The sequence below is a fragment of the Falco cherrug genome, chromosome 20 (genome assembly GCF_023634085.1).
Source record: "Falco cherrug isolate bFalChe1 chromosome 20, bFalChe1.pri, whole genome shotgun sequence".
NCBI classification, from domain to species: Eukaryota; Metazoa; Chordata; class Aves; order Falconiformes; family Falconidae; genus Falco; species Falco cherrug.
Genome location: NC_073716.1, coordinates 1089954 through 1532500, shown reverse-complemented (window position 1 = coordinate 1532500; position 442547 = coordinate 1089954). Strand labels below are relative to the sequence as shown.

General features: G+C 48.7%; 6 protein-coding genes and 2 long non-coding RNA genes across 20 annotated transcripts in view; 6 read left to right on the top strand and 2 right to left on the bottom strand.

The window, feature by feature from the left end:
* MRC2 (mannose receptor C type 2) overlaps positions 1-26696 on the top strand; it is a 27967-nt gene extending 1271 nt beyond the window's left edge. Inside the window, exons 2-30 of the mRNA XM_055697682.1 lie at positions 9834-10232; positions 10509-10682; positions 10902-11066; positions 11246-11359; positions 12084-12227; positions 12815-13003; positions 14492-14646; positions 14909-15016; positions 17322-17437; positions 17577-17725; positions 17848-18065; positions 18312-18454; positions 18578-18680; positions 18799-18937; positions 19231-19266; positions 19609-19769; positions 20070-20137; positions 20364-20464; positions 20551-20696; positions 21452-21566; positions 21648-21811; positions 22027-22135; positions 22615-22853; positions 22939-23107; positions 23300-23449; positions 23727-23846; positions 24268-24447; positions 24849-24875; positions 25354-26696. Of these exons, the coding sequence (XP_055553657.1) occupies positions 9834-10232; positions 10509-10682; positions 10902-11066; positions 11246-11359; positions 12084-12227; positions 12815-13003; positions 14492-14646; positions 14909-15016; positions 17322-17437; positions 17577-17725; positions 17848-18065; positions 18312-18454; positions 18578-18680; positions 18799-18937; positions 19231-19266; positions 19609-19769; positions 20070-20137; positions 20364-20464; positions 20551-20696; positions 21452-21566; positions 21648-21811; positions 22027-22135; positions 22615-22853; positions 22939-23107; positions 23300-23449; positions 23727-23846; positions 24268-24447; positions 24849-24875; positions 25354-25574 (4322 nt within the window). The 3' untranslated portion in view covers positions 25575-26696. The remainder of the gene's footprint in view (positions 1-9833; positions 10233-10508; positions 10683-10901; positions 11067-11245; positions 11360-12083; positions 12228-12814; positions 13004-14491; positions 14647-14908; positions 15017-17321; positions 17438-17576; positions 17726-17847; positions 18066-18311; positions 18455-18577; positions 18681-18798; positions 18938-19230; positions 19267-19608; positions 19770-20069; positions 20138-20363; positions 20465-20550; positions 20697-21451; positions 21567-21647; positions 21812-22026; positions 22136-22614; positions 22854-22938; positions 23108-23299; positions 23450-23726; positions 23847-24267; positions 24448-24848; positions 24876-25353) is intronic.
* Positions 26697-60479: 33783 nt separating this feature from the next.
* LOC129734363 (uncharacterized) lies at positions 60480-100576 on the top strand. Its single transcript, XR_008729988.1, has 5 exons — positions 60480-60625; positions 65110-65301; positions 85249-85474; positions 88399-88544; positions 98590-100576. It is a non-coding gene; the product is annotated as an uncharacterized LOC129734363 (long non-coding RNA).
* A 998-nt stretch (positions 100577-101574) lies between these two features.
* TANC2 (tetratricopeptide repeat, ankyrin repeat and coiled-coil containing 2) lies at positions 101575-349172 on the top strand. 8 transcript variants are annotated; one of them, XM_055697496.1, is made up of 29 exons: positions 101575-102165; positions 132944-133006; positions 142181-142280; positions 193073-193144; positions 198607-198675; positions 223883-223993; positions 241465-241613; positions 248497-248683; positions 262082-262345; positions 273174-273299; positions 281305-281586; positions 283851-283984; positions 295589-295820; positions 298962-299128; positions 301118-301725; positions 314658-314766; positions 319094-319216; positions 320346-320582; positions 322249-322434; positions 323297-323390; positions 328708-328841; positions 329247-329370; positions 333663-333838; positions 334087-334219; positions 334785-334814; positions 335730-335821; positions 337241-337387; positions 339326-339426; positions 341441-349172. In XM_055697496.1, the coding sequence occupies exons 3-29, from the start codon at positions 142214-142216 to the stop codon at positions 343389-343391; spliced, it is 6105 nt and encodes a 2034-aa protein (XP_055553471.1). In that variant the 5' UTR covers positions 101575-102165; positions 132944-133006; positions 142181-142213; the 3' UTR covers positions 343392-349172. The 8 variants fall into 8 exon arrangements, with proteins under 8 accessions (XP_055553471.1, XP_055553468.1, XP_055553472.1 ...); XM_055697493.1 differs by having other exon boundaries at positions 198607-198786; XM_055697497.1 differs by lacking the exon at positions 193073-193144.
* An 868-nt stretch (positions 349173-350040) lies between these two features.
* Positions 350041-353301, bottom strand: LOC102058778 (transmembrane ascorbate-dependent reductase CYB561). Of its 2 annotated transcripts, none has more exons than XM_055697872.1 (6): positions 353087-353301; positions 352191-352398; positions 351883-351981; positions 351709-351812; positions 351472-351629; positions 350041-350805 (listed from the first exon to the last, which is right to left on the bottom strand). In XM_055697872.1, the coding sequence occupies exons 2-6, from the start codon at positions 352390-352392 to the stop codon at positions 350607-350609; spliced, it is 762 nt and encodes a 253-aa protein (XP_055553847.1). In that variant the 5' UTR covers positions 352393-352398; positions 353087-353301; the 3' UTR covers positions 350041-350606. The 2 variants fall into 2 exon arrangements, with proteins under 2 accessions (XP_055553847.1, XP_055553848.1); XM_055697873.1 differs by lacking the exon at positions 353087-353301 and adding an exon at positions 352505-352570.
* Positions 353302-361578: 8277 nt separating this feature from the next.
* Positions 361579-380014, top strand: ACE (angiotensin I converting enzyme). The gene is made up of 25 exons (XM_005439417.3): positions 361579-362641; positions 366084-366251; positions 367599-367686; positions 367937-368080; positions 368328-368519; positions 368679-368776; positions 368909-369081; positions 369376-369599; positions 370955-371099; positions 371447-371545; positions 371780-371902; positions 372385-372596; positions 373138-373274; positions 373576-373734; positions 374140-374227; positions 374433-374576; positions 374804-374995; positions 375317-375414; positions 375709-375881; positions 376313-376536; positions 376747-376891; positions 377084-377182; positions 377604-377726; positions 378355-378542; positions 378821-380014. The coding sequence occupies exons 1-25, from the start codon at positions 362432-362434 to the stop codon at positions 379018-379020; spliced, it is 3846 nt and encodes a 1281-aa protein (XP_005439474.2). The 5' UTR covers positions 361579-362431; the 3' UTR covers positions 379021-380014.
* A 472-nt stretch (positions 380015-380486) lies between these two features.
* LOC114015928 (uncharacterized) lies at positions 380487-387798 on the bottom strand. Of its 2 annotated transcripts, none has more exons than XR_008730006.1 (3): positions 387389-387798; positions 381284-381401; positions 380487-380685 (listed from the first exon to the last, which is right to left on the bottom strand). It is a non-coding gene; the product is annotated as an uncharacterized LOC114015928 (long non-coding RNA). The 2 variants fall into 2 exon arrangements; XR_008730005.1 differs by lacking the exon at positions 387389-387798 and adding an exon at positions 386811-387097 and having other exon boundaries at positions 380490-380685.
* On the top strand, positions 387185-421881 carry KCNH6 (potassium voltage-gated channel subfamily H member 6). 4 transcript variants are annotated; one of them, XM_055697641.1, is made up of 16 exons: positions 387199-387422; positions 390500-390730; positions 399012-399167; positions 401904-402013; positions 403849-404155; positions 405710-405921; positions 410481-410909; positions 411668-412067; positions 412358-412557; positions 414473-414725; positions 415168-415361; positions 416254-416353; positions 416645-416923; positions 417888-418068; positions 419140-419338; positions 419733-421881. In XM_055697641.1, exons 1-16 carry the CDS (start codon positions 387347-387349, stop codon positions 420018-420020), a joined length of 3615 nt encoding a protein of 1204 aa, XP_055553616.1. In that variant the 5' UTR covers positions 387199-387346; the 3' UTR covers positions 420021-421881. The 4 variants fall into 4 exon arrangements, with proteins under 4 accessions (XP_055553618.1, XP_055553616.1, XP_055553617.1 ...); XM_055697642.1 differs by lacking the exons at positions 401904-402013; positions 403849-404155 and having other exon boundaries at positions 387200-387422; positions 419733-421815; XM_055697643.1 differs by lacking the exons at positions 417888-418068; positions 419140-419338; positions 419733-421881 and having other exon boundaries at positions 387185-387422; positions 416258-416353; positions 416645-416842.
* Positions 421882-422301: 420 nt separating this feature from the next.
* DCAF7 (DDB1 and CUL4 associated factor 7) lies at positions 422302-439311 on the top strand. The gene is made up of 7 exons (XM_055697511.1): positions 422302-422749; positions 428965-429123; positions 429533-429644; positions 430707-430825; positions 431448-431657; positions 432266-432383; positions 432923-439311. Exons 1-7 carry the CDS (start codon positions 422612-422614, stop codon positions 433093-433095), a joined length of 1029 nt encoding a protein of 342 aa, XP_055553486.1. The 5' UTR covers positions 422302-422611; the 3' UTR covers positions 433096-439311.
* The last annotated feature ends 3236 nt before the right edge of the window (positions 439312-442547 follow it).

The window sequence follows — 442547 nt, the reverse complement described above, 5'->3', positions numbered from 1 at the left end:
CCCTCTCCCCCAGCCCCGCCGGCAGGGCGAGGGGCAGCGCGGGGGCTGCTGGTGTGATGCCAGTGGGTGACCTTCGTGGGCAGCGATGGCGGGTGACCATCGTGGGCAGCGATGGTGGCCAAGGCTGGGGTCCAGCCTGCGGCTGGAGGAGACACCGCTGGTCCAAGAGCTGGAGGAAGGAGGCGGCGGTGGGGCAGGAGACCCCCGCAGTGGGGCAGGAGACCCCCGCGCTGGGGACAGTGCTTGCCAAGGTTTGCTGCTGGTTGGAGCCATCTGAGCTGAACCTCCAGCTTTCGGCTGCAAAATTCCCGTTAAATTCCCGTAATGTGCCGGGGGGCCGCAGATCCCTCCTCCCGCGGGTCTGAAGGGGGTAGCTGGGTTTCAGCAGGGCTCGGCTACCTGGACACACCGACCCTGGCCATTTCACCCTGGAAAACCCCGGAGGGACCGGGGCCTGGCGGGTGCCCCTCGCCCAACAGAGGCACCTCTGTCGTGGTGGCGAGGCGGGGGCACGGTGGCAGCCGACCCCGCGCCGGGGCAGGGTGAGGAACAAGGCGGCTTTCAGCTGCTGCCAGCCCGCGGTGCTGTGCTGCCTGCGCTCAGCATCCCGCGGGCGAGGGGCTGCGGGCACCCTCGAGTCTGCCCCCCACCCCATCCCGGCTTCCCACCGCCCTCCCCAGCATCAGCCCTGGCTTGGAGCGGCTGGGCGAGGGGTGCAGGGGCTGGCGCTGATGTGGGGGCCACATCCAAGGGCCCCCCAGCCCCAGGCTGGGTTTGCAGCTCGGAAGGGACCCTCGCTGGGATTTTGGGATCAGGATGGGTTTGTCCCAAGGGTCCCTGGGATGAGTGCTGTTTGCAAGGACTCTTTCAGGGGGGCCACAGCAGCTGGCCCGGCAGACAGCATTGCTTTCTCTTGGGAGGCTGTCGCTTCCTTGAGGAGTTTATGCCAAATCCTTGCCACCGGGACAGCCGGGAAGCATTTGTGGCTCCCCGGTGGGATATCGCTGCTGGCAGCCCCCTCCGCAGCACCGCTTGAGCACCCATGTGCCTGCCCTGGGGAAACTGAGGCAGCAGCTCCATCGCACCGTGGCTGCGGGTGGGACAAGGTCCCCGTGTCAGTGCGGGGACGTGGCACTGCCGATGCTTTGGAGCAGCTTCTCCACCTGACCGGCGCGCAGCGTGGGACCCACGGTGGGACCTGCTGCGTCGGCTTCGTGGGGAGGGGGCAAAAGGGACCCAGGGAAGAATGTGCAGCCCGTAAACCGAACAGAGCAGCCTTTGCACGGAGCTGCCCCCTGCTTCCCTCTTCGCAATGGAAACAGCTTGGTGCATGGCAGATGCAGCTCCAAGAAATTACAACTCGGTCTCCTCTGGATTATTTGGGAGCAGGAATGGGAACGGAGGTGGCTTTGCTGGGAGCACCCGCCTGGCTGGCAGGGGACACCCGGGGACCGCGCTGCCCTGGCACGCTTGCAGCCTCAGCAGCCAGCCGGGGTGGGACGGGGATGAGGCAGGAGGGCGAGGGATAGCGGCTTGTGCAAGAATTACAAGAATGAAAAGCAAAAGAGATTTAGCCTTCGGTGCAAAACTGTCCCCTTCCCCCAGAGGCACGCCGGGCGCGTGGTGGCCCCGGCAGGTTTCGTGCGTGAAGATGCTGCCCCGGGATGCCTTGCTGGCACGTGAGATGTCCTCGGGCATGAGGTCCTGGCGGTGGCCAAAGCCACGTTGCAGGTTTCTCTCTTTGGCTTTATTTCTGGCTGGATTTTGCACCTTTCCCTGCAGGGCAGAGGCACGCTCCTGCCTTCCTTCTTCCTGAAATATTTTCGGGGGAAATTTTTTTGCCCCAAAATGACAGCAAATGGCTCCTGAGGGTGTAATTGCTGTCTGCTAAATCATCTTTTCTGGCTGATAAATCCATAGTGGGGACTCTGGCTCCAGTACCTCAGCGGGTGCCGTGTTGGTGGCTCTGCCGGAGGTCCCGGTGCCGCTCGGCTCCATGGAGCGTGGCCGATGCTGGAGCAGGAGTGCCCTGGAGCCCGCTGAAGCCCATCCCAACCCAGCCGTTTCCCTGAAAGGTTGTTGAAGCAATTTCTAAAATTTTGTTCTTCACGTGCAGCTAAGGAGCAGGATTTTAATTAATTTGAACTGTGCTGGGACCATGGAGCACTGACATTTTTCTCATTCTTGAGATTGCTCGGAGCCCAAAAGAGACCCACACAGATGCTCTTTTTCTTAAAGGACCCATCTTTAATTAATTAAGGATTAGAAAATGATTAGTGGATTGACTTGCAAAATCTTGGGAGTACTCTTCAGCCCGGGAGCGAAGGTTTGGCTGTTTGCAGGGGGCACGGGGTATTTTTCAAGTGTGATGCTCCCTTCATCCATGTTCCGGCGAGAGCTCGGTCCTCCGCTGCACCCTTGCAACAGGGATGTAAGGGGCATTTTCTGTGTTTGCAGGATGGTGCTGAGGCTGGGAATGGGGAAGTTGAGCCTTTCCCTTTCCTCCCCCTGAATCCAGACACAGCACCTTCGGGGCTCTGCAGGAAACGGCCCCATTTGTCCCAGTCTTGCCCTTGGGCAAGCGAAGAGCACCCGGTGAGAGAAGCTTCATGTTAGACATTGTTTTAAATAAAAACCAATAAAGCCATGGAACACCAGGGGCTGATCCTTGCTGTGCAGACACGCTTGGTTTTGGCAAAATGGGGGATCCCCCATCCTGAGACACCGATGGCGCTGCTCGGAGTGTTAACATCAGGAACAGTGCCAGAGAAACAAGGGAGGAGAAATCTCTGGATCTTTTTTTGGGGGACTTTCTTTAGGAGTGTTGAAAAATGTAGTAGTTTTCAGCCAACTGTGCTGAAGCTGTGTCTATGGGGACATGTGTCAGGGCTGTCCCGCATGTCACATCGTGCCTCTGGATGTGGTTGTGAATCTGCTGGCGGGAGGGTTCTGTGGTGCTGGTGGGCAATGCCTCAAGGCGAGCAAACTGGGGGCAGTCAGATGAGCGGGGGCCAGAGCAGCCCCCCCGGCCGCGGCAGAGGCTGCCACTGCCAGGGTGTTGTGGCTGGGTGAGAACACTTATGTGGGACGGGACAGGGTGGTGGGAGGGATCCTTTGCCACTCCCCGGGGTGCTCCCGGCGGCTCCATCGCACTCCTCCATCCCGCTGGAGCCCGCTGGCTGGCTGGCACTGCGTCCTTCTGGCATTCCTGGGGGGTCGGCAAACCTGGGATTTCTGCCTCTGGATGTATGCAGCCACTGCGGGGCTGGAGCCTGGAGGGGGTCTGTGGGAAATTTGGGGAAAATTTACATCCTTCTACCCTTTGCTGGGTACCTGAGGGTGGATGTGGGGGCTCCTGGCTGCCTTGTCCCCTGCCAGGGGGACACTTGAGCCGCCCACGGGCTGGCATCCCCTTGGAACGCGTTTATTTGTCTGCATCCTGGGCAGGGTGTGGGGAGAATGAGCTTTTTAATGTCTGCAGAAAGGCTGAAACGCGGTATGTGGACCCCATCCAAACTCCTTAGGAGGCAGCAGAGTGAGCAGGGTGGTAGGTAGCCTTCGTGGTCGCGGCCAAGTAAGGAGCTTGTCTCGTACAGCTCCCACCATATAAACAGCTCCTCTGCGCCGCTGGGCGAGCCAAGAGGAGTTTCTCTGCTCCAAGTGCTGGTCCTGCTGCTTCGTACCCTCACCCAGGCCAGCAGGAGCTTCGCTTTCTTCCCTGTGACAAGAGATCCGCTCCTTATTCCCTGAGGATTATTTTGAAAAACCAAAACAACGACCATCCTCTTTTATTCTGGAGCTTGGCTTGCAGCACCCGGCGCTGCCCGTGGCTGGGGCTGGCCCAGCCAAGCCCTGGGGATGTGCTGGGCTGGGGCGAGCCTGTGGGATGTCAGGCAGCATCACTGTTTTGACTCAAACCTCTAGTTTAGGGTGTTGGAAGGGGGGAGGCTGGTGTCTGCCATCGTTTCTCGAGCAGAGTGGAAGCGGTGGCCAGTGCCCCCTCCTGAGCCAGAAGCTCGGGGCATGTGCTGGGGCTGCTGATACCCTCTGCATTTCCTTCCCTTTTTTTTTTTTTTCTTTTTTTTTTTTTTTCTTCGGTCTGAAGTTCCCCTTTAAGGAGTTGCATAGAGTTTATCAGTGCCAGAAAGCAGCTCGGGGGGGGGGGGGGGGGGGGGGAGGGGAGGCAGTACAGCGATGCCCTCCCCGCAGGCTGGGGCGGGCTGCTCTCTCATCCCGGGGCCGATGGCAGCAGTGATGTGCCAGCTCTGCCATTGGCAGCTCCTGTGGGTACAGCTGCTGCTTCTCTTACCACTGCTTCCCTTTCGCAGCCCTCTGAGGGATGCACAGGCTCCTTCCTGGGGCCAAAACATTGCTGCTCTTTATGGCAGTGGCCATGCTTTTGCTCTTCTCCACGTTGAGACCATGGGGATGGCATCAGCCACGCCTGGACCGACTGCTGGGAGCACAGATGCCAGCAGCGGTGACACGGGGCTTTGCTGGGAACTCCTTTCCAGGCAGGGGGGTTTCCTCCAGAGGAATATTTCATCCAATAATACGGAATTTAAGATGGTACGGAGGGTTTTCTGTGCCCTTGCAGCGTCCATCGGTGGAGCCGGCCAGGCACAGTGCTGGGGTGCAGCCCTGGGGTCCTGCACCCCCAGATGTCACCGAGGGTGACTTCTCAGGCTGGTCCTCTCCCCACCCAGCAGTTCCCTCCCCTGCTGGCAGGGCTGCGCTGTTGGGTGAACCCCTCCGTATTTGGCCAGCAACACTTTTTGCTGCTTTTTCTGTGGGTTTTTTATTCTGAGGGTTTTGCTTCTCTGTTGCTGCTCGTCCTGCCGAGCTTGGTGCATCCCCAACCTTGTCATTGTGAATGAGCCGCCGCTGCCTGCAGCTTGTCTTGCATCTGTGTGGCATGGGTTCGGGAGCAGCAGCGGGGTGAGGCGCTGGCGGTTGGGAGCAGGTGGCCGGGGGCTGCTGTGCCCCGTTTTCCAGCGGGTGAGAGCACGTGGAACCCAGAGGTTCAGGCTGAAAGGACGTTTCTTTATGCACCGTGTGAGTGAAGGGTGGGCTTCTCGCTGTGGGATGTTATGGGTAAAGCTTTTGCATGGGCTCCCAAATCCCAACGAAGGTGTGTGTTAGGAGGCTTGCTTTCCTCGCATGGGCGACTGCAGCCCCTGAGGAGCTCCTGGATGCCCAGTTTGGTGCTGCGGTGGGGGCACCGTGCCAGGCGGTTTGGAGCAAACCACATCTGCAGTCGTGTATGCAGCACCGAAACCTTCGAGGAGGGGATCGACCCTGTTGCTCTGTGCGTGCTCAGCATCCCACACAAGTGGGGTTGGAGCTGAGTTTTTCAGGACACCCCAAATAAAGAGCAGTCCTGAGTGAGAGCAGGGGGCGGGGAGCACCTTCGCCAGGGTGACTGCAGGATGGTGCTGAGCCCTGGGGCTGTGTGAAGGGCTCTGCCGTCAGGTGGGTGCCAGCATGAGCCTGGCAGCGGAGCTCGAGGGTGGCAGGGTGGGCAGGGGATGCGGGCACAGAGCCGGAGCGGCACTGTCAGCTGGGGCCAGCGTTTGCTTTCAGCCGCGCGCAGATGAAATTGTGGCCAGAGCCCTGGAGCTGCTCCCGCCCGGGGTTACCGGGACCAGGGTCCAGCTCTAGCTCCAGTCCTCTTAAATTTGCTCCCTGTGTTTGTTGCTGGTGATGACAGGGTGACAAATGCAATGAAGCAGGGGTGCTCTGGGTGTCCTGGTGTGGGTGGCCAGGCTGGGACGTGCTCGGGGCAGGGTGGTGCTGAGGACACCCATCTGCGTCGTGCTGCGGCGCTTTCTGCGTTTGCCACCACCAACGGCCACCTCTCTCCCCTGGAGCCTCCCTGTCCCCGTTGCCTCTCATCCAGTGCTGCCCACGTTCCCCACAATTGTGGGCTGTGAAGCTTTCCTTGTTTGCTGTGGGGTGGTGCAGCCGCTGTGGGCAGGGTTGAGCTGCGTTCCCTTCAGTTCAGACTTTGCTGGCTAAAAAATTGCTTTTTTAATGAAGAAAAACCCCAAGACTGGAGCCAGTCATGGGAGTATAAAAACTCCCATGAGGGCTGCCCCAAAGCATCACAGCCTCTCCATCTCTGCTGTCTTGGGTCACTGGTGCCAAAGCCAACCTCTCCCAGTGTGCCGGAGTGCATGCATCCCAGTATTCCCCAGTGGGAGGAGAGATTGTTCCTGCAGGCAGAGCCGGTGTCCCACTCCACCCAGCTCCCCGCTGTCCCCACCGTCACGCTGCCTCCTAACACCGGCTGCTTTCCGTGCTCATACCAGTAAGCCAGAGGCAGCACGCAGGTGTCGCCAGGGCTGGGGTGAGGCAGCATCCCTGCTGAAAGCGTGGGCTTTCGCTCTGCTTTCCCAGGGAGGAGGAGCAGGACACGATGGAGCAGAGCTGCTCTGAGCTGGTCTTGCTGGGAAGATGTGGGATGCAGGAGGGAGAGGGTGTACAGGGTGCCTACCCCAGCACCCATCAGATCCAGCCCTGGGTTAAGTTTGGTGATTCCAGGCAGAGCATCCAGCAGCTGCATTTTCCAGCGCTCTTCGTCCTGTGCCGGAGGGCAGCTCCTCTTTGGGAGGGACCTGCCAGTGTTTGCCGTGGTTGGGTTTCCATAGCCAGAGGGTGGCTGGAAGCTCTGCCGGTGGCATTTCAGGTCCACAGGCAGGTGCAGAAACCCGAGGAGCATCTCTGAGAGGAGTCACGCGTAGCTGTGCTGTAGGTGCAGAAGGCAGGGCAGGAGAGGGGGCCCTGGAATGGACAGGGACATTCCCAGTCCCACTGGGATGCTCCTCTGGAGCTGCCTTCCGCGAGGGCTGCATTTGCTCTGTGGGATACCGGCATGGGAGAAGGGATTCACGGATACAGACTCGCCCCATCCCGCTCATCCCTGCATCCATCCCATTCCCTGGCGTGGGTGGGGGCGGGGAGCACTCGCTTGGGCGCTCGGTTTTGGCACTGAGCGGTTTGGCACGTGCCGGGGGTTCCTCTGCAGGTGGCGGCTGGGAGATGGTCGGGACCGCGCCAAAAGCCTGGGCTCCCCTGGGAGCTCTTCGCTCTGTGGGTGTTGAAGCCCGTTGGGCTCGACCGTGCCGGGGGGCTGGGGTCAGGGGGGCTGAAAGCACCTTTCATCCATCAGGGGCCTGTCCAAGCACCGCTGCCAATGTCATGGGCACCAGCGGGGGTCACATCACCCCCAAACTCCCTATAAATAAGTGAAGGAAAAGCGTGTTTTGGGTGAAGCAGAGCACGTGCCATCGCTGATGCGTGCCTTCGCTGGTGCTGGCCGCCCCCCCAGCTCCAGCCATGCCAGGAGTGGGTCCCTGCCGTCGGTGCACAGTGAGTTTTTCAAGGGGAGAAGATGGAAGCACCGGGGAGGTGCGAAGGCTGAGCCGGTGCTAAAGCTCTCCCGTTCCTCCGTGGCTCAGGGAGGACCCAGGGGGCCGCGTTGGGTGCCGTCTTCTGCCTCCTTCGAGCAAAGGGGCCATGGGCTGAACTGCCTGCTGTGTGCGTGGGCAGCCCAAAACCCTTAGCCTATAATTTCCTACCTCCAACTCTTCTCTTTTTAGAGTAAAATGATATTTTGTGCTTTTCTGGCTCGGGGGCTGCCCCCTCCGGTCTGGACAGTTTCCTCCGAGCGCCATGCTGCTGCATGGCTGCTGTCGAGCATCGTCCTTGCACGGTGCCGCACGGCCCCAATGTGGTGCTGAGCGCCCTGACACCACTCCAGGGCTTTCCCACGGTGCTATTCATTTTTTCATGCAATGCAGATAATGCTAGCAGATAAGCAGAGGAGGGTGTCCCGTTGCTGACCCCTGCTGCTAACGGCTGTGGTGATGCTCATGGTAGAGCAGCTTTTGCTATTCCTACAGCGAAAGGGCACCCGGCGTTTGGCTCCTTGCAAAGCAAGTGGCATCAGCCTGTGACCCAGGGAGGCCTCATCCTGCCGGAGAGCCTGGTACTTGGTTGTGCACTGATGCTGCATGACCCCAGAAGGGCTTGAAGAGCCCACCGCGCTGCACCACCCCTCGCTGCTCGTGGGAAGGGGAGGGCAAGGGGCTGGCTGTGCCGGGGGTGGTGCTGGCACGGTGCGGTGGGTGCTTGGTGGGGGGCTGAGCTGGTCTCCTGGTGTCCAGGTCAGGATCAAGCCAGCTCCGGGCAGGGAAGCAGCAGCCCCAGTTAAGGGACTGGAGCTTCCGCCAGCCAAAATCGGCCCTGTCTGGATTTTTGCTGATTTTGTCACTTCCCGTGATTTGAAAAATATTTTCCGAGAAATAAGTGTTTCTTCTTCCAATCGTTGCCTTTTTCTGTTGCACGTGTGCAGAGCCTGCTCCTTGGAGATCACCGTGCGAACGGGCTTCGCTTCGCTTTATTTGAGGTCATCACAGACATCACCGCGGCTGGGGAACGGGCCTTTTGCATCATTTCTTTTCTGGAGCCAGGTTGATGCTGAAGCTCTGGGATGATATGGGGGTGTCTTTCTTCCTCCATTTCTTTTTCCTTTCAGAGACAAGTCAGGAGAGTTTGCTGAGCTGAGATGTTTGTTGTTCGAATGTGCCAGAGCCGCCTGTAACGACATAGCTGGGGCAGGGCGAGGTGGTGGGGGAATAGGAAATGAAAACCTTTTCAGCCCAAAAAATTCATATAATGGCAAAAACCCAAAGCAAACCAAAGCTAAATATAGCGGGGCCCGTGAGCTCGCTTTGACTTCTGGTGAATGCTTGTGGTGGAAAAAAAAAAGGGTCGCTTTTAAAACAAAAAAAACCCTACTTTAAAAAAAAAAAAGTCATCTTGTTGATGTGCTGCTTTGTGCTGGGGCAAGAGGTGGCTGTCCCGGTGGCGGTTCAAGCTCAGAAACACAAGTCTGAGGAAATAAAGTGTCTCTTAAAAACGGCACATCAGCTGGAGCAACTTGTCCTGCTGCGATGCCCTGGCTTTACTGGTTTGGGCTGGGGTTTTGGAATGGGTTGGTGCACTGGGGTGGCCCTTGGTGATGCTGGGCTGGGGGGTCACCGTGGGGATGCAGAGCTTGGCCATCACATCGAGCCGGGGCTGAGATCAGCCTTTCTCCCTCGGCAGCTGCGCTCGCGCTGTATCTGCTGGCAGCGATTCCCCTCGCTCTGCTCCCGCCTCCCAGCGCCTGCGCTGGGATTTCGGAGGGTCCCGACGTTCCGTGTTTGCTGGGGCTGGGGCTGTGCCCACGGGGGCTGCGGCTGCGTGCAGGCGTTTTCCATCACGCCCTGTTCACGCGAGGGGAGACCTTCCCCCGACGTTCTTGTTTGCTCTGCAGTTTTTTTAACAGGTCCCCAAATACACATAAAAATGACGGATGCGCTCGCTCCTTCCCTGCTCTGTTTTTCTCCGCCCAGAGCAGATGGCCGGTGCCGAAGCCGTTGCGTGGGCTCCTCCGGCGCCAGCGCGGGGCTCGCTCTGGTGCCCCGGAATGCTGCGGGGCTGTTTCAAACGGCTCTGCTGGTGCCGTTAGAGTGGGCAAGCTCTTTGCACCGGCTCCAATGCCCAAAAGCCTCTTGCTGGTGCTTCGGGGGGATGCCCCACTTGGTGCAGACACCCACCCGTCTGGCCTTGCCCAGAGCCTATCACCCCACGCGCAGGCGCAGGGGCAGACCCTGCGGTTATTGCTGCAGGGGAGCGGTGGTCCCCGCTGTGCCGGGTGCTGCGCCCAGGGCTGCACCCCAAAACTTGCTGTGCGTGGAAAGGGAGCCAGGATGCTCTGGCAGGGCTGGGATGATGCTGAATCCCCAGTTGATGCTTTAACCTTTTCCCCCTGTTTTTTTTCCCAGACTCCAAAGTCTTCCTCATCTACAACGCGGGCGCGCAGGGCTGCCTGGAGACGAAGGACTCGCTGGTGCGACTCGCCAAGGGCTGCAACGCCAGCGCGCCGGCCCAGCAGTGGAAATGGGTCTCACGAAATCGCCTCTTCAACGTGGGGGCCATGCAGTGCCTGGGGGTGTCGTGGCACGGGGCCAACGCCACGGCGGGGCTGCACCCCTTGGCCACCTACGAGTGCGACCGCGAGTCGGTCAACATGCGCTGGAGCTGCCGCGGCCTCGGGGAGCAGCTCTCGCAGCATCTCGGCGCCCGCCCAGGCAATTCCTCCCTGGACAGGGGGGACCAGGCGCGTGGCTCGCAGTGGAGGACGTATGGCACCGAGGAGGATCTGTGCTCCGTGCCATACTCTGGTAATGCCTCGCTGGGCATTGGTATTCTCCCGTAACCCAAACCAACCCCGAAACGTGCGCTGAGGCCACAGCGCCACAGCAGTCAGCTCTTGCCTGGGGAGCTCGGTTTCAGCTCCCTGGGGCTGCAAAACCAGGCAGGATCGGGGCGATGGGGAGTGGGCAGCCTCCGGGCACCCCCGTAGCCCCCACAGCAGGCCAGCCTTCACCTCTCACCCCAAACCTCTCTCCAGCCCCTGGTAGACCCAGCCTCAAGCCAGGGCTCCTCTTTTCCCCCAGAGATTTACACCATCCAGGGCAACTCGCACGGGAAGCCGTGCACCATCCCCTTCAAGTACGACAACCAGTGGTTTCACGAGTGCACCAGCACGGGACGGGAGGATGGCCATCTCTGGTGTGCAACCACCCAGGACTACGGCAAGGATGAGCGCTGGGGCTTCTGCCCCATAAAGAGTAAGTGGGGAGATACATCCCACCGGGAAAAGCAGAAACCCCGTGCCCTTCCCCCCCGGGGGCTTTCCTGCCTGCCCCCTTCCCTCCTGCCTCATCCCCCCTCCTGCGAGCAGCCTGCGGTGCTGGAACAGCACAGGTTGTTGGGGTTGCTGGGTCGTGGGGGTTTCTTGGAGCCGCAGATGGGGCTGCGTTGGGTGCTCACCCTGCTCGTCCCTGCAGGCAACGACTGCGAGACCTTTTGGGACAAGGACCACCTCACCAACAGCTGCTACCAGTTCAACTTCCAGTCCACGCTGTCGTGGCGGGAGGCTTGGAATAGCTGTGAGCAGCAGGGGGCCAACCTGCTGAGCATCACTGAGATCCACGAGCAGACCTACATCAATGGTGAGACCGTGGCAGCCGGGCTCTGCGCTCATCCTCGCCGGGGGCAGGGCTGGTGGCACCGCGGCTGGTGCCGGGTTGCTCTGCCTGCCCTGGGTGGTTGGTTTGGGGGTGGTGACAGGCTGGGGCTTGAGCTGGGGCTGGGGGGACTGATCCTGCCCCTGTGGCTGCATTGGCCCCAGGGCTGCTGACTGGGTACAGCTCCACACTCTGGATTGGGCTCAACGACCTGGACATCAACGGAGGCTGGCAGTGGTCAGACAACTCACCCCTCAAGTACCTCAACTGGGAGACTGGTGAGATGGGAGGGTTGTGGTGGTGATGGGGGTGCTGGGGAACAGCCTGTGACCGCTGGAGTTGGCCCCCGTGGCCGGGGAGGTGGCCTAGGCTGCTGCAGGGTGTCCCCTCGCTGCCTGGGGACAGAGAGCCCCATGGGACTGTGGGGCAGCCTGGGACATCGGTGGAGCTGGGGCAGGGACACAGGGTGCTGCAGGGGGAATTGTCCCTCTTAGCAGCCCTGCAGGTAACCTGGGTTGAGCTTCCTTGTTCGGAGGGTCATTGCATCCCAGCCTGGTGCTGGCAGAGTGGTCCCCAGTTGCAGGTGTCCATCTCTAACCTTGGGGTGTTTGGGGGGCAGAAAGACCCATTGCAAGGGCTGCTCTGGTCATGCCCGGTGCTGTCACTCAGAGTCACTTGTGGGGACAGTGATACCCTCGGAGGAGGTTTGGGGACGGGTGGGAGCAGTTCAGGTCTGGTACTGTGACCCCCCGACTGCCATCGATATCTCTGGGTAGAACAGTGATGCTCTAGGTTCTCGTGCAGTGAGGCACAATAAATAATCCTGGGTACCCGGGGTCACGTCTTCATTGTGCCAAATAAACAGGTCTTCACTGACGTGGCAGCAGGGAGAGCTGCTCTCTGCCGGCGCCAGCCCTTGTGCAGTGCCCTGCCTGCGTGGGCAGCGCTGGCGGCTCTGCCCCAGCTCCTCAGCAGTGTATCCCCCCCTGCCCCGCTTTCCAGATCAGCCCGACAACCCCAGCGAGGAGAACTGCGGGGTGATCCGCACCGAGTCGTCTGGGGGGTGGCAGAACCGTGACTGCGGCATCGCGCTCCCCTACGTCTGCAAGAAGAAGCCGAATGCCACCGCTGACCCCTTTCTGACGGGTGAGCGGGGGGATGAGTAGCAGCAGCAGCGAGCAGCCCCGAATCCTGTATCCCAGCCGGGTGGGCTCCCATGCCGGCACAGGCGGGGAGTGCTCCCTGCGTGGCGGAAGCCCGTGGAGATGCCCATGGTGTCTCCAGCTTGCTGGGGCAGAGCGGTGGTTGAGCTCCCAGGGTTGCCTGCAGTGGGGAGAAGTCCCCCCCGAGGGGCATTGCCCGAGGAGCGCTCGGCGCTGTTACGGCTGGGGTGGTCGGGAGGAATCGAGCAGCGGGAGGTGACCCGTGGGCCCAGGAGATCCCCTGGGGTGCTCTCTGCAGTGCTCTGCCATCGCTCCTCTGCAAACAAAAGGGATTTTGTTTTGTCCCCAGAGCTCTAAAGCCATCAGTCTCTGCACCTTGCCATGGCGTGGTAATTTTTGGCTGTAGCTTCCCTGCTGTTACTTTGGCTTGGTCTCCTGAGCACCCCATGGGACTGTGGGGTCTCCTGAGGACCCTGTGGGACTGCGGTCCCCTCCCCAAGGTCTCCTCCCCACCGAGGTGGGGGTTGGAGAGCAGGACGGGAGCCCTCAGGCTGCCTTGTGTCCTGCCAGACTCGTGGTCGGAGGTGAAGGTGGACTGCGAGCCCAGCTGGCAGCCCTTCCAGTCCAACTGCTACCGTCTGGTGGGAGAGAAGAAGAGCTGGCAGGAGGCGAAGAAGACCTGCCTGCGGAGCGGGGGGGACCTGGTCAGCATCCACACCCTCTCCGAGCTGGAGTTCGTCACCAAGCAGATCAAGCAAGGTAAGGGGGAGCCCGCTGTGCCGGCAGCACCGTTCCCGTCTGGTCGTGGGCTCCATGCGATCCCACTTCTGTGTGACGGGGGCTGCAAAGCTGAGTTGTTTGTGGCTGCGAGGGGAGTGGAGACCCCCGGCTGGGAGGTGGCGTGTTGCTTGGAGGAGCCTGTGTCCTGGGCACATCCTCCATCCCGCAAATATCAGTGCTGCTCCCGGGAGCCTGCGGTGCTGAGGAAGGAAATACGCAGCTGCAGCTGGGGATGGTGCTACTGCCAGTTGGTTAATGTGGAAAAAATGGAGAAAAAGATCCTGCTGGGCGAGTCTGCACCTCTTACTGCTTAGTTTGCCCAGGATGTCACTGTCCCCAGGTCAGGCGAAGGGGGCGCCTGCCGGTGGCATCCCAGGCTTCCCTCTCCAGTTCTGGTCTCACCCAGGTGTAATTGCGTTGAAGTTTCCCACATCAGGATGTGTCGGAGCTGGGATGGTGCTTGGGAAGTTTCGGCCCAAACAGTCATGTGGCAGTACGGAGGGGTGCCCGTGCCACCATCCTCCGGACCCTGCTTGTGCCATCTGGCATTAGGGTCACCCTCGGCTTGGGTTTTGCTGTTCCGTCCGAGCGTGGCCGCTCCGGCCAGGTTACAGCTCACGACAGCCCGGCCCTGCTCCGCAGAGGAAGGTGCTGGCAGCAAAACCTGCCGCGGGGACATCGGGGGACCCAGACTGCAGCGGGGACCAGGGAGGGGCTGGGGGCTGAAGGGGCTTAATGCTGAGGGAGGCAGGAGCCGTGGGAGGGTGGAGAAGGGAGGGTGATGTGCTGGTGCCTCCAAACTGGGAGCAGAGTGGGATGGGATGTGAGGGAATGGCTGAAACCCATCAGCTCACTGGACCTGGGCCTGTGGGTCTGGACTTTTACTACGCTGCTGCTGCTGCCAGCACCTCTCTGAAAACCGGTGGCAGATACCCCTGCGTTTCCCACTCCACAGGTCCATCCTTGTGGGCAGGAGCTGCCCTGCTCTGCCTGCCTGCCCTGCCCTGCTCGCGCTGCCCTGCCTGCCTGCTCTGCCCTGCCTGCCCTGCCCGCCCTTCCCTGCCTTGGCTGCCCTGCCTGCCTGTCCTGCCTGCCTCCCCTGCCCTGCCCACCCTTCCTGCCCGCCCTTATCTGCCTACCTGCCTTGCTTGCCTGCCCTGCCCACCCTGCCCTGCCTGCCTTTCCCTGCCTGCCTGCCCACCTGCCCTGCTTGCCTGCCCTGCCCTCCCTGCCTGCCCTCCCTGCCTGCCTGCCCACCTGCCCTGCCTGCCTGCCCTGCCTTCCCTGCCCTGCCCGCCCTGCCCCGCCTGCCTGTAGCACCGCTGGGGTTAGAGCCCTGCAGTGGGGTTTCAGCCGGTGCTTTGCAGAGACATTGTCCCAGCTCGAGGGCTCGTGCCACCGGGGAGTTTCTGCCAGGTTTTGGCCAGGCAGAGAGAGTTCCACCTCCCGACGCTGCTGTCTCGGCAGATGTGGAGGAGCTCTGGATTGGCCTGAACGACCTCAAGCTGCAGATGAACTTCGAGTGGTCGGATGGGACACCCGTGAGGTTCACGTACTGGCACCCCTTCGAGCCCAACAACTTCCGCGACAGCCTGGAAGACTGTGTGACCATCTGGGGACCGGTGAGAGCCCGGGGCCGGGGGCTTAATCCTGCACCTCCACAGAGAGTGCTGTAGCATCCTCGTGGCCAGGGACGGGGTACCTCGTGGAGCATCTTTGGCTGGGGTTGAGCATGGCTATCCTGGTGGGAGGGATCTGGCACAGCATCCTTGGGGATTTGAGGTAGGGAAGGAAAGCCTGTGGCCCCAAGGTGGGTGTGGATGGGGTGGGAAATCACCCAGGCTGTCCGATCGGCTCAGTCCTGCCCTTCTCCCTGCTGTGCAGGAGGGGAGGTGGAATGACAGCCCGTGCAACCAGACCCTGCCGTCCATCTGCAAGAAGCCCGGTCGGGTGAGCCAGGAGAAGGAGGAGGATGATCACGGGTGCCGAAAGGTGAGTGGGACCTGGTCGGGAGGTGGCTCTGCCTCATGCTTGGGGCTTCAGGGTTGCAGGGCACCTCTCCCCAGAACCATCTCGGGGAGCTCTGGTGAGCAGCACCTGGAGCTGTGGTCTGCGCTTGGGGGCTGCTGGCACCACGGAGCATCCCGTGGCTGCAGAGCCCCTCACTTCGGTGGTTGCATGAGGCCAAGGGAAAAACTGGGACAAAACGCACGTCTCCGTCGTCCAAGATCCTCCCCCGTGGGCCGGCTTGGTTGCCAGCAGGGACGTTCATGCCTCTGTCTTCCCCTTGCCTCTCTCGGTGCCAAAACCCATCAGCAAAGCGGCTCCACGTGGAGCCCGGTGGGATGGAGGAGCTGCCAGCCCCGTGCTCAGCACCGTGGCAGGCTGCCTCCTCCGGGGGGTACAGGCATTTTGGGGACACGGCCACCACGCTGGCAGGTTCTTGCTGGGACCGCGCTCTGCCTCAGTTTCCCCAGCTGTTGTGCTGGCCGAGCCCGCCCCGTTCCCACGCTTGCTGGGAAGTTGCTTTTGTGCCTGTGTGCAAAGCCTTCGAGCGGCGCGCCGGGCGTCACCGCCACTCTTGAACGTCTCCCAGCGTTTCAGAGCAGCCAGCGCGCTCGCGCTCGGACTAGCAAGCAGAGAGGTGCTGCCGGGCTCCTCCCAGGGCTTTTCCCCATCACGGCAGGGACAGACCCCAGCAGGCACTTGGCTCTGCCAGAGCTCGGGAGGAGCCGGGCCAGCTGCCATGCCAGGCCAGACTGGGGGGCTGCCAGCTGGAGCCGGAGGAGCCCCGGTGTTGGTGGGTGCTGGGGACAAGGCACTGGGTGGCCATGTGCCACCATCACCGCAGGAGTCCTGAGGACTAATCGAATGTCCCCGTGCAGATTTAACTCCCTCCTGCCTCTCCAGCCTCAGTCTTACCCTGGCCTTGGGTGCCTGGCAGAGATGCACCCGCTGGGAAGCAAACTGGGAGTGATAAAGGAACCAAGGAAAGACCTTTTCCCACCCTTCCTCCCCTCCTCATCCTCAGTGGGGCCGTTTGCCACGCAGATGCAGAGGCTGATGGAGAGGAGGCAGCATCTTGCCCAGAGAATCGGCCTCGGTGCTCTCCGGCCACTGTACTTTTTTTCTTGGTGGCTTTGCTGCTTTTCCTTCTCCTTTCCAAACCCCCTCTATTTTTGGAACAGCCTGAAAGGAAGAGGTGGGGGATGGAGATTTGGGCGATGGAAAGGCAGAGCTGGAGAGCGATGCGGGGGCACGCCGGGGTCGGGAGCTGGAGGCAGCAGTCGGGGTTGACGGTCCCATCCTGGTGCTTGCGGTGGTGCTCAGTGCATGAGAGAGCACCCCTGTGGTGTTAGTGATGCTGAGGCCCAGGGCTGGTTGGGGACCCATGTGGGGCCACGTAAACCCTTCTGGGGATGTCGGGGACCCACATTGTGCCATGCTGTGCCCCTTTCTTGGCTGCTCAGGGGTGTCGGTGCTGTTCCCGGAGGGGCTGTCCCTGGGGTTGGTAACTTTGGGGGAAGGCTGCAGGAGCAGGAACTTGCGGGGAGAAAGTGGGATTTGGGGTCTTTTTCTTTACGGTCTCCCAAAGCTGCTCTCCTGCTTTTCTCCCCACCACGCTGGTGATGCTGCAGATGGCACGAGTCCCCCCAAGTCCTTCCAGTGCCCCAGGGCTAAAATCCCGGTGATGTCTGGGAGGATCCCTTCGCCTGGGGCCACTTGCCTCCCCGGCTGAGCCCCTTCACCCTTCCACCCTGGCTGGCTGTTGCATCACATGCGTGTCCCCTCTCGCAGAGGAGCCCCCACGTCCCTCCCCGCACCGCCACTGCCGCTGCCAGCCCCGGGGCCGCCCCGCTCCCTGCTCTGGCAGAAAACAGGCGCTATTGTGTCTCCAGCCCCGGAGAGGCTCCAACATCAACAAGGCGGGGGATTAAAGCAGGCTGCGGTGGGACTCGCGCTGGATTCGGCCCCGCGGCATATAGAGGAGGATTGTGTTCCCCTCCCCGTGCCCCGGCTGGGGCTGGACGCTGGCAGAAAAGCCGTTTCCCTGGCTTTGAAGCTGCCTGGGTGTTTGTTTTCCTTGGAGCCATGTCCTTTGGGGCCAGGGGCTTGTTAGAGCTCAAAGCTGAGCAGGGTCAAGCTGGGGCGGCCGGGGGCAGGAGACCGCCCAGGGGAAGGTGGAGGTGGTGGCAGGGGACGTGGGACATGGTGTTCGCCCCCCCGCCTTTGCTGCTGTCCTTCTGGTGAGGGCTGGGGTGAGCAGTGGTGGATGGTCCCTGTCACCCGTCCCCAGGGCTGGAAGTGGCACAGCCCCTCCTGCTTCTGGCTGGGTGAGGACCGTGTCCCCTACAGCGATGCCCGCAAGATGTGCTCCGACTACGGCTCCACGTTGGTCACCATCACCAACAGGTCAGCACCACGCCGGTGGCGGGGGGCTGGCTGCAGAGCGAGCCCCCCAGGGCGGTAAGACCCGACCACATGGGCTGGAGCATCACGGGCTGCCGGGTACCTCAGCTGGCAGCATCTCCCGCTCTTGCTGCCCCGCCAGGTTTGAGCAGGCGTACGTCAGCAGCCTCATCTACGGCTGGGACGGGGAGTATTTTTGGACAGCACTGCAGGACATCAACGAGACGGGCGCGTTCCGCTGGCTGAGTGGCGATGAGGTTATGTACACCCACTGGAACCGCGACCAGCCCGGTAAGGGGGCGGCTGTGGGTGGGATGGGGATGTGCTGTCCCTGCAGGTTGGGTGCTGGCTCTGCCACCTGGCACGGTCCGACCCTAAGGTTGGCATCCTCCCCGCTCCTGTGAGTGCTCCAGGTTACAACAAGGGTGGCTGTGTGGCCCTGGCCACCGGCAGCTCCACGGGGCTGTGGGAGGTGAAGAACTGCAGCACCTTCAAGGCCAAGTACATCTGCCGGCAGAACCTGGGCACCCCGGTCAACCCTGAGCTGCCTGGTCCCTACCCCACCCCCAGCCTCACCGCCGCCTGCCCTCCGGGATGGAGCTCTGACTCCAAGCTCCGTCACTGCTACAAGGTAAGGGGTGCTGGGGGGGCTTGCCCTGGCCACTGGGGGGGTGCATGTGCCTCCCCACCAGTGCGATGGGGGTGGGTGGTGGGGGTGGGCGGTGTGTTTTGGTGCTCGCAGAGGGCAGCCTGGATCCCGTGAGCCTGGCTCGGGCTAAGTGGTGGCAGTGTGCCCCGGGGTGCTACCATGGTGGGGATGATGCTCAGGTTGTCTCAGGTGCTGAGCCTGCTCCGCTGCTGGTTCCTCCTTCCCCAGGTCTTCAACTTTGAAAAACTGCAAGAGAAGAAGACGTGGATTGCGGCGCAGGAGTTCTGCCGGCAGCTGGGGGCCCAGCTGCTCAGCCTGGGCAGCTACGAGGAGGAGCACTTCGTCGCCAACACCCTCAACAAGATTTTCGGGTGAGAGGCTGGCTGCGCCGGTGCGTGTCCCGCTGCCGGAGTGGGCTCGGCATGAGCCCGCAGCCCTCCCGGTGCTCTGGCCCTCGTGGATGGGGTCTCATCGTTCCCCCCGGCTCCCCGCAGGGAGTCAGAGCCGGAGCTCCATGAGCAGCACTGGTTCTGGATCGGCCTGAACCGGCGGGACCCCGCGGGGGACCGGAGCTGGAGGTGGAGCGACGGGCTGGGGGTGAGTCCAAGGCGGGGCGTTCAGCAAGGGGACTCCGGTTGGTGTTTGGGGTGCAGGGTGAGGGCAAATGTGGCGCTGGTGGAAATGCCCAACACCGCCCATCTCTCTCGACCCCCAGTTTTTCTACCACAACTTTGACCGCAGTAACTACGACGACGATGACATCCGGACCTGCGCGGTGCTGGACCTGGCCTCCCTGCAGTGGATGCCGATGCAGTGCGAAGCCCAGCTGGACTGGATCTGCAAACTGCCCAAAGGTACCTGGCGAGGACCACCCCCCTAATCCAACCCCCTCACCTCTGATAACCTGGCAGGGGCTGGGCTGCAGGGTGGTGGAGCCTCTGCCACCTCCCTGCCGCAGGTTGCACTTTTATGGTGGGTGGGGGGTCCTCATTCAGGGGCTGGGAGAGGTGGGAGAGGTGCTGTCCGTCCCAGGGGGATTTGGGAGGGTACCTCACCCTTGGAGCCCACGGGCGGTTTGCCGGGAAGCACCAGAGGGAGCATCCCAGCCCCGCATCCCGCTGAGAGCCTCTCCCTGCCCTTGCACCAGGTGCCGATGTGAAGGAGCCGGAGATCACGACCCAAGGTGTGTTGGCTGTGTCCGTGTGTCCATCCAGCACAGACCGTTCTCCCTGTGCATCTGCCACCCCATCGCACGTGTCCCTGCGGGGCATTCCTGCGGCGTTACCCGGAGTGGGACGGATCCTGCATCGGGTCGTAGGAGGGAGGGGAGCGCAGGCATCCTGCTGCACAGCATGGCTGCAGAGGCTGCCTGCAGGGATGGGGCAGGATCAGGCCCCTCCGCTGCAGGAGAGGGGCAAAAGCAAAGCAGCCCAGCCCATGGGGGACCAAGGGACAGGGTGGCTGCAGCAGGGGGTGGCGCAGCCACGGCGTGACACCACGGCATGACTCTGATCCCTGCTTGCAGGCAGCAAAGAGTGGGTGAAGTACCAGGAGGCCGAGTACAAGTTCTTCGAGCACCATTCCACCTGGGTGCAGGCGCAGCGCATCTGCAGCTGGTTCCAGGCGGAGCTGGCGTCGGTGCATGGCGAGGCCGAGCTTCGCTTCCTGGGCCAGAACCTGAAGAAGGTACCAGGGGGATGGGGACCTCCCTGGGTGCCAGTGGGTTCCACTGCCTCCCCGGGCTGCTCCCTGCCCGGCTTCCTTCGTCCTTTGCCAGAGGGACGTGATGTGGGGACAGCTGGGGTCACGATGGGTCTCGTGCAGCGGTTCCAGTGCCTGGGTGCGGGTTGGGGCTCAGCCAGGGGATGCTTTTTGCTGTGGTGCGAGCTGGGGGGTGTGTGCTGCCCAGTCCCCGTGGCTGGGGTGGCTGCAGTTGTCCCCAACAAGTCCCTGCGAGGCACTGACATGTCCTCCCTGGGCGTGCAGTTCTCCAGGGGCCAGGAGCAGCACTGGTGGATCGGGCTGCACACCTACGAGAACGACGGGAGGTTCAAGTAAGTGGGAGACCAAGCCACCACGTCCCCGTGCCGCTGTCCCCTGCTCTCGGAGCGCTGTGGCTCAGCACCTGCACCTCAGGGGGTCTCATCCTGGGGTGCTGGGCTGGAGGTTCCTCACCCAATAGAGGGCAGTGGTGGGGCACGCTCCCAGTTAAGGTTTGCAACTGGTCCTATTTGCCAAGTCTCCTGCTCGGCTCCGTGTTCCCACCGGTGCCTTTCCCAGGTGGTCCGACGGGTCCCTGCTCAACTTCGTCTCCTGGGCACCGGGCAAGCCCCGGCCCATCAACAAGGACAAGAAGTGTGTGTACATGACGGCGAGCAGAGGTGAGGGGCTGGGGCTGCGGGCTGAGCGGAGAGACCCCAACCCCGGTGTGGCGGTGGGGTCATGCCCAGCCTGTCCCTCCCCGCAGAGGACTGGGGGGACCAGAAGTGCATGACGGCGCTGCCCTACATCTGCAAGCGGAGCAACGGGACAGCCGTGAAGCCTTCCCTCCCGCTGCTGCCCGCTGCCACAAGCGGGGGCTGTCCCCGCGGCTGGCTCCCCTTCCTCAGCAAGGTACAGCGGGACGGAGAGGGGGCAGTGGGATGGAGACGGGGCGGTGGGACGGAGAGGGGGCGGTGGGACGGAGAGGGGGCGGTGGGATGGAGAGGGGGCAGTGGGACGGAGAGGGGGCAGTGGGACGGAGAGGGGGCGGTGGGACGGAGAGGGGGCGGTGGGACAGAGAGGGGGCGGTGGGATGGAGAGGGGGCAGTGGGATGGAGAGGGGATGGTGGGACGGAGAGGGGGCGGTGGGATGGAGAGGGGGCGGTGGGACGGAGAGGGGGTGGCGGGATGGAGACAGGGCAGTGGGATGGAGAGGGGGTGGCGGGATGGAGGGGTGGTGGCAGGATGGAGAGGGGGTGGGAGGACGGAGAGGGGACAGTGGGACAGGGGAATGGCAGGACAGAGGGAGCAGCTGCCTCCTGGCCTCCCACCAGCCCCACTGTGGTGGGGTGGGGGGGCTGAGAAATGGCAGGGTGGAGGGGGATGCGTGCACGTGTTTTGGGGGAGATGCTGGGGGTGCATGCAAGGGGATGCTTCGAGGGGCGCACCGCGGGGTGCGGGTGCATGCACAGGGGTGCTGGGAGGGAGGTGTGCTGAGGGGAGGGTGTGCGGGAGGGGTTGGGGGGCCGGAAAGCGTGAGGGTGCGAAGGGGAGGAGGGCTGTTGGAGCAGGATGAGGCTGCAGAGGGTGGTTGAGTGGGGAGGGCGCTGGGCTCGGGGTGGCTGCACCCCCTGGGCCAGCCCACATGCCCCCACCCCCCGGTGCAGTGTTTCAGCTTCAATGGCCACGACAAAGCCGAGATAGTGAAATGGCCAGAGGCGAAGCAGGCGTGTGAGAGCCAGGGTGCCATCCTGGCCACCATCGCCAGCCCCCTGGAGCAGGGTATGTCCCCCCCACCCCCACTGGCCCCGCTGACTGGGGACCTGCTGGGGTGGTCCTCAGCGCCTCACCTGTTGCTTGCAGCTTTCATCACGTCCATGCTGCCCAACATCTCCTTCAACCTCTGGATCGGGCTCCACGATGCGCAGAGGGAGTTCCAGTGGGTGGAGGGCGAGCCGCTGCGGCACGTGGGCTGGGCGCCTGGGGAGCCCTCGGGCTGCAGTGCCACCAGCCCCCGTGACAAGCCGGTGAGTGGGACCCCCCCGGAGCATCCCCCCTCCCCTGGGATGTTCTCAGTCCCATGCCCCACCCCCGAGGTGGAAGGTTTTGGCGTACCGGGGTGGCTCTCCAAGGGCAGAGCAGTGTCTGGCCCTGCAGGGTGGGCGTCCCTGGCGTGGGGGTGTCCGTGGGGGTGGGACGGTGATGCTTAGGGCACTGCTGACCTCACGGCTTGGCTGTGCAGACCAACTGTGTGGTGGTGTGGCACGGCTCGCCCCCCCACTTCACGGGACGCTGGGATGACCGGAGCTGCCTGGAGGAGAAGCACGGCTACATCTGCCAGCGGAGCATAGGTAGGAGGGGGACGGGGGGACACCCCAGCTTCTGCTCGCTGGGGACCTGCCACCCGCCCCCCCCCGCTGCCCCGTGCTGTGGGAGGGGCTGCGGCTGGGGGGCTCAGGGTGATGGGCTTAGCCTGGGGGGAGCTGGGGGTGCTGGAGGAGCCTGGGGAGACCGGTTTGACTCGGGGCGGGGTGTCCCTCGTCCCAGCCGCTTGTGGGGCAGCCCCAGACCTGTGCGTGCCGGGCTGGCTCGGCGCGTCCCACAGGGACATGCACAGCTGCAGGGTGGGGACCGCACCGGGGTGTCACTGCTCGCCCCCCTGGGGGTTGTGGCCTCTTTGCCCTCCCCAGCTGCGTGGGGGTGCCCCATGCGCAGCACTGCCAGGGTCACGCCGGCTTGGGGGGGGGATAGGGACAAGGGGGTGACCCGCCCTGGGGTGGATGCAGGAGTGTCCTCCATGCCCTCTGACTGTGTCTCTTTGCTCCCCCAGACCCGTCCCTGAGCCCCGCGCAGACGCCGTACCCCCCTTCGCCCACCGGCACCCTCTTTTACCACAACAGCACTTACCGCATCCTGCAGAAACCCCTCAGGTGGCACGAGGCGCTGCTGCTCTGTGAGACCCTCAACGCCACCCTGGCCACCATCCCCGACCCCTACAGCCAGGCGTTCCTCACCCAGGCCGTCAGCAGCCTGCGGGCGCCGCTCTGGATCGGGTTGGCCAACGACGAGGTGAGGGGAGAGGGCAGGCAGCTGGGATGGGGGTGTCTGCGGGGTCGGGGCAGCCCCCCAGCTTCCCCTCGCCTTGGTTCTCCAGGGAGGCCGGAGCTACTCGTGGCTGACAGAGGAGAACCTCTTCTACGCCAACTGGCAGGACGGGGAGCCCCAGCAGGTCGCCGGCTGCTCCTACATGGACGTGGACGGGAGCTGGCGCACGGCCGGCTGCGACACCAAGCTGCAGGGGGGCATCTGCCAGCTCCGAGCAGGTACTGGCTGGGGGGGGGACACGGGGGGCTCAGTGTGGGGCAGACTGGGTGGAGTGCACCCAAGGGTTGGAGGTGGCATCCCAGGGGGGACCTTCTGGAGCTCTTCGTGTGTCCTTGTGGGACAGGGTGTCCCCAGCGTGCTGTGGGACCCTGAGACCCTGTGCCCCCCCAATGCACCCTGTGTTCCCCCAGGCGCCCCCCGCACACACAAGTGGAGCTACAGTGGCAGCTGTCCCAAGTCGCTGGAGGACTCGTCCTGGATCCCATTCCGGGACCACTGCTACACCTTCCACATGGAGATCACCCTGGGGCAGAAGGATGCCATGAGGAGGTGCCAGAAAGGTAGGGAGGGGCTGCGGTGGTGAAGGCAGGTGACGCACCCTTGGAAATGGAAGAGGGTGCAGTCCCCAGGGCACCCATGGGTGCCACAGAGCACCTTTGAATGGGATCCCTGTCCCCGCACCCATGTCCAGCCTTGGTCAGCCATCATCTCCTTGCTGTTACGTGTTGGGGTTCCCCAGCTGCCGTGTGGCCCATGGGTGGGTCCTCTGGGGCACTGCTGCTCCCGAGCTCCATCCTCGGAGGTCCGGGCTCTTCCCTGACGCTCTCTCCTCCGCAGTCGGTGGCACGGTGCTATCCATCCAGGACGAGATGGAGAACGTCTTCGTGTGGGAGCATCTCCAGGCATACGAGGGCCAGTCCAAGGGTGCCTGGCTGGGCATGACCTTCAACCCCAAAGGTACAAAGGGAGGGTTTAGATATTCCCCCAGGCACCACCATAAATTCCCACCAGTTCTGCGGTGAGTGGAGGAAGCCCCTGGTGGTGGCACCAGTGCTCATGCATTGGTTGTGAGCAGGAGCCCCAGCCCGCAGGCTGTGCTGGATGTGCCCCGTGGGTCCTCCTCTGGCTTGGTGGGGTGGGAGCGGTGGCTTTGAAGCCCAGAGCCTCCTCCAAGGCACTGGAGCCTGTAGGTTCAGGAAGGAGCCCTGCAGCCCCTGGTCCTCCCCATCACCCTGTCACACCTCCCCATCACACCTCCCAGTGCTTTCTGAGCTGGGGGAAAGACGGAGTGACCCTGTCAGCCTCCCCAGATTCTTCCATGATCTCTCTTACGATCTCCCCGTGGCTCTCTCCTGATGATTCTGGTTCCATGTCCTAGGCGGCACCTTGGTTTGGCATGACAACACGGCCGTGAACTACTCCAACTGGGGCCAGCACGACACTGGGCCCAGCATGCTCAGCCAGAACAGCTGCTACTGGATCCAGAGCAGCAACGGCGTGTGGCGCCTGGGCTCCTGCACCAACGTTACCATGGGGGTCATCTGCAAGATCCCGCGAGGTAGGGCCCCCCCCTCTGCTCCCTGAGGTGCCTGGGCTGATGTGGGGTGAGCTGGGGGTCCGGGTGCTGCAGGGCAGAGCTCTGTCCCGCTGGCAGCGCCAGCCACATGTTTGGGGCAATTCCAGTGTAGGGGGGTTTCAGGGGGCTGGTGCTGGGGTCTGCAGGTCCCCGCTGGGCTCAGTGGTGGGCTGTGTGTGTCTCAGTGGCTGGGTCAGAACCTCAGGGCAGGATGAGGGTGGTGGGGCGGTGGTGGAGCAGAACGAGAGGACCCCCACAGCTGTGCATCACCTGGTGTCAGCGCTGGGGGCAGCGAGGATGTGGGGCTGGGGTGGGGTGGGGGGTCCTGGGAAGAGGGGAGGGTGCCGTGACCACGTGCTCATCTGTCTGTGTTGCTGTTGCAGTGGAGGAGAGCAGCTTTTCCAGGGCAGGTGAGTGGCACCGTCAGCCTGGGCACAGTGTCAGGACCAGGAGCCGGTGCTGGGGGCCTGTGCTGCAGCCCAGCTTTGATTAATAACCAAAGAAATGGGGTTTGTGGGTGGGAAATCCCGTTTCCAGGTGGTTCTGCCCTGGGTTAGGGTTCCCCGGCAGCAGAAGCCATCCCTCCATGGAGCAGTGTGTGCAGCCAGCCCCTTGCCGGGCCCTCCTGCCCTTGTGGACACCACACCTGCTGGTGGGATCCCAGAGATACATCCCAGGCAGCTGCACACACATCAGGAACAACCCAGGGAGGCTGCCCTGGGCAGGCTGCCCCCAAAACACCCCAGCACCGTGACTGCGGTCCTGTCCTGCTGCTGCCTGGGAGCCCCTGTCCGGCTGGAGTCCCCCCGCCAGCCGAAGCCCCTCTTGCAGGGGGAGACGCCGGGAGACGGCCGGCTGCCTTTCACCACCTTCTTCTCCTCCCTGCAGCTCTGCCGGAGAACACGACGGCCATCGCAGTGGTGGTGCTGTCGACGCTGGCGCTGTGCACCGTGCTGGGTGTTGCCGTGTACCTGTACAAGCGTCGGCGGAGCGCGGAGCGGGGCGCCTTCGAGAGTGCCCGCTACAGCCGCACCACCTCCAACCCCAGCGAATCCGCTGAGAAGAACATCCTGGTGTCGGACATGGAGATGAATGAGCAGCAAGACTGACGGCAGGGGGGGACACTGGGGACGGGGACCTGGGGAGGGGGGAGGACGGAGAGCATCACACACGCTATCCCCATGGCGCACGGGGCAGGGGCGGCAGCAGGACCGTTGCAGCAGGGCAGGGAGAGGGGCTGGGGTCGGGGTCCGGCCGGGCGGGTGAGCGGAGGGAGCTGGGGTCCCCCCTGCCCCACGGGTCGCTGCCACCACCTCCGGGCTTGTCCTGGCTGCCAGGAGTTGGCCTGCAGCAGCTGTGGAGGCGGTTTCAGGGCTAAAAAGCTCCGAGGAAAGGTGCCCCCTCGGCTCAAGAGCTTTCTGGTGGTGCGAACAGGCTCCGAGACACCTTCCCCTTGGGAGAAGGCAAGCGCAGGCGTTCAGGGCCCTGCAGTGGGCTCGTTCCCCCCAGGAACTGAGCTGGTGTCCGAGAAGACATCCTCCTGGGCAAGAGGTCTCTAAAGCCGATCTACCTCCCCTCCGCACGCAGCGGCGAGGGCCCTGCCAGCCCCCCGGCCCCGCCACCCTGCCGCTCCTCTCCCCCTCCTCGGCGCATCCCCTGCCCCCGGCAGAACGCAGCGGAGACACCGTCGCAGCGATCCGAGCGTGGACCCCTGGCATCGACGATGGGATCCCCTCTCCTCCCTGGCAGATCCCCAGAGCTGTGTCCAGCCCCGGCGAGGCTGTGGCTGCTCCCCCCGGGCTGGCAGCCAGAGCCTGCCCCACCGTCTGGTTTTTTTTTTTGGGGGGGGGTTGTCCCAAATCACCGCATGGGATGGCACCGGAGCAAACCGCCGCCAGGCCCCCTGTGGCAGGAGCACCCTCAGCACCCCAGGCTCTGCAGGAGGAGCTGGGTGCCGCGGCGATGCTGGGGGGGCAGGGCCACCCTCTGTCCCTCGCCGGGCTGGGGTCACTCGCCGCCGGTTTGCCTTGTTGGGGCCAGAAGGACGAGGTCAGGGCTGTAGGGTGGGGAGCGGTTTGGAAGCTTTGGTGGTCTTCGAAAAAGTTCGGTGGTTGTTCGGTTTGGGTTTTTTGTTTGGTTGGTTGTTTGTTTTTTTTTTAAGGAAATGATAGCTTTTTTTGCTATTCTGTATTGAGTGCGTGCTGAATATATACGTTCTTTCACACAGCTGGCTGGGGTGTTTGTGGTTGCCTGTTTTATGTGTAGGATGTAGAGGAGGAGGAGGAGGAAGGCGGTGCAGGGCTAAGCCCCTGCCTGGCTTCTGCGCTGTGCAGGGAGGAGTGGGGGTGCCTGGGGCTGAGCCATCCCCCAGCTGCCCCAGCCAGGGTCGGGGCAGAGGATGCTGGAGCCAGCGAGAGACATTCGGGCCCCACAGGGGGGGTTCCCTGCTGGAGTGGGACCCAGAGAGCCCCTTACCCCTCCGAAGTGGGGCAGCACAGCCCCTGCAAGGGACGCTGCATTTAGCCCTCTGCCTCCGAGGCTCACGCTGCGGTGTTTTTTTTGTTGCGACGACAACAGGAGCTAGCTGATTTTTGTTACTCTCCTTTTTGACGCCTGTGTGGATTTTTAAATCTGTTGATTTCACTTAAGCTGGACATTAAGTGTTTAAGAAACTGTTGGGGGGGTGGGATGGGGGAACGAGGGATCAGTGGGGTTTTGTTTACTTCTTGGCATTGTCCAAAAACCGCCCCGACGTTTCAGGGCGAGCAGGAATCTGGAGCGCATGGAGCTGCCCCAGCTCCATTTCTCTCTTTTGGCTTTCTCTGCATTTATTTCCTGAGGTCCTTTCTGGTTTGGAGCTGTTCGTTTTATCTGCGGGTCCATGGCTTCCTGACGTGGGTGCTGGATCCTGAAAAGCCGAGCGTGAATTCCCCCCCATCCCCAGCGGGCATCGATGTACCAAAAAGCAAGCTTAGAGCACACTGGCGGCCCTGCCGCAGGGATGCTTGGAATAGCAGGAGGGATGCTGAGCTGGAAGCTGTGCTGCTGGTGGCTGTGGAGGTCTGGAATGAACGACTCCTGGATGAGCAGAGCTGGTAGAAAGTCCTAAAATCCAGAGGTTGAGGTTAGGGTTGGTGGGAAGGAGTGGGGCAAGGAGTGGTGCTGTGGTGGAGGGGTGCTGGGCAGGGCTGGGGCTCGTTTGGAGACGTGTGTGGGACCCCAGGCGAGGTGGGCGCAGGGAGGCACGGGGGGATCAGCTGGGATGGTGGCGGGTTGCCGGTGCTGGAGGAGAGCTGATGCCGCAGAGGGGCACGGAGCGCCGGGGGTTGGAAGGAGGTCCTGCGCGGGGGGCATCGCGCCCGGCTTTCACACAGCTCTACCTGGGAACACCCTGGTGAAGGGTTTCTGGTTTTTTTTTTGTTCTCCTTGATTAATTTGTTCTCTTCCCTTCTTCTTTGCTTTCAAGAGAAGATATCTGTACAGTCTAGGGGAAATTTTGTATGAGAAGAGTTTTGTCAGCTGTCGGCAGTGATCAGGATTACGGGAAAAACGCATATATGGTTAAGTGGTATCTCCTATCACCATTAGAATAATGTGAAGAATTGCTTAAAAGGACCCTGTCAATTAATATATATATATATATATAAAAAATATATATATATAGTTTTGCATTTTTTTACTCTGTGGTTTGTAAGATCCTTTTAGAAGCTTGGAAATAAAATTTCCTTCCCCACCTATTTTCTTCCTTTTTTCCCCCTCCTCCTTTTATTTGGAAAAAAAAACCCCAAACCCAACTTGTCTTTCCCTGCGTTCCTAACAAGCAGTGAAGGTGAAGCGGGAATGACACCTCCCTGGCTCTAGTGGAGGAGGCTCAAAGGCTGCACGGGTGGGGGTGGGTGGATTTGTATTAATTCGCGGCGTTCCTTGGTTGTGTCCCGTGGGTACGGTGCCTCTCCTCAGCTGGCTGTTGTTCGGAAGGGTCGGCTGGAGGGAGAGGATGAAGGAGCATGGGGCACATTTACTTGGGGATGGATGACTCCGGAGTTCAAGGATGGGCAGGTTGAGCAGGGTCCTTGGAAAAGCACTGGGATGCCTGCTCCTCACCAAGGGTTGGGGGATGGGGTGCACTCCGGCCAAACCTGCCCCCTCCCGCAGCTCCTGTTGGGATGGTGAACAGAGGATGCGACCACCGTGGCACCGGCACCCCCGGCCAGGCTGCGGTGTTCTGGGCGCTGTGGCAGGGGTGAGCTGCACCAAAGCCACTGCACGAGAGCACTCCTGAAGCGGCAAGGTCGGCAGCATCCCGCTGACACGGGGCACGGAGCACGGGCATCGCGCTGCCAGCAGCGGTCCCGCACAAGGTGCCCCCCACCTTTGCTCAGGGGGCTGTTTGCTCATCTCCCTCTGCTTCAGGGCTTTGCCTGGGGCTGCCCGCACCCCCTGCTCCCTTCCCTGGGCCACAGACCCAGCGCCCTTCCCGCTCCCCCACCACGCTGCTGCGGTCTGGAGCGATGGGATTCCAACGAGGTTTCGCTCGGGTTTGCCAGGGCCGGCCAGTTTTGCCTTGCGTTAGGTGAAGAGCACAGAGCAGGCGCTTGGAGCAAAGCTCTGAGGATGCTTTTGAAGGAATAGATGATTTTTCTCGTTTGTTTTTCATCCAAGGGGTGAGGGGAGCTCACAGGGGGCAGCAAGGGCTGCTCCGTTTAATTGCAAATAGCAGTGGAAATAATGCCGAGCAACACCGCACTGCAGCAGGGGAAAGGACACGAGAGTCATCCTCGTTCCGGAGCTTTAATGCTCTCAGGGTGACCTGACCTGGATTCAGGTATGCGGCTCCTCTTCAAAGGAAGCCCTGTAAAACTTGCACTGCTGATTTAAACAGTGAAGCACAGAATGTGCCTTTTTTTTTTTTTTTTAATTTAAAAGAAGCGCAGCTTTTGGAGAAAATAGTAGTTTGTAGTAACCAAAGGCCCTTTCTCACGATGATGAAGAGACTCCACTTTTTATCTGCTCTTCTGAACTTGAATCGAGCACACCCATTTTAAGGGAGGGAGTCATTAGAAAATTCCATGGGGTCTGGTTCAGGCTGGGTTCGTCTGGAAAAGGATACGAAATAGCCTCGTTATTTTAATCCCCTTTAATTTCCCTACTGACTACTTAGGTATCAGACAGAGGGAAGGCAACACCTCCGAGGCAGGCAATTAGGACACTCTAAAATTAGTCATTGGCAGGTGTGCTGCCCGCCAGCCCCTGGATTGTGGACTGGTGGTAAGGGTTTTCAGGAGGCACATGGGGTTTGTTTCCAGAAGTGTCTAAGTCTAAGAAGTGCAGCACAGCACACCTAGACTCCGGGGTGGGCTTCACCCGAAAAATCTGAGTCAGCCTGGGGTCCTGGCGTCACCTGAGGCTCTGTGTAGCTCTGATGCGCTCATTGAGTGCTAGTAGGTCGAAATTGGGTCAGATGCTTGGTGACCTGAAGCGCCCTGTTCCCTTGAATATAAAAAGAAGGCTGGGGCAGCGAGCTGAACTGCAGTGACCACATCACATCTGATGTTAGATGAGCAGAATCCTGCCCTAAGAGGCTAATTCCCTTGATTTTGCCTGCACTGATAGGTAAAAGCAGACCTAAGCAGCTTAGGACTTGCTCATCATCTGCACAGAGTACTTTGAGCCCTGCACTGAGATCGCCCCAGCATCCACAGTGTGCAGGAAGCACTCAAATAGTTTTGGGAGCATCACGGTACGGGCAGTGCAGAAGCTGTTGTGCTCGGCTCTGCTAAAGACACACTGGCTGTTTCGTCTACAAGCTGTAGCAAGCCTTGTGTACGGAAAGGGTGAGGAGCCCGCTGCGCTGAGCCCGCTCCTTATCACTCGGATGGAACGCAGCAGTGTTTGCGAAGGGGAGGATTCAGTGTTAAATGTTCAGGAAGAAGAAAGCGCTCGGTGGCTGCAGCGTATCAAAGCCGGGCTCCTCCGTGCCGCAGGCTGTACGGGCTGACCGGTGGACACTGCCTTTTTGAAGCAAATTGCAGTTGGCAGCTGTTTGCATTTTACCCCGTGGTAAAAACCGCTACTCTGAAAAGAACCAGTTTGTGCAAAACGAGTAACCACAAGATCTTTGTTTCCTCGTTCCCAGAATCCAGGCATAAGCCTGACTCAGAAGTTATTAATCTTCACTGGATGAAGATGGAATGCAATGTTCTGTGAACACGGTGTCTGCTTAGTAAGTAATTTTGTTCAGGAATGATCACAAATATGCTAGGTACTCTTCACTTGGGATGGCTATTGGCCATATCATGTGTAGCTCATGATTAATAATTATTTTTAATTGATGCATTTAGTACCTAGCTTGCAAGGACCAATTTGGAGACGAGTGAGCAGAGCCGCGCACGTAGCTCAGGTTTCCCGTGATGGACAATACCCAGCACAGTGTGAGCAAGCAGCAGAGGGGCTATTAAGTGCCTTAAAACTTGCAAAATTATACCCTCTCATCACACACAGTAAAAAGAATTATAGCTTATTAAGTAATATATTTCAAGTTTATGTGGAATCGAGAAGTTAGTAAATGTGTTGATCGGACAAGAATCCAGAAGGTTCATGTACAAATCTGAGCATAGCTTAGAAGAGTTTATACAGCAGATTTGTACCGATCCGTTTTTTGCTGAGCTGCAGATCCCCCACGCTTCTCGCTGTACAGTACAGTGAAGCCTTTGGGCTCCTTCCCATCTTTGCTTCCAAAGAGCAGCCGTATTTTCTAGATGTTTCACATGAATTCAACCCGGTGCCTTTGTCTGTCAGCATTCAAATCCAGATCTGAGTAACTAGTTTTCTCCTGCCTTCATCCCCCGCCTCTAAAACAAAGGAAACCCCCGGCTATGTTGAGGCCATGCTAATTAAAGGAAGAGAACATTAAATACAAGAACTTGACGGAATGTTCATCCCACTCGAGCTGAAGGCAATGCACTCGGTGGGTTGTTGTCATGTGCATTCAATCAACAGATGTCAAAGCGCGCTCTGAACCTCCTGGCTGTAAGATGGATCGTGTACAGGATCGTGTCGCTTCATAAGCTCAAGCTCTAATCAGAAGAAAGCTCAGAAGCAAAGAATGTCAGCGTTGTATGTGATGCCAAAGACGCAGGAAAGGAACCACAGGCATCTCCGTAAGTTGTGATTTTAGAGGTTGAAGGAGGTCAGTTAACCCCTCGACTTACTAGCCGACTGTTTCCAATTAGGTGAGGCACTTTTAGGACATAATCAATAGAAATGTCATGTTGACTTCACTGCCAGTTACCTTGACCTACGGTCTTTTAAAGTAATGAGCAGTCAGCGTTTGGACGTTTTCAAGACATCAGTAGGGCTACAAAAAGGACTGTGCACTATAAACACGCTTGTTTGGGCTTTAATTAAAGTAGGAGAAAAGTAGGGGTATAAAAAACAACGAAAAGGGTATTCAGTAGAAAGGCTTCTTGGTGGAATTCCAACAGCATGAGAGTTTTACCTGGTTTTCTGAGTCAGGATCTGTAAATGAAGAAAAAAGGGTGTTTTAGAATACCTCTCTCCATCAACAAGAAAAATGCTGAGCAAGATGAAATGTCGTTGCTTTCTCCTCGGCTTGGAAGCAGAGAGCAATCCCTGAATAATTATTTTGAGTGCCAATTATCGGCGCTGCCAGCCTGCTGCTCTGCGCTCAGGGGCACCTGTGCAAGCCCTGCTGCACTCGGCTTTGCTGCCCATCCGAGGATACAACAGCTTGTAAAAAAAAAATAAATAACAATGGGTATTGACATAACCCCCAGATTTATCGTCTGAATTACCGGGGGCGAGCAGGGCGAGGCGGAAAGGTGCTCAGCACCACCGGAGCGCTGTGGGAACCACTTGTGCCCAGGGCCTCAGCAGCTTTTTTCCTGGAATGGGGATGCTGTCGTTCTTCCCATGCTGTTGTTAAGTTTTAGTTTTTTAAATTCATTGAAAACCTTTTCAAGCCGCTGGTTGGGAATCAGGCGAAACCTGTGAGGTCCTGCTGATCGCCTCGGGGGTTATTTATGGGGCACTGGAAACGCCGTTTGCTTTTTGAAGGGGCTGTCAGTTCGGTCGCGCTCCCGGCACTGTTTAGCTCTTCGGGATTATATAAGAAGTTAATTTAGTCGGTTCAACAAGATAACTAGCAGATGTACGTCTCCTCTCTGCTGGCATCGTGGCCATATGGGGGATAATGTAAGGTGCAGAAAGGATGCAGGGAGGCTCCCTAGAAGTGATGCTATCACTAATTAATTGAAATGCCTGAGTCAAAGCATGACTTTATATTCTAAGGAGCATGTCAGCAGAAGCACGTCACTTGGTTCTGAGTGCTTGGGGCTGCTCAGACCAGGGCAGCGGCCCTGGGGGTGGCAGGTGAGCCCTGGGGGGTGGCAGGCGAGCTCGGGGGGGGGGTGGCAGGCGAGCCCTGGGGGTGGCAGGTGAGCCCTGGGGGGTGGCAGGCGAGCTCGGGGGGGGGTGGCAGGTGAGCCCTGGGGGTGGCAGGCGAGCCCTGGGGGTGGCAGGCGAGCCCTGGGGGTGGCAGGTGAGCTCGGGGGGGGGGGTGGCAGGCGAGCCCTGGGGGTGGCAGGCAATAGCTGGGGGGTGGCAGGTGAGCTCGGGGGGTGGCAGGTGAGCCGCTGGCGATGCAGGCGAGCTGTGGGGGTGGGATGCCTCCCTGCAATGAGCCCAGCAGTGCCTTGGTGTGACTGCAGCCCCAGCCCAGAGCCCTCTGCACCCCCTGCGGGGACCAGCCCAACAAAGAACCTGCTGCAGCTGAAAGAGCTTTGCCACGAGAATATTAACTGTGCTGTAAACACAAGATCTGGAGTCCTCCTCTAGAATGAAACAACTCATTTGGCATTTAGCATTGTTCCCAGGTGTTACAAGTTTTTTAAATCCTGTTTATACGTCATGTTTTTCCTGTAAGTGGCATGCTGGAATTCAGAGAAACCTTTCTTCTTGCAGCATCATCATGATTTCATACCTTGTCACCAGCTCCTGGGTAAACAGACCTGCAAGACAACAAGCCCCTGTCATTCACCGCTAAAGTGTGTGTTTAAAATAGCATTCTCATTTTTCTGTTCCCTAATCCTGGACGATTAATTGCAATAGGACCTAGAAGGTGAAGGCAAAGTGGCTGGCTTGGCCAAGGAAGGCAATTGCACATCTCTGGAGAATATTAACATACTAAGGTTAATAAATAACTTACCAGAGAAAGTTTCCTTACCCTTTTATTTCCATTTTATTTCTACCTTTGAGAGAAATGCAAGTCCGTCCTGTTGGCTGAGGGACAAGAATCCCCGTGCTGTAATGCAATTCAGCAAGCACTGACATCAGAAATGGGAGTTAATCTCTTCTCAGTCTACACAGCTTATCTGAATATGAAGTTTACTTTGTTTGAATACTTGTTACAAAATCAGAGTTGAGACAAAATTATCTTTGGAACAGAAAATGGATAAAATATCTCGGTTTCACTTTGAGGTCAAAGTCAAGGTTGTGGCTAGAAACTTCGGAGGCAATTGTTTTACAGTTACAAGAACAAATGTAAACTGAGTTACTGGCAGATTAGGACTGAACGATCCCTCACTTGCCGGGTGATACGTATCAATAAGCAAGTGAGTTCAAGTAAGTATCTTAACTACCTTTAAAAATTGTTCTTTCCTTCTCATTAATTGATTTAAACCCCTCACTGCTCACAGGAGGTGTTCCAGGGGAGGTATGGCTATGAACTTCAGTCCTGTGGGACTGCAGAAGATTTTATTTATTGTGACTAATGGTCACATTTAGGAAGAAGCCGCAAGGCGACATGGAGCTGGAAGGGTGGGAGAAGGGGCCACAGGCTGAAACTTCTCATTGAAGAGCAAAGGCTGTTTCAGACTGCTGAAGACATATTTTTTTAATCAGTAGTACTAGCACCTCTTTAAAATTCCTGTCTGGAATGTTTCACTAAGGTAAGAAAAAACAGGGGATTTTTTTTCCCAGCGGGTCAGTAGGAGCCCCGGGTTCCTTCTGCTGCCCTTGGGAGCTCGGCAGTGGCCACCTACAAACCCAGCGGCTCCACGTGGTTCTGGACCGTGAAGCCTGAAGCAGCAGAAGCGAACGCAGGAAGGTCTCTGAGGACCAGGCTTCACCTGCTGGTTGTGGAGACAGGGAACACAGTGTGGAAAACTGCTTCGGCTCCTCCTGGATATTCCACGTAGAGATGCTCTTTGACATCACAGCCCAGCTGCATGAGTAAGCACTTGATTTTCAAACCCGCAGAATCCAAGATGATTTTGCAAGGAAAAGCAAGGCATTTTCCTTACAGTTTGTGATTACAGCTTAAAAAATAATGTACACATGTCAACGTCTCGCTGTTGGTGTTTTGCTTTTAAAACTGGAGGGTTATGCAGAATTTCCTGATCAGCTCAAAGGAAACACAACACAGTGACTTTGTTAAAGCAAAATTAGATGAAAACAAAAGCCTTATAAATGAATAAAGTCTTTAACAAGATGCCAGCCGCCTTTTCAGATGTTCCAGAAAAAGCTCATAAATGCTGGTAAAGGCAATTTAACATCTTAGTGAATCAAATAATCAACGCGTAACAAATCAAGTTTTACTGCAATAGACTTTTTAAGAATTAAAGGACTCAAGCCCAACAGCTAGAACTTGGTACACTGTGGGGTTTTTTCCTCTTTTCTTTCATTGCTCATTGATTTTGTGGGGAACTTCAATTAAATATCTTTGTACACTTGATATCATGTAAATTTTCCTAGTTTCTGAAACTCACATTTCCTGATTTTTTTTCCCTCCCACTTTTTGATGTTTAATGCGTGTCTTTTATATCTAAGTCTCTCTTGGCAATTAATGAGATCTTGCATATTTAATGAGAACAATTAAACAAGAATTTTTTAAAAGAGAGTTTTAAGCTCCGAAGCTTACTTTCATTTTCCTTTGCTTTAGGTTGCCTTGAGCACTAGGAGAAAGGCAACTAACATTAATAAAGCTTTCCCATTTTAATACTGATCAGACATACGATTTAATATAGCTAGATAAAGCAAAAAGAATGCTTTTTTTAAAAAAAACCAACAAACCAAAAACACGGAAATGCTTAAAAACAAAACAAGTGAGGAAATTACTTTAATACTCAACATACGGTAAAACTTTGGATTACTCTCAATATGAAAATGACTTGTAAACAGACATGACTGTCTGGTTTGCCATTAGATTTTACTCATCTATATTTACTTTCACTTTTAAAAGACTTGTTTCATTTAAGCTGCTAGTCCTAAACCGGGAAAATCTATGGTTGTAGCTTACTTTTTATGATGCCTGATCATTTTTTAAGCTGTAGGCTTCTAAAATAATATTTATACATGGGGGGAAATCTACCAGACCCTCAGAGATTTATATGGCTTTGTGATTGTGTACTAATAACAAACTTTCAGAAGTATGAATGAACTCAAACCTGGGAGTGATGCACTCTTCTGAGATACATGTGGGGGAGAGCTTGGCATCTGGACACCGTGTTTTTCCTTTCCGACTCCAATCCAAACTTTGAAAGAGGCGAGATGCCCGAACACGGTATCTGGCTGATGCAACCTGTGAGGTCATTTCAGCTGAAGGTCTCCTGCCTCTTGGTCACGGGATGGCACCTGGAGTGTGGGAAAGCCTCTGTCATCCCTTTGAACCTAGACTGGCGCTGCGGGGGTGGGCAGGATGTTTTTTCCAAGCCTGAAGGTCTCCCATAGCTGGAGGCTCACGCGTTTCGCTTGCTGTTCCCCATCCAAAGCATATTAAGGTGGACATGTGTGGGAGGGAAGGTTCAGCAACACAAGCAGCCCAAAAGCGAAGAGCATCGATGGTAAATGTTTAAAAAACTAGGATCAAAGACTCATTAATTGTCCATCACTGACGCAGCACATCCTACCTCTGTGCCACCTTTGGGGCACAGCTCATTGATTTGCGCTGCTGTGATCCGTGTACATCAAGTGGGCTGACTCAGCTATCAAAAAGCGCATGTACTTCAAAAATAAATGAATGTACATGATTCCGTATCAAAATATTTGAATGACTAACTAATGAATGATTGTGAAAAGCTTCACTGAACTGCTCCCATGGGTCTCTCTTCGAATTCAGTATTCTCTCCGAAGTGTCTGTGTGGAAGTGGTTTCTCTTTCATGTTTGCCTGTTGCTGATAGACGGCTTTATGAGGGTTTTTAACAAGGCCATCTGCAACCTCTGACTGCTGCAGCATTGTAGCGTTCGGCACTAAAGCGGTACCTTCAACTCCCCAAAGTTTTAGGAAAATGATGGCAAATAAAAAATTTCAGCACTTTGTACTATTTGTCCTGCTTGCAGTAGATGTCCCGTCAGATGAGCTTGGCGATGTTACAGGAGAGGGAGTTAGACTCATTTACAGCACATTTGGCCATATAATGCTGGGCCATTAACAGATAATTAAGGTTGCTCAGAAACCAGACTCATTCTAGCTGTAATTCTGTCCTGCCCCACCACTCCAGAGATCCCCCGCCAGGAGCAGATGCCATACCCAGTCCTCCCAACTGTTACACCAGTTGTATCTCCCACCTGAACCCAGATTTTCAGAAGTTGAGATTTTTGCCAGTGGGTTTGCGGGTGATTTTAGGGGATGCTCTTTGATTCCACTTTTACAGTAGCCAGCATGAATCACTCGGAATGTGATCTGTCTGCTCCGCTTCGTGGCTGCAATATAAAGCTGTATTACAGAGTCATGTCTTTAGAGACAACAGTCTCGACAACAAGGCTCGTGTGACTGGTTTAAGTCACCTTTCACAAGGTAAGATGAACCATATCTAGATATTTCTGTGTCTCAGCTTGCCTTTTTCTCTGCACAGACCGTAATGAAACTGTGACCAAACGATGCTGACTTTGTACCAGGGGTGTCTAAAATGAGCAGGGATTAATCCCCCTTCTTTTGCCCGATTTTTGGAAGTGCTGAATTCTTTGCTGACTTCAGCTGGCACTGTGTGGGGCTGCGTTCAGCTTTCTGAATGGCAAACAGAAAGTTTTTGAAATTATTTATTATAGTCCAAATGAGAGGTAGCTTGTGGAAATGCCAGGTCCTGATGCACCACAGGCAGGTGCTATATTTGAAAGTTACTATTTTACATTTTGTTTTCTCAACTGGACTGATGGTTTGTCAGGAGAAAACTGTGTGGTTGCTTGGTTCTTTGGTTTTTCTTGAGTTGTTTTCTCTTGTCTTGTTTTTAATGATGTTCAGCCCTAACTAAGCCAGAAATACCCACTAACTGTAAGGGTAAACATATCATAAGAACAACAATAAAAGAAAAAGAATTATTCTTATCATTATAAGTCAGTATTATTTTAGACTGGACATTTCAAAATGGCAAGACTAGAAAGGAATCGCAAGAATTCAGCATCTCATAGTCTGGGTTCTAATTAAAATCCCTCCCAACCTCCAGACAGTCAGGACTGAAAATTACTGTTCCTGCAGTTTCAAGATGAGTGATGAAAGACTTCAGACAAACCACAAGCAACCACTGGATCAGTTGATGTGACCTTTTTTTAGATCAGCTCAACTATAGTCATAATGCCCCAGTGAAAAGATGTTCTATGAATTTAAAAACATCAGAAATGTCATTCCAGAGAGCTTTGCAGGGTACAGAACACAGTCTCCATTTCATGTCGAGTTTGCCTGACGGTTAGCTGGAAAGTTTCATCTGCGGCTTTGCAATTCGTGACAAGCTCAGACAAGGGAAGCGTGTTTTAATTTGACATGTCCATAGTGCTGACCCACTGACTTGGTCACAAGTGATAGCATCGCAGATGTATTTCAACTCCTCCTGTCTGCATGCCTGGGACGAGCGGAATAATGAAGTGTCTCTCAAGATGATGGAAGCAGTATTTACCTACAGCCGAGCAAACCTTTCACATGGGTTGAGATGCTTACCATAAGGAGGAGTGCTGGCAAAAAGGCCTCATTAAAACCCTCATTTTCACCCTTAGTTTAATTAAAATTCCCTAATGCATCGCTGCCAAACCCATAGGAAGGAGCTGGTGACTAGCTGACATCAACCAGAGAAGCTGGTAGGGATAGGTCTGTACTCATTTCAGTTAGCACTGCTGAAAAAGTCGTTACAGTTCTCGTTCCTCAGTCATCCCAGGTGCATTTACCAGGTGTATAATCCTATACAATCCCAAAAGTTGCTTGGGGTCTCTTCTAAAAACAATGTTTACTGCTATGACTGGTGAGCAGAGTGAGCACAGGTGACTTTTGTTAAGCTGCCAAAACCACAGTGAAGTTCATTTAACTAATTGGAAGGCAACGAGGAAATTAATTACCTTGCATTAGGATGTTGGGCAGGATATGGGGACCAGGTGTGACTGCAGCCTGCACCAGTGAGGACGCTGCACGACAGAAGTTTACCTGCTGGGTTTTGAAAAGAAAGGTCTGCTTGGAAAGCCTTTGCTGTTCTGTGTGGATTGAGGTGTGTGACAACAAAAGAGGACCGCTGAGCCCCTGTAACTCTCTGAAGAAAGCCGTGTGGATGGGACGTAACTACAAGGTAACTAGAAATGCTGTTATTTTTGCTATTCTTTTTATGTTTTTTCTGGTAACCAGTTTGTAGTTTAGCCTCGTGGGTTCTGCAAATTTGGATGTGTAAAGGTGATGCAGTCCAAGAGAGAGCCCTGAATCTATTAGTTTGCACTGTGCCTGTATGTAAAACACAAATTGCATCTTCCCTTTTGGCGATACCTGGTGCTAAACTGCACGAAGATGCTAGAACCGACTGCAGGCTTAGGCAACACTGCAGCAGGGATAGGCTGTACAGCTATTTATCCCTGTGTGTAATTGACCTCTCTTCTCTTCCATGCCTAAAAAGCAGGTGCTCCACGGTTACACGCTAAGCACGTGGGTGAGGAGTGTGGTGCAGCCTGAGCGGCAGCTGGGGTCTTCATGGAAAGCCATGACCAAAGTGACAGCCCTGCTGTTGTGGGGCATGTGAGTGACACTTGGTTATGGATGCGTATGTGTGTTCCTGTCACAGCTCGGTGTGTGGGACGTGATTTTGTGTTCTATGCCTAGTACTGTCGTGGGACTGGAGCCTCGAGAGAGAGGTGAGGAGGGAGGGGATGCCCAGGGTAACTTACTGTGATGCTGTTTCTGTCCGTGTCTGTGAGGCCTTTGGGAAGAAGGAAGCTGCACGTGAGCCGTGTTCAGCCAAAAAGCCTGTGGGTTGGGTATCTGGTTCACTGAATGCAATCCACATATTAACTCTGGATCCTTTTCACAATTAATTTTGTGTGTGATAATAATCTTCCTTACTAGCAGTGCTTGCGGCTGTTGGCCTATTACGAGAGTTCGGCATCCTCAGAAGGGAGGGAGGATGCTGAGGGATCTCTCTTAGAGTTTTAGTCCTGGCCTGCAAAAATGCAGGGTTGCCAGTTTTACTGAGAAAGCATCCTGTTAAAAAGGAAAAAATGAAGGTTTTGAACACGGGGAACTGACAAAAGATCAATATCTGGTCTGGCCTCAGTTATAAAATCGAGCATGGAATGTAACGCTGTATGAGTACAATATCTGACCAGAACAGAACTCAGCAAATCCCAGCAGAGAAATGGGTCTAGTCCAGTGAATATTAGTGAAGATTGGGGTAGTTCACCAGGAAGAAAGCAAACGTGAAGCACCGATTTGACACGAGCACTGGCAAATACCAAGCAGCAATTAAAAGGTGGGGGGGAAAAAAGATGGTGCAATTAAAACTACAGCTGTAGTATCTAGAACTGCAGGGGGTGCGTGTGGTTTTTGGGAGGAGGTGGCTGCTTTCTTTTTTAATCTAGATCAACTACAACGTAGATAATAATCGCTAATATGAAAAACAAGCAGTGAGTTTTCTGCATTCCTAGATGGAAGGTCTCTAAGGAAAATTCTGGCACGGTGGGGAACCAGGTACAGAATGAGATGGTGTTAAGCTTTCCTAAAACAGATCATGAAATGGGGCTGAACTGCCTCTAAAAGTGTCAATTCTTGGTGAGATACGGCAAGAGATCTTGACCACCTGTAGGTACTGAAGATTTTATGGCACTTGTAACTGTCATAAAATAAAATGCAGCATCCTGGCCGTGTTCCACTGGGGGTAATTGATTTTGCCTCCCCACATTTCCACTCCATAGTTCTAAATGAATACTTTTTTTAAAAATGGTGAATCTAATCAACCCTCAGGACAAAACATTTATTTTGTTTTCCTCTTGACAAACAAGTGTTTTGTTTGCATTTTGCCTCTGTAATTAAAGTGCCAGCTGCCAACAGTGAAATGAACTATAGAAATTAATAATTATTTCCCCTGTAAATACAGTGTATGATATTGCTGGCGGGGAAAAGTAGCCCCCATTCCAAGCCAGAGATGGCTGTGTTCCACTGATTAGAGACAAAAAAAATTACATGTATACGTAAGTGCATTTGTGTCAGGCAGAGAGGGAGAATGGCAGGGAGGAGGGGAGGGGTTTTTGTACGTGCGGGCTTGCAGAATGCAAGTGCCGGATGCTGAATGTAATCCAAGCTTGATAAAAGTGTGCTAATAGTGTCCCTGAGAAGTACCGTCACCTTTTTAAAAATTACAAGTAGGAAGAGGCAGGACCAGCCAGCTTGTGAGTGGAAGCAGCATCGCCCTTAACCTCGAATTCATCCTACTGCACAGGGCTTTTATCAAAGCAACTTTTTTTGTGTTGTTCGGGGGTTTTTTGTTTAGGTGGTTTAGGGGTGGTGGTGTAACCAGGTTAGCATATTCTTTGTGATATAGTATTCTATGCTTTAGCATGTTTATAAACTCTCCTCAAATTGTTCTTTTAGCTGTTGCATCTCTCCATCTTTTCCCCTTAAATTTCTATATTCCTTTTGGACGTCTCAGGCCACGATGATATTTTCCTTTAGGCTTTCAATGAGTGCCTGGCAATCTCAGCCTAAGTAAAAGGCTTTCTGTTCATATGTATTTTATAGTATAGCGGCAAATCAATCACCTAGAAAATGGTTTGCTGGTGAACGCTTCTGTCAGAGCATTCTGGGAAATAATGTACTTTTTTTTTATGAGTAAGTAAGGCCTGAAGGCATGCAGATGGGGAAATATACACTGTTTACTGCAAATAATTTGAGAAAGATGCTTCTTCCAGATTGTGCATCTTCTCCTTGTTGATAGGAAAGACTCTGGCACATTGAATTATTTATTTAGATGAGTAGAAATGCTGAAAAGGGCACCTAACCATATGTTTTAGAAGCTTCTGGCATCACTAGGAATGCATCACAAATAATACCCTAAAAGTACAGCAGTATAATAAGATATAAAACACCTCAAGAAAGAAACACAACCTATAATCTTAATTACTCTAAATACTCTAGCAATTATTCACTCTTGCAATTCATCCCAGTTTTAAAATGCCTGGGGGGCGGGAAATGAGCATTGCAGTTTCTCCTGGTGTGGAACATGTGAGCACCGAGCGCCGAATTATCAAACTCTGCTCCGATACAGGCGTCTGTTCAAGTGCTGCAAAGTACTCGAAAAGCTTCAAAACGGGACGGTGTGCACGTAGCTCGCGTGCAAGCCTTCCTCCTTGCCTGCTAGTGCTAGAAAGGCTGTGCAGAAGCGGGGGCTGAAACTCCTACCAGGCACTCTGAGGAGAGCCAAGACATTTGCAAGACTTCTGGAGAAGGCAACTTCTACTGCCGTTTGCTAAAAGCCATTGTTGTAACACCTTATTTACTTCCAGCTTGCACAGTGGGGTCCTGGCCATGACTTGAACTCCCTAAGGTCGTGGAAACTTGTCAGTAACAATGAAGTAATAGAATTTTTGCATTAAAATGCAAGAACAGTGTTTTGAAATCTTACCAAGAAGATTTTTCTTCGGTTGCTGAGCATGTTGGTCTCTCCTCAGCGCTCGCATCACCTTCGAATGAAATCAACACATCTGGCTTTGGTGAGATTGATTTCTCGGAAAACAGTATTCTTGGCTAGCGCTAAAAACGGAGGGTCTCTATTTCAATATTTCAATCCTTTATTCCTGTATTTCTTTAAAATTCCATGTTCATTTAATGAAAGAACAAAAGCCTGACAGGAAGATGTTAGATTCTTCCATCCCTCAGTTTGCTAAACTCTGCATCTTGCATAATGTTGTGAGGGAGAAACAATGAAATCCTTGGCTGCTTTCCCTGGATCTGCTGCGCTCCCGCTATGTTGTATCTACACAATGACCAGGAATTTCTTCCATTGCCGCGCTTAATTACAGGTTCTCTCTATGCAAAGCCTCCATATACTGGGCAGTTCTGGGAAATGCTCTGGGATTATACAATCTGAGCCTAAAATGAATAAAGTCTCTTTACATTTCTTGAAATCTGCATAAGTAAGCATATCTCTTCCTCACAGTTTAGCGGGTTTCGGTTGATGTTGACATTTCACTACACATTGAAATATTGCAAGGCAGCAATATCAAAATAGGATTATGGGCTCTTATCTGAAGAGAGGCAGTTTCTTAGCCATGACTGCCGGTGATTTGTGCAATATGCATTCGTGTTAAAATTGTCCACATCAATTATCAGGTTCTGCTTGCAAAGCTCACAGGTCTTCACAGCCTCCAGATCAGCCCCTGCAAATAAGGCAAAAAATGAAGTCTTTAACCTTAAACTACATCATGCCTGTTTTAAAATTGGAATGCGGAAACTTTTTATTTTAAAGCAGTCTTCTACAGATTGCAATCTTTTTATTGGAATCTTCTACAGTCTTTTTATTGGAATCTTTTGAAACCACAGTATTTTTAATATTAAACTCATGTAATAGTAGGGATAATTAAGATAATATTCTGTTAAATTCTGGGTGGTATATGACTGCGCTGGATTTTTTGGTTTTGCTTTTAAATGACAAAATCTGTAGCTTTGATGGAATAAGACTGCAGGGATCATGAGCCACACCGATGTAAAATGCAATAATGGACTCATACATAAACCTCTGTCGAAGGCCTCATCGGTACCAACAAAGCCAAGGAATTGCCTGGAATTGTTTACTTGTGTCTTCTCATTAATTTTAAGACAACAATGAATTTCATTGGCGTGCCGTAAAACAAATGTATATACCCCCACGCTATAAACTGATTCTTTCCCCCTTTTCTTCTAAAGGAAAACATGGACCAAAAACTTCTCGGGAGGAAAAAGCCCCACTTCCCATGTGTGCAAATGGTCTGCTTAAAAAATCCCAACAAACAAAGCAAAAAAACCCCAAACCCAAAGAAAGAAACCCTCCCCACACACTTTGCTGACCAGAAGCAAAAGTTCTGCGTGCTGAGATTGCTCCCTCATCAAATGTGCTTCTCGGGACGAGGTTCCCCTTGGTTCTTCCATTGCTGAATGTCCCACCACCTCTCCTCTTGCTCTGGCTCCCAAGCCACCGGAGGAATTCTCTGACCAGGATCGTGTCCCTGTGTGCTGTCAGCCAGCATGGAGGGGAAACTGAAATTATTCTGTGAGGACGGGATTTGGGGAAGGTTTGGGAAATGTGAATCACTTCCCCAAGCTGGGGGCAAGCCAGGAATTTAAATGAACAAGGCCTGGCGATGAGCCAAGTACACCGGATCTCACTGGTACATCATCTGCCTTTTAAGACTGAAGAAACAAAGCTGGCGAAAGCTGTTCTCGTCCCACGTACAGGATCGGCATTTTACACAATCTACACTATGTTAGGGTGTGTGTATATATCATATACCTACTTAGATCCTTTCTGGAGGTTAAATCTCTTATTATTATCTGCTGGTATTTGTTTTGGGTGTTTTGTGGGGTTTTTTGTTTTGTTTTTTAATTTGTATTTTTAAGTGCTTACAAGGAGTAAATTGAAAATTATACAACTCACTCAGGAACTTCAGAAGTCACAGTATACATGAGTGATTATGAACACTGCAGAATGCATCTTGAAAAAATAAAACCAACAAACCAAATAACTTGTGTTGTGATTACCTTCAATCTCTTGATAAAGAGAGGGTCCATATGGTGAAAATGCACCTATAATCTAAACTTGCAGTGATGTAACATTGCTGATAATCTTCGTTTAGAATGGAACTAGAAACGGCGCAGTGACGATAGTTGCTTAGGAGGGGAAAAAAAAAAAAAAAAAAGCATGCTGACATAAGTCAGGGTGAAATCAAAGAATAATCAACAGGCCTCCAGATGGGAGTTGCCTTCCTGAACGCTAAAATTCATCCTGCTCATATTCCTTCTCCGCTCCCCAACTGAAGTCTTCTAACACTCGCATTTTATCTTTTTTGTCATTCAAACATTTCTCATACCTATTAGTCTTACATGTGTGGTTTATGATCCCAGCAAAATTTGATGTTCACCTGATACTATAATTGCTGTAGATTGGCTCATTAAATCTTTCAGCACTTAATAGCAAAGATCTTCTTTTAATCTAAGCCAAGCGCTAGAAAACGGTTTTGGTGATCTGCTTACTACACACCAGTAGCCTCATCAAAGACATGAATATCTACTGTTATTTCTCTGAGAATGCTTGTGCTACAGAAAAATACTACCACGGTGATCGAGCTAGGAGTTAAATGTGTCTTTTGAGTAAATTTAAAGACTTCATCTTGTTCAACTCCATTAATACAGGGGAGTTAGCCAAGAGGTAAACCTGGCAGAAGCGTCTCAACAGAACGTTTTCTGTCTTGTGGGTCTCGCTCTCACCTGACTTTATTTTAGCTTTAAGCTGTTTTTTTAGCTGTTCCTGATGAACAAACTGCGGGCTTCCCACACAGCCACGTGGCTCTGGCAGTGGGTTGGTAGGAGAACCTCCAGCAATCTGACAGATACGCCGCTGATCTTCCTCTTCTGAGTCTTCTGCCAGGAGACTATTAAGACATAACAGAAGAAATCAAAACGCTGCCCTTGGCGCAGGCTACAGCTGAATAGCGGTCCGTGTCTTTGCACTGCTGCTCTAGCGTTCGGGGAGATTTTACTAAGGACCTTTATCATGTGGGAGTGACCTGGAAGTAAAATATCCAACAATTTAGAGTTAGGATGTACCTTAAAGCTGATAAATGTTCAAAGGGAAAACCTTATAGTCTCTAAATCCCCTTTCTGCTTTTGTGTAATCCAGATCTGCTGAGAATCCCCGAGCCATGGTGTGTTTGGGTGAATGCTGCCTACAAGCATGACAGGAGGGATCTGCTGAATCCTCTCCCCTCTCGGCTGCATTGGTATCGCATCAGTTTGGAATATTTGTCCAGAGTGGCTTGCTTTCTAAAAACCTTTCCAGATTTGTGCTAATGCAGGGGAAGCTCATTTCTGGAAGAGTGATGCTTTAAACAAATGAGAAAAAAAAAAAAGTTATGTTAAAAAAAACATTTTAATGCCTTTGTACTTACAACGGATGGATGGAAACATGCAAAGTATTTACTGATTATGATATAGTGCTTTTTGCATGAAATCTGATGAACAGATTGGGTTCCTATTTAATAAATAGGATACGAAACAACAAAAATGTGGAGCCCTGTATTGGACTATAGATTAACTAATACTGTGAAAGTAAAAACACGAAAATGAAAAAAGCAATTCGTGGCTTTATCACTTCACACGTTCAAACATTAGCCACACGGAGTTACATCTCCATCCCTAACTTTGCCTGCTAATACCCTGAGGGCTGTGTGTATCGCACCTCAGAAAACCAGACTCTTCAAGTTAATGTCACCCGCCGAATGTTGGTTTGGGGTTTGGGTTTTTCACTCCATCCCTTTTTCCATCCCCTTCTAGCCATGCTTTGGTTTGCTGAAATGTTTTGTGTTGAGAAAGAAGGGAAAGGCTTTTGTCTGAAAGCTGGAATAACAGAAGATCTGTTTACCTGCGGAGCTTTCGGTTTCTTTCTACTCTGTCCTTTGGTTATCTTTTCTCCCATTTTCTGGTATCTGTGCCCCTAAATTCCTTGGGCAGGACAGGTACCATTCCTAACACCAACTAACATCACCCGGAGACTGAGGAAACTCCAGAGAAGGGAGGCTTCCTCTTGGCATGGCAGGGAAGATGAACATTTAAAACGTTTCAGTGCAAAATAGGAAAAAACTCTCGATGTTCCTTCCATCTGCAGTGTGACCTCCACGCGGTGCGGCTCCCCTCGCTCTGCATTCCTTCAACTTTGGAAGAGAAGTTGTTGAATTCTGAAACTTCTGTCTAGCTGTCTGCTGTGTCCCCCGGGAGAGCTGACAAACTCTGAAATACCGACAGTTGGTTTATTTGCAATGAAGCTGGGAACAGAAATGTGTTTCCTGATAGCATCTCTGGATCTAATTGCTGAAGCAGTTTCTCGAGACAGAGTGAGCAGCTTGTTGATTGCAATGAGCAGCAGGGAAACCTATTGCTCCTTCATTCTGCCTTTATTTGAAAGTCTGCAGTCAAAGAAATGGCTGTATTTAGACCACTGATAGAAAATAGGACAAGCAAACATTTAAAAATAACTTTGACGAACAAAGCTGCATCTCTTCACTTGAACTTCTGATTATGGCTGGAACATGTGAAGAAGCTGAGCTTAAAGGACTCTGTGCTGGTTAAATTTGATCTATCCCAAAGGGGACAGATTCCTTCTGGAAGAATGAAAGGGCAAGTTCCATGACTGTGCCATTAGCCATGTATACCAGTGCCCAAAGAGCGCCCTTGTGGGTTGTGGTAGGCTCTGTCACATTGAGGAATCTATTTTTTGCCTCCAACTCTGTAACAATAAAACCCACAAATCTCCCTCACGCCTCTGCCCAAGAAAGTTTGGGTAAAGCTTCAGCGGCGTTTATTAGTGTTTAGGAATAAAACAACAGAGTGTGTGCCCTGTAGAGGTAGCGTCATGATGCAAACTCCGTCTTCTTTTTGAGTGGTTTTCATGGCTCTAGTAGAACCAGCTGGAAGTTGCGTGTGAATGATCAGGATGGAGATACAGATGGAAGAATTACTGACTTTTCTTGTATGTTTCCAACTGTATAAGAAGCTTGAAAGAGGAAAAATGTAGCCCTTTCTTTACAAAACAAGCTGAATATCAAAACAACCTATGATAAATACAGAACTTTGAAATCTACACAGCTTGTCACTTAGCTATAGCACTCTTTCTTGCAATTAATAATCTAGCTACCACATGTTTATGTGTAATTCCAGAGTTAGCACCTACATGGATTATACTTCTCACCTTTCATGTTAAATTTTTTCTCTCGATCTGCCAGTGGTCTGTTCACTCGCTCTGTCCTTGCTGGATGGGAGGTCATTGCACTGGTTATTGTATTACTTTGGGTTTGTAAATAAGGCACTGCCAAGAAAGTCAATGGCAGCTGATCATGAAAATACAAGCAATATGAAGATCTGTAGAGGAATGAAGCTGGGTTAATTAATATTGATAACATACAGCTGTGGGCTGGCTTCAGGGGTGGTGGGTTGGCTGATGTAGATAAGGTGCAGCTGTGGCTGGTTCTGCTAAGAGGTTGGGCAGTCATGAAGAGAGAGCAGCCGAGGAGGAAGAAGCAGAGAGAAGAGAGAGAACACACACCCTGGAAGAGGAGAGACCAGGAGAAGGCAGCAGAGGGTCTGGCATGAGGAGTGTGTTGGTATGTGACAGTAAAAGACCTTGTGGCAGCCGGCTAGTCTGGAGAGTGCTGCAACAAAGATCAAGGGTGAATCTTGTCTGAAACAAGGATGGGCTGAAGAATCTAGAGATGAAGACCAAGGTGAACTCTGTAAGTCCTCCCCAACACGAGGTACCACTGGGAGATGAAATGTTCCAGCTGCTGTTGACGCTGTCCTCCGGTGAGCTGCCATCTTCAGGTGTATTGCAAACTGGCAATGAAGGTTCAAGGCTTTCTGAAGTAGAAAAATCATCCCTAGTGTAGAAGGGACAGGGGCATATGCACGCTGAGTGCTGAAGCACCATACAAACCCCCTGTTTGTGGAGAGCAGGTTGCTGAGCTCCAGCCCACCGTGGGCTCGAGTCGATGTGCAGGCTGAGCTGGGGCTCCCGGGTGGTGGCGAGCAGCAGCCTCCCGGCACGGCCACGGAACCCATGGCACAAAGCCACCGGGATGGGACACCTCTGCCGGCTTCTGTAAGAACGCCGGTCTTAGCAGTAAATACGAGCTCTAGCCCTACCTCCGTAATTAACAATATTAAGCATCTTTTGAATAGATTAATTCCTTGGCCTGTCTTCAAATTCAGAATGATCTGCATCTTCTGGACATTTCCCACCTAGAGGGTATCATTTGCCACTGTCCTTGGATTCTCTCTGCTGTGGTTCTACAGTGGTGACCCTCGCTCTGCGCATGCTTAAAGGCCAATGGGAAGATGTACCCCCTCTTGATGATGCATTTTTGTCATTTCCAACTTTTCCCAAGCTATGTCACTCACCTTGTGCTAAATATATTTAACTAAATTTGTTCTTGTGTCCCAGAATACTAGGAAACCGGCTAAGGCTGAGGGAAAGACTTAAAGGAAAGATTTACAGAAGGTGCCGATTAGTTTTCTTTATCTTCCATTTCTTTAAAAGGATCTTCCAAGGTTAAATACTGACTAGAACATGAGCTATTCCCTCTGGACCGAAAAGGGGCCCTTCCATCGTGCAGGAGGGATGAACCTTACTCAGCTTGTTTGCTGGGGAGGAACCGATAGTTCCCTGGGAGATCAGTGTGCATGACCGAGCTGGAAATGACTGAGCTTGTGCCTGTGCTGGAACAGTTCCTATTTTGTTTTTGTTGTTTGTTTCGGTCTGTTTTTTTTGTCTCAAGGCCCCTGCTATCTAGACTGAGGTTAGAGGACTGTTACACTTCTCCTCCTTTGAGATCACTTCTTGTCCTCAAATGCAGTTGCACTTGATTTTCTTGCACAATCTTGCTGAACTCCAAGATCTGCCATCAAAATAAAAAAAAAATACAAATCCAGCAAACAAATGGACTGTCAAAATAGTGTTTTATTTTTGTATTGAGTGTTTAGCACACATTTGGAGTGGCTTAAGAAAATTATCCTGGTATTGATGTTATAGCACAGTCAGTTATTGGTAATTCTAATTCTAGTTAGAATTCTTGTTAACAATATGAATTTATTCATGAGCTGCTTTAGAACGCAGACAGAAAATCAATACTGCTTGTCTGGTGGGATATGTGTAGGAACATGTGAAGAACACTAATAGATAGCACTAAATGATGCAGTAGCACCTAGAAGGTCAGTTAATATTTACCTCCCTCCTGGAATGCATTCTGACCCACCTGAGCTTTGTTTCCTTGAATATGCAGTTGCAGAACTCTGTGTAAGCAGCGGGAATTGCATTGCCGACCTGTCCGAGGGGGGTTTATTATGGAATGTAAGAGATGGGATTTTCAGTTTCAAGAATTTTATCTCTCTTCTTACACAGTGATGTACACATTCAGGGAGCACTTTGATCTGCCCCAGTTTGAACGTGAAGCTGAGCTGATTTTTTAACATGTACTCTGGGGGAGGTCTGCTACTTGTTCTAATCCTCAAGGGCGCCCTGCAACAGAACTCGCCGTGTGTTAACATTTATACGCAAAACCATATGTTATGGTAACAACAGCAAAAAAAGTTTTAGAGATTCTAATTATTATCTTACCAAAAAGTCACACAAACCATTAGGAAACGTGATCTATCCCCTGAGATGACTGCAAGTCCTGTTTTCTTGTTTAGCTCAAAAACGTTGCCTGGCTAAAGCCAGCCTGCTCACGCTTCACGATAGATCAATGACTTCTCGAGGAGCGAGAAGCAGCCCACCGTCTTGTGTCATCTTGCAAAATTGCCTCCCGCAGTACAATCTTCAAACCGCAGGAAGGAATAGAACTTCACAGGTAAAGAAACTAATCCCTCCGACAGCCTGATTTAGTTGCAGGTTAGGTCGCTGGGATCAAACCCCTGCTACTGCTCCGGCAGACGATGCTCCTCTACCTGCTGGTGTGGAATCGCAGCCCGGGGGGTTCTCCCAGCCGTGCATTATCCCTCGGCTGGTAAGTGCGTGTGCGCCTTTCATCCCGCGGAGATATTAAGACTGCTGTTCTGCTTGGGCTGCCTGCTCATTCATACAGCGTATTTTTATATTGCTTGAGGCTGCTTTATCATGTTTCTTCTTGCTACATGGGTGCACTTGAATGTATTTACTTCCAATTTCTAATTGTAATGCAGGTTTAAGAACATGTGTGCTCTATCAGCGATTGCCGTCCCATATTTTACTGTGGCTGTGTCCTCTCTGTGTCAAGTAAACTGCTTTTACTGTGAGAAACCATGCAGAAACTTGGCAGCAACTTGAGAATTCACCAAGATGTAGTGCAGAAGGCAACATTTCCCATTAAGTTCAGTTTTCTCTTGTACTTCTTTTGGTCTGCTGTACACTAAAACATGGTCTAGATGATAAATACTTCACCTCTAACTCCAAGGCATCATTAAAAAAAACCCAAAAACCAACAGTAAGAGTAAACTGGGGCCATAGTCATCTAACTGGTCTTGAGAAGTTTATTTTTTTCTCTTCTTCAAAACAAGATGTTTACTCTCTAGATGGCAATTTGAGAGTTCTTGAAGTCGATGAAAGTGGTAATTCCAAGATGGTGATATCAAAAGAAGAAAAATAGCTGTGTTATTTCTCACAGTTGCCTCGTTGCCTGTGGCCTCAGCAGAAACGGAGCTCTCTGAGCCTCAGACAGGTTTTGAATGGAAAATACAGTCAGTACTTGGGACCCTCGTATGGAAGATAGGATGGTTGGATTCGGTTTTGTGCTCTGCTAAAACTGATCCTATATAAATCACTTACTTTGCCTTAGTTTCTCACTCCAACATAAATAAACAAACCCACAGGTGCTGCAAAGTCATTGAAATAGCGTAGGATAGTCAGAAACAAACTGTGAGGGGCAGATAAGTATGTAAAATAATGGTGTGAGTATGCCTGCATGCATGTTTATGTCGGAGAGAAAGAAAGATGAAGATAAAAATATGTGAGGAATGTGATGGGCAAGTGGGAAAACATATCCTCAGTCTGAACCAGAACAGACAGGGAGGCCATGAGGACAGTCTTTAAGATAAACTTCCCTTCGAGCTACTTCTTGCTGGTAAGTTGAGGGAAAGTTTGAGTGTCTTTCTACAAAGAGCAAGTTACATGCATAAGAATATGAGCCCATAGCAACACTTAATTTTGCTGCATTTCTGTGCTGCTCCCTGTTTTCCCTGCTGGAAGGACAGGGAGGGACGAGTGGTCCTGCTCTGCAGACCTGGCTGCCCGAGGAGAGGCAGCCCTTGGCTCTGGAGGTTGGTGGAAGTGAAGCTTTGGATGGAAATAAGATTTTGTCCTTACATGGTTACAAGAGCAGGGCACCCATTAATTCTGACTGCACTTTTCCCCCAAATACCTGAGGCCTATTTTCTGTTCTAAATTAAGGCAAAGACATGAAATAACGCTGAGGCAAGTGGGATTACCTCAGACCTACGTGAATGCAGACTTACATGGGTTTAACCTTAATTTTAAAATACTTTTTTTTTTTTTTGCTGAATGGTGTTGGTTTCGAGTTAGTGGAATGTGACTATGCAGTAAATCAGAATTAGGAAAAGACCTATTCCGTTTCCTCTCTAAAACTTGCAAACACCGCTACCAGAGTCTTGAATATTCAATGGCATTTTTGATTGTGTGGAGAGCCCCAGTTTAATTAAATGTCAGGAACAAGATCAAAACAGTTGTGTGTTTATGCAAACTATTTCTACAGTGATACAAACCTGCAAAGATGGTCATTCCTGCAAAACTCTTTGTCTGTATGGGCCTGGTTTTTGTCTCCAGAGATGTAGCTGTGTCCCCACAGTCTCCCTCGAGAAGAGAGAAACCATCCATCTGCTCTGATGTTTAGTGAATATTCTTTGTTCTATTCTACAAATACTTGAAGCTTTGTGTTTCAAAATGGAATATCACTTTAAAAAGCAACTTGCTGGCACAGATGCTGACTGACTTCACCGAAACAATAAACTGATTAGCTAATCCTGGCAAACTTCATATTGTTTTCGGAGAATTTACTCATACACATTGTTAGGTTGGAACTTGTTTAATGGCTGCTATGTAAATTATGGAGGATTTAGTTGTTGTTTTGATAAAATTAACTATGGTAAGTAACTTTCCTATTTCCTTTTTATTTTAAACACAAATAATTCATTTTAAATTACCCTTCTTATCTCAACCAACTGTAAGTTGCATGAAATATGGACTTGATCCTGTGTTCATTAAAAGCCTAGTGACCTGCAGGAGCAGGGTGATCAGAAGATGTGCTTTATCTCTGGCCTTTGATCCCAGGTTTCACAATTAACTGAAAGGCACGTCTGCCTATTCTGTGATTCCTTATTCCAAAAGTAATGTTGGGTGTCCTGAATCATACCGCTAAGCCATTTCACTTCATTCACCAAGAAAAAGTTTACAGTTACAAGCTGTTGTGTGGCAGTTTAAAAATTACCTAAAAATGCAGATGTGAACTCTATTTTGAAACTCTTCTGTTATTAAATTGATTTGTTTATATGAAGAAAATAAAGCAAAGTAATATAAGGGTATAATACAAAGAATAAATTACTAAGCATCCATCCAGTTAGCTGTTTCTAATAATGGGACAAATGACTATTTCATGTACCCAGTACTCACCTGAGGTGACTTTATTTGGCGCAAACATACTTTTCTTGACTTTTTTTGAAGCTTCTGTTGTGTTTCAACTTCTGCCTGACTGATACATAGTCTATAATAGGAAATTTAAGGCTTCACCTGTTCCCAGGAGATTTGATGACAGATCCATGTTGCTTCCAGAACTCTTGATTTGTGAAGGTCTGGAAAAGCAAGGGGGGTGACTGAACATCACCAGCTCTGAGGGGGGAAAACTGCAATACAAATAAAGCAGTATAAGAACAAATCTTGTAAATAGCAGAAAGAAAACACGTGTACCACCCATAAACAGAAAGTCCCTTTCTCCTCCTCTGCTCTAATCTCTCCCTGAAGTAGTTTTACATGTATTGAAATCAGTTTTTTTCCACACAGTGTACTATGTTCTTCAATTTTTTGTTTGTATTTTATTTGGGTTCTTTTACGGAGTATGGTACTCTTCACTATGCAAACCAAGGCCTTTTGTTGAAAATCTTTATTTTGCAGATTACTTGCCAGAGTGATATCACTGTTGCAAGAATAAAACTGAAAGCTGTGATTCTGTAGCATAAATAAGTACCAATGTGACATGAAGAGACCTCTCCCTATATATATATATCTGTCTGTGTAGATATACAAGTGAATGTTTTCAGTTAAGTTTATTAGGTCTGTTAACTTGCAAGTCTAATTTGGACTTGTGACCTTTTGCATGTTAATATCATCAGGGGAACTACAATGTGAGCCATTCAAACCACATGGTGGTGGTTCCATCGTGAAACACTTTGCATGTTCCTGTTCCACAAAACAATCCTGCCCTCTGTATTCTCGAGGACGGGCATGACCTTTGTCATTATGATGTTAGCATTTTTCATTTAGATGTATCCGTTTGACAATAACACTCAAATTAATTCTGGTCTTCAAAAATTCTTTGTAAAGAGATAAAACATAGTAACTTTTTATGCTGCTGGATGCTTGAATACGAATACAAATATTGAGTGCTGAATACTGAAAATAATTTTCAAATTAACATCTCAACAATACTTGCACAGTTTAGGGTAAGAATATAACAAGCTCTGGAAAGAATACAGCCTGGAGTAGCTACACTTGAAGCATGAAGTCTAGGCTAATGCGTAAAGAAAAGCAGAATAGCTAATATACCAGTCTTTCAACTTTTGAATTTAAAAAGCTATGTTACTTTAAAACAAACAAAAAGAAAAATAATGTAACAAACTTTCATGCACATCCAACTTTTTACACTAGTCGCAGACAAACATGTTTATGCAACTTGGCTTAATACCTTTGGATACACAGGAAAAGCTGAGAGAAGGGGCATGGCACATGTCAAGGTGAGGGCTTATTGATGGGGTCGTGTAAATTCCTACCAGGTTATGTCTGGTTGCACTTAGCTGCTTCAAGAGCATAGCACTTTTTTGGGTTGCTTTAAAAAGCAGTAATTGAAAGTAAAATCTTTTTTTTTGGAAGCTTGTATAAGGGTAGCAACCTAACATTCTTCAATATAAGCATGTTAATCTTGCTTACATTAATCAAATGCTACAAGGAACTCCTAAAGCCCTTTTCCTGTTGCAGATTCAGAAAGGTCACATATGGCACTCACAAAAAAGTAGATCTACAATCATTCCCTGAATGATCATGGGTTAAAAAAAATAATAATTCCTACTACATATATGCATAGGTGGAGAGGAACGTAAAAATTACTCAAATACAGAGACTATGCTGATAGTTTTAATTCTAATGGCAGTAAAGGGTTTCTTTTCCATCTTCTTTTGGAGATCTTTAATACAGTGCGCTAGACTAGAATGTGCAAGAGGAGGATTTGGGTTTTGTTTATATGTACATAAAAAGATCGAGCCAAAGAGCTGTAGCATGTACCAACATATCCATTACTCACAATCTGGCAAATTCTGTATAAATGTAATCTTCCTTTTACATGGTATAAAGAAAAGACTGCTGAACCTTCTTTAGAAAGAAAAAAGGAAAACCTCTGTGGCAGAAGATAGATGCCTGGCAATCTAGCTAAATAGCTAGAGTATTAGCTGAGATAATCACTGGGGAGAAACATCTTCCTGCTGGGCCACCGTCAAAATGGCAATAAATATGCAAGTATCTCAGTATGATAATATTATTGTTAATTCTTCCTTGAGTATCATCTCCTAAGATCTCTCTGATCTCATTCTGCCAAGTACTTTGCTGATTATAATTGTTTACTGTAGTGACCTGCATATTTTAACGAAGATTATTTCATTGAGCTGTTATCACAATTGTACATTCAGCATGTTGTGTTAGTGATTAGTAGTATAGTGATGTTTCAATCAGAAGTAGAGAAATGTTTGTCATCCAGGTTAGTGAACTGTTAAAAAAAAAAAAAAAAAAGTTGAAAGTTGATATGACACTCCTTGCAAGCCTCATATGAGAAATTTAAAGTAAAAAGGACTGTAGTGGAAAGAATTACCACACCATTATTGTTTTGAAATTAGATCCTAGGAGATAAATTTTACATGCTTTTTTAATTTCACAGAATTTTCACCTTACTTTATCCTTGCTAGTTGGTAGATGAGGTCAGTTTTCTTAAAAAATATTCAGATAAATGTATATTTTTCACTTCATTCTTGGAATAGGTTTTCAGCTTTCTTCTAAGAAGGAAATGCTATTATTTTATTTACCTATCACCATTTGCTGGCAGGTAGCACTGCAGTGAGGGAGAGAACCATCTAGTCCTCTGTCCCACAGATCGTCTGCAGAGCTCAAAGCACTGAGGCAGAAAGTGGAAGGGACTTGGGGAAAGACAATGCTCTGGAGCAGCAGCAGAACTTAAACACACAAACTTCTGAAGTCAATGGTATTTCTGCCATTGGGCTCACAAAGTCATTGCTTTCTAACTTTGTTTTTTGATTATTTGTGCTGTTGATGTGGTGGGAGGATATTTTGTTTGCTTTTATGTGCAGTTTTTGTGGTCTTAATATTGTAATTTAGACACAGTCATATCTTATTTAAAGATTCTGAAGGATGGAGTGTTTACCACAATGTTAACAACTTGTTCAATGATTAACTGCCTATCATAAAAACTTTGCACATTTTCTTCATATTTTATTTTTGTAACTTCAGCTTTCAACCACAGATCTTGCTCTCTGACAAATAAAATAGCTAAGAACAGATAGTTTGTCTTGATGTCGATTCTCCACAAACTGGGGTGCTAACTATAGGATTAAGTCTAGTTTTAAATGTGTTGGTACTAAAGTAGGTCTTTAGTATACCTTGCCGTAGCTTCACTCTTCCATTTAAACATCTCGAAAAAGTCTAGATGTTCGCCGTTGCTTGCTGCTGCAGGACTAGAGGTCTCCTTCAAAGCCTTTGGTGCTGCTTCAAAGCTCTGGATGATACAGCTATAAATCTGAACGGTCAGCGAAGTGCAGGGTAATTTATTGTAGTGTATGGTACAAACGAGGAGCGGAGCAGGGATGAAAAATTCCGACAAGCTACACGTGCTCAGTTGTTAGCTTGGGATATAAGCTTTAGCCAATAAAGACAAATGATTGTGTTGTGTATCCTCAGATCAGAAAAGAAGAACCACATTATTCAGCTTTAAAATGATTTAGATTCCTTTCTCAGGGGCATTGTAATTTCCTTTGTTTTTACCCAGATACTTTTAATGTTTGTTTAAACTGAGACTGTAAACTGTGCATAATCTTCTAATCTCGCCGTCCATTTTAACATACTTAGTTCCACTCTTTTAATTGCACTTGGCTTTCAATTTGGGATAAAAATTATAAACACTGTATTTCAGAACGTAGAAGTGAGACACCAAGATCAATCTTTGCATTAGGGGGAGATTTATTTTCGTTTCAATTCCCTGTCGGCGACAAACAGAGCAGAACAAAAACTAGAGGGAGCTGTTGTTCACAAATAATCTCCATTATCATTTATTCTGAAATAAATTAGAAAACTTGTTTTCACAGGAGAAAAAAAAAAAACAAACAACCAACAACCTGTCCAAAATATGTAGCAATAGCATGGGGGGTGGGATAGATAATTAAGGCAGAAATATAGACTACTTAGTCTAATGGAAGCACATACATTACCTGTATTGGGGAGAAAGAGAGGGAAGCAAATGTAAGGCCAAGTAAAGACTGAATTCACCTGTCCTGTGGTTTAAAGGTATAAATGAGTACATTTTCATTCAGTTATCAATGCATAAAACATTTTCATTTCACTTTTAAAACACCAGAACAAATGCCTAGACAAATGCTATACAATGGAAATTAAAAATACCGAAGCCTTCTTCCATAAAGGAATGATAAACCAGTAGATAGCTCCATCCATTATGAGGCTACTGAATTAGCTCAATAACTAGAAGAAAGCTTATTTAATAAACAGAAATGTTTCTTCTGGAAATAATTATTAAACAATGCAAACAACTTGAATCCTCACCAAATAGTTTCAAAGTCAGATAAACAGAAATATCTGGAGGGTAAGCTTTGTTTCATGGAAAGCTGCATGATGTAAAAGAATTATCACGTAGTATAATACATGAAATATGTACAAGCCAAATATATTTGTTGGCACAAAAGTCCTCTGGCATATTGAAATAAAATATCTGTATATTTTAGGGGTTATCTGGTAAGACTCTTGTGAAACTCACCAGTCTCCAGATCAGTCTGGACCACTGTCTTTCATTCTGGTCTAATCATAAGACAATGTGAATGTGGCCAGTTCACCACCCTGTCCTGTGAACCCCTGAGCAAACAATCTTCTACGTTGATACAGTCTTTCGGGGCAGGGGGGGTGGGGGGGTGGGGGTGGGCGGAAAGAAAGGCTTGAACCAGCAGATACTCAGCCAAGGGGAGTTTTCTTGCTTGTTTCTCTAGAACTACTAGAATGCCTCCTCAGAGATCCTATTCCATGTAACTCCACCAAAAACAGCATATGCAAACGCTTATTTACTTTTCATTTTAGGATCTACCTTCATGAATGCAAAATAGGCTTTATAGAGAATTGTGATCTCATTATGGACTTTATATTTGATTAAAAAGTGTCAAATTATAACCTTTGGATATTCATGCATTAAATATCAATCATCTATTGATTTTCAGTAAGTTCACACACCAACAAAATTGTTGTTTCCCTTCCTTGTCCGCAATATGTGCACGGCCGAAAAAAATATTTCTAGTCAAGCCATTTGAATAGAGGATTGGTATTTAGCAAAGAATTTGCATTGTGGCTGAAGTGTTCCTCGGCGTGCTATGCTGTGCTAGTCACTCTGTCCTGCACCCGCCCAGAGACCAGCAACACCGCTTTCCCTGGGAAGCACCCAAGGGAACTTCAACACAGCTAAGGGACAAACCAGTGACAAGAGAAGTCTTCTAGGTAAATAGTTGGTTCTTGGGTTCGCTTTTGGAATTGATTGATTGCCACTTGGAGCCAAAAGCCAACCCAAACCCACCCTAAGCAAGCATGGCTCACCGGGTGTAGGTCACAGCAGCCATTTGGAGGGCAGAGGGTGCACCTGCACGAGCAGTTTGTTCGGGTTCTGACGTTGCACTTCTGAAACGTGTCTACAGCCGCCGCTTACTGCCCCTGGAGCAGCCGGGGAGAGCACACACTAAAACTCCTTTCGGATGAAACTCAACTGGAAGACAGGTTCTGGCTGGTCATTTGCATTCATTCACATGACCAGCTGAGCAACGGGCAGAAGTAAAAACCTCTTAAAATGCATCTGGTGTGGCTGTCATGTCCTTGACTCCAACGCTGTAACTCTGCTTCTGTCAAGCTGCATTACTGCCGGGTGCAGATTTAACCCAGAGCCACCCAGAGACCAGTCTAAGATGGTACCATGAATGTCCAGGGAAGTAGGGCTGGTCACGAACCCTTTTCTGACCTTACCACCGCCTGGATGCTCTTTTTTGACTTGGTCTTCTCTACTAGGAATCTGTGTCACAGTAGGTTTTGGGCAGGGGAAAACAGAAAGTGAGGAAACCAAAACACTGTAGTATGTTATTCTGTCACTGGAAATGTGATGGACCCCCCCCCTGAGTCGGAAATCATAATTGTGTATTATTTTGTATGCCTAATACGCTGACGATGGCAGTATAACAACCAAAATAGCAGCGAGGTTGGTAACTGAGCAGTGTATTCAATTTGGCATCAGAAATATGCATCAAAAACTGAATAGAACTATAAAAGTGATGTCACTTAAAAGAGAAAGTGTATGGGAGAGGCACGCACACCCAGCCAAAATATTCACCCATTGCATGTTTTAATGTTTGCCAAGTTGAAGTAAGATTGCTTTGCTTTTAGAATTGGAAAGCCTGAATCCAGCCAAGTCAAAGTAATATCATCCACATTTGCCAATAGTCTGCACGTTAGGGAATGACTCTGACCTAAATGTAATGACCTGATTTGAGAACAGACTCAACCACATAAGAGAGCGTTTACTCTATAGACTTAATTTCATACTGCAGAAGACACAGTTTTTCCACATCTGAAACACGGTGACTCACACCCTTTCGCCCTCTCTGGGAACCATGTCCACGCTCGGTCCCATAATGCTGGAAAGCACGGAATCAACATCCCAACTCCAACTTTTTACTAAATAATTTGGTAGGTAGAGTGCTTACTCAGGGTGTAGGAGAACTGGGTTTGCGTCTCCTTGGTGTGAACGCTATTGTCCTGGGGGGGGCTGTGTGGTGTGTGTGTTCCTGAGTTTTCCTGCCTACCGCGCTCCCTTTGCACAGAGTGCAGACAAATACTGGGAAGGAGGAAGTCAGCGCTGCTGTGATCTGGCTGATAGGGACCTGCAAAGTGCTGCAGGATCTAAGTTTCCGCGGACTGGAACCAAGGTTTCCTCCCCCTTTTTCTGCCGCAGTTCAAGTTCCTCCCTGAAACACCGTTCCCCAAACGTGTCAGCTGGGGGAATATGTAACGTTTGTAGCTCTTGAGAGGGTTTAGGCACAAGTCAGAAGCAGCTGGGCATGGTCAGGACTGCTGAACTTTCCTGGAAGACTGCGCCCTTCTTGGCTTTTATTCTCTAGCTTGCTAGCTGGTAAATCAATAAATAAAATTGTGATTTCCCAAAGATCTCCTTGTGTTAATATACTTTGACCGTTTTTCTAATGTCTGAAGCCTATCACAAACTTTCAAGGGTACTTTGGATTAAGGCAAGAGTTCAATGAAACTACCAAATAATGTTTTGGAAAACAGATTAACCTTTGCCATGAGCCATGTCTGTTTTGAGAAATATCATACTCTGATGAGAGATGCAGCACTAAGTTTTCACGTTTAATGCATTTTAACTCTGAGAATCTCCTTATGGCAATGACAGCAAATGGAAAACAGGCTCTGAACAGCAATAAGCACAGATATCCTGATCTCAGCAGATTAAGAGGTGTTTGGGAAATAGCATGATGATTGCAGCAGTAGAATCTGTTCTTACAATGTTCTGGGGAAACTGGTGAGCTACGGTGATGGACGTGGTACACAGTAGCTGATTGTCCTACAGGTGAGCGAAACAAGTGGAAGTTCTGGCTGAGGGGGAAGCAATTTACTTTGCAGCACACCTTGTTTACAGCTATCTAACCTTGAGATGGGGTTAACTTCTCCTCATTGGGCTTCTATGTGTAATTTCTAGCACCGATAGAAGATTTACCTAGATTTTTCTGTATGAGAAGACGAGAGGAGTTCCCTGATTTATTTTGAGTCTCTAAGAAACCTATTTTTGCTGTAATTTCTAGCTTGCAAAACATGGTAAAGCAGTGTCTGGGAAGGCTTGCATGAAACCTGTATCAGGAAAAAACTTAGGAGTTGTGGTAGGTTGTGGTAGCCCCCTCCATCCTGACTTGTTTTCAGTGAAACTCAAGACCAAACAAAAGGTTTGCTTTTCCCTTAAAGAAAGGTAAGTATTAATAGAGATCAATATGCTATAACCATTTATCTTTGCCACCTGTAAAACTCAGTAAGTTTCTGGTGTGCGCTATTTTGTGGAAAAACTTTGGGAATTCTTCTGAATCTAGTTTTATAAAGGAATCAATCCTTATGTGGTTATAGCAGGGTTTTTTATGTCAATTTGCCCTTGCACCAGCTTGTGTATTATGGATGAACAATTGTACAGAGTAGAACACTTAAAATAATTAAGTTTCTGTTAGTGTTGTGACAGCTGGTGGCTATGGATGACTGATGTTTCACTAATTTCTCACAAATAGTAGAATATTTCAGTTATCAGTGTCTTACACTAAGACCAGTTCAAGAAAAAAACATAACTAACCTTCTTTTGAAAATCAGTGAGACCGCATCCCATAATGCAGACATTACAAACTGCAGTTCTGGTCCACAACATGGTGGACAAATGCAGAGCGGATAACAGATAATACAGGCAGCTTGGCATCACTGTTGCGTTGTTGTGATCCCTTGGACTTACCGATGCTAATCCAGCCATCACATAAGTACTTTTCTGGCACGTAATGTACGATGGCTTCTTGCCTTTTTCAGCGATAAGGGGTTTAGGTGAGCTTTATATTTTTTTCATTCTGCTGTGGAAGCACAGTACAGCTCAGTCATGAACACAAATGTGAGCCATGCCTGAGAAACTGGAAGACGCAGTGGGTGCAGGCACAGCTGAAAAATATTTGTTGTCTGAGTTCATTTTCCTCAAATGAGTTCTAATGGCTCTTTTTATTGTTTTTCTTTTGGATTTGTAAGATGGGTGCTCTAAAATGGAATCTGTTGCATTGCTGGTTCTGTATGACCTCAATTTACTTACTTGTCTGATGACTGGTGTGTTTGATGGCCATGGTGTGTCATAACTGCCTGTAGCCAAGATAGAACTTTGGGTTTCCCCACTTTGTTTTTCCCTGTGTGGTGTTTTTGTTCTTTTTAGCCTGTTTTCTGTTCTGCTTGTGTTGTCCCAGACATGCCCAAGAGAAATTTCTCTGTTGTACACCTGGGTGATACGATCTCATGTCTGAGTGTTCATAACCCATATAATTTATGAGGTGCATCATGTGATAAAAAAGTTAATCCACTGAATGACTAAGCTCACCACTGATGAAAATAATTGTATGACCTGGTAATGCAATAATCTTGGCAAATATAAATAACAAACACTGCAGTGGTTTATTGGAGCTCAGTGTTGTATTAAGAGATGCCCACTGCTAAACCCCAGGGATAAAATCTATAAAATGAGGGAGATAAAGCTGTCCATGGAGTTCTCTGTTCTCACCTTACTTGTGAGGAAAAGTCATCCTGGACAATAAAAATTGCTTGTATTTGTTTTCTGGTTATTCTCATGCCAAAACACTGCAGAAAAGTCTCCCATCAGTGCAAGTGGTCGTCTTGTGCAGCTGCACGGTGGTCTTCATGATCAATCTGACTGCACAGCTATTTGGTGTTTGGTTTTACTGTTTTACTGCTGTCATCGTGAGTTTGATCAAGTGCAATGACCAGAGTCATTAGATCCACCTGCTTCAGCATTCTCCTAAGAAAAAAGGAATCTCTGGCTAATATCAACGTCACATAGCAGTTTCTATCCTCCACAAATACTTGGCATAGTAGAGTGAAGGGGCGGGGGGGGGGGGGAAAGGGAGCAGTGGAAGAGTGTGTACCAGTGCCAGAGTGTGTACCAGCAAGGCAGAAAGCTTGCTGTCAGCGTGGCCTATAAAGCTGAATTATTCTGTGCCGGGATCTGAAGCACTGTGCTGGCAACTTTAATAGGTGTAAAGGCACCTTCTGCTTCTGGCCTGTTAAACTTCCCCCAAGAGCTACCTGACCAGCCTAGATAACATGTGACTGGAAACTCAGTGCTAGAAAAAAATCGCTGACACTGAGCACACGGAGAATTTGCACAGTATGTAAACATATACTTTCTGTATGACTGTGGCTCTGAAACCAGGATCAAGCTTTAATGTGCAATTACTACAAACTATCATGGAAGTTAAAAATCACTGTTTCCACTAAAAATCAGGAAGCTAAAATATGGCTTAATTTAGAAAGGAAGCAAATTCTTACAGTTAGGGTCTTATGGACATATATTTGTCTGATGCATAGTTGGTCTGTGGATCTTGGCTGGAACTCATAGTGCTACCCCCAAAAGAAGTGAACAACAGAAACTCTAAGTTTCTCTCACCGGGTCTTTATCTGAATGTAAGCTACAAAGTTTGTTACAAAACTTTTTCTGCCATAAATCGTGCTGTCAGACCCAGGTTGCAAGTCTCTTACAGATCAGCAGTTCTTTGTAGAAAGTCAACACCTATAATGAAACTGGTGGTAATAGTTCTGTACACATTCTCAAAAATATAAGCAATAGGCTCCGTCTTGCCCATAAATATTATAGTTTGCACCTGCTTGAGTGAGTAGACTTGCCTGCCAAAGAAACTATCTTCATTTACCTACTGGAGACAGACTGTATAGTGTGCTGTTCCTAACAAAAGCCCCTGCGCTGCTCAATTTTCCCTCCTCCCCTTTAGGCTTCTAAATTACTGACAATAAGATAGCAGCTGCGAACAGATACACTTATTTCAGTATAGCAATATTGTATTCTAGCATTCTTTCTGGATGTTTCCTTTACTGCTTTAGTTTTCCCATTTTAGTTAGTTTAGAAATCTATTAAAATATAACAAGTCAATGGATGGACTGTATAAATGGCTCTGCAGAGTTTTAAATTTACTTTCGGTGACCCTGTATCAAACTAGCCTGACCTGCAAATCAACAGATGATTTAACCGCCATCTTTACAAATTTCATCTCGGCTCTCAAATTTATAATATGATCTCTCTGCCTCTTACATAATTACCAGTAATAAAGACTAGCACTCAGAATTTAGCTGAGAATTATTTTGATGATGCATGAAGCAGAAGAGGCTCCAGATGCTCTCTTGAACAGCTATCACTGCTTAGTAAGCAATTAGGAGTAGTCACAGTCTTTCACTGTATTTAAACAGCAAGTAGGCTACTGGGGCCTCATCCTTATAAAGGTTTGTAAGTGTTACTGAATTGTAAACAATATTTTAAGACTGGGAGCCGGAATTCTACGTGTGATAGTGCAGTAAGCAGATAAGACTTTAAGGATCCATTTGAAATACATATATTAAAGTATTGAAATATTGTTAAGTTCTGCATAAAATGCAGTTCCATACAGAGCAAAGACGCTGATGGAAAGGTCGCTGTGTGACTTTCTGTTGCTTTTTACAAATGTTACGATATAAGATAATGAAATAAAAATTAGGTAATTTAGAAATAACCATCTTAAAAGAACTACTCTCAGACAATATAACCAAGCGGAAAGAACTTTTAACATATTCTGGAGTGGTTTTCTCTATTGCTTTCTGGCCTGAGAGCCTGCATCCATCTTATATGGCATTCCCCTCACATACTGAGCATTGCTGATGAACTTCATTCTTCCCTGTGCTTCATATCTCACGCCAGTTGATCAAAGCTGTACACAAAGTAAGTATATTTGTTTTCTTAGAATTGATTCTATTCATAGGGAAGGCTGTGTGGCTGCTGGTGGCAAATTAAAGCTTTGTCCTACTACTTCTAAAACTTGTCAATGCAAAATTGCCCATTACCTTAAATAAGCTTGGTCTGTTCATTAGCAGGAAATTAGTAGCATCAAGGTCTAAAAGAGTATTGGTTTCACAGACAGGAAGCTAGAAGTCTGATCACAGGAAACTTCAGTAACGTAAGATACTATCAGAATCCAAAATATACTACGGACAGAACAAGTCTTCTTTTCTGAGCAATCTCTAGACACTGATGATTCATCAAGTCTTTACTAAAATAATAAATTGAAACATTCTAGGATTAATATGCTAGCAGGTGTCTTCAGCCTCACCGTGACAACACAGGCAGCAAGCTAGGAGTACAGAGCCGTAAAGACCACTTGAGGATGGACTGAGCTTCTGTTTTGTAAGCTTGCTTAGACTACAGTGTTACAGCTTTATGGGATAATCCTCTTTTCAATCTTTACTCATTTTCACTCTGTTTCTCCTTAGAATGATAAACACGTCCTGCTATTCGTCATTCCAGACTGGCTATAAAGATTGTTTCAACAAAATACATTGTTATGCCAACACAATGATTTCTGGAGTTTTGTTTAATTCTACTCATAAAAGGAGTATGTGTCTGTGCCAACTATTATTGAAGGCTAAATCTTGTCTTAACATGTCTGAGAATGACATTACAAGGTAAGTACAATGACTGGATGACTCAATACATGCAGAACAACACTGGGTTCCTGCCTATGGGGAAGGGTGTGGAAGAGGAGAGAGGGGATACCTACCAGACAGTTTCCCTCTGTGGTTGTTTGAACTGCACAGAAACAGTCTGGCCGCTTCGTGGTTTCATATGATGATTTCACCTGTACAAATCAGAGGATTGATTAATATGCCTGATTTACTTTGGGGATTTTACAGTTGCTAATACCAAAGCTCTAGGTTTCTAGCTGAAATATCTGGTCACCTTAGTGCAGCTCTACCTTGCCCTCTATTTGAAGCTGCATGTTAAAGACAGATTTCGTCTCTGTGTGCTTAGAATCTCTCTGCACGCCTGAAGATTTATTTGTTGCCCACTATACAATCTTACCTTCTAAACATATCCAGATGCTTAATCACTTGTGCTCAACTAAATTAGAAACAAAGGAGAGGTAACGTGAGAGAAAGGTATAGCAGTGTGATCCAAGGAGCAGTATGCAAATTTCTGGACAGAATATTCCATCTGGCCTGTAAAAATAGATGTGTTCCACGCACCAGAGGAGATAATGTGAGCTATATTCATGGAGAAACTAGGGAGATAAATCTGAGGTGCTAAGAGCAAAATCATAGACTACTGAGCACAATGCAGTCTTAGGTAAGTACCATGACAACATTTTTCTGAAAGAATCAAAGATATCTAAAGAGATGTCAAAATCAAAGTTTCTTAGCCACAAAATATATAGTCTGAGAAGGTATTTCAAAAATTGATAACATAAATGATCAAAGGAATCAAGAAAGCTGATAACAAACTTAGTTAGCAACCATCTTGAACTACTTCTCTTGGTGCCTGAGCTATTTAGCATCTGTAAAAGAAGAGAGAAATGAACCTTTTTATAGCCTGTGCAAACAAGAGATGAATAGTCAACTTGGATATTCTGATATCCAAAAATGTTATATAGACTTGCCAATAACTCAAAAGGTTATCAGAGATTGTTATTGAAGAGATTATTTTTGGAGGGCAAAAATACAATTTAAAAAAACCTTTGCCACCAGAACATGAATTGCACACCTGCAACTCCTGCTCTGCAGAAGACACAATGCATTCCTGTTGGCATTGTCATGTTCATTGTATACAGTGATCACATGCAGTCTGTACAAGTATCTCACACACCACAGCCTATGCAAGTTTTGCTCTCAAAATTTGTCATAAAAACCTCATAATGCATTTTCATACTTCTGCTGTTCTCAAGCAATACACGGCAATGTCACCCATTGTAAAAGGCCAACGTAACATTGAAAACACGTCAGCTAAGCAGTAGCAGATAAACAAAATACCTCTCTCTCTCTGGCATAAATTGATCGCTTGTTCACAATCTCAGGAAGTGAAAACAAGGATTAAGAAAGACTTAAAGAATGACCTTATGCTTTACTTGTTATAACACATCGGGAAGATAGTGTGGACAAAATTCCACTGATTCTAATCATGTCCTACATCTTTAATAACAGAACAAAAATTTGGTGGTTTCTGCAGGATTAATATTTACATACAAAAATTAATGATGACTTTTCACAGTTAGAAAGGGAGGCCTTGTTTCCATAAAATGAAAATCATAGCGGCTAATTGTAAACGTGTGCCACTTAGTAGCTATGATGAAAATACCTAACACTATTTCTGCAGTTCATCAGTTTCTGTGCCTGAATGAAAACTGCGGAGCTGTGCTCAGTATAGCTACTGGTGTCCCATGGTATCACCCCTTGTAAAACAGGTTCTCTGAAGGCAGGCCTTGTCCACAAGGAATAAGGTAAGGGAAGAGGTGAAGAAGGAAAAGGGAGGGGAAAATAAGCAGTTGGAGGCTGAATGGTTATTTAAGAAGAAAGGGCAAGAGACTCTGAAGCCAGAAGCTATGATTTTCTTAAGACGCTCTGTTTACATAGGCATTTTCAGTGACTTAATATTTTAAGAACTGTGACACGCCAACGCTTGAGAATATTTTCCATATCAGATAGCCTAAGTCAACCTGCTAAAGTTCTTCCCCAAGGGCCAAATTCAGTCTTGTTGCATCACTGCAAGTCTGCTGAAGCTAGTCTGTATGCTGGTATTAGTGAAAGGGGAATACAGCTTGGAAAACACAAATGTTTTCCATTAATTTTTTTCTCTTTTTGAAGCTGATGCTGAAGACTATCTGCAATTCAAGACTGTCCATGTTTAGGCTACATCCTGCAAAATGCATTAAAGCATAACTTAATTCTAGTCTTGTTCACAAATTAAAATTGAGTGTTTTGTGGGATTAAGGTCTGCATTTAGGATTTAATAATCTATCATCATAAAAATATACACAAATCTCTATTTTAATAACATAATTACAGAGATGATGCCATGCTCGTAGTACTATGTATGAATGTATTTCCATCAGTAAGAGAGAAATGAGAGCTATAGGCCTGTCAGTTGCCTAGGGACCTAAATAACACTTTGTCCCCATATTTTTTCCTTGTTTATTAATTGCATTATCTCCTACAAGTGCAACGCCCACAATCCTACACGCATATCAGTGTTGTATACACTGGTATCTGCGAAACTACTCAGAGAACGCTAGAGAATACAACGCCAAACCACAGATCATGCGGGTCATTTTCTCTCCCTCAAATGATTATGAACTACTGAAGAAAGAGTTTCTAATATGCCTACTGCACGTCAAACTGCCTGAAAATGCTGTACTGAAAGAAAGTGAAATCCTCTCTGTAATACGTTGCTGCCTCAAAATGAGAGGGGGTGGGGGAGAAGCTTAGGATGGACCTTGGGTACCCAAAAACAAGTATCAGGAAGTTTCTCCCTTGCTTCTGCAACAAATTGGTGAGGTGAACAAGACATTGTATCTGGTTTTCTTCCCTTTTCTTAAAGAATGATGTGGAAATGCTAAAGACGAGTTCAAAGAAGGGCCACAAAAACGATCCAGGTCCTGGAAAACAAGCATTAATGATGTAAGGTTTAAGGAGCTTAACTTATTCTGCTTAATTGAAAAGAAGGTGAAGAGGTGAGTTGCTCACTGTGTGTACCTACACGCACCTTTAACAAGCACCTGATAGTGAATGGTTTTGCAACAATACCAACAAAAGCAGAACAAGACTTACTGCCTGCAAAGTTGGCAGGCAAGTTTTGAAGCACTCACACTTAAGACAATTACCCAGTGATGAGGATAACTGAGCAGTGGAGCAAGTTATGAAATCACCATCACCTGAAATCTTCACAGCTAGTTACATACTTAAAAGATACTGTTTTGCTCAGCTTCTGGGATTAATTGCGTGGTCTATGAACATAAGGAGATCGATTGGGCTGGCTGGTTTTCACATTCCTTTTTGATCTTAGATCATGTGAATCCATGAGTTTTCCTCTTCACCCCTTTAATTTGTGGATGACACAAGGACAACAAACCTGCTAGCAGCTACAATCAATAGGCTTGTAACACACGCAGCTTTGTACCAACGCTATTCCAGCCTCCTGTTTCAGGGATCATCTGTTCAGCCCCTGAATTGCGCCGGGCTGACCCTGGCCCTGACCCCTCGGTACGTGATGGGCTGGACTTGTTGGGCCAGTTCGCAGCCTCTTTGGCTGCCAGGGCTGGGACGGGAGGGGGTGGCCAAGGGTGGGGTGGCCCAGGGTGGACTTAGCACGTCTCAGGCAGTCCAGCTCATTGTTTTGGGTGTCTGGTGGATCTTCTTGCTCTGTGCAATGTGCGAGGTCAGGCTGATGGCTCGATATTCTGCTTCGGGCAGCTCGATGGGGGAAGCTCTCTGCCTCCTCCGGGAAGCAGCGCGGGGTCCCCTCCCTGAGGGTCCCACTGCCGGCTCTCCCGTTCTCTCGTTGATGGGGATTTTCTGCGGGGCCGCAGGGCTGAGGCCTGGTGACACCCACAGCTTCAAGCGAGGGGGGAGGAGAGGCGCGTCGCGCTGGGGCACAGACCCCCCTGTTCACCTCAGCCTCACCGGGAGCCACGCTCAGCGCCCCCGTCCTGCCGCCGGGCTCCTGCCGACCTCGGCGCCGTTAATCACGCCGGTTAATCACGGCCATCTGCCGTTGCAGCCAGCGATGCGGCCCCCGAGGCGGCGGCGGGAGGCAGGTGGAGCTCGGCGGGCCCGAAGCCGCCCGGGCCGGGGGAAGGCGGGCGGAGCGCCCGGGGCCGGCGCGGAGGCCGGCGCGGTGGGAAGACGCGCCCGCGGGTGAGTGGGGGGCGCGGCCCCGAGGAGCGCTGCCGGGCGGCCCCGCTGAGGGACGTGGCGGCGCTGGGGCGGGCGGCAGCGTCCGCCTGTTGCTGCGGCAACCGGGCCCGCCGGAGCGCGGCCCGACGCCCCCCCGGCAGCGGCCCTGGGGCCGGGCAGCGCCTCGGTGAGGGGAGCACGGGGGGGGGTCTCCGCCGCCACCCGGCACCGGCGGGTCTCCCTCAGCGCCCCGTCGTCCGCGCTCCCAGCAGCGGGGAGGCCGCGGCCTGCCCTCCCCTCAGGTCCCGGGGCGAGGCGCCGTCGGGGGTCCCGGTGCCCCCAGCACCGCCTGGCCCTGCCGCTCCCCGGGTTCACGGAGGGCGCCTGGGCCTGGGCGTGGCCAGACCCTTTGCCCGCCGCTGGAGAACCCCCAGGGCTGGGGAGATGGAGGCAGCCAGGCCACGGCGGCCCTCTGCGGGGGTCCGGGCCTGCTGCGCCCCGGCCCCGGCGGGGGGAGGCCATCGCCGCTGCCGTGCCAGGCCTTGCTCCCACCTCGGGTGTTCCTGTGGGGAGTTCCCCCCCCCGGGCCTGAGGGACCTTCCCACCCGAAGGTGAGGTTTCCGCACCTTTGGGATTTTGTTTTTTGTTTGTTTGTGTTTAAAGAGCCCTTCCAGAAGACTAACCACAGAGTTGCGGTGTTTTTAATTCTAAACGAAGGCATGACGCTGACGTGCTTGTTTGCAGGCTGTGGTGCGCATCTTCCAGAGGAAAACATTGTCCGTGCAGCATCAGGCTTGTAAGCAGGCACGGAACTGCACGTGTTGCTAAACTCAGGTGCATCTTGTTTGCTATACAGGAGTTTTATTAATATTTTGATATATTCAAATTACAGTGACCCAGCAGCATCAGCACTCCAGTGCTCCGCTACATGTCATGGCACAGACATGGCTTTGTGACTCTGTCTGGCACACACTAATGTTTTGTGGTTTTGCCCTGCTAACGAGGACAAACAGAACAAAAGGGCAAAATAGATATTAGGAAAGAAGTGTTACATTTAAAGCCTTTGCTCTGCCCTTAGTTCATTTCCACTGTTCGTAATACTGTCAGGTTTCCAAAGCTCAGTGGTATCTCTTAATTTGGAATTTCCTTGTTTGTTGAGGTCAGCCCGTGGGGCTTATTTTAATTATTTTTTTTTTTACTGTTCATGCAATTTCTTATTGCAAACAGGAAAAAAATAGTTCTAAAACGTTGAAAAATATTAATTAGGCAGAGAGGGGATATTGCCCAGAAGTATCAGGTTTCGGGGTAACAGAAATGTCATCTTTGTGTCAGTGTAGCCATGGCTATTTCCTTCATTTACTGTCGTCACTTTTCTGGTGTTGGTGCCAGCACTGCATGTGGATTCATGAAATACAGGAAAGTAAAGCACTCATTGCCCTGGAGAAGATAAAAAGGCACAACCTTAGAAGAATCTCCAACTGCTATGATAATATAGCCTAAATAAGAGGTGTAACCTTGTTTGCCATTCCTGCCTATCCCATGTGACATGTAATAATATGCTTAAGTCCCCAAATACTGTTGTAAATCTGGCCCATAATCTACAGTGCACAAGCAGCAGGGATCTGGAAGAAACATCTGCTCGGAGCATGCACACCAACTACCTCTTAATACCTTATGGTGCTGAATAAGTGTCCCACTCTCTTTCCACTGAAATCAAGCTGTTTTAGTAACAATTTAGGTGATCACAGACTCAATTCCATCACAGATGTAGAAAGGACCGTTTAACTGTTTGTTTGGCCTTTTTTTTTTTTTTTAATTGAACATTTAGGTGCTTTTTTTTTCTGTTTTGACCTTCCCTTTCTCTTTCTGTCTGTATTTGAGTTTTCATTGCTGACTGTCTTGCTAATGTAGCAGTTATGCTGGGCAAATGACAGAGGTAAAGAATTAACAGATGAAAGCCAACTGGTGTTATCCACATGATTTAAAATTGCTTTTTCTTTATATAAGCAACATGACTGAGGTTGCTGTTTCAGCTTGCTTTATCCCACCCATGAATCTCTGGATTTAGGATTTACATGTCAGTCTGTGTTCTGCATTATATCTTTATTCTTTTTGCCTGTGTGTGTGATTCATTATCGTTTAGCATCATAAAGAGAATCTCTAGTGTGCAACACATACAAGTCAGAGACACCATTATAAAACTGCTGTCCTGTGGTGCATGTAATCAGGAATATGCCCTGAGAGGAAGCTTTGGCTTCCCTAAGATGTTTTTAGAATTCCTGTGTGGCAAAATATCTCCAGTATGCCCATGAGTGAGCAGTATCAAATGATTTTCAAAGCCTGGGCTGCTGCTTTGTGCAGTTTTATTTTAGGAATAAACACTGCAAAATCCAACTCAGGGCTATGAAAATGGGAAGGTCTTGGCCTTATTGGTCCCTTTGGAATATGTATTTAAAATGTCACATCAGGATAATGGTGGTGAGATTCATGACCTTGTTTGCAAGGGTGTCCTAAGCTAACAGTCAACAGTGCCTCACACACGGTTGCAAATTTTGACTGTAAAGCATTATCGAAGTGGTATAAAATCTTCCATGACAGCAACAAACATCACCTGACTCACTGAAGAGTCACATTTGAATTCAGATTATTTCTGAAGTAGAATAGTCTGTTATTTTGTTCAAAATTACAGTGTGGCCACGGCAGGAACTTGAATGAAGCTGGGAACAGTGGTATTTGGGAAAACCAGAATATCACTGTATTTATGTTCATGCTTTTTGCAGGCCTCCACACTGCTTAAGGGGGAATCTTTTAAGAGCTAGATCTTCAGATGAAGATCTGGTTTCATTTTTTTTTTTTCACCATCTGGGAATTGATGTATTCTTAGAGAACTGCAGCTTGTTTATCATGTTCTAAAGCTGGATACTCTTGCATGAAAACAGAAGCGCAAATATAAATGAAAGTGAATGGAGTTCAGAAGTGCTGGAGATGAATACAAAATTGAACAGCAGCACTTTGTCATAGGACATTTTAAAATCAGGTCTTGCTGGGTAAAAACAAAACTACATCTTGGTACTTTAACCATATTAAGCTTAAAATTCAGGAGAGAAGGCGGCAAAGAAGGAGCAAGAGTAAGATGCTTTTAAAAAATAAATCATTATAATACAAGGCATAGCATTTAGAATTAGAAGAAATACATTTATTTCATGTATATCTCAAGGTAGTTAAAGTGAATCAATGTTTGATCCACTGAATTTTATCCCAGGAGTTTCTGTTCATTTTCATGAATAAACCAATGAATGTAATTAAAAACCGGAAGTAGTCCCATGGAGGACAGAAGTATAAATAGATTGGAGAAGGGATTCTACATATGAATAGAGGATAGGTCCATCAGTTACTGTAGAATAATACTGTGCTCTTAATGTAACACGCAGCTCAGGAAACCTGTTAACTGGTTGCTGCTGGAAGCAAGAATGGCAGGGTGAGATAGGCTTTTTGTGCACTGTAGCATCTCTGCTTTCTGTAACTGTCAGATTTTGCTACTGGATGTAAGCAGGATGGTGGCTAGGTGTATGGGTAGAAGCACACCACAAAAACTGAAGTTGTCATAAGGAGCCTTTATTTGTCAGTTCTGTGTCCCTTAATGTGATAAAGGTCATTTGACTTTGTTTGATAGTAACTGTAGTATTGCAGGATTGAAGGAATGAAGGCTTTTGGGTTTTGCTAATTAAAGCCAAAAAACTTATAGGCTTCAATTTAAATGAGTGACACTTGGCAAGTCTGAATTATGCAGCTGGAGGAGCTCCAACACTGTCTGACTCCTAGATATGGGTGAGTAATTGCCTCTGGTCTGAAAAATTGCCTCTGGTCTGAAACTATTCTTTACGAGGCAAAACACATAATTTGGTGATGTTTGTTATAAGCTATATTTTACTTTGAAAACCACAACAATCCTTTGTCCTCTGAGGAATGTGGAGTTGTATTTGTGCTCTTTTGATGGGGTTTTCTCTTTTAGCCTTTGTTCTTGGATTTGCTGTGCAGGTTAATGTCTACTTTGTAAGGCTGGGTGCATCGTGGGTTGGCCCCAAGCACCAAAGAGCCCATGTCTGTGTAGGGCTCACAGCAGATGAGGAATCCAGTTCAGACCTTCAGTCTGTCCTCTGGTTAAAGAGAAAATAGCCATGGTCAGTCCTCTGTAAGTAGCTATTATGGTTCTGCATTTCAGTTTCCCAGTCATGTCTACTTCTTGCACCCTCGGTTGCCCTCGTAGGGGTCAGATGTGAAGCAGAACTTCTTCAAAGGCTCTTTTCATCTCTGCACTATGTCCTGTGATGAGAATCACCAATGCAAAGAATTGCTGCTGCCTAAATCAGGATTTTATTGCCTGGTGGGTACAGCAAGACCACACGATAAATGTCGATGGTGCAAGCTCAACGTGAACTATCCCCCGCCCAAGTCCTCATGTTAAAAATTACATATTCACAATGTATATTTGAATGGCCTTGTTACCCTGTTCTGATTGCTGGCAGATGCTGTACAGCTAATGGTGTCATTTCTGTTACTACATCAGTTGTTAAGTGGGCCAGAAAACAGCCTTTAAGATTAAAGTTTAATCAATCCAAGTATTTTGAGAGCGAGCAAGTATAGACTTTATTCTTCTTAAGAATTACAGTCTACTTTTTGAAATCCCTGGCACAGATAGAATGTTCTGTCAGAAAATGTCTCCAGTGAGAAATTGCAGGCAAAGAATATTTTCTGTGGGATGGCATGAGCAACCTTCTACTTTAAAGCCTGTATATTAATTGCTTGTTAATGGGCAGCTTTTGGCAGAATTTCTTCTTGGTATGGCCTCAAGAATTTTAATGGAGCATCAGTCAGTGAGTGGAGAAAATATACTTTAAAAACAATAAACAGGATATTCAGTGGTTGTGTCAGTGTGTGACATTGACTGAATCAGTCATGTTCTAGTTTCGGTCAGTTATATACTCTGCATTAACTTCATTAAGAGCAGAAAGATGTATTTCATTCTTCCAACTGCAATGCAATATATTTTTCTGGTTTACACTCCCCACCGCCCCCACCCCCCACCCCCTGTTTTCAGAAGGTTATAAGGAGAGGCAAACATAAATGTTAAAAGCCCTGTGGATATTAAGGAGTTCATTTTCTGTGTCTTGTTGTCATTTTCAGAGGCTTACAGGCCTCTGAAAGTGATTGCCAAAATGTTTTCAAGCTCACCGAACATTTTGTATGCAATGTTTTCACAAGCAGAGAGGCTATTACAAGCTTGAGTCTTACAGGTACACTAGTGCATATATGTAAATATGCACAAAATGTTCTTTTCATTAGAAAAAAACAATCAGTCTATTTATCCTTCTCATGAAAAAAACAGTGCTGCTGAACTGTTTGAGCCCCTTGGTTTTGATTCCTATGCTTTCCCTTCTGTTAGTGGTCATTGGTTTGGTATTCTACCCAGAAAAAAAGGGAAAGTTAGCTTTGTTTAACAACATGCCTTAAACCAACCAAAGGTAATGTGAAAAAAAAAATCTCACAAAACGGTTGAAAATCAAAAAACGGAGTCCTCAGCACTGAAGGGCTTTTCTGTACCCAGCTGTTCTTTGCTGTGTCACCTCCTCTCTTGTGTTCTGGCCAGCTCGTTTGAGAGGAGGAAGGGGAATTCTGAATTGCTTGAATGAGCTTTAAATTTTGTCTGACAAATTGATGCATGTTTTGGCAATCTGAGAACTCAAAAGGTGAAAGCATAGAGCAAGTTCTCTCTTCTCCTGGTCTGGCATGGTCCTGTGCCAGCTTGCTGAGCATCGTTCCCACGAAAACATCAAGAGTAGCTAGCTCCCTGTAGAACAAAGGAGGACCGGTTCTTCAGTTTCCTCACCTTTTCTAGCTTTGTAGCTCACTACTTCTATTTCCAAGAAGCAGATGCAGTAAGTGTAATTCTGTGGTATGTGTGTTGTAACACAGGGATTGGCAGACTTTCCTGGGGGAAAGAAAGGGCTCTAGCCTGTCTCTATTTTTCCTGTCCCAAATTAGATGTTAAATGTGTTGGGAGAAACTTAACAGGAACTTGGAGACATTGTCTTTTGAAGAGGAAAGATCGCTTTACTGGTGGCATCTCGCTTTTTGTGGAAAGCGGAGTGTCCCTGTTGCTGTTAGACTTACAATTCGATGGCAGCCAGAAGACAAGAGCTATTGCCTCTCACCAGGGCTTCTCTTGGGATGTTGCAGGTCTCTGGTCCTGGTCCTGTGTTGGATTTACTGTCTGCCATTCAGGGTCTATTTTGCATCAATGCCGACAACTACCAATCTGCTCCCCCTCCCCCTGCCCTTAGAGCATGTAGTTTCATGGTATCTAATCAGTAGGAAAATACTGTGGAGCCTTTAGCATTGCTGTATACCTAACAAAGCGATACTAGCAAGAAACTGGAGAGTTAAATTTTTTAACAGATCCTGCTGTTCACCTTTAAATACGCACCTTATTTTATAAACATAAGTACTGTACACACAAGTGCTCTGCAACCTTAGTTCTGCTGTGTCTTTGTCCTTCTGCACGCACTGTTACTGCTAGATTGTATTTTCCTTAACGCCAGGAGCTCTGCATGCTTAGGGCAGAGACTAGCTCGTGGAAGATCACAATTTAATAAAGGTTTTTAGGCAGAGTAGAGATAAGAGAAGGTTAACATCTTCAGGCAGCAAAGATAATGCTGTAGTCAAGGTCTTAATCTACTGTAGGGATATCGCTCCCCATGAAGAGGATTTTAGGTGCGGTCATTAATTGTGCATGTATCCCACTCGGGCGGAGGGGCACCACCAGGTTAGTGAAGTACCACATTAATCATGCTTTTGCATGGAATGCCTCCGTTAATCAGGTCTGCCTGTGTGGCACACCAGGTTTTATCCAGAATGTGAAAAAATACTTGAAAAAACACCCCAGCCCTTAGCATCTAGCTTTGCAGAGTAAATCTACTTGTTGCATTGTACCTGTTGAGGATCTTTCTCTCCAGCTAGTTCTAATGCTTGGGGAGATATTTTTAAGTAGTGAAGATTATGACAGCTGAGGCTAAATTTTAGCTTGAACCTAACAGTTCATTCGAAGGCTATAGAGAAACGAGACAAAACCACATGGAAAACACAGAAGTTTGAAACTAATCCTGTATGGCTAGATGCATATATTAAAATGTCTGTGATACTGTTTTTATTATAAAATTCATTTTATAGCACAGCTTTAAACTCCAGATTCACTATTGGGTATCTAATTCAAAACTAAAAGCAAAACATTTACCAGCCATCCCAGGGTTCACTTCACTTGGGCATGTCCTTTGTTTAAGATACCTTGCATTGCCTTGTTCATCAGGTTCAGATCCTTGAGCCATTCATTGAGCTCTTTCCCCCTATGTATCTTCGTAGCTCCTTCAGCTTCCTAAGTCCTTTAAGTCCTGTATGGTTCATGATCCTTCTCTCCCTCTCCCTCTCCCTCCCTTCTCACTGTTGCTGGCTTTGTGCTTTTTCCTTTGTTCTAAGCCTTTCCATGTGCTTGGAATAGCTGTGCAAGCAGAGTTCACAAAGACACATTTTTTTTCTAAAAATGATTCGTAAGACTGAACCTATTTCTAGCTGCTTTCCAACTCAAAATGCCATACATCATCCTGTGTATGTTTTGTATTGATTTCTGTGCTCCTTTGGTGCCATTAGACTGTAAATTTTTGAAGCTGACTCTTATTTGTACAGTACGTTTTACCTAGTGCACATTGCTCTGCTCATCTAAAGCTCTATATAAATAATGAAAATGTACAGGGCTTGCTGGCACAAGTCAGTGGAGAGCTGCATTTCCTGAGGCTCTGCTTCAGAGCCCTGCTTTGTTTCCGGGAGCTCAGCTTTGGTTTTGAGTCTGCTGTGCAAGTATTTTACATAAAGCTTCATGTGAGCTTCAGTTCTGAGGCTCGTCGGTCTTGTATGTTACGTTAAGTACACACAGACCTGTGTTGCACCAGAACATGCAGAATGCAAGAAAGGCTTAGACAGCTTCCTTTCCACACCCATCTCTTCCTCAAATGCAGAAACAAAATGACTGAGAACCCTGCCTAGAGCATGGGAGTGAATATTATTGTCCTGGAAGCATGAGGCGTGGAGTGAGGAAGGTGTGTCACCAGCCCACAGAACAGCTGGTTTTGGCCAACATGCAAGCTGTGTGAATGAACTCTCAGCAAATACCTGCTTAGAGTGACTGTAGTTGTAACTTTAGGATATAAAGCAAATTTGGGTAAAAAAAGCATGCATTGATTAAGGAACCCGTTTGCCATACAAGTGGTGTCTTAAGGCACGATCAACAGCAGCAATCCTCCTGGAAGTTTGCCAGGTTGAGTTATTTTTGCATTGTAAAGTGCCTTTGGATAATTTTTCTGAAGGGTGCTATATAAATAAAACAACTGCCTGATTGATTTAAAGTGAGTCTCTTGAATTTTGGCTCCCCCTTCTACAAATTGCATGTGTCTAAATTTCCCTGCTTCAGAAATTAAACCAGATATATCATGGGTGGAATGAGATTAATTTTATTACACACAATAGTTCATTAGTGAAGTAGGAGCAATTTCATGTATTTATGCATAGCCTGCCCAGAATTTTTTTACTGCAGCTCTTTCAGATGTAAATAAAAATATAATGCTCATTGAATTGCTTATTAGACAGTATACAGTACTAGCAAGTGTTTATGGTATTGTGCTGTAGGTTACATTTCAAAATTCCTAGGGAGTATCAAGCTGGAATTGGCACTGGGGACCAAACCCGCGGTGGAGGGCTGACGTTCTGGCCAGCAGCGTGGGCTGCCCAGAGGAACAGCAGAGGCAGAAGGTTGAGGCATTGCACCCCGGGTCTGGGCTCTGCAGTGCACTGGCGAATGGCTTGCACGTGCCCTGTGGAAAACAGGAGCTTCAGCTCAGTTCTGGAAGCTCCAGGAATTCAAATAGGGGCTGAGCCTCTGCAGGCACCACCCTGGCCGAGGCCTGTCAGGACTTCCCAGGCTAAACCCAGAAGTCTCTCTCGCTCTTTGCCTTGTTCCGAGAAGGCAGCGTCTGTAACTGGGACTGCAGCGGACCGTGGGGGGGATGCGGGGGGTAACGGCAGTAGCCATTCATTGGTAGCTGCTCACCAGAGAGTCTCCCTGTTTAAACTGCATGTTATTTATGTGCCTGCATCTGTTTTTGTCGAGTAGGTACCATATGTGAATGTGATTTTTTTTTTTTTTGATGCCACAAGTATCTTTGTAGCCCAGTTTATTCCTACATACATAAAGGCAGCTGGCAGCTGGATGAGACTAGCAGGCCTGTTAATGTCAATCCTGAGTCAGTCAGCAGGATCAATGTTTTGAGGCAGTTCTTTCTCCCAAGTGGCTGATCACAGGAGCTGCACAGAGATTTCTGCTTCTGGAACTGAATTCTTTTTGATTATGCAGTAACATCATGTTGCAACACAATTAGAAGAGCTATTCGTAATCCTGCCTGCCTTTGCTGTTTGCTATTATTTCCGGATCTCTATCTACTTGGTAATAAATACGTGTCTTCTTGAAAGACACGCAAATGGTGACGACAAAATTGTGTATTTTCAGCTTGTTCCAGCATAAACCTGTGCAGCTTTGTCTGGTGTAGTGCAGTTCTTTTCTGCTCAGGGTTGGTAAGACTATGCAAGGTGACCTTCTGATACAAAGCACTGTGCTGAGGCCATCAAACTCACTTCTCGTTGGACCACAGAAGAAATTAATCTCTGTTCAGATGTCATTATGGGTCCTGCGAAGCCCTTTGGACTCACTTGAGCATTTTTATAGAGCCTTCATAAATTTGATTATTTCCCTTAAAAAAGGATTTGTGTATTTTTCCTTAAGGAATAAAGTGGACATTATCTTTCTGAAAGATACAGCTAGGGAATGGTTAAGTCTTTTAATATCCTTAGGTGGGAATTAGGGAGCAAGAATGGATGCTTTGTAAGGAATTACTAGTTATTATTACAGACTTCTGAAAAACAAACGTGAAATTAACAGTTGTGTGTCATTTCATTACTGCTTTGGCAGTCTGCTTTCTTTTTCTTTAACGGTAAGATGGTTGCTAGGGCTTTGTAGTGAATAACCTTTTTGTGTTCAGCTCAAGGCAGAGTATAATTATTTTATAATTTTGGTTTGCGGGGCTGTTTTAGACATTTTCAGGAAAGAAAGAACTCGGCTTCTATTACCCACCTTGTACTCAGTTGCCAGTCATTGGCATGTCACAGTAACAGAAAGAGAAGCTCTGTGTCTGTCCTAATCATTCGCACGTGGTATTTGCCTGAGGATCTGGCTACCACCAGCGAGATGAATGTGGACTTGACATTGTTACAAGCTGGCACTGATTGACTTTGAAAAGTGAAGCTCCCTGTCAAGGTGCATGTGGGATAATCACTGTGCGGGGATGAGGTGGAGGACAGCAGCTGCTAGAAGTGAAGGAATTGCACGCTGGGTTAAAGCTGATGTCCTGCAAACCCACGTCACACTTCGGCTTTAAGGGGAGAACTTACTTCTAGGAGCCAACAAACTTACGCTTCCACGTGGTGTTACTAACCTTCCCCCCATCAAACTGTTTTTTTAGGACATGACAGGTTTTCAGTCAGATGCTCTGATACATCTGTGTTACAGCTGTGTGCAGCGGGCTGGCGTCCGGGTAGGATCTATCAGATCAAAAGCGGGTGTCTCAAACACGAGTATCCATGTCTGAGCTGCTTACCTTGGGTCGCTCAGTAGTCCTGGAGGGCAAGTTCGTGGTCAGGCACCCAAAGGTGTGATTTGCCCCACCTGACTGCACGTCGTCCCTGCTTGGTCAGTTAAATTGTGCTTTAAACTCCCAGCTATGTGGGCTGTCTGGCTGTGGGCTGACATGGCAGCAGATGCCTCGCTCCGATAGCAGACAAGTTGCGCGGCCGACACCTGCAGTCAGACAGATCCCACGCTCCGGCAGTGCTGCGGGGGAGCCTGCAGCACCGCAGCCCAAACCCGCCTCTGCTAAATGCACAGCCCCACACCTTACGCCCTGCGGCTCCACTGCAGCTCGCGCCTGCCAGATGCAGCACCCTTCTCCTCCTGTGCTTTAATGCACCGCAAGAATGCAGCTACACCTCTGCTGTGTGCTGTACCTTGCTGATGAAGTGCTTGCAATCCAGTGCTGCAGACATTACGTCGGGTTTTGTCCTTGCTAATTGCTTTACTACATGTGCAAAGTCTCAAATGATGTGAACGCTAACAACAAACCCCCTAAGTTCGCCTTGCTGGGAGCTATTTAGAATGGCAGACTCCATGTATTTAAGGATTGGAAAGTGTTTCAAATGAGAGGAAACATATTCTTGCTTAAGGTGTGTCTCTAACTTGGGATCCATCACTTCTGCGCGTTGCCGTGGCAACGCTGCAATGGCATGGGAGTTCCTTTTATGGCTGATTTCCGAGCGGAGCGTGGCTGGAGCTGGCAGGCTGTTACCAAGCAACCCCATCCTATGCTCCTGTAACTAGGAAATGCAGCTGGTGATTTTTAATATTGCCCATGATTTGGATCATATGTTCGTTCTGTCAACTTCTCTCTTTTTGGTGTGAAGTAATTACTGTGGAGGGCTACAGAAAGATCCCTGTTTCATGGGGATTTTTTCCCCCTCCTTCTTTCCTGTAGCTGAATGTTCAATGTGGGAACGTTCATAGGAAGGCGAAGACAACAGTCCATTTATTAAAAATAAATAAATAAATAAAATGTTCTATTCAACACGTGATGCTGAAGAGTAATTAAAGTGTTGCCATCTGCACCGTGTGAAAAGAGATGCATCCATAGCTTCCCAGGTTTGCAGCTGATCAGATGTCATGTTTCAGGACAAGCCTCCTGAACCACAGGTGTTGAAATGCTTTGTGAAAGTTTCTTCTAGTTCCTGCTCTGATACTGGTTCCTTTTGTGGTTTTATCATCCCTGCACTTCAGAGGGCTTTTGATAATATCCTGCCTTGTGGAGGAGGATGTGTATTAGTAAAGCTTAAGAAATCATTACGAAGATGGATGATGAAATTAAAATGTAAAGTTGTGTTAAATATTTACATTGTAGTCTTATCCTACCTGAGGTTGCCTGTCAGGTCCCCCTGGGAGACAAACAGATAACAACGGCATAGTCCATATTGCCAAGAACAGTCACCTTGATTTGAACAAGAGGAAATAGTTTATGCAAAGATTAACTTCAAGCTCACAACCCCTCCTATTCAAGCTGCTAAAACTATGTGCATGTTTAAAGTTAACTTGGACGTTGTTGTATCAGAGACCTGCCAAGGGTAGGTATGACAGGCTGTAAATGGGGGGTGTCAAAGTAGGAGTCTCTTACGAGACCACTGAAGTGTGTGTTGCAGAGGTGGGGTCCTGGTGAGATGTTGCACACCCACGGATCGAGGCGTGCAACATAGCACCCACGTTCAAAGCAGCAGAATAAAGCTGAGATGAAATCGCAGGGAAAAACATTGATTTGCTGGCTTTGAACTGTATTGTAGATTTCCTTGTATTTTACAGATCTCCTGAACAGCGGCAGCTGGAGGAAAGAACGTAACACGTTATTCCCAGTGGTTGCAACTTGCAACCTGCCAGCGTCTTGTTTTGAGCCAGCTCCTAAACATCCACAGCAAGTCGACTGCGTGCTTTTTATGACCTTTCATATGGAGTAACCCATTCCTTCTCATTTCATGTGTGAGCCATGAGTGCATAGGAGCTCGAAAACCATGTCAGCCTATGGGTTAGGTTATTAAGCATTGATGTTCCAAGAAGGCAGTTAACGACCTGTTGTGGTGGCAACTCTTTCTGTCCTCTGAAGAAGGAAAATGAGCAGTGAGGACTTGATACATTTGGTGCTGCAGAGAAATTGTGACTTCTTGTCTCTAGTAATCTTCCTGTAGTATATTCCAGAAGACAGGATAGGCAAGCATGCAGAGGATATCCTGCGGTTTGGATTGCAGAGTGTTATTTGTCAAAGAAGTCAAAGGTAGTCTGCGAAGTACCAGATTTGATGTTGTGCCTGTCTTTTCTGGTTTGCTGACTCTGGTTCTGGTCAGTGCTTTTAACCAGAGTAAAAAAAAAAAAAAAAAGGGAACAGCAAACCAAACTTAAGGCATCTGTTTAATTTTTCAAGGGCAAGCCCCTAACCTTGGCTGTGGAATTTGTATATCCCAAAGCCTGATGTTAATTTGTGCACATACTTCTTGAATCAGATGCAAATATTATTTTTGATTGCACAGTTTTTATTGGGTTTGGGGTTTTTTAACAGCATGTAAGAATTAATTTGGATACAGCAAGACAGGTTACTAGATGATTTAGTTTGGCATCACTCCACTGTCCTGAAATGGGCAGTGCTGACTTGTTACACCAACTGTAGATGTGGCCCTTCATATCTTGTATCAATTTTCCCTTAAATAACAATCACACCTGCCCACAGTGATATTTAACATTACTCAATCCTTGTAAAAATGACAAACTTAACATCAACCCTAAATTGACTGTGATTAGTCACATGTCAACATTAACAAATGATGACACTTAAAAATGCCCTCTGTGCTTTTATTTCAAGTTTTCTGTTGTGTTGTGCTGTGCATTTACTATTCCCCCAGGAATGCTCATTGTCAGGGGAAGTAATTTCACATCCCACCTATTTAGCAAAAAGATTGTGAAAGCTGATCTTTGTTGTTTTGAGAGCATAGGTTTTTATTACCTTCAAAATAACAGACCATCCTTATTGTAATCAGGTGCGTGTGTCCCAGGCTTCGCTGAAGCAGCCCAGGTTCTGAATCTTCATACTTTGTACAATTTCAATCCAGTCTGTTGTCAGCTGTAACTGGTGCTTTTAATCTTTTGTAGTAAATGTCAGGTGAGGAACTGACAGCTCTGAAGGTAACAATTTCCCATTTATCCGCAGTCTGTGTAATACGTGAGTGGATACTTACTGCCTGTGAATGACCACTGCTGTCAATCCAGTTTAAAGTCTGTTCTTTTCTATACTTCTGGAGGGATTCTGCCTGTATAATTTATCTGTAGATTGTAAAGGAGTGGCAGTGAATTAAAGTCTACATTCAATTTATTAGTTCTGTTTTAAGTATTTGATCACAGTGAGGCTAAGGACTCAATACCAACATGATAAGGTATCAATACGCATTACAAATGACTGTAGTATTTGAAATGGATCAGATGAAAAAAAAATCCTTATATTTGTCAGAAAATTCTAGCTACATATATGCTGCATTTCAAGCTAAATATCATGCATTGTTTACAATCTAGGAAAGGAATATAAGCCCCAAGACAGGAAAGAGAAGAGGAAGATTAAGATCATCTCCTAGGTAATCATTGGCACCAGGCGGGGTGAGGCATGGGCAGAAGGTGTGGAGCAGAGCTGAGGCGCGGAGAGGCCCCGCGCGTGCACATCTGCCTGCTGGGCTCTCTCCCTCCCCGCCTGGTGTGGCGTGGCAGGCGCTATAGGGTGAGGTGCAACGTAACTAAGCTGTTGTAGCACTGAAGATAGAACTTTGGGTTGCTTTTGTCATGTTTTCAATTCTTGAGCTGCCTTTCGCTCTCGTTCGCAGAATGAAGCTTTTAATACTTGACCCCTTTGTTGCACTCCTTCCCGCACATGCATGGAGAAACAAAGCTGGAATAAGGGCATGAAAAGGTGTCCTGCATAAGGCAGGTCTATCCTTTATTTACTGCAGCGCTTTCACTCTGTTTATACCATGAGCTTAATGCTGCTTCAGGTGGAATAAGGCCTTATATTTGTACGTACACATCCGCAACGCTGCGCTCGTTGTCATTCCTCTGCCTGTATTCCCATTAAATAGTAAGAACCAGATTAGGAAGAATATGCCAAATACCAGGTAAAATCAGGACTCTGTATGAGTTTATTTTGAAATATTTGTTCACGAGTGTCATGGACAGATTTGCCAGGTGGCTATCACTGTTGGAAACCTTTCCCTAATTTATTACGTAAATGATGCCATTAGGTTAAATGGAGCCACTTGTAAGTTAGCATGCTACCCGATCTGAGTTACGCTGGAAGTATCCATCCTGGTAAGACATATACATTTGACTAAATTATGTTTACATTAACGGCTCTTTATGTGATGGTCATCCCCCAGAGTGTTGTTTGAATGTATTCCAGGTATGTGGGAATCTCTTCATGGCAAAATGTTGCTTTAATGGATTTTGAGAAACACAACATCAAAAGCCAAAACACAGAGGGAGTAAGTGACTGGAAATGAGAATGCTTCATCTCAGGAGGGGAGGGGAAAAAAACCAAAGGAACCAGGACAAATATTTCTCTATTGTTTTGTTAAAGGATTCCTTTTCTTCCTAGACATGAAGAAATCGGTGTAAGGCAAACATGCTAGCAGCTACTATCTGTGTTAGCTCCTTTTTGTGCTCAGTATGTCAAGGGAAGGAAAAAAAGATTGATGACTCATTGTTTTCCAGGATGCTGCTTCCTCTGCAGATATTTACAGGTGTTTTTTTAGGAAAACTTACAGTTTACATACTGCCCACTGAATTTCCATTTTTACTGCAGGGTCATAATATTACCGCATAATTCATCACGTAATCACATAGCTTCTGCATTTAATGCTTGATTAAAGAAAAAAAAATGCATTATCTACTCATATATTATGTCTTTTACCACAGATCTTTAAGATAATGTAGTGATACAGTCTGTCTCTCTGTATGTTGGTAAGGCTGGGGTTCTTCAGCCCCACTGCTCAGTTGAGACTGGAAGGTGTCGACGTCCCCTCGTGTAAGCAGCCTTCTCTTTTCCATCCTAAAAACAAGGCTGTTGGTCTTGAAGAGCTCTAGAGTCTTCTTTGGAGCAGGAACCTGACATTTTGTACCGAAATAGCCTAAAACCAGCCTCAGGGTCATACCGTCACTTTAAAAATCAACACATCAAACATTTAACACCTGGTAAGTACTGCAAGTGTTACTTTAAAAACTGAAAGATATTTTCATTTGGAAAATGTTCCAGAGCTTGACAGTGTTTCCCACATATTTGTACTGTCTTCCAGTTGGAAAGGTTTGGAGAATAGTAGTGAAGTGTGTGAGTATGTCAGGAGGGAAAGTTCACTCTACAAAAGCCTGAAAACATGTTTGGAAGCAATCTTTTTCCAAGTACAGTTGAAATTAAATGAAATTTTCTTATAAAAATATTTTGATCAAAATTTTCTGACCTCTTCCCCCTACTGATGATGAAGAATGAAGGAGAGAAAGAGAATTTGCTTTTCCTATTGCCTCTAAGCAACAAACCAAAGGCTATAGAAAATGACATTAAAACAATGAAAATGCTGTTAGAATTGCAAAGCCAAGGATTTAAGCAACAGGGGATGAGGGAACTGAGGCTCCCGTTTGATTTGATTTATCGCTTGTGCCTGAGCTGTCTTTGCCCTAGGCCTCGTTTTCTTTTGCATCACCTGTTGGGTTGTTATAGGCAAAGTGTGCATAAAACACATAAACACTGTTTCTTTAGAAATACGGCAAGTTGACTGCACAAGAATAAGTAACTGCGTAAAGCAGAGGGAACAATGCACTGGCCTCGTGTCTTCCAGCTGTTATCCTTTCATTATACTTTCAACTTGTTTGCCTGCAGTTGCGTGTTTACACTGTGCTGTCAAAAGCCCCAGCAGTGGAGCTGCGATATTTTCAACGGAGCTGTTGCAGACATAGCTAAATTACCGGTGTAAAGAACCTTTGGCTTTTTTACAGTACTGAATACACTTAGCAAAAATAGCATCTGGAAGGCCAGATGGAAGCAAGGAAAAAGGGGAGGACCTTTACTGCATATGGATAAAATTGTTAGCTGGAAAGCAAAAATCTCTTTAGCTTGGCAGCTCCTACCCTCAACGACTGTCCCGACAGCTGAGCAACACTCATCTGCTTAGCTCTCTGTTCCAGAAACCGTGATTTTTCAGTCCTGTTGTTGTTGCTGATGAGGTTAATGCAGGGCTCGTGGTAATGGCAAGTGAGGTCTTGAAGATTTGGTGGAGTTGGCAGTGTTGGTTAATGCTTGGACTTGATGATCTTAAAGCTCTTTTCCAGCCTAAATGATTCTGTGATTCCCCAGAAGGTTTAGCATTTGTTTTCTATGTAGAGAGGAAAAACAAAAGGGAATGCTGCTAAAATTCTCCTCTGTATTATAAACAAATGCAGAGAGCTGTGGGAGCTCTGGCTGGCTTTGGTGGCCGGTTGTAGCGTCAGAAACGTGTTCATTTGTCCCGCTCTCACCTATCGGTGTCACTTCAGCGAATGAAACAAACTGTAGGAAATGTCAACGGCATCTGAATAAATAAGCTGTGTTGAAATAGTGTTGGCTGAATAAAAGACTAGCTTAATGGGACCCACTGGAGAACAGTTTGTCAATACCAGTAATACTCCAGTGAGTAAATAAGGAGAGTTTGGAACTACAGTATCAGCGCTTGTCAGATTATGGTTTTTTCCTGTATTGAAAGGAAGTATAAAGGAGGCAGTGTCGATGCAGGACGATCCCAGCACGGCTCGCGTGGCAGGGAGGCACGTGCTGAGGAGCGGGTTGCATGGGGGTGCCTTTATCGCGTGGCGAAGGTGGAGCCTGCGTTGGGAAGACCTGGTGCCTCGCCTTAGCCTATGGAATCTGTCCCTCCTCCAGAAAAATAATTACCACTGGCTATTTAGGGCCAGTTGCAAACGTGTGTTTGAGAACTTACTTTGGAGAAATGTCCCTAATTTTTGAAGTTTGCCTGTAGGGAAAGAAATTAGCATTTATTTTATTTAGCCATTATTAAGCCTATTTATAGGCTGGCCATTCAAATACCCCTACCTGGTATACAGTAGATGCTCTGAAAGCTAATTAACTAAGTAACTAGAGCAAATCCACTATTAGGTGTGCAGAGAAGGTAATGCTGTCAGAAACCAGCAACAGGGGCAAACAATTAAGCAGATGGACAGTTCTGCAAATGACTCTGGAATTTACAGTGGGAAATGTCTTTTGAAGGCAAGGGAGTTTTGCTGTTTATTTGAATGGAGCCAGAATTGCACCTTGAGCTTTTAAGGCCAAGAGGGGACTGTGGACGTGTCTAGTGTGACCTCTTGAAAAACCTGTGTACTACAGGGTAGAATGGCTTCCCTGGGATGAAAAACCCCTGGAGAAAAGAGTTCATAGGATGGAAAAGCAGGAGGACTGGGCTAAGGAGGTCTCTGATTAGGGCCGTCCAACCCTTTTTCTTGTGTGTTTTTTCTTGTTCCTGTATGAAAGTGAGGAAAAGGTTATGCTGTGCCCTCAGTCTAATACAGCTGAAGCTACAAAAGATCTGAGAAAGGTTAATTTGAACATAATAATTCTTTTCTGTACTGTGACACAAATAGTTTTTAAAGCTTAAGCACTTATTTTTAGGATTGACAATACACAGTGCTCTTTATTGGCCCACAAAAAAGGTAAAAATAGATGGATGGGGATTGTGCAGCTGTATGTGACTAATTCCTGGCAAAACCTGTTACATATTCCTCAAATGCTAAATCTTAAAGACATTTCACTCTCTCTATCATTTCCAGTTACATGTTTTGCTGTTCTTAATCTTTTTTTTTTTAATATGACATCATTCTCAAATATTTCAGTTTGTAAATGGTTTTCCTGCTGCTGGGATTTTCTTTTTTTTCTTCTTCTTTCTCTTAAAGCTTCTTGAGTGTCATAAATATTATTTCCATAGTTGAGCATCAAATGGATTACTAGGAAAAAAAAAAATATAACTCCGCCATTTGCTGCTGTTGTGTTATGTCCTTACTGGAGGACTGCGCAAAACATGTTTGAAGAATATTTTCCTCTCTAGCTTGCTCAGATGTTTTTCTGTTCACACACACAGGTTTCATAGCTGAAACTTGCAGCATGTTTTGAAGGCAGCCAAGAAGGACCTTTAACGGCTCTCCTGGAAGTCGTTCAAAAACCACTCCCATTGACTGCATCTGACATTGTACAAGGCCCCAAAAGCAATTTCCAGGGAGGTATAAGGTAAGGGATGATAATTTCAATGCCGAAGGCCTCTATTAAGAATGCTTTTGAAAGGTGACATCAAAACTTCTAAGTGTGTCTTTTTGCCATACAAAAAAACGTGTCTAAATTTTAAACTATCTGGGTGCGTTGTTTTCTGTGTTAGTCTGGGTCCAGCACGTATTGTACCCTGCTCTGTGGCTTTCCAGAAATTCTGGTACCCAGCCATTCATTTAGCTAGTCCCTTTTCCAAGGTGTAAGAATTATCTGCCTTATGCTCAAAAGAGTAATAATTGAAAAAATATTTCAAACTCCAGCTGAAACTGGCCCCATGTGCCTCTCAGTGAGCGTCCTCTCTCCCATAAATCCAGCCTGGGTTCCTTGTGCCTCCTGCCAGGGCCCCGCTGTCCTCCAACAAAGAAACATCGTCCGGCTGCCTCAACAAATGACTCTGTCCCATCAGAGTTACTCAGGCTCTGAGGTGGTTTTTTGCGTTTGCTTACTTTTCCTATTCTAATAAATCCAGCCTTGAGCAAATCATCTTGCCAAGCTACAAGAAGTCTCTATTTATTACCTGTATGTAAGGAACAAAGCACAAAGCGGAGATAATGCTCCACCAGGACACACTGAAATCCCAGCTTATTCTCTATAAGAATATTCTAGTTCCTGCTCAAATCTGAATTCTTAAGCACTATTTCAGGCTTCTTCCTTTCAGGACTGCCTTAGCTTCAAGCTCTTGAATGCTTTGATTTGGGCAATTGTTTGGGGTTTTTTTTGTTGTTGTTGTTTTGGTGGGTTTTTTTCTTCTCAAGTTAGTTGTTCTTACCCTTATTTTAATCTTCTGCACCCACACTTTTTCAGGACATAACGCCTGAAGCTATTGTTCCAAAAGCTGGACTCTACAAGGTTACTTTTGCCTCCCAGGTCACACTCTTTTGCAGGTTTATTAACAACACAATCTCAGGAGCACTTAAAGAGTCAATCATTAACTCAATATTAGCATGTAAGCCACCTCTGCTAGAAATTACTGTCTAAGGGTAGATAGCCTAAGATAGGTGGTAGACACACTTCAAGCACTGTCCGTAGAAGAGCACTAGTGTTACTGGGGGTTATACTCTCAGATCTCTAGCTGTAAGGACTCATCATGACCAATTTGGGGTGACCTTTGTCAGCCACAGTCCAGCACACCTGCTGCTCCAGAGTAACAGGAGCCCTCAGCAGTCCCCTGACATGGGTAGTTTATAGATGTCCTGGTTGACTTTGCCTTGGTCTTGCCTTTTCCCTTCTTCCAGACTCCACCTTTGAGATGACCACATTATCATAGTGTTCTCTGAGGGCCATCGACGTTCCCTGTGCATCCTAATCACGGGATTGTAGTGATTGTAGTAACAAATGGGGCGGATCACCTCTCCTTCATATCAGTGGCCTGGCTGCTGTTTTTCATTCAGCAATAGTGTGTGAATGATCTCCCTCTCTTATAAAAGTGAACATATTTGGGGTGTGGGGAAAGTGAATCCACAGGAATAACAGACTGGGTTTTTTTTTTTTTACTGTCTTTCTCCTGATCCTGACTGGAACAAACTAGTCAGGGGTGTTTCTTGTCTGTTTGAGCTCTATATGAAGAAATGACATTTAGTCTCTCTTTGCACATTGCCTAGTCAAGCCAAGTGTCTTTATTCTGGCAAAGAAAAGGTACTGTCTTTGCATTTTGCATACAAGGAGGTTTCTCGGTGGAAGAGGAATTGTTCCCTTGGATTATTTTCATCTCTATGTGCTTAAAACTTGCTTTCATCCTGTCTCATGGCCTGCCCAACTTTGTTGCCTCAAGTCCTATTTGAAAGCTACCTCCTAAATTTGAGAGACCGGAATGCTGTTGGACAAGCATTTTGGCACTTCTGGGAGAAGTGTCCTATGTTGCACGGGCTTTAAAATCAAAGCAAACTCTTGATAATACTTTGTGCCTGCAGTCTGTCTCTATAAACCTGTAGAGTGTGTGTGTGCTAGCTCTACCTTATAGATCTCTGTATCCTCCTAGTCTTTTGCCTACGTTCTTGGTGCTTGTTCTTATCCCTGGGGGAAAAAAAAAATCTACCTACTGTGTTGACATTAGCTGAAAAGTTAAATACTGAGCCCTTATGAAAACGTTGGCTTCTCCTCTGCATCCACTGTGTTGCTGCCAGTTGGGCTGTACTGCCTCTTGTAGCTAATTCTTTCTTTGTTGAAAGTCTGTCTTAAAAGATTTAAGTGTGTCTCCTCAAATTTGCTCCAAAAATCTTTCTTTAATAGGAAGAATTATTCAACAGTACAAATTTCTAGGAGAAAGAAATGAATTCAAGCAAGAAGTTGACTGATGCTTCCTGTGAGGGGCTGTTGTTGTTGAGTGTGATATTTGCATCAGAAGAACTAGAAAAAATATTTTGACCTTTCTACTGTGGTGACCGATTACAGAAACATTCTTAATTCCAAATTGCAGTGGATACAAACAGCAACTCTGCTCACAGAGCCTCCTTGAGGGAAGCAGTTTGCAGTATGCCCTTTCATGGGAGAGGAGAAAACCTGGCTGGCATGAATTCACACCTTCTAGACATAGCACCAGTCTCTTCCCTTTAGCTTATGATGGTATCTTTAGGCAAAGCCACTTATGCCACAGTGCATTAAAGGCATTGTATAAGGATATTGCATTACCATGTTGTCATGAGTTTAGAGTGTTTATTGCAGCGGAGAGATTTATTAGGAAGATCCTAAGGAAAAACCCAGCTTCAGCTGCATCGGGTCCAGCTGATATGATAGCAGGTGTCCCCACAGCTATGGCTGCGGTGAGAGCTGTTGAATGGTGGTGTCATTGTTTATGGTGTTTTAGGGGCTTTTTTTGCCACCTTTTTTTTTTTTTTTACCATCTTTTTTTTCTTCCCCCCTTTCTGTTTTCCCTTCCTACTACCAGCCTGGCGCTGCCAGAGTGCTTACTTTCAAATGCCTTCAGAACATCCAGTGTAGCAACACTTGTCGTATATGGTTTTTGGGTTTTGTTTTTTACATGCTTGAAAATGGCACGCAGATTACTGGTGAATCACTAATTTATAATATGAATAAAGTAGTAACTTCAGTTCCTCACAACACACAAGCATTTGTTAATGCTTAAGATTCCTGGAGACGTAATTTCATTAGACGGAGTCTCCTCATGCTCTATACCCATTCTGATTAGAACAGCAACGTTTTAACTCTTTATAAAGGCTTCAGAAATGTTCCAGGGGTGATGCTGGTCCCCTGAGAAATGCCATGTACGCAGACTGCTGCGCGGACTCGTCTGTAGGGGCTGGTGCCTGTCACAGCGTTGCCAATAGTCAGGGCCGCCGCCGCTCCCTTTTCCCAGGTGCTGCCGGTAGCACTGGGGGAGCAGGTCAGGGTGCCCTGGCTCCCCGACTGGGTCACTGCGTGTTCTCTGCCGGTCACTTTTCCACTGGCTTCTTTCTGTGCGTGGAGGTGGATGTTTTATCACATAACACTGTCTATGCAGATACGCAGAGCTTGTCTGTGTAAAAGAAAAGCACTTGCTTAGTTTATCTTGTGCCGTGCCTGGGCGACCGTGGCCACGTGGCCAACTGTAAATGGGCGCAGGTTGAAAACCCTGGACTGAGTCGCGTTGCCAGAGTTACTGACCACTGGCCCTTCGCCGCTGTGCGAGTCAGGCTGTAACCTCCGACAGTTCCCGCTGCCTCACTGCTTAGAGTTACCTGATTACTTGTTTAAAAGACTTTGTGGAAGAAGAGTCGGGAGCGCCATGTATCATTGCACATATGCCTACATTTTTCCATGTAAGGCTGCTGTGGAGGTTAGAGTTCTGGTAGCAGCACCAAGTGCCCAAAGCTGACCAAATGTTTTCTGTATTTTTCTTGCTGTGCTTTGCTTGAGTAATCAGGACAATTCTCTGTTAGGCATAAAATGAAAGTAAATGATTAGAATAAAGATGTGCTGAGCTACTTGACAAGGCTTGAGTACAGGGTACAGAATCTGTGGGTGTTTGGCACAGCCCCAGCACTGCAGATATTTTAGCTCTTGCTTATTTTTGATTCTGTTCAAATATGACTTACCTTAAAAAAATTAACTGTAAAGTATCTGGTGTTACACAACAGATACTCATAACGAAAACAATGGCAGGACAAAGCCATAGGCATGAGTTGTAGGGCTCAAGTGGTGTCCTGAATTATCTGGCCTTCAGCTCATTCAGGAGCACTCGGGCAATAACTGGCTGCATATGGAGCAGTTTGTTCTATCAAATCGCCCTTTTCCAGAGCACAAACCCCCAGAGAGGCCGGAGGCACACAGCCGCGCTGTCATTGGTTCTGTCCGCTTACAATCCCATGTGGATTTCAAAAGCAACTAGGATGGGATGCTGAGGAAAGCAATAGTATTCCCGGAGGGATTTACACATGGAAAGCCTTCCTAGGGACAAAGCAGTAGAGCACCTCTAGTGCATCTCTTCCAGTTCAGCACCCAGCCCCCAAATTCCCTTTTCTCAGGATCCATGTAAGGTGACACGGTCATTTAGAAACTGCATTCCATATTTTTTTTTTTGCACTCTAAGGGATACATTTGCTTAGGTGAAGATTTCACTCACTCTACTTCTGGCTAAAATGGTAGCAAAAGGAACTGGAAGCTGTGGCAGGGAGCCCTTCCCATCCTGCCCATCCCAGGATGCATTTTAATGCAGATAATTTGGAGATATTCCTGGGATCCTCTGCCGGGAGCATGCACACAGCAGGTCCGGTGGTAGCGGAGGCAGTCTGTAGCTCTCCAGGGTTGCCTAGTTAAGTTGTAAGTGAAACTTTATTTCTCAGTTGCAGGTCTAGGCTGCAGGCATCACATCTGGACCAAGAGGAAGGAATGACTCTCTCATGTGTGGGCTGCTGTTAAGTATCAGTGCGAAAAAAGAAGAGAAAGAGGCAAGGGTTGGGATAATAACTGCTGGCAGACAGCTGGGATCAGCTGAAGTAAGGAGACCGTTACAAAGGAATTGCAGCATCAAAGCATCATTTTTCACTTTGTAAATTCAGCTCAAGTATGTCTATAGTGTCATTTGTCCTGAAGATTTGGATTCCTGTGCCGCATCACAGAGCGCTAACGTCTCTAGCAGAGGGATCTATCACTGAGCGGCAGGCATCTCAAGGGTGTAAAACAACAACAGCTTGATGGCACACAACAGCAGCTCACGAAAGCGTAAGAAAGAAGTTTCAGTAAAATAACAGAGCAGTTGGGAAGGACTGTGGGAAGGGTGTACAAACAGAACACGGCATAACAGGCCAAGCGAGCTGCATCTTGGTCACGTTCTTGCTTTTAAGATACACGATTCTGAAAAAAATGCCGTTAAGCTTTGTCAGTACTGCGCTGGGGTGAGCACACAAGCTTCGCAGATCTCTCTAGCTATCACCTGGTGACAGGAAGCTGTCAGATGAGAAATGCAGTAATGGTTACAGTAGACACTGAAGAGGAACAGTGAAAATGATGAGCATTTTCATAAAAGGAAAGACCCACGCCCCCTTTCATAATAAGAAAATCTTTTGAGTGTAGCCCACACATGTTTTGGAGGCAGCTGCTTTGCTGATTATTGCAAGCCAAAATGTTATATCAGTACACACCTACTTAACAATACCGGTGGTGTTAATTAAGAGAAGGTTACATTTTGGTTCATATGCCTTTTGAAAAGTGGAATAAACAACAATCTTTATTCCCTTGGGAGAAAAAAAAAAAGTGCAGCTTCTGCCAGTGGGTTTGTAATGTGAGAGTGCTTTACATGGTGTATTTTCACAGCTGTCTTATCAGCTTCCTAAAATGAATCAGGGTGGAGCAAACCGTTCAGGAATGTTATGAAAAAAGGATTTGGAGCTTTGCTGTGGTTCATGATAATGATGCCCTCTTGGGATAGTGTACTGGAGTTGGAAGATCCTACTGGAGATAGGAATAATGCTTTTAAAATATTCTCACACAAAATTCGGCAGCTATTGTGTCTGAACTCTGGATGGAGACATCCTCTTCACTCTTGTTGGGTTTTTTTTTGTTTGTTTTTGGGTTTTTTTTAATGGTGGTTTGACTTGGAGCGATTTTCAGAGGCGAGGGGCATTTCCATATCTCCTGCTGTGAGATTTGCTGTGGCAAAATGTGGCAGGTTCAGTGTACCTTGTTTCAGTGGGAGCTGAGGATCTCCAGGCTTTGTGGACCTGAGCGCTTGCTAGATCTTAGTTGAGATCATCAGCTCCATCTAAACCAGCTGCTAAAGGTTGGCTCTTTCCCCCACGGAAGGCTGTGGGAGAACCCTGACTGATTTCAGTGGGCTCAGTATCGTAAACCAAAATACAGAGAAGGAAGCATTTCAGTGCTGTTATGTCTGAGAAAAAGTTACGGTGCTGTTTCCCCTTCACCGGTGTTACTGTTCAGTTAACAAAATAACTGCTCAGACCAGTGCTCTCATACAGCTCTTTGGATTTTGGTGTAGGCAAGCAATAAAAAAAATCTATACTGATTTATTGTACAAGTTGCACAGGAGACATGCTCTGCTGGAAAAGAATCTGATGCTCTTTTAGCCCTGCTAGGGGTTAATGCAATACATGGGACTATTTTAGCAGTTTCACTAAGTATCATTTATTCTATCACCGCTAAGAGTTACAGTGTATTTGACAGAAAGAAATTGAGTGAACCAAAGCTTTTTCCTTTCATAAAAATGACTATGACTAAAACGGTGCTCTTTAAAATACAGCATATTAAGTCAACTTATCAAACTTCTGACAGTTTTAGTTTAACTAGCCTTACTTTTTTTGTTGGCTTGTAAAATGCTTATCACTGCTTTAGAACCGGTAATTTTTTAAGACTTCCCAAGGCTGATTGTGAAGGCGACCAACGTTATCTTCCTTACAGACACCTCAGGTGTCTGCTGCGCGTTGTTTCAGTGGCCTACCAGCGTGTGCACAAAAGAATGTGTCATTTACATCAACTTTATAGTGTCCCGAGTTAAATGTTTTAATGATAAGGTTCAGGATCATTTGGGATAAATTTTTAGAGTTGTTAATTTTCCATGTACCTGAAAAGCTGAAGACATGTTGATCTAGAAAACAGTAATTTGCGGCAGGCCTTGTGTCTTACTTCATCCTGCGTGCAAAATCCAACTGCTCCGATTCCCGAGTTGCACCTCATTTTCATAGGGCTGCTGTGAATTTCACAAGGAATCCTTTAAGTCATTACCCCAGTGCCCCAAACCAGGCCCAACTGTATGTTATTTATGACAGATGCTTACTGTTCCTAAGATGTCCATGGACGGTGGCCTCACAGTCTTTACATTTACTCACAGTCTATTTCAATGCTTAACCAATATTTACAATTAGAAAATTAGTCTTTGTTTCCAGTCAGAATCATCCTTTGCTGTATTTTAAGCCCTTGTCCACTGCAGTCATGGAGAACAAACGGTTCCTTGCATCTCCTTTTGACCTTGTACATACATGAAGGTTGTTGTCTTGTCTTCAGGCTAAAAATGCTATTTTGGTCATTCTCTCAAGGGATAGAAGATGGGCACGAGAGGCAGAAAATAACACAGATAAGCCAACTTTTTCTGGCACTTCAGTTTGGACAAGATTTATTAGTAGAAGTAATGTCTTCTGACTGGAGTAATTAGAACAATGAGGCAAGTTTCTGGGGTGCACAACCCCTTTAACAGCAAACTTTGAACTCTGCGCAAGGAACAAAAGTTTAAAAAACGGTGAACCAAAAAAAGTCCAACAGAAAAGCTTTTCTAATTCTTCCAGCTATAATAGTTGGTCTGCAGTGAGTCTTGTCCTGCCTGTGTCTTGGGACCATCACAGCAAAGTACAGTCCATACCGAGCATCCTTCCAGAATGCTGGAACATAAATTACAAAGGATAATGTGCTGGAATTTTAATTAATGGATGCAGACAAACTGGAAATGCAGTTTTCAGCTGCTGTTAGTGTATCTTTATATTTATTCAGGACCATAAACATCACACGTAATCCAAAATGGTTACAGTAGCCACTGTACATAGCTGTGCCAAAGCTGTGGAAATGGTGCGAAGCTTTTGCTACCCTTTTTTTTTCCTACCTACGGATGAGTGTTTGTCTGATTGCCATCTGCAGTTGTTAACGGTGAGCTGGTGAACTCCTAAAGACTGAGCCAAGTTGGTCCTGGCATAATTGAATGGGGAAATACCAAAAGCTGGTATTCTGGTTTGGTCTGGCATATATACAAATTCTGGTGTCTTCTGTCTACAAAAAGACCGTTAATTCTGTAACATTAACAAAACAGAAGGTACAATTATGAAGATTTTTCTTTGTGTACAACTGAGTGCTGTTTGGCCTCTGGTGGGCGTACTCCAGCGTGCCAGAGGTGCGCTGGTTCAGTTCAAGACATTATCTCGATCGCATGCAATCATGAAGGCTCCTGTAGCGCCTCTCAAGAGGAAAATGGTGCGATTGGTATTGTTGCTAAATCATGATCTGCATAAATACATCCTCTCTTTCAAAATTGCAATTATAGTTTGACATACAATGTTCTTTTAATAATGGGTGTTTTCTGTTAAACAGAGTATTCTGAACTGAGGCATTTGTTTGGTGGATTAAGGATGCTCATCTACCTGTTTTGAAAAAGAAACCACGAGAGAGCGTCAGGCAGCGTTTGAAAAGTTTTAGGGTAGAAGGAACACTGTGGCTAGGCAGGGGACATGCTCATCCTACTTAAAGGCACTCTTTGCTCACTGCTACTGAAACAACACTCTGACGCCTTGTATAACACCCTTTTACAACGTCATTTGCTGCATTGTTGTTCTCGCTTAAAATTTCTTGAGGCCAGTGGGCAAGGCCTTCTGCGAAGAGTCTCTAGTGACACAGTATTAAGCCCTTCTGGAGGTCAGTGATCTCCCGTGCTGACAGACCTCCGGCTCAGAGCTCACCATCTCTTGGCCAAACACCTTTTAACTCCATCTAAGCCTGTGGGGGTTTTTCTGTACTTCCATCTGCTGCAGGAGGGAAGTGGGAATGGCTGTGAGCTGCTTCCTGTGGCGGGCAGGACCCTTTGATGTAGGTTTGACATGCTGTGGCATATGTCACCGGCTCTTTGTTTCAGCATAGCCTTTAACGTTCTTTTTCTCGGCGTTGAAGGGCGTTTTGGGGTTTGGTTACACATCTGTCTGAGGATACGATGCTCTGCAAGCAGGGGAAGTTTTGTCTCTGTTGACTTCAGTTATTGAAAGAACTAGAAGCTGAGTATTAATTCTGAGCTTCCCAAAATGCAGTTTCTTTCCTGTTGCCTGGTCATCTCACTCCAAACCAGGTGTATACAGGAAAATAAAGGCATTCTTACTCAGCCTGTTACTTTTCTTTTTTTTTTTCCCCTTCTCTGAAGCTCTGTTAGCAAGCCCAAGTAATTTCAGCCATTGCTCAGATGAAGGGTAATGCTGACATTAAAATGCAAGCCAGGTGGTAGAAGAAGGGTCATAAAGCACACGTTTATTTAGCTTTAGACAAACCAGAGTTGGTTATCCACAGCTCAAGGTGCTCTTGCCAAAAATTGCAAAAATTAAAATTAAACAGCCAGCAAAACAAAAATCTCCCTTTCCTTCTGCAGAAAAACAAATCTATTTCAAAACTCCCCAGGCTACACAAATAGATATGCCTTTCATTAGTTACTGAAGGGCTGGCAGACCTTGTGTTCTTTCAGACTGCTGAAGTGTGAAGAAAATTAGTATCTCACATTTACGGGATTATACTAGAATATTTTCTCCACAGGCATATATTTCTTAGATAACAAATATTGTGAGCAATATTTATTTTTTATATGGTCACACTTAATAGAATCCATCTAGGAGATGATCCAATGGTATATATGATTTAAAAGACAGAGTGGCTTTTATATCTTCCTGTAGGGATTCTGGCTATTTAAGAGGCAACATCTTGTTTATTACAGCCAAATTTTTTTCTCTGCTGTTGTGCAAACTTCACATCAGCTTGCAGTACAAACACACAAAACAGCAAGAGTTGATTAAGGTTTTATGTGAATTTTTTGGCTCCCTAGTTCACCAAAGAGGTGCTTGAACGAGTGGTTGTAACGCTAAGGGGCTGGATGTAACAAGGCGTGGATGTGACCAAAATGGAACCTGGATTGACTTCTGGACCAGAGTCAGGAATGGTGATCCTGGAAACTCGCCCCTCGTGCCTTAGCTAATCTTTGAGGACATTTTGTTGGAATACCTGTAGTTGTGCTTCTGCATAGGCACAGACCAACCCAGTCTCGGAGGTCTGGGCGGTTTGGTGCTTCATTTCTAACAAAGCTTCAACAGCCGGGATCCAGGAGCTGTGCGTGCCTGTGCGTCCCAGAAGGCACTTCCAGCGCGAGCTCCCTACGATCCAGCAGGATCTGGCTCCCTGCAACACGCACGGGAGGCTGTCGGTGGTGTGAACAAGGATGCTGTCCTTTCAGCCCCCTCCTCTGCCTCGGGGACTTCAAACCCAGGTATTGCCTTGGAGAAGCTCCTTGCCTGCTTGGGTTCTCACCGGGAGTGCCCAGCTTGTACTGGCACGCGGAGCCCGCGTCCGCAGCGTAAGTACCAAGGAGCCGTGTGTGCCTCAGGAGGTCCTGCAGCCACAGAGGGTGTTGGCTGCTGCAGGACTGGGGGAGCCTTTCTGCACACCTGCCCGTGCTGAAGCGTCTGCTTTTGGCCACAGCCACGTGGGCTAGCGTGGGGAACAGACCCTGCGCCCTCGCTCCCATGCTCCCACACCAGGCCAACACCAGTTCTGGACTGGACACCAGTGACTACATATTTGGACACTGTGGCTCCCCTCTTCCCATTTGGAAGCTGGTCTTTCACCGTTCCCTTGTTTCCTCTGACTTCTCAGCTCTGTATGGGAAGTGCCAGATCCTCCCTCTCTTTCACAAACCTGTGTCTTGAAATCTGTTTTCTTGGGAATGATATGGGTACATAAATAAAGCAGTTGACATCAGTTCTGAGAATATTTTCTTGTAGGTGGAACTATTATTCCTCCATAATACTGTAACATTGCAGAGAGTCAGTGATTTGCTATGCTAATTAGTTGCTGAAGGAAAAATGGGAATTATTGTGGCTATGTGTTTCCATCTAATACATGTGGTTTAAAAAGACTAAAGGGCAACAGAAGATAAGCAATTACAAAAAGCACTTCTGCTGCAAGTAATGAAAGAGACAGGAAGCTACAGATTCAGATGAAAATATTTCTGGAAGATTTCCCTACAGCGTTTGGTGGGTTGTGTGTGGGTTTTTCTGTTTGGTTTTTTTTTTTTTTTTTTTTTGGGGGGGGGGCTTTATAAAGTGCTTGTTGTGCTGTTTTATGTGATGCCATTCTCCAATGAAAGCAAAACCCAACAACTGAAGTGACAGATGATATAAATGATATATATTTACTTACTCTGATCCAAGCTTAATTCCAGAAACTTGGCATCTTGTTTATCAGCTTTGCTAACAACTACACATGAAAACCAAAACAGAGCTACCTCCAATTTTGATTAACACTTCCTAGGTGCAGGAATCTTTCTGTTGCTATTAATTTTTTGTACAAGTAATTTTCTTGACTCACAACTGAAGATTACCCTGTTGCTTAATTTATTTGGTCATTAATTTGGCACTGTGGGCAGATGTGATGTAAAGCTCTTAACTATTCTGGGGTTAGATGGAGGCAACCCAGAAGGTTTAACAAGGCCTCCATCCCAAGGGAGTGTAGATACTTTTAATTAATTTAATTAAAGGGAACGTTTTGTACTGGACTAAAAGGATTATTTTGTTGACTAAGACCTACGTATTAGTTTATTCTTAAAGGGAAATAACCAGATGAAACCCAAAATTGTTTACCATGTACAAAAATAACACTGATTTTTTTTAGTTTGATAGGAAACCCAAATTTCTGTCACTGTTGTATTTAATTTCCAGTGGACAATTAAGCAATGCCGATACGCTGATTGGATTACAAGTTGCAATGTGTATCTTAAGCTGTTTAGTAATGTCAATAAATATTTATGTTAGCTGTAACAGGTAACACAGCTCTTCTCTTCCCGTGTGTTTTCCGTTTGCACCTGGCCTTCACCTGCGGCCCATCTCTTGTAGGGGAGGATGAGGAAAGCGTTTGGGTTTCCAGGTGTGACTCCCAGAAGTCTCCTTAAAAAAAAAAAAAAAAAAAAAAAGCAGACAGACAAACAAAAGGTGGAAGGAAGGCTGTGGGGGTGCTTCCCAGCAGCGCCTGCCTGCCCGTGCGGGAGATGTCTGCGCGGTCCCCACCGCCCCTGGCGCGGCGCGGCCCGGCCCCGGCGCCACCCCCCCGGCCCCGCGGGCTTTGCCTGCGGCGCGGAACGGCTCCCTCACGGCGGGGCCCGCGCCACCGCCGCCGCCTCCCCTCAGCGAGCAGCGCCGCGCCCGCCGCCATCGCCTCCCCTCACGGCAGGGTCCGCGCCCGCCGCCATCGCCTCCCCTCAGCGAGCAGCGCCATGCCCGCCGCCACCGCCTCCCCTCAGAGAGCAGCTCCGCGCTCCCCGCCGCCGCCTCCCCTCACGGGGCAGGTCCGCGCCCACCAGCTCCCCTCAGCGAGCGGCTCCGCGCCCGCCGCCATCGCCTCCCCTCACGGGGCAGGTCCGCGCACCCCGCCGCCCGCCTGCCCTCAGAGCAGCTCGACGCTCTCCGCCGCCGCCTCCCCTCACGGGGTAGGCCCGCGCCCACCGCCTCCCCTCAGCGAGCGGCACCGCGCCCGCCGCCATCGCCTCCCCTCAGGGGGCAGGCCCGCGCCCACTGCCGCCGCCTCCACTCGGCGAAGCGGCAGCCGCCACCACCGCGCTCCCCCTCACAGGAGGCGCCCGCCGCGGCCCCGCCCGGCTCCCGCTAAAGTTTCTCCCGCAGCTCGCCGGGCGCGGGCGCTGCTCTGGCCACGCCGGCGCCTGCCCGCGCCCGCCCGCTCGCTCCCGGCCGGGCCGCGAAGGCAGGCGGCGGCCTGGGCGCGGTGCAGGCACGTCCCACCGCCCTACCTGCGGGGTGGGGAGCGAGCCGCCCCGCCCTTCCCGAGGAGACCTTCCCCCGGCGCAGGTTGCGCTGGGGCGGAGAGGGGCCCTCGGTTTGCATAGCCACGCCCCCTCATGAATATCCAAGCAGCCCCGCCTCTGCCGGGCGCCTCACCTCCGGGCGCGGAGGGGGGAGGGAGCGAGCGAGCCCGGGGGCGCGCGCTCCCGCCCGCCGCTTCCCCTCCCTACCCCGGCCCGGGGGGCGCGCGCGCCGCTCCCGCCCCTCCCGCCGCCCTCCCCGCCCCCCTCCGCGCCGCGCGGGCGGCAGGCGGCGGCGCGCGGCGTGCGCGAGCGGCGGTGAGAGGCGCGGGGGGCCGCGGGGCAGGCCGCGGCGGGCGGGGCAGCCAGGCGGGCCGCGGCGGCGCCCGGCGCTGGGGCAGAGCGGGAGCCGGAGCCGCCGAGGAGGGGCGAAACGGGCCGCCGTCCCCGTCCCCCCCGTCCCCTCCCCCTCGGGCGCGCGCTCAGCCCGGTGGCGGCGGCGGTGCGGTGAGAGGGAGGCGCCCCGCGCTCGTCAGCCGCGGCCGGTGCTTCTGTGAGGGGGGCGCGGGCCGCCGGGGAGCCCCGCCGCGCCAGGTAAGGGCCAGCCGGGGGGGCCGTGTCCCCGCCGCCCCCCACCGCGATACATGGCGGGGAGGGTGGGGGGGGCGTGAGGGGGCGACGCCCGGCGACATGTCGGCGGGTAGCGGTGGCTGAGGGGGGGACACCGCGGCGAGCCGCCCCCTCCCTCCGCGCCGTGCCGCACATGGGGGGGGGGGGGCGAGCGCCGCAGCGGGGCGGGGGGCAGGTACGGCCCCGCGGCCGTGACAGCGGGGCGGGGGGCGGCCCGGGGCGGGCGGGGCGGGGGCGGCGGCCGTGCCCGCCGGGGGGAGCCGTGGCGGCCGCGGGGGCGGGGTGCAGGTAGTTTCAAAAATCCCGTCTTTTCGATTAGAAACCGCCGAACGTTAAGAGCGGGGCGAGCGGCGGGCGGAGGTAAGTGCTGGGCGCGGGGCCGGGCTCCGTCCCTGTGCGGGCGGCGTTGCCCGGCGCGGCGGCCCCGTGGCTAGCGCGCTGCGCTGCAGGTAGCCCCCACCTGAGGCGGGCAGCCGCCGCGGGCCGCCGGGGGTTAAACGCCCTCCCTCTGCCCCCTCCCCTGGGGCGAGCAGGGAGCGTGGAGCCTAATGACACACCGTATCTGTCTGTTACAGGCGTGGGCTGGCTGTTGGGGGCTAAGATGTAAAAAAGAAATGAGAGCCGATGAGGCAGACAGCTTCCCTCCGCGGTGTGCTTTGCAAGGGAGAGGCGGATTCCCATCCCCGTTCGTGTTGGGAAGTTGAGGAGCATGCGTTAGCCAGTAAGCTCTTCCAGGGAATGGTGCATCGGTCTGGATTTTAGGCTTTTATACAGGTGAAAATAGCATCAGGACAGTGAAATATCTGGAGGAATTAATTTGTGAAGGTTAATTAGTCCTCCTGGGCAGTGTAGCGTAGCTACAGTGTATGGAAGGAAGGCAAATTAACATTGAATTGGGAGAAGAACAAGAAGAAATACAGTGAACGTGTCATAGAGAAGAACAACATGGCCATGAAACCCTGCTTGCAGCATTTCTCAGGTTGGAGCTTGGAATGATTTCTTCAAAATGCTAAAGGTTGGGTGTTGTCTACTTTTTTTAGTTAATCCTCAAAACTTAAATACCAGACCTGCAACAGAAAACATCCATTCCTAATGCGTGAATTAAAAAGAAAAGAAGCTAGTGAAATTGTCTTTTGGTGAGAACGTGATGAAGAGATTTTGCTAGCTACAGTCACATGAGACTTTCTTACTGGAGTGGTGAGAGACACCTTAGATCATGGATACTGTGTGTAGAGGTATGTTTATCTAGAAAACATATGATGGATGTGCAGTAGAATTATGGAAGCACAATATATCGCAACTTGCCATAATCAAAATCCCATTTTTTTGGCTCTGCGAAAAAAAACTGGGGCGGGGGGGAACAACAAAGCAGTAGTGCTTAGGCAAAGACTGTTTTAAACCCTTCGAGGACTCTGGGTCCTCTAAAAAAAATGAACTATTTAGAGTTGTGCTGCTTTTTTGTAGTAACTCTTGCTAAGTGCATCATAAATGCAAAACCCTGTGTGTACTCCAAGCTTAACACCATTTTCATTTGAGAGTAGAGGAGTGGTCGAGTCGTATCCTGTTTGGATCTAGGCTGTGGTTAGAGGATATTGAAGCATACTTGCATGCAGATTTAGACTTGTAATTACCATGTGAATTACTGGTTAAATATTCAGTATACCTGGATGACTGATATAATTTTATAAAATAAACTCCTTATCGATATTGATTGCATTGTAGCAATTGCTGTCTTGTTCTCATCTTTCTGTCTTTTCCTTGGGTTTTCCCATGATCCTATGTGAGCTTGTGGGTTTTTTTTAATTGAAACACATACTCTGAACAAAAATATGTCTTCTGAGATACCCAGCAGTTACCTTTTAACATTTCAGGTGACATACACTAGATTTACTTTCAATGAAAACTTTAGAATACAAATGATGTACATGTTGATGTTGAGAAATCCATGAGCATACCTGTTACGTGCAGTGAATTTTTAAAAGATTAATTTTTTTAATGCACCATTACAGATAAGCATGCTTAACTTTCTGCTTGTAAATTCTCATTTATTGATATTAATGCCCATAAATCCAAACTGTATAAGGCCCAGATGTACATCACATACAGTATCATGCAGTCTGTACATTGAGTTCTGCAGGTTTTGATTTATATAAGAAGTGTTCTTCTGGAAATACCAATCTGCAAGGCTTTTGTTAGTTTGCCTGCAACACATTTAAGTATAGAACCTTACATTTTCTTCAATTTCAGGATGCTTGTCAAAATTGATAATAGTATATCTTACTTCTTTATTAAGTAGCTAAAGGAAAGCAATAAGAAGGCAGCTAGAAAACTCCAAAACAACCCCTTGGTACATTAAAAAAGGAAGAAGTAGCTTGCAACCCTCTCAACTTCGTGCATGGCTTTTCTCATTTAAAAAAAAAAAATTTGTTCCTCCTTGAGTTTACCTTTTGTAGAGGTGGTTCAAGTTGTGATCAACTGAGAAGCTAATAACACCTGTAATTCCATGTTGTAAAATACTAAAAGATCTTTTGCTTTAAGAATTTTTTTTTAAAAAAAATATTCCTCATTTCATTTTTTTTTGATGTATAAAAGCTGCATGTATATACATTGTTTCTTTTTCTTTAAACTTTTGAGTGTGAATTTTCTTTAGAGAAGAATGGTGTGGCGAGATGATTTCCTCTGACATCTAGACGAGCAAATGGCTGTAAGGGTAGTTTCGTGATGAGATTAAGCTGATTTTAAGAACTGGTGCAAAATCAGTGACCTCATGTCCTTGTTCTCCCACCTGCGGTGGTGTGGCGTTGCAGCCCTCTCTCGTACCCAGTTAAATGCTCGAGCAGCTGCTGGGTGAATGAAAACTATTTTTGCAGAGTTCATTTCTAGCTGGATCAATAAACTGAACTTGACCTGTTGAACATGAGGGTGATGGGGAGGATGAAACAGAGTGGCTGGATCTGTCCTTCATGGCAGCTGTGAGCTCTTTGAGTGGTTGAATTTTTTAAAAAAGCAGCCTGGAGTACTTGCGTGAGGCCCTAAAATGGTACCTTTCGAGGCACCGTGCGTGCCTTTCGGCGGTCGCATGTTTTGTTCGTGCTTAGTACAACACAAAGAACACTCGCAGTCTTATAGCCTTACTTACCTCATCGATTATAATCCTTTTGGTCAGCCTGATCAGTAATTTCAGGTTGTCTTGTGCTTTGCTTCAGTATAATAAATACATGCCAACCTCTAGGAACATCTTGCAGCATCCGTAGAGGATGGGTCATATGGGGCCTGGTGACACTGCTGGTAAGGTCCGTGGGAGCAGAACTGAACCTGCTGGTTGTTTCTGACTTACAATTTGAAATCTTCATCTTGGGATAATGTGTTCTTTTTAACTTCAAGGTAGAGCATGTGCCTGTTGGATTCACTGGAGATAAATTAGAGTTTAAAGCTCACTGAATGCGCCAATATTTGTGGTGGTGGAGTGATCTAGATCATTCATCTCTGGTTTATTTGCCAACTGGATTTTATGAGCTTTAAAAAACAAATTCTGGTTATGTTACATAGAATTATTCCAGTCTCATTATTTTATGGGGCTCAAATGCAGTTGTTTGTTTTATGTTCATTTGAAAAGTAATTAAATACAAGCTCTACATTAATTAGAGAAGGTAGTGGCTTGTTTTGTGTACTTACATTCCGAAGGGAGAAACTGGGAGTTTAGAGCCCGGTCTTGAAACACTCCCTTGTGAAGCTGCCCCTGAGGTTTTATTAAGCAGCCTGTGATGAGAGGATCCAGTTTCATGATGAGGATGATGGACAAAGTGGAGAGGAATTTAGCTTGTTGTCCTAGCATGGATTTGGCTGTAGCGTTCTGATGGGAGAGCAGAAGTTATTTACTGGATTTTGAATAAAAATGCCCAATGTTTTGGGTGCTGTGGTAATGGGGCTTCATTCCAGATCTTCAGGAAGAGAAAGCTTTGAATAATGTGTAGAGTTCCCTGAATAGTCCGGTTTTCTTCCTGGGCAATGTTTATTACCTTTCTTTCAAAAAATGTGTCAAATAAATGCATTTATACTGTGGTGTGAGAAACTCCATCTTGAAAGATACTCTTTAGAAGTATTAACTAATTATAACTTAATTAGTAATGATATAGCATAAAAAGTATAGTATGCCTAATTGAATCAGGTCTGGTTTTGTGCCACGTTATGCGATTGTTTGATTTCAAAGGAGTCATTACTTATTCATGGTGTTTATAAAATACTTGTAATAGTTGGCTTTGTGTGTATTCTGTGTAAAGCAAACCTTGGTCGTAAGTTTTGCTTCCTCAGTCATTTTATTAATTTTTCTTGCGGAGCGGAAGGCTTATTTGCTAAAAATACCGCTTTTTTTTTAATTTAGAAATTGAGTGGCTTCCCCCCCCCCCCCTTTCCCTCCCACCAATCCTGTTGCTTCAAAATGATAATTATTTAGTTTTACCGAGGAAGTAACCTTAGGTAGTAATCCTTAAGAGCCAATTTGGCAAAGGCACACGCAGATGCTTCAGGAACATGAAGAATCCTGGTGAGTTCATGTTACTATTCCTATGCAGGCAAGTCTCCACATGCCGCTGCCTTCCCGAGCTGGGGCCCTTGCGCTGATGAGGAATGATGTTGTATGAGCTAATGGGTAGGGAAGTAATCTGTTAGAGTGGTGTTCTCTTTTGAACTGGCATAACTAATGAAGAGAGTGATGAATCATGCATGTTGACATTTCAGCTATTACCAGTATTTGTTATTTATTTGTCCTTTATGAAAAGACCATATTGGTGACTGAAGGAGTATCTTCCAGAGCAGACTGATAGCTCTGTGGTACAAAGGCTGGAGTTGCTGTTAATTTTGCTGTTTTGCTGAGGAGTGATTACTTGGTAGAGACCTTTCATGCTCATAATTTTAAGGTCTTGGAGCAACTTGTTGCTCGTTAGTCGTTTGCTTGTACTTACTGAGAAAGAATAAAGTGGTACCTGTCCAAAGCGGAGATCCTGATGTGTGTGGATTATCGTTTCTTGCACCACACACAGTTCCATTCATGTTGTCCCATTTCACATGAGTTATTGAAAAGTCATCTGATTAGCGTTTCTGACCTTCTTATGCTGAGCAAAGCAGAGAAGGCTGAAAGCGGTGTTTGTCTTGAGCTGAGCTGTAAGTGTATGCAAACAGCAAATGTGTATCTTCCATTATCCCAGCCTTTCCAAAGCTTGGAAGGGTGGAGACAAGCTTTCTTGCTTCTCTACCCTCAAGTTTAATCTGTAAGTTTGTGATCCTTTCTTTTGGAGTAGGTTGCAAGTAAGACAGCAGAGATTTGGTCACCACGATGAGTTATTTGTCTTTACATCCAGTTTTCAATTTCTTCTGTTTTTTTTTTTTGCCATTAAGATAGGTGACTTGGTTTTCAGAGAGCAATGATGCTTTGCAGATTTCTGTTGTGTAGTACTTAAAACCTGGAGCTTGTATAAATACATCACTAATGAAATTCAGCTGAGTAGTTGAACTGCATCTTTAACCCTGATCTGTAGGGGATATTTTTAAGATTTAAGTATGGAATGGCTTGAGGGAGCAGTTGAGGTAAAATCCCCAAGTAACAGTGAATAGGGTAAATGTGTGTCTCTTCTCAGAGTTCCTCACTTTAATGGTGTATATTCTATTGTCTAATTTTTACTTACATCAGCTTTAATTGCCAATTATGGTTGAATTGTAGTGATCTCAAATTTGAGATTTGTAATGATCTCATTAATGAAGGAAGTATTTTGGATAGGTGAATTCTTATTTGCAATAGAAGTCACACTGGGAATTTGTTATTAATTAGTGAGGGTGAGAAGAGAGATCGTTAATTTGCATTTTGTGATAGGCGATCTTCCTATTTACTTAACTTTCAGTTATTTTGGGTGTTTATTTTTTCCTTCATGCCTATACAATTTCCAGGGCAGGTAGAATAATATTTTGGCAGATTGCTGCTATTTTTCTGTATTTGAATTAAGTAAAATGCTCTTGTAAAGCAGTCTGTAGGAGACATCACTGCTGCAATTTATATTGTTTTTTTTTTAGATTCCCTAATGAGCGAGGATTGTATATGTGTATGAATTGTTCCCTCCTTTTTTGATGTGTTCTTTTCAGCTGGCTGTCTTAAAAATGTGGGTTTCCTGCTTAGTTTGAATGAGAAACTTGATGAACACATATGAAAAAGAGAAGCCATTAGTGCATATGAAAAGTATCAAAATTAAAGGCAATGTAAAATATCTCTTCAGAATGGGAGTATGAATATTTATAGTGTTTGGGGTTCCAGAAAGCAGTTGTGCATTGATTCCAGTTGCTGAAAAGCATTAACTGATACTCTTGAAAGTGTCTTAATATCCTTCACCTGGAAATGGTTATGGTCTCTTCTGTTCGCTGCCTGTCACCTTGATGGTAATCTGAAGTTGCTTGCAGGTGAATTTTCCATCCTTTAATTGCAGAGTATTAAGCAGATTGAGCTGGATCCTGTGGTCAGTGTTTTAATGGTTGGCTTAAATATTGGTAAGCCGTATTTATGGGCTCCTGGCATTTTCAGTGGGCTGCTTCTGTCTGGAGTTTGTGTAATGCTGTTCTTTCGAATGAAGTCAAGAGGAAAATACAAGGAAACCTGGGAGAAGGCTGTAAAGAGGAACAAATGTGAATTGTGTGGCTTCCTGGTTGTGGTTTGAGAGGTATAAATGTCGGAGGATTTAGGTTCTTTCTGCAGTTGTTAAATGGAAACTGGTTTATTTGCTTTATTGTTTTAGGGAAACGCACACACACAAAAAGCTTATCTTTTTGCCCTTTGAAGAAGTTTTACCTGCCTGTGCCACCACCCAGCTGTTGATTCCTGGTTCCTGCTGTCTTCACCCACCGGCTGAAAGCTGCCAGTCTCCCAGCTGTGCTGAACCAGGTGCCTGGGTATAAAGTAAAAATCCCATTTCTCTGCCTTCCTCCAGGTGTTCCTGCCCCGACATTGTTTACTGGTGGTGCTGAGCAGGTGGAATTAACAGTCCTGTTTTGGCCCACCAGCCTGGCACAGCAGATTCTGATGATGCCTTTTTCTATCAGTAAAAATGAGCTTCTGCCATCTTCTCTTGGGCTGTGATCCTGTAAAGTTGGTATTTTTAATGAAGACATGTTATTGGAAAGGAAAGGAACAATATGCAACCAGAGTGCAGTGAACAATGAAGTGTGCACGTTTCCTGTTGTCAGTCCTTTTATCTATCTCTTCAATAACAGATATTTTCCCCTTTGTGTTATCTCCCATTCTGTCCTTTGGGATTATTTGGTGTTGAGAAACGCTTTTTGAGGTAGGGTGCTCCTAATGTTCCAGATAATGACTTGAAGAGGCCTAGTAACTAGAAGATAAATGTCCACAGCGCTTTTGCAGAAATGAGGTACGTGTTTTTAGTGCTGAGAGATGTCGATCGGAAAGCCTGTGTGTCCTGTAGGTCACCAGGATTTAGGAAGTCAGTAAGGGGATGGCAGCATGGTGCTTGTAACCTGAAAGAAGTTGGTCCAAATAGTTATGGCCTTTCAGGTCTGAGCCCCCTGTCTCCACTCCTCTTGCTGTAGGCTCCCTTAATAGCCTGCAGGTTTTCCGTTGCCCGCTTTGGCTCTCGTGTCAGCCCTTAGTGGCCATCCATGAACATAAGGGGTCAGCCGCTGAGAAGATAATTGGGATAGGCTTAGGCAGGCTGTTCCTTGGGAGTGCTGCAGAAGAAAGTCTTCAGCAAAGTGGGGATTAGTGGGCAAACAGATAAACAACGTCCTATCCTTCAGAGGTTTTGAGGAATAGAATATGGAAGGGTTCTGAGACAGGGAAAACCAAAGTAAAATATCACGAGGATAGATTTTGGGGAATATGCGATGCTTGGAGAAGAGAGCCAGAAGGAAGTATGTGTGTCCCACTTGTATGAGAGTGGCTAAACCGAGCCTGTGGAGGGGTGCAAATGTAAGTGGATATAGTGATTTAAATGATCCCAATAAGTGTTTGCGCTTGTGGATTTTGCTGGCTTGCCCTGAGCTTGCAGGCCACATTGTTCCTCATGTGACTTTATTTTTAAGGATATTTGCAAAATGATATGGGTTCAGGCAGTTATTCTGTGCATATAGCTATATGTTGCGTAAGCTGTTACTTTCTGTAGTTGCTTAACTGGGGGATCTAATGCTTATTATCTCTTCTAGCAACTTTTGCATTTCTGAATGATCTTAGTTTAATAATATATATTTTATGAAGGGAGAAATCTCCCACTTGCTATCTTAATGAAGATTTTTCCTTCTTATTCAAATAATTATTTCCTATTTAATTTTCAGTGTAAGATTTGATTAGAGGACCCCAACTCAATTTTCTGCTGTTTCACACTGTTGTTAGTATGAGATACTCAGCTTCACAGAACGTTAGGGTTTACTTGAAAAATTTGTGAGCAGCTTTCCATTGGCACCAACCTTTGGTTAATACTTGGGCGTGTGTCAAGGCATTCCTTGTTTTTTTTGTCTTCAGGAGCGAGGATTTAGTGTAACGGGCACAATTAAAGAAAGGAATATTGCTCTTTGAAGGCTTAATCTGTAATGGAGCTACATATGCCCGCCTGCTTTCTCTTCAGGCTGGTAATATTATCCATGTCTTGATTTAAAAAAAAAAATAAAGAAATGCAATGCTGACAGCAGGCAGTGCTCCTACACCTCCTCAGCAGAGGTGGAATATACCATCTGGCACTATGTGGGTAGTAGTTATCCCAAAAAGTAATAACAGTGGGAGTTCTTGCCAGTTACAAGTTGTGATCACAGGCCAAATGGTGTAGTTCTAAATTAGTGTACGTTTCCAAAGAGAAGGAGATGCAACTATTTATTTTTGTGAACTTGAGAAGTATTTTCAGTCATGGGGGTCTATGCTGAGGTTTTAGTTGCTGGCATGTGAAAGAAAGTGCGAGGGGAGTAGGTCAGGGGAATATGGGCTGTGATGCCTGCTAGACCATCTTCTAGGCACTAAAAAAGTTGGCTTTTTTTGGTATTATGTAAGCCTTAACTTGGTTAATACGAGTGAATAAGAGTGGTCTATTAATTTGATTTCGACTTGGCTGAATGGGAACTGAAAGATCTCGGTTCTTTATCCTTTGGCTCTAACTAGTCATGAACAGATTGCTGCTACCTGCTGTAAGATGATGAGAAAAACTTTGTAATTACGTGAAAAATTCCCTGTATTGATTTTAGTAACACTTCTGATATGGTGGCCTATGATATTTTTGTCTGAAAAATTAGATGTAGCATAATCAGAACTGCTGTAAAGTGGATGCAAAACTGGTTAGCGAGTTGCTTAGTAACCTGGATGATGGAACTGAGGGTGTACTAGTAAAACCTGTGCATGACATCAGATTTCAAGGGTTTGCAGTGATAGGAGGACAGGATTAGATTCAAAAGGATCTTGAAATGTTGGGAGCTTCAGATATGAACAGATTAATTTCTCAGTGTTTATTCTGAATAAAATGAATGGTCAGTAGTATAAATACAGGCAAGCAGGAACAGAGCAAAGCTCTGTAAAACATCCTAAATGAAAATTAAAAAAATGCAATGTCATTTGCATGCACACAGAGCAAGGGAAATGGAGTGAAATGTGAGTTTGTGGCTTTTTTTGCAGTGCTGGGTTCTTATTTCGGACTTGATCAGGCCCTGAAAATACTATGTATCAGTGTGGACAAAATTCATGCAGACCCAGATAGGTTTTCAAAGAAGGCTTTCCTTGTTCTCTCCCAAGTTATTTGGGTAGATGATTTAGCTGCTTTGATGTCAGCATACATTGTCTCTCAGCTAGGGGACTTTGCCAGTATCTTCCCACCCCCTCCCATGCCCCTGGCACTGCAGAGGTCCTCGTAAAACAGATAAGCTTTGCATCGAACTATTATTTCTTTGTGGATTTTTTTTTTTTTTGCTGCTTCTGTCTCTTGTAAATGTCCATAAGACTACCTAACAAATGTAGTCAATAAAGACTTTGTCTAAGTCTACTGAATGCTTTCACAGTCCTTGCACTGAGTGAGTTTTCCATGTAGTTTTGATCTTTGGGAACAGAGATCAGCATCGAAGTTGGTGGATACGTGCATAAGTTTTTTAAGTGGCTTAATGAATATTATTTAGTAAGCATCTGAATGTTGTCGTTAAATCTATTTACCAAGATATTCCTATTCAGAAATACAGTTTAAGTCAGACAGATACGAAGGTGCTGTGTTTGAAATAGTTGCCTCAATGAGATATTTTTTGTGAGAAATTTCAGCATTCAGGTAAACCAAATCCATTATATGATTTTTATGTACCTGATGTAACTGTATACTGTGTATTCTCTTATGAGTCTTGGTTACAATTAAAATTTTGCATTAAAGCAAGCTATTGTGATCAACTTTAAACTCTTGCATTGCGTTTGTCCTTGCAGGCAAACGGTTTTGCAGTCAGAAAAGCAGCCCATAGTAGTGCCCTGAGTTTACTGCTTTGCATGTGCTGCGCTTTTTTGTGTAGTTGAAGTTTTTCACTAGCGTAAACACTGAAAATCATAGATGCAAATTGGCGTTCTTCATAAAAGGAGGTGAATGAAAAATCTCTCCAAGTTTGGGTAAAACCATCTTTAAAGGAAGATTAGAACACATGACATTTAGCTATTCATCGTTATCGGGAAACTGAGCAACTGTAAAAATCTTCCAAGGGATGAGTCTGTCTTTACAGTACTGTTTTACACGAGTACGGTTTGGGCTGGTTTTCTTCAGTTAAAAAGTAATACTATATGCAGAGTAAATCTTGTATTAATTATTACCCATTTAGCTATGGATGTACTCAAGCTGACTCTGGCATTTGTGGGGGATTTATCCTTCTCAAATGGCGCACGCCACCACCTGTGTTCTTGCATCTGATGCATGCGAGTTCTTACTGAAATCTGCAGGTTTGGAATTTGGGCAGCTTAAATCTATACTTGTCAAGCGTCTGCACTGTAAATCCCCAGATTTATATCTGGTGGCAGTTTGCTTGTAGTCTAGACACTCATGCTGAACTTCTGTGTGAAGCTAGTCCTGACTGCTTACATTCAAGAAGTCGTCTTTCTGTATTGTATTAAGAGCTTATCCATATGCTGCAAGCCCCGAGTGCAGGAAGTCTGCTGGCAGCCATCCCGCTATTCCATATTCTGATTTCAGGCTCTTTGTGGATAGTTGGGGGGGGGGGGGGGGGCCAGGAAGCAAGCATAAAGCGTGACAAGTTGTTGGCTGACTGATTTCTAGATAAGTTTTGCAAGAAAATTTGAATAAATGTATAAATATTAATGTTATGTGTAAGAAATGATGCCGCGTGGCTGGTTCTGGTGTGAACTGCAGGATGTGATTAAAAATAAGATTGAGCAGTGCATGGGGGTCGATTTGGTGGAGAACAGTCTCCATGTTGAGCCTCCGTCTGGCTGCGGTGTAGGAGCAGAAATAACGGCTGTTAGAGCGGGTCAGGGTGCTGTGAGGAACTATACATTTACTTTTGGCAGTAGATGTGCGTTGTCACCATTTATTATCAGTAGAAAGAACATCTGATTTTTGCAATTTGTTTGGATCGAGTAATATATTTAGCCCTATTTTAGAACTTTGTAGGTACCATACATAAAGTGCTGTTTTTTTTAATAAAGATTCTCACTTTTTTTCTCCCAGGCATCTCTCGGAGGAAACAATCATTTTGGTTTCATGGAGGTTGTATGTAGTGACGGCTGAGTACTAAGAAAAAAAACCCCAAATCTCCTTGAAACTATGGCTGCAACAAAGTATTTGCTTCCTGACTGTCAAGGCTGGTTTTGTTTGTGGGATTTCCCAAACCTGGCCTAAACTTTCGAATGGTTTTGGTTTTCTGAAGTTCTTCGTTATGTTGTGACACCAGTGTAAAGTAGAAAACTGAGCTGAAATTTTTTCACTTGTGTCCATTTCTTCTTCCTAATGTAACTGGTTTACAACAGTTTATATGGGTGCTTTGATGTACACAAAAGCTTATACGTGGTAAAGCTATAACTTACCAGTATTAAGCATTGATTAAAGTAATCCAAAAGTATATCCTATATTTCATAAACAACAATGGGGAGAATAAATTCTGGAGCCTTTGCTGGCTCTGTGCAAAATAACAGATGTGGCTAGACCAAGCTTGGAAGGCTTTTAAAAATAAGCCCATAGTAACATATATAATGTTCTGTGTAAAATAATCTTGGACATATCTTCATTGCGTTTGGGGAGAAATAGCTTTTAGTTTGATGTAGTATGTGTTTGTATATGTTAAGGCAAATAACTTCATTTTCAAGTTTTCTGGAGTGCCTGTGTAGGAAGGAAAATTCAGTCTCAGTCTGGAATTATTTCGCATAATTCAAAGGAAATACGTAATTGTTATGTAGGAGGATTTTTTTTTTAAGATGCTCTGTAACACATCATTAAAATGCAAATACAAAGAGCCAAGTCAAAAGCACCGTGTATTGGTGCTCTCTCTTGTACAAGACTGAGTTTACATCCCTTTGTGTTTATTCGTGCTGTCGGAGCTGTTGCATCTGAAATGCTTGTTGTTAGTGGGAGTTGATCTGATTTTTTTTTTAAATACTTTGTAAAATTTGATTTTTATGATCTTCTTCCAAATAAGAAACCACTTAAAATATTGACTCTTTACATGTTTGATGTGCCTAAATTTATTGAAGGATTCGATATTTACAGTTGGTTGTTTTTTAGAAAAAAGAAAAGTAGTCCCCAGGTTTCATGTTGTGTTATTTGTATACCTCTGAATTCAGCGTTTTCCTTTAGGAAACAGGTTTTATCTGTCTGTAGCTTGCTAGCAGGATTTTTCTAAGTAACATTTAGACATACTGTAAGCAAAAATGTGAAATTCTCTGGAAATACTGCAAGAAAGCTAGGGAGGGAACCTGGTATTTTTTTAAATGTGTTGTGTTTGTTTTTCTACTGGGGTGGTGTTTACCTCTGGTATAGATATCAGATGGCGAGCTTTTGCATATTACTCATTATAGGAACATCAGGTTGGTTTTCCTTCCTTTATTTGTGCTCTTCCTCTTCCTCCTCCCTCCCCCTTCTCATCCTGCTGTTGTTTTATCTCTGCAGCATTGTTGGGTTTGAGTAGCAGGGCCAGAAATTGATCGCTCATCCCTTGAGTGTAGCATGAGCTGTGTGCTGGTTTTCAGCAAAGGCTTGGGTAGGATCTGGTTCACAAACACCATTGATTTCTCTTCTGTGCACATGTGGTGAAATCTTCTGAAATGAAGCCTTTTGTGTGAAATGAAGCCCCCACCTTTCCATGCTTAGGTGATTTTTATACTTCTCAGTGATGGGGAGGATTTAAGGGATCACACACGCAAACACTCCTTCCCACTTCTCTATTCCATTGATGTGGAAAGCTTGCTGTGAATGCTTAAATCATGAAAAAAAACAGGCAAAAACAGCCATGACAAAGCGTTTTTACCTGGTCTTGAGATAAATAGTAAGTGCGTGGGAAGTCCCTTTTCCAGAGGAGCCCCAGGCTTTGCTGGTGTAGGGGACTGGGAGGCCTCCAGCGGTACATTTAGTATTCCCAGTATAGTGTTGCAGAATAACTCTGGGCTGAGGACATCTGTGCTGATTGTCCTTTAGCTGCGACAGCTATGGTCTCCCCCAGAAGATGTCTGTTGGCATCCCCATTCCAATGGGATCTGTTTTCTGGGAGCTCTGACTTCTGCTCTGTCTTTCTGTATGCTGAAAGGGAATCCCAGCATCGCAGACTGGTGGGGCTGGGAGGGGAGCTCCGGGGGTCGCCCGGCCCAGCCCCTGCTAGAGCAGGCTCTCCCCCAGCAGGCTGCACGGAGCCGCCCGGCGGGTCTGGGTGTCCCCAGAGACGGGGACCCCGCAGCCGCTCTGGGCAGCCTGTCCCAGCGCCCCCTCACCCTCAGGGCAGACAAGGTCTCCCTCATGTTCAGGTGGAACTTCCCGCGCTGCAGCTGGTGCCCGTGGCCCCTTGTCCTGGCGCCGGGCACCGCTGAGAAGAGCCTGGCCCCGTCCTCCTGACACCCACCCTCCAGATATCTGTAGGCATCGTAAGATCCCCCCTCCGCCTGCTCCAGGCTGAACAGCCCCAGCTCTCTCAGCCCTTCCTCTAAGGAAGATGCTCCAGCCCCCTCATCATCTTCAGTAATCTTTCTTAAGGATGGCAATCTCCATCTTTTTCCAGTGTCCCTTGGCCTCACGAGCTACAGTGCATGTCATGATGGACCTGGATCTGCATGTGTTCCGAGTGGCCAGCATGTTGCCACGATATAGGAGCATGGTGGGTTTTTTATGTTAACAAAGAGTTATTTGCTTTTCCCTTGCTGTGAGCAAGTGATGGAGGTGTAGGTCTGTAAATACCCACCTTTGTTTCTCAAAACTGTCTTGTGAATTCTGAGGATGAAGGAAGATGTGAAAATAAATTATTGGAGGACAGCTAAATTAGTGAAGATGAAATGGAGAAACGGAACAGCAGCAAGATGTTTCTGACTTTGTAAATGTGCTTCCTGAATAGATAATTGCATGTAAATAAGCATGCAGATAGGCTGGTGGGAAGAGTAACTGGAAAGTGATGAACTTAGTAATAATGTATTTTGAATAGCTTGTATGAAGAAGGCTACCAGTCTCCTAATGAAGAGGTTAGAGATAGCAAAAGCTGATCGGAGGGTCGAGACTGACTTGGTTGAGTGGTTTGAAAGTCAAACAGGATTTGACACATTGGTACCTGAACTACCGCAAGCGCCAGCCAACATCCCCTAAACAGAGCCGGCAGTGGAGCTGGCGTGACTGCTTGTCCAAAGATGGACGAGTGTGCAGCTGCTTTTTCTGCTTCAATGCATATATGCTACCCTTTTATAAGAGGGTGGATGAAAAATTTTACAAATAATTGTTTCGGTATTCAAAATTAAATATTAATATTTCAGTAAGTATTTATATCAGCATTATGTATGTAGGGCAGTGGGTAAGGGGAGTAGGTGTGTTAGGATGCTGCTAGGATGGAGTATTTCAAAGAGTTGTAGGGAATATATTTGTGTATTTATTTCAGTTTAGTGTCGGCTGATAGTACTACTGCATTTCTTTTATCTGCGATGTAGACAAACTTGAGATTGAGCTGGAATGAGAAATGGCATTATTTTTTCTACACATCCTGATAGTAAAGATTCTGTAGGTCACATTTTGCTCTAAGCAGCATCTTTTCAGTGGATTTTTAGTGGGTTTTCACATATGTAATTATTAGCTTAGTATTTAGAAGCTGGAAATCTTCATGACTGTATTTTTTTTCAAGTTGTGAATTTACCATATTGTTTATGTATGTCTCTGTTAAGATCTTGAGGACTCGGTGACTAGATCGATTGCAAACTTTAATACAGGATTTTACATTATTTCCCTTTTTCTAGCAAAATTGATGTACTTTGTCTAAAATGTTGTATGCATATATATGTGTATGCATTTATAAACATAATGTATATTTTACTGTAGACGTGGAAAAACGTACCAAGGGCACGTTTAGAGAGGACTAAATAGCATTTCTTAGACAGCAGTGTGGAATGTGGTAAATTATTCTTCAGTATTAGACATTCATCTGTCTAATTGCTGCCTGAGTTTTCTACAGGTGTTTTAGAACAAACTAATAAAATGTACCCTGACACAAATATTTTTATACAAACAAATATAATTAAGAATTGGAAGGAAGGGGTATTGCTAATAGTATTGAAATTCATTCCTTATCTTCCTCTGCTTTAATTACTTCAGTGGTGTAGTTATTTTAATTTTGCTTACATAAATTAAGCTGTGTTCAACTTTACTGCCAAGTATGAGTGCTTAAAGCATGTGGAGTTTTTAGCAGAAATAACCTGTGAAGAATTTTTTTCTGAACTTGCTGACAGTTCTTATTTATTGGTTGATGCAATAGAGTCATATAATAGTAATTTTGTAGGAGCAATCATTTTCTTGAAGGATTTCAAGTTATGGATCTAATTCTCTACTGCAAATGATGTAGTACTGACAGTGAATCTATTACTTCTCTGCCTATTGATACATTATTCAAAACTGTAAGGGAAGTATACTTTTAGGTGCAGCTTGTAGCAGTAGCTTGTGAACCCAGTCTACGCCAGTTTGACATGAGCAGAAATCACAGGCTGTCTTTTTCTACCGTTTTTTTGGTGCTATGGTCAGGGCTGTTGTATGAAATAATAACTTCTTTGTCTTTAGCCAGAGCAGTAATATGCACCTCCTTTATAAAAGTTCTGTTGTCTCCATCCTTGTACTGTTCCAAGTAATCTAATGTACTGTGCTATGCTGCTAATGAAACTTCTGTGTCTTAGTGTGTGCGAAGCTGGGCCATTTCCAAGCTTATCTTATGCATGTCTGAAACATCAGATGTCTTGTATTACTCTTTAAAGATGATATTCAATATTAAAAATGTGTGTTCTAGGATTTGGGTAGGATTCATGTACTAATGTGATGACAAACTGCAGCTGCAGATGGATGGAAATGGTCTCATACAGATAGTTATGCCAGATAACAGTTCCCATTATATGTAAAGAGAAAGTGGCAACATTTAATCACACCTTTACAAACAGAGTGTGTGAAGAATTTGCTGTTTCTCTGGCTGTAACATTTCTGAAACAAGCAAGCCAGTTGAATCTGAAGAAAAGAATCTCTCAACATGAAAGAAAAAAAATAAATTAAAAGTTCACAGTGCATGCCATTAAAGCCTTTTAAAGCCATTTTAAATACTGCTTTTCTTACACGGATAATGTCTGCAGGAATGGTTTTGGAGGGAGGGTCATCTCAGCGGACAGCCTGGTACTGTGCTGGTGTATTTTAACCAGATAAAGTTTCACGGAAACTGAACCGATTTCACATACCGCAGCTCTCGGGGAGTACCTCGTTCACATGTCTCTGTTGATCTTCAGCGTGAGAAAGGGAAGGTGTGATCGGACTGGGAGTTATAGAAACCATTACAGTTTTACATTGAAATACTGTTCTTTATACCATGTCACTGTTAGTTAAAAGCGCTGCCTTCTGCGGCGCAGGAGATGGGATTGACATCATTTGGTGTCCCCACCAGTTTTGTTCTGGTGTAGCCATGATTTTGTGCTTGTCCTGTGAAATATTACATTGTCCTTGCTATGGGCTTCCCAAAGAAGGGTTTAATATACTGTGAAAAAATTAAAACTTACTTAGACTCTTCGATAGGTTGAATAGTTTTGGTAGGGGCTCCAAAGGGAGCTGCTTACTGCCTGTAGTGGAGGATTAAAGCAGAGACTTTGAGAAGAGCAATTAAAAAGGAAGAGAGAGAAACGGGTACCATAATGAAGCAAATGAAGTGCTATTGTTGAGGAAGGTTGTTTAAATTGTCCTCCCATTTTATTTGTGTTTTGTCTTTTAACACCCCCCCCCCCCCCAACAAAACAATACAATGTTACCCATGACAGTTTGCAGAGGAAAACCTCAAAATGCTAGAATTGTTGTTCCAAAAGTAAATTAAGTTGAAAATTTATTTTTGTAGGTACTTACCATCATTTAAAAACGGAATACCAATGACCAGTTCTGAACGTTTAATTACCTTTTTTTCTCAGGTAGCCAGTAACACACAGAGGTAGATTGAATGTTCAGTTACAACTTTAGATTTTAGTTTTTAGAATAATTCTACTTATTAAAATTAGTTACCTGGTGTGTTTCTTAATATATATTGTGCATTTTCCTTTGCTAAGGATAGCTATGGTAGAATGCTCGTAGTTTTTATTTTTGATAAGAAAATAGCTTTTTTACTGAATTTAAAGCAAAACCAACCCCTTCCACCCCAGTAACTGGAATCACTGGGAGCTTCCAGGGGAACTAAGCCCTCACTTGCGTAAGGGCTGGCTTGTAAATTGGCATTTAGGAATATCATTTGGCCTGTGCTGTAGCAACATTTGAGGCTGTGGAAATGTTGATGTTTCAGCCGTTTCATCTTTCGCCTTTAAATATGAAGTGTTTCACAAAGCCTCTTTATTCTGATGTGAGTGAAATGATCCATGTTTTTCTTGAAAGCTGAGCACAGGGGTGACAATGAAACCTTACCATTTGTGCCTATGCGTAGTAGTGTATTAAAAATAATTATTATACAGAAAGTCACTCACGAGTGGAGTAACCTTTGAACAGGAGGGACCTCAGCCTGAAACTGAAAGAATAATTTTAGGTTCAGTGTTGACTTAGTTGAGATTTTTTTTTTTATTATTATTTTCTTTTTTCTGTTCTTTGTTGCTGTGTGAATATCTCCTGTAAGGGGCTGTGAAAACAGCTGAGGAAATGGACTTACTATACCCGGAAAACCAAATGCAAACATGGTACTATCAGCTCTGCAGAATAAACTAACTGGGAGAAGGAAGGTTTTTCTTTCTGCAAGCATTATTTATTATAATCTTAACTGCCTGGACTTTATAGAGGAGATAAATGATTTCTTAGTTAGCACTTTTCCTGTGTTTTGCCTTGTTATTTTAGTGGCTTCACCCTGAAGGAATTTTTGAGGTATGCATCAGTTGTTGTGGAGGTATAGTGTCGCAGCTTGGTGGCTTGGTTCGTCTAAAATGACTTGATCTTATAAATAAATGAAAGCAAGAAAATTTCCTAAGAGTTAATTTTGCAGGACTTTCAATGACATGCTTACTTAAATGCAGAATTTCTTGTAAATCATGTTTTAGAGTGGAACTTGGTGTGAGAGAGTTACATTTTCGTTGGTTTTCCTTTGAAAAAAATAAAATCGCTCACGCCCCCATCTGTGACACACAAGAATCTTATTTCCATGCAGCACGTGCTAAGAGCAGTATGTTGTCTCTCAAGGCTTGCTTTGTGTTGTTTCCACCTTGGTAGAGCATGAGGCATGACAGGCACCACCAAGGCTGTACGTTGTGTAAGCTAGGAGTAGCTTGCTTGTTTTAGGTCTAAAGGACAGAATATGGCACATTTAGCGGGGCGGAATAACGCTGATGGGGTTAAGCAGAGGAGCTCTGTGTGAATGTCTAAAAGTCTCCTGATGGAGTTCAGGTTTTAAACTTACTGATGTATTTATTAAAATTTTAAATGAAGACCTACATTATTGTAATCATAGCAGGTGCTGAAATACCAGTTATGATTAGGTTAAGTCACAACACTTCCATTGCTTTAACTTGACTCGTCCTGCATTGAAGATGGGGAGTTGGTTGCGTTGTGTAGGCACGGTCCTGTAAGCTGCGTCAGGACAGTGGATCCCGTGGACAGGGTGTTGTAAGAGTTGTTTTGGCTCTTTATCTTCAAGGGCTGAAAGCCTTAAAGAAATTCTTTTGGATTTACCAGATTCTTGTTGGGAAATGGCAAGTTATCTCAGCAAATGCAAACTGTTCCTCTGGCAAGATGGAGGCCGTGTACTACCTTCACGTTTGTGCTATGTGAAGTCACACTTCGTGCTGCATAGATGACAGCTGGATAAATACAGGGAGAGTTGCCGTGGGTTTTGTAGAAGGAATTCCTGCTTTATGAATGGCGTGTAGTTCTGCTGAAGGGGCCAGAAAATCATGGAGGAGAGGATCCATTTGATGTGATCCACTTGGGTTTTCAGAAGTGTTTCATCCAAAGTTTTTCACCGAAGAAGTTTTAGAAAACTGAGCGGGCACAGCATGAGTCAGTCCTGTCCTGGAGAGTGGTGGGCTCAGATAAAAACGAGCGTAGAAATAAGTGGTCAGCTGTTACGGCAGAGGGATGTCACCTGTAGAATTTGGCACTAGTCCCTGCGCTGAGGGTAATTAATGGGCTCGAACACGAAGTAGGCTGGAGGTAATCAGTCCCGCCAGTGACACAGACCTACTGCATTAAAAGCAAGGGATGACTGAAGGTTTGCAGAAGGGCCTTAAGTCTTTAATTACTGTTTAATAACAGTGAATTAAATGCAACGTAGATAAGTATTGCATGTGTAGTAAAACCAGATCCAGGTTATAGAAAATGATGATTCTAAACTGACTGTTGCCACTCAGTAGGGAATCTTGGGATTAGGACTAGTGAAAGCATCAGCTCCGTTCTTGGCAGCTTTAAAATCAAACCAAAGCAAAACAAATCTCAATGTGAAAAGTTAGGGATTAGTAGGAAAGAAACAGTGAATAAAACAAAGCATCATAGAGCCATCTTAGAGATTTGTGCAATGGCCACGTCTTGAAGACAGTGCAGTTAGATCTCATTTTCAAAAAGGTATTTTAGAGCTGGAGAAGACTTACTGCAGGGCAGCAAGGATGATCAAAGATGTGGAATGATTTGCATAGAAGAAAAGTGATTGAGTAGACAGGAACTATCTAGCAGGGGAAAGAGATGCATTTTAAAAAGCCAATTATTTGGAAAAGAGTAAATTAAAGTGCAAATTCCAAGTGAAATGTAGGCAAATACCATGTGTATCTCTCCGAACACTTCTGCAGATACCCTTAAATCCTCATTTGCAATATGCCCTTTAAAACATTGCTGAAAGTAAGGTTGTGCCAGTTTTCTTCAATTGTTTAGTGTATGTGTCCATCTTCTTGACTTGGCTGCCTTGCGGGGAGGGGTTACTGCACCAGTGAGTTGCTTCACTCATGGGTTAATGAGGGATTTGTTCACGGGTCTTGTGATCTTTAAAGGCTAACATGTTAAGTGAACATACCACATAGCTGGGCAGTTGGGGTTATGACTATTGCTTTAATAGCAAGGTTCCAAAAGCCAACGGCAGAGTTCTTCCTCCTTCACTTTCCTTGTATGTGTTTATACAACATAAAAGAGCTTTCTGTGGTAGTTGAGGAAATATGCCTTTTTTTGGACTTGTGGTAAGAATGTTATGAAGTGGTTTCTGCAGTATTGTTTGCATTATTTTGCTTTACAAGCAGTAAGCTTTGGAAAATGTGATATCCATACCCAATTTAGATTTAAGATAATCCAATCTAGCTACAACAGTGTGAATATTAAATTATTTTTCCATTTTCAGACTTGTTAAAGAAAAAAGGCTTCCTGATATGGATGGTAATAGAACAGTAGAGATTACTGTATTTTCTGTAACAGATCTTGATGTCAGAAATGTTTTTCCTGCAGAACTTGCCTGGGGAAATTTCAGACCATTGTTTCTTAATAGACATTGTTCCAGAGTGTAATAAAGGTGAATCAGAGACTTTGGCTTCGTTGCACTGCAGTGAGAGTGAGAATATGCTGCTTTTTAAGCCTGAGACAAAAGAAGTGGGAATGTATTCCAGGAGGGAGGGGTTTCCTCAAGCCCCAAATTCTCCCAGCTCTGGAATAAGAGTTTGGATGGAAGTGGAGTGTATGTGTGAGGGGTGCGTGCAGGTATCGGGGTATAGTATGCAAGTGTGGAATATATCCCCATGCAGAAACCACTTTATGAAGAGCAGCTTTGGACTAGTAACACTTCTGTTCTGATCCTCCTTCCAGGTGCTTACTGTCATAGTAGCTTTGTAAGTAGTGATGGTGCCACAGCTGAAAGGAGCCCGAGTAAGGGTAAGGCTTAGGTCTCCCTGCTTTCACCAGCAAATCTACCTAATGGCTTTAGAGGGAAAACAAGTCTGAGTAGGTATGTATTATTTCTTGACTGATCTTTTCAGTTCTTTAAGAAATATTTACATGCTCTAGGCTTTGGAAGGAAGGCAAATCAGTTATTTTTGCTGGGTTTTTTTCTGGTTTTCCTTGGTTGTGCACACTCTTCAATGACAAAGGTTTTCATTTAGAGATGGGTAGGGTTTCGGATCTGCCTCAGTGATCGATGACATAAATTGGTCTAGATTATACACGGCAATTGCAATCACTTATGTTCCAAATGTAGGGAAAAACATACATCCTGTCTCTCTTTGTCTCTAGAAGGCATTTAGATTTCTTCCATATGACAGACTATAGACAGATAAAAGATCAGATTGTTTTTGCAGTTACACAACTTTATGAAGAAATCTCACCCTTCGCTGCCAGAGTTTTATTAAAGCTAAATGGGGGAGGTGGTGAATGCTTTGTCTAAAAACCCAAGCCAAACCAATACTTCTGTATTCACCTCTGCTGCATTGTCTTTCAGCTTTGATACACACTTTCTGATACTCTTTTGACTATCCATGAGTCATGGATAGAGCGTTTCCCATCCCAGAATGGAAAAGAACAGTGTCCCCAAGCAGTCCAGAACTAGAGGGGCTCAGAAAAGCACCCGTACTATAGAATCACTGCACTCATCTTTACCTGGCTCTCTGTGAAATAGAATGAATGGGCCAAGCAGAAGAGAAAGTGGAAGGGATATATGATACACTCTGAGCAGAGCCAGAGAAAAAAATTCAGGTCAGTTTTTTCAAATGCTCCTGTACCAATCTTCTGAAGTGACTTAAGTACACCTGAACCAAAGGCAATGGCTCCTGTGAGCGAACATGTTTTATTTTGCAATTGGGGTGAGTCAGGAGGATACTCGATATCCTCAGCTGAGTTTTTAAGTAATGTAATGTAACCATGGTAATGTGACTGTTGAAATTGCTACATCGAAAGTAACTTAAGTCTGGGGTTTGGAAGTGCCCAGCTCGCCCTGGTACTCTCACCATGACCAGTTTCTGCTTGCTACTGCTTATTTCCTCGTGGCTTGAGTTCTTTATGGACCTGTAACTGTTTGCTTTTAGGCTAGCTGGTTTCTTCCAGCTGGGTTTTCAGCTTTCCCATGCATGAAGCGAAGGAACCACAGTTCTTCGTACCAGAACTGTGAGTCTTCATACCTAAGTTTTCAGTGCCTGTTGCAGGGTGAAATCAGAAACCTCTGAGTTGTTAGCGAACAAGAACAGTCTGACGTACAGCTCATATATACAACATTGAATTCTTTTGAAGCGTGCTATATGCTGTAATTTCAAGTGTGCTTGTACAATGGCTTCATTTATAACCGCTTGTAGTTTAAACACATTGTCTTAAGTAGTCAGGCATATTTTAAATATCACCTTTATACTTCATAAAAGATAAAAGGTGTTTAAATATGCCCTTTCCTTCAAGTACATACTCATATATGTGTTCCCTTGTTGGAAGGTTTGAAGAAGTGACTTAAAGCAGGATATCCACTTCTGCAAAGTCACAGTTTTCCTGCATGGAACCTAGTAAGCCAGCTACCAAAAAAATGAAAGCCAGGTCACGCAAACTATCACTTAAACCTTCATTGCTGTATCTCACTCAGAATCTAAGATATGGCCTATTAAGTGAAGAACATGAAAAATGCTATTCTTTTTAATGTAAGCATGATTTCACATGTGAAGAATCCTTTGTCATTTATAAGGTATGTTTTTTTTCCTTTCGGTCTTTCCTCTTTTTTTTTTTTTAACCCAAAGCCCAAGTTTGTGTATGTTAAACCTTAGTATTATTGATTATACCAAATACAAAGGATGTTTGGAAAAGAAATGTGACTGTACAGTATGCTTGTGTAATTGAGTTTTTGTAGGGACACATACTTTTCACTAAGGAAACTGTCAGTAGGATGTTACTTATGTTTCAACTGTAGATAAATCTAGCCTCTGGCAATAGAAAAATGAATTCAAACAAAATATTCAAGTTATTTGTAATACTCGTTTAAAAAAAACCCAAGACCCTAATTGCATCTGTTTTTGTTGCTGATCCCCCACCCCGTTACCTGTGTTTCCCGACTGTCGTGTTTCTGTCACTTGCTTATACAGCACATGAGTTACAGACATTTTGTCAGTGCAGTCGTGTGTGTGCATTATGGTGAAAGCATCGTCGTGTTCCTTCTCTCAGTAGCTTTGCATACTGAATTACGGGGCTCTAATTAGGTCAGCTGGCACTGGTACCGACCGAGTCTGCTGGGTGTGACGCAGGGAAGCAGGTCTCGGTGTCACAGGCAGGCACTGGACACGTGCAAACACACACCTGTGTAGTGCCTTCCCTCTGACTTCTTGCAAGTCTTTTCCTAGATTCTCTTTCCATCAACTTTTTTTGGTCATGACTACCTGTATTTTTTTGTCGTCTTCATTTGCACTTTTACTGCTTACCTTTTTTTTCCAGTCTGTCTTATATTCTGTGACATTGTTACCCTGTCTCATCTTTTATAGAGATTCCATTCTCCCCCCTGACCAGTTCCACTTTTCCAGTGTCTTCCCCCATCTGCACTCGCTTCTCTCTCTTGGTAGTTGTTTTCATCTTCTACCCCATTTCCACATGGTTGAATTTACAAAAGGGAAAGCGGGCTGGGAAGAAGAGTTGTGTTTCCAAGTACTTGAGTTCTGGTTGCATGCTTCTGAAGGAGCGCAGAAAAGGTTTTGACTTCATTTCTTTGAAATCTGTTTGTTCTGTAGGAGCTGGTTAAGGAGGTTTGGAGTGGTTAGTTTATATCCTCAATATCCAGGAGTCTTCTGAGACGAGGACAGTTCAGGTGCCGCCTGCGGTCAGGAGCAGCAGAAGTTCCTCTGCTGGAGGAGGTGCTGTGCGTGTGGCCTCTCATACTCCAGAGAGAAGTCAAACGTGACAAACTTGTAAAAATTGAGCGCAGTTCTGGCAGGAATTAAAATAAACCAAAAGGGGAGCAGGGAGAAGGGGGAATCTGTAGAAGTCTATTCTGGCAGCTGTCTCCAAAAGGCGCTGGCTGGTCCTTGCTGCTTCTCAGGCTGCTTCTCCTTCCCGTAGCGTGGTGTGGGGCACAGGAATGTAAGTGTGATCCTTGGGGTAAAGCTCTTGGCATTTTAGTCATTCAGGCCTTAAATCTTTTAGGTTGCATATGTTTGAGCAGTGTTCTTCAGTTCTTACTGAAATCCCCGGCCAGACTTTCAGCAGCACTGGAAAGGTTGGGATGTTGAAAATGACTGCTGTGTTAGCTTTTCGGTGCCATGGTATCTGTGGGCCATTAAGTCTCCTTTCGTAGTTATTTGCTGACATCTATTAAAATGTCAGATAATTACAATAAGTCTCCTAACCTTGAATTAGTCTGGAAGGCAAATAATACTTTCCTTGGTGCATACTTAACACAACCCGTCATTTTATGGTCACATTGGCATGTGCATTATGAGTGCAGGACCCAGAACAACTAGTTAATAAATAATGGCCAATCTGTAGATAGAGCAGAGAGGGTGAACATACAGGTTGTATTTAATGTTTTTAAACATGTTATGGTAATTAGCGTCTGAAGGCATGAGAACGGTGAAGGCTTTGTAGCACTAGTCACTGTAACAACAAAACAATGACAGCTCCTGCCCCCCAAATCACTGTGCTAGTAGATAAGTTTGTAAATTTTGGTAAACATTATTAAGGTGTTGAAAAATGGGATACTCCATTAATAGCTTGGAACTGTTTGTTTGTTAAGCAGGGAATAAATGGAAGCTCCTTATAATTTTCATATAAAACCAGGAGTCTGAGTTGTTATGATAGCAGAATGTCAATGTCATCTGTATTTAACACACAGGGTGGTTTGGTTTTTTGTTCTGTTTTGAGTTGTTTTTTTTTTTTTTTTTAAGGCATATGGGATGAGCAGAGAAATCTCAGTTTAAAGCATGAACAATTTTCTGATTTTACTTTTCCATAATTCCATTGATGTCTGGATGCTTTCCCGTAGTTATTTAGAGTGATGATCATGAAGAAACTGTTGCCAACTTAGAATATGGTAGAGTGGATTCTTGCTCAATGCTGTTGAAAATCAGCCAAGACGTATCTAATTATGGACTGAAGTGTTCTGTTGTATGGTTTTATTTGTGGAATTCTTGATTTATCAATGGTATACGTTCCTATGTAATGAACTCTGTAAGTACAGTAATTATGTATGGTAACATATGATTCAAATCTTACTTTTAATTAGAGAATAAGAAGTTGAGAAGACGAACTCTCTATCAGGATGGAAGCATGAGACTTGGTTTTCTGGATTAGTCCCTAATAAAATTAGGTCAGCCATATTTGATTACTATAATTTAAAGAATATTGCTATTTTCTTGATCTTGATTTGTTACACGACAGGCATCGTTAGAACACACGTCTTGCTCAAAAATTAATTTAGGTGAGTTAGAACTGGAATCAAGACTATTTTTTTTCCAGTATGTATTTTGTTTCCAACATGTATGTATGTTCAAGGAATTTAAACTGTGGTTTTATTTGACTTTAGAATACCATCCAAACTAACTCAATTTATCAGATGAATACCAGCTGGTGCAACTGACAGCCAAAACTAGAAAAATAACCTCATTTAAAGATGGAAATCCCTATTCATGAGACCATTTCAGAGCTTTTTCTTTCCAGCAGGACTGGTTGAGCAGCATGTTCTGATCATTGGTGTAGTGTATAGTTTTCAAAGACAGATGGTCATTGTGTTTAATGTCTGCGTATTAATGTTCTGTTGATAAAAGTATGCGTAAGTTGTTAATTTCTCTGGGAAAATATAATGAAACTGTTGAGATCGGGGCACGTGTGACCTATACTACGTTTGGTTTAGAGGCTTCAACTTCAATTAGCTTTGCAAAGTTGCTGTGAATTTTTACCTGCTCCAATGCAACATCTGCTTGCTTAAGATTATGGAGAAAAAAGATTGCTTTTGTTTGCTCTAGGATGAATAGAAAACTAGTCTTGTATTTCATCCCCTTTTTTGGAAACTTGTTTAATACTGATGTTAAATATTTTCAAATACAGAATGGGTGGTATTCATCTCAAGATATCCCCACAGACTTCTCTAAGTTGTTACTGTGGAATCAAACATCCTGGTATTATTTCGTACTGTATCTGTTTATAGCTGTAGTCAAGTTGCTATGGAAGGCAGGTTTTCTGTTTTGTTTCTTAAATCTTAAAGCTTTAAGTCTTCTTTCTGTCAGGCATTTTAGTTTGACAGGGAAATGCTGCAGCTGGAACATGTGTTGCTGTACCTGAAAGTATTTGTTCCTTTTGTAGGTACTTGTCTTCTGGGTTAGGACAATGGGAGGGTACTCAATTCTGTCACCTAAAAGGGTTAACAACATTGTGATTTTTTTCGTAGGCTGTTCTTCTTACCTGTTTCAGTAATTCTTGTGTTAACTAGGAACCCTTCTTTTAGGCTGTCATTCAGCTGGGTTTTCATTTATTCCTTTTTTTTTGGTGCACACCTGCACTAGGGTATACCTATTTAGAAACAGTTTAACTTGTGACCATATACTTACGTCTTTAACAGAATATAAGAAAAACTCTTTTTAAGAAATAATTTGAAGCTAGGTGTGAAGCACGTTAAAGGTATGGTGAATGTGTGTGTTTTTGCTGGTTTACACTTGGTGGTTTTTTAACACGTTCTTCTGCAGAAGAATTCAATGCAGTTATTACCTACACAGGTCTAACATAGAAATTATTTGAGACTGCACATCTGCAGACTGACTGCCTTGTGTCTGAATTACTGAACCACCTCATCTGCAGAGTATGCTAAACCTTAATTCTTGTATTTCTTAACTTCTTGTTTACTTGGCTTTGTGACATTATTACTAACTTGCAGTTTTTAATAGCATTTCTTTGTTTTCTTATTTTGGAAATTACGTGAAGTCCTTTCATTCCCTGTTGTTTGAGCAGTTTTGTCCACCATGTCTTCATTCAGAAATTGTCTGAACCATTGAAAAAGCCCCAAATGCAGAGAATTCTCAAAAGCTGTTTTAAGTGGATGATTTCTGTTTCACTGGATGAAGTTGAATAAAGTGTTGGAAAGTGTTGGATGTACTGGAACAGTACACATAGTATAGGAAATGTATAGTTGAATTGATGTGGCTCTGTGCTGGTGATTGCTTAAAAGAAAAGAACAGCTGGATATGGTGTCAGCCAATGTGATGGGTGGGCGACCTGTTTTGTATCATGGAAGGATCTTGTGAGTTTCTCAGTATTTCTAGTTTCCGTTTGTTTTGTTCCTGACAAAAATGACCTGATTTTGTTGACAAAAAGCATTCCTTAATTTTTTTTTTTTTTTTTTTTTTTTTTGCATTGTGGAACTTAGGAATATTCCTATTTCTAGGTCATGTTTTAAATTTGCAAGCCTGGATGGCAACTGGGAGTCGTTACCTGGCTACTTCTAGTTGGCCTTTATGGGCAAAACCCCAAATCAACAGTAATTGGCTTCTTCATTGATGGCCGAAGGCAGAATGAGTATGAAGGCTGAACCACTTCTTGCAGTTGGTAGGGCAGTTGTTCTCTGTGCCTGTGTCACCGATACCCTACCTTGAGCTTGTGGGGAGGAAAGAAATAAAGCAAAGAGTAGCCAGTTTTTTGTCTGGGTTTTGGGGATGAGTAAGAGTTAAGATGTAGGACTATTACCTTCTCTCTGCCAAGTCCAAGAGAACTAGTTTGGGAAAACTTTACTGATATAATAAAAAAACCCAAAAAACCAACCCAAAAGCATAAAATTTTTTCCCCTTATGTTATGACTTGTAGCCATGCCACAGGACAGAGGATTTAAAACCCCCAGACTCTTGGAATATCTGGAGAAATCCTGACTGCATGTTGCTTCTTATGGAAACGCACATAGTTGTGATTTATGTGTTTAATCAAGAGGGAATAACTCAAAAATTGATTCCCTCCCTGCCCCCAAAACTGTTTGTATATTACTCTCTAAATAATATTTGTTGTGATACAACATGTCAGAACTTATAACTTTCATACAGTTAAACAGCAGAATTTACAAATATAATTAGAGGGTTAAAGGCATTTAAAGAATAAAAGCACTTTAATGACATTCAGTTTTTATTGACAACCCACTAATATCTGCTGCATTCACATAAAGATTTCTAATGTAATAATATGAGCAGATGAAAGCTCTGCTATTTAAAAAGCTCAATGTGGAGCATATTCATCAACTGCGCTCTCTGAATACAGATGGAAAGTTATTGAGCAAATTATGGGTCGTCAGCACTCGTTTACAGCTTACACTACATAAGCTGGATTCTGCTCTTTGTTTCACAGGGTATCATATTAAGAGAGATGTATTAGGAAGATAGATGGCAGCAAACGGAAAGATTTCTAAGGAGTTATTTTTAGTTATTCCAAAACTCCATGCACGTCTTCAGATTTCCAAAAATTGTAACATTGCTGCAGAAGAAAGATATTTTCACTCACTCACTGGAGGTGTTCATAAGTACCTAGCGTGTAACCAGTTAAAAGAATTGTGGAGAATGCCAAATAAATATTGTAAGATCCATTCTTACTCTGTTCCTTTAGGATCTAAGGAATATGTTGGGTTTTTTTTTTTTTTTTGTGAAGTAATGCCTAATAAAAATCTTCCTTGAGCTGAACGTGTTTGGGTTTGGCCTCCGTACGGGCTCAGTTAAAGTAAGGTCCCTAACAGTGGGGTTTTGCTACATGAGGTTGGCCGGTCGTTCAGAAACTTGTAACTTTGTTTTTCTCACAACAGAATTTGCACAGAACGCAAATGCTCAGGCGGTCGGGTGGTTTTTGAGAGTGCAAGCGGCAGTTTGCAGAACGCAGCAAGGGAGTTTGAAGAAGGGACATCATCTCGCAGAGCGCTGTCATGCTGCCGGTGGTGCAGGGTCCAGGTTCCAGCGGTGCTGGAGCGTCAGGAGGCTCTGGCAGGGCTCGGGTAGCCTGGGGGGGCTGACAGACCCTTCCTCCTTGCTGTAGCAACAGTCACTGCAGCGCCGAGGGATTAGGGCTGCGTTTGCACCTTCTCCTTGCTTGGCTGATGGAAACGGCCACAATCCTGGTGAGCGCTGTGTGCTGGGCACTAGCTTTTTGGTTGTTTTTCCACAAAAGTGAAAAGTTGAAAGCAGGGAAGTAATTGGCAACCCTGAGAAATAAGATAGGATTGCTTCATGAATTTATGGAATGTCCTAGAGTTTTTTATATATAAAATTATTCATATAAGACCAGCTGAGAAGTCTCTGTTAAGGTTCCGGAGAGCAGTGTGAATGACAAGTTAAGCTGTCAATTACTTGTCAGTATCCTCTTGCAGTAGAATGAAAAAGCCCTGCTGAAGTTGTTGAACATTATTCTACTTTGCTTTAAACTTGCAAATACAAGGTGGTCTCAATTTACTTTGATTTTTTTTGTTTGTTTTTTGCTTTGTTTGTTTGATGGCAAATGAGATGTGTCTGTATTTCCTTCTACTTGCTGTTTCTCAAGTGAGATTTCTAAAAGAATAGATTGGGAAAACCTGTAACAGTATTGTCAGCACAAATAAACATACATGCTGGTACTAAAATAGGTGCTCTGGTCTTTTTCAGTAAAGTAGCAAGATACATTTCTTGTGGCTTTTTGTTGATGAACTTTTTATAAGTATGTGATGACAGAGCAAAGGGCGAAGCATCGAACTCGGTTGATTCAGTGCTGAATCCCTTATGGGATTTGTGTTTATGTAAGGATTGAGTTTAAAAAAAAACAACACACTGAGGGAAGTAGCAGGGGAGCTTGCTAGGTTGGAGGAAAATATTTGGAAGTAACGTAGCACTTTTAAAATAGTGTACTGCATCATGTGTATCAAAGGCAAGTGTTACCTGCTTTTCTTCTCCCATTTGAAAAGTGATGAGAGGAAAGAGTCAAGTGACCAAAATTAGTATTGATTAACAGAGATTTAAAAGCATGGGCTTTTAAATTTTTAATGGTGATGAGAAGGAGCAAGGGCTGTCTGATAGCTTATACAGTGAAAAAGTTGTAGGTTTATTCCAGGGACGAGGTTATATTATAGTTCTGTGCGTGCAGCTGGACAGCATGGGACACAGTAGTGTGTTGAGAAAATGCTACTAAATTATGTTGGGTTTTTTTATGTCTTTCAGGACTTTCGGTGAATGGAGGAAGACAGTTTTTACTAGAGATTTAACCTGTCTACAGATATCAAGGTAGGAGAATTTTTTCTCCCAGGGTCCCACATTTTCTGTGCACTAGTTATTTAAGTGTTTAAATAGAATTGAAGTTGACCTCTGTTAGTTCTTTGTTCATCTGTGATCACCTAGAATTGGAATGTGGGGCATGGGCACTATATTCCTATATCAGTTTTACCAATTTTTAACCTGCTTGTTTCTGTATTTAGAGGAAAATGTGTAATAGCTTCCACGTATTAGTGTTTGAGCATTCTCTGTCTTTTCCTGCTGGAGGTGATCAACAGCAAAATTGATGTAATAAAAATATCTCTTTATGTAGGGTTCTGCGTTACTTATTTTGTTCTAACTGCTAATTAAGATCTTTATATTTTTTGTAAACAATGTATAATAGTGACAGAGCATTATATATAAATATACTTTGGTTGTTGTTGTAAAAACAAGTTGTTTTTAGTAAAATCCAAAATCATCTGTGTTCTGAGAAAATTTCCAGTGCTTGCCAATGATTGAACTTCAGCTCCATATTGAATGTTCTTCATCAAGAATGATACTTGAGCAGGTTTGCAGAACAGGCTTACAGCAGCTCCTTATTTAGGTCTGCGTTTGAGTATGTATTTTTTGGTCGTTTAAAAATTAAGAAAATAATTCAAGTTTCCTTTAATCCCTGGAAGTAATCAAGTGCCGTAATATTTCCTGCCACTTTATACATTGCCTAGCTTTTTGTTTCCATTTTCTGTCAGACCACTGTATCTTCAAAATTAACTTAAGATTGATAGGAGCCTGAAATAGCACATGCAGTATGTAGCTGGTGTTTTCTTTTTGACTGACAGATTTTTGGCTGCTCCGTGTCATGGCTAAAAGTTGAATTGCAAGCAGTTCATGATGGAGAAACTTGCTGCGCTTCAATCTTCTGGTGGTTTGTGGTGGAATCAGGATTGTTGGTCCTGGCAGAATGGGGCTTGTTGATTCCAGCTGTAGAAAGTGCCCTAAAACTTCTTCCAGTGCAGACAGTTTAACTAGACTCGATTTCTGCAGAACAGTGCCGTGTTTATTTCAAGCTTGAATACCTACCTAGCTCAGGTGGTTGTTGATGGAGGCAGCTACTAATAATATTTTAAACCAAAGCAGTAATTTTTAACTGTTGTGGGAAACACAGAAAACACTAAAAGCACTGGAGACGAGTTGATGAAAGTAAGGTGATTTTATTCCTGACTTTTCTTTGGTTACCATTTTTCTCAGAGGCAGTATAATTGACATTGTATGTGGAGAAGGTAAGTGTCCCTTATGAATTCAGTCTGTATCATTAATCTAGAATTAGAAACCAGGTTATGCAAAATGACAAAGCCCTGTTCAAAATTAAATTTCCTTAAATTCAAGGTCACCACATTTTCATGTTCAGGAGAGAACTGGTTCTGACTTTTGACTTTCTTCTAGTGAGTGATTCCATTGTTTCAGAAGTGTTTCTGATCTCATTTTAACTACTTATTTAGTTTTTCTGCTGTTAAGTCCCAACACTTAAATAAAAAGTATCGTTGGAGAAGTTTTCTTTCCAGAGGAATAAATTCAAACCCTGACCGACAAGTTAAGGTTGCAAAGTGTATTACTTGGTAGTCTGTGATTGGCAAGCTTATCTCACCGGAATTATTGTTGTTTGAGTATGGTAAAGTTATCTAGATTCAGAGTGAATCATAAGCTGTCTATCAGTGGCATCTGTTGTAGCAGTCATGCTTTTATTCTTCATCCTTCTTACTAGAAGTACGACTATATTCTAGGCAAAATGAAAAAACAAATGTCTCCTGCTAACAGAGAACAGGGAACTCAAGCCTACGCAGAGTCCATCTGTGCTGAGTGATGGAGAACTGCACCTTTCTGGTGGTTTCGTCCGCTGTTGCCTTACAGCTCCAGAAGCAAATAGCTGCTTCACCCTGGCACTGTTGCTGAGCTCGTTAAGCCCTCTGGAAGTGCTGTTTTCCAAGCACAGCACCAAAATGAGCCGTTACTCAGCATAACATGTATGGCTTTTCATAATGATACAGTACTTGTCTCATTCTTCAGGCTCTAACTATATAAAAGTTACCTCTGAACCTGAACACCACAGACTGTAAGTGAACATAATCGCCACAGACTCGTCAAGAAGTGTGTTTGGCCACATTCACCTTAGAGCTGCTGTTGGGAGCTCTGCATATGTGGGAATGTTGCTGTGTTGCGTGCTCAGGATCACTTTTTAACTGTGGCATTAAAGGCTGCTTTGTTTTGGTAACATAAAAGCAGGGGCTGAGCCTGACTTTCTGCTCCCTTGTGGAACGTGGTCAGGCTGACCAGCTGCAGCCTTGTCCGGTGGATGCTGTTAGTTATTTTCACGTATTCTGATGTAGGTATTTTTAAGTATCTCCATCGAGGATAGTTGGAGAAGCAAAGCCAGCAGTGGCATATCTCGCTGCTCCCAGGAGGAAAGGAGAGGGAACATGAATGGGAGGGGGGCTCTTGAGCTGTGGAGGTTCATGGCAGGGTCTGTAGGAAAGGTGGGCAAGAGGTCTCTAAGTGATGAGCAGGGCCAGAGGGGATGGACAGATTGACCTTCATATCAAGCCCTCCCATCGTAATGATTAGTGTTCAGGCTTTTGTGAGGGAACATAAAACGATTAAGATTTGTTCATACTCGGTTGTTCTAAAGCCTATTAGTTTAGAGAACTTTGGCTAATAAACTCTTAATTGCTTAAAAACCTGTAATTGGCAGGGTTTAGTCCTTTTAATTCCTTTTTCCAAATAATCCTAGAAGTTCTTGGCATTTTTGCTTTTTTCGTTCCTAAAGTTCCTGGAAATACTTTTATCTCTAAAGTCTGCTCCTGTGTTTTCAACTGTGCATGGACGAAGCTTATAAATACACATTTCCTCTGACTTCAGAGTTGTTGTGATCAGTTACAGTCCTGTTGTGAGTCAGAGCTGACAGGTGAGGCAGAGAGTTTAATGTATTTCATCATCGTAAAGTTTGTGGAGCTGCTGACGTACACTGAGATGACCAGTTACAAGGGGTGGCAGCCTAGCGAACGCTGAAGCGCCGCTTAAATGTGCTCTTCTGGGCTGCTAGTCCTCGTCATTAGGTTGTCTCAAAACATTTCTTGAATTTCAGGGCAATTCAAAATACAAGTGTAGGTTAAACTTTGAATAATTTATTTGAGGAGCTTGGGAAGGTTCAGTCTAGCAGCTGTTACAGGTGAATGTGGAACAGATTTCTCTGTACAATATACGTTACGTGTAGAGTAAATGCTTGAAAGCCTAACTCTGTGTTGTGTGTTGTCCTTTCATTTTTCAATTTCTTTCATCTTGTGATAATTAGCTCTGTAAATCTGTCACTTTTTAAAGAAAAGTCCTTGTTACCTATTCCTTTCCGAGGTTTGAATGCTCCTTGAAAACAGTTCATTAATTTGTGAAGGGTTAGAATTTTTGTTCACAAAATGTTGATTTAGTCTTTACATGTTGTTAAATCCTGAAGACTAATATTCAGAAAGGTACCTTTTTTGGCATCTTAATATATGCTTCTTATTATACACACTTCTTAATTTCTTATGTAGTGAGTTCCGCTTCCCTTGTGAAGAGGGGTAATCTGGTGCTACCAGGAACTTTTAAAATGTAATATTTTATGACTAACAGGCTTTTCTGTTATTTTGCATAACTGAGTATATTTTCTGTCAGAGCACTTTCTTCTTTTTCAGAAAAAAATGTAAGGAATTACCCTTTCTAAAAATCTTCTTTCAATCATTCTTGTTGGGAATTAAGATGTACTAAAGAACTGTGATGCCTCAGGATCTTCTGAGATAGACAGCAGCAGAAGAGTAAAGGAATAAGGCAGGGACTAACCATTTTCCTGCTGCTTAATACAGAATATTGTCGTGGTATTTGTCAGTAGTAAAAGTACAGGAATTAAGGCTTATGTAATGAGTTTGTTTGTAAAACTCTAGTTGTCGCGATCTTATGTGTATATTCCATTGACCTGGTGCTGCCAAGCCCTAATTCCAATTTACAAAGTTTTGTTTCATTTCTAATGATAAAAACCTTGATAAAAATGAAGCGGGAATACCTGCCTGCCTTCTGCACTGAATGGTTGGAAGTGGTTTGTCACAGTGGGCTTTCTAAGTTCAGATTTGGGTGGGATGGTACCACCAGGCAATATTGGAATGCTTCTGTCTGCAGCTTGGCAAAGCGTTGCGTGGAGGCAGGGTGCTGTCAGAGTTACAATTCTTCTGCTCTTCTGAATTTTGGAAGTGGTTTGTCACCGATAGATGTACTGATTTCTTACGAAAAATGTGTTTGTATAGAAGCGTGCAAATACTTCTTATTTCCATCTATCTGTTGATAAAATGTTTTGTGAATTTTTGACTTGATAGTGTTTGTAAACGTCTGCTGAATATTATGAAACTTCTGGGAGTAAATTGTGTCTTAATTTGCTACAGTAGGAGCTGCTGCCTCAACTGGACAGTGAGCTAGTGGGATTTCATGGTCTGGCACAGAGGTGTTCTGGTTTACAGGCTTTTACTTCACTTACTTTTCAACCACAAATCAATATACGAAGAGGCAGCTGATGCTGAGCCACTCCAATTTAGAAGTATAGGCATGTTTCTTTTAAAGTTGTCCTTTCCACACATTCGGTCACAGCTCTGTAGTGGCTGTGCTCTGACTGTACTCACTGGTCTGGCACTTTGAACTGCTAAAATCTGTGAACATCCCATGTCTGACAGACAATAGCTTTCCCTAGAAGTCTCTAAAAAGGAGCAAAAATTACTTTTGTGGGCTGTAATAATGTGTAGCCACCCAAAAAGTGAAGTAGTTTTTGCAGCCTGTCTACAAACTCTGTCTTAATGTTAAGAAAACAAAGAAATAGGCCGTAGTCATCCAGGAGGATTTAATGAGATATTGCAGACTTGCTGAAGCTTAGCATTTGGTGTAAAGTTGCAGCTTGCAGTGTTCAGTCTCTCTACTCCCTTGTCTTTGTGGGTTTTTTAATTCTCATTGTATTTGTACAACTGCTTTCTCATGCTCCAGAAACTGTTTCTGTTTGTGTACGTCATTGAAATCTAGCTTTGCTAGAAGATAAAGCAACATGTGGCAGAGTCAGTCTATACATAAAACAGAAGATTCTTGAGCTTTATTTTTTTTTTTTTTAAAAGCTACTTTTGTGAGCGCCATTGATGCTATAAAACAGAGTTCATAGAGATAGTACCTTTTAATTTACCTGCTGATACTGTTTGGAGACTTTTGCTTGCATAATATCTTCAGATTAGATTTGGTAAAGTTGCAAATGACAAACTAAATGACAAAGTGTAGTAGCTCTTCGTTGCCTAGTTTAACGGTAGAGGTATCCCTGGGCGATGGGAGTGTACGGGATCCCCATCAGTATCCCGTGTCTTTAGCTTCTGCTAACGCAGCCGCTCGCAACACTGGAGAAGAGACTTAAACTGGACTGTAAGACGCTGAGGACTTTGTTGGGGGCTCAAAGAAATGCCTGATCCAGCTCCTCCTAATACTGTAATACCATTTGCTATTTAATCCTGCTAATTCCACGAACTAATATGGCCAACAGAATTTTTAATTTAGAGTGCTTATTCTTAAATATTATTTCAGGTTTGGTATTGGCTAAACAGAGGAAACACTGTGACCCTGTTTGTTCAAAGGCACAAAACGATGTGGTTGTGCCTGCAGAAAAAAAAACCAGTTGGTTTTGGTGACCTGCTGATTCTGCTACTCTGTAGTGTGAAAACCTTAACTAAACAAGATATAGATTTAGTGAGTACTTACACCTGGAGTACTACAACATTGTCTGTAAGACACAGTGAGAAACCACATCATGAGTTGATGCTAAACTAGGTCTATTGCTCAAAAGTCTCTTTCCACTCCCAGCTGCGCAGGTGGGCGCAGTCCTCTGAGGCTTCTAGGTGAGCTCGGAGAATATGGAGTTAGTCCTCAAGACGCCCCGTGGCTGGTGACTCAGGGTTCTTTCCTCTACTCCGTGGTTCTTTGAAACAAATTCATGGGGACCCCATATATGCCTTATGCAGAGACGTAAATCAGTCCCAGAGCAGCGCAGCGATTTCTGGCGCGGTTTGCTGTGCAGCGAGAGGTAAACATCATTAGCAAACTGTCGTCCTCACCTTTGGCACTGTTCAGCCTCAGTCCAGTTGGCTCCTTCAGCATAATTAGGTTTAATTAGGTTATACCTCAGCACTGATAAGACAGCTCCACTCAGGTCTCTTCTCGGTGCAAGCTGATGTGGATATAGTCCCTAAACTTCCTTCTTAATTCCTAGGAACTTGGAAGTTTTGTGCTGTCCACTGCTACCATGAGGGTTTGATTCGTGAGCGTTCGGTTGTCCTTCCAGACTCAGATGTGCTTTAGGATGGATACCTGGAGAGCTGCTTTTTAAAAACCAATAAACAAGAAAAGACAAAGGGAACACCCTATACTTGTCTTCAGATGATTTTAGCAGGGTTTTTCTCCTCTAATCTCAGCAAATGCTGTAAGATTGTTACTTATTTATCCTTTTTTTTTTTACCTAAATCTGAAATAGCAAGCCGAGCACTTTACAATCCCCTTTTGCCCTTCCACCTGCATCGGCTAAGTAGTACACTTAATGCCACAGGTAGGAGACGAAAAATAGGATGTTATACTTGGCTGGTGACGGTCGAAGCCTGGTGTTACTGTCACCAGCAGCAGAGGTGGTTCTGATGCACTTCAGCCTGAACAGAGAAGCGAAGGGGTGAGGCTGCAGGCTGCAGATAGCGTCACTGCTTAATTCACTAGGGTCGCACATCGTGAGTATGACTTCTGTGGGAACGCTTTCCAGCTCCGACTGGCACGCGGCACTGGTCCCCGTGCTAGGACAGCGGGGCAGGAGGGCCAGGTTTGGGTGGAGGAGCTCAGCGCAGGCTGCATCGTCTGCCAACGGGAGGGATCCGTTCGTCGTCGGTGAGCCTGCCCCGGGAGCGTGCGCCGCGCTCCCAGGAGTGCCTGGGTTTGCTTGCTCAAACACGGTGGTGTATTCCTGGGAGCACAATAGGTAGTACGAACCGTTACTAACCCTGATAGCTGGTGAAACTTTTTCCCCCCTTATTTTTACGTATTACTATCACAGAGCACAAAGAATCTACCTCTTCTTGTTCTGCCTATGTTGGAAGAACGTTGCTAGGAGATCGTTACATTTCTCTGTTAATAAGCTTTCAGGTCAAAATTAACTTCATTGTGGCTATATGGCTTAATATAAAACCACTTGAGTCCGCTTTTTCTAAAAATAAATTGATCAATCAAATGTACACATGATGTTACCAGCATAATGCTCAATATTGTAGAGGAGGAGTAGATGAGTCACACTGAGGCTCAGGCAGTTCTCCACATAGTAGCAGGGAGGGGTTTACTACCTTCTTGTCTTGCTCAAAGCCCAGATAAATACATTTGGATTAGGGGCATGTTGGAGGGATTATAATGTTATCATGTTCCAAAACAAATAACACTTGGACTTCTGTTGCCTCCTCTTTACATTTAATGTCTACTTCATCCTTTCTTCTTCTGGTGTTGCAAAGGGTGTTGTGTATGAAGTTTATTAATAACAGATTGTAAGAGAGGAAGGATATGTAAACCCAGAAGTTTTCTTTCTGTGCTGCGAGCTGGAACATAACAGCCATCTAAAGAAACTAAACAGAATTCAAATGTCAGACAATTGTGTTTGCGCCCGAATGGAAATTCTTTTGTAGTCGTGTAAGAGTGGGATGCTTTGAAGAGGGGCCTGAGCTTGGTTTGGGATGCTGGGAATAAGCCTCCATACTGGCTCAGCAAGGCGGCAGCTGATACTCCAGCAGTTCGTAGATGCAAAGGAAACACCAGGACTGTATTTTGTTTAATATTCATGCGTGCATACGTACATGCAGACAACATAGCCCAACAGCTGTCTGTGGAATCTAATAAGTGTATGGGAACTTCCAAAAGTCAGGAGAGGCTCATGTCAGCCGGGCGGGCTTGTGGGGTGTTGGCGTGTGCTCTGAACTGCTGCTGTGGAATGTTAGTATGGCTCGGGAAGTCATATTAAAAGGACTTTCGGTGGCTTTAAATATACATAGAAAGTTCTTTGAACTGGGTGTTATTGTTGCTAGAACTTGTTAAAACACTTGAAAGCATTAGATAAATGTGAAGAAACTCAAGATGGCGTTTACTGAGCATCCTCCAAGAAGAATCTAACATCGTTGCAGGAAAAATGTTTCATGATTATTTCTGCAAGATGAACGTCTTACCTTGTAACTGGAATATTGTGTGTACAATGGAAGGAAAGCTGTGGTTTATTATATATCCTGATCAAAGACTCTTTACTATTCTTTTGGTCTAGTTAGGAGCTGCTTTTCTTGTTGCTGTTTTGATGGTTTACCTACTTTAATAAGAGGATGTTCCACCAGAATAAGCTGTCAGTGTGTCTGGTGAACCCAGAAGCTCATTCTTTTATCCTCAACACAGCACAGAGACAACTGTTTTTTGTTTTGTTTTGTTTTTTTCCAGAGACACATAGAGCAAGGAAAACATATGGGTGATGTTTCTGTTTGATTTTTTTGCATCAGTTAACTCTGGGTTCGAGTGGCTTTCCTCCTCATGACGATTTATTCAACTTACAGAAGAATTTGACAAATTTGACAGTCAACTAGCCCAGGAGCTAAAGACAACAGCTTTGTAGTCTGGGGGTTGTTGTCACCAAGATTGACTTTTTCTGAGCAACGTGAAGGGGTAGCAACTGTTTCTGATAGCTTTGGCTTTAATAGTAATGGAAAACGGAAGCAGTTTGCTAAATGCTGTGTCTTTCCCAGTTTAGTGTGATAATAATTTGTCAGATCGTATGACAAAATAGGTGGGTAACTAGCAGTGCTGGAATTAGCCTGGATGAATAAAGCAAACAAAATGGTAGGCTTTTTATATATATATATATATATATGTGTGTGTGTGTGTTATAATATATATATACGTGTTATATATATATATATTTATATACACGTTAATTTCTGTTGTTAGGAAACGTATTGGCAAAATAATTTTCCATCTTTCTAAACTTTTATCCTGTTTTTAGCACTTTTTAACCACTTCTCTCTCATGTTTTCCTGTTGACCAAATCATACCGTTGATTTTTTTTTTTTTTTCTTACATCTGTTGTTCTTTTGCTTTTCACAGTTTTTGGGATACGCAAAGTGGAACAGGATCGCCATGTTTCGAAACAGTCTCAAGATGCTTCTTACAGGAGGGAAGTCAAACCGCAAAAACAGGTCCAGTGGTAAGTAAATGTCAACTCCTCATGCATGTGTTTTATTTACAGCCTTTGAAAGTATGCCTTTTATGTGTGTTTTGGTCTTTACTGGGTCTTTCTTCTCTTTAATGAATAGATGTACTCAGTTGATGATCTTGCAGACTCAAAACATAATCACAGGTCATTTTAATATTGTGCTATGATTTAATATTTAAATATATATGTATATTTGTTTTAAAATGTATGTAAACAATGATCTGTTTTTATTGGGGAGATAAGATGTAGGGACAAACAAATAATAGTTGTACTTAATCCTGTAATAAATTAACACCAAGGTTCATGTTTCAGTTACAGAAATGAAGAAAATAATTTTTTTTTTCCTCCAAACTGACTGATAACTTGTGGCAGTGAAGTCTTCATTACAGACAGTACAAGTGATAGCAATAGCGATTCTTGTTTTAAATTTTAAACAGGAGGGAGAGAGAGGAATGGGAAGAGATGGAATTAAGGAGGAATTGCCCACATTTAGACACCATTTCTTTTAGTCTCCTTTTTCCACCATCCCAGGAGAGGAGTTTACAGTTAGTCCTGATTCACATGGAATGAACACTGTCTGATCCATGAAGGGGGTTAGGAGAAATTGTAATTGTGAAGCAAAACATTACAAAAATATTGATATGCTTTAAAAACATTTTTATTTAACTTTTGTATTTATTTCCAAAAATGGAGTGTTGGCAGTGTAAGAGCTTTTAATTAGATCTTTCATTTTTCTTTTTAAGGCCATCTGGCAGCACATTTTGAATATTTCTGGATACAGTGTTTATTTGTGCTCGTGTGTCTGTGTAAATAGTGCATCTGTATATTCCATGGGAAACCACAAGTGAAGATGCAGAGATATAATGGTGATAAATGCAATGGAAAACACCAACTGCTTTTTCCTGATTGAAATGAGTTAATGCATATTTCTCACTGTGCCGGATTCCCACCCCCCCCCCCCCCCCCCGTCTTTTTTAATATCTTACTACCCCAACTTTTATTTGGGGAAGGGGAGTTGTGTTTTTCAGCAGTAAGCTTCGCCGTGTCCTGGAGCTGCCTGGTAGCAGTGCTGACTTTGTTTTGGTCCTTAGATATTGGTAATTGTTAACTCTGGTTTCTGGTTAGAGTCCCGGTTTTTGTTGGTTGATCCTGAAGATACTTGTCTTGAAAAGTTTAAGCACTGCATCATGGTGTTGCCTTCCTTGCATTAGTTATTGTACTTGGTGTGTGTCTCCTGCAGTGGGGAAAACGTCTGTTTTGCAGAGATGCCCTTAGTCATTTGAGCCCAAGGTTGTGGTTGTCACTGACTGCTTTTCTGGAGTTCTCCCCTTGCGAGCTCCTTAGCCTTTTGTTGCAGGAGCAGTTAATCTCAGGGAGGTACCTGCATGAAAAGACAGGTTTGGGAAGACACACGAGCAATTGGCTCTTGTGTCTTGTGATTTTTGTATCTCTGTGAAGCATCTCGTTTACAATTTGAAGCCCAGGAAGAGTACAGGTCCTCTGCGGATACAACCTTTGGAAAACTGTACGCAGACAAATGATCTTAAATTGTCATTTCTCTACAAAGCCATATCTTTGTCACATGTTCTGTTATCAGTCCCTAGTATTCCTTTCGGCTTATCTCCCGGAACACTATTAAGGATCTTGTATATGCAGAGCATTGCAAGTCGTGTTTCTTATTTTGTGAATGAAAAATGTCGGTTCTGAAATAACAAGGTTTGATGTGGCTGTACTTATGTCTTTGAGCAAAACAGAAAAAGAGATGGGTCTTCTTGAAAATAATATGACAGTATTTAATAGATGAGGATTTCTGTAATGCCTAATGACTGTACTGTATGTTTAATTTATTGCAATTCTGCCTTTGAAATAAGTTGCTTTATTGAGAAGTTCTGTTTGGTGTTCTTCAGGGGAGGAGAGGGAAAGAAAAAAGGAGACGGTAAGGTTTGTTAAATTAACACTGTGTGAATGGAAAACATCCCTCAACTGAAAATAATTTTTCAGATAAGTGTTAGTGTATCAGACTCTAACATGACATTAGATTAATTCATTGCTGCGTAGATTTTTTTTTTAAATATATTTAATTCTGTATTTCTTTGCAACATGGTAAAGAACAAAAAAAATAATAAATCTTCCATGTACATTTCTGTGTAGCATACAATACTAAACCTGAAATTTGCTTTTATTTATTTGCTTTGCAATTCTGGTGAACCACAAGTTGAATGCTTTAAAAGCTGATAGAAAAGGAGAGTACTGTCTAATAAAATACGGAAGGAATTTGTCACCCTATCACTGAAGGTGACAGAGCAGTCCTGTGCTGGGCTGAACAACCTGACTTGATCATCTTGTTTGCTTTTCTTACCCCAAACCTCGGTGCTCCCTTTCTCTTCATCCTCCCTGATCTCCTGGTGTACAAAGGAAGAGATCTTAAGGGATCGTCCCACCCCCTTGAATAAACCCTGGGTCCAAGCGTTTCATTCCCTAGAAGGTTTTCACGTGGTGTGTGCATACCTTTAGGTCACCTCCGTCACTTTTGCCTTTGCTGTTAGGATTTTGTGGGGGCATAGGTGGGGCGCTGGTGGGTCTGGATTTTTTCAGGCAAGTGCTTTAAAAAGATGAGGTATTTATTGAATTTTTAACGTTGTATTTATCATTAACATGATGTAGATTACTAATCAGAAGTTGGAAATGAAGCTTCTGCGATGGTTTTGGTGCTGTGATTTGCCTGTGGCCTCAGAAGCTGTCCCACCGTGGGGGACACAGTGTCATCTGTGGGGGGACACAGTGTCATCTGGAGGGTAGAGCCAGGGGGAGGGAGCGTGAGCTGCCCCCACAGCAGAGGCGGATGTTTCCAGAACAACCTGTGTTCACAGGGGGACAAACACAGAACTACACCCATCTCTGGGAACTGGGAACAAACTCGGAATCGTAAGTGTTGTGAAAATAATCTATTAGAGGTGTCAGGTCTGCTGTTGATTCACCTTCCGTGGAATGATTTTAAATGACGTGGGGAGGTGACAGCCCGCTCGGTGTCTCTGCTGTGCCTGGGTGTGGATGAAATTGCAGTCTGTGTGTCTTAATTTCCTACACTCGGGTCATTTTGTGTTCCAGTGTGGGACTAAACCTTTAAAGCAGGGTTAAAGCTGGTGTGTTTTTTTCCTTGGGGTATCCAGGTGGGCACACTGGCCTTTGAACTTATAGTTCTTTGCAGTTTCCTTCGTTTGCAGTAACATAGTTAGCAAACAGGGTCAGTGAAGTCAAGCTAACAAGCCCCTACGTGTTGCGATGTGGTTGTGATAGTTCTTCGTGATTAAAAGAACACTGGTAGTGGTAACAGTAAAATGCTGCCTTATTATTCCTCCTTCAGAAACTGCTGAGCAACCTCTCTGAAAAACTGTGGTTAAAATTTATTTTGACTCAGCTGGGGTGGGTGCTTTTTTCCTTTGGTACTCTTTATGGGATTGTGGTTCAGGAACACACAAAATATTTATAAAAGAAGAATACCAAGTATGTGTGCATGAATGTATGGTTACATGCAGTAATGCCAATTAAAATAAATGAATTTTTACACCGGCATCAGATTGTGTAATCTCCTGTGGTTAATTTTGTGTGTGTGTGTATTTTCAAAACTACTGATAGGATTTTGTAGCGGCATACTGTATGCAGTGCGACTGTGTGCATGTGTATTTGTGCACATATTTAATGTCTTGTCTTAACAAGAATTCTCGTGTGATTCAAGGGCACTCAAGATATTTTACAGTAATGCCTTGAGGACACGTTATGACTGCAGTAGTACTTTGATTAGGCTGTATTTTCTTCTGTCATAAATGAATATTCCACAAAGCTACCAGACACCAGTGTCTGTGAAGCTGAAATGTGATCTGAATATGGTTAAATATTACCTTTATTTTTCTTGTCTATATTAATTTAGAGATACACAGACATGGAAGTTTTCTGACTCAAGTTTGTATCCAGGGCCAAATTTGCTTAGGATATGTTTGTTGGAAAGTGTAAGAGGACTGTGCTTGGCTCCATCCTTTCCCCCCCCCCCCCCTTTTTTTTTCTTTTCTTCTGGCTGAAGATCCAGCATTGAGTATTGTGACCAGAAGCCCTGGGCAAGCAGTGGCATTCAGACCTGTGGGTAGGCACTGCTGCCTGCTGCTGATTGTCAGGAGGTTCTTTCTGGGGCTTCTCTGCGCCTAATTCCGCCCTTCTGAGGGCAGTTCTCTTGTGGTCTCTGCGTCCAGAGACTATAAGGGATTCTGTTGTTCCTGTTTTATCAAGGACCTGTCTCATATTTATCTGCAGTTTGCTTGCTTATATTAAACATCCATTGATCTGGCTATGTATTTAATTAGTCTACATCAAATCAATCCGCTATTATTTTCGTTCCAGTATCATGTTTGTGAAAAAGCCTATGTAATGGATCCAATCTTTCCACCTATTACAATTATCCTTGTTTCTCTTCCTAGCAGATGGACTATTTCCTTCTTACATTATCACATTAAATTAATACTACTGTAAGAGTTCAGATTCCCTTTAGAACCTAGTAAAAGTTAGCTGCAAAACTGCAGATTTTATTTGATTGTATATTTCTCTTCACTTCTTGGGGTGTAAGGCGAGGAAGTTGTGCCTTTTATTTCTGGTGGAGGCTGAGGTAAATTCTTAATTCACTCCTGTCTTTTTTTTTTTTTTTTTTTTTTTTACTGTTAAATTTATCTGAGACATGTAATTCTTTGTAGATTAGCCCAAAGGATGTGCTTTTTTTCTTCTGAGTTAGTTGGGAATTGTATCTTACCTGTTCTTAACTGATATAATGCACACAATTTTTATCTCGAGCTTGCTGGCTAGGAGTGTGCCTGCCATTCATAATATTTTTGGTGTAGGGTTTTTAAAATTTGTTCTTCTTCCCTGGTTCACAGGAGAGCCAATTACTTCTAACTTCCAATGTATTTATAGAGCCTTTTGGAACCTGCCACTTTATATTTTAATTCCAGGATTAAAAGAGCCCCTGTCGAATGCTCTTCTCTTTTGATTCTTGCCTTTCTAAGATAAAAGGCATCTCTGTGAAGGTCTCATCACTGCTTTGCCAGAACTCCATGCAGTTCCTTAGCTATCTGATCTCTTTTGGAAGTCTCAGCATAATTTTTACCCCAAAAGAGTTTGAGGGTCACAGTTGCTTTTTGGATTTCATTTCTGAAAGAAATTGATTAGTGATGAGATCCAGCTGGTGGGTCCTACAGATGCTGGGATAACTTAATTTAAGAAGGTATTAGAAATAAGATATTAAAAGACCTATCAGACTTACTGAATGTATTGTGGTTCTGAACGCTGACTGTATCCACATGTTCAAGTCATTAAATGCAAATAATAATTCAGACTGTCTTCTTCCAAAAGGTTTGCTGTTTTTTCATAAATCCATTTTTAAACGAGTCACAAATATGTTGACAAATCCATAGCTCCTCTGACCACAGTGAAATATTGTCCTTGAGTTTTACATATTTTGAGTATTAAGAATGAACTGACCCTTCCGGAAAGTTTGTTTTTCTTTTATGTAATTTAGTGTATTTCTTCTTAAGAAGGAAATATATTAGGAAGATACATGGGTACACATGCACATCTTTTTTCTTCTTAGTAAGGCGTATTTATTTGGTCAGAATATGTCTTGTTCATATACCAGGCTCTCGGTGTGTGGACAGTAAAGCTTCTGCCTCTCTCCTCTACAGCTACTTTAAAAAGATTTTTAGCTGCTAGTGCTCTGTATTATTGTGATATGTGTTTCTTTGCTTCTGATTGCTTCTGATCCACAAATATCTTTTTTCCTTTGTTTTTATAACACTACAGATGTTAACCGAACTTGCTTTATAGCCCATACATAATTCTTGTTTGACAGGTCTGTTCACTCCTTTACTGTGTGTGTCTTTTTTTTTTTTTTTTATTAACTGATTCAACTGTTCCGCTAGAGTTTATCAGCCTGTGTGGTTTCATGCTCCTGTGTGTGAGTTGGGGGGGGGGGGGGGGGGGGCAGTGGGGGGGTAATCCAGCTCTGTCAGCCTCAGCCTTGCCAATATTTTCACAAATTTGAACATCACCAGCTGTAAGAAGCACGTTGACTAAGGCTGCCTCCATTCTGCTTTGAGTAACAAGCAATGGGTAGCCTCGCCCCACCTCCTGTGTTTCCACAGCCCTAACAGTGACTTTATTACCTGAAGCACCAATTCAGTGAGTTTTGTTCCTCTTTGTGGCACTTTCCACCCTCTTGAGATTTAATGTATTGTTTTATTCTTTATCTTTTTTGTTTTCATCAAATACAGGCATATATACTAATCTTTTTCTGGAGAGGGATTTTTAGTCCTTTCTCAGTGTGTCCTGATTGTCATCTCATGCTGTATGTTATTCTTAAATTATTTGCATACAGAAAGGTTTTTTAGAGCCATTATTTTGAACCTTCTTAACTTCCCTTATTGTGGTACACTTATAAAACCTTTTTTTTTCTTTGCCCCTGTTTTCAAACCTTACGATATGACTTTCCTCCATTTTTCTCAACGTTTCAGCTGACCACTGCATTTTACTGCGTTATTTCTGGAATCTGGAATATTTCAATTTACTATGTTTTCTTTCAGTTAAATCTTCTTGAATACTGATAATCTTCTAGATCTCCTCAGTATTCCCAGTTTTTTTGGCTTTATATTTTGTGAGAGAATTAGGAGAATGCTGTGTTTCTTAATGTCTGGTTTTTATGATAAAACATCATCTCCCTCTCTTTGAAATGCTGTATTTTGGGCTCTTTACTGTGAGGCTTAAATTTTAGGGACTTCTAAATCCTTTTCCCCCCGTGACGTTGTATGCTTTTCTTCAATATGTAACATTGTTTGAAAGGCAGGCTCTGTGTGTCAGGTATATTTAGTGCTTTGATACAGGTGCAGTTCTTACTTAGTTCCTCCCGTTTCCTTAAAATAGCCTGTATCGGAACTCAACATTTTCTTTTTTTTTTTTTTTCTTCCTTCCCCCTCCCCCAAGACAAAATGCATGAAAGCATCTTCTGACTCTGTCTGGTTTGTTCATAAAGGTTAAATTGTAACATTACGTACATGGGTTTGGGGAGGTGAGGGAGATGTTTGATGTATTTCTTCTGTGCTGATGGCTGTATTTGTTTCAACCAGCTAAAAAAAGGGAGGCAGGCGTGCCTCCTGTGTTGGACAGGATTGTCTCCTTTACAGCTGCTGGGAGCTAGTTCTTTTTCTTTTGCTGTTTTCCCCCATTCTTCATTTCTATCAGCACATCTACAAGCACTCCTTTTTCCTCAGTCATCCAATTTTATTTTTCAGACTTATTCCTGCTTGCTGTTTTTTATCCAAGATTTATCTCTAGGTCAGTGAGCCCATTGTCAAGTTCTTCTATACCAGCTTTAATCCTTCTCAAACCTTCCCCTTCCTTAGCGATTCTACAGATGTGATTGCTGAGATTAATTCACCAAAGTCCCTTCTAATAGCAGGGGCCGGTTTGTTGCCCTGCTCCGCTCTGAATGCTGCTTCCATTACAGCAGCCGTCTCCCCTTCTGCTGTCCTTGTAGGCTGATCTGAGCTCTTTAACCTCCAGAGGGTTTCTTCCAGGGAAAAGAAAAAGGCTTTTTAAACCGGTCATTTATGTGGGCATCCATTCTGCAAACGAGGGAATCGATTTTTTTGAAATTAAAGGGGTCAAGGAGCGGTGCCGTTGCCCCTTCTGAGCTCTGCCCTCGGGCTCAGCTGCCTGCCCCGACCACCAGCCTCTGCCAGCCTGCCCTGCGCACGCTTCGCTTGGAGCTGCCAGGAACCGCCGTGACAATGATTTGCCTTTGTGGATTATCTGTAATACTTTCTATCGAGCGTTGTGCCGGCAGAAAGCAGTGTTTGACCAGAGCTCACGGAATTCAGCGTCTTCTGTGTGAGCTTCGGTTTCACGCAGGAATGAGCAGGAGGAGAAAGCTCAGGGGTGCTGGTGGTGGGTGTCTGGGCTGCGACTGTAGCTGTGGAAGCTGCTCTTGCTTCTTACTCGGGAAGGAGGGTAGGAGGCTTGGAGGAAAAGAGAGAAACAGTTTTGGGAATATCTTTCTTCCTAATATTACATGGTGTTTGTTTCAATTGCATTTGCCAACAGTTTTAATGGAGCTGCGTAGTGAATGTGGTAGGAAGTTTTAGAAATAATTTTCAAGTCTCCTTGTAGATCTTTTTTTTTCTTTTTTTTTTTTGTCAAAAGGTAATTTTATAAACAGAACTGTTCAGCTGTGCAATCTAGCTGCTTTAATCCCTGTTGACTTACCGCTGAATGCTGCTTAAAGAACACAACTGGCTTTTTACTGTCCTGGTAACTGCTAATAAACCTTTAAAGAGCCTAGAGCAGCCTCTTCACGTGACAAGTATCAGCGTACGTAGTGTAGTATGAAACGGCAGTAAGGTTGTTATGAATTGGGGCTCCCCAGTCGTTCTGCAGATGCTTTCCACCAGAGCTCGCTTCTGATGTCTCTGTATCTTCACAGAAGAATGTGGGAAGCTGGAAGATACATGCCCAGAAGCATGAGAAGGTCCCCAGGGACTGGGAAGAGGCAAGTGTTGCACCCATCTAGGGGACGTGAGGGGGTCTGGGGAAATTCGGGCTTGACAGCCTCAGCTTAGTATGTGAAAAACTACGAAGGCTTCTTCAAAGCCATTTCCAGACATGAAAGACAAGAAGGTCGTTGGGAAAAGCTGACGCAGAAGGATTTATCAAGTTTCAAATGGTGCTTGAGCAGCCCCCTTGCCTGCAGTGATGAAGTGACTGGCTCTGCAGCTGGGAGCGGGGTGGTGGACACGGCTTACCTTGGCGTTAGTGGTGCTTGCAGCTCCGCTTGAGACCCTTGTGGCCAGCTGGAGAGGATGTGGGCTAGCTAGTTGGACTGGAGCCCAAGGAGAAAGCTGGCTGGACTGTCGGGCTGGAAGGAGGATGATCAAGAGTTCAAAGTCATAACTGGTGGCCAGTTATGAGGAACGTTTCTCAGGGGTTGATACTGGAATCAGTACTACAAAGCGTCTAGCAGCATCCTGGAGAAGGGATAGAGAGCATCCTCACCAAGTCTGGGGGCAGCACTGCCCTGGAGGCAGCAGCTGATGCCGTTGGAGGGCAGGGGCTGCCAGTCTGAAGGATCTTGATGGACTGGAAGAAACCTTATGGAGTCCAACAAGGACAAATGTGAAGTCACGCTCATGGGACAGACTAACCCTGTGCGCAGGGGATGGACCATGGATAATAGATAATGGTCTTTTAGCTGGGTGCTCCCAAGGAGGGGCAGTACCGGGGTCCCAGACCTTCTCCTGACGGGTGTTTATTTGCAGCGTGTACAGAAGCAGAAGCACATTGGTAGGGGGTGAAAGAGAAGAAAGAGAAAAAGCAGTTGCTGAGTGTATGAAGGAGCAAAGAATGGTCAGTGCTGTCAAATACAGCCTCTAATGATCGAGGCTGAGTGCCAGGAACTGGTAATGCTGTCATCTGCATGCCTGAGATTTCTGTTTGTAAAATGAGGATAATACCTCATCCCTTACCCTTGCAAATGAGCAGTCTGTTGGTGTACAGTGCTTGGATTTTTGATGACGAGTACTAAAGAGCAGCTCACAGCAGTTACGGCTTTTGTCAAAAACCTTCTTACTGTGTAGTAGGTGAGTCAACATGTTGAGCTTTAAAATGCAATACTGCACAGGTGCTGAGCGGATCAGAAGCATCAGTTCTGTTATTGAATCTAGCGGAATTTGGGGGGCTAAGGAAAGTAATAAATCAGTATACTGATACAGCCACACTGTGGTGTCGTAGGTGTGTAAGGGGAACAATATAATACCTATATGCTATGTAATTGCGGATACATCTAGGATTTTGTGGTGTTACACAGACTAACTAGCAGGTTTGTAGTAACCTCCTATAGCTGTTTTACTCTTGCTGAACCAGGAGAGGGAGTAGAAGTTTTCTGACAAATGATCTATCAAAAGCTGTGCTGAAATGCACCATACTGATATGCAAAGGAGGTAGTTACATTTTTCCATGTCTAATGACCTTGTCTTCTCTTATTAAAAAAAAAAAAAAAGAAAAAGCATTCTCATACATAATTCAGAAAGAATACATACAGTTGCTTCTAAAGAAAATAATAGTAATCAATTTGAGGGATTTGTTAAAGCAAACTGATGGGAAAGTGATGTCCGTTCCAGGATGTCTGAGGAAATTATTAAAAATGCAAACAAGGTAATCTAGAAAAAAGGTTTATATCAGTGAATTCAACTATTTCATTTGTTTGAAAATCAGTAAGAAACCAGTGTGATGTCTAATGACTCATCTTGGGTTCTCTCTACTGGAACAAGCCTCGCCCCAGATCTTAGGTAAGCAACAAACTTGGATTCCTTAACTTAAAGCAAGATTTAAACAAAACGAATAGTCCAATCTGCAAAACTGGCTTTGTTTTTTGTACAAGCAAACTAAAAGCAATGTTTTTCGGAATTCCGGAACTTACTTATTGAATGTTTCTGAATAAAGCGGTTTAGAAATATTCCACATTTGAATGTTGATTTTGGCATTTTACATTAGTGTATTGAATATGTAATGTCTGTTTTCTTGTAATCAGAACTTGATGTGGCACAAAAATAAGCATGTTCATATGTGGGAAAAATAATTAAAATGGAGAAGTGCTCAAGCTGAACAGCAGGCTTTGTATTTTTGTTCCTTTTGAATGTTGGAGCTGTAATTTCTGTTTGCAGTGAAATTGTGCCTGCATGAATTTCAAATTGATCTGTGTCAATCATGGAAAGCCATAGGTAATATTCTTTATTAAATAGCTTGTGAATTTTCATATCACATGGCTTGGCACAATTTCAGGCAGATTTTTCAAGCAATAAATGCCATCGATAGATGAACTGGGCAGATCTTTTTCTCGCTGTAGAATATGCAGGTGTGCAGTGCTACAGCAGGAGCCTGTGATCGCTGGGGCAGGTGAGTTGGATTAATCTCCTAGGAATGAATTCAGCTCTTTGGAAAATGTTCTTTCAAGGTGGCTGTTCACAACTATTAGTGCTAAATTTAGCTTTTTTGGAGTCAACGTTATCAAGAGATTTGTGAAAGGCTTATAGTTCAGTGTCTTTTCTCTGATTGACTTGTAGGAATAGGTTCCATGAGACCACAAGAGAGAAATCTTTTAGTAGCAATACAGACTTTTTTTTTTTTTTAATGCACTGTAGGTTATACAAAGAATATAAAGTAGAAACTTTGAGTGGCAGAGCACATGGCACAGATGCTACAATGCAAAAGTCATGATTTTTATATTTGTTTGGGGAGGAGAAAGGAAGGTTCTAGATACCCTTTGAGTATTATGAAATAGTGTGGAAGGAGGAAATATTAATTGCTGTGTGGGATAGAGGGAGCCTGTATTCCCAGTTCTATTGTAAAATCTCAGAATGCAAAGTAAGCCGCTCGCCTCATAATTTCATTTTGTGTTCAGGCTTCTGAAATGTCATGATGAAGGTAAAAATGGGACTGTAAGTGAATGGCAGAAGGTATTAGTAGGTTGTTACTTTATTACATTCCATTTTCAATATGTTTGATCTTCAACTGTCCAGTTATAACGTAAACAGCCAAGAATATAGAAAAACATGGATGAGGTGTGATGACAGTCAAGAGGGTTGTAGTTATGGCTCTGAAAGAAGCACTAGGATAGCTCTGGACGTCAGCGACAGCTCCGGGTGAAGAGATTAATGCACTCTGGCTGTGCGGCGAGCTGAGGTTGTGTCCCAGGGTGGTTCTAGCGTGATGGGGTCTGAAATGCAAACCCTGAAGAGCTGCTGTTGCTGTTGTGATAGGAGCTGAAGCAGCATTAGCAAAGGTACGTCAGGTAATCGTGAGGAAGTTACTGGGGCTTCACAGTGCTGCTGGTTTGTTTTTTTTTTTTTTTCTTTTAAATTTAATTTTGGAATTTAATCACAGTGAGGAAACAATCTGCGGTGTTGTAACCTTTCACAAGAAGGAAGCGATCTAATGAAATGCAATCAGAGACTGCACACTGATTCTGTGCTCCACATGCAAAAGATTTTTCATCGTACTCTCCTCAATATTACAGTGACACAGAATCCTAGGGTCGTTCAGGTTGGAAAGACCTTTAAGAGCATCAAGTCCCACCGTTAACCCAAGCACTACCAAGTCCATCTCTCAACCACGTCCCCAAGTGCCACATCTACATGTCTTCTAAACACCTCCAGGGATGGTGACTCAATGGTGACTCAACCCTCTCCCTGGGCAGCCCGTTCCAATAACTGACCACCCTTGCGGTGAAGAAATTTTTCCTATTATCCCATCTAAACCTCCCCTGGCGCAACTAGAGGCCACTTCCTCTTGTTACTTGGGAGAAGGGACCAACCCCCACCTTATTAGTCTGAGCATGCCTTTACTTAAGTTTCCACCAAAGATGTCGGATTTTTCCACATCACCTTTTTTATTTTTTTCCAGTTCCTAAAAATAAATATTATTTATATTCACTGTGACTCATCAATGGGAAGTGTTGATACAGATTCTTGCATTTGTTTATTACATTGACAGATGTTGAAAACTTGTTGCTCCATCCTAAACTTACACTCTAGGATGTATGATGCATATTTTTATTTCTGAGGGATTTTTGTGCGCTAAATACTAGCCAGCTTATATAAAACCTACTGATCTATAAAACCTACTTGTTCTATTGCGTGATGTATACAAATGCGATCAAATGAAATTCAGTAAAAGTTAAAATTCGCTCCCTTCTGCAGCCTCTTCCCAGCCTCCCAGGTTTTGCACGGATGGCTTTTTTCATGTGGCTTTTTAAATGTGGCTTTTGTAGCTTCCCTGTTGGCACTGTGTGTGTAAAGTTACTGGTGTTGCAAGGCATATGTTTAACTTCGTTCATATAGGCATCTCTTTGATGCATGAAGTACCAGTACTAAGCGTTGGCGAATCGGTCTGTAAAGTCGTTACCACATTCTTTTTTTTTGGAGTTGTGCTTGCTCTTCCTTTTTGCTTTTTCCTTAAGGAAGAGTTAAGTGTTGAGTACTTACTAATTTTTTTAATGGAAAAGGCACCTTTAAGACAATTGATTTTTAAGCTGTCATCTTTGTAGAAGTTTCTCCTCTTCAGACTGGTTCTGTTGCATGCACAGAAATTTTACTCTCAGCATGCATGTAAGGACTTTTTTTTTTTTTTTTTTAAATACTGGATATATTTTTAGATAACTCATGGATATTTGTTAAAGCTTCCATCTTTAAATGACCTGTTTGAGAGGATTGTGGCAATTCTTGATGCAAGATCTTGCTGATGTGGAAGGATTTATTTTTTTATATATATATATATAAATATATATATTCAAATATATATTATCCTTTTATATCATTGTTTTATTTTTGAGGTTGTGATGACCTGTACTCTCTTAGTGGTCACCCCGACCCCCCAAATCTGAGCAAGTTAGGGGCATGACTTTACAAGAAGCTTTGACAAGGTGTCCAGATCTTAGGAGATGATGGTTTGTGTCACTTAAACAGGTTTGAAATTCAGTATCTTCTGTTAGGTGAGCTACGATCAAGTGGTGCATGAAGCAGTTTGTTACACTTCCGAGTGGTTATCGGCCGTCAGCTCTCCTCTGCGAGCTCTGTTACCGATTGCTGACAGACAAACAATAACCTGGTGAGCTGGACCTTTGGTCCATTCTTAGAGTAAGAAACGAAGATCATGGACTATCTCCTGATTCCAATATACTAATTTAAAAAGAGGCATTTAATTTATATTGAAATTTTCTTCTGTTATGATTTCAAGTGAAGTATTAATATGTTATTTTTTTATTAATACATGAATTTTCCTACTGAATACGAATTAGTCTGCTTTTAACTTCTATTAAAACACTTTCACTGACACCACAAGAATTAATAGTGCATTTAAATGATATATTCATCACGTTGTTCTTGTCTGATTTAAACAATTGAGTCATCCACTTACACTTCTTTTTTTCAAAAGTACTCCTTGAAGTTGTTTGCAGTGAAATACCTCTTTCTCATCACTGAGTTTCCAAGACTGTGTTATTAAAAGGAATAAAAAGCTATGGAAAGCGTTCTTGATGGTGTTTCTGAGTTGGTTTTTTTTTTTAATTTATTTAGAAATTCAAGTTCAAAAATCTGTCTGTGTTTTTAATTGGTATGTTACCTGAACAAACCCTGTTTGAAAGTTTATAATGCTGCGGTGTTACTAAATGCAGACATCTAGAGAGGCTTCACTAGATCAAAGGTCTCAAACAAGAAAAATTGGAATTCTAGGTGTCTAAACATCCCATCTGCCTTTTAGTACTGTCTGCTGATCCAAATGGCTGATAAATGATCCTTAGCTGGGAAACGGTGCCCTGAAAGCTGACCTGCAAGATAAAAAGCCCACAGTTTATAAGCTGAATATCCAGCTATTCTTTATGTTCTCTTTATTGACAATTAAACAAAGCAAGAACTTTGTGCTCCCTGCATATGCCCGAGACACATCTTTGCTATTAAATGAAGACATTTCTGCTGCTTGTGCTTTGTACCACCACCACAGCTTACCTCTTTTCTTGCCACACTCTTGATAAAGGAGATTCATCACTTTAAACTAGATGTGAAGTCGTGAAAATAAACCTTCTTCATTTATTTTCCGAAGCAGCTCAGGAGGGAGCGTGCTGCCTGTTCCCAGCCGCCCTGGGGAGGCTGAGGCAGGGCAACCGTGGGAGCTGCACCTGAAGGCACTTTGCTAAAATTAGGGCACAGGGAGAAAGAAAAACTCAGAAGAAGCAGAGGCTACTTCCTAAGTACATAATGACAGCAAAGCGGGCCTCATCACAATAATTTTCTTATTAATTCATGTCAGTTTTCTTCATTTTCTTCCTGTTTTCCTAAGAGAAGTATTTCCCACACTGCTTGTCGTAGCACTTCTAGTGTTATAGCTGTGGAAAACAAATGTCATGGGCTGACTTTGAGCTTTTTGATTCTATATTTTATAACACCAGGTTTTAATAAAATAGGGGTGGCTGTTTTAGTCACAGTTGACAAGCTTAAACTGAAAAAGTAAATTTTATTTTGCTAAACAAATTGATCCAGTTTTTAGTTGGGATAAACAAATTCTTTGGATGTGGGCTGTTTTAAAAAGGTATTTATAACTTTTTGTCAGATTTTCCAGAAGTTATTAATTACCAAATGAGGAGGAGTATGTAGGCTTCTTGGACACTTCTGAAAATCCTGCATTTTTAACCTAGATTAGATTAGTTTGAAACCTGGTCTTCTACCAAGTTCATTTTAAATTCTATAGGATAACAAAAAGGAAAATCAAAGCGGCGCCTTTTTTTCTGATTTATGCAAATCTAATGCATTTATGTTGTAATGTACGTGTTACGCGGTAGTTTCTTGGTTGTTTTGTCAGTGGGTAAGAGTTTCGCTTGCAGGTTCTCGGGCATCCCAGTGCACAAGAGGTTAACGTCAACTTTGGGTTTCTTCTTCCTTTTCAAGACAGAAAGTCTGTTAGTATTTTGTAACTACGCTTGGCAACAGTGGTGATTTATCACAGGGTACTTTTTCCAAATGTGTCTCTTTAGGACACTGTGCATGAAAGAAATCCGGGCGGCTGGCCTTACTCCAGCTTCTCCAGCAGAGAGAATGAATAACGTAGCAGCGCAGGGCCAGGGAGCCTAATTAATCTCCTGTGAAAGGAAGAGGTCTTTTGGGCTTTGGAGGGGAGAAGCCAGGGGGTGGGGAGACGGGTAGATTCGCCTTGGCTATGTGCAGGGTATCCTCCTGGCTTGTGCTGCCGCTGGCACTGCTGCCTGTGCCATGCGCTGTGGATGCAACAGCGCTGACGATGGAGAGGATGGCTTGGCCGTTAGTCTTGGCCAGTACAGCGAGGGAACGCTGTGAAAGCTCCTGCTTTGATTTCCTTGACTGTAAAAGCCCCTTTCACGAGCGTGGATAAGCTTCCCTGAGTCAATGCTGTGGACTGTCAAAGATGCCCGTAGATCTTGGCTGCCGGTTTGGTCAAGGATTAAAGAGCTTCTTCACAGAGCACGCTCTCGTTGTGCCGGTGCCTTACTTCCCTCGTGTTTGCAGGTAAGTTGGGGAGTATCTTTGGAGGTTTATTCGCTGAATCCTAGAGGTGAGTGTCTTTCCAACAGCAGAATGGCTCCCTCTTACTTCTGGGTGGGAGGGATCTGAAGAAATCTGATTTTTTTTTTTTTTAACTTCACAGGCAGCTGGTTTGCAAACAATTCTGTGTAAGAATTGTAATTAAAATGAACAAGTTAGTGTAGGTCTACAGTCTTCTATTGATGTGCGTGTGAAGTTCTCGTTAGGTATGAACAAAAAAATTCATAATTACCAAGTAACCAGCACATTCTTGACATAAAATCTTACGATCTAACTAGCGTGGATTCCTTGTTCATATAGTATTTAGCATATTTGTGAAGTTACAGACAACTTAAAGTAGCATTGCAGAGTTCTCCAAAGTCTTAGCATTTTAAAGGAATTTTAATGAATTATCAGTATTCTGGGTTGAAGTTAAAAGTAATTTTAAATTCCCAGTGCATTTTCCAGCATTAGAAGTCGGTAATATTTCATTATGTTACACATTTGTGCTCATCATGTGTTCTATTTGTAGTATAAATGCTCGGTCACATGAGCAGTTTTTCAGGCTGGAACTGTTCTTCTAATCAGCGAGTGTTTTGTGCTGCGGTACTTGGCTGTGGTTGAGCAGTAATGTAAAAATACACGTAAAATAATGGGAATGAGGAGGTAATCCCATAAACCCGATCCATTTTCATGACACAGATGATAACAATTCACCAGACATCCTCTCTGGAAATAAATTCAAAACCCCATCTCCTAATTTAACCTCTACATTCTAGAAAACGTTGTGATTTTCGGATACCAATGTGAGCTGTGAGACAGGAGTGAAGCCAAGAAACCTTTGCCAAGAGTGATTTGCTGCCAGCTTGGTCGTACTCAAAGACCCTTTTTATTTTGTGTCATGTAATACTGATGTTAAAATCGCAGCCGTTGCTTATGTGCATCAGTGATGCTGGGAATGTTCATAAAACGTGGAAGATTACTTTTACAGTGATTTAATGGAGTGTAAATTAGGTGCAGGCTGACTAAGATGACACTGCTGCTTTCTTCAGCCGGTGCCCCAGACCTCTGCAGCCGTTGGGCAAATCTGTAGCCCAGAGTTGGGGGAGTTCTGCCTAGCAAAACTGATGGAAAAGGAGGTAGATAACTGACACAAAAACGAGATTTGAAAAAGTTCCTGAGTTGCCAGCGTGTGAAGTGCTTAATAGATGAGCCTATGAGGACCCATACCGTTGTGATTGTTTTAAAAGTAGTAATTAAATCTCTGTAAATCTAAATCTGCTTTATATGTAAAGATCTTAATCAGTTATCTAGTTTCCTGTTGAATTTTGAAAATCAGTGTTCCAAGTTAAAAATCACTTACACAAACTTACATTACAAACTTTTAAAGGGGAGGTTAAGATCAAGCCTGCTTTCTGAATTGCACGTGTAGGCTCGAGCGCTAGGTGTGGGTGGGTGGGCTTCTGCGGTGCCAGTGCCGTGCACCGACCCAGGAGCTGGCTGAGGTTGGTCACCCCGAGGCTCCTCCTCGCACAGTGAGCAGCAATCCATGGCACAGAAACGGTCTTTACCATGTGCATGGAACTGGATTTATAGGTGTGAAAAGGACGCATGAGAGTCTCGATGCTGTTTTACATGCTGTATTGTCAGTTTTCTGTTGTTTACAGTAAGCTATAATAGATGTGTTCTGTGATTCTGTAAAAAGGGAAAACGTGGATTAAGAAAAGATACTTAAAATGAGCCACTAAGAACTTGTGTAAAATGTTTTCCTGTAGAGAGAAACCTGCTCAGTAGCTTTCAGTGTTGTTTTTTCAGACTCAGGGCAGTTTTAAACAGCAGTTACGCTGAAACCTGGTCGTAAAGTTTGTAGTATTGAGCCATAGCTGAGGTGTGTCGTTTGACAGCACAGAGTAGATAATTGAGTTGAGTGGCGATCAAAACTTCTTTGTATATTATTAAACTTCAATACAATACCTAGATGCAATTTAAACGGGGTAATTGCAAGCGATAGGAAGGCTGATACCCACTTCAGAGAACAGCTGGAACGGCTCTGTGATACCTTGGGGCAAAGTGAGTGTCAGCCCCCCGTTAGCGCTTACCTTGCACTAATTATTACATTGAATCAGTACGGAAGGTAACAGAACTCTCCAAATTATTTTTCAGTCTGAAAAGGGTCAGGATAACTCTGTGTTTTGTTCTCTTAGTGCTGTCTGCAGCTTTCTTTTCGCTTGAAACTGAAAGGGCAATCCATAATGAATGCAGAGTTGAAAGGAAATCAGAGCTTCAAAAAAGAAAGATCCTCTGTCGGGTGGCGATAAACGAGCGGTGCCAACAGGAGCGATGGGAGAGGTGGTGGGAAGCAGGAAAGCCGGTGTTCCGAGGGAAGCTGCCAGCTCCCAGCGCCCGCACCCCGCTCCGGGAACGGGGTGAGGGGGCTCCCGGCACCCCGGGGGTCGCTTGCCGCGGGTGGAGGGACTGCGTCGTGTCTCGGCAGGGTGGCGGCCAGGCGTTTTTGTAACATGGGAACATTTTTTGTTGGGAAATGAGCCGCTGAAGGCTAAAGGGTGCGTTCTGCGTTGGGAGTTGTTCAGGTGAGAAGAGCTGCCAGATGTGCCTGCTGCTCAGCCTGGGGAGGATCTGAGCGGGGAGCACCCGGTGATAACCTTGATATCCCCCTGGATTGCACAAACCTGTGGGCTTGTTGATGGCCCCCGTTTTCCCTCCTGTTACGTGGGAAGCTCCTGTATGCCTCCGTTTGTGTCCAGCTGTATGATCACTGTCTATGTTTTCACTACGTAGGTACGGTGCATTTAAAATTAGTGAATAAAATAGGCTGCATAATTTCCAAATATTATTAGCAAAACAGTTTTTTACACAAGGTATTTTTCTTGTCATCCAGTCATCTTCCCACATCAAAAAAAAAAAAAGCAAAGGGTGTAGCTTCTGATTAGCATGCACTTCATGCAGTGTAGGTGTCTCTAGACAAAATAGTGATTTGTTATCAATAGAGGGAAACAAAGATGCTACTTTTCCCATATAAAATGGGTGAGATTGTATCCCAGATTAGATGTACCTGTTTCTTTCCAGTGACAAATAAAAGGTTTGAGATGATGAAGGTAAAGATCTGTATCGCTGATAAGTAAGCTTATTTAGGATTCATCCTGCTCCAAAATAATCCAAATATTGGTGTGTGTATGATTACTTAAGCAGTGTGTGTACCTGTACATGCCAGGAAAAAAAACCAAACAGCTGTCCTTGGGACTGAAATTCATGGGAAGTAATGCTGACAGTGTATCTTGTAGGAGTAGGGCTTAAGCTAATAAATTTATTATGACAGGAGTTTCTTCTAGCTGTGTTTTTATACAAGCTGCCAACACAGTAGGACCCTAATTTCAATTCAGGCTTCCAAGTACTGCAGTAATAAAAATAAACACTTGCGCAGGAAGAGAGTTCTTTTCTAATTCTGCAGTTGCTCTTAGTAGCCTTGTGGCCCCTGGCCATATGAGTTGGGGTTTTTTGTGGTTGCTCATAAATTATAAGCAACATGGGTAGGTAATGTAGGATATCGAACAAGCAGGCAAAGCACCGTTATGTTTTGAAGTCCATCTATGAAGTGCTGTACCATCATGCACGGTTCCAGCAAGTGTCCGTTCTGTGCTCCTGAAAAGATGAAGTTACTGCTGTAAAAATGTAAAAAAAAAAAAAAAAAAAAAGGGGGGGGAAACCCCCCAGCTTCTGGAAAGGTGCTGAGGCATTTTAGCAGCACAGTCGCTTGCTGTGTGATGCTTCGCCGAATCTGTGTTGCAGCTCCCTCAATAAACAAAGTCATAATTCACACTCTGCTCAAATGACCTTCCTTGGTGAGAGAGGAACTTGTATGATAAATGGATGGACTTAAGTATGTTTATGAATTGCCAAAGCCTCTTAAGCCAAATTGCTATTTTTACTTCATTAATTAGAATGCTTCCATATTGCAAACAGTGATGGTTTTACCCCAAAACAGATGGCTGGCTCCGTAGGAAATGTAACAACGTGAAAATACCAAATGCGCTATTCACTGATTAAAGTTTTACTTATGTTTTTACATTGAATGAGTTTGTATCTCTTTTCCATGATAAAACATGAAAAATTACAGCTTGCATTTTAAATAATTCAGCAGCTAGGGCAAAGGACAAAAAATAAAACATGCAGTAATCCGCCTGAAATGGTTTTGTGTGGCGAGGTTTACTAGCTTCAGTTTGGTGGTTTTTGTTTTTTTTTTATTTGTGTGGTTTTTGGGTTTTGGTTTTTTTAGAAGCAGTCTTCAGTGTTGTTAATTGAAGAAGTTGCAAGTTGCGGGGGCTGCAGGGGTAGGAGGCAGCACGTCCAGCTGGGGCAGGCAGCTGTGGCTGTTGTGCCCGAGCGATGCGGGCAGGGGAGGCAGGAGCACAGCCCGGAGCTGGGGGGGAACCAGCTCCTGGCCACGGGGCCACCTGCCACCGGCTCCGGCATCGCCCCAGCTGCCTGGACAGCGGCCAAAATGGTGCAGCAGGTTTTGAGTTCGGAAAGGACAAGCAGCGACCTTCGGTGTAACTCAGAGGTGGGTTTGCATCCCTGGGCGAGGAAACGATGAGGAAAGCTGCAGAGGTTGGTGTTTCTTTAGGGGGGCTTCTGTTTCCCTGTTTGCTTCAGGATGCAGCTATAGGTGTTAGGGCACAGAGGTTTAAAATTTTTAAAAGCTTTGTGGCCTTTTTCTGAGTTTAAAAGTACATGAAAATGTGAGTGTCTCTTGTGTTTAAACGTTTATAAAATGTCTTGTTGAAATGTTGATTTGCATGTAGAAGTTACCTTTGAAACAATTAGTTATGGCAATCAAAGATTTTTTTCTTTTTTCCTTTTTAAAATGAAACACACCTTGCATATATCCTCATCCTTTCATCCTCCTCCTCTCCTCCACCTTTTTTGTTTGTTAATTTGGTTTTGTGTGTATAATAATGCCAGAGAGTGTTAACAGAGGAGTCTCAGCCGAGACATGGAAAATCATGGGAATGAACACTTCATATTTTATTGATAAGCATAGTACACTGTTTAGTTTGCCTTGTGAATAACAAGGCTTTAAATTATTGCTGCTTTTCTTTTTCAAATAAAATACAGAAATACATCGCTGCACACTGAGGAGGGAAGCAGGGATTGGGATGGGGGGCCATGAGGATGCCAAGGACACAGAGAGATGAAGCTGACTTTTTCCGTTATGGTGCACTTACACATACACGTTTTTAGCTTTGTATTGTTTAGATCAGTAAGCAGGGGTAGTGCTGTGAAACTTGTTAACAACAAGTCGAGGTGTAATTCTGTTCTATGGCCTCGGTAGGTCTGTGCTTCTATTGTTATTGGTGAGAGATCTGGTTATTTTATGAGTACACAGGTTTCAAAGAGGATTTGGTATGCGGGGTGCTGGCACTAATATAATATAAACTAATATGATTGTCAGGCTTGGGTCCTGGGGTGCGCTGAGCCGAGGGGGTGGAGAAGGGTGCTGAGTTCCCCAGTACAGCTGGGGTTTCCTTCACAGGCTGGGATGTGTCACTGGTGCAGCCAAAACCTGTCGTGCGCTGTTGTTAGGGAAGAGAAGGTGCTGGATTTGACTTGTTAAACTTCTCAGGTTGCTGACAAAGGATGCCTTATCTTGAAAAGATACGAAAATGCAGTACCTACATAGCCAAAATGTAGGGGGACGTATGTATTTATTGTGGAAGTGCTCTTCCATTTAGGCTGTTAAACCTGGAGAGGGAAGGGAAGCAGGGCAGAGGGTTTGTGTGTGTTCATGAGCTTGAATAAATAGAATGGGTTTTTATGATGAAAATGTTGACTTTTTGAGTCTGCCTAGGGTTTGGCCAGGCAGTTTTAATATTGTATTTCAGAAGTTTGCTTTATTTATACATGGATGATTACATGTTTTAATATTTTTACTTACATTACCGAAGCATAATAACTATTTATTCATTCGGTTTTATTCTGTTTGGTTCGTTTATCATGCATACCTGTTCCCCACCCCTTATTTATTGCAGTGTAAACTATAGTTCAAGGAAGAAACTCCCAGTTTGAATTCAGTAATGCTCTACAGTGCATATTTCTTGGTTCAGTTAAATACTCTGAATAAAAAGACAGACATTCCTGCTTCCTCTCTATGCCTAAATCATATTTTTTTTCAGATGCCACTAGTAACTCTGGTGCAAAATTAGAATGATGCATCAGATCTATAGGTGCTAAAGTAGTTTACAGTAGCAGCAAGAGTACATCTGAAAGTATATTCTATGTATTGTTAGGAACCTGCTTTCCCTTATTCTTGGCCGTTTCTTGTCTCTTTGTTGCTATGTAACTGAGATTTGCAGGTGAAACAAAAGAAGGTGAATTATCTCCGTTAGAGTACAGCAGTAATGAGTTTATCTCTGTTCTCTCTCAGCATGGGAAGGAATGATAACAGCAATTGACTAGTTTTTCTTAAGAGCTAAAATGAAGTTTAGTAGTAATAATGGCTTCAGTTAGGTATCTCCTTCAGACTGGTACATCTCCCAGTTTCTTCTTATCTGAAAGCATCCTGGAAATTTTCACCTTAGTCCTTAATGGTATCACTGAACAACCCTAGCATGCTCTGCACGATCAGATTCTAGCAGATGTATTGTCTGCGTTATATGGGCAAAGCACAGAGAAAGGGCTCCAAATCTTCCGGGGGGAGAGGGGGGGAAAGAAAAAAAAAAAAAAGGACAAAAAAAAAAAAAAAGACGATTTCAAGTTAGCCTATTAAGTGTGAAACAATCACAACTCCTTGAGATTTTGTTTTCTTTTATGCGTGGGCTGATGAAAAGCCTTGCAGCAAAGACAGAGGCTCCTGAGAACAATTTTCACCATTAGTCGCAAAAGTATTTAAATTTGGCTTTAGAAATTTGTCATTTTGGACTTCAGTGACACTTCTTACGAGAACGCTTGGTAATTGGCATTCGGACAGCAGGATGTTGCAGTCAAAACAGGTGATGAATTGTTCTCTGTCTGCTCCCTGTTGTGGACACCCTTGAAAAAGGGAGAATAGTGCCTGTTAGCCTTCGCATCTTTCTTATTAATGGTTAGATGGTCCAGCGAAGTGCAGCTGTAATGACTTGATCAAACGAGTGCCCTCTTCCCCTTAGCTGGGAATAGAAAAAATACTAGCTGTACGGTGCGACTACTTTAATCTGTTTGAAATCACAGTATTTTCAGCCTTCTGTTTAATAGTTAACTACTCGAGAAGTGAGAAAACAGCATAGGTACATTAGTGACGGTGATTTAAAATGAAAAGAGAAATCACCTTGCTGAATGAAAGCCAGCGGTAGCAAATTGGAAAGATCAGGTAACGGTCCTGCCTGTGCAAGTGTATTTCCCTAACAAAAATCAGCCATTACTGCTGTGTTCTGCTGCTTTGCTGTTTTTTTCTAAATTATCTCATATGCTAATAGAGAAGTAGGCTGGAGACAGCTGTTTTTCTTGGTGTTACATGCTGAAAACAAAATGGCTGGTATATATTAGTGCTGCAAAATTGCAGTTGAAGAGCTAGCTGCAATTAAGTTATTTCTATTGAACAGAAATTAAGCAAAATACAATGATTTTGACTGGTTGTTGGGCAGCTGTTATTGGGATGGAAGAAAGGGAAACAGACTTAATTTAAGTTAATTTGCAAACAAGTCTGCAGTTACTACTGAAAAATAAAAGTTTTTCTATTCAGAAATAGATCGTAGAAGTGTTTTTCAGCTATGCAATTATGAAATGTTGTTTGTGTTCTTAAGCTTGTATTGACCAAGGCTCAGAGCTGGGTGGTCTTTAAAAAAGATAGTGTCTGGTATGTATAAGAAGGGCTTCAATGCATTTTTTTTTTAAAAGTAATTCTCCCTTCCAAAATAATTGTCTTCCCTTTTGAGAAGCCTCGACCTGAAGACTTCGGTGGCTGCCTTCCGAAGGGCTGATTTTTCATCCATTGAAACAGAGCGGTCATCACTGAGCTGCAGTGCTGAGCACGGTTTTGTTGGAATGCTGTTGGGTGATTTTGGATGAATAACTTCACGGTACCTTTAATGTTAGGCCCTGGTCTGGGTCCATCTCAGATTAATTTGATTTAAACTAAGCTTAAAAAAAAAAAATCTTGTTTGATAGCCATATATTGAGTGCTCAGCTGAAGTGGTCTTTTTTGTAAATACTGCATCTGTTGAGTATATAAATACATCGGTGTTTGCACATGCTTTTGTCCACAATCTGGTGACAAAGGTCGTCTTATCCTAGTCTAAGCAAACATATTTAGCTTCCTAAAGTAGAAACAGAAAAAGGTAAAAGAATCCCAGGTATCGCCGCTGTGAAATACTGCCAGGTGGATGCTGTGGCTTTAAGGCTGTAATGTTTCAAAGTTTAAGTGTTTCAAAACATGAGCTGTGGTGAAATATTTTTCTTTTGTTTTGTGCAAAACTATGGGCACAAAATTTATGGGGCTGTGAAGTCAACGAGACCGATTGAGACTTCTGTAATAATATTTCCTATAATGGGCCCTGTCATGTAACCTGCGGAGGTTCTCACGGTGCCTTTGATATTTATCCCTTTTGATCTGAAAAGCACAGCCTATATAAAGATTTTAAATTTCAAATGCTTTAATATGGTATGTTCATAATACTGCAAGCTTTAATTTCTTTCAGAATACTGGAGGGCTGTGCGTGTTTGCAGGAGAAGCCGAGCCTGTTAGTAACAGGGTGTGCTGTAGTTTTTGGTGAAATGATTTCCTAGGTGGGATGCTCACTGAACTGTGAGATCGATATCGTATTTGGGGAAGTCAGGTACAGTCCCTAGTATTTCCCGTAAAATATTTCTATACAGATTATCAGAACAGGGATTTATTTTTATCTGTGTTAAAGAACAGTGTCTTTACTGTCACTCTGAGGAATTCATTTACTGTTTTCTGCTGGTCCAGTAATGGCTTTTTATATTGGCAATATTTTTTTTAATTGTGAGTAATAAAATAAAAACTGGAGATTTTTCAAAGACTTGTAACGTGTAGTGAAAAATGCTGACAGCTAGACTGCTCAGAAGGTCATTGATACTTAATTTAAAAACACAATCTACGTATGTGTCAGCGTAATGCTAGGTAAATGTCCAATATGTTAAATAATTGTTAAGGTCTAGTAATAAAAGCCGTTATATAGGATGCTTTTCTCTGGGAGATGCTGATTTAGTGGCAGGTAAGGCAAGAAACTCAACTTTTATGTTATAAGAGTGCCATTGTAAGGATAAATCAAGCATATGTCATTGAAAAATAGTTGCTGGATATATCCCAGTCAACATACTGTAAATATCAAGACACTAATGTTAGGTGTTATATGTTTAAGTTCTTCTTTAGTTAGATTCTGTCAGAATAACAGAATATATTCATTTTAGAAGTTACTGTTTTCAAGACTCCAGATGTACTTGAGAGAGAGAAAATGGCTATGTCTGCTTTCTCAGAAGTGCAAGGACTTCCATAACAGGAAAAAAAAATATATAAAAAAAATTGAGGTGTCTTGTCTAGAAGTTCTTTTAACAGCTCTCTGTGGTCAGCAGTGGCCCTATTATTTGGTGTAAAGTTGCCAACATGTGGAATTAATCTCTGAGATGAAAAATGTAGCACATAATGTCACCGTAATATGCCGAAATGTCACCTGGCAGCACATGTTCTGTGGGAGCAAGGCTTGAACATTTCTAAGTGTACAAGTTAAGGATTAACCTTTAGCTCATTATTTCTTCATCACGCACATTTGGTACTTCCAGTGACCTCAGCTATTTTTTCCTGTTTGGAAAAGTTTCTCCATGCCTTGGTGGTGCCCACGTAGCCCTGACCTTGGTGAGGTGTAGGTGCCTTCACCACGTGTTCCGGCTCCTGCTGCGCCGTGCCTGCTGGCCGGACAGCTCGCCCATGCCGCTGCGGTGCAGGCAGACGAGGGATGAGCTGGATTTATTACGGAAATATTCGTTATTTTGCATTTCTGTGATTATTATGACCAGATGTAAATGGCATCAAAGGACTTGTTCGTTAGGCTGGATGCTTTTCTGTTAGCAATCGAGATGTGTTTTTTTAAAAAAAGCTTCTTTTGCATCCTTCCACTGTCCTCGTAACAGTACTGTTTGGCGAGTTTCGTGGATGGCCAATACAGCACGCCGGTGTGGGAGGTGGGAACGTTTTGATAAAAATAAAACTTAATTTGCCCAGTAGCTAGTGAAGGGTTGCAATCGGGATCAGTTGGGACTGCGAGTAGTTTGGCATGTCACCCTTGTTGCTCTGCCAGTCACTCAGCAGGAGGTTAAACCTGCCCGTCTTCCCTGCAGGGTGATGTGGGGTCTCTGGGCAGAGACCACGGAGGTGCTCTCTGGAAAAGTTTCTCCTGGCTCTCCCTGGAGAGCTGCATAAGCTGGTCCGGTTCCGGATGGATCACCCAATATCAGCCAGTAAGACACAAATCCAAAAGCCATTCTTGTAAGGGCTCTTAAGGGACAAAGTATGATCACTGATGAAAACAGGATCAGTGGATGTTTATCAGCGTTTCTGGAGAAGTGTGGGTTTTATGTCTGGTGTTTCCTGGTTGTGAATTAACCACCCGGATCAGAACCACAGCCTTAGCGTGGCCGTGGTGGTGTAACTGGTTCTCCCTTTCCTCGTTCAGAGCGCTGTGGCTCAGCCTTATGCCACAAACAGCTCCAGGTTTTACTCTGCCCAAAAGTGTCCTTCAGACCATCTGCTTGACCAGTGCTAGCTCCAAACTTTCCTTTGGGCTCGTGCTTTCCAGGGAGCTTATCCAGAGTGATGGTGTGACAGGTTTTGGGGTGCCTGTGTGAGCGCCAAGAGGGTGTTTCTGTGACCTGATAAAACTTTAGCTGAGGGGTATCCATCACTGTCTTTCATTTCTCTCCCCACATGGTCAATTTATGTATTTAAGCTATTTGGGCTTCACGGCCAACCAAGACAACAGCCCGTTGCAGTGCAGACTTGTCTGAATTTTGTGGGTGTAGTTGTTTTCTCTCTCAAGAAGGTTTTGGACTTGAAATAATTATTATGTTTATCTGGTAAGATGGTCCTTTTGCTGGGACTTCATTTTTATGGTGAAACTTAATGTATGATTGCATTTGATAACTCTGCGATTTTACAGAAAAGCGCCCCCAAACGAAAAATCCAACACAGGTGAAGACTTCTATTAAAAAAGTTGATGAAATAAGGGAATGCCCCTCTTGTTGCTCTAGTGGCTGCTGTAAGCTAGAGAGCATCACTTCTGCTATGGTAATAAACAAGTCTTTGCTTTAATCTTACGCAGTAAAAATTCATGTTTTCAAGGTGTCACATCTTAAAGTCCTATTAGCCCACGTGGGGAGATGATGGGTTTATTGCTGACAGCGCATCACTGGGGTCAGCAGCTACCCAGAAGGATGCATCCCCTGCCGACGTGTGCCTGCGGCGATGAAGTTCCCGTTGAATCCTAGCCCAGGTAGCGCCTGTAGAGAATTACAAACATCATGTTCTGTACGGGTTCGCAGTCTCAGGCTTCCCTGTGTGGGACGAGGATTGTGCTCGGAGTGACCTGGCTCAGAAGAAAACGCAGCTGGATGACAGGAGAGTGGCTTCTTTCCCGAGCATCACTGTGAGCGTGGGGAGCGGAGCGGTGCCGCGTGCTGGGGAGGTGGTACTGTTTGTGAGGAGCTCCAAGGGAGCTCTGGTAAGTCTGGACAAGAAACACCCAAATAATCCCTCTCTGTTTTCCTTCACTGGCCTAGGTAAACCGTGCTGATTTCTGGGGGGTTGTTGTGGAAGATGAGTAGGGGCTCAGCACGGGTGTGCAGCAATAAACCACACTCCCTGCCAGAAAATAGCACCCAGCAAAAACCTTCGCCACTGCGGCTTTTTTGTATCGGGCACTGTTGTTGCAAGGTTTTGGCTATTACTATCTTTTGTTGAAAAGTTTGTTTTTGTGGATGAGCAGTAAAAACTAATGGGGGGCCTGAGAAATGGCTTTTGTGGCGTCCCCAAGAGCTCATAATCTTACTCACAGGTTCCCATTTGGACAGAAGATCCAGAAGCATGAGTGTGCAGGCTTTATGGTTAATATTAGAGAGCGGGGAGGTGATTAGAAACATTTACACCTTATTCATTAGGTGGGCGTGTGGAACAGCAATCCAGCTGGGAGAAAGTCTGTGGATGGAGGAGAATGTGAAGTGGTAGCTCGGAGAGAGCAGCTGTGCTTCCTTCGGAAATAGCAGGCGGAGCACGGGCAGTTACACTGGGCCAGAAGAACAGTTTATTTTGCAAAGAAACAGACCAAACAAAAATGCAGTGAGTTGATAATGACAAAAAAATAAAAATCAACAAACTCAGTAGAACTTATACATATTTTATCTGCCCTCCAGCGTAAGACTTCTTGCGTCAGTTGAAATTTTTTTTTTCCCAATAGCTTCAAGTCTTGCAACCATTTCTTTTCCCTTCAGAACAGCAGCCATCCTAAATAATAAAAATCATAAAAAGCAGCAAACCCCTGATCTATACTGTGGCATTCTAATACTGAAGTTCTTAAAATTCAGGTACGTATTCTAGCAGGCAAGTCTGGGTCTTTCCTGCTGGGGAACATTTCTCACAGGACAGGTGTCTGTGCATACTGTAGTTACAATATATGATGGTCAATTATTCTTCTAAAAGAAATTCCCTGGAAGTAATTTATTTCAGAAGAGCTGTCTGAGCACATAGTTTTGCTTGCATGTACTCTGGGTAGTGTAAATGGCATTTTTCTGGGGGGGTGTGTGGAAGGGTGTGTGTGCAAAGGCACAACCACTGAAAAGTGTTTTGCTGTATTGCCTCCTGCACCTTCATGTGTTCACAATTCTCACCTTCTCGAGAGGGTTCCAACTTTAAAATCCATTTTTGGGGAGGGGGAAATAGCCCCTTCATTTGTCATCAACAATACTTCACTGCATGCCATGAAGTAATTAAAGTAATAAAACATATTGCTGGTGTAACTAGAACACTGTATTTTCACATGGCCCTATATAAACACAAATGTGGTAGATGTACGAGCCAATTCTGGAGGAAGCCAACATAACTTTTATATAGAAGTTACAGCACGTGCTCAGTATGTACAGTGCTTCATGTATAGCCCTGAGTTGGTGAACATGTGTTTTAAATCACCCCAATATGTGCAAACCCCGGTATATGCAATATTTTGCAGTGGCGGTGCAGACAAATATAGCATTGTGGATACAGTTGGGTTTTGGTGTTTTTTTTTTTTTTTCTCTTGTGTGAGATTCAGCTTAAGCATCTGTTAGCAACTTGAGGCATTAATTTCTTCGTTTCTAGCATCATCCAGCGTTTCTCTCGTGGAGAGCTGTTAGCTCCACAGCTGGTTTTGGCACTATGTGCCGTTACCCTCTTTCTGTGGGGCGGGTGGGGGGAAGTGATTCTTTGCTGAAAATGAGACTGTGTGTGGGGATTCTTGGGGATCTTACAAGTAAATCACTTATTTTAACCTGGGGCTAATTTAAAAGGCCATACTCTAGTGGGCAGAGCATGTATGTAGAACTTCCCTTTGGCCTGTAAGGGTTTAAGATTAAACAAATCGAAATACACACTTCTGGGTTTTGCCACATTAAAATGAGTTGCTGATTTGAATACAGACAACAGAAAAAATCAGGTGTAATTCGGCTGTTTTCTCTATTTACTCAGTGATTTACTCTAGTTGTGTACCTACCCTGGCCAGGTTTGGGGGGGCTCAGACTTGATGGCGCAGGTCACCGAAGTGGGACCACCGCCGTGCTTTGTGTCGCTGCAGGAGGTTCTTCTGGCTCGGAAGACTTTTAAGAAATGTTTAAACCAAACCAAAGGGCTAGTTAGGCATCTCCTTTCTCAAGAACGTGCTTCATTATGTTTTGTTCAGAATATTGTGTGCTTTAAGACGCCAGTTTAAAGATGGTTCTCTGCTGATTAGCCCTTTAAAATTCTGAAAAGCTTTTTGTCTTTTCGGAAGGTAATCAAAATGTCGCTTAAGCTTTGAAATGTTTTTAAAGCAAAACTGGTTCTGTCTTTTTCCAAAGATATGTTGGAGGGGGGTTGACACCTAGATTATCCCTACTGACAGGCTGAAAGATGTATTATCACCCTTTAGACTTGGGGCTGGCTATTGATGTGTGCTTCATTTACAATTAACAAGTATACTTGTCTGTGTTCCTGCTCTTAGTCATTACGAGTGACACGTAGTTACATCATGGGAACCACAACATTTCCTTTGAAATAAGAAGTTTTCTTGGAATATAGATGAGTCCTTTTTGGTGGAATGCAGCTCGGTTGCCTGGGGCTAATGCACTCGGTGACTCGGGCATATCGCAGGCTGTTCTGCGGTTGCTTCGGTGCGTTTGTGAAAGCCTTTGTGTTTCTTTCTGCAGTATAGATTTACCTTTGGTGCACGTTCCCTTGTTGACTCGATCATAAAGAGATAAGGGGCCATGGCAGGTGCCTGCAGAGCTCCGTGACGTGATGCCGTCTGCTTTAGTGCCTTTTATCTTCGTTTTGTCGCAGCTTCAGACATAGTTTGAAGCTTTCCTTTCAGCTTGGGATGAGGAGGAAAAAGGTGAATCATGCAGGTAACTGTGCTTTGTGCAGTTTCTCATAAACATACTGCAGAAGAATCAAAATTAGGGAGAGTAAGGCCCGAAGTGACCTGATCCGAATGAGCATTGCTTTGAGTAGGAGGGGCGGGAGCTGCTGAAGGCCAGAGGTCCCAGCGCAGTTCACTCTGTGAGCCTCAGTTTCTGAGGTTTTAAACTTTTAGGTTAAAAAAATAATAACAATGTACATTTCTAAATTCTCCCGTGTGACTCAGGAGGAAGGTAAATGGAGATCTGTTCAAATAAAACTATATATATATATATATACACACACACACATATATATACACACACACATATATATTTTTTTTATTTATTTTTTTTCACCCTAAGTGTGTTTTACTGTTTAAGGACTGAAAGGACTCGGGGATTGATTTGTTCTTGTGCTACCAGGAGTAATAAGGAATCTGTAGACTGAACTATGCAGCCGGTCAGTATCCCTCTGTCCTTCAATGGAGATGAATAAATATAATTACTGGCCTGGTAATGCCTGATGTCAATTAAGAAGGAAGGATTGAGTTTGGTTGTGTAACAGATTTGAGTGTTCTAGCTAACCTAAATACAAGATGTAGCTTTTGGAAAGACTTAATTTTCATTAATTGCTCAGGCAGCTGTGTGACTTAACAAATGCAAGAAGAGTTTGCTATAAAGATGATGCTATTTTTATGTAAAACCAGACCATACTAAACCTGAATGTGCACAAATTATTATTTTTCCTTGTTATCTCCTCCCCTCCACCCCCCATGGAACTGAACACGTAGTATTATACTATGTGTGGAATTTAGGAATTGGGTGGATCTTCTTAAACCACAGGGAAGGGATGTTTTTTTTTGTTGTCCTCAGAAAACAAAATAAGGCTATTTTGAAGTGCACTTTTAGCTCAAGAGCAAAATTTGCATATAGGATCATAAACTCATTTAGGTTGGAAAAGACCTTTAAGATCATCAAGTCCAACTGGAAACCTGGGAGCACCCGGTCCCCACTCACCGTGGGAGAGGAGCGGAGCTTGCTAAAAACGCTCAGTTCCTCTTGGGTTGTGAGTCAGATGTGTAGGACAGATGTTTCTGGAGCCCTGTGGGTGGAAGTCCGGCAAAGTCTGCAAGAATAGACTTCTGCATCTAAATGAGTATTTATAAAAGCGGGCTGTAGCCTCCAAGCGTATGTTGGAAGAGAAGCGCCTGCTTGCCTGAACGCTGAGCCTGGTGCGATGCTGCGATCACGGTGGTCTTACAGACCGCTGCCTTTCCACTGGAACCACGGGTGCTGACAGGATCTTGACCCCCAGGTACTGATACTTCAGAAGCCTGTTAAAATCGCTTGGATTCGTTGTGGGTAACCAGCTTTAAAAGCAGTGGGAAATTTGCTTTGCCAGGCTGTGGCTGGTAGCCTGCGAGCAGGGACACGAAGGAGCAGGTCCGTGCTCCACACTGCGGAGGTGGTACGCCAACAGCTCAGCCTGCCGGGCGACCTGGGCTTGTTCTGTCCGTAAATGCCGATGTAGGGACGAAGTGTGGGGGGTCTTCTCTCTGCAGAATTGAATTCTCCCAGGCGAGCAGTTGGGCCATATCGGTACAGCGATGTGGTGGGATTACAGCGCATGTTTACTGCATAAGCAGTTTAGTTCCATTAAAAGGATTGGGGTTTTCCTGTTGATCCTGGGAGAACAGCATCTGTATCGTTATTTGGGGCTGTATTATTTACTTGAGATATTGCCCAGCTTTTTGCCGCTAACGTCCACGAAGATCATGAAGTGGTTGAGTTTGTTTTCAGGAGCAGAAGCGACAGCGTGCTCCTATTTTATAGGATGAACTACTTCAGTTTTGATTGTTCAATGCTATTTAAACTCAGAAACGCCATGAAATGACTGTGAAAAAAGGGTTTGATTTGTCAGCATCTGTGTTTAAAGCCTGTGTAAACAGATTAAAGATGTGCACACTCTAACAGAGTAAGACAGCGCAGAGATCTATAGGTAACTCGCGCTCTCCCCACCTCACACAGCAAATTGCTGCTACCTGGGCACTCGCAGGCTTTTGCCAAGCCTCCCCTGTTTTTTTCTTGAGCACAGTTTCCCATTCGGCCAGTGCCTCGTTAAATACACGTGTTTACACACCGAGCGGCGTGCACCAGGAGGGAAACGGGAGATGATGCTGTGCCTGCCGGCTTGTGTTCACCTGTACGGTGGCATTTCTGTGGCGGTGATAGTGTCGTGCGAATGATCGAGATAGTGCAGGTAGTTAACAGCTCACAGCTAAATTCTTCCACTTTCTGCCACTTTGAACTTTTGCACGCTCCTTGCACGTTGGCGTGCTGCAGGCGGGGTGCTGGCAGCAGCCAGGGGGGTCAGCTCAAGCGTCTGGGCATAAAATACCTCCGAAGGCGGGCGGGTTGGTAGTTTGCCATAAATGTGTGGGCTGTGGGATTTTTGTCAGTGGAGGGCTTTACCTTTTGTTTAAAAAGGTGTTTCAAAGGGTCTTACGTGAGCAGCGGTCTGAATTTAAACAGACCTCGGGAAGTCCAGGTGAAGGCAAAGCCTGACTGACGATGGCACGGAGTTTCTGCTGGAGTTGTGTGTGGATTTGATTTTGATAAATTTCATGGTTTTCAAAGACTCAGTGTGCTGAAGGCAAGGGGGTGCCAACTATTTGATCTGATATGCAGTCAGTGGGATAATTAGTACTAGATAATCAGATTTGAGGTTATATACACAGGGGTGCATGCACATACTGGGAAATCAGGAAATAATGTCATGGACTGCAGTGGTGGTGAAAGGGTGGAGTTTCCAGTTTGATATGGTGATGGAAAGGGCTAACGAAGTCTGTGGGTATGTGAGCAAGACACTCTTAACTAGGGTGTTAGAGACGGTGTGTTTTCTTTTATGCCGGACGTCGGTGAGGTCAGTATGCTGCCCTACGGTCAGTGCTGATGCTGGCGTTTCAAAAAGGGGGTTGCAAAATTAGGGAGAATATGGAAAGCCACAACAGGGTGTGGGGAATGAAATGTCACGCCCTGGAGGATCAGGAGTTGGTGTGAAGGTTACCAGAAAGGGAGGAGCTGGCTTAACTGTGCCCTACCACACTTTGATGAAAATACGGGTGCCATAAGGCCACTCAATCTAAGACGAGGATATATAACGTGTGGCATATAGCGCAAAGTGAAATGAGAATTTGAAATGATGAAGAAAGGCACAGTGCTTTAACAGGATGAATAATCATTGATGCTAACTGAATGGAAGTGATTTTTTGGCAGCAGAGGAGCAGATAGCTTCAGTCAAACATAAATGAATGAAAATATATGGCTTCTGTGCTGTGGGAAGTCAGGCTAGGTCATCTAATGGGCCCTCCTGGGCTTCAACATTAATCTTATTTTAAGAGAGAAATAATTCTCAAGCAGAAAACCAGCCATATTTGTCTATGGATATACGTGTGTGTGTGTATATATATACATAAAAATAATTATCGCTCGGTTGCCTATGAGGAAGATGTCTTGCCTGATCTTCATGTGCTCGTTGCATGGGCTGGTGTCTGGCTGAAGGTGGCTGTGCCCGCTGTCTCCGAGAGGCTTGGAAATCGCCTCTTGGAAAACAAATTTTTGTTTGCATTAGCTCTGCAGTCCTCAGTACATCTGAGAGAATAAGGTACAGTGTTTCCTGCGCTCAAAGCACTTGAGTTATTATGTGAGCTTTCTTCTAAAGAAGCTGGATCTGTGAAAGCCTGGAAAGAATTCAATAATGAGATGAATTTGTACCTGCCCATAAAGCCGAAACACTTTGACGTGTGATTTGGTCATTATGTATTCGGGTTAAGTTTCCCTCCTTCTGATTTCTGCTCCATCTTTGCTGGAAACCTTTCAAGTTTATTACTGCTGTATCAAATCTTGTTTCATCTTTATGACTAAAGGTAAGCTTAAATGCTCATCAGCCTATCTTGAGGCATTTACATTTTTTTTTCTATTGACCGTACAGCGCTGGCTGACGGCTTACAGCTCTGTGCTGATGGGTGATGATGCCCACAGCCAGGAGAGGCTGGTACTGCTCTGCCTTCCACACTGCCTCCACCTGTGGGGCTTGCTTTGGGGAACATGAGAAAGAAATTTGGGCAGTTGGGGTTGGCTTTGGGGTTTTTTCTCTCTTTCCCCCCTCCCCCTTTTCCTTCTTCGCTTGTGGTACTGTGAATTTGGAAATGGGGTACAAAGCTGAAAAATGAGCTCTCCTTTAATTTAGTTGTGGTTGTTTTTTTTTTTCTGCATTGCTAATTCGGTTGCCTTAAAATTTTCTGATAAGTCAAACTCAAACATCATTAGTCTTCTACCTGAAACCTGTAGGTTACTTTAAAACAGGTCATAGTGTTAGGAATTCTGCAGAATTTTTCATCCACACTTCCAAACAAACAGTAATAATTATTTTAAAAAGTCTGAATGCCACTTAAAATAACGGAGGGTTTGAATTCTGCTTATAATTTCATGTGTTTGTGTAATATGCTGTGCATCTTTCTGCATTTCGTGAGTTTTATACAATTAGTCTGTCTAGCTTTTTAATAGCTGCCTGCTTGAGGAAGCTAACATGAAAACTTAGTCATAATTTATTTAATCAGCGGAACAGCTGTTTCACTGCAAACTTTCATTAATAAACTTCAAAGTTTGTCTACATAAATGGAATAATTTTAGCACTAACAGGTTTCTCCATAATCTTCTGTATAGCAGTAATTTTTAAAGTGTAATTATTTTACATAATGTAATGCTATGCAGAACTTGGCCTCATTAAATTAAATGCTCAACAGTCTTAATTTTAAATTGCCAAGCAAAACAAAGATAAGTATAAACAATTTTTTTAGCAGATAATTTACACCTCATCCAGGTAGTGGGGCAGCTGAGGGAAACAAAACAGCTAATTATGTAGTGATAGCGAAGGCAGATGAACCGAATGCAAAGTCACTGCTGAGCCTGGTCGCAGGCAAGATTACAAACATTTTTAACAATATAAATCAGCACACAAGTGAAATACATCTCTGCATGTGCTCTTGATTTAGTTTAAAATCCTAAACTATTGGTTTGCATTATGTTTGATACTTTTTCAGGTGAAAACAGCTTGGTTTCACAGCAGTGAATGGAGCAGTGCTGGCAAGCGTGTCTGTACCCATAAAGGTTATCAGCAAAATGATTCCGGTGAAGAATTACCCCCTATAACAGCTGTAGTCATGCTGGAAAAAAAACCTGGCTAGGAGAAAGGAGAACAAAATAAAAAGTTACCCAGAAAGTAAGATGGGGTGCAGTGGTCCACATGCAGCCGGGCAAGGCGAGCAGGGGCTGCCGGGGCCGCTCTGTTGAGGGTCCGTGGGTTCCCCTCCGAGGTGTGGGATTACATCTCACTTTTAGCCTTGCAGGTGGGTTTCCTTGGCCAGGCTCGGTCCTGTCTTGCACTTGTTCTTGTGTCTTCACGTCGCGCTGTGCCCGGTTCGATGGGTGTGCTGGGGCTGTCGTGCTCCCCTGGCCAGCTGCAAGGGCTTTCCTCCAGGTCCCTCTGGAGATCACCTGGAGGAGAACGTGGAAATCACTTAGCCTAACAAAGTTCTCCCGGGTGAAATCCTCGGATTAACACTACTTTCCTCGCCAAGTCCTGCCTGTAACTGCGAACCCGAGTGTGATGGAGCAGGAGGCGTTTCTGCCGCAGCCACAGAGGCACCCGGGTGGCTTTACCCACAGGAGTCCTCTCCAGCGGTCGGTGGTGACCTCCCGTTACTGATGGAGTGCCCAGTCCCAGCTCACTGACCTTACTGTGTGAAAGTAACAGTGTGAACAAGACTGAGGCTGAAATACTGTTGAGCGAGCCTCGGAGGATGTGCCAGTTCCCGGGTGCTGAGGGCACACCAGTCCTTGGGTGCTCAGGCATGGTTGTTTTTAGTTTCACCTGAAAGACTCCAGCACACCTGCCAGTGGTCTCTGTGGAAGCCTGGTGCTCTTCTCTGGAGCTCAGCCCCTCTGGGGGTGCCGGGGTGGTGGGCGCTGCGTGCTCCCCCCTGGCAGGGAGGAGGACATCTGGCTGGACCAGGAGCAAATGTGGTGAAACACTCCATGGCCGGTGCTTCTGGGTGTCCCCTGCTGAGTCTTGTTTCTCCTGGGAAAAACCAGGCCACATTTTGGAGATTGTATGGCTCTTTGCCATGGTGCACAGTCTAGTTCAGTAAATTTTCATCAGGGCGTGCTCAGAAGAAGGAGGTTCGTGGTTCCTGACCCCTGCTGGCGTGGCACCCTGGCCATGCGATTTCTTGCTTCTCCTGCCGCTTCCTTGCAAACTTCCCAGACGTTGGAAGGTTTTAGCTGACCTCTGACAGGGATTCTGGGTTTGAATTTTGTGCCATCTGCTGTTGTCAGATGCTTGCTTCCATGGTGGTAAGATACAGGCAGAGCATGTGAAAACAAAGCATCAGGCTGCTTTTACCAATTTTTTTTGAAATTTTTTTAAATAATCCCCACCCCTGAAATGGCAGTTTTTTTACCATAAGGCAATTCTTTATGGCTTTCAGTAATTCTAAAACAATTTGCATTTAGGCTATTGATTATTTACCATATAAATAACTTCTGAATTGTTTCTTGATGACGTTGTCTATGTCTGCAAGAAACTTTATTTGTGCTTTTTTATCTTCTAATTGAGAAAGCTTTTTTTTTTTTTTTTTTTGTTGCTGTATGCATCAGTAGCATTATATGATCAGGGCAGACCTTTCTTTGAGGAGTAGGTTTCTTACTTCACAAAATGCTCTTTCAGATCGATAGCTTACGTAGCAGAATTTGCCGGAGTATTGATGTAAGGTAAGTTCTTGGTTTCTAAAATTTTCTTTCGCTCTAGCAGCTTTTTGCCCTTGTCTGAATGTTTCTTCCTCCTTTAAAAATGGTGGCGAAAGGAATGTATTCTTACTTTATAGGGTGCAAGTAATCCGCAATGTCATTTTAATTGGCAAAAAATATTTATAAGCCTTCATGTGTAATGTGCTAGCACTAGATTGATTGTACCTCCTGGCTGATAAATAACAAAAAAAAATTACTATAAAGAGCTCCTGTAATTGTATTAATTAGAGAGATTTATGTCTGTTCTCTGCAAAGCAGTTTAGGATTCCGCGTACAACGCGGCAGCAGCTTGCTGAGGCCGGTGCTGCAGTGGCAGGCTGGTGGAGCATCCCTTGGCATGGCCAGACTTGGTCCTGGACAGCCAGAGGTGATGTACCAACACTTCGCTATTCCTCCATTTCCTTTTTTTTAGCCCCTTTTGTATCGTTGCTGACTAAATCCAGCATTGTGCAGTACTTGAGGCGAGCCTTTTGTAGTGGTGCAGGGATTGCAATGGAACTTCAGAGCCTGCGGTGTTGTGAAGCGCCATCCAAAATGTAGGAATTTATAGAAATAGTTCAGTGGTTGGGAAATGTGGTGCCGAGAGCCGCAGGAGCCACGGAAAGGGGATTCCTGAGGATGTTTGGGTTGCGCTACTCCTACTTCAGTGTTCAAGCATAACTATTAAAATTTAGTTATTTGGATTCCAGGAGGTAAGAGACTGGAAGAAGGACTTTGGTTGCTTTTGGCGGTGGAAATAGCTTTGATAAAAGTTGTAATGTGTTTCTAAAAACATCGCTAGCGCCTTCACTGGAAACTGAATGGAAGAAAGAATTCAGCTGCAGAATGAGAGTGCAGAACGCAACAAGAGCTGCTGATGGAAAATAATAGTGTTACATCTGTTTGAGAAAACAATGAAATGCTAAGAAATACAAAGGTTTCAGCTGGGATTTTTTGTTTTCTTTTCCCTTTTGTTTTTCCTTAGTTATCTTACTGCCATTTTGCTCGCACATTCAGACTCAGACAGTAGTTAAATGACTTCCTTCAGAACTGAAAAACACATCATTGTTCGGAGAGTGATAACAGTTTTCATACCAGCCTGTCCAAGTACGTTAATTGTGACAATACCGCGGTGATTATCACATGCACGCTTAATGCTGAAAGACCTCAGTTTCAAACTGCTATTTAATTGTGACAGGTCCCCATACCGAGTGCTGGTACGCTCTGCCAAAAATCAATTCCCTGTAGTAAGCTGTAGATGAATTGATAGAGTTGACCAAGGTAATTGAATTAAGTTCATCTGGGGAGGCAAAGCAGGTGAAAGCAGGGGCTCGCGGTCCAAGTGGCTCCGCTGCCATTGATTTACTTCATGATCCTGGGAAAATCACTGAGGAGCGTTAGCTACGGTGCCTCCTTACACCCAGGAGTACCGTTCGGGGTGCTGTGCAACTAATCAAAGGTGTAGGAAAGGCACTGCTTGCCATAGCAGCTCTAACTATAACAAGATGTATGAGCGTTATACAAGAAAAAAAAGCGTTGAGTCCCCACACCAAGGTTCACTTAAGCCTTTGCAAGTACTTGAAGTGTTTTACTTGGGGTTTTGGCAGGCTCTGCCCCTGCTTTCCTGGGGAGGTGGGACAGCCACCGAGTGGAGCATCTTGATGGTGACAGCAGGAGCCAGCCCTGTCGCGTGGAGCGTTCCCGTGCCCGGGTCTGCGTTCCCGTTGCAGCTCCAGCCGTTTCTCTCCAGGTGCTGTGCGGCCGTGGCATATGGGGAGCATCACCTGGTCCAAATGGGGACGGTGCCCTAGTTAATCCCCAGGGAGAGAGGCTTGGATGGCATTTGCGTTCCCATGGGTTCAGCCAAGGCCAAAATAATATTTTCCGCATGTCGCTGATGGGTTTGGGGGATTTTGGAGCCTTTTTCCTATGTAATCGGGCTTTGAATCTGTAATAAATCCCTTCCCCTGTTCTCTTTCTGTCGTCGATCGGGGATTGCTGAGTGCTAGCAGCAGACTGCCTGTCGTCAGGCTAACCTATTTTGAGCTTCAGTCACTTGTACCAATTTCTCAACTAATTTTAGGACAGATGACCACTAAGCTGTTCTAAAAATGCTGTTTGAACTTGTAATTAGAGGAGCGCACACAAGTGCAGAGACAAAATTTGCCCTACAAAATAGGTGACTCTTGTTGTAACTGTTAAGAAAAGCATATGTTGTATATAGTGTTAATTGTTTTTAGTTAATTACATTTTAACATATTCAGCCAATTGGAATAATTAGTATATCTGTCATGCTTTTTATTCAAAGCTGAAAATGCTTGTGGTTGCTAAAGGTCCCAGACAGCCTTATTAGAGTATACAAGTATTTTATAATTTACAGATGGAGAGTGAAAGCATGTTGAGTCAGTGATGACAAGGAGGGAATTCGAAAGTCAGTCATCGCTGATTGTCCTTCGCTCTCGTCCCCTTCCCTCGTCGCTGGCATGCATGTGCTTCCCCACCAGCCACCCAAAGCTCTCATGTACAGAACAAAGGGTTTCCCCACCTTGTAATAAGTTTTGAAAAATGACTGACTGTACTGTCTGTAGAGTCGTTCTTTGATCGTCTTTTGAAATATTCTGGTTATTTCTGTGTCTCCCTACCTCTTCCCCCCTGATACATATTATTGGTTATAACATCTATTCAGATTGGAAGGTGTAAAAATTCATAACTCGTTCTGCTTCTTTGTGCTAATACCAGATTTAATTCTGTGTTAATTCAGTTTGACAGTAAAACCTTGTCCTACAATACAGGAGACCCTGTCTCCGAATGGCTAGAATGGTATTTTGCTCTCCTGCAAGAGAAGGAAAAATTTGTGCTTTAATACAAATGAAAACATGTTTGTTTTTGTATCTGGCTGTTTAACTTTTAGCTCTAGATGATGCCTCAGAGGAGCTGCTGGGTTACCGAATAAGGATAATTGAAACCGTTTCCCTGCTGTGGAAGCTTCTCTGGGCTTTGTGTCTAAGGCACGTTTGTGATGAGTTGGCGAAAGCCTGAGGCGTGTTTGGGCAGCGCGGGAGGGACCCACGTGCCTGTCGGAGCAGCTGGGGAGGTCCATGGGAGGTGGCAGGGCTTGGGCAGAAACCACTGCTGGGAGCGTGGGAGCAGGGCTGGGAGGGGGGGTCTTCTGCGCTCCAGGCAGTTAGGAAGGTGGGTTTCCAATGCACCATGGCTGAAGTATCCTAGGGCTGGTCTCGGCAGTGAGGGAGGTGAGGAGCTGTACGGAGAGGGCGAAGGGCTGCGCCCATCTCTCTTCTCTCTGCACCAGAGCAGGGTTGACATGGTGTCCAGGCGTTAACTGTTTCAGGTTCTTCCCAAACACCGAATTATGGGCATCGCTGCCAGAATTCCTTGTAAGATAACTCTTGGTAACTCCAAGCTACGAATTCTAGTACGTGAGATGAAGATGCTCTGGTACGGGTCAGGCTGCTGCTGGGCCGGTACCCGCAGCGAGGAGCGAGGCACGCGCGCCAGCATCACCACGGAAGTGGGGTCTTTCCGTACCACCTCTCCCGCTGGGGTTGTCTGCGCCGCAGATCTTGGAAGTTTGGATTCCAAGGTGTGTTCCTCAGGTCGGAGTTACATTTTTGTTGTATGATATAAGCTGCTTTGCTAATGAAGAGCCTGTCATTTGTGAAAGAGAAGTGCTTGGGAAAGACCCCTTGGGCTGAGAGAAATCGCCGGGGCGGCGGCAGTTGGTGCAGTTTGCTTTTAAGAAAGAAAAATTCCGGGGAAAGCAGGTTAACAGTCTGTGGAGGCAGCGTACCTCATTTAGCTGTTAACTTCATTTATCTTCTGGGTGTCACATGATCTGTTAACGAAAGGTCTTCATCTACTTGTCAGAACAAAATTAAAAGTTAGGAGTAAAATGCAGAACGATGCAGTAATAATGCTGTGCTAGATGGAGTTACCGGGTCCTCTGGTTGTGATAGCGAAGCAGGTATTTTGTCTGAAATAAATCTCTTATCATTGATGGTGCTTTCCATCTCCTATGTATAAGGATAAATATTACATTTACTCCAAACCAGTTATCAAAATACTATTTGAAGTGTTTGCTCACAAATTGTGAGAAAAACATGCCTTCTAACGTAAAATGAGTATTATGTCCAATTATTAAACCTGTTAATTGTCTTGTCTTGTAAAATAGATAATGCTTACATTTAATCCCACGTCAGGGAAATTATTTTTGACTCAGGTGGTTTGATCAGCTTTCTCCAAGGCATCCGTCAAGGTTCCTCAGCCTTTATTGAGTGGGTGGATAAAATTCCATCTCTTGGATCTGCATTTGTGTTTCCTTACAATGGCTTACGAAGAGGCGAGCGCTTTTTATTTTTCTCCTCTGTGAAGGTTTTAACTGTGGCTCCTTTATCTGCTCATCCTGGGTGACTCTGTATTGCCCCTATAGGAGCTTGAAACATAATTTCAGAAAAAATAATTATAAGTTGATGCGCGTAGATTGCTGCAAATTAGTACCTTTCTGATTCAGTGACAGTAAACATTACATTCAGCTGATTACTTCCTACACTGCCCCATTAACTTTTATGTAGTTTCCAAAAAGACCAGCTTTACATTTATTAAATGATTAAAATAGTGAACAAGTGAAGCTATTTCTACTCCTTTTAGCAACTAGATTGAAAGATTGTTCATAAAACCAGATTTTAGGGACAAGTACTGAGAATTTGAACAGTAAATCTGAAGGAAATTACTCTGATAAATGCAGTGAACCGAGGTGTCTTATGTGGCTGAATTTTTAGAAGCACTGATGTGATTTACCCCAAACCTCATTGACAGAAAATGGAACTTCAGGACTCTGAACGAGTCCAATTCTTTTAAAAATTTACTTCACTGGCCTTAATTTTATATTGAGTTCACATCCTGTCATTTTTTCTTGATACTGTTTTTAAAAAATAGGCGCTTTTTTTAAAGGAGAAGAATTGCAGTATATATTTGACCCACTTAGGGGTAGTCTATACTAGAGAAATTGAGTTAAGGTGAATTTTAAATTCTGTTCTATGTAGAATACTGTGGATGTTGCAGACTTTTTTAAATTAAAAAGGCTATGAATAAAAATGAGAAGTCACTAAAAATCTTCAGTGTGAACATGCTCCCAATACACATTTTTGAACAACCAGTCTTGAGATTATGAATGGAGTGGGGGTAGGTTGACTTCTGGGTGATCTTTTGTGTTCACCTTGGCTGTTCAGGGTCCCTGGCTGTCTGCTTTTCCCCTTTCTCCCAGCCCTTTGGGCAAATTACAGAATGATGTTTTCCCTGCAGATTGCCTTATCCTCGTGAGATTGTTCCTTAATGAGCTGGGATGCAGCATAAGTACTGCAGGTAGCTGGCCTTTGTTTATAAATTTACATAATGTACTTGTTAATGCCATTTTAAAGTGCATGAAGTACAAAGTGCACATGTATTTTTATAGTTATGGATAAAATCTGTAATGTAATTTCGTAAGCTTTAGTGGCATAACCCAGCCAGTTCTGGTCTTTAGGTGTGCTAACGAAGAGGCAGTAGTGCTGGCACTCTGCACTTCGTCGTGCCCTGTTACAGCCACCACTCCAGAAATAATTTGTTCATAATGTTGAACATTTTATGATATTCGAGGTTATTTTCAAAGCAGTGACTCGGTCGGAGGCAGCACATACCTTATGTCAGTACCGACACCGCGTTTGCTTACTGCTCCACTGTCCAGTGGGACTGTATTTAACATAGAACGAGGTAAAACCCCTTTTAAGTCTGTATTCATTTTCCACTTCAGCTAAAATATTTCAAAACACAGCCTGGCATTTCCATTTTCTTAAATACCAGCATTTTGTTCACAAGAAGTAAGATAGTTGTGATGGCCCCTGGATTAACAGTTACCCAATACAATATTGTATTTGTGAAAGCATTGCTGTGACTTCCATCTCCCATAGCCTTCTGTAATTAACTGTACGCAGCTGAACAGCTTTTTTTGTTTTGTTAGGTATTTTCCTTTTTTTTCTTTCTTTTTTTTTTTTTTTTTAATCGGACCAGTGATGTAATTGAGGTGGGCTTTTTCCTTTTTGACATTTTGAAATTTCCCTGCTCAGCTTACCTCTGAAAAATACCTGGTTTGGGGGGGCATGCTCTCCGCTACTGAATGAAGAGCTGTTCATCTAGTGTGCGTGGAAGTCTGGGAATTTGAAGTAATTTGTATACCATCACCTTTAAATTAATTGCAGAAAAATAATTCTGCACCCAAATAGTATGCCTTGTGTGTCTTTTATGATTTGTCTGAATTATCAAAGCTGTCCATAAGGGGATTCAACATGTTGGAAAGCAGTCGGGGGGTTCTTTTTTTAATGATACAAGGATCAATAAGCCAGATCTGCCCTGTAGTTCCATCAATAAAAGTCGTCCCCTCAACACCAGCCCCCCAGCCCCCCCCGGGAGGTTATTCTGGCAGGTGTAGATGCTTTGTTCTGTTAGTAAATTAATGCAGTTCTTTATTATTATATTAAACATTATTATAATATACTAATTTTAGCACAATAATATTTATATTTGTTTTCTGAAGCAGAAGACCCCCTTTACAAACTAAATAACCAGGAAGGATTTTTGATTAAAATCACTCTTTGAAGTACCAGGCTCGGTGCACGCTCCCTTCCAGCTCCGTTTGGGCACGTTGCACATAGCCCTCCTGGCAGAGCAGCAGGCGCTACGTTTGGCACATGTCATTCCTTAGCCCGGCTGGAATCCATGGGGATTGCTGAGAGCGAGATTTGCAACTGCCTCTCCTACGCCTGAGCCACAGCGATGCCGTGAGGTCCTGGGACCAGCCCGGCTGCCGTCACCGCACACGTTGATCCATCGCCGCACACGTTGATCTGGCGTGCTTTCACCCCCCGTGGCTGTGTGATTTATTTTTTTCCTTTTTTTTCTTTTTTCTTTTCTATTGGTGGTTTTTGCCTGTGTCTGCAGTTTGGGAGCACGATGGCAGTGGGGAGCCACATCGCCTTGCGTTGCGCCGTGCAGCAGGCAGACCTTTCCTTCCGCAGGGGTGCCAGGCTGGGCTGGGATCGGAGCAGTTCCTAACTGCTGGGCTGGCTTTGTGTGAGTCTTCTGTGTTTTGCAAATACAATTTTGATACGGTGCAGATGTAAAGTATTGATTTCTAAGCTGTTACAGCGGAGCACACTCTGTCGGTCGCTGTTAGAGCAGCGGCACATCTAATGCAGTCGGTTCTTGCAGCAGATTTCCCGGCATGCGTGAAGCAGGCTGACCCACCCTTTTATTTTTCTGCGTTAAAAATCGCTTTGTCAGATAAAAGACCTGACAAGACGTTTAGTCACGTTGTGTGTTTTAGGCGCCGTCTGCATGAAATAGGGGAACAGGAATATTGGGCTGTGGGCACGTTATTTTATTTAAAACTTGTTGTCTTTGCCTTGAATGTGAACACCTGGCAGCGAGGTGGTGCTGAGGGTGCTGTGCTGTGTGCTGACGGCAGGTCGTGGTGTTGCAGATGCATCTTGCTCGTATTTACAGACCGGTTTTACTAATTGCGATGCAGTGCTTTGTGCCGTGGGTTTCTTGGGCAGGGTTGCTGAAACCCTTGAGATTTTCTTTTCCCTTGGGGAGCGGTCGTTCAAAGAATGCAGTTGCTGCGTGTATTGGGGAGGATTTGTTGTGTCACTGGGTTTAAATGGAGAACTGGTGGAATGGGGGTGGGGGAGGCAAGCGGGCGAGGGAGAAGAGGGGGGAAGCAGGCGTTTCTCAGCCCCATTTACAGCAGGAGAGGCTGCTTTTCTGGAGCTATTGCCAAACGTGATAGTTGAGCTTGCTTAGTGTCTTTGTAATTGAGAGAAGGAATTAGTAGCTATTGCTGTTTGCTGTATGCTCACCACGTAATCAGCCCCTCGGACAGCCCTCTCTGGGTTTCTGACCCCAGTTTCTGCCTAACAGCCCAGCTGGAGGGATGTTAGGTGCTGATGAGGCAGCATCTTTCTGAAATTAATGTGTAAATCTTAATGGACTTTTTAATCGCTAAGATTTTTAAAAATAAAAAAAACCCACAAAACTTTTCCTCCCTCTTACTGTTATCTACAAGAGAACATGGATTACTGAGTCAATATTTTACTATGTCGTTCACCTCCCTTGCGGCATTTGCAAAAAATAACTGTATTCTGTTTCTCATGGCAACTTTTGTAGAAGCTCCTTAACCAGGTGTGTTTTGGTCTGTTCTGATCTTTATTTTAAATTAACAGGGCTATCTGTTTTCTAGCAATTATTTTACAACTGATTTACTTTTGGTGACCTCTTTAAGATGTTGCATCTGAGGCTTTGTCAATAACTGTGGTGTCTCACCACGCTGACAGTTGTCACAGCAGCAGGGTTGATTGCACTTCCATCAGTGATACTTTCTGCAAACTGTTGTCCGAATAGTAGGTCGTGCCTATAAATCCTAGCTATTGATAAAGCAAATACTAACTACCTAAAATCACGCATAAATAAAATAACTGTAACAGTATCGTGGGAACATCAGAGCCCTGAGAGGCATGCAGAGGTGAACACTATCACCCTTAAACTCAAGCACTCAGAAGTTCAAAAACGTGAGAATTAATGTTCCCTTAGCAACAGTAATTTCCCCCTTTTTTTGCATGTATATTAAGATAACTCTTTAATTATGTATGGTATTGTTCCCTAGTAACCTTGCTTTTCCACTGCAGGGAATGGAGTGTGTTCAAAATTTTGATTTGTAGCAAACAGAGGAAAAAATTAAATAGTTCAATCGTTCAACTCTTAACTGCTGGCTGTTCCTTACCTTCTTCCAGTCCTCTGCCTTTTCTCCATACATTTTCAATCCTGCAGGTACCAGCCTTCTCCACTACCTGGCATTGATTTGTTTGTATTTTTTTGTATTCTATTGTACGCATCACGTCACGATTCCTGCCTGCGAGGGAGAAGTGCCTGTGCTGCCCTGGAGGCCCCGTTCTGCCTGCGGGATGCTCCCTGTTCTCTGCTGCTCTTACTCGGATCGGGAGGGCATGGCAAGGGTGGGTGGTCCGCAGGGTAAGGGGCTTCCTGGGGCAGCCCCCTGCCGCCAGGCTGCCTTCCGTTAGTACAGCGAACCTGTGTTTCGTGTATGCACGCTAGGTGTGCACGTCTGTGCGAGGGACGGCTTTACCCCGGCTGTGCTCATGCTCAGAATGTTCCTCAGCAAGAGCCACTGGATGGTGGGAGAGCGCCCGATGGGCTGTGCCGCCGTTCACCCGAGCTACAGCCTCTGCTGCAACTGCACCGAATGCAGCAGCAGCAGCGTGAGCGCAACCGCGTGCCCACCAAAGTCATACCATACGCTGAGTCATCAGGTTTCTTTTTTCCTTTCCCACCCTCCTAAATTGATTCGGGAAGTTACTTTACTGTGGTCTCTCTCCCCCCCTTGATATATTGTGTAACTTGCAAATGACCCGAGGAATCTATCCCAGGCTCTGGCTTCTGTGCTGAGGTTCCTCTGCTCAAAGCCGGTGGCTCTGGTGGCCAGTTGACCCCCGTTCGCTCCCTGCCGCGGCATCCAAGGGCTTTAGGGAGCAGGACCGGTGGCCATCAGCCCGGTGGCTGGTGCTGGCTCTGGAAGCGTGACTACTGGTTCTGTTCCACCCAGGTGACTGTGCAGGAGGAGAGGTCTTGTCCTTCCAGGTGATGTTAAATGGATTAATTCCTGCTTGGCCATGAAGTATTCCAGCAGTACTGCTGCTGGCGGGCTGGCACCCTGTCTCTGTAAGCTCCCATCGTGTCTTTTTTAAATTTACTGCACTTAAAAAATACCTGCTTTGCTTCAGTAGGGAAGCTGACTTCTGAGAGGCCCAAACCTACTAATTTTGGGCTAAAACCTCTAATAGTTTTTTCTTTTAAAATAAAGAACGTGCTTGTCTCCTAGATTTATTCCATTGTAGAATATCCAAGTAGCATTTAGAATCTGTCTTCCAGGCAGCAGCTGGCTTTTCTTCCCTACTGAAAACGGTGTCGAGGAAAAACCTTGTTGCTCCCCTTTGTGGAGGAACCGGGTTTTGGAAGAGCTGCAGAGCGGTTGTGATGAAGCGCGGGTTGACGCGTTGATGCTCTGCTTCCCCTCTTGCACCTCGTGGTGTCAAAGCAGGCGACGCGCTCCTGCTCTCGGTCTGCAGCCCAGCACTGGGTAAGGGGGGCTCTGGTTGCTGAGATGGTTACAGGTCCCCAGGGAATGTTTTTATCTTTTTCCCTGATCTTCTGAATGCCCCAAGCGGAGGAATGATGCTGGATCACGTTTGTCTGCAACAAGCAGATCTGGAGCCGGTGGGAGCGTAATCCCGGCTGGGTGCGGAGGGCAGACCTTAGATCTGCAGGAGTGGGATGGGGCTGTGCTACGGCAAGACTGTGCTGAGGGTGCGAGGGCAACATGACTCTTTAAAAGAGCTCAGTTATATGGAAAAAAATAATAATTGTAGGAGTGAGCACGGGTTCATGCTTGGTCTGTCCCTTCATCTCCAGAATCCATCCCACCCAGCCACATGGACTAGGGAGGTCAGGCATCCCTATGCTATTAGATTTTAAGCCCAATTTAGTCCTTCAAGTCCTTTATTAATTTATTTTTTCCCTAACTTTCAACACTCTTCCATCTCCATTGGGCATATATTAGAGTTTGGGGTGTTACGTCGCTCTTTCAGATCAATTGGAATAAGAGCATTTTAAAGTTCAGTTGGAACATCTGTTTATGATAGTGAAACGGTTATTACCATGATGAAATATTGGCTGCCTTTGGCATTCAAGAGTATTGAACTGAAATGAGAGTTAAGTTGTTGTCTAAATCTTACTGCAAAGCACCACGGAAAAAGTTATTCTCCGAATTCAAGAAAACTTAGAAAGCAATTTCACGTCCCCAGACATTCCTTTTGTTTTAAAAGTTATATTATATATAGTTATAAAAACCAAAAATTGCATTAGATTTTGAAGTCTTATTTCAGAGTTGGTTTTTTTTAAAAGTGATTTAACACAACTGTGTAGCATTGTACTGTCCACAGGGACCTCTGGGTTGTTCTGGTGGCAGGAGGGGCTGTGGGGTGCATCAGTGCCGCGCAGCCGGACCCTCGCACGTGTGAGCTGCAGCGAGGGCACGTCCTGCAGCATCCCCTCCACCAGCGCCCACCTCCACCGGCACCGCTCCAGCCCCCAGCCCGCTCCGCACCGGCGGGGAGAGGTTTGCCAGGACCCGCCTGTGGATTAGCTGGGCTGTACCGGTGAGGTGTCTCTTCTAGCATTGCTTCCAATAACTATCAAAAACTGAGTTTGTCTTTTGGTGAGGATTGCACGGCTTTTGATAAATACAGGGTTATACTCCTGGCTTTACGACTGTGACTTTGTTTGTAACCCTCGTCTTCTGAAACTTTCCATCCTTACAGTTATCTTCCATTTGTTTATTTATGTTTGGAACTCAAAGGGTTGGTTTTTTTTGTTTTCTTCCTAACTTAGAGGTTGTCCACGTGGGCTCGTAGCCGGGCGCCTCTAGCAGTGATGATTCTATCTGTGTGCAAAGCCGTGTTCAAAACCAACATTGTGTATTACAAGCGAAAATACCGAGATAGTGATCTATTAATACTCTTTTATGCCAGCTGGACTGTAGGAAGGCTCACTGCTACTCATCCCAAGAGGGTTCCTCCAGGCTGACATGGCTCCTGTGAGCACGTCAGGACTGCAGTCATGTTTGCAATGTCACATCCTCCTTGCAGCCAGGGCAGGAAAGCGAGGAAGTCATGGTCTGAGCGCCTGGGACGCCTGGCAGTTGTGGTGGCTTATCGGGACCGAGCTGGTCGTCACAGGGTTTCTAGGTGGCTTTCGGTGGCGTTGCGGGGCTGGCCGTGCCGTGTGGCTGCTGCGTGAGCAGGGCAGGACGCAGAGGGGACAGCAGGACAGCACGCTGCATTGCTCGCACCAGCCCAGGTGCCTGCACGGTGCTTCAGGGACACAGGGGGCTGGGAGCGTTTTGCCAAGGGATGAGGGAGCAAACCCCCCTCCATGGCCTGGGCTGTGGCCCTGCTTTTGGGGGGCTGGGGGTGGGCTTCAGTTTTGGGTCACCGTAGCAGTTGTGCGGTGGTGCTCCAATACACGACTTGCCTTTGGAGCCAGGCTAACAGATGTAATTCGCGTATTGTATGAGTTGATAAAGTCGAATTAATTTATGGCGTAACAAATAATGCTGGGGATATATGGATATAAACGTATCAGAGTGCAGCTGCTTTTAGTATAATCAAAAAATAAAAATGCTAAAATAGACTATTGAGTTTTTAAACAGCTATTTAAGAATTCAGTTACTTCAAAACTATTTTTAAAGATTCTAAAAGCTTCCCCTTCCCCTACCATAAGGTGTAATAACCGCTGAAATAGATCCTGCTTTTAAATGTCTGGTTTTGCTTTTTCACAGTCTGCATAGCTAGACTTCTTTTTGCTTTCAGCTGGCATAAACCCTGTGTACTCAAGCATCTATATTGATGTGCATATCTATTGTTTCTAATCTGGTCAGTTGATCAATGAAGACCAGCATGTAATTAATTCTATAATATTGCACACAATGTCCCACTCTACGTTTATCCAGATGGATTTGTTATTTGTTAACAGTAGCTGCTTCCCTAAACAGTTTCAAGAGGATATAATGAGAGTGGTTTTGTTCTTCCTAGCCTTCCCGTTTTTTAGCTGACAAATAATTTTGAAGGGAAGCAATTTCAGAGAATATTCCTTTTTATTTATTTTTTTTTCTTTCCCCTTCTTTTTTCTGGATCTCTCTCTTCAAATGCTTAATATTTGTTGATATTTTGATATAATAGTCCAAAGTGAAGGAACTAATTGAAGATGCACGATTTGGTTACTATTTCATTCAAATGTCTGTGGAGGTCAGCAGGAGAAGTTAAAAGCCTGCTTGTATCCTGAGGACCTCACAGATCTCATTTCCAGTGAGCTGGGGAGAAACTGGAAGGGACACCAAAGGAGTCAGCAGCTTGCCCCAGTTTCAGTCTGCAAGAGGGACCTTTGGTTCTGCTGTTCCTACGAGATAGGTGATGGTACTCAAGGAAAAGTTGCGTCTGCCTGACCTGTCCACTATGATGTTCTACTTCTGCTGTTTTGGTTCTCATGCAGATGGAGGGAACGAGGAGCCACCAGACCGAAGACAGGCAAGTGTAGACTCCCGTCAGAGCCGATCTGGGCAAGGTAAACGTTAGTGTTGTTCTGCCTCAGTCACTCGTTTCTCATTTGTTGACCTTTTATATATAACGTTTTGTGTTTTTCGTAAGACTGTGTCAGCCGACAGAGTTTTGTAACCATCGTTATGATCCACATAGCTACAAATTTACTAATATTCACGACCCAGACTAGCTTTGTATAGTTGGAAGGCGTTGAGACCAACCCGTGGGGCGGCGCAGGCGTACCTGTAGGTGTGCGGCATCGGCGTTTTGCAGATGGAGGGACGGAGCTCTGCATGAGGGTGGTTGTTGGGGCTGGTGTAAGAAGTCTTCAGCACGTACCAGTGCAGATCAACAGGTCACTCGGTGGCCGCTTGCCTTCCCTGTTGATTGCAAAGGGGAGAACCTGGCAGGTTCTCAATAACCAGGTGGTCCTTCCCCCGGAGCCCGTGATGGGATGGATTGGGGGGACCTCTGTGCTCCTGTCTGGGGCTGAACATCTGTGTGGTACCTCTTCTGCTTTGTTTTGTTTTACTCTACAGCAACAGGGCAAAATGTCCCAGGAAGAGAGTAGTAACAGCAGGTTTTATATTGTTTAAGTAATGATTTGACCAACTCTTGTTGAGTAGCCATCCTTCACGGTAGGCTCGGTGTCAAAGCCCCCGCTAGAGCCGTGTAATGGCGTTTGCTGCCACTGACAACAGCAGCATTTTGATTCCTGCTGGCTTACGTGTCCTTTGGAGTAGCTTACTTAAAGTTTTAAGTGTTTTCTCATTTGTGAGGGTTGTGAGAACGCTGGTATTTTCACGGAGCTCTTGAGACTAAGAAGCATTTTTTGGAATTATGGCTCTGGTCGGTGCTGCGTTGACTTCTCTTTGGGATTGTGGCAATCATTTTCTTTCCATTTAGGTTCAAGTCTGTTGTTGTCATGATGTCCTACTACACAGACGTTTTCTCCAGAGCAATGTTCCTTTTCGGCAGTATTCCTGTGTTGCCCGGGTAAAATTTTTGCAAGTGATTGAAGCCTGCGATCAGAATTAGGGGGATCGGAATTTAGAGTTAAAACCCTGAAGCCCTGTGAAATGTCAACAGCTGAAACTGCCCTGTTAACAGAAGATCTTTGAATTATCTTTTTGTTACTCTTTGAAAATGTGTTATTTTAAATTTTCTTATTTCAAAACATAAGAGCTAAAATTAGGAAGGAACAAGGGAATTCAGAGCTACCTGTACCCCAGGATAGCTCACATACAAGTAGAGTTTCCGTGCTTGGAGAAGACAGGATGAATGGGGCTCTTGCCCAGGCACTGTCAGCTCAGAGATGGTTCTGGTGTGTTATTCCGGAGGCCGAGCCTGGCCCGCGTTGGCTGCCGTCAGTCCCGTAATGTCCTTTCGTTTGTCTGGGCTTTGTCCCTTGGCTCGTTGTTACAAGATGCAGCTGCTGGTGGGACTTGGCCGCTGGGTTCCCCTGCGCTTGTTTCAGGCGCTTCTGCTCCCTCCCTGTTTGTTCGGCATCTCGGCTGCTGTGGAAAAGTACCAGTTTGGGGCAGAGACCGTGGGCTTTTTTTGCAAGTACTTACTTGCTGAAGAATGAGCAGCCTGTCCCCGTTTGCCTCAAGGGGTGTGACCCTGGGAACTGCAGTAGCTAGCGAGATGGGTCAGCGTGAGAGGGAGCAGAGAGGGAAATGGGTCAAAAATACTTCCAGCTTCTTGGAGAAACAAGCTCCTGTGCTAAATATTTCCGCTTGGATCGATGGATGCAATTGTAGACGCGGGATATCTGCAGCGTGGAAGAAGTCCCTCTGCTCCATAGGAGTGTTCTCTTTCACTTGGCCCCGGGCAGTCTGTAAGCTGCGATCTGCCTGCGTGTCCGACGGCTGGTTTTCACGCGGACGGATTAAGGGGTGCGTTATGCTCAGATAAACCAGCCAGCTGAAATGAGGCACTCGTCGTACTTCTGTTTAAATGTCCACTTGCCGCGTGTGATGCCCAAGCGTTACAGCTGCCTGGAAAGTGTTATCATCTTGGCAAACTTCAAAAAATTGTTTATTAGTTCATATATGCACTTTGCAGTAACATCTTAAGTATATTTTATAGACAAACCATCAAAGTTCCAGTTCAGCTGGGAATGATCCCTAATTTGAGGGTTTGAGAAACCCAATATTTTTTCTGACTGAAACAAATTGTAAGGCTGTTTCAATTTACCTTGTTTGCGTGTTTGTTTGCTCTGTTGAGGATGAGAGAGGAAATTTTGTCATCTGTGGAATGAACATAGTGTGTTGTGGGTATTTTGTGAGTTCACTAGTTTTGTTGCAAAGCATTTGAATTTTAAGAGGGAAAACACTCCTGAAGACTTTGCAAAGATAGAGTTACTTTATTTCTGTATAAGACAGTGCCCAAAGTTGCCCTTGGCTTTGGGTAAAGATTGGTCAGAGATACTGGGAACTTACACCATAATAACCAGTGACACACACACTGACTTGTGGGTCTTTCTCAGACCTTAAGTTGCGGAAGATGCCTGATGTTCATAGTTCAGAACCTGAAATCTAGTCTGAGGAAATCTGAAGTTTAGTTTTAAGAATCAAAATCAATGACGGAAAATCTTTTTTATGTGCCTGCTGCCAAATGTATTTTGAAAAAACATCGTAGCTTGTTTTTGTCGATGCTGATGCCAGTTTTGGCACCGATGCTGGTTTGTCTTTCCTGGCACTTGCAGGTGATTACGAGTAGGCTTGCAGAGTCAGCAGAGGTGTCCAGCTTGTGATAACCCTGGAAAAAACAAGGTCCTTGATCAGCTTACGTCAAGTAAACTGTATCTGGAGCTAGTAATTGCAGTTGGCAGTGCGGAGCTGGAAGAAGTCAGGGTGTTTTTTCTTGCTACACTAGCGGCATGCTATCAAATTATGCCCTCCTGGAAAAATTATGGCCAACTTCCCTACTAAAGCCACTGCACCTTTTGGATGAGGAGCAAAAAACCATAGAAGCAAGACCATCAATCGAGTTTGAGCTCTGCTGAGCAGTGGTGCTGCCCCGTCTGTGCGAGACGTGGGCTCGCTCTCCAGCAAACCTTGCTTGTCCTGTCTGCACGAGGTGCTGCGTCACGTCCGATGGGAAGAGCCCAGCGAAATGGCACCTCTGCAGCTGTGGCCATCGTGCGTGGCCGTGCTGGTCGGATGGTGTCAGGTGGGAGGGAGACCCCAGGGTGGTGCTCGGCTGCTGAACCAGGGTGGGCGGGTGGCTGCTGTCTCCCTTGACTGCTTTTGTAGTCCATGGAGAGGTCATGGATGGAGTCAGGGGGTGTCCAGGATGGGGTGGTTCTCTTCCTGAAGCAGAACCTAAACTCTCATCGCTTCTAGACGCGCTCCTAGGCTGCGTGCTTGGATGTGGGCACTGAAATTCGATGAGCGGAACGCACTTTCAGCCCATGCAAGTACTGCCGGTGTGTGTGACTGAAGGCAGCCGATGGGATGCTTTGGAGGTGGAGATGAGCACAGCTGTGATATCTGTAACGAAGCGGTGCTGGTGGTTGGTGGGTTGCAGTGGCACGCGGCAGCTTCGCTTGGATGGGCTGGGGTTGAGAGGCGAGGCTGAGCCGCTGCTCGTGTCGAAACTGCAGGGGAACGGTGGTGAGGCAAGAGTTCTAGTTTTTTCTGACTCCAGCCATTTTTTTTTAATCTAAGTATCTATAAATACATATCTATTTACATGTGTGTGTATATATACAAAAGACACAATACTGTCAGATCATCAACTTTTAATTAAAATAAAATACAATGATCTGTTTCCCCTTAAAGGGATGTACTCCATTAGAGCATTCATGTGCACGCTTAATTAAAGCAGCATGAAATGAATAGAAAAACATCAGTGTCTGGCTCACAGTTTGTGGCAATAATGACAATCTCCGATGAATAAAACGTATCGAACTGTAGTGTACTTACTAGAGCATAGTGAAGTTAAAAAAAAAAACCACAAAAACACACAAACCACCTCTGCAAGGATTAGGCTTTCAACATATATTGAGTAAATTGCTGTGAATGTGCCAAGTGTTCAGTAAGCAAGAGAGTAAAAGTTGTATTTTGAACTGTCAGAAAAAGTGCACGTGTCAAGTGTGTTAGTGTTTGTTTTGGTTCCTTGTAAAGAACGATACAAAAATGCGGAGAAATGTTCCTGAAAGTTGGCAGCAGCAAGGGATGGATTTTAGCCACAAACGCCGCTCCTCCAAGCACGCTGCAGGAACTTGGCCAAGTTTTTTGACAGTTGCTTCAATATGGGGTTTTCCTCTGATAGTAACCGATATGTTGGGTTGTTCCCGTTGGCCTCTGGATGTCTGGAGGGAAGTTGGTCCATCGCCTCCTCTGGAGTACCCCATGTTTGAGGCATTTACTCTTCTGTCTTCTCCCCCCTTTTGCCTGCTGAACCTTCCGTCTGGCGGTTACATCCTCTCTTTGCAGCACCTCCTCGCAAGGCACCGAGAGCAGCACGGCTATCGAACGGAGATAATGGAAGCCTTTATGGAGGAAAGTAGGCATTAAAAGCTGAAATCCATCTCTTAAAGGTGTGGCACAAGTGTAGTCGCCTTACATTATCAGTAATGAAATATTAACGTGAACAGTTTCAGGTTGTTTTTGCAGATGAATGATTAGCCGTCTCTGTTAAGTTGTTCATCTTACTGGCTGGAGGTGGAGAGCCCCGTGTCCTTGACCCTGGGGGGTGGAGAGCCCCGTGTCCTTGACCCAGGGGGTGGAGAACCCAGTCTTCTTGACCCAGAGGTTTCCATGTCCTAAAGCTGATGGGAGGAACTTTACGGCTCCCAACTCGTGCTGGTCTGGAGCACCTGCCCTTAATTTGTCATTTGTATTTATTGCAACAGTTAGTGTGCTGTGCCTTCACTGTTCTATCTCCACTTGTTGTCATGTTACTTGGTGTCTTCCACGTGGATCCGTAGCGGTGTGGCTCCCATATGGGCGCTGTGCATCTCTGGGCGCTTCTGTACGTTTGTTGGGGGAGAGTCGGCCGCGGTGGCTGCCTTCGGAGGCTCTTGTTTGTTTGTTTGTTTATTTGTTTTGAGCCTGAGGTCCTGGTGTTGAAATTGAATTCAACTGGAAGTTGTTTGTTTTTTTTTAATTAGAAATCCACAATTTAAATGCACGAAAAGCTTACCAGTAAAAAAGATGATTCTTTTTTCTGAATTATATATAAAACTGGTGACTCCAGGACTCTGAATGACAAACGAAAAAAAAATAAATACCAAAAATCAATTCTTCATGGTTATGCTGTTCGTATTCTAAAGAGGTGTGCTGAGATGTTCCAGAAATATAACTTCTTCAAAGGAAGCACCGAGGCGGTGCCAGAAGAACGGTAGCAGCCGTCCCCGCTACCTGCGGGAATGGTGTGCAGCAGGGCGGCTCCGTGCATCCCCTGGCGAGTGCTGATAAAAGCAGGAGGCTCCCTTGTCTGCTAACCAGTTCCTTTTTGTGTTTCTATTCCCGCCAGGCACCTCCACAGAGAACGACTGTGCTTTTGAACCCGACTACGCTATTCCGCCACTCCCAGTGACCGAAGGTATGCAGCACATTCGGATTATGGAGGGCATGTCCCGCTCCCTTCCATCCTCCCCCTTACTCACACATCAGTCTATCAGTGTTCGGCTCCAACCTGTGAAGAAGTTAACTGGTAAGGACTTTAAATAAAGTTCAGTGGGGCTTTTAAGGTCCGTTGGTACAAAAATCTGTAAGAAAGCGCTTTGAACAAGCTTCTGTATACGAGTCATCGTTTGTTTATTACAGCAGCTACTTCAGTCCAACCCAGGAACAGATTGGATTTCACGCTGACAGAGAGATCTTTCTGTTCTGAAAAGGATCTCTCTGTTTTACAAATATTCTCTAGTTTTCGGAGAAATTTCGAGCAGAGCGTGTTTCAGTTCCACTTTGTACTGTGGTTTATGCACAGGGGAAGTGGTACAGTAACTTAAAAGAACCTTATGCTAAAATTCTGAATGCTGAGAGAATACATCAGAAAAATGATAAACTTATACAGCAAAGTAATATTTCCCACCCCCGTAGTTCATGCATGATCTTAAACTGTTTTGTTTAATCTGCTGGGATTGTGGTTGGAACACCTAGAGATTGTAAAGAAGTTGGATTTTTAAAAGCACTCGGAGTCTTAAAATCCGTTTAAAAGCCTGACATCGTATTTCTGTTGGTAGCAGTTTAGAGAAACTTGCTGCTTGCCTAAAATCTGACATCCCTCCGTGCCCGTCTTGAAAAACCATCACCCAGTGTTCTGCGTTTGTGCTGAGAGAAACCGCGCCAAAGAGAATTTTTACCCAGTATAATCTGACCTGTGCTTGCAAAAGGGAGCTCCGATCCACTTTGTACCTTTTGTTTTCCCTGCCCTCTGGTGAAAGGAGAAATTGAAAAGGACGGGAGGAGGAGGAGGAGGAGATTCCTGAATCGTGATGGAGTCACTGGGCAGGGTCTCGGGGTGGTCCGAGCCCTCTCGGTAGCAGCAGAACTCCCGAGGTACGGGAGAATCAGGTAGATAAAGAAATAAAAGGATATGAAAATAGTTTAAAAAGAAGTTTTAGTGCCTTACTCAGCTGCCTTCAACGTGAGTTTCCCATCGCTGAGAACCTGTGAAGCGTGGCTGAAGGGCTGTCTTAAAATGGGAATGCCTGTTGGTGGGAATGAGGATAGCTCCGTAGCTGCAAGGCCGGTCCTTCAGGAGGGCTGCTGGTGGACACTGGGAGGGACGCGTGGGGTTTTGTGGATTTGGGGTTTTTTTGGAAACGCCTCTTTCTTAGGAGCATCCTTAAGTTTGCGGTCCTGAGTCGGGGCTGTGCAGCTGGATGTTCAGACCTGCTGTCTGTCTGTCTGTCCGTCAGCGGTGCCTTCTCCTTTGCGGACCGGCTGGGAGCGCGGCGTGGCGCTGAAACCAGCTGCGCTTCCCAAAGGTCGGCGTTGGCTTAGAGAACCATAAAATTCACTAGCGGCTTACAAAAGTAGTTTCAAACTGCAATCTATTTCAGCTTAGTGTCTCTAAAACCTTGTTATTTTTTATTCTCCAGTAAGGATACACTGCTTGCAGCACTTCATGGGTGGAAATTCTGTGTGTGCTTGGCTTCCCCCCCACCCTCCCCATCATACCGTGTAGTAATGGGTAGGTGTGGAATCCACAACCTTCCTGCCACGAAAAGCATAGGTTGTGAAAAAAGACAAAAATAAATCCAGGCTATTTTTTCCTTCTCACAGCGTGTCTGTGCTTGGTTAATTTATAGTGTGATGTATAGCTTGTTTGTTACTGCTTTTCCTCAGATTTCTCCCATGTTCCTCACATTCATCCCGTTTCCTCTTCCTCTTAGTTGATGAGTTACTCACAGGGGTTTGCTTCCTTGTTTTGTGTGCCTGCCTTAGTAGGGGCAGCTAGTACTAGCCAGTTCCATAGACCTTTTTTTTTCAGTTGGGAAAGGATAAAAATATGTATTTTACATATAGTGTAGGCCTTTGTAGCATCTTTATCTTGTTCTTTGCCCTTCTGTTCCCTTCTTTTGGCCATAAACCTTTGTGTTTATGTGTGTGTTTATATTTGTGTTATCTTATGTGTGCTCTCCTGTTGAAGCTCTTGAGTAACTTTATATTCACGTGTCTGCTTGAGCAGTTCGTTGCTCTTCTCTGAAATACACGCAGAGGGTTTGGGCTCAGCCCCGTGGAAGGAGAAGTTTTTCTTACACCGCCACAGCTCCGTTTCGCTAACGCCTCCCAGCCTGCTCAGCGAGCTGCCGTGGTGGGGGGCTGTGGGACCCCCGGCTTGTCAACAGGCGTTAACCTGCTCCCACCTCCCCAAACCACCGTTTGTCCCGGGCAATTAAGCTCCGTGTGTTCATAAATATCTTTTTCCAGGTGGAAACAGATCAGACTCCGTCTGGCTCCAGACTTGGAAAGCTTTTGTTGGATTTTGGCAGGGCTGCCGAGTCCCGCTAGTTCCTCAGAAGACCCGATACTGGAATTCCAGCAGTGACTTTGGCCGGGGGGGGGGTTCAAAGGAAGGGGTGGTGATTCATGGAGACTTCAGGGCTGCAGGCAGCTCACTGAAACGTGTCCTCCAACACCAGTGAGGTGGGCTTGGAGAGCCAGACGTTCAGCTGGTGGAAATCCATAGTCCTCCGTCAGTCTGGTTTGGAAACCGCATGTGCTGAAACCTAGAGCTGAACAAGGTGTGTGCAGAACGAGGTGACAGCAATAAAATGCTGTTAATTGTTGTTACACAAAATCAAGAGAAGTGTAGGTTCCTGGGTTTGTTTGGAGACTTGTTTTGGGGCCACACGAAATAGCAACAAAAATACTAAACAAAATATATTTTAAATATTGTGCTCCGGCTCAACCCAGTCCGGTATAGCATGAAATCCCATGCTGATGTTTTGCACGTACACATCTTGATGACTCCGGTGGAGCTCCTGATACGCTTAGAATTCCAAGTGTGTTTCAGTGCGTTGATGGAGTAGCGTGATTTTTTTAAATTATTAGTTTAATTTACTGTTGATATTGTAAAAGGAAGGTGTTTATTTTAACTCCTTGTGCAGTCATTATAGGGATTTGTTTGCTTTCATTAAGGTAACGTGAAGGAACAGGGAAAGTAATGCTTTCCGCTCTTTGTTATTCATAGTATTTATCATGTTTCTTCAACTATTCCTTATCATCTGTCTCTTATTTATGACTAATCTGAGAGATTTTTAAAAAAACATAAAAATCCCTCCACAGCAGAAAGAGATGGCTGTTTGCGGACTAGCCATTGCCTCTATCCGTAAATAAAAAGGATTTTGCCAGGGGACATGGACTGGCAGTTCATAAAGATCCTCCTCGATTTTTATTCATTAGTGAGGCAGCACAATCTGTAAAATAAAGAAAATTTGGAGAGAACGTTAGATTTGTGAAGACAAGTTCACAGGTTTGCATTATTTTCGGCTGTGTTTCTCCCCAGTCTTGCTCAATACACCTCTCTGATTTTACTGAAACTTGTAAGTGCCATCACAGCGTGCTCAGAATCTGGGGGGATCGATAAGCAACTTGGTTCAGAAATCCTGGTGTGGCTGTGGGAGCTTTCAGATAAGCAGCCAGCAGCCTGACAGGCGATGCATGGAGACATTTCACAACGTCTCGCTGGCTCTGATGGTTTCCTCTTCTGCTTTGTCTCGTTCTGCTGTCCAGTTGTTAAATCTGCACAATAACGGCAGTGATTCCTTTTGGAAAAGGGATGAGGGTGATTCTGGGAAACTGAAGTATTACAAAGAGAGGCTTTTGTCCGTCTGACAGTTGCCACATGGATCTTTCAAAGCGACCTTCAGAGCACAGAAAATTGTTGAGAAATTATCCAGTTGTAGGGGCTTTTTCATGCTGTTTGCTTCTTACATACATTTGTGTGTGACTAACTCATTCATGTCATAATTTCCATATCTGTGGTTGGGTAGCGGAATGGTATCATTTGTTACACAAAAAACTTTGTTGTCTTGGTTTGGTCCCCGTCGTCCCCCCCCCTAAAGATTTCATTCTTAAGACCATTTGCAACAAAACATGACTGTACCAGCATCTGCACTTACACTTTCTAGAACTCTTCAGAGATGAAAATTTAAATACGAAAGACTTTTCAGGCTCTTCATGAGACAGTTTGCTCACATTTAAGGGCTAAAGTATCTCGCATCATTCTGGATCTGCACGGTCCGTCCCGGTGTAGGGGAGTGGGTTTTCAGCTCCAACGGGGAGGGGAGAGCAGCGACTGGGATGGCCCCTTCTCATGGGCATCGGGGTGTCACGTCCATTTGGGGTTTGACTTTGCCCTCAAAAAAGGAGAAGAAACCTGTATGGTGCAGAGAAACTTGCCCAGCAGAAACTGCGGTGCTATCCATCTGTTCACTTATTTATAATGCAATCGTTTTAAGTTCTTAACCTGGCTGAGTTGTAAACAAGCCAGCTTTTCATCCGCAGAGAAGTTAGAATGTCCACTTTTGGTCCAAAGCCATCAGAACATGTTATGCAGAGCGTTGGTTTTCTTTCCAGAGGAACTGAGGTCACTTGCTTACATGTTGATATCTGGGTTTTCTGTGTATGGAGACTTGGCTGGATTTGGAGGTTGATAAATATTCAGTATGGTCACAGTTTTCACTCTGCTGAATAGTCTGGTAATTAAGAAAAACTGAGGTCATTGTGGCTCTAAAGGGTGAAGTAATAGTAAGCATAAGTAATCAGCTCTCCCTCTCCTGCCTGGATAACCTATTGTGTAGCAGTGGCTAAGGGCATATTTTAAATCAGTGTGTTCAACCTCAGTTTATGCTGTTTAATAATTTATTTATTTTTATAATGGTGGCTTTATTAGCAAGTGTCATGTGAAAAATACATGATAAAAAGAAAGAAGGAAGACCCAACCCAAACCCTGCCAGCCCAGGATAAGTATGCAGAAGGCACCATTTTGATTTCTCTCTGAAATAAAATCAGCCCTCAAAAAGTTACCGTGCTTGCCGGGCAAAGAGAGGAACCATTTCCAAAGCCATTGGGTTAAATATTGTACTGCACATCAAAAGTGTATTATTGATGACTCAAAGCCATGGCTGAAATGAAAATAATGCAATTGCATTGTGTGCCTTCGTTCAGGGAAGCATCGCTTTTCAGGAGGGTGCTTACAGAGATGAATGTATCTAAGTGCTTTGCTGAATCAATGCCAAAAATAGTACCCGGTGTCGTATTAGGTTAATATATGAGATACTGGGCTGAAAGGCTCGGCTAGCGATGCTTTATTCTGTTACTGTGGAACCCACCATGTGCAAAGGGTTTGCACAAAGCCCTGTGCCACACCTAACTCCTCCTCGGGACAGATTTTTCATTTGCATGCTGTAAATTTATATGCGCAGGGATAATTTTATTCGTCACCGTCACTTGGCTATTTCTGGGTTTTTTCCGATGGAATGGCAGATTGCAAGCTTTAGGGTTCTTTCGGAAAGAGCGTGTGTGTGCGAGTGCCCATGCACGGAGGGGGAGGGGAGAATATTATCAAGAAATTTAGGAAAGAAATCACGTTTTTTCTAAAAAAACCCTAGACGTTTAGGTTTGTATTCTCAAAGGCCTCATTCCTCCTCTATCCCACGTGAATTAGATGCTTCAGCGTCTTTGAAGACATGGACCTGAGGAATTGGTTTCATTGCAAATCCCCTGCTTTGAGAACATTCCTCCCTTGTGCTTTGGGAATGCAAGAGCTTTCCCTAAGAATAAACTTCATAGAAACAAGCAGGAACGTTCCAAGGTGTGTTCAGACCATTAATAGCATCCTCTTTGCTAAAGAAATCTCCTGCTCTTTCACTAGATCCGTCAAAGATGGCCAAAGCAGAGCCAAGCAGGATGGATACTCACTCTTCCCTGTGACACCAGCAGGACCCACCATCATGGTTCTCAGCACCCTCCAGTTCCAGCCGGGCTGGGGACACCCATGGGCAGTGTCCCCTGTGCCACCATCACCCTGTCATTTGTAGTGCTGGGGTCTTCGCGTCACCCTGTCCCTCGGCACCCGCCTTGGTATCTCTTGGGAGTAGCCATGGGATTCTGTCTTCTTCCTTCTCTGTATCTTCAGCAGATGGTTAAATATTCTTGATGTTAATTGGAATTGTGGGAGTAAACAACCTGAGATCTCTGTGCTTGAAAAGTTTGTTTCTTGTTTAATGGTGACAAACCCAGATTAATAATTGCAGCCCTCTGGGACCTCTTATTCTCTGGAAACTAATGCGGTCACTCAGCTGGACGTGGAGGTGAGGGCTGGTGAGGCTCTTGCTTTGAGTGTGCGTGCAGGAGGGGAGCTGGCCCTGCTAGTCCATTTGTTCAGATACACTAGGGGAATCCACAGACAGGATTTCTTAAAAGTTCAGATGTTGATTCTGAGCAGAGACTTCAGAACTACGGTGTTGTGTCGGCTTTTGGTGAAATAGTTGCCATGCTCCTGATCGCGGAGTACTGTCTATTGCAGCGCGTGCATTCAGTGAAAAACGCCTGATGATGACTGTGTGAAATGACGTGGTTTGCTCTCTCGGTGTTACAGCATGGGATGTAAACCTTATCTCGTTTGTAGCTTGCTATGGCAGCTCTATGTAGGGGCTGGCTTTCACCCCACTGCTTTGTCTGGAGATGCTTTAGGGGCACTGCCAGCCTCAGTTGCCAACGGTGACTGGCCTGCAGGTGAATTTGGGACTATTTTCCTGCCTCCAGGAGGAGTGGCTGGGTCTCTGGTCGGTGGCACTGCCGCTCAGACGCTCAGCCACCTGATGGTGCTGCAGTTTGGTTCATCTCAGGCAGACACAGCATCTCACCTGCACGGACCTGCAGGGTACCTGTGGGTCTCCTTGGTGCCCTCATTTTTCCCAGGGGTTGGTTTGGGTCGTTGTTAGCGGCCTGCCATTTTTCTTACTTAAGAATTTCGATTATCTCGATTTCAGTTATTTGAAAATGCTGCAAAATCGTGTGGTTTCGTTGTGTTTTGGTACAACGCCGCCAATGCAAACCCGTCTGGGATTGCTGCGACTGTGCGTGCGGCGACTTGTGCCGACTGCTTCAGCCTGAACAATGAAACCTGTATCCAAGTGGGAAGGGGATGCTGCTGCTTTAAAGCATCCGAGGGCTTTTAGTATAAATTGTTCCCAGAATCCATGTCACAACTCCTTATATGGCGCTGCTTTTTTTTTTCCTCTCTTGGTTGCCATGACAACAGCAGCACTGCACCATTCATCAGCTCTGGTCCTGGGCTGCATCGCTAGCCCCTTGGCTTACTCCGAAATGTTCAGGAGAGCATCAGTGAATCATTCACTCCGGTGTCTGCACCATTATTTACCTCTTCTTTCCCCAGTTTGCTCTAACAAAAGAGCAAATTAAACTGCGCCATAGAAAGAAACCGTAAAAATACTTCACACACACCCCCCAGGGAGGCGTACAGCCTGCATTTGCTGCAGCGTTCTGGAAGGAAAGGCTCTTTAATGTCGAGAGCGCGCTCCGTGTTTGGGAGCCTTTCCGAACCCCTCTCCATGCCCACTCCCTGGGGACAGAAGATGCAGGAGTGATGCTCGTTCGGGGCAGCCGGCACTGCGGGGAGATGCTGGCTGTGCTTTCGGGAGCCAAGCCTGACATCAGCAGCAGGAGGTGTCACCTGTAACATCATCCTGACGTGGGGAGCAGCAGTATGGAGCTGGTGCTGGGGAGAGGTGGGTGCCAGGGGAGGCTCTGCCGGGGGGTGCTGTGCTCCAGGCGTCGCTGCCCCTGAATTCCGCGGCTTGCTGCCCTCCTGCTGCACGGCTGCCCGCGCCCAGGTGATGGGGAGAGAAAACAAAGCCTCGTGAGTATTCGGACAATGTGTCTTGCGTGGACTTTGATTTAAATCGCGTTAGGTGCTCCGCGGCCTCTTTAACTCCGCCGAAAATCAACGTAGGCTCAGGGGTTCTGATGCTCCTAGTTGACAAGGAAGCCATTATTAGTAGGTTCTTAGTGTCGGTGAGGGTTATGCTGCTTGGCTTATTTTTCTTTCAGTTGTTGTTGCAACACTTTTACATAATCGGAGTTTGTCACCTGCTTGCTAGGGTGTGCAGAGTTTCACGTACAAAATGTAAAATGAATGTGGAGTGAAAAAAATCCCTCTTCTCAGCACTGCTAAAATAGAACTGCTGAGGAGCGAGTTTAATACAGATATCAAGAGTGTTTTGTTTTTAACATTTTAGAACAATGGCGTTGAGATAAGGTTTTCCTTTTGTATTGCAAAATGACCACAAATTAGGTTTGAGTGGAGTATAAAACCCCTGTGTGATGAAGCGGAGATATATTAACTTCTCGCTAAAAGAATGAGATTTTTAATTCAGTGTTATTAGGATAAATACAAATATATAAGCAATCCTTTTCAAGGTATTATTTAAGGAAAAGCTATTCAAGTGCCTATTGCTCATGTTGCATCTAATTTTTGAGGGATGTTGTGTTTCACATTGTTAGTGTCAGGACAGACCTTCATCCTTTTTAGGTATTTTTATATCACGCTGTTTGCAGTATGCTTACATTTCTTTTTATTGCTTTCCTGAGCTGTCACGCTGTCAGCATGACAGTGATCCGAGACTCCCGTTTTTCCTGTGGAGCGGAGGCTGGTTGGAGGCCCACTCCTGCATCTCTGAACTGCTCAGCACCGACAAGGACCGAGTTATCTGTAAAGTGCCGTGAGCTGCAGGGAGGTTTCGAGATGCATAACGTGGTTTTTTTTTTTCTGGGCGTAATTAATTTTCCCTGATGCCTTGCAATCTGTGGCTATCCAGAGGTTTAAGAAGTAGAAAACTTGCTTTTTGTCGGAATTACGGAGTTGTCCCTTTGTAAAAAAATGATGGAAAACACACATGCAAGCAGCATTTCACCGTGGTTTTGGCACTTGCGTTTTTCAGTCCTGTCTTGTACTCCAGTGTGGCAAAGCCCAATGCCTCCAGCAATGAAAGCTGCTGGAGGAGGAGGATCCTCTGTCGTTTCCAAAGATGTATGCCGAATATTTTTTTCCTATTGTGTCAATTCTTACTATCCATTTTTGGGGTGCTTCATTGATTATTTTTGGACTTGCGATTTGTTTTGACAGGCATATACTTAAATGGAAACCAACTGGGCTTGCAGAAATAAAACAGGTGGATGAACGTGTCTCTGTGCTACCCACATATGTACATTGATCTTTATTAAACGAGCATAATGCTTGATGTGAAACCGGTGAATTTCCTGCTTAAGGTTTCTGGGGTTCCAAAACTGTCCCTGAAATTTATACAGATAAATAAGTGTGTCTATTTATAACTTTTTGGATTAAACCAAATCCAGTGTTGGGGGCTTTTCTTTTGTTGGAAACCTGACAAAACTCTTGATGTTTCTGCATTAATTTCAGGATAGTTTGGATGTAACTCTTATTTTTATTTTTTATTTTTTAATGGAGGGAAGGAAAAAAATGGGCATGTCATATTTATTGGTTTTTGAAAGTCACTAACCAGTTTTAGCATGGATTTTCCCCATCGCTGCTTTACAAGATGAGCCCTATGCTGGCTTGTTTTGGCACACGGCTGCCTTCCATGTTGACAGAACAGAAATTGTAATAGTGAGGTGCCGAAAATCCCCCACGCTTCCCCTGGTGCTTGTGTGCCGTGGGCTGCCTGCCCACCAGGCACGCCGAACCTTCCCGCTTTGCTCTGCCCCAGGACTATTTTTTATGTTGGACTGCTTGGACTTGCTGAGGATGGACTAAAGGTGTCATCACAGCTCTAGAGCTGGGGAAAGGTGTTAAGAGCTTTTCATTTCAGAGATTTGTATGGAGGCCCAAAGGGAGAACCCCAAAGGTTTACGTTTCGCGCAGAGAGCATCAAAAAGGCAAACAAAGTAGCCCTGAACCACCGTGGCTTTTCAGAAGCTCAGAGCTGGAAGTCTGTCCTTATTTCACACTGGTGCTGCACAAAATGGAGCATCTGTCACGATTACACTTCTGGTGTGTGAGAATTTTAATTTTTAGACATAGCTAAGAGGTTTCTATAGCGAGAGGAGGTGGTGTAGGAAGCCTCCTGTGGAGTTAAATCAGGCCATCGCTCTTCCCTTGGCTACACCCTCGCTCCTGCTCCTGGAGCCGGGTGCGCGCTTTGGGAATGAGCCCTCGCCCCCAGCCGCGCCGCTCGCTTTCCCGGCCCTTCCTACTTCTGCAGTGGTGGGACAGCCCGTTTTGGGAACTCTCCTGCGTGGTCCCACCACGTTGTTGGGTTGGGTCGCTTGCCCGATGGCCGTTAGTCCCTGGCACACCGTGGTGACACCGCTGCTCGCCAGGTCCTGCCGCACGGGGCCACTTGTTGCAGAGCTGCGTGTGCTGGGTTTTCATTCCAGGTCCATGACCAATGCCCAGAACAGCCAGAAAGTTGAGATTTGGGATTGATCGTTGGCTCCGGGCCGTTGCTTTGGCACTTGCTGTACCTTTCCTTGCTCTGCAGTGACTTGCCCTGAGCAGCTGTTGGGGCTGTGTAATTCCGTTCCTGGATATAGTGCCGATTTCACCACGTGCATGTGATTTGGGGTTTTGTTGAAGATGTCTTTGGCCAACATTCAGGCTGTATTCCTGTATACCTGCCTGCCTTCTCTTGCCAGAAACCTTTACCAATGGTCCTGGCACCTCAAAATACACAATAGCACAGCCCATCCCTCTTCCATGCACTTCATTAAGAGGTAACATATTGTTTGTTACCAAGAGACGATTCTTGATTTATTTCCAAGTACATATTGTGCATATACATTTCTGAATGAGCTGCTTTTCTATTCCAGCATCAGCTTTTTTAGCAGTTTAACCAAAAGCTCACAGAGTACCCCATCTGTTGAGCCACAGCCTGGGGTTCTTACACTGCACATGGAGAGGGGCGCTTGTTCTGTCAGCAAATAAACGTCCTGCAGTTAAATGAAAGGAGAAAACAAAGTAACCTAAACTGCTTTGAAATGGTACTTTGACTGAAGGAAAAAAAAAATATTCTAATTTCCAATATTTATTTGGTTCAGTACATTTGTATTTATTAAACCATGTTGTAGCTGACCCCACGGATCTGGTCCATGTCTGTCGCAGCCTGGCTTGGTGGGGATGTGCGATGGCTGCCCAAGCGCCACTTCCCACAGGATTCGGTCCCATGCGGTGCCGGGACTCCGGAGCGGCTGTGGATGGCAGCTCGGCTGAAGGTTGCAGCACCAGCGCCTGGTTCCACACGGGATTTGGAAGCGTTCCTGCTGGCTCATTGCAAGGAGCTCTGTGTCTAACAGCAGTGCCTCACCAGGAGCTACTTTACGTCTTGAGAGTCAATTGTTCTTCAGGATGTTTTTTTAAACACACAATTATAATTTCCTTATCCCCTCCCTCCACTCCCCCCAGTTATAAAAGATCTCACACACACCCCCAGTTAGAAAAGATGCTTTGGGAATCATGTTCCCAAATGATGGGAAAGCCTGGTTTTATGAAAAGAGGCACGGCAATAGGAAATGAAAACTTTTTGAAGTGTTAGAACACTTCTAAAAGCTTTTCTGTTTTCTTGTGTTTTGTAAAAGACAAATGAGTGATGTGGAGCCGTACCTGTTGCTGGTACTGCTCTGGAAAATAGGCAAATTCTTGCTGCCTGCTGAATCTGAGGGCAGGTTGCCCAAGGAGATGAGGATGACTGACTCCGCGTTGTCTCCCAGCGAAGGAGTGACTGCTGTAGAACACATGGGCTTAGTTTTATCTCGTACGATATTTGTTAAAAGTTTATATTCGGACGGAAGGCACTTATGCATGTATAAATACAGTGTTGTGCTGAAACATTCTTTCTGATTGCCAAAGACCCAGCGCTGCTATGCAATCACCATCTAAACATTGCAGGTTTGATTTGTTTATACACACAAAGATTAAATTTCCACTTTCATGTTTGCGTCAAAATAGTACTTAGTGTATAGCATTGTGTTACAGTTTGATTTCATAAGTAAGTGGTTTTGCACTATAAATATTTCATTGCATGATAATCATGCAGTTAGAATGTAGCTTCATGTCAAGTTTGTTCTGAAGCTCTAGGGCCCTTTGTTTTGCACTGTCAGAAAGCATAAAATGCCAGCAGAGGAAACGCGTTGGTCAGCTTTTGTAAATCTGGATTAGCAGATGCTAATTGAAACCTAACTTTGCTCTCTCCCAGTGTTTTAAAATTTCACCTCTTGGGAAAACAAAGACTTGTTTATGTGCCTTTGTTTTCAGCAGCGTGTTTGAGTATCACGCTAGCTCATGCTGAGGTGAGAGGTGCAAGGCTGCTGCTTGCTCCTCTGTGTTCTTCTGGTTGTGCCTGGTTCATCCTTTTACAGTGTTGCTCTGCGTTTTCTCCATAAATCTAACACAGACCAATTTTTTGTATACGGATTCCTCTCTACCCTATTTCTTTAGGAATTAAGACTTACTCTTTTCTTCCTGTTCAGTGGTAGAATCTTTCTTTAGTTTATTTAAACAAGTTGATGGTTTTAAGTTTTGTGGGGTTTTTTTTCCCCCCCTGTTAGAACACCCAGGTTTTGTATTTAATGAGTATATGACTGCAGAGAATTTCTGAGTGAATTTAAACTTTAGCTTTTGTCAAAGGTTTGCATCTTCGTTTTTCATTTTATTTCGGGGGGGGGGGAGATGACTAAGCACTTTGCTTTCTGTAATTGTTCCTAGGGCATGCTTTGAAATTTCTAGAAACAGTTTGAAGAGGTGAATAAGCTTGTCCAGCACTTTGTTCATAAGAGCAACAGTGATATAAATTATGTACATCGAAAGGAGCTCTACCAAAAAGACAGTAAATCCAACCTCTTGCCAAGCTGAGTTTCTGCTAGAACCACTTATTTATGCACAAAGCAGTGACTTTTTTAAAAAAACTAAATGCAAAGAAAAATCAGCTTCAACAAAACCGGTTGACTGTCTCCCTCTGAACCCCCCCCCAACCCTATCGTTGTATAAATGACAAGGAGCGCTGTAATCCTGTGCGTTCCAACTGTTGAATTCCGACTGTTGCCCATGCCGTTATGGTGGACAGTAGGAGCTGTCGGCTGGGGAAGGTGTCACAGCCTCCTCCCCAGCAGTGAACACACAAACCGCGGTGGCAGATGCCACCGGGATGCGGCACCGGCAGAGGTGGGTGTGGGGCAGGTGGGTGCTGCAGGAGCCAAGGGCCAGGGCACCCGCTGGCAGACGCGGGGGGCTTTTCCTCTCGCCTCAGCAGCGGTTTTGGAGCATTTCTGTTGAATTTCTGTCTCTCTGTCTTTTGTGCCAAGTGTCAGACCTGTAGGGGGTCTGTAGAGGCAGGGGGCCTGGCTGGCCGCCCCTGCGCTGCTTTGGAGCCGTCAAGGTGGGAAAGAGGATGGCGAGGGGTGGGGGGTGGTACGAGAGGGGCTGCCTGGAGGGTGAGAGCATCAGCGTTGTGAGGGGATGGGGCAGCTGGCAGGTCCTGGGAGAGCGGGCTGGGGAGAAAGTGTGGATGGAAAAAAATGAAGCTTCAACTCAGAGGAGGGGAAAGAACGCTTGGTTTGCCAAAGGGTAAAGCTGAGCGCCCAAGGGAGGACGCGGGCGCAGCAGGGGCGGAGGGGAGCGGGGTGGGTGCCAGCCGGGGGGCGGCAGGCTGAAACAAGGGTTGGTTCTGGGGCTGCCGGCGTGGGAAATGATGCGCTCGGGAGCCAGCGAGGAGCGAGCGTGTCTCTGGTCCTTTCGTCGTAACACCCTGCTGTACCGGTTCGGGGGGGGGCAGCAAAATGGCTGGGCGAAGGGAGGCGGAGCAGCAGCCGTGCCGGTGTCGCCAGCGATGCTCTGGCTGCCGGAGCTGGGCCAGGTGTTGCTCTTGAGTTACGGGCTGGTCTTTGAGTAGCTGTGGTCCTGCATGTCTGCGATGAGGAGCACAGCTCCTCGTTGCAAGTTGTGGAAAGTTGGAACTTGGAACTTCTACAAGGTTTTTCTCTGCAAAGGTGAAGCCAGGCTTAGGAGAGCACAGGTTATTTTTTATCCTTGCTTTTATCATTTTCTTTTTACCTTCTCACTCGTGGAAGCAAACAGGTCTAGGTAAGAAGATGATTTTTGAAGGGAAGTCACAAGATGGGTGCGTTTCTTTCAATAAATGGCCACTGCCCTTGTTGTGTGCCATGACTGTTGCTCCTTTCAGTTTAGAAACGGGCACTGAGAGCACTGCCTGCCCGGCAAAGTTACCCTCATCTTCACTTCAAGGGCTGGACAGGACCTGGTCCTTCGTGGGGCATCTCGCTGCTGCCGCAGGACCCACGTGCCACCGAAGCCGGCAAAGAGATTGTTGGGGCTTAAATCCCATTTCCCCAAGCAGCGTTGCTCTCCTGTGTCTGCCTGCACCGTTGGCAGAGGCAGGTCCAGTTGGTCTGCTTTTATCTCTCTGTGTTCACACAAATAATCACATGTTCGTTAGATATTTTAATTAAATCATTTAGGTGCGCCCTGTCTACTTGTCCCATTTCCTCTGTGGAAGGCAAGGCTGCTGAGCAGTCATCGCTTCTCAAAACGGAAGGTTCTAACAGCATATTTACCTCTACAAGCAAATAAAAAATTTTAAAAGCAAAGAATAAATTACCGAAAACTAAAGGTGGTTGAATGGTAGCAATTTCCTTGGGTAAAAAACCACCGTGTAAACACAGCATAATAGTTTTTTCAAGTGTTAACAAACAAGTTCAGCTAATTCAGGCTTGTGTCTTGCCAGATAAGCAGCTTCATTTTATGGATGTAAGTGAAGCTCCTACCAGCAAAGAAATATGGATCCTAAATACAGTTTTGTATCAATTGAACATTTATGCATACATGTCACTGTAATTACAGGTCTGCCTTTATCAGCTAAACCAACTAAATTAGTTTTTAGCATAGCAAAATTTGAGTGACTGACACAGAAATAACATCACCTTATCTTTTCACATCTTTTGCCTTCATTTGAAATGCTGTTTTCAAGCAATGAATTCGTATTTGCTTCTCTGCCATCCGGTCCTGGTCATAAACAAGGGTCCTGTATAGCGAACAGGATCTGGCCTCTCATGTGCTTTAACGTGGCGTTCCTGGGGCTTGCAGTGGTGGGGTGTTGCGCGGTTGAGCCTTCTCTCTTACCAAGGTTATGGTGTCTTGCTATGATCTTAAGGCCGTGGTGGGAGAAGGAATGAGATTTTGGTGATGTGCATCTTAAGCTTACACCTGGCCTTTGCCCCTGCCGTTTCTGTTCACATTTAATTTGGCTGTGTAATTGATGCCTACCTTTGATCGTTCTTGGCTGCTTGTGAAATACTTCAACAGCTTTCTCACAGCAACATCTAGAGTGAATAAGTCCTTTTTGTCGTTCTTTTTCAGACCCCTTCCAAGCCTAGTGCAGTTCTTAAATTTTTTTAATGCTATAATAACAGGGGAGCAGTAGAATTCAGAGCAGCCCAGCATCACGGGCAGCGGGTACCGACCTCGTCGGTGCAGATGCTGCATAGAAGGAATGGCAGAGAGATGTGTCTGTCTGGGGTGGTAGAGCAGGTCATGAAAACGAAGTGTGACAACACAGGAGGACCAGGAGGTGTTCAGGGATGCTGAATTACTGTCTGTGCTAGGTAACCTCTCATTTCTGACTTCTGTAACACCAGGCGGCTGGAAGATGGTTGTTACAGCATCAGGTACTACAGAGGGCTCTGAAAGACCACCGACGGGTTGGCCCGACGTCTGTATGAAGCAAGTTAATAGCAGGTGGTCTGGAGGACAGGGTTAATGCTCACCATTATAAATATATGTATTTTTTTTAAATATATATATAATATATATATTTATTATATATATATATATATCAATAGCATATACGAGGAGAAAGTTCACATGAGTATTGCGTGGCGGCGTTAGGCCCCGCCAGTCTGTTGGCGTGTCTTTGGGAGAGTCACCGCCCGTGCGGAGGGGAGCCAGGCTGATTTTTCCATGAGTCTCCCTGAGTTTTCAGAAATGAGGTCAGCAGTGCAAAACTGGGAAGTGTTTTTTTCAAACTCTGTCGTTAATTTGTAAGAAGCTGTGCCGCGAGATGTTGTGAATGCCGAGAATCTGTCTCAAAAAGGGCCTGGTTACATTAATGGAAGATTCATTTTTTGTGGGCTTTGGGGAATAACGCCTCTGGCTCAAAGCCCCTGCATCGCGAGGTGCCAGGGACCGTGCCGGCTGCTCCCGTCCCCATTCCCATGCTCCTTCCCAGGTGCCTGGTGCTCGCTGCTGGAGCCGGTGCTCTGAGCTCCGTGACCCCCATGCTCTGCTCGCAGGGGAAGGGCAGCAGCTCACAAGGCACGTGCACACCGGCTCCGCAGCCCTCCGGGAGCGTTGCAAGCACTAGGGAAAAATGGTGGCGGCGTGGGGCAGGAGAAGAGCAGTTCTGAATGCTTCGCAGCTTCGTGTGGCTTCACAGCTACTCGTTGTGATTGGGATGTTATTGTAGTCGAATCTCCATGTAGATAAAAATGGAGAGAAGAGCTGTGCAACAGAGGATGACATACGCTACCAGAAAGATTAGCCTTATTTTGTCAGCGGTTATATTATGCTTGCTCTTTTCTTCGGTGGGAAGAATCTTCAGTTAAACATATTTCCTTTTTTCCTAGTGACTTGAGATAGATTAAGCTGTGTTAATGTTTCTACTGCCTGACTTGTTCAACATACACAATTTTAAAAAGCCCCCTAAAACTGAAGTCCCTTCTTGGGGACACGGCAGCAGCCGGGTGTTTTTCCCCCAAGATCAGTCTTACGGAAAAGAGGAAAATGTTTGCCTCACTGGTTGTTTAATTAGTTTCTGATTTCTCTCGTGAAATTTATCTTGAAATCTGAGCATTGTGTTTTGATGAGTTGGGCTTTATGTTTCAACAATGGTGAAGGTTTCTTTCTAAACAGCGAAGTAACGGGGTTACCTATAATTTGATTAAAGTGACCAAGTTCTTTCCTGCTTTCTTTAGAACAGATGTCCTTTACAGTACAGCTGTGTCTCTTTCACAGTTTTTCTCTTTTTTAGTGCCAGTGCAATATTTGAGTCACTGAATTGCTGAAAGAACAACTCCAGGACAGTAGGAGATTGAATGGGAATAATGCGATACAGCACTCATGTTTTGTTGCATTCTCCTCTCATCTGTTTTAAATTTAACATTTAATGAAATAAAACTGTTGGGAAAAGGGATGTGAGAGGGGGGTGAGGAGTGCTCTCCCCTCCAGCTCTCCCCTGTCCTGTTTCTGCCATTTGGGTATTTGAGCAGATCTTACGTAGGCTTAAAATGTTGATGTGATTTCGTCCTGTAGTCCCAGGTCTTCTTTCACTCTGTGTTGTGGTGGTTGTTGGTTGTTGGGTTTTTTTGGGTTTTTTTTTTCTGAAAGTATAACCAAAGCCTGAAACTTGAAAAGGAAAACTGACTGCAACAGAAATGTATGAAAAATGTCAGTGGGGATATTGCTTATTTTCATAACAAGATGACTTAGAAAGCAGGAGCAAGTGATGCTGAATTCCCTTCTCTTCTTTCATCATCCTCCCCTCATACACAAGGTTCTGCCTTGAGTCACACATGAGGAATTTCTGCTAAAAGAGGCAACTTTAAAAAACTTTAGAAGATGCTGAAAAGAAGCATTTTGGATGGGAAATGACGTGGAAGAGTCTACTACTGTGACACAGCTCCGAGGAGTCAAAAGCAGTTTGACGAGTTTGAATGGAAAGATGAAAGTACCACATCCTCCTCCTGCCATGTCGATATGTTAATTAAATAACTTGCTTCTCCTCAGAGCTGTCTCCCCTACAGGGATAAAGACTTTTTGGCAGCCCACGTTGGAAATAAACTTATCTACAGGGAAAGAGAGGTGGTTTTTTTTCTTTCTAGAATCATTAATAGGAGCAACTTTCTTCCTACAGGCTTGCCAGAGTATTCCAGGCAACAGCTGCTCAACAGATTCACGCTGGGATGCTCTGGCTGGTCTCATCCAGAGCTCCAGTGCTGGCGCTGACCCGGGAGAGGGCTGGTTTGCTCTCCGTTAGCTCCCGCAGTGATAAGTTTGATAACAAATTGCTATTCCGTTTGCTCCAAGTGACAGAAAATAGTTGCACAGTCATAAGCAGCATGGGAATTGAGCTATATGTTTTTGCTGGAAGGGCAGGTGGGGGGTACAGGTTAGTATTTCCGGCAAAATTATTTTCTTTCTGAATACACAAATTTGTTGCAAACATAATTGTATTAACCCTTATTAAACACTTCATGCAGAAATCTGTATTATTTGGTTCTGTATGTATTTAAGATAGATATAAGCCTTTCAAAATCCAGTTATTTTCTCCCTTGAAAATTGATTAGGAGTGCCTATTCATACAGAAGTTGACTTTGATCAATTATTTGATTTTATTTGGGAGAGTTTGTAATAATTTAAGGTGAGTTATAATTTGGTTTAATTAAAATACTTGTTCAGAAGGCTCCTTCCTTTCTGATCTCCCTGGACATCTTGTAACATTGCTGCAGTGGCTTGCCCTTACATTCTGTGCTTTGTACGGAGCCGTTCGTCTGGAGGGGGACAGAGGGTGAAACAATTTTCTAGTAGGTCCCTGTGGTCCCACGGGATTGCAGAATCCACTCCTCTGGGGAAGGTTATTCCTCATTTTTACAAAAACATTTTCAGAAGCAGTATTAGGTAAAACCTTCATGTTCCATATGTCTTACGGTTTAAAGGAAAAATTTTAAATTCAAACAGTTTTTTATAGTTGCTTATTTTAACTCTCCTTTGCCATTGCTGTGCTTCCATGACCAGCTGGCTGCAATCTCTACCTGCTTTTTTTTCCCTCAGTTCCTCTTTCCACCTTCATTTCCTTCAATTCTCTTGTTTCAGGACCTTATCACCTAAACTAAACAAGTTTGCTGAAAGTTTTGGAACAAGTAGGATGTTTCCAGACAACACATTGTTCTCCCTGCTTGTCTGTTCTGCCCTACCCCCGGTGCTGTGATAACCATGTGGTGGAAGGCGAGGGGCTTTAAAACATGATTAAAAACCTTTTATACTCTCAAATAACAGAAGGGAAGAAACTGTTACTGTTAGACAATGTTTTCTGTAAAATAACGCTGCGTTATCTGAAGAAGGATGTTAACCTGTAATTACACATTTTTAATTTTAATGATTTTTTTTTTTAAAACCTAAAAATCCTCGTTAAATGTAGCTGGTATCTTAGTGCCACAGCAAAAATAATCATGTGGTCTGTGATTTTCTCTTTTTATGGCCCTTACCTCAGCAAAATAAGGAGTCACTTGGGACCAGAGGCAGCACTGAAAGCTACATCTCTCATGTTCTGGGTGTAGTCCAGCTGTGTTGAATCTGACAGTTATTTGTTCCAGGAGCTCCGTGGATCAATAGCACTGCAGCACTTAAAACATTTTAGTACGAGGGAGACTTCAATCAGGTCTCCTCTCCGCAGCATTACGTAGCCATTGGGCAGCTTCCAGCACGTGAATCAGCCCTTGGCACGACAGCCAGCATTATTAACTAAAGATGGGGAGCGGGCGACGTGCAACGCGCCCACTTCGGCTCTTTCCAGACGAGCTCCCCAAGTTTGCTCTTTGCGTCGGTGCTCAGGCGCTGCGCCGCTCGCGCAGGGTTTGTACGAGCTCGTGCGTCCTCTCCGCATACAATTTGTCGTAAATGTTGCACTGACCATATTAAAAATACACTGTTGAAGTGCAAAATTCAGCTCTTCTTCAGCTGAGCTGGGCACAAGAGAGGAGTGTGCAATAAATGGAACGGTTTTTTCTCGTTGTCATTCGTGGGAGCCTTTCACCTCTCTAGCCCGGGACAAACCCGCTGGTTTTACCCAAAACTAGCCAGTTTCGTTAGTTCAGCCTCTTCTGGCAGAGGAGGGTTCAAGGCATGGTTGAAGTCCAGCTGTACTCGTGTGCGTGAGGTGGAGAGAGGCAAAACTGGGGGAAAAGCTGATGTGGAGGCAGCCTCTGCCTGGGACCTGCCCCGGCACAGCGTGTCGGGGCCCAGGCGGGTGACCGGGCCACATTGGTGTTTAGAACGATGAGGGGTGCGAGTTGACACGATAAAATCCTGCAGTGGTCTGTGTTAATGCCGTTCGGGGCGCCGTACTGTACGTTCCTCTGATGCTTGGAGGGAGCCCGGACCAGGAACGGCGCCCAGGTGCCCCGGGCTGGTCAGTCCATCGCTCGTGTGAGGGAGGAAGCGTTCCTGTCTCCTCCAGCATCCTCCTGGTCCCTCGATAGATCGCTTTCTCCTTTATCTCTAGGGCTGTATACACACAGGTATAGGTGTATATATATTGCAGTCAATCCATGGAATGAATTCAGATCTACTGAAATAACTGCCTGAAAAAAACCGCTTTATTCAATTAGGTCATTAGATGTTAATAACCCTTTTTTAGTGAAACATTTCTTTCAGAACTGAAACTTAATTTAGTAGATGAAGGCTTTTGCTAATCCATGATAATTTCCTTTTATCAATGCCTTTTAATCTAAAGAAAACCTTTTTTTTAATTAAAATACTAATTCATCTATAAATTACGTGGCAATGAAATGGTAACGTAGAAAATGCAATAGAATTAGGAAGCTCAGTGGGCTGAACTAGAACACAATGCTAATAAAGATAAAATGATTACTCTGAAAGAATAAACACATCCTGGTTTTTCTTTAGTTTATTTTTATGTGGTAGTAGATTAGACACTTGGTGTCAATCACAAACAGCACCAAAATTGATCCTGGCGCCCTGTGTGGTGTACAGGAGGATGAAGCATCAGTTTGAGGTGTTTGCCGTGTCGGTGTTTGCCGTGTCAGAGGGGCCGTGGTGCTCCCAGGCGGCTCCTTCCAGCCTCTGGAACAAGAGCCTCAATGGTGACACGGCTGAGCGTGCAGGCCCAAGGAATATTACGAGTTGGGCTGTGATGGCTGCTGTTCCTTAGGTGGGCATGCTTCCCGACCACTCTGGACCTCTGTTTCAAAGAGGCTGACAAAGCCAGCCTGCGGGGCGCCTGGCACGGCAGCCCCTCCTAATGGGTTTTCCCTGGTGTTCGTTTTAACGGGGCTTGATTGCAGCCCTGTGCGTCTGCTCAGAATAAGCGTTCGCTGTCGCGTGCCTTTTGATTCCCACCTGGCTGCAGAGCTGGGTGACGAGGCTGTTTCTCCTCTGTCAGAAAATGGAGCATCTCCCATCTCTGCTGGTGAAGGAGCCTTGTGGGGGCTCAGGGGTCTCTGGATTTTATCAGCTCGTGGCTTCCATTGCTCGCTCCTCTGGTGTAAGCAGCTGCCGACGGGTTCGTAATCCACAGGCAATCCCAAAACCAGGATAATGGAATTCTTCCTTTTTGGAAGAGCAGTTGCTCTCAAATGTATGTTTTTCCAAAAAATACATTATATACAGTTTTTAAACTGTTTTATATTCCTGTCTTGAAGCCCTCAGCCACTGGTGACAGTATAGTGCCTACAGTGTCTGTGTGGGCATTAAGAAGCAGCAGCACGAAAGCCAGGAAAGAAATGATTTATATCGCTGTCCTCACTGGAAGATAGACCACCTGCTACAGAAAGTGTCATAAATGAGCCATCTAATTAAACTTCCTGAATGCTTGCCCTGGTAATTGTTATGCATTATGTGGTTAATTCCTACCCTGGAATTAGCATTGCTTTTCTTGCACAGGAAAAGTTGCTGTCAAAGTTGAACAAGAATTTTATTGGTGCTGAAGGAAGGATTTTCAGGTTCGCTCTGCTGGCTTGGATGCTGGTGGGGATTAATCTCAGGAAGAACTGCAGGAACTAGCCCGAACAATGAGCACTATTCTTTTTTTAAATAACTGCTCTAACCATTTAAATATAAGTTGCTACATGAGCAGTAGCAAGTCAGTTCCCGTGTGACAGCAGCGTCCCATGTGTCACCGAGCCCTGGGGACCAGGACCAGCCCAGGGACCCAAGTGATAACCTTGGGGCTTCAAGCTATGTGTAATCAGTGGGGTTTTCTGAATTTAAGGTGCATTTTGTAGTTCTAGAAAGACAGCATTACTAACTACAGCCATCTTCCTTTAATTATTTATAGTTTTATAACTGGTTATTGCAAATATTCTGTCTTTCCCCCCAGTGTTTTTGGAAGCAGTACTGTTCTCTGCTCAAAAACCTGCAGTTGTGTAACAGGAAAGGCTGTTCTGATGCTGGTTAATGCCTAGAGTCCGTTTGTTTTGTACAGAAAATCTTACAGAAATAAGAGACCTAACGGACTGAGGCAGGTATAGAATACTTCAAATAAGTTTTTCATGCTTTTGTTAGTTTTTATAGTATGTGCCAAATGCTTATCCCGTGACTTTGGTCATAAGGTTTGCCTGTGCTCACGGGAGGACGTTCAGGTCCTAGGCAAACTGTTGCGCATGAAAAGTCACTTTTATAAAAAGATCAACATTCTCCTTTAACATTTGGCTAAAGAATGGCAAAACAGATTTCCGAATTTATGGCATTTCCATTTGTTATTTATTCCGGTAGAAGACTAATGCCCAAATGTGAATCTGTCAGGATAATCTTCATTTGGACGGGAGTCAGGAGTGCTCAATTTTCGTATGTGAAAATCTGCTGTTCACGTCATTGGGTTACACGTGAGTTAGGAGGACTCTCTGTCTTTTTGAGGTTCAGAATACCTGAAATAAACTGTTTCTCTGTGGCTTTTTCCCGATCTGCAGTTACACCGGGAAGATTGTGTTGACGTGAGGCTTTTAAAGTAAACGGCTGTCTCTTAAGTCATGTTGACATAGTGGATCTCGTTGGGTGGTAACGTGTTCTTAAGACTGAAGTCATGCTTTCCAGGGAACAAAAATATAAATACCTGTACAGTGATGTATATGACTGCACTTGCGGTACATGGCGAATTCACCGCGCTGTTAGCGGGCAGTTCTTCCTGGCCCTCCGAAGAAGAGCTGTTGGCTCGGCGTGGTGAATCCGCGAGCGATCGCTTCTGCTGTTGTAGCTCAGGTGTGTGGAGAAGGCAGGAATTAATCTGGCGATGGGGTCAGCTCCTCGGTGAGGAGCAGAGAACATCCAGAAGAGATGCAGGACTAAAACCCACACTGGAATGGGAGATGCCGTATTCATTCCATCCAGATGGGAGCCGACCCGTTGGGTGCTGGTCTGTCAAAACATGTGGGTTCTGCACCCTCCGCAGACTTCCAGGTCTGCCCAGAAAGCGCTGGAGTTGCTACCGTCAGCCCTCTCGTTGGGTTCTTTTCAATTACTTCTTCCTCTTTGGGTTAGTAACTCCAATAATCTTTAGCGCTGTACCTTCTGGTGGCAATTCTGCTGCAGTCGTTGGCACCTCTTTAACTACAAAAATCCTGTTGGTTCTGTATTTCAGGATAAAATGAGCATTGCCAAGTGTCGCATCGGGTGATATATGGGTCTAGCGTTAGCCAGGAATGATAAGGAAAGAAAAGATGAGCTATTTCTAATACGTATTATAGAAATGACTGTTCCTGGGGCCGTGGTAAAACATTGGGAATGAATGTATTACAGCAGATGTTCAAAATGTAATCGCAAATGAAATATTTAGTAGGTTGGCCTGTGCAGAATTATTATTCTAAACAACTTCCATGCCATAGTTATAATCTTCTCAATATTTACATGTTTTCATTACATCAGTATCTGGCACAAGACCATCACTGAATAATTCTTTTAACGGGGGCTGGCGGGTCGCCGGTGTGTGCCTCGGGGGGTTGTGCAGGTGACCCCTGGCTCGTGGCGTGTGGCATCAAGGTTGTGTCGGAGCCAGGCTGCGCGCCCGCGGGTCCCTGTGCCGGTGGGATGGCGGTGGGGCCAGGGGGAGATGGGGGTTCAGGCCAGGCTCAGCACCGGCTGCCAGGCTCAGCGCCGCGCTGCCCCTGCATGCTCGGGGATGCGGTGATGGAGCCGGTGCTCGCCCAGCGCTTGCCTGTGCGAAGTGGCAGCATGTGGCACCTTTATCCCTCATCTCCCACGTCTCCTGGGGTGGATCCCGGGCGAAGGCAGGAGGGTGTTGATTTAGCACCTATTTTGGGGCAGGTGGCTCATTCCTTGCCTCTATTCTGCTTCACAGGGACTTCCTATGGGAAAAACATACCCTGACCTTTATTTCTGGTTTTCCCACCCCTTTTTGAAAAATTCCAGCAGTTGTTTATGGGCGAGCGGGTTGTGTGCAGCCTCTCTGGTCTCTCCTGGCCGAGCCCCCCCGGCTGTGGGGCCAGCAGCCTGCGCAGGCTCCTGGCTGGCTGGAGATGGATTGCTGCCGCCGGGGTCACCGCTGGCCAGGGGGGGCTTTTATTGCAAGAGATGCACGAGAACAAACGTGTGTGTGTCCCATCTTCAGTTTCAGCTCCTAAATTTAATTTGCAGGACAGACAGCTATAAATATCAGTGATGTGAGTCAGGGCTATTGTGCTGGGAGAGGCACTAGGCGTGCTGAACCACTGCAGGGGGCTTTTCAAATTAGCCTTTCACTTCCATGGGCATGTGAGTTTCACTTCAAAATGCAATATAATAATCTCTGCATATAACTTATTCGCTAGCTTTGATTCTCTGGTCTGGTAGAAATATCTGTTTAAAAACTTTTTATTAACAAAAGTGGTTTAGTAATTATTTTATTACAAACAAATGTTGCACTTTGTGTCTTTGAGTTCAGACTGTTTAAAACATGGGAAAATCCCACTTCTCTAGCATTGGTGGTCAGCGCTGCTTTGTTACAGTTTTACCTTTTCCCTGTTCTTTATTTCTCCTGAATCTTTTCTGGATTTGCAAGGATGAAAGTGGAGTGCTTGTTTTTTGTCTTGGACAGCAATAGCTTTGTTATCTGGTGTCAAACACCAGATATGTTTGGTCAGACATTCAGAATGTTTTGAAATTGAAATTTTATGTTCGAAGGAAACAATTGCCGAACATAAAACTTGTGTGTTCATTTTAGATACTTATAGTTAAATATTTTAAATGGTGATGGGCTCTGTGTACCTCTGTGATTTCTACAGTTGCTGAATCCAGGCCCATTTGCTTCCTATAAAAAAAATAAATCGCTACAGTTTTAACAAGAGCCACCTCCTATGTAAAGAATGCAGATAATTTTTTTTTCCTGGCAAAAAAAAAAAGGGGGGGGGGGTAACCTGATATGAGTCTGACAGTGTCGTTTAGTTAAGTGCTTCCATCTGTTGCTTGCTATTTCCCTTACTCATGACCTCTCTTTCTCTCTCCCCCTCCTTCTCTTTAGCCCCTTTGAGGAAAGCAAAGTTTGTTGAGAGCCCTCGAATCCCAGAGTCAGAGCTTGGCTCACCAACACTTTCTTCAGCCCAGAAACTGGACGTTGATGCATACTGCCCCGGTAAGCTGCATGCAAAGGCTCTGCGCTGAGAGGGGGAACGGGCAACCCCGGCCCCCAAAGTATTGTTAAATGTCGTACGGCTCCTTTCTCTAGATGGTTGACTAGACCTTCCCCAGCCGAGTTTCATTGACTTGGAAACTTGAATAAGTATTGGTTTCTAATTTATACCCATTTCTGTTGGTTACTTGCAATTTTGTGTGTGGCCGCTTTGCCCTCAGAATAATTTAGAACATCTAGAGAGTTGCTTTTGAAAAGATAAAAATGATCCAATAAACAGACCGCTTTAAATTTAATTTTTAATGCTGGTCTTCAGAGAAACTGGAATAAAACCACATTGCAGAAATATCATTAAATCAACTAATGCAAAACTACGTGATCTTGTTAACCTGCATCCAAGAATATTGCTTTTTTTTTTAAAAAGGAATTTAATTTATATATCCTGTAGTAATTGCTCTTAAAAGTATACATCTTGCTAGAGGCCTCTGGTTGAAGCATAAATAGAAGCGGGTTGCTCCCTCCCTGGCTTAACCCCGTGTGCGTCTCTTGGTGGGGGCAGGCAGTTGCATAAATACCTTCGAGCTCAGGCAGAGCTGGTGCAGATGTGCGAGCGCTGTTAAAGCTTTCTGTAGCTGCGTTCCCAGATTCTTCCCAACTTGGAAGCAGCAGCCGGCTGGAGGCTGTGGAGGTGCTGCCCTCACACGAGGCTGGGACCGGCACCGGCTTCAAGCAGCAGCAGCAGCAAGCATTGCAGTGCATTTTTTTTGCTCAATCTGCGAGTTTCCTCCCCTGGCTTTCCCTAGTTTATGAACCAGAGGGACCCGTGTTCAGTACAGGCCTTGGATGGGGTACAAGGATGCTGGCTGTTTTGAGATGTCATGTAACTCGGCGACATCTGCCTCCTGAATCTGTAGCTACGGTAGAAAAGGTCATATTAATAAATGATGCTCTGAAATCAGGGGATCTTTTATTTCTGTGGATGGTGAGCTTTCAAAGTACTCACAATTGGAGGAATTAATTGAATGTTGTCCAAATTTTGAATGTGGGCTTTCTTTAATGTATTGTGTTTGAAAGAGGAGTTGTCTTAGAAAAGAAAAGCCAGTCCCTGTGCTTGGAAATGCCTCCTTTGAGGCCATGGTTGCTGTGAAATTGCTGCTGCTTTTTCAGTCATCATGAATTACAATTAAAATTTTGCTGTTGCAGCCCTTTCTTCTTCTAACTAAATAGCTTCTACTGTCATGTTTATAATTGTTAATAATTATAAACTTATTATGATTGCATCCACAGAGAATTATAATTGAATTGTAAATTTGGCTTAAAAAGCATAAATTCCACATTCCTATGTCTTGTGTTATGTCTTGCAGGCGTGCTTGCACGTGCGGCTCCGCCTGCCCCGGCTTCGCATGCCAGGGTGTTCCGAAGGGCAGGACTCTTGCCAAGCCCAGGAGCGGGCTCTGGCAATGGAACCTGTGATTATTATTTTTTTTTCATCCCCCCCTTATTTTTTTTTCTCCTTTTTGATCTCCTCCTCTTGCTGAATACACTGATAGCGTAGGGATCTGAAAGGAAAGGTGTAGTTTCCTACTGCCTTGAAGCGTCGTTAAAGAAACATGAAGCATCGTTAGGGAGTGAGGAAGAGGGAGAGGGCTGTGGTGGTACCCTCTGGTGCACGGCGCTGGCTCTCAGTGAGGGGGGGGCTTCAAGGTGCCCAGTACCACCTCTCACTGGGAAGCTTCTGCAGAGCCCAGCTGGGCTGCCGGGGCGGAGGGAGCCTGGGGAAGGGCTCCTGATGCTGCGCGGAGGTTGGTGGCGTGCGCGTGTTCTCCTTGCAGTGCTGCAGCTCCTCCCCTTGCTGGGCTGGGCGGATGGCTGGGCTTGGGGATACTGGGGGGCTTTGCCCACCGACACGATGCTGGTTCTTGCCCCACGCAGAGCTGCGGTGAGGCGCTGCCCAGCTCTCAACCCGTGGACGTTGACTCGTCTCCTGCGGCAGAACTGGATTATGCTTCACCCACCTGGATTTGTGGTTCCCGCTGTGAAAACAGCGGTGGCGTGAGGGCTGGAGGGTTTGCTGGGTCCAGGGCTGGATTAGAGGAGCTCAGGAGATGGAGAGCTGGGCTGGGGAAGCGTCCTTGGGTAAAGAACCACAAAGATCGGGACAGCTCACGGGGACCAGAGGACTCTGAGTCTGGGCGCATCCTTTCCTGATGGAGGGAGAGGGGCTGAGCCCCACTCCGCGGCAAAGCCCGCAGGCGCTGCCTGTGATCGGTTTGCCAAGGAAATACAACTCCTTTCTTCGGCGTTAGGCTTTTTTTAACCCTCTTTCAAACGTGCGGATCCTGTGAAGGATGTTAGCACACAGTGTTAAATCCCAAGCGTCTCCAGGAATGATAAGAGTTGAAAGAAGGAAAAAAAGAAGGCTGAAGCTGTGCTAGAGCCTAGCAGTTGAGTGGAGGTGGAGTGGTGTGTAAAGTGATCCCTGACAAGTAATGTAATTAATTATACGCTTAAAGGCAGTTTAAAACACTAAATAGCAATGAGGAGAGAACATTATCTACTCTGCATGTAGAAATTATTATTTCAATTTGAGATGCCTAGAGATGAAATTTTGCTCAATGCTAAAATGTTTATTTTAAGGCTTCGGGCAAATTTCAGCACATGCCAGGGAGGAGGTTTCCTGAGCAACCACTGGCCACCGCATGGCCTCTCCCACCGGGATCTTCGGGATCTTGGCTTTGGGCATCTCGCCGTGTGACCAGTGTATGGGGGATGCGCTCCAGGCGTTTTCACTTCCAGTCAGGAGCAGGAAGAACTGGGTGGTGGGTATCTTTTGAGGGAGGTGGTGATAGCAAGGATGTAGTAAAGCTTTAAGCTTCTGGAGAGCTTTTTTTTTTGGAAATTACATTCTTTGTTTTGCTGAAGAAGGCCTTCAGATTCTGTAAGATGACTTTGTTGAAGTGAAAGCAGAAATTGACCCACATTTTAGAGTTGTTGCATTTAAGACGATGACAAAAAAGCTGGTTTGTGGCTTTGAGGAGCCGTTTGTATCAGATTTATATTTCTGCAGAAGTTTTTGTGAGCGAGGTGGTCATTCAGAGTTCCGTCGAGCCCTTTTTGACTCGGAGTGTCTGCGACAGGGAAACTGTCCCTTGTTCCTTGGCTCAGCGGTGACTCCGTTAGGAGGGGCTGAAAGGAGCGTGACCCTCCATCCCTTCCCGTCTGCTGCCACCCCGCATGGCAGAGGCGTTAATTCCAGGCTGGGCAGGCTTCCTAAGGCAGCCCAGGGCGCGGGGATGGACCCTCCTGGCCATCGTCGCCCTTTAAGGGGGGTGACGTGGAAGAGCAGGCGTTGACCTTCAGACTTCTGTTGTTAAACCTTTTCTGTAATGGTTTGCTGATTCCCAATTTAACATGTAATTCCCACCCCCACCCCACCCCAGTTTGTCACAGCTCGCTCGTACCTGGTGGCACTGCTTGTGGAGCGGACGGTGTCCTGGCTTTATGGCTCTGTGGAGCTGTCACAAGGGCGTCTTTGATCTGCTCTTTGGTTTTAGCATGGTAGGTAACACACGTTTTGGCTTGTACATGCTCAGGAAACCTATGGAATGGTCTGAGATGGATGGTGCTCTCAGGGAATCGCCTTTTGTCTTAGATCCGCGTTTGCAGTTGCATTTTGTGTGATTTATTACCTCGTCATTACGTTTCAAAGGCTAAGTATGTTATGGCATTATCTTTTAATTTGATTAAATTCTTCTCCAGAAATTTTGGGACACAAATCTTAAATGTCTGGTCGGGGAGGTTTGCTTGTTCCACGCGAGGCCAGCAGGCATCCGTTTCCATTCCTAATTGAGTTGGGTACCACAGCGGTGCCGCCGCCACGGACAGCGAAGGGTGATTTACCATCGCAGCGTCAGTTGTTTTCATCTCATCGCTCCTTTTTCTCTTTCCTTTGCTTAAAAGAATTGTTGAGGTTGACACCTGCTTGCTGCTGCTGCTTTCTCTTCATCGTGTGAGATGCATGCTTTTTTATTCCACACAAACCACACGCTTTTCTTAAACGCAACTGAACATTTCTCAGGTGTTAGAAAAAACCCTTTAACGGGGGATGCGTGAAACAGCGCTGTGCTCTGATTTTTCATGGTAAAAATGTAGGCAACGAGCCAAAAAAAAACCCAACCACAAAACCCCAGACAAATTCAACCAGCAGGATCCTTGTCCACCCTCTGTCATATTGGACAGTGATGTATTGGGAGGAAGGCAAGGGAATAATCAAACCAGCCACAGCCTGACAAATGATTTTACTGTTGAATCTCGTGGTTGTCCCGGTATTGTCAAGCCCACTGACCTGAAGGGAATGGGAAATCGTTGTGATCATCCCCAACGGCAGCAGAGAGCCGTGGCGATCTGGCACGCTGGCTGCCATGGCAGCGATTGACTTTTCGGCGCTTCTCTTGGGAGGACGGTGCCGGTGTCTTCTGCCGAGTTGGGAGACGGAGACAGTTTTGGACTAGATTCTGGGATTAACCATCCAAAACTGACCCACCCACCCCCCAAATAAAACAAAACAACACAACCCCCACGCTGGTCTGGAATTCAGATTCCAGGAGGAGGAATGAAGGCGCGTGGAGGGTTCGGCTGTGTGTCTGTCCGGGATTCGCCGTGGGCTACTTGCCATCAGGAGCAGTCGGCTTTGCCGCAAGCTGGAAGTTGCAGCTTGGGAAACAGTGGCCGGGTTTGTGATTTTGGGTTTGTTGAGCCTTCTGCTCAAAGGGAAGGTGCTCAGGAGAAGAACTGAAAATAATCTGAATTCCATGTACTGTTTAACTGTTAAATAATTTCAGATAATGATGTTCTTGAAGCTTCCTGGTGTGATCTATTAACAGCCAGCTTCTCTTTCCAAACTGGGTCTTGGTTTCATCTCTCTGGGGGAAAAACAGAAAGGGAAAAGAGGAGGGGAAGGCTTTAAGTGATCCAAATTATGTTTATATGAGTAACTGCCCAACTTTGAAGCATTGTGGCCGCTGCCAAAGCGTATAACCTAGATGGCCCCCGAAGTGCGTCTCATATCAGATGCTTTAGCAGCAGAATTTCCAGCAGCCAAGCACCTTTGGCTGCCCATCCGGATGGATCCCGGGGAGTCTAATGAGTTGTTTCGCCTCATCAAACAGCAGTGCTTGCTTTCAGCGGACCTGTTGGGAAACAGTAACTTTTTTTGTGCTAATACTTTGGCTTATTGAATATTCATAGCTTTCTGTCTTGCCAGTGAGTAAATATGTACGCAAGGAAAGCAACTCTGTTGACTCTGAAACTGTCGGTGCTGGGCCTGCGAGGGTCAGTGGGAAGCCTCCTTGTCTTCCACGTCTGAGCAGGTGTGATTAGGCGCTTGGTAAGAGACTTTCTGGTATGGATGGAGCGTCGGAGACCTTCCCTGCGCTGTGTACTTACCCCTCCATTGCTGACGGACGGTGTCAGGCAAGGTCAGACTCCTCACTGAATGAGTGACTCCCGGCAGAGGAGTTTCCCCTTCTAGCATATTATTTTTAAAAACAAGGGCAGCCTGCACTGGTGCTCCCAGATACCACAGCTGAGGCAGTACGGCTGCAACATCATGAGGAGCGTTGAAGCGTGGTGCTCTGAGTTCTGAGGATTAGTCAGGAATCGGTTGTTGGGAAGCTGATGCATAGGGTTTGTCTTCACAGGTCCCTACACCCTGTGTAGGTCGCTGTCTTACTCCAGGGTTGTGTTCGGTGGTGGCTGAGCCGTCTCTGGGTGTAGAACATGGTGCCGTGGCTGCAAGCAGAGCCGGGCACAGGGCGAGCTGCGGGGCTGCGGTGGGCAAGGTACGCGGGGCGGCCGCACGGCTCGGACCCCCAGCCCCACGCAGACCTCCCGCGCTGCCCCGGTGGTCCTGGCACACTCAGGTGGCCTCGTACCACCTGGTCCGCACGTGGCTCCCCCTCCAGCCCCTTGCCTGGCCTAACGCACCCGTCTGTGGAACAAAGTCACCTCTTAGGGGTGGGACGGGCACGGGGAGTAAGGAACCGTGCCACCGTGTCTGCGCCCCACAGTGACAGATGGCTGACCTGGCGTTTCGGTCCGAAGCAGCTCCAGTTCTGCCGTAGGCCACAGGACCTTGATTTATCTCTAACCTAACGGATTTTGCAGAGGTACAAAGTATCCTGTCTCAGACTAAGAAATCATTCATATTGAGAAGTTGGAATGGATTTATTTTTTTTCTTCTTCTACCCTGTAGGTAACAGATAACAAATCTGTCTCCGTGCTTGCCTTCTGCTTAATTTCTCTTGGTCTATTTATTATGCTTGGTCATCAAAGGCATCTACTGCCAGCAGCATCCTGCTGAAACCTTCAGCTGCTTCTCCACCTTTGGGTTCTCAATTTATTGCTGACAGAATTGGTGAAATGTGCCTTTTGAACTCCCAGCAGTGCCGCTCACTTGTTGCTAAAGTCTCTGGTGTTTCTCAGCATCTTCATGAAGTGTCACAGGAGCGCTGGGCTGCACTTGCCTTTTATAATTATAAATTCTAGCTGAAACAAATCACTGTCCCCAGATTTTCCTTTCTTCGGGAGAAAAAACTTGTCAGTAGCTCCAATTCAGGGAAGATACTACCTGTCAAATTAGATTTGGGAAACCGTGTCGGCTTTGTTCATCTTGTGGTAATCCTGTTTCTGCTCAGCGCCTGTCAGGCTGAAGTAGCAGCATCAGCCGGGCTGCGGTGGTGGCTGCAGGGGCAGCGTCCCAGGGTCCCGTGGCGGTGGCAGCCCTGGCCTCTCTGACAGTGCTGTGCTCACTGTCTTTGGGCTCCTGCCTTTGCAGTGCTGCTGATGTCTCTACACAAACCTGATCTTCCTTCTTAGCCCCTGGAGCTATTGACATTTTATTTTATTTTTTCCTATTTAGGAGTTCTTTCAGCTGAGTTTAATTTGAAGTTAGCCTTCACCTTACGTTTATGCCAGTCATAAGTGGAAATACTGGCATGCTAAGCGAGGCAAAAAGGAAGGAAATGATGGTTGCTGGAGTTCTTTGTCATGGTTGTGCTGATTAGTCTTCCCTTTTATCTTCTGGCCCAGATAGTTATTCCCAAGTGCTTTACAATCTAGAGGAAGTGGTCAATAATTATTTCTTTTTTTCCTGCGATGTCCTGAGACACTGTTACTTTGCTTCCACTCTTTATGGGTGCAGAAACCTCAATATTCATTTCACCAGCTCCAGCAACAGCAGGGAGGGGTGTCTGCATTTGTAGGAAATGGCTCAGTTCTGTTGTAAGCCTGGCTCCCATGTCTTAAATGTGTACCTGAGGCCAGTGGATGATCTTTTTTGTCCTGTGCAAAAAGTACTTGAACTTCTGCGATGCTATGGAGACCTTCTTATGAGTGAAAATATGCAGTGCCGTGAAAGCCACCCCGTTATTTCTGCTCTCTTACCAGTTGCCTTGACTTCCTAACCCTCCTCAGCACTGCAGAACAAGTACTTCTTTATCCTCATCCAGCGTGAATATTGTTTCCCTCGCTGTAATTTGTTCTGACCGTCAGCTTTCCCCCCGTCCGGCTGTTCCTTTCCCTTGGGCAGCACAGCTGCACCCGTACACTGACGAAAGGGGATCACTTTGCTTCTAACCTCCTGCAGCACCATAGATTGTCTCCTTCATTAAGCAGAATTTTTGGCGGTTTATGTCACTAATTATTTGACTCCTCATCACTTGAAAAATAATTACTTTGAATCCAAACACGAACATTTTGGCCAGCTGCCCGTTTGAAAGTTCAGCCTTGCTGGGAAGCATCGATCGTACCACCCTGTCTCCAGACTCCTCCAGTGGTCGCTAACGTATTGCAGGGTCCTGAAGTGCAGGATGCGGTGCGACCCTGCAGCACCTTCCTCTCGGGTTCCTCTACTTGCTGTCCCTGTTTTCTCTCAGCCGCGGCCCCGCTGGCTCTTCTGTGTGTTCGGTGGGGAGTCCCGGTCCCTCCGGGGAAGCCGTGTCCCACCGCACAGGGACACTTGGAGCAGGGCTCTGGCGCTGCTCTCCGCTCCCGGCTGCCCACGTTGGGTGCCATGGCCTTTCCGGGCTCCCTGCTCTGTCCCCACCTCTTCCTGCCATCTCTTTGGCTTGCCTGACGAGAGGAGATGTGGTGTGCGGTTGCTGGCGGGGCTGCCGCCCATGCCTTCTCCCCTCGGGTAGCATCAGTGCTGTATTTCTACCCAAATTATGTGGGTGACATGGCCAGCCGTGCGCCGTGTGACTCCCGTGCGCTGTGAGGGCAGTGTGGTTGAGTTCATTTTTGAGTGGTGTAAGATTTTCGTTAATATGGTTTACACTTTAGAGAAACAGCACGTTTTAAATGGATCTAATCCAAACGGACAGCAGTTTTCCCTCACTAATCAGTGAAGGGGTGCTAATTATCAACAGCCCTGGACATTGGTTCTGTTTGAGAATAGTGCTGAAAAGCTGCGAAAGTTCACTGTGAAGTCAGTGGTTGCCACTAGAATTGCCTCAGACAGTTTTACAAAAGTCCGTGCGAGCACTGGAAGTGATGGAGTTGCTGCGTTTTAGCCCACTGCCACATCACCCGAGAATATTTCGGTTTGCCATTGCACCACATGAAAAGCGTGCCCAGTCCTTTCCCTTCCCGTGGTGCAGACATATGGCGTCCCGGCTTCGCGGGGTTTTTTTGTATGTGAATCAATTTCTTGCATAGAAAGGAAGAATCATCCAGGAATGTTTGATGCTTGATATTCCAGTAAGTGGTAACAGTAGATTATTACATCTATGTATTAGTTTTTATATCCAGCTGGTAATTTTGAAATCTTACTTGGGTATATGATCGATAGTAGGTTTGAGAGATTGTTATCAGTGTTGTAAATGTGGAGGTCGTAATTTAGTCTGATTTGCTTTTAATAAAATCCATTCTGGGAATGTACCAATATAACAGATCTAGTAAGGACAGGCCATCACACTGTTGTTGTCTCTTGCTCAGTTATAAACCCACCACCTCCCGTTTAACGGTGGCTAAAGGCTGTGGTAAAGTATAATCACCTGCATTACTCAAGTTACATCTCGTGATATGCCAGCTGCATTTTGACCTGGCAAAGCTGTCTTGGGAGAAAAAAAGGTACTTGTGAAAATCCTTTTCTGCATGTTTTTCTCCCCAAGAAAGTCAAATGCTGAAATTGTGGCTGGTTGCTGCCTTGCGGGTACGATAAAAGGGTCCTTGGCGGCCTCAGCCGCTGTCGTGGTTGTTGAGGATGGAAATGACTGTGGTCTTGGCGGATGAAAACCTAAACTGATCTTATACAATAATGGAAATACTACAAATATGTGCACGTGTGTGTGTGTGTATATAAGAAAAGGCTCTGTGGAGACCTTACAGCAGCCTTCCAGTACCTAACAGGGGCCACAAGAAAGCTGGAGAGGGGCTTCTTACAAGGGTATGCAGTGATAGGACAAGGGGGAATGGCTTTACACTGAAAGACGGCAGATACAGATTAGCTATTGGGAAGAAATTCCTCGCTGCGAGGGTGCTGAGGCGCTGGCCCAGAGGAGCTGTGGCTGCCCCATCCCTGGAAGTGTCCCAGGCCAGGCTGGATGGGGCTTGGAGTGACCTGGTCCAGTGGGAGGTGTCCCTGCCCATGGCAGGGGGGTGGAACGAGATGGTCTTTAAGGTCCCTTCCAACCCAAACCATTCAGTGATCCTATGATAACTATTTCTGAAGGTTTCCTGCAGCTTTCCTTTTGCTTGGCTTGGCCACGTGCGGGGCAGAGCAGGGGGACGGTGCCTGGGGAGGCTCGGCTGGACACCCCAGCTTCGCGACATTCCCACCACAGCTAGCATCATCCCGCCAGGTCCGGGAGGAGGGAATTTTCCCGAGCGTTTGTTCAAGTCGTGCCGCTGTCCAGCCAACTGCGTGTGCACCCTGAGCTCGTTTGTACCCCACTGCAAGGGTAACGCTGGGGGCTTTGCCTGCGAGCAGAGATGGGCGCGCTGCTGCTGCTGCTGCTTCCTGCCCGGTCCTTAGGGCTTGTGCTGCCCGACGTGTGTGCGTGGGTGAGGCTTGTGTCAGGTTGATGGTGTGAAGAATGGTAAGCGGAGGGAGTGTGAGAGGTTTTGAAAAACAGTTGCTGAAATTAAAAAAGTGGTTTGGGTGAATGCGATGTGACACGCCTAATACAGCAAAATACATGTGCGAAATACTATTGAAGTATTTTGCACAGATTTTGGCAGACAAATACTCTTTGAAAGGAGCATTTGTTCTTATTTGATTGTGAATCATACTTTTTAAAACCCCCTCTGCATCAATAAGAGTGTAAGATACCATCCTCAAACCCGTCTGGAACAAAAGGTCAGTCCCCAGAGCTAAAAAATACCGACCAGCTTTCCTGGAGAGTCAAGGCTGTCGTGGGGCGGTGGTTGACGAGGGCGGGATGTTTATAGCCGGGAGCACAGGCACGTGTTTATCATCAGGTGATGTTTTAGAGATAAAATACCAAAACTGTAAAGGAAGAAATAATGGCATCTCTGGTTTCCATCAGTGGGGGCACACGCTGCCTTGGTCACGTTGTCCTTGACGTGTTAAAGAGCTCAGGAACCTTTTCAGGGATCGAAGTGTAATCCCGCTCTTAGGAAATGCTCCACATACCCCGGCTCATATTTATGATAATTGTGGCCTTTTTCTTTTTTATGTACGTTCAGTGATCAGTGTGCTGAATATCCTCTCATTTCCCCATTCCCTTTTCTTTGGTGCTTAAATGGGAGCTGAAATCCAGGAAAATTCATCCCCAGATGTGCATGCAGAGGGATGGTTTTTTTTTAAAAATCTGGAACATGAAATGCATTAAATTAGATTTTATGATAGCATTGAAATTACATTTTCTGCCTATCTCTGGCTCAGTATAGTTTCTGATTAAAAATAACTGTCTTTCTGACAATCTACTTGAAGGAATATTAAAGGACATCACCAGCAAAGGCAGTGGAAGGACTGGTGAGGAAGCAGAGTTTCTGTGCGGTGCAGAGGAGAATTTCTTTTGTTTGAATTTTTTCTTAAAGGAAATGCCTGTGGAACCCATGCAAGAGACTGACTTAGCAGAATTAAGGATGGGATTTTTTTGCAGCCTCTTAGAGAAAGGATCAGCGGGCAGAGCTGCAGTCTGAACGCCCTCCTGGTTCAGCGCTGGGTTTTGGCTGGCGGGGGGGCTTTCCTAGCAACGTACACGGGGAATATATTTACCCTGCCCACTTGTCTGTGGTGGGATTTAAGTTGGTGGGACCATTTTCCATTGTTCTCGCAGAACTACTCAGGATCTGAAGAGCAGCAGTACAAAAACTGGCTGTTAAATTGATGGGGTGGGGGGAGGGTAGCCTTTGTCCCTTATTGGTGAAATTTTTAAAAATATCCTCTTGATGTAAACAAGACGAATGAAAAATACTCATTAATTCTGAGATTAGGAGGATGTGCAGAAATGGTCAAGGGCATTTTCCAAAAACAGCTCAAGTGTATCCAGAATAATTTAAAGCAGATGTACATAATAATGGGACAGATTCAGGTCACATGGAGAGAGGGAAGTAGTTAGATAAAACTCTACAGTTATGTAATTGAAGATCAAATTCACAAATGGTATTTTTTTCTGGTGTTCCATAGGTGCTCGCTCTTGGCATATAACAATTGTATTTTTTTTCTTTGCTCATTTAAGAGTTTTTGATTTTTAAGCTACAGCATTTTCATGTCCAGGCAAATTCTGTGATGGGTGCCGCTAAGTGAACTGTTACCCAGTTCTTCTTGTGAGACACTTGCTGAAATAGATTTCAGATGTTTTTGAAGTAAAAGTATAACCATTACACCAAAAATACTCTCTGGAGTAAAGACGCATTGTTATTGTCTCCCAGGGGCACTACCCTGCATCATTCATCTGTAAGATCAGACGATGGTAGCTATCAAACAAGTCACAGAATTGCAAAATGAATCATAAAGAAATTTCATTTGCTTGTAAGCAATTGCAGCTGAAATGTGGCAGATTTTATTACAGGAATTGAAAGACGGAACAGAAATGCTTTTTTGAAATGATAATGTTCAAAAACATTGTACATTTTGAATGCTTTCTTGAAAAGAGCAAACCTAATAACTGTGCTTATAAAATGATATATTTGATTTTCAAGGAAATGCCATGAACATTTAGGAGCACTTACGAACTCCATCCTGCTGCATGTGACGTTAACGGAGGTGTCAGAGCTGACCCCTTCAAAAATACTGAGGGTAACTGTAGGTAAGGCATCCGAGAGAGCTGCCAGGATCCGTAAAATTGCTCCTAAAGGGCCTAAATCAGGTCAATTCCAGGGTGAATTGCAGAGGTCGCCTGACGTATTTAAAGTGGGTTGGATTTTTTGAAGGGAGGAAGGATTAGAGGTATTAAATTGCTTGACAAGCTCAGGTTATAATGTTTCTAATTCGGCATTTTTGCAGTTCAGTAAAAAAAATAACTGTCATTAACTGCAAAGGATGGCAAAAGTAGCTGGGAAGCGGGAGGTGTGCACTGCTGCGACCTGGTGCAACTCTGGGAGCTAGATTATTTTTTAAATAGCAATAATAATCATCAAAAAGGCTCTGCATGTGTGCCTTAGGTATCTACACTCCTTTTGAAGCTTCTAAATAATGGATTGTTGGGTTTAATTATTTATTATTCCTAATTACTTAGGTGTAATATTTGAAAATTGTTCTTGCACTGCGATGTGGGTGGAGAGCGCTGGCAGATTTGTGGCAGAGAGATGCTCTGTCTCCTGCATCCCCTGCACCCCCCGCGGAGCCCTGGTGACCTTATTGCTCAGCTCTGCCCCACTCCCCACCCCTCCTCCCGGTTGACTGATCCATCGATCGATCGATCTCCCAGCCCAGCACTTCAGCGTCTGCCTCAACAAGCTTCTCTGTCCCCCCGGCTGCCCTGCCATTGGCACACAAGCTCTCCTTAGCGAGATGACCTCCCAGCTTTCCAGACCTCAGATCTAATTAACCTTCTGCTTGTCTCCCGCGTCCATCCGATCCTCTTGTGCGTATAATTCAATCCAGAAGCAAAATAAATAAATAAATAAGAAATAGTAGCACGCTTCTCAAGGGCTAGAGATGGAGGAATCACATGTTCTTGTTTTCTTCTTTCCCTTGCTTCTGCTTTCAAAGTAATTAAGTCCCACTTGGAATTTTTTCCCATTACTGTGAGGACTGGGCCCCTCGCGCGGGAGCGCTGGGTACAGGTACGGGAGCTGGTGCCAGTTTGGGATTCCCGTTCTGCCCCGGCTCTGTGCTGGGGGACGGGGAGCTCTGGCCCTGCGGATTTTCCCTTCTGCCCGTTCCACCTCGGGATCGCTCCGTGCGTGCAGCGGCGTTAAGGCTGCAGGCGCTGACGTGACTGTTTCCCGCATTCTTCTGCTCCGATAGATCAAAATGCCAGATAGCCTAAACACGTGCAGTGTTTTAATCTGAAAGGACAACCTGCTTCATGTCTCTGGAGGAGCTTTTTATTTATTTCTGACATATAATGCTGCAGTTACCTGTCTCTTCTGAAGACTAAGGATTAGAAGAAAGGAGTATCCTTCGCCGTAGCTTTTTGGTGACTGCCTAAAATTCGATCGCATGTTTCATGGAGTCTTTCCAATATTATTCTTTCTCTTTCACTTTTTTGAAGATACCTTTATTTTATGTATAGCTCACTGCAGAAGAATCTGAATGTCTTATTTTCAAGTCCATTTGTTTTTGCAGAGCAAAGTGAGGTTGGCTGCTTACATTTTTCTTCCACAAAAAAAAAAAAAAAAAAAAAAAAATCCCTGTGCTGCTTAGACAAATTACCTCTCCTTCCAACCAGGCTACAGCTTTTGAGACTAATCTATCTTGGAGCTGTCCATGGATTTTTATTTATGCTATTAGAAATAAGCAATTCACTTCAATGTATTTGTAGTCTGCGGGCTGTATCTGTGATGAAAGTCCTTGGACTAGTGGCAAACATCTAGTAAATCTCTTTTAGTTTTGACTTCAGTACCTGAAATGCTGACTCTGGGTTTGCGGCACTTTGCCTTGAAATTAAACACAACAAATTCCAATGGGGAAAAGTTTCTCTATTAAGTTCTTTGGAAATGTTTTTTGGTAAGATTCAGAAAAGGCATTTATCACGTGGGGGTCTGTAACCGCAGCAGTGTGTGCAAAGACGGCGTAATCCGGAGTAGTTTCAACTCTGGCTGAAGCTGGGGATGGCAGTGATGTGCCAGGGGTCCCTCCAGGGTCCCATCGGTGCCAGCCAGGCTGGGGGATGCTGCACTGGGGCTGGCATCCCTGCTGTCCCTCCTGCCCCTCCTGTCCCTCCCATGGCCATGTCACTGCAGCGGGCTCAGCGTGAGGAACCTTCTGCTTTACAACCAAACAAGCCACAAATGACTGGACCCGGCTGCCCAAGGATGTCAGCTGGGATGGAAGTGCCGGTGCCATGGCTGGTTTAGCTGGTCCCTGCAGTGCCCCAGGACCCTTCCCCGCCGGGTGCCTTTTGTCTCTCTATGTACAGATACACCCATCCTGCTGACCATGAGGGAACGTGAAGTTAGACGGTCTCTACAACTCCTTGAAATCCTCGTGTGCATGCAAGGAGTTGGAGAGCGAAGCGGTTTTTTTATATTTGTTTAAAATTCCTGGCACTAAGAATTTTCTGATAAGCTTTTAACAGTGCCGAGTGTCGGTGCAGGAGCGTGCGAGCTGATGCAGATCCTGAGCCGTGTCGGGATCCCTGGAATCCACCGCTTGGCTTCAGGTTTGCGTGTGCATCGCTGGGCAGTTTGTTAGCGTTTATTGATATACTAGAGGTTGCTGATTTGAGTTGCCTGTAGTATGTGCATTTGAGCTGCAGTGGTTTGTTATAGCAATAGTGTCAGAATTCCTAAAATATCTCCGGCAGGTTCTGTTACTGGCTGTGCACTCGCATTTCCCCCGTGAGGTTGGGGGAGCCGAGTGTGCTGAAGCGTGTGTAAAATTTGGCTGCAGCATCAACTGGATAGCACGCATGGCAAGGGAGGAAAAAAAACCAGTTATGCCCTTTCATTGAACTTAGAAAAGGGAGTATTAGGTCTTACTGTCAACCTTGAAAGGCAAGTTACAGCTTCTTTCCATAATACCCATTCACAGGCATCTCAGAGCTGTTATGTCTCTTCTTTGACACTCAGTTAAATGACTGCACTTATTTTTAGAGACCTAACCAAAAGAGGGAATAATCCAGTACAGTAGCGCTTTGCCTAAGTTCAAAGTTATCTGTACTTTGAAAGCCACATTATAATAATTGATAGTTCTACACGGAACGTGATGCTCAGGGAGCTCAGCTGCTTCCCTGGCAGCTCCCGATGCCTCGTGCTGGGAGCAGCATCTCGCAGGTGAATCAGGCGGTTGTTATCCTCAGCATCTTCTGTGCTCTTATGCAGTAACAGGGATGAGCTCGTATTTTTCTTTATTTTACAAGTGCAGATCAGCTTTGTGCCCCTTGGAGGTGTTTTAGGGGTGGTATAGAAGGGGGGAGGTTTAAGGACGAGGCTAAATCCAGCCCCCAAGGAGCAAGTTGTTGTGTTTGGCTGGGAGCGGAGCTGAGCGGAGCCGAAGGAGCCAGCGCTGCCCTGCGCCCTCCCTGGGGTGGGCAGCGTGGGCCTGGGGCCGGCTCTCCCCCTCTGCTGGGGTGGGTGGGTCGGCACAGTTTGGGTATTATTAATATCGTGTTCTGAAAACAGAATGGGGAATGCATAATAGGCTTCTGATAATTATGCACGGAGCCATATCCTAGATACAGGTATCTAGGATAAATTCTAAAAGTCTACTTTTTAAAAGAAAAAAAATAACCTTGGAAATAAAAGTCTCTATAATTTTCATTTTACATAAAGGTATCTGTGCTGGATTTGACTCCCTGAGATAGTAAATGCCCACAGATTGAATGTGGGTGGTCAGCAGATCAGAAAATTGGGCCATCCATCTAAATTTGTCTCCCTCTTAAATCTATCCTATTCACGTCAGCGTTGTTTAAAGCTGTACAATAGGGATTCAATAACTTAAAGGCAGCTTCTATTATCATACGATATAATCCATTTTCATAACAGTGAAGTCACCGTGTACGGACTGCTCCAGATGCTCATCTCCTGGAGCTGGCGGTGCTTGTGAATGCAGGCGTGCTTGCATGTGAGATGCTCCCGGATTTTTAATTTGCACTAGTGCAGGTGAGACACAGCAAAATCACTCCGAGCATTCACGAGATGTACATTAGGAGTTTAAAGGGGAATTTCTGGAAGCAACTGGCTGAAATTTGCTGAGGTTTTGTACATAGCCCAGTTTCTGTGATTTGTGGTTTGCAGTTACAGTTATCAAACAGCAGTATTTAAAGTGACATCTTTTCACTGTAGCTTTAGGGTGAGTGCTGGGGCACCCCCCAGCCAGGACGGAGCTGGGCTCTTTTCCAGATTGTACATTATCAAATGAATAATTAACTGTAAACTCATTGCAAATCCTAATTAGTCTCCTTCCTACAACTGCACTAAACATAGTGTTGCTTCAGCGTGACGTGGAAAGAACTTGACCTTCAGGCTTTAATGCCGCAGGGAAGAACTTGACGTTCAGAACCCAACTTACCTTTGTCATACTGCAAATCGGATTTTTTTTTTATTACAAAATTAGAAAGATACAGATATGTCTGTATATGTGCCTGGCCTCTGTCCCGGTGTGCATTGCTAGCTGGAAGCTTGGCTGTGCTGCTCATCCCACAGGCAGCAGAAAAAAATTTAGGAAAAATTATCTGGAATGTTGGTTTTGACCTGTGTTATAGTCTTGATGGGGAATTGGCAGGTGGGCTTTGCTTTGTATCCTGGCCTGTACTGCACAGGGAGGTTTGGGGTGTGGAGAGCCGTGCTTTCTACGGAACCGTGAGCGTGTTGGGACCAGCAGGTGATGGTGGAAGATGCTCACGGGTTTTCTGTCCCGTTCTGTGCCGTTAAGCGCTCGGTGGCGCAGGGTGGCTGCTCTGCATCTCATGGCGTGCTTTCAAAATGGCACATGGAGCCTCAGTTTCTCTGCAGGTGACTTGGAAGTAGTTTTTGCATGCGGGAGGAGAGGGAAGGCTCCCCCTTCTCCGTTGCTGCTCTGGGAAATCCTCTTCCCTGGTGGCTGTGGTACTTCGGTGTGGGGAGAGCCAGGTGGCCGTGCTTGCCGCCCTGGGAGGCGCCGAGAAGGAGCAATGAGAGGAGAGGTGGCAGCTCATGTTAGAAGAAACGTATTGACGGCTGGAGCAATGCATAACCTGAGATTAATGACCAGCATATAACATTAAACCAGACTTGACTAACCTGAAAACCCAGATACCATTGCCGCAGCATGGAAAGTTAGCAGTGTTTTGTTGGTAAAATCACAGAGCGGTAGCCAAGGTAAACAATTCCAGTCTGAATCTGTTTTTCTTCCCGTTTAGGTGACACTGAGCAGGAGCTGGGACCCCCTCCGTCCGTAGATGAGGCAGCAAACACACTCATGACTCGCCTGGGCTTCCTCCTGGGAGAGAAAGTGACGGAGGTACAGCCAGGGCCCCAGTACAGCATGGAGGTGCAGGACGAGAACCAGGTACGACCCCCCCGTCCTGCTCGTACGGCAGCCACTGCCCAGGTTGTGCCCCACATGCAGCCACAGGCGAGAGCGGATATTTGCTAATTATGTGGCAGCTGAGTGTCTCATAACGGTGAAATAATTGTTATGAGGTAGAAGGTTGTATCTCCTCAGTAAGCAGTGACTCATCAGTACAGTGCGGCAGTCCACGTTTTGGGGATCAGCTGCTGCCGTGTGAAGCAGCTTCTGTTGTTTTTCTGTTTCTGCAAACATTGTAGGAGTGGGTAGCATTTCTAATCAGATTATAGTGACCAAAATAATCCGTGCTTTCATGACATCTTCTATGCAATATTTCAAAAGTGCTTTAGCAACATTACATAAAGGCTCGCAGTTTCTCCAGGAAGGAGAGGTAAGTAGTAATAGTATGATTTTACAGATAGTCACAGTTTTCGCTTGTGTTTGCTGAACAAGGTGATTTCATGCTTGAAAACAGATACAGAAAGCAAATCATAAAAATCTTTATTGTGGTGGAGCTTGTTGCATCCCCTGTGTCAGGCTGAAAAGCAAAACAGCAAAAAAGCTCAGGGCTACAATGTAGATTTTGTGGAAACTGCCCGAGTTTCTTCCTCTTCCTCGATCCTGGACCGTGTACCTGTTCCTAGTGGTGTTGGTAAGATGGGAATGAAGCTAGGAGACAGGTTTTTTCCTTTTTTATTTTATTTTTTAAATATTGATATATGGGTAGTCTAATAGCCCATGTAGCAGGAGCCCACTTCCAGTTCTGTCTCCTTGAAACAGTAATGGCACGACTCCAACCAGTCGCACCGGTGTTGGACATGGGCACGGTTCAGGGGCTGTGGCTTAAGGGCCTGAATTCCTTAAAAAAGGGTCGGGGAAAAGTGGCAGCCAAGAGGAGTCCTCAGGAGACAGTGGTGGACCCCTTGGAGTGGGTCCAGAGGGGCCACAAGAGTGGTCCGAGGGGTGGAGAGGTGGGGGGACCTCAAAGCCTCCCAGTGCCTGGTGCTGGGAGCTGGGGGGGTTCAGCCTGGGGAAGGCTCCAGGGGGGACCTCAGAGCCCTCCCAGTGCCTGGTGGAGGCTTACACGAAACAGGGGGACAGACGTTTTTGGTCCTGTTGCAGTAGGGCGAGGGGTGATGGTTTTAAACTGGAAGAGGGGAGACTGAGACCAGGCACAAGGAAGAATTTGACAGAGTGTGGTGGGACCCTGGCGGAGGTTGCCCCGCGAGGTGGTGGAAGCCCACCCCTGGGAACAGGCATGGCCAGGCTGGACGGGGCTCTGCGCCAGGTGGGCTAGTTACAGATGCCCCCCTCATTGCGGGGGGGTGGGCTAGATGGCCTTGGGAGGCCCCATCCCACCCAAAGGTCGCTGTGAGGATGGTCTCTGCACCTTCAGGCTGGGTTCCCACCACGTCCCACGTCTGTCCGGCCCCCGCTGCAGGCTGGACCAGCAGGTTTTGAATCTTCTGCATGGGCTAAAGTATGCCTGAGAGCCAAGAAATGTGTTCTTGTAAATTTTTTAACACATTCATTAAGCTTTCAACGCTTTCATTGATTTTTTTTTTTTTTTAATGCAAGTTGTGGTGGATTTGAAATGTACATTACTATACATTGTGCTAGAAAATGTACTTTTAACAGGCACCTATTTGAGCTGAATACTTCAAAGCCAAGCAGAGCTTTCTACTATAAATGGTTCCTTTTGTTGTTGCCTTTTGACAAAAATTAAAATCCCATCCAATGATGTCTTTGGAGAATAAATAAAAGAAAAATCTAAAAAGAAACAGCAGAGAGTTGTCCTCTAAAATAGATTGATATCTTGGGCTGTCTGCTAATTTTTGCATGAAAAAGTTTTCCAGGGCCTTTGAATGCTATTCATGTGCTGGTGAAGATAAAGAGAGGCTGGTTCCTCAATTACCAAGTTAATTTTTTTTTTCTTTCTTTGTGAGCATCTCCCGCTGTCAGCACTTGCCTAGAACCGCAGGGTGCTGGAGGTCGGAGATGACTCTGGAGGTCCCATCCAGCCGCCTGCTGGAGGCAGGGCTAGCGTCCAAACCGGACCGCCTTGCTCAGGGCTGGTCCAGGTGAGTTCTGATGCTCTCCACGGATGGAGACGGACAGGCTCTGGGCAGCCTGTTCTGGGGCTTGGCGACTCCGGTTGTGAAGGACTTCTTCCTTCTGCCCAACACATCATGGCCCGGGTACAGCCGGTGACGTAGTGTCATGTCCTTTCCCTTTGCACCCCTCAGAGGAGCACGGGGGTGCCTTTCCTGCATCCCCCTGCCGACGGCGGGATGCTGCGGGTGTCCCTCCATGCGGTTTAGCTGTCTCTTCTCCAGGTGGATGGAACCCTTTCCATCAGCCTCTCCTCCAGCCATCCCACAGTCCTGGTGGCCCTCCTCTGGCTCCTGTCATTTACCGCTGGCCGTCTCAGGACATGAAGCCTGGCCAAGCCAAAGCTGCCACTGAATTGCAGCGCATGTCCCGAAAATCCAGCTCACCTTCCCAAATTGAATTTCTTCAGCTACCCCACCCAAAGTACTGTTGGAAATCACACGGTGAGATGTCTGTGGGATTTGCAAAGATTAATTCTTCCATTAATCATTAATTAATTAAAATCTGATTGAGACTTTGACTACTAGTTTGCACTTGAATTTAAAAAGGAGAACAATTTTCTAGGTTTAAAATGTGTTAATTTCCATGGCCTGGGCGAAGAAAATGTTCTTTGTATCGAAAGCTGGGACTCGGCTGCTGCTTGTTATTCTAACCATGCTTTGCCTTCTCAAGCGAGAAAATAATTATTTGCAATCTTACCAGGGCTTGAGCTAAAGTGGAGATAAGGTGTAGAGGTGTTTTCAGTAAAACTGCCCCAATCTGTAAATCGGCACGTTGCATTCTCATTCGGTTGCCTTATTTTGAATAAGTCAAAGGATATATTCTCTAATCCAGATCGCTATGGAATTGTGTGGTTTATGTGCTGTCTCTTCCTTAATCGTGCCTTCCTTAATGAGAGATCGCAAACGCTAAAGAATAAATCCTTTTTCTCCTACTTTATGGGAAACTATTTTTTAAACTGCACCGGCTGCCAGAGAAGCACAAAGGACAATGAGACTGTGACAGAACAGTGTAATTTTTCAAGGCTTAGCGAAAATGTGACAGATGAAACAGCAGCAATAATAATACAGAATGTTCTGTCAATGGAAATTTATATTTAAAACTTGCACAGAGGAACATTTTTCTATATCAATACAAAAATAAAACATGTCAATCAATGCCAAGTGATATACAGTGTTATTTAGTAATTTCCAGTTGCAAGTAGCTTGTTCTTAGGGGGCTGCATTGATAGCACTACAAATAAAAAAGAATTTAGGAGTATATCACTTTTGGCTTTTCATGAAACAATAGTGTTATCAGCTGAAGGGAAGATGAGCCTACTGTTCTTGCACTGCATTTTAATGTGCTTTGAAGTGTAATTTTTCTGTGTTTTCAGGTTAGCGGATGTTATTTTGTTAGTACTGGGGTAAGTTTCAGCAAAGATTTGTTTAAAATCACAGGTGAAACTGACACAGAAAAACCTCACCCTGGAAGATTTATGCTCGTAATAATGCTTCACAGGCTGAAAGATCCCACGTGGGAGCTGATTAAATTTTTAGATGCTGCAGTATGAGGTTGGCAGGCACCTCTGGCGATCGTCCAGTCCCACCCACCCGCTCAGAGCGGGGCCAGCTCGCAGCAGGTTGCTCAGGACCGTCTCCGCTCGGGATTTGAATATCCCTGTATCACCCGTGTCAGATGCTCCAGTTGTCTCTGTAGTCCATGGCCGGACTCGCTCCGGTATCCCCACCTGCCACCAGTACTCCCCGTACTGGGGAGGCCAGACCTGGGTGCAGCGCTCCAGGTGTGGTCCCACCGGAGCGCAGTAGAGGAGACGCATCCATCACCTTCACCCGCCAGCAGCCCAGGATGCCCTTGGCCTTCCTTGTCCAAACTTAGAAATTATGTTATCTGAAACTTGATGCAGTTCATGGTGCTGTCAGCGAGTTAAAGAAAATGAATATTGGAAAAGGTGATTTAATAGCTCAGGTGTGCTGATGGAGTCCGATCAGCTGTGATAAACCAGAAGAGACAGTTCCGCTGTGGTGGGTAGCTCTGTGAAAACATCTGCTTGATACATAGCAGCAATCTGAAAAGAGCCCCGTGGTAGGTTAGATTAAGAAGAATAAACCCCAGCAATTTTAAGGGGGGGGGGGGCGGGGCGGGGGGGAAATCATGGGGTATTTTCATTGAATACTGACAGAAAAGTAGTTTAAAATTTGGCCACTAGAATTAATGACTTAGGAATAATTCTGCAAACTTAAAAAGAGATTTACAAAAATCAGTATGGTATTCAGACATCTGAAAAGATTGTGGCATGAGAAGATGAAAAAGGTTCGTTGAGAGAGAGGGCGTCTGACAGGTGATGTAACAAATGTGTGAAACCAGAATATACTGGGACCCAGAATTTATAGAGCAGTCAGCTTGCCTGCCATTCCTAGAAGGCTGCAGGGGAAAAAAAAGAGATGTATTTCGAAGTACCTGGAACGTATAAGAATGGAAAATAACAATAGCGGTGACCCACTAGCGGCACGGCAAATTGGATGGGGAGAGGAAGGCGTTGGGTTGCTTCTCCCGAGTGCTTCAGCTGCCGATGTGGTGGCAGCCATCTCCTTCGCTGGTGGGCGTTTTGCCTGGGTACCGGAGGGAGAGCATCAATTATCACGGAAATACTCACACGGTTCATTGTCTACCGCGTTGCGGTCTCTCCATGTAATATATGAACGTGCCCGTGGAGCTGTCACATTAGCGCTTCGTCCCCAGTTTGTCGATGTGCTAATCCATGTTCAGGCTACTCTGTAATTAAGTTAAGATCGATGCAGCTGCGCTGGCCTGAAGGCAGAGGCATGGGGCAAGGGAGGGGGATGCCTGCCTCGGTGCCACCCCGTCCCGCCGCAGGCAGGGATGCTCCATTTCACCTCACATGCCGGGGCTGGAGTGTTTACACTCTGAGTAAGGATTTTTACAAACCCCATTGGGATACCTTGGACAAATGAGATGGCTTCCTGGTAGCTACACATGGTATCTGCCTTCTAATTTAAAAATCAGTAAATCTTTCACATGTTCTACTCACAAAAGTCTGTCCCAGGCATTTTTTCAGCTTCAAGTATGAAATAGTGCGGAAGGGGGGGTGGGGGAAAAAAAAGAGATGTCAAACCCGCTCTGCAGTTTGCAAGCATGGTGCTCTCTGTGGTTACCTTGGGTTCAAATGACATGGAAAGAGGAATACAAATCTGTACAATCATTAGGGAAATATTCGCACAGAATAAAAGAAACCTCATTTAAGCAAATTCCAAATGGGGAATTAACCTCTGCAGTTCCTTTCTTGAGACCAGTATCATTTTACAACAGTGAGTAAGATGCTGTCCGCAGAGGCTAACTACGGCAAGAGAGCACGGGGACAGTGTTCTGCAGCGTCCCCTGAGAAGGGGGAGATGGGGTCACCTCCCCTCTGCGGGGGCTGAAAGAGGAATTTAAGGGATGATCACATGCTCAAAAGCCCATTTATTATTTTTTTTAAGAGCTCTCTTTGTGCACCCCCATCTACGGGAGGGAGGTGGGCTGCTGGGCTGCCCAGGGCGAGGGTGCCCGCTCCTGGGTGCTCGCACCCCGGCAGGGTGCCCACCCTGGGGCACGGGGCTTCGTTCTGTGGGAGGCAGACGCTGAAGCTGCCCGTCTTAAGGTGATTCCCAGGTGTCTGCTCTGCAGCCCAGCCTGAGGGTGACGGAGTTGCTGTGCTGGGGGAAGACGAGCATCTCCCCGTGCTGCGCAGCCGTTCTGGCTCCCTGCAGATGCTCTGGGGCTTCCCTCCAGGGAGGAGAACCTTTTGCCGGGGAAGTTTCTGTATCCAGCAGCCTGTGGTTAAAACAAGGGCGCTGTCTTGTGTCGCAGCTTCTCTCAAATTGAATTCCAGGGCTTTGTTTTCTTAATAAACTAATCTCTGTGCGCATATCACATATATATCACATGTATAAACTCTTGCAGGTTTTTTGCACACCATATCTTACAGGGCCTTTCCAAAATAATGCTGAAAGCACCAGATTTTTCGTGCTGCTGCATTTTTTTTTATTATTTTTTTTTGCTCTGCCTTTGGAGAGCAACCCCTATTACATTTCTGGTGGGTTTTTTTCTTTTTTTTTTAACTTTTATCTGGTGGGGAAGCCATGCCTGGGTGGGGAAGGGCTGCCTCACATCTAGATGAGGGATTTCAAGCTTCCTCCTTGCAAGGATGTAAAAGCACTGTTGTTTTTCTTGAATGGAGGAAACATTTACAAAGCAAAATAAAAATTGCAGCTCCACGGAGGTTTGGGAGCAGGCAGAAGGGACCCAGAGGTCTTTGTAGGGTTTTCTGGTCGTGCTGTAAGTGGAGGTGAGATCACGCTGTGTGCTTACCTGTGATGTAAGCATGTGCGATACATGCTGTATCGTGATTTTTGCTTATTTGTGCTTTTGCTTTTTTATATTTTTTTTTACTTCCAGTTCAACACTAACAAAATGATCGCAGTTCCTAATAAAGGAAGGAATTAGGCTTTTAGTAAATACCACTGTATTTCTGTTTTCTGTGTTGCCTATTGAACATGGAAGCTGGAGTCTGTAAGGCACACAGCAGCAAACGAGCGCAGTGTCTGCATTTTCCCAGGTGCGTGGTGGCACGGCGGGCATTGTGAACAGTAAAGCGCTTTTTAACTCCACCGTACTGAGCAGATCCTCAAGTATGAGCTATAATGAGACTTTCCCCCCTGCCCCGTGCCTGGCTGCGGTGAGTGACGTGTTCCCTCTTGCCGTTTTTCAGAGCTCGGCCGTGACGCAGCGCATCAGCCCCTGCTCCACGCTGACCAGCAGCACGGCCTCGCCGCCGGCCAGCAGCCCCTGCTCCACCCTGCCACCCGTCAGCACCAGCGTCACGGCCAAGGACTGCACCTACGGCGCCGTCACCAGCCCCACCTCCACGCTGGAGAGCAGGGACAGCGGAATCATCGGTGAGTCCTGCCACCTCCTCCCCCTCGCTCTGCTGCCTGCCCACACAGTCATCGGTGGCACTGGCCGAACAAGTTACTCAAGATAATCAACGCGTGTTCGCTAATTAACGCGATGGTTTTGCATTATCCAAGTTAATGCTGTGGTGACCCGAGGTGGATGGTGCCCCTCTGTCTGCCACTCATCGTAGGGAAAGCTGTGTAGAGTCGGTGCAGGTTGGGATGCATGAAGTTAATAAGTAAATTAATCGATGCAAAATTTTGGAACTTGTTTAAATGGTGAAAGAGGAAGGGTTTTATCTTTCTTCTCCTATTTTTGTATCCCAACTTTACCTTTTTGTTCCTTGCAATCTTTCTTCCCAATGCCTCCTTTAACTCTAGCGGGGTTATTGGGGCTTTTTTCTACCAAGTTTTTCTTTTGTTCTGTGTCCTCTCCTTCAGCTGCTGTCCGTGTGAGGTTCGTATTTAGAACCTTCTAATTTAAGAGAGATGCCAGCTTTTTTTTCACCCAGTAAGGAAGATGGGACGGTCTCGGTGCCAGATACAGGAATTTCAGAGGCATCTATTTTTCAGCATTTTCCTTCCCTTAATGTCATTTAGTCCATAGCCACTGCTCTGATGTCAGAGGAAAGAGAATGGATGATGGCATCATGTTCATAATTCAAATACTGTTGGATTGCATTATTATAAATGTAAAAGACTGATTGATTACCTTCTGTGCCCCGTGAGTGTCACTGCCACCCTCCCGGTGACTCTGTGCCTCAGAAGTGACCTGCTGCTCTTAAGCTCAGCCTTGGGCAGGAGCTGGGTTAAATTAATGCAGATTTCAGTGAATTTTTGTAGCTGCTGTAGCAGGTTTTTCATTCAAGCGGTCTGTAGGTTGCAAGTGTAAAGGATCTTGGGAAAATAACAGGCACTGATTAATTTCTGTTCAGTGGCCGTAAAGGTGCAACAGGAGGAGAGCGATGTCTGTGTAACGTCAGGCGGGATGGTCCTCCCTTGAGTTGTCCTTGCCACGTGTGAGTGTTTCTCCAGCTAAGAAGATTTTACTTTGCCAACGGTTTAGTAGTGCTTACAAAAACCCAGAAAGGAAGGTTGATAATTTAGGGAGGTTAGTTGTACTAGTGATTAATATTTTCCTTGGCTGATCAAGAAACCTGGGCTTGGTTCAGCTCCTGTGTGCCACAGCAACCTTTGTAGCACTTCTGCCTGCGTGATCTTCGAATGCAAATATGTAAGCTATTCTGAGCCGCAGACCGAAGTAGGTTAATGAATTCTGGGAGAAGTCCTTGCAGTATCACACACCCATCGTTCTCTGCTCAGGATGCCCCATGGCAGAGCTTCACCCCATCCAGCCTGCCCCTTGCCGCCCGGGTGGGCTGGGGGGGCCACGCTCAGTAGAAGTGGAGGCTCAATTCCAGCCGGGTCCTGCCTCCATTCTAAGACCTGAATGAAGCCCGAAGCGGAGCAGCAGACTCGGTAAAAAAGCGCGTGCTCTGCTTTTTCGAGCTGCTCTTGCCCATGAGACCCGTGGGTGCAGGCAGTGCCATCGCGTGGGGCGATCGGCTCGGCGCAGCAGGGCTGTGGGGCTGCACTTGGGCTTCCTCGGGGCTTTCTTGTCCAGGTGGAAGCCCGAGGAGCTGTGGGCAGCCTTTCTGCTGCACTCACAGAAGCAGCAGCGTGACCCCGATGCCTGATGTGGTAAAGTATTGAGTCTCTTTGCTCAGCCTTTCTGCCCTATCCCTTTTTTCAGTAGCTCTATAGTAATTAATTTTTAAGTCTGGAATGTTCACCCCAACCACCGCCACCCCAGGAAGGTTCTCTCTTCGAGGTTCTTCTGTCAGGAACGTAGATTTTCCCATGGAAACTTGGGAAATAATAGAAGGTGTCTTATCCCAAGGCTATGTTAATGTATCCCAGATGGAAGAGTCGTGTAAAAGTATGTTCGTGTGGAGTAGGGGAAGGACTTCTCACGGCTTTTCTCTGCTGGTGTTTGCACTCAATGGGAAACAAGAGCCTCCTTCTCCCCTTGTTTCTCTCCCCCTTTATTTTGACAATAACATTTTCAACACCTTCTTACTCTGGCATTTGATAGAAGCTGAACAGCTGTAACAAATTGTGGGGAAAACAGTCTTCTCCCGTCATCCTTTCCAGCAGTGAAAAAAAAAAATTGGGAGGTTTTCCACGAAGTCTGTTTTTCTGTACCTCCGCTGTCTTCTGCAAGCGTGAGGTCAGCTGGAGCCGGGGGGGCTGTTTCCCGGTGAGAGATGGATGCGCAGTTTGGTCCTTGCCCTCCGGCCGCGGTGGGAACCGGGTGTGTGGTGATGGTGAAAGGTGCTCTCTGCATGACAGCGGTTCCCTAGAATTATTTTCACTGCAGAACGGAGCGGACAAATTGTCCGCATGCAGGGAGCGAGACCCACCTTGCGCTTCGCGCTCCCCTTGGGAACAGATCGGCTGCTTCGTTTCTGGAGGGTCAGGGATCAGGTTTCCCTTTCGGTTGCATTCCTTGATTATCAGATACAGATCTTGGATGCATGTCCCTTGCTCGTGTTTGTTCCCTGCAAGGTTGGCTGGGATGACGTGGCTTTTGGTCTGAGCAGCTTTGCGTGGTACCTCAAAAGTGTAAATCTGCTGGAGATTTCCCTGTCAAAGCTACTTGTGGTTTGGTGTGTAGAAAAAGAGTAAACATTTCCCTAGGTGTTTTGTGTTTCCTGAGTCACGGTCCCTCCCGCTCCTCCCAAATAACTGCTTTAAGCTATTAGCTCATGAGCTCCCAGAAGGTGTATTTTTCTAATAGGCAGTTCCAATAAATATATTTTATTTATTATAAATAAATAAATATATCTTATTCACCCTGATAAAAGCTTTGGTTCGGGGAAGATCTCTGGATCTCTGCCTGAGCTGCAAGGAGCATCACCTCCAAATCTCGCGATCAGGAGTAGCCACCGAATTTCATATTTTAAAAATACAGAGGCTTTAACACGTGTCCCAGAAGGTTAGCGTGCCCTTTGTCAAATATTTGAGAATCGGCAAAGGGCAGAAAACCATTAATCAAGGTGGGAAGCTGATCCTACAGCATTACGTATGCTTGTGGCTCTCCATGTGATTTCGCTTAGCACAAAAGGGGTTTGTACATATTAAGCTTATTTTCATGTCTATATTGCTAGACACAGCATTAATTGGTCAAAGTTGAATCAGAGTGTGGCTGCTCAGACTCCGAGTTCCCTGCATGAAGAGTGTAACTAGCCACTAAGGTGTGTGGAGTGGCCGTTTTGGTGTTCCAGTTTGGATGTGGGTACCAGTTTTTAACCAGTCAGGTTTTCCATGATGACTTGTCCTCTTGGAATTTTTCCTGTCCATTTGTATGTCACCTCTGATATAATTTCCATTATTAGAGAACAAGTGTGTCCTGTTTCTAACGTGCACGGCACAGAGACTGCTTGGCGCTTGCAGATAATGTTGAGAAGTGCATCACTTGGGTTAGAACCAGACTTATTTTGAAATTTTAGATCCTCTACAGTAGAGGGAAGTTCAATCTACTTTGAAAGCACAAGAAAAAAAATGTTACAAGGTCCAGATCTTCAAATTCAGGCACCCTTATTTGTAAAAGAAACAAAATGGGGAAGGGGGGAGGAGGAGAGGGGAGGTGAGCCAAGAGGAGAGAGAGGAGCAAGTCAGCCCTTTCTCCTGGAAGCCACTAAATCCTTTTCATGTAGAACAGAATGGCTGGTGAAAATGCTGACCTGCCTTTAACCTCGGCATAGCTTCCAGGGGTTTTTGGCTCTTGCTGTGTAGAAGCAGCCAACTGTTAATGTTCAAAATCTGCTACTGAAAAGAAAACTGGTCAAGGAATCACGTGCTGCTACGGGGGAACTTTGCACTTCACGTCCCCGCAGAAGTGGACTGTAAAGTTTTGCTGTTTGAATGCAGCAGAACAGAAGAAAATCTCCAGCAATTCTAGCAAGCCTGCAAAATAAAACAGAAAACATTTCTTGCCAGTATGAACACCACAAGCACTCGGGTAAGCTTTACAAGCAGCACTTGATGTCATTTAGCAGCAGCCTCCCAAGGGTGCTAAAATTTTGAAGGGCTCTTTTCCATGGTGAATCTTCCTGGGGAAGTGCTGTAATTTACTCTGGTATGAAAAGAGGCCACGGTTTTTCTGAAGGTAGAGTCCTGTGATGATCTACACTGTGTTCCCCACCTAATTGTTAGGGGGATGGTCTTGAGCAGGGAAATAGGTGTGATGCTAAAGCAGCTTAAAGGGCAGCCAGTGAGCTGCGTAAACCCTCCTGCCCCGCACCGCAGTGATGCGGACAGGTCTAATACTGTGCGGGCCGGTTGCCTTCACTTAGATTTTGTGCAATTTTACAATGAAGAGCAAGATGTAAAGGACCCCCGTTCCCTTCTGGAGGTCTCTGGCATGTAGCTTTTCTCATGTTCTTTTTTTGGTGTTTTTCACTCTGGCCCCCAAGCTTTTATCGAGTTGCTGCTTTCTGCAGGTTTGTGTGTTTGTGGGTTAAAAATAGGTTTGTTAATAAATTAATCTGGAGTTTGTGCTAAGCAGAATAGATGCTGCTGACAATAAAACAAGATAGATTTGTTTGCAAGTTAAACTGCTTTGAGAATGGAACAAAGAGCAGCTCGAAAGGCACATCAAGATAAATTTAACTCAGGTTAAATATTTTTGTGATCTTACAGCTAAAGCATTTGAATCAGTCTTATGAAATGCTCTGTTAATAATGAATGAGATTTCTAAGAATTACAGATCTTTTTTTACCTCTCGCCAGCTTCCTTTTGGACTCATTCCCCAAAGGAGGAGCTCCCTGAAAAATGTCTAATATTGATGAATAATGAGCTTTTGTTCACTGATGCATCTGCATATTGCAGGTGACGGGGCTGATGGTTTAGGAGGTGAGGAGGGGGGCTATTTATCAGCGTCTCATCAGCTCTTGAGCAAGATTAGTGGGCTCGCAGAGTCCCAGCAAATGAATTGCAAAAGGACACCATCTCTGAATCCTGATTAAATTCCTTCTCCATTTCATTAAAAGGGCAAATTAAGCAGAAAGCGAACGTGTGCGTGCACACGTGGGGCGTGGTTGGTGTCAGGGGTGAGAAGCCATGAAGTCATGAATCAGAGTTCTGCCTTCCCCCCTGTTAAGCCACTGAGGCATCAAGGGTTGGGTTTGGCACCAAAATCTGACCTTAAATACTGGATGAAGGGTCAGCTACAGGTGTTTGTTGTGTTACTGAAAAGACGTAAGGAGAAGGAAAAGTGTTTAAAGCTGAGGGAAGTGGCCCGGAACAGATGTTATACTCAAACTGTGAAATTTGCTGCAGTTTATGGTCCAGCCCGGTAGATGGGAAAAAAAAAAAAAAAAAAAGAATGAAAATTTGAAAGAAAGAATTAACTGAAAAGACAGATCAGAAGACAGCTAGAGGAAAATTCAGTGTTGTCAGCTCCCACGGTGTTATTTTGGATACTGTGGTAAGTGACTTTTCTTTAATGTTATAGCTGTTGATGGCGTGAGATTAGATGGGACTCTCAGCTTTTATTTTAAGACCAGCAAGATTTTAATCTTCATGGTTATGAAAAGCTGCACAGGGATCCAAGCTTGCCCAAAAAGTTGAATGCCAGGGATAAAATAACTTCCCTCCCCTTGTGCACATACCCCCACACATGCCTCCTTTCTGCTTTCTTGTTTAAATCTGAGAATTTTAAAATCAGTTTCAAGACTGTTGTGGACATAAAAAAAGAAGAAAAATTGTCCTTGCTGATGCTAAAGAAGGAAAAAAAAGGTGAACTGATATTGATGAGACAGGCAAAAAGAAAGAAGGATCCAAAGTGGTAAAAGATGGAGAGTACAGAGAAGGCACTGAATCAAGAAGGCGATGGGAGTTGGTGAAGGGTTGAAGGGATGTGTATGTGCATTTCTTCTGAAAATTTAACAGCCTCACTGTTAAAATCCAGTGGTTCCCTGTAGCTGGCTGTCACGGTTCCACCCCTGGCAGCAGCTGAGCCCTGCACAGCCGCTCGCTCCCCACGGCACGGTGGGGGAGACAATCCGAAGGGTAAAAGTGGGAAAACTTGTGGGTTGAGATAAGAACAGTTTCATAACCGAAGTCAAATATTAATAATAGTAAATTGTAGTGAAAGGGAAAATAACAAAAAAGACAAAAATAAAACCCAAGAAAAACAAGTGATGGGAAGGAAATCCAGTTGCCCACTGCCAGCTGACAGATGCCCAGCCTGTTCCCCAGCTGCGGCCCCCGGACACCTTTCCCCCCATTTATATAGGGAGCACGATGCCATATGGTACGGAATATCCCTTTAGCCGGTCCAGGTCAGCTGTCCTGGCTGTGCCCCCCAGCCCCTGTGCCCCCCAGCCCCCTCGCTGGCGGGACAGGGGAGCCTGCAGAGTCCTCCCTGCTGAGCAGCGCTTACACCGAGTGTAAACAGCGGCACGTTATTCTCATCCTAACCCCAAAACGCAGCTCCATACCAGCTGCTAGGGAGAAAAATGAGCCCTGTCCCATCCTATCCCACCTGGAACCAGGGCACGGAGGCGTGCAGCGAGGTGCGTGGAGGGCAAGGACGGCGGCCGGGGTCGGGTGGGCAGGCAAGGGGCGTGCAGCCCTTGTCCGTAGCATCAGTGCGTCGCTGTCGCAGAGGCGGTACCCCAGATGTGCATGTGTGGTTCTGTCAGAGCGGTACGTTTAAAGTAAGAGCACTTAGGAGCATGGCGGGGTTTTATGATGCTTTGGTAAATCCGCCATCAAGGTTGCTGCACCTGTCTTAGATTTGGAAGCTTTTTAACAGATTTCTATAATGTCTGTAATAGCAGACTGTGCTTGGAAACCTTCATTACTTTATTTCCGCAAGTGATAAACTGAAGTTGATTAACTAAAGCTTTGCTGCTCTGCTCTGTCTCACCGGCACAGCGTTCCAGGGTGTTGTGCTCTGACGGCGGAGCGCCTCGCTCTGCTGAAATGCTTTTTACCCAGGCCTTGCGTCCCTGCTCCAAGCAGCGCACAGGTACGAGCCCCGCGGGGCGTTTGTGCCATTCGTCATCCCGCCTGTCAGCCGGTGCAGCGGGGAATTCAGCTTTAGAACAGAACGAACACGGGGTCAGTACGATGCTGCTGTCGGGGTATTTTTCATTAGGTTTCAAGACCTTTTGTGTGCGTGCCGTGATTTATAGATACCTTGAGGCTTGCGACAGAAATGGTTTTACCTGTTTCATCTCTGCCTTTCTACAGGATTGTTGATATGAATTAAGCGGGTGATTTCCCTGCCCACCCCCCCATTTGAGGCCAGTGTTGTGAGAAGTTAAACATACCAAGAGCGGCGTGGATTTGGACCTCAACCTCGAGCAGGGCAGACTGAAGGTTTTGGGGGCCTTTTTTTTTTTTTTGAATGGAGAAGCCAACTCGCTGGCTGATGGTGTGTGGTAGAGAATACAAAGCCCTCTAAGTGCCTAGCCTCCCCCCAAAGCCCCAAGTGCTGCCGGGGTTGGGGGGGCACAGGCAGGGCTGGGGCTGCTCTGCTGGCCAAATCCTGCTCAGCAGCCGGGCGCCCTGGAGAGTCCGGGGCAGCACAGCTCTAATTAGGTGTATCCTGCTGTGGCCAAGTTTATGAAGGCTTATGTAGATTAGGGTAAAAAATTGATTTTACTCCTTGCCAACGCGTTAGCTAGGAGTTCTCTGCTGCGGGACGGCAGGTCTGGTTCGGTGTGTGGCTGGAGGCAGGGGGGAGCATCGGGGTTTAGTGCCTAACTTCAGTGCAACGTATGAAGCTCGCAGCTTTGCCACAGTTACTCCTTTAAAGCAACAAACCCCCTCTTTCCTACTTCAGATGTTATAAATCTTCACGTATAATTAACGTTACAGCGGTTGGTCATCATGAAGGGGTAGCTAGAGAAAAGCGCTTTCTCCTGCAGCGCCGTCTGAAAGGTGGACGTGAAGGTGGGTGTTAAGATCTCTGCCTCAAGGAGAACTGGATGGGGTGGTAAAAATCCCCTCGTGTGTTTTGACTCAAGACAAGTCGTGGAAAGCCTCGTGCTCCAGCACATAGGCCAGCTTGCAACTAAATAAGAAATAATATTTACCATCCTGTATATACGTGATGAAGCTCTCCCAGAAGCGTCGCTCTGTCTGCAGTGGCTTCTAAGGTGCTGTCTTGGATGAACTGCTGCCTTGATACAGTTCTGGTTTTGTCCCAAAGAAATAAAAGATATTTTAAAGCATGTTATTTGCAAAAAGTTCTAATCAAAAGGCTTCACCGAGAGAAATGAGCCAAGTTTGAAAATGAAAGCTTGACACAGGCAAGTCCTCTGCCAAGGAGCGTGCGGGCGTAAATCTGGAAGTCTGAAGGCCAGGTAGGCTTGGAAAAGGACTCCAGCGTCTCTGGAGCGTGTCCTCTTCTGGTGTCAACGGCCACGTGTCTTCAAGGGCTCCCAGGCTGGGCTGCTCGGAGCTGGGGCAGGTGGAGGTGTTGAAAGCTGGTGGACAGGGATACGGCAAATCCTCGGAGAAAGCTGCAAAGGGGCTGCCTGCATCCTCAGAGGGTCTTGCCATGTTCCTGTTCATGAATGTGTTTTAGCACTCGGATGCTTTAGGTGCCTCAAATTCCATGTTCATTTTAAATAGTGTGAGACTGCGTGCCAGCAGAGACTGGAGGTACATATATCTATATTTAAAAATAAATATATATCCCCCCCACATCTGTATATACAGGTGGCACTACTTTGGTGCTGTGGAGGCCCCCAGATGCCTCTGCACTGGGCTTTGCGTGCTCTGTGTGTGGCTGGCGCCGCTGCCCCGTCTCGCTCCGTCCCTGCAATAACCCCCTCGGTGCCTCGGCGAGGGCTCCTACCCCGGCACACGCCGCGGTCTGTGGGAGCCTGGTGCAGCAGGGCCCGGCACTGCAGGGTTCTGGTTTTTTCTCCAGGGTCATGCTTTCTGGCTGGAGAGAGCCTCAGGTAGAGACACGTGTTCCCCGATGGCCTCTGCAGCCCCTCTCGCATCCCGGTGGCTCCTGCCCTGTCGCCCCCGGCCCAGCGTGTCCCATCACTAACCTGATGCGCAGGGTATCGGCTGTTAGAGACTCGGGGTTGCAAGATCTGCCTCTCAGCAGATGGCTTAAGGCAGAAATTCCTGTTCTTTGATGGATTTGAGGTCATCAGTTTATCTTTCCAAAATGTAGAACATGCTGTCTTGTACGAGGTTGCCTTTTTTTTTTTTTTGAGCTTTTGGTTGATCAGGAATCCTTGAGTTTTAGAATCTTCAAGTTATTAGAATGATTAGGGTTGGAAGGAACCTTTAAAGATCATCTAGTCCAGCCCGCTGCCACGGGTTGGGACACCTCCTAGCAGCCCAGGTCGCTCTCAGCCCCCATCCAGCCTGGCCTGGGACACGCCAGGGATGGGGCACCCTGTGCCGGCGCCTTGCCGCCCTCATTGCAAGTCAAATCCGTGGGACCCATAAGAAACTTTCTGGCAATGTCTGAAGGCCCGTTCGTTTCTTTTTTAAACCTTGCATTAAGGAAGCATTAATTCTTTTATCCCCATCAGCATGGCAGTTCCGTTGTTGTTTGCCACTTGCCAGTGGCAGGGATGCTGGGAGCCCCCATGGGGACGGGGGTCTCCTCCCGAGGCTGTGACACCCCTCACTGTGCAGCCCCCCGAGCCAGCTGAGATGCTACCAGCGGCAAAACCCTCAGACGTCGAGTCTGTGGCGTGTGGGTCCGGCTGGGTCCATTGGCGGTGGGGCAGTTTGAAGGATGTCACCGGGGGGGCTGCGGGGACTCAGGACCTCCTGCCTGCAGGCTGTCACCTGGGCTCGCCAGAGCCATGGCTACCGGTTAGAGAGCTGGGAGACCTTGAAGGATGAGCACAGAATACTTTTGTGGTTTAGGTGTTCGATCTAAAGAGAGCCCGTTTTTGGCACAAGCTGACGTTCTGATGCTCCCCCCCCCCAGCTGCCTGACGACAGGAGCAGGGACAGCCGTGTCGTCATGTCGCTTTGCAGCTGCCGTTGCCTGTTTCACTCAGCTTCTCCGCTTCTGGATTAAAGCCCGGAAGATTTTTAACATGGAGATAGGATTTAGGGATGTAGTGATGCGACAGGAGTCCTGTTGTGATGTGAGGGTGGGTCGTCATTCGCCATGCAGCAGGGATGGGCACTGTGAAGCACCCACGGGCGGTGATGGGGAGGGGGGCTTGCACAGCCCCTGTCCTGGAATACCCTCAGCACTGCTGGAAAGTTTAGGGTGTGGGTATGGCAAGCTTACAGAAATAATGTTATTTTGCAGGTTTCTTTCTGATTGTGGGTGGTCATGGGCTTGATGCTACCGGGGAGTGACGTGAAATTCGTTCTGCCCAAGAAATGGAGTAGAACAGAATATTTGCGGTGGGAGGGGGCTACGTGGCTGTCGGGTCCAGCTGCCCCGCCGCTTCGGGGCTGCCCAAACCTTTGTACTCCCTTTACATCAACCAACTTCGCATCACCAGCTTTTTACCTCGGAGCAGAACACGCGGCGTCAGCCTCAGCGGTTGCAGATAACGCGAATTTGCTGAAATGCGACGTGGCTTTCTCAGGTTTTGATTGTGCAGTTGTAATTTCTGAGCAGCTCCCCGAGTCGCGCCGTTAGTGAGCTTTAGTTCCCCCAGGAGACACGCTCTGCGTGTCGGTTCATGTTGCTGGCTCGTAGCTAACTGCACGCTTTTGCCTTTTAAATAAAGTCAAAATTGGTTTGGTTTAAAATAGCTCATAGAAGAGATTAAGTCCACAGAGCAATTGCTTCCAGCCTGTGTAGCAGTACTTATATCATCCAGGGCTGTTCAGAAGGTAAATTAATCCACAGGGAACAATCCTAAATACCTGATTCAATGAAGAGTTTGCGCATAAACCAGCTTTAGTGTAAAACAGTGAAAATTATGTTTAAAATGAACACAAATTGACAATCAGAAAAGGGGCCAGCAGGACTTATTAGCTCTTGTTTTCTTTCTTTTTTTTTTTTCTTTCTTTTTTTTTTCTTCATTTAGAGAAAACTTATTTTGACACATAGTTGTTTTGCTTTTCCTCAGCTTGATGTGTTGGAAGGTGATTGATTTCAGATGCTGATGTGTTTCTACAAAGATTAGTTAGACACATACTAAGATAGCTTTTTTTAATCAATGGATTTTAACAGATCGATGGATATTATTTTTTTCTGTAAATGCACAACATAGTACGCCTGGCACTGCAGACCCAGGCTTTGAAACAGAGATTTTCTAGAAAACCATTTCAAACATCTTTCTCACTATTAAACAGTTTGAGGAAGCGAGACAAATCTGTGAACATCTGTTTCTCGGGTTTATCTTCTTTTCCTATGCTGAAGTGTAAACAGGTGTACCTGACAGCAAACTGGTTTTTAAATGCCAACAAACAAGTACTGGTTCTTAGCAGTTGCATGTGTTGGGTTTAGGTTTCAAATATGTTACAAACAGCTAAATTTTGTAACGCTTGATGAGATAGGAAGGTATTGATCCCGCTGCATAGACAGGAAACTCATACTGAGAAATAAAATGATAGAAATAGGGGTAGGGGCTGGAGCTGCATAGAGTTTGTTGGGGTGGATGAACGAATTACAGGTCTTGGGTTGTTTTTTTCCATGACGATTTCATGACTTCAGATGTCAGCAGTTAATTTCGATTCCTATTATAATAGCATTTAACATTTCTAATTAAGCCCGATTGGTCCTTGGTCATTTCGTTCACGGTTTTACACTGGGGATGGAGTCGCAAGGTCTGGTGGCACCTCGGGGCGGGGGGGGGGGGCATCCCAAGCCCCCGGCTTTCAGTGTCAACACTTCTGTATTTCATCAGCTCTGTGTGGGTATTGCTGAGAGTTCAGACTGAACACCTGGGTTTAGGCAGTGAATTCGTTCCTGTACTCAACAAATGATGGGCTAAACCACGTAGCGCTCTGCTGCTGGGTGTGTTCAGAAAAACCAGCGACGTAACCCTTTGTTTTGTGCGCTTTGGCTGGAACGTCTTCTCTAGGCTGCTCACTCACAAAACTTTGGAAAAAGCTTTAGTTTAAACGCATGTGAGCCTTCCGAGTAATTTATTTTTTGTGTTTATCTATATAATATCGATATATTTTTGTGTTTATCGATACAAAAATTAATGTGTTAATGAGGCAGCATCTCCCTTGGTCGAGGAGTGGGCTTTGTGGCACCGAGGCTGCCCCTGAGGAGGCGCCCCGGTGTGAGTTGTGCTGCTGACAAGACATGGGAGACCCACGCTGTGGTGTCCAGGGACAGATGGCACAGAAATTAGCAGAGAATTTGGACTGGGAAAGGTATTTGCCACCGTTACGTGAAAATGCCTGATTTCAGTGGATTTTGCAGGCAGATCTACAAGCACAAGGGCACATCAGGGTATTCAGGGCTGCGTTGAACTTCAGGGTTTGGAATAGCAGTGGAGATGCGTGTGGCTGGGGCGATGAGAGGATAGTGAGCTCTGGTTCAGGAGCTCTCTTCTGGGGGGTTGGTTTGTTTGGTTTTTCCCTTTTCTTTTGTCCCATCCCCAACCCCCAGGTTAGGAAGCAGGCAAGTCTGACGCTCCGAGAAGCTGGCATAGGGTGTTGGGACCTTCTCCCCATGACTGAGAGGTCTGGTTATGACCTTGAATATGTGGGAGACTAAAGATGAAAGGGAATTCAACAGCCCGAAGGGAGTTACAGCCCATGGATAATTGCATCAGAATCCAGAAGAGAAAATACCGATGGGGAGGTGATGGTAGCGGTGCAGACTGGTGGTGTCTCTTCCCCACGTGAAAGTCAGTATAGCCACAGTCCTGATCTGCAAAATGAAATAGTATCAGGGAAAACGTGTGGATTGCAGTCAAGCTTCGTAAAAACCTGCTGTCAATCAAACAAGACGCTGGGTTCGGCTCCTGAACCAAGCTAATCCGTGAGGGCTGGTGGTTCATGCGGCGGCTCCCTGCTGTCCGGCATCACGAGGTTGTGCACTCGTACAGCCCTTCCCTGGAAAGGTGGTGACTGCCATGCAAAGAAAAAGGTCCGAGGAGCACCGATATTTTTTGCCTTTGTAATTTCTGGTTTCTGGAATTGCATATTTGAATACGCACACGATTTTTAATACTCTTTGTAATTACAAATGGCTTTTATCAGTATGAGCCAAAACATTGTAGCCTAAATGTTCTTCTAGAAGCTGTAAGCAGGAACAGTATCATTAAAAACTAAACTCCATAATCTCTGATATATGTGAATGTGGAAAATATGATGAACATCGCTTTTTGGCTATTGCATTGCACAACTCGGTGCAGAGCAGCATGTGTGCAAGCCGTTCTTTCTTCGTTACTCATTTTGTTTATAATTTCTTCCTTCAAGCTACTTTGACAAGCTACTCAGAAAACGTGGAACGCACTAAATATGGAGGGGAGAGCAGTAAAGAACTTGGATCCGGAGGAAACCTGAAACCTTGGCAGTCCCAGAAATCCAGCATGGACTCCTGCTTGTACCGCGTGGACGAGAACATGACGGCCTCCACCTACAGCCTGAACAAAATCCCGGAGAGGAACCTGGAGACGGTCCTGTCCCAGTCAGTGCAGTCTATTCCTCTTTACCTTATGCCACGGCCAAACTCGGTAGCAGGTAAGAAATAAACGTCGTTGCCTTGAGGTCAGAGTGCGAGACGGTGCGCGCATGTCACAGCCCTTCTCATGTCCCTGTGATCCAAGGAGAAAGCTCCTTTCCGTAGTCATCCTGGGGCTGGGCTCGGTGATCTTAAAGGTCCTTTCCCAACCTCAGTGATTCTATGATTCGGTGATTAAGCATGACAAAAATTGTCATTTCATTTGACTCCTTGCTTCTAAATGGAAAATTTCTGTGGGGAAAACTGGTTGTGCTGGTGTTTGATGGTTATTTCAGCAGTCCGTGGCCCCTTTTGTACGAAATTGTACAGCTGTAAGGTTGTTGGGGACTGTTTAAAGGAAGACGGTTCTTTGCTATTATTGCACTGCAAATAATCTTGGGTTTGAAGTACCACGTGATTCCAAGACACGATAGCCTTTTCTACCCTTTCAAAGGAGGTACTGCAAGTAAAATCAAGTGTCTCACCTTCTCTGAAGGTCTTAAGACCTTTGGGGTTAAGAGAATCCAGAGCCCCCAGGCACACAGAGCCGGGAGCAGCATCCCTGCCCAGCCAGGCTCGCTCCATAACTGGACTGGGTTTCCTTTCTAATCCCACTTTGGACAGTCACATGAGATTTTATAGATGCTAAAATCTGGGCGCCCGAAGCAGGGGGGTACAACGACACGTGCTACTTTGCTATGTCTGAAGGACTAAAAGTCTGGGATTTCAGAGCGGAAAGGGGACAGGAGAAAGCGGGAAGCTCGGCTGGCGTAGCCTGTTTACTTGAGGTTCATTTCTTACAAATGACACTGTGCAAACACCTTCGAAAGGAAACAGGGTAGGTCAGGTACCAGCAATTTAAATATGCATATGTGTTGGTTTAATTGGCTTGGGAAGCTGTTAGCTTGCTTGATGCATTTAGAGGCAAATATTGTTTCAAAAGAAGACAATCTGGCAAGATTCTGGAATACCTTTTCCTTCCAGACAATTTTGTTTTCTGGGGGTTTTGCTGCTTTTAAGTCATATGTCAGCTAGCACAGTTGCATCCCAGGATAAATTGTGGTGGTGGTAACTATGCACAAGAATGCAAGATTTGGTTTAACCTTTTATCATCAAATGATTACATGTTATCTCGTGTAAGTTTATGGAACTAGAAAATTATGTTTTCTAGGTAATAGATTTATATGGGTTTTCGCCCCAGAGCAGTTGACCTCGTTATCTGTGTGCGTGAATGGTGGGAGAGGGAAACCAGATGTGGTTTCATGGTTGACTTCAGCCTATCTGCAAAACGTGCCATTGCCCAAGGTTAATCCTGCGCTGACTGCCAGCTCCGTGTCCTTGCACCAGAGCTACACTTGGGGTAGCCGTTTGATAAACCAGATCAGTAGACTAATCCGACTGAAAATTAACTCTCCAGAAAACATCAATATCAAGTTTGAGCCACAGGTCACTAGTGTGGCGGCAAAGCGTGGCGGGGAGCGGGGCAGAAGGCTGCTTTTCTTTTGCTGATAGCCCACATTTTCAGGTGATCGTGAAACCACAGCTTTGCTAAAACACCGTTGTTGTCTTTCCCCCCACACAAAAAAATAAAAAAAAGGTTGAAATTATATATAAGCAGTCTATTCTTGGGAAGCAGATCATGGCAGCACTTAGACCTTCTGGCTTTTTTGTCTTCTGTTTTCTGATTGTTTTGGGGCTTTTAAGCTTCTCTCTGAATATCTCTGAATAAGGAACAAACACTATTGTGCCATATAGCAGCCTTACAAGCAGCCGTAACGCATCCCTCGCTCACCAACCAGCTTCCCACTGGAAGCACTTCTTCAACACGTCTTGGCTTCATCTCGCATTTTATTGCATATTTCTTTAGAAACAATTAAAAGTACTTTTTTTGGTAAACACTTTCTCTTAAAAAAACCAAACAGACCCGCCCACACACACCCCAAAAGAACCCCAATCAAAATCCAAAAGAAACTCCATCCCACTCCAGGCTCTCGTGTACCATAAGATGCCAAAGAGGGACGGTGGATTTGGCAGAGCCCCGTCTGGGTTTTGGCAAGTGGCTGAGATTTCTGGGTTGCCCTATCTGTGTACCTTTTTAAAAGCCGGGCTCTGAAGGCAGTGAGAGCGCATCTTCCGCAGCCTGGTGGCCGGTGCTGATGAGTTACGGCGCGGGGTAGGGACGTTAAGCAAAACGTGAGCATCTTCTCTATGCATTAATACAGAGTTTGAGGCGGGGGGAAACCGTAAGGAGAGACTAGCCGCTCCTTCCCTCCGAGTACCCCCATGAGCAGCTCTCGGTGACGTTCCCATCGGTGCCACCACACGTCACAGCCATCCCCCTTAGAGGAGGGGGGCAGCCCAGGCACCAAGCCCATGCCACCTTCAAATTCCTGCAAATCTTTTCAAAGCTAAAAATTCAATTCAGCTCCCAAAATCGCTTCCGTGCACCGTTGGCAGGTGGGCTTTGTCAATGCGGAGAGGAGCCCAGCCTGGCTCCGTATTGTCCCTTTTGTCTCAAAACAAGACAAAATTTTTTTGATAGAGAAAAATTGGTTTTGATCTCCCCAGGGAATCCTTTAAAGAGCATCTTCTCAAGTTAGCATTTCATCTGCACTTTCTTTCTCGCAGGCTGGTGGAGGTAAATATTCTTTCAGCATTTTTTAGTTATGTCTCTCTGGAATTCCAAGATTTTTTGGTCTTTTCTAGATTATACTCTCTCTGCCATTTCACTTACAAAGTCCCTATCGATTCACAAAGAGAATTGGTTCCCCCGGTGTGTTCCTCTTCTCTTTGGGAGAAAAGACTTGTTGCCACAGCGCAGGCTGAGAAATTTGGATTTCCATCAGCTAAATTGCAGAAAACCAACTGGCATGAAACAGTTGTACAGCTTTCAGCTTGGAAACTGAAACGTGGCCCGCTCTGGCGGGGTGCAGGGCACGGTGGCCCCCCGTGGGTATTGGCCTTGGCTTCTCCTAGTTTCTTGCAGTCGGAGAAGATGTACCAAATAATTTTAATATTGTGCATTTAGTAGCTTCTTGTTTTGGCAAACAAGACTGCAGATTCAGACTGCTTGAATTCAGCGTTTTAAGGTCAGGTGGCTGAATTTTCTGAAAAGCTTTACCGTTAACTGTTCCACCACATTAGATGGGAAAATAAGGGGAAATGCAGCGTTTTGCTGGAGGTGAATTCCTGCACTGGGCACAGGGGAGAGATCCCAGCTCCTCCAGCTTCGCCACCTGGGCACAGCTGGATTTCCTTGGTGTTGAACTGCTTTTGTTAAATCCCTCTTGAGGCTCTAAAATTCTGGTAATGGCACTGGCTTCAGTGGTCTTGAGACAGCTTCATTTACATGATGATCATGTTGTTGAGGAAATAGTTGTAAAAATCAAGTTTAGTCCTGATATAACTTGAAAATTCACTCTTATTTGGGTGAACTCCAGCCCTAACTATGTCAAATGTAACGGACTACCAGGTTAGAACCACCCTTGGTTACAGAGAAGAAAAAGTCACGTTAGCATTTTAGGATTTTAAAACAGTATTTTAAATTGGTTGTGCACAGGGCAGTGGTTATATTTTCTGTTAACCTCAAGTTATAGCTCAAATCCTTTTTGTTTAGCCAGTGCTATATTATACTTAACTGGGGGGAGAGGGGACACCCACAAAAAAGCAAATTACATATTTTCTTAGTTTTAATTAAGGAAATTCCCTTCCCTTCCTACGCAGTGCAGGCAGGGAGCGCGGGGCGGTGTGCGCTACCTCTCCAGGACGTGGCGTTCGGAAAGTGCAACCCTGTAACCACCAGCCCAAACCACAACCCCAAATCACAAAGCTTTAAAAAAAAAAGGAAAGGCAGGACATGGAAGGGAACAAAACAGGGAGCCGGGGTAATGTGCGTCTGTGCCAGGGTGATGATACGGAAAAAGTGTCGGTGATTCGGCAGCGGCGCTGGCACAGGGTCCAGAGCAGCCTCCATGGTTGTGGTACTGGTAGCCACAGCAAGTACCAAAAAAGCAGTTATAATTCTCTTTTTTGTTGTTGTTGCATTTACCTGTTCTCCAGTGATTTGGGTATGGTTTCAGAGGGGCAGGCAGGAGCTGCTAGCGAAATTCTTTGCAAAAAAACTACCCAAAAGAACGAAAGCAAGCGGTCGGTACTTCTGCACGGTGCGGGACTTTTTACCTGTCAGGAGAGATGGGGTGTGCTCCAAGATGAGAGGGGGCTGCAATTTAGAGAGGTTATGATCCAAGAAAAAAAACCTATAAAAGTAATCCCAGGTCTTCCAGTAATTCTTTAAAACTCCATTTTACAGTCGAGCCCCATATGAATCCATTTGCTTTGCTCTTTTATTGTTCCCAGAAACAGAAAGTTTCAGCTGCCTTGGCTTCCTACCCCATCCCCAGCAAATATGCACAGTAATTCATTTTATACCTCAATATTTTTTTATACTAATCATTGTCGGCACTGGAGTTGGGCATTCAGATTTTTGAATGAACACGAATTTCTTGGGAAATTTTGCGTTTTGGTTACACAATGAACGTCTCTGTTTCCATTCCCCGTGAAACCAAACATGAAATCTTGTGTTACTTCGGCCATGTGCATGGTTTATAAGGTCTGTTTAAGCATTAATAGAGAGTTAAAATGCCATTATTTAGTACTGGCTCCTCTCTTTTTCCTTGTGGAGAATAGAAAATAACAGCAAATACGTTATTAGTTATTAACTTGGAAATCTTTATTCGTTAGGAAGGTATGTTGTTGGAGGTGAGGGCAGGATTTGTGTAAATGCCTGTAAATCCCGTCATTGTGAGAGCACGGGGAGCAGCTGTTATCTCGGAGCATCCTGCATCCCAGCAGCTGGCCCTCTGGGGGTGGTTCTGGCAGAGATCTGAGGATCTGGCAGGCCTGCCTGCCTCTGCCTGCACCGCACCGGGCAGAAGCACAAGCTGACAGCACGAGAACAGGTATAAAACGGGACGTGGAAAGTGTGATGCTCAGAAAAGCAAATCCCTCCCTCTCCGGAGGGCAGGCAAACACGAGATCGAGCAGCGGGGTTTGAGCAGGTGAGGGAAGTGATTGGAAGCAACTGATCATAGAAATAAATGGGGGTTTTCCTGCTGAATTGAGTTCATATTTTCCTCCGTCCCATGGCTTCTCCAGAGGAGCCTGGGGAAAGGCCGGGGAAGCCGGGCGGGAGCGGTGGTCCCTCTCTGGGGCTGTGTGATGCGGAGCCGCAGCGAGACCCCGTTGAAGAGCACACGGGAGGAAGGAGAGCAGAAGCTTGTTAGGAATACTTCTAACTCTGCCCAGGGGAAAGAGAATTGGTACAAAAATAGCACAGAGAACAATGGGATGTCAAACACAAGGCACTGCAGCAGGGGGAAAGGGAGCTGGAATGAGATCGGCCGCAGAGCACATGCTTCTCCGCCAGCCCTGCCATGGTAGCTGTGGTGCAGCATCACCACAATTTACACCTTTTTTCTTTTTTTTACTTTCTTGTGATGGGGTATGGTTGACTCTGAATTAGATGCAGCTCTTCACATGAATTGTTCCAAGGAGAGAGATGACATGAAGATGCTTTGGAGAAACCCCAAATCCTTAGCATTGTGTTTGGCCATTTCTCAATAACTTAAACCGGATAATCCAGCCAAAAATTAGAAGTCATTAAATCTGAAACACACTTATTAATAGAGCTGTCAGGAACCTGAATTTGGGGTACATGGAGAATACCTGGTAATATATAAAAAAAACCCTGCATGCATCAGCCATGGCAAGCTGAATCCCTTGACTCAGATGCGAGCAGCACCCCTCCCCCAGCAATCCCGCATCCCCAGATCACCCTGCCTGCAAAACCCGCCCCTCCCTGGGCTGCCCAAAGAGGAATTTCAAGTCTGGTTGTTTGGGGCGTGATTCACATAGTGCATCAACAGTGAATTATCTTCCACTATTTGTTTGCCATTTCCTTGGGAGAGTTGCGCTGGCGATGTGCAAGCCCTTTTCAGGAGGTGCTGCTGCTTCTCCGTTGTCCTCAGCTGCAGCCACCACCTCCTGTTACACGGAATAAGGTTCGGCTTCGAGGGGAAGCTTTCAACAGTTTAATATTGTATTTTCTAAGATAGATTGATCTTGCGTGATTTTTGAAGTATAGAAGCATATTCACAGGAAAAATTATTTCTGGTTCTCCCGGCCTGAGGTCTTTTTAATTATTCCTCGGTTCTAAATCAGGAAGATAAATCTCAGTTCTCAGCCTGAGCAGTAGCAGGATAGTTGTCCTGACAATTGCAGAAATAACCCGTGGCAAAGTGTGCAATGGATCCGACAGCTCGCACTGTCTGCATGTACGAGCCACCTCGGTGGCGGCTGTGGGATGATGATGATGGTGAAGGCAGGAAGGGAGCCTGGCTTTGGGCTGCTGAGGGATAACTCCTGGCTTCTCCCAGCACCAGCAGTAAATCGGGCCACTGGCTGTCATCCTGCTCTTCTCCGGCAGCACATAAAGTCGTCATGTCCCCCAGAAAACATCTGGGACTGCAGCTGGCTTCGCCTTCCGCAGACAGGACAGGGGCTGAAATGCAGACTCTTTAAATAAATAGAATGAAAATAAAAACCCACCAACGGGATTGCAATTCTTCCCAGGAAATGGAACAATTCTTCCAGGAGCCTGCACGTGTATTGTAGGACTCAGAAAATGTTGAGTTGTTGCTGGGAAGCCCTTTCCCACCCAGCTGCCACCAGGACAGGTGACACGTCGGGTAGATGCTCTCCACACCTGGTGGAGTGCCCCTGCCGCCTGCCACCCTCGCTTCCTGCTCCTCTTCCACCTCCTAGAAGATTAATGCAATTTAGAAACATTTTTCAACCCTTTGCATTAGAAAAGCTTTTTAATTATGTGACTCCACAAGTGCTGGCAAAATTTAAGTTCTGCAGAAATCATCGAAGTCCCAGCATCGCTAACCCTCCCTGTAGCTGCTGGCTGGCGCGGATGTAGGCTGGAAGCCATTCCCTAAGGATGTTTCCAAAGTGCGGCCCTGCACTGACAGCTGTGCTGACCGGTTGTCCATCATTTAGGCTTCAGGAAACTTGGCTTCGTGGTGAAAACCTTTCCCTGCACAATGAGTAGAAGATCCCGTGGCCCAGAAGGAGAAGGTGAGAACATTGTCATGGAGGCACCTGGCTATATCTGTTCGATTGACCGTGGGCTTTAGAAGTATCACAGGATTCTGTTCATCTGAAGCTATTCTAAAAGCCGGTTTGGAGGACTTAAAAGGGAGAAAAAAAAAAGAAGAAAGGTCAACCTTCTCGGAAGGAAAAAGTTGAGGCACCGATACTGGCAAGTGAAGAACACGCCGTGCGGGGTTTTGCCTCCGTTACAGGAGGTGCTGTGCGGAGCAGGAGGTGCTGTGCTGGATCGGAGCAGCTGGCAGAGTTCGGAAAACTGGGCTTCAAACCCTGGGCACTCTGGCAGGGAGTCTCTTCATCCAGGTTTTTCCCACAGCTTTAAACGAGCACAATTAGCACCGATTTAGGGAACCCCCGCGCTAGTTGTGGAGCAGCCAGGTGTTGATGCTTCTGACACAATCCGCTGCAAGAAGTCGCGTCCATTTGGAGACTCGGATGCGGTTTGGGCAGCGCAGGCTGTGTGGCTGTACGATCTGTGCCCCGGCAGTCACCGCCTGGCGTTAGGAGGATGCTCGGCGCTGGCCTCGCTGCGTGTCGGCGGTGCCGGGTCTTCTGGCAACCTTGGTGTGCCCACTGCGAGTCAAAAAATTATTGGTAATAATCATGTCGTAAAACTGATTATCTGCTCGAGGACCAATGTGAATTTTCAAAAAAAAAAAAAGTTATTTTAGTTTTTTCGTGATGACTGATTAGGGAGGGAATAATTCTTGGGTTTAACCATTGCTACATAAATTGGAAAAAGGGGCTTTTATCAGTTTGTTGTTAGGTTGAATGGTCTTGTATGAAGAAATTAAATTACCAGCAAGATTAATGTTTCTGGTCATCCTTGATGGCTCTTTGCATGCTTGACAGGATGAAAATGGGACTGGAGCAGGGCTGAGTATGGGATTTAGGGGGAGGAAACTGTCCTTCAGCGGCTCAGAGAGAGACACCCACCCACCCACTCACACACACACACACACATATATATATATATTTATCAGCAAGCACAATACGGGGAGTTTTGTTTTCTTTCCTTTTTTCTTTCCGACAGGGTAACTTGAGCCGAATTCGTGAGGACATTGAACAGAAGTCGGGAAGGAGACAGGGCAGTGTCTCCGCAGAGGAACAGCAGTTCCTGTGGCCACCGAGTTTGTGTATTGTATGCAGCGAGGCCTGGGCGAGCAGAGCTGCCCAGCTGTGTGTAACGTGTTAGTAACTCCTGCTCAGGGGTAGAAAATATGCCTGGAAAGGGCGATAACCCTTATCCTGGTTGAATGGTCTGCATGAGCTTACTGCAGTGCCATTTACAAATGGGGAAAAAAAAGCATTCACTTTGATTTTTTTTTTTTTTTTTTTTTTTAGGGAGTGGGCTTTCTGAGCTTCCCCAGGATCAATCAGGACTGTTTCTGGTCTGGGTTTTCAGCCCATCCTAAAGGAGCCGCCAGTGCTGAGCGCTCCTGTCTGGCTGCTTTTTATCTTCTTGCCTGACAATCCAGTGAGAAGGGACGTTGATTTACGGGAAAGGATTATCTGTCACGGTCCTGCTTTTCATGGCAAAGCTGGCCAGCCCCGTGTGCGACTTCCCCACGTGTGTAGAGTCAGGGAAGGGTTTGGGTTCGAAGGGACCTTAAGGAGCATCTGGCTGCCCCCCACACACACCCGGGGCAGGGTGCTCGGAGCCCCCCAGCCTGGCCTCGGGTGCTGCGGGGGATGGGGCGTCCCAGCATATCCCAGCTGGTGCAGGTACGGCGGGTGGGATGGAGGGTGAAGCGGGGCAGGACTGACCTGCCTGACGTGCCAGAGCCACGTCTGCCTCATGGCAGCGTTTCAGCTCTGCTCCGCTCCTGCACCGCGGACACCTCATCAACTGTACAAGAGCAGAAGAGCATGACGGGCTTCTACAAACAGCCTTTGATGGGCTTATCTCCCCTTTTTCTTGCTCCTGTTGTTTTACCTTTTGTCTGCCCTCTGTCTGTCTCTCCATCTTTTTCTTAAAACTTATTTAGCGAGTTCAGGTAATTTGAACAGCATTAAAACCCGCTGCCAGCGTTGAGCCCATTCTCCCTGCCCCTGCTTACGGTCTCTGAATCTTGCTTGGGTTTTGACTGCAACACAAACTTGTCAAGGTTTTTGCATGGTCATTAGGCATTGTATGAAGGAAAAAAAAAAAGTTTCTCTTAGTTTTCTCTTGCAATTTTCTGCCTTTTGGTTTTATGGGACTGTCGCATCTTGTGTCGGGTGCCGAGGAGGAAGGGTTCAAAGTCCAGTGCCCTGAGCTCCTCTGGAGAGCTGTATCAAAATATTTACCTGTTTCACAGCGAAGAATTCATGTCAGCTTCACGGGTAGTCTTTGAAGGAGTCATTTAATGAATTAGTTCAAATTAAAATAATAATCTTGTTATGGGAATTGACCAAAAACTAAAGAAGCAAAAGGTGGTATCAGATAGAGTGCTGGGCAGCCCCATACTGAGCAGCGTGGTGTCCACTGGTACGTGCACTCTGGACATCGTTGTCAGGACAATAACAGAACTGGTGATCTGCAAAGACTATTTTTAAGTTTTCTGTTTCTAATTGGGAAGATTATTCCATGCAGTGGAGTTTCCATTCCTTTGTTTTATAATATTCTGTAGATTACTTGGCTGAAAGCATTTTGACATGGCAGAGCAGTGGGTGAATTGGGATGCAAGTGATCCAGATTTATTTTGTTTAAACTACATTTTCTCCCATCTTCCAATCACCACCAATTAAAAAAAATTTAAAAAAAATTGGATTGCTGCAGCTTTGTGCCAGCATCAGCTGGTCATTCCCCTCTGATCTTCTCCGGAGGCAGTTCCCACTGAACCCTGCAGCACCCATCGTGAAATTAAATTTTAGAAATATTTGTAATCATCAGGCAGCTGTGGAGAAAGTGTCGCTTAAAAACAGATGGCTGGAGTGGCTGCTGTACGTGGTGCATCGTGGTAGGAGGTGCCACCTGTGAGACAAGGTTCTACCTGCGGCTTCTGCATATTTCTGCAGTGGTGCCACCTTCAGCAGTGACAATAAATTATTCCTATTTAATCTAGCATTGTAAAGAAACCAAAATCCTTCCGTGAGGGAGTAACATTGGCATAGTAAAGTTATCTTCTTTAGTTCAGGTAACATTTTTCTCATTTATTTGTGTATTTTTGCTGATCAGTTGAAAGTTTCATTTTCCTGCTGCTAAGTCTGGCTTTCTGAACAGATAAATGTTAATATCCAACCAAAGTGGTTCTGAAATAATTGAAGAGGAGGTGACTGTGGGCTTCAGCGTAAAATGCACTATTGAGTAATCTTCTACGTAGTAGGAGATGTCGACTGCCTCCGTCAGGCTTTGCACACACGCAGCTGAGTGAGTTTTGTCGTCGGGAGAACGTAGATCAGATAATAGAGACTCTGTGTCTCCATTTTCTGTGGGTTTTTTTATTTATTTATTTGTCAACATCAACAGGAGACCAAACCAGAGCAAACACCGACAGGGCATGAGAAAAAGTTACCAAAACACTTCCTTACTCCTCACTGGGGGAAACTGGACTTGGTTCGTCTTAGCTGTGTTGACTCAATGTAGTTACAACTCCATGTGCTTTGTTTAAAAAAAAGAAATAAAAAAACCAAGAACCAGGGTATTAGATCCGAAAGCCAAGTGTGACGTAGTTGTTTGCTTTCTCGTGGCAGCCACCAGCTCAGCCCACCTGGAAGACCTGGCCTACCTGGATGAGCAGAGACACACACCGCTGCGGACGTCCCTGCGAATGCCGCGGCAGAGCATGGCCGGTGCCCGCACGCCGCAGGACCTGCGAGGTAGGAACGCGCCGGAGCCGCCTCTCCCTAGGGATGCGTGTCCCTGCCGGCACGGCCAGCGGGGAGGGAGGAGGAAATAAATGGAGTCAGGAAGGACGTTCCCTCTGTCCGGAGGCGGCCGGTGCCCCGCTGCTCCCTGGCCAGCCAGGCGCCGTCGGTGCAATGCTCTGGGGTCGCTTCTCTGCGCTGCCGTAAGTGTCGGCTTCGCCAGATGCACACTGCGTGTAGCTGTGGTGGAAAGGGGGATTACAGAGGCAACCGTGTGTTACTCGATAGACCCAAAGCGTGAGCAGCCTCATTTTTCAGGGACACGCGCACAGCCAGCAAATTGTACGTTAAAGCCAGCGTGTGGCACTGCAGCCCCTGTGCCGCCTTCCATTGCTGCCCCGTGCCCCGAGGTGGGGTGATGGCCATCTCCTCCGTGTTCAGCTGGCTGAGGGTGCTGCCCTCCCTGAGCCCGGCGGCCACGGCGGTGCGTGCCTACGGGCAGCCTGGGACGGAGCCTATACACCCACCCGGTATCAGATAAGGATATTCCTGCAAAACGTCCCCAGATTCCTCTCCCTGATTGCCCCCTGCCAGCCCTCTGCTCATCTCTGAGCCCTGCGGGGCTGAAACTTTGATGGTTTCTAAAGAAAAAAAAAGAGAAATTATGGTGGGCCACTATTTTTTTCTTCTTTTTTCATGCAAAGCGAAGGCTCGCAGTCCCCGCTTTGCGGTTTGCAGCATCCCGGCAGGGAAGGAGCCAGGCGCAGGGGATGGGGCCACCAGCCCGCCACGTCCCTCTCACGGATGCTCACAATGCGGGTATTCAGGCAGCCTTCGACTTCTGAAAGGCCTTTTGAGAGGGGAAATTTTTGTGGTCCTTCCTGGCAAAATCCACCAAAAAGACGTTAGCAATGAGAAGAGGAGCCAGGGCTGACATTTTAGCATTTTGTTTATTCTCGGGCAACTCCACGAGCCTCGCCCCGTGCCCCCGGGATTTGAGCCCACCCTACCGCTTCCATCCCCCCTAATCCGAGCGTGGTCTTTGGCCACGGCCTGAAGCGATGCCCGTGACAGCCCCGCGCCCGCAGCAGATCCAGCTTAGTGCTGGGTCCCCATCGCTCGGCATTGCACAGATGAGTAAATATCCGAGAGGGCTTGTTTGGGTTTTTTTTCTAGTCGTTGCTGTCCCATCGGACTTGTTTGTTCTCCCCTTACATAGGCAGAAGGGTTTCTGCTGGCAGTACGTGAAAATTTCTTTTTCTCTGGTTTTTTTTTTTTGGGGGGGGGGGTTGCAAGTGCCTGTCATCCTGGGGTAGGAGCTGAGGAGTGGGAGGGCTGGCAGGCTGGGTTCTCGCTCAGCACCCCGAGCGTGCCCTGTTACAGCCCGGCCGGGATCTCTACCAAATGCACGAGCCCCTGACTAGAAGAAAAAAGTGGATTTGTGTTGCTTTGGATCGCAGTCTGTAATGAAATCATACTGGCTTGGTGAGGTGGTTATAAAAATGTATTAGCAGGCAGAAAGTGAAGAAAGCAAAGTTTGACAGACAAAATTTCCATATGTTCGAAGGGAGCAGCTTGCCAAGGCTTCGTAATTTGCAGTGATTGCATCCAAAACATTAAACTTTATTGTAGGAACAGAATCAAATTGTTTTCCAGACACACTTTTTAAAACCATGTAGCGCTACATATTTTCTCTCTTCTTTTTGTTCTTTTTTTTCCCCCTTTTTCGGTGAAGGTTGCATGAGAATAGCAGCAGTGTTTCAATTTTTTTGAATTTGCTTCTGATCTTGGTCGAGGTGCCATGCTGTTTTTAAAAAGAGAGGGAGAAGAAGAGGATTTGAAAAAACCAAACCACTGCTATTTGGAAATACTTCCATTGAAGAAATGGAGGGTGAGGGGGTGGGTGTCCCCCCCCAGATGCTCCGTGTCCCAGGTGTTCCTGTGAAACTGGGTCTGTCTGGGCTGTTAGTATCACAAGCTCTTTGTTTCAACTGGAAATCCTGAACGGGGTTTAACTGGAATGTCTCTCTTCTTGGCACTGGGCTGAAAGTGAAGCGATTCCTGGCCCCGTTTTGGGGGGACACGTTGCAGCCCCCGGATTTGGTCCCAGTTTTCAAGAAACCCAGTGGAGAGGAACCAAATGGGAGACCGTCCCTGCTATTTTTGGTTAAATCAATTAATTGAACCAGGGGAGCAATTTTGCGATGCAAAGCCAGGAGCACGCCAGATTCCTGCTGGGGGTGAACACAGCGTGGCGGTTTGCGGCGGGGGGGCTGGAGCTGGGCAGGGGCGCCGTAACCCACAGCACACGGCGAGGGCTGCGGGGCGCCGGGGGGCAGCAGCCAGCTGGCAACAACATTTTGTGGTGTTACAACACCCCCCCTGTTGCCATTATGATTTTTAGTGTATTTTTCCCGGGCGCTGCTGCAGCGTGTGACGAGCCGTGGTGTTCAGGTGAGGTTTGGAGCGGAGGAGTGGGTGGCTCGTACTCCACCAGTATATTATTTACCGAGATAAGCGATATGGCAGTGGCATTTTTCTTTAAAGTGTCTTTTATCATTTACTTGCAGGGGTTTTTTTCCCCTTGTGGTATGCGTTTAATCCTGTCGCCTTTTGCATAAGAGAGTTTGACGAGCTGCTTAAAAATGCTAAAAACCAGTTCAACCTTTTGAGGCTGCCAGTGAAAAATGGGCACTGGCCTCATCCTGCTGGATGCACGCATTGAAGACAATGCTCGAAGTTGCAGTCTAAAGCAAGCAGAGGAAATAAACTCAGGCATTTGGCTAATTGATGGGTTCTTATTTAACGAAGGACACAGCAGGTGCTGAGCGTTATTCAGAGCAGCATTTCACCCTAATAGATATTAAAGCACTTCCCACCTGGGCTCCGCTCCGTGCCGGTCCCTTTCGGCAGCCGGGTGTATCTTCCACCCGGGGATGCTCAAACGGCAACAAAACGCATCTAGAACAAAATGTAAAACAACTAATGAGCTGTGGGTGCTGATTGGCAGCGTAGCTGAAAAAAATCCCGTTTGAAGAGAGGGGAGTCTGTAAAACAAACTATTTCCAAACTTGCATTTTAGAGTCTTTCAACAGCTAAAATAACTAAAAAGTCTCTCGGTGTAGCAGGATGGGCCTTGCTCTGACTCTGCCCCTGCTCATTTCCAGCCCCATGGCTTTTTTTTCAATCGTGCAGATGATACAGCCAGCTTTGGTTTGGTATGATGGAAGTTTTTAGCCGCAGAAGAGGAACCAGGATGGGTATGGTAGGCGATGCTTCAGCTTGGGATTTGAATTTATTGCTTGGGCTGTACAGAAGTTGCACGGTATTTCATCAACTCTCATGAAAATTTCACGCCACCAGACCTTGTTCTGTTCCACTCCACACAGTAATTTCCAGGAAAAGTATGGGTTTAATTTATGTTAAGATATTATCAGAACTTCTGGGTATTTCTGTGGTACTCTGGCTTATGTTCTATAAAATGCTTCATTAAAAAGGACTATAAAACCCAGCAAGCATTTGACAAATTTTCAAGGATGGGAAGGCAGCTTATTCACGTACTTTGATTTTTCACAGGTACTGAAGTCGAGTGGCTAATGGGGTTCATCCAACGCATGCGCACACATCCTCCCCCGCTACTCCTGAACTTTCTTACCCTCTTTTTTTGGAGCACTTTCCATTAGCTTATTCTTTAATTAATTTCTGCCCCAGACGCTGACGCTCTGGTGCAGCCTTCCTGCTCTCTGGTTCTCCTTTCCCTGCGATCTGGGGTATTTTTTTCAACTCTTTTCATCAGAGTTGAAAAATTCCTTCAGGGCTCTGGGGTCTTTCCCCCGATTGTGCCCTGCCTGTGCCTGGGGACCGCTGGCTGCTGTGAAATAAATAGTAACGAGAGAATTTTGGCATGGTTCAACAGACAGTACCGGGAATTAATGAGGATCTGGCACATGGTTGCAATTAGTCAATGGCAGTGTTAAATTATTCATAAATGCTTTCAACAGTCCAGCTAGGAAAACGTTGATGCTGCACTTGTCTTCCAAAGGCAGCACAGGGAAATGAAATGTCTTCTGCTGGCACGTGGAGGTGGTGCTGGTGGGACAAGAAGCGTGTTCCCAGCCCTCCTGTCCAAACCAGTGTGGCACTGAGTGCGTCCCTGGTGCCGAGATGCTGACCAGCATCCCCTGCCACGCCGGGAGCCCTGGGGTGACAACGCCTGAAGGTGTGACGTGTCCCCCCAGGCTGGAGGAGAAGAGGTTGGCTTTGCTGTGGTCAGTGACTGGTGGTGTTGGCAGGTCGGGGGGGCAGGAGCGTTGGCCGTTGGTATGTGGGTGGGTACGTCTCTTCTTGGGATTTTGTTAGGCCTTTTTTAGGAAGGATATGCCATTCCCAGGTGACAGCCACGATGCAGATAGTCATGTCCACTCGGGTAAAGACCAGTCTTTGGGATGTCCTTTGTCTTGTTTGAGGTGGCGTGGCTGGAGGTGTAGCTGTCACACAGCCTCAAAGCCACCTGCACCCCTGGAAGGGAAGCAAGGTGCGAGTCCAGGTCCCCACCACCTGCAGCAGGAGCTTGTCAGGTCCCACAGCCTCTGCATTTAATCCGTCCTGTCTTGCATTACCCCTGAGACCACTCGGTCCCCGTTAGACCTCTGCCTTTCAGAGGAGCGTTATTGTACATGTTCCCTCACTAACACAACCTATCACGTATATACACGCACGCACAAATAAAGTAAAGCTGTAGTTTATCAAGCGCAACTCTTAGCTTGATGGTTTCCAAATGGACTCTTTTGATTTAATTCGCTTTTTTATTTCTTTTTCTATATATAGTTTGGGTGGCATCATGCAAACAAAAAATTTCCCTCATCAAACACACTGCTGGAACGCTTGATTTGCACAAGTCAGACCACTACAGCTGGTTATCTCTGCCACGTCCATACGCTATTGCTCGTGCAATATCCATCCTCCGGTGGGAAGCCCATCAGTCCTGCTGACACCAGGAGCCGGGCTGGTGCTGCCACAGGCAGGAGCTGTGATGGGGACATGGGGACAGGCAGCCCCGGGGCTGACTCGGCACAGCCGGCTGCCACGTCCCCTCCCACCGCCGTGGATTTTGCTTCTCCAGCATCTTCCCGTGCCAGCGCGTCCTGCTGCGCTCACATGACAGACCCCAGCAAGGGGAATCAAACAAACTGCTTGGGAGCTCATGCAATTCAAACGCCTTCTCCACCCGAGGGTAGATTTACAGCACATTCATCGTTTTCAAGTGGGAATGAAAGTACAGCTCCTGTCTGCAGCGTTTTTCTGTATCAGTTAAAAAAAGGGAAATTCAAAACGCCTAACGTTTTTAAATACAGGCTATTTTCCTTAGGCGTAGCTGATGTAACGTTAAATCCCAGCCCCTTTTTGAGCTCTGGTGTAATGGATCAGCTCCCTGGCCAGGTCTGTGAGGGATTTCGAGGTGGTTGGAGCTGCGGACATCAGGTGGAGGATTCCCAGGGGAGGGTCACAGTGCGGTGCTGGCATCGGGGTGCAGGGCTGGGGCTGGGGTCTTGGAGTCAGGGGAGCTCCCTGATACTGCTGGATGGGGGCCAGCACTGGGCTTCCCAGTTAGAGAGACTGGGAGCTGCTGGAGAGGGACCAGCGTGGGCTGCAAAGATGATGAGGGGGCTGGAGCATCTTCCTTAGAGGAAGGGCTGAGAGAGCTGGGGCTGTTCAGCCTGGAGCAGGCGGAGGGGGGATCTTACGATGCCTACAGATATCTGGAGGGTGGGTGTCAGGAGGACGGGGCCAGGCTCTTCTCAGCGGTGCCCGGCGCCAGGACAAGGGGCCACGGGCACCAGCTGCAGCGCGGGAAGTTCCACCTGAACATGAGGGAGACCTTGTCTGCCCTGAGGGTGAGGGGGCGCTGGGACAGGCTGCCCAGAGCGGCTGCGGGGTCCCCGTCTCTGGGGACACCCAGACCCGCCGGGCGGCTCCGTGCAGCCTGCTGGGGGAGAGCCTGCTCTAGCAGGGGCTGGGCCGGGCGACCCCCGGAGCTCCCCTCCCAGCCCCACCAGTCTGCGATGCTGGGACTGGTCTGGATGGAGCAGACGCCGCTGGGGTCCGTAGCTTCCAGAGGGACCTGTGGCGCAGCCTGGCAGTGGGGCTCGTCCCGAGGTGCGGAGCTCGACCCAGCACGCTGGTCTGTTCAAAGAACACGTCTTTGTATTTGCAGTGGGATCTTCAGGGTGGTAGCGCATCTGTAACCTCTTCCCATGTAGATAAAGCATCCCAGTGCTGCAATTTGATAAACTCTTTCCAACAAGTTGAGCAGGAGGCGTGCGGCAGCGCTGCCCCCAGCCAGACCGGGAGGGGGGTCTGCGCGGGGTCAGACCACCGCCCGCGCCTCCATGGCCAAGGGCGAGCAGTGAAGAAGTGACAGAAGTCAGCAGTGCCTGCATGTTGTGTGAGCTCTTTTAAGTGTCTGAGGGCTTTTAAAACTTCAAAGGAACCAAAGCGTCTCTGCTGGAAGCAGCTGATGTAGGTGACGGGAGCGTGATGGTGCCAAGAGATAATGCAGAGCAAACCAGTAGATTTTGTACTTAAATCCCGCTGCAGCCCTGCTCGGGGCACTCCTCCTCTGCAGCTTCCTGGGGTTTCTTGTGAAATACGCTATGAAGACAATTAGATTTTGTGTGGTGGTTTTCATTTGCAGCATGCCGTGTGAACTCAGAACACATTGAGCTCAACTTCTGCGATCCGCAGCTCAGATTTTGCACAGCTCAGGCACATCAGTGTCGATCCGCGCGTTGAACGTCGGGTGTGATACGTGTATTGCAGTTGGAAGGTGCCTTCAGAGCTGCCGTACCAGGTCCAGGTCCCAAATCGTGTCCCATGGATGCGGCTCCATCCACGTCACTTAGCCCTGACTTGGAATTCTGTTCTGAAATTCACAGTTCGAGCTAAAACGCGCAGTGAAGCTGACCCCCCCCGCGGGGATCGCCTGCCACCACCTTCTGAACATTTTTAATTAAGAAACCATTTTGGTGGTAAATTGGGAAAATCCAGCAACTGTCTCTGCTGGCACAAAGTGCTTCCCTCACTTCTTAAATATTTTTTTGGGGGGGGATAGATTTATGCATATCACCTCCCCGTTACAGATCTGGTTAGGCAGAGTGGACCATGTGAGCTCGTCTTTCTAATAGCGTCTTTGCAGCGGGTCTGCACGCGGTTGTTACTCCTTTTAGGCGTGCTTGCCCTTGACAGCTTGTGCCAAATGAAGCGAATGGCACATGCCCTCTCCCTCCCCCCCGAAGCGTTCCTGAAAAAAATTCAAGGCTGGTTTGGGTCTAGTTGTATGTTTTATTATAATCTAATGCATTAAAAAAAAATGGGAAAGGTAACACAGCATGTGTTTGTAGGTGTTAGCGCCACACAGCACACGTGGTCTGCTGGAGAGGTGTTTCTTGTGCTCCTTGGTACCTCGATGCTGCTTGTGACGCCGCTTTTCCTTGTGAAAAGAGGAAATGTTTGAATTGCCATCTAGGCAAATCCGCTCAACAATCTGGTGTCATTTATGGGCTTTAGTTGAGATAACTCTGCTGAGATGGATTTAACACTGCTAAGTGCTGAGGCTGTTTTGAGTGCGCTCATGGGAGCGGGCACAGACCCCTGTGAGCAGCCGTACGGGGGGGGGGGGGGGGGGGGGGGGGCGCTGCCTGGGCGAGCACACCGTTCTGCCCCTGCCAGGGCCTTCTGTTATGGTGACTTTGAGCAAAAAAATTCAGTTCTCCAGCTATGCCTCCCCTAGCTGTAAACTACTTCGTCCTGTAAAATTCTCTGAACCCCTTCGGTGGAAAATGCCATGCATGAGCCAGACGGTTTTAACAACAAACCTGTGGGTAATAAGCAAGCTTCTATGTTTTTCTACCCGTTGCAATGAGAAGATTTCTAAGGAAGGTTAAACAGCAATTTCCAAACTATAGTTTTACCATTAGCATTGACATTTGTGTCCTTGCCCTCTGCTTCTCCTTTGTAGTACGCTTCGCCCCTTACCGCCCCCCTGACATCTCTCTGAAGCCCCTGCTCTTCGAGGTGCCCAGCATCACCACCGAGTCTGTCTTCGTGGGCCGGGACTGGGTGTTCCACGAGATAGATGCGCAGCTGCAGAGCTCCAACGCCAGCGTCAACCGAGGCGTAGTCATCGTTGGGAACATCGGCTTCGGAAAAACCGCCATCATCTCCAGACTGGTTGCGCTCAGTTGCCACGGCACACGGATGAGACAGATTGCTTCTGATAGCCCACATGCCTCCCCCAAACGTAAGTACAGCAGCACACACATCTTCAAAAACCAGAGACCTTTCCCATCAGCTTTTGTAACGGTTTTGGCTGAAAAGATCCTGCTCCTCCTCAGGCTGGTCTTTGTTGCCAAGCAAAGGACGCACCTGCCTGCAATATTTATACTGCTCCTGCTCCAAATCTACTTTTTTGAAGAGTCAAAATAGTCTGTCTCTTATCTCTCTGGCTTAGAAACATCACAGATTTTCTCCAGTTGGGAAGACTCCCAGTTTTAATTGCCAATATTCTGTTATTACAAATCCACTCTGGTGCATTCTCCTTCCCGTATGGTTTGTTTATTTCAGTTTATCATGGTATAAATGTTTAGGATGGATTGCAAGCCTGTGCAGGCTCAGCACTCAGGATTTCTCTACCTCTTGTGGTCCCATCCCATTCACATCACTCTGTGCTGACATGTTTGCAGGTAGAGATGACAACATTTTAAAGTCATTCAGCTCTCAGTAAGTGAGTAAGACAGGACTAAAAATACTGGGCTAGGTAGCGAAAGGTATCTTTAAGGATCTAGGTCACTGTATCTCAGTGTCAGGTAGATCTGTTCACTGGAATGCAGTGCTCTTAGCCATGTCGAAATACCTGAAATGTCACCGAACGATGGCATGTTGGATAGTGTCGCCTGTCAGAGCGAAATGAAAGTGAAAGGCAGGGCTTGCTTCTGTATTTTCGCTGCAGCTCTGCAGTGCAGCAACTGTATGTCTCCCCGGTCTGCTTAGAGGGATTGTGGAGATTAAAGAGACTGCTGTACTTAACTGTTTCCAGACTAAAAGCTTGGGTATTTCCAATGAGAAGGTGCCCCACATCTGTCGTGCACAAAGGACGAAGGTCCTTGGTCACAGCTCACACGCTGCTGTCCATGAAGGTGAAAGCTGAACGACTCCTCAGTGTTACTTACAGGGATGGAGACCTTCAGAATCAATCAACTGATTTGACTTTATTTCCTAAAGAGATCACACATCCTAGTCTAGCTGTAGAAGATAATAACTGTTTTGTGAGTGCCTTTGATTTCACATGTTGATAAAAAAAGTAAAATCTATTATGCTTGGTGAAGTCTGTGTTTAATAGTGAGTGCTAATCAGGCGACCTGACACAGCAGTTGTGCTGTCGGCATTAGTGAACTGGCACATACAGCCTCATACTCTTAATTCCTGTCTCAGAGAAACACTACAGGTGAGGGTGGTGTTGCATGCTCAAAATCAAGAATGTGCATCATCGCTAGCACATTCGGGGTTCCATTATGCAGGCAGCAGTCATCCTGCTCTGTTGTTTGCCATTAAATGCATCGTTGTTTGCATTAGGATTTCAAGTCAAGCTCAAGGGTGCGTTGCAGCAGTCCATTCAGGAAAACCCTCTGCCAGTACAGACTGCACTTAAGAGGAATGTTGCTTTTGAAACCTTCCTGAAATAAAGAAAGCAGGAATTAGACATCATCGATTCCTGTATGTCTTGGCCTCATTCAAAAATAATCCACATGAGTACCTATGAGCGAAGAGTGGCTTGAAAATGTTACCCACAAAGGGCAGGTGAAAGGGCTGTGGTAGCAATGTGCTGGTAAAGCCAATTGCTGCCAAAGAAACAACTAAAACAGTAGAAAGCAGTTAAAGCTGACAGAAATGATGCCAGTATAATTCATAATTTGCTTCCAAGCCTTTTCCAGGTCCTGGTGCTACTCCTGCTTCTCTCCCTCTGATTATATTAATGGGCTTCAGATGGATATGTTAGCCGTGGCTCTACTTTTATTTGTTATAAAACAGGCACATAATTCAGAGAAATTGGCTGTCTCCGCTGAAGAAGGGCTGGGAACAAAATTAACAAGCGATTGTTCATAACAAGAGAAGATCTATTGGCAGAACCGCAGCGTAGGAGAGCAGTGCCCTAAAATACACCAAACCTGAAGACAGAGCACACCTTCGAGAAAGCACCGTTCACTCAATTACTGTGATTATTTTAAAGTCAATGAAATGACAGGGGAGAAGATGAATAAGACAAGCTCAATGCTTTGTCTTAGCAGCCCTTCCCAAAAGTGCTGCTTCCAAAAGAAGTTTCTTGGGGAGCCCCTGGCCTGGCTGGACGGTCTGGCAGCCTCTTGCTGCCCGAAATCCTAACCAGGGGACCTGTGGTACTTAAATTGCCGTGCGTGACCTGCTAGAAAACAGCAGCTGCCTAGTCTGTAATAGTAACGTGGGTCGTGCTCATCCTGTAGCAATTCATAACCTCTTCCCTTGGGACAGATGTGGATGCCAACCGAGAGCTGCCCTTAACCCAGCCGCCTTCTGCTCACTCGTCCATCACCAGCGGGAGCTGCCCGGGGACCCCCGAGATGCGCCGGCGCCAGGAGGAGGCCATGCGGCGGCTGGCTTCGCAGGTACGGGAACGCTCGTCTCGGGATGTCTTGGTCCTTGGGAATGGACCCTAGTGGAAGGTCTCCTGCCTTACATCGCTTGGTGCGTTGGAAAATGGGTGCGTTCAAATGCTGGCTGGGAGAGTCTAGAGAAAAACTTCTGGAACAGGTTTTATTGTCCTAGGAAAGTTATTTCTGTAAAATTAAATTCCCATTACGTCAAATACACTCCCCTTCTACTCCCGGAGTTTGTCTTTCCCAGCCATCACACTTCATCCTTACAAATGTTACGATATGACATAGTTACCAGAATAATTGCAATTTATTGCGCTTATTTTTGCAAAACAAAATTGCCCAGTGTTTGACCAGCGTTTCATTCTGGAAGGAGCTGGTATCGACCGGCGGGTGAAGGCGCAGGCTGGGAGCGTTACTGCTGTGTGCGCTTGGGCGTTTTGGGGAAAAGTTGACTGTTGTGGTTTAACCCCAACCAGAAACTAGGCGCCACACAGCCGCTCGCAGGCACATGCACGCACGTGCTCAAGGGATGGGGAGGAGGATGCGAAAGGGATGTAAAACTTGAGGGTTGAAATCGGAAGAATTTAATAATTAAAATATATATAGGGGAAAACCCTATAACAATAATAACAATTGTCATGAAAAGGGGGGAGAGGAATGAAACCCGAAGGGAAGGAGAAGACCCAAGTGGTGCACCGTACCACTGCTCACCACGCGCCCGGCCATGCCCAGCCAGCCCCCACATGCGAGCGGCGGCCCCGCCAGCTCCCCCCAGGTTATGCACAGTCTGTGTGGCCTTGTGGCCACTTGGGTCACTCCTGCCTGTGTCCCCCTCCCGCTGCTTGTGCCCCCCAGCTTCCTCCATGGCAGGGCCTGGGAAACTGAAAACTCCTTGACTGAGTGTAGAGGTTACTCAGCCACAGAGCCCGGCGCCTGCAGTGGCTTCGGAGCAGAAAATTAACTCTGTCCCAGACGAAGGGCATCAACAAAACAGATCATGGCCTTTGAGCGATGCTCAAATCACCAGAGTCGATTGTATGTAGCTGTCACTTACGGTAGGTGAGATTTACAGCTTGAATTGTATCGTATTGCCAGGATTTAGCGCTGCTTCCATTCTGTTGCTCTGGAATCCGAGGATTTGCTGCTCCTGCACCTTTGGAGGGGAGGGCAGTAGTTCATGCTTTCCTGTTGCCTGCTCCCGCTTTGGAGAGGAAAATACCAAGCAAAGTCTTTGTTCTAAATTATTACCAGGATGTGTTTGGCTTGGCTTTTTGTGCCAGATACTGCCTTGTCCTGTCTGCTTTGCTGCTGCACCCAGATGGCGAGGCAGGGCGTGCGAAATCAGTGTAAATACATAAGGCTTGGTGTTCTCCGCTTCCACGTGGAGTTCCCGAAAGGAATGCCGTGCCCAGGTCTGGTTTTGTTCAGGACACATTAGTCATCGTATTCCTTGCAAATCTTAAGTATTACAGACTACCAGAAGGGCCGTGAAAGTGTACTCTCTCTGCTTAAAATACCTCAACTATCTCGGCTTTCTTCCCCTGAGTGCTTAAGTAATCCTGCTGCGTATGCAATTGCTAAATGGATACAGTTTTAGCTTCAGTTTCCTCCTGGAAAAGGTAAGGGGTACGGCTCTTTCAAACAGCGTATCACATCCAGTACATAGATCATGCACCGAAGCCTTTTTGCATCTCTGATCGCTGGAGAAAAGAGCAAGAAACAATCTTTGTAGCCAAAACCGAAGTAAAAATAGGTTGTTGTACCTTGGCTGCAGACTCCTTTAGGAGGGCTCTAAAGCCCTGCTGATCCCCCAGACAAAATTTTTTTGCAAAACCAGTCCTGTGTTTTGCTGTCAGAACATGACAAATGAGTTGGGAAGATGTACAGGCTGCTGCGCTCGCTGCGGGATTACTGACTGTGTGCCATCGTTCATCTCCCCGTAAATTTCAACCACTGTAAATGCAGGCAGATTCCAGAAATAACCGTCACCGGCTTTCAGACATCGGGCCTTCCTGAGAAGATGGATGCCAAGGCTGGTGAGCTGACCTCAGAGCACTTGAGCTCGCTGCCTCTGCCCGAAGAGCTGACGCAGCGCGCGGAACTTCTGAGAAGCTTCACAGCGTTTAGCAAACAGCTCCCGGGAGGAGCCAGAGCAGCAGCGGCACGGCTTGATTCAGCATTCTGAGACCTTGGGTCTGTTCCCAGCTTTGCCGTTAGCCTCGCTGGGATCCTTGGAGACCAGCATCTCATCTGCTTGCCTCCCTTTCCCTGGCTACTAAAAGCAGGGTGATCCATGCAGATAACGGCCCTTTGATACCTGATGCTGGCAGGAATGCCTAACTAGGTGTCACTTGGGTTTCTCAATCCCCAAGAGCAGTTGGCTTCCAGATAGTGCTGCAGTGTGTGCCTGGATGCTATCACAAAGGGAAGTTTTTGTGAAAGCATAGGAATATTTTTTTTTTTAATTTTTTTTTTTTTTTGAGCTCTGTGTTCCTGCTGCTGATTCTTTATCATAAACAACAATTCTGGTTTTATTGCATCCGAGCCTTTTCCAGAACTGCTGTGCAGCGTGCTGCAAACACTAAGTTCGATGGATTATCAAGCCTCAGGAAGGGAAATAAAGGCAAATAAAATGGTTTAGGATGTTTCTCAAATTGATAGCTGGAAGTCATGTGCCCAGTGCACTCTTAGTAACCTCCTGAGTAGAACAACTCAGCATCACTGCTGATGAATACTTGCTGTCAACAGCAGATAAATTGATTTCTTAGAAAGAACCATGCCATATGATGTCCTCCTAGATAAAACAAACACTGACTGTTCCACCCCAGCTGTGTTTTTTTGAAGTCTCTGAGTGACACTGGGAGAAAAAGGATTACTGACCTGGCAACAGAATTGAAAATCCATTAAAATAACAGCGTTGAGCTCTTTGTTCTGTGTGCGATCGCCTCGTTCAGAAACTCGATCACACGCATTTAGCTCGCCTTTGAGAGATCATGAGAATTTGTTGTTCATAAGAGGCTTTGAAGATGCTGAACTCTTAAACAGAGCAGATAGACTGAACGGCTTGGTGGACAATAGTAAAAATAGTTGGTTAAAATGATTTAGCTGCCTGATCTGAATGTCTGATGCCACATTCTCCAGTAGTCAGTCCTGGGGACAGTTCAGGAAAACCTTTCATGTAGATAAGCTAAAAGGCTCTCCAAAGTCTAATCTATAAAAGAAAAGAAGGAATAAAAAGCGGCACGTCCTTTGGTGCAGGAGGAAGGGAGAGGAGAGCAGCATATTCCTGTTATCAATAGCTGTGGCATAAAAAAAGAATGGCTGATGGCCTACTTAAAGCAGATTTTATTCAACTGGCTGAAGGAAAAAGTGGACGTGAAGGAAGGACTGACCCGTAGGTTAGTCTGGTTGGGAAAGTATTTCTTGGACTTGCGTGGTTTATGGTTGCAGTAAGGCTGGAGTCAGAATGGAATTTGGGAAGAAAGTGTTGACAGTGATGGACAACCACAATTGTCGGGAGTATTTTTGGAGAAATAGGAAGCGTGTGTGAGGAGCTGGATAAAGCTGTGTGCAGATGTTCCACCTGTGCTTGCACTGAGCAGAGCAGGATGCTCTCAGGTTGTGCTGTGGTCGTTGTGCTAACGAAATGGAGATCGTTACGAAAGCAGATTAATAATATACTGACAGCCTTAAGGTAAGGGTTGGTGCAGGCTCCAGAATGCTAGTGGGAAGCACGCCGTCCCTCTCACCCACTCCATTCCTTCTGAAAATGTCACTTAGCCCAAAACTCAGAAGTTGTGTGTTTATGATGACAGAAATGAAAGGTGAACAGTTGCTTTTCCTCCTCTGGATTATTCAGGGTTGTACTTTTCTGCCTGTTTTTCAGGCAGTTAAGTTCTTGGGGGCAAGCGTTGCTTTTAGCTCTTGCTGTCAGAGATGAAGAAATCATTAATTTTAGCAATCAGTAACTGAAGGCTGCCTAGCAGGAGCTCCGCGCAGCCTGGCCGTGCTGCAGAAGCGCGGTATTTTGTTGTATTCTTCGAGAGCACTTTGAAGTCACCCATGATTTCTAGTTCAGTATTCGTCAGGCAGCTAAGGGAGAAGAATGCTTGGAAATATGGCAACTTAAAAAAACAGTATCAGGTGTGATTTTTGTCCACAAAAACTGCCAGGAAAACTGTATCCAACTGGTTCAGGGGTTACATGAAGTTATCCTCACCGGTGGGTCCCGGGAGGAGAAAACCATCAAACCAAGATAGTTATCAAGCCTCAGGAAGAGAAATAAAGGCAAATAAAATGGTTTGGGATGTTTCTCAAATTGATAGCTGGATTCCCTTCCCCCCAGCCACTGGTGAGTGGCTGCAGAGGTCAGAGGGACCAGAAACAGCGTCTCTTGGCGTGCGGGTGCCGACCACGGTTGGAAGGCTTGGGTGCTTCTCAGGCTTTGCGGTGGCTTCTGCTGAAAGAATGAGAGAAACCAAGGAGCTTCGAACAGGGATTGCTCTGTTCGTTGTGTCATTTCTCTTCCCAACAGCCTATCTTACCCAGATTTGGGGATGGAAGCGGGGTGACCCTGCCACAAGAGGTTAGTGGATAAAATACCGGCGGTACAGTGGTCTACCTGGAGCATCCCCTCGGTCGGCTCTGGCAGCCCTGTCCCGGCTCCCGGTGCTTATCCTGGATATGTGGAGGGAGAATATTTTTACAAGGGAACGTTCAAAGTCTTGCTGTCACACCAGGGGCGGTGCTGGGATTGTGCTGGGGGCTGTTCTTCAGGCGGGGATGAAGAAGCATGCCAGGAAACTTGAGGCATCAGGAGGTAACCGCCTTGCCTTCCACTTCCCTGCGAGGAAAATATTAGGCAGAGATTTCTGTGAATCAATTTCCTAATTTTAAAAGTCACATTAATCCTCTTGCTGGGAACCGAGCTGGCACAAGTCCCTTTTTTCCCTTTCACTCAGGGGCCTCTCCTGCCTCCGAGGGGCTGCCGAGGGGCTTCCCACCGGACATGGGGCGGCGCGTGGGGACGTGATCAGCCCCCAGCTCCCAGCAGTGGGCTGCGGAGCGCTCCTTGCTGGGGGGGCTTCTCTGCAGTCCCCGGTCTCAGCAGGGGTTTGTGCCGTGCGCGGAGTAGGGAGCCTTGCAGGGAAGGAGGACGAGAGCGGTTGTCTTGCCAGACCTGGCAAACCCTCAAAAGTCATGAATAAAACTACTCGCATTGCAACACCCGCCTTGACACTTGCAAATAAAACATAAGCATTTCTGCAAAACTGCTTGGTTAGTCTTTTGTTTTAATATATATGCATGTATTACGGAAATAAGCTTGCAGGATTGCTGAATTTCTGTCAAGTCTACCCTCCGACAATGAGCAGGCTGCCAGTTTTTCGGCAATGCCAACGCGTCAGGCTAGGCTTGGCTCCTTTGCTGCGGTAGATGCGTACCAGCTTGCCTGGGGAGCTAGCCGCACGCTGCTGAGCGCGTCGCTTCGCGTAACTGCAGCCCCCTCTGCCGCTGCTGAGTGCTGGTAGGCATCCCGCCTGGTGCCACGGAATGACTGTAAAGTGACACTGGGGAAAAAAAAGTGGTGAATATGATCAGGAAGGGTTGTAAAGCCGAGATCCCCTAAGAAGGCAGCGCTGCACGCCTCTCCCGTGTTGCTCTTTGCCTTTCCTGCCTTTTGCTGTTTGAGCTCTGACCCATTACAATACTTCCCAATGTTACTTCTCTAGCTGGGGAGGAGGGTGACCATCGCTATGTCACCGCGCGCTGTCCCCTCAGTGCTGCCTGTCTCTAAACGATGCCGGGCCGTCTGTAACTGGGAACAATGCATCTCAGCTGGAGCATGACCTGGAATCATGGAATCCTTCTGGTTGGTAAAGACCCTTCAGCTGATGGAGCCCAACTGTAAACCCAGTGCTGCCGTGGCCACCACTAAACCGTGTCCCCAAGTGCCATGTCTGCACGTCTTTTAAACACCTCCAGGGGTGGTGGCTCTGCCTTGCTCATCCAGAGCTGGCCCCTTCCCACAGGGAAGTGGAGAGGCTTTCCCCAGCCCTGGCCTGGGCTGAAAATCCTGACCCACAGGCACGTGTCCTCGGTGACCTTTGCCATTCAGCCAGGGGCACCCATGCCACGCCGAGGTACGATAGCCCCAGGTGGGGTTAGTTCAGCTCAAAGGAAGAGGCATGAGCCGTGTCCCCTCTGGTCGGGGTCACCTTCCTCATTTTCCCTGCAGGTTTTATCCTTTAACTCGCAGAGGATTTTTTAATGGATTCGCTCCACAGTTTTGAATAACCCACTGAACAGCGATATTCTTTGGGCTTCTGGATGCTGTGTGGTGGGTTGTAGCAGCAGCACTTAAACAAATGGAGCTGAAAGGCAGCTCCGCTGCGCTAATGGGTCGTACCCTGCGCAGAGCAGCTGGTGGAGGAGCTCTGCGCCCGCCGCATTAGCGCGCTGGGCTGGTGCTGAGCACGGCTGGTGGCTGCCAGCCTCTGTGCCCCGTCCTCCCGGCCATCAGCCAGAGGGTCGTTAGCAACGCTGCAGGCATACACAGAGAACGTGAGTACTCCTACCTTACGCAGAGGTGGAGGGATTCATTACTTCTGCACCCCGATGCCCTGCGCCACTAATGAGTTTCAGAGGGCATTTACTGGCGTACTCGGCTGTGTAAAAGTAACGAATGCTCCCAATAAACTGGGTCAGCACATACATGCACGGTCATGTGCAATGGATAAAATTCAGCAGTGCTGATTTCCATTTACATCGTTGCAACCAGCGTTACGCCTGGCAAGTGGCATTTTGGCAGGGAAAAGCATTATGCTGAATTTATTTGAAGCTATTTTGTATGGGTCAAAAAAAAAAAGATAAATCTTATTAGGTGGGGGAATACAGTTAAAATACATCGTTGAAGCCCTTTAAGGGACCAGGAGGAGCTGGGGTGTTGTTGTGAGCTCAGGAGTCTGTGGGGTTCGTGGTTTTAGGGGGGGTTGGCAGAGCAGCCTCCCTGCACGGCACACGTACAGAAGGATGCCGAGGCAAATGGTGGCAGAGGTGCAATGTCAAAGGAATGCGTCGTCAGTGGAGGATGTTCTTTTTCACAAACAGTGCCAGAGAACTGCTTAGAATTGGCCTGTCCTATTAAGTAAAAATAACTGATTTCCCTTGAGCCATCTCCAGCCCCTCTCTCTCCTTTGATGTTCACACTGTCCTTCCAGCCCTTGTATTACTGTTATCTCCTGCCTCTCCCGACACATCATTTTCTCCCCCTTTTCTCTCTCTCCTTTCCCTCCCTTCGCAGTTCATTCTCTTCTCTCCCTCCATATTTCATAGGTGAGACACAATCTCTCTGTGCCTCGGTTTTCCTCGCTCTGTGCCCCCTCTAGCCCCTTCCTCCTGCTGCCGTCGTGCGGCTCTTCCCCTCCCTTGTGCTGCTGCTTGCCGTTATCCTTGCAATCGCTGCTTTGCTTTGGCAGGCGTGAAGCTTCCTTTTTTTCCCAGCAGCAGTTTTCCTAGGTCCCAACCTATATGAGGAGGTCTCCCATTTTTTCCGATTCCATGGAATTCCGTATCCACTCAGCTGAGCCCAGGCAGGTGAAACGGGCCAGCTCAGCCGTGATTTAAAGGAGCATTTTGGGTGGGGAGGAGAGCTGCCAGCAGGCGCGTGGCATCTCCACGGCGGCGTGGGATGCTGCCGCCAAGTCCTGCACCCAAGAAGGGGTGGGCCGAGGGGTGGACCCGAACAGGAGGGCAGCAGGGAGGGTGGTGGGAGGGTGAAGGTTGTTAGGTGGGCATGGATGGAGGGAGAAATGGGAAGTGGTTGTGGCAGAGAGGAGGGTGGCTGGTGTTGGAAGGGCTGGAGAAGAGACTCCTGAAGACCTCCTGGATTTAACACCTGAAGACAATAGGAATGGTGCCTTTCGTAGTTCCACTTCAGCAGTTAAGAAGATAAAGTTTGTGTCGCGTCTGAGAGGTTTGGTGCTCCTTGACCCCACCTCAGTAGGGAATGGCGCTGTGTTGACCATTGGCCATGCTCTGTTAGAGGCTGTGCTCTGTCTTCACCGCCTCTGGTGTTTCTCAAGCCATGTAACATGTAGTTGGTGTTTTTTAAAAAATTGGCTACCAAAAAAGCTCAGGATAAATGTACTTCTTTGCTGTGAGGCCAGCTAGACTCTCCAGATCATTTTAGGAGAGGAGGTAGGTAATCAGTGCAAGTAAAATACGCACCATACAAGTGTGAATTATTGAAGCTCCCTTTCAAGCAAGAAAGGAAATTATACAAGTTTGTAACTTTTGATATTTGATATTTTAATATAAACAACATAATGCATCGGTTTCTCAGCGTGGAGTCTCTCGACTTGTCGACACTGCGTTCTCGGCCCTTACAAAAATGACAAATGTATTTCGAACGCTTCCCTTGATCTAGGTGTTCCTTTCCACATCCTTTCTTGTAATCCTCTTCTCTTGCATTGGGGTTGCTTATAGACTTTGTTTGCAATCTGGCGATTTAAATTTAATCAAAATTTCGGGCCAGGATTTTTTTACCTTCCAGCCTTGTAAACATCATTTGACAAACCTGATGGCTAAAATAAAGATTTAAAAGTTTTGGAAGTCCAATTTAGTGTTTATAGGGTTTAGTGCTATGTGATTACAAAGTTCAAATTGAAACTATGGTTAGAAAAATTATGCTTTAAATTGTGTCAGACAAAAATAAATTGTTTGCTGGTCACAGTGTCCAGACATGCCCATACCTTTGGTTGAGTCTGCTGTTCCCTGGTGGTTTCATATATTGTAACACAGTTTCTAGATAAAATTAAATGTTTAATTCAAGGATTTTGTTTATGATGAGAGATGGTTGGAAGTTTTGAAGCAGTTTTTTTCAATCAGAGTAGTTCAGTTTATGGAAAATGAAGCTTTTATTGAGAGCACCTTCTTCAATGAAAAGCTCGTTTCCAGGCTATACAAATTTATTTTTTTTTTTTTTTTTTAAATCTTGGGTGTACTTCTTGGCTTGTCCAGTTGAGCAAAAGGAGAAGAGACTAATAACCCCCGAGAATTACAACCAGTGTACTGAGTGATCATTTCAGATGCAGCTCAAGGTGGGGGCATGGTCTCCCACGTCTCAGAAGAGAATTCTGAGCAGTGGAGATGGTAATCCATCACTCTACCTGGATACTCGAGCACTTACTAAAGTATGTAAAGTAAAATAATTGGAGAGAGACCTTCCCCAGAGCATCAGTGGCCAGGCATTAAAGGTGCTCACCTATACAGAGGGAGAAAGAACAGGGGTTGGCCTGGTCGGGGGACGAGAGGTTGTCCTGAAGCCTCTTCCATTCGCATCCTGCACTAACCCCGCTCTCATTCCCGAGGGTGGAACAGGGAAATGCTTGGAAACCTTGACAAGTTTTACAAGATGAGAAAAGCGTTTCCCACCCAGCCCTGGTTGTGTAAGCGAGGAGCCTGGTTTCTAGCACCCGGCTCCGCTTGCAGCCCTGGCTCTTGGCAGCTTCTCTTTGATTTGAAGATAGAGAAAATGTCACGGAGAATAAATAACATCAAGATGAAATTTTGGCACAGTTGTTTTTCTGAGAACATCATCATGTCTTCCCTTCGGTTGCCTTTGCAAAATCTTCATTGCTTACTGGTTTAGCTTCAGATCCCCCTATTGAGCATTGCATTATCTCACTGCCTAAGGCTTAGTCAGTATACCAGTAAACCCAGTATAAGGATCAAGAATGTATGTGAAGGGGCTTAAATTAATTGAGTTGTAACTGTAAGTATGTCCCGGTGTCTAGCAGTGACCATTCCTATCATGGGTACAAGCTGTGTCCCTCTTCCATGACTTCCATTAGGTTCCTGGGAGAAGTTAATTGGCCTCTCATTAAAAACTGACTTTTATTTGTGTGCCTGCACACCTATTGTGTGGGAAATAAGAGCTCCGCACACAGCAACTTGATTCCTGTTACTGGGAACACGGTATCAAGGGACAGCTGCTTAAGGACTTTAGACTGTGGAATCCACAAGTTATAATCCCCATATAAATAGGATTGTTGGAAAGAAATCAGTGCCTTTATTATTACCTTACCTGGTGCTGTTCTCTAAGGCAATAAATTATATTTTAACTGGCTGATAGGAAAAATTTTGTTAGGAATTGGGAGGTAACCATTAAAGCTTAAGCACATGTATTAGGGCTTGATGCTTGAAATAACAACCTGGCGTTATCATCGCTGTATGCATCACAGCTCGTTTTGGCTGTTAGAGGAAATCATTGCATTATACCCCACTGGTAATTACATATGATTCTATTTAAAATTAAAAGCCAGTGCTGAGCCACCAATGTGTGAGGACCCCCCAGCCTGATGTTTTTGTTTCTTGGTACCATCCCTGGTGGGATGCACCAGCCCATCCCTTGGAGCTGGCTGCCAGCCAGGGCTGGTCACTGCAGGTGGAGGGCCAGCAGCCCCTAACCACGGCCACAGGCCACAGGCCACCTTTCATCCGAGCTGACACGGCCCCCGGAGGGGCCACGGCGATCTCGTGTGCACAGTGTCCTCAGTTACGTTGTCCTTCCCACGTTTAGAAATTCAGTTTATTTTGCAGTATTTACATACAGTGCTCCCGGGCAGCGGGCATTTTGGTACAAAACTGATCCCACCTGCTTTGCTGGGATATTTTTGGATACCGTCAGCGACACTTAAAAAACAAACCCAGTGAATGGGAGCTGGAGAAAAGCTTGCTGACCTGGCAGAGGCTGGCACCAGGCGGGCAGCAATTCTGCGAGGGCGCTGATGCCAGGGAGCAGGAGCCTGGCGCTGGTGGTGCTGTGCAGCCTGCCCGGTGCTATACAAGCAGAGCGGGGTTTTGGTGAGCCTGGTTTGATATTGCGGGAGAAAACAGGAAGGTTGGCAGATTGGACTGAGGAGATAGCACTGGTTTTCTGCTGATTTTAATACATGGGCAGAATTTAGTGGGTTCTAGCAGAGTCTGAAGAGCTGGGAAGACCAGATGACCTGGGAAAAGAGGAAATTTTCCTTTTTTTTTCCCTTTTTTTTTTTTTAATAATTAATTTTCTGAATGAAGAATGCGATTACAGTGGATGAGTAATGTATAGTAAGCCTGACATTCCCCCCAGTTCACGGGCATCTGTCATTGGCAGGTGCTACCTTGCTGTAAGGTGCGCAGCTAGTGCTTGCTGCCTGCTTCTGCCAGGCTTGACGTTTGAAAACAGCAAATAAAAAATAAGTTCAAGAAAACAATCACAAGTCATTACTGATGTCGAGTCCTTAAGCGGAGCTTGGAGCACAGTCCTGTTGCTCCCTGCTCAGTGCAGCGCTTCGGATATGTCAGTTACTGTCACTCTCCGTCTCTGCAAGCAGCTACGGCTTAATTTCATTTATTCCTCAAGTGGCAGGTCCAGTCATTTTTCAGGATCAGCGCCTGTTTTTACCAACTGATTCGTCTGGATTCTTGTCACGGGTGGTTAACGCTCGGTACTCTTAAAGACTTCGCCTGCCAGAAGGCATCGAACTCACCGAACGCAACGCGCTGCTTTCAACAACTTGCGACTGGCGTCTGACGAAGATGTGGTTTTTTTGTCCTTCTCCTCTGTGCTAGGTTGTTGCTTACCACTACTGCCAAGCCGACAACGCCTACACCTGCCTGGTGCCGGAGTTCGTGCACAACGTGGCCGCCCTGCTCTGCCGCTCGCCGCAGTTCGTCGCCTACCGGGAGCAGCTGCTGCGGGAGCCCCACCTGCAGAGCATGCTCAGCCTGCGCTCCTGCGTGCAGGACCCCATGGCCTCCTTTCGCAGGGGGGTCCTGGAGCCCCTGGAGAACCTGCACAAAGGTACGGTCATGACGCTCCCTGCGCTCGCCCTGTGCACCGCTTTGCAATTATTATTTAAAAAAAAAATGCTGCTTGGTGGCATCTGAGCCTTTAAGCGAAGCGGTAGGTGAATCCTCCTGCGTGGCATCTCAGGGGCTGCAGGCAAGAGGTGGGATGGGGGGATGCTGAGAACGTGCCATTGTGCTTGTTTGGAAGTGCAGGATTAACCGTCCAGCTCCTCCCGTTGGGGGCTGGAGGTGGAGCAATGCCCACAGCTGTGCATGGCTCCCTCTTCTCTTGCTTTATTCCCCGTTCCAAGCCTGGCCTCAGTGTTGAGGGTGAAAACAAGCAGCAATTTCCATGCGCGGCTCTGTCCTGATTTATTTGTTTAGGGGGTGAACGTTTTTCCCTTTCCCTGCCATTATTCAGTTTCTGAGAATTTGAAGCTCTCACCAAAAGGGCTGACACTATAAAAATCTACAGACACCCCGTGTGAGGCTTCGAGGGGAACTGGTAACAAGCTTTGTCCTGATGAGACTTCAGAGCTTTTTCTGATGCAGCGTTGGTTTTGTCTCCTTTTCTTTCTTTCCTCTGCAAGATAGAACTGATCTGTGGTGACAATCGCTGAATTTCAGCTCTTCGCTCATTGCCATGAGAACTGGCAGAGCGTTGCAGAGTTCAGGACTCTGTTGTCCTGCAAAACAATGTTTATTAAAGTGGCGTGCTGCAAGTTGGCTGCAAAAATAGTCCAGATAATTTTCCGTTCCCACCCTACATATCGCCATGTAGGAGCCAATGTGAAATAGATGCAGCTTTTCCCAGATTCAAAGCCTCGTTATTCCCATCAGCTTTTCAAAACACGGCGGCCAAACCGTGAGCAGCAGCATTTGGGGCCAACACGCGTGGTTCCGCCAGGCACAAGGCACACATGGAGCCAGCACAGCTCAACAGCAGTTGATTTTCCTGGCATGGAGAAATGTCACTGTAGGAGTAATGTGGCTACTCTTCCCTACCAACAATCCTGGCCAAAAAAAAACCCCAAAAAAACCCACAACAAAAAAAAACCAACCAAAAACAAAACAAACAAACAAACAAAACAACCCCAAAAGATACATTTAGGAACCACTGCTCTAAATTGCTCTAAAGGAAAATAATTCCTGGTTATTACAGTAACTCCTTGGGAGGTATTCCAGCTCTTGAATTCAGAGCATTTCAGAGGATGCTTATTTTTCTTGCCAAAGAGGTTGACCCCCATCTGGTCCCAAATTCTGCAGGGTGGAAAAATTTTATATAAAAGCTTGCTTTTTTTTCTCTTGGGTTCTGCACTCAATACAGCTCCAATGGAGCCAATGATCAGGACTCCCATCTTCCAGCCTTGCTGATGGAGAGTGCTGGCAAGCTAATTTGCACCAAGTGTTTTGTAACAAAATGAACAGTGTCTGGAAATTGGTTTTAAAATGTATAACATTTAAGACTCTGTAAATATATCAGCAGGTCTTTTACAAGGTGCTGTTGAAGCTTTAATGCTACTGGGACAAAATTATTGCACAGCCGTTAATGGTGAAAGTCACTGAGAAAGTTAGATTCATGTTTCTCAAATAAATTTTTTTTGAATCTCAAGGAATCTAAATAATATATAGGAGAACAAAGTTCTGATTCTTCCCCTGCTTTCTCCCCTCTCCCTTAGGCTTTATAAGAAACATGAGATGTGGGCATAAAACTCAGGCACTATATTCAGTCCCAGATTTCAGAGAGTATTTTTTAATACACCCAGTAATCTTACTGAAAAGTTAACTGAAAAAGGATCTATGGTAATTTAAATTCAAAATACACATTTTTCATATGGATATTAATAGTGTGTTAGGAAATAAATGCAACTTGGTAATGTAAGGCAAGGACAAGATGCTCAGCAGTGCCTGGCGCAAGGTGTTTATGCATTTCTGTTCTCCCTGGAACACTACAGAGATGGCTCATGTCATCGATGAACATCTTGTGCTGGGTTTTTATAGAAAATTTCCTGATGCGATTTAAAGTCAAAGAGGAAAGCTCACCGGCTGCTGGGAATGCTGAGCTTGCTGATAGCAGGATTAATCCACAGTGAATTACAAAGAAGAGTAAACTTTGTACAGCTCAGTCTGTAGTATGTGTTAATAGCATGTGCCACAGTAGGCTCAGATGTCCCATTTCCCACCCGTTTTTTACTTTATTAGGCAAGATTACCTCTGAGAAGGTAGCACTTGAGCTTAAGATGCAAGTCCAAAAGAGTCTGTATCATTAGTTACAAAGCTGTACTCAGCTCTCAGGACCCGCTGTGGAAGCACTGACCTCATTGCCTACATCAGCTGGTTACCGTGTTGACCAGCAGCAGAAGGATCCTGTCTGAAACCTCTGAGATTTGCTTTTTGTAGAACATTTTTATTCCCCCCAACTCATTTATAGAAGAGGCTTTGGCTGCAGGCTTGTGACCAGACTCCTGCGCTGTACTGGAAGTTCAGAGTCGGTTTGAACAGTCTTTGCTGAGCAGAGGATGGAACCTCCAAAACACTGAGTGACCTTCCCCCACGTGCAAGCTGATGGTTTACTCTCCTCGGATAATTGTTTCACCTGTGAATCAGGCTCGGCTTTGTTTCAAAACGCTTGCCCAGACCTTAAGTTGATCCAGAAGCCAGTGCCCAAAGTGCAGACGCCAACATTGGAAGGATCTAGAGGCGCTGGGGAGGTGACTTGGTGAACCTTCATTTAGCAGTTGCACAGTTAAGACAGGCTGACTTAAGACAGGGTGAGAGTGTAATACTCAAACTATAGAGAGCTGCTGATAAGGTGTTCAGAAAACTGACCAGAAAGCTACTGATTCACATCATCAAACACTGGACTTTGTGGGAGAGGTAATTTTTGAAAATACGTTTAGCTGTGTGATCTGTGGGATATCACAGCTGAGTGCGTTGTAACTAAAATATGTATTTTATAAGAATTGAAACTGTGTGTGTGTGAGCCTACTTCCGTGTGTATACGCAATGAAGGTATCACGAGAAGAGCACTGCTACTGTGTCTTTTTTCCTCTTTAGCAATATCTGGCGGTGCTTTAAAACACTAGCGAGTTTTGCAGCACGTTACAGTCATCTGTCTGGCCTTTCAAATAAATGCTTCTTCTCTTTCTCTCAGAGAGGAAGATCCCTGATGAAGATTTCATTATACTAATCGATGGTTTAAATGAGGCTGAATTTCACAAGCCAGATTATGGAGACACCATAGTTTCATTCCTGAGCAAAATGATTGGAAAATTCCCTTCCTGGCTGAAGCTGGTCGTGACAGTCAGGACGAGTCTACAGGTACGCTGTGATAAACCATGTTATTGCCATGGTGGGCTTTGGTAAAGAAGATCTCTGTGGATACCTGGATTTGCCTAAGACCCTTTATTCCAGGTTTCCCTGTTAGCTTTTTTGTACTCGGATTTACATTTGTGTCCCCAGACTCGCTCTACAGCTTTCAATGGATCTAATCCAGCATCGCTTGTTCCTGTCAATAAATGTTCATCAGCAGATAGTTTAGATCATTTGCCAACAGGCTGTTTACTCGCCGAGCATGGTAGGAGCGTAGGGCCCGACGCCTGTCAGCCTGCGCCGCTCGAGGACATCCCATCCTCCCTGGGGAAGGGCAGAGGAATTTGTGTCTTCGTAGCCCTTCTGCGTGACCCGGAGCACAAGGGGGGGATCGTTTGGCTCTGGAGGAGTCGGTGTCGGGCCAGGACATTCTTCAGCTCAAAGAAAACTGTCTCGAGCAGGTGCTGGAGCTCTGAGCCAAATGTTGCTTGAGTTATTCTTACGTATTTTTATTTTAATTTGCATCTGGGCAGGTTTGTACCTTCAGCCTGTCCTTAGCTACTCATCACACCTCCCTTGGCATAAGGATTAAGCTGACTGTAGTTTTTTGGCTCAGCTGCTCATCCGAATGAAGCTCCGGGGAAGCACACGCAGTGACCCCGTTAGGACAGGTCTGCTCTCTCAGCGGTTGCCAAGTAGCGCTGGTTGCTTCGTAGCATCACTTGGGAACGTTCCCACTGAGCATCAGAGCCAGGAGCCTGGAGGAGACAGACGTCAGTGGGACGGGACACACGTTCGGGAGCCAGCTCAGAGCTGCTCTTCAGCCGGCCCAGCTGCTCCGGGCAGGGGGACGTGCCTGCAGCTCTTTGGTTCTCGTTTTTTCATTATTAGCTGTTTTTTCATTAGCACAGAGCTGTGGAGTTTGTTTTCGCCAAGCACCGTTACGCAGCTTTACTGAGATTTGCTGATGTTCACTGAGATGCACAGGCTGGTTCAGTGTGGTGGTGCTGGCGGGGAGCAGGGTGCTGGTCCCAGCCCCATCCCAGCACGCGGCTGCACGCTGCCGTCCTGGCCGGGAGCAGCAGTGGCACCAGGAGAGCAGGGGCTCGCTGCTCTTTGGTGCTGGAGTTCTTTTTCTGCTCAGTAAATGGAGTATATTAAACATTGTTTGGAAGAAATCTTTCTTAATGGCAGGTAAATTGCATCTCTGTGGCTTGAATTGTTTAATTAGGGCACTTGCAGCCCTTCAGTCCTCACTGCAAGCTGTAGTTTTGCACCGTGCTCACCCTCGTGATTTTATTAGAGAGTTGACGGCTTCTCCTGACTCTGCCGTGTCCAGCTCCGTTGCATCCTTTCTCCTCTCCTCAGCAGTGACCGGGAGCCCGTGCCACGAGAAGAAAGGCCTTTGGTGATCCTTGGGTTACGTTGCATGAGCCTCACCCGTGAGCTCGGCAGCCAGGGGAGCCCCGGCCGCGGTGTCCTGCAGCACCCAGACCTGCGTACTTGGCGCTGCGGGATGCTCTGCTCCACCCGGCGTTCCCGTGGTTCCCGGTGCTGCCGGCTGCGCGGTGCTGGGGCGCGCTCCCGGCGTGTGGCTCGGGCTTGGCTGCAGCAAAAGTGCTGCTGGCCCCGGATCTGTCACCTGGTTGTCCTCTGCCCCCGGCGGGGGGGCAGGAGGGACACCGTGTCGGTGCATGCTGGGGATGGGGCAGGGGTAACAAGGGCTCCGCTCTGCGTGAATTCGCCAGCCCTTCCCACGGTGTTAGGAACAGCAGCCCCGCATTTTTATTTCAGTCATGTTTCACACACAACCTACTTGATTATAGATGAGATTGTGAGGTCCTGAGGGCACAAACTGCCATCTTGTGTGCTTGCCCTGATGGAAGAGGTCTTAAAGGAGTCTCAAAGGTGCTATTGTAATATGAATTAAGTTTACTTAATGAATAATAAACACTGCCAGCATGAGTATCCTTTTTTTTTTTCTTTCTTTCTTTGTAGGAAATAATTAAGCTGTTGCCCTTCCACAGAATATTTTTGGATAGACTGGAGGAGAACGAAGCCATAGACCAGGACCTGCAGGCGTATATCCTTCATCGGATACACAGCAGCTCGGAGATCCAGAACAACATCTCGCTTAACGGCAAAATGGACAACACTACATTTGGCAAACTCAGTTCTCACCTCAAGACCTTGAGCCAAGGGTCCTATCTGTACCTAAAACTCACTTTTGATCTCATAGAGAAAGGATACCTAGTCCTAAAAAGCTCCAGCTACAAAGTAGTGCCAGTGTCTCTGTCTGAAGTTTACCTGCTGCAGTGCAATATGAAGTTCCCAACGCAGTCTTCCTTTGATCGGGTGATGCCTCTCTTGAATGTAGCAGTGGCATCGCTGCATCCACTAACAGATGAACATATTTTTCAGGCCATTAATGCAGGTAACATTGAGGGCACTTTGGAGTGGGATGACTTTCAGCAGAGGATGGAGAACCTTTCTATGTTTCTTATCAAACGTAGAGATATGACACGAATGTTTGTTCATCCCTCTTTCCGAGAATGGCTTATTTGGAGAGAAGAAGGTGAAAAGACCAAGTTTCTTTGTGATCCGAGGTAAGGAAACCTGAGAAATCAGAGCTCACAGATGCGGTCATCTCGTGCTGTTAACCTGAATCATTCCATTTCATTACAAGCTTGCCCATGGATGCGGTTGCCTGACGTGGGTCTGCCCACACTGTAGATCCCTGCAGCTGTACTAGTCACCTTAGATCTTTATGTTGTTCATGGAAAGACATAAGCACGTGCTGGGCACACGACCGACCCGGCAAACCTAATGGTCATCGTCAGAGTGAGACGAGGTGTTGGGCAGGCAGCCCCAGGGTGCTGGCTCCCGTGTGGACGTCACCAGCGGTGTCTGCCCTTCGGCAGGTTGCTCCTGCCAGCTTCGTCTGGAGGTGGGGAATCGCCCTCCCTGTCTCCAAAGGCATCGCAGCCGCGGGAAGTGGAGGGTAAGGGGATGAAAGATGAGCAGTGTGGGTATGTCTTTTGCAGTTGGCTTCTTTTTGAAGTAGTGTCCTTGTAGTCCTACAAAATGGGGTTTTTTGGAAACAAATAAGGAACAGAATCAGGCTGTAGTGATTTTGGACTGTAAATGCATCTGTAATCTCCGTCCTGATAGCAGCTGACTCCCTGGTTTAGCTCACAGGGAACAGAATTTAATCACAGTTAGATTTATATTCTCTAAACCCAATGGTCACTATTAACAGCGTTATCTTTGTTTCTACTGAAGAGTGGAAACAGACACTCCGGCTGTAACTCTAGTAGTTTATGCTCGTAAGCTTTGCTCCATTTTGTCTGCCTGTTTCTTAAAATATGATTATAAAAATCAGGGAGACACAGGGATTCAAGGCCGAGTCAATGCATCTCCCAGACCCCAGTGTCAGGCTGAAGAAAGTAAGATGGTGTTTGCTGGGAGTGCGTGGCCACCTGGCTGATTAAAGCAGCTATTGCTGTTCACGCCGTCAGAGTAATTTACCACTTGAAATTTTACGGTAAACAGGCTGCAGCAGAAAAATACCGTATAGCTCCTCGCAACGGGCGCCTTCTCTGTTCAGTGGGTCCCGCACAACAGCCCTGTCGAGCGAACCCTTCGCAGTGCGTCCCACCGCAGCAGGCGTCTCGATGCCGGTGTCAGGGATTTAATACCCTTCCTCCGAGTCGTCACGCGCTCTCACTGCCTTTATGCTTTTCCACCCTGTTCTCACTGCCTGTGCGGCACTTAGGCCCGTGGAGCTGAGAGCTTTCTCCCTCCCAGTCGCTCCCAGTGGTGCTACTGGTTTTGGCTGGCCTGAGCCTGCCAACACCTGGGCCAGGGGATGGCAGCCAGCGTGCCCAGCAATTATCGCTCATCACACAATGCTTGCCATAACGAATCATAATGAAAGCAACTCAGGAAGACCACCACTCTCCACCGTTACCGTGAAAGCAGAATTGGGGTGCGGAATGCTTACCTGGTGGGTGAGGCTCCCCGCAGGTGCTGGTGCTGCCTGGGGCAGCAGTGCATGCGGCTGTGGTCCTCTGGGTCCAGAAACACTCCTCTTCCTTCTCACAGCGATGGTAAGGGCACGCTCAGAATGCCAAAGGAGACCCAAACGTGCGGCGTTTTGGGTGGTTCCACGTTGGAACCGCCACCTGCAGTTGTACCACAGAGGCCAGGTCAACCCATGTCTGCTCCACCCGTCACCAGCGGGGGGGGGGGGGGGGGGGCTCTGCCTTTCGGGAGCATCACAAACACGCCGCGCTGCCCTCAACACCATTCCGGAGACTTCCAGGCATCACTTTTCATCCCGCCTGTGCCGTTCCACAGGATAAATTAGCGGTCACTGTAAGGTGCACAGGGAGCGATGCTCTGCGGGCAGGGATCCCTGCGGAGCGAAAAAGCAGTTACAGGGCATGTAACGGGCTCCCGCTGCCCTGGGTGCAAGTCCGTACATACTGGAGGACTAATAAGTATCTCTAATGTATAATGTGCACTAATTGCATTATACTCTGATGGTAGATAATGAAAGAGGATACGTTTTGGTGATTAATAGAGAAGACCCCTGAGATTCAGCTGTTGCGCTCCTCAAAATCCTCCTGTCCAGCTCTGAGGCAAGAGCTGATACTGAGATGTTGAGCTCAGAGCATGCTTAACCCTTAGCAATGATTAAGTAACAATTTTTAAATTTTATTTCTTCTAAAAGAAGACCAGCTTGCCACCGACGGAGCTCACAGGAGTAGCCTATGGAAATTCGCCTGCGCCCGGGTTATTAGCAGCCAGTTTGGTTTCTTTCTGCTCGCTTGGGAATTGAGAAGACGTGCCAGCTGCACGGACCGCTCCTCAGGTTCATTGTACGGCGTTGCAGAAATGTGCCATTAACGTGAGGCTTTCTGACCTTGCCATGTCGATACAGAAAGAGTCAGGTTGCTGAGGCTGGTTTTTTTCCCCGGGAGAAGAGCTCTGAAGTGAAATGTGGGTTTGTGAAGCTGCTTTTAATTGACTTACCCTGACAGAGTGTCCAGGTGTGAGGATGTTACGAAGCAAATGGGGATAATGGGCCTCATGTCCCTGGCACTGCAGCTGGGGCAATCAGCCTCATTTCGTTAATGAGTGAGTTCCCATGTTCTTGGAATCGTGGAAAAGAGGGGAGAGGAAGAACGTAACATCCAGAAATTAACACACTTTTCTCTGCTTTTACAATAAACAGCAGGTTTCCATCCTCCAGGTGTTTGCATTAGCCTCTTGAGATGCTAACCCTCTTCTTGGAACACTCACTGTGCGTTTGCTGCCCAAAGCAAAGGCTAATTGGCATCGAAGGGGAACGCTGTCGCTGCAGGCTCCCCCGCAGGGGAACCCCCCAGCATCCGCTGCTGTTTAATAACAGGGCACCAAAAAAAGCATTTGTCAGAGCGTTTAACCAGCATTGCAGTAATGACTTCCCCAGCCTGTCAATGTAGCACTGTTAACCAAGCATCTTAGTTGACAACTAACATAAAACATTTTAGGGAAAGACCCAATCCTTTGTGACTGCTGCATGGAGAAAGTGGTCATTATTGTATGTTCGCTCTTACACTTGTATTTCTTAACCTAAATTCGGCCATAATGCTGTGCCATTTTCTGCCTAGACTTAATCAGAAACTTCCATGCAATTATTTTCCATGATTTTATGATGCTAATAAAATGTTTTATCCGTGCGTTGCTGATGAAGAGACTGTGAGAGAGACAGAAGAGAAGTGATTTGCCCTGGCAAGGCAATAAGAGATCTGTAGTCAGATATGGACCCCAGAAGTGAAATTACTCTATCCAGTTTTAAGTACCAGCATCTGAGTTACTTGTCTAGACTTGCTTTATAGTCAAGAGGAGAGAAATAAGAATAATTCATTTCATCATGAGCTAAAAGGCTAAAATAGGTCAGACAAAGAGCGCCTGGGAAGCATCTCCTTCTGTTGATTTATGAAGGAGCTCGGGGTGATGGGCTCACCAGGAGATGTCTCCGGTACTGACAAATAACATGGACGAGTTGAACCTGTCCAGGCTACTCTTCTAACCAGTATGCAGAGTTTTGAGGTGGATTCACAAATTTTCTTTTCTTGTCCAGGAAAGCTGAGGGAGGAGGAAGATGCCCTCAGTGCTGTTGCCTGCACACGGCTGTTGCATGCTGGTGGCATGTCCCTGTGGTCACCACTCAGCCTGGAGCCGGGTAGGAGCAGGCTCTTTGCGCTGCTCGGGGAACTTCCAGCATGTGGGCCACCCGAGTGAAACAAAGCATTTAGATCTTCACCACTGTTCCTTGACACAGAGGAGGCTCTGAGCTGCTTGTGGCTCCTCGCTGCTGTGCAGCTGTGTGGCTAGCTGCGCTCACTGTGACTTGCCCTCCGATGGGGACAGCAGCTCGTATCTCCCCTTCCGTAGGAAGAGCACAAGCAGCAAGGACAGGAGTCACTGGCAGGATGACGGAGGAGACTCTCCTTGGTAGAGAACTTTGGAGGGATGCCCTGCCACACGCAGGACGTTTCCACTGCGCAGAGATGCCAAGCTGTTCTGGTGGATGCTGCGGATGCGGTGTTATCCTGAAATCCCAGACATCTGTGGCTGGGTTTCCAGGAAAGCTTGAGTGTTCAGGTATGGAGAGAGACCAACAGGTGTCTGGCATCTCGGAAAATCAGGGTGTTGGCGCCTCGTTCAGCGATGGCACCGCTGGGCTGGGCTGACCCGGCTCTGCAACCCAAGCTTGGAAATGCTGCGTGAGGAATCGCTGCTCTGCAGTACTGTCCTTGGGACACCGCAGCCTTATCAGGCAGCTCCTGCTCATGGACTTCGTGAGAAGACACCTAATAATCAGGGATCTCACCAAAAAATAGTAAGGGAGAGGTAGTGGTGGCTCCACCATTGAGGTTGAGGGCATCTCCTCATCTCTTCCCTCCTCTTCCAGATCTGCACACCAAACCTGTCCCCAGAGAAGGGCTCCCGGCGTGGATTAGCATGCAGCAGGGATCCAAACACAAGTATGCATCCCTAATCCAGCGCGCCCAGTTGCCATGGTTTCTAGCAGAGCTGTCTTTGAATACAATTCGGTGGAGGTATTTTGCATTTTCCTTTTTCTCTCGGAGGCATGCTGCAAGCGGAGACTTTCCCTACACAAAATTAATGTTTTTATATATTACCCAGCAAAATGATAGAGTGTATACATTAGAAAAAAATCAGGTGGTGGTTTTTTTTCATTTTGGTGGAATGTTTAATCTGATTCACAAATAACAATCCCCAGTCAAAAGATAATTAATTTAGAAAGTTTGGAGGAAAAGAAGTCTGTGAAAATTATATTTATAAAAATTCAGGGATACAATAAACAGCGTTAAGTGGAGGATGGGTCCTTACGTTACACATCTGATTCTTCAAAATGATCCACACTTAGCTCCTCCATACGTAGCTCACTCGGTTGTTCTAGCACATGGATTAGTCGTCTTCCTCTCTTATGTTCCAAGATTCTGAAAAGCTCTTAAATTACGCTCTGCTTTACTGTTAGCTGAAATGATGGAGTGTTCACCAAAATTTGGGCCACGTCTTCAGTGTTTTCTCTGCATTCGTGTGGAGTGGATTTTACTCAGCGAAGCAAACGTGTTGTTTGAACTCAAGGCGAGGCAAAATAAGGTGTTTACAATTTATTTGAATCCTTTATATACTTAGGCAGAAAATGAAAAGTAATGCAGTGCCCACTAGCCCCTTGTGGGGACGGGGATGAAATAATCCGATGTTCACAAGCAGTTGGCGGTCCATGGCAAGCCCAGCTCTCCAGGTGCAGCAGGGAGCTGAGCGCTGCTGCTTCCAGTAGTATTTGCCATTGCTTTACTGTGGAAATTAACCTCTCTTAACATGTTTTTCATGGCTCCAGAGTGCCGGTCTTTCAGCTTTCCATGTACTGTGGCTCACACTGGGCTTTTCCAGGTGCCCCCAGGTACAGGGACACGCCGGCACCTGGCGCAGCAGCAGAACCAGGAGGAGACATCGTCATTTGTTGCTTTGCCGTCTCCAGCTGCTGTCCGCTCATCTGCACTTGTGCAAGGCCTGTGCTGAGTTACTGTAATTAATTATCAAATCACCACGGGATCTGGTGGTTGAAGACTGTTTCCACAGCTCTGCGTCTGGCAGAAGCGTGGAGCGTGCTAGAAGCGGTGCCTTGCCTGTGGTGTGGGGCTGGGCTTCGTCTGTCCCTGTAGCGTAAGAACAACAGTACAATGTTTCTTGCCCTTTTAATTTACTCCTCAAGCGGACCATCGTGAGTGCCATATTTTTGAATCGCGGAGATGAATCCATCATAATGTTCTCTAGTTAATTGGAGGGGCAAATGCAATCTGTTCACCAAGTGGGAGAGACCTGATTGAGTGCTGACTCTGAGTATCCAACTTCCAGGCTTCCCGTATGACTTCCAGAATTAAGTTTTCTGCTTCCATGACTTCTAACCTAGTACATTTTGAAACATAAAAAGAACGGGCAATAGCTCAACAGAATGAATATGGGAAACTTACTTTATGCAAGTATCCACATCTCCGGCATCTCTAAATGTTAACGCTAGTCTCATACAGAAATACAGACCTAAAAAATAAATTACTGAAGCTGTTGGTAGCAGGTTGGGTAGCTGTTATGGGGACTCCTCCGAGCATCAGAAGCAATGCTTGTGGAGCACGGGGTTGGGGACTGGCTGCCCACAGAAGAGAGGGAGGCTTGAACTGGTTGGTGCGGTGGCTGTGTCCCCAGCAGCGTGGTGAGGTGGCTGAGCTGCAGGTTTTTCCTCTGAAACTGGGGCAGGGGTGCAGCTGAGGGTCCGTTGGCAGAGGAGGGGCGGGAGGCAGACTGTGAATTGTGACAGATGAGATGGAGAGCAGATGTGGTCGCTGCCACCATAAAGGACATCGTTAGAGCAGCCGGATTTAACTGGCTCGTTAGACATGCAACCTAAGCACTCGGCTGCAGAGCGGCTTTGGGGTGTATTTAGTGTCTTGAGTTACTGTCCTCATAAAATCTTTTCTTCTGGACTGCAAACTTCTGTGTGCCGTACCTTTTTTGCATCTTAGTGGAAGAAAATATTCACGGAATAATCCATTCTGTGGCACCGAGCCACTGAGAAGAGGGAAGTGGAGTTAATCAGGGGCATTATCAGTGCTGACCGAAGAAAGAAGTGTTGCTGAATTTCTTCCTGTTATTTCATTTCCCAAATCTTAAGACCCACTTACAGAGCAAAGCCAACTTCCAGCCATCCAGGAGAGAGCAGCCCCTGACTTCGTGTTCCGTCTTGCTGCTTACATGGGCATTTACTCCTGGTCAGAGCAGCAGTAAAACACTCCCAAACCACAGCCCCTCTTCTTCTGTAACCCCATTTATTTTGAATTACGTCAGGGCGAGCGAGAACAGAAAGTGTTACCACCACTGGTGTTTTGAGGTCTTCTCCGTGTGTTAAGTGCATAGTCACTGGAGAGCTTACTGAAAGGCGGTGTTAGTCATTTTACCCATCCAACATATTTATTAAATACGCTAGCAGTCTTTTCACATTGCTCTTGGACAACGCTGCTTTTCTCTGAATATAAAGTAATCTGTTCCTGGCAACCAGCAGATTTTCAGAAAAGCCTTATGAACTGAACAGAGACAAGGGAATTGCGTCTTTACTCTCTCGAGCTGTTTTTTTAAATCTCATTAAGTCAGGGCCTGTAAGCGTTCAGGAAGGCTCTTTTTCTCCCCTTTATCCTTCCTTTTATGTTCTGTATTTTTAAATCGCTGTAAGTGTCTTTTGTTACCTTAGATCTGAAGGGTGCCATCGGAGCTGTCTGGTTGTCCTCTTTGCTGCTTCTCTTGGCAGTTCCCGGTGCTGGCTGCCGCTGTGGCGTGTGACGTGTAGCGTGGATGCTCCGCGGGATCAGCTGCCGCGCTGGTGTCCCGGGTACACGGCAAGAAACCCACCCTCCGCACCAGGCCACGTGGGTGACCTAGGCCCGGGCATGCACTCCCCATCCCTGATAAAATACAGGTGCAGCATGGTTAGCACCTATGGAATTTTTAACAGGTGGCCTTGAGAAGTAATGAGATGGGGGTTGCGAGCAGGGCTGCAGCACAGTCTCAGTTTCAGCCGAGCTGCGTCAGTGAGGTCACGGCTCTTCCATCACTGGGAGTCACTTGAAGAAACTTTCTACCTGAAGGATACGGCTGTGGGCGCCATTAATACCACCAAAGAGGGGTAAGGAGCTTTCCAGCTCATTCAGAATTAGGAGTCATTAAGCACAAATGCTCAAAAGCATCTCTTATTGCTCGAGTTCTTGTTAACTGCGGTTTGGTCCTCTCTGAGCTGCATCTCGTGGAGGCTGGAGGGCCAAGGACGAGGGGCAGGGCAGCGCCGGCAGCATTTGGAGCTCATGATCCTGGAGCACATCCCTCTAGATGCAAGCAGGATTGGAGCTGTGCAGATGGTATTGGTTTTACTGGTGTTCAGTCACACCCTGGCAATGAAGAAACATCCAGCGAGCCTATTGATTTTATGAGATGTCAGAAACTTTGAAGTCCTCCATCGCCAAGATGCTGTTACTTAATTTAAAATTGCTCTTAAGGATAGGCCAGATGCCGTTAAGTGATTCCATTTCTGCTTTTCAAGAGCTCACAGAGTGGTTCGTGCAGTTCTTGAGCTCGCCTTTACACAAATCACAGGTTTGCTGCTTTTACTGCTTAGTCTGCGCGAGGCTGCGGGGAGTGGTAACGAAGCGCCGAAAGTAAGGACGATGCCTAGATATGGATTTTTTTGTGCAGCGCTTTCTCTCCTGTAAACCAGAAATAGTCAGTCTAGCACTTCTGCTTGGCAACAATAACATCATGATTGAAATCTTAAATTCCAGTCGGGTGCCTTTCTAAGAGACCTGCCTCAGTGGAGCGGGGCTTGGCGCGCGGGTCTGCAGCGCAGGTGTCTGCCAGCGGCGTGGCTGGAGCCCATCGGGACCGCGCTTGGCTTGTAGGTCTGACCGCTGCACTGCTGATTTTGAGCCTTCTCATCTGCACTATGAAAAAGGAAGCTTGGCTGATCATGTATAGCCCCTTTTAGTCTAGAAATCTCACGGTCGGTGCCCAGAACGGCGGGTTTCTAACTTACGGTTGAGACCATTGGGTGTTGCTCTGTGTAACGAACAGCTGTGATTACAGTACGTGTGGGTCCGTTCCATTAAGACAGCTGTTGGGTGAAGAAAGCAAGCAGCAGCCGTGCTGGCACAGGTTCCTTGTCCCACCGGGAGGCGTGTCTGTGGTTCCCCAAAGCAGCCAGGATTGCAGCACACCGCTGCTGTGTCCTCCGTTACTTCTAGGCAAGGCGATGGTTTTCCATCACATGCTCCATAGCTTGTCTGGATGCAACGAGATCTGACCCGAGGGGTGGAAAGATTTTTCTTGGCTTTGAACTTGACTGTCCCAGTTAGCTCAAAAAATTAAACCCGTCTTTAATTCTGTAGGAAAGAATATCGCGTGCTTAGCAGTGCTCCCTTTTTTGTTTGAGTTTTCTTGTATAATGTTAATTCCTTCCAAGTTAATTCGCAATTATAACATCAGAGGGAAGCTATGTTACAAAAATCAATAAATCAGTTTTGGTGATTAAATTTCAAGAGGAGCTCACTGAGCTGAGCTTGGCCTTTCTGCCGTCCGGACAGGCACCCTGCAAAGGAGGCTCCCGGCTTTGTCAGAGCAGACATGATTCCCTGTGCTGAAGTTATAAAATTGCACTCGGCAGAGCTGAGTGAAATATGAATACGCGTCCCTTGGAAGAGCAGATTCACTGGGCACGGCATCAAATCTCTGGATGTTGGAATGGTTTCATGGGGTTAGCTGGGAGAAGGGAGATGTGGGTGTAAATCAGGGAATCTGGACTTTGGGAGGTTCAGAAGTAAATGGGACTGATTCTCGCTCATTTTTTTTTTTGCCTTTTACTCCAGTAGTGCAATGCCTTAACATAGAGTAATTTTACACCCTTTTAAATCTCTTTTGCTTTGCCTCAGGGATAGAACAGTATAGATGAAGCACGGATCTGGGAGCTTTCAGTATTTTCTTTCGTGTTTCCCCATGCTCCGTCACAGCTCTTTGGTCACCCTGGTATCGCATTCGTGACACCTTGTCGCCTTCCATCCGTGGCCCGAGGGATGAGGGATGTGCCTGAGGTACCAACTCCCTGCGTCGCCTTGCTCTGCAGCCAGAGCTCTGTGTGCCTCTGCTTCAGGTGAATAAGGGAGCCGACGCGTAGGGACCGCTCCGCTGAGTCCAGCATCCCCCCTTGTGCCCACCGACAGCCTGCCCGTACGTTAGCCTTGCTACATGCACCACCTGGTGCTGTGCAGGGGCTTGGCAGGATGGAGATTCATTGTCATGGCTTGATACATACACGTATGTGCACATCCCTGCAGGCACCCCTGCTCCTTACAGGAGCCGGCAAGAGCAGGCAAAAGCTGCTGGAATTGAGCGGGCAGCATTATTAATTTTTCACAAAAAGAAATCTTACATTAAAAATAGAAAAAATTCTGATGAGAAACTCCGCAGTGGTGAAATTCAAAGCAAATCATTTTACTGAGCTCCTTGATGTAGAAATCATTACTCCCATCCTCTGCTGTATTGGGGGAAAAAAAAAAAAAAAAAAAAAAAAAGCCTGTTCTGTTGTAGTCTGGTTTAGCATGCAATTAACGTTGACAGAACAAGTGACTGCAAGTATTTATCAACAAGCCCAAAGCCAAGGTCTGGGAAGCATTGCAGAGGTAATGTATTACTCATGAATACTGTACTTTATTCTGGAATAAGTTCATACATGCCTTATTCATAACAGCCGGAGCCATGCATGTGATTAAATGCAGGTACGTGCCCTACCAGTGGCAGCTGAGGAGCGATTTGGAAGCTCACTGGGGAACCTGGGCTCATGTCTCAGGCAGGAGCTGCTCTTTGCCTCTTGCTGCAAAGAACAGGCACGTTAGAAGTTTCTGGATCTTCAGTTCATGTTTAGGGTTGATATACTTACGGCTCCATTCAGAGCCTTCCCGCACATTTTCGGAGTTCTCCATCAACAAGCCAACAGCTGGTATTGCTCCTTTTCGGCAGTGGGAAGGACAGCGGCGGGGGGATCGGGCTCACCGCAGCCGGCCGGATCGCTTTCCCGGGAACAGAAACGGGCTGACGGCTCCCAATGAACTCGCACCACTGACCTCTTAGCGCTAAACGCGTTGGCTCGTCTCCAGGCCCTGAGCGCAGCGTTGTGAATCCGATGAGCTGTCGAGATGCACCGAGTGTACCAGAACGGTTCCGGGTTTGCATAATCTGGCGGAACGGGGATGGATGAAATCTGGCAATTGCTGCGCGGCTTGACTTGCGGCTTTGTCTGGCAGCACTCAGGCCGTGGTCCATAGCCGCTTGTTACCTCCTCATCTGTCCTGCCTTTCCGTGGGCATTCCTGGTGGTTAATCAGTGTAATGAGCAACGTTCTGCTCCCACTCCAGAGACGGGGAGCAGAGGGCAGGAGTGAACGGGAGGTGAGGCAACAAGCTGTCGGTAACTTACGGTGCTACAACCCCTTCCAAGGCCCTTCTGTTTTCCCAGCTCTGTATGTTTTGTGCCTCCTGTGGGTGCTGCCTGGAGCATCCTCACAGCACCGGTGCGTGGAGACCGGTGGCACTGCCCCGTGCCCAAAGGCATCCTGCCTCACTTGAACCCCCCAGCTGAGGCATCGGAGCTACATCTTGGTGGGCAGCGTCACCATCAGGAGGAGCTTCTCCAGCGGTGGGAAGCGTGGAGCTGTGGGATCCTGACGTCAGCATCTCGCCGTGTGCCAGCCCAGGGTGTGGAAAGGAGCTCGACAGGCAAAAAAACCCAGATCTTCAGTTTCTTTTTACGCTGAAGTCACCCAAAGAGTGAATCATTAGAAACATTTCAGACAGCGGTTTGTGATTTGAGTTGATGGCGCCCCTCTAAATTTAGTTGTATTTTGGAGAGAGGCACAGTAGCGTTACTCACCAGTGAAAGCGTTTATTTTATTACATGGAAATGGGATGCGGAGCTCTTCCACCTATCAAGACCTGGCGATCAAGTCCTGCCTCGTGAGAACAAGGCATTTTGTTTTCCATCCCGCTCCTCCTGCAGGCACGTGTCCTCACCCTACCGACACCGCAGGGTCTGGCGGAGCAGCGCTGGGCTCCGCTCGAGTGATCGGCGTGTGAGCAGCCCGACGGAGCAACACCGGCAGGCACGGGGGTCCCTCGGCGAACACCGGGCCCTGGCAGCGCCCGTCTTCCACTTTTATTCTGAGTTTTATCTCAGACAGGGGAGATAAATCGTTCTCCCTAGACGTGGATGCGCTGGTAAATCCCCACCGTTGTGAAAACTTCTGTAGTATTTACTTGACATCTGGCCATCCTGAGTACTTCTCTGCCTTACCAAACGGGGATGAGCTAATAACATTCCCTGTCCTTAAAAGCCCTTTAAAGCCGCAGTTGATACCATGTTTTATTTTCTTTGGCTGGAAGGGGTTTGATTCCTTTTACGTGTAGTCACATTTTTATTTAGTTCCAGAAATGAAGTGGGTTTACAAGAACTCCCTTGGGTGCACCCAGGGACTTGAGGAGTATAAATGTAGTGGCAAACCCCAGAAAACTGCAGCTCCCCAGAGCCCTCGGTGGCCTTGTCCCCTGCTTGCTGTGCCCCCCCAGCCTGTCCCCAGCCCCCCCAGAAGTGTGTGTCCATACGGGACATTTTTGCACCGTGTGTGTTTTGTGCTTGTGCAGAGAATCAGCTTCTCGCATCTTTGCGAAGACTCAGCCACGTTGAACTTTTGGCGTTACAAGCTCGAAGTCTGTTACGTTTAAAAATGTCAGTAAAAATCACCGTTAGCGAAGGAAGTTATTGTGTCTTTTATTACTTTTTGCCCCAAACAGGGCTCTGTGTGTGGATCCGTTGATTTGCTTTGGTTGTCAACCTGGTTGGTCGTTGCCAGAAGCATCTTTATTACTGGAAAAGCTGGAGAATGTGTTTAGAAGGAGTTTTACGTGGAAAAAAAGTTGCTTCACTCTGCAGGACGTGTCACGGGTTGGGGAATGTAGCTGTCCTTTAAAGGATGTTTTTTTCAAAGTGTGGATATTTTAAATAATGTCATTTTCTAATGACTTCAGGATTGGTGGCATGCTTTCAAAGTGCGGTTCTCCTCTGCAAAATGGCTATAAAAGTTGCACTTCAGCTTTCATGCAATTGTCCCTCTGGTGTTTCCAAATTTACGTCTGCTCTTGAAAATATATTGTTTTATTTTTGCTGTCCTCCAGTGTTTAGGGGGGTTTGGAGCTATCAGTGATCAGCAATAATTAACGGATGCAATTAGTCAGTGATTTATAAGTGAGAATTAGTCCAGCTGTTTTCCCAAGCTGGATGAGGTTGAAGGCTTAGCCAGGGCAAAAATTGGTGTCTAAAGTTGTTTTGTCGGTGTAACAAGCAAACACTAACGTACTTTTCCCTCTGCTTTTAGGAGCGGCCACACATTACTTGCCTTCTGGTTTTCCCGTCAAGAAGGAAAACTAAACCGACAGCAAACTATTGAACTGGGACATCACATTCTCAAAGCACATATTTTTAAGGTAACAAAAATTAAAATGGAGCCTTATGCCAACCTCATCTGCCAGCGCTGGCAGCGTTCAGGCTCTTCTTGGTTTAGGGTTGCTGTAAGTGTGATTGCTTCGGGCTGCCGAAACGTGTGGAAGTGAGCTTTAGAAAACTGGCAATGGGATGTAAGAAATCCTTGGAATTAAACCGTCCTTCAGACTGTAAATTCAGCAGATAGCCTCCTTACCTAAAATTACTCTTCTACCATGTAAGATGAGTCCTGTAACAACACCTAGGAAAAAAATGAATCTTCTTAAAGGAGTGGTTTTGAAGAATCCAACCCAAAATTGAGGTTGTAAAGGGAAACTTGGGTGGTCATTAAAATCTGGCGGGCGGGCCATTTTACACCTCACACAGACATTTAAGACCCGGATGACTGAAAGGCAGGCCGGGGTGCGAGCATCGATACAGCCCATCAGCTGAGTGTCATTCTCGTGCCTGCTGGCCCGTATGCCGGAGGATGGAAGCGAGGGGGTGGGTTTGTCAGGTCACAGCAAATACAGAATTTCTTCAAAGTGTCAGGACCTGTGGGTGCTCGGCACTGGTAAAAACGAGGCTGTATTTTTGTCTGGTCTGTATGTGATTTTATAGAGTTAAGAACTGCAGCTCTCCACTGTCCTAGAGCAAACGGATAATTTCTGCCGCATGTCGGTCCTGTTGGATGTGTTTCTGGACTTCCCCGTGCCAAAGCCATCACCAGGTGTAGTAGCAAAGCCTCCTCGTTTGGGAAAGGGACAGCTGGAGCCCAAGGGACGAGCCCCAGATCCATGTGTTACCCAATCGGTGTATAATTTTCAAATTTTGCATTGCGATCCCAAGGCCACATCCAGCAGTGAGTTTACCAGTCAGCTGCCCTTCACGTCGAAGTCTGGTTCCAGATCTTTTCGTTTCACACTTCCATGGCAGAAACAAATAACAGGGTTTCAGGCTCTAAGCAAATGACAGTCTTCGTTAAGTGGACAAGTTGCCTGCAGATTCCAGATTTAATTGAGCAATTTTTACAATAGTAGAAAATGCCAATTAGCGTCTGAAAAATGTCAGTGCAGCCTTCTGTTTCTGATCACTTGCAAAATCTTTGGGTTTGCAACACAGCGGTGAGAATGGTATGTCCCGGTGACAGATCAGCCTAGCAGTGCGTTAGTTAGGAGTACCATCAAATTTGGGAAGGGTTTGGATTAGAGACACTGTAAAACTTAGTCTTTCCCTTTTCCTTGAATAGGATCATTATCACTCCTTTTTTTAACGAGTGTTTACCGAGGATTTGTGAGTGTTTACTGAGTGAGACAATAGCTGCGTTCGTTCGTGTTTGAAGGAGGCGTTTGTGTTTGAAGGAGGTGTTGAGCTGGAATATCGCAGACCATATCTAAGATCTCAAGCATTCTTTAAAGAAGAGGCTTCCACGAGCAGGCGCACAGGCTCCTTCTCCCCCCGCTGCTGGCCGGGTTGTCTCTGACCAAGCAGTTTGTTCCACTCAAGCTTTAATTCAGCCCGACCTTGTGCTGGAGCCATCCCCATACCGTGCGGGTCCTTTGCCAGGCAGGGAGCGTGGCAGGGCATCAGTCCCGTGTGCTTTGCTTGAAGTTGGCATCTTAGAGCAGCAGCTTGCCACAGACACCGAGATCCTGATTTTGAAGGTACTCACGGAGGCCTGGTGCCGTGGTAACGGCGTTTTATTTGCCCATCACAAAGACAGGAGAGGATTACCAGAGGCCTAAAGCGTTTGGACCAGCCAGGGAGCACCGAGAACTGGGTATAGAGACAAACTCTGATTAAACAGTGCGGAAAACTTATCTGTCCTTCCGCAGCCCCCATCAGGGTGAACCCGTGGGTGCCTTGTGCAAGGTGACGATGGGACACCTGGAATTCCCAGCTGTGGAAATACAGCGATGCACTCGCACAGGGGGATGATCTGACACACGGGTGGTAGGAAGCCTTCACACTCCCCTCCTCACGTGATGGCTGAGATCTGCTGGGTTTCTTTTTTAAACACAAACATCCTCAAACACTTTAGGGGGGGGAAAGAAGTACAAGTGGTTTAGTTTTTTGAAGCAATTACCAGTCTTAACAGCAGCATATGGAAGCCCAGCTCAGAAAGCCTGGCATGGAGTGAAAGGGCAAGAGATGTGCAGTAATGATACAAGACCCAAACTTCAGGCTGACGTGTGTTTTGCAAATCAACCGAAGAGAAGGTTTTAATTTCATCTTAAATTAGTTAGCTAAAATGTCAGTAATCCAGAAACAGGTATCCCTCATCCCCTCATTGAGAATGTAATGACAATTACAGGCAGAAGCGCTCACTTTGACAGCTACGGGTATGTAAAGGTGTCTGATGTTCCTTGAAAAACAGCCTTATAAAGATCTTGTGTCGAAGCTGCCGACGGCCAAATAGTGGAGGAAGCGAGAAATAAGAAATTGAGGAGGCTGATGACTGCATACAAAAGTGCGGAATGAAAATAAGCGAGCCTGTTTGGAGCCTGGGGTTGGGGGGGGTGGCAAAGCTGTTCAGATGAAATGTGCATGGTCAGGCCGTGCCTTGGTCCTGTGTCAGAAGGTCCCAGTGAAGTGGAAACCACTGGTGAAGGTCTTTGGGTTTGGTGTTGGGTCAGGTTGGGATTTGCTTTCGCTGAAGGATTCAACCTGCTTCACAGGTCTGGGCAGAGAAGGGAAATAGGAAAGGAAGATACAATCCGTAGAGTGAGAAACAGTGCAGTTTTGTTTCAGCAGCTAAATGGTAATGGTGTTGAATACATTTATTCTTTAAAGGATAAATGTAATCTTTCATGCCTTGCACCAATATCTAAGTATATACGTTCTAATGTACAGCAGTTATGGTTTTTATAGCGTGTGTGATTGTCTTCAGATGGCTGTTCTGATACATGCTCTTCCCCTTGCCTGGTGGTGACTCCAACGGTTTACTTATGGGTTTGATAGTATTGTAACCATTTTTAAATTATTCTAACCATTTATTGTAAAATTGTTTTCCATTTGTCCAGTTACACTGAACTGAGTTCATTGAAATCTAATATCAACTTCTCACGTCCTGTATTGTGTCATTTCAAAAGCGGCGTTTAACGGTGGCTGAAATTCCTGAGCAGTTTTTCTGCCTCTTAACACAAGCAGATATTTTTCTCTATTCAGCTGCCTGAATTTTGAAGGAGACAAGCGCAGGGAGTTGTTATTTATAAGAGCTTGTCTAATCTGTTGCTTCTTTTCACGGCAAAACCATTTTGAGTGACAAATCTGTCGATGGTTGGTGCGATGCTTCAGAATATCTTTCACATGTAGATGTTAGAGGTCCGCAGCCGAGTCCAGCAGTGGGCTCAGACGATGACTCCTGCACATCTCCCTTGAGAGGAAACAAATCTCACCTTTTTGGTGGCGGTTTTCTTCCCGCCGCCCCACGGCAGCCGTGTCCGCCTGTCATACAAAGGGATCACAAACCGAGATGCGATCCTGCAGGCAGAAATGCCCACACGGCGTGCCAGGAGGTAGAAATCAGGGTTGGCATATCAAAACACAACTAAAAGATGTCTGTGCGGTTTCCATGGAAACAGCAGAATTCGATGGTGAATCGGTAGCAGAACAGCAACAGACGGGGCGTACCTGCATCGCTCCGCAGAGCACAGCAACTCGTGGCTGGAGGTGCAGACCCCTTCCCCCCCGCTGTGACCACGCTGTTTGCTCCCACCTGCCGACAGGGCGATCGCAGCTCCTGTGACAGCAGGGAAACGTGCTTAACGCAGTTCCGTGCACTGCCAGTTAGCATTGCTGGAAAACGATGTCACACCTTCTATATATTCCGTATAGCCTGCTCACAGGTGCCAGCCAGAAGGTCGGAGGTGGGCTGGTTTGAGATGGGAATGCTGGGCTGGGCTGGGCCTGGGGCTTCCTCCGTTTATCTTCCTGCGGGAGGATTGCCATCCAGTTGAACTGCGTGAATAGTAAGGAAACTTTGTGAATCAGTTCTGCCCAAACAATGTGTGCTTTATTTAAAAAAAAGGGGAAAAGCAGCACGCTGTGCTCCTTGGCGTGACATTTTCTGAGGGTGTTGAATGGATTCAAGTTGCTCACAGTTCGATCCTGCCCTTCCCAGACCTTGGAGGTGGCTACAGTACCTTAGCAAGTGATTTCCTACAAGCTTACTAATTCACTGCAAAGGTTAGATGTGGCAAATTGTCACGTTACCTTGAGTAGAGCTGTTAGTGTCTTGAAATTCTTTGAAGTCCAGAGACCCAGGAGAATCTGCCCGGTGTGTCTGAGCATGTCTGTAATCTTGGATCTAAACTGTCTTCTCTTTTTTAGGGGCTGAGTAAAAAAGTTGGGGTATCTTCCTCCATCCTACAAGGGCTTTGGATCTCCTACAGTACTGAAGGTCTTTCGATGGCTTTGGCATCTCTGAGAAATCTCTACACCCCAAACATAAAGGTACTGCAGGAAGAGGAGGAGGAGGAGGAGGATTTGGAGAAGGAGGAGGGGGAGGAGGAGGAAAAGGAGAGCTGGGGCGGTTCTGAGCTCGCAGAAGCTGGTGGCGATGTGCAGTAGCCATGCATGGTGATGGCTGTGGCCGCCTGCGCGTGGCCGGGGCCGGGTGGGCAGTGCCCAGCATCTTGCCGCACGTTCCTCCTGAGCTGGGGAGAGGCCGGTTGGTTCAGCCGGGCTTTGGGTACCCTCCAGGGTGACCCTCAACTCCTCTGCCTTGACCAGGGATCTCCTCCTCACTGCAGCGAGGGGGTGGTGAGCTTGCACCTGTGCAGAGCAGTTCCCCTGCGGTTTTCCTCCCCAGAGATGTGGGATGCGGCAGGCGGTGCTGGAATGTGACAGCCCCGTAACAGGCTCAGCCTTAGCCGGGCACTGGCTCGGTGGCGACACCGATCTCAGCACCACGTGCTCCCTGCGGCAGCTCAGGCCCTTTGTGCCCGCGTGCCTTGGTAGGGCTGCACGTGTTGGGTTAAGTGACTTCAGCTGCGCAGCAGAAAGCGTTTCAGGCAGTGATGCGCATTTCAAAGTGTACCTCGTCAGGAAGGGTGTTTGCCCTAGCTCCCTTCTGTACAGATGAGGTGAGCCCGGTGTCTGTCCCCCCGTCCCTTCCTTGCCACCCTCCCCAGCATCAGGCAGAGCCTTTGCCACCGCTGCCGGGTGCCGAGGGAGCCGGGCAAGCCGGGGGCGCAGCACCGTAAGCAGAGCCAGCCCTGGAGAGGCTCCCGCGGGAAGGGTGGTCCTGTCCCACCGTGGCTTCTGATGTCCCAGCCCCATGGGGGGGATGCTCTGGCCCCAGTGTTGCAGGGTGGCTGTGGTGACTTTGCTCTGAGACGGAGTGAGGCAGCACCCTTCAAACCTCTTACCTGCCGTTCAGGGGAAAGGTTAAACTGTTCCTTCTACCAACAATGGGACCATATATTTGATAAGTGGTTTTATTCAGCATTTTATATCCTTCGCTATTTGCTTGGAAGTGTGCAGGAGGCCCGGGTTTACCCTCTGTTGTTGTCCTGACAATAAACTAATGTCTCCCCATAAAGCTCAGCATTGTAACAGGAGCTCTGCTTTCCCTGCGCAGGTCAGCCGGCTGCTGATTTTAGGAGGCGCAAACGTGAATTATCGAACTGAAGTTCTGAACAACGCTCCCATTTTGTGTGTCCAGTCTCACCTGGGTTACACAGAGATGGTGGCTTTGCTCTTGGAGTTTGGGGCCAATGTAGACGCCGCTTCAGAAAGTGGCCTGACCCCCCTTGGGTACGCGGCCGCTGCTGGATTTCTGAGTATCGTCGTGCTGCTGTGCAAGAAACGGGCCAAGGTAAAGTGACCACGTTCCTCTAAAAGCTGATGTAAACTGTTCCACGTTGGTGCAAGGCAGGGCACAAGCTGCAGTCGGGACACGTAATGCCAAAGGATTGCCTCCAGCAGCTGAAGCCAGGGTGCTGCTGCGGAGGGTTGGCTTTTCTGCTAAAACGCGGCGGCTTTGAGAATCTTGCCATGACACCAACCAAGTAACTCCTGAGAGTCAGTAATTAGCATTCTGGAGTTCAGGTCTGAGGTAGGAGCTGCCTAATCAGCACCACACGGGTGGCCTGCAGAAGGATGCTCTGGGGAAGTCCTTGAACCTCACGAGGTTGAAGTGGCAGCGCTGCTTTTGCAGCACGGGGCCCTCTTTAAATATCTCCTTGAGACACGTTTCCCCAAAACTTCTATCAGACTTGTCGTAGAAAAATACCCTTTGTTTAGCTTTGTGGTGGGTGTTTGGAGTTTTAATTGTATATAATGAGTCAAGCTTAAAGATTTTGTTGAAGAAGAAAATTGTGCTGATTTTTGAAGTGGATCCTCCTGGAAACAATTTGTGGTTTCTCTGTATGTTTAGCTTCAGTTCAAAACGCAATATATGGGTTTGGGTACTCTTGGTATGAAAGTCAGGAGGGATGGGAGGGCGGGGGGGCGTGTAGATCTTGCTGTGCTGTCTGCAGTAGTGCGAGGACAGTGCGGAGGAAAAAAAGATTTCTGCTTTTGTTGGGAGAGTTGGGTGACTCGCTGGCACTCAGTGGTAAGCAGCAGCATTCCACCTCCGAGAGCAGGAATATTCGGGCAGCGCAGTGCAACGCAGAGGTCCTGCCACTCGTAGCTTTCCTTGAGTATCCCGGACTGTGTGGAGGGGACCAGCTGGGTTTGGTTTGAAGGGTGAGATGTTTGATTCTGGCATAGAAAACTGCAGCGCTGATTGCTGCATAAGTTGAGAAATAAGAAATACATTAATACATTATAAATATTAATGTATTATGAGAAATATTTCCTGTATGTATGATATAACCAGTTAATATTAGTAGAATATATTCCTAAAATAATTATTTCTCATATTTATAATATGAGATATAATAGGTTGCAGAGCACTGCAAGAGTTAACCAGCAGGAGGATGGTAGCTGATCTACCTGTCCTGTTTTCTCAAAGTTACTGGACTTGGGATAGGACCTAGAAATCCCAGCTGATGTCTTCAGGCATCAAGTGAAAACCATGCCCTGTCCTGAGAACCCACCTGACGAGCTCCTGCAGGCTCAGGCGCTTCTGTGGCTCTCAACAGAAACCGTATCTAGAAAAGAAGCTGGTTTGCCCTTTGTGGGTTTGAATAAAGGAGATGATATCAGCGTGTATGATTTCAGTCTGCAAGAAAACACAGTTGCTGGACTTTGGGACACAAAGGGAAAAATGCTTTTGCAGCCTTTGAGTCTGAAGAAGATGGAAGAAAGCTTAAAAAAATAGTGGTGTTACCCAAAGCAAACACTTGTGGCCATGAGGATGCCTGAGCCTGGGGCAGAATTGCTGTGGGAAGGGTTGTTTTCTGGTTGTGGAAGGGATAGTTTACCAGAAAAATGCACATGTGGCATTATTTTGAAAGTGGGGCTGGAAACACTGAAGAAACAAAGGCATTTTGCTGGTGATTTGGCTCAGTTGTATTTTGTCATCTCTTTTCAAGGTGGATCATCTGGACAAGAACGGTCAGTGCGCTCTGGTCCACGCTGCGCTCAGAGGACACCTGGAGGTGGTGAAGTTCCTGATCCAGTGCGACTGGACCATGGCTGGGCAGCAGCAGGGCGTGTTTAAGAAGAGCCACGCCATCCAGCAGGCGCTGATCGCCGCGGCCAGCATGGGCTACACCGAGGTGAGGTCTGCCAGCACCTCTGGGGGGTGGGGAACCACCGCTTGGCTGTGGGTCCTGGCCAGAGTGTTGACCAAAGAGGGTCTCGGAGCCAGAGTCAGTGCCTCCATCCTGCTCCTCCTCCCCTTCCCATCCCAGGCAGTGGGATTCCCACATCCCTCAGCAGGCGCTGGGGTCTGGGTGGGCATCCAAGAGGGAAAGCCCAACAAGCCGTCAGGTCGCTGGAACAAACATTGAAGCAGGGGGGATAACCAGCACGCTGCTTACGCCGCTGCCCAGCGCTGCTGGGGCAGTGTGAGACCAGGTGGCTTTGGACTGTGTGTTGGGGGAGAGAAGAGTCAAAGAGCTTCGTCCTGTCATACTGCTCAAGATTTGCCATGTGCAAGATGATGTATAGAATCATTTTGGTTGGAAAACACCTTTCGGATCGAGTCCAACCATAAACCTGACAATGCCAGGTCCAGTATTGCCGTCGGTCCCCTCAGCAGAGCCCCAGCACCTGCGGCAGTTGCTGCCCCTTCCCCTGAGGAGGGGTCCCATTTTACCCAAACACCCTCCCCCCAGGGGCACCCGCTGCACGCACCGGGTCATCTGTACCAGAACAGATACGGTCGTAAGGAACCGACACTACAAAGGCTCGTCACCTCTGGTTGCAGCAAGACCCTTGGGTGGGTCTGTGGGGTTTTTTTGCTCGTCCAGGGCAGCAGGTTTGGTGGTGGATCGCTGGAGGAATACTTACTGGAGCTCGGGGGGGCAGGCAGAGGCTGTTCCTTTCCCTCTGTATTCAGAGGAGCTCGTGTTGAGATGTCAGCCGTTTATAGATAACGCATCCCAGTTCGTGAGCTGACATGTCATTTTGTTTTAGATTGTCTCCTACCTGCTCGATCTTCCAGAAAAAGACGAAGAGGAGGTGGAGCGAGCACAAATCAACAGCTTTGACAGCCTCTGGGGAGAGACAGGTGATTTCTCTAGATGCGGTAGCTTCATCTTGCGTGTTTGTGTTTGTATTTATGGGCTCCCCATCACCTGGTGCATCCCTCGGCTGTTCTGATGAAGGGAGAAGGATCAGCTCCTCTGCTCTGATTTCAGGTGGTTTACATGAGCCAGGGTGGAGCTTGCACTCAGCTTAAGTAAAACAGACAAGTTTGAGTTTTGAAAATCCTGAGCTGCTGCAGCCCCTGGCACTTCTCAGGAGTGTGCAGGCGTGCAGCATCTCTGACAACCAGACCCCTGATTTCTCTGAAACCTCTCACGTTACGTGAGAGGGACACAAAATCCTGCTTTCTCTCTTGTTATTGGGCATATTTATCCAAAGCATCTCCCTGCTTCTCTCTCGCCTTCCCCATTACGTGCAGCACCATGACTGTTAAGTTATCCATTGATTTTCTGAAAACTTCTCATTATTTAGTACCTGGTAATTAAACCGATGTCTGTTTGTGCAGTACTATATTTTGGTATTAGTGGGTATAACACAGAAGCCTTGCTTTCCCAACTTCTACTAAAACAAAAGCAGCCGGTCACCCCTTCCACTCCACAGACACAAAACGCGCTGTCGTCTCCGTTTCTTGAGATACTCAAACTCGCAGCCGTTAGCTTTTAACTCCAGTGACCTCAGAAATATTATCCACCGCCTTTTGTACTCAACTCACTAATCTACTTCCATCACTGGGAATGTTCCTGTCAAGTTAATACACCAAGGGAGCGTTCCTGTCGGGGTAGTGGGTGCTGACGTTGGGTCTGTCACCTTTGTTTAAGAACGACACGATCCAAGGGCACAGGCGGCGGTGGGCACATGGCTCGGTCCTTGGTGGGGCTGTGTCTGCTTAGAAGGGGGCGAGGTGGGGGGGGCAGGGTTGTGTTCTGAGCTGGTTTACCTCCGGAAAGGTACGGTGTCTAGCAGAAAGTATTGCCCCTGAGCTGTCAAAAGGACAAGGAGAGAAGGATGAGCTGCGCCGCCGGGGGTGCCCGGGCTGCTCTGTGCCCCGCGCAGGGTGGCAGGGACAGAGTCAGCTCCTGCGCCCACAGGGACGTCACGGAGTGCCGGCGGCGTTGTGCCGTTGTTGGCAGAAATAAGGGCAACATATACAAATGAGCAATTAAAAGTGCCCCTAGGGTGTCGTGGGAGAAAAAGGGAATGGGGAATGGAATTAGCCAAGTGAAATGGCTGAGCCTCGGTAACGGGAGAACGGCTTCGCCACCGGTGAGCTCACGGTCTGCAGTGGTGACCAGGCCAGGGCCATCCGGAATGTTCTCTGCTGTTTGGCTCCTGAGGACCATCATGTAAATAGGATGGTGATCCAGGCACCTTCCGAGTTAGATCGAAAGCTGCTGAGATGTCTCCCTGCAAAGTAACCTCGTGGGCAGCATCAGATGCTACAGATACTGCGTTGGGATAGTCCTGGGCTGCCTGGATGGATCTGGCAGAGCCTGGTATAAAGCCGGGGCCATCTGACCCTGCCCATCGCTGGGGGTCTGCCTTTGCAGGTCACGCCATCCCGCTCCCTCCTGCTCAGCCCTGCGCTCCAGGCTGGAAGTGAGCACCACGCTCACCTCCCTGACACCATCCAGCTCTTCTTGTTGCTCTTTCCCTCTGTCCTGGGCTGCTCTGCCGTTCCTAGCCTGCCCGATGCCCCCAGGACTCTTCAGCAGGAGCCTTTCCCACCTCTATTGTCCCCCTTCCCACACCTCTCCTCCCAGCAATGCCAAAAGCTGGGCTCACCCAGAGGTCTGGGAGTGGTTTCTGAGTAACTGGGATAGGTGGGAATGTGAATTTGTGATTCACAAATCACACACACACTGAGGAGCCGTCTCAAAGGATGGGGTTTTGTCCCATTAAAATTGGTGGTAGGGAAAACGGGAAAATGAGCAAAACCAAGCCAGCCACTAAATTCAGCAGTCTTCTGTCCAGGCACAGGCAGGACAAGTTTATGCAGATCTACAGACTCCCTTTTAGATCGTTTCTTGATCATTATTATTATTATTATTATTTTCCCCAAAGTAAAGAGCGAGTTCAGTTAAATTTGAAGAGAAATGCTGGTTTCAACCCAAAAATAGCAATCTGCTCTAAAAATCTGAATCATGTCTTGTCTGTTTTTTTGATACTTGTTGCTCATGTGTCTAATCTTCCGCAGAGCAGAGCTGCCTGCCTGCCTTAGTGATATCAGCTTGATACCATCCCCGTGGCAGTGCCAAGTGACATCGTAAGTTTAGGAATTGCTGACAGCAGACTAAAGCCGACTCCAGATGGAATATTTCTCCCAGGGACAAGACTAAGATCAAAACCCAACACAAAAGTATCTGAGTCACTTGTAATAACTCCGTCAGAGTTGGAGGTGCAAGGAACGACCCCATCAGGCTGCCTTGGGCTGGCTGCCAGGCTGGGGAGCAGGTACACGTGCCGTGTAGGGCGACTTAATGATTCCATGTCCAGGTAAAGTTGGTTTTTCCTCTACGAGAACGAGTCGTGTTCTGCACAACAGCCGAGGCAGGATGCACCCTTGCAGATCCCTGGTGTCGGAGACTGTGGCTCATCTGGACGTTGCTCGCTGACGGAGGGGAGCATGCCCACACCTGAAACTTGTCTCAGGTTTTGGTTGAGCTGTGTTTTGAGAAATGCAGCAACTGTTTTATGGCCTTTATGCCAAGACTTTGTTATTGCACTGTGAGTTGTTCTCCTGGCATTACATCCTCATGGAAAAGCTGCAAATGAACGTTTTCCAGCCCAGCATCCTGGTTGCTGTGCCTTGGCTGGGCTTGGTGGGCTTGCCTCGCTCATGCTGGGCCATAGGAGCTCTCTGGCAGACAGAAAAACTTCAAACAAAGCATTTCCATTTCTCTCATTTCCTCTCATCACCTTTCCTTGGCTTTTCCAGTCTCCTTTCAACACACAGGCAGAGCCTTACCTTGTGTTGTGGGGTTTTTGGAGACTAATGGCTGTTGTAAGGCACGTTGGTGACGCCAGAAACAGGCTGCTGAGTCCCTCTAAGGAGTGCTGAAAGGCTTAAATAAGCAGATACTTCTAGAATTTTTCCTGAAGTAATTTAATTGAGCTTTTGGGCTTGGACAGTTGGACACCAGCCACAGGCTCAAGGTGGGCAGCAGTGGAGCTGGAGCTTGGGGATGTCAGAAGCCACTTTGGTCCGAAGGCTGGAGGTGCAGGGGTGGGTGCCTGTGTTGGGAGCAGCGGGGGCTGTCGGGCTCGTTGGAGCTGGAGGGACTGCAGCGGGTCATCTAGTCCATCCTTCTGGTCAAAGTGCAGGTGCCGGTGAAGCCTGGTGTGCCTTGGTGAGTTGGTCCCCCAGGGTCCAGCTGCACCGAGCTCCTCTCACCCCTCAGAGCATTTCCCCATTTCTGAGAATGGATGTTTAGGTATCTGTGCGTTCTACGAGACGAGCTCGGGTAGGTCTCTCTCAGCAGGCAGCAGAAATCCAGCACATCGGTGTGGAACCTTCCTGAAGCAGCAAGGTGTGACCTGCTGATAGCACAGAAACTTTTGAGCTCCCCTTGGGCTCTGCAGCTTGGAGCTGCAGAGGACGGACTGAAGCTACCAGTTGCTTTGACCCTGAGGAGCAGAGTAGCGGAAAGATGTGTCAGTGTGGGTAGAGCGGATGGCAGGGCAGGGTGGAGGGGTAAGGGTATGGCCGTGGATCAAATCCTCCTGTTTCAGTAGTGTCTTTTCCAAAGAACATTTCATGACAAACACCAAACACCCAGGTGCTGTACAGTATTTCATTGTTGCAAATATAAGTCATTTTGACGTGAAACACCTCAAATTAACCTGCAACATTTCAAGTGCGGGCAGGTTTAGAAATAGAACCCAAAAGCCCTGCATACCGACCCCTCTGCCGTGCACATTACGCGCAGTCCTCCTTCTATATTTGTAGCTTACGTTTAAAACCCACATGGATCTGATTATAGATTTTGCAGAACGTTCTGCTTGTGGCAGCGAGATGATTTTTCTTTTAACTCTTGGTGTCTCTCCACCCCAAGAGAAGAAAACTGAACCATAATGTGGAACAGAATAGAGAATTAATTAAATCCCCCAACATTAACAGTGTTGCAGTTGGAAACCCATCAACACCTCGTAATCAGCCATCCCACAGAAATGTACTTCAAAGAAAAAACAAGCTACGTCAGTTAGAAATAGACTCCCACCTTCTGCTCCGACTCCTACTGGAAGCAGCAGAGCATCGAGCCAGTGGAGCTGAGCTGGAGCGCACAGAAAGTTGGGGAGAGGAGGGAGGGACCACAAAGTCTAAAATTACTACCCAAGACGAGCCGAAGGCAGAGCCTGCGCCTGGAACTATTTTCAGTTTGAATGTGTCTTTTCTAACCCACCCATACTTTCTGAGTTAATGGAGCACGTTTTGTCAGGGAAGGACTCTCGGGTGCTGCTTCCACCCACCTGTGGTGCTGGGAGCATCTGTAATACTGGGAGCGAGAGAGAAGTTTGGGTTTGCACAAAGACCCTTGCTGGTAGGATCAGTCTTGGCCACAAACAAAGCCCAGAATTCGTGGTTTTCTGGGAGAACGGGTGAAAATTTTCATACCGGGTTTGCCTTCCAGTTGTTTCTTTGGTTTCAAAGATCTACGGGCTAAGGTGAGATACTGAAAAGGGGAATCCTCTGTCTGAATGGTGCTGCTGTGTGCTTGTTCAGACAGAGAAGACCCACAAATCTGCCCGACACCCAGGGTGGCAGCGATCTGTCCCTGCCTCCCGCTCGGTCCCGTACGTGTAGTCCCGGTGGAGTGAGCCAGGGCGGGTTGCAGAGGGTCTTGGCAAGACGGCACGGACCCGGAGAGCAGGAGAGCGGGGCTTTCTCTGGGTGCGTGCTGGGCACCCGGCTCGCAGCCTGCGGTGGGGAAGCCCGTGGGACGCCGGGGGGAGCAGGGAGGGCTCTCCATGACCAGGCTCTTGGTCCTTTGCAGCCACCCCGTGGGCACCAGCCGTGCATGCCTGTAGGCGATGGCGCGCTCATTGCAGTTCTCGCCCGGTTTCACTCGCGGAAAGTAATAAAAGCTGATTATTTCCATCCTATTCCATAATGTTCCGAGATCTTGCCGGGGAAGACTTGACCTTTGAAGTTAACTAAAATGACAAGAGCTCAAACTGCCCTGACCCAACCAGTTTTCTTTGCTCGTTTGGCCTGCCAGGAGGGACGTTTGGCATTTCAGGCTCCGTTGCTCCGGTGCCCAGCGGGAGGACCTGCCTCGGGACGGGGGGAGCTCCGTGGGGAGCGCGGCGCCTTCCCTTCACTGTTCTTCTCTCTCCTCCAGCCCTGACGGCGGCGGCGGGACGCGGGAAGCTGGATGTCTGCCGGCTCCTCCTGGAGCAGGGCGCCGCAGTGGCCCAGCCCAACCGCCGCGGTGTCATCCCGCTCTTCAGCGCCGTGAGACAGGGCCACTGGCAGGTGAGTGGCTCAGCGCGGTGCCTGGTGTCCGCGCTCGGGCCGTCCCGTGTACCCGCCAGGATGCCGGGTGCAGGAGGCAAGCCCTGGTCTTCTGAGGAGTGATGGGAGCAAGGATGCTGATGCTTCATGCACCCGTGCTCTCACTGGCTGCGCGCAGCTTTTGCTTAAGTACTGTGTTATCTCACCGTTGGGGAAGCAAATGAGATGCTCTTGACTTAAAAGGTCATTTTTCCTGTCGTTACACCTCTGTTGCTCCTCCTGTGCCCTGACCTTGCAGCAGTAATCCCAGAGGGCACCATGCCCCGGGGGGTGAGTTTTCACGCCACGGGGACCGCGCTGCTCATCCTCGGCTCTGGTTCCCACCTGGTCTCTCCATACAGCGCTTGGTCTCGCTTTGTGTTGCAGATTGTAGACCTCTTGCTCACGCACGGCGCTGATGTGAACATGGCAGATAAGCAGGGGCGGACACCGCTGATGATGGCTGCATCCGAGGGGCACCTGGGCACGGTGGAGTTCCTGCTTGCACAAGGTTAGAGCACGCAGCTGGAAGCGTGTTGGGGACCAGCCCTGGCACGTCCCACCGCACTGGCTCCTGCACAGCTGGGGTCCGTCGTGTCAGGCTGGGGGCTGTAATCCTGCTGCTGGAGCGGGCAGTGGGGCAGGTTCTCAGCAACGTATCCAGCTTCTTGGGGACAGACTAGAGTAGCCCTAGCGTTAATCTTGGCCATGCGTTTTGTTGTCTGGTTGGTGCTCACGGCCTCCAAACCGCGCATTTGAGTTGGAAAATGATCTAATGAATCGCAGGTGCTTTGAGCATTGAGTTAAGAACATGCCCTTGAACCATGCTTGGAGCTTTCACCTTAGAGAAAAAAACAATCAACAAGTGATGCGACTGAGCTGTCAGCATCGCCACGGAACAGGCAGGCAAGGCTTGGCCGCAGGACCAGGGCTTGGGACACGTTTTAATGCTTCCATTTTTCGTGCTAGTGTTGGTGGCCACGTGTTTGACACTGCATCAGCAGGAGGGTGAGGCCCCAGCACAGGCAAGGCTTCGGTGTGTTTAGTGAAACCAGAATCGTTCCAAAGCTTTCACTCACAGGTTGGCTTTACTCAGCGCTTTCGGTATCTGGTGACTCCCTCACAGGAGCATGTTTCAGTTTTGCTCATTTCTGCTGTTCGTGTTTGAGGTGAGTCACCCCGACACGCTGCCTGCAACCTGTGTGAACACGACTATTTCTTATTTTGGTAGTTCCTTAGAGAGGCTTCAGGGGGGGGTTGGTTTTTTGTGGGGTCGTTTTGACAAATAGCCAATGTTTGTTTGGTTTGGTTGGGTGATTTTCCTTTTTTTTTTTTTTTTTTCCTTTTTCCTAGAAATAGCATTTAATTCTTGTATTGTTATTTGATATTTTTATTTCAGGTAAGATCCCTCTTTGGGAAGGGATATTTTCTTCATATCGTAAGTGACTGTGTCTGACCTCTTAGCCAAAATGTGAGACACTTGAATATTCTGCATAGTAGTTGTAAGAATATTTTTTCGCTGTCGAATTGCCAGGCTTCCAAGAAGTTTCTCATTGCCCATCTGTCCTGCATGCAGGCCAGTGGGATCCTTGCTGTTCAGTGCTGTAACCTGCATAGGGATGTGACAAAGATCAGTTTGAGGGATGAGTTTCTTACAAATTAACTCAATGAATTCTTTTCTGCGGTTCTAGGTTTTCAAAAATTTCAAATCGACACTCTCCGTGTTTGCGTTGTAATGTGGCTCCTCTTGCAGCTTGGCTGAATCTATGTAGAAGGCTTAAAATAAGCAAATGTGTTTTTTTGCCAGACTTGTGAACTGTGCATGTTGCTTAAGACCAACTGGTTCAGTGGAGGATGAAAGTACCAAATAATCTGATCTTGGCTATGGGATCACCAGCAAATGCACGTAACGTTTCCCTGGCTCTTTGGACATGAAAAGCCCAAGAAGTCAAAAATACAAAAATCTTTTTTTACTTTAAAAGATCCGTTCTTCTGAATAGTGTAATAAGCTCCACTAAATGTGCTATAGCACATGATCCTGAAAAGTTAGTGCAAGCCTGGGCAGAGTACAGTGATAGATGTTATATTTTAATTAAAATGGCTTTGACAATCCTGTTCAATGTTTCATTAAAATCAAAGTGTGTGAATCATAAGCCATAAGCATTAATTAGTGTGTTGCAAAGCAAATCTCATTTGACTGTACTTGATTAACACAGTCAGCGTTAGTAAACACTTCTTATTAACAGAGTTGCAGTCATCAATCAATTTGAAATCCAAATTTTTGGAGTTACCTACTGCTCTTGCTTAATACCCAGAAGTAACGGACGTGTGAATGGTGAATTAAACTCCCCAGCTGCTGCTAGAGCTGGTATTTGTACAAATCTGTGTTACACAAAGCAAAATATGCTCATTCCTTTTGGAGATGCTCATTCCTTTTGGAGAGAGCTTGATTCTGAACCTCAATTTTCCACAAAAATCAATCCCTCGATGGTTTTGCTGCCTTGGAGCACATGGTACCTGTGGATCCTGCTCCTCGCCCCCTGCCTTGTGCCTCTGACACATGCCACCGAGCCTGGATCCTCAGAACAGAAAAGATCCGACCATCCCGGCTGCTCCCTTCTTCTCTTTGATGCTCCAAGTGTCGGTCATTTATTTTTTTTTTCACCAGCCGGCTCATTGCTGCGTGGCATGCCTGCTGGATGACATATTAAATCATGAATTCTTGCATGTAGCAGGTTCGGGGGTTTTAGGGAAGGAGCAGCCCGGCCCTTCTCAGCAGCCAGCTGGGGTCACCCAGACAGAACCTCCCCCACTGCAGCAGGGGTCCATCCCATGAGGTCACCTTAATCCGCTGGCCCTCGGAACCATCCGTTGGGTTGACGTCAGTGCCTCAGCACTCAGTAGGACGGGGATCCCCGAAGGAGCGGAGGATGCCTTCAGAGTCGAGCAGAGGTTCGTGCTGCCGCGGGGGTTGTGCCCAGCCCGCCTCGCAGCAGCGTTTTGGCATCTCCAAGCGATGTGCGTTCTCCACTGGCTTAGACCTTCAGCTCGCGTTGCTGCAGTGATACCCCCAGCCTGTACCCCGTGGGATGGCGTGTCTCTTCCACTGGACCAGGAAAAGAGTGGGAAGGCTGAGCGATGATGTGGCTTTCCAGCCTTCCCTCTGCTCGCAGGAGATTTCTCACCAGAGGGAAAACACAAGAGAAGGCTTTGACGGTTTGATTGCAAGAAAGTAGCTGGTGCGAGCAAGAAGGAATGAAATGAGGTTTCATCTTGCTTTGCTATTTTTCTGCATCAATGAAAGTTCTTGAAACCAAGCCAGGCAGCTGGTTCAGTTCCTAAAATGGATGGAAATCTTGCTACGACTATTTTTCTTGACCTTCTGCTCATTCTCTCATATGATCTCTCTTCAGAAATACAAACGCAAAAAAAGGAACAAAAGTTGGCCCGGGGTCAGCGGAGGATCATCGGCAGGGCTTTCCCGGGGCTTCCGAAGGGTCCCTGGGTGCGGTGTGGGCAACGTGAGGGAAGGCTGCCAAGATGTGGGGAGTTTGCCGTGCCTTTGCTTGTGCCTTTGAGCCGCCCTGCAGCCCGTGTCCCCCTGTGGCACACCAGCCGGCCGTGCCGCTCGGAGGCACACGGTGAGCCGGATGCTGCGGCTGGGCTGGGAGCTCTGGGCGGAGGTTTCGGAACATATCCCAGGCAGATGCTGGCGCGTTGTGCTCCTCCGCAAAGGAAAAGTTGTGCAAGCTGGAAGACCTAGCAGTTTGCTAGCATCGGGGCGGTGTTGCTAACTGGGGGATATGTCAGCTGGGATGAATGGGAAGGCTCAGGAAATTCACATTACTCCCCCACTCGCTGGGCTTTCCGGAGGCAGCAAAGGTCTCGTGCCAGGCAGTTTCGAGATTTTATCTACAGGAGAAAAATGCTGCAGCAGGCATTCATCCCGGCCTGCTGGCAGGAGCATCCTGCAGGTAGCTGCGGTTCCTCGGAGGAGCAGAGCTGATAGGGACCTCTCCTGCTCGCCCCAGAGCCCAAGTCCTGCCTGTGCCACGGCGTCAGGAGTTGTCTTCCTGCCACCGTGAGGAGCGTTCGCTTAATGCTGCTGTTCAGCTCTCACATGCGTATCCATATGCCGTATGAAGCAAAACTGACCCGTTGGTATGGCAGCGTGATTTCGTCCTCCAAGAAAATGTCAGGTCCCTCTCTCCTTGGCTTGTGGTTGGCAGTAGTTTATCCCACAACTTCGTATTTATGTTGGGTGAATTTCAAGGAGAAACACTGCTGGAAATTGTGTCAATTTGGGTAAAGGGGAGGGGAGTGAAGAGGGGAAAATCTGTGCTTTTTTAGAAGGACGGAGCTGAATTGACTTAGTTCCCCTTGGTACGCCGTGACCTGCTGAATCAGCAAAGTGGTCTTCATCTCTGACTCACACAGGCTGCAATGGGTTTTGATTAAAAAAAAAAAACCACCAAAACAGTTAAAAAGAAAGATTGATGTCTCAGATGAGGGATGTCAAATCCACCCTGCTGCTCAGAAGATGTTTGCCAGAAAAGCCTACAGAGCTAGGTGCGAAAAAGTTTGCCGCTTGGTGTGAATAAGCTCCTTTGCCACAGTTCCTATCGGTGCATTTGAAGTTGCCATGGAGGGTGGGATCTGCAGTGGGAGAAATGTTAATAGAGTCATTAATAATTATGTAGATAGCTCTCTAAAAATAAGCTGTCATCACTAAGCGGATGGGTGGTTGTATTGTAGTGCTCGACAGCAGAGAGCTCTTTGGTGAAGGGATGCTCGTTCTTTCAGGTGCCTCCATCGCTCTGATGGACAAGGAGGGTTTGACGGCCCTCAGCTGGGCTTGCCTGAAGGGGCACCTCGCCGTGGTGCGTTCCCTGGTGGAGAACGGAGCTGCCACCGACCACGCGGATAAAAACGGACGCACTCCGCTGGACCTGGCCGCGTTTTACGGCGATGCAGAGGTGGTAAGTGGCCTGTAGCGGGTGCAGAAGCAAACAGGCGGTTGATGTAAAAGCCCTAGGACAGCACGGTTGAGCTCGATGGAGCAAGAAGCACATAGAGTCCTGGCCCCCCGTGCGTGCAGGCGCTTCCAAGGCTGAGACCCGGCAGGGGTGGCCATAGCCCGAGCGGCGGAGCAGGACGAGCTCCCGCTGCCCCCAGCACCCCGCGTCCCGCCCCGGGGCAGCGCTGACCCCCCGGCCTCTCGTTGCAGGTTCAGTTTCTGGTGGACCACGGGGCCATGATTGAGCACGTTGACTACAGCGGGATGCGGCCCCTCGACAGGGCGGTGGGGTGCCGCAACACCTCGGTCGTCGTCACTCTCCTGAAGAAAGGAGCAAAGATAGGTAGGGACAAGGGGACAGCCCGCCATCGGCTCCGTGCTCAGGCCCCTCCGAGCAGTGGGGCTGGCTTCCCAGAAAATACAAGCGTAAGAGAGAGGCAACCTCAGCCCCGGCTGCTGCTTCGTGCTCCAAAAGCAGCCGGCGAGTCATGACTGCCTTCTTCTCTTTCTTAAAATGGGGAATTTTTTTTTTTTTTTTTTTTGCTGTCGTATTACTTAGCAAAGTTAATCAATAAACAACTGTTTCTTTGGCAAGGTCTTTCCTCTGGTAATGCTTTTTCTATCTTTACTAGTCTGAGTCGACAAACGTACTGTGTCCATGCATTGCTGTGAGCTGCTGCATTCACTTGCTCTGTGTATGCTTTCAGATCTTAGTGTTACCTGCGCTGCGCCACACAGCTGCTCACGTTACGTTTTCCTGTGAAAGGGGATTTTGCTGGTGCATTGGCTTCTTTGCTGCCTGCCTCTCACAGCTGCTTTTTTCCTTTCTTTTTTTTTTTTTTTTTCACCTTCATCCATTTTTTTTTCCCCTCTCTCCTACAACTTTTTGTTTTCTCCTTTCTTTGAAGGTTGTCAGACGTTACCGAGTCGCCCACGAGGTATATCTCATTGCTGTCAGCATCAGCTTCGATCTGATAGCTTTGTCAGCCTTGCTTTCTCCTGTTTGATTTAGCCTGCATGCGTCCCCAACACCTCTAATCTTTTAATTTACCTCACCTTCGAATAATTTTTTTAATGACTGTTGCAGAGAATAACTTGAACTCAAAAACTAACCTCCTTCCCTCAAAACGTACTGAATCTACTCGTAGAATATTGTTGACTTGTTCTTCACCCACACTAACGAGCCGCCCCCAGATTTTTGCCACCCCTTCCCTCCCGGTGTGAGCCCCTGAGATACCCAGCGGCTCCGCACGGAGCCAGCGTGTCCCCAGCCCAGCACCAGCAGCACTTGGCACCACCTTTCCCCTGTCGTATTTTCCACCCTGATGGATTTTCTACTCTCCACCCTAACGGATTTTCTACTCTCGTAGAAACAACATCTTGTGAAGTTGGAAATCACAATCCACTTAACGCAAAACGCCTATTGACAGTCAAACTGCAGATTTCCTAGTACGCTGCCAGAGATTTTAATTTAGAAATGCTTTTATGTAACCACTCTTGATTTTTTTTTAATTTTTTTTTCCTTTTAAGTAGTTTTGTCGTGTCCCCTCCCCCGAGCTGGTTCCACAACCAGCAGCGCCCTCTGGTGGAAGTGGCTCCCGGCATTCCCGGCCCCAGGTGGGGGTTAGGATTAGCCTTAATGACTGCAAAGGAAAACCAGGACAGTGTGGATGATGTTCATTTAAGTGCGGGAGGAATTGTCAGCTCACTCATTTGGAGCGCTGTGCCCTTTGACCACGCCAAGTTGTTCTCTCCAGCAGAAATTCCCACCCCAGGGTATTTTTTCCACCCAGCTTCCTACCACCCTTGCATTGTATGAGTTTTTTACCCATCATGCATCCTGTACACTGCAGGTCCAGCAACATGGGCGATGGCAACCTCCAAACCAGACATCATGATCATCCTGTTGAGCAAGCTGATGGAGGAGGGAGACATGTTCTATAAGGTGAGGAGGGTGTTTCTGGAAAAGCTGCGCCAGTGCAGCCTGACGTGGTGTGGGGCTTTGGCTGAGCGGTGCTGCAGCCTTCACAGTCCTGCCTCTGCAGACTTCGGTTGTGGTTTGTGGGGCTGGGGAGGGGGCACTGGGTGCCCAAACATATAATGAAGCTGAAGCAAAGCCAAGTCTCTCTGCAGCCTGGGTCTGAGCCAGCACTTCATTCCCTCTCTGGAAATACCAGATCCCAAGTGTTCGTTCGGAGCGCTGATGTCGTTGCATCTGATCTGATGATGCTGTCATTGCCTAGCAGGGTCATTGCGGTGGGACAAGGCACCGAGATAGCATACCCCAGAAAAACTCATGGAAGCAGCTTTTTGCAATGAAAACAGATTGTCAGGACACAGATGGCTTTGTCGTGTCCTTTCGCCCATGGGAGACGTTCCACCGTTACAGTTAGAGAGTCTTTTTTGCTCTGTGTTTATTTTAAACTGATCTTTAAAAGGTGGAGATTTGCACACACACACAAAATGTGCAAGTACAACAATGATTCACTGTTCAGCTCTAAGGGTGAAGCAGAAAATATGCAAAGCTGGCATTGTAACTGGAGTTATCTGCCAGAGATACACGATACAGCTGAGAAACCCGAGTTTACGAGGTTCTAAAGCTTTCTGTTCATAGCCACAAAATTTATGTCTGGGTCATCATGAATTGCACGCGCCCTAGATCCCATCTTGCCCTCTTTCTTTCACCCTAGCTGCTGTGGCTGCCCCCCTCCAGGGCACAGAGCATCCCATGCCAAAAATAGGTGCCCAGAATAGCAAAGATGAATCACCCTTTGAAGGTGAATGTTGCGTCCTGATAACTATAAATGGAAGCCAGTTGACAGGCTTAGATGTAGACACCTAATTTTCAGACATCTCAAGTCCAGGGAGGTGAATCTCAGCCTATTTGTCCATCTTCAGAGCCACGGCAGTGCCATAACTTTTCCCTTTGCTATTGCAGAGGCTTCTCTGAGCCCCAGGAGCTCCCCGCAAAGAACCTGCTGTTCTTTGCCCTCCCTGGTGCTTGTTCGGGTGTGGGTGTAGGATTGGTAACCAGGAACGGGTTACCAATCACCCAGCTCAAAAGACCATCCATCCAGAAACCAGATGGAGCAGTATCAAGCCAACATAACACCATTCCTGCCGCAGTTCCCCCTGTAGCGTGACAGCTCTGCGCCAAGTGGGAGAGCTCAGCTTGCACGAGGCACCTGCAGTTCCAGATCAGATGTTCCCTTGGTCAAAGGTTCTGGCTTTCCTTTCTAGAAAAGGGCTAAACGGTGAATCTGTGTTACCTTAACCACCTAAAACGTTCGTGGGGCTGGTGAGTTCTCTGCAGGGAAGTGAACTCAACCCAAGGATGTGCTTTGACATGTTCTCCTTCTATTAGAAAGGTAAAGTGAAAGAGGCTGCCCAGCGCTACCAGTATGCTCTGAAAAAATTCCCCAGGGAAGGATTCGGAGAAGACCTGAAAACGTTCCGCGAGCTGAAGGTGTCGCTCCTTCTCAACCTCTCCCGGTGTCGAAGGAAAATGAACGTAAGTCTCCCCGCTCTTGCTGGCCTCGCACACAAGCTGCCCGTTCTCTGCCTGTGCACAGGGACGTGTCTGTCCCGTAACTGCGCTGTGACCTCCGAGATCTCTCCTCGGTGTAACCTGGTTGTCTTTCACCCAGCACTGACATTTTAGAATTCAAAAGGAGTAATGGTTTAATGTGCATTTCTGATGATTAAAAATTCATTGCTATGTTTATAGCTCTTTGAATTTTTTATTACTCCCTTTTGATGATGATGTGAATTGGGGGTGGAGGCATTTTCCAGATTTCTAGGGCAGCGCTGAGGGAGGAGCTAGGAGGTGTGCTGCTTTGAATGCTAATTAATTTAAAACGAAGGAGCATATGCTTAGGGGGCTAGCACTTCCCCAGGGCAGTGACTCATCCAGAAACACCCCCACATACTCCCTCTCCTCCCAGAACTGCCAGATCACTGTCACTCTCCTTGCTCCAGTCAAGCAGCATCTAGTGAGCGGCTCCCGCGGGATGTGTCCTGCCCCAGAGCCAGCAGCTCCCGCAGGATGTGTCCTGCCCTGCGGGATGTGTCCTGCCCCGCAGAGCGGTGCCAGGCTCGGCAAGTGACATTTCCTCCGAGGCCATGAGCCAGCACAGGTTACACTGGAAGGGAAGGGGGTTCTGTGACACCTTCATTTCTTTAAGCTGTGAGGGAGGAAGGTGAAAAGCAACAGAAGTAAAATCTTAATGCAGGTGAAGAAACACCACAGTTTGGAGAAAAAGTGTGAACCTGCTCTTTAAACAAGCCAACTGGCAGCTAAGCCTGTGCTTTGAGGACAAGGGCTTTGGATTATTGTTAACCAGGGAATCCCAGGTTTCTGGGATGCTCCTGCAGTTTTTGCACCTATAGATGAGACCATACAGGTACCAACCTCTTGATTACATTCCCCGCGTAGTCTGTTAGGCAATACCTCTTCAGTAGCTGCTACTGAAGGTACAAACAGTGTGAGCTTCCCCAGGCAGGGTGTCCAGGCGGCAAGAGTTTGCTGTCTCAGTGTTTGAAGAGATCAGGAGTGCTCTTGGGTCCCTCCTCCCAGAACTGCTCCGGGTCATGGCCCAAGCCAGCAGTCCAAGGCGAGGTTTGGATGCGAAATGAAGCCCCCCCGCTGGGAAGAGGTCTCCTTCACAAGTACTGAGCTGCAGCGGAGCTTAGTGGTAGGTGAAGCATTCAGGACAGGGCGCAGGAGGACGGCCGGCAGGGTTTGACCCATAGCCGATAGTCTGAGCTTGTGGCACTGCCACTCGAAAGCACCCAGAGCTGTCTCCATCCCGTGCTGCCACCCCCTCCCTCCCCACTCCCTAACCAGTCTCCCAGGCGAGGTGTAGGAGAGAGGCAAGGACCAGTGGAGTGGGTGGCACTGGCAGGAGACCTTTGCCAGGCAAGTCCTGTTTGTAGCTGCTGAGATGTCCTAGTCCCTTCCTTCACGTGCACTTGTACTCGGCCCCTTCAAAGCATGTCAGTGTGTTGCAGAGTGGGAAACAGAGGGCGTGGGAAAGGCTTCCCATGGCTTTCAACTATGGAAAAAAATCCTTCATGAGATTACATTCCAGCCTCTGCGAGACCAGATGTTTCCTCAAGGCTGTAGGTTGTCGGAGGGGGATTGCATGCACTTGTTGGGGACACAGTCAATGAGAACGGAGCCAGTGGCACACCGGGCTCTCTGGGTGCTGACAGCATCTGGCGTTACAAGAGGGTTTGGGGGCTTTGGATGTGCCATCGTAGCTCTCTGGCTGTAAATGATGTTGAATCTGTGTGAAAGAATCCGGTACCACCAAGTTTTCCATGGTATGTGCAAAACCAAAAACCAAAAGTGAATGCCCATATTAAGTTTGGTTTTTTCCCCAAGCTGTATATATTTTTATTTCTATATCTATTCAGTTACTTATCTGCACACCTATTGTAATGACAGGATTTTGGAATGGCGGAGGAATTTGCTACTAAAGCACTGGAGCTGAAACCGAAATCTTACGAAGCTTACTATGCAAGAGCAAGGGCCAAACGCAGCAGCAGGTGAGGAGAGAGAGAGAAAAGTGCGAGGGGCTGGTCTCTTCGGTGCCACATCGATGTGGGCATCCGCCGTGCAAAACCGTACCAGTGTCCCCATGGGAAGAAATGGCAAAGGAACGTTTGTTAATGAAATTACAAACCTCTCAAACTCCAGAGTAACACCCTCCCTCGTTTGGTAATTTCTGGAGACAGCTGAACGCAAACGCGTTGAGAGGTTCGTCTTAGTTGAACTTTGTCTGAACGTCTTACTACACTGGAAACCTGACACCAAAGTTGAGTATTCTTTTTAAAAATACACTTTAGTTCAACCACTGCTTGGACTGGAAGCAAAATATGACTCATGGAAGCCCTGTGGCCCATGTTGTGCAAGAGGGCAGGCTTATTCATCACGGTGATCTCTCCTGGCTTTAAGAGCTGTGAGTCTGTGTGTCCTGCAGCACTTTTTGCGAGGCAGGAGCTGCTGCCCAGCTGGGCAGTGACGGTGCGGCGCCAGCCCCTGAGCCTGCAGCTGCAGCTCCTGCTCCCAGCACTGCAGCCGGCTTCCAGGGAGCCGCGGCACTGGGATCTCTCTGCACCTCCGACGGAGCCCAGAGGATTCCCTGCTTAATCTCCCCGAAGGCTAAAAGATGGGAGATCACGTTCATTTCTAAACCCATCAACGCCGTTCCTCAATGAGCTGGAGGGCTTGCTCTGAGCCCTGCGCTCCAGGGCTGGGCGCGCTGTCGTTGCGCACGTCTTGGTTGTAAACGGCAACCAGAACGCCTGGCGTGGCGGTGCAGAGAGTCACCAGTAGCCGGAGGAACGTCCAGCTCACCTGTGCCAGTGCGGTAGCTCAGCAGACCCCCCCCTTTGACCCTCCTTGCTGGAGGCGATGGGTGGGAGTGGGCTCCTGGCCACGGTGTGGGGGGCAAAGCCGTGCCCTTCTGTGGGGCAGAGGAGCCCCCCCAGCCGTGCCGCACCGGCCTCACGCCTGCCCTGCAGTGGGTTCCCTCCCCGCTGTGTCCGGAGCCCTTGTAAGGAACCGGAGGAGCCGGGTCCCTTCCCAGGCGCTCTCAGCCTCCCCACGTCCAGGCGGCCATGTCTGCCCCGGCTCCCTCCAGCAGGGTCCATCACCACGCTGCCTTCCCTCCTGCATTTCCCAGCTTGTGCCCGGCAGCCCCCCGAGGTCAGCCCAGTCCGGGGAACAGGCGCTTTTCCTCCCTCCGCCTGCTCTTCCATGGCTGGTGCCACGGCGTAGGCGGGCCTTGGGAGGTGTGAGGAGCTTCACTGGGGTCATCCTCCCAGACGACAGCCACGCTCTAACAGAGGGGTTTGCTCCAAAGCCAGCAGTGTCCCTGTAAGTGACAACCCCCTTCCTGACCCCCCCGCCTCCCGTTCCCTCCTCGCAGGCTGGCCTTCCCCTTGCAAAGCCTGCCGGGGGGCTGGTGCCCCCGCGCGCCGCTCGGGTCCTTCCTGCCGACGAGGTGAGCGGGAGCCATCGCAGAACTGGAGCGAGCAGCCTGGCCCGAGGCGCTGACCCACGCCCCGAGCTGCAGGGCACGGCGCTGTGTGCTCCCCGCGTCGGGCACAGCTTTACATTCTCGTGGGCGCAAGCGGTTGCGCCTCCGTCAGAGCTGCGCTACTTTGTGGTGGCGGTGAGCCGGGCTCTTGGCTACCAACGCTTTGGCTTCCCCTTCGCTAGCGCAGGGGCAAAGCTCCTGGTGGTGCCATGAGGAGTAATTAACGAGCCTGTAACGAACACCTCGGGACAGGCGTTTTTGCTAGTCTGGGTTGTGCCATCTCAGGACTCTGTTCCCCTCTTCTCCAGAATGGCTGGCAGTGTTTTCCTTCAGTTTGGATAAAATAAACCCCAGGGAGGCGTGTAAGGCAGAGTTTGAGAGCCGCCGCGCGTGGCAGCGGTCGCAGGCATCTCCCTTGGTAGCACGGACACGCCACTTACCCCTCTGGAGCCTCCGAGGACGGCTCCGTTCAAATCCAGAGTAATTTCAGTTCTCATTTCTGTCCCTTTGTCAAGCAGGCAGTTTTCAGCAGCCCTGGAGGACCTGAACGAGGCCATCAAGCTGTGTCCCAACAACCGTGAGATCCAGCGGCTGCTGATGCGGGTGGAAGAGGAGTGCAGGCAGGTGCAGCAGCAGCAGCAGCAGCCGCCGCCGCTCCCGGTGGAGCCCGAGCCTGAAGCCCAGCACGAAGAGCTGTATTCTGTGCAAGATATCTTTGAGGAGGAATACCTTGAGCAGGACGTAGAAAACGTGTCCATTGGCTTGCAGACAGAGTCCAGGCCAAACCAAGGGCTGCCCATCATCCAGAGCCCACCCCCGTCCCCAGCTCACAGGGACTCAGCCTATATTTCTGGCTCCCCTCTCGGCTCTCATCAGGTCTTTGATTTCAGGTCCAATAGCTCCGTGGGTTCGCCGACCAGGCAAGGGTACCAGTCCACATCTCCTGCTCTGTCTCCGACGCACCAGAACTCGCATTACAGACCCAGTCCTCCGCACACGTCCCCTGCTCACCAGGGCTCCTCTTACCGCTTCAGCCCACCTCCCATTGGGAGTCAAGGGAAGGAATATCAAAGCCCACCACCTTCTCCTCTTCGTAGAGGTCCTCAGTATCGCGCCAGCCCCCCAGCAGAAAGCATGAGCGTTTATAGGTCACAGTCCGGTTCCCCGGTGCGTTATCAGCAAGAACCCAGTGGCGTCAGCCCGCTCCCCGGCAGACCAAAGTCTCCGCTCTCCAAGATGACGCAGAGATCTTTCCAGATGCCCCAGCTCCCCGTGGCCGTGCCGCAGCAGGGGCTGAGGCTGCAGCCAGCCAAGGCACAGATCGTGAGGAGCAACCAGCCCAGCTCCGCCGTCCACTCAAGTACTGTCATCCCAACCGGCGCCTACAGCCAGGTCGCCCACTCGATGGCCAGCAAGTACCAGTCGGCGTCGGGGGAAATGGGGGTTAGCCAGAGCCGGCTGGTCTACCAGGGCTCCATCGGGGGCATCGTCGGGGACAGCAGGCCAGTGCAGCACGTCCAGGCGAGCCTCAGTGCAGGGGCCATCTGCCAGCACGGAGGGCTGGCTAAAGAAGACCTTCCACAGAGACCGTCCTCGGCGTACCGGGGGGGCATGAGATACAGCCAGACCCCTCAGATTGGGCGAAGCCAGTCCGCATCCTACTACCCGGTGTGTCACTCCAAGCTCGACCTGGAGCGTTCTTCCCTCCCCGCCAGCCAGCTGGGCTCTCCAGATGTGTCTCACCTCATACGAAGGCCCATCTCAGTCAACCCCAGCGAAATCAAGCCTCACCCGCCGACTCCAAGGCCCCTGCTCCACTCTCAGAGCGTTGGCCTCCGCTTCTCTCCTTCCAGCAATAGCATCTCCTCCACCGCCAACCTGGCTCCCAGCTTCCGCCCTTCCGCCTCGATTCAGCAGATGGAGATCCCTCTCAAGCCAGCCTACGACAGGTCGTGCGATGAACTTTCTCCGGTCTCTCCCACGCAGGGGGGTTACCCCAGCGAGCCAGCCCGATCCCGGACCACGCCGTTCATGGGAATCATAGATAAAACCGCTCGGACTCAGCAGTACCCCCACCTCCATCAGCAGAACCGGACCTGGGCTGTGTCATCGGTGGACACTGTCATTAGTCCCACGTCTCCTGGCAACCTCCCCCAGCCGGAATCATTTAGCCCGCCTTCTTCAATCAGCAACATTGCCTTTTATAACAAAACCAACAATGCACAGAATGGCCATTTGCTAGAGGAAGACTATTACAGCCCCCATGGGATGCTGGCCAATGGGTCCCGGGGAGACCTCCTGGAGAGAGTCACCCAAGCCTCCTCGTACCCCGACGTCAAGGTGGCAAGGACGCTGCCTGTGGCGCAGGCCTACCAGGACAACCTGTACAGGCAGCTCTCGAGGGACTCCAGGCAAGGGCAGACATCCCCAATCAAACCAAAGAGACCATTTGTGGAGTCTAATGTGTAAAAGACACTTGTTGGAGTAAGACCCTCATGTTTTCAGCACACACTTCTGAGCTTGATTTCCATGCATATTATGATTATTATTATTATTATTATTATTTTCATTTCTCTTTGGTAGCTACATGACCAAGTTTCTCCGGTACTCTGTGTGGTGGTCAGACAGCCATGCACGTGCTCCAGCCCTTTTGTTCCCCAGCTGACCGTGAAGCCAACATCAGCCGAGCCAGTATCGTTTGCCCAATTCCAGCTAAGATCCCAACCAGGATACCTTAGTGTGCGTGCAGGGTGGTCCAGAAATATCCCCTACGCAGCAGGAGGTAACCAGCTCTTTTTCAAGAGACAGTTGCATTCGATTTAAATTGGGTTTTTTTGTCTTGCTGAGCTCTTACTCAGTTCTGGTGGGAATTCCTAGCGGGAGCAGGGCAGGGATCACAGGAGCCTTTCCCGAGGCTGCACCCGCAGGTCCCCGTGCCAGCCGGGTCCTTTGGCTCTCTACCCTCAAAGAGCAAATGACCTGCAGCAAGCAAGGGCACCATGTGCTTTAACAGCAAGTAGCTGTGCACAGTAACCCTCCTGCTTCATCTGGTTTGGAGCGGTTTATTCTGAGTTGGATTCCTTCGTTATTTAGTCGCATCGTCAGCCAGAAGGGGTGGGGGTCACGCGGTGCTTTGCTACTTGCGAGCTGCCTGTGGGTGCCCCGGCGCTGGTTTGCTCTGGGGCGCTTTACACGAGCCTCAGGAGGTGAAAGTTGGCCCCTCGTACGCGTTGTAATCAGCCAAGGGAAATGGCCAGGAGCCTCTTGCGCGTGAACTGGGATGGCAACAACTGCTTCTTCGCACCGTTAGCGGGCGGCTGCACCTCACACACGGCACCGCATTTCCGTCGGGACGGTTCGATGGCGGGGGTTTGATTTTGGTGGGGTGTTTATACTTGCAAGGAAAAACCAAAATTTGACTTAGAAAACGGCATTCAAGGAGGAAAACTGCAATTTTAAATTTTTTTTTAATTATTTTTTTTATAATGAGGATGCATAGCGTGGCATGATGGTTCCGGAGACAGGAAGGGTCCTTCTGCGAAGCCAGCCATGCAGCATCCCTTCCTTTAGGCTTGCTCCCACCTGGGGAGCCCGCGCCGTAGCGAGGGCTGTTCTCTAAGATCCGTTCCCAATATCCTGGGAAGCGATTGCCGTGTCCCATACCTGTAAATGATAGAGACCACGTTTTGCTTTCTAAGGAGCTGTAGTTAAAAGAGAGATATTTATAATTTATTTATGCAATCTATTTCAGGATATTTTTCGGTTTGGATTGTTTTGGGTGTTGGTTTGGTTGGTTTTTTTAAATCAAATGCAAATCACGTCAAGACGTTGTGAAAAGCAGGGGACAGTTCCAAAATCCTTTCTATAGGATTTTCAATAATTTTTCAATTATTGTCTGAAATTGTTTCGCGGGGTTGGAGGAGCTTTCTTTACAGATCCATTTATTACCAGTGGGTTTGTAATCTGCCTTTTCAGTTCCCGAGGGTGCAGGGCGGGATGAGCCGGGGGGGAGTGATAACCCTGTAGCTTGTTTTAAAGCAAAATAGTGCCTGTTGCCCAACGCCAAACCTCATCATATCAACTCGTCAGAGCGATGTCAGTGCTGAGCAGGAGGAACGATACCTTTCGGTGTTTCCAAAGGGCTATGCGAATAGATTGCAAGACTTCTTGAACCAAATCGGGGGGTCCAGCCTCTACTGGTGTAAGTGAGCATATCCCCAGCGCAACATCAGTGCAGCTGCATCCATTTACACCAGCTAAGGACTCGGTCCGAAACTCTTAAGCAAACCATGGCTTCGATGGGGCTCTTTTTTTTTTTTTTTTTTTTTTTCTTTTTCTTTCTCCCCCCCTGTGTATGGATCAACACATCTCGTTGCTGTTTCGTTGCCTAATTTGCTCAGAGCAAACTGGGACGTGCACACCTCGGGGCGGTGGAGGCTCGTGTCTCATAGACACATGAGAGTGTTCGGGGGGTGTTTCCTCTGTGGGGTTTGGTGGGGTTTGTGCTCTTTTGGGCTATTTGTCCAAGCCAGTATTTGGATTGAGGTTGGTGTTTTTATTCTCGAGGTGCAGCCCAGCACTGACTCTTTGCTTTCTTACAGGGCTCTGTAAAGCAGGGGGTGGACTGGGCGACCCCCCGGGCAGGTGGGCTCCCCGCGGCCGCGGGAACACTCAGCTCCATGCACTATTTCTTTCCTTGCAAAGGGGGTGTAATGGTTGATCGGGTTGGGTTGGTTTTTTTCTTCCTCTCTTTTGAAGTAGTGTGTTCTGCTTTGTAAGGAATTACTGATTTTTTCTCTGCATACAGCGCATCAATAGCTAGGGCGTGCGTACCATGGGTCTGGAGTAGCGCCAGTCGCTTTGCTCAGCGCCCCCCATCCTCCAGCTTTCTGATCGAGTGAGTGGCTTCCTACCTTTAGTTGCTTCTTTGAAAGGGAAAAGTAACAAGTTGAGCCCCGTCCCTATTTCACATGGCTGAGCCAGAGGCGCTGTGGCCGTGAGCCGGGTCTCTCCGCTGAGATGCAAACGGGACGGTCCGAAAGCAGCGATGCAAGAACTGCCCGTGCTTTGCTTTCGCTATTCACTGCCTTGTGCTCCCAGTACGGTCCTTCCGAAACGTCCCCTCACGGCACTTCTGTGTATAACTCTTGGGTTTATGAAGATGTTTTAAGGGAAAAAGAAAACAGCTCACACTTATAACACAAACACCAAGCTGAAAGAAGGCTTAAATACTGCGGTGTGCAGGTTTTTTCACGATACCACGTGTTACATTTTTCACAGGATTCTTGCACTAATGGTTTTCCATCTGTTCTCTCTGTAAATGGGTGCACTTTACTGTTTGAATTTGTTACTATGATAAATACTGGATATTTAAGCGTGAGTAGTGTCTTCATTAGAAAAATAGCAAAACAGCTCTTGTCTCTTAGTGTATTTTTCAAAAAAAAAAAGAAAAAAGAAAAGAAACGAAGCAATGAATCATAACATTTATAGCACAAGAACTGACTCTTGTATATAAGCATCAACAGATTGAGTAATTTTTAAATACAGAATTATTTGCAGTGGTTTTAAAGCACTTCCCCAGCAGTTCTCTGAGGGACAGTCGAGGCAGGATGGCCGCTGTAGTCCCCGGGTGGGTGAGGAGCACACCTCTCCCTGGAAAAGCTGTTTGTTACACAGTCCCCTGTGTCCACAAAGTCACGATTCGGATTTGGCGTGGACGGGAAGCAGAGGGGGTTTGGGTTTTGTGCTGTCGTGCGTGGTCCTGTCGTGAGGCATGAGACTCGGGTGGCGCCGGTGGCCCTTCGCCTCGGTGTCTGAGACCGAGATCTGAGAAGCCCGGGCCGCGGGGCGGGAGCACACGCAGAGTTCCAGACACGGTGCTGTCTTGTCCATCTGTGCTACGTGTTTAATTGCTCCTTGAGTAATTGGGATGTGGGACGATGCTGCCAGCCGGCGGCTCCAGCCCCTCCCCAGCTGCAGTGGCACCACGGGCGAGCCCCCGATTGTGATTCTTTGGCACACGGAGTAAATCAGGTTCTTGATGCCATTGAAAGCTGCGGGTTGGGCTCTTGGGGTGCATCGGGTGGGCGATGCCAAAGCCGAGCCCTGTGTTTGGCCGGCGTTCCCACCAGATGTCTCTCACCCGCTGCGGGCTGTGCCACCGCAGAGCCCAAAGCTTCTCTCCCAGCTTGGGAGGGGGGGGGTCCACCGGGACCCTCGGCAGGGCTTCCCAGCTCTGGCTTTGTCTCCCAGGCTGGGAGGATGCTCTGGTCCCAGGGGAGGGGGCCACCCGTCTTGGGGGTGCTCTGCAGGGGTCCCCACCAGCCAGGCCGGCCAGGGCGTTGGAGGGCTTTGAGAATAGTCTTCAGCATCCACCTGGAGCGCGTAGGAGAGGGAGGGGTTTACGCAGACAGATCCCTTGGGATCAGTCTGGAAAGGCAAAGGCGCTGCGCAGCCCGAGCCCCCTTCCCCACCCTGCTGCTGGGGGGGCACAGGCTGCACCGGCTCCCGGCAAACCAAGGCGTGTGTCCGTCCGTCCGTCCGCCTGGCACCAGTGCCCGCGGGGGGCCCTCCGGGCGCTGCTCCTTGGGGCTTGTTTCTTTCACCTGGCTGTAAAGAAAAGCGCTTGGCTAGCGTGAGCACTGGGGCGTGCGCGTGACAAACACCTAAGCCATACTTGGATTAAGTCCGGAACGGGGGTGGCTAATAAATTTGGAGCGATTCAGTCCCTTCGTACCAAGGTCGCTGTATATTCAGGGTTACCCAGAAGAAGTCCAGCTAAAACCGAAGTGCCAGCTCCGCCTTACCTAGAGAAACAAGCAAGCCGGCGTGCCTGCTCGGCCCCCGTTCCTCGCCGGGGGCGTCCGCGGTGAGCTGTGACGAGCTCCTTGGTGGTTGTACTTTGCTTTAGTCTTGGGGAATTCAAGATAACTCTTCTACCGGCATTAACGGTGTTTGACCAAGGGCTTAGGGGAAGAGCTGTTGTACCCGCTGGGATCTCTGTGGATAAATGCCTTCACCCCATGCTGGTTGCTCTGCGCAAAGTCTGGTGGGGTGCATGCTGGACACAAAGCACAATGGTTGAAAGTTAATCTGCGTTTTTTTCAGATTTGTGTGAATAATTGCTGGATTTTCATTCAATCAAACTCTTTTTTTCTAATATAAACCACTAAGGGCTCAATTCTTTAGCAAGATGCGTTCGTGTCCAACTCCTGACTATACAGCTGGATCTCACCGCAACTGTTACAGACCTACCCAAGAGAAAACAGCTAGCGCGACTGTCACCGGGAAAGCCAACAGACACCAAACCCATCCGCCGTATCCTTTCCTCCTGCTCATTTTCTAGCTGTCACGGTACTGGCGAGTCAGCAGACGGGTCCCACCTGTCGGGATCGTATCCTATAGTCAGGAAAACAAGAGGGCTGCTTTGCCAAAAGACTGTCCCTTCCAGGTGACACTGCCTGGGGACGGCGGTGGGGCGGCGGGTCGTCTCCTCCGGCGGGTCGGGGTCGTGCTGGGTGGGTGGGAGAGCCTCACGCCCCAGGAATGGGGTCACTTCGCCCGGGGTCTGCCTCGCTGTGCACTGATAAGCCAGACGCTGAGAGCAGCACGGTGTGCTACGTTCTGTTCTGTTGGTACACCAGTAACCCAGAGACTCGCATGGACTCTGCCAGTACTGCCGGCGTCACCTCTGTCCAGCCTTTTCTTTCCCATCGTGTTGCATTCAGCGTTTCGTCTCCCTTCTGTCTTCACATCCGAGAGGATCCGAGTTCGGTACAAACACGTACAGTACACACACCTTGTGCTTTGTACAATTCCCTGGTTGCCATCCTCCGAGACACTTGCTGGGAAGATCTTTAAGACACTTAAATTTTCCTTTAGCTTTTCTATAATTCCGATGTAAAGGACTTTCTCTCTGTACAGTATATTATTCAATGCATGTTCTGTTCTCTCTACTGATATATTGAACACCACACAGTTGTGATATTGTGCAGTGGGAAGAGCAGCCCCTGCCGACAGCGGAGGCCTTCGCCTCTCATGTATAAGGAAAGAAGAAAACATATTTTTTTCCTTTGCTGTATTTGCTTGAGCAGAGTTTTCTTGTCTGTACATGTGAGCTGTGAGATAGATGTGAAAAGTTCAAAAGAATGCATTCCCCCCCCCCCCCCAATGTATACAGATTGTAATCTGTACAATGAAAACTGTATGTATGAAAAAAATGTACTTATTTATAAATGGTTAACACTTGGACATGGTGTCTGGCCTGGTGTTTTTGCCACACTGCAGCGAGCGAAGGAGTGTGCTACAGCTTCTCAGCATGGAAATAACCTGGGGATGTCAGGATGGCACAAACGTCAGGTCTGTCTGTCACTGCGGGGATGGGGATGGGGACCCGGCACCACTGGGAGCAGGAGGGGACAGAGGGGGCGGTGATAAAGTCGGGGGGGTAACTACACCAGAGTTCTCTGCTTAAAACTGTGGGAAGCAGAGCTCGGTGCTGTGGACACTGGAGCCCTGCAGCTCCCGAGAACCCAGGTGTCTCCTCACTTCATCCCTGCCCAAACCCAGGGCTCGGTTTTGCAGCTCAGCGCCCCTCGCAGCTGTGAGCATCCTTGCCTCCAGCGGCTGGGATGGGCTGGATGGGCAGCGCTGGAAGGAGATGGCTCATGGGGGTTGTGGTGGGCAAAGCCCCCCTGCCTGGGCTCGTGCCTCTGGCGGAGGCTGCATTTGCTTCGCAGCACTGGGATCCAGGAGCTTCACCCGGGCAGCTGCCTGTGCCGTAACCCAGAAGGAAGAGGGGATGCTTTCAGCAGAGGAGACGAGCCCACATCTCAGGGATGCACCTTCTCATGGCAGCAGGTCTCCCCCACTTCCGTGGGCATATCCAGTGCGTGGCCAGACCCTGGAGATGTCCCCATGGGGTCCCTCATGCAGCCACTGCTGAGCTCTGCAGTGCCGGCTGCACGGGCCCGGTGGGACAGCCCCATCCCGGACACCCTCCCTGCCCTCCCCAGCCCCGGGGGCAGCTCCTGTCCCAGCCCCCGGGGGAGCTTAGGGGGACCCTGGAACGGTGAGCTGGGCGAGCAGAGACGGCAGGAGGACAGGGTTAGCTGCAAACATTTATTAGGTTGGGAGCATCTGCTGAGCAGACAACACATCGCGCGAGAGGAGGAAACATTTCGGATACAAAGATGCTGAACCTGCGCAGGCACCGGGTTGCTCCGAGCCCACGGGGAGCCCGTTGCGGGGAGCAGTCCCCACGCACAGCCGTGCTGCTGGCCAGCGGGACACCTCGTGATGGCAAATGTCCCCTCTGCCCGTCGGCACTGGGACATTTGAGCTTCAGCCGCTCGCAGCAGGGAAATCTGGAGTCCTGTTCCCCAGTCCCCCCGGGACCCCTGTCCTTCGTGCCCCAGCACCGCTGCCAGCCCCTGGCCCTGCCTGTGGCACGGCTGTCCCCGTGGGGCTGGGGGCAGGCTCGGGGGGTCACTGGGGCTGTGTGGGGCAGAGCTGAGGAAGGTGAAGGCCAAGCAAGGCTGAACCCAACAAGCAGCATTACAACATCAAGCGTGTCCTTCCCCAGCTGTTCTCATCACCCTGAGCTGGGTGACCCCAAGACACCAGGGCTGGGGTGCAGGGGGACACCCTGAGGAGCCCGTGCTGGGGACCAGGGAGCTGGGGACGTCACTGGCTGCCACCACCGGGGCTCTCGCCCTCCGTCAGGGTCTTGAAGTCCATGGAGAGGGCCAGCTCCTCAGCCAGCGGCGGGCGCTTCCAGTCATCCCGCGTCAACACGTAGCCCACCACCAGCCCAAAGACCACCAGCAGCACCCCCAAGGTGTTGGCCAGGACACCCTCAGGCACAAAGTGGCTGTAGGAATCCCTGCGAGGGCGGAGGGGGATGCTCAAGCCTTGGGGTGTGGGTCACCTGTTGCTACCATGGCTGCAGCCCCCTCCTCATCCTCATCCTCAGCATACACACCCTGGGAAAGGTCCCTTCCCCGCAAAGCAGAGCAAGAGGGGAGTGCCCGTGTGCTGCTCGGCGACACTCTCGGTGACAGCAGAGAAAACTGGGGGCACAGTCCTACAGCAGGGGTATGTGCACCTCCCCTGCCAGAGGCAGGTGGCTCCTGGGATGCCCCATAGCTGTGTCCCCACGGTGCTGGGGCTGGGGGGCACCCTGATGTGCAGCTGGGGCTGTCGCCATGTCCTCCAGCTGCGGGGACAGGGACCTCGGGGACATGAGTATCCCATGGGGGTTCTGAAACCCCCAGCTGCAGGGAGGTGGGGGGGTGGGTGGTTTATCCCCATCCCCAAGGCAAGCTGTCGCAGGAGCTGACGCTTGTTAAACATCACCTGGGAAGTGACTCAGCAGCGGCAGAACTAAGGGCCCTGAGGGGACATTTAATAGCCAGGGAGCCACTGGCCCAGCAGGGGCCAGGCTCTGCCCCCCATCCCCCACCCCCCCACCCCCCAAAGCTGGAGCAGCCCTTTGCTGGGGGTCAGGGGGATCTGGGGGGCTACCACCACCCCCAGCTTGGCCACCCACCTGATGTTGAAGAGGAGCATCTCGGTGATGCCCAGCAAGCAGGCAGCGATGGAGAGGGCAAAGAGGGCAATGCCGAAGAAGATGTGCTGGGGCTTGTACCGGCTGCGCAGCGAGAAGGAGGCACCGGGGAGCAGGAAGAAACCACAGCCCAGGAGCCACTGCAGAGGCACGGGGGTGTTACGGGGTGCTGCAAGGTCCCCTCCCAGCCGGGGGGGGCAGGGGGTCCCCAGCCCTCACCTGCAGGAGGTAAAGCACAAAGGTGGCCATCCCGCACCAGCTGTGCAGGCTGTACATGTCGGGGATGCCTTTGCTGCGGTGGGACTCGAAGACAGCAACGATGCCTGCAGAGAGGAGCCCGTCACCGCCGGGGCCCGATCCGGCCCCCCCGCCCGCCCCGGCCCCCACGCTCACCGACGAGGGCGATGACCAGCGCCAGCCCATGGAGCAGCGCGTGCAGCACCTTGGTGGGGCGCTTGGCTTCGTGCCTGAAGACCCGGTAGACCAGGAGAGCTGCCAGAGAGAGGGCAGGTGAGCACCCGTGGGGGTCCCCCACCTCCCCAGCACCCCGCATCTCCCAGGGGGGCTGCACACAGGTAGGGGGGTCCTGGGGCATCTTCCCAGCCTCATTTGTCACCGTTTTGTCCCCTTCGCTCCCTGCCCAGCTGCAGCTCTGGGGGCTTTGCAGTCTGCGGCCGGGACAGGGCGCTTGTCCTGCTCACCGTCACCTTGGAGGAAGACCATGCCCAGCACCATGCAGAGGGGGTGCACGTTGAACTGGAGGGGGCTGTGCCAGGCCACGCCGCCCCGGTAGCGGCCCAGCCAGGCGCCCGTGGTGGCCAGCAGCGTCAGGCCCAGCAGCTGCGACACGGCCACGTACGCTGAGAGCCCGGCGGGGCTGGCGGGTGGTGGGGCCCCGTCCATGCCGGCCTGCGGGGACAGAGGGGGGGCAGCGAATGGCCCTGCGGGGCAGCGGGGGTCCCGGCCGCCCCGGTGTGGGGTCCTGCTGCGGGCGGTGTCTGCCGCTCCGCCTCACCTGCCACCGCGCCCGACGCTTCCTGGTGCTGCCGGGGCGGCTGCGTCACCTGCACCCGGAGGTGGCTCCTGGCCATCATGGCGCAGCCAGCCCTGCGCTCCTGTCACTGCTCCTGCCCCTGCCCTCCTGCCCCTGCCCCTGCCCTCCTGCCCCTGCCCATATCCCACCTGCCCCTGCCCCTGCCCTCCTGCCCCTGCCCCTGCCCTCCTGCCCCTGCCCCTGCCCTCCTGCCCCTGCCCCTGCCCCTGCCCTCCTGCCCCAGCCCCACAACCACACACACCACCCCTCCATCCCTGTGCCACCATCCCCATCCCTCCCACTCCATGCCCATCCCATGTCCCACCCTTGCCACCTGCCCAGCTCACCCACCCCCAGAGCCCCACAACGCCCCCCCAAACCCTACTAGTCCTCTAGGCAGCGCAGGGACAAGCGAGGCTGCTCAGGACCCCCTCCATGAAAAAAGTGATGGCCCCTGGGGCCATGGGGCTGAGCAAGCCCCGTTCTGGGGGGGACACACAGAGACACATGGTGTCACCCAGCCACAGTCCCACTCAAGGGCTGCCCCACATCCCCACAACCCACCTGCAGCCACCTCACGCTTCGTGCTGGCTTATCCCCCGATGCTCCCCGTGGGCCTGGGGATCAGAGCCACCTCCGCTGGCACAGCCACCTCTCCTGCTTCCCCTGCAGCCTGGACCAACCAAGTCCCAGCCCCAAGGGGCCAAGGTCCCACCTCTGCCCTGGCCCCCACTGCGGCTGCCTCTGGGGAGGAGCAGCCACTGGCTGCGGCAGACAGACCCAGGCTGCTGCCAGGGCTGGGGGGAGCATGGAGGGCTGGGGGGGTCAGGGGGGGATGCATTAAGACCACGCACACACTTTATTCCCAGCCACCTTTATTGGATCAGCCGGATAAGTGGGTTACGGGAATTGGATTATCCCATTAGGTTGCACAGCAAAGGCTGCCTGCCCATGCCGGCCGCAGCGCCCGGGGCCATGGGGGGCTCTGTGGGTCGGGCAGGGGGACCAGGTGGGGGGGGCAGCGAGAGGCACCAGCTCCTTCCTGCATCACAGCCACCTGCCCCACACCCTCAGCACCACCGTGGGGCTGCTGGCTCCGGTGGGGGTCCCAAATGGGTGCCCATGCAGCCCCATGCATCCTCCCACCAGCTGCAAACATCTGGCCCCGCTGGCACTTGCACAGGGGGCCAACGTGGTCCCCAGCCGGGCTGAGGATAGAGGGACAGGGAATGACACCCCCACCAACCACCCCCCCACCCCAACCAACCGCCCCCCCACCCCAACCACAGGACCTGGCAGCAGGATACAGGGAGGCGCCTGTTGGGAATTGCCCGTTGGTCCTAAAATTACCCCGTCCGCTGCTGCCAGCCACCACCAAGCGCTGGGACAGCCGGGACCCCCGCACAGCCCCCCCTGTCCCCTCCCTGCCCCAGCTCTGCCCCCCAAGTGCAGCCCCCAGGGCAAAGCCGCTGCTCCCCACTTTTTGGGGAGGGGGTGTCTCTGGTTAAACCCTTCCTACATGGCCTGGGGAGGGTGATGCTGTGAGCACCTTGTGTACCCTGCAGCCCCTCACCATGGCCTCTGGCTGGGACCCCTGAAATCCCTGGGGGTGGGGGGTCTGTGCTTTCCAGGGGGGCTATTGGCTCATGCAGGGGAGGGGGCTGACTGCAGCTCAGAGCTGGGGGGGACTTGAGTGATGTACTGGGGGGGGGGGAGGTGGATGCCCATGCAGCTGCCCCCCTACCCCCCCGCCCTACCTGTGGGTGCCGGGTGGTGCCGCCTGTGCCAGGCCCAGCGGTGACAGTGTCTGAGCCAGGGACAGGGACCCGCGTTGGCAAGGCAACAGAGCGATGGCAAAGCGGGGGGGCTGCACCCCCCAGCACCGCTGCGGAGGGAGGGTACCACTGCGGGCTGGGAGCCGGGAGGGGAGGGGGGTGGCGTCACCCTGAAGGGGGGGGGGTCTGTGTGTTGTGGGGGTGGCCCCCGAGGGGTGAGTCACCGGCATCCTGGTGGGCCCCCCCGCTGTGCCCGGCCCTGCCCCTGCCCACCTGAGCCCCCGCGCCCCAGGCTGCGAACCCCACAGCCCGGCTGGATGAGACCCCGGGGCCGCTAACGAGGGGCCTGCGTGGATCTGGCTTAATTAGCCCTGACACAGTGATCCCGGCAGCGGGTGATGTGCCCTTGGCCTAGCGGGGATTGGCAGTGGGGTGACATGTCCCCAGGGACCCCCCTCCTCCAGCTGCCCCCCTGCCCACCCCGGGAGCCCCTCCAGCACCGCCAGTTGCATCCCGCGCCCCGCCCCCGAGGGATGTCCCCGAGGGAGAAAAGCCCAGAGGGGGGAGAGGGGGGGAGATGGAAGGGGGAGGGGGTGGAGGAGAAGGGGGAGATGGGGTGATGGGGGGAGATGGAGGAGATGAGGGAGATGCGGGGATCCCCCTCCCCCGGCTCCTCCCGGCCCAGCTGCGGGCAGGGGGGCTGGGGTGGGCAGCACCCCCAGACCAACCCCCGTCCCCGCTGTGTCTGTCTGGCTGTTCGTGTCTGTCCGGCCACGTGTCCGTCTGTGGCCCTGTGGCCGTCCGTCCGCCCGTGCGCCACTAGGTGGCGCCAGGAGCTCGGCCCGGGACCCCCGTGGGCTACAGGGGCACAGCCCGGACCCCCGTGGGCTGCAGAGGGGAACGGCCCGGGACCCCCGTGGACTTCAGGGGCACAGCCCAGGACCCCCGTAGGCTGCAGGGTCCCGGGACCCCCGTGGGATGCAGGGGAACGGCCCAGGACCCCTGTGGGCTGCAGGGGAAAGGCTCGGGACCCCCGTGGGCTGCAGTGGCCCAGGACCCCTGTGGGCTACAGGGGAAAGGCCCGGGACCCCCGTGGGCTGCAGTGGCCCGGGACCCCCGTGGGCTGCATGGGAAAGGCCCGGGACCCCCGTGGGCTGCAGGGGAAAGGCTCGGGACCCCCGTGGGCTGCAGTGGCCCAGGACCCCTGTGGGCTACAGGGGAATGGCCCGGGACCCCATTGGGCTGCAGGGGAAAGGCTCGGGACCCCCGTGAGCTGCATTGGCCCGGGACCCCCGTGGGCTGCAGGAGCCTGTCACGGTGCAAGTAAGGCCAGTAGCACCCTTTGCGCTGGCTCCCCAAGGGCCAGAGCACCCACGGGAGCCAGCACATCCCCACTCCTGGAGAGGCCGGTGGGATCTGGGGCCCCCTCAGCCCGGCAGCACCCATGGGAGCCAGAGCATCCACCACCCAGCCACCTGGTGGGGTCCGGCACAGCCACCTGTCACAGGGCTGTGCCCCAGCCTGTCCCCGCAGGGCTGGTCCCACCTGCTCAGACCTCCCGCGCCAGGGCACCCAAAGGTCCTGCTGGGGCCCGTGTCCCCCCTCCACCCAGCACAGCACCCCAGGAGCTGCACAGCAGCTGCAGCGTGATTCAGCAGAAACGATGTCCTGGGGAACCCTGGGCCTGATGGCGACCTGGCCCAGCTGGAGCAAAGTCCTGGGGCAGAGTCCTCGGGCCACCATCCCCAGCCTTTGCCCACCGGCAACCGCCCCACGGAGCAGGATGCCCCGCAGGCACTGCCCCAGGAGACGCCACTGCCCCCAGCCCGCGCCGGGCGCTGGCATCCCGGCTCCAGGGAATGGTTTACGAGAGATAATCAGCTAAGCCATAAAAGCCACTATAAATCATGACCCTTGAGCCGTGAGGCTAGAGAGGGCCAGCCGGGTGTCCGGGAATGAGCAGGGGAAGGATCCCCCCCACCTCCAGTCCCACTGAGACCCTTGGAAAAGCCTCACAGGGGATGAGATTCAGGGGTTCATCCTTTAGGATACTTGGCAAGACAGAAAGCTGCGGCCCCGGCAGAGAACAGAGCTTTCGTAATACGCTGTGGAACAGCTTTATGGATGTTTGTAACTGCACCCAGCTGAACTATCTCAGCTTTCAGCAGCCAAAAAGGCACAGCAGCCCTCACCCTACATGATTAAATGGACACGGTCACTTGTCCCATCCATCCACACAGCAGGGACAAACCCAAGGGTGGCACATGGTGTCTGCTGAGGGCTCCATGCACCAGCTGCCACGGGCGAAGGGACTTGGTGGCAACAGATTCAGGGACAAACGAGCCCCTTTGGTGCTAGCCCGCACCCTCCTCTTACGGGGGAACAGCAAGCCATTTGTAACCAGCTCTTTAATCAAAGACATTGTTGGGGACATAATGACTTTATTAAAACTGCCTGAGCTTTCTCTGAGCTGGTGATAATGAAATCCTCCAGCGCTGCCGGGCCAGTGATGTGCCAGTCAGGTAGCAGAGCCAGGTTGGCTGGCCTGGCATGGACCTGCAGGGCTCGGGGATGCTCAGGGATGCTCAGGGATGCTCGATGCTGCTCGAGGCTGCTTGGGGATGCCCAGGGATGCTCGAGGCTTGCCAGAGCTTCCTGCAGGTTCAGGAGTTGAAGTGGCTCAGCAGACGCTGTTGCAGCTCCCCAGCTATCGGCCAAGCCCAGCACCCTTTCCAGATCTGTCCCGGGCTGCCAGGTACCCACAGATCACTGGGAGCATCATCAACTGGTAATTCATGGTAAAACCAGCAGTTCCTGCCCTTCCCCAGCTGCTCACCCCCACCATGGCGTGGGTGGCTTCCCCTCCCTCCACCAGAGATTATCAAATTACCATTTTGCTGATCTAACCTCTTTTGGTTTGGGGTTTTTTTTCCTTCCTAAATCAAGTTTTTATCGCTAAGAAATGCTAATTTTCAAGATGCCTCCCCGGAGGATTGCAATTCAAGAGCCCAGCTGCCTCGGAGGAGTTGAGCTGCCACCTGAAACAACCCCAGCCACTGCAGTTCTCCATGAAACCCCAAACCTGGGGCAAAGTTAACAGTTTTCCACTAAATACAGGAGGAAAACAGAAAAGTTTTTCCTGTTTGGAACACTCTGTGGCTGCCAAGGGAGTGGTTGCGGGGTAGCTCGGGGTTAAGCACAAGTTGTCCCGCTGGGTCATGTCAGGGGCTTGGTCCCCAGTTCTCTGGGGTCCTGCGAAGGCTAAAAAATGGGTCATTCCCAGCTGGCACGAAGCTTCCCCAGGAACATGGCTCCTTCCCAGGCCAGGGGTCGGAGCAGCCCTACTGGAAAAGACCCTGGTTTTCCTCCTGGCAGCAATTAAGCTGCCCTGTCCTCCTCCTCACTGGGAACACAACTTTGCTGAGCCGGCCAGGCGATACGATCAGCGCAGCCGGTGCAAACACTTAATCTCTTTCAGAAGAGGCTGAAGGCGCATTTATGGCGATTTTTTTAATAGCAGCTTGGATAAACAGCCACGATAACCCACACTGGGATGGCAGCAGATGATTAATGCTCCCGAAGCAGTCACGCTCGCTCGCCTCGGGGCCAGGATTGGTTTTGGTTATTAAAGAGGGGAAAAAAACAAGGACATAATGGACTTTGCCGCGTTTTATTGGGCTGATGGGTGTGGAGGGAACACGTTGGCCTCTTTGCTCACCTCATATCGGTGCCCAGCTCTGCTGGTTGGTGAGGAAGGGGGTGTGGAAGGATGAGGGATGAAGGGTGAAGGATGAGGGATGAAGGAGGAGGCATGAAGGATGAAGGACGAAGGATGAGATATGAAGGAGGAGGGACGATTTCTGGCCGCACTTTTACTTCCTGCCCAGTGATGCTCCCAGCCACATGCCTGGCGCTGGGCACATCTCCTGTGCTGTGGCTGAGGGCTCCCTAGGGTCCGACTATTGGGGTCTTGCGTTTATTTACAACCCTTCCAAGACACAGGCATCACTTAGGAGCTCTGAGCAAATGGCCACCTTCAGCACGCTGCATGTTCGGAGCCTTGCAATATCATAGCACATCCTCAGGCTGCTGATGCTGGTCCCAGCCCGGGGGTTGGAGCCTGAGAAGATGCTACAGTGGAAATCACAGCTCCAGCCCCTTCCCACCCACCTCCAGCCCCACCGAGCCACCCCCCGCAGAGGCTGGGGAAAATTCGTGGTCCTGCTCAGGCTGCCCTGTGCAGCCAGCCCAGATCCAGGTTCTCCACACCCGCACCAGGGACAGCCTCTCAACGGCCATAAACCCTTGTCCTAGGGCAGACACGTGCTGGAAAGCATTTTTGCGGGGCAGGGTGGAAATTGTGCCAAACAGGAGCCTTTTTGCTGCGCTCAGACTCCAGCAAGAGCTGAGTGTGCACTTCTGGTGATAAAGCAGCGATCGATCGCTGCTCCGGGGCTGGGGCTGAGCTCCGCACAGCCCACCACACCCTGTCCCCATGCAGAAAGGACATGCCAGGCTTTAAATACACCTTTGATCCAGGGAAAAGCTGGAAACATCTCCGCAGTGCTGCCAAAAACCCTCGGCAGAGATATTTTGCAGTCAGACAGCAGAACCTGGGAGCAAGGACTCCTGGGTCCCTCTTGCCATCCCAGTCCCCAAGCCCAGGTAACATAGAATGGCCACAGCACTTACTCTAATGTTTCATAATTATTTTAGCGACCACAGGCCTGAAATAAATAGCAAAAAACCCTTGGGTTTGAGTCTTTCTTTCTTTTTCTTTTTCTTTTTCTTTTTCTTTTTCTTTTTCTTTTTCTTTTTCTTTTTCTTTTTCTTTTTCTTTTTCTTTTTCTTTTTCTTTTTCTTTTTCTTTTTCTTTTTCTTTTTCTTTTTCTTTTTCTTTGTTTGGGTTTTTTTTGTTGGTTTTCTTTTTTTAAGAGCAGAAAAAAGCTATTTGTTTAGATGAAAAATTTGGACTGCAGAGGTGGTTTTTCCCCTCTTCCTCACGGCAGCATCACTGCATCTGGGAAAGCAGCTTAGAAAATTACACAGTATGACAATTGTTTTAATTCATCAGTAAATAAAGCAGGAGCTTTTAAACTCAGGGTCTGGAGAGGGAGGGAAAAAAATTCTACACACAGTCATTCGTACCAAGTGGCACAGGAGCCATTGTATCTACAAAACCACAGCCATCAGGAAAAGTAACATGCGAGGCTGCACACCAAATTAAAAAAAAAAAAAAAAAAAAAAAAAAAAAAGCTCTTCTCTCTTTTTGAGGTTTAGATCAGGAAGGAATCTTTCCTCTCCCCCCAGCAGCTCCTTGGTGGCTCAAACAGAGAGGTGGATCAGACAGGAGTTTTGAAGCACCTTTGAATGCTTTGAGAAATGGGGGGGGGGGAAGCCAAAAATGTGGTTTATAATAAAAGAGGGGGGATACAGGATTGAAGACCCCCCATAAGGCTCGAGTATACACAAAAATCAGCAAAGCTCCCAGCCAGCACTGGGGCCATCCCCAAATACCTGCTCCTTCGCACAACCAGCCCTCCTCACCCTCTCCTGTCACACTGCTATTATGATTGATACCTTACAGCTTTCCTATGAAATATTTGCTGTCAGACTCCTTATTTCCTTATTTTGGGGACTCTGGGTCTGGGGGCTGCACGTGTGGGTGCCCCTGCCAGCACTGCTGGCAGCGCGCAGGGAGAGTTTGCAGGTCTGGCAAGCCAAGGCGCTTATCCAAGATGCCAAGAGCAAGTTGTACTCCTTCGCAAGTGAGGCACCGCTGCAGTTGCACCCCTGATGCACTGCAGTGATCGTCCGGCCATCACACACGTGTCCACACACGTGGAGCACATGCGCTCCGGGGAGGGGGAGGACAACGTCTCCATGCAGCTGGTGATGGCAATGCAAGCCGATGGGTAGCATCCTCCTAGCCCAGGGCAGCCTCCAGGGACACCACATCTCACCCAGCTTCCCCAGAGCCCGCGTTCCCCAGAGCTGTTCAGCATCCGTCTCCGTGGCAACACATTTTTCACATCCATTGATACCTCCTGTCCCTCTGGTCTGTGACGCCCTGGGTACCCTGCACGCAGGGAGCAGATGGGTGTCCATCACCCACCCCAGCACCCCTGAGAAGGGTGGGGAGAGCAAGGACTGGTCCCCTGCTCTGCAGTGTGTCCCATGGGTGTCTCTGAGCCCATCCTTGGTGGGTGCTGGGGCACAGCATGGATTTGGGGCAGCACAGAGGCACCAACAGGCATTTTCAAGCTTGCAGGCATCTGACCTGCCTTCCTGGGCCAACAGCCACTTCACCTGTCAGCACTCTCCTGCATGTAGGAAGTTCTTCTGCCTGATCCCAGCTGGAGCTTTATAGGATGGGCTGCCAGAGAGCTGTGGGCACCCTTGGAGGTGTGACCATCAAGAGGACCTCTTGTCCAACACAAAGTTCCAGGGCTGCCCCTCTTGCACCAGCCTTGGAAGATGCTCACGTTCAAAATGATGGAGCACCACCCTTCCACTGCGGGGTCACCCCTCAGAAACACCAGCCCTGGAAAAGGCCTTCCTCGCTGGGATTTCTGGATACCAGTGTTGCACTGAGACTGCAGAGCACATTTTGGCCGTGCTGCTCACCCGAGACCCCGCCAGTGTCGGAGGCTGTGCCGCAGCGCCCCAGCGCTGGGAAAACCCCTCCTCGGTGTAGCTGGGAACAGAGGCTGGAGGGGCGCAGGAAATCTCCATTCATCGGCGCTTGGTCGCCAGCCAAATTGGAGCCAAACCAACCATTTTTTGCAACTTCCTAGTAAAATGGTGTTTCCAGAGAGCTGTGGTCAGTAGGGAAAGGGGTCAGCAAGGGCGAGGCAGGCAGACGCTGGCTTTGCCCTGGCCCCGTGATGTCCGGGCTCGCGGGCAGTGCTGGTGCTGTTTGCACACCCCTGTGGGCTTTGGGTCAGGGGCATGAAGGATGTTCAGGTGCCCGCATCAGCCCACGTGGGTGGTGGGTGGTGGGGCAGGGTGGGAAGCTGTGATTTTTGGAGGGAGGTTTAATAGACAGCAGAGAGTTGCAGGCTCCTAAAATCCCCAGCCCTGGCAAGAGGACTTGTGCCTTGTCGAGGGGCCAAGCTGTGCCAGTGCCCAGCTGCTCTGCAGTGCCCAGTGGGACCAACAAGTCAAGGGGTTTCCCTGTGTCCCCTCCACAGAAGGTGTCCACTGTGTCCCGGGGGGGGGGGGGGCTGTCCCAACAAGGGGGGATGGGCTTAGCCAGCTCAGGTCCTAAGCTCAGGCCAGGCACGGTTCCAAGGGCTGGGGCCAGGCCCCAGGGGAAGGGGATTTAGTTAATTAAATACAAGAAAACAAAACAAAAAAAAAGAACGAACCTATCAAGCCCACTGACATGGATCTGGTTTTCATTTTGAAGGAACTTTTTGTTACTCATTTGTCATCAGCCTAATTCCTCCAAATCCAGAACACTTGGTGTGATGTGATGGCCTTTCCTTCACAGCCAGCAGAAATACTCTGTTTCTCTGGGAAAATGAGGTTATGTCGGGAAGGGGGTCACTTTAGCAAGAAGCAGCTGCAGATGGACCTTGTCTGCCCCCAAAGTGAACGCTTTCCCCCCTGCGCTCGCCCTCGTGCCCTGTGGCGGTGGCCAGGGCGCTGCCGAGGGCATTCACCGCATGATGCCAGCATGGGGAGGGGATGTCCTGCCAAGCACCGTGGTCCACTTGAGCTGGATCCCCCTGTGCGAAGCTGGGAGGGGACTGGGACCCTGCAGGGATGGAGCTGCCTCCTGTCCACCCTGTCCACCCCAGCCTTTCTCCTCCTTTCTCTTTTTTCTGCCTTCCCCTTGATTCTCCTCCACCTCCTCCCTCCTGTCCCAGCCCCTTCCCCTTCCCTCCCAGCACGGCCGGGCGCCAAAGGGACTATGCATCCCACAGCAGCCCTCGCTCCCGATCCTTTCCGCAAGCCCAGGAGCTGCCGAAGGGAAAGCAAAATGCTCCGGTCTTATCTGCAAGGGGAGGCAGGCTCGGTGGGCAGGGTTTGCGTGAAGGCTGCTGGCTTATAAGCAGCCGGCAGCGGAGGCAAAGCTATCTCGCAAGGCACCGAACGGGCCCCCCCTCCGTGCGCTGCTCCCGCCGCGATGCCCCCGGCGCTGGGGCTGCTGCTGGGGCTGAGCCTGGTGGGTGCCCTTCAGCCGGGGCTCGAGCCCCCCCAGCATGACCCCACCGAGGAAGGGGCTGCCCTCTTTGCCAGCGCCTACAACAGCACCGCTGAGCTCGTCCTCTTCAACAGCGTCTCGGCCAGCTGGAATTACTACACCAACCTGACAACTGAAAACGCAGCTCTGCAGGTGGGTGGTGGGATGGGGGTGATGCTACCGCGGGGGTGTCCCCAGCACCGGGGGGGGGCTGGTGCATGGAGGGGCACCTGGCATGGTCCCCTTCCTCCTCGCGGGCTCCTGTCTTGGCACCCCAGGATGGCAAACCAGGGCTTGGGCTTGTAGCCCAGGAACTGTGGGGTTTTGCCCCAAATTGACCCTTGGAGAGCCTCTGCCCCAGAGTGACAGCCTTGGTCCCGGAGCAGAGTCTGGGTTATTTTCAGAGGTGGTCACCTCCTCCCAGCACCTTCCACTTTCCTTCCCCCCCTCCCTGAACCAGACCACTGTCCTGTTCCTGTCCCTGTCCGGTGCCATCACGTCCCAGCGCTGTGCCATGCCGGAGCCCCACCATGTCCCAGTGCTGGGTTTGGGGCACACACCAGCAGCCCAAAGTGTGCATGAGCAATGGGGTGGCACTGGGACTGCCACCCCTCATCCCCATGTCCCCAATCCACAGGGGCAAAGCCAGATTTGGGAAAGCACTCCAGGCTACAGGGAATTAGACATCAGCCCAGCTGCGTGCGGGCATAGTCCAGCAGGGAGCAATGCTCGTGCATCCCACAGGCATGTGTGTGTTTTTCCAGGGCTTTAGGTTGGATTTAGCAGGGCAGGGAGCCCTGGCAGCCCCAGGGCTGCTCTTGGGTGGGGGGGGCAGCAGCACAGCCCCTGCCTGACGCAGGCTGGGGAACCGCGGTGCCTGGGCAGGCTGTGAAGGTTTCGCTGGCTCCTGCTGTGCCCAGCACCTGCTGGCTGCCCTGGCATGGGGGGCATGGCCCCGGCACTGTGTGCAGCTTGGGGAGATACCTCCCACCCCCTATAGCCAGTGGTGCACAGGGGTTGGGGCAGCCCCTACACCACCATGGCCCATCTGGGGACCTCAGTATCACCCCCGTGCCCCAAGGGCTGCCACACAGCCCTGAACCCCTCCGGATCCCCCCAGGGACTGGGGCACAGTGTGCCCTGCACCAGGAAAGAAATGTGTCTTTCTGCACAGGGCTGGCTGCTACCAAGCTGGCAGGGCACCCGAGAGCACCCCAGTGCCCCTGCAGCCTTTTCTTGGCAAGCTGATGTGATAGCTGGGCAGGTGCCCAGCATCTGCCGCAGATGTTGGGGTGGGGACCTTGGGGCAGAGCAGGTCCCATCTATGCCAAGTCCAAGGTTAGGGTCAGGAAAGCCCCTTGCATGGACTTGCCAGGCCAGCTTTCACCCTTTCCTATGTTAATAAATGCCCAAAGGTCACAAACAGGAGCTCCCTACCATGCCAAGGCTCCCAACCAGCCCAGGAAGAGGTGGGGATGTGGCCCCTGAGATCAGCCCATGGGGCAGCAGGGAGAGCAGGGAGATGTGAGGTGGGATGAGGAGGCACTGAGTACTAAAGGGTTAACAGCTGCCAGCAGGAGCTGACAGGGTGCATTTGCGGGGGTCTGGGGAAACTTTGGGCCAGGCAAACCCCACACATGCCTATAAGGCAAGAGGGGCTGAGCCAGGCCACCATGGTGTGGGCAGCTCCAGGACCTGCCTCAAAAGGTGGCCCCAGGACAAAGTGGCAGGGGGTGACATGGGGGGCAGGAGACCGACAGCAGGGCAGCAGCCCCCAGCGACGCAGGGGCGGACAGAGGGATGCTGGAAGGTCGGACAGGGAGCTCAGCTGCGGGAGAGGGAGATGCACCATCTCCTGCAAATTGCGGGCCAGGCAAGATGCTGGTGGTGGTGTTGGGGATTCACGGGCTGCCCACAGGTGCGGAACTTCTTCCTGTGCCTGGGGCAGAGCAGCCCCAGCATCTTGGGCTGCATCCTGCACCGCTGAATCTTCACTCTGCAACCATGAGCAGGGAGGGACTGGGGCGGGAGGCTTCAGTAGGGAGACTTGGGAGATCCAGGGGCCTCTGAGCCCTGCCAAGGGGCACACACACACACACCCCCAGGAGGGAGCTTCTGGTTGTGGGGGTGAAGGGCCAGGGCTGGTGGGCATGGCTGTGGGGAGGGGGTCTCGGGCAGTGCCACTGGCCTCAGCTCGCTCTGCCAGAGCTGTCAGGAGAGTTTAGGGTATGATTTGCCTGACCAAACACAGGCTCCTGTTCAAGAAGATGAAACACAGCTGGACTCTGCTTCCTACAGCTCCCCTGGCTCTGCAGTGGTGTCTGGGAAGGGGTAAAGATACCCTTCATTCAGTGATGCAAAAGCATCTTGCTCCAGTGCAGGGTGCCCCTGGGGCTGGTGCATCCTGGCACAGTGAGGGGTCAGGGCCAGGTGGTACCCGGAGTGATGCTATGGGCAGTGGGACATCTGAGGGGTTGCCCAGCGGTGGGCAGCCAGGGTACCCGGCACTGTCATCATCGCCACCCCTGTGTCCCATGGCTGCGTGGGTGTCCAACCCTGCAGCACTGCAACTCCCTTCCCTCCCTGCTGCCAGCCAAGGGAATGCGAAGATTAAAATAAAACAAACCAGGCTTCTTGGAGCCAGGCTGAAAATGCCACGAATAACAGCTAATGAGCTCCATAAATCACCCCCGGACAGCACATGGACAGCTAACAGGCACTCTGCACCTTCTCCATCCTGCGCATCACCCAGGTCAGGATACTCTTGAAAGATCAGTGTTTCCCAAAAATACAGCTGACACTGGCCAGGCTGGGATGCAACTATCCGAAATACACCCCGTCCCAAAATCACGGCCGCTGGCCTCAGCTCCAGCTGCCTAAATAACCCCCCATGGTGCAGGCAGCTCCCTGCCGTCCCACAGCCCTGGGAAGGGAGGTCGGGGCTGGCAGGAGATGGGTGACAGTGACAGACCCAGAACAGGGGGCTCAGTGCAAATGGGTGCCTCTCTGCAGGATGAAACACAGCGACGGCACTTACAGGGCACAGGCTGCAGGCAGCCAAAGCAGGAACGTACAGATCTAGCAAGAAGGTATAGGAAGGAGAAAAGTGAATGTGGCATTTTTGTGTTTTTCCTTTGGGCTTCTGCAAAGGTGTGAAGCAGCAGGAATAGGAAAAAAACGAAGCCAGTTCTCAGAGCTCCTTCTGAAACTGGGGTCTGGCAGCTGCCAGCACCAGCTGGGACTACGCAGACACCCTGCCCACATGGTATGGACACCCCTGTCCCAGCACCCCCACCCCATCCGAGCAATGACACCCCAGAGCCACCTCCAAAATATCCTCAAAGGCCACCTTAGCAAGTACTCACCAGGACTGCCACAGGCGAGCGGGGCTGCAGATGTTGCCGCATCAGCTGGAAGCTGATGTCTCTATCTATGAATGTCATGGGCTGGGGACAGGCCTGCCTGCCACCTTGTGTTCCATTCCCTCTGGCTTCCACAAACCCTCGTGGCTCTGAATCCAGCCCCCAAACCATCACCTGGTGGTGGCATGTCCCAGGGCTGGTCCTGAGCCTCTATGTCCCCTCTCACTGGGCAGGTCAACGCATCGCTGGAGGAGCAAAACTTCATGGAGCTGTGGGGGAAGAAAGCCAAGGACCTCTTTGGCAGCATCTGGAGCAACTTCAGTGATCCACAGCTGAAGAAAATTATCAGTTCCATCCAGACCCTGGGACCCTCCAACTTGCCCCTGGAGAAGAGAGAGCAGGTAGGTGAGGTGCCAGCGAAGTGCTGGACATTGCTGGGGTGCTGTGAAACCCCGTAGAGGGCCTTTGCCCAAGCCCCCAAACTCCGTTGCTGGCCCATGGCCCCTCTATTGTGTTTCAGAGGGTCTCCCTGGCACAGTGACGGAGGGGGGAGATGGGGGTGCTGTCTCGGGGGGATCTGGGGTGCCTGCTGGCTCCGTTATCAGCCCTAACCTCACCTCAGAGCTATCCCAGTGGGAACTGGAGATTTCCTGCTTACACAGAACAGCCTTGGGCGTCACCTGGAGACCAGCCAGGCTGTGCCCATGGCCAGGGGCCAGCTGGCTCAACCCCCTGCTCCCCAGGGCTCCTCGGGGATGCCGCCCACGGAAAGGGAGGGCTGCTGCAGCCACCTGGCTCCTGAGCCCTCCCTGCCAGCCCAGAAGTCCTGTGCCTCGGTGGCACAGGTCCATGCTAGGCTCACCAGGACATCCTGAGCCTTCCCCACCACAGCCCTGGGCTTCCAGGGAGTTTACCTAAATGCGACATGATTTTGATTTCTGTGTGTGAAAATGTTGCCCAGGCTGCGGCTGGCAGCCACTTGCCTGTGCCCAAGCGCAGGGACGCTGGCACTGCCACCCCCTCCAGCCTGGCCCACGGCTGCCTGACAGCCCTCCCCACTGAAAGCCTGAAAAAGCCCGGAGGTACAATCCTTCCCAGAGAAGTGCTGGCCCCAATTCCTTCCAGGAAACGCGTCCCTGTCCTCTCCCAGACACAAGACAGCATCATGTCTCCTCGCTGTGCATCAGCCATGTGTCTCCTGTCCCCAGGCAGCTCCGTCCCAAAGCCTGGCCGGAGCAGAGGGATGGGAGCAAAGAGAAGGACGGAGCAGAGGAATTTCCTTCCCTGGGAATGGGCTCCCTGGGCAGCTTCCAGGAAACCTCCTGTTGCTATTGTTTGCTGTTGTTGAAGTTCACAGAAACAAACCCCCCTCCTCCTCCTGCTTTTCTTCTTACTCTTTTTTTACCCGCTTAGATAAACAGGCTGCGCCACAGCCCAGCTGACAAAGAGCTTTATAAATAGCCCTGCCCCGGGACACCACAAGTGCTCGTGCAGCGTTCGAGGGGGGTTCGGCGAGCGGCTGTGCGGGGTTGTCTGTCCCAAAGAACCTCCCTGCTCCCACCATGTGATGGGGGCAAAAACTCTGGGTGATAACATGCTTATCTCGCCAAAAACGTGCTGTGTAAACACACCAATCCTCCTCCACATCCCTCCGGGGACACACACTCTGGAGCTGGGAAGCCTGTAGATCCCTCTTGAAGGGCCATTTCCATCCCATTCCAGCCCCAACATCTTTTCCTTCCCTACAGTACAACACCATCCTGAGTGACATGGACAAAATCTACTCCACAGCCAAGGTGTGCCTGGCCAACGGTACCTGCTGGGAGCTGGAGCCAGGTATGGTCCCCATCCCCCTGCCCCTGTGGGGTGCTGAGCATCCCATGGCCATGAGCTTGTCCATGTGTCGCCACATGAGGACACATAGGTCGGGGTTGGCAGATCCCACCCATGTTCATTGGGATTGTCCTGGCCTGAAATTGGGTATTTGGGTCCAGTGCGATGGCGGGGGCACCTCTGCAGAGCCACTATGGGATGTGACCCCATCTCCTGCCCCTTTCTCATGTCCTACTTGTCCCCCTTCTCCCAGACATCTCAGACATCATGGCCTCCTCCCGCAGCTACAAGAAGCTGCTCTACGCCTGGGAGGGCTGGCACAACGCCGCAGGCAACCCACTGCGTGCCAAGTATGAGGAATTCGTGAAGCTGAGCAACGAGGCCTATCAACCGGATGGTATGAGCAGGATGGGGGGATGCAGGGGGTGGGCAGGGATCCAGGGTGGGAATTGGGGCCGGGGCAATGGGGTGCCCTGTGGCTCTCCCCATCCCACATGCAACCAGGCACCCAGCTTCCATTTCCCCACTTTGGGGAAGGGACAAAAATCCTACTGCAGTTCACCTGGTACCAGATCTTGGGCTTGGGGAGGGGGCAGGCAGCCCCTGGGGGCCAGAGCCAGAGGTTACCACTGCCTCCCTGGCAGGATTTGAGGACACAGGCAGCTACTGGCGCTCCTGGTACGACTCAGTCTCCTTCGAGGATGACCTGGAGCATCTCTACCACCAGCTGGAGCCACTCTACCTCAACCTGCACGCCTTTGTCCGGAGGAAGCTGTACGATCGCTATGGCCCCAAATACATCAACCTGAAGGGTCCTATCCCTGCTCACCTCCTGGGTAAGAGGAGGGACCTGCCCCAGCCTGTACCCAGGGGTGCCGGTGGGTCCAGAGGGGCACACAAGGGGCCATAGTGGGGCAGGGAGGTCCCAGTTATCACTGTGTTTCTCTTCTTCCTGACCTACCACCAGTTCTGCTCCAGCTGTTTTCTCTTCTCAGGCAACATGTGGGCTCAGCAGTGGAACAACATCTATGACCTGATGGTCCCCTACCCTGAGAAGCCCAACCTCGATGTCACGAGCACCATGGTGCAGCAGGTGATGGGCTGAGGGATTCGTTGGTGGCATCAGGGGGACAAAAATGTGGGGTGTTGGGAGAGCATCAGAGGCAATTCCCAGGGCAGGGGCAGCCCCCTCCTCAGCCATAACCCACTGCCTGCTGCCCACCAGGGCTGGAATGCCACCCACATGTTCCGGGTATCGGAGGACTTCTTCACCTCCCTGGGACTGCTGGAGATGCCCCCTGAATTTTGGGAGAAGTCCATGCTGGAGAAGCCAATGGATGGGCGGGAGGTGGTATGTCATGCCTCAGCCTGGGACTTCTACAACCGCAAGGACTTCAGGTGTGTGGGGGTCATGTGGGGCCTGGGTCTACAGGGTAACACTCTCCTCCATCCCCCTTGGTGCTCATCATTTGGGGTACCCTCACCCTGGCTGTGCAGTCCACTCTGTCACCTTCGGGGGTAAGGTCTTGGGGCACCACGCTGCCCTGCCTTCACCTCCACTGGGTTTTCCCCCTGTGCTATGGGGTGCTGCCACCCTCCCAGGGATTGTGGAGGGTCTGTCCCATTGAGGGGGTGCACAAGCAGCTAGGGTCCCTCAGTCAGCTCAGGCAATGCTCTGTTTTTGCCCGGCAGGATCAAGCAATGCACAATGGTGACCATGGAGCAGCTGTTCACGGTGCACCACGAGATGGGCCACGTCCAATACTACCTGCAGTACAAGGACCAGCCCGTCTCCTTCCGCAGCGGGGCCAACCCTGGCTTCCATGAGGCCATCGGCGATGTCCTCTCCCTGTCTGTCTCCACCCCCAGCCACCTCAAGAAGATTGGTCTCCTCAGCAGTGCCACCGAGGACAAAGGTATGGCAGCCCCCCTGGGGAGCTGGGTGTCCTGGAGGGCATGGGCACTGGAAGGGTTTGGGACATGCCAGGGTGGGCTGCAGTCTGGCAATGCAGCCCTGAGCAGGCAAGACTCCACGGCTGATGTGACCCTTTCACCCACGTTCAGTTCCATGCACAACCCCTTCTTGGCTCCATGGGTCCATGTAGGACCCTTCATGGCTCCATCCTCTTCACCTCTGCGGGCAGCAGAGATGCTCCCTGCAGCTCATCTGTGCACTTCCCTTCTCCATCAGAGGTCCAAACCTGAAAACAGCATCTTCATGCTTGATCGGCTTTGACCTTTCCAGCGTTCCCTCCTCCCTCGCCAAGAAACTTCCATGCCAGGAGCTCGCGGTGTAGCTCTGCGGAGGTGGCACTGAGCACTTACATGCACAGTCACGAGGACAGCCAGTGGGTGACGTGTCTGCCTGCCAGCCGGCACAGCAGAGGAGGACTTGTCGCCGCAGGGCACTGCCCAGCTTGGCAAGAGTCTTTCCCCCCACCCAACATCTCTCAGCCAACACGTCAAAGCAGACGGCAGCGGAGGAAACCAAGCGTTCGCAGGCTCCTGCCGCAGGCAGCTGCTTTGCGGAGGAGGGACAGTCCCGGGATCCTCCTGGCTTGTCATTAAATACGTTTCATGACGGGGAAGCCATTGCAGCAGCCAAGAGCGTTGGGCCAATGCTGCATAAACACCACGGAGCAGATGGTCCCTGCCTCAAGGCATCGCTGCCGACTAACCGGCCCTGGCAACCCCACACCACAGCAATGGCAGCCAATAGCCCCTCAGGGCAGCGCTGCCACCCCTCTCTGACCCCACAGCTTCAGCTGGGTCTCCAGCAAGTCCTTCTCCAACCTTTCTTCCCAGGGTTTCCTGGAGGCAATGGGGAAAGCAGATGTCACCATCCCCTGTGCTCCCGATGATATGGTGGTGACTGTCCTAGAGCTGACCCCTGTTCTGGGTCTGAACCCTGAGAGCCTCTGCAGTGGTGTGACAGCCCTGCAGATCAAAGCCCCTTCACCCCCAGGCCCCGGGGTGAGCATGTCAAGAGGGAACCATCAAAGTCACACTGAGAGCCAGGCTGAAGGCAAGGGGACACTGCGCTTGTCATTCCCATTGTCCCCACTCAGTAAAAAGGGACACGTGGTCCCAGGGAGGAGCTGTATCTGGAGAAACCTCCCGTGTCCCACACAGCCTTCTCTAGGGAGCAGAATACACATTGAACTGCTGTCCCCGTGTCTCACCCAGATCTGCTCACCCTCTTGCCCACAAACAGCCTAGTGGTGCCCAGCCAGGCTCCTTCCCAGCCTGGCTCAGGCTCTGTTCTATGCAGAGAGCAACATCAACTACCTGCTGAAGATGGCCTTGGAGAAGATCGCCTTCCTGCCCTTTGGCTACCTCATCGACCAGTGGCGCTGGAACGTGTTCAGCGGCCGCACACCCCCCAACCGTTACAACTACGACTGGTGGTACCTGAGGTAAAGGGCAGTCACCAGGGGTGGACGGGGGTGTGGAAGCTGGGTCTGTGCAGGGAAGGAAGGAAGGAAGGAAGGAAGGAAGGAAGGAAGGAAGGAAAAAGTAACCATGGAGATAGCTGGAGAACAGTGGGTAGGTGGGCACGTGTGTGGGACAGACGAGTAGATGAATGGAGTGGGTAGGTAGGTGGATGGATGGAAGGAAGGAAGGAAGGAAGGAAGGAGATACATGGAAGCGTGCTCTTATTGTAACAATTTCTTCAGCGCTGTGCCTTCTCTTCCCATTCCTTGCCTTGATTCTTCTGACCCCTTATTTCCATGCTCATGCTCTTGTTCTCTGTTCTCTATAGAACCAAATACCAGGGTATTTGTGCTCCGATTTCAAGGAATGAAAGCAACTTTGACCCTGGAGCAAAGTACCACATCCCTGGGAACACCCCTTACATCAGGTAGAGGAGGTGCTGGCAAGGGGCCGGAGCCTGGGGCAGCAGGGGGACTGGGGGGCTCAGCTCGGTGGGCAGTGACTGGGATGCGTGGCTCCTGCTCAAGTCACAGAGACTATCCAGTGCTTGGGACCACAAATGGTGGGGAGCTGACATGTGGCTGGGTGTCTTCCCCCACACCCTGGGACTTGTCTGCTTCCCTTGGTCCCCAGCGCTCACCTTCAGGGGCTTTCTCGGCAGGTACTTTGTGAGCTTCGTCCTTCAGTTCCAGTTTCACAAGGCCCTGTGTCAGGCAGCCAAGCACAACGGTTCCCTGCACACCTGTGACATCTACATGTCCAAAGAGGCTGGAGACAAACTCAGGTGGGGACAGAGGAGGGTCGGGACAATCGCCACGGGCAGATGTGTGCGTGGAAGCTGATGGTGTGCAAAGGAAGGAAAGAAGAAAGGAAGGAAGGAAAAGTGGCTATGGAGATGGCTGGAGGAATAGCTTTGCAGATGGATGGATGGATGGATGGAAATACATGGAAGCACTGGGGTGGGGTGAGTGGTCCTCACCAGAGTACTGCTATTGTCCCTGTCATGAGCTCCCACCCAGACAAGAGGTTACTAAAGCACTTTTGGTTCCTATTGACTCCCTGGGTGTTAAAAAATGCACGGATATCTGATGGGGAGCCCTCAGTCCCCATATGCAGGGCAGGTGGGGGCTTCAGAGGCAGTTCCCAGGTTCATGTCCCACTCAGGAATAGCACCTTCAACTCTTGCAATGCTGAGATACCATCACTGCTTTTCTGCCATCCATCCCCTGGCCTCATGCTGGCTCTCGCTGTCCTGCTCCTCTGCAGGGAAGTGTTGAAAGCTGGATCTTCCAAGCCGTGGCAGGAAATCCTGTTCAACCTCACCGGCACGGATAAGATGGATGCTGGGGCGCTCCTGGAGTACTTCAGCCCTGTCACTGAGTGGCTTCAGGAGCAGAACAACAAGACCAATGAGGTGCTGGGCTGGCCTGAGTTTGACTGGCGTCCCCCTATCCCTGAAGGCTACCCTGAAGGCATTGGTAAGGCTGTGGCTCCATCCTGGGTCTGGCGAGGGGCAGGAAGGTCTTCCAAGGGATGTCACTAACCCTCAGGCAGGACAGTGCTGAGGGAGGGCTCTGCTGTGTGTAGGGGAGGTCCCCATGCCTGGAAAAATAACCAGCCCCACGTGGAGTCCCACAGGGTGTTGCTTCCCAAGAAGAAAGTGCCATTAGCCAACCCTTTGGAGTACCATTTTCTGAAGCTGTGACCCTGCTGCTGTGGTAATGCCATCAGTCATGGTGACAGGTCATCTCTTTCCAGCTGCATCCTTTCTTCTCACATGGGAGGGTCTAGGGCATGCAGCTTGTCTTGTCATCCCATCCTCTGTCCAATGGGACACCCCAGCAGTGTCCCTCTGCCCCCATTTCTTGGCTCAACCTGTTCCCAGGTTGTGGCATCCTTCAATGGACCTGCAGTTCTGGGAGAAGCTCAGCTATGGCTTCACCACGGGGTGATGGTCTTGCAAAGAGAAGGGCTCTCCTGACCTTTCCCCCCTCTTCCCCCATTTATCTCCTCCTCTAGACAAAATAGCAGATGAAGCACAAGCAAAAGAGTTCTTGTCTGAGTACAACAGCACGGCGGAGGCAGTGTGGAACGCCTACACCGAGGCATCCTGGGCCTACAACACCAACATCACCAACCACAACAAGGAGATTATGGTATGGCAATGACCCGGGCTGGGCCGGGAGAGGCAACCTCCAAGGCAGGCAGCTGGTGCCCAGGGTGCGTTCCGAATGAGTCCTGGAAACCAGGGCAGCCTCTGCCCCTAGCCAAGGGGTAACGTTCTCACCCGGGAGGTGTCTTTTTTGTGAAAACCCTCGTCACGCTGTGAGGTGCCCACAAAGGCAGCCGTGGTGGGGTTGCCAGTTACAGCATGCCACGTGGTGCTTCTAGTGATGGCCAGTGTCTCGGGCATCTCCCTGAAGGCATCTCCTCTTCTGTCCCCTCCCGCTCTTGCAGCTGGATAAGAACTTAGCCATGTCCAAGCACACCCTTGAGTACGCCATGAGGGCCAGGCAGTTCGACCCCTCTGATTTCCAGGACCAAAGTGTCACGCGCATCCTCAAGAAGCTGAGTGTCATTGAGAGGGCAGCCCTGCCTGAGAACGAGCTGAAGGAGGTAAGCTGCAAGGAGGCAGCCAGGACGGGTGTCCTTTGCCACTACCCTGTGTGGAGACATGGGCTTCTCCCGACTTTTAGGAAATGCCACCGGGCAGCCACCCCCTGCCTTTGAGGTGATAGTTTTGTACCTTCTACACAAAGCCAGGATGCTTGCCTCCAGGGTTTCCCATCCAAAGGTTGCCTATCCCAGGCTGCAGTGGGGCTTGGCTGCTTGGGTGACAATGGCACATTGCTTGTTGACCTCAGTCCCTCTTGTATTGATTCCACTTCACCTCCATTTGAGGTCACACTTGGCCTTGGAAGGGACCAGAGGAAAACACCTAAGAACATCTCAATGGGCTGTGACTTTCTCCAAGAGCAGGAGCAAGGATAACCAGCTTACACGATCTAATTTTCTTTGCAGTATAACGCCCTCCTCTCAGATATGGAGACCACATACAGTGTAGCCAAGGTCTGCAGAGAGAACAAAACCTGTCACCCACTGGATCCTGGTAAGGTCTAGCAGGGTATCCACTGCAGTCATCTGCAACAGGCCCAGAAAAGAGGGATTTTTTCAATAGGGTCACAAAGAAAGGTCATGAAGGGGCCTTCCCACCTTCTCTGTGATGGCCCCTGAGCAACAGGTTGGGTCTAGCACCATTGCCTCAGTCCAGCCCATCCAACAGCACCACTCTGGCTTCACTGCTCTCTCTCCAGACCTCACAGACATCATGGCCACCTCACGGGACTATGATGAGCTCCTCTTTGCCTGGAAAGGCTGGCGGGATGCTTCTGGGAAGAAGATCAAGAACAACTACAAGCGATACGTGGAACTGAGCAACAAGGCAGCCATGCTCAATGGTCAGTGGCCCGCTCCCTCAGACCCAACATGGTCTTGCCCCCCTAAGAGCAGAGGACTGGGCTGATCATCCAGCTGAGGGTCAAAATCTTGAGGGTGTGGAGGTCCCACCAGCTCCCATGAGATCCATTCTCTGATAGATATGGAGGGAGCTGGGTGTCTGAGCAGCAAGGCAGACTCTTGCCAAGAAGGATGGTGTCTGATGGCTTTTGCTCTTGCCCTACCACAGGCTACACAGACAATGGGGCCTTCTGGAGATCCCTGTATGAGACACCCACCTTCCAGGAAGATCTGGAGAGGTTGTACCTACAGCTGCAGCCCCTGTACCTCAACTTGCATGCCTACGTACGCCGAGCCCTGTACAAAAAGTATGGTGCAGAGCGTATAAACCTGAGGGGTCCCATCCCTGCTCATTTGCTAGGTAAGGGCTCTGCTTGAGCAGAGCTGTGTCTTCCACCAGGCATAGTTTGCTCCAAGTCAGGCCAAGAGTTGAGGCTGGCCTCTGTTCAGCTCTGGCTGAAGGGCCAAGGCCCCATGAGATGGATCTGCAGAGGCCAGCCTGCCCCAGGGAAGGACAATACCCTCAGCGTGACGACAGGCTCCTGCTGCATCAGCCTTGTGCGGGCAGGGCAGGGACCAGGCAGGGCGACCCACCCCACGCAGGAGTAGGGAGTAACTGGTTGCCTTTGCTCTCCTCTCCCTGTCTCCCTCTCGCCATGCATTGTCCTGCTGCACTTCCCAGGCAACATGTGGGCCCAGTCATGGTCCAACATTTTCGACCTGCTGATACCCTTCCCGGATGCCACCAAGGTGGATGCCACCCCAGCCATGAAACAACAGGTCAGTGCTTTTCCAGGCTGCTCTGGGGAAGCCCCTTGGGACCCAGTACCCTTTGGCCATTGCCACCACCTGTGTTGCCAAATGCTCTGGTGCTACCACAAGCCTTCATGCCTCATCCGTGTTCTCCCCTTACCTGAATACACCAAGGGCTGGATCCAGCTCCAGCTGCCCCCAAAAGATCTCCCCTGCCCAGAGGAATGAGGCTGTCCCTGCCTCTTATCCTTCCCACAGCCCTCGGCACCCCTAGCATCCCTCGTTGCCCCTCACCAGGTCCTCTGTCTGCTCTCTCCCCAGGGCTGGACACCCAAGAAGATGTTTGAAGAGTCAGACCATTTCTTTACCTCTCTGGGCCTCATCCCCATGCCGCAGGAGTTCTGGGACAAGTCCATGATCGAGAAGCCAGCAGATGGGCGAGAGGTGGTGTGTCATGCCTCAGCCTGGGACTTCTACAACCGCAAGGACTTCAGGTGCCCCGTGGGGAGCAAGTGGTGGACCCAGCTGACATGCTGCTGGGGTAGATAGCAGTGTCCTTGTAGAATAAGGGCATGTGGCCTAATGCCACCACAGTGTCTCTTGCCCTGTGGCTGTGGCAGCCCCACTGTGGCATTGTCACTGGTACCCAGGATGCTGGCACTGCTGGCAGGAGCCCCTGTGGTGGATGGAGGGCAACTGATGCCTTCCCTGCCTTGCTATGGAGAACAGTCAGCAGGAGATGCAGAAAAAGAGAGACACCAGCCCCATGGAGTAGGATCAGCCCAGCCTGGCATCAGATGTGGGGTGGGGCACATGGAAAGGGAGGGCAAAGGGAAAAGTAGTGCAAAGGAACGTGATGGTTCCTGGAGTTTTTCACCCCAGCATTGCCCTCCCTTCTCCCCCCAATGCCCATGTCCTGCTCCAGGATCAAGCAGTGCACCGTGGTGAACATGGACGACCTAATCACGGTGCACCACGAGATGGGCCACGTCCAGTACTTCCTGCAGTACATGGACCAGCCCATCTCATTCCGTGATGGGGCCAACCCTGGCTTCCACGAGGCTGTTGGGGATGTCATGGCCTTGTCCGTCTCCACCCCCAAACACCTGCACAGCATCAATCTGCTGGACCAAGTCACAGAAAATAAAGGTGAGCACAACACCACAAAGGGTGTTTGCTGGGGACAGCTGGAAATGCAGAGGGTCAGGGTGGAAGGGCTCAGGGACATGCACGGTGGCTTTGCATGCATGGAGGGGACAGGACCTGGTGGGGACACCTTGCTCTTGGGCAGAATGACCCATACGGGGTGGGAGGGGTGAGGACAGTACTGCCTTGCTCACACCTTCACACCTTGGGCAGAAAGTGACATTAACTACCTGATGAACATGGCCCTGGACAAAATCGCCTTCCTGCCCTTTGGATACCTCATGGACCAGTGGCGCTGGAAGGTGTTTGATGGACAGATCAAGGAGGACGAGTACAACCAGGAGTGGTGGAACCTCAGGTGTGCTTGAATTCAGACCCCTCTTTGGTGCACAGGCCTTGGCCATCATCCCGCTGGGTGTTTTCTCCCTGTGGTCCAGTTGGCTGCAATGGGACACGATGGGATACGTAACCCCTCACGCTGTCCTCACATCCCACTGTCCTCTCCCACCGTCTCCACCCCACACTGAGCTAACTCTCCCTCTCCACCCAGGATGAAGTACCAGGGCTTGTGCCCACCAACACCAAGGTCTGAAGATGACTTTGATCCCGGAGCAAAGTTTCACATCCCTGCCAACGTCCCCTACATCAGGTGAGCAAGCAGGGCTGGGGCCAGAGGGACACCACCTGGACACAGAAGCAGGATTTCCAGTTCAGATGCCAGTGATGGCACCTGTTTTCATGGCTGGTGGGATACTTGGTGGCATCATCCTGAGGGTGCTGGGCAGCTCTGTGGACCCTGAAAGAGCTTCAAAGGAGAAGGCTGGAGTTGGGGGAATTTCTCCCTACCCAAGGAAGATGGGCTTACCCATCCAGGCAACCATAAAACACATGTTAAAGGAGAAGTGGCATCAGCAGATTGGACTGAGCTGATGCAGGTGTAGCTCCAAAGCCAGTGATGCTCCTTCAGACCGGGAAGGTGCAACCAGGGGATGAGGGGGACCACATCCTCTCTTGCACAGCCACTAGTAGTGTCCATTCCCATGTCCTCACCCCTCTTCACCCACCCCCAGGTACTTTGTCAGCTTCGTCATCCAGTTCCAGTTCCACCAGGCACTCTGTGCAGCAGCTGGGCACACGGGTCCCCTGCACATGTGTGACATCTACCAGTCCAAGGAGGCTGGGAGGATCTTGGGGTAGGTGTGTGGGCAGGGCAGAGCCAAGACATTTATGTCCCTAAATACCTTAAAGCCAGCCCAGCAAGGCAAAAGGCAATGCAGGCCCTGGTCATCCTTCCCCTCCCTGCCCCAGCATGAGATGCTCTGGTCCCTGGGGTGGGGGCAGGGCGTACCCCGGGGCAGGGGCACCTTGGGCTGGGTGCTGGGGCTGTGATTGCAAAAGCAGCCACTAGATGGTAGCTGGGACCCTGGCAGGTGGAAGGCTCCCTCCTCCTCCTCCTCCTCCTCCTCCTCCTCCTCCTCCTCCTCCTCCTCCTCCTCTTCCTCCTCCTCCTCCTCCACAGCCCCTGTTCCTTAGGGAAAACAACCCCACAGCTTCAAAAAAAGCACCTGCAAAATTAACCCTTTCACCCAGGAACTGCTCTGCATCAGGCTGGATTCACTGGAGGGTTTTAATCCATGTCAGTCCCTCCCTTTCCCCCAAGCAAAACCTTCCCTGTGCCATGGGCTGGCAGCCCTGCAGTGCTGGGGCCACAGACAGCCCAGGGCTGCTGATAACAAAAGCCCCAAGCCCTGGGGAAAAGGGAAGGGCTGGTGGCCGAGAGGGCGATGGGAAGCCCACTGGACCCAATTTCTCCTGCCACAGGGAAGCCCTGAAGCTGGGTTTCAGCAAGCCGTGGCCCAAAGCCATGGAGCTCATCACGGGGCAGCCCAACATGTCAGCTGACGCCCTGATGAGCTACTTTGAGCCGCTCATGACATGGTTGGTGAATGAGAACAAGAAGAACGGAGAGGTCCTGGGCTGGCCCGAATATGGCTGGACTCCTTACACAGGTACGCAGGGCTCAGCCAAGCACAGCAGGTCCACCATGGGGCAGAACTCAGCCCTCACCAGGGCCACGATGGGGCAAGGAGAAGAGAAGGAGCTGTCTTGGTGCCCCTTGGCCACCCTAAAAACCACAGGCTGTTTGGCTGCTTCCTGATTTCCCATGGAGCTAAGTCTAAAGGGCACAGGGCATCCAAGACACCAGCAAAGGGAGAGCTGGTGACCCAACACACCCCAGCCCAGAGCCACCAGCACCAACCACGTCCCCCATTTCTCCCTTTTCCAGCTACTCCAGCCCAAGCCAGCTCTGACCACCAAACTGATTTCCTGGGCATGTCCCTGACCAGCAATCAAGCCACAGCAGGTGCCTGGGTCCTGCTTGCCCTGGCACTTGCCTTCCTGATCACCACCATCTTCTTGGGTGTCAAGTTCTTCTCAGCCAGGAGAAAGACCTTCAAATCCAGCTCAGAAATGGAACTGAAATAAGGCAGCCATCAGCAGGGCAGCATGGACAGGGTGCAAGTGTGGGCATTTGGCCAGGCTGGCATCTATGCAGGGGCACATTTGCCGGTGAAGCCATGGGTTTTCACAGCTCGGGACTCCTCTCTCCTATCAGGTCAGATGTTTTTTTCCACTATGCAAGAACCAAAGCAGAAAAGAGCTATTTATTTATCAATGTCTGCATCAGGGGAAAGAGAAATTCAGGCACCAGCAGGCATGGAGTCGTCATGAGCTGCCCCTGCACCCGAGTCTGGGAGCCAGTCCAGCCTGGGCACCCATCAGTCATCTCCAGCCTGTAGGCAAAGCCACAGAGACTTTGAGTGACAGAGGGTAGTTTGGGGAGGGACAACAGAGCACATTCCCACCCCAGGTTTGCCTGCTGCCAGGCTGTTCACTTGCATGGATGAAAAATAAACCCATGTCTTGTCACCTTCACAGCAGCAGCTCAGCTCCTTCTTGCAGGTGGGCTGGGATCTCAGTGGGACAAGGGCTCTCAAGCAGGAGACCTGCCACCCCAACCCAGTGCAAACACAAATCCCTGGGGACCAGCCTGGCTTTGGGGCAAGCCCACCTGCAGCACCCCCCTGCCCCCCTCCCCATCACGAAAGCTCAGCATCCCCTTGCAGCATCTCCATCCTTCCCTAAACCGTGGCTCCCACTGCAGCTGACAGCCCATGGGTTCACCGTGGAGCACATGCCTAAGGAAGGGGCTGGAAAGCCCAAACATCCAGACCTGAACTGCTCACAGGGTTGGGGTGTTACCAAGCCCAAGCTGGGACAGGGCTGGAGCTCACGACTGCTGTGGCTCCAGCACGGGTACAACATGCCTTTATGTAAGAGCCTGGGGGCGGGGTTGGGGCTCCAAGGTCAGAGATCACCTCCTGCCCTCCAGCTCCTGATTATCTTGAGATCAGCCATGCCTGAGGTATCCACCCCCCTCCCCTGTCTTTCTTCTGCCTCTGTAAATAAAACTTCGTATTTGTTCGGCAGTGATTAGGTGCAAAACTAATCCCAGGCTGGGGATTATTGCGGCCTTAAAGAGCGTCGATCTGCTGCAGCCCAGAGCAGCAGGGGAAATGAGGGGATCTGAGATGATCCACCCGTCCCCCTCCCATCTGATGGCCTCTGCCCTCGGTCACGTCTTACATGGGGAAACTGAGGCCCGGGAGAGGCCCACTGCACCCGGGAGAGGAGCAGAAGGCAGGTGCCTGCCCGCCCACGCTCAGGTTTTTGTTCACTCTCAGTCCTCCTCCAAGCACAGCACACCCACAGGAGGTGAAACCCCAACCGCTCTTCTTTCTGCCCTGATCCCCAGACTCGGAGCAGCTGCCCCAGACGCCTGCCCTCACCCCATGTCCTTCCCACAGCCACATCCTGATGTGTCTGCTTTACATCCCAGCACACCGGGCACCCTCCTCTCCCCCCTCCCCGGCAGCGCGATGCTCACGGAACAGAGACCTGGCACGGTGAGAGCTGGGTTTGAAGCCAAGTGTATTTTCAGTCTGGGAAAGCAGACTGGTGCAGGTGTGCTCCATCCAGCTCAGCTCGACACCGGTAATTTTGACCCCCTGGCTCCTTTCTGCCCCGTTAATGGGAGAAAAGAGGTCTCCAAGATCATTAAGATCCTAAAAGTCTCCTGAAAACTGCTTTCTGGAGGGGAGAAAGAAAAAAAAACCAATCAGAGCCACACTGAACACTCTCACTCAAGGACTGTAACACAAGCTCAGCCCTAATTAGACATCAGAGAATCTGCATAGGAGATGACTCTGTCCTGCAATGGACACTGGACACAGCTACAAGGGTGGGTGATGGGTGTGCTGAGCTGTGGCTTCCTGCTCAGAGACAGACAACCCAAGCCCACAGTCCATCCCGAAGGCAGGGCTGGACACCAGGCTGCCCGCAGCACAGCTCCGGGGTCCACGCAGGATTGGGGATGGGATGGGGCTGGACACCAGGCTGCTCGCAGCACAGCTCCAGGGTCCACGCAGGATTGGGGATGGGATGGGGCTGGACACCAGGCTGCTCGCAGCACAGCTCCGGGGTCCACGCAGGAGATGGGGCTGGACACAGGGTTATCCCCAGTCCAGCCCGGGGGGGCTCAAGGTCCCACCTTCAGCGTAAATGGAGCTGCTGGGCCGGCGGCGGGGCTGGGGGGGGGGGGGGGGGGGCAGGTGAAGCTTTGCAGGGCAGTGAGGACCCGCAGTGCCCTGAGGACCCGCAGTGCCACCAGCGCTCTTTTACAAGATACCTTTAAAGCGAGGATGAATTCCCTTCCCCGCTGTGACAACATCTGGAGAGGTTTTGCTGCCTTCTGGCTCCTGCACCACGCTTTCTGCTGAAATTAGGAGGCTTAGTGAAATTACACCCTAAGGAGGAGAAAAACAAAAAACCAAACAACTGTAAAAGCAGAAAAAAAGGAGATTCCCCCTCAATTCACGTAACCCCTTGGCAGGGAACTCAGGATGCAGCGGGTGCCCCAGGCTTGCGGGGGGCTGCCCTGCACCCCCTGCCCTGCACCAGGCGGACAGGGAGGAGATTTGCCTCAAAACCACCTGAATTCAAAGCAAGAAGCACCCGGGGGTTCTCTTTGCCGGCTCGGGGACCCTTTAGGCACCGCAGAACATAATTTTTCCTTTTTTTTTTTTTTTTTCTTTGGACCCTTACCCGCCGCAGGAGGTGGCGGGGGTCCCCCACCCCGCCCCCTCGGTGCGGGCCCGGCCGAGCCGCTCTATTCTTAGCGCTGAGCGGCCGCGTTCCTGGCATTCCCGGCCCGGGGACAAGCAGCGCCTGGGAATGCGCAGCCACAGCTCGGCAGCAGCCGGGGGCCACCAGCGGGGGCCACCCCGGGCGGGGCAGGTGGGGAGGGGGTCCCGGGGGACAGCAGAAGTGGTGGAGGGGTGGGGTGAGCTGCCGTAGGGACCGGGGACCCCCCAGCTCCCTGCCCGTGGCTCCAGCCCCTTCAAGCCCTGGCTGGCACCATCCTCCCCTCCCTGCTGCCTGAGTGGGGGTAGAGGTGGAACTGGGGGTGAGGGGCAAGTGAGGGACCCCAAAGCCCCCCTCCCCAACCAAACTCAGACTCATGGCTTACACAGAATCCCCTACCTAGTGGGACAGGGGACAGGTCCAGCCCAAGTGAGACACACACACCCCACCCCCAATGTCCTCTCCATCCTCCATCGAGCATGGTGCGCAGAGGTGCCACCCAGGCCTGCAGACGCTTTGCCCCGGGCACCCAGCTGGGTCCCACCCTCACCAGGGGATGCACCCAGGGGTGTGAGCTGGGATGACCCTCTCCCCAGCACCACAGAGACCCCACCCTGCATGGGCAGCATCCCTCCATCCTGCTTCCTGGGAATGCCTCAGCAGTGGGACCCCAAAGCAGGCTCTGCCTGTGTCTCCATGCTGGTGGGGACCATCCCCACCCCTCAGGGTCCCCCTCGAGCTGACACCGTCTCTGCTGAGGCCTCACAGGCGGCAGGGAAAGAACTGCCGCAGGCAAAGTGCTGCAGCCCCGACTGACGGGAGAGCGTGTGGCCAAGCCCTTGGCACTCAGCTCCTCTCCCCCCATGCCCAGCAGGGTTTCCAGCCGAACAGACCCGCTGCAGCCGCTTCCAGCACCCCCCTCCCGCGGCCACATCCTGCCCTGGCCTTCCTTGCAGCATCACCATGAGTTATTGCAGCTGCCTGCTCGCCCCATCCATCCTCCTGGCCCCAAGGACTGCGGGTGAGTCACAAGCCTGCCCCATGCCTCAGTTTCCCCCGCTGTGCGGTGAGGACAGGCAGGATGCCGGTACGTCTGCTGTGAATCAAGCGTGCCACATGCCGGAGCCAAGTCCCTGCAGCTTTTCCTGCCACTTCCCACTCGTAAGTGGCTTTTGTTGGGAAACAACGTCCGTGACTTGGTTTAATGTCACCAAGTCCTTCCCAGGTTTGCAGCCTGCCATCGGGCCTCCCCTGGGATGATGTGGTGGAAAGCCCAGGCTGATGAGGGTTAATTTTGGCTGCACACTTCACCGTTGTTTGTTTTGGGTGGGTTTTTTTTATATACTTCGCAAACAGCGCTGCGGTGAAAGCCTGAAAAAATACGTCAGGATTTGAAGTGGTAGGGCGGAGGAGGGAGCCAGGACAAGGAGCATCCTTCCCTCTGCAAAATCCATTTACAGCCCAAATGCCTCCTTCCCCTGTCACATCCCTGGAGCATCTTCCAAAAGTGAAGGGCAAAGCAGGGACATGAACCATGCCAGGCAGCCGGGACACCCGAGCCTGTCTGGGGACAGCCCTGGTGGCTGCAGGCAGCTTTGGGGACCGTGAGAGCCCCGTCTCTCCCTTGCCGGCTGTGTTTGCAGTGCGGCTCTAATTACAGAAATGTGGAGAAATGCCGTCTCTCGGTTGGCAAACATTTCTCTCGGCAAGCGTCAGCCGGCAGCTGCCGTGCTGGGAATCGAGTGGGCATCCGTCCCCTCCATCCCACACCTCCCACTCCAAATCCACAACCCATTTCACAGCTGTACCTCCTTGCCCAACACACCTGCACCTGCCCAGGGCAGCCCCTCATCAGGTGGGTGATAATTTCCTGCATGGATTATAATTCCCTGCACAGATTATAGTTCCCTGCACTCCCAGGTGGCTCCTTACACACTTGTGCTGCAGGAACAGGGAGGGGGAGGACACCCTTGGGAAGCACCCAGGTCTCCTTTCCCTGGAAATTGGGTGGTTTCCCACTGATTCCACAGGGCATGGGAAGGAAGGAAAGAAGGAAGGAAGGAGGGGAGGAAGGAAGGAAGGAAGGAAGGAAGGAAGGAAGGAAGGGACGGAAAGGGAAAGGAGCAAAACCTCAAAAACACTTGAGCAGGAGGAAAGGAAAGAACTGAGCAAGGGAGGAGGAGGAGGAGGAGAGTGGGGCAGGGGGGAGAGGATTACTGCTCAGTTGAATTAGAGGGAGCCCTTCAGCTGCCTTGAACAGCAGGAGAATTTGCCCAGAGACCCCAATTGTTCCTATCTGGGATAAAATGTAAGCACAGGATTAACTGCAAGCATATGCTTAAGACTCGGGGAATTGAAAGAAGTCTGGGCACAAAGTGCTCCAAGGAGGGCAGGGAGGCAAGGCACGGACCAGCAGCCTCATGGATGAACCAGCTCTGGAGGGATGCACTGGGGGGACTGGGAGAGCTGGGGGAGGGGGGGGGGGGGCGCGATTGGAAGAGCCACGGGGGCACTGGGAGTCTCCTGGAGGAATGAGATAACTCAACTCCATCTGCGAGGGCTGTATGGGGAAAAGGGTCGGTAAAAGAGGCTCTTCCATCAGCCACATGATGGGATGAGACTCCCTGCCCAGAGAAAGGGGGATCAAAGTGGCCCCACTGCCATGTCCGGAGCAGGACAAGCCTTCCTGCGGCTACCCCCCAGGCTCAGCCCTGGCAGAGGGGCTGGGGAGCCCAGGACCGTGCCTGGCCCCTTGCCCAAAGCCCCACCAGTGCCCCTGCTTTGTGGACCTGCTCCCCGCGGGAGGGGGGGGGGGGGAGGGGGGGGCTGCGAGCCGGCACGTGCCCTTATCATCAGACACATCCGTGTCCATGTGATGTGTCCATGAACATCCCGGACTGATTTATGGGATGAGAGAAGGGCAGAAGGCCAACCTTAAATCCTGACTGCCTGGTGATTAATAATCATAATTATGATCATATTAGCTGTAGTAATAATAGTTTGCTTTCCCTTGCAGAACTGGTCATCCAGGAATCTCAGAGTGGTTTCACAAGTCCAAGTGACCAACGTCCCTATTTTCTAGTGAGGAAATTGCGGCACAGAGCTGTCTCCCTTGAGTCACCCAGTATATCAACAAGAAAACAGAGAAGGCAGGAGCCTGGACTCCGTGTCCCTCTCCCTCCCCCATGCTATTAAGCTGCATCTGTGTAATATAGAGCAAAACATCCTCCACGACTCGCAGTAAATCACGGCAGAGGCAGTGTGCAGAGTGGATGGGGGGAGATAATGGGTTTTTCACCCTCTTCAACAATAGAACAAGTTTTTCTCCGCTGGGGAAGGCTGACTTCTATGAGACACAGAGATAAAAGCAGCACCAGGGCTCCGAAATGGACCTGAAAGGGCACGAGCACTTGCATTACTGGCCCAGGGACAGGAGGCAACTCCAGCAGGCAACGCTGCAGGTCGAGTGCCCCACGGGCACGGCCCCATCCCCATGTATATTGCTGAGGTGCACTGGAATATTAATTGAAAATCCCAGCAAAACACTCCTGCTGATGATAATGGACCATAATCCTCTTAGACCAATTTCATGCCTGAAAAATTGTGCATAACAAAATAATAATAGAAAGGCCCTCAGTGGACACTGCCCTTAGCAGTGGACCCGGAAGAAGAGGGCTGGCCAGAGGGGATTTCTCGGGAAGGGAGCGGGTCCCCTTGGCCTTCACCCCAGAGGGGCACGGAGAGGTGGGCAGGGGAAGAGCTGAACCTGGGGCTGGGTCAGGGCAGCGCTGCCCTGGGACCCCCATGTCCCACGGAGACCCGGGTACCCACCGGCCGCCCTCTGCCCTACAGAGCCCACGGGACCCCGGGCCCCTCCGGACCCTCCGTGTCCTCCAGCGACCCTCCGTGCCCGCAGAGCCCTGTGCCCCCCATGCCAAGCCCCTCCCCCACACAGGCAGCCAGCCCCCCCCCCCCCGCCCGGCCGCCCTGCCCGGCCCTTCAGCACCGCCGCGGCTGGACAGCGCCGGGCGCGGGGCCCCGCCCGGTCCGCGGCCCCCGGACCCCCCCGGACGCCCCCGGACCCCCCCGGGACACCCCCCCGGGACCCTGCACCTCCTCCCTGGCACCCCCAGCACCACAGCCTCTTTCTCCCTCTGCACCCCCCGTCAGCCCCTGCCCTGCCCCCCTGTGCCTAACAGCACCCTCTCCCCTGCTGCACCCCTGCACCCCCTCCTCCGCTGCACCCCTGCACCCCCTCCTCCGCTGCACCCCTGCATCCCCTCCTCCGCACCTTGCGCCCCTCAGCACCCCCTCCTCTGCTTCTGCACCCCTGCACCCACAGACATCCCCCCCAGCACCTGCACCCATCGGCACCCCCTCCCCTGCCTCTGCACCTCTGCATCTCCTCCTCCGCCCCTGCACCCCCCGCACCACCCCCTGCACCTTAGTACCACCTGCCGCCCCTCCTCCACCCACCACCCCCTGCACCCCCTCCTCCAACAACCCCGGCACCCCATCCCCACCCTCCTTCACCATCCCCACCCCCAGCTCCCCGCACCCCCGGCACGTCCTCCCCCAGCACCCCTCTCCAGCACCCCAGCCCCCTCCCTTCACTACCCCCTTCTCCAGCGCCCTCAGCACCCTCACCTGCGCTCCCACACCACCACCCCCTCCCCAGCACATCCTTCTGTCCCAACACACCAACCCTCCTGCACCCCCTGCCCCCGTGCCCCAAGGACCCCGTCGCCATCCCCCCAAGTACCCCCTGCCTCAGCACTCCACCTCCATCCCCCTAAGTAGCCCCTGCCCCAGCACCCCAAAGTCCCCACCTCCATCCCCCCAAGTACCCCCTGCCTCAGCACCCCGCAGTCCCCACTGCCATCCCCCCAATAACTCCTTACTCCAGCCTGCCAAGGACACCACCTTCACCCCAGCTCCCCCCATCCCAGCCCCGCAAGGACCCCGCCTCCACCCCAGCTCCCCCCGTCCCAGCCCCCCAAGGACCCCATCTCTACCCCTAACTCCCCAAGTCCCAGCTCCCCGAGGACCACAACCCCACCCCCAGCACCCACCTGCTCCCCGCCGCGCTCCGCCCCGGGCACCCCGGTCTGCGGGGCCGTGGCCGTGCGGGGCCGGGGCCGCGGGGCGCCGGGCTGTACGGGGGAGAGCCGGGGGGCGCGGGGGGGGCGCAGCTCCCCGGCCGGCAGCTGTTGCTCTGCCGACAGCTCCCCGGAGCCTCCGGCGGGCCGGGGCAGCGGTGACTAAGCACTTTGGGGATTTCTACTCTTATTATTTTATTCTATTATTTTCTCCCCCTTCCGAGCGGGTCCTCCCCCCCTTCCCCCCCCACGCCCCCACCCCCATCCTCCCCGGCCGCCCCCTCCCGGAGCCGGGCGCGGCAGGGCGGGCGGAGGGGTTCCCCCTTCCGGCCACCGGGAGCATGGGAGCCCCGGCCCGGCTGGGCTCCAGAGCTCGGCCAGCCCTGGGGTGAGGCGGAGCGGGGCCGCGCCGTGCCGTGCCGTGCCGAGCCGCGCCGGGGCCGGGCCGCGCTCCCCGCCGCCTCCGCGGCAAGTTCGGCCGCTGCCGGGGCGCGCAGGGCGGCGGCGCGATGCCGGTGCGCCGGGGCCATGTGGCCCCCCAGAACACCTACCTGGACACCATCATTCGCAAATTTGAAGGGCAAAGTGAGTACCGGCACCCCCGGCACCGCTCCCGCCCCCCACGCGGCTGCGGGCGCCCCCCTGACTTCGGGGCACAGTGGGGAGCGGGGCGGGGGGGGGGGGGCAGGCGGAAGGGGAGAGCGTGGCCACCCGCGGGTGTCCCCGGGGAGATGAAGGCACCCCTGTGACCTCCCGGGGGGGCACGGGACAGGGGTGGGTGACAGCCAGGCGGTGTCCCCGCGCGTATTTATAGCCAGGGCGGCACAAGGGGGATGAGCGGTTCCGATTCAGGGGTCCCCCAGGGGCCAGGGACCCCGCAGCCCCGCGCTGGGAGGGGGTCCTCGGGGGGGTGGGAGGGGGTCCCGGCTGGCAGGGCTGGGGGAGAGGGGGGTGCAGCAGCGCAGAGGGGCTCGCTGCCTGTTTGCCTTCAACTCCGCTGCTCGGCGGCAGCCGTCCCTGGTGAGATGTTGCCATTTGCTGTTGCTCGCAGTAATCCCTTTATATGAATTTTTGGGCTGGTTTCGTGTCGAATATAGCGAAGAGTTCGTGCGCGTCAGGGAGCGCTGGGGTTTGCATGTGGCTGGGTGGGGGCCGAGGGGAGGCGGCGGGGGCTCCGCGCCCACTGTCTGGGCACCCCGATGGGGCTGGGTCCCTCCTACGCAGCCAGCGATGAGGGGAGGGGAGTGGGGGACGGGGTTCCCCCAGCAGCTGTGCTCGGGGGTCTGCCGTGGGGTGCTGGGGCTGCGCACACCTCCCTGCGGCTTGCTGGGGTTTTTCTCCGGTGTCCAAGTTTGCTGGGTGGGCAATCGCCCCTAGCGCTGCCATCCCTGCCGGATCTGCGCTGCCCTGGCAGTGAGTGATGTGACCCTGGGGACAGAAAGCGAGAAAAACTGTCCCTGGTTGCTATCAGTCCCCACTGGGAAGCGGCGGCTGGGGAGCAGCGGGGGCAGGCGGCAAAGCGTGCCAGCGGGGAAGCAGCCAGGGCCCCTGGTCCCTGCCCGCTCCCTGCCTATGCTCTGCCAGACATGTCGGGCACCAGCTGGGCTCTGCCAAGACATCGCCCCACGCTCCCCTGCAGCAGCTCCCTGGTGTGACAGGTGTTGGGAGACACTAAACTGCCCCCCCCCAGCCACACTGGTGCCACAGGCAGTGTGTTCTCCCCTGCTTGTGGGTGCCTTCACCCCGCCCGCGCAGCTCCCACGGGTGCAGCTGCACCCAGCGAGGCCCAACACTTCCCTCCCAGGATGGGAGCAGAGCCCCAGTACCATGGGGGCAAGGGCAAATCTGCAGGTGAGGGCAGGGCAGAAAGCAAATCTGGGGTGAAAATCCCTCCCAAGGAGAGCTGGCTCTGCAGCTCCTTCCCATCCCGGCCTTGGTCGCATCCCTGGTGCTCGGCACAGCTCGCTCCAGCACCCTGCCAGCCCCATAAATCCTGCCCTGCGCCAGCCCCGCCTGGATCCAGCCCGGATCTGGCCTGCGGGGCTGGCGCTCGGTGGGGAATCATCCACGGCAGGTGGGCAGCACAGCCCAGGAGCGGGGCTTGGGGGAAGGTCCCCTCCTTGTGCCACCTCCCAGCTGGCAGAGCCATTTCTATAGAGAGGGATCAGGAACGGGGAACTGGGAGGCATTTGGCCGTGGTGGTTTGTGCTGTTTGCAGCGCCGGCACCAGCGTCAGCCCTGCGTGGGAGAGGGGAAGGTGCCGGGGGGGAGTCCCCCACAAAGGGCCACCGAGGGCTGTCACAGGATGGGATGAAGCAGGAGACCCCAGTGCTGCATCCCTGGGGGCAGTGGTTTTACTGGGAGGCATCCTCCAGAGTAGGGACTCTGCAGGTGACACCAGGGAGAGCAGCGATGTGCCAGGGAGGGGACCCCCCACCCATCAGGCCCCGGCGCTGGGTACCGCAGCCGTGGGGAGGTTTCTCCCGCGTTGAGGTGAAATTCCCTGCGAGGCTGGAGTGCAGCGGGGCTCTGGAGCACACAGGCTGCAGATGCCATTCCTGGGTAATCCAGGAGATTAATTAGGGTCTGGCCTGGGAGGCAGCCTCTGAATGGACCCTCTGCTCTGACCTGCCTCTGGCTCCAGCCTGGAGCCAGTGCCAAACGCTGAGGGAGATGCTGCGGGGGGGGGGGGGGGGGGGGGGGGGGGGGCACGGTATCCATCACATCAGCATCCACAGCCCCATGTCACATCCCAGTAAAACTGTCTCAGAGAGGAACCTCCCCAGCCCAGCACTCCCCAATTTCCTTGGGGAAAAAAAAAAAAAATCAAACCAAATCAAAGCTCTTGGCTGGGTCTCCCCCAGGATAAAGGCGGAGGCAGCTCCATCTGGGCTGGATGTCGCAGGCTGGGCAGTGCTGCCACACACCCCGGCATGACAGCGGGTCTGGCCCCAGCTCAGCCCGGTGGTGCAGCACCAGGAGGGGCTGGGGCAGCACCACTCCCTGCCTCAGTTTCCCTTTTCCTCCACCTGAGCCCTTTTCTTCTTGAGCACAGGGGCCATGCAGCCCAGCAGGGCTGGATTTCAGCCTCAGCCCAAAGGCACAATTATCCTATAAAACATTAGGAGAATCATTAGTGTGATGGATTTCACCAGCTTGCCATGAAGCCAAACCTCACGCTCACTCCTCTCACCCCTTGCCTGACTTCAGTCAGATCTGAGCAAGGGTGGGAAGTCTGAGATAACTCAGGTCCCTGATAAGCTCCTGGGGACAGACACTGCAGCTCTTCCCTCTGCCTGCGGTGCCGGCAGGAGACAGGTTGCCCATGCATCGAATCCCCACATGCGAGCAGTGAGACACCGAGGCCGCGTGGATTGGCCCACCCTGGCAAAAACTGCCTTTACTGGGGACACCCCCTTTGGGTCCCCCTGTCCCCACAGGCACCGATTCACATGAAATTGGGGGAATTTTCCCTCTCTGAAGAGCAAGGGCGTCAGCCATCCTCCCCCCAGCCTGTCACTCGTGTCCCCCAGGGAGCCCATCCCCGCACAAGCCCCACAGTGGGTGGCATCAAAAAGCCCAAGCACCCCTCACCCACCCAGGCTGTCCCCCATCCCTGCGCATCCCCAGCACCCCACTAAACCTCTCCTGCCTCCCCGCAGACCGCAAGTTCCTCATCGCCAACGCCCAGATGGAGAACTGCGCCATCATCTACTGCAACGATGGCTTCTGTGAGATGTTCGGCTACTCCCGTGTGGAGGTGATGCAGCGACCCTGCACCTGTGACTTCCTCACCGGCCCCGACACCACCAAGAGCTCCATCGCCCAGCTCACCCAGGCCCTGCTCGGCTCCGAGGAGTGCAAGCTCGAGATCCTCTACTACCGCAAAGACAGTAAGAGTCACATTTTGGGGGTGATGCGGTGGTGGGAGGTGTCACCTGCCCAGGATTTGAGCTGTGTGAAGCCGATGGTGGGAGGTGAAGGGGGTCTGATGCTACCAGGGCATTGGGGGCTGCACCAGGCCTGGGGCTTTGCCAGGGGCAAGTCACCAGTGACTCCCAGTGGGATGGAGCAGTCTCTGCTGTGATGGGGCACTGGGGCTGTTGGGACCTCGAGCGATGGAAGCTGTTACCAGATTATTTGGGAATTGGGTCATTTGCGAACCCTTGGTGATGGCTCAGAGGTCCTGGGGCAAGCAATGGCATCACTTGTGGGATCCCTGCGTCATGAAAGAGGATCCTGTGGGAAGCTGGAGGAGGGGCCTGGCCTGGGACATGGGTCTCCCAGTCTCCCAGTATGTGCTCCAAGACAGATGAGACAGACACCCCGTCTCTGCCAAAAGCGGGTGCAGCTGCCGGCCTCGGAGCTGCTTTTCCAGTGAGCAGGATGTGGCTGTGCGTGCACAGATGGAATTACGCTAAGATGAAAATGAAGCTTTGATGGAAAATACAGTGATTAGTTCTAATACTGCAGGAAGTTAAATAAATATTTAGTGCTTGATGCTGCAAAGCAGAGACAGGGCTCCCAGGGGTGGGGGCAATGGAGATTGGTGCTCGCTAGAGGTTAAAAATATTAAAATTTCCTTTCTTCCACCTGTGGAGCTTTCCCATTGCTTTAGGTTGTGTTGATGGGGTCTTGGCCTGAGCAAGGGGCTGCACCCTGCTGCCAGCTGCTCCCAGCGTGGCAGAGTAGAGGAGAAACAACTGGAAGCAAAGGGAAGGAGGAGGCAGGAACCCTGGCTCCCAGCCCAGCACCCTGTCCCTCGAGCTGGGACCTGGGTGCCCTGGCCTCCCTCCCAGACCCAATCTCCTGGGCTGGCATCCAGGTGCCAGCGGATCGGCCCCAGGAATTATCCGCTGGCAGCACCCCTGTGTGTAACCCACACGGTTAACCTAGCGGGGCCGGGCGCTGCGCGGGTGGCAGGATCAGGCCACTCACTGACCATGTTTCCTTGTGATTTTCCTCCTGTCCTTGCTGAGGGACCCGGTGGAGGCTTTTCCTTGCACAGGCAGCCCTGGCGAAGCAGGGCCAGGGAGCGGTGCCAGGGCTGGGCTGCGTGACCCCCTCGGCCATTGCGGTGGCAGGGGGTGGCTGGAGCCCAGTGCAGCCCGGGAGGCACAAGGAGGAGCGGGGCACATGCTGTCCCACTGCTCCCATCCCAATGCCAATGTGTGGCCATGGCACAGACAACGTGTGCAGCCCTTTTCCCCTCCCTCAGCATGGTTTCCCCAGCCATCCATCTCCAGGGACCATTCAGGCTGGAAGCCCGATCCAATGCCATCCTCCCTGCTTTGAACCATTCCCACCGGGCTCACAGGATGCTCAGTGCTCTCCTCAGAGCCCTGCTCTTCCTCTAGGCCACGGGAAACTCTCAGTGCAGCTCTGAGCTGCTTTCTTCTCTTTTTTATTAAAAAGAGGGAAAAAAAAATAAAAAGGAAAAAATGCCCAGAAGCCAAGCCCTTTATGTCTATTTTTAAAACCCAGCCCCACCAGCAATATGCTTTCCAATTGTTTCCCCCCAGCACTCAGCCTGCAACCGCTCAGCCCATTATAAATGGGTCTTATCGGCAAAGGAAAAGGCCTTCGCATTATAGGGAGCTGCTGCTTAATTAGCCGGTGGAGGCTCCAAACCAGCCTGTCCTCCTTTTCATACCGGCAGCACCAATCTCCAGCCTCGACCTGCTGTTTATTACTGCGGTACTCCCGGCTCTGCAGCTCGCGGGGTTGTTTCCTTGCTTTTCTGGTTGCCAGAGACAATATTATACCCCAAACCTGCCTGTCGGAGCCCCCCCGGCAGGACCAGGGTGGGATGGATGGAGGTAGGTGGGAAGGGGGCACCCATGGGTCTCTGGGCAGGTGGCTCTGCCCATGCACTGGCAGGATGCTGTGTGATGGGGTGATGCATGTCCCTGGGGACAGCCTGGCTGCTCGCTCCTCACCCCGATGCCCATGCTGTCATCAGCTAATTATAACGGGAGCCACCGGTGCCGATGGTAAGCCCAGATGCAGGCAGCTGAAATGGCCAAGAACCAAGTACCGGTGGGGGAAGATGGGACCGGCCCAGCAAGGGCAGTTGTCCCTCCATGCCACAGCAGCCCAAAAAAAGCCTTGGAAAGAGGGGAGAGCCCGGCTGCGGCGCATGTGGGCTCTAATCCCCCGCTCAAAGCCGGGAGATCAGTGAAAAGTTAATTTCTTTACAAGATGCTGCACAGCTGGGGCTGCCCCGGCCAGGGGGGTCATCGTGGGATCAGCTTCCTGCTGCGGTGAGGAGCAGCCACAGCCACCAGCCCCAGGGACACGCTCCCCACTCTGGAGGCCTGAGCCGGGCCCCTTCCAGCATCCCCTGGGGATGACAGCGATGCGGCTGGTGGGGCTGAGCTGCACCCAGGGTTGGGGTTTTTTTTACCCCTGCGGGTGATGTGCTTTGCAGTGAAGCCACCGGCAAGAGTCCCTGGGGTCCCCAAGTGGGGGCCGGTGGCCGCAGGTGCTGGGCATAGCGGTGCTGGCATGGCCTTGAGCAGCAGCAGCTGGCAGTGCCTGCTCCCACTTAATCTGCATGAATGCGATGCTTATGAATATGAAAGGGGGAGATGCGGGGCAGAGGCAGCGGGGAGCAGCTGGTGGGGCAGCCGCTGCCTGCAGCCCCAGCCCCTCCATCCCTGTCCCCTCCAGCGGGATCAGTCTGTGCTGGTCCCCTGGGGCTAGGGATTAGGGACTGGGATCAGGCCAGCAAATTCGTTACAGTGGTGCCCTAAACTGGGATTTCCCCCGGGGGCTCCAGGAGGAGGGGAGAGGTCGCAGAGCAATTGGGGCACCCGGTTGTCCCCCCCGGCTGTCCCCCCACAGCTCCCAGTGGGGTGCCTGGGCAGGCAGCTGCGGGGGCCGGCAGCCAGGCAGGCATGGGTTGCGATGGGTGTCACCGTGCCTGAAGGGGACGGGGGGTTCATGTGACATGTCCCTTCTGTCCCCAGCCCCGGGCACATCCATGGCACAGCAATAACCCCTCCAGCAGCTGCTGCCAGGATGCCCTGGCTAAGGCAGGCGGGGCTGGATCTGGCCAAGGTTTCTCCATACGGCTCTGTAAGCAGCGATGTGTGACGTGCCCGACGGGTTCACTGGAAGAAGGAGGGAAAATCCCATGGGCAGCTGCCGGGTCCTGGCACCAGTGGGGCTGGGGGCCGGTGCCAGCAGCCCCAGGGAGGCTCTGCTGCTGCCCCGTGGGGTGGGCAAGGCAGGGCAGAGGGGACCTTGCAGGCGGCAGCGGAGCAGGGAGGCATGGCCAGCTGACAAAACCCCAGCTCCCAGCTGAGCTCTTTGCTTGTACAAAAACGTGGGGTTTAAGCCAAGCCAGGGCCGTTTGATTTGTGTTCCTTTAAGGGCCGGCCTCGGCAGAGCAAGGCTGTGACCTCGGGAAAGGGACAAACACCATGGCCCAACTCCAGACAGGGACGTATAAACATCCCGCCTCACAACGATAAACGCTCCAGTCCTGGAGATCCCGCGCTGTGGGGCCGATCCTGCCACCCCCGGCACAGCTGAGCTGCAGCTCCAGCCACTCCGTTGCCCCAGCTCTGCCCCAGGGATGGTGCAACTGGGGCACAAAGCCATAAGAGACATGTTTTCCATCCTCTGCTGCTCCTCAGATGCTCTGCGCTTGGACCACATGTCCCATGAACCGAGGGGCAGGCCCAGAGCATCCCCAGTACCCCCCGGGTATGCTTCCCAGGGGGCTTTTTCCTGGAATCCCTGCCCCAGCAGAGTCCCCAGTTCCCACCCTAGACCCTTCATCCTCGATGGCCATTGCATCCCCAGTGTGCCATGGGATCAGGGCCCTTGGGATGGCCCGACAGCCCAAGGAAACACAGTCAGTGCTGCAGCTTTGGCAGCACAGCCCCGTGCTAAGCTGGACTTAATTCCTGCAGCCAGTGGGATTTAGCAAGGGAAGGACCATGGGCCTGGATGTGGCTGCTCGCTTCGCTTGCCAGGGAGGTTAAACTGCATTTTGCCATCCCCCTGTTTTGACCTGGGACCTCTTTCGGATCCTGGGGGTCAGAACATCCTTCCACCTGCACACTGAAGCATCCCACCAGGCTTGGAGGCATCCCTCCTGCGGCCGCGTTGTTGGTGGGCACCCTCAGCCACCTGGTTTTCCCGTGGGCTGCTGGTTCCAGCAGTGAGCTCCTGCAGGCTGCAGACACCTCTGCGTTCATCACTGCGCAGGGGGCAACCTCCATCCCGCCGCCGTTCCTCAATAAGGGCATTTTAGCGGTTTGGGGGCTGCTGCAAGGAGCATTTTTGCCAGTCTGGTGTCACAGCAAGTTTCAGTCTTTCCATGCCCTGTTTGGGTGTGGGGAGAGGGGCCGGTGCAGACCCTGTGGTGCACATCCCTCTCCACGCAGGGGGATGCAGACCCAGCACCCATCGCTCACCCCAGACCCCAGGAGTGACCCATGTCCCACCAGCACAGCCCCCACCCCCATCGCTTTCCATCCCGCCTCAAGGATTTGCTTCAGGACCTCCCAGCGATCAGAGCTTCCCGTTGAAGTTTCTACCCAGCCCTAACACTGATTTATTTGTTCCAGGGTGGAAGCAAGGCTCAGCACCCCCAAGCACCTCCCTCAGCGTACCAGCCAGCCCCGGAGCATGGCTCCATCCCCATCCCTGTCCCCTCCGTGCCCTTCCCAGCCCCTCTCCTCCACTCCGTTATATAATACCACTATAGATTTAGCCACTCTGCCATGAGACCCTGCAGATTAAATCTCCCAGCCGGGGGCAGGGAAGGACTCAGTAAGAGCTCCGAGGGCAGATTAATAGCTTGGTTTTTTAATATTCATAACAATACTGGTTTGTGTCCAGCTCTCGGAAACCCCCATGTCCTGTTGATTAGTTTAATACTGATGATACCGACAAATGCATTAACCACTGGTGGCTGCGGAGGATAAGAGGGCCGGGGAGGGAGGGCCCCAACGATGACATTTTTAATGTTATTAAGTGCTCGCTTTTATCAAGGTCAGAAGACAAGATGGGTCGGAAAGCGCAAACCTCCAAGCGCGCAGCCTGGGGGAGGTGGGCTGCGTGCTGGGAAGATCAAACCCAGCCCAGGCTTTAGGGAAGGAGCTGTTTTGCCCAAACCATCACGTTGGCTGTGGGATCCTCCAAAAGAGCATCCATGTTGCATCCCTGCTGCCCAGCCCCTTCCGTAGCCCCCAGGCTGGGTTTCACCCCAGTGGTGGGCAAGCAGCCCCACAGCAGCGGCCACGGAGCGCAGGCAGGTTGCGAACGCCCCTGGGGCTCCTCAGAGAGATCATTTGGCGGCTGGATAAAATTAGATGGATGGAGACAGATTAGCTGAACAGCTGAAGGGAAGAGACAGGCAGATGGATGGGGACAGTCGATCGAGGAACAAGAAGAGCGATATAGGGCTGGGGTCCCTCCTGGGGCCGGCTCAGCCCACCGGTGCCGTAGCAGGTACCTGGTTTTGGTGGGAAGGATGAGCAGGCTCAGCATTTGGCAGAGCCCAGGCTGGCTTGCCGCAGGAAAACCAAGTCAGGACAGAGGGTGCCAGGGTTCTCCCAGCTGCAGCCTCTCCACAGAGCTGGGGGTACCCCAAATCACAGCTGCCCAGAGACCCCAAATCCTGGGGATCTGCCCTGTCTTTGGGCCAGGCTAAAGGGAACGCTTTGCTCCCATCCCCAGCCCCAATACTCCAGCATCCCCTTGATGCCATCCATGCCCTGAGGTGCAGGTCTGAGCAAGGCACTGAGCTCCTGGCACACAGGGCTGCTTTTGGGGCAATTCCCCTGGTTTTGGAGGGTCCCACACCCAATTAACTTTTGGTCAGCCTGGAACTGGTCAGGCAGTTGGACTAGACGACCGTTGTAGGTCCTCTCTAACCAACACAGACCACACAGCTCAATTTAAGAAGGGGTCAGCGTGGGCGCTTACAGCAGCACCTCCCAGATTTGCAGGATCAAACCAGGCATCAGCTGCCTCCCACACCCAGCCCGAGCCACCTCCCAGCTGCTCCTTATATCCCTCCAACTAGGTGTAACTGGGCCCAGTTTTCAGCTGTTCTGCATTGGCCATGGGATTAACCCTTTCCATGCCACATAGGGCCTGTCAGGATCTGGCCCCCCTGAGAACAGCTTAGAGGCCATCCCCTCCCACCACTGCGGAGGAACTTAAGAAGGAAAAGTGAAGCAGTGAAAGGGATGCAGCAGGGCAGAGCCTGTGAGCCAGGATCAGGCCTTCTGGATCAGGATTCCCGGTCCAGGGGGGAAGCATGGAGCTGATGGCTGCCCGTGCCAACGAGCCATGCTGGGCTGTGGGTCGCCGGGAGGTTGGTGACGCTTCAGAACCACCTGTGGAGAAAAATAAACTCATTTTATAACACAGCAAAGGAGAAAGCATCTGGTGCCACCAACCATCACACGCGGGGGTGAGCGGGCACACACGTGCACACCAGCTGCATGCCCCAATGCCAGCGCCAGCACCAGCACTGGCAGAGCTGCAGCATCCCAGGGATGGCATCGCAGCATCGCATCGTCCCACCGGGCACGTGCCACCTTAGCATCATATGGGGCACCTCATTCTCTTGGCATCACCTAAAGGACACCGCTCGTCTTTTAGTTCCCTAAGAATCCTGACATAGGGAAGGGAAAGGGCTCATTTCTTTCCATCCCCATTGGCTCCGTGTGCAGATAGCCTGCAGCGTGCCCATGCGTCCCTTCGAAACAGCTTTATCTGCTGAAAATCCCCCCCGGCCTCCTCCCCAGCTCACACGTTTAAGTGGATTTCCTCTCCCTGTGGTGAACAACGATGAAATAAAGAAAGAAATAATCCCGGCTGCCAGGTCCTTTAAACAGATTTTACTGTATCCATTTCTTTCCCGTTCTTGTGTGTGTATGTGTCTGTGTATGTGCACATCCCTGACGTCACGGCAGATTTTGAAGTTGCCCGATGCCGGCCATCTGCTCCTGATTACGGGAGGCTCTGAGCTCCTTAAAATTATACGCAGCAAGGCTGACATCCCCCTCCCGGCCAGAGCTTGGCCAGGGTGAGAGCAGGAGAGCACTGGATCGGCCGGCAGCGCATCCCTGCCGGATCCGCTAATCCCTGGTAATCAGAGCATGGGGGAAAGGCGAGATCAGGGATCTGTGCCTGGCAAAAACTGCCACGGAAGGCCGTGGCTTCGCTCCGTGCTGGCCAGGCAGTGGTACCCGGCTGCTTCGCCATTCCTGGGAGGTTTGGGGTAGGAGCCTGGAGGGTGTCCAGGGGGTTTTGCCAGAGCAGCTGCAGGGACAGCTCAAGGAGCGGACCCACAGTGATGATACCTTTGGGTAGGGTCTTTGAAGGATTTGCAGGGAATAAAGCTGGTGAGAGAGGTGGGACCGCCCTGTATCCTCCACTTGGTGCTTTGGGAAAGGCCTGCAAGTATTTTTGGGTGCCTCTGATCGTAAACTGGTGCCTGGCTGCCAGCACAAGCAGAGCCATGGGGTAGAGCCAGTATCCAACAGGCAAACCCACGTGGCCTCGTGCCCTGTGGCCACATTTGGAGCCCTCCCCACAGCCCCCCTCACCCCCAGGACACTCAGCCAGTCCTTCTGCCCCCCTGTGCCTCAGTTTCCCCATGGAAGGAGTGAGACAAGGCTGTGCCTGACCACCAGCTGCCTTGGGAACCATCCCACCGATCCCAGCACATCCTGCTGCCCAGGGTCAGGACGGGGCACACAGTCGGGCTCAACCCCATTGCCTGCATACAGGACACGAGACAGCTGAAGTCAGTCCCCAAAAACTGCCTGGCAATTACAGGGCAATTAGCTACAGCATGATTACAAGCAGCATGCTTAATGAGGTTAAAGCACTACCTGGGACTTTCTGAGTTCTTAATTACCTACTCCTTAATTGCTGCTCTCAAGTATATTAATACAAATTACTGTCTGGGACTGAAAAAAACCCAGCAAGATGCGATCTGTGTGAGCTGGGATGCTGCAGTTATGGCCCTTTCCCAGGGCTCAGATCATCTTCCAAATCCTCCACCGTCCATCACCAGGGATTACACCCATCAAAGTGCTTAAAGAAAAACTTTTCTGGCAAAAGTGTTTTGGACCGGAGAGTTGGGGGGTTGGGCAGAGCCTCCTGTGCAGCCCCCCTGAGCCTGTCTCTGCTCGGCAGCCTCGTGTTTACGCTGCCTGGTGGACGTGGTGCCGGTGAAGAACGAGGACGGTGTCGTCATCATGTTCATCCTCAACTTTGAGGACCTGGCACAGCTCATCACCAAGAGTGCCAGCCGGAGCCTGCACCAGCGCCTGTCGCAGGGCTGGCATAGAGGTGGGTGTCAGCGGGGACGGTGGGGACGGCGGGAGGGCAACGCAGCATCCTCGGGGCTATCCCCATCCACAGTATTTTTGGGAGCTTGTGGGGACTGAAGGATGCACCCGTGGCTGGGCAGGATCCTGCATCGTGGGGCTGAGCCCTGCAGCATGCCCAGGAGCAGAGGGTTGTGTGTGTGCACAGCTGCACCGGGGGACTGATCCGGCCAAACACCTGCTGGGTGCAGAGAGTCCGTTTGAGCTGGCTGTGCGCCCCACAGCCCCACGTGTGCACGGAGCCCACACACACCTCCCGAACCCCTGGGGACAGGGGAGGGCATCAACCCCCTCCGTGGGATGGTGCGTTTGTACCCTGCTGCGTGCCTGCAGCACCACGCTGGTAGGGGCACGAGGTGCTGGCACGGGACAGGACTTGTGTGCAGGGTCACCAGGAGGGCCAAGGGACATTTGGTGTCACCAATGTCATGGCTGTGCTATGGGGTCACCACTGCAGGTGAATGGCAGGAGGGTGGTTGTGCTGGGGTGGCTCGGAGCCTGCCCCAGCTCTGGGCTGTTCCCTGTTGCCCCAGGCTCATCCCGCCGTTTGTGGGTCTTCTGGAGGCAGTGGAAAATTCCAACTCCTTTTTTGGGGAAGGCCAGATCAAAGGGAAGCCACGGTGAGGCTCTCAAGGGGATGTGGACACCCAGGGATGCAGATGTTAGAGCTGACCACGGGAAGGGGAGCTCTAAATATCCTCCTGCTGGACAGCCCTGTCCAGCTGCCTGTGTTGTAGTCAGGGAAGGAATCCTGCCTCCGACTTCACGCGAACGATCCCTGGGGATGCGGGTCACTGTAGGGAGGCTCGGGACAGGTCTCAAAGGAAAGCTGTGGGAGCAGCCCGGTCTGTCCCCCCCTGGCATGAGGGGTGGCACAGCAGGACCGGGACCGGAGCCAGAGCCACATCAGGGACTGACGGGGACCCTTCACGCTGCCCCTCGTATTGGTACCATACCGTGAGTTTTAACACATTCACACTGGGTGCATATATACATCCCGGAGCCATCCAGGTGTCTGCGTGCTTGGCGGCAGGTGCCAGCGAAGGAGCTCTGTGTGGTGACAGGTTTTATATCTCCTTGGGCCAGACATACACACACGGGACTTACGGACGTATGTGTGTGAATGTATATATAACCTGTGCATGTGTTCCCATGTCTGTAGAGTGATGAGATCGACGTTTTTGGTGTATTGCTTTAGTACCAGTTAGCTTCTATGCAGACTGCTGAGGAAATCCTCAATTCCAGTATCGGTGTTGCTTTGCACCCCCTCAGCTCATGGTACATCTCGACATATGACGCATCCATACCCCATACCACTCCCAGATGTACCTTGGGCTGCAGAAGGCACCCGAAAAGGGTACCTATTGCTTTCCTGTGCGTTGGAGGTTGCACTGTGCATCTCGAGGAGTGTTGCTCGGGTTTCCCATTCCAGCGCTGGGGAGTGCGGAAAGGCCAGAGCTGCTGGCGCCAGCCCAGATCGGTCTCTTGTGCACGGGATTTCTGACTCAGTCTTTAATTACACAGCCACAGGCGGATGTGTTGCTGGTCCCTGGCTCACTGGTGTGCAGGGAAAGTCGGCTGCTTTGCTTCTTCCAGCTGAAAAGCTGCTCTGGGCAGTGGGGACGGGGTGAGCAGAGGGAGCCTGCATGGGTTCCCCTGCCGATGGGGGCATTTTTGGGGAGCTGGGCAGGTCAGGAGCCTGCCCGAGTGGCTTGGCGGCATGTCGGGGCTCAGTGAGGGAAGCGAATCCTGCCAAAACCAAACAGCCCCTCAATGTGCTGCTTTTTCCCCCAACGACAATGCCTTCACAGAGCTCATGTTGCATCCCCCACACCCTGGGATTTCGGCCTCTTTTGGTCCCATTAGTGAGCACAACTGGTGCTGCTGGGGGTCGGATGAAGCCCAGGGCTGAGCCGAGCCCCGAGGCAGCAGGGTGTCAGCCTGGCTGCTCACGCTGACTGCAGCAGCAGGTGGCCGCGGTCTGCTCCATGGACCAGCATGAGAAGAGGATGAGCAGCTTTGTACTGGGTGTCGCAACCGGGGACATCAGGTCCTGCTGTACGCGCAGCCAGTCCCTCTGCATGTCTGGCCCTTTCCCCTCCAGAACCCTTTCGCAGCTCGCTGCAGCCCTGGCTGCCCGTGCCCCAGTCCTGGTCTCTGGTGAACTGGTCTCCTGGTCCCCCATGATGGCAGCAAGGGACGTCCCCTCTTTGGTCCAGCATCCCTCACTGAAAATCCAGAGCAACTGCAGGGACAAAATTGCTAGAAATAAATTTTTTAATCCTTGCTATCTTACCGTCTCTCTTGTGTGGTTTTTCCCCCGCTCCCAAAGTTCCACCCAAGGAGATTTAGAGGCTCGATTTCCTCCAGGTCCAAATCCCTTAAGTGGCTTTAACGTCTGTAATTGGCTTAGGGATGCTCTGCACCTTTCCTGTCCTGCACCCGCCATGGCAGGGGAATCTCCTCCAGCCCAGCAGTGCTTTCTGCCAGGTCAGGGTCTGCCTTCAGCACAGGGCGATGTGATGGCACGGGAACAGCAAGCATGTTGCAGGAGGAAGGGCCACGTACGTCCCCCAGAGCTACCCAAAATTCTCCGTAGCCTCTTCCCCTGCCACCGCTGTGCCCTGTCTCGCTCCAGCCGTCACGTGCAGCTAGGTTACATCTGTCTCTCTTGTGTTTTGTTTTTCTTTTTAACAAGGTCAAGGTAGGAGGTTGAAGTTTAGTCTCCCGTCCGTGCGGCGACTCAAAATCCAGCGGAAATCTCTGCCCACCAGTGAGTTTGATGGAGTAGCCATTGACTATGGAAAGGTAACCGTAGCCTTTGTCTGATATAAGCCCACGCCTCAGGCCAGGTCCCAGCGCTCTCCCTCCGCTCTCCCCATCCCGCTGTCCCTCGGCTGCTGTGGCTCAGGCCATACCTGGCGGTAAGGGCTCCGGCGCTGGGTCAGCACTGAGCACTGGCCCCGGCAAGGGCTGCTGGTGAGCGGCGGTGCTTTGGTGGCATGGGATAGCGCTAGACGGTGCTGCTCTGTGGGGCCAGCCCGGCGTTGCACGTGTCGTGGCTCGAGGGGGGAGCGGGAGATGTGCCAAGCCAGCGGGCACCGCTGCTGAAGCTGGGGAGGAAGGTCTGGCTCTGTAGTTCAAGTTGTCTGGGATGATGGAGATGCAGGGAGTCGTACCCGCCCTGAGGAGGGACGTGCTGGTGACTGTAGGAGACTGCAGCGGGTCTGCTCTGGGCAGGGGCCGGCAGGCAAACCTCAACAGGGCACATTTCCCCATGTTTTCCTGGCAGTGCAGGCAGCTCTGGCTTCTCAGTCCTCCAGCAAAGACTGTACTTTCCATGACGGAGGGCGATGCTGTCATTGCTGACGTGATGAGATTGCAAAAATGTTGGTGGGACCTCTTTATAGAGATTGCTGTTCTTGATGGCTTCCTGACTGCCAAAAGTGCTCAAGGTACCTCCTGGCAAAGATGTGGTGTTTTCTCATGTGGCAGCTCGAGGCACAGGGCTGTGGGCAGGAGGCTTTTGCTCTGCTAATGCATCCCCAGGCGCCAGGTTCTCACTGTGCTGGGTGTATCCAGACAGCCTGGATAAAGCTGCTTCCCAAAATTACAGAGATGATGAGGTGGAAGGTGCTTGTCTTCTCAGAGGTTGCGCTTATGGCAGGCTGAAGGCGTGTAGTGCTATCAGACGCTCTGGGTATGTCGCTCCTATGCCAGTGCTGCTAAAGACTCTGGGTACCCCCAGGCTGACTCTGCACGGTGCACTGCAATGTTTCAGGCGTACACATATGCAAGATGTGCATTGAGGACAACCTGATGATCCACCACTTTGGTGGTGCTTGGTCAAGTGGGAGCAGCCCAGCAGATGCAGCAGCAGCCAGCAGATGGTCCCTCCAGGCACCCCCTCCTGAAACCTGCAGTAAGGTCCTAGGGGACGGTGAGAAGTGCCACAGTCCCTCCTGCGGGCACGGCTGGTACAGGTGTAGACCCAGAGGTTCCTGCTCCGGAAGGTGGCTGCTTTTTGTGCACCCCATTGCAGAAGTCATTAAAGGCTGGAAAGTCCTTAGTCTCCAGGGAAAAAGGTTTAGCAATAGCTAAGGGTTGCTGTAGGAGAAGGAGGGCCACCTATGGCTGAGTTGGCAAGCCCAGCAGCTCCTCCAGTGCTTCCTGGTGCAGAGCACATCGTCTCCCTTAGACGCCAACACAGGACCCCAGGCACCCATCCTCAGCGGTGGCCTGAGCTCTTGCAGCAGGTGAGGGAAGGGCAGATCCAGTGGTGGGACGTAGGGACTCCTTGGAAAAGCGCATGGCAAGGCAGATGCTCCAGGCAATCCTGTCCCTAGGGTCTCCTCTTCTCTTCTTGCTCTGGCCTGCTTCCCAGCTGCTCAGCATCGTCTTGCAAACCACCCCGCAGCCACCCAGCCTCCGGCAGGAGCTGGTAGCGAGTTGGAGCTGCCAAGTCCCCCAGGGCTCGGCTGCCCCACCGCAAAGCAGGTCCCGGTCCCAGTTGGAGGTGACCTCAGGAACCGCAGTGCTTCCCAGCCCTCTGCCCCTCCTCTTACCTCCCCCGGCTCCCCTTCCTTCCCCTCAGCACGTGAGGGCTCCTTCTAATAAAACGCTTTCTCCCGGCTGTCTTAAAGCCTGGTGGTGACTCCCTGATTTTGAGGGACTTGAAGACATCGCCCAAGGAGAACTGTGTGCAGTCAGAGACCGAATCCCTCCTGGAAAAGGAGCGGAGGCCGAGCCTGGAGGCCGATCCCACCATACAACACCCGAAACAAGAGCCTCCTGTGCTGGGCCCACGAGGGTCGTACTCTGCGTGGGGTTTCTTTCGGTCTCGCCCTGGGGGCAGCTTCCACAGCCTCCGCAGGGTCTCCTCCTTGGACAACTTTGAGGCTGCGAGGTCTGAGTTCCAGAGAAAATTCAGGGAAAGGAGGGCAAACTCAGGTAGGGGAACAAGCCCGGAGCTGGCGGTCCTACTGCGGGAGCCATGGTTCCGGGCGATGGCCCCGGCACGTCGCGGGGGGAGGTCTCTTACCCTGCACTGCTTTTCCCTCTGCAAAGTGGAGATAAGCTGGGGTCTCCTCCCCAAAACCTGCTGGTCTCCATGTGATTCCCTGCGTAGGCAGGTCCTGCTCCTTGGGTAGAGCCGTCCGTGGTGTTGTGCATGAGATGTGGGACCACGTCAGGTTGCGTTCAGCTGCCCCACATGAGGGGCACCCCGATACCACCCCACCTCCCTGGGAGGGAGGGAAGGGGTCTGCAGGCATGTGCAATGTCAGCTGTGTCCATGTGTTGGAGGTGGATGAGACACTGGCCAGGCCACTTGGTAGGGTGGGAGGAAACGTACCTCCACCGTGGTGTTCACATCCAGACCTCCTGTTCTCGTGAGAGGGATGATGACATGTAACATGGAGGCCAGGCATGAGAAGCCTCCATAACTGGGGATGGAGAAAGATCAGTCCGCGGTGTCCGGCTTGAGAAAATGGGGTGGGGCATCATGATCCTTAAATAGTGACAGGTCACGGACCCTCAGGAGGGGGCACAACGTAGCGGGAGGGAAGGGGAATGAGCAGGGAGGAGGAGGGTGGGAGCAGGATGGCTGGTGCCAACTGGGCCACCTTCACAATGTCTTCAGACACCTCCCGTCTGTGACACCTCTTGGGTCAATGTCAGGGTCTATCAAGGGATAGACAGGGTAGAAAACTGAAAATACAACCCTGCCCTGCCTCTGGGAGATCGGGAAGTTGGGACACACTGGTTACGGTGCTCAGGGATGTTCCTGAAGCCCTGGGTGTGGGTACATGCTCCCTTCCGTGACTGCACACTGCTACAAACCTGTGACCTGACCACCTCTGGGGCTTCCTCCCTGGTCCTGTACTGGGGTGACCCGAAGAGGCAGGTCCCCAGGGAAAACTGCCAGGATCCAGCCCCACTACAGCTTTTCACAAGAAAGCTCCGACCTCCCTACCTGGAGCCTGGGGGTGGAAGATACATCTGAGTGGGGACATCAGCCAGCTCCTGGCTGTTTGGTGGCCAAAAACCAAGGCAGCAGCAGCTTAGGAGCTGTGTTGGTCAGGGTGAAGCATGCAGTGGTGGAGGAGACCCACCTGCTCCTTCATCGGTTTTCGTGCCAGTTTTGGCATCCCTCCCTGGTGGGTCTCACTGGGGCTGGTTCCCAACCCGCCACAGTCTTCAGGGGTAGCAAAGGATATTGCTGGGTTTTGGCAGCTGGCCTGAGCCCCTTGAAGGAGGTTTAATGGTGAAAAGGCGGGTGATGTGTTTGAAAAGCAGCCCCTTCTTGGGCTTCTTGGGCTGGGCATCCCATGGCTGAGCCACCCCAAAGAAGCCAAGCCTTTATGGCCAGGCAGACATGGGAACCTTCAGGCAGCACCTGTTGGTGGTCCCCAGCTCCTGGGTGTCCTACGCTGAGGTCAGGGCTCTGCGCATTGGCTCCTTCTCACACTGCCCTTCTCAGTGCTTCTCTCCGTCCTCTTTCAGAGGCTTCCCATGTCAAACCCAACCCCCCGAACTCCACCTCGGACTCAGACCTCATGAAGTACCGGACCATCAGCCAGATCCCTCAGTTCACGCTCAACTTTGTGGAGTTCAACTTGGAGAAGCACCGCTCAGGCTCCACCACGGAGATTGAGATAATTGCTCCCCACAAGGTGATGGAGCGCACCCAGAATGTCACCGAGAAGGTCACACAGGTACGTGGGCAGTGAGATGCCACCAAGGCAGTGGTGGTGGTGGGGTGCTGCCACCGTGGTACGGTCACAACCATTCCTGTGGCTTTTGGAGGAGAGGACCGGAGAGGGCAGTGATACCTGGAGTTTCCATCCTAGGAGATGCCAGTATCCCTGTGTTCGATTGCTATTTCTTCCCTTGAATGGTTGAAATGCTCTTTTTTCCCCCTAAATCAGTATTTCTGGTAATTTGTGGCCAGGGAAACACTGGCATGAACTGCTCATGGTGTGATGCTGGCCTTGAAGGGGACATACGCATGCGCATGTGGCTTCATTTGTGGGGGAGGCTCTGGTCACCGTTTCCTGCCCCCCAGTACCGGGGATGGCATCCCTAGGACACCACTGGCCCCAAGGTGCCCAGCTGGGGACCCTGTGCCCAGAGCACGGGTGGCCATGCCAAGGGCCACAGGATCCCATGGGAGACAGCAGGTGGCACTGCACTGTCACCAACACATGTGGCACTGCCCTTTCACTGCAGGGGACACTTGCAGCAGTGCACTGTCACCGAGAGGGACATGGGTGGCACTGCACTGTCCCATCAGGGACACGGACATCGGTGTGTGTGAAAGGTGCTGCTGTATCCTGCAGTCCCGAGTAGGGAAGCTCTTAGCAGTGGGGAAACTGAGGCATGGGCGAGCCATGATGTACAAAATACACCCAAGGGCACCTCCCACCATTGCCAGCAGCAGCCGAGGGCCAGTTTAACGAAGATGCAGCCATCTGAGCCCAGAAAGGCCACTGGGCTTGACAGTTTGCTCCACCAGAGCGGGGTCCTCTGTGGGATCCTCCTCCTGTCCCGGTGCCAGCAAACCTTTACCCTCACAGCCTCCATGCACGGCAGACAGGCTCCCCGCTCCCCATGGCACGGGATGGCTTTTAGGTTTGTTGTCCCTCTGGCTTGTCCCCTTCATCCCAAAGTCCGCTTAGTCCCTCCGATTGGGGGGTGACCACAGAGACCTGGGATCAGCCCCTGAACATGCCAGCGGGATGGCGAGCAGCCTCCATGCCCCCGGCCCCGTCACAAGGGGCACCCACACACCGGGGACCGCTGGGGTGACACTGGCAGGGTGGTGCCAGCCGCTTGATGCAGGGTCATGAACTGGTTGTGGGGTGACAGGATCAGAGCTGATGGGTGGTGGCTGCAGGGCCTCACGGTGCAGCCAAGCGGCACCCTTGAAGGTCAATCCTCCCTTCACCTTAAATCTTGGGACGGGACGGGACGGGACGGGATGGGACGGGACGGGATGGGATGGGATGGGATGGGACGGGACGGGACGGGACGGGACGGGATGGGACGGGACGGGATGGGACGGGACGGGATGGGACGGGACAGGACGGGATGGGATGGGATGGGACGGGACGGGACGGGACGGGATGGGATGGGATGGGATGGGATGGGATGGGATGGGATGGACCTCTCCTCCCCATTGCCTCAGGAGACCCAAACACTCTGCCTGCCCTCACCCCGGCATCCCTCGCCCCCCTGCCAAGCCACGGCTCCCCGCTCCCGGCTGCTAAATAATTCAGGGGTGAGGCAGAGACAGCGACGAGACGCTGCCAACTGCATCTAAAAATACCGGCTGGCGGGAGGAGAGCAGACACCGGCTGGCCAGGGTGGGCCAGCCCCACAGTGGCAGTGAGGGCAGGGCACAAGTGCAATGAATGCACCGGGCTCAGCCTGCCAGGGCCACGGCTCCTAGGCACAGCTAGAGGCACATGGGGACACTGTGGGGTTGGTGCCACTAGGCTGGGGCCCTGCCTTGCGGGTGGCATCTCTCCCAGTCCCCCCAGACCGCCCCATGGGTGGTGGAGCTGGACGGTGCTGGGGATGGGGGGGGGCGACTTGTGGCGTATCCGTACTGGGACACTTGGTTAGTGCCTGCCCGCAGTCAGCACCATGGGCCTGATCCTGCCCAACCCCTTGTGCTTGAGGGTCTCCTGGTGACTGTGGCATGTCCCCCCTCACCAGCTCAGTATCCCCGTCCCCAGCACAGGGCAAGGGAGGAGGAAGGTGCATGGCTGCTGGGCCCTGCGGGGTTAGCCAAGGCCATGGGAGCCTCCCCCCTCCGTCACCCACAGCCCGCATGCACCCTGCTCCCTCCTCCCTCCTCCTCCGCCCCCCCTCTGTGTCTGCCTCTCCCTCACTTGCCACCCAGCACCCAGCACCCCACTGCCAGCACGCAGCACCCCGCACCATGAGCCTGCGGCTGCAGCTGAAGCCGGTAAGTGCAGGGGGAAGGGGAAGAGGGAAGGGGCACCCAGTGGGATGGCCACGGGTGGCACCCGGCACTGCTACCCACAGAGACTCCCAGGGCCACCCAGGCCACCCAAGGGTGCCACCTGCAGCCCTCCCCGTCCCCGAGGGGCAGTAAGGGACAAGGCTGCAGCTGCTCTCTGGCTCTGCATTGGTTTGGATGCTCTTTTTGGGGTTGTTTCTTCTCCCTTTTCTGCTTCAAATTTTTGGGGTTGTGACTTTTCATTAATTTCTGCTTGGAAAACAACGAGTCTTGACCTGCTCTTGCTTCTGCCACAAAAGCCAGGTGCCAGGAGCAGGGACAAGGGGCAAGGCAGGCGTCCCAGTGTGGGGAGCAGCGTCTGGGGGTCTGAGTTCAAGGCTGGCCCCACGGAGCTGCCTCTGGCCACACAGGACGAGGGAATTCAGCTGCTGAAGGAGGGAGCGTTGCTGCTTTTCCCAGACACAAGGTGTTAGGACCCTTCTCGGGTCTGCTGGGCACAGCTTAGCTCTGGGACCAAGCATTTTCCCAGCATTGCCTTGTCCCCTTCCCTGCCACCCCTGCTGGTCCCCAAGCCTGGCCAGTGCCTCATTCCCCTCCACAACGATTGCGTTTGGGTCACTTTTTCCAAACCCTCCCCTCTCCATCTGCCAGCGACGTCGGCGGCTCCCGCTGCCCCATTGGCGCTCTCGTCCCTGGGGGGGCCCCAGCATCGATCGGGTTTGATTAATTCACGCCGGGCTCCCAAATGCCCTTCGCAGCTGCATGTCTCCCACCCTCCCAGCCAACTGCATGCATGCCTGCGTGGGTGATGCCGCAGCCCCTGTGCTGTGCCCACCGTGCCGGTCACTGCCTGGGCGTGCGGGGTTGGGGGTCCCCATGGTGGACACCCGGACTTCAAGGGTCAGCTGCCGCCTGGGGCGCCGGGCAAGCTGCAGGCAGGTAGGAGCAGGGGGGTCCCCCAGGGCACAGGACCCACCGGTGTCCTGGGGCTGTGGGATGTGGGAGCAGCTGCTCATGGTGGGTTGGGGCTGAGGGGCTGGATCCGCTCTGGGTCACAGCACCGGGAGCCCTTGGGAAGCCCTTGAACCCTCGGACAAGGTGGGTGTCAGTGCAGGAAGGATCAAACCCTTCTTCCAGGTCTGTTGCCAGAATCTCAGTGGTGCCCGTCACCGTGGCCTCAGGGCACGGGGAGCCTCCTCTCCCATCTCCTTTGCAGCCTGGCAAAAAGCACCCTTTTAGCTAGGGGCTCGGTGCTGGGAGAGAGCACTGATGTCCCCTTCGCCCTCTTGCGCAGGTGGCACTGGTGGCCGGCACTGCGGGGACACGTGAGGGATGACAGGAGCAGCGAAGGCCAGCACGGAGGATCCAGCTGCCCCCAGCCCCAAACAGCCCCCAGCCCCAAACAGCCCGTCATGCTGCTGTTTCTTGGCACCCAAAGCAGGACATGCCCAGCCCCCCAAGTCCCGGCGCCTTGCCTTGTGTCCCCAGGGTGGCTTCAGAGCTGGCGTTGGTCCAGGAGGGGGGAGCTGGGACAGGCCTGGGAGGTGTGGGGGCTCAGTGGTGCGATAGGAGTGTGTCCCCATGAAGGCAGACAGATCTGGGGACACAAGACAGTATGGGAGGGTGCCTGCACGTATGAGATAGCTTTTGCATGTTGGTGGCCACAGGTCACCCCCTCCCTGGGGATGCTCAGATGGGAAACGGGCATTGCCTGAGGCCAGGGTTTGCAGCAGGTGGCCCAAGCTGTCCCCTCAGCCTGGAGAATGACTGTGCCAGAGGGACATCAAGGGGAAGGTCCCTGCTGGGGCCAAGAAAGACACCGTGCAAGGCTTGCATGCCATCGCCGTGGGGGCCGGGCCATGGCACAGCTGTGGGACTGCACCCCCAAGCCGCCCATCCCCACAGCCCAGTGCCAGGGACGCCCAGCAGCTCCCGTCCCACACTGGTGGCACAGGGCTGTGGGCAGGAGGCATGGCAGGAGGCACTTACCTCTCTGCTGGCACGGTAGAGTCTGAAGGGCATAAAGCAGGTAAACAGCTCCCCACGGGTGCTCCGGGCCTCGGAGAGACAAGGAGCTGGGCAGACCTTGGTGTCAGCCACAGATGGCAATTCACCTTGTGGCCTCTGGACAAACACATACAAAGGCAATGAAGGTGCAAAGGGTGTAGGAACCCCCCTGCATGCTCCTTGCTGCCCTACCAGCACATGGGAGTGCCTTGCCTGGCTCCTGGCCTCATCCAACCCTTCTCCCGGTCTTCCAGCCTTCTCACACCCATCTCCCGGCAGGTGCTGTCCCTGGGTGCTGACGTCCTTCCTGAGTACAAGCTGCAGGCTCCACGCATCCACCGATGGACCATTCTGCACTACAGTCCCTTCAAGGCCGTGTGGGACTGGCTCATCCTTCTGCTGGTCATCTACACAGCCGTCTTCACCCCCTACTCAGCCGCCTTCCTGCTCAATGAGGAGCAGGTGGAGGAGAAGCACTGGGACTGCAGCTACTCCTGTGACCCACTCAACATCATTGACCTCATCGTTGACATCATGTTCATCGTGGACATTGTCATCAACTTCCGTACCACCTACGTCAATGTCAATGACGAGGTGGTGAGCCACCCTGGCAAGATTGCCATCCACTACTTCAAGGGATGGTTCCTCATCGACATGGTTGCCGCCATCCCCTTTGACCTGCTCATCTTCCGCTCTGGCTCTGATGAGGTAGAGGGGGGGCCTGGAGGTCCATCAGGACCGGAGGGGACTCATGGATGGATAGGAGGAGATTTCTGGGAGAGAAAGAGAAAGATATGGATGGCTTGATGTGAACAGTGGGTGGCTGGGTCTGCAAGGAGAGGTCTGGTTACTCAGAAGGATGGACAAGGATGTCATTACAGGTTTTTATTAAGCAGGTGGGACCTGGGATTTTATTTAGTAGGGTTGCCCAGCCACACAGACCCTACTGTAAGTGCTAAGATAGTGTCCAGCTGGACCAGCTCCCCTTGCTGGGGCTGACCCAGCAGAACAGGTCAGGAGCTCGGTTTAGGAACTGGGCCCACACTCCAGCGAAGCCGAACTTGGGGTCGCGTTGCCAGCCAGGCTCGAAATGTGGGCAGTGGGATGGCTCTGTGGTTACTGCACTACCTGGAGCCCCCACCTCAGCTGAGAGCCTGGTGGGGAGGTGAAAGGCAGCCGGTTTGGGAGCAGCGGTTGGCAAGGTGAGGACCCATCAGGAAACACGGGGCTGACCTTGGCTCACCTGCAGTCGCAGGGCTTGTTTCCTTTATGGTCAGCAGGGGGAAACTGCCCTTTGTGTGGCATGATTCATCTGACCTATTTCAGATGTCACCTCCAGGACAAGGTGATTCATGCTCTAGAAATGTATTTTTACCCTTCAAAGGGAGCATGGCTAGGCTGGAGATATGCCTTTGGCCAGATTTATCCCCAGCTTGTCCCTGAGGTTTCTCCCCTCTCCCCTGCAGACCACCACACTCATTGGCCTCCTGAAGACCGCCCGGCTGCTGCGCCTGGTCCGGGTGGCCCGCAAGCTGGACCGCTACTCCGAGTATGGAGCAGCCGTGCTCTTCCTGCTCATGTGCACCTTCGCCCTCATCGCCCACTGGCTGGCCTGCATCTGGTACGCCATCGGCAACGTGGAGCGGCCCTACATGGAGCACAAGATCGGCTGGCTGGACAACCTGGGCGACCAGATTGGCAAGCGCTACAACGACAGCGACCTCTCCTCTGGCCCGTCCATCAAGGATAAATACGTCACTGCCCTCTACTTCACCTTCAGCAGCCTCACCAGCGTGGGGTTTGGCAACGTCTCACCCAACACCAACTCCGAGAAGATCTTCTCCATCTGTGTGATGCTCATTGGCTGTGAGTGCCTGCGTGTGTCCCGCTGTTCCCATCCCTGTTCTGGAGGTTGGAGGGGCTGCTCTGGGGAGAAATGGGGAGAGCACGTGGGATTTTAAGAGAGCATCTCCCTCCACCTATGCCTCTTCTGCACAGACAAATGGATGGAGTGACAGATAGAAATCCGGGTTTCAGAAATCCACTGGTTTCAGGTCCGTGGTAGATAGAGGTTTTGGAAATCTGCTGGTTCCAGGTCCGATGTAGTTGGACACGTGTCCCCTCATGTCCTGCTGAGTCCTGCCCTCTCGTTGCAGCTCTGATGTACGCCAGCATTTTTGGCAACGTCTCTGCTATCATCCAGCGGCTGTACTCGGGCACGGCCCGCTACCACACGCAGATGCTGCGAGTCAAGGAGTTCATCCGCTTCCACCAGATCCCCAACCCCCTGCGTCAGCGCCTGGAGGAGTATTTCCAGCACGCCTGGTCCTACACCAACGGCATCGACATGAATGCGGTCAGTATGGGGCAGGGAGCCCCCATGTCCTCATGGCACCTTGTCCTGAGCGCCCCGGAGCCTAGCTCTGGCTCCAGCCAAACACTTCCATCCTTTCGACCAGGGTGGAGAGGAGACAGGAGAAGACCTGGGAGGCTGGAGACAGCTGGAGTCTGCCCATCTGCCTCCTGCATCTCCCTTTCTCCTTCTCCCCCTCTGTCTGCCCACCCCTCCACATCTACCAAGAGGTTTTCTGAGGCCACGAGGGCATTGCCTGGCCCAGAGCAGGTTTGGTGCCAGTGTGCTGATAAGTGGCTCAGGGTCCCCATTGGCGCCCAGCACTTTCAGGCTGGTGTCTGTTGGTGTGACGGAGCTGTGGAGCCGGTATCGATCCAGCTCCTCTCCACACTGCCCGTTGCTAAGCAAAGTGCATCCTGCTCTCAGTGGCAGGGAAAGGAGGGCATTTAAATAAACCTCGATCCATTTTAATTAGAGCCCAGAGAGGCGGCTGTTTGTTAGCAAAGGGGGGATCAATGGCGGAGCCGTGCTGGAGAGGCACCGCGTCTCCGAGCCTGGCGGGGAGGCTTGTGCCGATGGCGCCGGGGCACGGTGGAGTGAGGAGGGGGCTCAGCCGAGGAGTCCTGGGTGGGGGCCCAGGTGGCGGGACTCAGCTCATGGCCACAGGCTTCGGTGCACAAACTGGCTCAGCCCGCTGCAAGGCAGAGAGGAATGGGAAAGGACAAGGCAAGGAGAGAGAAGGGACCTGGTACTTCCTGGCTCTGGGCCCTGGGTGGGTCATTAGCCCAGTCGTTCCCAGTTCATGCTCCCTTTTTGTCCTAAGACTTGATCCTCCTCTGCCCCTGAACACCATCAGGACACAGAGTTGCATGAATTCAGCCTGTCCATCTTTGGTTGCTGCTGCCACATTAAACAGCTGGGCGGCATTCGGGGGTTTGCTGCAGGGAGCGCTTCGGGTTAAACCTCTCGCATGGAGGAGACATCCTGGGCTGGACATCGGTGGCAATAAATAGAAGCAAAGCCATGGCGCCCTACCCAAGCACAGGTTCTCCTGCAAACCCAGGTCACAAATTCCCTGCGATGAGCTGGGCTTGCGGCTTGGACGTGCCGCCGCTCACACCAATTCCTGCTGGATGCTGCTGAGACGCAATGTGATCTAATCAATCATCCCACAGCCCGATCAATGCATCCGCCCCTGATTTCCCAGTAGGGAAACTAAGGCACTGCCGCTAGCCTGTGAGATCGTGACGGAGCCAGCAACGAGCCGTGCTCACCGGCCCCAGGCTCATTGTCCCAGATTTGGCCACCAGTGGGATGTGAGCAGAGAGGAGAGTAAGGGGGACCTGGGGCTGTATGCTGCTCTCCAAAAAAAACCCAAACCTGGGTGCGTTTGTCCTAGCACTGTGAGTCATTGGTGGCAGCAGCTTTCTCCATATTGAGAGTTTTACCTTGATTTCACCTTCAGATTTAGCTTTTGTTCAATGCGAGGTGTTTGCCCCGGGTATAATTAGCTGTTGCTGCACACAACTGGCCCGTGCTGCTTCTTGGTATTCAGGCAAGTGCTGTTTAATTAGGACAGCACCTCGTTACCAGTTTGTGCTCTCATTCAGCCAAGATTAGTGGGCGTAAAGATGAAAAGGGGGATACGCCACCAGTGGGTATAAATAGATTGATCTGGTTATTATTATTTATTGCTTGGGACTGCTCTCATCCCCGGCCACGTGCGGTACAAGCCAGGGACGGGCAGGCAGGCGCCTGCCAAGGGAAGATCAGATGTTCCCAGCTTTGCCTTTCTGGGCTCGGGGGCTTCCCATTGAGCCCCACCATGTGATGCTGCGTGTCACAGCCTCCCAGGGCTGCCACGGCAGGCCTTCCCGGGGGTGGTGGCGTGATGGCATCTCTCCCTCACTCCTCACAGGTGCTGAAGGGCTTCCCTGACTGCCTGCAGGCAGACATCTGCCTCCACCTCAACCGCACGCTGCTCCAGAACTGCAAGGCTTTCCGCGGAGCCAGCAAAGGCTGCCTGCGCGCCCTGGCCATGAAGTTCAAGACAACTCATGCACCGCCTGGAGACACCCTGGTGCACTACGGAGATGTCCTCACCACACTCTACTTCATCTCCCGGGGCTCCATCGAGATCCTCCGGGAAGACATTGTGGTGGCCATCTTAGGTGGAAAAGTCCTTTCTTCTGGGAGGGCAAGGGGTGATGTGCGATGGGTGAAGGCTGATGTGCGATGGGCAGCGGGCAAAAGGTGGCAGATGAGGGGCAAAGGACTTCTCCATGTTCTGGAGAAGGGAAGGCTGTTCCTCAACATCTGGTTGGGTCACCACACCAGTGCACAGGGAACGGAGATGTCAGGGAGAGGCCACAAAGGAGTGAGGAGAGCGGGGCATGGCTCAGCAGTCTCCAGCCATCACTGATGACCCACTGCCCTGGCTTGGTCTCCCCATCAGTGATGGCTTTCACAGTGTAACCCTCAGTGTCCACAATCAGGGTCAGGATTGCTGGGCATCCCCTTGCTCATAAGCCCCACAGTGAGGTCTGCTGGTCCAGTACCTCTGGAGCTGGAGTGGGTGCCCACCTCCCCCTAACGAGCTGTCTCTTGGCACAGGGAAAAACGACATCTTTGGGGAGCCCATCAGCCTCTACGCCCGCCCAGGGAAGTCCAACGCTGACGTGAGGGCCCTGACCTACTGTGACTTGCACAAGATCCAGCGGGAGGACCTGCTGGAAGTCTTGGACATGTACCCAGCCTTCTCTGACAACTTCTGGAGCAACTTAGAGATCACCTTCAACCTGCGAGATGTGAGTGCCAGGGTTGTCCCAGGGAGGGATGTGGCCAATGCCTTAAATTTGGCAATCGGGAGGGCAAGGAAGCCGACAGGTGCTCCTCACTCAGTTTGGTGGTGGATTGGCCAGCAGCCACCTTTCCCAAGGCCCTCTCCATGGGGCTGTGACTTCCCCCTCAGCACAGCATGCACATGCTGCACATTCCTGAGCTCTTCAGAAAAGTTGGCCCCAAAAGCCATGTCAGTAGTACTCTGCTCTGCAGCGCTTGTAAATCATCTCCAGGACCCCTCCAGCCTGGGCAAGTGGGTCACATGCTTGTTTTGAGGCTGCTGAAGTAGGAAATATTCTCATGCTTCATCGAAATTTCCTTTTTAAATAATCACGCTTGCAATCCGTGGAAGGCTTGGAGCATTTTTGTCATTGCTATTTGACTCAAACATTATGACTGGACTTTGTCTTTTCTGACATTTTTTTCAGAGGCACTTGCCTGCTAAGATACAAAAGAAAGTCAAATTCTGTCTATGTCCTGTCCCACCCCAGGACATCTTGCCCCACCTCAGGGTGCTCCTTCCCTCCCTATGGCCCTGACACCCTCAACTCAGCCTCAGAGCAATGAGGCTAACCTCTAGGATCCCTTGAGCTCTGCAACCAGTCCAGGAGTCACTGGGTGGGACAGAGCAGTGATGGAGAGCCAGAGGCAGCTGGAGACGAGCCCTAGGAGAATGCTGCATGGGCTGTAGCCCCCATGGTACCCATGGATGAGACGTGGCACCTATGGATGGGACATGGCATCTGTGGATGGGCCCTGGTACCCACGGATGGGACATGGCACCCACGGATGGGCTGTGCTACCCACGGATGGGACATGGCACCTTTTCCCTGGTGACCAGCCCCTCTCATCCCTCAGGCAGACAGCGTTCCCCGCTCACCACTCAGCGAGGAGTATGACTGCACCTACCGGCGGGCGCGTCGACGCAAGCACTCCCTTTGCCAGCCCAACAAGCCTGGTGAGTCCCGCAGCATCGGCAGAGCCAGGCTGGCAGGGCTGGGGAGTGGGATCATCATTTAATTACTGCCCTGGCAGGTGCCCCAAAGCAAAGGTGGCTGTCAGGGCCCCCGTCCCTGCCAACCAGCCTGAATGTCCCTGTCCTGGGGGCACCCACGCTGCCCTCCCTCCCTCTGTCCCTGCCTCCCCCTCTCCTTAGGATGCCCCAGCCCTACAGGCACCCTAGAGGGGATGGGAGCTGATTTTGCCATGTGTGGTCCTCCCCAAATTAACCTGTTGTGCTGCCCCACAGACCCAGACACGGGCATCTCTGATGCAGAGCAGTATCACACCTACTCAGAGCTCACCAACCCACAGGACCCGCTGAGTAAGGACCACTGGGACGACCTGGGCAGCAGCACCACCCAGACCAGTGATGACGATGCCAAGACTGGCAGCCCTACTAAAGCTGAGCCCTTCCTCACATCCAAAAAGGATGACTTTGCTCTGCCCACGCTCAGCCTCGTCACCACCAGCGCTGGCAGCACAGAGGTTGGCAAGCCCGCGGCAGAGAGCAGCCAGTCCTACGCAGGTACCAACAGCTGCAGCCAAAGCTGGCAGGAGGGTGGTGAGAGATGCTCAGGCATGGTGGCCTTATGTTAGGGCAGAAGCGAGCAACTCATGCAGATTTCACAGCATCGCAGACTGGTGGGGCTGGGAGGGGAGCTCCGGGGGTCGCCCGGCCCAGCCCCTGCTAGAGCAGGCTCTCCCCCAGCAGGCTGCACGGAGCCGCCCGGCGGGTCTGGGTGTCCCCAGAGACGGGGACCCCGCAGCCGCTCTGGGCAGCCTGTCCCAGCACCCCCTCACCCTCAGGGCAGACAAGGTCTCCCTCATGTTCAGGTGGAACTTCCCACGCTGCAGCTGGTGCCCGTGGCCCCTTGTCCTGGCGCCGGGCACCGCTGAGAAGAGCCTGGCCCCGTCCTCCTGACACCCACCCTCCAGATATCTGTAGGCATCGTAAGATCCCCCCTCCGCCTGCTCCAGGCTGAACAGCCCCAGCTCTCTCAGCCCTTCCTCTAAGGAAGATGCTCCAGCCCCCTCATCATCTTTGCAGCCCACGCTGGTCCCTCTCCAGTAGTTCCTTGTCTCTCTTGAACTGGGGAGCTCAGCACTGGCCACAGCCCTCTAGACACAGCCTCAACAGGGAATTAGAGGGGAGCCACACTTGTGGCCCTGGGTCTTTGCTGCCTTTTGTCCCCAGTAGTATCTGCTCTGTCCCTCCCGTGCCCTGCAGTTTCTCTTAGCACCCAGGGACCCCTCTGGGGCTGTCCCAAGGGGCCACATGCTATGTGCCTTCCATTGGCGTGCTAGGTGCCAGGGTGATGGATCCCCATAAGCACCTCAGGTGCTAGGGTGATGGATTCTCCCTGAGCACCATGTATGTCAAGGTGATGGCTCTTCAAGAACATGTTGGGTGATGGAGTCTAGAGCACCTCCACACCAGTGGGGCTGGGGAATGCATGATAGAAGTGCTGAGATCTCTCCTTTCCTGCCAGCCACCCCCCTGGACATCCCCAACATGTTCACCTTCTGGGAGGACCGAAGGCCAAACCACCACCAGGAGCCTTTGCAACACATCTCCTTGTTACACAACTCGCGGGACATCCCCCTGCACAGCGACTACAGACCAGGGCAGATCGAGTCCAGGCTGGAGCTCCTGCAGGCCCAGCTCAGCAGGTGGGCAGGTTCCTGGGGCACAAGGCTGGAGAGCACCCAGGGGGGGCTTCAGGCCATCACCTCCAGCTCTCTAGATGTGGCTGCAGTGGGCTTTGTGCAGCAGATGCCACCTCCTTACGCCCTGGCAAACTGCATTTCTCAGGGAGGTGCTGGGAGTGCTTTGCAAAGGCCGTGGCTTCTCGAGCTCCGAGTCCTGGCCCTGGCTGCAGCCCAGCACCTCATCTGCTGCTGTGCCACCACCCCTGGGATCAGCCGCTTTGCCGCTGCTTCCCAACCCGATGCAATCGCAGACATGAAACCACCCACAGGCTCACGACCTGAGCCCTTTGCAAGCCTCTTCCTGTTGCAAAAGGCTGCAAGCATTCTCTTGCTCGAGCAAACAAGCCTCGTGCACATCCTTGCCCTCTAAACCAGAAAAAGTACATGACTTTTGAATGAGAAGGAGGAGCCCACACTGGAGACGCAGGTTTAAAGGCCCTGGGCCGCACCCACACGAGCGGCTGGCTCTCCCACCCACAGCTGCTGCCCATGTTAAGCTCACATCACTGCAGTGCCCACACATGCATGCCAGTGTCTCGCCAGCATGCCACCCCCGGCAGCAGGGGACAGATCTCCCACCCGCTCTGTAAGTGCTGCCAGGACTGTTGCCTGCACAGGGGGCTGTGCCCGCTCCTGCCAGAGCGGCTTGTTTCAGTCCAGAACAAGGCAGAAGGAAGAGACTTATTCTACTTTTCCATTTCCTTCTATTCCTCAATTAAAAATGGTTGGCACCAACCTGCCTTGCCGTCTGTCAGCACAGGCAGCTGGCCTGGAGAATTGATGCAGATTAAAACTAACTATTGCAATTTTTTTCCCACTCTGGGCTAGTTTTAGCTTTGTTCAGTTCCCTGAGCCCAGATCCCAGTTTGGCTCCACAAAAACCTCACCAAGCAGCACCAGGCAAAGCATCATCACCCTCGGGCAGCTGAATCGGCACCTCCTCCCCAGTGCCTCTCCTGCCCAGGCGCGGGTCTGGCTCTCGTGGGATGCAGTGAGATGCACTGCACTAACGCTGGGCTGCTCTGTCCCTAGGCTGGAGTCCAGGATGTCGTCAGACATTAATATAATCCTCCAGCTCCTGCAGCGCCAGCTGTCCCAAGTGCCGCCTGCATACAGCCCCATCTCGCCGTCCTCCCACAACCTGGCCATGTACGGCATCCTCCCACGGAGCCTGGAGCCGCTCACCCCCTGCGCACCCCTGGAGGATGAGGAGCCGACCACCCCGGAGCAGGTAAGGCCATCCCTCCCTACTCAGCACCAGCTGAGCTTCCTTCTGCCGCAAGCAGCCAGGTCCTGGAGGGCCAGCCGTTCCCTCCAGCCTCCCTGCAGGCAAAGCGCAGCCAAACACTCGTGGGTCCCGGCAAAGCCCAAGGGTCTTGAAATGGGCATAGATCTACCTAGAGATGCTCCTGCCCAGTGCATCGCTGATTTGGGGGCACAGCCTGCCATCTCCAGCACTACCAGGTTGCCCCATCAGTAGGGGAGGGAAGTGGGTTCCTCTGCTCTGAGGCTTCCTCAGGCAAAAAACAACATTTTGGGGCTTGGAGCCTGATAGGGTGAGGAGGGAGTATGGCTACTTTATTTTGCTTTTGCCATAATTCACCTGGTTCCTCCTTTCCCACCAGAGCCCGAGCTACACGGAGGTAGAAAAGTTCCACTTGAAATCCAGGGACTCCTTGTCAAGCGGGATGCACCCTGCTGTGGCATCTGATGAAACCATGACAGTCTACTCCGAGCAGGAGCATCATTCCCCACCTCCTCCAAACCCAGAGCCTCTCCACCAAAGGGTACCAAATACCCAAGGACTCTTGCGGGGCTCTCGTTTCCCTTCCCTCCCTGAGCACTTGGAGGCATCTTCTGAGCACCAGGACATTCAGAGACACCTCTCCGACCCAGTGCTTCCTGGAAGTTAGAGATGTGGGGGCTGCCAAGCACGTCAAGAGGAACCTCAGCTGTGAGCTCAGTCAGTTGATGTTGATTTTGACTGCAAGGGTAAGACGGAGGACAATGCCACTGGCTCAGGGTATAATTTATAGCTGTCTTCTACCACCGTGAAAGGAAGCGTAGAGTGGCTGGCTTCCAAGGTCAACGTTTTCCAGCGGTTCCCATAGAGTAGATTTCATTTGCACATTATAGTGAACCCAGAGCAGCTCTTTCTTACAGCCACCAACAAGCTGGCTAGGCCAAATGGCACCCACCACCTCTTCCTTGCCAAGGCTTCCTCTCAAGAACGGCACAAGCCAAGTGAGCCTCAGCGACCGGAGGAGAGCAAATCCATGGCTCGTAGCTGCACAGCCACTTTGCTGCCAGCTCTTTGGAGCAGGGACCATTACTTTGGTACTGGGCTTAGCCCAGCGGAGCCTGTGAGCATTACAGAAAGGGTAGTCACCAGAGGAGGAGGAGATCTCCACAGTGTGGTACTGGGGGGAGCTGCAGGTGGGAAGCCCAGGACAAGGACAGAAGCTATCCTTGTCCTACTTGACTGCCACTGGGAAACTAAGGGCCAACAGCCCCTGCCAATTCAGCACGCTTCAGCACGAGTCCTAGGGCACCAACTTCTCCAGCAAGGCTGATCGCGCCTTGCAAACCCCAACACACATCCCACAGCTCCCCAGATAAACCCACTGGTCACTGGCCTGGGCATAAAGCACAAAACTCAAAAGCACAATCCCGTAAAGCCCCAGCCTTTCCTCCCAGCTTTTCTCTTTTGATAAAGGTTTGATAGATGCTTCCTCCTCCCCAGCCCTTCCCCCAGCAGACTCCTCCAGCATCCCCCATAGGAGAAGCCCACTTAGCACTGCCGCCTTGCCGTTCGGTTAGATGCTGTGACAGTCCTAGGCCGCCTGCTCAAGTATTGTATCAAGCTCCCTTTGAGAGTAGTAAAACTGTGAGCATCTCTTTCTCTGGAGTTTTAGTGTACACTTTGCTAATAAATATGTTTTTGGCACCTAATGTGGATTACAGCTGTGTTTGTTGGGAGCACCTGTGAATTCATCCCTGGCAGCACAAAAGACAGGTGCCAGTCTGCAAAGAACCCTGAAAAGCCTGTGGTCAGAGCATAGCTGCTTCACGCAGGGAGTGTGGGGCTGACAGAGCCCCTGTGCAGGTCTTACAGCTCAAGGCGGGGGTCCAGGGGGGACTTTGCTGAGCAACGTCTTCCCAGTGGGATGCAGTTCAGGCTCCGCAGCAACGTGCAGGAGCTCAGGCTACAAGGCCAGCCTGCCGCTGTTCCCCCGCCCATCAGTCATCTCGCAGACGCACTGCAGGCAGAGGTTACACAGAGAGCTCCAAATGAGCACGGTGATACCCAAAGGCCATCCTCATCCCTCGCTGAAGGGGCCGCGGCTCCTGCACGAGGGCCAGCCCCCGACCGCTTGTAACGCACCCGCAGGGCCCCCAGAGCGGGGACAGGCCTCTGGCCTCAGCAGGGCCCAGCCGGCCTCTCCCCACCCGCTCTCGCTCCGTGGGGCTGCGGAGGGGCACAGACGCCCGGCAGGCCCTGCCCAGGCCCCAGGCAGGCCCAGGCCCCCAGAGGGGCTGTTTCTACCCCCCAGCCTGCAGAGGTTTCGGCCGGCAGGGGCCGGGATGCCGCGCCCCGCCCATACGGTGCCTCGGCCTGCAGAGCCGGGAGGCCCCGAGGTCCCCCCAGGACGTGCCCGCCCAGCCAGAGGGAGCCCGACTGCCCGCAGGGCTACAAGCCAGATGCCCACCCGCGCCCCTTCCCACAGTAGGGCACCAGACATACGCCAATGCTGCTGTAATAATATACCCCCGTAATTAAATTTCAGTTAATTAGAGACAGGTCCGGCCTCATCCGCCACTCGGCGGAGGCGGGACTCGAACGCGTGGTATCGCCCTGAGGCTGAAGTGCCTCCCGCCCGCCTCGGGCTGATGTGACTGGCATCGCTGCCAGCCAATCGATTATCAATAAGGGTTCAAGATCCCGCCTCGCGCCACTGCGACCCTTGGTAGCCAGTAAGATGTTGAGAACGAGCGCGGCCTCCCTCCGGGGCGGAGTCAAACGCAACGATAGGTTATCCCAGCCGGAGGGTGAGCGTCCGTTTGGAATGAAGGGAAAAGTGACCAATATCAGACCGAAGAGGGCCAAACTGACGGGTGAACTACCCAATAGACGCCTCAAACTCTAAGTGACAGGCAATGCAGGCAATCAGCACACAGTGGGCGGGATTCCCCGCGTGGCTTCCGTTCCCGTTGTGTGAGGGACTGAATCCCAAACGGCCTCCGCGCTGCTCCTGCTGCTGCCGGGGTCTGGAGCCGGGCCTGGGGGCGCGGCGCCGTACTGCGGCCTGCCCCGCTCCCCGCCACCCCTGCGGCCTCGCTGCGCCCCGGCCGGCCGCGCTGCCCCTCTCCCCTGGCCCGCCTCGCATCCCGCTCCCTTCGGTCGGGCCCATCCCTCCCCTCCGAGCCCAGCCCGGGCCGCTCCTCGGCCCCGCCCGCAGTCCCCCTTGGCCCCGCCGCTGCCCGGGGCCCCCTCGGCCGAGCCATGTCGCTGCACGGGAAGCGGAAGGAGATCTACAAGTATGAGGCGCCCTGGACCGTGTACGCCATGAACTGGAGCGTCCGGCCGGACAAGCGGTTCCGTCTGGCGCTGGGAAGCTTCGTGGAGGAGTATAACAACAAGGTGGGGGGCGGTGGGGCTGGGGCAGAGCGGGCGGCGGGGGGAAGGGGTCAGCCCTCGTCATCCCGGCGGCTCCTCGGCGCCGGGCACGGCCCCTGCGGTCGGTGTGGCGGGGGGTGTCCTGCCCTGCCCGGCGCTGGGAGCTGTGCAGCGCCTTCAGGCGGGCCCTGCCGTGCGGCTGCTGGCCTAGATACAGGCTGGGCTCTTCCCTGCGGGGCTGCCGGGGGCTGGGGGCGCCCCGGGTGCTGCTGCTGGCCCTGCCCGGCCGGGAAGGCCCTGTGGCTTGAGCCTACCTGGCTGTTGGTTTTTCCCCTATGAGGGAAAGTTTATGTCCAGGACTAAAGTTTGCGTGCATATTGGATGCCTGCGACTCTGTTGGAAATGTGCTGATTCTTCTGATTTCTTGCTGTGGAGGACTTTCGTGCGGTAACTTTTTTTCTGTGAGTATGTAAACCACTTTCACTGGTTCCTCAGTACCTTGACTCGGAGAACAAGGGTGTAATGAGGCATGAGATTATATTGTCAGTGTTTCCCTGCCAGATACAAGCGGAGAACCTTGCATTGCTAATAGAGCTTCCCCAAACGTGTGTGTAGTTATTTCTGAACAGCCTTCAATGTGCTGGTCTGGTATCGTGAATTCATACAGGTAAAAAAGAGATGCGGAAGTGGACGTAGTTTCAGAGCATCCAGAAATTTGTATGAAACTAAAGGTTTTGCAGATAGCATGTGTGCTTTGTAGCTATTAAACAAGCTGTTGAATGGAGATGGCAGAAAACGCTGTCAGAAAAGTTGGTGTTGGGAATTGGGCTTTGTGCAAGGATATAATGAGAGGGAGTGACGGTGAGGCAGGGATGACATCTCTTAACAGTGGTTAAATTACTGCACTTCTATTGTGCACTTTGTAGTTCAGGCAGTATGAGTTGGCCGTGTGTGAGTTGTCTCCTTATGCTGGTGAGCACTGTGTTTGTTGTTCTGGGAGTACTGCTGGGGAAAGGCAGGTCCCAGAGCTTGAAAACTTATAATTTGTTTTAAGACCAACTTGAAAATGTTTTTGTAGTCTGTACTCTGAGAAGGTAAAGTTACAAGCTTGCAAACGGTTTTTTGTTTGGAAGTGGTGGAATTGGTTAATAAGGGGGTATATGTTTACATTGCCTTTACCTCCTTAAGTTTGGACCATTCCCTGGGGTTGCTCTTGATTACAGTGTGATCAGGTCTGCTTTTCAGTTCAGCCTTCAAGTGTGAAGCAGTTGAGTCAGCCCCTCTCTTCTCTACCCTTTACACTGACGCTTGTTACAGACAAAAATTGTATAGGACTGTGTAAATTAGTGCTGTCTGTAAACATTCCCCAGGGCTTCTCTTGATCTCTGATCTTCAGGAATAACTACTCTTTTGGTTTCAGTCTGTGTAAGCACCACATGCTATGAGATCTATGTGGTGTAAAGAGATGGAAACTAATTGTACGGAGAATGAGATGCCAGTCTGAGTGCTGCTGCCATAAAAATAAAGATGATGTATGATGGAAAATTAAACTTGTACAATAAATGCAGGGAAACATAACCTTCACTTTGCTGAGATGTTTTGCTGTGTCTCTGGTATTTCAGACTAACGTGGGTTTTTTGTTGGTGGGGTTTGTTGGTTGTGTGTGTGTGTGTGGTTTTCTAGTTCGGTGCTTTTTGTAGTGCTTTCAGTACAGCCTTCCTGTAGGAAGATGTTTAAGAGAGCAGTCTTTAGTCATTGCAAGTATTGTTACTGCTTAGAGTATTGGTGTTGGCCCTTTTACTCTGGGGACCAGAACAAGCTTGGGAGTGGTGGTTCATCTGCTATCTTTATGGTGTCTTACTATGACTCTTACACCTTTGAACCTTTTAGAGGATACTGAAACATTCAGGGAATAGCTTCCTGCTCCAGCTTGGGAACTCTTGGACAGATACTGTACAGTTGTGTTAGGTACACGCTAGTTGTAAACTCCTTCAATTCCATCTTCTGTCCATGTAAGTGGTATAACTGAAGGAACAAGGAGAACTGAAGTTGGCCTGTTTAAGTAGTCCATAACATTGTGCTGCAAAGGGTCTGGAGCAGTTGGTTTTATAGCCTGACTTCTGGAGTAAGCATAAATTTAAAGTTTTTACACAGCATGTGTGAAAGCTTTGTCCTCTGCATAATTTGCCCTTCACCGTTGAGATGTTTTATATTGCCAGTTTCTGACATCAAAATACACTTACAGGTACCAGTGGCACTAATTAAAAGGATAATGAAAACTCATTTTCATTTCAACTTTCTCTTTGTACTCAAAATCTTGAGAAGTTCCTGACAAGCTCCAGTGTTTCTGTTCCTGATGTTGCAGTGGTTTATTCCAAATAACTGGTTTGCATCCTTACCCGTAATATGCTTAAAAAAAAAAAAAAAAAAAAAGTCGGGAATAGCAATTCTAGCTTTCTTAAATTCTAACCAAATAGGTGAATATACCTTTTCCTTATTACTCTTCTGGTTTAGGGTTTCTTTTAAAAAGGTGCCTTTAAAAAGACTTTGTGCACCAAGTGTTTGTTGCAGCTGAAGTCCTCACTGTGAGGGAATTACAGTGAAAGAAAGAGGAGAGATTCCTGTCTTGTTTGAATCTTTTTTTTTTTTTTTTTATTTCTGTATTTTATATTTCTGTAGTAATTACCAGAACTTGAAGTACCTATGATTTACATATATAAAATGGCTGTTTAAGCCTCTGTTTTGTGGGATACTCAAACCTATTGACTGCCAAACCCTAATTTAGTGCTATCCCAAATCCCCAGACACTTCTAACCTCTGTCAGCCCCCGCGCTAACAGGCTGTATAGCATGCCAGAAAGCTACTTGCTGAGAACTGTTTGAATCCCAGAGGAGTTCTGTTTCAGCTTGTACACCTGTGCTGGTCAGAGTACTGGTACAAAAAGAGAGATGACTTGCTCCAGTTGGAAGAACTGAAATAATTTGAGGTAGTGTTTCCTGGAGTACTTGGGTTGGGAAACTGCTGTCAGCCTTTATAATGTCTCGGGGATCACTGGCGTAACAGGAGGGAACAGAGGTGTTCATAAACCTCACTGTTAACACGGTCCTGCTGTTAACAGGCTCCTGACTGTGGCTTCATGGATCAGGAATGATACGTGGAAAACATCAGGAAAGGCTGATGTTGGGATCTACCTGCCAGACAAAACGGGAGTCCAGTTTAGAAAGCAGCAGAGGGTGGTGCTGTACTCTGCTCGCTTCTGTCACTGGAGCAGCCTGGCAGATTATGACCACGTGCTTCCCAGCTTGCCACCTTTTCCTGAACAGTGCCTCGAATCGGAGAGCGTTCAGGGCTGTTGGTTTATCAGAGGGTCATTTTTTTTTCTGTAAGGTTTAGAGTTGCAAAATAAAAAATTGATTGCATGTTGCAAATTAATTGGTGCAGAGAGATCTTTCTGATTGTACATGACCATAAAATAATTGCAAAATGTCATTCTTAGTAATTGCTAATTAGGTTAAAGGGATATAGGGGTTTTTAAAAAAAGTACTGTGAACTTTGCTGTTCCTCAAAGCATGCAAGAAGTAGTAAGCTGTTACCAATTTCTGCTTTATTTAATTCTGGGTCTGAATCTTTTGGATTACTTTGGAAGAGAGATGTAATTTTTTAGAAGTTAAGGAACACTGGTGAAAGGCATTTCTTGACTCAGATGCACTATTGCAATTAAGCCTTATGTTGCTGAAGGCTTGGATTATGATAGGGAAATCCACATCCAATTTTAGCATATCTTGATGTATTGGAGAAACAAATACATGTTTAGCATTCCTAGCCACCGTCATAGCATAATTGCAAAACTAACGCAGATTGAACACACTGGTCTTCATTTCCCCACTGGAACGAGTTACAGGTGGATGTAGAATGGTTCAAATTGTGTCCAGACTGACAGTTACTTTCCCATTAGCATCACCTCAGTCTTCCCTGGCCTGCACTTCAGGCACTCTGGGCAGTGGCTGGCAGCGGCAGCAAATATTGTCTCACCTGCAGGAGGGAGACATGGGGCTCTAATATAATCAGCATCCTGAAAATAATTCCAGCGTTCCATCCCCTTATGTTCAGCCTGCACAAGAGGATGAATGGAGGGATTCTGTAATCACTGTATGTGATCAAGTCCGAAGAGAAGAGTCATACCTTTGACTATGCTGAGCTAGGAAAGAATAGAGCTTCTCAAGCAGTATTTTCTGCTTCTGCTCCTGTCTCTGGGCAGACCAGTGCCTCCTGCTCGGGGTTATCGCAGGCTGCTGCTGGGTCTGACAGTCGGTGTCAGACACCTGATCTTCAGCAGTTGCCAGGAGCTCTAGTGTTGCTAATGCAATTCTTGTTCTCTAACCTGGCTTGCACCAAAAAAATGTCAGAGATCACAAAGATAGTGGGTTGCTACATAGTCACTGCTTTTTCTTCAGATCTGAGGAAGGGTTAAATACAAAAATGCAGCGCAGGAATATATAAATTCACACCAATAAAAGTGGGCTCTTAGCTGTTTGAGATTTGCTTCTGGTTATGAGTATGTTGATTGCTTTATGTTGGCTTAATACACTCATATTGAGCTGAAAACAGCATAAGCAAAGGAGAAGAAATGATTAGAGGTCATTTGTCTTCTGATTCTGACCTTGCCACAAGATTTTCTATCACCAAGGACAATTTGCTTCCTTTGTAAAATCCGCTTAGTATTTCTGATCCCTAAAGGAGCTATTTGTCAATCACTTCAGAAGACTGGGAGATTCTTGACTGATTCATACTAGAGTGTGAAGTATAATAAGAAGTAGCTGTAATACGGCGAGTGCCAGGCAAATACGCTGTTTTTGCATACTTGGATATGTCTTTTAGGGTTTGTTATGGGGTGAAAAGGATGGATCTTCTCATTGTGGCGGGGCGCAAGGTTTGCATTTGTTAAGAGCATCTCTAAATGGGTTCATAACTGCTTATGTTGCAGTTTAATATTCACTGAAGCATTTGTTGGTTTTCTCTTGTGCGGAAAAAACCACAGTGGATTTCTAATCTGGTTCAGATGTGTAGTTTATTAACTAAACTGCTTATCCCAGAATATTTAGGATTTTTCCAGATAAACATCTTAGGAAAAAGTCCATTAAGCTACTGTTTCCAGGAGGAAGCTCCTGTGGGGAAAGTACTAGGAAGTTCCTACTGTGAGCAGCTTACAAATAATTGTAGTGAGCTGTCCTCATAATGTTTGTGTTTGACCAGCATGTAACACAGTGGGGCTTTCATCCTGTTTAGGTCTTGCAGTCACTGCTGGATTAAACACATCCTCCCAGCACCATATTGTTCTCTGAACACTTTCTGACATGTCAATATTTTTCTAATAACATAATGTCTGGGACTTGAAGCATTACTTCAGGTGGTGTCATGACCAAGCTATGTGAAGATAGTTTCTTGTTTGCTCTGTCTTGCATCACACTCACAACTGGGCGAGTTAGCCCTTCCCACTGTCACGTTACTGTGCAAAAAAACTAATTTGGAATTCGGTTACCCAGAATCTTTCAGCAGGCCTCTTTCTTGGGCTTTTCACACAAAACATTTTAAGAATTATGTAAATATTTTAGCTTTCTTATTCTTCTTTTAAGTCTGAATTCTATTTTACTTTCCAACTCTGTGATGTGATTAATCTGTATCTCAATTTTGTGCAGTTGTGACAGAATGTTTTAGGTAATGTGATGCTGAAAAGAGTTTGATAGCTAGTTGACATGATCTGTCACAATCTGCAGGGTCATGGCCAAGAATTCCATGATATGGGCTTTAATTGTGGGTGGTTGTTGTGCAGACTACAGCTTGTCCTGCTCTCTGAAGATGACATTGTCAGCATCAGTTCAGTTAAAGATTAGTTGGAATAATGTTTGTGCAGTTTAAGTATGATTTAAACTAGGCTTTGCAGTGTGGAAAAGAGAAGGGTGGTCTTTAATCCTTTAGGACTGGATTTCAGTTCATTTGAGATCATCTCTTCAAAGTAAAGCACTGTGGTGATTATATATACTTCACTTTGCTTACATGCCCCAGCTAGGAAGCAAAGCTTTAACGATTTCTCGTTCCATTCACATGATGGTTCTTTTATTTTGTCCTTGAGGTTACAGTAGGTGTCCTTCTGAAATACACTCAGTCCTAATGCTTTTGTTATACATTAGTATTTTGATAAAACGCTTTTTTTTGGTTTCTTACCAAATGGCTTCTTACAGGTGCAGCTTGTTGGTTTGGATGAAGAGAGCTCAGAATTCATTTGCAGAAACACCTTTGATCACCCCTACCCTACCACAAAGCTTATGTGGATCCCAGACACCAAGGGAGTGTATCCAGACCTGTTGGCAACCAGTGGTGACTATCTGCGAGTGTGGAGAGTGAGTAAACCCTCCCTAGAAAAAGATGAACCATGATATTTATTGTGTTGCATGCTGATCTCATTTTCACTCCAGATTTTTTGAAGTGAGATACTTTCAGGGAGTCTTGCCCTTGCTCTACAGTGTGGGGGTTAAGACATAAAATCAAGTCAGAGTACTTGATAATTTGTTTTCTTAACTGCAATAATGTGACTAAAGACAAAGACTGTAGGAGAAGCCGAATTTTCATGGTAGTTGCTATTTCAGTCACCTTATTAAAGATAGAGATGGTGATTGTGTTTTCCAGAGCTTTAGGATGTGAAGCTGCGAGGAGAGGAACCCAGGATTAACACCTTAAGTTTTGGAAGTGCAGGGGGAACAAGACATGTGATGTTGCTATTTTAAGTCAGATGTTTCACTTTTTCTAAAGGTGGGTGAAACAGAGACCCGGCTGGAGTGTTTGCTGAACAATAACAAGAACTCTGATTTCTGTGCTCCGCTAACATCATTTGACTGGAATGAAGTGGATCCTTACCTTCTAGGTGAGACTGACAAAATGACTCGTTTTCAGTATGGAAAAGATAACGTGTTTGAATTTAGTCTGGTGGAGTCTGGGCTGTGACTGACTGCTGTGTCGTTGCGTGCCCACTGGGTAATCTGATAACCAGTGGACAAACTTCTACATTATAGAAATTGCCATTCTATTAGATTATAAATAAAATAAAAAAAAAATACTGAGAAGCTTATGGAAACTATTTTTTGCATGGAAAGGTGCCATGTCCAGTACAGAGTGGGTCACTTAAGCTGGGCTAGGGATGTTCTGTATTTGCAGATAGGGAGTCTCAGCCTTCAGGACCGGTGAGCTGTTGTTGTAGTCCGAAGTGATCATGTAACTGAACTCCTGTGACTTATTTCAGTGTGTTCTGGAGTGCATAGAAAACTGTGTACCAAGCTTTGTCTTTTGTGAAGCCATTTCAGCAGCAGTAGCAAAGCCAGGAACCCTTAATTCAGTTGGAGTAGGGAGCTGAATGCTTAAGGTTTAGTTATAGCCTGTGGGACAAATTGTGAATCCAAGATGACTGATCCAGCAGAGGTTTGTTTCCCAGAAGAGTACAGCCATTTATGTCAGGGAGATTTGCCCAGAGATTAACGATGATAATATGTCTTAGTAAATGTTTACTACATGATTTATTTTTTGTGTTGCATCTCTCATATCTTTAGAGCTTTACTGCTAGCCCCACATTCAGTCCACAGGAATAATCAATTAATAATACACTATCGCAACAGTATGATTGAATTTTGGTTTTGACATGCACATGAGACTTCCAGGGTGGGAAGGTTCATCTCAGAGTTGTGTCAGGCTTCTGAATAAATTGAAGTAGACATGAGCTATTTACACTTTATTCCTGTGTGGAAGACTATTTCTGAGCTAAAAGGTTTGGGTCATTTAAATGCATGGTAGAGTGTTAGCTGTTTGACATTCTTGATTTTAATTGTATGCTGTTCTTGTAGCTATTTTGATCTGTAGATGTTGGGGAATATTAATCCAGTAAGTGATTAAATAATTTGTGATAATTTTGCTAACAGAAGTGGTTTTGTTTCAGGTACCTCTAGTATTGACACAACCTGCACTATTTGGGGTCTGGAGACAGGACAGGTTCTGGGAAGAGTAAACCTGGTCTCTGGCCATGTGAAGACCCAGCTTATTGCACATGACAAAGAGGTGACCTGTTTTTTGATTGTTTATGTTGCATATTTTTTAAGCAGTAGAAAAGGAACAGAACTCTTTTTTTTTTTTTCCTTGAAAAATCTAATGATCCAAAAAAGTAATTTATTTACAATTAAGATAAACTGTTTCGAGTACCAAACTAATTAAAACTACATTATTGGCTATCAGAACTACCCAGTTTATTCATCATAGAATCTGGACTTAAATATGCTTGTTTTGCTAGATTATGCTGCAGAATATTTTAGGAAAATGAGGTAAAATGCCAAACCGGAATTGAAATCAACTACATATCAAAGGCAATAAACAACTTGCAGGGTTCTTTTGTTTTAACATAAGATTACTTTTCGGCAATTAATATTAAAAAAAAAAAAATCTCAGTTGGGGAAATTGATATGTTTAGTTTCAGTGAGTGATCCTATAATGATGTAATCCTTTATTTTTTTCTCCTTTTTGGCAAGTGTGATAACTAAAAACTTGCTAGGAACATCAAGTATTTGACAGAATGTGTTGCAACTACATCTGCTATCCAGATGTAAAACCCATTTTACAGGGAATTAGGAGGCAGTGTGCTCTCTAAAACTAAGGCTGTTTTTCCCTCTGTCCTGTTGCTGAGCAGGTGTATGACATAGCGTTTAGCCGCGCAGGTGGTGGGAGAGATATGTTTGCTTCAGTTGGTGCAGATGGCTCAGTGAGGATGTTTGATCTCCGTCATCTGGAACACAGCACCATAATTTATGAGGACCCACAGCACCATCCGTTGCTTCGTCTCTGCTGGAATAAGCAGGATCCCAACTATCTTGCTACAATGGCCATGGACGGCATGGAGGTAAGGCTGCAGCTCATCTTCTGTAGGTACTAATGGTTGTGATTATTTTGGGAGGTGGCTTGGAACTGATTAGTAGTCAGTTCTTTAAGGAGGCAGTGTCGGTACCTGAACTGGAATACGATTAAGGACAAATTTTTAGTATGCTAGCTTCATTAGGATTTAAAGAAATAACTTTGGCATTATAAACTTGAAAATCTCTGTAGCTCGTATATATTGCAGCTGATTTTTAAGAGGGGTCTGTGAGCCAGCTGGGCAGTAGTTTTCGTACAAAATCTTAACTGCAAGCGTTTTAGTCATCTTGCTCTTTCTTGGTTCAGCACACAAGGCAGTGTATCTTAGTCTGTCACCTGTGCTGCTTCAGGGAAGCACAATCCATTTGCCCTTGCAGCATAACTCACAAGCCCTCCCTGTGAGGTCTGACTCCTTCTGAGATACAGCGCATTGACCAGGTAGAAAGCTATTCTTTGAGAACAGTGTTTGCTTGCCAACTGCGTCTTTTAGGAAAGGCCTGAATTTTATAGCCTTAGCTCAAAATATTTGGTTTTCTGAAGAAACAAATAAAAAAAGGCAGGTTATTAATTTAGTTGGTTTTTGTTTTGTTCCTGAAGGTTGTGATTCTAGATGTCAGAGTTCCCTGCACTCCTGTTGCCAGGTTAAACAACCACAGAGCATGTGTAAATGGAATTGCTTGGGCACCGCATTCTTCCTGCCATATTTGTACAGCAGGTAAGTGCAATCCATCCCGATCTAGCTGCCTTGGTGAATCTCTGAGAGTCTTTCACTGCGTTTGGAGACAGAGGATCTTGCAAAACTTTATGCAGTTCTCTGCCTGCCTTTTGCTAATAAATACCTGTGGTTTAGAAGCCCTTTATTAGTGACTTCCCTAAAATTTTTGTGGAAGTAGACATCTACTAGAACTTACTGTGTGGAAGCAGTGAGCCCAGTGCCCAAGCTATGCATCTGCTTTGGCTAGGGTATATTGTTTTAATGCTCCTTAGTTTTTTGCAATCTAGTTATTAAGACGGTTTCAAATGGTGTGAGTTCCACTGATGATTTGTTTTTCAGTTTTGTGCCGGATAATGTATAATGATCCAAGTTTATTTTGTTGGAGCATAGTTGTATCATTGTATCTCTGGCTTGAGTACTCATCTGGATGGCAGCAGCCATATCCTATCTAGCTTCTTGGACTATATGCCTGTTAGTAGCCATGTATGGGGATCTCGTTATACTTTGATTCTACCTCCAACTTTCTCTTCCATTTGCAGCGGATGACCATCAGGCTCTCATCTGGGATATCCAGCAAATGCCTCGTGCCATTGAGGACCCTATCTTGGCCTATACAGCAGAGGGAGAAATCAACAATGTACAGTGGGCATCAACTCAGCCAGACTGGATAGCTATCTGCTACAACAACTGCCTGGAGATTTTGAGAGTGTAACATGACTGCTTCATGCCACACTGAGGCAGGGCTGTATAATTTCCCCTCCCCTCTAAAGTAAGAACAACACAAGTCAAGTGGCCAGTATCTGTTGTTGCTTTGCATCTACTGTTACAAGAAACTGTTACAAGAATCAATGGCAGGTGTCTCCTGTCGCTCCAAGACTCTAAAATGCAGAGACGTACTGAGCCTCTTGGACCTTCTGAGTTCTGGTTTCCTTTATTATTTTTTTCCCCCTCAGTAAAAGTTCTGTATATTTGTTTGTTGACTGTATTAATAAGCTTGCAGGCTTTTAAGTTGCTGCATATGTCCATGTGTTTGTCGGCCAGCTGAGGCAGCACATCAACTAGTTTAATAGATGCAGGTGCAAAACAAGGTAGGGGAAAAAGACACTGATGTTAACAGCCACCTTGACAGGAATCTTTATCATTCCTGTTGTTGCTGCCTCTAAACTGTTTAAACGTTTGTATGGGTTTTATATATTGGGCTAACTTTCTATTGAGTAAGGTTTTTCTCCCTAATTCTTACTTTTGATATGTGATCCACTTCCATATGCCCAAAGCAGGATCTGTTTGTTGATACAAATCACAGTAACACTGCAGGCTCCCTGGCGGTAAAGGCCTGCCAGAATTAACTGTTGCCTTGGCTCTCGAAACCTGGTTACCTGGGCAGAATTTTCTGGTGCTGTGAAGTACAAGTACTTGTTGTACAATTTCTTTACACTTTTCTGATGCTAGAGGCAGTTGTTACTATGGTAGGCCTTATTTTTAAATTATAACTGAATTTGTGTGTATCCTGCAGTTGTGTTAGCTAACAGAATGGTTATAGGTTTCTGAAAGAAAATACGTGCATGACTTAAGCTCCCAGGAGATAAACAACAACTGAAAAAATGGGATTTGTAACAAATTTGGCATTGAAACTTCCAATCAAATTATTTCCCCTCAGAAGACTTACTATCTAAATCAAAATAAAATGGTTTCACACTTTGTAGCTTGCTTGATTAGCAAATAATATGAGCAAGATTTTGTGGTTAGCCTGTACCTTGGAACTTCTTTGCATTTGGCCTGTGTTCCTGGGAGTTCTTGAAAGGAATGCAAAGCAATATTTTTTTTTTTCCAGAGTGTATGTGCTTTGTACTGTCAGGTCTTGTTGAATGAGCAAGATGAGTTGGAAAAGCTGGTCCGCTATCCAAATGAAAGCTGTTTATCTGAAAGAAATTATTCCCTAATGCAATGCACAAAGATGGATTTAAAAGGAAAGAAACCGCACCACTGAGGATAAGGTTTGGCACTTGTCGTCTTCATATCTTTTGGGGATGTGCCCAAGGGCTTCTGTTTCCGTTTTGGATAGCGGATTGCCCTATGATAATACTTGTCAATCAAAGCTGAGCAGATTAGGCAAGATAAAAATCTCTGTTGAAGTCTTAATATAACATAGCTACTCGGATGAATGCTCCGCTGTACTCTCCCGATGAAGACGTGACAACCATAGCTGGTCTGTAAGGGTATACCAGCTGAGTTTTGATGTAAATGTCAGAAACTATCAAGATTGTCTTTCCACTTAATGAGTGTTCACCTGCAACTGGAGGCAGCTTTATAAATAGTAGGACACTGGCAAACTCGAATCTTGTCAGTTTATGCAGGAAAGGCAAGTTGGGAAAGCAATTTCTGTGAAACAGTGCAGCTGACACTGAAAGCACTGTCAAATACAGACAGAACCTGAGGAGTTTTGTCATTCTGGATATATGGAAATACTCTTCTACAGGCTGCTTCTCAATGTGGAGCTCAGAAAAGCAGTGCCTTCCGAATTTGATAGGAATTCATTAGGGACAGCTTTAGTCCATCGCTCCTTTTAATATCAGAGAACCAAGAGACTCTTAACGCGGTTCAGGCTCGTGTTTTGTCAGTCATATTCTGTGTTCAGTTGTGGGATTTTTGACGGAAAGCTTGATTTCTCTTGAAGGTCGGTTTTTCCTATTAGCAGCAGCGCTGAGAGTAGTGTGTTCCACAAACAGATTTCATCTAGATGTCAGAACAGCATTAGCCAAACTATTAGGTTATCACTTTTTACAATAGCACTTCATCTTAAATCGGAAAATACTTATGCAGAATGAAGTGAAAATTAGGATTTTCATAGCAGAAGCATACAGTGGCATTCACAGCTTTATAGAAGTTGTATAGAAGGCGTGACTAAAAGATGAATGCATCTCTTGCATTAGCTTAAAAATGCATCTTTTGCAACTGTGGAATTGTGCTTTAAAAGAGACATAAGATAATTCAGTTGGAAGTGAAGTCACTAGAAGACTCCATAGGCTATACTAAATGGCAAATACAGTTTATTTCTAGAGGAATACAATCTCTTACACTAAGATGATGAGAAGAGAGCATGTATAAAGGGACTAACAGCCTGAATAGTCAGGTAGCTTTTGCTACTGTTGGAAAACAATCCTGTTATGAACCTGAATAGGATCCGGTGTCAGTTCTTCCATCCGTAAAACTGCTTGGTTGTGGAATTGGGTGCTCATTCCAAACTCATCAAAAGCAAGTGAAAGAAACTTGTAGGCTCCAGTGGATTCTAAATAAAGCCTATATCCTGTTTGTTTAGCCAGTTGGGGTTCCTTCTGGATCTACAACATATTGCTTTGGGCATAAATCCATTGTCATTCTTCATCTGAAATTACATTTTAAATCACCAGAGGCTGTTTTGGAACAGGGAAATGCTATCTAAAATAGCTTCTTTTCAAAGAAGTCACTTGAAAGGTTAATGACTGAAAAGACATGAAAATCCTCCTGGGTGAGATGTTCTGTAGTGCAAATGGCACTTCCATATAGAGAAGGAAGGAAGAGACTTTGGTGCCCTTTTGCCAGCACCTGCTGACACAGCGGCAGGGAGCTAACAGTTTACTTGCTGGTTCAAGTTTATTTGACAGATAAAATAAAACCCTGAGACTTGCCACTGCAGCCCATGAATCAGAAGCTAGCTCATCACATTTCACCTGCTGAACATGCAGTTACGTTGGGTGTGAAGCCCCCGTAAGCATGGTCTTTCCCAAAGCTTATGAAGGTAAATACTTTGATATTTGAATTCAGTTATTTTGTGCTTATTGCACAAACACAGGATGCAGAGCAACTGTTTTCAAATGCATCATGTTCCTTGAGTATAAAGAGACATTAAGGGAAAAGTGAGCTTCAGTGAGGTTAGCAAAGCAGCAAATATTGTGCTGTTGTTGGTACAGGCAAGACTGATTCTGGGACAGAAAAAAATTTCTCTCACTTAAGTAGTTCTGTATCACTTCTCCAGTCGATTAATTCAAGATACTAAGCTATTGTTTGGTTGTTATGTTGTGTTTAAACCAAGCTTTCTGTAGATGCCTACTATCATGTGGAGAACCTGTTGCTAGTGTATTGTCTCTCAACCAGGAGATCTTGATCATGTAAAAGTTAGTAGTGAGGTAAAAACCTACAGAAGATAAGTTGGGTGTCAATTTAGTGTGTAGTATGCCAACTCTGTTAATTGTCGAAGTGAAATGGGCTATGGTAAGTTGCATCTTTGGGAATTGTACTTCTGTGTGCCGGGATCTAAAAAGCAAGGATTTGAGTGCTTTGACAATCTATTTAGAAAGAAAGCACCGTGGTTTCAAAGAATGGTATGGAAGGAGACTTATAATACAGGTTGTTCCTTATGGAACCTTGAAATGTACTTAACGGGGGAGGCATTGCCTCTCATAAGTCAAAGTTAATGATCCTTTCAAAACCCAGCTGTAATTACTCTCCTGAATGTTCTGGATAATAGTAAAAAGGTCTATTTTTGCCTGGTGTTGCAGTGAGAAAGCTGCATCAGCCTCAATTGTAGATCACTGCCTGCCAGAGACTAGGTGAGGGGAGGAGTCTGATATATTGGAATTCAGATGCTCTTGTGCTTGTAAATGAAGAAAGCTGAGTGTGTCTGTTTTGTTCTCTTGCAGATGGCACTTTAACAAATATATTTTTGGTGAGATAGGAGGAGAGTCATCTTTTCCTCAGCCCTTTTATGGTAGGCATTTGTCTGTGTTTTGTATAACATGTTTAATACAACTCACCAAAATGCTAAACTGGCTGTGGTTGTCAATACCTAGTGAACCCTCCCCTGTTTCTACTGAACACCAAAAATGTGAGCACTTGACAATACCATTAATGTTAAACTGAAGCTCTGTATTCTGAGACTGACACAATCGTGCAAGGCCAGCCCAAGTAAGGTAGTGCTGCTTGTCACCCAGGGAGTGAGTCCCTTTTGCTTAGAAGCTTGGTGGTGTTCGGGAATCGTCTTTTCTACCATCTCAGCATGATGGCAGTAGGGGCAGGTTGGTTGTGTAAAGTTGTAGCTGGATTCTTTGGGTAACTTACTTTTGTGACAGGAAAAAAATGCAGCTGCTGTCTGTAAATTCACACAACCTAAATTCATTAACTTACCAGTTCCTTACGTTAGTAGTGGTTTAACTCTTTCAGGACATACTGAAAAGGATGAATGGCAGCAAGGATAAGCTCTTGGCTCGATACATTGCACGCTTACAGTTCCATCAAAGTACTGAAGGGTTTAGTTTTCCCATTGCCGGTTAGCAAAATGGTCATACCACCTCAAATCCACACTGTTATCCTGTCAGTTAAGACAAGTTCTCTCTGATAAGTGTTTCCTGCTTTCTGCTGTCAGAGCAGGCCTGTATTTATTGTACAGCGGACATTAAAAGGTGTCCAAAATTAGTTCTGGATTGGGCAAGGTACTGTCAACTACATCCCCGTTTCTCTTGATCTTTGCAGAGAATCCAGGGGATAAATTGTATATGGCACTTAAAAGAGCACTTTCTCATGCTTCCTTAGAGATGCAGCTGTATTTCCCTCTGCTTACCCAAGAAAAGCCAGAAACATCTCATTCTCAAGGATATTGAGAGGAGTTTAGCTTGTCCCTGGCTCCTTTTGGTTTTTTAGGAAGAGATCTCCAGAACTTTCGATCAGCACCTTTCACCAGCACTAAAGAACAGTAATTAAAAATGCAACTAAATACCAGTCACTGTATGCTCATCTAGTGATTCATGGCAGACTCCAGGAGCAAAGGTATTTGTGAGACCGGCTTGCTGCTGCCTGATTTCAAGTAACTGTCTGCCCCGTATCTCGGTGGCCTTTTGTGAAGCCTCTGATACTCAGCATCGAGCTAGAATTTCCATAATCATAAATAATAATAAAAAATATCTATGTGGCTTCCATTAAGTTTATTTCTTTTCAGAATATCCTAACAAAATGAAGAAATAAGCTATTTCCTGAAAAAATGTTGTGGCCATGAGTAGGTGTAAGCCTGTGTTACAGCTCTCATCCCTTGGAGTTGGCTTTCCTGTTTGCAAGATGTTTGACTCGCAAGCCCCCTCTGTTAAGAGACGAGGATCGGTCTGTCGAATCCGAACAAAGGCAGAAATGCAAGAATCAGTGAATGCAAGAGTCCTAGTACAGCTGAGAAGCGATGTGTTGCTTTTTTTGACAACCTGGTAAATATGAATTATGAAATTACTATTTAAAAGGAACCTTTTTTTAAAAAAAAACCTTGGGTTGCTAGCCGTGTAAAATGTAATTTAAATCTGTTGCGCCGAAGCATTTTTCTTACCAATAGTCAAGTAGATGTTTACTTTTATGTGTGTTTTCCCTTCTGCTCTTCCCATTCACAGTCCCGTTGTGGTAATTTCCTGAAGGTGTAATCTTTGTAGCATGATTGTACAAACATCCATATAAGATTCCTGACTTCCTGTTCTCACTAAAATATGTTAAAGCAATAGTAGTTTTACTTCTGTCCTTTTTTTCTCCACCTTCCATATTGAGATTTGCAACTTCACTACTATACTGTCCTAGAGGAATCCTAGTATCCTGCTATTCAACAGACTTATGCTGTTGACATGGATAACTGCAGTGTCCCTATATTCCTTTATTTTTATGGAGAAAATACAAAAGGTTTTGTTACAATGGATTTTAACACCTGAGTCATGGAACCATATTGTTGAAACTCTGTAAATTTTAAGGCAATTTTCTGAAATCGCTTGAAAGTGGAATGTTGCATCCTTTTATGCTATTTCCTGCTTCCTATGTAGTTTTATTCAGATTTTTTAACCTTCTTTCTAAGTTTCAGCCTCCTGTGTATTAGGTACAGTATTTTCTGCCTTTCATACTTTGTAATAAAAATGGAACATTTGTAGATTGACTGCAGTTCACTGTGTGGTGAGTTTAAAAACTGGTACCTGTGGGGGTGAGCAGGGAACTACTTCAAATAAGCTTCATCTAACCGGCGTGAAGTTTATTGCTGTAACAGGAGAGGGTGATTGCTTCATCTTGTCTCTGCAAAACTGGTGAAGTGTATTGATCTCTCATCCTACTGCTATCCAAACAAACTTGATAATTCTAGCTGCTCTAAGTCGCAAGTTACCCTGAATAATTATGTTGTTAGGAACTCTGTCACAACAGAACTTGAACAGAATGGCTCATGTGAGTGTACTTTAAATATTTGCTTTCTTAAAACAAACCTGCTATGGGGTCCCTGTATACTAGTGTTGTTTGTGCTTATGTTTCCCAGCTTCTTTGTGTAGTGCTTGTTCCCTGCACAACAAATGGTTGGGGTTTTTTAATTCCTATAATTGGTCTCTAAGGATTTTGAATACAGGCAAATTGAAGACAAATAGGCACTTATTTAGCCTCCAAGTCTCTCCTGTGGACGGGTGACCTCTGTTAAAGGGTGTTTTCTTTACAGGCTTAGTGGCAGAACTTGGAAATTTGTTTTTACCTTAGACCTTGATGAGCAGGACTGATGAGTAAGTATTTAGATTAATTCTAGTTCAACTAAGCTGTTGTCTGACAACACCGGATTCCTCTCTAATTCTTTGTGTACTGGCTTTGAAATAAAAGCTTATTAAGCTTCATGACCACAGTGGAAAGAGTTGCCTGTAAAGATGCTGCAGTGGTTTTTAAGCTATATATGGACTTCATTCTAGTAATCCATATTTGGAAAAGATGCTTTCCTTCTAAAAGTTGTTTGTCTTTTACCCTAGAAATGTATTTACATCCTCTTACTTCTGTTTATTTTTCCCTGGATCTGTGCTCTGGAATTCTCCGAAGAAATTTTCTCAGTTTCAGCTCTGGTGGAAGAAGGCAACTTCTGCAAATTTGAGCTGCTAGTACAAAAAGTTGGGAACTGGTTGGTGATGCGAGAAACGGATTGCCTGTCAGTGTGGCAAAACAAGTGCTGTGAAGTCCTGTAGAGGAAGATGGGTAGAAAAAGAGGCAAGGCGAGGTTTTCTGCCTTTTGTAAATGTTACGGAACAGCTGACATCTAGCACAACTGACTCGCTTGCTCTGTGACCTTGGGAGAGTCACTGTGATACCTGCTGTAAGTGAAAAGCACATAATTAATCACTGATCAGTAAGTGGCTTGAAAATACTTGAAAGAAAACCACCATGGTAGCACAATATACTGTGCAAAGATGTAGAGGAAAAGTGATGTCTGAGATGATTTGGGGGCCCGTGTCTGTAACGCACTTAATCTTGTGCTTTTTCATTAGTGCTGCTCTATAAACAGTCCAGACTGCCAGCTCGGAAAGAAGTAATGATCTAAAAGCATATGATTTTTTTTCACATCCTCCTCCTCTTTCGCTATAGTTTTGCCCACTCTACGAGCCGCATGGCTTTTATTTTTTAACCAGACGGATTCCGAGCCCCCTCTGCTGGTGCTGTCAGCCGTGGGACAGGCACAGGTCTGCCGCAGAACAGGGACAGCAGGGCAGGACAGGCACGCAGCTGCTCTACAGGGGCTGGAAAAGGGGGCTCCATCCATGCTTTTAAGGAGTTTCACATGGGTGGTGTATTCTGCTGGAGGGTGAGGTAAGGTTTGGCTCATATATATTCTGACCTGAAGTTGGATAATGATGTTAGTTTTCCATTAACTTTGTTTTCAAAGCTGAGAATGCAGCAAGAAAGCGGGAGATTGCTCTTCTCCTGGATCTGCAGAAAAAAGTTCAGGACACTTTCATGCATCCTTTGAAGATTTACAGTGTTTCTCCTCCTGCTGCCCTTCAGCTTTTATTTCTTCTCACTGTTCCTGCTCAGCCTCTGGCTGTGGAGTCTGAGATGTAGAATAAGGAAGTTTTGGCATGGGACAAGGCTCAGCCTGGAGACTGCTCAGCTCCCCAGGAAGGATGTGTCTACCTAAACAAGAAGGGAAACGGGAAGGAAAGAAGAAATAGTACATCTGATAGCAAGAAGAAGAGGCTCTTTGAGTCAGACAGGTATGCTTCAGAAAATGGAAACTCCACCAAAATAGAAAATAAGATGATGGCATAGTGATTAAGAGGCTGGGAAAAGATGCCAGGAGTGAAATCCCAAAGGTCTACTCCAGACTTCAAGTCAATGGCTCTCTGTGCAGTGCCCTTTAATCCCTAAAATAGGGATTACATTTCCTTTTCTTACTTCATGCTGCGTGACAGCATTAAACAATTAGGCCTCTATAAAGTTCCTTTAAAACAAATGGGCTAATTATAAACATAGCAGCTCCTGGAGAAACTCCCTGAATATCTTTACTGATGGTTTTACATGAAACAATCTCAAAACAATCTGAAGAGCTTTAAGTTGAAGAATTAAGTATATTTTGTAGTTGCTGTTTGCAGTAGTGAAGCTTCTCTTCTGGAAAGCCGCAGCTTTGAAAGGATGTGGGCAATCTGGGTGGAAAGCCACAGAATATCAGTTTGTACCATAGCGTTATTGGCAAAACAAATAACCTGATTCTTATGCACAAAACTAGCATAGCATTAAGTAGGCAGTAAAGGTGGAAAACTAATTACTCCATTTTTTCTTTTTTCCCTCAAATTATACAAAAAATTTGCATCTGTTTTGGTAGAAACTTTAATTCCAGTTTAGGAAGGGTGTACCAGCTTGTCTAGGGAAAAGAAGCAAAAAAAAGACAAGGGGGGTCCAAAAGGTGGTCCAAAAGGAAGCCTAACAGTACTTGTGTATATATAGCGTTGTGGTAATGTAAAATGAGAATAGAAGCACAAATTGGCAGATAAAAATCACTAGAACTAGGTTTGATAGGTAGCTGAAGTGATGAACTGTTACAGACAAGTGATTTTAGTTTTGATTTGACAGGAGGTGGAGGAGGCTTCAGTGAAATCCAGACATCCTGGGCAGTTGGAGATGGAAAGACCATGTTTTACCAGGGTGGCTGTCTCCTACCATCTGCTGGGAACTCCTGGCTCACTGTCACAAGCTGCAACTAGTTAGTCTAATATCTTCTGGACTTAAGTAAACAGGTTTCTATGTGAAGGACGTGCAATCGATCTCATTTAACAGGACTTCAGCTGAGAATTTTATGTGCAAGCATGTAAAAACTGGAAAACAGACAAAAATACCAAATGGTAAGGTGACAATGGAGCATTCTGACATCAGGGCTAG

Excerpts from the sequence above, each read along its gene's own strand:
- TANC2 (XM_055697493.1), top strand. The coding sequence starts at position 142,214 with ATGTTTCGAAACAGTCTCAAGATGCTTCTTACAGGAGGGAAGTCAAAC. Across the intron at positions 223,994-241,464 it reads CGTTGATGCATACTGCCCCG|GTGACACTGAGCAGGAGCTG; the intron begins GTAAGCTGCATG and ends CTTCCCGTTTAG. Across the intron at positions 320,583-322,248 it reads TGTGCAAGAAACGGGCCAAG|GTGGATCATCTGGACAAGAA; the intron begins GTAAAGTGACCA and ends TCTCTTTTCAAG.
- LOC102058778 (XM_055697872.1), bottom strand. The coding sequence starts at position 352,392 with ATGGACGGGGCCCCACCACCCGCCAGCCCCGCCGGGCTCTCAGCGTAC. Across the intron at positions 351,813-351,882 it reads GCTGGTCATCGCCCTCGTCG|GCATCGTTGCTGTCTTCGAG; the intron begins GTGAGCGTGGGG and ends TCCTCTCTGCAG. Across the intron at positions 350,806-351,471 it reads ATGCTCCTCTTCAACATCAG|GGATTCCTACAGCCACTTTG; the intron begins GTGGGTGGCCAA and ends CCGCCCTCGCAG.
- ACE (XM_005439417.3), top strand. The coding sequence starts at position 362,432 with ATGCCCCCGGCGCTGGGGCTGCTGCTGGGGCTGAGCCTGGTGGGTGCC. Across the intron at positions 374,996-375,316 it reads CATCCCTGCTCATTTGCTAG|GCAACATGTGGGCCCAGTCA; the intron begins GTAAGGGCTCTG and ends TGCACTTCCCAG. Across the intron at positions 376,537-376,746 it reads CCAAGTCACAGAAAATAAAG|AAAGTGACATTAACTACCTG; the intron begins GTGAGCACAACA and ends CACCTTGGGCAG.
- KCNH6 (XM_055697641.1), top strand. The coding sequence starts at position 387,347 with ATGCCGGTGCGCCGGGGCCATGTGGCCCCCCAGAACACCTACCTGGAC. Across the intron at positions 390,731-399,011 it reads CCTCTACTACCGCAAAGACA|CCTCGTGTTTACGCTGCCTG; the intron begins GTAAGAGTCACA and ends TCTGCTCGGCAG. Across the intron at positions 419,339-419,732 it reads AGCCGACCACCCCGGAGCAG|AGCCCGAGCTACACGGAGGT; the intron begins GTAAGGCCATCC and ends CTTTCCCACCAG.
- DCAF7 (XM_055697511.1), top strand. The coding sequence starts at position 422,612 with ATGTCGCTGCACGGGAAGCGGAAGGAGATCTACAAGTATGAGGCGCCC. Across the intron at positions 429,645-430,706 it reads AGTGGATCCTTACCTTCTAG|GTACCTCTAGTATTGACACA; the intron begins GTGAGACTGACA and ends GTTTTGTTTCAG. Across the intron at positions 431,658-432,265 it reads TGGCCATGGACGGCATGGAG|GTTGTGATTCTAGATGTCAG; the intron begins GTAAGGCTGCAG and ends TTGTTCCTGAAG.